Source organism: Ornithorhynchus anatinus, chromosome 3 (genome assembly GCF_004115215.2).
Source record: "Ornithorhynchus anatinus isolate Pmale09 chromosome 3, mOrnAna1.pri.v4, whole genome shotgun sequence".
NCBI lineage: Eukaryota > Metazoa > Chordata > Mammalia > Monotremata > Ornithorhynchidae > Ornithorhynchus > Ornithorhynchus anatinus.
Window position 1 is genome coordinate 1,102,980 of NC_041730.1, and position 565,390 is coordinate 1,668,369.

The following is a 565,390-nucleotide window of genomic DNA, read 5'->3' on the forward strand; positions in this document are numbered from 1 at the left end:
GCTTAATAAATCCCATCATCCTTATTAAGGGGAGGGATGGGTGCCTGGATATACGGTTGTAAGTGGATGTGGACACGGACACGGACGTGAGTTTGTGCGTACGGATGCGAATGGGGTACGGGGACGGACGCGGCTGTGCGTGTACGTGAACAGGCCGACGTACCTATGGCAATGGGTGCGTTGGTAGATAAATGGGGTGCGACTGGGCGGATTTGCCCGTGCGGGGGGCGGGCAACAGGATGGAAGAATTTGTCATTCAGTGTCCTCATTTCCATGTCGCCGAGCCCCTGCCGGGGTCCCGCCTGTGCTTGACCGTTGGAATAAAGCCTCAACGACTCTCGTCTGTCTCTCCGCGCTGAGGAGGGGGCGTCTGATGATAATGTGGGTATTTGTTAAGCGCTTACTAAGTGCAGAGCACTATTCTGAGCGCCGGGGAAGATACAGGGTCATCAGGTTGTCCCACGTGAGGCTCAGTCTTCATCCCCGTTTTACAGATGGGGGAACTGAGGCCCAGAGAAGTTATGTGACTTGCCCACAGTCACCCAGCTGACGAGCGGCAGAGCCGGGATTCGAACCCGTGACCTCTGACTCCCAAGCCCATCTACACAACGGTTTGGGGTCAGGGGCAGGCCCCGGCCCCACTGAGGGGCGGGCACGGCCGCTCTGCCCGCTGCGGGCCCGGTGGGGGGGGGGGGGGGGGGGACTGATTTGGAGGTACGGGGAGTACAGCCGCCCACCTGTCCCGCAGTCAGGGTCCTGGCACCTCAAGACAATCATGTGACCTCCCCCATTTGCCCCACCAATAATAATAATCAAGGCGGTACCTGCTCAGCAGCATCCGCGAAGGAGAGCGCGGCGTAGTGGGTAGAGCCCGGGCCTGGGAGTCAGGTGGTCATGGGTTCTAATCCCAGCTCCTCTACTTCTGCCGCGTGACCTGGGGCAAGTCACTTCACTTCTCTGGGCCCCAGTTGCCTCATCTGTACCAGGGGGATCGAGATTGTGGGCCCCATGGGGGACATGGACGGTATCCAACCTGATCACCTTGTCCCCTCCGTGGTGCTTAGGACCGGGCTAAGCGCTTAGTACAGTGCTCTGCGCACACTAAGTGCTCAATAAAGGGAAGCAGCGTGGCTCAGCGGCAAGAGCCCGGGCTTGGGAGTCAGAGGTCGTGGGTTCAGATCCTGTATCCGCCACTTGTCAGCTGGGTGACTGTGGGCAAGTCACTTCATTTCACTGGGCCTCAGTGACCTCATCTGTAAAATGGGGGTGAAGAATGGGCGCCTCCCGTGGGACAACCTGATGACCCTGTATCTACCCCTCTGCTTAGGACAGTGCACGGCACATGATGAGCGCTTATCCCCTACCGTCGTCATATAACGGACACATTCCCTTGCCTAGTACGGGGCTCGGGTCGTAGTAAGCGCTCCACAGATGCCGCAGACGTCCTCCTCATTCCCATTTCTCCTCTTCTTATCCCGGGGAGTCGTTTCCCACCCCTCACCACTCCCCCCGGCTCCCGTCGGAATCGGCTGGGAAGGCAGGCCGGGGCATAAGAAAGGAGACCCTCCAACCCCCGAAAGCCTGCCTGGGGGGGTCGGGGCGGGGGTCACGGTTCGCGTGGCTCGGTGGCCGGAGCCCGGGCTTGGGAGTCAGGGGGCGTGGGTTCTAATCCCGCCTCCGCCACGCGTCAGCTGTGCGGCTTCGGGCGAGTCACTTCCGGAAAATGGGAAATGGGGATGAAGATTGGGAGCCGCACGTGGGACAACCGGATGACCTCGTATCCCGCCCCAGCGCTGAGAACGGTCCTCGGCACATAGCAGGCGCTTAACGAAGACCATCATCATCGTCATCAGGAGAAGAAACCCGCACGCGCTTCCCCCTCACTGGGACCGGGACAGGTGGCCCAGCCCCGGGTGGCGAGGGGGACGGGGCGGAGAGAGGTGGGAGGGACGGACGGACAGGAGAACGGGGACGGGGATCTCGGGGTAAGGAGCCCCGGCTACTGCCCTCCCGCCCCCCGACCCGTCCGGAATTTATTGGACCGTCTGCCCCCCTCGTAGATCGTAAGTCTTTAAGGGCATCGCGTCTACAGGTCTCCTGTATTGGACTCTCCCCGTAGGGTCCTCTCCCCGGCGCCTAGGGCAGCGCTCCGCCCACCATAGATGCTCAACGGACCCGATGGATGGACCGATGGATTGGGGAGGAGAAGGGGGAGGGCGATCCGGAGCAGGAGGGCCACGCCGACGGCCGTCACGGCAGCGGGTGCGGGGGGGTGGTGCCGTCCGGGCCGGCGGGTGACGGAGCCCGGGGGGAGGGCGATCCGGGCCGCGGAGCCGGTGCGGGCGGCCGGCGCGGGTCCCCCGGGCGGGAAGAGCAGCCCCGGCAGCGGAAACGGGTTTTCCAGGCCTCGTCCCGGTGTTCCCGCCGCAGGCAGGTCTCGTGGGCCCAGGACAGGCACGTTTCACACTGAAACTGAAGGGTGGGCGAGGGTGGGCGAGGGCGGGCCGGCGCCCCGGCCTGCTTTTGGTTACCCCGCCCCTCGGCCCCCCGCCGGGGCCTCGGGCGGCCTTTGGGGGCTCCCGGCTGGGAGGTTGCCGACTCGTTCATTCCGAGCGCTTAGTACAGTGCTCTGCACATAGTAAGCGCTCAATAAATACTAGTGAGTGACAGGTGCCAAGGAGACCCTCGGTGAGGCCCCGGCAGGGAGAACGGGGCTTAGGAGACTATAATAAAAGTAATAATCACTTTAAAGAAACTGTGGTAATAATAATAACGTTGGCATTTGTTAAGCGCTTACTATGGGCAGAGCACTGTTCTAAGCGCTGGGGGAGATGCAGGGTCATCGGGTTGTCCCTCGTGAGGCTCACGGTCTTCATCCCCATTTTACAGATGAGGGAACTGAGGCCCAGAGAAGTGAAGTGACTTGCCCACGGTCACGCAGCTGGCGGAGCGGGATTCGAACCCACGACCTGACTCCCAAGCCCGAGCTCTTTCCACGGAGCCACGCTGGTATGTGTGAAGTGCTCACTCTTACGGTGAGCAGAGCACCGGATGGAGCGCCTACTGTGTGCAGAGCACTGTACTACGTGCTTGGGAGAGTACATTACAAGCGTTCAATCATTCAGTCGATCGTATTTGTTGAGCATTTACTGTGTGCTAAGCACTGTACTGACTGCTTGGGAGAGGACGATAGAACAGTACGACGGACATATTCCCCGCTCACACGAGCTTTCGGTCCAGGCGCTGTATTAAACGCTGCAGTAAGTAGAAGGAAATAACAGTAACAATAATAACTGTTAGAGAAGCAGCGTGGCTCGGTGGCAAGAGCCCGGGCTCGGGAGTCAGAGGTCACGGGTTCGAATCCCAGCCCTGCCGCTTGCCAGCTGGGTGACTCTGGGCAAGCCGCTTCGCTTCTCCGGGCCTCAGTTCCCTCGTCTGTAAAATGGGGATGAAGACCGGGAGCCCCACGTGGGGGCAACCTGATGACCTTGTATCCCCCCGACACTTAGCACATAGTAAGCGCTTAGCAGATACCAACATTATTAAGGACTCAATCAATACCACTGATGGATTGCTAGATACCACCGATGGACTGATTCTCAGGGAGGAGACCCGACGGTGCCAGGGCCGGGGGTGGGCCCCGGCGGTGAGGGGCGGGAGCGGGGCCGCGGGGCCGGGCCGGGGGGTCGGGGCGACGCTGACTCACCATGGTGAAAATGCTCTCGTCGCCATCGTCGGTGACCAGGTGACAATAGAGACACTTGTCCTCCTGGGGGTCTGGAATAATGATATTACCGATGGGATTTATTAAGCGCTTACGATGTGCCAAGCACTATTCCAAGCGCTGGGCCAGAAGACCGGTCGCTGAGGTCGGTGGGCCCCAGTGAGGACGGGGAAAGGGTGGCTCGGGGGAAAGAGCCCGGGTTGGGGAGTCAGAGGTCATGGGTTCAAATCCCAGTTCAGCCACTTGTCAGCTGTGTGACTGTGGGCAAGTCACTTCACTTCTCTGGGCCTCAGTGACCTCATCTGGAAAACGGGGATGAAGACTGTGAGCCTCACGTGGGACAACCTGATGACCCTGTATCTACCCCGGCGCTGAGAACAGTGCTCTGCATATAGTAAGCGCTTAACAAATACCAACATTCTTATTATTAGTGGGACCAGCCCCACCCAGCCCCCACGGGAGTGCTCTGGACACATGTATCATGTGTGTGCTTCTGCACGTAAGCGGGCACATAATAATAATAATAATGATGTTGGTATTTGTTAAGTGCTTACTATGTGCCGAGCACTGTTCTAAGCACTGGGGTAGACATAGGGGAATCAGGTTGTCCCACGTGGGGCTCACAGTCTTAATCCCCATTTTACAGATGAGGGAACTGAGGCACAGAGAAGTGAAGTGACTCGCCCACAGTCACACAGCCGACAAGTGGCAGAGCTGGGATTCGAACTCATGAGCCCTGACTCCAAAGCCCGTGCTCTTTCCACTGAGCCACGCTGCTTCTCGCGGGCAAGCACGTGTGTTTGTGTGACGCCTCCGGGACCCCCGGGCATGAGCTGTCTATCAGTCGGAGCCCGGGGCCAACCAAACGTGGCCTAGTGGATAGAACCCAGGCCTGGAAGTCTGCGAGGACCTGGGTTCTTCCATCCATTCATTTATTCAATTGTATTTACTGAGCGCTTATTGTGTGCAGAGCACTGTACTAAGCACCTGGGAAGGTCAATATAACAATAAAGTGACATTCCCCGCCCACAACGAGCTCGGAGCCGCCACCTGTCTGCTGTGTAACCTCAGGCTAGCCGCTTCACTTCTCTGTTCCCTCATCTGTAAAAGGGGATTGAAGACGGTGAGCGCCGCGTGGGACGGGGACTGCGCCCGACCCGATTAGCCTGTATCTATCCAGCGCTTAGTACGGTGCCTGGCATATAATAATGGTGGTATTCGTTAAGCGCTTACTTTGTGGAAAGCACTGTTCTAAGCGCTGGGGGGATACAGGGTGATCAGATCGGCCCACGTGGGGCTCACAGTTTTAATCCCCATTTTAGAGATGAGGTATCTGAGGCACAGAGAATTAAAGTGACTTGCCCAAAGTCACACAGCTAGCAAGCGGCAGATCTGGGATTCGAACCCATGACCTCTGACTCCCAAGCCCGGGCTCTTTCCACTGAGCCACGCTGCTTCTCCATAATACTGACGTTTGTTAAGCGCTTCCTATGTGCCAAGCACCGTTCTAAGCGCTGGGGGGATACAAGGTGGTCAGATTGTCCCACGTGGGGCTCATAGTCTTCATCCCCCATTTGACAGAGGAGGGCCCTGAGGCCCAGAGAAGTGAAGTGACTTGCCCAAGGTCACACAGCTGAGAAGTGGCGGGGCGGGATTAGAACCAACGACCTCTGACTCCCAAGCCCGGGCTCTATCCACTGAGCCACGCTGCTTCTCATATAGTAAACGCCTAACAGATAACATTAAAAAACAAAAGGTGACAGGAGCGGGGCCGTCTCCCAGCCCAGTGAGACGGCAGACTGCCCTCTCTTCCGGTCTGAACAGCCACCCCCAACGGCCCCGTGCCCCGCCGCGCCGTCTCGCTGCCCGGGGTCAGATGCCCCCGGGCGACGGAGGCCCTGACGGGCGCCGGGAAGTCCCGTCCGAGGTCTATCCCGGGCCGTCCGTCCGTACCGTCCGCCGTCCGCTCCTCCGTGTCGCTCCACCACTCCGGCTCCCGAGCGTTGTCCAGCTGGAGGGGGAGATGCGGGGAAGGGGGTTGGTCCGCGGGCAGGAGAGGGGGGCACGGATGGGGAATCCGGGCGGGAAGGACTCACCTGGAAGCCCTCCGTGCGCAGGGAGAAGAGAATCTTCCACAACCACTGGTCCCAGTCGGAGGGGTGGGCACGGAGGGCGGCCGAGAAGGCCCTAGGAGCAAAGTCGGGGGGCGGGAGACGGGGCCGGAGGGGGCGGCTTCCCGGGGCCGGGAGGGCGGGGGGGACCGGTGCCCCCGGATCGCGGCTGTGAGGACGACGGGGCCTGGCACCCCCGGGTCCCGAGGGTCGGGGGGAAGCTGCGGTCTCCCCCGCGGCCGCCCCCCGGGCTCAGACCGGACCCGAGCGCGTCCGAGGGGGCGGGACAGACCCCGCCGGCCCGGCCGCACCGGGGTCCGACGGGCGCCGGGGGTCCGGTCGGGGGGCGGGGGGCCACAGCCGGGGGGCCGGACTCACCTCCTCACGGCCCGGTTGGTCCTGTCCACTAGCCCGTGGGCCACGGGGCGGTAGGAGGTGACCAGGGCGTGCTTGATGTTGAGTCTCCGGCGGAGATTCCAGTTCAGCTGCAAGGTCCGGAGAGTCCGGGGGCCGGGGCCGGGGACCGGGTCCGTTCTGAGGCTCCGTATCTACCTCAGCGCACGGCGCGGTGCCGGGCGCAGTACGCGGTGTCCCGCCCTGCTCTCCCCGCCCCCACCGGATGGACAGCCCCCCGGGGCGGACACAGTGTGAGTCTCTGTTTTCAGCCCAGTGCCGGGCACGGGGCTCGGCACGGTAGCCGCCCTGCTCTCCCTTCCGATCAGACGGTCAGGCCCGTGGAGCGGAGACCGTGTCTCATCGTGATTATAACGGTTGTGGTATTTGTTAAGCGTCAGCTAAGTGCCAAGCACTGTTCTAAGTGCCGGGGAGAAGCAGCGTGGCCTAGCGGGTCGAACGCGGGCCTGGGAGCCAGAAGGATCTGGGTCCTAATCCCGGCCCCGCCGCTTGGACCGTGAACCCGTGTCTAGCTTGCGAACCCCTTGTTCGGAAGCAGCGTGGCTCAGTGGAAAGAGCCCGGGCTTGGGAGTCCGAGGTCGTGGGTTCCAATCCCGACTCTGCCACTTGTCAGCTGTGGGACTACGGGCAAGTCACTTCACTTCTCTGGGCCTCAGTTCCCTCATCTGTAAAATGGGGATTAACTGTGAGCCTCGCGTGGGACGACCCGCTACCCTGTACCTACCCCAGCGCTTAGAACAGTGCTCGGCACATAGTAAGCGCTTAACGAATGCCATGATTATTATTGTTATCATTATTAAAGTCCCGTGAGCCCGTCACTGGGCAGGGATTGTCTCTATCTGTTGCCGAACTGTCCGTTCCAAGCGCTTGGTCCAGTGCTCTGCATACAGTAAGCGCTCAATAAATACGATTGAATGAATGAATGAAATGCCGTGTCCACCCCCGCGCTTAGAACGGCGCCCGGCACGTAGTAAGCGCTCAGCAGGTACCGTTACGATTATGATGATTCCGATTATCGTCGTCGCCCCCGGGGAGCCCTCCCGGCGTCCGCCGGCGGAGCCCGGGGCCTCCCGGCTCCCGGGGGCCGCGTACCTGGTGGACGAACTCGGCCCCCTGGTCGCTGATGAGGCTCTCCGGACGCCCGAACCGGTGCAGGACTTTGAGGAGCTGGTCGGCCGAGTCGGCGGGGGTCAGCGTCCGCAGCGGGAAGGCCTCCACCCAGCGGGAATAGTAGTCCGTGGCCACGAAGATGTAGCGGGCGCCCCGCGCCGTCTCCTCCAGCGGCCCCAACAGCTCCATCCCCACCAGGTGGAAGAGTCCCGTGACCTGGGTCCGGCGGGGAGGGGCGGGGGTCAGGGCCATCGGGTCACCCCCGGCGTCCCCCTCGCCACCTCTGCCGACTACCACGTAGCCCGGCCTAGCCGTCGGAGCCCGGGCCCGGCGGTCAGAAGGTCGGGGCGGTGGAGGGGGGGTCTAATCTGAGAAGCAGCGCGGCTCAGGGGACGGAGCCCGGGCTCGGGAGGCAGAGGTCGCGGGTTCTAATCCGCCCCTTGTCAGCTGGGTGACTTGGGGCAAGTGGCTTCGCTTCTCTGGACCTCAGTGACCTCATCTGGAAAATGGGGGTGAAGACTTCGAGCCCCACCTGGGACAACCTGATTACCTTATGTCTACCCCAGCACTAAGCACGGTGCTCGGCACATAGTGAGCGCTTAACAAATGCCATTATTATTTTTATTACAGATGAGGTGACCGAGGCCCAGAGAAGCCGAGTGATGTGCCCCAGGTCACACAGCACGCTTAGAACCGTGCTCAGCACATAGTAAGCGCTTAACAAATGCCATTATTATTATTATTACAGATGAGGTGACCGAGGCCCAGAGAAGCCGAGTGATGTGCCCCAGGTCACACAGCACAGTGCTCCAGCACTCAGAATGGTGCTTGGCCCATAGTAAGCGCTTAACAAATACCACCATTATTATTATTAAGAGCGCTTAGAACGGTGCTGGGCACAGAGTAAGCGCTTAACAAATACCACCATTATTATTATTAAGAGCGCTTAGAACGGTGCTGGGCACAGAGTAAGCGCTTAACAAATACCAACATTATTATTATTACTATTATTATGAGCACTTAGAACGGTGCTTAGCACAGAGTGAGCGCTTAACAAATACCAATATTATTATTATTACTATTAAGAGCCAGCTTGGTGCCAGCCTCGGTCGTTGGATCTCACCAGGGTGACATTCAGTGACTCCCTCCCACTGCAAAGCCTTACTGAAGGCCCACCTCCTCCAGGAGGCCTTCCCTGACTGCGCCCCCCTTCCCTCTTCTCCCGCTCCCTTCTGCGTCGCCCGGCCTCGCTTAAATCTCTAAAGCAAGATTAATGAAATCTCTGTGACTTGATGTATTTCCATTAACGTCTGTCCCCCCATCTGGACGCTAAACTCACTGTGGGCAGTCTTGTGCCTCTGCTTTAGAGAAGCAGCCTGGCTCAGTGGGAAGAGCCCGGGCTTGGGAGTCAGAGTTCATGGGTTCGAATCCCGGCTCGGCCACTTGGCAGCTGAGGGACTGTGGGCGAGTCACTTCACTTCTCTGGGCCTCAGTGACCTCATCTGGAAAATGGGGGTGAAGACTGTGAGCCTCCCGTGGGACAACCTGATTGCCCTGTATCTCCCCCAGCGCTTAGAACAGTGCTCGGCACATAGTAAGCGCTTAACAAATACCAACATTATCATTATTATTCTATGGTACGCCCCCAAGCACTTAGGAGAGCGCTCCGCAGAACGCAGGCGCTGGATAAAGACGGTCGAATGAATGCGTGAATGAATGAATGAATGAATGAATGAATGAATGAATGAATGAATGAATACCTTGGTGGGTGGCCACCCTTTGGCAACGGTGGCGACCTCCGTCGAGTTGGTCCTCTGGCACAGCGAGCAGCGGAGGAACTGAGGGGGAGAATCAGAGGGCGGTCACTACACTCCCGGCCTCCCCTCCCCTCCCGGCGCCGGGTCCCGGGGGCCGGAAGGCCGGGTTGATTTTCGCGGAGAGGCGGCGTGGCCCAGTGGCGAGGGCCCGGGCTCGGGAGTCGGAGGGCGTGGGTTCTAATCCCGCCTCCGCCACCCGTCTGCCGTGTGACCCTGGACAAGTCACTCGTGGCTCAGTGGAAAGAGCCCGGGCTCGGGAATCAGAGGTCGTGGGTTCCAATTCCGGCTCCGCCGCTTGTCAAGCTGTGTGACTTTGGGCAAGTCACTTCTCTGGGCCTCGGGGACCTCATCCGTAGAATGGGGGCGAAGACCGTGAGCCCCACTTGGGACGATCTGATCGCCTTGTATCCGCCCCCAGCGCTTAGAACGGTGCTTCCCACATAGTAAGCGCTTAACAAATACCGTCGTTATTATCATCAGCCATGTGACTTTGGGCAAGCCGCTTCACTTTTCTGGGCCTCGGTGGCCTCGTCTGGAAAATGGGGATGGAGACTGTCAGCCCCGCGGGGGACAACCTGATCACCTTGTCTCTACCTGGCACTTAAAACAGTGCATGGCACATAGTAAGCGCTTAACAAATGCCATGATCATCACCTTGTGGGGCAGGGACTATTCAGTGCGATCTGTTTGTATCCACCCCAGCGCTTAATACAGTGCCTGGCACATAGTAAGCGCTTAACAAATACTGTTATTATTATTGTCATCATTGTATTTGCTAAACGGTTAACTATGTGCCAGGCACTGTTCTAAGCACTGGGGAAGATCCAAGCTAATCAGGTTGGACACAGTCGCTTGTCCCCCATGGGGCTCACAGTCTTCATCCCTATTTTAAAGATGAGGGAACTGAGGAGCAAAGAAGCGCAGCGACTCGCCCAAGGCCACCCCGCAGACGAGTGGCGGAGCCGGGATTAGAACCCATAACCTTCTGACTCCCGGGCTCTATCCAATAGGCCACACTGCTTCTCTAATAATAATAATAATAATAATATTAATGTTGGTATTTGTTTGGGAAGCAGCATGGCTCAGGGGAAAGAGAACGGGCTGGGGAGTCAGAGGTCACGGGTTTAAATTCCAGCTCCGCCTCTTGTCAGCTGTGTGACTGTGGGCAAGTCACTTCACTTCTGTGCCTCGGTGACCTCATCTGGAAAATGGGGATGAAGACCGTGAGCCCCACCTGGGACGACCCGATCACCTTGTATCCACCCCAGCGCTTAGAACAGTGCTTGGCACATAGTAAGCGCTTAACAAATACCAGCATTATTATTATTATTTTTAAGTGGCGGATCCGGGATTAGAGCCCATAATAATAATAACGTTGGTATTTGTTAAGCGCTTACTATGTGCAGAGCGCTGTTCTAAGCGCTGGGGGGGGATACAGGGTCATCGGGTCGTCCCACGTGAGGCTCCCAGTCTTCATCCCCATTTTACAGATGAGGTCACTGAGGCACAGAGAAGTGAAGTGACTGGCCCACAGTCACACAGCTGACGAGGGGCAGAGCCGGGAGTCGAACCCGTGACCTCTGACTCCGAAGCCCAGGCTCCACAGTCACACAGCTGACGAGGGGCAGAGCCGGGAGTGGAACCCGTGACCTCTGACTCCGAAGCCCGGGCTCTTTCCACGGAGCCACGCTGCTTCCCCTATGACCTCCCGACTCCCGGGCTGCATCCGCTCGGCCACGCTGCTTCTCCGACGGATGACCGAAGGCCCCCAAGCGCTTAGTCCGGTGTTCTGCACCCGGTCAGCGCTCGCTAAATAGGCGGGAATGAATGAATCGAACGAATGAATGAGCGCACCCAAGCCTTGACGTCCAGGCTGATGCCGGGCCAGTAGTAGCGCTTGGAGAGGTTTTTTCGGGTGCGGTAGAAGGAGCAGTGTCTGCCGGGGGCCACCACGTGAGCCCGCCGGAACACCGTCAGCCGCTCCCCCTGAGTCAGGGCCACCTGCCGTCGCCGACCTTGGGCCCGGTAGAACAGGAGGCCGCCTGCGGGGCGCGGGGGTCAGCAGGGGCGGAGGGTCGGCGGAGGGCTCCCACCCACCAGCACCCCACCGCCGGCCCCCGGGTCGCGGGCCCGAGGGTCGGGCGGGGGGCCGGGGTCTCGACGGTCCCGGAGGGTGACGACGGGTGGGCGGTTCTTCCAGGGTCCAGTGCGCCGGGCGGAGGGCGAGGCTCGGGCCGGGCAGACCGGGGCGCGAGGAGGGGCCGGGCTCAATGGGTCGGGGGTCCCGGCTGGACGGACCGGGGAGAGAAGGGGGGAGGCGAGGCCCGGGCTGGACAGACCCGGTGCAGGGGGCGGAGGCGGGGCTGGACAGGCTGAAGGCCGGGGTGCAGACCCAGGGGGAGATGGGGTTGGCCGGGCTGGACGGGCCGGAGGGTCGAGGCTGGGCTGGACCGAGCCGGGGGGGCGGGGGGAGGGGGCCTGGGCTGGACGGGGGGAGGCCCAGGCTGGACGGACCGAGCGGGAGGGGAGGAGAGGCCCAGGCTGGACGCGCCTGGGTGGGAGGAGAGGGGTGGGAGGAGGGGGGCTGGGCCGGATGGGTCGGGGGGGGGGGGGGGGGGGGGGGGCCGAGGTCCCGGCTGGATGGACGGGACAGAGGAGGGGGAAGGTGAAGCCTGGATGGACCCGGTCGGGGGTGGGGAGGGGGTGGCCTGGGCCGGACGGGCCAGGGGGAGGTCGAGGCCCGGGCTGGATGGACCGAGGGGGAGGGGAGGAGAGACCCAGGCTGGGCGGACCTGGCTGGGGGGAGGGTCTGGGCCAGATGGGCCAGGGGGAGGTCGAGGCCCCGGCTGGATGGACCCAGGGGGAGGGGAGGAGAGACCCAGGCTGGGCGGACCTGGCTGGGAGGAGGGGCTGGACTGGATGGGTCGGGGGCCGGTGGGGGAGGCGGTGAGGTCTCGGCTGGATGAACAGGACAGAGGAGGGGGAGGTTGAGGCCTGGATGGACCTGGAGGGGTAGGGGGGTGGGCTGGACAGGCCGGGGGAGGTCGAGACCCGGCTGGGTGGACCTGGATGGACCGAGGGGAGGAGAGACCCAGGCTGGACGGACCTTGCTGGGGGAGGGTCTGGGCCGGACACGGGCCAGGGGGAGGTCGAGGCCCCTGGGCTGGACGGGCTGGGAGGGAGGGGGTCGAGGCCCCGGCTGGACAGACTGGGGAGAGGAGGGGGAAGGCGAGGCCCCGGGCTGGACAAACCAGGGGTGGGGGGTTGGGGGGAAAGGCCAACCACCTTGCACGGTGTAGCTTCCCGCCTGCCTTCGAAGATTCTGCCGCTCCTCCTTGGTCAGTCCGGCCGGACAGGCCCCTTTCTGCACGTAGTGCAAGACCCTCGCCATCTTGGCGTCCATCACCTGCGGGAGATCCGGGGGGCGCTCAGAAAGGGGGCGAGACGGACCAGAATGTGGAGAGGGGGGCAAGAAGAGTGATGAGGCGGGGCAGTACCATCTTTGTTAATAATAATAACGACGATTATTATTACGATGGTATTTGTAAAGCGCTCACTATGTGCCAGGCACTGTACTAAGCGCTGGGGTGGATCCGAGCAAATCGGGTTGGACCCAGTCCTTGTCCCACGTGGGGTTTCGGTCTCCATCCCCATTTTAAATCCCCATAGAGAAGCAGCGTGGCTCAGTGGCCAGAGCCCGGGTTTGGGAGTCCGAGGTCGTGGGTTCGAATCCTCGACTCCGCCACTTGCCCGCTGGGTGACTTTGGGCACGTCACTTCACTTCTCAGGCCCTCCGTTACCTCATCTGAGAAATGGGGATGAAGACTGTGAGCCCCACGTGGGACAACCTGATGACCCTGTATCTCCCCCACCAGCGCTTAGAACAGTGCTCGGCACACGGTAAGCGCTTAACAAATACCATCGAGATTATTATTCTTACTAGTGATTGAAAGACGGTGTTGCCAACCCTTGCCAGTTTGATGAGCAGCGAGGGGGGAGAGAGGGAGATCATCATTATTATTATTATTTTACGGATGTGGTAACTGAGGCACAGAGAAAAAAAAGATGGCATTTGTTAAGCGCTTACTATGTGCCAAGCACTGTTCTAAGCACTGGGGGAGACACGAGATCATCAGGTTGCCCCACGTGGGGCTCACAGTCTCCATCCCCATTTTACAGATGCGGAAACTGAGGCACAGAGAGATGGCATCCGTTAAGTGCTTTCTATGCGCCAAGCACTGTTGTAAGCGCTGGGGGAGATACAAGGTCATCGGGTTGTCCCACGTGGGGCTCACAGTTTTAATCCCCATTTTACAGATGAGGTCACTGAGGCCCAGAGAAGTTAATAATAATGTTGGTATTTGTTAAGCGCTTACTATGTGCCAAGCACTGTTCTAAGCGCTGAGGGAGATACAGGGTCATCGGATTGTCCCACGTGGGGCTCCCAGTTAATCCCCATTTGACAGATGAGGGAACTGAGGCCCAGAGAAGTGAAGTGACTTGCCCACGGTCACCCAGCTGCCAAGTGGCAGAGCCGGCATTAGAACCCACGTCCTCGGACTACCAGGCCGCGCTGCACCTTTCCCTGCGTCTCCCATGTTGTTGGGCGGGGGGACGGTCTGTCCCTGTTGCCGAATTGTCCATTCCAAGCGCTCAGTCCAGTGCTCTGCACCTAGTAAGCGCTCAATCAATACGATGGAATGAATGAATGAAAGGATGGAGGGCTTCGGGGTCACCCCATTATCCCCCCCAAGCCCCTCATGGGTCCAAACTCACCCCCAAATCGGTGCGGCGGGGTCCGTGCGGGCCGGGAGAAGAGCCCCAAGGGACAATGAGTCAGGGGGCTTTGCCTCCTTCCCGCCCCTCCTCCTCCTCCCCTCCCCCTCCCATTCCCATTCCCATTCCCATTCCCATTCCCCGAGGGGAACCCAGGATCCCCATCCCCGCCCCCAGCCCGGCCCCTTCATTCCCTCTTCTTTAGGCCATCACTGTCCGCAGGGCAGAGGGGAGGAGGATAATCCCCCCCTAATAATAATAATAATAGGGGTATTTGTTAAGCGCTTACCAGGTGCCAAGCACTGTTCTCAGCGCTGGGGGAGAGCGGCGTGGCTCAGTGGCAGGAGTCAGAGGTCATGGGTTCGAATCCCAGCTGGGCCACTTGTCAGTTGGGTGACTGTGGGTCGCTTCACTTCTCTGGGCCTCAGTGACCTCATCTGGAAAATGGGGATGAAGACTGTGAGCCTCACGTGGGACAACCTGATGATCCTGTATCTCCCCCAGCGCTTAGAACAGTGCTCTGCACATAGTAAGCGCTTAACAAATACCAACGTTATTATTATTATTATTATACAAGGTCATCAGGGGGTCCCCCGTGGGGCTCCCAATCTTCATCCCCCTTTTCCAGATGAGGGAACTGAGGCCCAGAGAAGTGAAGTAATAATAATATTCATTCATTCATTCAATAGTATTTATTGAGCGCTTACTATATGCAGAGCACTGTACGAAGCGCTTGGAATAATAATGATGGTGGTATTTGTTAATAATAATAATGATAATGTTGGTATTTGTTAAGCGCTTACTATGTGCCGAGCACTGTTCTAAGCGCTGGGGTAGACACGGGGGAATCAGGTTGTCCCACGTGGGGCTCACAGTCTTAATCTCCATTTTACAGATGAGGTAACTGAGGCACCGAGAAGTTAAGTGACTTGCCCAAAGTCACACAGCTGACAACAGTATTTGCTAAGCGCTTACTAGGTGCCAAACACTGTTCTCAGCGCTGGCGGAGATATAAGGTGATCAGGTTGTCCCACGTGGGGCTCAGGGTCTTCATCCCCCTTTTCCAGATGAGGTCACTGAGGCCCAGAGAAGTGAAGTGACTTGCCCAAGGTCACACGGCAGACAGGTGGCCGAGCCGGGAGTAGAACCCACGACCTCCGACTCCTAAACCCGGCTTCTTGCCACTAGGTCATGCTGCTGTCTGTCTCTGTTGCTGAATTGGACTTTCCCAGCGCTTAGTACAGTGCTCGGCCCAGAGTACGCGCTCAATCAATACGACTGCATGAATGAGCCCCACGTGGGACAACCTGATGACCTTGTATCTCCCCCAGCGCTTAGAAAAGTGCTGGGCGCCTAGTAAGCGCTTAACCGATACCATTATCATTTTATTTTAAGAAGGGAGTGGGAGAAGAGGAAAGGGGGGGGGGGGTTAATCAGGGAAGGCCTCTTTAGCATTTTATTTTAAGAAGGGAGTGGGAGAAGAGGAAAGGGGGGGTTTAATCAGGGAAGGCCTCTTGGAGGAGTTGGGCCTTCAAAAGGACTTTTGAAGCCCTCCGACCAGGCCCCAGCCCCTCCCCCGGGCCTCTGTCAGCCCTAAGCCCCCCCGGATGTGACACTTTCTGGCCCCTTTTGTGTTGGAAATAACCAGGACCTGGAGGGAGGGGAGGGGTGGGGGACCCGGGAGTCCAGGAGGGCAACCGGCTCCAGCTCGGCCAGTGGCCCTGCTGGACACTGAGCCGGGGTTGGGATGGACGCGAGGCAGCAGGGCCTCGCTCCGGAATAATTATGGTATTTGTTAAGCGCTTACTAGGCGCAAGGCAGAAAACAGGGGAGAACAGGCACGGGGCGGGAGAGAGAGAGAAAGGCAGAGACAGAGACACGGAGAGACAGAGAGACAGAGAGGAGGGGGAGGGAACAGGGGGAGAAGGAGAAGGGAGGGAGGAGGAGAGAGATTGGGAGGGGAAATCAATCATTCAATAATCCTAATAATAATGTTGGTATTTGTTAAGCGCTTACTACCACTAATAATATTGTTGGTATTTGTTAAGCGCTTACTATGTGCAGAGCACTGTTCTAAGCGCTGGGGTCAATACAGGGTAATCAGGTTGTCCCTCGTGAGACTCACAGTCCTCACCTTCATTTTACAGATGAGGTCACTGAGGCACCGAGAAGTGGAGTGACTTGCCCACGGTCATACAGCTGACAAGTGGAAGAGCCGGAATTCGAACCCATGACTACTATGTGCAGGGCACTGTCCTAAGCGCTAGGGGAGATCAGGTGGTCCCACGTGAGGCTCACCGTCTTTATCCCCATTTGACAGATGAGGTCACTGAGGCACAGAGAAGTGAAGTGACTTGCCCACAGTCACACAGCTGACAAGTGGCAGAGTTGGGATTCGAACCCAAGCCCGGGCCTTTTCCACTGAGCCACGCTGCTTCACTAATAATGATGAGGGTACTTGTTAAGCACTTTGTGCCAAGCACTGTTCTAAACCCCAGGGTAATAATTATAATGTTGGCATTTGTTAAGCGCTTGCTATGTGCAGAGCACTGCTCTAAGCGCTGGGGTAGATAGAAGGTAATAATAATAATAATGTTGGTATTTGTTAAGCGTTTACTATGTGCAGAGCACTGTTCTAAGCGCTGGAGTAGATTCAGGGTCATCAGGTTGTCCCTCGTGAGGCTCACGGTCTTCACCTTCATGTTACAGATGAGGTCACTGAGGCCCAGAGAGGAGAAGCGACTTGCCCACAGTCACACAGCTGACAAACGGCAGAGCGGGGATTCGAACCCATGACCCCTGCCTCCCAAGCCCGGGCTCTTTCCACTGAGCCAAGCCGGTAGAAACAAGGTCATCAGGCCACGTGGGGCTCACGGTCTTCACCCCCCTTTTCCAGACGAGGTAAGTGAGGCCCCGAGAAGTGAAATGGCTTGCCCAAGGTCACACAGCAGACCAGGGACCAGTGGAGGGATTAGAACCCACATCCTCTGACTCCCAGGCCCGTGTTCTTGTTAAGCGCTTACTGTGGGCAAGTAAACTGCCTGTTTACTTATTTTGCTGTCTCCCTGCTTCTAATAATAATAATAATGTTGGTATTTGTTAAGCGCTTACTATGTGCCGAGCACTGTTCTAAGCGCTGGGGTAGACAAAGGGGAATCAGGTTGTCCCACGTGGGGCTCACAGTCTTAATCCCCATTTTACAGATGAGGGAACTGAGGCACAGAGAAGTTAAGTGACTTGCCCACAGTCACACAGCCGACAAGTGGCAGAGCTGGGATTCGAACTCATGAGCCCTGACTCCAAAGCCCATGCTCTTTCCACTGAGCCACGCTGCTTCTCCAATGCTTCTAGACTGTGAGCCCACTGCGGGCAGGGATTGTCTCTCTCTATTGCCGAATTGTACTTTCCAAGCGCTTAGTCCAGTGCTCTGCACATAGTAAGCGCTCAATAAATACTGTTTGGATGAATGAATGAATGAATGAATGAATGAATGCAAGGCAGAGAACTGGGGAGAATGGAGCCAGGAGCAGGGGGAGAGAAGAGACAGAGAGAGACAGAGAGAGAAGGGAGGAGGAGGAGGAGGAGAGAGATTGGGAGGAGAAATCAATCAATCAATCAATCAAAGGGCTTACTGTGCTCAACAGTTCATTCAGTAGTATTTATTGAGCACTTACTCTGTGCAGATCACTGTACTAAGCGCTTGGAATGGACAATTGGGCAACAGAGACCTTCCCTGCCCAATGACGGGCTCACGGTCTAAACGGGGGAGACAGCAAAGAAAAATAGAACAGAACAAAAACAAGACATCATCAAGACTAATAGAATCAAGGAGACATACACCTCATTAACAAAATAAATAGGGTAATAAATGATATATGCAAATGAGCACAGTGCTGTTCAGAACGCTGTACTAAACCCTCGGGAAAGCACAGTTCAGTAGACATAATAATAATGATGATGGTATTTGTTAAGCCCTTACTATGTTCTAAGCGCCGGGGTAGAGACAAGCTAATCGGGTCGGACACAGTCCCTGTCCCGCATGGGGCTCGCGGTCTCAATCCCCATTTTCCAGATGAGGGAATTGAGGCCCAGTGAAGTGACTTGCCCCAGGTCACACAGCAAAGTGGCGGAACTGGGATTAGAACCCAGGTCCTTTGGACTCTCCAGCCTGGGCTCTAGCCACTAGACCACACTGCAGTTGTGTTTGTTGAGCGTTTACTGTGTGTAGAACACCGTACTAAGCGCTTGGGAGAGCACAACAATAAAGAGTGACATTCTCTGCCCACGAGGAGCTCACAGTTCAGAGTGACGGAGACAAAACCCCTCAACTTCTCGCCCAAACCACATCTTTTTTAACTTTCCTATCTCTTTAATAATAATTTATCATTATTATTATTATTATTATTGTACCCGTAAAGCCCTTACTATCTGCCAAGCACTGTTCTAAGCGCTCGGGTGGATACAAGCAAATTGGGTTGGACACAGTCCCTGCCCCATGTGGGGCTCATAGTCTCAATCCCATTTTACAGCTGAGGGAACTGAGTCCCAGAGAAGTGACTAATGTTAATGTTGGTATTTATTAAGCGCTTACTATGTGCAGAACACTGTTCTAAGCGCTGGGATATACAGGGTAATCAGGTTGTCCCACATGAGGCTCACAGTCTCAATCCCCATTTTCCAGATGCGGTAACTGAGGCCCAGAGAAGTGAAGTGACTTGCCCACAGTCACACAGCTGACAAGTGGCGGAGCCGGGATTCGAACCCATGACCTCTGACCCCCAAGCCCCGGCTCTTTCCGCCGACTAGTCCAAGGTCACACAGCAGACAGGCGACAGAACGGGGATTAGGACCCAGGTACTTCTGCCTGACGACTTGTTTCGTTGTCCGTCTCCCCCTTCTAGACTGTGAGCCCGTCGTTGGGCAGGGATGGTCTCCATCTGGTGCCGAATTGCATGTTGGAAGCGCTTAGCCCAGTGCTCTGCACACAGTAAGCGCTCGGTAAATACGACCCACTGAATGAATGAAATAAATAAATGAAGACGGATCTAACTGCCGTTGGGGCTGAGGGGAGGGTGAATAAAGGGTGCAAATCCAAATACCAGCTGTGACTCAGAAGGGGATGGAAGAGGAAATGAGGATTTACTCAGGAAAGGCCTTCCGGGAGGAGAAGGGGCCCTCTGGAAGGTGGAGGAGGAGACGGGACTTCTGGAAGATTTTAAGGAGGGGGAGAGCAATTGTCTGGGATTTGAGGAGGGAGGACGTCCCAGGCCAGAGGCGAGACGCGGGCCGGGGGTCGGCGGCGGGTCCGGCGGGATGGAGGCCCGGCGAGGAGCCAAGGGTGCGGGCCGGGTTGAAGGATAATAATAATAATAACGTTGGTATTTGTTAAGCGCTCACTACGTGCCGAGCGCCGTTCTAAGCGCTGGGGGAGACACGGGGTCATCAGGTTGTCCCACGTGAGGCTCCCAGTCTTCATCCCCATTTCACAGATGAGGGAACCGAGGCCCAGAGAGGCGAAGTGACCCGCCCAAAGTCACACAGCTGACGGGTGGCGGAGGGGGGAGAGAAACCGGGTGAGGCAGGAGGGGGCGAGGGCATTCGAGGACCTTGAGGCCGGCGGCGAGAGGATTTTCCGTTTTGCCGTGGACGTGGACGGCCCACCGTGGGAGATTCACGTCACTGTGAGCTTCGAGTCCCGCCTCCCTCTTCCCCGGGCCTCCCCTGTCGGAAAATCCCGCGACCTCGTGGTACGAGGTTTGCAGAGATTGCGGAAATCGCTCCATTTAAGGGGGGTCAGCTCAGGCAACGCGTCTGCAAACTCGGCCGGATTGGGCTCTCCCGAGCGCTTAGTAATAATAATAATGTTGGTATTTGTTAAGCGCTTACTACGTGCCGGGCACTGTTCTAAGCGCTGGGGAGATACAGGGTCATCGGGTTGTTCCACGTGAGGCTCCCGGTCTTCATCCCCATTTTCCAGATGAGGGAACTGAGGCACAGAGAAGTAAAGCGACTTGCCCGTGCTCTGCCCACAGTGAGCGTTCAATAGATAGCACTGATGGATTGAAAGGCAGCACGGCGTAGGGGACGGCGCCCGGGCCTGGGAGTCGGAAGGTCGTGGGTCCTAATCCGGGACCCACCACCCGTCCTGCTGTGTGACGTTGGGCAAGTCAGAGGCCATGGGTTCTAATCCCGCTCCGCCATTTGTCAGCTGTGTGACTTTGGGCCAGTCACTTCACTTCTCTGGGCCTCAGTTCCCTCATCTCTAAAATGGGGATTAACTGTGAGCCTCACGTGGGACAACCTGATGACCCTGTATCTCCCCCAGCGCTTAGAACAGTGCTCTGCACGTAGTAAGCGCTTAACAAATACCGACATTATTATTATTATTATTTACATCTCCGGGCCTCGGTTCCCTCATCTGTAAAATGGGGATTGAGCCCCACCTGGGACAGGGACTGTGTCCAACCCGATTTGCTTGGATCCACCCCAGCGCTTAGTACAGTGCCTGGCACGTAGTAAGCACTTAACGAATATCACAATTATTATTATTATTGTTAATAAAGACTAAGAATGTCGTAGGCAGGAAATATGTCTAAACAACTGTTATATTCTTATATTGTACTCTCCACAGTGTCCTGCACCTAGTAAGCGCTTAATAAATACCACCGATTGAAGATTTAGCTCGTTGTGGGCAGGGAATGGGTCTACCAATTCTGTTATTTGTACTCTCCCAAGGTCTTAGTACATACAACAAGTCCTCAATAAATAGCATTGAGTGATCACCTCAAAGGGTCACATTTTTTTATGGTATTTGTTAAGCACTTACTAAGTGCCAGGCACTGTAGTAAGCACTGGGATGCAAGCTGATCAGGTTGGACAGTCCCTGTCCCACATGGTTGTCACACTCTTATCCCCATTTTACAGATGAGGTAACTGAGGCAAAGAGAAGTGGCTCGCCCAAAGTCACACAACAGTCAAGGGAAAGAGCCGGGATTAGAACCCAGGTCCCTCTGACTCCCAGGCCCTTCGTCTTCCCCACCAGACTGGGAGCTCACTTTGGGCAGGGATTGTAACTGTTTACTGCTGTATTGTACTTTCTCAAGCGTTTAGTACAGTGCTCTCTACACAGTAAGCGCTTAATAAATACAGCTGAATGAATAATAATAATAATTGTGGTGTTTGCTAAGGGCTGACAGGCCCACTTAGTACAGCGGGTACTAAGCGCTGGGATTGAATTAAAGCAAAACGGATCAGACACGGTCACTGGGCTCATAGTCTCAATCCCCATTTTACAGATGAGGTAACCGAGGCACAGAAAAGTGAAGTTGCTCACCCACGGTCCAATAGCAAACAAGTAGCGAAGCTGGAATTAGAACCCATGACCTTCTGACTCCCAGGCCTGTAGGCTATCCACTACATCATGCTGATTAATGAGCTCGTCCGCTCAACTGTATGTATCTTCATTACCCTATTTATTTTGTTAATGAGATGTCCATCACCCTGATTCTATTTATTTGCTATTGTTTTAATGAGATGTTCTTCCCCTCGATTCTATTTGTTGCCGTTGTTCTCGTCTGTCCGTCTCCCCCGATTAGACCGTGAGCCCGTCAAAGGGCAGGGACTGTATCTGTTACCGATTTGTACACTCCAAGCGCTTAGTACAGTGTTCGGCACATAGTAAGCGCTCAATAGATGCTATTGAATGAATTAATAATAATGTATCTGTTAAGCGCTTACTATGTGCCAAGCACTGTTCTAAGCGCTGGGGGAGATGCAAGGTAAGCAGGTTGTCCCACGTGGGGCTCACGGTCTTAATCCCCATTTTACAGATGAGGGAACTGAGGCCCAGAGGAGTGAAGCGACTTGCTCAAAGTCACACAGCTGATAAGTGGCAGAGCCGGGATTAGAACCCACCACCTCTGACTCCCCAATCCGGGCTCTTTCCACTAAATGGAACCGTTAGAGAGGTTGCGGATTACAGCAGAGGACAGGACGTTCTAGAGAGAGAACGGCCACGGAGTCGCTACGAAGCGGAAACGACTCGACGGCACTTAATAATAACCCTTCATTCCTTCAATCGTATTAATTGAGCGCTTACTGTGTGCAGAGCACTGGACTAAGCGCTTGGAACGGACAGTTCGGCAACGGATAGAGATCATCCCTGCCCAACGACGGGCTCACAGTCTAGAAGGGGGGAGACAGACAACACAACAAGCAGCCAGGCATCGATACCATCAAAATAAACAGAATCAGAGATATAGACACGTCATTAATTAAATACAGTAATTAATATATACCAGTACACACAAGTGCTGCAGGGAGGGGGAGGGGGAAGAGCAGAGGGCAGGAGAAGGGGGAAGGGGAGGGGAGGAGGAGCGGAGGGAAAGGGGAGGCTCAGTCTGGGAAGGCCTCCCGGAGGAGGTGAGCGCTCAGGAGGGCTTCGAAGGGGGGAAGAGAGTGAGTCCGGTGGATCTGAGGAGGGAGGGCGTTCCGGGCCAGAGGGAGGATGCGGGCCGGGGGTCGGCGGCGGGACGGGGGAGAAGGAGGCCCGGTGAGGAGGCGAGCGGCGTCCGAGGAGCGGAGCGGGCGGCCCGCGATGGAGGAGGAGAGGAGGGAGGTGAGGGAGGAGGGGGGCAGGGGATGGACGGCTTGTATTACCCTCTTCCAAGTGCTCAGTACAGTCCTCAGCACACAGTATGCACTCAATAAATACGATTGAATGTCTGACTAGATGAATAAATTAATAATAAAAAAGAATTATGGTATTTGTTACGCACTTACTATGTGCCAGGCACTGTACGAAGCGCTGGGGTGGATACAGGCAAATGGGGTTGGACCCAGTCCTTGTCCCCGGTGGGGCTCACAGTCTCACTCTCCATTTGGCTGAGGAGGTCGCTGAGGCCCAGAGAAGTGAATAATAACGATGGTATTTGTTAAGCGCTTACTATGTGCAGAGCACCGTTCTAAGCGCCAGGGGGATACAAGGTGATCAGGTGGTCCCACGTGGGGCTCACGGTCTTCATCCCCGTCTTATAGATGAGGTCAGCGAGGCCCAGAGAAGTGAAGTGGCTTGCCCAGAGTCGCCCAGCTGACAAGCGGCGGAGCTGGGATTAGAACCCACGACCTCTGACTCCCAAGCCTGGCCTCTTTCCACCGAGCCACCAGTGACTTGTCCAAGGTCACCCAGCAGACGAGTGGCGGAGCGGGGGATTAGAACCCAGGACCTCTGACTCCCAAGCCTGGCCTCTTTCCACCGGGCTACGAGTGACTTGTTCTAGGTCACCCAGCAGACGAGTGGCGGAGCGGGGGGGATCAGAACTCATGACCGTCCGACTCCCAAGCCCCTGCTCTAACCGCTCCACCGCACTCTCTCTCGTTAATGGCTCCTGAGGTGATGCCGTTCAGCGACGAAAACACTGCGGACACGTCATCCCGCTCTTCAAAAAATTCCAGTGGTTGCCCATCCGCCAAACTCACTCTCTTCCCCTCTTCAGAGCCCTAGGAAGCAGCGTGGCTTAGTGGAAAGACCACGGGCTTGGGAGTCAGAGGCTGTGGGTTCTAATCCCAGCTCTGCCACCTGTCTGCTGTGTGACCTTGGGCGAGTCACTTCACTTCTCTGTGCCTCAGTTACCTCATCTGTAAAAATGGGGAATTAAAAATGTGAGCCCCACGTGGGACAATCTGATTTCTCTGTATCTCCCCCAGCGCTTAGAACAGTGCTCTGCACATAGTAAGCGCTTAACAAATACCATTATTATTACTGAGCTCACCTCCTCCAAGAGGCCTTCCCAGACTGAGCTTCCCCTTTTCCCTCTGCTCCCTCTCTGCCTCCCCTTCACCTTCCCTCAGCTAAGCCCCCTTTCCCCTCTTTCCCTCTGCTGCTCCCCCCTCCCTTCCCCTCCCCTCAGCACTCTGCTCATTTGGATAGATTTTTATTATCCTATTTATTGTGTTAATGAGGCGTCCATCCCCTCGATTCTATTTATCGTGATGATGTCGTCTTGTTCTTGTCCGTCCGTCTCCCCCGATTAGACCGTGAGCCCGTCGATGGGCAGGGATGGTCTCTATCTGTTGCCGAATTGTCCATTCTAAGCGCTTAGTCCAGTGCTCCGCACATAGAAAGCGCTCAATAAATACTATTAGAGAAGCAGCGGGGTTCGGTGGACAGAGCCCGGGCTTGGGAGTCAGAGGTCACGGGTTCGAATGCCGGCTCTGTCACTTGTCAGCTGGGTGACTGTGGGCAAGTCACTTAACTTCGCTGTGCCTCAGGTCCCTCATCTGTAAAATGGGGATTAACTGTGAGCCTCATGTGGGACCACCTGATGACCCTGTATCTACCCCAGTGCTTAGTACAGTGCTCTGCACATAGTAAGTACTTAAGAATTACCAACATTATTATTATTATTTTCTCCCACCCCCGCAGCCCCCAGCCCCTCCACCTGATGAGAAGCAGCGTGGCCTAACGGATAGAGCCCGGGCCTGGGAGTCAGAAGGGCCTGGGTTCTAATCCCGGCTCCGCCACCTGTCTGCTGTGTGACCTTGGGCAAATCACTTGGGCCTCTCAGTTCCCTCATCTGTAAAATGGGGTTGAAGACCGGGAGCCTCACGGGGGACCGGGGACCGTGTCCAGTCCGATCAACTTGTATCTAGCAGCGCTGGGCACGGAGTAAGTGCTTAGCAAGCGTGATAATTATACTGGGCGTTCACTGGGTGCAGAGCGCTTTATGGGACTATTATTATTAATATTGAATGAATGAATCCGCCTCCGTATCCGACGGAAACTCCGCTCCTCTGCTGCCAATCTTGTGGTTGGGCCTCCATCTTGCCTGACCCCCGACCCCCATCCTGCCTCTGGCCCGTCCTGCCTCAGCTCCCCCGCACCACCACTCTCCCCCTCGCTTCCGGGCCTTACTTCAGGCCCGCCTCCCCCAAGAAGCCTTCCCTGCCTAACCCCCGCTTTTCCTCATCTCCCCCTCCTTCCTTCACGAGAAGCAGCGCGGCTCAGTGGAAAGAGCCCGGGTTTTGGAGTCAGGGGTCATGAGTTCGAATCCCGGCTCTGCCACTTGTCGGCTGTGTGACTGTGGGCAAGTCACTTCACTTCTCTGGGCCTCAGTGACCTCCTCTGTAAAATGGGGATGAAGACTGGGAGCCCCACGTGGGACAACCCGATTCCCCTATGTCTACCCCAGCGCTCAGAACAGTGCTCGGCACATAGTAAGCGCTTAACAGATACCAACATTATTATTATTATTGTTCTGGCCATGGTGGTCTCTTTATTTGCCTCAATGTCTTGCCCCCTCCCGACTGTAAGCTCGTTGGGGGCAGGGGCTGCCACTGTTTATTGTCGCTCCGCACTTTCCCAAGCGCTCGGTGCGGCGCTCGGCACCCAACAGGGTTGAGTAAGTCGACTCGAGGGAATGAATGAAGAGAGGGAGACGCCATTACGGGGCCTTCTTCTAGGAGGGCCCCGCCATGGGGCGGTCACGTGGGGCGGCGCGGCCAATGGGCGAGCGCGCCGGGCCTTGTCCTGCTCTTGCTCCTCCTCCGGCTCCTCCTGCCGCTCCTCCTCCTGCCCTCGCTCCTCCTGCTCTCGCTCCTCCTGCTCGTTCCCAAGTTTTCCCCCGGCGTCGGCGGGAGGACGGGCGGGAGCTGCAGCGTGGATCGCAGCGTCGATCGCAGCGTTGGCGATGGGTCGGGGGAGGTCCCCGCGCCCCCCGTGCTCCCTGGCGCTGCGGTGGCTGCTGATGACGGTGAGCGGACAGGGACGGGCGACAGAAGCCCCCGAGCCTCCGGTCCCCCCCCCCCACTGACCCCCGTGGCTCGGTGGAAAACCCCCGGGCTTGGGGGGGTCAGGGGTCGCGGGTTCCAATCCCGCTCTGCCCCTTGGCAGCTGTGGGTTCGCTGGGCCTCAGTTCCCTCGTCTGGAAAATGGGGATGAAGACTGGGAGCCTCACGGGGGACCACCTGATGACCCTGGATCTCCCCCAGCGCTTACAACAGTGCTCTGCACAGAGTTAGCAAATACCGACAATATTATTATTCCCCCGCTTCCCGCATCCTCGGGACTGATTCCCGTCCCCCCGCGCTCCCGGGGCTCATTCCTCTTTCCCTCCTCTTCGCACCCCCGGGCCTGGCTCCTAATTCCCCCGCTTCCATTTTTCCCCCACCGCCTGCTTGATCCCGAGAGGCAGGGAGCCGGCGTGGAGGGGGAGGGTCGTGGGGGGGCAGCAATCAAGATTGATCAGTTTACCTTGCGCCCACCCCAGCACTCAGCCCAGTGCTGCTCGGAATCAAGATTGCTAAGAATAATCATTCAATAGTATTTATTGAGCGCTTACTATGTGCAGAGCACTGGACCAAGCGCTCGGAACGGACAAAAGGGGAACGGAGGAGAGACGGTCCCTGCCCTTTGACGGGCTTACGGTCTAATCGGCGGAGACGGACTGACAAGAACAATTGCAATAAATAAAATCAGTCAATAATTGTGGTATTGGGTGCTTACTAGGTTTCGGGCACTGTATTAAGCGTTGGGGGGATACAAGCAAATCGGGGGGGGGGACGACGACACAGTCCCTGTCCCAAATGAGGCTCGCAGACTTCATCCCCATTTTAGAGATGAGGGAACCGAGGCCCAGAGAAGTGACTCGTCCAAGGCCCCACATTGTTTATTTGGATTGATGTTTATCTCCCCACTGTAGACCGTCAGGGGTCATGGGTTCTAATCCCGGCTCCGCCACTTGGCTGCCGTGTGACCCACGGTCTTCTCCCTGCCTCAGTTCTCTCATCTGGAAAATGGGGATTGAGACCGTGAGCCCCACGTGGGACAACCTGATGACGTTGTATCTACCCCAGCCCTTAGAACAGGGCTTGGCACAGACTGAACGCTTAACAAATACCATTATTATTATTCTGTAAACCCATCGTGGGTGGGGAATGTCACCGTTTATTGCTGTATTATGCTCTCCCGAGTGCTTAGTACAGTGCTCGGCACACAGTGAGCACTCGATATCATTGATCGATTGAAAGGGGGGTGATGAACCAGCCAGTGGTTTTGGGGGGGCCGTTTGTCAAAACCGCAGTGGGGCAGGCTCATTCTCCTCGCCCCCGCCTCCTGACTGCATCGGACCCTTGAACGGGCAGCGTGGCTCGGTGGAAGGAGCCCGGGCTTGGGGGTCAGAGGACGTGGGTTCCAATCCCGGCTCCGCCACTTGTCCGCCGTGTGACCTTGGGCCAGCCGCTTCACTTTTCTGTGCCTCGAGTTACCCTCATCTGTAAAATGGGCACGACGACTGTATATTAAGACAGTACCTATTGACGTTATATCTACCCCAGCGCTTAGAACAGTGCTTGGCACAGAGCAAGCGCTTAACACAATTCCATAATTATGATTATCGTTAGTAATAATAAGAGGCCGGTTTTCTCTTTGCAGACCCTTGCGTCGGCCGTATCCTCTTCCTGGATTCCTCAATCGAGGCCGATCCCGTCTGAAGCGGATTTCTGCGGGATGCGGGAGTATTTTGCCAATGACCATTGTTGTCTCCTCTGCCCGGCCGGTGACTGACCGCCCCCCCCCCCCATCCCCGGTCCCTCCTGGTCCTCCCCGGCCCCTCCTCTTCCTCCTTGTCCCCAGCTTCTCCTCCCTCCCTCTCCTCTCTCCTTTTCCTCCTCCAACTTTCCCCGGGTCCTCTTCCTCCTCTTCCAGCTTCTCCCAGTCCCCTCTTCCTCCTCCGGCTCCACCCCGATGCCTCCTCCTCCTCCCCGGTCCCTTCGTCTTCCACCTCCTTGACTCGGCTCTCTCATTCTCCCCACACATCCGATCCGTCACCAGATCCTGCCGGTCTCACCTTTACCACGTGGCCAAGATCCGCCCTTCCCTCTCCATCCAAACCGCTACTAATTAAATACAATCTCTCATCCTCTCCCGACTGGATTAAGGCATCAGCCTCCTCTCTGATCTCTCCTCCTCCTGTCTCTCCCCGCTTGAGTCTATACTTCGTTCCGCTGCCCGGATTATCTTTCTACGGAAACGCTCTGGGCGTGTCACCCCCCTCCTCAAAAACCTCCAGGGGTTGCCTATCAACTTTGGCATGAAGCAAAGACTCCTCACTCTGGGCTTCCAAGCCGTCCATCCCCCGGCCCCCTCCTCCCTCACCTCCCTCCTCTCCTCCTCCATCGCGGGCCGCACGCTCCGCTCCTCTGCCGCCGCTCACCTCCTCACCGGGCCTCCTCCTCCCCCGTCCCGCCGTCGACCCCCCGGCCCATCTGGCCTGGCACGCCCTCCCTCCTCACATCTCTCAAACAATCACACTTCCCCCCTTCAAAGCCCTTCCCGACGGCTCACCTCCTCCAGGAGGCCTTCCCAGACTGAGCCCCCCTCTTCCTCAGCTCCCCCTCCTCATCACCCCGACTCCCTCTCTACCTCCTTCCTCTCCCCACAGCACTTGTGTATATATAAATATTAACTATTCTATTTATTTTATTCATGTGTATATATCTATGATTCTCTTTCATTTACATTGACGGTATTGATGCCTAGCTTCTTGTTTTGTTGTCTGTCTCCCCCTCTTCTAGACTGTGAGCCCGTTGTTGGGTAGGGGTTGTCTCTGTTGCCGAATTGTGTTTTCCAAGCACTTAGTACAGTGCTCCGCACACAGTAAGCGCTCAATAAATAGGAGTGAATGAATCTCCTCCAGCTCTTCCCTGCCTCTTTCTCCTCCCCGGTTTCCTCCAGCCCCTTCCTCCTCTGCCTCTTCCCTCCTCGGACCCCCTGCCCCTCTCCCGGATGGAAGTTCAGCCTTCCTTGGGTGAAAGCGAAGGTCAGGCTGGGAAGACCGAGATCATGAGCCCCCTCTAGACTGTCAGCTCGTCGTGGGCAGGGAATGTGTCCGTTTATGGACACGTAAGCGCTCTCCCGAGCGCTTGGTACGGCGTTCTGCGTGCAGTGAGCGCTCAATAAATACCATTGAACGAATGATTGCTGGATCCTATCTTCCCTGATCCCCAGCCCCTCCCAGGGTCTTTAGCCCCGTCCCTTTCTGCCTCCCCAGGGACTCACGTGGCTGACTTCTGCCAACTGCCCCGCACTCTAGGACGCTGCGAGCCCTGCAGACCCGGCGAATTCACCGCCCACCCCAACGGCCTCTACGCCTGCCGGCCCTGCAAACAGTGCCATCCTGGTACCCACCCGGGGCACGGAGGGAGGGCGGCGGGCGGCGGGCGGAGAGAGACGGTTCCCGGCGGGAGCCGGTGCCGGCTCCGGGGCGGGGGGCGGGCTCCCGACCCCGGGACGCCCAGCGCCCTCAGCCACGTGGCTCTCCTCAGAGGACAAGGTGACGGTGGCGCCCTGTACCAGATTCAGCGACACCCGGTGCCAGTGTAAGCCGAACCATTACTGCGAGCTTCCGGCCTGCGAGGTGTGCCTCCCTTGTAGACGCAGGTAATGCCGCCGCGCCCGCCTCCTCTCCCCTCGGGGCCGACTCTTCCCCCCCCCCCACGTCATCCCGACTTGGCCTCGGCTCGACTGTCCCCCGCCTCGGCCCGGCTGGCCTCGGCCCGGCCTCCGTCCCCACCGGCCTCGGCCCGGCCTCCGTCCCCTCTGTTCAGCGGGGCTCTTCCCCCCGCCTCGACGCAGCCTTGACCCGACTCTCACCCTCCCCGAGCCCTCCTTTCCCTCCGCCTGACTCGCCCTTGCTCCCCTCCCCAGCTGCCCTCCCGGAGAGGTGGTGCTCCATAAATGCAGCCAGACAGCTGACACAGAGTGCGGCCCACCCAGGGCAGGTAAGAAACCGGAACTGCCAGCCCGGGCAGACCTGCCCCGGGTGGACTCTGGGCACTGCCCGCCGGGCATCCGTGCCCCAGACCCAGGGGGTTGGGCTCTTGCGCCGCAGAAGGCCACCGGGATCGGGGCCCTGTGTGGGTTTGGTGTCCCTTCCCGCCGTCCCCGGGTCACTACCGGCCGTGGAGGTCACCCGACCGCCCGTTGGCGGATCCAAGCCCTCGTCACTCCGATAATAATAATAGTTGCGATAATAGTAAGGAAGATGGTATTTGTCGAGCGCTCACTACGTGTCAGGCACGGTCCTAAGCGCTGGGGTAGATACGAGCTAAACCCGTCGTGCACGGTCTTAATTCCCATTTTGCAGATGAGGTAACTGAGGCACAGAGAAGTTAATCCAAGCCCTTGTCACTAATAATAATTGTGATCATAGTAGCGATGGTATATAAGTACGTGCCCGGCACTGTACTAAGCGCTGCGGTGGATGCAGGGCAGAGAAGCAGCGTGGCTCAGTGGAGAGAGCCCGGGCTTAGGGAGTCAGAGGTCATGGGTTCGAATCGCGGCTCTACCACTTGGCAGCTGTGTGACTGTGGGCAAGTCACTTGACTTCTCTGGGCCTCAGTGACCTCATCTGTAAAATGGGGATTAAGACCGTGAGCCTCACGTGGGACAACCTGATGACCCTGTATCTACCCCAGCGCCTAGAACAGTGCTCTGCACATAGTAAGCGCTTAACAAATACCAACATTATTATTCCTCGGGTGGGACGCGGTCCCTGTCCCACGGGGCTCAGAGTCCCCATGAGGTAACTGAGGCCCAGAGAAGCCAGGTGACTTGCCCAAGGTCACACAGCAGACGAGTGGCAGAGCCGGGACCGGAGCCACGTCCTTCTGATTCCCGGGCCCGTGCCCAATCCCTTGAGAGTGTAAGCCCGTGTTGGGCAGGGAATGCGTCTGTTCAGCGCTCAGAACGGTGCTTGGCACGTAGCGAGCGGTTCGCGGATGCCATCGTCGCCGTTATTGTTGTCGAACTCTCCCGAGCGCTTAGCGCAGTGGTCCGCACATAGTAAGCGCTCGATAAATACGACGGAATGACTAGGGCGCGCCGCTTGCCTGGCACCCCTCGCTTCCTCGGCCGATGATATCAGGGAGCCCCGCCGTGGGCTGACTCTGGGCACCAAGGCCCTGGCTCCCGGTCCCGGCTCTGCCCCGGGCGGCTGCCGGGTACGGGCAGAGACCCCGGGGGCACTTGGCCGCGCTCTGCTCTGCCCAGCTTGTGCCCGTCAAATAAAAACGCCTCCCCGCTGGCTTATAAAGCCCTCGGCCATCTCGCCCCCCCTCCTACCTCACCTCGCTCCTTCTTCTCCAGCCCAGCCCGCACGCTTGGCTCCTCTAGTGCCAACCTCCCCACTGTCCCTCCGTCTCGCCCGTCTCGCCCCCGACCCGCGGCCCACGTCCTGCCTCTGGCCCGGGACGCCCTCCCTTCTCTAATCCGACCGTGACTCTCCCCGCCTTCGAAGTCTTATGGAAAGCCCATCTCCTCCAGGAGGCCTTCCCAGACCGAGCCCCTCTTCCTCCCACTCCCTTCTGCGTCTCCCCGACTCGCTTTCCCCCCTCCCAGCCCCACAGCCACTTATGTCCCTATCTGTCGTTTATTTCTTTCTGTTCACGTCTCTCTCCCCCTTGCCTGGACCGTAAGGTCCCCGTGAGCGGGGAATGTCACTGTTTCTTCTTATATCCTACTCTCCCAAGCGCTTAGTACAGTGCTCTGCACACGAGAAGTGCTCAGTAAATACGACTGAATGAACGAATGCCCAGCTGTGCCCTGGAGGTAACGTGATGAGCGGGGGTCAGGGAGCGTGAGTGGCTCCCGCGAGACTCAGACTCTGGCCCGCAAGGTCTCGGGGCTGGGGGGACGCCGGGAGGACAGGAAGGCCGGAACGGGGTGGGTCCCCCGGGTCGGGGGGACCGGGCCACCCAACCCAGGCTGGCCTCCGTCTCCTCTAATCCCCGTGAGGGAAGCAGCGTGCTTAGTGGATAGAGCCGGGGCCTGGGAGCCAGAGGGCCTGGGTTCCAATTCTGCCCCTTGCCTGCTGGGTGACCTTGGGCGACTCACTTCTCTGTGCCTCTGTCCCCTCATCCGCAAAATGGGGATTCTCCCGCTTCTCCCTCCTACTCAGACCGTGGGCCTTACGTGGGACCCGATTATCTTCTATCTCTCCACCGCTTGTTGCGGGGCTCGGCACGTAATAAATGCTTAAATATTACTTTATGATGATTATCATCATTAGGAAGAAGAATCCCAACTCTGCCATAAGCCTGCTTTGGGCCCTTGGATAAATCACTTAACTCCTTTGTGCCTCGGTTTCCCCGTCCGTACGATGGGGATCAAATACCTGTTTTCGCTCCCTCTTAGACCTGGGGGACGGGGACTGCGTCCACCCTGATGATGTCATATCCGCCCCGGTGCTTATTACGGTGCTTGGCACATAGGAAGCATTCGAATACCGTTATTACCGTCGTTATTATTATTAATAATAATTATTACTATAGCAATATAATAATAAGAAAAACAATCCCAACTCTGCCTCTGGCCAGCTTTGTGAACTCGGACAGATCCCATAATGTCTCTGTGCCTCAGTTTCCTCATCTGTACATTGGGGATTAAATACTTGTTTTCACTCCTTAGATCTGGGGAATAGGGACTGTGCCCGACCTGATGATGTCGTATCTGCCCTGGTGCTTAGTACAGTCCTCGGCGCGTAGTAAGCGCTTAAATGCCACAGTTATTATCATTGTTAATATTACTATGAATAGCAATATTAAGAAAAACAATCCCAGCTCTGCCACTGGCCAGCTCTGGGACCTTGGATTAATCACTTAACTTCTCGGTGCCTCGGTTTCCTCATCTGAACAGTGGGGATTAAATACTGGTTTTCACTCCGTCTTAGACCTGGGGGACGGGGACCGCGTCCGCCCTGACGTCGCGTCTACCCCGCCGCTTAGTACGGTGCTTGGCACTCAGTAAGCGCCTACCAAGTAGCCCAATTATTATCATCCTCAGCAGGCCACACGACCTACTCCATCTGGTCTGTCTTGGGCGTCGTCGCGATCGTGGTCGTCGTGGTCCTGCTGATCGGGACCGTTGCGTTCTTCTTGACGTCCCGGTGTCGAAGCCAGCTGGGGAGAGGTAACGTCCGGTCGTGGGGGGGGGGGGGGCGCGGGGGGCCGACGGGGAGATGGGAAGGGGGCGACCGAGCCTGGGTCGAGAGGGGCTTTGGTAGACACCTCCGTCCCCCTGCCGGGGAAGGGGCCGAGCCTGAGACCGGAGACCCGAGTTCCGTCCCCGTCCCCCGGCTGGCCGCCTGACCCCCGGGCAAGCCGTCGGACCTCTCTGGGCCCCCGTCGCCCCCTCGCTCGAAGGGAGGCTGACGGACGGTGTGGCTCAGTGGGACGAGCTCGGGGCCGAAGGTGAGGGGGACCCGGGTTCGAGTCCCCGCTCTGCCGCGGGGGCCCCGCTGGTCTGGAAACTGAATCTCTAGCGTCGGTCAGTCAAGCAACGGTATTTATTGAGCGCCGACTGTACTGAGCGCTTGGGAGGGTAGAATATAACAGAGTTGGCAGACACATTTCCCGCCCACAGGGAGTTTATAGTCGAGAAGAGGTCGGTGGACATGAAAGTAAACGAGGGATATAGGCGGAAGAGCCGGGGGTGGTGAGGGTGGGGTGAATGAGGATTCACCTTCTGCAGCTTTTTCGCTCCCGCCCACCTGCCCTCCCCCCCAGGCATCTGTATACACGCGTGTGTACGCGTGCACACGCTCACACACCCAGACGCGCACCCGTATATACTTTCATTCGATCGTATTTATTGAGCGCCTACTCTGTGCAGAGCACTGAACTGAGCGCTTGGAAAGTACAGTGCAGCAGTAGAGACAGTCTCCGCCCACACCGGGCTCACAGCCGAGGAGCGGGGAGACGGACATCGAAACGAGTGAACGGGCATCACTGGAAATAAACAGAATTATAGATACATAACGCGATCCATACGTTTCTCTCTCTCGTTCCTAGGAGGATTGGATGGGATGGAGGGCTGAGGGGTGGGTCTTCCCAGCTGGGCGGGAGAGGATAGATGGCTCACATCCTCTCCTTCGTTTCTTCCTTCCTCGGTTCTCCAGGAAATGCTGACCAGAAGGAACCGATGGTGAGTGGGTGTGTTTTTGGGGGCGGGGCCGGGCCGGGGCCGTGGCGGGGCCTGGTTCCGGGGTCAGGATGCCCATTCTGGTGGGCTCACGGGGTGGGGCGCCCAGGCCCGTGGGCCCAGGGAGGTGGGGGGCCCGGTCCCGGAGGTGGGTCACCCAGTCGGGTGGGTCCGGGGGTGGGGAGCTTGGAATGAGGAGGGGGCAGTCCAGTCTGGTGGGCCCAGGGGGCGGGGGTCTGGTCTGGGCCATGGGGTGCCCGGTCTGGGGGCGCTGGGGGTGGGGCACCCAGTCTGGTGAGGGCCCGGGGACGGAGGGCCTGGTCCTTCAGGTGGGATGCCCGGTCCGGTGGGTCCAGGGGGGCGGGGGGCCCGGTCGGGGGGTGGGTGCCCGGTCTGGTGGGCCCAGGAGGTGCGGGCCAGATCCAGGGGGTAAGATACCCGGTCTGGTGGGCCCGGGCGGCGGAGGGCGAGGTCCGGGGGGGCCCAAATGCCCAGTCGGGGGCGGGGGGGAGGAGCCGGGGGCGGCCTCCCTGCCCCGACCCCCTCCCGGAGCAGTCCCCTCCCCAAGAGCCACCTCCGAGGAATCCCGAGGGAATCCCGGAAGCTCCAAGGCCCGGGAGATGGGGAGAGAGGCGTCCGTCAGAGGGAAGCGTCCAGGCTCTGGGACCCTCCGTGGGGAGGCAGGGAGACAAACACGTTGTCTCGTTTTTTGTTGGAGGTCGGGAGAGAGGGGTACTGAGTGCGTGTTTGTGTGCGTGTGGTTTTTTGTTTGTTTTTTTATGACACGAGAGGCAGCGTGGCCTAGTGGATAGAGCCCGAGAGCCAGAAGGTCCTGGGTTCCACTCTTGGCCCTGCCACTTGTCTGCTGTGTGACCTGGGGCAGATCCCTTCTCTGGGCTTCAGTTACCTCATCTGGAAAATGGGGATGAAGACTGCGAACCCCACGTGGGACAGAGACTCTGTCCAAGCCGATTTCCTCGTATTCACCCCAGTGCTTTGGACAGTGCCTCGCGCTCAGTGAGCACTTCACAGTTACCATAATTCTTATTATTCTTCACAGATACCAAATGCAAAAATGAGCCTCCTTTCAAAAATTAAGGAAGTTGGTCTAGAAGAATTCTTTCAGTCAAGTTTATCAGAAACGGGTAAGCGACCACCGTAGAACTCTTTTTTTTTTTTTTTTTTCCAAATTTGCCCCCCACTTCAGAGATCGACTCTTATCACTTTTATTCTAGAGAAGCACTGTGGTCTAACGACAAGAGCCCAGGCCTGCAGCGTGGCTCGGTGGAAAGAGCCCGGGCTTGGGAGTCAGAGGTCATGGGTTCGAATCCCGGCCCTGCCACTTGTCAGCTGTGTGACTGTGGGCGAGTCACTTCACTTTTCTGTGCCTCAGTTACCTCATCTGGAATATGGGGATTAACACTGTGAGCCTCAAGTGGGACGACCTGATGACCCTGTATCTACCCCAGCGCTTCGAACAGTGCACTGCACATAGCAAGCGCTTAACGAATACCAACATCATCGTCATCATCACTATTACTTGTGAGCCCATCAGTCGGCAGGGATTGTCTCTATAGTGACCTCATCTGTAAAATGGGGATTAACTGTGAGCCCCACATGGGACAACCTGATGACCCTGTATCTCCCCCGGCGCTTAGAAAGTGCTCTGCACATAGTAAGCGCTTAACAAATGCCACCATTATTATTAATCAAAGGACGTGGGTTCTAATCCTGGCTCCGCCACAGAACTGCTATATGACCTTGGGCGAGTGAGTCACTTCACTTCTCTGTGCCTCAGTTCCCTCGTCAGTAAAATGGGGATTCAGTAGGTGCTCTTCCTTCTGCTTAGACCGTGAGCCCCATTTGGGCCAGGGACTGTGTCTGACCAGTCAATAATAATAGTAGTAATAATGATGGTTTGTATTAAGTGCTTACTGTGTGCCAGAAACTAAACTGAGCACTGGGGTGGACACAAGTAAATCGGGTTTAACGATATGTATTGAGCGCTTGGGTGCAGAATGCTAAACTAAATCAGAGGACCTGGATTCTAATCTGGGCTATGCCACATGTCTGCTGCGTGTCCTGGTCAAGTCACTTGACTTCTCTGGGCCTCAGCGACCTCATCTGTAAAACGGGGATGAAGACTGGGAGCCCCACGTGGGACGGGGACTGCGTCCAACCCGATTTGCTTGTATCCACCTCAGCGCTTAGTGCAGCGCCTGGCCCGCAGTAAGCGCTTAACAAATACTGTCGTTATAATCGTCATCCCTGGGGAGAATACGCTATTCTCCATCACCGACGTGTCCCAGACCACGGTGAGGAAGGGCGAGGGGGCGGGTGGGGGTTCCCCAAGTAGTTGGCGATGTCGGGGCGTCCTGCAGTTTCACTCTTTTTCTGCCCCTCCCCCCCTTTTGTTTCCAGAACAGAATAAAATCTATTATTTGTTCGCCTCCAAAGTCCCTCCCGAGAAGTGGAAGCAGTTTATGTATTACCTGGGCCTGGAGGACAATGAGATCCACAGCGTGATGCTGTTCCACGGGGACTCCCCGGACGATGAGCATTTCGAGATGCTCCGCAAATGGAACTATAAATTAGGGAAGGAGGCCACCGTTTTTAAGGCCCTGGAAACCTTAGTCGAAATGGGCTTAGGAAAATCGGTCGACACCATCCTCAGCGCATTAAGGAAGATGCAACTCGGCGGCGGGCGCCCATCTCACACCGAACCGGCTGGGCCCGAACTCTACCTTTCCAGCTCCGCGAGCGGGGACCGTGGCCCCGGGGTCTGCTGAACCGGACCACCGACCCCGGGACCGAATCCCGCGCGGGCTGGCCCGGGCTCGCCGGGGCTAGTCCGACGCGGCTGATCCGGGATCGCCCTCCCCTTTCAGATGCGTCCGACCCCTGCTCTCCCCCCCGCTGGATGCTCCGGCTCTCCCAGGAGAGGCCTTCCCCCAATGGATCCCATTTACTGAGTGCTTACTCTAGGCAGGGCACCGGTATTTGGGAACACCGGGTCCTCTGAGCTCAAGAGGCAGCAGGACGCGGTGGATAGGTCGTTGGCCCGGGAGTCAGAAGGTCGTGGGTTCGAATTCCGGCCCCCTCACCTGTCTGCTCTGTGACCTCGGCCTCTCCGGGCCTCCGTTCCCTCATCTGTAAAATGAGGATTGGGACCGTGAGCCCCACGTGGGAGAGGGACTGTGTCCGACCCGACTTACTTGTGCCCATCCCAATGCCTAGTACAGTGCCTGGCACACAGTAAGCTTTTAACACATTTTTTTATTATTATTACTTTACACTTGAGGGCTTAGAAGAGTGCTTCAAACGCAGTAAGCCCTTAACAGATACCTTAACTATTATTATTAGAGCAGGGTCAGCAGAGACGTTCCCTGCGCTTAATGAGTTCTGACCGTTAAGCGCCGATTCGTGTACCCGTCCCCCCTTTTCGTGGCGTCTTCCTCCCATCTGTAGCAGCATTAATAACGGAGAAGCAGCTTGGCCTGATGGGCAGCGCACAGACCTGGGGGCGAGAAAGACCCATAAATCTGTAACCTTGGCGTTATCTTCGGCTCCTCTCTCTCGTTCGAACCACGTGTTCAATCCAGCACTAAATCCTGTCGGTTCCCCCTTGGCGACACGGCTGAAACCTGCCCTTTCCCCTCCATCCTCAGTCCAGTCCTTCCTCCTCCTCTCGCGCCGGGATTGATCTGTCGGCCTCCTTCCCGGCCCCCCTGCCTCCTGTCTCTCCCCGCTTCAGTCGGGACCTCACTCGGCTGCCCGGATCGTTTTTCGACAAAAGCGAGTCCGCCGTTGAAGAAAATCCAGGGGTTGCCCATCCACCTGGATCCGTCCCCGCCGTCTTTTAAAGCCCTCGGACACCTCCTCCGCTCTTACCTCACCTGACTACCGTTTCACTACAACCCAGCCCGCACACTTTGCTCCCCTGTGCCTCCGTCTCATCTTGCCGCCGCCTTCTTGCCTCTGTCCTGGAATGCCTTCCCTCATTCGTTCGGTTGTGCTGATCGAGCGCTTACTGTGTGCAAATCACTGTACTGAGCGCTTGTCCTATGACAGAGCCTTATTGAAGAGACAGCTCCTCCAAGAGGCCTTCCCTGACTAAGCCTCCCTTTCTTCTGCTCCCCAGCCCAGAATTGCTCCCCGTTCCCAGCCCCGCAGGACTTGTGTACAGACCTCTAATTTATTTATTTATATTAATACCCGCCCCACCCCTAGACCGAAAGCTAGCGTCTAGGGAATGCGTCCGTTATCGTGTACCAAACGTTTAGTTCGGGGCTCTGCACGCAGAACTCGATAAATACGACCGAGTGACGGATCGTCGGCCGATCTGTGACCCTGATATGATGAGAAGCAGCGTGGTCAGGTGGGTGGAGCGCAGGCCCGGGCGTCGGAAGGGCCTGGATTCTGATCCCAGCTCTGCCGCTTGTCTGCTGGGTGACCTTGGACGAGTCACTTCGCTTCTCTGGGTCTAAATTACCTCATCTGTAAAATAATAATGTTGGTATTGGTGAAGCGCTTACTGTGTGCAGAGCACCGGTCTGAGCGCTGGGGGAGATACAGGGGAAGGAGGTTGTCCCACGGGGGGCTCCCAGTCTTCATCCCCGTTTTCCAGATGAGGGAACTGAGGCCCAGGGAAGTGAAGTGACTCGCCCACAGTCACACAGCTGACGAGCGGCAGAGCCGGGAGTCGAACTCGTGACCTCCGACTCCGAAGCCCAGGCTCTTTCCACTGAGCCACGCTGCTGGGAATAAGACTGTGAGCCCCCTGGGGGATGTGGACTCCGTCCAACCTAATTACGTTGTATCTACCTACCCCAGTGCTTAGTACAGGGCCTGGCACATAGTAAGCGCTTAACAAGCACCATCCCCCCCCCCACCCCCCCCAAATCATCCCACCCCACCTTCTTTTCTTCCAACTGCCATCTGTGTACCTATGCACTTTTCACGCGCTGTTAAGCAGTGATTCCTGTACGTGTCCCCTTTGTCTTTCCTCCTCTGTGTTATCTAATAGTAATAATACCTATTAAGTCTTCCTGTCTGCAGAGCCCTCTCTGCTAAGTGCTGGGAAAGAATAACCAGGTGGAAATGAGGCGTCGTCGGGGAGGTTTATTATCATTTTGCTTTTTATGGTATTTTCACACCCAGAGGACTGTGCACTGCCTTGGGGAGGTTCGGGATATGACCGGGAAGAGGAGCACGGAATTCAGACCAGTCATTTAAACAACCGCCGGGTATCGATACCAATTAAATAGGAAATAAAAGAGAGAAAAAGCTCTCTAAGATCCAGTCGCTCTGACTTCCCGGGACGGCAGTTCATCTGTCAAAGGGGGAAATGAAGACTGTGAGCCCCATGTGGGACGTGGACCGCGTCCGACCCGATCAGCTTGTGAGTCCCCCAGCGTGTAGTACGGCGCTCAGCACCTAGTAAATCCTAAACAAATATCACGTGTATTATCATTCGAGGTCTTTTTCAACTGCTTTGGTCTTTTTCTGCAGGTAAACTCACTTTCCAGGGCAAAAGCCATAGTTTAATAATTTTTGCACACCGCAGAGGTCACGGCTTCTTCCGTTCGTCGACGCTCTTTTGACGGGGAAAGGGAGGGTGATTTATCCGATCCTAGCGACCTCTTAACCGCTCGCTCCACGGGGCTCATGGTCTCAATCCCCATTTTACAGATGAGGTAACCGAGGCCCAGCGATGTGACTTTCCCAAGGTCACAGAGCAGACAAATGGCGGAGCTGGGATTAGAACCCAGGTCCTTCTGACTCCCAGGGCCGGGCTCTGTCCACTAGGCCGTGCGGCTTCTATTGTACATTCCAGGTGCTTAGTCCAGTGCCCTGCGCGTAGTGAGCGCTCAATAAATACTATTGAATGAATGCACAAAGTAAGCGCTCACGTGGCGCAGTGGAAAGAACCCGGGCTTTGGAGTCGGAGGTCGTGGGTTCGAATCCCGGCTCTGCCACTTGTCAGCTGTGTGACTGTGGGCGAGTCGCTTCACTTCTCTGGGCCTCAGTCCCCTCATCTGTAAAATGGGGATGAAGACCGTGAGCCCCACGTGGGACGACCTGATTTCCCTGTGTCTACCCCAGCGCTTAGAACGGTGCTTGGCACATAGTAAGCGCTTAACAAATACCAACATTATTATTAAGTACTATTGAATGAATGTACATAGTAAGCGCTCCATAAATACTAATAACGTTGGTCTTTGTTAAGCGCTTACTAATTGCCGAGCACTGTTCTAAGCGCCGGGGTAGATACAGGGAAATCAGGTCGTTCCCCCGTGAGGCTCCCAGTTAATCCCCATTTTCCAGATGAGGTGACTGAGGCCCAGAGAAGTGAAGCGACTCGCCCACGGTCACTCAGCTGCCACGTGGCAGAGCCGGGATTCGAACCCATGACCTCCGACTCCCAAGCCCGGGCTCTTGCCACTTAGCCACGCTGCTTCTCGTGCTACTATTGAATGAATGAATGAATGAATCTACTCGAACGTTTAGCACAGAGCTCGGTACGTAGCGAGTGCCCAAGACACAGCAGAACTGCCGTTGTCGTCGTCATGGGCTCGCCTCCTGGAGACCCACCCCCTCCTCCTCCCCCCCATCTCACCCCACATTCCCTTCCTCTCTCCCCATTCTCCATCACCTCGCTCGGGCTATTTCCCACGTCCGGAATCCCCTGCCATTCCGATCTGGCAAACCCTGGCTTCCCCCGTGGCCTAGTGGAGAGATCCCAGGCCCCGGGGGTCAGGAGGACCTGGGTTCTAATCCCGGATGCCCCACTTGTCTGCCGTGTGACTTTGGACAAGTCACTTCTCTGTGCCTCAGTTCCTCATCTGTAACGGGGATTAAGACTGAGCCCTAACGATAATAATAATGTCGGTATTTGCTAAGCGCTTACTATGTGCCGAGCACTGTTCTAAGCGCCGGGGGAGATACGGGGTCATCAGGGGGTCCCACGTGAGGCTCCCGGTTAATCCCCATTTTACAGATGAGATAACTGAGGCACAGCGAAGTGAAGTGACTGGCCCACAGTCACACAGCTGACGAGTGGCAGAGTGGGGAGTCGAACCCACGACCTCTGGCTCCGAAGCCCAGGCCCTTTCCACTGAGCCACGCTGCTGCCCTGTTGGTTCAATCGTATTGATCGAGCGCTTACCGTGTGCACTGCACTGAACCGAGCGCTTGGAAAGTGCAGTTCGGCAACAGAGACCATCCCTACCCAACAACGGGTTCACAGTCCGGAAGGGGGGAGACGGACCACCAAACCGGTAGACGGGCATCAGTGCCATCAGGTTAGAGAAATAGAATTATAGATGTATGCACATCGTTAATAAAATAGAGTAATAAGGATTGTGCCCCAGTTAATAAGCTTGTTTAGAGAAGCAGCGGGGCTCAGTGGAAAGAGCCCGGGCTGGGGAATCACAAGATCATGGTTTCGAATCCCGCCTCCGCCACTTATCAGCTGTGTGACTTTGGGCGAGTCACTTCGCTTCTCTGGGCCTCGGCTCCCTCGTCCGTAACATGGGGATAAAGACTTGTGATCCCCACGTGGGACAACCTGATCACCTTGTATCTACCCTAGCGCTTAGAACGGTGCTCGGCACATAGTAAGCGCTTAATACCGTCATTATTAGAGGAGCAGTGTGGCTTGGTGGAAAGAGCTATGCGCAGGGGAGTCAGACGTCATGGGTTCTAATCCTGCCTCCACCACCTGTCTGCTGGGTGACCTTGGGCAAGTCACTTCACTTCTCGGGGCCTCACTGACCTCGTCTGTAAAATGGGGATGAAGACTGTGAGCCCCACGTGGGACAAGGACTGGGTCCAACGTGGCCGCCTGGATGGAGCAAAGGCCTGGGAGAAGGACCTGGGTTCCAATCCTGGCTCTGCCATTTGTCCGCCGTGTGACCTTGGGCAAATCACTTCACTTCTCTGGGCCTCGGTTCCCTCCTCCGTAAAATGGGGATGGAGACGGTGAGTCCTAGGCGGGACAGGGACTGGGGTCCACCCCGATCACTTTGCCTCTACCCCAGGGTTTAGGACAGTGTTTGGCTTATAGTATGTGCTTGAGAAGCACCACAGATACCCTCTAAACTGGGAGCTCGTTGTGGGCAGGGAATGTCACTGTTTACTGTTGCAATAATAATGATCCTAATGATGACATTAGTTAAGGGCTTCCGATGTGCCAAGCACTGTTCTAAGCACTGGGGTGGATACAGGGTCATCAGGTTGTCCCCCGTGGGGCTCCCAGTCTTCATCCCCCTCTTCCAGATGAGGTCACTGAGGCCCAGAGAAGCGAAGTGACTTGCCCAGAGTCACCCAGCTGATAAGCGGCGGAGGCGGGATTCGAACCCATGATCTTCTGATTCTATCTGTTACCGATTCGTCCACTCCAAGCGCTCAGTCCAGTGCTCTGCACCGAGGAAGCGCTCAATAAATACTATTGACTGAATGATTCCCCAGCCCGGGCTCTTTCCACCCAGCCACGCTGCTTCTCTCCCAAGCGCTTAGTCCGGGGCTCTGCACACCGTAAGCGCCCAATAAGTACGATTGAATGAAACGCCACAATGATTAAACACCATTTAAAAAAATAAAGGAAAAAAAAGTCCGCCCCCCTCTACGTTGTGGCCTCAAACCGGGAGGCCGACTACGAGTCCCGGCGTGCAACGCGACGGGGGGGAAAGACTACGACTCCCATCATGCTATGCGACGGGAGGTTCCGACTACGAGTCCCGGCGTGCCCCGCGGCGGGTGGGAGACTACGAGTCCAGGCGTGCCCCGCGGCGGGTGGGAGACTACGAGTCCCGGCGTGCCCCGCGGCGGGGGACAGATTACAAGTCCCGGCATGCCACGCGACGGATGGGAGACTACGAGTCCCGGCGTGCCCCGCGGCGGGGTGCAGACTACAGGTCCCGGCGTGCCCCGCGGCGGGTGGGCGACTACAAGTCCCGGCGTGCCCCGCGGCGGGTGGGAGACTACGAGTCCCGGCGTGCCCCGCGGCGGGTGGGAGACTACGAGTCCCGGCGTGCCTCGCGGTGGGGGGGGCAGACTACGAGTCCCGGCATGCCACGCGGCGGGTGGGAGACTACGGGTCCCGGCGTGCCACACGGCGGGTGGGAGACTACGAGTCCCGGCGTGCCTCGCGGTGGGGGGGGCAGACTACGAGTCCCGGCATGCCGCGCGGCGGGTGGGAGACTACGAGTCCCGGCGTGCCCCGCGGTGGGGGGGGGGCAGACTACGAGTCCCGGCGTGCCCCGCCCCCCGGCGGGCGGCCCCGGCCCAGCGCGGGGCGGGGCGGGGCCTGCGGGAGCGGCGGTTGCATCAGCCTGGGAGCGGGCGCGGGGGTCGCGGTCGCCGTCGCCGCCCCGGGAGGTGTCCGGTCCCGACGGTGCAGGATGGCGGGAACCGCCGCCGCCGCCGAGCAGGGTGAGTCCCGACCCTCTACAGCGCGCCCCGCCCCCCCCTCCCCCCCATCCCCAGCCGTCCATCCCAACGTATTTACTGAGCGCTTCCCGGGTGCAGAGCACTGTGCTCAACGCTTGGAAGCTGCGGAGAGAGAGATCACCCCGGCCCCCCCCTCCGGTAAGCGCTTACCACGGGTCAGACACTGGGCTAAGCGCTCGGGTACTCAGAAAGGTTTTTTTCTTTCTTTTTTTTTTTGGTATTTGGTAAGCGCTTACCACGTGCCGAGCACTGTCCTAAGCGCTGGGGGAGATACGGGGGAATCAGGTGGTCCCCCGTGAGGCTCCCAGTCTTCGTCCCCATTTGCCAGATGAGGGAACTGAGGCCCAGAGAAGCGAAGTGACTCGGCCCCGGTCACCCAGCTGACAAGTGGCCGAGCCGGGATTCGAACCCATGACCCCTGGCTCCCAAGCCCGGCCTCTCTCCGCTGAGCCACGCCGCTTCTCAGCGAGAAAGGTGCCCGCTTAACCGATCCCGACGTGATTATTGATAATGCTAATGACGGTGATGGCATTACCGCCTGCCAAGCGCCGTCCTAAGCGCCGGGGGAGCCCCAAGGTCATCAGGTCGTCCCCATTTGACAGACGAGGGAACCGAGGCCCAGAGAAGTCGGGGCGTGATGATGACGCCGACGGTGGCGGCGAAGCGCGGACCGTGGGCCGAGCACCGCTCGAAGCGTTGGGCGAGATGCAGGGTCATCGGGTTGTCCCGCGTGGGGCTCACGGGCTTCATCCCCATTTGACAGAGGAGGGCACCGAGGCCCGGGAGGAGTGAAGCGACCCGCCCAAGGTCACACGGCTGCCAAGCGGCAGAGCCGGCGGTCGAACCCACGACCTCTGACGCCCAGGCCCTCGCGCGCCCCGCCGAGCCGGGCTGCGCCTCACCTGCCCGGGGTCACCCAGCTGACAGGCGGCGGAGCCGGGATTCGAACCCACGACCTCCGAGTCCCAAGCCCGGGCTCTGACCACCGAGCCGCGCCGCTTCTCGGGTCCCACCCGGAGCCCCCGTCGAAGGGGGAGGGAGGTCGGAAGATCGAATTCCCTCCCGCCCCCCGTTTTGCAGACGAGGGAGCCGAGGCGCGGAGGCGTGAGGCGACCTGTCCGAGGTCACGCAGCCGGCAAGAGGCGGGGCCGGGATCCGAACCCAGGTCCCCCGAATCCCGGGCCCGGGCCCTCTCCACCGGCCACCCTCCTCCCGCTTCGTCGTCCGTGGTATTTATGAAGTGATAATGATGACTGTGGCATTTGAGCGCCTACTACGTGCTAAGCGCTGGGGTAGATACACGGTAATCGGGTTGCCCGGTCTCCGTCCCTCATGGGGAGGCCACGGTCTTCATCCCCATTTTACAGACGAGGTAACCGAGGCCCAAAGAAGCGAAGCGACTTGCCCGGGGTCACCCAGCAGACGGGTGGCGGAGCCGGGATCAGAACCCACGACCTCTGACTCCCGGGGGGGGGCGGGCTCTATCCACCAGGCCTCGCTGCTTCTCGATCCCCGTTTTACGGAGGAGGTAACTGAGGCCCGGAGATGCGAAGCGACCGGCCCGAGGTCACGCGGCGGAGGTGAGGCAGAGCCGGGATTCGAACCCACGACCTCCCGACCCCCGGCCCGGGCCCCGTCTAGAGAGGCAGCGCGGCTCGGTGGAAGGAGCCCGGGCTTGGGAGCCGGAGGTCAAGGGTTCCAATCCCGGCCCCGCCCCTTGTCGGCTGCGGGACCGTGGGCGGGTCACTTCACTTTGCCGTGCCTCGGTGACCTCACCCGGAAAACGGGAATTCACTTTGGGCCTCACTGAGGACCGCCTGATTGACCCCGTGTCTCCCCCAGCGCTCAGAACGGTGCCCCGCACAGAGTGAGCGCTTAAACGCCGACCTGATCGTCGTCGTTTCCGAGGCCGCGCTGCTTCTCGGTCCCCGCTTTCGCGGCGGACGAGCCGAGACGAATGAGGACGGTATCCGTTGAGCGCTCACTACGTGCAAGCACCGTTCTAAGCGCCGGGAAGAATAACGTCGGTGTCGGTTAGGCGCTCACCCCGGGCAGAGCGCCCACCTGAGCGCTGGGGGAGATACGGGATCGTCGGGCGGTTCGTCCCCGTTTGCCGGACGAGGGAACCGAGGCCCGGGGAGGTGACTCGACCGAGGCCGCTCAGCGGACGTGAGGGCCGAGCGCTTGGGAGACGGCGACGGGAGAGAGCCGGCGGACGCGTAGCTCGCCCCCTCCTCCCGGGCCGGACCCCTCGGAGCCCCGTGCCCTTCCCTCGACCCTCTAACACGTGCCCACCCCCCTTCCCCCCCCCCCCCCGCCCCGGTGCCCCCCGCCCCCCGGCACCGCCCCCCGGGATCCCAAGCGGTGACCCTTAAACGCCCCGGCGCCCAGGACGGGGTCCGACCAGCCCGCGCGCTGCGTGACCGCGCGGCTCAGTGGAAAGGGCCCGGGCTTTGGAGTCAGAGGTCATGGGTTCGAATCCCGGCTCGGCCCCTTATCAGCTGCCTGACTGTGGGCCAGTCGCTTCACCTCTCTGGGCCTCAGTTCCCTCGTCTGTCAAATGGGGACGAAGACCGTGAGCCCCACGTGGGACGACCTGAATCCCCCGTGTCTCCCCCGGCGCTTAGAACGGTGCTCGGCACGTAGTAAGCGCTCAACAGATACCCACGTTGTTATTGGAGAAGCAGCGTGGCTCAGAGGAAAGAGCCCGGGCTTTGGAGTCAGGGCTCATGAGTTCGAATCCCGGCTCTGCCGCTTGTCGGCTGCGTGACTCGGGGCGAGTCACTTCACTTCTCGGTGCCTCGGTTCCCTCGTCTGTCAAATGGGGACGAAGACCGTGAGCCCCACGTGGGACGACCTGAATGCCCCGTGTCTACCCCGGCGCTTAGAACGGTGCTCGGCACGTAGTAAGCGCTTAACAGATACCAACGTTATCATTATATCATCCGTCGTCCACCGCTGGCGCGGCCTGGGAGGCGACGGTAACCATGACGGCGTCCGTCGGGCGCTTACTACGTGCCAGGCGCCGTCGTGAGCGCTCGGGGGACACGGACAGACGGGCTCGGATACAGTCCCGCCTGGGGACTCTCAAGTCCTCGGCCCCGTCGTAGGGATGAGGCGACCGAGGCCCGGGGAAGCGACCGGCCCGAGGTCACGCGGCAGACACTCGGCGGACCCGGGATCGGAACCCAGGTCCTTCCGACTCCCGGGCCTGGGCTCTCTCCGTTAGGCCAGGCCGATGGAGCCCGGATCTGGGTTCTGATCCCCGTTGCGCCACCCGCCCGCTCTGTCACCATGGGCGAGTCACTTCAGGGGAAGCAGCGCGGCTCACTGGGAGGAGCCCGGGCTTCGGAGGCGGGGGTCGTGAGTTCGACTCCCGGCTCCGCCGCTCGTCAGCTGTGCGACTGTGGGCGAGGCGCTTCGCTTCTCTGGGCCTCGGTTCCCCCATCTGGAAGATGGGGATGAAGACCGTGAGCCTCACGTGGGACGACCCGATGACCCCGTATCTACTCCAGCGCTCAGAGCCGTGCCCCGCACGGAGGAAGCGCTTAACAGATACCAACGTTAACGTTATCATCATTCGGTGCTCCGGGCCTCGGTTCCCTCGTCGGTAAAATGGGGATGAAGCCCGTGAGCCTCCCGGGGGACGGGGACCGCGTCCGATCCCGGTAGCTCCTACCTATCCCGGCGCTTAAGACGGTGTTCGGCACGTAGCGAGCGCTTCACGGATGCCACGGTGGTGGTGGTTATTCTCGGTGCCTCAGTTCCCTCGTCTTTAAGACGGGGGTGAAGACTGGGAGCCCCAAAGTGGGTCAGGGATCGGGTCCAGTCGCGTTAGCTTGGGTCTACCCCAGCGCTTGGGCCGGCGCTCGGCACCGAGGAGGCGCTCCGCCGCCCTGAGCCCGAAAACGAACCGCCGTCGTTCATTCGGTAGTATTTACCGAGCGCCGCTTCTGTGCAGAGCGCTGTCCTGAGCGCTTGGGCTATACGGTCCGGCACCGGAGACGGACGATCCCCGCCCGGTGATGAGGCCCCTCCCCGTGCCCGCCTTTTCCGTCTGCTTCCCCAGGGACCCTTGCCCCCCCCCGTGCCGGGTCACCGGCCCCGGGGGGTCCCCGTCTTGGGGGGGCGCCGGGCCGCGGAGAATGCCCCGCCCTCCCCCCCGTCGGGGGGTCCCGGCCGTCCTGCGGCGGCGGAGGGGGACGGGGTGTCCCGCCCCGGGCGGCGCCCGGGCGGGCGGGCGGGGCGGGCCCCCCCCCCCCGAGAACCCCGTAAAGCCGCCCTCGGCTTTGATCCGGGCCTCCCCACGCCGCCCGGGCCCCAATTAGGAACCGCCCGGGGAAGCTTCCCTGCCCCTCCGGCCGCCCCCGCCCCGGGGCGGGCGGCGACGGGTGACTCGCCGACTCGCCCGGGCGGCCTCCGCGCCCCGGCCGCCCCCCGCGTCCCCGCCCTCCGTCCCCCCGGCTCCGGAGGGGAGGGACCCCCCCCCCCCGGGGACGGCGCCCGGGCGCCCGGCCTCCGCCCGCCGCGGCCTCGGACGGCGGGATGCCTTCTCCGAGAGGGCGGGCGGGGAGGGGAGGCCCGGGTGGAGGCCCCGGTCCCGCTCCCCGGCCCCGGGTCTCGAGGAGGCCGGGCGTCAGAAGGACCCGGGTTCCGATCCCGGCTCCGCCGCTCGTCCGCCGCGTGAGCTGGGGCGTGTCGCTTCCCTTCTCCGGAGTCAGAGGTCATGGGTTCGACTCCCGGCTCTGCCACCCGTCAGCTGTGTGACTGTGGGCGAGTCACTTCACTCCTCTGGGCCTCAGTGACCTCATCTGTAAGATGGGGATTAACCGTGAGCCTCACGTGGGACCACCCGATGACCCCGTATCTCCCCCAGCGCTTAGAACGGTGCTCTGCACATAGCAAGCGCTTAACAGATACCAACGTTGTTATTATTCTCTGGGCCCCCGTTCCCTCATCCGCCAAACGGGGGATGAAGGCGGTGAGACGCGGACCGTATCCGACCTGGTTACCTTGTATCGAACCCCGATTAGACCGTGAGCCCGTCGGAGGGCGGGGACGGCCTCTATCTGTTGCCGATGCGTCCGTTCCGAGCGCTTAGTCCAGTGCTCTGCACGTAGTAAGCGCTCAGTAAATACTATTGAATGAATGAATGAATGAATGAACCCAGCGCTTAGGAGAGTGCCCGGCACACGGTAAGCACTTAACAGATAGCGTTATTATCATTATCATTTTTATTAGTACTCCATGTCGGAGGAGCGGTGGGCAGTGAGCAGGGTTGCGAGTCGGGAAGCAGCGTGGCTCGGTGGCAAGAGCCCGGGCCCGGGGGTCGGAGGTCGTGGGTTCAAATCCCGGCTCCTCTGCCTGCCAGCTGGGTGACTTTGGGCGAGTCACTTCACTTCTCTGTGCCTCAGCGACCTCATCCGTCGAATGGGGATTAAAAGCTGAGCCCCACGTGGGACCACCTGTTCACCTCGTATCCCCCGAGTGCTTAGAACAGTGCTTGGCACATAGTAGGCGCTTGACAAATACCACCATTCCTGTCATCATCATCATCGTTATTGTCATTGTTATAACGACGAGGAATCAGGGCTGCTGCAGACCCTGGGCTCAGCTCTGGGGCAGCTGTGGGGAAAGGTATTCCCGAGGTGCCGGGCACCGCCCTCCAAAAGCCAGGCACAGCGCCAAGCACAGCGTCTCTTGTCGCCTGAAGAATGAGCCGGCGGAAGCCCCGGAGCCCAGCGCTAATGATGGTATTTGGTAAGCGCTGAATCTGTGCCAAGCACCGTTCTAAGCGCCGGGGTAGACACAAGGTAATCAGGTCATCCATGAGAAGCAGCGCGGCTCGGCGGAAAGAGCCCGGGCTAGGGAGTCAGAGGTCATGGGTTCGAATCCCGCCTCTGCCACTTGACAGCTGTGTGACTCTGGGCAAGTCACTTCACTTCTCCGTGCCTCAGTTCCCTCGTCTGTAAAATGGGGATTAACCGTGAGCCTCACGTGGCACGACCCGATGACCCTGTATCTCCCCCGGCGCTTAGAACGGCGCTCTGCACCTAGGAAGCGCTTAACAGATACCAACATTATCACCATTATTATCCCACGTGGGGCTCACAGTGTCCATCCCCACTGTACAGATGAGGTCACTGAAGCCCAGAGAAGTGAAGTGACTTGCCCAAGGTCACAGAGCAGACGAGCGGCGGAGCCGGAATTAGGACCCGTGACCTTCCGACGCCCGGGGTCTGGCCGGTAGGCCAGGCCGCCGAGGCTGGGGGGTGGTGAAGCGTCAGGCCTGGGGCCGGGCGACGACTGCGGGTGTTGGCATTGGCCGCTCTGAGGTGGCGACGGCACCCGCCCCGTCCCTGCCCTTGTTCCCCTCCCCTTCCTCCCCTCGTAATAATAGTAATAATAATAATAACAGTAATTATGGTACTTGTTAAAGCGCTTACTATATGCCCAGCACTCTTCTGAGCGCTGGGGGTGGATACCAGGTCGTTCCCCCCGTGGGGCTCCCGGTCTTCATCCCCCTTTCCCAGATGAGGGAACCGAGGCCCGCAGAAGCGAAGTGACTGGCCCCGGGTCACCCGGCGGACGTGCGGCGGAGCCGGCGTTCGAACCCGCGACCTCTGACTCCCAAGCCCGGGCTCCGTCCCCTAGGCCGCGCTGCTTCTCGCCAGCCCGACCCTCCCCCGCCGTCTCTTGCAGACGGCGAGCCCGTCGTGGGGCAGGGATCGCCTCTCTCGTCTCGGATGGGCCCCTGCGAGCGATACGGCTGCGTCTCTCCTACGCTGCCGGCGGCCCTGCCGCCCGGACAGGCGGCGAGGGTCTGGGTTCGGGGTCGGGCGTGGGAGGGTCGGCTCCCTCCCCTCTGTCCCCCCCGCTGGCCGGTCCCCTCTCCCCCCGAGGTGGGAGGGAGAGCCGGAGAAGGGGGGCGGGGGGGGGGGGTCGGTCTCGGGGGGCCGGGGAGGCCGACGTTGCCGTCGGCCAGTGGAGGAGTCGCCCCCCATTCGTTCATTCCTTCGGTCGTATTTATTGAGCGCTTACTGTGCGCAGAGCACTGGACTGAGCGCTTGGAATGGACGGTTGGGCAACAGAGAGAGACCGTCCCTGCCCGTTGACGGGTTCACGGTCTAATCGGGGGAGAGACCCCCAGGGTTGCCCGGACCCCCCCGCCTCGCCCCCCGGGTTGGGTCCGTGCCCGGCCAAAAGCCCCCGGCTGGGGACTCCCGGCGACCACGGGGGTGGGGGTGGGCACCGGGGTGGGGTCCGAGGGGCCGCAGGGGCCGACCTCGGAGACCCTGGCTCACGCCCGGTCGCCCGGAACCAGGATCGGGAAGCCGGTGGTCCGGGTGGGGACAGACCCCCCCCCCCCCCCCCCGGCCGCCCGCTAACTCTTCCGTGCCTCAGTTCCCCCATCTGTCAAATGGGGATGAAGACCGTGAGCCCCACGTGGGACGACCTGATCGCCCTCGTGGCTCGGCAGAAAGAGCCCGGGCTTGGGAGTCGGAGATCATGGGTTCGAATCCCGGCTCCGCCGCTTGGCGTGACCGTGGGCGAGTCGCTTCACTCCTCTGGGCCTCAGTGACCTCGTCTGTCAAATGGGGATTAACCGTGAGCCTCACGTGGGCCAACCTGTATCTACCCCGGCGCTTAGAACGGTGCGCTGCACATGGTCAGCGCTTAACAGATACCGACATTATTATTTATCCTCCCCAGCGCTTAGAACGGCGCTTGGCACATAGTAAGCACTTAACGAATACCAGCGTCACGAGTGTTAATATCGCTAATGATGTTAACCGTGATCGCGGAATTGGTTAAGCGCTTACTACGTGTCAAGCGCTGTTCTACACACGGAAGCTGTCTCGCCTAGTGGATGGAGCCCGGGCCTGGGAGTCAGCGCGACCCGGGTTCCGATCCCGCCGCCGGTCCGCTGTGTGACCTCGGGCAAGTCACTTCGCTCCTCTGGGCCTCGCCTGCCTCATCTGAGAAATGGGGATGAAGCCCGTGAGTCCTCTGGGGAAGGGGGATGGGGTTCAACCTGATTAACTTGTGCTTACCGCGGTGCCTGGCACAGAGTAAGCACTTAAATGCCGTTGGAAATCAATAATGACGATGACGATGGTGGTGTTTTTAAGCGCTTGCTCTGTGCCGAGCACTGTGCTAAGCGCTGGGGGCGATACAAGGTGATCAGGTCGTCCCACGTGGGGCTCACGGTCTCCATCCCCATTTTAGAGGAGGGAACGGGGGCCCAGAGAAGCGAAGTGACCGGCCCAGAGTCACCCAGCTGACCGGCGGCGGAGTCGGGATTAGAACCCGTGACCTCCGACTCCCAAGCCCGGGCCCTTGCCACTGAGCCGCGCCGCTTCTCAGAAATAGATCAAGGTCGGCGGTCAGACGCAGCCCCTTTCCCGTAGTCTTTTCCTCACGGCTGAAGTAGAAAGGAGGACATGTATCGAACCCCTATTTTACGAAAGAGGTAAAGGAGGCCCAGCGGGGAAAAAAATGGTGGTGTCCGTTAGGCGTTTACCACGTGTCGGGCACTGTTGCGAGCGCTGGGCTAGATACTAGGCGACCCTATTTATTTATTACCCTACCCTATTTATTTTGTTAATGAAATGTACATCGCCTCGGTTCTATTTAGTCGCCATCGTTTTTACGAGACGTTCTTCCCCCCGACTCTATCTATCGCCATCGTTCTCGTCCGTCCGTCCCCCCCCGGATCGGACCGTGAGCCCGTCGAACGGCGGGGACCGCCTCTATCTGTCGCCGACTTGTTCGTTCCAAGCGCTTAGTCCAGCGCTCTGCGCATAGTAAGCGCTCAATAAATAGTATCGAATGAACGAATGAATAGGCGACCGAGTCGGACGCAGTCCGAGTGACCTGTCCGTCTCTCCCCCCCCCCGTCCGTCCGGGTGCCCGCGTGGCCGTAGCCAAGGGCAGACGGCCCCAGCCGCCCTGGTCCCCGCCCGAGGGCACGGAGCCCCGTCGCCTTCGCCTCTACAACAGCCTGACGCGAACCAAGGTGGGACGGCGGGGGGCGGGCACGGCGGGGTAGCGGCGGGCGGAGGGGCGGCGGGATCGCCGGGGGCCGGGCCGGAGGCCCGAGCGGGACCTCCCCGCCGAGGGGATCCGCCCGCCGAGCGCCGCGCTCGGCGCCGGGAGCCCGGAGCAGCGGACGGGGGAGGATGCCGCGGTCCGGCCGCCCGCCCCGCTCGCGCCCGACGGGCGGCCGTCCCCCCCCCCAGGAGGTGTTCGTGCCCCAGCGCGGGAAGAAGGTGACGTGGTACTGCTGCGGACCCACCGTTTACGACGCGTCGCACATGGGCCACGCCAGGTAGGCGCCTCCTCCGCCCGGGGCCGGGGGGCGGGGAGGGGCCCGGGGCGGGCCGGGGGCGGGGGGAGGGACCCCCCGGCGGAGACCCCTGCCCCGCTCCGGCCCAGGTCCTACATCTCCTTCGACATCCTGCGGCGGGTGCTGAGAGACTATTTCAAGTACGACGTCTTCTACTGCATGAACATCACCGACGTCGACGACAAGGTGAGGACGCCCCCCGGGCCCCGGGACTCATTCGCGCGTCCGGCCGCGCGGCCCCATCTGTCGAGCGCTTGGCTCTGGGCGAAACGCCGGACTGAGCGCTTGGAAGAGGACGGTGATAATAATAATGATGTCGGTATTTGTCGAGCGCTCACTAGGTGCCGCGCACCGTTCGGAGCGCTGGGGGAGACGCAGGGTCGTCGGGTTGTCCCACGCGGGGCTCGCACACTTTTCATCCCCGTTTGACAGATGAGGGAACTGAGGCCCCGAGAAGCGAAGCGACTCGCCCGCGGCCACACAGCTGACAAGCGGCAGAGCCGGGAGTCGAACTCGTGACCCCGGACCCCGAAGCCCGGGCTCTTTCCACCGAGCCACGCTGCTGGCAGACGCGTTGCCCGCCCCCGGCGAGCGTACGGTCTAGAGGGGGAGGCAGACGGGAATGGGAATAAATAACGGAAATATTATATCGGGGGGGGGGTCCGGGTTCGTGTCCGCGGGAGTGTGCGGGAGTGGAGGGGTCCTGGTTTTTGCCCCGCGCGGGTTGGTCCGCCCGTTCGTTCACTCAGTCGTATTTATTGAGCGCTTCCCGCGTGCAGAGCACTGTACTGAGCGCTTGGGAGAGGCCAACGGAACAGTAAACAGCCACATTCCCTGCCCACGTCGAGCCCGCGGTCTAGAGAAGCAGCGTTGGCTCAGTGGCAAGAGCCCGGGCTTTGGAGTCGGAGGTCATGAGTTCGAATCCCGGCTCGGCCGCTTGTCAGCTGGGTGACTGGGGGGGGCGAGTCGCTTCGCTTCTCTGTGCCTCAGTGACCTCATCTGGAAAACGGGGATGAAGACCGGGAGCCCCACGTGGGACGACCTGATTCCCCTGTGTCTGCCCCAGCGCTTAGAACGGTGCTCTGCACATAGTGAGCGCTTAACAAATACCAACGTTATCATTATGATTAGAGGGAGGTAGACAGACACAGTGTAACAGTCAAGTGTAACGGTAGGCGGACGCATTTCGAGAAACAGCACGCTGTCGTGGACAGAGCGTGGGCCCGGGAGGGAGAAGGTCATGGGTTCTAATTCCGGCTCCGCCACTTGTCTGGCTCTGTGACCTTGGCTAAGTCACTCTGCTCTTAGGGAAGCGGCGTGGCTCAGTGGACAGAGCCCAGGCTTGGGAGTCAGAGGTCGCGGGTTCGAATCGCGTTTTCGCCACTTGTCTGCTGTGTGACCTCGGGCAAGTCGCTTAACGTATACCGACATTATTATTATTATTATTACAGTAGAACAATTCATTCATTCATTCAATAGTATTTATCGAGCGCTTACTATGTGCAGAGCACTGGACTGTGCGCTTGGAGTGGACAAATGGGTAACAGATAGAGACGGTCCCCGCCCTCTGACGGGCTCCCGGTCTGATCGGGGGAGACGGACGGACGAGAGCGATGGCGATTGATAAACAGAATCGAGGGGATGAGCATCTCAGTAGAACAACAGCAGATAAAGAGAATCGAGGCGACGTACGTCTCATTAACAAATGAATCATCTCGTAACAATAAGATCATTGCGAAGGGCTGAGCCTCCTTGGGGGCCTCGTGTCGCCCTGGGGGTCCTCCAGTTTCGGCAGGGCGGCGGGGAGAGCGGCGGGAGGCGGAGGGGCCGGGCCGGGGACCCTCGGCCGAGGCGTCTAGAGCGGTCCGTGGCCGCGTTCCCCTCCCCGCCCCTCGCAGATCATCAAGAGAGCCCGGCAGAACCACCTGTTCGAGCAGTACCGGGGGCGGGGCCCCCGGCCCCGCCAGCTCCTGGACGACGTGCGGGCGGCCTCCGAGGTCAGCGGGGGACGCCGGGGTTGGGGAAGGGGGAGGCGGCGGCGGCGGGCGGGCGGCCCGCGGGGTCCCGACGGCCCGGCCTCCTCCCGTCGCAGCCGTTTTCGGCCAAGCTGAGGGCGACGCCGGACCCGGACCGGAGGCGGATGCTGGAGCGGACGGAGCAGGCGGTGCGGCGGGCCGCGGAGCCGCTCCGGGAGGCCGTGGACCGCCACCTCCCCGACCGCGAGGTCGAGGCGCGGGCCCAGGTGGGGCGTCCCCTCCCCTCCGGCTTCCGGAGACCCGCCCTCGCCCGGGTCCGTTGGGCCGTGTTTCCCGAGCGCTCGCCGTGCGCAGAGCGCTGGCCCGAGCGCCGGGGGGGAGTACGGCGGAACCATCCCCGGCGTAGCTCGGCGGAAAGAGCCCGGGCCGGGGCGTCGGAGGGCACGGGTTCGAATCCCGGCCCTGCCGCTCGGCAGCTGGGTGACCGTGGGCAAGGCGCTTCGCTTCTCCGGGCCCCAGTGACCTCATCTGGAAGATGGGGATCGAGACCGCGAGCCTCGCGCGGGACGACCCGATTACCCTGTATCCCCCCCCCAGCGCTTAGAACGGTGCTCTGCGCATCGTAAGTGCTTAATAAGTACCGACGTTATTATTATTATAGACAGACACGGTCCCCGTCCACCACGAGGTTAGAGTCTTTCAGCGTGAGCCGGGCCCGACGAGGGAGCCCCGGGGGCGGGGGGCGGTCCCCTCTCTCTCCCTCCCGTCCTCTTCCCCCCTTCCCCGTCCCCCGCAGGTGCTGCTGGAGGCGGCCAAGGACCTGCTGTCGGACTGGTTGGACACCAGGCTGGGCAGCGAGGTGGCGGACAATTCCATCTTCTCCCGGCTCCCCAAGTTCTGGGAGGCGGAGTTCCACAAAGACATGGACGCCCTCAACGTGAGTGTCCCCCGGCCCGCTCCGCCCCGGCCCCCGTCCACCCCCTCCCCGCCGAGGTCCACGTCCCCGGCCCGCCCGCCCCGCCTCCTCTCGTCCCCCGCCGGCCCTCGGATGTCCCGGGATCCCTCCGTCGGTCCCGTTTATCGAGCGCTTACGGTGTGCGGAGCCCCGTACTGAGCGCTCGGGGAGAGTACCACGCAACAAGAGAACTGACACGGTCCCCGCCCGTGGCGAGGTCGTCGTCTAGAGGGGGAGGCGGACATTAATATAAATAAATAAATGACAGATGTGGACGTAAGTGGGGAGCCGGGACGGGGGACGAATAAAGGGAGCGGGTCGGGGCGACGCAGAAGGGAGGGGGAGATGAGGAAAAGCGGGGCTTAGTCCGGGAAGGCCTCTTGGAGGAGGTGGGCCCTCAGTAAGGCTTCGAAGCGGGGGCGGGGGGGGGGAGGGCGTCGTCGGAAGGATTTGAGGAGAGAGGGCCTTCTTCCGGGCCAGATGTGGGCAAGGGGTTGGTGGCGACACGGAAGAGTCGGAAGGACGGGGGAGAGGTCGGCAGGGGAGCAAAGCGTGCATTCATTCGTTCGGTCGTATTTATCGAGCGCTTACCACGTCCTGGGCGCTGGACCGAGCGCTTGGAGTGGACAGTTGGGCAACAGATAGAGACCATCCCCCGCCCAACGACGGGCTCACGGGCTAAACGGGGGAGAGGGACGGCGAAACTGACCAAGTCGTCCGGCTGGGTTGTAGGAAAAGAGGAGTGAGGTGAGGTAGGAGGGGGCAAGGGGATGGACGCCTTTAGAGCCGGTGGGGAGGAGTTCGACGGGGAGGCGGGTGGGCAACCACTGGAGGTTCCTGAGGAGTGAGGAAACGTGGCCTCGGTGGTTTTGTAGAAAAATGATCCGGGCAGCAGAGTGAAGTGGGGAGAGACAGGAGGCAGGGAGGTCAGTGAGGAGGCTGACGCGGTCGTCAGGGAGGGAGAGGATGAGGGGTTGGATGGGCGAAGCAGCTGTCGGGATGGAGAGGAAAGGTCGGATTTTAAGCGTCGTCGTGAAGGCGGGACCGGCGGGATCTAGCGAGAGACTGAATGCGGGGTTGGAACGAGAGCGGAGCCGAGGGGAGGGGCCCGGGAGACGGGAAGGATGGTGACGCTCTCTGTGGTGACGGGAAAATCTCTCCTCGCCAGGTGCTGCGCCCCGACGTCCTGACCCGCGTCAGCGAGTACGTGCCGGAAATCGTGAGCTTCGTCCAGAGGATTGTGGACAATGGTTACGGGTCAGTGCCGGGGGTGGGGGGGGGAGGGCTTGTCCGCGGGGATTTGGGGGAGCCCTGACTTTCTGGGGGGGGGCCGCCGGGCAGTCGCCAAACTCTGGGGTCCCCTGGTGTCAGCGCCCGTTCCCCGGGGGACCCCCGAGCTGCCGGGATTAGAGGGCACGTGGCGGGGAAGCAGCGGGGCCCGGCGAGAGGAGCGCGGGCCTGGGAGTCAGGGGACCTGGGTTCTAGTCCCAGCTCCCACGCTCGCCTGCCCCGTGACCTGGTACGGGTCACTTCTCAGCCTCACTTCTCTCATCTGCAAAATGGGGCTTCGCTACCCGTTCTCCCTCCCGCTGTGGGCCCAGTGAGGGACTTGGTTCATTCATTCAGTAGCATTTATCGAGCGCTTACTACGTGCAGAGCGCTGGACTGAGCGCTTGGAACGGACAGTTCGGCCACAGACCGAGACGATCCCTGCCCCCTGACGGGCTCCCAGTCTAACGTGGCTCGGTGGAAGGAGCCCGGGCTTGGGAGTCAGAGGTCATAGGTTCGAATCCCAGCTCTGCCACTTGTCAGCTGTGTGACTGGGGGCGAGTCACCTCACTTCTCTGGGCCTCAGTGACCTCATCTGGAAAATGGGGATTAACCGTGAGCCTCACGTGGGGCGACCCGATGACCCTGTATCTCCCCCAGCGCTTAGAACAGTGCTTTGCACGTAGTAAGCGCTTCACAAATGCCAACGTTATTATTAAACGGGATGTTCTTGTACCTACCCCAATGCGTAGTGCGGTGTTTGGCGCATAGTAGGTGTTGAGCAAATACCACAGTTACTACTAGAGTAATTAGAGAAGCATTCAGTGGAAAGTGCCCGGGCTTGAGAGTCCGAGGTCATGGGTTCGAATCCCGGCTCTGCCACTCGGCGGCTGTGTGACCGGGGGCAAGTCACTTCACTTCTCTGGGCCTCAGTGACCTCACCTGTCAAATGGGGATAAACTGTGAGCCTCACGTGGGACAACCTGAGTACCCTGTATCTCCCCCAGTGCTTAGAACAGTGCTCGGCACATAGTAAGCGCTTAAAAAAAACCCCAACATTATTATTATTATTATGATTATTAGCATTATTATTATTGGGACATGAAGGAAGGCGCTGAGGCTCCCCCTTGTGGCAAGGGATGGCGGGAATGGGACGCCCTCTTGTGGCTTGGAGTGAGATGGCACCTGTCTGCTCCAAGAGCTCTTTTATCGATTTAAATTTTTTTTATGGTATTTGCTAAGCGCTTTTTTTAAAATAAAGGCATTTGTTAAATGCTTTCGGTGTGCCAAGCACTGTACTAACCGCTGGGGTAGATCCAAGCTCATCAGGTCGGACACAATCAAGAACCGGGGCTTGGGAGTCAGAGGTCTTGGGTTCTAATCCCGGCTCCGCCGCTTGTCAGCTGGGTGACCTCGGGCAAGTCACCTCACTCCCCTGGGCCTCCGTCACCTCATCTGGAAAATGGGGATGAAGACGGTGAGCCCCCCCGTGGGACAACCTGATGACCTCGTATCTACCCTGGCGCTTAGAACGGTGCTCGGCACATTTGTAAGCGCTCAACAGATACTGGGAAAACAAAAAATGAGCGGTGGGGCTGGGCTTGGGGTGAAGAAGGGAGACAAATCAGCAGCGTGGCTCAGTGGAAGGAGCACGGGCTTTGGAGTCAGAGGTCATGCGTTCGAATCCCGGCTCTGCCGCTTTGTCAGCTGGGTGACTGGGGGCAAGTCACTTCACTTCTCCTTGCCTCAGTCACCTCATCTGTAAAATGGGGATTAAGACCGTGAGCCCCACGCGGGACAACCTGATTCCCCCGTGTCTCCCCCAGCGCTTAGAACGGTGCTCGGCACATAGTAAGCGCTTGACGAATACCAACATCATTAAACCCAAGAGCGAGGGTGACGCGGAAGGGAGTTGGAGAAGAGGAAAGGAGGGCTCGGTCCGGGAAGGCCCCTCGGGGGGGGGGAACGCGCTGGTTCGGCCCCCGGGGAGGGTGGCATTGCGGCCGCAACGCCCCGGGGGAGGTAACACACCGGGCCGGGTGCGGAGGGAGCGCACCTTCCGCCTCCGGCCCGCCCGCTCCGGGAAGGCCCCGGACCCCCTGCATCCCCCCATCCCTTCCCCAGCTACGAATCCAACGGCTCCGTCTACTTCGACACCGCCAAGTTCGACGCCAGCGACAGGCACTCCTACGCCAAGCTGGTCCCCGAGGCCGTGGGCGACCAGAAGGCCCTGCAGGAGGGGGAAGGTGAGAGCCGCCCACCCTGGCGACGCCCGGATGGAGGAGAGCGGGCGAGGGGGCGGCGGGCGGGAAGCCCCGGCCTCCTCCTCCTCCTCCTCCTCCTCCTCCTCCTCCGCGGACGCGGGGGGCCGTGGGGCGGCCCGCGGCGGCGAGGCGCTCACGCGCCGGGGGCCTCCCCGTCACAGGCGACCTGAGCGTGTCGGCCGACCGGCTGAGCGAGAAGCGGTCTCCCAACGACTTCGCGCTGTGGAAGGCCTCCAAGCCCGGCGAGCCGTCCTGGGGGTGTCCGTGGGGGAAGGTAGGAGAGCCCGCCGCCCCTCCTCCGGGCGCGGGCCGGGCCAGGCGGGGCGCGGGATCCCAACGGCGGCGGTGGGGGGGGGGGGGGGCGGCGCCTCCCGGGACCGCCCCCGGCCCCCGGCCCCGGGCTCAGAGCCGGGGCCGACCGGGCGGAGGGCGGGGAGGGCGCGACGGGGGACACGAGGCGACCGGTGGGACGCGTCGGCAGGGGCGACCGGGCTGGCACATCGAGTGCTCCGCCATGGCCGGGACCATCCTGGGAGAGTCCATGGACATCCACGGGGGCGGCTTCGACCTGCGGTTCCCCCACCACGACAACGAGCTGGCACAGTCGGAGGTGAGTGCGAGGCCCCTCGACCCCCCCCCCCCCCCGCCCCGGCTCACGCGCGCCCTGACCGCCCCCCCCGGGCGGGCGAGACGGACCCCCCCCCCCCCAGGGGGGGGAATAATAATAATAGTAATAACAATAATAATCGTGGTATTTGTTAAGCGCTTACTAGCGGCTCAGTGGAAAGAGTGTAAGCCCGTCACTGGTCAGGTTTTGTCCATTCCACGCGCTTAGTACAGTGCTCTGCACATAGTAAGCGCTCAATAAATACTAGTGAATGAATGAAAGAGCCCGGGCTTGGGAGCCAGCGGTCGTGGGTTCGAATCCAGGCTCGGCCGCTTGGCGGCCGGGTGACTGTGGGCCAGTCACTTCACTTCTCTGGGCCTCAGTTATCTCATCTGTAAAATGGGGATGAAGACTGAGAGCCTCACGCGGGACAACCTGATTACACTGTATACCCCGGCGCTTAGAACAGTGCTCTGCACATAGTAAGCGCTTAACAAATACCAACGTTATTATTATTATTATTACGTGCCAGGCACCCTTCTAAGCACTGAGATAGATACAAGATGATTAGGTTGGACCCAGTCCCCGTCTCACACTGGGCTCACAGTTTTAATCCCCATTTCAGTAGTATTTATTGGGCGCTTACTATGTGCAGAGCACTGGACTAAGCGCTTGGAATGGACAAATCGGTAACCGACAGAGACGGTCCCCGCCCTCTGACGGGCTCACGGTCCAATCGGGGGAGACGGACGGACGAGAACAGTAGCGATAAATAGAGTCGAGGGGATGAACATCTCATTGAAACGATAGCAGATAAATAGAATCGGGGCGATGTGCATCTCATTAACAAAATAAATAGGGTGATGAAAATATATACAGTCGAGGGGACGAGTACGGTGCCGAGGGGAGGGAAAGGGGGGGAGAGAGGGTTTAGCTGCAGAGAGGTGAAGGGGGGGAGAGGGAGCAGCGGGAAAAGGGGAGCTCAGTCTGGGAAGGCCTCTCGGAGGAGGTAAGATAACTGAGAAGTGAAATGACTTACCCGAGGTCAAACAGACGGGTGGCAGAGCCGGGATTAGAACCCGGGTCTTTCCGACTCCCAGGCCCGGGCTCTGGCCACTAGGGCACACTGCTTCCCCGCGCTGGCCACCGCCCTGGGCCTCGTCGTCGCCTCTTTGGGACCGGCCCCCGGCTCCTCCTCGGCGACGACGACGGTATTTGTTAAGCGTTTGCTAGGCGCGGAGCACTGTTCTAAGCGCTGGGGGGATGCAAGGCGATCGGGTTGTCCTCCTTGCCGCCACCACGGGGACCCGGGGCACCCGGGGCAGGGGCGGCAGGCCGGCGGCCACCTCCGTTTTCTTAGCCCATCTTCCCGGGCGACACGCCGCACGGGCCATGGGGCGGCCTCGGGCTCTCTGGGCCGTGGAGGTCCCGGAGCCGTTCACTTCCGGAACCTATGGAACCGGCTCCGTGGGCCCCGGAGAGAAGCGGCGTGGCTCAGTGGAGAGAGCCTGGGAGTCAGGGGTCATGGGTTCGGATCCCGACTCTGCCCCTTGTCAACCGTGTGACGGCGGGCAAGTCGCTTCACTTCTCTGGGCCTCGGTGACCTCATCTGTAAAATGGGGATGAAGACCGAGAGCCTCACGCGGGACAACCCGATGACCCTGTATCTCCCCCAGCGCTTGGAACGGTGCCCTGCACGTATTAAGCGCTCCATAAATGCCAACGTTATTATTAGGGGCTTCGGGGTCATGCGGCTTTTTGAGGGTAGTCGCCCCTGGAGATGGGAACCATCCACTGAAGGCCTGGGCCCAGCCCTTGGGGTTTCAGGGAGTTGTAGTCCTCTGAGCTCTTGTCTTCCGGGGAGACGGGAACCTTCTCGGTAGGCCTGGCCACGGCGCTGGGGCTCGGGGAGTTGTAGTCCCCGGAGCAGTCGTCTCCCCTGGAGACGGGAGCCATCGTGGTAGGCCTGGCCACGGCCCTGGGGTTCGGGGAGTTGTATTCCTCTGAGCAGTCGTCTGCCCTGGGAGACGGGAACCATGTCGGTGGGCCCGGGCACGGCCCTGAGGTTTCGGGGCGTTGTAGTCCTCTGAGGCGTCGTCTCCCCGGGAGACGGGAACCATGTCGGTAGGCCTGGGCACGGCCCTGGGGTTTCTGGGAATTTCAGTCCTCTGAGGAGTCGTCTCCCCTGGAGACGGGAACCATCTTGGTAGGCCTGGCCACGGCCCTGGGGTTCAGGGAGTTACAGTCCCCGGAGCAGTCGTCTCCTCTGGAGACGGGAACCATGTTGGTAGGCCTGGGCAAGGCCTTGGGGTTTCTGGGAGTTGTAGTCCTCTGAGGAGTTGTCTCCCGGGGAGACGGGAGCCATCTTGGCAGGCCCGGGCACGGCCCTGGGGTTCGGGGAGTTGTAGTCCCCGGAGCAGTCGTCTCCTCTGGAGACGGGAACCGCGTTGGTAGGCCTGGGCACGGCCTGAGGTTTCAGGGCGTTGTAGTCCTCTGAGCAGTCGTCTCCCCTGGGGATAGGAACCGTGTCGGTAGGCCTGGGCACGGCCTTGGGGTTTCTGGGAGTCAGTCCTGTGAGTAGTCGTCTCCCAGGGAGACGGGAACCATCTTGGTAGGCCTGGGCTCGGCCCCGGGGTCTCTGGGAGTTGTAGTCCTCTGAGGCGTCGTCTCCCCTGGAGACGGGGACCGTGTCGGTGGGCCTGGCCACGGCCCTGGGGTCTCAGGGCATTGTAGTCCTCTGAGCAGTCGTCTCCCCTGGAGACGGGAACCATCTTGGTAGTCCTGGCCTTGCCCCTGAGATTTCTGGGAGTTGTAGTTCTCCAAGCCATTGTCTCCCCACCCTCTCCATAGGTCTGGGTTACAGCCCTGGGGTCTCTGGGGGGTCGTAGTCCTCCGAGCGGTTGTCGCCCTTGAAGAGAAGAACCATTATGGGAAGCGGCGTGGCTCAGTGGAAAGAGCGGGGGCTTGGGAGTCAGAGGTCGTGGGTTCGAATCCCGGCTCCGCCACTCGGCAGCTGTGGGACAGTGGGCAAGTCGCTTCGCTTCTCTGAGCCTCAGCTGCCTCATCTATAAAATGGGGATTGAGATTGTGAGCCCCACGTGGGACAACCTGATGCCCCCGTGTCTCCCCCAGCGCTTAGAACGGTGCCCTGCCCGTAGTCGGCGCTTAACAAATACCAACATTATTATTATTATCCACGGTGGGCCTGGCCCAGCCCTGGGTTCCCGGGAGGCGTCGTCCTCCAAGCTGTCGTCTCCCCCGAAGAAAAGGATAGATGGAGACGGTTCCCAGCCGTGGGGTTCCTGGGAGTCGTAGCGTTCGGAGCGCTTGTCACCCCTGGAGCCGGGAACCATCCGGGAACCGTCCCAGGCACGGCCTTGGGCTTCTGGGAAGCGGGGTTCTCTGTGCCGTGGCCTCCCCGGCGACGGGAACGATCTCTGTAGGCCCGGGCCCGGCCCTGGGGTTCCTGGAAGTTGGAGTCCCCTGAGCTGTCGGAGACCGGAACCCCCTCCGTGGGCCGCGTGGGGCTGCTTCGTTCATCCGGTCGTATTTATCGAGCGCTGACCGTGTGCGGAGCACCGGACTGAGCGCTTGGAACGGACAGTCCGGCAACAGACAGAGACCGTCCCGGCCCACTCGCCCCGCGCGCACCCAGGGAAGCGTCTCTCCTGAGGCGGAGGAGCGGAGGGCCTGGAAGGTGGGGTTTGGGAGGGGGGCGTCTTGGAGGCTGGGCGGGGACAGGGAAGAGGGGCATCGTCTTCATTCGGACGTATTTAGCGAGGTTTACTGCGTGCAGAGCACCGTACCAAGCGCTTGGTGAGTACAATTGGGCGACAGATAGAGACCATCCCTACCCAACAACGGGCTCTCGGTCTAGAAGGGGGAGACAGACAACGAAATAAAACAAGTAGACAGGCGTCAGTAGCGTCGTCTTGAGCCAAGACTTCCCCAGGCACGTCTGCTGTAGTCAGCCAGTCAGTCGTATTTATTGAGCGCCTACCGGGGGCAGGGGACAGTACTAAGCACCTGGGAGAGTACCGTCCAATAAACAGACACATCCCCTGCCTACGTAGAGCTGATGATCAGCATCCTTCCCATTGGTCCCAGTCCCCGCCCCGCCACTCGTCTGCCGTGTGACCTTGGGAGATTGTACTTTCCAAGCGCTCAGTACAGCGCCCGCACCCAGGAAACGCTCAATAAATACGACCGAGTGAACGCAAGTCACTTGACTTCATCTGTCCAATGGGGGTCGGGACTGCGAACCCCCCCGCGGGACGGGGCCGGCGTCCAACCCGGTTAGCTCGTCTCCACCCCGGCGCCTAGTAAGCGCTTAACCGAGAGATCCCGTTTTTCTCGGGCGCAGGCCTACTTCGACAACGACTGCTGGGTGCGGTACTTTCTGCACACGGGCCACCTCACCATCGCCGGCTGCAAGATGTCCAAGTCTCTGAAGAACTTCGTCACCATCAAAGACGCCCTGAAGAAGCATTCGGGTGGGCCGCCGGGCTGCGGGGGGAGGCCCCGCGTCCGGGGAGGGGGCGGGAGGGGTCCGGGCACGGGATCGGGACGGCGACCGGGGCCGGGACCTTGACTGGGGCTCTCGGGTCCCTCAGCACGGCAGCTCCGCCTGGCCTTCCTCATGCACTCGTGGAAGGACACGCTGGACTACTCGGGCAACACCATGGAGTCGGCCATCCAGTACGAGAAGTTCCTCAACGTGAGTCCCCACTCCCGCGGCCCGTGGGCAGGGACGGTCTCTGTTGCCGAATTGTCCGTTCCAAGCGCTTAGTCCGGTGCTCCGGCACGTGGGAAGCGCTCGATAAATACGACTGAACGACTAGGTGAGATGGAGGGACAGCGAGAGGGTTAGCAGGCGGGGGCCGGACCTGGGTACGGGGGGCACGGTGGGGGGCCCCCCAGGATGTCCCGGTTTCCTCTCCCGGGGGGGCGTCTCACGGCCTCCCGCTGGCCTCTGCCGGCCCCCGCTCCCCCCCAGGAGTTCTTCCTGAACGTGAAAGCCATCCTCCGCTCCCCGGTCGACGTGACGGGCGGGTTCGAGAAGTGGGAGGAGCAGGAAGTGGAGCTGAACCGAAGGTGAGTCCGGCTCTCCCCGCCCCGTGTGACCGGGCCGATCCGGCTGGCCGGGGACACCGGTTCGCCCCGGGGGGACGCGGAGGAGGGTCGGGACCGGGGGACGGGGGGGTGCTCATCTCCCGAGGGGGCCACCGCAGCAACTCATGAGTCCCGACGTGGTCCCCGGGGTGGGGAGGAGGCACGCGACCGAGGCGTGAGGACCCGAATCTACCCAGAAGGAGGTTAATCGATCGGGTAGTCGTATTTATCGAGCGCTTACTACGCGCAGGGCATTGTACCGGGCACTTGGGAGTGTGAGTGGACGGTTCCCTGCCCACAGCAATTCTGCTAGACTGCGAGCCCGCTGTTGGGCGAGGATCGTCTCTGTCTGTTGCCGAATTGTACTTTCCAAGCGCCTAGTATAGTCCTCTGCACACGGTGAGCGCTCGATGGATACGAGCCGTGGGGCTGGGGAAGACGGGTGAATAAAAAGGCCAAGAACGGGTGACGCAGAAGGGAGGGGGAGAAGAGGGAAGGAGGGCGCGGTCAGGGAAGGCCTCCGGGAGGAGCCGAAGGTGGGGAGAGTCGTTGTTCATTCAACCCATCGTATTTATTGAGCGCTTACTCCGTGCAGAGCACTGTACGGGCCGCTTGGAAGAGTGGAGTATAACGGTAAACGGACCCGTTCCCCCCCCCCGCAGCGAGCTTACGGTCTAGAAGGGGAGACGGGCGTTAATATACTAGAATCTACGGATCTGTAGATATCTGCGGGATACAAAGAGGGAGACCATTCCAGGCCAGAGGGCTCACGCTCCTCCCACGAGAAGCAGCGCGGCTCAGTGGAAAGAGCCCGGGCGGCTCGGGAGTCAGAGGTCGGGGGTTCGAATCCCGGCTCCGCCGCCTGTCAGCTGCGGGACTTGGGGTAAGTCCCTTCACTTCTCTGGGCCTCGGTGACCTCCTCTGTAAAATGGGGATGAAGACGGGGAGCCTCACGTGGGACAAACTGATGACCCTGTGTCCACCCCAGCGCTTAGAACAGCGCTCTGTACATAGTAAGCGCTTAACAAATACCAACGCTATTGTTATTATTCCGGCGCTGAGAACGGAGCTCGGCACGTAGTAAGGGTTTAACGAGCATTATTATCATGTCTCAGATTCACCTTGTGCCAAAAGCCTAACGTCGCCCGGGCCGAGTAGATCGACGGCATTTATCGGGCGCTTACCGGGTGCAGGGCACTGCACGGAGCGCTTGGGTGACCACGGTACACCGGAGCTGATAGCCGAGATCCCTGCCCACAAAGAGCTTGCGGTCGAGACGTCACCTGGGGCTAAGCCGGAGGCCTCGAGTGACTCATTCGTTTAAAAAAAAAAAAGTGGTGGTACTTGTTAAGCGCTTACGGTGTGCAGAGCGCTGTTCTGAGCCCCGGGGGGTACAAGGTCGTCAGGTTGTCCCACGTGGGGCCCGCGGTCTTCATCCCCATTTTACAGAGGAGGTCACCGAGGCCCAGAGAAGCGAAGTGACTCGCCCACAGTCACACAGCTGGCAAGTGGCAGAGCCGGGATTCGAACCCGTGAATTCATTCATTCGGTCGTATTATCGAGCGCTCACAGTGTGCCGAGCTCCGTACTAAACACTTGGGAGAGTACGATACAGCAATAAACAGACGCATTCCTTGCCCGCGGGGAGGTTCGGGCGAGAGGGGGAGACGGACGTGCGTGTAAATAAATGAATTACAGGATGGACGTAAGCGTTGTGGAACAGAGGGAGCCAGTCAGGGCGACGTAGAAGGGAATGACGATGATAACGTTGGTATCTGTTAAGCGCTTACTATGTGCAGAGCACCGTTCTGAGCGCCGGGGGAGATACAGGGTCATCGGGTCGTCCCACGGGAGGCTCCCGGTTAATCCCCGTTTTCCAGATGAGGTAACTGAGGCCCAGAGAACCCAAGTGACTCGCCCACAGTCGCCCGGCTGCCGAGCGGCCGGGCCGGGATTCGAACCCACGACCTCCGGACTCCCAAGCCCGGGCTCTTGCCGCCGCGCCGCTTCTCTAGAATGTCCCAGACCGCGAGCTCGCTAGGGGCAGGGAATGCGTCCGTTTATCACCGTCCTCTCCCGGGCGCTTAGCCCGGCGCTCTCCGTGGAGTAAGGGCTCAGTAGATAGGATCGAGTGAATGAAACAGGTGGGAGAAGAGGGAAGGGGGATTGATCCGGGAAGGTCTCTCCCCGCGGCAGCTTCTCCGCGCGGAAAGCGGCCGCGCACGCCGCGCTGTGCGACAACGTGGACACGCGCACGGTCCTGGAGGAGCTGCGGGCCCTGGTCAGCCGGGCCAACTCCTACGTGGCCGCCAAGAAGGCCGACCGCGCGGCCCCCAACCGCCTCCTGCTCCAGGGCGTCGGCGTCTACGTCACTCACATGCTCAAGGTACGGGCGGCAGCGGGGCCGGCGCCGGACCGGCCCGGGCGGGGGACCTGAGCGGCCGATGCGGCCTCGTGGCTGGAGCCCGGGCCCGGGAGGCAGGAGGACCTGGGTTCAAGTCACTTAACCTCTCTGTGCCTCAGTCACCTCATCTGTAAAATGGGGATGAAGACTGGGAGTCTCATGTGGGACAACCCGATTACCCTGTAGCTACCCCAGCGCTTAGAACGGTCCTCGGCACATAGCGAGCGCTTGACAAATACCGACATTGTTAACCCCGGCCCCGCCGCTTGTCAGCTGTGTGTGTGTGACCTTGGACGAGTCACTTCGCTTCTCTGGGCCTCAGTGACCTCGTCTGGGAAATGGGGATGAAGACTGGGAGCCCTACGTGGGACCACCTGATCACCTCGTATCCCCCCCAGCGCTTAGAACAGTGCGCTGCGCATAGCGAGCGCTTAACAAATACCAACATTATTATTATCACATTGTTATCCCCGTCCCGCCCCGTGTCTGCTGTGGGACCTCGGACAAGTCGCTTTGCTTCTCTGGGCCTCGGTTCCCTCATCTGGAAAATGGGGATGAAGACCGTGAGCCCCACGAGGGACAGGGACTGGGCCCAACCCGATTTGCGTGCATCCACCCCAGCGCTTGGTACAGTGCCAGGCGCATAATAAGCGCTTATCAAATTCCATAATTATTATTATTATTCTCTGGACCTCAGTTCCCTCATCTCTGAAACGGCGATCGAGAGCGCGAGCCCACGTGGGACAGGGACCGTGTCCACCCAGTTGTATCCGCCTCAGCGCTTGATACAGTGCCTGGCACGTAGTAAGCGCTTAACAGGTGCCCTGGTGATTACTGTTATTCTCTGGGCCTCCGTTCCTTCAACTGTAAAATGGGGATGAAGAGTTTGAGCCCCAAGGATTGGGTCCAGCTGATTATCTTGCGTCTACCGCAGCTCTTAGAACAGTTCTTGGCACATAGTAAGCGCTTAACAAGTAGCGATATTATTATTAGAGTCGGGGGCCCAGATCCCTCCGGCACGGTCCCGTGTGCGGTCGGCAGCCCTGCCGGCATCCAGTCCCGGTCCGGGCTCCCCTCGGGATGGTCCGGGAGGGAGCCCGGGCACCTCACCCCCCGGCCCCCCGGCCCCCCCCCCCCCGGCCCCCCGGGGTCCGGATCTTCTGGCGGGGAGCGTCTCCCCCAGGTCGGCTGCAGCCTCGTCTCTCTCCCCCCTCCCCAGGTCTTCGGGGCCATCGAGGGCGAGGAGGTTCTCGGCTTCCCCGTGGCCGGGAGCGGGCCCAGCCTAAATGTGAGTGTGTACCGACCGCCTGCAAAACGCGGCGCTGGGCGCCGCGGAGAGTACGCTAGAGAAGCAGCGTGGCTCCGTGGCAAGAGCCCGGGCTTGGGAGTCAGAGGTCATGGGTTCCAATGCCGGCTCTGCCGCTTTTCAACTCGGTGACTTTGGGCGAGCCACTTGGCCTCTCTGGGCCTCAGTGACCTCATCTGGAAAATGGGGGCGAAGACTGTGAGCCCCACGGGGGGACGACCTGATCACCTCGTATCCTCCCCAGCGCTGAGAACAGTGCTTGGCACATAGTAGGCGCTTAACAAATGCCATCATTATCATTATTATTATTAGTCCATGGAACTCCCCTGAGCGTGTAGTACAGCACGGCACAGTGGGTGGAGTCCAGCCCTGGGAGTCAGAAGGTCCTGGGTTCCGATGCCGCCCCTACCTCTCGTTCGCTTATATCATACTCTCCCGAGCGCTTGGTACAGGGCTTCGCCCGAGGTAAATTCTCAATAGCTACGGCCGAATGAGTGGATGCTCTGTGACCCTGGACCGGTCGCTTCACTTCTCTACGCCTCAGTGACCTCATCCGTAAAATGGGGATTGAGGCCGTGAGCCCCACGTGGGGCGGGGCCCGTATCCAACCCGGTATTCACCCCAGCGCTTAGTACGGTGCCCGGCGCGTAGTGAGCGCTTAACGAACGCCGCATAAATTACGAGGCCGTGAGCTCGTTGCGGGCGGGAGTGTGTCTGTTGCTATATCGTTCCCTCCCAAGCGCTTACTGCGGCGCGGCGCGCGCGGTATGGGTTCGAATCCCGGCTCTGCCACTTGGCAGCCGTGTGACTGTGGGCGGGTCGCTCCTCGGTGCCTCGCTCACCTCGTCTGTCGAATGGGGATGAAGATCGTGAGCCTCCCGTGGGACAGCCTGATGACCCCGTATCCCCCCCCGGCGCTCAGAACGGTGCCGTGCACGTAGGAAGCGCTTAACAGATACCGACATTATTATAGGAGCGACTGCTGCGCGCCCGGTAAACGCCCAATAAATACGGCCGACTGATGGATTGCTTCTGTCCCCAGCTGGAGGCCGCCGTCATGCCGTACCTGCAGGTCCTGTCGGACTTCCGAGAAGGCGTGCGCAGGATCGCGCGGGAGCGGGGAGGTGAGGAGGGGGGACGGTGCGGACGCCTCGGGCGGGGGGCCGGCCCCGTCGTCCGGAGGGCATCGCCGCTCCCTATCCGGGCCCGCGGCTTTCCCGTTCCCGAACCGCGGCCCGACTTCTCCCCTCGGCCCGCCGCCGTCCTCTCCCGGCTTCCCCCGCCACCTCCGTCCGGCTCACGGGAGGCCTGGTGGCGGCAGGACGGACCCGGGAGTCGGAGGCCGTGGGTTCTAATCCCGCCTCCGCCGCTCGTCTGCCGCGTGACGGCGGCCGAGCCCCTTGTCTTCTCTGGGCCTCAGTTACCTCGTCGGTACAGTGGGGACGGAGACTGGGAGCCCCACGTGGGACGACCTGATCACTCTGTATCCACCCCGGTGCTCAGAACGGTGCTCGGCGCATAGTAGGCGCTTAGCCAATGCCGTCGTTATTATCGTGGGCAGGGAATGCGCCCGTTTGACGACGTATTTTGGTAATGATAATCTGTTATCGCTCATAATGACCACTGATACCACCAGCAGTGGAAAGAGCCCGAGCTTGGGAGTCGGAGGTCGTGGGTTCGAATCCCGGCTCAGCCGCTCGGCAGCTGGGTGCCCGTGAGCGGGTCGCTTCGCTTCTCTGGGCCTCGGTGACCTCATCCGGGAAATGGGGATGAATGACTGGGAGCCTCACGTGGGACAACCTGATCACCGTATATCTCCCCCAGCGCTTATTCAATAGTATTTATTGAGCGCTTACTATGTGCAGAGCACTGTACTAAGCGCTTGGGATGAACAAGTCGGCAACAGATAGAGACAGTCCCTGCCGTTTGACGGGCGCACGGTCTAATCGGGGGAGACGGACAGACGAGAACGATGGCACTAAACAGCGTCAAGGGGAAGAACATCTCGTAAAAACCGATGGCGACTAAATAGAATCGAGGCGATGTACAATTCATTAACAAAATAAATAGGGTAACGAAAATATATACAGTTGAGCGCTTAGAACAGTGCTGTGCGCATAGTAAGCGCCTTAACAGATACCGACGTGATTCCTGGCAAATCCGATCGGACGCAGTCCCCGTCCCCCGTGGGGCTCGCGGTCCCAGTCCCCGTTTTCCAGCTGGGGTGAATGAGGCCCAGAGGAGGGAAGCGACTGGCCCAGGGTCACCCAGCAGACGAGCGGCGGAGCCGGGATCGGAGCCCAGGTCCTTCTGGCTGCCGGGCCCGGGCTCTACCCACCGGGCCACCCTGCCTCTGGATGAATGAAGGGGACGGAGCCGAGGCCCGGCGGTTCTTGCCCGCCCCTCCCCCCCCCCCCCCCCCCTCCCTGGGGGTGGAGGCCGGTGGGTCAGTGGGTTGGGGAGACCAGAGGTACCGTGGGGAGGGGCGTCAGTCGTATTTACTGAGCGCCTGCCGTGTGCGGAGCACTGTACTGAGCGCTTGGTATTCATTCATTCAATAGTATCTATTGAGCGCTTACTATGTGCAGAGCACTGGACTAAGCGCTTGGAACGGACGAGTCGGCAACAGGTAGAGACGGTCCCTGCCCTCCGACGGGCTCACACGGTCTAATCGGGGGAGACGGGCAGACGAGAACGGTGGCGATGAATAGAGTCGAGGGGAAGAGCGGCTCATCAAAACGATGGCAAATAAATAGAATCAGGGTGATGTACAGCTCATTAAACAGAATAAACGAAATAAATAGGGTGACGAAGATCTCTACAGTTGACCACAGCTTGGTAGAGTACAACGTAACAACAAACAGACACGTTCCCCGCCCACGACGAGCGGACGGGGCCCGGGTCCTCAGGGCGAGGGCGGGAGGGGTGGGGTGCCGAGGGCCGGGTCGAGACGCCCCCCCCCCCCCGCCCCTAATGAGCCCCGCGTCCTCTGCGGCCGAGGCAGTTCCGGAAGTGCTGCAGCTGAGCGACACCCTCAGGGACGACATCCTGCCGGAACTGGGCGTGCGCCTGGAAGACCACGAAGGTAGGGCTGCCGGTTCAGCGCCGACTCCGTGCCGAGCCTCGTGCCGAGCGCCCCGGGGGAGGTGCGGGATAACGAGATCGGACCCGGTCCGGGCGGGAGGAGGAGGAGCGGGGATTGAACCCCCATTTTTCCCCCGAGGAAACCGAGGCCCCGGAGTCCAGAGACTCTCCCGAGGTCGCGCAGCGGGGAGGTGGCCTCTCCCTCACAGGCCCCGACGCTCTCCGCCGGGCCGCTCCGGGCGCCCGTAGGGGCAACCGCCTGGCCGCCGCGCCGGCCCGGGCCCCGCTGCCCTTCGGGTCCGGAACGGGGGCTCCAGGGACCCCGAGAGCGGCTCCCCGGCCCACCCCGGGCTCGAGCGGGGGAACCGGGCGGTGGAGGCGGAGAGTCGACCGCAGCCCCGGACGTCGCAGCGGGAGGAAGCAGACCTCGTAGGCCCCAGACCCCGCCGGGCGGGGGTGGGGAGAGGGGGTGGCGATGGCCATCCTCCCACCATCCTCCTGTGCCGCAGGGCTCCCCACCGTTGTCAAGCTGGTGGACCGTCTCACCTTACTCCGCGAGAGAGAAGAGAAGAAAAAGGTGGGCCGCCCCCGTCCGCCTTCCTTCTCCTCCCGCCCCCGCCACGGGCGCCGAGTCGGGGGCTTCCGCTTCCCCTCGTCCTCGGCCAGGCTCGCGGGCTGGGGGCCGCCCGCGTCGGGGGGCCGGGGCGGGCAGAGCGAGGCAGCGAGGGGTCTTCGCGGGGCCGAAGGGAGCCGGCCTAACGGGTTGGAAAGAAAGTTTCCCTGTTGGGCAGGCCAGGTACGACTTTAGGATCGCCCAAGCCTCTCCCCTCTGCCTCCCTCTTCCCGCCCCCATCCGGGCACAAAGATCCCCCCCTCCCCCCCCCCCCTGTCCACCTCAGTGCCCCCCACACGTGGCCGCGGGGCCAGGCCGGACACTGTCCGTGTTTTCCAGGCCGAAGAGGAGAAGAGGAGGAAGAAGGATGAGGCGGCCAGGAAGAAGCAAGAACAAGAAGTAAGGGGGTCCGGGGAACCCGCGCCGTGGGGGGCGGTGATCCGGTCCGCCCCAGTCTCCCCCGCGTCGGTGTGGAAGCGAGCGGGCCGAGGCGGGAGGTTATTAATCGATCCAGAGCATTTATTGAGCGCTTCCTATGTGCGGGGCGCTGTACTAAGCGCTCGGGGAGGGCGCAGCCTGTCAGTCGGTAGACTTGTGGAAACGAAGAGGCGGGAGGTTATCGATCGGTCAGTCATGTTTATCGAGCGCTTACTGTGCGCAGAGCACTGTACTGACCCCTTGGGAGCGTACGGTATAATAATAAATGGACACATTCCCTGCCCACGAGGAGCTTACAGTCCAGTGGGGGAGACGGACTTTAATAGAAATAAATAAATGACGGATGTGGATATATGCGGTCTGGGGCTGGGAGGGGGGGATGAATAAAGGGAGCAATTTAAGGCGACGTAGAGGGGTGTGGGAGAAGAGGAAAGGAGGGCTGAGGGAAGGCCTCTTGGAGGAGATGGGCCTTCATTAAGGCTTTGAATGGGCGGGGAGAGTCACTGTCTGAGCGCTTATTATGTGCAGGGCGCAGAAACTAGTGAATGGTGGTATCTGTTAAGCGCTTACTATGTGCCAAGCTGGGGTAGATACAAGGTAATCGGGCTGTCCCACGTGGGGCTCGCAGTCTTGATCCCCTGCAGATGAGGGAACTGGGGCCCCAGAGAAGTGAAGTGACCTGCCCAAAGTCACACCGTTGACAAGTGGAGGAGGGAGGATTTGAACCCACGACCTCTGGCTCCCAAGCCCGGGCTCTTTCCACTGAGCCACGCTGCTTCCCAGTACTGAGCGCTTGAGGGAGGGCGATAGGACAGAGTCGACAGACCCGTCCCCTGCCCTCACGGAGCTTCGGCCGAGGGGAGGGTCCCTTCACCTCGGAGGCCTCCTGCCAAGAAGGAGTGGGCATTTCTCCCCGATGCCCGTGGTGGGCTGCTTGCTGCTGTGTGCCAGACACCGTGCTAGGCGCTGGGATAGATACAGGCTAATGGTGTTGGATGCAGTTTTGTTCTGTTCCGCTCTGCCGTCTGTCTCCCCCGTTCAGACTGTGAGCCCCTTATTGGGCAGGGATGGTCTCTCTCTGTGGCCGAAGTGTCCGTGCCGAGCGCTTAGTACAGTGCTCTGCACCCGGTGAGCGCTCAACAGGTCCCACGGAATGAATGAATGCCCCTCGTGGGGCTCAAGGCCTTGGTCTGCCATTTGCAGCCGAGGTAAGTGGGGCGCAGAGAGGTGGGACGGCTCGTCCGGGGTCACACAGCGGACGGGTGGCAGAGGCGGGATCGAAACCCGGGTCCTCCGACGCCCGGGCCCGGGCTCCGTCCGCTCGGCCACGCCGCTCCTCCGGCTCCGTTTTGGCACCGTGGTATTTAAGCGGCACGCGGACCCGTTAGCCGCGGGAGGAGCGGAAGCAGTAAGAGAAGCGGCGCGGCTTGGTGGGAAGAGCCCGGGTTCGGGAGTCAGAGGTCACGGGTTCTAATGCCGGCTCCGCCGCCTGTCAGTCGTGTGACTTTGGGCGGGTCACCTCGCTTCTCCGGGCCTCGGTGACCTCATCTGGAAAATGGGGATGAAGACTGGGAGCCCCACGGGGGACGACCTCATGGCCTTGGATCTCCCCCAGCGCTTAGAACGGGGCCCGGCACGTAGTAAGCGCCTAACGGATACCGTCGTCGTCGTCCTTACGATATAGGGGGGGGGACACGATCATTACTATAAATAAATGAATGACAGATATGGACCCCGGTGCCAGGGGGCGGGAATAAAGGGAGCGGGACGCCGCCGAAGGGAGCGGGAGGAGAGGAAAGGGGGGCTTAGGGAGGGCTTCCCGGAGGAGGTGGACGTCCAATAAGGCCTCGAGGCGGGGGAGAGTCACCGTCCGTCGGATACCAAGGGGGCGGGCGTCCCGGGCCGGGGGCCGGACTTGGGCGACGAGACAGGCGCCGTCGAGAGCTGGGCGGACCCCCCCCCCGACCGGCCGTCGCCGTCTCTCCCTCAGGCCGCCAAACTGGCCAAGATGAAGACACCCCCGCGGGAGCTGTTCCTGTCGGAGAGGGACAAGTACTCGGCGTTCGATGAAAACGTGAGCGCTCTGCCTCCCCCGCGGCCCCGCTGACCCCCCCGGGAAGTCCCCAGATCCTGAGGGGAGCGGGCGGGCCCACCTGCCCCCCCCCGCGCTCCCACCTCGCCGCGCGGCCGTCCTGGGGACGGGCATCGCCCGTCGGCCCCCGTGACCCAGCGGAGGCTGGACCCGGCCCTCGGACGGTCGGTCGTATTTATCGAGCGCGTCATTCGAGCCTATTTCGGACCCGCCGTCGGGAGGCCCAGTCCTCCGGAGAAGACACCAGTGTAGGAAAGATCCAGGGAAAACGTGGAAGAGGCAGACCGGGAGCCAGATAATCATAATAATAATAATAACGTCGGTATTTGTCAAGCGCTTACTATGTGCAGAGCGCCGTTCTAAGCGCTGGGGGGGATACAGGGTCATCGGGTCGTCCCCCGTGAGGCTCACAGTTAATCCCCATTGTACAGATGAGGTAACTGAGGCACAGAGAAGTGAAGTGACTCGCCCACAATCGCACAGCTGCCAAGCGGCAGAGCCGGGAGTCGAACCCATGACCTCTGACTCCGAAGCCCGGGCTCTTTCCACTGGGTGATGGGTAGACATCACGACAACGAGAGCGGAGGAACCGTTAGCGTGGTGACGGATGGTGGCAGAAGACGGGACGCTCTGGAGAAAATAGATCCCAGCCAGTCGCCGGGAATCGGAAACCGCTCGGCGGCACCTGATGACGGTACCGTGTGCAGAGCACTGTACTGAGCGCTTGGGAGGGGACAAGAGAAGGATATAGACCGAGAGAACGATGCAGCGCTTAGAAGGGCGCTCGGCACGTCGTAAGCGCTTAACAAATACCGTCGTTATTAGAGCAGACGCATTCCATGCCCACAGCGACCTCACGGTCTAGAGGGGGAGACCGACGTTAATAGAAACAATAAATATATTTATTTCGGTCCCCCTTTCTCCCCAGCGACCGCCCGCATCCTCCCTGGCATCTTAGGGCCCCCGGATTCCCCGGATTTTTCCCAGCACTAGCGTCTTCTCCGGAGTCAGGGGCCGTGGGTTCAAATCCCGGCTCCGCCGCTTACCAGCTGGGTGACTCTGGGCAAGTCGCTTCACTTCTCTGTGCCTCAGGGACCTCATCTGTAAAATGGGGGAGAAGACTGGGAGCCCCACGGGGGACAACCCGATCACCTTGTATCTTCCTCAGCGCTTAGAACAGTGCTCTGCACGTAGTAAGCGCTTAACGGATGCCAACATTACCTGGGGCCCCCCGCCCCATGCCATTGAGTCCCAGGGGCCGCCCCGCCCGCTTCCGCCTCGTTCTAGAAGCTCGGGGCACCATTATGGGCATCGGTGTGGGCACAGATCCAGCAGGGAGCCGACTCCACCCTCCTCCTCTCGCCCTCTCGCCGGGCAGGTGTGAGGTCCGGAGGAGTCGGTTGTATTTACTGAGCGCTTACTGCGTGCAGACCACTGGACCAAGCACTTGGGAGAGGACGACGGAACGGTTTCACAGACACGTTCCCTGCCCACAGTGAGCTTGTAGTGTGGAGAGGGAGAAGGTCGTTAATATAAATAAACGAGAGATAGGGCCGTGAGCGGTGCGGGGCCGGGACGGGGGACGAGTGAAGGGCGCGAGTCCGGGCGACGCAGAAGGGAGTGAGAGAAGAGAAAAGGAGGACGCGGTCAGGGAGGGCTTCTTGGAGGAGAGGGGCCTTGGATAAGGCTTCGAAGGAGGGAGGGCGTGGGCGAGGGATCGACGGCGAGATAGACGGATCGGTCAGTCGCGTACGACGGGCGGGGCACCGGATCGAGTGCTCGGGAGAGTCCTGTACACCACAGTTAGTGGACGTGACCCCTGCCCCCAAAGAGCGTGCAGTTCAGTGGGGGGAGTCACAGATTAATAGAAATAAATGACAGAGATGGACCCGAGCGGTGCGGGGCTGGGAGGGGGGATGAGTAAAGGAGGGAGCGAGTCGGGTCGACGCGGAAGGGAGCGGGAGAAGGGGAAAGGAGGGCGCGGTCCGGGAAGCCCTCCTGGAGGAGAGGGGCCGTCGATGAGGCTCGGGGGGAGGGGGGGGGGGAGAGAGGCGTCGTCCGATGGGAAGGAGGAGGGCGTTGTGGGCCGGAGGTCGGGGCGAGATGGGAGAGGCGAGGGAGCCCACCCCGAGGGGGAGCAGGGAGGAGGCCGGCGGGCGGTCCGGGGGGAGCCGCGGCGGCGGAGAGGTGGCGGACGCGGGCGCTCTCTGTTGCAGGGTTTCCCCACCCACGACGCGGAGGGCAAGGAGCTGAGCAAGGGCCAGGCCAAGAAGCTGAGGAAGCAGTACGAGCTGCAGGAGAAGCTCTATAAGGAATATCTGCAGATGGTCCAGAACGGAGGCCCGATGTGAAGCCCGGCGGGGGGGGGGGCCTCCCCTCCCCGCCGCCCCATCCGGAGGAGACTGGCGAAGGCCTCGAGTCCGACCCGGGGCCCGGCCCCCCGCTCCTCCCCCGGACGCCCCAGTAAACTTCTTCCGAAGCCCGCCTGCCGCCTGTCCTTCCTCCCCGGCCGGGGGGGGCGGCCTCCGCGCGGCCCCGGCTGTGACGCTCGCCCGGTCCCCTCCCCGCCGCGTCCGTGCGCCTCTCTGAGTACCCGGGCGGGGCGCGGGCCTGGCTGCCGGGCGCCGGGCTGGGCGAGCCCCCCGCGGTCAACGGGTGCCGGAAGGGCCCCCTCGTCCGACTCTGCGGGAGGGGACGGGCGGGGAAGCCCGGGAAGCCCTCCCCCCGCCCCCCTTTTTTTAAGATGGTATTTGTTAAGCGCTTACCGTGCGGCCGACACCGTAGTGAACGCCGGGGTAGATACGAGTGAATCGGTTTGGACGCAGTCCCTCTCCCACGTGGGGCTCACAGCTTGAATCCACATTTTTCAGATAATGATAATAACGATGGTATTTGTTAAGCGCTTACTATGCGCCAGGCACTGTTTTTAGCACTCGGGGGGGGGGGGGGGCGGGGGATACAAGGTATTGAGGTTATTCCACTCGGAGCTCACAGTCTCACTCCCCGTTTTACAGATGAGGGAACTGAGGCACGGTGAACTACGTGCCAGACGCCGTAGTAAGCGCCGGGGTAGTCACCTAATCGTCAGGCGGCCGATCGTCGGACGGTCGTATTTATAATGGTGATAACGGAACTTGCCGAGTGCTTACTATGTGCCGAGCACCGTTCTGAACACTACGGTAGATACGAGGTAGTGAGTTTGGACACAACCGCCGATCCACGTGGAGCTCACGGTCTAGGGGAGAGTAGGATAGTAATGTAATAATGTTGGTATTTGTTAAGCGCTTACTATGTGCCAAGCACTGTTCTAAGCGCCGGGGTAGACACGGGGGAATCAGGTCGTCCCACGTGGGGCTCACAGTCTTCATCCCCATTTGACAGATGAGGTCACTGAGGCACCGAGAAGTTAAGTGACTCGCCCAAAGTCACACAGCTGACAAGTGGCCAAGCTGGGATTCGAACCCGCGACCTCTGACTCCAAAGCCCGCGCTCTTTCCACTGAGCCACGCTGCTTCTCTATTTAACCCCCATTTTACAAATGAGGTAACTGAGGCCCAGAGAAGTGAAGCGACTTGCCCACGTTCACACAGCGGGCATGTGGCAGGGTCAGGATTAGAACCCAGGGCCTCTGACCTCCAGGCCCGGGCTCTTCCCACCTGGCCCCACTGCTCTAGGATTATTGAATGTTTACCGCGGGCAGACCACTGTACTAAGCGCTTGGGAGAATACAAGATAAGAGGCATTCCCTGCCCACAACGAGCTCACAGTCTAGAGGGGAGACAGACGTGAATAGAAATGAATAAATGACAGATACGTATATTGGGGCCGGGGGGCGGGCGATGAGAAAAGGACGTAGATCGAAGCAGAAGGGAGTTGAAGAAGTAGGGGTAGATATAAATTAGAATTAGAACTCGGGTCCCTTCTGATTCCCAGGCCCGGGCTCGAGCCACTAGGCCCCGATGCTTCTCTAAGGGGCTGGATGGAAAAAGCAATTTCCTCTCCAGAGCCCGCTATGGTGGGCAGGGAGTGTAACTCTTAATTTGTGTATTTTAATAATGTTGGTATTTGTTAAGCGCTTACTGTGTGCCAAGCACTGTTCTAAGCCCTGGGTAGATACAAGGAAATCAGGTTGTCCCACGAGGGGCTCACAGTCTTTATCCCCGTTTTCCAGATGAGGTCACTGAGGCACAGAGAAGTGAAGTGACTGGCCCAAGGTCACACAGCTGACAAGTGGCCGAGTCCGGATTAGAACCCACGACCTCTGACTCCCAAGCCCGTGCTCTCCTTCCACTGAGCCATGCTGCTCCTAAGCACTTAGTACAGTGATCTGAAGCCCGTCAGTGGGCAGGGACGGTCTCTCTCTGTCGCCGAAGTGTACGTTCCAAGCGCTCGGTACAGTGCGCGGCACATAGTAAGTGCTCAGTGAATACCGTTGAATGAATCTCAATAAATGATCGAGTGCCTCTAGGCCCCGAGGCGGATCCCATTCGTTCATTCGATCGTATTTATCGCGTGTCTGCTGTGTGCAGGGCACTGTATTTAGCGCGTGGGAGGGTAAAAGCAGCGTGGGCACAAATCCCGGCTCTGCCACTTAGCCGTGTGACCGTGGGCCAGTCACTTCACTTCTCTGTGCCTCAGTGACCTCATCTGTAAAATGGGGATTAAGACCGTGAACCTCACGTGGGACAACCCGATGACCCTGAATCTCCCCCAGCGCTCAGAACCGTGCTGGGCACACAGTAAGCGCTTAACAAATACCGACGTTACAATTATTTTATAATATTGAGCGCTGTCTGAAATAGAACTAGCGGACGCATTCCCTACCCTCCAGCAGCTTACGGTCACGGGGCACGCCGGCACTGAAATAAATGACAGAGGGGAGCTCAGTGGCCCCACTGCGATCACTCGGTCGCATGTATCGAGCGCTTACCGTGTACAGGGCACTGTACTAAGTGCTTGGGAGAGCACAATATACCAGTTGGTAGACACAGTCCCACAGGGAGCCTACAGTCTAGACTGGGAGACAGATGTTACTATCTTAGGGTTATGGACATGATAATAATAACTAGGGTATTTGTTAAGCGCTTACTATGTGCCAAGCACCGTTCACTGTGCTGGGATAGATACAGGGTAATCAGGTGGTCCCACGTAGGGCTCACAGTCTCCAACCCCATTTTACAGATGAGGTAACTGAGGCACAGAGAAGGGAATAATAATAACGTTGGCATCTGTTAAGCGCTTACCCTGTGCAGAGCACTGTTCTAAGCGCTGGGGGAGATACTAGGTCATCAGGTTGTCCCGCATAGGGCTCACGGTCTCCATCCCCGTTTTACAGACGGAGTAGCTGAGGCACAGAGGATTCGGGTGACTCGCCCGAGGTCACCCAGCTGCCAAGCGGCAGAGCTGGGATTGGAACCCATGACCTCTGAGTCCCAAGCCCGGGCTCTTGCCACGGAGCCACGCTGCTTCTCTAAGTGCTGTGGGGATGAGGGAGGGGTGAACAGAGGAAACATATAATAATGATGATGGTACTTGTTAAGTGCTCACTATGCGCCAGGCACCGTATCAGATGTCGGGTGCCTGTCCCACGTGGGGCTCACGGTCATTCATTCAGTAGTATTTATTGAGCGCTTACTGGGTGCAGAGCACTGGACTAAGCGCTTGCGAGGTACAGTTCGGCACCAGGGAGAGACCGGCCCTGCCCAGCGACGGGCTCACGGTCTAATCGGGGGAGACGGACGGACAAAAACAAGACATCGTCACGATAGAATCGAGGGGATGGACACCTCGTTAACAGCATAAATACGGTATAAAAATACGCCTCGATCCCCACTTTCCGGATGAGGGAACCGAGGCCCTGAGGAGTGAAGTGACCCGTCCGAGGTCACACAGCCGACGAGCGCCAGGGCGGAGTGACCGGGCAGGGCCGGGAGCGATGGGGCCTAATCGGCGTCCGGCAGAGAGAGGTGGGGTGCGAGGGACGGGGGGCCCCCGGGGCGGGGCGGGGTGACGGGTGCTAATCTCGCGGCCCAGCCACCGCCGAGGCCCGGCCGGGGTGGGTTTGGTGGCGAGGCAGGGCGGAGGCCGGCGGGCGGGCGGGCGGCGGTCCCCACTGAGCGCTTACTAGGCGCAGACCACCCTGCTCAGCTCTTGGGAGAGGACTGGGCAACAGGAGTGGCGGCGACGGGCGCCTACCTCGCGCTGAGCACTCGGAAGAGGACAGCCGACGGCCGGGACACCTTTCCCGCGGAGCCCTTCCGTGCCAAGGGGAGAGATGGACGTGAAAAGACTTATAGGTAGGGGGAAAGGTATCCCGGGGTGACCGGCCGGGGGAGGCCCGCGGATCGATCCGCCACCGCCGGAGGGTCCAGCGTGCCTCGGGGCGCGGGAATCGATCCGGGAAGGCTTGCGGGAGGAGGCGGCGTCTCCACCGCCCCACCCCTGCCCCGTGGCGGCGTGGCTCAGTGGAGAGAGCCCGGGCTTGGGAGTCAGAGGTCATGGGTTCGCATCCCGGCCCTGCCACCCGTCAGCTGGGTGACCGTGGGCGAGTCACTTCCCTTCTCTGGGCCTCGGTGACCTCATCCGTCAAATGGGGATTAACTGTGAGCCTCACGAGGGACGACCTGATGACCCCGTGTCTACCCCAGCGCTTAGAACAGTGCTCTGCACAGAGTAAGCTCTTAACAATTACCAACGTTATTAGAGACGCCGTCGCACGCCCTCCTAGAAGCAGCCCAGCCTAGTCCTAGGCTGTAATAATGATAAAGACGGTATCTGTTAAGCGCCTACTTTGTGCCGAGCCAAAACTCTAAGCTCCTTAATCATCATGGTATTCGTTAGGTGCTCGCTGTGGGCCAAGCATAGTGACGGTGCTCCGCACATAGTAAGCGCTTAACAAATGCCAACGTTATTATTAGACCCCAGATGACCTTGCTGCCGTAGAAGCGGCGTGGCGGAGCGGGTAGAGCGCGGGCTCTGGGCGAATCACCTCACTTCTCTGGGCCTCAGTCACCTTGTCGGGAGAGCGGGGATGGAGACCGTGAGCCCCCGTGGGACCGGGCCCGTGTCCCGCCCGATTCGATGGCATCCACCCCACCGCTTAGTACGGTGCCCGGCACGTAGTCATCGCCTAACAAATATCGTGATTATTATCATCATCTCGCATAGAGGCCTCAGTCTAAATAGCCCGTCATTGGGCAGGGATGGTCTCCGTTGCCGAATTGGCCATTCCGAGCGCTCAGTCCAGTGCTCTGCACCTAGTAAGCGCTCAGTAAATACTGTCGAATGAATAAAGAGGAGGGAGAAGAGGTATCGAATCCCTATTTTGCCAAAGGGGGAACTGAGGCACAGTGAAGCGAAGCAACTGGCCCGAGGTCACACAGCAGATGAGCGGCAGAGGAGGGATTAGAACCCAGGTCCTCTGCCTCCCTTTCCGCTAGGTCACCCTGCTTCTCTGGAAGATGGGAATGTGTCTATTAACTCTGCTGTCCCAATTACTTAGCATATTGCTCTTCACACAGTTAAGATCATTAAGTGAAGCAGCCTGGCTCAGTGGAAAGAGCCCGGGCTTGGGAGTCAGAGGTCATGGGTTCGAATCCCGGCTCTGCCACTTGTCAGCTGGGTGACTGTGGGCGAGTCACTTTACTTCTCTCATCTGGAAAATGGGGATTAAGTGTGAGCCTCACGTGGGACAACCTGATGACCCCGTATCTCCCCCGGCGCTTAGAACGGTGCTCTGCACCTAGTAAGCGCTTAACAGATACCAACATTGTTATTATTATTAAGTCACTTCACTTCTCTGGGCCTCAGTTCCCTCATCTGGAAAATAGGGATGAAGACTGGGAGCCTCGCGTGGGACAACCTGATGACCCCGTATCTCCCCCGGCGCTTAGAACGGTGCTCTGCACCTAGTAAGCGCTTAACAGATACCAACATTATTATTATTATTATTATTAAGTGCCGTCGAGTCGTTTCCGATTCACAGCGACTCCACCGGTAGACTTTCTCCGGAACGTCCCGTCCTCGGCCATAATCCGCAACCTTTCTCACGGTTCTTCCCTTCCCGCTGTTCCGGGCTCTAACCATCTAGCTTCCAGGCAGCCCCTTCCCTCTTTTCCCCGGATTTCTCCTAGCACCAGTGTCTTAATAATAATGTTGGTATTTGTTAAGCGCTTACTAGGTGCAGAGCACTGTTCTAAGCGCTGGGGAAGATACAGGGTCATCAGGTGGTCCCACGGGAGGCTCCCAGTCTTCATCCCCATTTGACAGATGAGGGAACTGAGGCCCAGAGAAGTGAAGTGACTCGCCCCCCGGTCACACAGCTGACAAGTGGCAGAGCCGGGAGTCGAACCCATGACCTCTGACTCCCAAGCTCGGGCTCTTTCCACTGAGCCACGCTGCTTCCCGAGAATTCCTCCTCCTGGTGATGGGTCCAAAATATGCTCATCCAAGTCGAGTCATTTGGCCTTCCAAAGATCACGTTGGATTAATTTGCTCTAAAATCCATCCGTTTGTCTTTTGGGCAGTCCGTGGTAGTAATAATAATAACGCTGGTATTTGTTAAGCACTTACTCTGTGCCAAGCACTGTTCTAAACAGTGGGGGAGATACCAGGTAAGCAGGCTGTCCCACACGAGGCTCACGGTCTCCATCCCCATTTTACAGATGAGGGAACCGAGGCACCGAGAAGCGAAGCGACTTGTCCGAAGTCACACAGCTGACAAGTGGCAGAGTCGGGATTAAAACCCATGACCTCCGACTCCCAAGCCCGGGCCCTGAGCCACACTGCTTCTGGTGGCTTCTTGGCACTTAGTACAGTGCTTAGCACAATTATTAAGGATGGGAGCCCCCCGCTCCACGGTTCTGTTGAAGTGCCCCGCGTCTCCCCTCCCCGGGGCCCGGGACGGGCTCGCAGCTGGGACCCGGGTCAGGTCTGAGGGGGAGCGTCTCCCGTCCCGGCCCTCGAACCGTCGCGCGTCCTCCGTGGGGGCCGGGCTGGCGGCTGGGCCCTGACCGGTTCGCCCGGGGAGCGTTTCGCACCCCGGCCCTCAAGACGTCCAACGACCTCCACGGGGGCCGGGAAAGGCCGGCAGCTTGGCCCCGGGCCCCGTGTGCGGGGGAGCGTTTAATATCCCGGCCCTCCGTCCGTCTCGTGTCTCTCGGGGCCCAGGGCTGGCTGGCGGCCGGCTCCTGGCCCACATCTGGAGGGGAGAGTTTCACAACCCGGCCCTCTAACCATCAGCGTGGCTCAGTGGAAAGAGCCCGGGCTTGGGAGTCAGCGGTCTTGGGTTCTAATCCCGGCCCCTGTCAGCTGTGCGACTGGTCACCTGACTTCTCGGTGCCTCAGTTCCCTCATCTGTAAAATGGGGATGAAGACCGTGAGCCCTACGTGGGACAACCTGATCACCTTATATCTGCCCCAGCCTGGCACGTAGTGAGCGCTTAACAAACACCGACATTATTATTATCATTCACTTCTCTGGGCCTCAGTTCCCTCATCTGTAAAATGGGGATGAAGACTGGGAGCCCCACGTGGGACAGGGACTGTGTCCAACCTAACTCGTATCTACCCGTGTTTACAACAGTGTTTGCCACATAATAAATGCTTAACCAGGACCAGAATTACTATTATTACCGTCAATCTAAACGGATTGCAGAGCTGTACGTAAGTGCGGGTGGGCCGCAGTGTGGCAAGGACACTGGGCTAAACACTAGGAAAAGTGCAAAAGAACAATATAATAGAATCGGTAGATACATTCCCTGCCCACGGTGAGCTTACAGTCTAATCTCATCTATCAGATGGCGATTAACTCCGTGAGCCCCATGTGAGACGTGGCCTTGGTCCAACCCGATACCTTGTGTCTGTCCCAGTGCTTAGCACAGTGCCCGGTACGCAGAAAGCGCTTAACAAATGCCCCGAGAAATATATATTCCAGCACTGCCGGTTGCTTTCCGTGCGACCTTGGACAAGCCGCTTCACTTTGCTCGGTCCGCGTCTTCGACTGTGAAATGGACAATCAGTACCTGTTCTCCCTCCTGCTTAAACTGTGAGCTCCAAATGGGACGGGGACTTTGTCCGACATGAGTAATTTTTAATATTAATAATAATAACGATGGTGTCTGTTAAGCACTTACTGTGTGCCAAGCACTGGCCTAAGCGCTGGAGTAGATACAAGGTAATCGGGTTGTCCCACGTGGGGCTCAGTCTTAATCCCTCTTTTCCAACTGAGGTCACCGAGGCACAGAGAAGTTAAGTGGCCGGCCCAAGGTCACACAGCAGACGCGTGGCGGAGCCGGGATTAGAACCCACGACACTGAGCTTCCCTCATCCACCCCAAGGCTTAGAACAGTGTTGGACCCTTAATAAGCACTTAACAACGAATACCGTAAAAACAAAAGACGCACAAAAGGACTTTCATTCATTCAGTAGTATTTATTGAGCGCTTACTAGGTGCAGAGCACTGGACTAAGCGCTTGCAATGGACAATGCAACAACAGATAGAGACCATCCCTGCCCAGTGACGGGCTCACGGTCTAATCGGGGGAGGCGGACGGACAAAAACGAGACCACTTAATCGCGATAAATAGAATGAAGGGGATGGACACCTCATTAACAGAATAAATAGGGGAATAAAAATATGTAATAATGTTGGTATTTGTTAAGCGCTTACTATGTGCCGAGCACTGTTCTAAGCGCTGGGGTAGATACAGGGAAATCAGGTTATCCCACGTGAGGCTCACAGTTAATCCCCATTTTCCAGCTGAGGTCACTGAGGCACAGAGAAGTTAAGTGACTTGCCTAAAGTCACCCAGCTGACAAGTGGCAGAGCCGGGATTCGAACTCATGACCTCTGACTCCCAAGCCCGGGCTCTTTCCACTGAGCCACGCTGCTTCTCTGTACAAATGAGCAGAGTGCTGAGGGGAAGGGAGAGGGGGAGGAGCAGGGGAAAAGGGGGCTTAGCTGAGGGGAGGGGAAGGGGGAGCAGAGGGAAAAGGGGAAGCTCAGTCTGGGAAGGCCTCCCGGAGGAGGTGAGCTCTCAGTAGGGACGTCTTCCTCCTCTCCAGGGGTAGGATCCCACAACTCGGAGGGCCGGGATGTAAAAGACTCCCCTACAAGGCCCGGCCCCCGTGGAGGATGTTGGACTTTTCCAAGGCCGGGATGAGACGCTCCCCCTCAGACGGGGCCCAGGGCCCGGACACCGGCCCTTCCCGGGCCCCCGGCGGGGAGATGGGGGATAATGTTGGTATTTGTTAAGCGCTTACGACGTGCAGAGCGCTGTTCTAAGCGGTGGGGGAGATACAGGGTCATCGGGTTGGCCCACGGGAGGCTCACACTTAATCGCCCTTTTCCAGATGAGGTCACTATAGAGACAATCCCTGCCCAATGACGGGCTCACAAGTAATAATAATAATAATGATGTTGGTATTTGTTAAGCGCTTACTACGTGCAGAGCACTGTTCTAAGCGCTGGGGGAGATACAGGGTCATCAGGTTGTCCCCCTTGGGGCTCCCGGTCTTCATCCCCATTTTCCAGATGAGGTCACTGAGGCCCAGAGAAGTGAAGTGACTCGCCCGCAGTCACCCAGCTGACGAGTGGCAGAGCCGGGAGTCGAACCCGTGACCTCGGACTCCGAAGCCCAGGCTCTTTCCACCGAGCCGCGCTGCTTCCCTTTCGATGGGATGGTTCGAGGGCCGGGATGTAATAATTTGGGTATTCGTTAAGCCCTTACTGTGTGCTGAGCGCTCTTCCAAGTTCTAAGCGGTGGGGGAGGCACAAGGTTAGGAGGCAGCCCAAGGTGGGGCTCCAAGTCTTAATCTCCGCTTTTCCAGATGAGGATACCGAGGTCCAGAAAAATGAAGTGACTTGCTCAAAGTCACACAGCTGACAGGTGGTGGAGGTGGGATTCGGACCCACGACGTCTGCCTCCCAAGCCCTGGCTCTTTCCACTAATAATAATGATTGTGGTATTTATTAAGCACTTACTATGTGCCAACCACTGTTCTAAGCACTGGGGGAGATAGAGGGATATGAGGTTGTCCCCCGTGGGGCTCCCAGTCTTCATCCCCATTTTCCAGATGAGGTCACTGAGGTCCAGAGAAGTGAAGTGACAGGCCCAAGGTCGCACAGCAAACAAGTGGCGGAGGGGGGATTAGAATCCACGACCTCTGCCTCCCCAGCCCGGGCTCTTTCCACTAATAATAATAATGTTGGTATCTGTTAAGCGCTTACTATGTGCAGAGCACTGTTCTAAGCGCTGGGGGAGAGACAGGGTCATCAGATGGTCCCACGTGAGGCTCACAGTTAAACCCCATTTTCCAGATGAGGTCACTGAGGCCCAGAGAAGTGCAGAGACTGGTCCAAGGTCACACAGCAAACACGTGGCGGAGGGGGGATTAGAATCCACGACCTCTGCCTCCCCAGCCCGGGCTCTTGGCCCTGAACCAGCCTGCGGGGGCGAGGGGGGGCGGGGCGGGATTAGGGCGGGATTAGAACCCAGGTCCCGTCAGTCCCCAGGCACGTGTGACCTTGCCCGGCACGTGGGCGGCGCGCGGCCCCTTTAAATGGAGCCAACGGTCTCGCGCCCTCATTTGCATAGAGCCGGAGGCCGAGGGCGGGGCAGGGAGCCGAGCGCCGCCCCTCCCCCCCCCTCCCCGGCTCGGGGCTTCCGATTGGCCTCGGCCGGGGCCCTCGCGCCCCCTCCCGCCCGCCGGCCGGGCCAATGAGGGCGGGCGTTGCTGCGGGGCGGCGCGGGCGGGGCAGGCGGCGGCCCAATGGGAGGCGCCGTGGTTGGCGGCGGCCGGCGGGCGGGGGGGAGGCCCCTCGGGCAAGGCCGCGGCGGCGCAGCTGCCTCAGAGGCGCGGGACCGACGGGCGGGCGACGGCCGGACGCGACGGGCCGGGTCGGGCCGGAGGAGGGACCGTCGTCGTCGTCGCCGCCGCGGGCGTGAGGTGAGGGTAAGGCCGGAGGGAGGGAGGAAGGGAGGGCGATATGGCGGCGGGGCCCGCGGGCCGAGGCCTCTCCCTCCCCTCCCCCCCCCCCCCAGGCCGCGGCCCGGGCCCGGCGGGACCCACTGCGCCTGCGCGGAGGGAGAGCGCGGCCCCCCCCCCCCTTCCCCCTCCCCCGCCCCATGTGCAGCGCGGCTCGGCGGCCAGACCGCGGGCTTGGGAGGCGGAGGTCATGGGTTCGAATCCCGCCTCCGCCCCTCGGCAACGACTGTGGGCGGGTCGCTTCCCTGGGCCTCAGGGACCTCATCTGTACAATGGGGATGAAGACCGGGAGCCCCACGCGGGACCACCTCCTCACCCCGTGTCTCCGAACCGCGCTCTGCGCGCAGTAAGCGCCTAACAGATGCCAAACATTATTCTTATTAAAATGGGGATGGGGCTGTGAGCCCCACGTGGGACCACCTCATTCCCCTGGATCTCCCCCAGCGCTTAGAACAGTGCTCGGCACAGAGTAAGCGCTTAACAAATACTAACTTTTTTTTTTTGCCCGTTCCTCCCCTTTTCCTTCTCTTCCCCCGCCCAGCCCGGGGGCTTCCAGCCCTCCCTCCCTCCCTCCCTCCCTGTCTCCTTCCCTCCTTCCTTCCTTCCCTATCTCCCTCCTTCCTTCCCTCCTTGTCTTCTTCCCTCCTTGTCTCCTTCCTTCCTTCCCTCCCCTCTTTCCCTCCCTCCTTCCCTCCCTCCCTCCCTCCCTCCTTCCCTCCCTCCCTCCTCCTTCCCTCCCTCCCTCCTCCTTCCCTCCCTCCTTCCCTCCCTCCCTCCCTCCTTCCTTCCCTCTTTCCCTCCCTCCTTCCCTCCTTCCCTCCCTCCCTCCCTCTTTCCTTCCCTTCTCCTCTCCTTCCTTCCCTTCTCCTTCCTTCCCTTCTCCTTCCTTCCCTTCTCCTTCCTTCCCTCTTCCTTCCTTCCTTCCCTCCTTCCCTCCCTCCCTCCTCCCTCCCTCCTTCCCTCCCTCCCTCCTTCTCTCCTTCCTTCCCTCCCTCTTTCCCTCTTTCCCTCCCTCCTTCTTTTCCTCCCTCCCTCTTTCCTTCCCTCCTTCTCTCCTTCCTTCCCTCCTTCCTTCCCTCCTTCCCTCCTTCCTTCCCTCCTTCCCTCCTTCCCTCCCTCACACTCACCCCTCTTCTCTTCTTCTTGGCTTCCTCCTCCTCCTCCTCCCCGCTCCATCTTGGGGATGCCCTGCTTCTCCTCTTCCTCCTCCTCCCCCCCCAGCCTTGTCCCCCCGCAGCCCGGGGCCCCCGCTCATAATTGGGGTAATTTTCCGTGGGCCCGGACTCACAGCTCTTACATGGGGAGGGTGGGGGGGGGAAGGACACTGCTTTCCTCCCCATTTTACAGGTGAGAAAAGGGAGGCCAGGAGACGGTAAGTGACCCGCCCAGAGTTTCACCCAACAGGCAGGCGGCGGGGAGCCCCGATGGGCCGGCGAAGCGGCGTGGACTGGCGGAGAGTCGGGACTTGGGTTCCGATCCCCACTCGGCCGCTTAATCATAATAATGTTGGTATTCGTTAAGCGCTTACTATGTGCAGAGCACTGTTCTAAGCGCTAGGATAGGTACAGGGTGATCAGGTTGTCCCACGTGAGGCTCACAGTCTACATCCCCATTTTCCAGATGAGGGAACAGAGGCCCAGAGAAGTGAAGGGACTTGCCCACGGTCACCCAGCCGACAAGGGGCGGAGCCGGGATTCGAACCCATGGTCTCTGAGGCCCAAGCCCGGGCTCTGGCCACTGAGCCACGCCGCTTAAGCGCCTCCTGGGTGCCAGGCGCTGTGCTGAGCGCCGGGGTGGAGCCGGGCGAAGCGGGTTGGACGCGGTCCCCGTCCCGCTCGGGGCTCACCCGAGTCTTCATCCCCCTTTGGCAGCGGAGGTCACGGAGGCCCGGAGAAGTCGAGTGACTTGCCCAGGGGAACGTGGCAGAGCCGGGATTGGAACCCGGGACCTCCTGCCTCTCAGCCCTCCCGCCCCGGGCTCTACCCACTAGACCACCCTGCTTCACACCTGCTCGGTGACCTTGGGCACATGGCTTCTGTGGCTCAGCGCCCTTCTCCCTAAAATGGGGGGGGCCGTTAACATTGAGCCGCACGGGGGACATTCGTTCGATCGGTCAGTCGTATTCAACGAGCGCTCACTGTGTGCAGAGCGCTGGGAAGAGCCCCGGCTTGGGAGTCGGAGGTCGCGGATTCGAATCTCACCTCCGCCTCGGGCAAGCCACCTCACTTCTCTGGGCCTCAGTTCCCTCATCTGGAAAATGGGGATGAAGACTGAGCCCACGGGGGGCAACTTGGTGACCTCGGATCTACCAGCATTCAGAACGGTGCTCGGCACATAGTGAGCGCTCAAGAAATGCTGTCGCTATTTTCCTTATTATTAAGCCCTTGGGAAAGTACAATACAATGTGTACAGATCTAAAATTCTGTTTATTTTGATACTATTGATGCCTCTACTTGTTTTGTCGTCTGTCTCTCCCGTTTAGACTGTGAGCCCCTTGTTGGGCGGGGATGGTCTCTACCTGTTGCCAAATTGTATTTCCCAAGCGCTTAGTACAGTCCTCTGCCCGCGGTAAGTACAGTTGAACGAGTTGTACTTTCCAAGCGCTCAGTGCAGGGCTCCGCACACAGTAAGCGCTCAGTAAATACAGTTGGATGAATGAACAGTGACATTCGCTACCCGCAATGAGCTCACAATCGTGAGCTGGACCTGAACTCTACTCCCAGCGCACGGTACAGTGCCTGGAGCGTAGTAAGCGACCGACAGATGACATTTAAAAGTGAGCGGGAGCGTGTGTGTGCGGGGGGCTGTGTTCAGAGGTCGTGAGTTCTAATCGCGGCTCCGCCGCTCGTCGGCTGTGTGACTTGGGGCGAGTCACTTCTCCGGGCCTCAGTCATCTCCTCTGGAAAATGGGGATGAAGACTGGGAGCCCCACGGGGGACAACCTCATCACCTCGTAGTCCCCCCCCAGCGCTTAGAACGGCGCCGGGCACAGAGTCAGCGCTCAACACATATCGTCATTATCGTTACTTTGGGCAAGTCACTTCACTTCTCCGGGCCTCAGTGACCTCATCTGAAAATGAGGAGGAAGTGGGCGACATCTCGCGTCTCCCCCAGCGCTTAGACCGGTGCTTGGCACGTAGTAAGCACTTAGCAAATATTCACGTTATTATTATACGTATGAAATATATTTAAAAACAGGCCCTCGGCCCTTCCTGGCAGCCAGCCCCGGGCCTTCAAGGCTTCGGGGAGGGTGGTCGAGGGGACGCCACGGGGCCAGTAGCCAGGGCCACGTCTCTGCGGGCCCGGGGCTTCCCGCCTCCCCCTTTTGTCGCTTGGCAGGCCCGGCCGGGCCCCTGGCAGCGAGCCCCCCATTCAGGGACCAGTTTGGGACTGGGAAACGCGACGTCCTTGCGTTCCAGTCCGGCTGCGGGGGGAAAAGGGAGGCCGGCCCGCGACCCCGGAACCGCCCGGCGCTCCCCCACCACTGACCCCGTTCAGGTCCGGCCCCCTTGAAGCCGCTAGGTTTGGGGAACGTGTCCGCGCACGACGGTAACTTGTGTGTTTTAATGCCGGCCTAAACTGTGAGCTCGGGGTGGGCGGGGGATGCGCCTGTGAGGGTGGGGTACTCTCAAGTCTGGAGCGCGGTGCTCCGCGCACGGTAGTCGCCCAGTCAATAGAATAAATGGAAAACAGCTCCGGAGGGCAGAGCAGGCAGCTCAGAGTGGGGGGCTGGCTGGTCACCGCCCTCCTTCCTTTTCTGCCGCTTGGCTTTCCGGCCCCCTCCCCCCCGCCCCCCGGGGTATCCTTCCTGCTGGAGCCAGCGACCCAGTCCGACCGTCTTCTGTTTTTTCCCTTTCTTATGCCGAATCTAATAGCTTTACTATTTATTGGGCGTCCCCGTCCCCCCCCCCGCCGGGAGCAGGGCACCGGACTGGGCCCTAGGGAAAAGCCAGAGAAGCTCCCCGCAGGGTAAGCTCGTCCCCACTGGAAAGCAACGCGGCGTAGTGGAGAGAGCCCGGGCTTGGGAGTCGGAGGGCGTGGGTTCTAATCCCGGCTCCGCCACTCGTCTGCCGGGTGACCTTGGGCCGGTCACTTGACTTCTCCGGGCCTCAGTTCCCTCCTCTGTCAAATGGGGGTGAAGACCGGGAGCCCCACGGGGGGCCGCCTGATGACCCTGTGTCTCCCCCAGCGCTCGGAACAAGTGCTTAACAGATGCCATCGCTATTAATAATTCTGGCCCTCTCGCTTGTCGGCCGGGTGACCTTGGGCAAGTCATTTCGCTTCTCGGTGCCTCAGTTCCCTACAACCGGGATGACCGACTGAGCCCGTACGGGACGGGGACCGTCCCCAACCCGATGAGCTCCTAAAATAAAATAAGTTGGTGGTATTTGTTAAGCGCTTTTCCTATGTGCGAAGCACTGTTCTAAGCGCTGGGGGATACAAGGTGATCAGTTTGTCCCACGTGGGGCTCCCGGTTTTAATCCCCATTCGTCAGATGAGGTAACTGAGGCACAGAGCAGGGAAGTGACTTGCCCAAGGTCACACAGCTGACTAGCGGCGGAGCCGGGATTCGAACCCGTGATCTCTGACTCCCAAGTCTGCGCTCTTGCCACTGAGCCAGTCTACTCCAGGACTTAAAGCGGGGCTTGGCACAGAGTAAGGGCTTAACAAATACCCTTTGAGGGGAAGAAAAAAAACCCCAAACAACCCCCCCAAACCAGAGGTGCCCGAGCCGTAATGGCAGAGGCGGACGTTAAAACGCCTTAGGTTATTTCCCGAGCGGAGGACTCGTCTTGTAAAATGTGCAGGGAGCGGTTTAAAAATAGTTCATGATAAGTCACGTCAGCTGCTTGCCCAGGTCCTATCAATCAATAACATTGAGTGCTTTCCCTTTGCACGACTCTGTATTAGGCACTTGGGAGGAGACGGCTGCCTGTCTTTTTAATGGTATTTAATCATCGTAATAATGTTGGTATCGAAGCCCCTACTCCGCGCCAAGCACCGTTCTAAGCGCCGGGGGAGATGGAAGGTAATCAGGTTGTCCCCCGGGGGGCTCACAGTCTTCATCCCCATTTTCCAGATGAGGTCATGGAGGGACAGAGAAGGGAAGTGACTTGCCCCAAGTCACCCAGCTGACGGGGGGGGGGGGGGGGAGCCGGGATTCGAACCCACGACCCCTGACTCCCAGCCCGGGCCTGGGAGTTCGGAAGGGCACGGTGTTCGAATCCCCAACCTGCCGCCGGTCTGCTGTGTGACCTTAGGCAAGTCGCCTCACTTGGCTGGGCCTCAGTTCCCTCGTGTGTAAAATGGGGGTGGAGACCGTGAGCCCCACGTGGGACAGGGACTGTGCCCAACTCACCTAGAATCTACCCCAGCGCTCAGTACGGTGCCTGGCACAGAGTAAGCGCTTAACAGATGCGGTGATTATTATTATTATTATTGTTCCTCATCGCGGCGGGGAGATTTAAGGTGAGACGCAGTCCCTGTCCCACCTGGGGCTCACAGGCTCAATCCCCATTTTACAGATGAGGTGACTGAGGTACAGAAGTGAAGTGACTTGCCCAAGGTCACCCAGCAGACAAGTGAGGGAGCTTTAATAATAATGATAATAATAATGGTGGTTTTTGTTAAGCGCTTACCGTGCGCTCGTTGTGGGCAGAGAATATGGCCGTCACTGTTAGAGTGTGCTGTCCCGAGTGCTCAGCACAGTGCTCTGCGTATAGTAAGCGCTCAGTAGAGCAGCGTGGCTCAGTGGAAAGAGTCCGGGCTGGGGAGTCAGAGGTCGTGGGTTCTAATCCCGGCTGTGTGACTTTGGGCAACTCACTTGACTGGGCCTCGGTGACCTCATCTGGAAAATGGGGTGAAGACAGGGAGCCCCACCTGGGACAGCCTAATGACCTCGTATCCTCCCCCAGCGCTTAGAACAGTGCTCTGCTCATAGTAAGCTCTTCACAAATACCATCATAGAAGCAGCGTGGCTCAGTGGAAAGAGCGTGGGCTTTGGAGTCAGAGGTCATGAGTTCGAATCCCAGCTCTGCCACTTGTCAGCTGTGTGACTGTGGGCGAGTCACTTAACCTCTCTGGGCCTCAGTTACCTCATCTGTAAAATGGGGATTAAGATTGTGAGCCCCATGTGGGACAACCTGATTCCCCCGTGTCTCCCCCAGCGCTCAGAACAGTGCTCTGCACATAGTAAGCACTTAACAAATACCAACATTATTATTATTATTAAATACTCTCCGTTGATGGAAGCGGCGGAGCCGGGATTAGAACCCAGGTCCTCTGACCCCCAGGCCCGAGCCCTTTCCACCGGGCCACGCCGCTTCTCCGGTCTTCAAGCCAGGATGCAAAATCCCGGTACTGAGCCCCAGGGAGAGGACGACAGTGCCCGTTGTCAGTCCATCGGTGATATTTATTGAGCACCCAGAAGGTTCAGTGTATTGTAGTAACCGCCCCCGGGAGGCTACAGTCACAGCAGAAGAATTTGCGGACGTGTCCGGACACAATCCCTGCTCCCGGGAGAGTTTTTGCGCGGGAGTGTGCAGCGGTTGGGAGAGGACAATAGAAGGAACAAAGAAAACACGGGCCCTGCCCCCACGGCGCTTAGACAGTAGCCCCGGGCGGGGGACTGGACTGAGCGCTTAGAAGAGAGCAGTAGGATGAGTAGACCTCCGCCCGGCCCCCACCCTCGGGTGTTCACAATGGGGAGAGGCAGTGGGGTCCAGTGGGTAGCGCATTCATTCATTCATTCAGTCGTATTTATTGAGCGCTCACTGTGTGCGGAGCACTGGACTGAGCGCTTGGAATGTACAGTTTGGCAACAGATGGGGGCGGTCCCTGCCCGACGACAGGCTCGCAGTGTAGAAGAAGCAGAAGCGGCGCGGCTCGGAGGAAAGAGCCCGGGCTGGGGAGTCGGCGGTCACGGGTTCGAATCCCGCCTCCGCCACCTGTCGGCCGGGTGACTTTGGGCCAGTCGCTTCACTTCTCCGCCCCTCGGCGACCTCATCTGGAAAATGGGGATGAAGACCGCGAGCCCCACGGGGGGGCGACCCGAGCGCCTTGCATCGTCCCCCGCAGTGCCTAGAACAGTGCTTGGCACACAGGGAGCGCTTAAGAGATGCCATCGTTATTATCATCAGAAGGGGGGAAACGGACAACAAAGCAAGTAGACAGGCGTGGCGTGAGAGTCGGAAGGTCATGGGTTCCAATCCCAGCTCCGCCACGTGTCTGCCGTGTGACCTCGGGCGAGCCGCTTCACCTCTCTGGCCCTCAGTGACGTGGCTCAGCGGAAAGAGCGCGGGCTTTGGAGTCAGGGCTCATGAGTTCGAATCCCAGCTCCGCCACTTGTCGGCTGTGTGACCGTGGGCGAGTCGCTTCACTTCTCCGGGCCTCAGTTCCCTCGTCTGTAAAATGGGGATTGAGACCGTGAGCCCCACGTGGGACAACCCGATTCCCCTATGTCTACCCCAGCGCTTAGAACAGTGCTCGGCACATAGCGAGCGCTTAACAGATACCGACATTATTATTATTATTATTAGAACAGCGCTCGGCACGTGGTGAGCGCTTGACAAATAACGGTGTTAGCGTGAGGGTTGGGACCCTGTCCAACCCCATCACCTCGTATCTGCCCCAGCGCTTAGAAGAGGGCCCGGCACATAGCGAGCGCTTCGCAGATGCCCTAATGATCATAATCCCGGTGGGGTAGGCAGCCAACGGACTAGCGTATTGTCCGGAGAGGAAAGGAAACTGCATCCGCTCCCAGGAAATGCTTTGTTGGGATGGGACGGCCGAGATGGCAGGTGAGAGCCCGGCCTCGGGAGTCACAGGTCGTGGGTTCTAATCCCGGCCCCGCCACCCGGCAGCCCCGTGACCTCGGACGAGTCACTTCACTTGCCGGTGCCTCGGTTCCCTCATCCGTAAAATGGGGGGTGAAGACCGGGAGCCCCACGTGGGACGACCTCATTCCCCTGTGTCTCCCCCAGCGCTTAGAACGGTGCTCGGCACGCGGCGAGCGCTTAACAAAGACCGGTATTATTAGCGGGAGGGGGGACCATAATTTTCTAGCTGTGGAAAGGCTCCCGGGCCCTTGGTGAACGCCCCGCTGCCCTGCGCTGTACCGAGCGCTTGGGAAATAGCATGGGGCGGGACGTTCTTCGCGCCCACCGGCACCTCCCCGTATTCAGGGAGAAGGTTGAGGTGATGAAGACTTCGTGCCCCGTGTGGGACGGGAACCGTGTCCAACCCCCTCACCTAGTGTGCTAGTAATAATAATGACGGTGGTGGTAAAGCGCTTACTATGTGCCAGGCACTGTACTAAGCGCCGGGGTGGATGCAGCGTGGCTCAGTGGACAGAGCCCCGGCTTGGGAGTCACAGGTCATGGGTTCCAATCCCGGCTCCGCCGCCTGTCAGCTGAGTGACTTTGGGCAAGTCTCTTCACTTCTCTGGGCCCCAGTTCCCTCATCTGTAAAATGGGGGTGAAGACCGGGAGCCCCACTTGGGACAGCCTGATCACTTGGTATCCCCCCCCCCCCCCCAGCGCTTAGAACAGTGCTTGGCACATAGTAAGCGCTTAACAAATACCATCATCACATCACATCTGTCATTCATTCGTTCGGTAGTACTTATTGAGCGCTTACTAGGTGCAGAGCACTGGACTAAGCGCTTGGAACGAACGAGTCGGCAACAGATAGAGACGGTCCCCGCCGTCGGACGGGCTCACGGTCCGACCGGGGGAGACGGACGGACGAGAACGATGGCGATAGATAGAGTCGAGGGGAAGAGCGTCTCGTAAAGACGGTGGCGACTAAATAGAATCGGGGCGATGTACATCTCATTAACAAAATAAATAGGGTGATGAAAATATATACAGTCGAGCGGACGAGTACGGTGCCGAGGGGATGGGAAGGGAGAGGGGGAGGAGCAGAGGGAAATGGGGGGGGAAAGGGGGTTAAGCTGCGGAGAGGTGAAGGGGGGGTGGTAGAGGGAGAAGAGGAGCTCAGTCTGGGAAGGCCTCTCGGAGGAGGTGAGTTTTAAGTAGCGGTTTCGAAGAGGGGAAGAGAATCAGTCTGGCGGAGGTGAGGAGGAGGGCGTTCCGGGACCGCGGGGAGGACGCGGCCCGGGGGTCGACGGCGGGACGGGCGAGACCGGGGGACGGCGAGGAGGCGGGCGGCGGAGGAGCGGAGCGTGCGGGGTGGGCGGGAGGAAGAGAGAAGGGAGGAGAGGTAGGAAGGGGCGAGGTGATGGACGGCCTCGAAGCCTAGAGTGAGTCTGTCCCACGTGGAGCTCCCGGTCTCAATCCCCATTTTACAGACGAGGCACCTGAGGCCCAGAGAAGCGAAATGACCCGCCCAAGGTCACGCAGCAGACAGGTGGTGGAGCCGGGATTAGAACCCATGGCCTTCTGACTCCCAGGTCTCCGCTCCATCCACCGTGCCATGCTGGGTCTCTAGTACCTCCCCCGGAGCGCAGTACAGGACCTGGCACATAGTAAGCGCTTAACCTCATCTGGAAAATGGCCATTATCTGTGAGCCTCACGTGGGACCCCCTGATGACCCCGTATCTCCCCCAGCGCTTAGAACGGCGCTCTGCACCTAGTGAGCGCTTAACAGATACCAACGTCATCGTTATTAACAAATACAGCGGTTATTAGAGGGGCAGGATTCCGGCCAGAGTGGATTGGGGCCGGGGGCGGCGAGGTCCAGGTTTGGCAAGGGGACTCGTGACCTCCCCGGAAGGACCCTCACCCTGGGGTCGTGGCGACAAGCGGGGGATGCCGGGGGCCACCGGGCTTGGGCGCGAGGGGCGGCGGCATCCGTTCGACGGGCCGGAGGTGGGCCCGGTGGGGCCCCCGTGGCCCAGACGGCGCGGTTGGCGTCGGGCGGCCTCCTAGGGGAGCGGCGTGGCCTCGTGGGCCCGAGTCGGAAGGGCCTGGATTCTAATCCCGGCGCCGCCTCTTGCCTGCCGTGGGGCCGCGGGCGGGTCACTGAGCTCCTCCGGGCCTCGGTTCCCTCGTCTGCGAAATGGGAGCCCCCTGTGGAGCCGGGACCGTGTCCGACCCGATTAACCTGTATCCGGCCCGGGGGTCCAGAACGGTGCTCGGCACGTAGTAAGTGCTCTCTGCTCCCCCTCCGCCCCTTCCCCTCCGCTAAGCCCCCTTTCCCTCTGCTCCTCCCCCTCCCCTCAGCACTCTGCTCATTTGTATGTATGTATTTATTCCCCTATTTATTTTGTTGATGAGGCGTCCATCCCCTTGATTCTAGCTATCGTGATCATGTTGTCTCGTTTCTGTCCCTCCGTCTCCCCGGATGAGACCGTGAGGCCGTCGCTGGGCAGGGACGGTCTCTGTCCGCCGCCGAATTGTCCATTCCTAGGGCTTAGTCCAGTGCCCTGCACCTAGTAAGCGCTCAGTAAATACTACTGAGTGAATGAGCGCTTAGCAAACGGCACATCCTTTTTATTATTAAGCTGGTTCAAGTGGAGGCTGTTTGGGGTTTCCCTTTTCCCCCTCCCGGTTGCCCCGGCTGTCCGTGGGGGTCACCCCCCAATGCGGACGCCCCCCGGTCCACGTCTCCCCGCCCCCCCGGCCGGGGTCAGGAGGGGACGGGGGCGGGTCTCTCCTCGCCTCGGCGTCGGCCCCCGGCCACACCGACCGCTCCGCCCGGGGGGTGGGCACGGTGGGTAGCGCTGTGCACATAGTAAGCGCTGAACAGATGCCGCAGATGACTACTGTCGCTGTTATTGGGGGGAAGGAGCTCAGGGTTGCCGAGGTGGCCTGGGCCCAGGCGGGCAGCGAACCCAACTGGGCTGGGGCCCGGCCAGAGGGGCGGGCTGGGGGGCGCGCCCGGTTCCGTCACCTGGGGCCCCGTTGCCGTTTTCACTGGGCCACCGGTCCCGGCTCCGCCTGGCCACCCGCCTGTCCCTCTGGCTACCCCGGACGGCGGGCGGCCACCTCTTGCCAGGAAAAGCCCGGCCCCGCCTGCCTCCTCCCTGCCCTGATCTCCTCATCGGTGAAACCGGGAGTTAGTGGTCAGCCGTATCTACCGAGCGCTTACCGCGCGCGGAGCGCCGTACTGAGCGCTTGTAAGAAGAAAGAGGCGCGTTCCCTGCCCCCCACGAGCTTACGGTCTAGATGGGCACGAAGGCGGACCGTGAGCCCCGTGCGGGGCAGGGACCCTGTTCCTCGTACCTGCCCCCGCGCCGAGTACAGCGACGGGCACGTAGGAAGCGCTACGCTAATACCTTTATAATAATAATAGCGTTGTTATTTGTTAAGCGCTTACTATGTGCGGCGCCCTTCTGAGCGCTGGGGGGAGATACAAGGGAATCGGGTTGTCCCACGCGGGGCTCACAGTTTTAATCCCCATTTTCCAGATGAGGTCACCGAGAAGCGAAGTGACTTGCCCACAGTCAGGCAGCGGGCAGGTGGCAGAGCCGGGAGTCGAACCCATGACCTCTGATTCCCAAGCCCGGGCTCTTTCCACTGAGCCCCGCTGCCGCTTTATGATGCGGACTGTTGGGACGCCCCTCCGCGGGCCGGGGCAGGGTTCGATTTTCCCTTGGGCGTGGGGGGCGGCTTCGTTCGGCGATCGATTGGGCACCGCTGTGGTACCCTCCCCCCCCTTCAGAGCCCTATCGGAGGCCCGCCTCCTCCAGGAGGCCTTCCCAGGGGAAGCCCCGCCTTTTCCTCGGCGTGGCTCAGTGGCGAGAGCCCGGGCTTGGGAGTCGGCGGTCATGGGTTCGAATCCCAGCTCGGCCACTTGTCAGCTGGGTGACTTTGGGCGAGTCACTCAACTTCTCGGAGGTCACTGAGGCGCCTCAGTGACCTCATCTGTAAAATGGGGATTAAGACTGGGAGCCCCACGTGGGACAACCCGATTCCCTTGTGTCTGCCCCAGCGCTTAGAACGGTGCTCGGCACATAGTAAGCGCTTAACAAATACCAACGTTGTTATTATTATTATTCATTCAGTCGTATTTATCGGGCGCTTACCGTGTGCAGAGCACTGGACTAAGCGCTTGGAATGGACAATTCGGCAACGGATAGAAATAATCTCGGCCCCACAGCGGGCTCACGCCAGTGAACAAATGAATGCCGAGCCAAGCAGCGTGGCTTATTCATTCATTCATTCAATTGTATTTATTGAGCGCCTACTAGGTGCAGAACCCTGGACTGAGCGCTTGGAATGGACGATTCGGCCACAGAGAGAGACCGTCCCTGCCCAACGACGGGCTCGCGGTCCGATCGGGGGAGGCGGACGGACAGAAACGAGACCACTTAATCGCGATAAATAGAATGAAGGGGATGGACACCTCATCAACAGAATAAATAGGGGAATAAAAATCTATGCAAATGAGCAGAGTGCTGAGGGGAAGGGAGGGGGGAGGAGCAGAGGGGAAGGGGGCTTAGCGGAGGGGAGGGGAAGGGGGGGCAACAGATAGAGACAATCCCTGCCCTAGAGCGGGCTCACAGTCTAGAAACGGGGGGGAGACAGACAGCGAAACAAAACAAGTAGACAGGCAGTGGACAGAGCACTGTCCTAAACGCTTGGGCGACTACAGAATAACAGTATGACACATTCCCTGCCCACGATGAGCGGGGGGAGATGATGATAATGTCGGTATCTGTTAAGCGCTTACCACGTGCAGAGCGCCGTTCTAAGCGCCGGGGGAGATCTACAGGGTCGTCAGGTTGTCCCACGTGGGGCTCACAGGCTTAATCCCCATTTTCCAAATGGGGGAACCGAGGCCCAGAGAAGCGAAGTGACTCGCCCACGGTCACACAGCCGACAAGTGGCCGAGAGGGGTTTCGAACCCGGTCCCCCGACTCCCAGGCCCAGGGTCTCTCCTCTTGGGTCACGCTTCTTCTTTGGCTCTGAACCGTCCGACGCGTCCCTTTTCTCCCCTCCTCCCGCCCCGTGGTGCCCGCGGCCCCGGCCGTCCGGGCCGTGCTGTCCCGGGAGCGGTCGCCCCCTCCCCGCCCTCCCCGGGGCCGCTCCGTCCCGGCCCCCGGGGCGAGGCCGTGGGGCCCGACGCCCATCACCGGCTTGTCTTCCCCTTGCAGGTGGACGCGGCGCTCCGATGGCCGATAACAGGTGAGTCCCCGGGGCCCCCTCTGCCCTCGGCCCACCTCTGGGCCCCCGAGCCAGCCTGTCCCGGTGGCCTGAGAGTCACGAGGACCTGGGTTCTGATCCCGGCTCCGCCCCCGTCTGCCGCGTGACCCTGGGCGAGCCGCCTCGCCTCTCGGTTACCTCATCTGGAAAACGGGCATCGGGGCAGGGAGCCCCCCGTGGGACGGCCTGATTACCCCGGCGCTCAGGACGGTGCTTGGCACATAGTAAGCGCTTAAACCGCCATCGTTATTATACTTCTCTGGGCCTCGGTTCTCTCGTCTCTAAAACGGGGATTAAAACCGCGAGCCCCACGCGGGACGAGGACCGTGTCCGACCCGTGCTCCTGACCGCCCCGGCGCTCAGGGCGGCGCTCGGCACGTAGTGAGCGCTTAACGGAATCCGTCGTCGGCGTTACCGGGGGGCGGAGGGGGACCCCGCCGGGACCCTAGAGCTCGGCGGGCTGTGGGGGGCCGGGGCCGCGGACCGAGCCCCGAGTCCCGGAAGCGGAGGGCGGGACCCCCTCCCCCCGCGGGCCGAGGAGCCCGGAGCCCCGGGGCGGGCTCGGGGTCCCGGCCCTGAACGGCGACGGCCTGGCTCTCGTTGGACTCTCTGCAGTAAAGCCGAAGATGCCCCCCCTTCGGAGCCCATGGACGTGTCCAGATGTGCGGGCGACAAAGGTGAGGAGCCCGCCGGGGGGCCGGCGAGGGGGCGGGGGCCACCCCGGGGCCGGCGAGGGGTCGGGGTTTCGGGCCCCGCTCCCCCGAGCCTCCCGCCTCTGCCTTTCCTCGAGCGGGGCCGGGGGCGGGGTCTCCGGCTGAAAGTCCCCGCCCCGCTCCCGCTGGCCCGCGCACCCCCGGTCTCCCACGGTGCCGTCGGGACAGACGGAGTCCGGCGGGAAGAGCACGGGCCCCGGGGTCCGAGGACCCGGGTCCCGATCCCTGCCCGGCCCCTGGGCCGCCGTGGGGACCCCGCGTCCCCGCGCCTCCGTCTCCGCGTCCGAAAGGTGGGGCTCGGGACCGCGGGCCCCACAGGGGACGTGAACCGTGTCCAACCCGATGGTCTCGTGCCCGCCCCGGCGCCTGGCGCGGCGCCTGGCGCGTAGTGAGGGCTTAACGAGGAGCGCGACTATTATTATTACGGTTACGATTTAGACCCCAGCGCTCGGGGGGGCCGGCGGCCGGCGCTCCCCCGGCGGAGGCGGCTCGGAGGGGTTCCCGTCGTTCCGGGTGCCTCTCCGGGGTTGGCCGGTGTTCCAGGCCGTAAATCCAGAGACATTCCGGAGTCGGGGACCGTCGCGGTTGGCGGACGGTGTCCTGCCGCCGCCCGACGGCTCCCGCGCCCCGTCCTGGCACCGGGGAAAGCCCCCCTCGCCTCAATCCCGTGTCCCCCTGACACCGGACCCCCCCGCGAGGAGGGCAGGGCGGAGGGCGGAGGAGAGGAACAGCTGCAGATTGATACTAATGTTGCCATCTGTTAAGCGCTTACTACGCGCAGAGCACTCTTCCGAGCGTTGGGGTAAATGCAGGGTCGTGGGGTCGTCCCACGTGAGGCTCCCAGTCTTCATGCCCATTTTCCAGACGAGGTCCCTGAGGCCCAGAGAAGTGAAGTGACTCGCCCCCAGTCCCGCGGCTGACGAGTGGCCGGGCCGGGATTCGAACCCACGACCGCCGACTCCCAAGCCCGGGCTCCAGCCACCGAGCCGCGCTGCAAAAGACCGCGAGGGGTGGGCGGCGGAGGGGATGGAGGGAGCCGGATTGCGGATGAGCTGGACGGCGGGGCCGCGAGGGAGGGGGAGCAGGGCGGCCCGGTGGTTAGAGCTCGGGCCCGGGAGCCGGGAGGGGCTGGGTTCTAATCCCGCCTCTGCCACGCGTCTGCTCTGTGACCTCCGGTAAGTCGCTTCTCTGGACCTCAGTTACCTCGTGGGTAAAACGGGGACTTAAGAGCGCGAGCCCCACTCGGGACGGGGACCGGTATCTATTTAGGAAGCGGCGTGGCTCGGCGGCAAGAGCCCGGGCTGGGGGGGGGGGGGGTCAGAGGACACGGGTTCGAATCCCAGCTCGGCCACTCGGCGGCTGTACGACCGTGGGCGAGTCGCTTCGCTTCTCCGGGCCTCGGTTCGCTCGCCTGCCAGATGGGGCCGAAGACTGTGAGCCTCACGGGGGACCACCCGATGACCCCGTATCTCCCCCGGCGCTTAGAACGGTGCCGGGCGCGTAGCGAGTACCTGACGAACACCAACGTCCCCCTCGCTCAACGGTGACCGTAACGATGACCGTCTGTCATCGGAGGAGGGCTCTCTTCCCGTGATCCCCTCGGCTCGCGCCCGGCGGGACGGGGGCCGGATCCCCCGCGCGGAGGCCCCGGCGGGCCCCGGCCCGGCGGCGCCGTCGTCGCCCTCCCCCGGGGTCCGGGCGAGAGGGGGCCCTCCGGGGCCGTCGCCCGGGCGTGGAGCGGGTCCCCCCACGGGGCCCCCGCCGTCGCGGCCGTCTCTTCCCGGGGGGCCTCCGGGAGGAAGGGGAAGAGGGCGGGCGAGGGGGCGTCGGCGGCCCCGCCTCCGACCGCCCCCCCCCCCCGCCTCTCTCCGCAGACAAGCTGGCCGACCAGGTGATGCAGAACCCGCAGGCCCTGGCGGCCCTGCAGGAGCGGCTGGACGGCACCGCCCACACGCCTTCCAGCTACATCGAGACGTAAGCGCCGCCCCCCCGAGAGCGCGGGCGGGCGGGCGGGCGGATCCGGTGAGCGCCCGCTGCGGGCGGAGCGCCCGGGAGGCTCCGGCGGATCGGTAGGCGGGCGCGTCCCCCCCCGGAAGCGGCGGGGCGCGGCGGGGGGAGCCGGGGCCTGGGCGTCAGAGGTCGTGGGTTCAGATCCCGGCTCGGCCCCACGTCGGCCGTGTGACTCCGGGCGAGTCGCTTCGCTTCTCTGTGCCTCGGTTACCCCACCCGTAGAACGGGGTCGAAGACCGTGAGCCCCACGTGGCGACCCGGCGTCCGCCCCAGCGCTTAGAGTGCTTTGCGCCTAGTGAGCGCTTACCAGACGCCGTCGTCGTCAGAATCCCCCGGGGTCTCGAGCACCGCCGGGGACGGGGGGGCGGGGAGCGACCTCCATCAGGGCCGCGGACCGAGGGCCCGCCGGCTTCCTCGTTAGCGAATCGTCGTCGTCGTCATTATTCATCCGGAACGCGGAGATCGAGCCTCCGAGCCCCACGCGGGCCGGGGTCCAACCCGTTCGGCTCGTTTCCTCAGTACGGTGCCCGGCACGCAGTAAGCGCTTGAGAGAAACCATCGGCGGTATTCACTGAGCGCTTACCAGTGCGGAGCACTGTACTGAGCGCTTGGGAGCGTGCGGTACCCCCGAGTCGGTGGACCGATTCCCCGCCCGCAAGCTTACAGTCTAGAGGGGGAGACGGTACATTCCGAGGGCTTAGTCCGGTGCTCTGCACAGAGTAAGCGCTCCATAAATACTACTGAACGAATGAATAAATAATCTATCCCATGTAGCGAACGGCAGGTCCGGAAGCTGGGGGAGCGGATAGGGCCTGGGCCCCGGGAGTCAGAAAGTGGTGGGTTCCGATCCCGCTCGGCCACTGGTCTGCCGGGTGACCCCGGGCAGGTCACTTTACTTCTGTTGGCTCCAAGGCTCCTTGGAGGAGGTGTGATTGCAAGTAAGGCTTTGAAGGTGGGGAGAGTGGTGGCCTGGCATCCGTGGAGGAGGAGGAGGAGGAGGAGGAGGAGGAGGAGGAGGAGGCCGTGGGGTGAAATAGACGCGCCGGAGGTCAGTAAGTAACCTGACCCTAGAGGAGCGGACCGGGCCGGAGTGGGTCAGCGAGGCAGGAGGGGCCGAGGCGACGGAGAGCTTTAAAGCCGGCGGGGAGGAGTCACCCGTCCGGGGCGGGGGTGGATGGGCGGCGGCGTGGGGAGCTGTGGACCGAACGTCTCCGCAGAGAAGAGGGCAGCGGAGCGAAGAGCCGTCCGGAGCGGGGAGGTCAGCGAGGAGCCCGGTGCCGTAATCGGAGCGGGGTGGGACACGGAGCACTGGACCGAGCACCGGGGGAGGGTGCGGATGTTCATTCAGTAGTATCTATTGAGCGCTTACTGGGTGCGGAGCACAGGGCTAGGCGCTCGGAACGGACAACCGGGCAACAGAGACCATCCCTGCCCGTCGACGGGCTCACGGTCTCATCGGGGGAGACGGACGGACAAAAACAAGGCAGCTTAATCACGATAAACGGAATCAAGGGAACGGACGCCTCGGTAGCGAAGTAAATGGGGTGATAAATAATCTATACAGATGAGCAGAGGGCTGAGGGGAGGGGAAGGGAGAGGAGCAGCGGGAAAGGGGGGCTTAGATGAGGGGAGGTGAAGAGGGAGCGGAGGGAGAGGGGGAAGCTCAGTGTGGGAAGGCTTCTTGGAGGAGGTGAGCTCTCAGTAATAATAACGTTGGTATTTGCCGAGCGCTCGCTACGGGCCGAGCGCCGTTCTAAGCGCTGGGGTAGACGCAGGGGAATCGGGTCGTCCCGCGTGGGGCTCACGGTCTTCGTCCCCGTTGTCCGCGTGAGGGAACCGAGGCACCGAGAAGCTGAGCGACTCGCCCGCCGTCACCCGGCTGACGAGTGGCAGAGCTGGGATCTGAACTCGTGACCTCTTGACTCCCAAGCCCGGGCTCTTTCCACTGAGCCACGCTACGGGATGGCCGCCCTCAAGGAGCTTCCGGCGTAGGGGGCGAGACCTGTGGGCGGGGGGGAAGAGGGGCGAGGGGCGGAGATGGGAGGGGTGAGCCCGGCCCCCGCCCCCCTCGCCCCGGGGGTCTCGGGTCCCCGTCCCGCCCGGCGTCGCGCGTCGCCCCCGCCGGCCCCGTCCGTCCCCCGGCGACCGGTCCTCGCCTTCAGTTTGCCCAGAGCAGTGAAGAGGAGAATCGACGCCCTGAAGCAGCTGCAGGTGAAGTGCGCCCACATCGAGGCCCGGTTCTACGAGGAGGTGCACGACCTGGAGCGGAAGTACGCCGCCTTCTACCAGCCGCTCTTCGACAAGGTGGGTCGCCGTCGCCGCCCGGGGCCGGGGCCGGGGCCGGGGCGCCCGCCCCTTCCCCGGCCTCTGAACCCTTCGGTTTCGGGCAGAGGCGGGACTTCGTCACCGGTGACGTGGAGCCCACGGATGCGGAGTCGGAGTGGCACAGCGAGGGCGAGGAGGAGGAGAAGCTAGCCGTGAGTCCGTCCCCCCGCCGTCGTCCCCCCCCCCCCCCCCGTGAAACGGATAAAAGATAAGATAGAAGACGAGAGAAGCAGCGTGGCTCAGTGGGAAGAGCCCGGGCTGGGTTTCTCAGAGGCCTCAGTTGCCTCATCTGGACAATGGGGATGAAGACCGTGAGCCCCACGTGGGGCAACCCGATCCCCCCGTGTCTGCCCCAGCGCTTAGACCGGTGCTGGGCACGCAGTAAGCGCTCGACAAATACCGACGTCGTTCTTCCGATCCCGGCCCCGCCGCTTGCCGGCCGTGTGACTTGGGGCAGGTCACTTCAGTGCCTCAGCGACCTCATCTGGAAAATGGGGGTTCCAACTGTGAGCCCCACGTGGGACCACCCGATTACCTTGTAGCTGCCCCAGCGCTTAGAGCAGTGTTTTGCACACAGTCAGTGTTTAACAAATACCTCTCATCATTATTAGTATTAGTATTATTAAAAGGGGGAGCGGTCGTTCCACCGACGGCCACTGGAGGGTAGCAGAGCCCGCGCCTCGGGGCCGGCTCCTCCCGCTCGGAAACGTTCATTCGGTCCTATTTACTGAGCGCTTACTACTGTGCGCAGAGCGCTCCACCGAGCGCCCGGAATGGACAGCTCGGCCACAGGCGGAGACCGTCCCCCGCCCGACGACGGGCTCGCGGCCTGGAAGGGGGAGGGCGTCGATACCATCAAGGTAAAGGGAATCGTAGATCTCTCCGCGTCGTTGATAGAGTAGAGTAATAAGTAATAGCTACAGATACGCCCGGGCGCTGTGGGGGGAATGGGGAGGGGAGGAGGGGCGGAGGGAAAGGGTAGAGGTGGGCCTGGAAAAATTATTATTATTGTCATTACGGTCATCGTGTATTTGTCAAGCCGGGCGTGGCGCTGGGGTAATAATAATAATAGTAACGTTGGTATCTGTTAAGCGCTTACTAAGTGCAGAGCACCGGTCTGAGCGCTGGGCTAGAACCAGGGTCATCTGGTCGTCCCACGTGAGGCTCACGGTCTTCGTCCCCATTTTCCAATGGAGGTCGCCGAGGCCCAGAGAGATGAAGTGACTTGCCCACGGTCCTACAGTTGACGAGTAGTAGATGCGGGATTCGAACCCATGACCCCCGACTCCCAAGCCCGGGCTCCTTCCACTGAGCCACGCTGCTTCTCTGATCCTAGATAGAGGGTCATCAGGACCCGCGTGGGGTTCAGAGTCTAAGTAGGAGGGAGAACGGATACCGAATCCCCGTTCGGCGGACGAGGGCGCCGAGGCGCAGAGAGCTTAAATGACTTGCCCCAGGTCGTACGGCGAACGTGCCGGAGCTGGGATTAGAACCCGCGTCCTGACGCGTCGGCCCGGTCTCGTTCGTTCGGGCGTATCGATTGAGCCCCCGCTGTGGGCGGAGCACTGTGCCGAGAGCTCGGGAGAGGATGATGTGACGATAAGTAGTCACGGTCCCTGCCCACAACGAGCTTACGGTCTAGAGGGGGAAGGGGACGTTATCAAGTGAATTACCGACGTAGAGATAAACGGTGTGGGGCCGGGAGGGGAACGAATAAAGGAAGCACATCGGGGCGGTGCAGAAGGGAGTGGGAGAGGCGGAAGGGAAGGCCTCTTGGAGGCGATGGGCCTTAAATAAGGTTTTCAGAGTCGGGAGAGAGGCGCCGCCTGTCAGGTTTGAGGAGGGAGGGCGTTCCAGGCCAGGGGTCGGGCGAGGGGATTGGCGGCGAGCTAGGTGAGAAAGTTGGCGTCAGAGGTGGGGGGGGGGGGGGGGGGATGGCCAACGGGCAACTGAGGATGAGGCAGGGGGCAGAGGGAAGGCCTGGGAAGCGGGGGCCGTCCGTCGTCCCACGGCAGGCTCCGTTCTGGCGGCCCGCGGGTCCGGGGTCCTCGGTCACCCTTGTGCCGCGCCGGGGCCCGTCCTCCGACCCCCAGGCCCGGCGCCGGCCCCGGGCCCGATAGCGTCCGGGCGAAATGGGGCAAACCCCAACGCCGAGGGCGGTGCCCCGGAGGAGCGGTCGGTCGGGGTACGGGGGGCAGGGTGCTGTACCGAACACCCGGGGAGAGAACGCTTTCGGTAGCGCCGGCAGACGCCCTCTGCGCCCTGGGGGGAGCCGGGCCGGTTCCGTCGGAAGGCAGACTCGGAAACGAGGTAGAGGTGAGAGGGAGGGGGCGGTCGGGACGCGGGCCGGGGGGGGCGGGCCGGTTCGGAGGGCCGGGTCCCCGGGGGTTCGGTCGGGGGACGGGGACGAGCCGCGGCCCGTGGCCGTCTTGGTTCGGTCGGTCGGACGTACCGAGCGCTCACCGTGTGCAGGGCCCCGAACTGGGCGCTTGGGCGAGTGCAGTACGCCGACAGACAGACACGCTCCCCGCCCACGACAAGCTTACAGTCTAGGGGGACGTCTTCCAGGGTCAACTGAAGAGCTCCGTCGTCATCACGGACCAGGAGCCCCCGGCGGAAGAGCCCAACCCCAAGGGCATCCCCGAGTTCTGGTTTACCATCTTCAGAAACGTGGACATGCTGAGCGAACTGGTGCAGGTAGTTCCGGGCCCCCCGGCCCCCCGCGCCGCTCGTAACCCGCCGGCAGCCCCCTCCTGCCGGCGGCTCCGTTCCAGTGCCACGGCGACCCCCAGAGCGACGCAGACCGACGCCGTGTCGCTCTGCTCCTGCGTCCGGGGACACGCGGCCCGTGCCGACGGGCTGCCGGCCTCGGCCGGGGCCTCCCCCGCTGCCATGGGGGGGCGGGGGGCGAGGGGAGGCCGCGGGGTCTCCACCGGGACCCCTCACGGCTGGGGCCGGGTCGGTACCCGCCGTCGGCGAGAGGGGGCGGTCCCCGTACCACCGCCGAGGGGGTCCGTCCGTCCGTCGTCGTCGTCCCCCCCCCCCGCCTCCGCCTCCGCCGTGCCCTGAACCGTCTCCCCCACGGACAGGAATACGACGAGCCCATCCTGAAGCACCTGCAGGACATCAAAGTCAAGTTCTCAGAGCCCGGGCAGCCCATGGTGAGTCCCGGTGGTCGGCGGGGCCGGGCGAGGTCTCGGAGCCGGGGCCCGGCGGGTGCCTCCGTGCCCTCCGCGCCCGCGGGCTGCCGCGGGCGGCCACCCCCGCCCGGGGCGGGGGCTCCCCTCCCCCGGCACCGTTCGTAACCGGTCACCGTGCTTTCCGGTGACGGGCTCCATTCCGGTGCCACAGCAAGCCCCGCGGCCGCCAGGCGACAGACCGCCCGTGTCTGCCGGGGGCCGGCCGCGGGGACAGCGTCAGCACCGGGCACCGCCCGGAGCCGGTCGGGTGGCTTCCGCCCCGCCCCGGCGGGTCCGTCCCGGCCTCGGGCGTCCCGGCCGTCAGATGGGGCCCCCTCCCTCTCCCCCAGGCCTTCATGCTCGAGTTCCACTTCGAAGCCAACGACTACTTCACCAACTCCGTCCTGACGAAGACGTACAAGATGAAGTCGGAGCCGGACACGACGGACCCCTTCTCCTTCGAAGGGCCCGAGATCGTCGACTGCGAAGGGTAGGGGGGGCGCGCGGCGGAGCCCGGGCCCGGGAGTCGGAAGGACGCGGGTTCCGATCCCGGCGCCGCCCCTCCTCGGCGGCGTGACCCGGGCCGGGTCCCTTCACTTCTCCGAACCTCCGTCTCCTCCTCCGTGAAACGGGGCCCGGAGCTCCGAGCCCCCGGGAGACGGGGACCGCGTCCAGCCTGGTTCGCTCGGATCCACCGCGCTGCCTAACAGGGCGCCCGGCGCCTAGCGCGTAACGGCTACCACGGTCTTCACAGGGGAGCGGCGCGGCTCAGTGGAAAGAGCCCGGGCTTGGGAGTCGGAGGTCGTGGGTTCTGATCCCGCCTCCGCCACTTATCGGCTCTGTGACTTCGGGCGGCCTCTCTGGGCCTCAGCCACCGCCTCTCTAAAATGGGGAGGAAGACCGTGAGCCCCGCCTGGGACAGCCCGATCGCCGCGTGTCCACCCCGGCGCTTAGAACGGGCCTCGGCACGTAGCCAGCGGCCTAACGGATACCGTCGTCGTCGTCAGGTGCGCCATCGAGTGGAAGCGGGGGAAGAACGTGACCGTCAAGACCATCAAGAAGAAGCAGAAGCACAAGGGCCGCGGCACCGTCCGCACGGTCACCAAGCAGGTGCCGAGCGACTCGTTCTTCAACTTCTTCAGCCCCATCAGAGGTGAGGGGCAGCGGTGCCAGCCGGGCCTTTCCCTTCCCCACCCCGGCCTCTTCCCTCTCCGCCCGCGCGGGCCCTCCCGCTCCCTCCCCCGGGACCCGTCGTCCCCCGGGCCGGAGTCGGGCTCCTCCTCGGCGACTCGCAGGTCGACCTCCGTCCTTCTGAACGGGGCGAACGGAAGTTAGTACTCGGGGTTCCTAGAGAAGGAGGCGGGGCCCTGCTCGCCTCTCCCTTCCGCCGCACCTGCGGGGTCAGGTCTTGCCCCGCGGCGGGCCCGGGCTCGGGGAGAGGCCAGGTGGTCGCCCCGGGCGCAGAGGGCTCCCGGCGCGAGGGCAACGGAGGGCAGGGGCGGTTGTCGTCGTCATCGCGCCGGCGGTCAGGCTCCCGTCCCCGTTTTACGGACGAGGACGCCGAGGCCCCGAGCGCTTCCGGGTTCACAGAGCGGGCCGGGGGAGGACGTGGGACGGGGACCCGGGCCTCCCCCGGTCTCCTCCCGAGACCCGGAACGATGCCGAAGGTTTGGCGGGGGACCGATGTTTTTGGCCAGAGAAGGCGTCGGTCCGCCCGTCGGATCTATCGGGCGCCCGCCGTGTGCCGAGCGCCGAACTGAGCGCCCGGGGGAGCACGGTACAACGCGGTTGGGAGGCGCCTTCCCTGTCCACGAGGGGTTTACGGCCTAGGGGGCGGGGAGACGTTAAGAGAAGTAAGTGACGGAGGTGCGCGTAAGTGGGGCCGAGGGAGGGGCGGCACCGAAGGGAGGGGGAGAAGGGGAAAGGAGGGCTTAGTCAGGGAAGGCTTGTTCGGCGGGCTCCCTGGGCCTTCTTAACCCCCCCCCCCCCCCCGATCGCAGCCCCGAATGCCCGCTCCCTCCGGGAAGACCCTTCCTCGGTCCCCGCGCCGCCCCGCCGCCGTCGGCCCCCTGCCCGCTGGCCCCGCGCCGCCCGCGCCTCGGAGCCGACCGCCCCCGGCTGCCCCGCGGGGGTCTCGGAGCTAGGGCCGCGGTGTGGGGGGCCGGGCCCTCGTTTCACACGGTCCCCCGGAGGGCGCGGGGGCTCTCGAACCCGCTCCGTCAAAGGTGGGGACGGACCGGGGGCGGGGGCGGCGTCACGGGCCCGCCCTTCGACTCTCCCGGTTTCGGCCTCCGTCTCGGAGAGCCCCGCCCCGCCGCCCTGGCACCCCGCCCCCGGCCGGGAAGCCGGGGGCTCCCCACCCCGCTCCCGGTACGGGCCGCGGGCTGGGCGCCCGGGACGGCACGGGGGACCCCGGGGAGACGGATCCCCGCCCGCCCCGGCCGGACCTCGCCTCCGGGCTGCAGGAGGTCGGGCCCGGGCCGCGGGTCGCCCCCGGGGGGGGGGGGGGGGGGGAAAGGGGCTCACGAGGCTCCCGGGAAAGATGAGTCAGAGCTTTCTACGGGCCGGACGAGTTCTTCGGCTCCTACCTGCGCCCGCTCAGCAGTTTCAGCCGGTGACGAAACGTTGGGTCGTGTGTCGGTCAGGTGGCCGCCTCCTCCCCTGTGGCGGGGGAGAGGGAGAGCGCGGGGGGCCTCACCCTTGTCCCCGGTGAGGGTCCCGCCCCACCGAGGCCCAGCGGCCTTCGGGCGAGCCTCTCGCTCCCCCCCGCCCCCGCCCCAAATAATAACGTCGGTGTTTGGTAAGCGCTTACCCCGTGCGGGGCACTCTTCCGGGCGCCGGGGGAGAGACGGGGGTGACGGGGTTGTCCCACGTGAGGCTCCCGGTCCTCATCCCCATTTGACAGGTGAGGTCACCGAGGCCCAGAGAAGTGAAGCGACCTGCCCGCAGTCGCACGGCTGCCAAGGGGCGGAGTCGGGAGTCGAACCCGTGACCTCTGACTCCCAAGCCCGGGCTCTTGCCACTGAGCCACGCCGCTTCTCTAAATCCAAGTGCCGGGTGGCGCACCCTCACCGTCGATTCCCGACCCCCCCCCCCCCCGGGGTGGGCCAGAGGACGGGCCCAGCCCTTCCAGGGGACCCGATACCCCCGGGGCCGCAGGTGAGGGGAGCGGGCATCTCCCCGCTCGGCCGGGGGCGGGAGGGTGGGGGCCGCCCCGGGGCGGGGCGCTCAGTTGCCTCGCCCCTCCCTCCGGTAGCATGAAAGTTGTCACCTCCCCCTGCGAGTAATTAATTTTTAGCGCCCGCCGACCCGTCCCCTTCCCGGAGGGCAGGGGTCGTCCCGATTCCGCCGCGCTCTCCCAAACGCTCGGCACGGCGCCCCGCGCGCAGGGAGAGACTCGGTGAAGGGGACCGACGGACGGAGAGATGATCTAAACGCGCCCAGTGGGCCACTCTCCGGGGCTCGGGACGGGACACCGTCTGTGGGAAGGGATCGGGAGCGAGCCCCGGGGGGACCGGCACCCGCGAGGCCCCGGGGGGGGGCCTCCCCACGTGCCCGAGCTCCGGCAGCCAACGAAGCGCGTGGGAAGGAGGGAGTGCCTCTACCAACCCCGTATTAGATTCCCCCGGGCTTTCGGCACGGTGCCCCGCCCCCAGTAAGCGCTCGATTACCGTCGATGGTAACGACGTCCGGTGTCCTCAGCGGGTCGTTGCCCGTTTTCTCGTTTCTCTTCTTCTCCCCCTCACGGTAGTAAGCGCTTACCGAACGTGCTAAGCGCCGGTTCTGAACGCTGGAGTCGAGAGAAGCCGATGAGGTCGGACACCGTCCCTGTCCCACACGGGGCTCACCGTCTTAATCCCCGTTTGACAGATGAGGTCCCCAGGGGCGAAGCGACCCGCCCGCGGTCAAACGAGCGGACGGGCGCTGGGGTGGGGATTAGAACTCGAGTCCTTCGGGCTCCGAGGCCGCGCCGCTTCTCTCCCGGGGGTGGGGGACCGGCTGGGCCTACGCCACCCAGGTCAACGGGCTTTTTCTTCTCCCCCCCCACCCCTCCTCTCTCTCGGCAGCGTCCGGGGACGGCGAGGCGCTGGTGAGTTCCGTTCTGGAGTCCCGGTGATCCGGTCCGTCCCCCCCCCCCCCCCCCCCCGAGGCTTTCCCGCCCCCGCCCCCGTCGCCTCCGACCCGTCCGCCGTGGAGGGCGCCCGGTCCCTCTGCCCCCCGCGGGGCGCGCGGGCAGCCCACCCCGGCCCCTCCCCCGCAGGACGAAGATTCGGAGTTCACGCTGGCCACGGACTTTGAGATCGGCCACTTCTTCCGCGAGCGGGTGGTCCCGAGGGCCGTGCTCTACTTCACCGGGGAGGCCATAGAGGACGACGAGAACGTACGTGGGCCTCGCGGCGGCCGGCCGCGGGGGCCGGCGGGCGCGGGCGGGGCGGCCGACCGGCCGCTCTCGGCCCGCGGAGCGGTCCTCTCCGCGAAGCCCGTCCTCCGGCGGCGGCGGACCGGGGTGGGCGGGAGGGGCGGAGCCCCGAGCGGGTCGCTCGCCGCTCCCTGGGCCTCGGCCCGCCCCCGGCCGAGAAACGGGTCCCCGCTCGCCTCGCCTCCCCGGGGAGGTCGAGGCCGACGAGGTGAGTCGGGTGGCGGGGCTCGGCGAGAGCGGTCGGTACGTGGCGTCCGGCGAGGCCCGGGGCCCGGCGGAAGCCCGCGGGGCAGTCGGTCCGTTCAGAGCGCTTACGGTGCGCAGAGCGCTGCACCGAGCGCTCGGGAAAGCGCATCACGGCGATCGACGGCGACGCCCCCCCGCCCGCGACGACTTTCCGGGCCGGGGGGCGGGGAGAGACCGACGTCGGTACGGATAAATCGGAGGACGGACAGCCGCGCGAACGCGTTAGGGGAAAGAGCGAAGGGAGCGGGTCAGGGCGACGCGGAAGCGAGCGGGAGGTGAGGAAAAGTGGGGCTCCGTCAGGGAAGGCCTCCTGGAGGAGATGGGCCCCGGATAAGGCTTCGAAAGGGGGGGAGAGTCGTCGTCTCTTGGATCTGAGGAGGGGGGCCTTCCGGGCCGCCGGCCCCCCCCCCCGTGTCGTGTGGACCTCCCAGCCCGGGGATGGGGGAGCGAAGGGCACCGGAAGCCCGTCCAAGGAGCCCCGGGAGCGGGCCCCCGTCCACCCCACGAGTCTGAAATCCGCCTCCGTCTCTTTCAGTTCGAAGAAGGCGAGGAAGGGGAAGAAGAGGTGAGAGAGACCCTCCTTCCAGGTGGAAGCACCGGAACCGTGGCGGGCGGGGCTCCTCGGGCACCTTTCGGGGGGGGGGGGGGACTCCCTGTGGGACGCTACCTTCCCGTGCAGGAGTTGGAGGGGGAACGAGGAGGGCGAGGAAGAGGAGGAGGCGAGAACGACCCCAAGGTGAGTGACGTCGGGGGCCGGGCTTGGCCCGGCGGCTTCGGGGGGCCGGGCCCCCCCCCCCCCCCCCGCCTCCAGAAGCCCGCGACCGGGGAGGCGTGGCGGCTGCCGGTACCCAGGGCCGGGCCGGTCAGGGGGCAAGGGAGCGGTGGTCCGGGCTCGCCCGCGCCCCGTTAGCCCTCCGCCCGCCGGCCCCTCGTTCCCTAGGGGTTCGGTTAGGGACGTCGCAGGGCAAGAGCCCCCCCGTACTCTGCTCCGAGTCGCGGCCCTTCCGGCCGCCGCCTCGCCCGCGGTCGTTCCGGGCCATTTTACTCTCCTCTCCACGGGATAACGGAATCTCTTAAGCTCCCACTCTGCGCCAGGCACCGTCCCAAGCGCTTGGGATGGTCGGAGCGGAGCGGGTCGGACACGGTCCCCGCCCCACGCGGGGCTCGCGGGCCTCGGCCCCGTTTACGGGCGAGGGTTCCGAGGCCCGGAGAAGCGAAGCGACCCGCTCGAGGTCCCGCAGCGGGCAAGTGGCGGGGCCGGGATCGGAACCCCCCGGGTCCTTCCGACTCCCAGGCCCGGGCTCTCCAAGCCGCCGGGCCACGGTGCTCGTCGTCCGGAAGCGCCTCCCCGCCCCCGCCCCCGAGCCCCCAAGTCGGTCCTCCTCGGGGCTGGAGTCGGAGCCGGGAGACCCCACGCGAGCGGACTCGGATTCATCCGTCGTGGTCTCTCCCGAGCCCTCCCTGTGTGCGGGGCACTGTACCGAGCGCCCGGGGAAGCGCGACGTAACAGGAACCGGTGACGTCCCCAGCCCGCAGCAGCCGCTCGCGGGCTGGAGGCGGGCGGACGGACGTAATAATAATGACGACGACGACGTCGGTCTCCGTTGAGCGCTCGCCGTGCGCCGAGCACCGTTCTAAGCGCCGGGGTAGACACGGGGGAATCGGGTCGTCCCGCGTGGGGCTCACGGTCCCCATCCCCGTTTGACAGACGAGGGAACTGAGGCCCAGAGAAGTGAAGTGACTCGCCCACGGTCACACAGCCGCCAAGGGGCAGAGCTGGGATTCGAACTCATGAGCCCCGACTCCAAAGCCCGTGCTCTCTCCGCCGAGCCACGCCGCTTCTCCTGCACATCAGTGCGGAGGAGCGCGCCGAGGGGAACGCAGAGGACCGGCCGGGTCCGCCGGGTCGCGGACCCCTCGCGGAGGGCTCGGGGGCGCCCGGGCGGGGTCCTCGCTGACGGCTCCTCTCCGTTTCTCTCCCATTCAGGTGTAACTTTTGTCTTTCATTCATGCGTTTCTAGGTAAGGCGGCTCCTCCGTTCGTCCCCCCCTTCCGAGCTCCCCGGCGGGGGCCCGGGCGCGGCGGCGGCCCGGCGGCGGCTCGGGGGGGTCTCGGGGCGGGGGAGAGGGGCCGGGGCCGACCTCGCGCCCCTCGGCGGCGCCGCGGCCCGCCCCCGGGGCTCCCCCGGCGGGCTCTCGCGGCCGGCCCGTGCTCGGCGGGAGAGGCGGGTGCCTGCCCCCTCACCCGCCCGTACGCCCGACGGACGAGGAAACCGAGGCCCGAGACGTTAATAACTGCGCGGCGTCTAAGCGCTCGCCACGCGCCGTACCGAGCGCTGGGGCGGAGGCGAGCCGGTGAGGCCGGAGGGTCCCCGTCCCCATTGGGCGGATGAGGTAACCGAGGCCCAGAGAAGCCAAGCGACTCGCTCAGGGTCACCCGGCGGACAGGCGGCGGAGCCGGGATCGGAACCCACGTCCTTCCGACCCCCGGGCCCCGGCTCCGTCCGCGACGCCGCGACGCTCCCCGGTAAGCGCTCGCCGCGGGCCGGGCGCCGTGCCCGGCGCCGGGCGGATACGAGCCGCCGGGGGCGGGTGTCGGATCCGGCAGGCCGGCGGCCGGCGGGGGCCGGGAGCTGCACCCCCCCGACCCGAGGCCGGGGCGGGCCCCCGCCCTCGCGGGCGCCGCCCCGCCGGGCCCCGGGCCTCAGCCGCGTCTCCCGTCGGGGAGGACGGGGCCCCGCCGGGGTCCACCGCCCCGGCCCCGGCCCCCCGGCCGCTCGCGACGCCCGCTCGACGCCCACGCTCGGGCCCCCGCCCACTGGGGTCTCACCGCGCCCGCCCGCGAAAGGGGCGGGCGGAGCGGTACGGGAACCGCGGCCGGGCAGCGTGGGTGCCCGGAGCCCCGGGCTCCCCGGGGCCCTCGGGGCCGACGGCCCCGCCTGGGACCGGAGTGGAGGGGGTCGAGAGCGGCCCTCGGGTCGCCCCGCCCCGCGAGAGCCGGGTCGGCGCCCGGCGGGGGCTCGGTCCGGCCCGGGCGGTTAAGCCGGAGGGACGGCTCGGTCGGGGCTCGGCCCGTTCCTCCCCTAGGGCCGCGATCTCTCTCCGCCCGGGGTGGGTCGCCCCTCCGCCCCCGACGTCGCTCCCGGATCGCGGCCGGGCCGGCCCCCGCCCCGACGCCGGCCCCCGCTCCCTCGGAGCGGCCCGGCCCCGGGGGGCCGGGCGGGGGGGGGGGGGCCTCCCCCCCGGGAGCCCCGGCCCGGCGGGAGGCTCGGCTCGACTCTCCGGACGGGTCCCGCCCTGCCGGCTCTGAGCGGGGTGGGCGGCCCCGCCCCCGAGCGCCCGCTCACTTGCTCTTGCCTGTCTGTCTCTCCCTCCCTCCCTCCCTCCCTCCCTCCCTCCCCCGTCTCTCTCGGCAGAAAGAAGGCAACCAGCCCGCAGAGTGCAAACACCAGTGAGAACCCCTGCGGGCGGCCCGGGGCCCCAAGCCCCCGGAACCCGGGCCCGCCGCCCCCGCCGCGCTGACGACTAACTGGTTCCCCCTGCATGGTTTTTACTCGCCCCGCTCCCCGCACCGCCCCCCCCCCGACCGGCGCGTCCTTCCTCTCGGCCCCGTCGGCTTCGCTTGTACGGCGGGGGCGGCGTGAGGTTTCAATAAAGCACACTCCGCCTTCCGGGGGCCTCCGGCTCACCGCGCTTTCTTCTCCCCCGCGGGGCGGGCCGGCGGTCCCGGGCGGGGGGCCGGGCGCCCTCGGAGGAGCGGAGCGGGGCCGCCGGGCACGGAGTCCGGAGTTGGGGGGAGCCGGCGGGCGGGAGCCGCGGGGCCTCGCGGCCGGGCCCGACGGCGCCCCCGTTCGCGCCGGGCGGCGGGGGGTGGGGGTGGGGGGGCTCCCGGTTTGTACGGACTACTTAGGATGTTCTATTAAAGTGGTGAAACCCGGTCGTGGTGGTGTCGTGGAGTCGGGGGCGAGCGTGAGGAGGGGGCGGGGCGGCGACGGGCCGACCGCGGAGGACCGTGCGCTCTCGGGGCGGCGGCCTCCGCCGCTTCCTCTTCCGGTGGTTCTCCCCGCGGGAAGGCCGAGGGCACGCCTCCGCGATGCCCCTCCGGGGGAAGAGCGGGGCCGTGGCCTCCCGGAGGGCCCACGCCTAGGAGAGGGGGCCGGACCCGGCTCTCCCGGGGCTCGGGGCGGCCTCGCCCAGCCCGGGGAGGACCCCCCCCCCCCCGGCCCCCCGGCCGGGACCGCCTCCCCGCGGCGACGCCGTCTCCCTCTGGCCCGACCGCCTCCCCGTGGGAACGGCGCCGTCGGCGGCCGCCCACGACCCAGCGGGGCGGAGGGCCCGGGGCCCGGCCGGCCGGGGGCTGGGGAGCCGATTCACGGGCCGCGGGGCTTGGGCGGGGGGACGCGGAGGACCGCCCGGCCTCTTCGGGTCTCTGCGACCCCCGGCCCCCTCGCCGCCCGGGTTAGAGGGGCCGGCGTCGGGTGCCCGCCCCCGCCCCCCGCCTCCCCGGACCGGCCCCGCCGGGTCCGGGCTTGGACGAGGGGGCGGGTTCCCTTCCCCGCGGCCTCCCTCGGGCGTCAGACGTCAAAAGGGCGCGGGCCGAGGGAGACCGTTCCGGGAGACGTGTCCGGGCCGGCCGGCGTCTCTCCGACTTCTCCCCTGGGGAATTCCTGCTCCCCGACGCCACCGGGATCGGGGCCCGCCCACGGGAAGCCAGAAACCGGTCACCTCAGAGTAGCCTCGGAGGGACGGCCCTCTCCTAGCCGGGGGCGCGCAAGCCAGGGCTGCCCCTCCCCTAACCCCGACCCGGTTCGAGGCGTCCGTCTTGAAAGATCTCAGGGGGTCGGGACCCGCCGTCCCCCCGCCCCCGCTCCCCGCCGGCCCGGTTTCCCCGCGCACGGCGGCGTCCGCCGAGGTGGCCGCCGTCAGGGGCCCGGCTTTGGCCGGGGGGTACGACCGTTCCCGCGAGCCGCCCGCCTCGCCGGGCCCCCGTCGGTCCCAATGGCGGGATTCGTTCGGTTGTATTTACCGAGCGCTCGAAGCGCGCAGAGCACCGTGTCGCGGGCGCTGGAGAAGTACAATTCGGCCGCCGGCCGAGCCGGATCCGGGCCCACGACGGGCCGGCGATCTGCACGTCTGTCGAACGCCGTGGGCCGGCCACCGCGCTGAGCCCCGGATCGGCCGGTCGGACGTTGTCCCCGTCGCGCGAGAGGCTTGCGGTCTAGGAGAGGGGACGGGTATCCGAATCCCGATTTGACAGATGAGGACACTAAGGACTTCGAATCCTCCCTTTGCCGCCTGTCTGCCCTCGCCTCTCCATCCGACTGCGTCGGGCCGGGCTTCGCTCTGCGGCCTCGACGGTTTTCGTTCGTCCGTTCAATGGTATTTATTGAGCGCTTACTAGGTGCAGAGCGCCGGACTAAGCGCTTGGGATGAACAAGTCGGCGACAGAGACAGTCCCTGCCGTTCGACGGGCGCACGGTCCGATCGGGGGAGACGGGCAGACGAGAACGATGGCGATAAATAGAGTCGGGGGGAAGAACGTCTCGTAAAGACAATGGCGACTAAATAGAATCAAGAAGCCTACTAGGTTTTGAAAAGGTTTAGTCCGTGGTTGCCCACCCCCCCAGGCATCCAACAGAAGCTCCTCCCCGTCGGCTTCGGAGGCCTCAGATGGCCTTCCTAGCGCCACCGGGCCCGCACGCCCGACCCCGCTCGGCCCGCCCTGCTCGCCCCACCTCCGTCTCGTCGATCCGCCCGCCGACCCCTCGCCCGCGACCTCCCTCGGGCGTGGGGCAGCCCGTCGCTCTCCCCGCCTTCGAAGCCTTACGAGAATGCCCTCTCCTCCGAGAGGCCTTCCCCGACTAAGCCCCCGTGTCCCCCGCTCCCTTCCGCCCGGCCCAGTTCGCTCGGGGCTCCGCCTAAGTAGTCGACCTTAACCGCCCCTCTCGGATGGACGGCGCGTCCGTCCGCGTCCATCTGGAGGAGCGGCGTGGCTCGGCGGCAAGAGCGAGGGCTTGGGAGTCAGAGGACGTGGGTTCTAGTCCCGCCTCGGCCGCTTGTCAGCTGTGTGACTGTGGGCGAGTCACTTCACTTCTCTGGTCCTCAGTGACCTCTGGAAAATGAGGATGAAGACTGGGAGGCCCACGTGGGACAACCTTGCATCCCCCCCTCCGGCGCTCGGCACATAGTAGGGACTTAACAGATGCCACCGTCATTATTAATTAGTTCATTCAGTAGTATTTATTGAGCGCTCACTAGGTGCAGAGCACTTGGAATGGACAACTGGGCAACAGAGGCAATCCCCGCCCATTGACGGGCCCACGGTCCGATTAGGGGAGACGGATGAAAACAATAGCAATAAATAGAATCGAGGGGATGGACGTTTCCATTTTTATACTCGCCCAAGTGCTTATTACAGTGCTCTGCGCCCGATAAAGCGTGCATCGAATGTCACTGGTGAATGGAGGGAAGGACCGGCTCGGCCCTCCACCGTGAGGCCACAGGTGTTCCGTAGGCACCGACCCAAATCCGGATCTGGGCTACTGTTGACGTGTCTGTCTTCCCCTGTCCTGAGCGCTTGGGTCTGCGTGATTATTCCTACCGAGGGCTCGCCTCCTCCGGGAGGCCTTCCCAGACTGAGCTTGCCCTTTTCCCTCTGCTCCCCCTTCCCCTCCCCTCAGCTAAGCCCCCTTTCCCCCCGCTGCTCCTCCTCCCCTCCCCTCCCCTCAGCACTCTGCTCACTGGGATAGATTTTTATTCCCCTATTTATTCTGCTGCTGAGGTGTCCATCCCCTTCATTCCATCCGTCGTGATTAAGTGGTCTCGTTTCTGTCCGTCCGTCTCCCCCGATTAGACCGCGAGCCCGTCACAGGGCAGGGACGGGTCTCTATCTGTTGCCGAATTGCCCAATCCAAGCGTTCAGTACGGTGCCCTGCACCTAGTGAGCGCCCAATAAATACCACTGAGTGAATGAATTATTCAACTGTCCGTCGGCTCATTTTACGCCGGTTATTCTAAATATTTCTAAGCCTGCTTGCCGGAACCCGCCTGAGCTGAAGGGTGTGCTTGAGAGCCGCGTCCCTCCCCAGGACCAGGCCACTAAATAACTAAGAGAAGCGGCGTGGCTCAGTGGAAAGAGCCCGGGCTTGGGAGTCAGAGGTCATGGGTTCCAATCCCGGCTCCCCCACCTGTCGGCTGGGTGACGGTGGGCAAGTCACTTCTCCGTGCCTCAGTGACCTCGTCTGTGAAATGGGGATGAAGACCGTGAGCCCCACGTGGGACAACCTGATTCCCTTGTGTCCACCCCAGCGCTTAGAACAGTGCTGGGCACATAGTAAGCGCTTAACAAATACCAACATTATTATTCTCATACCTGCCCTGTCCTTTCCCGCTCTCCTCACCCCTTTCCCTTCCCTCCCCCTCCTCTCTTCTCTCCCCTCCCTCGATTTTCTTCCCTCCTCTCCCCCGTTCATTCGACGGTATTCATTCCCTCCGTCGCATCTGTTAAGCGCCTACTGCGTGCAGACCGCTGTCCTGAGCGCCTGGGAAAGTGCGATACGGCAATAAACGGTGACTTTCCCCGCCCACAAAGCGCTCGCAGTCTAGAAGGGGAGAGACAGACATCAGTACAAACGAATACAGTGACGGGTAAGGACGCAAGCGCAGTGGGCGGTGGTGGCGTTCTGCACACAGCGAGCGCTCAATAAATACGACCGAACGAATGAAGAGCAGAGGGAGCAACGCCGAAGGGAGTGGGAGAGGAGGAAGAGTGGGGATCAGTCCGGGAAGGCCTCACGGAGGAGATGGGTCTTCAGGAGGGCTTGAAGGCGGAGAACGTCATTCGTTAATAATTATGACATTTGTTAAGCGCTTACTATGGGCCGGGCACCGTCCTAAGCACCGGGGTGAATACGGGCAAATGGGGTTGGGCGCAGTCCCGGTCCCGCTTGGGACTCACAGTCTCCATCCCCATTTTCCAGATGAGGGAACTGAGGCCCAGAGAAGCGAAGCGACGTCCCCTAGGTCACAGGGCGGACATCGATGAGAACCCGGGACCTTATTCAATAGTATTTATTTATTGAGCGCTTACTAGGTGCAGAGCACTGTACTAAGCGCTTGGGATGAACCAGTCGGCAACAGATAGAGACGGTCCCCGCCGTTTGGCGGGCGCACGGTCTGATCGGGGGAGACGGACGGACGAGGACGATGGCGATAAACAGAGTCGAGGGGAAGAACAACTCGTAAAAACAGTGGCAGCTAAATGCCCGCGAAGCCAATCGAGTTCTTACTGTGTGCTCAGCACTGTACTGAGCGCTCGTACAACACACCCCTGAACATTCCCTGCCCATCAGCGAGCTTACGAGGGGGTGGACAGACATTCATTCATTCATTCATTCATTCAATCGTATTTACTGAGCGCTTACCCTGTGCAGTTACCGTATAACTCGGCAACAGATAGAGACCATCCCTGCCCAACGACGGGCTTAGGGTCTAATCAGTATTTATTAAGACAAATTAATGACAGATAGGGGCAATAGGCGAGGTGGGGCTGGGCGGGAACGGGGAGGAACAAAGGGAGCGAGTCAGGGTGACGCAGAAGGGAGGGGGGAGAAGAGGAAAGGCCGGGGGGAACCAGGGAAGGCCTCCGGGAGGAGGCGGGCCTGCAATAAGGCTTTTTGAAGCGGGGGAGAGTCATTGTCTGACGGATATGAAGAGGGAGGACGTCTAAGGCCAGAGGCAGGATGCGGGCGAGGGGTCGGCGGCGAGAGAGACGGGTTCACGGCCCGGTGAGGAGGTTGGCATTGGAGGAGCGGAGGGCCCGGTTGGAGTAATAATAATAATAATAATAATAATGTTGGTATTTGTCAAGCGCTTACGATGTGCAGAGCACTGTTCTAAGCGCTGGGGGAGATACAGGATAATCAGGTTGTCCCACATGCCGGTCTTAATCCCCATTTGACAGATGAGGGGACTGAGGCCCAGAGAAGCGAAGCGACTCGCCCACAGCCACCCAGCTGCCAAGCGGCAGAGCTGGGATTCGGACCCATGACCTCTGACTCCCAAGCCCGGGCTCTTGCCACTGAGCCACGCTGCTTAAGACTGTGAGCCCCACCTGGGACAACCTGATTACCTTTGTATCTACCCCAGTGTTTAGAACGGCGCTTGGCACGTAGTAGGTCGTGGGTTCTAATCCCGGCTCCGCCGCTTGTGTGACCTTGGGCAAGTCACTTTGCTTCTCTGGTCCTCGGTTCCCTCCTCTGTCAAATGGGGATGAAGCCCGTGAGCCCCACGTGGGACAACCTGATGACCCTGCATCTCCCCCAGCCCTTACAACAGGGCTTGGCACCTAGTAAGCCCTTAACAAATACCAACATCATTATTGTGATTATTACATCACAGGCCTGGGAGTCAGAAGGTCATGGGTCCTAATCCAGGCTCCGCCACTTGTCTGCTGTGTGACCTTGGGCGAGTCACTTCTCGTCTCTGGGCCTCAGTTCCCTCACCTGTAAAACGGGGATGGAGACCGGGGGCCCCGTTTTGGGACGGGGATCGTGTCTAGCCCGATTTACCTGTGTCCGCCCGCGCGCTTCGTTCGGGGCACCTAGGAAGCGCTCAACAAACACCTCAGTCATTACTGTTATCATTTTTATTATTACCCCTTCTCCTCTCGCCCCTTCCCCCCTTCAAGCTGAACCGGGGGGGCGATCGGAGAGGCGGGAAAAGGGGCCGACACCCAGCTCCGCCATTCCGGGGACTTGGGAGACAGCTGGGACGGGAGGCGGTGGGCGTGTGTTTCGGGGTGGGGGGGGGGCGGCCGGGTCTTTCCACCCGGGGTCACGGTCCAGACGGCGGAAACTGAGTCAGCGGGGAGGGGGAGCAGGTGGGAGACAGGAGGCCCGGCACCCCCGCACCGGGCCGGGCCCGACCCGCTGGCCGACGCGGAACTTCCGGCCTAGCGTCCGGCCCGGCCCGGACCTGCCCGCCGGGGAATCGGTGTTAAAGGTTGCTCTGCCCGCCGCCTAATTTCTTTATGGTTTCCGGGGAGCGGCCGGTCCCGCCCCAGTGCCGACGTCCCTATCTCTGCCCCCTGCCCCCCACCAGCCGGCTAGCGGGGGGGGTTCTTGAGCACGCGAGCCGCGTCCCGGAGGCGGGAAGGGGAAAAGGCCTCTCCTGAGGACTACGGTCAGGCCTGCGCTGACTCAAGGAGATCCCCGTGGGGTGTCTAGCTGGGTGGCGGCGGGGAGAGTCTCTGGGGCGACACAACAGTCTCCCGGCGAGGGAGGGGGCGGACTCGGAGCTAGAACCCGGGCCTGGGAGTCACGGGATGTGGGTTCTAATCCCGGCTCCGCACTGGTCTGCTCCGTGACCTCGGGCAAGCCGTCTAACTTGCGTTCATTCGTTCAGTAGTGTTTAGTGAGCGCTTACTGGGTGCAGAGCACTGGACCGAGCGCTTGGAATGGACAATTGGGCGACAGATAGAGACCGTCCCTGCCCGACGACGGGCTCGCGGTCTAAACGGGGGAAGATGGACGGCAAAGCAAAAGAGAACAAAGCAAAAAGTCGTCGTTAATTATTATTATTCCCAGACCGAGCCCCCCCTTTTCCTCAGCTCCTCCTCCCCTCCCCATCGCCCCGACTCCCTCCCTCTGCTCTACCCCCTCCCCGCCCCACAGCACTTGTGTATATATGGACGTGACTATAATTCTATTTATTTCTATTAATGCCTGTTCACTTGTTTTATGTTTATCTATCTCTAATTCCATTTATTTCTGTTAATGCCTGTTTACTTGTTCTGATGTTTAGGTATCTCTGATTCCTTTTATTTCTACTAATGCCTGTTTACTTGTTCTGATGTTTAGGTATCTCTGATTCCATTTATATCTATTAATACCTGTTTACTTGCTCTGATGTTTATGTATCTCTGATTCCATTTATATCTATTAATACCTGTTTACGTGCTCTGATGTTTATGTATCTCTGATTCCATTTATTTCTATCGATGCTATCGATGCCTTCTTTCGACGTCTGTCTCCCCCCTTCTAGACGGTGAGCCCGGTGTGACGGGGATTGCCTCTCTTTATTGCTGAATTGGACTTTCCGAGTGCTTAGTACGGCGCTCCGCACACAGTGAGCGCTCAGTAAATATGACTGAATGAACGGAATGAAGGAATTATTGTTATTTTGAAAGTTCTCTGTCAGCGGGGAATGCGTCGTCATAAATGTAGTATTTATGAAGTGTTTACTGTGTCCCGAGCACTTTATTAAAGCCTCGTGCCAGGAGTCAGAGGGACCTAAGTCTATTCCCGGCTCCGCCTCTCGTTTGCTGTGTGACCTTGGGCAAGTCACTTCGCTTCCCCGTGCCTCAGTTTCCTCATCTGTAAAATGGGGATTGAGAGCCCCATGTGGGACAGAGACTGTGTCTAACCCGATTACTTTGTATCCCCCCCAGCGCTCAGTAGAGTGCCTGGCACGTAGTAAGTACTTAACAAATACCACAATTATTATTATTATTATTATTATTATTACAAGCTAATCAGGTCCCACCTGGGACTCACAATTTAAATAGGAGGGAGAGCAGGGATTGGATCCCAGACGGCGAGCCCGTTGTTGGGTAGGGATTCTCTCTCTCTCTGTTGCCGAATTGTACTTCCCAAGTGCTTAGCACAGTGCTCTGCACACAGTAAGCGCTCAATAAATTGAATGAATAATAACAATGTTGGTGTTTGTTAAGCGCTTACTAGGTGCAGAGCACTGTTCCAAGCGCCGGGGGAGATACAGGGTCATCAGGTCGTCTCACGTGAGGCTCACAGTCTTAATCCCCATTTTACAGATGAGGGAGCTGAGGCCCAGAGAGGTTAAGTGACTTGCCCACAGTCACACAGCTAAGTAGCAGAGCCGGGATGAATGAACCGAGGCCCAGAGAAGTGAAGCGACCGCGTAAGGTCACACAGCAGGTATGTGGGTTAGGTTTCCTGCTCAGGGGACGGCCCGGAGAGGGACCCGGCCTCCTTGGAGGTCTCTGGGGGCAGGGAGGTTTGGGGCAGCTCCCCCTGCTCTAGGGGACCCCACCTCCACACACTCAAGCAGTTTGGGGCTCAGTTCCAGAACACCAGCGGCCTGGGAGTCAGAAGGTCATGGGTTCTAATCCCGGCTCCGCTACTTCTCTGCTGTGTGACCCTGGGCAACGCACTTCACTTCTCTGGGCCTCGGTCCCCTCATCTGCAAAATGGGGATGGAGACCGCGAGCCCCCCCCGGGGGGACAGGGACCGCGTCCAACCCGATTTGCTTGGATCCACCCCGGCGCTTAGTACGGGGCCTGGCACGTGGTAAGCGCTTAACAAATACCACCATCGATATGATTATTACCAGCGGCTCTGGAACGGAGGACTCAAGGCCGTGATACGAGACGGGCAGGGTTTCAGGGCAGTTTTTCCTCTAGACTGTGAGCTCGTTATGGGCAGGGAGCGTGTCTGCTAATTCTTTTGTATTGTACTCTCCCAAACGCTTAGTACAGTGCTCTGCACATCGTGAGCGCTCAATGAATACCACTGATTGATTGGCGGAGCCAGGATTGGAACACAGGACCTCTGAGTCCCAGGCCCGGGCCCTTTCCACTTGGCCACACTGCTTCCCTGCAGGCAGGGAACTGGTCCTGGTGCGGCCGCCTCAAATTTAATACGTCCAAAACAAAACAGAAGCAGCGTGGCTCAGTGGAAAGAGCCCGGGCTTGCGAGCCCGAGGTCATGGGTTCGAATCCCGGCTCTGCCACCTGTCAGCTGTGTGACTGCGGGCAAGTCGCTTTACTTCCCTGTGCCTCAGTTCCCTCATCTGTCAAATGGGGATGAAGACTGTGAGCCTCATGTGGGACAACCTCATGACCCTGTATCCACCCCAGTGCTTAGAACAGTGCCCTGCACATAGTAAGCGCTTAACAAATGCCAACATTATTATTACTATAGTTTCTCATCTTCCCACTCAGACCCTGTCCTCCCCTTGACTTTCTCATCACCGTAGACGGCACCACCATCCTCCCTGTCTCACAAACCTCTAACCTTGACGGTATTCTCGACTAATCTCATTCAACCCCAGTACTTAATCTATCCCCAAATCCTGTCGGTTCCACCTCCATAACCGCTAAAACCCTCCCTTTCCTCTCCATCCGTTAATCCAGGCACGCGTCCTATCCCGCCTTGATTATGCACGGCCTCCTCGCTGACCTCCCTGCCTCCTTTCTCTTCCCCACTGCAGCCCGCGCTTCACTCTGCTGCCCGGATGGTTTTGCTTAAAAAACTTGCGGGCCGCGTCTCCCCAGGAGCCGCCGGTCGTCGCCCGTCCACCTCCGCGTGAAACGGAAACTCCTCGCCAGCGGTTTTAAGGCAGTCGATCGCCTGGTCCCCTCCTATCTCAGCTCCCCGATTTCCTCCTCCGACCCAGCCCCCACGCTTTGCTCCTCAAATGCCAACCCACTCCCTGTCCCTCCATCTCCCGCCTCTCCCGCCGCCTCCCCCTCGCCCACCTCCTGCCTCTTGGCCTGGACCTGCCTCCCCTTTCATATCTAATAGGCCACTGCTCTCCCCTCCTTCAGACCCTTATTAAAAACACCTTTCCACCAAGAGGCCTTCCCCGACTGAGCCCTCATTTCCGCTTCTCCCTCTCCCTTCTGCCTCGCCCTTAACACTTGAAATTGCACCCTTAATTCACCCCGCCCTCAGCCACGCGACACTTATGTCCATTCATTCATTCGATCGTATTTACTGAGCGCTTACTGCGTGCAGAGCACTCTACTAAGCGCTTGAAATGTGCAGTTGGGCAACAGTTGTCCATATCCCCGATTTATTTTAATGTCGGCCTCCCCCTCTAGCCTGTAAAATCCCCGGGCCGGTAATGTGTCCCCCAAGTCTATCAATCAATCGCATTTATTTAGCTCTTCCTGTGTGCCGAGCGTTCATTCATTCGATCGTATTTATTGAGCGCTGACAGCGTGCAGAGCGCTGTATTAAGCGGTTGGGAAAGTACAATACAGCAAGAAAGAGAGACAATCCCTGCCCACCACGAGCTCGCAGTCTAGAGGGGGAGATAGATATTAATACAAGTAATTTACGGATATGCGCGTGAGTGCTGTGGGGCCGAGGGAGGGGTGAATAAAGGGAGCCGATCCAACTGCAAGGACGAAGCAGAAGGGAGTGGGAGAAGAGGAAAGGAGGGCGCAGGCAGGGAAGGCCTCTTGGAGGAGGCGGGCCTGCAATAATAATAATAATGATGATGTTGGTATTTGTTAAGCGCTTACTATGTGCAGAGCACTGTTCTAAGCACTGGGGTAGATACAGGGTCATCAGGTTGTCCCACGTGAGGCTCGCAGTTAATCCCCTTTTGACAGATGAGGGAACTGAGGCCCAGAGAAGTGAAGTGACTTGCCCACAGTCTCACAGCTGCCAAGTGGCAGAGCCGGAATTCGAACCCATGGCCTCTGACTCCCAAGCCCGGGCTCTTTCCACTGAGCCACGCTGCTTCAGTAAGGCTCTGAAGTCGGGGAGAGTCATCGTCGGATAGGAGGAGGGAGGAGTTCCAGGCCAGAAGCAGCATGTGGGCGAGAGGTCGGCGGCCGGACAGACAAGATGCAGGTACGGTGATCAGGTTGGGGTTAGAGGGGCGAATATGTATGTAGTGTACTATCCTGAGCGCTTAGTACAGTGCTCTGCACACAGGAAGTGTCCAGTAATGGTCACTGATTGACTGGTTTGCGCCAGAAGAGACTGCAGACCCCTCCCACCTCCCAGGGACCCAGGGACAAGGAAGGAAGGAGCATCCAGGACATAAGGCCATCGTGTCCTAGAGCACAGAGCAGAGGCCTGGGAGTCGGAAGGAGCTGGGTTCTAATCCCGGCTCCGCCATTTGTCTGCTGTGTGACCTCGGGCAAGGCACTTCACTTCTCTGGGCCTCAGTTACCTCATCTGGAAAATGGGGATGAAGACTGTGAGCCCCACGTGGGACAATCTGATGACCTTGCCCTTAGAACAGTGCTTGGCACCCAGTAAGTGCTTAACAAATATCATCATTATTATTATTATTATTATTATTATTATTATCCCAACTCCACCACTTGTCTGCTGTGGGACCTCGGGCAAGTCACTTCAGTTCTCTGTGCCTCAGCTACCTCATCTGTAAAATGGGGATTAAGACTGTGAGTCCCACGCGGGACAGGGACTCTGTCAACCCCGATTTTCCTGTAGCCACCCCAGAGTTTAGTACAGTGCCCCGTATATAATAAGCACTTAACAAACACCACAATGATTATTATTATCTTCCTTGCCAGGGCCAGTCTGGACCTATAGTCGCTCACTGCCTCCTCTTCCCGACCCTCGCCCAAGCCTCCCCCAGCCCCAAAGGCTGCAGACCGAGGGGCCGGGGAAGGTTCTCATCTGTACAAGGCTGGGAAGAGCAAGGCAGAGGGCTCTGACGGGTGGGAGGGAGAGATAATGATAACAATAATAATAATAATTTTAAAAATAACAGTTATGCTACCTGTTAAGCACTTACTACGTGTCGCACACTGTTTTAGGCACCGGGGTAGTTACGAGTCAATCAGGTTGGACACAGTCCCTGTCCCACATGGGGCTCACGTTCTTAATCCCCATTTTACCGAAAAGGTAGCTGAGGCCCATAAAGAGGAGTGAGCTGCCCGAGGCCACACAGCAGACATGGGGCAGAGCCAGGATTAGAACCCAGGTCCTTCTAACTCCCAAGCCTGGGCTCTAGACCCTAACCCACGCTGCTTCTCGGTAGGGAGGGAGGGAGTAAAGGATCCTGCCTCCCTTTTGCCTTGGAAATTCAGGTTAGGGAGAAATGATAACCCTAATAATTAATACTGTGTTATTTAATAATGATGGTATTTAAACACTTACTATCTGCCAAGCACTGTTCTAAGCGCTGGGGTAGATACACGGTCATCGGGTTGTCCCACGAGCGGCTCGCATCTTAATCCCCATTTTACAGATGAGGGAATTGAGGCACAGAGAAGTGAAGTGACTTGCCCAGGATCACTGAGCAGAGAAGTGGTGGATCGGGGCTTAGAACCCAAGTCCTTCTGTCTCCCGGGGCCCGGCTCCATCCAGTAGACCACGCTGCTCCCGAGTAGACACCCGTATCTCCCCGTCAACACCCTCCCCGGGTCCGGTGTCCAGCTCAGCTACTCCTCCCTGGAAACCCCCTCCTCCACCCTCGGTCACCACCAGTATTGTGTGAGTCAGCCGTTTGCAGAGCACTGTACTGGGTGCCCGGCGGGTGCTTGCCGGGAGGTTTGACAGATGAAGCAGTCAGTGGTATTTACCGAGCGCTTCAACGTACAAACTTCAAACACTCGGAGGAATCATGTGCTGGATGTCTTCCCGGACCCCCACCCCCAACGTTAGAAACGGCCCATCAAGCTCCCCCGACTCTCCCCTCTCCATCCCCGACTCTCCCCAGTGACCCAGAGACCATCCCGCACCTCTGAATCTCCCCTCTCCACCCCCGACTTTCCCCACTTTCCCAGCCCGGACCATCCAGGACCCCCCGACTCTCCCCTCTCCTTCCCTGACCCTCCTCCATCAACCAATCGATCGTATCGACCGAGTCCTTACCGCGAGCAAGACACTACGTATTAAGCGCTTGGGAGAGTCAAGTACAACAGAGTTAGGAGACGCATTTCCTGCCCGCGATGAGCTGACAGTCTAGAAGGGGAGACAGACGATAAATAAATAAATAAATAAATAAATGACAGATATGGACAATGGCGCCGACGGGTTGAGGGGCGGGGGTGAAGAAAGGGAGCGAATCAGGGTGACACAGAAGGGAGTGGGAAAAGAGGAAACGAGGGCTTAGTCAGAGAAGGCCTCTTGGAGGAGATGGGCCTTCAGGAAGGCTTTGAAGGTGGAGAGAGTAATTATCTGTCAGAAATGGAGAGGGAGGGCGTTCCAAGCCAGAGGCATGAAGTGGGCAAGAGGTCATCGGCGAGGTAGGTGAGATCAAGGTACAGTGAGGAGGTTGGCATTAGAGGAGTGAAGTGCGCGGGCTGGGTTCTAATAGGTGAGGTAGGAAGGGGCAAGTTGATCGAGTGCTTTAAAGCCGATGACGAGGGGTCTCTTTTGGATGCAGAGGTGGCACTGGAGAGTCTCGAGAAGTGGGGGACGTGCACTGAACCTTTTTTTAAGGAAAATGATCCGGGCAGCAGAGGGAAATATGGACCGGAGCGGGGAGAGACAGGAGGCAGGGAAGACAGCGAGGAGGCTGATAGAGTGATCGAGGCGGGAGAGGGTAAGAGCTTGGATTACCGTGGTAGCAATTTGAATGGAGAGGAAGGGGTGGATTTTAAGAGTGCTGTGAAGGTTGAACCAAGAGGATTTGGTGATAGATTGAATATGCGGGTTAAATGAGAGAAAGGAGTCAAGGAAAACGCCAAGGTCTAATCCCAGCCCGGCGACTTTGGGCAAGTCACTTCACTTCTCTGGGCCTCAGTTACCTCATCTGTCAAATGGGGATGAAGACTGTGAGCCCCACGTGGGACAATCTGATCACGCTGTATGCCTCCCAGCGCTTAGAACGGTGCTTTGCACATAGTAAGCGCTTAACAAGCACGGGTTTGTGAGACGGGAAGGATGGTGGTGCTGTCTACGGTGATGGAAAGGTCGGGAGGAGGGCAGGGATTGGGCGGGAAGATAAGGAGTCCTGTTTTGGACGCGTTAAGTTTGAGGCGATGACAGGACATCCAAGGAGAAATGTCTTAAAGGCAGGAGGAAATGCGAGACTGCAGAGACAGAGAAAGAGCAGGGCTGGTGATGGAGATTTGACAATCACCTGCATAGAGCTGGTAGTTAAAGCCTCGGGAGCAAATAATACTAATAATAATGGCATTTAAGCGCTTACTATGTGCAAAGCACCTTTCTAAGCGCTGGGAGGCATACAAGGTGATCAGGTTGTCCCACGTGGGGCTCACAGTCTTCATCCCCATTTTACAACTGAGGTAACTGAGGCCCAGAGAAGTGAAGTGACTTGCCCAAAGTCACCCAGCTGACAAGCGGCGGAGCCGGGATTCGAACCCACGACCTCTGACTCCCAAGCCCGGGATCTTTCCACTGAGCCAGGCTGCTTCTCAAATGAGTCCTCCAAGGGAGTGGGTGTAGAAGGAGAATAGAAGGGGACTCAGAACTGAGCCTTGAGGGACTCCCATAGTTAGAGGATGGAAGGCAGAGGAGGGGCCCGCCAAAGAGACCGAGAATGAGCGGCCAGAGAGCTACGAGGAGAACGGGAGAGGACGGTGTCAGTGAAGCTGAACTTGGATGAGTGTCCAGGAGAAGGGCGGGGGGTCAGAAGTGTCAAAGGCAGCTGAGGTGACTAGAAGGATCAGGGTGGAGTAGAGGCCGTTGGATTTGGCAAGAAGGGGAACATCTGTGAGGGGAACATCTGTGACCTTTGAGAGGGCGGTTTCTATGGAGCGAAGGGGACGGAAGTCAGATTAGAGGGCGTCAAGGAGAGAGTGGAGGAGAGGAACTCGAGACAGCGGATGTAGACAACTTGCTCTTGGAGTTTGGAGAGGAATGCACGGGCCATCCCACAGCCCTGACTCCCCCCCCAGTGACCCGGCGTGGATCGTCCAACTCCCCCGACTCTCCACTCTCCAACCCTGACTCTCCCCCAGTGACCCAGCATGGATCGCTGGACTGTGAGCCCGTCATTGGGCAGGGATGGTCTCTATCTGTTGCAGAATTGTACATTCCAAGCGCTTAGTACAGAGCTCCGCACACAGTAAGCGCTCAATAAATCCCGCCTCTGCCCCTTGTCAGCAGTGTTCATTCATTCATTCATTCATTCAGTAGTATTTATTGAGCGCTTACTATGTGCAGAGCACTGTACTAAGCGCTTGGGATGAACAAGTCGGCAACAGATAGAGACAGTCCCTGCCGTTTGACGGGCTTACGGTCTAATCGGGGGAGACGGACAGACAAGAACAATGGCACTAAACAGCGTCAAGGGGAAGAACATCTCGTAAAAACAATGGCGACTAAATAGAATCGAGGCGATGTACAATTCATTAACAAAATAAATAGGGTAACGAAAATATATACAGTTGAGCGGACGAGTACGGTGCTGTGGGGATGGGAAGGGAGAGGTGGAGGAGCAGAGGGAAAAGGGGAAAATGAGGCTTTAGCTGCGGAGAGGTAAAGGGGGGACGGCAGAGGGAGTAGAGGGGGAAGAGGAGCTCAGTCTGGGAACGCCTCTTGGAGGAGGTGATTTTTAAGTAAGGTTTTGAAGAGGGAAAGAGAATCAGTTTGGCGGAGGTGAGGAGGGAGGGCGTTCCGGGACCGTGGGAGGACGTGACCCGGGGGTCGACGGCGGGATAGGCGAGACCGAGGGACGGTGAGGAGGTGGGCGGCAGAGGAGCGGAGTGTGCGGGGTGGGCGGTAGAAAGAGAGAAGGGAGGAGAGGTAGGAAGGGGCAAGGTGATGGAGAGCCTCGAAGCCTAGAGTGAGGAGTTTTTGTTTGGAGCGGAGGTCGATAGGCAACCACTGGAGTTGTTTAAGAAGGGGAGTGACACGCCCAGATCGTTTCTGCAGGAAGATGAGCCGGGCAGCGGAGTGAAGAATAGACCGGAGTGGGGCGAGAGAGGAGGAAGGGAGGTCAGAGAGAAGGCTGACACAGTAGTCTAGCCGGGATATAACGAGAGCCCGTAATAGTAAGGTAGCCGTTTGGGTGGAGAGGAAAGGGCGGATCTTGGCGATATTGTAGAGGTGAAACCGGCAGGTCTCGGTAACGGATAGGATGCGTGGGGTGAACGAGAGGGACGAGTCAAGGATGACACCGAGATTGCGGGCCTGCGGGACGGGAAGGATGGTCGTGCCATCCACGGTGATAGAGAAGTCTGGGAGCGGACCAGGTTTGGGAGGGAAGATGAGGAGCTCAGTCTCGCTCATGTTGAGTTTTAGGTGGCGGGCCGACATCCAGGTGGAGACGTCCCGGAGGCGGGAGGAGATGCGAGCCCGAAGAGAGGGGGAGAGGACAGGGGCGGAGATGTAGATCTACGTGTCATCTGCGTAGAGATGGTAGTCAAAGCCGTGAGAGCGGATGAGTTCACCGAGGGAGTGAGTGTAAATGGAGAACAGAAGAGGGCCGAGAACTGACCCTCGAGGAACTCCAACAGTTAAAGGATGGGAGGGGGAGGAGGCTCCAGCGTAGGAGACCGAGAATGAGCGGCCAGAGAGGTAAGAGGAGAACCGGGAGAGGACAGAGTCCGTGAAGCCAAGGTGAGATAAGGTATGGAGGAGGAGGGGATGGTCGACGGTGTCAAAGGCAGCAGAGAGGTCAAGGAGGATCAGAATGGAGTAGGAGCCATTGGATTTGGCAAGAAGGAGGTCACGGGTGACCTTAGAGAGAGCAGTCTCGGTAGAGTGGAGGGGACGGAAGCCAGATCGGAGGGGGTCTAGGAGAGAATGGGAGTTAAGGAATTCTAGGCATCGATTGTAGACGACTCGTTCTAGGATTTTGGAAAGGAAGGGTAGTAGGGAGATAGGACGATAACTGGAGGGGGAAGTGGGGTCAAGAGCGGGTTTTTTTAGGATGGGGGAGACGTGGGCATGTTTGAAGGCAGAGGGGAAGGAGCCCTTGGAGATCGAGTGGTTAAAAATAGAAGTTAAGGAAGGGAGGAGGGCAGGGGCGACGGTTTTAAGAAGGTGAGAGGGAATGGGGTCCGAGGCGCAGGCGGAGGGGGTGGCGCTTGCGAGGAGGGAGGAGATCTCCTCTGAGGATACTGCAGGGAAGGATGGGAAAGTAGGGGAGGGGGTTGTTGGGGGGGAGGGGAGAGGCGGAGGGGTGACTTTGGGGAGCTCAGACCTGATCGTGTTGATTTTCGTGAGGAAATAGGTGGCCAGATCATTGGGGGTGAGAGATGGGGGAGGGGGAGGAACAGGGGGCCTAAGGAGAGAGTTAAAGGTCCGGAACAATCGGCGGGGGTGACGGGCATGGGTGTCGATGAGGGAGGAGAAGAAGCTTTGCCTGGCGGAGGAGAGGGCAGAGTTAAGGCAGGAAAGGATAAATTTGACTGTGTGACTGTGGGCAAGTCACTTAACTTCTCTGTGCCTCAGTGACCTCATCTGTAGAATGGGGTTTAACTGTGAGCCTCCCGTGGGACAACCTGATGACCCTGTATCTACCCCAGCGTTTAGAACGGTGCTCGGCACATAGTAAGCGCTTAACAAATACCAACGTAATTAATAATTAAATACTGTTGAATGAATAAATGAATGAATGACCATCCATCCATCGTATTTATTGAGTGCCGACTGTGTGCAGAACACGAAAGTAAGCGCTTGGGAGAGTACAGTATAACAGAGTTGGTAGCCACATTCCCTGTCCACAACGAGCTCTCAGTCTAGAAGGGGATACAGACGTTAATATAAATGAATTACAGATAAGGACCTAAGTGCCGCGGGGCCGGGGACGGGCAAAGAAAGGGAGCAAATCAGGGCAACGCAGAAAGGAGTGGGAAGAAAGGAAATGAGGGCTTAGTCAGAGAAGGCCTCTGGGAGGAGATGTGTCTTCCATAAGGCTTTGAAGGTGGAGAGAGTCATTGTTTATCAGGTACGAAGAGGGAGGGTGATCCAGGCCAGAGACAGGATGTGGGCAAGAGGTCAACGGAGAGATAGATGAGTTCAAGGTACAGGTACAGTGCGTAGGTTGGCGTTAGAGGAGTGTAGCGAGTGGGCTGTGCATCGTGATAGGAGAGCGGCGAAATGAGGCAGGGAGGCTATAAAATCAATGGTGAGGAGTTCCTGTTGGATGCGGAGGTGGATGGGCAACCGCTGGGGTTTTTCGAAGAGCGGGGTGCCGTGTCCCGAACATTTCTGTAGAAGAATGATCCGAGCAGCAGAGTGAACCACGGGCTGGAGTGGGGAGAGGCAGAAGGCGGGGAGGTCAGCAAGGAGGTTGATGTAGTGATCCAGGCGGGATAGGATGAACGCTCTGGGGACGTCTCCCCGCTCCTCAAAAATCTCCAGTGGTCGCCCATCAACTTTCGTATGAAACAAAAACTCCTCACTCTTGGCTTCAAAGCAGTCCGTCCCACTGCCCCCTCCTACCTCACCTCCCTTCTCTCCTCCATCGCAGCACGCACACGCCGCCCCTCTGCCACCGCTCACCCCCTCACTAGGCCTCGTCCTCCCCTGTCCGGCCGCCGACCCCCGGCCCGCGTCCTACGTCCGGCCTGGAACGCCCCCCCCCTCCTCAAATCCGCCAAACTATCTCACTTCCCCCTTCAAAGCCCTACTGAGAGCTCACCCCCTCCAGGATGCCTTCCCAGACTGAGCCCCCCTTTTCCTCTGCTCCTCCTCCCCTCCACGTCGCCCCGACTCCCTCCCTCTGCTCTACCCCCTGCCCCACAGCACTCGTGTTTAGATGTACATCTTTTATTATTCTATTTATTTATATCGATCCTATTGCTGCCTATCTACTTGTTTTGTTGTCTGTCTCCCCACTTCTAGACTGTGAGCCCGTTGCTAGTTAGGGATTGTCTCTATCTGTTCCCGAACTGTACTTTCCAAGCGCTTAGTCCAGTGCTCTGCACACAGTAGGCGCTCAATAAATACAGTTGAATGAATGAATCAGTGCTTGGATTACTGTTCGGATGGAGGAGAAAGGGTGGATTTTAGCTTGATAGATTGAATATGTGCACTGAATGAGAGGAAGGAGGCAAGAATAATAACGTTGGTATTTGTCAAGCGCTTACTATGTGCCGAGCGCTGTTCTAAGCGCTGGGGTAGACACAGGGAATCAGGTTGTCCAACGTGGGGCTCACGGTCTTAATCCCCATTTTACAGATGAGGGAACTGAGGCACCGAGAAGTGATGTGACTTGCCCACAGTCACACAGCTGGCAAGTGGCAGAGCTGGGATTTGAACCCGTGACCTCTGACTCCAAAGCCCGTGCTCTTTCCACTGAACCATGTACAGGTTTGTGAGACAGGAAGGATGGTGGTCCGGTCTTCAGTGATGGGAAAATCAGGAGGAGGACAGGGTTTGGGTGGGAAAATGAGGAGTTCCGTTTTGGGCACGAGGTGATGACCGGACATCCAAGTAGAAATGTCTTAAAGGAAGGAGGAAATGCGAGACGGCAGAGACAGAGAAGGGCTGGAGATGGAGATTTGGGAATCCTCTGTATACACGCGGTAGTTGAAGCCATCCAGTCGAACGATTTCTCCAAGGGAGTGGGTGTAGATGGAGAATAGAAAGGGGCCCAGAACTTGAGGGACCCCCACAGTTAAGGGACCGGAGGCGGAGGAGGAGCCCGCGAAGGAGACTGAAAGTGCGAGGCCCGAGAGATAGGAGGAGAACCAGGAGAGGACGGTGTCAGTGAAGCTGTGGTGGGTTAATGTTTCCAGGAGAAGAAGGTAGTCAACAGTGTCGAAGGCAGCTGAGAGGTAGAGGAGGAATCAGATGGAGCAGAGGCTGTTGGATTTGGCAGGAAGGGGATCATCTGTGACCTTTGAGAGGGCGGTTTCTGTGAGTGAAGAGGACGGAAGCCAGATTGGAGGGTGTCGGGAGAGAATCGGAGGAAAGGAACTTGAGACAGTGGGTGGCTTGCTCAAGCGGTTTGGAGAGGAATTCCTCACTCCCAACTCTCCCCTTTCCAACTCTGACTCTTCCCGGTGACCCAGCAGGGATCGTCCCGCCCCCTGCGATAATCCAGCCTGGCCCCTCTCTGGTGGCTCTCCACCCCCCCGCCTCCAGACCCCGCGCAAGCTGTCCCAGCTCTTTGCAAATTTAAACCCACGGTTTAGAAAGTCCTTCCACTGCTGGGTCCCCGGTCCGGTTGTTTGTTTTTTAATTTGTTCTCTTCACTCCGCAGAAACCGCCCTCTCAAAGGTCACAGATGATCCCCTTCCTGCCAAATCCAACAGCCTCTACTCCGTCTTAATCCTCTTCCACTTCTCAGCTGCCTTAGACACCGTCGACCACCCTCTTCTCCTGGAAACATTATCCAACCACGGCTTCGCTTGACACCGTCCTTTCCTGGTTCTCCTCCTCTCTCTCTGGCAGCTCAAAGAGCGCGGGCTTGGGAGTCAGATGTCATGGGTTCGAATCCCGGCTCTGCCACTTGGCAGCTGTGTGACTGTGGGCAAGTCACTTCACTTCTCTGGGCCTCAGTTACCTCATCTGGAAAATGGGGATGAAGACTGAGCCTCATGTGGGACAACCACATTACCCTGTATCTACCCCCAACGCTTAGAACAGTGCTCTGCACATAATGAGCTCTTAAGAAATACAAACGTTATTATTCTCGGTCTCTTTTGCTGGCTCTTCCTCTGCCTCCCACCCCCTAACTGTGGGTGCCCTTCAAGGTTCAGCTCTGGGTCTCCTATTTTCCATTCACACGCTCCCCCTTGGAGAAATCATTCGCTCCCATGGCTTCAACTGCCACGTGCGTGCGGTTGATTCCCGAATCTCCATCTCCAGCCCTGATCTCTCTCCCTCTCTGCAATCTCACATTTCCTCCTGCCTCTAAGACATTTCTACTCGGATGTCCTGCCATCACCTCAAACGTAACCTGACCGAAACAGAACTCCTCATCTTCCCACCCAAACCCCGTCCTCCTCCTGACTTTCCCATCACTGTAGACGACACCAACATCCTAACTGTTTCACAAGTCGGTAAACCTGGCATTCTCCCTGAATCCTTTCTCTCATTTAACCCACACATTCAATCTATCGCTAAATCGTGTCGGATCAACCTTCACAACATCGCTAAAATCCCTCCTTTCCTCTCCATCCAAACGGCTGCTACATTAATCCAATTAGTTACAGCGTGGCTCAGTGGAAAGAGCCCGGGCTTGGGAGTCAGAGGTCGTGGGTCCTAATATCAGCTGTGTGACTTTGGGCAAGCCACTTCACTTCTCTATGCCTCAGTTATTTCATCTGGAAAATGGAGATTAATACCGTGAGCCCCACGTGGGGCAATCTGATTACCTTGTATCTACCCCAATGCTTTGAACAGTGCTTGGCATATAGTAAGCACTTTAACAAATGCCATAATTATTATTATTATTATCATCCTATTCCTCCTCGATTACTGCATCAGCCTCCTTGCTGACGTCCCTGCCTCCTGCCTCACCCCTCTCAAGTCTACTTCACTCTGCCGCCCGGATTCTCCTTCTGCAAAAACTTGCAGTCCACGTCCCCCGACTCCTCGGGAACCTCCAACGGTCGCCCATCCACCTCTGAATCAAGCAGAAACTCCTCACTGTCGGCTTTAAAGCCGTCCATCCCCTCACCCTCTCCTACCTCACCTCACTTGTCTCCTCCTCCAACCCAGCCCGTACACTTCACTCCTCTAACGCCGACCTTCTCACCGTCCCTCCATCTCGTCTATCTTGCCGCTGACCTCTCGCCCATGTCCTGCCCCTGGCCTGCAGCACCTTCCCATTTCTTATCCGAAAGATAACTCTCCCCACTTTCAAAGCCTGATTGAAGGCCCGTCTCCTCCAGGAGGCCTTCCCTGACTAAGCCCTCATTTCCTCTTCTCCCACTCCCTTCTGTGTCACCCTGATTTACTCCCTTTATTCATCCTCCCTCCCAGTCCCACACCATTTAGGTACATATCTATAATTTTATTTATTTAAATTAACGTCTGTCTCCCTCTCTAGACTGTAAAGTCATTGTGGGCAGGGAATATGTCTGTTTATTGATCTGTTGGACTCCCAACTGCTTAGTATAGTGCCCTGCACACAGTAAGTGCCCAATAACTATGATGGATTGATTAATTTATTCAGTACTTACTATGTGCCAGGCTAAGCACTGGGATAGATACAAGATGGAAAGCAGCTTGGCCTAATGGAGTCAGAAGGACATGGGTTCTAATCCCAACTCTGCCCATTGCTTGCTGTGCGACCTCGGGCCTGTCACTTAATTTCTCTGTGCCTCAATTTCCTCTACTGTGAAATGGGAATACCTGTTCTCCGTCCACCTTAAAGCCTCATGCGGGATGGGGACTGCGCCTGACCTAACTGACCTGTATCCATCCCAGCACTTTGAACAATGTTTGACACATAGTAAGCACTTAATAAAATACCATTAAAAAAGAAAAAATTAGGTTGGACACAGTCCATGTCCCTCTAGGGCTCACAGTCTTAATCCCCATTTTGCAGATGAGGGAACTGAGGTCCAGGGAACTGAAGTAACTTGCCCAAGGTCACACAGCAGATAAGCGGTGGAGCTGAAATTAGAACCCGGATCCTTCTGACTCCCAGGCCCGTGCTCTATCCGCTAGGCTACACTGCATCTGCTTCTCAGGACGCGGCTATCGTGGGCGAAGGGCTGGGGCCGGGGGCTGCCTCTAAGCTCCTCCTCTAGACCAAACGCTCCCTGTGGACAGGCAACGTGTCTACCGAGAAGCAGCGTGGCTCAACGGAAAGAGCCCGGGCTTGGGAGTCAGAGGTCATGAGTTCGAATCCCGGATCTGCCACTTGGCAGCTGTGAGACTGTGGGCAAGTCACTTCACTTCTCTGTGCCTCAGTTACCTCATCTGTAAAATGGGGATTAACTGTGAGCCTCACGTGGGACGACCTGATGACCCTGGATCTACCCCAGCGCTCAGGACAGTGCTCGGCACATAGTAAGCGCTTAACAAATGCCAACATTATTATTATTATTACCCACTCTATTTTGTACTTTCCCAAGTGCTCAGTACAGCGCTCTGCACACAGTGAGTGCTGACTAAATACGATTGATTGATTACTTGATTTTATTTTGTTCTCTCCCAATTGCTTAGGAGAGTGCTCTGTACTTTGACCCTTGTGTTTGATTTGCCCCCTTTATTCACCTTTCCCTCAACCTCACAGCGCTTAGGTGCAGGTCTATTTCCATTAATGTCTGTCTCCCCCCTCTAGACTTGTGGACAGGAAATAGATCTACCAATTCCATTTGATCGTCCTCTCACAAATGCTTAATCCAGTGCTCTGCACACAGAAAGCGCTCAATAAATGTTTGGTGGTGATACCTCTGCCCACAGTAAGTGCTCAATAAGTACTATCGATCAACAAATCGAAGCTGCATGGTGTAGTGGATAGAGCGTGGGCCTGAGAGGCAGGAGGTCATGGGTTCTAATTCCCACCACTTGCCTGCTGTGTGACCGTGGGTGTCACTTCACTTAGAGAAGCAGCGTGGCTCAGTGGAAAGAGCATGGGCTTTGGAGTCAGAGATCATGGGTTCGAATCCCGGCTCGGCCACTTGTCAGCTGTGTGACTCTGGGCAAGTCACTTCACTTCTCTGTGCCTCAGTGACCTCATCTGGAAAATGGGGATGAAGACTGTGAGCCCCACGTGGGACAACCTGATTCCCCTGTGTCTACCCCGGCGCTTAGAACAGTGCTCTGCCCATAGTAAGCGCTTAACAAATGCCAACATTATTGTCAGCCGTGTGACTGTGGGCAAGTCACTTCACTTCTCTGGGCCTCAGTGACCTCATCTGTAAAATGGGGATTAAGACTGTGAGCCTCACGTGGGACAACCTGAATACCCTGTATCTACCCCAGCGCTTAGAACAGTGCTCTGCACATAGTAAGCGCTTAACAAATACCAACGTTATTAGTCTCTGTGCCTCAGTTACCTCATCTGGAAAATGGGGATTGATACAGTGAGCCCATTATGGGACAGGTACCGTGTCCAACCTGATTTCCTCGTATTCATTTGATCGATTGTATTTATCGAGCGCTTACCGTGTGCAGAGCAGTGTTCTAAGCGCTTGGGAGAGGACGATATAGGAATAAACAGTGACATTCCCTGCCCACGACAAATTTACAGACTAGAAGGGGGGAGATGGACATCGGTGCAAGTAAATAAGTGAGAGATCTAGACATGAGTGGTGTGGGGCTGGGCGGGGGGGCGGGGGGTAGAAGAAGGGGAATAAGGATGACGCAGAAGGGAGAGGGAGAAAAGGAAAAGGGGGGGTTTAGTCAGGGAAGGCCACTTGGAGCCTTCATTCATTTGTTCATTCAATCGGATTTATTGAGCGTTTTCAATAAGGCTTTGAAGTCGGGGGAGAGAAATTGTCGGATTTGAGGAGGGAGGACATTCCAGGCCAGAGGCAGGACGTGGGCCAGGGGTCCCCGGCACTTAGAATGAGAAGCAGCGTGGCTTAGTGGAAAGAGCCGGGCTTGGAGTCAGAGGACGTGGGTTCTCATCCCGGCTCCGCTACTTGTCTGCTGTGTGACGCTGGGCAAGCCACTAGACTAATAATAATAATGATGGTGTTTGTTAAGCACTTACTCTGTGTGAAGCACTAAGTGCTGAGGTTGGGGGGAATACAAGGTGATCAGGATGTCCCACATGGGACTCACAGTCTTCATCCCCATTTTACAGCTGAGGTAACTGAGGCGCAGAGAGGTTAAGCGACTTGCCCAAAGTCACACACACAGCTGACAGGCGGCGGAGCCGGAATTCGAAACCGTGACCTCTGACTCCCAAGCCCGGGCTCTTGCCATTGAGCCACGTTGTTTCTCTACTGCTACTCTGTGCCTCAGTGACCTCACCTGTAACGTGGGGATTGAGACCGTGAACCCCACGTGGGACGACCTGAATACCTTGTATCCACTCCATCGCTTAGAACAGCGCTTGGCACATAGTAAGCGCTTAACAAACACCATCATTATTAGTAGTAGTAGTAGCACAGTGCCTGGCACGTAGGAAGCACTTATAATTACCATTATTAGTATTATTATCAAATCCTACTTATTTAGGGATTGATTGACGGCCGAGTCCGGCGGCGCGAGACCCCCGGGGACCCCGCAGGCCCCTCCGCATCCGGCTCCCCGGCTCCCGCGGGTAATCGGGCAGCGGCCGGACACCCCCGGGCCCCTTCTGCGGTCACCAGAAAGAAGGCTTTGTGCAGCTGCGAGCTCGTGCGGGCCCAATTCCCGGAAGTCCATTTCCGGGAGGGAACAACTCCACTTTGTCTCCCTTGGCCAACCCCGCGAGGAAGCGCCGCTCTCCCCGCGGCTTCTGGGTGGATGGCGCCCGGAAATCCCCTGGGCGGGTAGGGCCAGTGAGGCAGGTGGGATGGGCCTTCCCCTCCAGCCCCTGTCCCCACCCCTCCTCCAGAAACCCGAGCTCAGTGGGTAGAGCCCGGGGCCTGGGAGTCAGAGGATGTGGGTTCTAATCACCTTTCTGCTGTGTGACCTTGGGAAAGTCACTTGGCTTCTCTGGGCCTCGGTGACCTTATGCGGAAAATGGGGATGGAGCCTGTGAGCTCCAAATGGGACAGGGACTGCGTCCAACCCGATCGGCTGGTATTCGCCCCAGTGCTTAGTCCGGTGCCTTGCACAGGGTAAGCACTGACCAAATACCAGAATCGTCATCGACATCATCATTAATCCCTCTTTTCCTGTCCCCCGCCCCGGCCACCTCAGCGCTCATGAATTTGGCTCGGGTAGGAGGTTGGTTCATTTTTGCAGCCGGCTTCTGCTCCTGCCGGTTCTCAGCCTTCCAACGGGGCTAGTGGCCCCTTTTTCCCGGCTGCTTTTCTTTTTCAGTGGTATTTGTCCGGCGCTTTGCTACGTGCCGGGCGCTGGGGTGGATACCTACAAATCAGGTTGGTCACAGTCCCCGTCTCACTTGGGGCTCCCAGTCTTCCCAGAGCCTGGAACAGTGCTGGGCACATAGTAAGCGCTTAACAATACTATTATTATTATTATGAATCCCCTTTTTGTGGGTGAGGGAATGGAGGCCCAGAGAAGTGAAGTAACATGCCCAAGGTCACCCAGCAGACAAGTGGTGGAGCTGGGATTAGAACCTTGGTCCTTCTGACTCCCGGGCCCCTTCCTACCTGGGGCTGCATCCCCTGGGGGGCCGCTAGCCGCGGGGAGCGGGAATGGGGCCTCCGCCCGGCCTCCGACTGTGCCTCCCCTCTCCGCTCGGAGGACACGTCCCGCTGCCCGAGACCACGGCGGGCGCCGGGCAGAAAGACGCTAATGTGGATCATTCATTCGTTCATCCCATCGTCTTCGTGGAAGGCTTACTAGGTGCCGGGCACTTTACCGAACGCCAGGGCGGAGGCAAGCTAATTCATTCAATCATATTTATTGAGCGCTTACTGTGTGCAAAGCACCGTCCTAAGCTCTCGGGAAACTACAATAGAACAATAAACTGACACATCCCCTGCCCACAACGAGTTGACAGTCCCTAGTTCACGTGGGACTCACGGTCCTAATCCCCATTTTAGTGGCAACCGAGGCACAGAGCAGCGAAGTGGCTTGCCCAAGGTCACATAGCTGGCAAGTGACAGAGCTGGCGCTGAGTACAGTGCTCTGCACAGAGTAAGCGCTCAATAAATACTATTGAATGAAAGTTAGAAAACAGATCCTCGGACTCCCAGGCCTGTGCTCTTTCCGCGAAGCCAAATGCTCTGCCCGAGACGGTAGGGGTCCAGTACAGTGCTCTGCACACAGCAGACGCCCTGTTCAGCTCTCTGAACAGAGTCAAAGCTCCAGGGAGGATCAGTCGGTCCATCGGTCAATTGCATTTATTGAGCGCTTACTGTGTGCTGAGCACGGTGCTAAGCACTTGGGACAGAACAGTAGAATACAACAGACCCATTCCCTACCCACAACGAGTTTACGGTCTAGAGGGGAGACAGACGCTAATAAATAAATTATTTTATTTAGAGAAGCAGCGTGGCTCACTGGAAAGAGCATGGGCTTTGGAGTCAGAGATCATGGGTTTGAATCCCGGCTCTGCCACTTGTCAGCTGTGTGACTTTGGGCAAGTCACTTCACTTCTCTGTGCCTCAGTTACCTCATCTGTAAAATGGGGATTAAGACCGTGAGCCCCACGTGGGACAACCTGATTCCCTTGGGTCTACCCCAGCGCTTAGAACAGTGCTCTGCACATAGTAAGCGCTTAACAAATACCAACATTATTATTATTATTAAATTACAGATATGCACATAAGGGAGTCACAAGGTGATGGGTTCTAATCCTGGCTCCGCCACGTGTCTGCTGTGAGACCTTGGGCAAGTCATTCCACTTCTCTGGGCCTCAGTGACCTCATCTGGAAAATGGGGAGTGAGACCGTGAGCCCCACGAGGGACAGAGACTGTGTCCAACTCCATTTGCCGGTATCCACCCCAGCGCTTAGTACAGTCCCTGGCACGGAGGAAGTGGGTAGAGCCCGGGCCTGGGAGCCAGAAGGTCCCGGGGTCTAATTCCGACTCCGCCACTTGTCGGCTGCGTGACCTTGGGCAAGTCGCTTCACTTCTCTGGGCCTCAGTTACCTCGTCTCTGAAATGGGCGAGCCCCACATGGGACAGGGACCGTGTCCAACCCTATTTGCTCATCTCCACCCCAGCGCTTAGTACAGTGCCTGGCACATACTAAGTACTTAACGGATACTATTATTATTATTAACAATAATAACAAATATTATTATTATTAAGTGCTGTGGGGCTGGGGGTGCTGGGGAGATGAATAAAGGGAGCAAGTGAGGGTGAAGCAGAAGGTTCAGCTTCCCCTCCACCCCCATACACCCAGTATTTGCCCCTTCCAGGTCAGTGCCCGGCACATAGTAAGCGCTCAATGAATACTGCTCGCTTTCCCAGTGTGGCTTCACTCCTTTCCTCCCAGTCGTGAGCTTTGAAGGAGGAGAGGGAGGGAAAAGAGAGGGGGAAGAGGGAAGAAGATTCCTCCAATCTAGCATTTCCTGAATCGGCAGCTGCCGGCGCTGGGGAGGGTGGTGAAATCCAGGCTTCGTACTTTCCAAGCTCTCAGTACAGTGCCCTGCACACAGTAAGCGCTCAATAAATACGATTGAATGAATGAATGAATGAATGACAGGGATTGGGTCCAACCCGTTCTGCTTGTGTCCACCCCCAGAGCTTAGAATGGTGGCTGGCACATACCGAGGTTGGGAGTCAGAAGCTGTGGGTTCTAATCCCGGTTCCTCCACTCGTCTGCTGTGCGACCTTGGGCAAGTCACTTAACTTCCCTGTGCCCCAGTTAAGTCATCTGGAAAATGGGGATTAAAAGCGTGAGCCCCACGTGGGACGTCCTGATTACCTTGTATCTACCCCGGTGCTTAGGACAGGCCTTGGCACATAGTAAGCGCTTAACAAATACCCTCATTATGAATTAGTATTATTATTATCATCCCCGCCTAGACTGTGAGCCCGTTGTGAGCAGGGATTGTCTCTTTTATTGCTGAATTGTATTCATTCATTCATTCAATCGTATTTATTGAGCGCTTACTGTGTGTTTACAGGTACTAAGCTCTTGGAAAGTACAATTTGGCAACGGATAGACACAACAATAATGTTGGTATTTGTTAAGCGCTTACTATGTGCGGAGCACTGTTCTAAGCGCTGGGGTAGGCACAGGGTAACCAGGTTGTCCCACGTGGGGCTCACAGGCTTCATCCCCATTTTGCAGATGAGGTAACTGAAGCACAGAGAAGTTAAGTGACTCGCCCACAGTCACACAGCTGACAAGGGGCCGAGCCGGGATTCGAACCCATGACCTCCGACTCTAAAGCCCGGGCTCTTTCCACTGAGCCGCGCCGCTTCTCCAATCCCTACCCAACAGTGGGCTCACGGTCTAGAAGTGGGGAGACAGACAACAAAACCAAACAAAACAAGTAGACAGGCATGGACTGTAATGATGATAATTGTATTTGCTAAGTGCCTACTATGTGCCGAGCACCATTCTGTGCACCGAGGGAGGTACAGAGTTATCGGTCTGTCCCGGGTTAATCCCCATTTTCCAGATGAGGGAACCGAGGCCTAGAGAAGTGAAACGATTGTCCCAGAGCCGCACGGCTGACAAGCGGCGGAGCCGGGATGAGAACCCACGGCCTCTGCCTCCCAAGCCCGGGGCTCTTTCCGCCGCGCCGCGCCGTTTCTCTGATCGTCCTTTCCGAGCACTGGGGCAGGGGCCGTGCACAGAGTAAGCGCTCGGGAGGTACGACCGGGAGAACGAATGAATGAAATCATCGGGGCCCCGTGAGTCACGCGGGGGCGAAGCGGGAGAGGTGGCCCGGCGAGCCGGCCGGGTGGGGCGAGGGGAGGCAGGGCGAAGGGCAGAGGGCAGCGGGGTGGGGAAGGGCCGGGCACGGTGAGCAAGGACTGGGGGCGGCGGGGGAAAGAGGAAGAAGGGGAGGGACAGCGGCGGGGGAGGGGGCGGCGGGGCTATATATAGGACCGGTCAGGCAGGACGAGCCGGGGCGCAGGCAGAGCGGGCTTGGAGACGCTCTCCAGCCCGGCCGTATCCACCCCGGGGCCTAGCCCGGCGCCAAGGCCTACCGGCGAGCGGTCGACGAACCCCATCCCAACCCGGCGCCCGACACGAGGCCGGCCCTCGGCGAGCGGTTGACGAATCCCAGCCTAACCCGGCGGCCGGCACGAGGCCGGGCCCTCGGCGGGCGCTTGGAGCCCGTCCCGTCCAGGCCGAGGCCCGAGGCGAGCCCTTGAATCCCAGCCAGGCCCGCGGCCGGCCCTCGACGTAGCCCGGCGCTCGGCACGGCGCCCGGCTCTCGGCGAGCGGCGGACGAGAAGCGTCCGGGGGGTCGTCGGCCCTCCTCCGCGGCGGGGACGCCACCGGCTGCCGGCATGGGCGTGCGCGAGGCCGAGGTGATCCGGGCGGGCGAGCTGGAGAAGCGCAGCGCCAGCCTCTTCCAGCTGTGGAAGAAGAAGCTGGTGGTGCTGACCCGGGACAGCCTGAGCCTGCTGCCCGAGGGGGCCGGGCCGGGGAGACGCCCCAAGGAGCTCAGTTTCCAGTCCATCCTCAAGCTGGACTGCGTGGAGCGCACGGACAAGTACGTCTACTTCACCATCGTCACCACTGACCGCAAGGAGCTGGATTTCCGCTGCGCCGACTCCAGCTCCTGGAACTCGTCCATCGCCCTGGCCCTCATCGCCTTCCAGAACCAGAGGGCGGTGGAGACGTTCCGCAGCCGCCGGCAGCCGCCCCCGCCGGCCTCGACCCCCTGAGGTGAGGACCGCCCCCCTCCCCCGGCCCCATCATCCTCATAGCATCTGTTAAGCCCTTACTGCGTGCCGGGCGCCGTTCCAATCATAATGGGAACGATGGTATTCGTTAAGCGCCTACTACGTGCCCGGCACTGTTCTAAGCGCGGGGGGTAGATACAGCGACTTCAGGTTACGTGGGTCTCACAGGCTCCATCCCCGTTTGACGGATGAGGGCACCGAGGCCCAGAGAAGTGGAGAGACTCGCCCAAGGTTCCCCAGCTGCCGAGTGGCGGGGGCCGGGATTAGAACCCACGACCTCTGACTCCCGAGCCCGGGCTCTTGCCACTAAGCCACGCTGCCAGCCGGGGCGCCCCCTGACCTCCCCGAGATCAGAAGAGTAACTGTGGTGGAGCGCTTACTGGGTGCAGAGAGCTGTAATTAATCATCGTGGGGTCCGTTAAGCGCTCACTGTGTGCCAGGCACTGTACTGAACGCTGGGGTGGATCCGAGCAAATCGGGTGGGACGCGGGGCCTGCCCCACGTGGGGCTCCCAGGCCCGATTCCCTGTTTTACGGATGAGGGAACTGAGGCCCAGGGAATAATAATGATGATTATGGTGTTGGCTAAGCACCTACTCCGTGCTCTGCACAGAGTAAGCGCTTAACAAATACCAACATTACTCCGTGCTAGGCGCTGTGTTGAGCGCTGGGGCGGATCCAAGCTGAACGGGTTGGACGCAGCCCCTGTCCCCCGTGGGGCTCGGAGTCTCGATCCCTATTTTACAGATGAGGGAACTGAGGCCCAGGGAATGATAATGATGATAATCATTATGGCATCCGTTAAGCGCTTACTGTGTGCCGGGCACTGTACTGAGCGCTGGGGCGGATCCGAGCAACCCGGGTCGGACGCAGTCCACGTCCCACGTGCGGCTCACGGTCTCGATCCCCGTTTTACGGATGAGGGAACCGGGACACAGGGAAGTTCAGTGCCTTGCCCAAGGCCACGCAGCGGGCAAGTGGCGGAGGCGGGATTAGAACCCGTGACCCGCTGACTCCCGGGCGCTAGCCGCAACGCCATGCTACTAAGCGCTCGGGCGAGTCCACTGGTACAGGAAAGGGCCGTATTCCCGGCCCGCAGCGACCTTTCGGTCTAGAAGGGGAGAGCCCGGTCGGTGGCCGAGTGATTTCTCTTAATGTCCGTCTCCTCCTCTAGACGTGGATATAAATAAAGGCGTGGGACACTCTCCACGTCCCCCCACGGGGCTCCCAGTCTCCATAATAATAATAATAATAATTATGGTATCTGTTAAGCGCTTACTATGTGCAGAGCACCGTTCTCAGCGCTGCGATAGATACGGGATAATCAGATTGTCCCACGTGGGGCTCCCATTTTTTAATCCCCATTTGTGCAGATGAGGCAACTGAGGCACAGAGAAGTTAAGTGACTTGCCCGAGGTCACACAGCAGACAATCCCCACTGAGGCCGCTGAGTAGTGACCAGAGAAGTGAAGCGACCTGCCCTGCGTCACGCGGCGGACAGGTGGCGGAGCCGGGACTGGAAGCCACGTCCTTCCGACGTGCAGCCCGGTGCTCTCGCCGCTGGGCCTCCCTGCCACGACCGGGTCCGGCGGGAGGCCGGGGGAGGAGGGAGGCCGGGGCTAACGGCCGGCGTCGCCCCCGCCGAGAGCCCCGGAATGGGAAGGGGGCGAGGCGGGCGCCCGGGGGGATCCCTCTGCTAGGCCCCCCTCCTCCCCGCCCCGGCGCGTGTGGTCTGGGGGAGGGGGCGGAAAGGGCAGGTGGTGGCTTGGCGGGGTCTGAGTCACATCCGCTCCCTTGGGGGAGGGGAGGGGACTTTGAGACTTCCAGGTGGCCGGGGTCCCAAAGTCCTCTCCCTTCCAGGGCCGGCCCCCACCCCCCAAGCCTTCAGGGGAGCCACGTAGACCTCGCCGTGCCCACGCAGGAAGCGGCCCGGCCTCGGGGAGAGAGCCCGGGCCCGGGAGTCGGAAGCACCTCCATTCTAATTCCACCCCCTCCCCGTCCCCGGCCCCCTCTCTGCCGGGTGACCTTGGGCAAGTCGCTTCGCTTCTCTGTTCCTCGATCCCCTGCCCTGAAGAATAGAGGTCAAGACGGGGAGCGCCGCTATGTCCAACCCGATTATCTCGTACGCGCCCCGGCTCTTCGGACGGTGCCGGCTACGCGGTAGACGCCGGACAGATATCATAAAAAAGTAGAGAGCGCGGATCTGATCTCTCTCTCTCTCTCTCTAGAGGTCGCCTCGTCTGCCAGAGATCACGTCGTCGAGAGAGCGGAGACTCGGACCAACTCCCACGAGGGGGACGGGGGTCCCCGCCCGCCGGCCCGTCCCCCCGGCCTTCAGCCCGCCGGGGCGCAGACGCGCCGACCGATCCCGAGGCCGGTTCTCTGGACGCGGGGGTGGTGTCCCCTCCGGCCCCCCGAGCGCATCCCCGTCCCGATCGGGCCCGCCTACAGTCCTTCCTATTTATGGGCCACGGAAGATCCGCTTCCCTCCGCCCCCCCCCCCCCCATCACCGCCCCCCGGGGACGAGACGTTTAAGTTATTGGTGTGTCTTTCTGTCCGTGTTTTGTATTTATTCCAACGGAAGCTGGACCCGAGGCCCACTTCCTCATTTTGCATCGCCGTTCATTCCAAATAAAGGAGTGGAGAGGTTTACTTTTCTAGCCCTTGGCTTGGCCTGAGTGTTTTTGGAGAGGGGGACCTGCTTCTCTCCGCAGGGGAAGGTGGGATGGGGGTGAGGGGGACACCGCTGAGCTGACGTCCGGGACACCGTCCCCACCGTCCTCCCAGCCGGGATTCGGGGACACCGGTCCCGTCGTTCCCCCCAGGGCCATCGCCCCCACGGCCGGGGAGGGGGTCCGAGCCGAGTACGGCGCTCCGCACCCGGTAAGCGCTCAATAAATACGACCGACCGACCCAGGCCTAAAGCCGCGTTCCTTCTCGGCGGAGAGGTCCGGGGCTCGGGGTCGGAATTCCAGCCCCAACCAGGCAATCGCAGTGTAGGGTGGGGGGAAGGGGTCAGCACCCCAAGGGGGGCCGGGCGGAGGTGACGGTGGGTCTGCAGGCGGGGGGATGGTCCGGTTGGCCTTTGGCCCCAACCCCTAGACAGCAGGGTGTGGAGAGGGCAAGTTTATTTAAAGGGCAGCCCCGTCCCCGACTCCCGCCCCCACCCCGGCAAGGAATCCTCTCCCGTTGGTCCCGACGGTTCCCGTCGCGGTCGGAGGTCACTGCGGCTTCTCGACTCCACGGAGGACGGAGCCGTCCCGGAGGTAGAGGGTCAGGGCCAGGTTGACGCCGAACTGCAGGTAGCCCAGAGACGAGACCCCGAAAGTCTGGTAGAGGAAGCCGCCCAATGTGGGGCCCACCGTCCTCGTCAGGGGCTGGACGCAGGCGCAGAGTCCGAGCATGGCCCCTGCGGTCGGGAGGGGGAGGGTCAGCCGGGGCTGCCGGACGGGCCGTCCCCGGGCGGGGGTCCGGGACCCCGTGTCCCCCCGGGGTCGGGAAGGGGAGACGGTCAGGGGCGCTGGACATTTCATCCTCGACCCTCACTGTCCAGGGGGTGGCCGGCACACGGGGTTCCCCAGACACCCCGTGTCCCACTTCAGGGGCGGGGGGCGTTCAGGGACTTAGGGTTTTAGGAGCTGGTGGTTTAATAATAATCATCATAATAATACTTGGGGTATTTTTCAATGGTGCTATTTGTTAAGCGCTTACTACGTGCAAGGCACTGTTCTAAGCGCTGGGAGATACAAGGTGATCAGGTTGTCCCACGTGGGGCTCACAGTTTTAATCCCCCTTTTACAGATGAGGTGACTGAGGCACAGGGAACTTAAGTGACTTGCCCAAAGCCACACAGCTGACAAGCGGCGGAGCCGGGATTCGAACCCATGACCTCCGACTCCCAAGCCCGGGCTCTTTCCACTGAGCCAAGCTGCTTAAGAGCTTACTATGTGCCAAGCACTGTTTGAAGCGCTGGGGTGGATTCAAGCAAATCGGGCTGGACGCAGTCCCTGTCCCCCGGGGGGGGGGGGCTCACAGTCTCAATCCCCATTTTGCAGACGAGGGAACTGAGGCCCAGAGAAGTGAAGTGCCTCGCCCAAGATCACACAGCAGACAAGCGGCAGAGCCGTGATTAGAACCCGTGACCTCTGATTCCCAGGCCCTTGCTCAGGGGTGGGGAGTTCAGGGGCTGGGGCGTCAGGAGCTGGGGACTCGGGGATTTGGGGGTTCAAGAGCTGGTGGTTTAAGGGTGGGACATTCACGGGTTTTGGGGTTCAAGAGCCGATGTCTTAGGGTTCGGGATTCAGGGGCCGGGGGTGCTTAAGCAGCGTGGCTTAGTGAAAGGATCCCGGGCTTGGGAGTCAGAGGTCCTGGGTTCTAATCCCAGCTCCAGCCACGTGACTTTGGGCAGGTCACTCCAATTGTCGGGGCCTCAGTTCCCTCATCTGTAAAATGGGGATTAAGACTGTGAGCTCCGGGCGGGACAACCTGATGACCTTGTATCTCCCCCAGCGCTCAGAACAGTGCTTGGTACATAGTAAGCATTGAACAAATACTATTATTATCGTTATTATCATTAGTAAGCTGCACTGGACCTACAGAGACCCCCTTGGGAGGGTGAGACCAGGCAGGTTTTGCGGGGTTCAGAAATCTGGACGGGGGCCAGGTGGGCGGGGGAGGGAGCCGGACCAGAGCCCCAGGGGTGGCGGGGTTGGGGGGGGGGGGTCCCCCCAGTACCCAACCTGCCCCTCCCCCCGCCTCCGCCCTCCCCCTCCCCCTGCCTGGGAACCTCTGGGAAATCCAGACAGGCTAATTGCCCCCATGGCTGGGAGAAGCAGTTGGCCCACGGGGCGTGGGTACCCCCTGGGGCAAAGCCGCCTTTAAAACGCCATCCCCGCCCCCGCCCACGGGCTGCGGCCGCCAACCTGGAACCCGGGTGCCAATCCCTGCCCCCCACCCTCAGCCTCAAACCCCAGGGATGTGGCGGGGCCTAGTGGGAAACGGCCCCGGCCTGGGAGTCGGAGGATCTGCGTTCTAATCCCTGCTCTGCCACTCGTCAGCTGTGTGGCCGTGGGCAAGTCACTTCACTTCTCTGGGCCTCAGTTACCTCGTCTGGAAAATGGGGATCAAATGTGAGCCTCACGTGGGACCACCTGATGACCCTGTATCTACCCTAGCGCTTAGAACAGTGCTCCGAACATAGTAAGCGCTTAACAAATACCAACGTTACTATTATTATTAGTAAGCGCTTAACAGATATCGTTATTATTAAGTGGCGAAGCTGGCGTTCTGACTCCCAGGCCCGGGGTCTCTCCACTAGGCCACGCTGCTTCTCAGAGCAGGTTCGGGGCTCGGGTCAGGACCGACTAGGCCGGCGATCCTGGTGTCCGGCCCAGGGGAGACCCTGTCCCGTCCCTCCCGTCCCCCCGTCTCCCCGACCCCAGCCCTCGGCCCTCACCGGTGTCCATGGGCGACACGGCCTTGGTCAGGATGTTGTCCGTCAGGATGTTGAGGGAGACTAGCCCAAACAGTAGAGGAGGCACGAGGAGGCAGAAGTGGACAATGGTGGTCATCAGGGCCTGAGGAAGGTGAGAGATGGTGAGAAACCAGGAGGGCGCGGAGGAGGAGGCGGTACTTCCCCCTCCTCTCCCCCCGCCATTGACCCCCTTCCCGAAACACAACCCGTCCTCGGGATGTGGGAAAGGGACGTGCGGATCCCGGACCCTCCGAGGTCGAGAAGCGGCGTGGCCTAGTGGCTAGAGCTCAGAAAGGCCTGGGTTCTAATTCCGGCCCCGTCAACTGTGTGACCTCCGGCAAGTCACTTCAGTTCTCTGTGCCTCACTCTACCCCATCTGTAAAACGAGGATTAAGTCGGTGAGCCCCGCGTGGGACAGGAACTGTGTCCAATCTGATTATCTTGTCTCTACCCGGCGCTTAGTACAGTGCCCGGCGCATAGTCAGCGCTTAGCAAATGCCGTTTTCTTAAAAAAAGTTACAGCGGCGTTGCAGATACGGACGGGTATTTGCCAGCCCGCCTGCTCAGAGCTTCGGGCTTGTGGGATCGGCAATCGATATATTGGTTGATTGAAAAGGGGTAAGATCGGGGGTGATGACGGAGAGTAGCTCCGGATTGAGCCCGAGGTAAGTGACCGCTGGGGTCACCCGGCTGGTTCATTCATTCATTCATTCAATAGTATTTATCGAGCGCTTACTATGTGCAGAGCACCGGACTAAGCGCTTGGAATGGACAAGTCGGTAACAGATAGAGACGGTCCCCGCCCTTTGACGGGCTCACGGTCTAATCGGGGGAGACGGACGGACGAGAACAATAGCGATAAATAGAATCGAGGGGATGAACGTATTAAAAACAACAGCAAATAAATAGAATTAAGGCGATGTACGTTTCGTCACCCACAGGCCCAGGAGGCCAGAGACCCCCCCGAGGGCCAGTCTGGTCTGCGTCCACGGTGCGGCAGAATTTACCGAGGGGTTGCTTTCATGCAGGATGTTGTACTACGGAGATAATACTAACAGCCTTCGTCAAGGGCTTACTGTGTGCCAAGCACTGTACTAAATGCTGGGGCCAGACCCGATAATCAGGTTGGTTACAGTCCCTCCCCCACATGGGGCTCAAGTCTAAGTAGGAGGGAGATTTTTAATATGCATTTTACAGCGGAGGAAACGGAGATCCCAGGAAGTGACGTGACTTGCTCAGGGTCACAGAGCAGAAGAGTGGCAGAGCCGGAATCCCAGCCCGGGTCATTCTGACTCCCAGGATGGGCCTCTTTCGGTTAAGCATAGGAGCCCCAAATAGTCCTCTCTCGGATGGGCCTGAGGAGGGTCCGAGGTGCCGGGTTCGGGTCTCACCACGACCGGCCCCACTCCGTGGAGGCCCCCGACGTGCCGCTTTCGAGGCTTACCGTGCCTAGTCCCACTCCGTGGAGGCCCCGGGACCCTGGGTTTGAGTCTAACCACGGTTAGTCCCGCTCCGTGGAGGCTCCGAGACTCTGGGTTCGAGTCTTAACACGGTCAGTCCCACTCCGAGGAGGCCCCGAAGGCCCCGGGGTCGAGTCTTACCATGGCCAGGCCCACCACGCCGAGCACCAGGACGCTGAGCCGCAGCAACGCGCTCTCCGAGTAGCGACTGGTCAGTCGGCCAATGACCAGGCCCTGGATGACCTGGGGGAAGGGCACAGGCAGGGGAGTGGGTCGGGGTCACCCCGAGGGCTGGAGGTTCTCCTCCTCCGGGACGCCCTCCAGGAAGACCCCCTGACCCGAAGCCGACGGGAAGGAGGCGACTTTCCGGGCCGCGGACTGTGGGCCGCGGCGAGGTCTCGCAGCCGAATCCTGACGGGGGTGCTTTAAAATGAAGGAGAGCTCATCCGGGTCATTCATTCATTCATTCAATAGTATTGATCGAGCGCTTACTATGTGCAGAGCACTGTACTAAGCGCTTGGAATGGACAAATCGGTAACAGAGACAGTCAGAGGACGTGTCCGTGCTGGAGGGGGTAGCGGGGGCTGGGTCTGGACTCAGGTGTAGCCATCCTCCTCACCCCACCAGCGTTTACCGTACCCTGTCCCGAGTGCCTACTCTATTCACAGTGCCGTACTGAGTGCCCAGTGCTGTCCTGGGCACCTACCACGTGCACGGAGCTGTACTGAGTAATAATAATAATAATAATTGTGGATTTATTAACTGCTTACTATGTGCCAGGCACTGTATTAAGCACTGGGTACAAGCAAACCGGGGTTAGACACAGACCCTGTTCCACACGATATAATGTTGGTATTTGTTAAACGCTTACTATGTGCAGAGCACTGTTCTAAGCGCCGGGGTAGATACAGGGTCATCAGGTTGTCCCGAGAGGCTCACAGTCTTAATCCCCATTTTAAAGATGAGGTCACTGAGGCCCAGAGCAGTGAAGTGACTTGCCCACAGTCACCCAGCTGACAAGGGGCAGAGCCGGGACTCGAACCCATGACCTCTGACCTCCAAGCCTGTGCTCTTTCCACTGAGCCACGCTGCTTCTCGACTCATATTCTCAATCCCCATGTTACAGGTGAGGGAACTGAGGGATGCACGAGTGAAGTGACTTGCCCAAGGTCACACAGCAGACAAATGGCCGAGCCGGGATAAGAACCCAGGTCCTTCTGACTCCAGACCCGTGTTAACAAATACCATCATCGTTATTATTATTATTCTAGCCACTGCTTCGCCAAGAACCATCCAACCCCCCGACTCTCCCCCAGTGACCCAGCACGGACCATCTGACCCCCGACCCTCCCCTCTCCACCCCGACTCTCCCCCAGTGACCCAGCTGGACATTGGCCCTCTGCTCTCCCTGCTGCCCTCCTGGACCAAGGCTCCACCGGCCCTGCCCGCCTCCAGGTGAGTTAATTCATTCAATCGTATTTATTGAGCGCTTACTGTGGGCAGAGCACTGTACTAAGCACTCAGCACTGTACTGAGTGAGTCTGGAAGGTGGGGACATTGGCACCGGGCAGGACGGTGGGAGGGTCTGCGCTACGGGTGCCTCTCTCTCTCTCTCTCCCCAGGGGCAGGGGCAGGGGATGGGCGAGGGGGGGCTTGCGCCAGATTCCGGACATTCCCGGGGGCCGCGGGCGGTGGGAGGAAGCGGGATTCCCTTGGAATGTGCGAGGCATATGCCGACAGGCCGGGACCCTTCCCCTGCCGCCCCCAGACCCAAGCTGATTCACATTCCTCCTCTGGATCCGGAGGACCCGCGTGCGCACCCCCTTTCCGCAGGACCCCAGTTTTCTCCCACCCCCGCAGCCCCTCCACCCGATGAGAAGCAGCGTGGCCTAATGGACAGAGTCCGGGCCTGGGAGTCAGAAGGGCCTGGGTTCTAATCCCGGCTCTGCCATGTCTGCAGTGTGACCTCGGGGTAAATCGCTTGACTTCTCTGGGCCTCAGTTCCCTCATCTGGAAAATGAGGATGAAGACTGGGAGCCCCACGGGGGACTGGGGATCGTGTCCAGTCTGATGGACCTGTATCTACCCCAGCGTTTAGAACAGTGGTGGGCACAGAGTGAGTGCTTAGCAAGTATGATAATTAATAATAATAACGTTGGTATCTGTTAGGCGCTTACTACGTGCAGAGCACTGTTCTAAGCACTGGGGTAGATACAGGGGAATGAGGTTGTCCCATGTGAGGCTCACAGTCTTCATCCCCATTTTACAGATGAGGGAACTGAGACACAGAGAAGTGAAGTGACTTGCCCACAGTCAGCTGACGAGTGGCAGAGCCGGGATTCGAACCCATGACCTCTGACTCCCAAGCCCGGACTCTTTCCACTGAGCCACGATAATTATTCTGGGCGCTTACTGTGTGCAGAGTGCTTTACGGGATGCCCGCTCCCCTTGAGTACCCCCGCCTTGGCCTTCGCCGCCCCGTCCCCACTGAGGTTGGGGGGCCGGTGCAGTGGGCAGTCGGGGCGAACCCCCCCGGGACTCACCATCTGGAAAACGCCAAAGTAGGACATGAGGTAGCCGGTCTGCTGGGCCTCCAGCCCGAACACGTTCACCGAGATGACGGACAACATGATCAGGAAGATACCTGGGAAACAGACGGGACGCCCTTCGCCGGGGGTCCGGGAGGCGACTCCCCCTCCCCGCCCCTCCGGTCCCGGCTCTGCGCCCCCCTCTCTCGCCCTCTGACCGTCATCTGCACGGCCTGAGCGTTCTCGTTCATCCGTTCGTTCATTCAATCGTATTTATTGAACGCTTGGGAGAGTAATAACGATGATGATGATGAAAATGGTATTTGTTAAGCTCTTACTTCGTGCCAAGCACCTTTCTAAGCGCTGGGAGAGATACGAGGTCATCAGGTTGTCCCATGTGGGGCTCACAGCTTTCATCTCCATTTTCCAGATGAGGGAACTGAGGCACAGAAAAGTTAAGCGACTTGCCCAAGGTCACAAAGCAGATATGTGTGGAGCTGGAATTAGACCGAGATCCTTCTGACTCCCGGGCCCAGCCTCCATCCACTAAGCCAAACTGTTTCTCTAGACCACAGGCCTGGGAGGCAGAGGTCAGGGGTTCTAATCCCGGCTGGGCCGCTTTGCTGTGTGACCCTGGGCAAGTCACTTCACTTCTCTGGGCCTCGGTTCCCTCATCTGTCAAATGGGGATGAGACCGTGAGCCCCACGTGGGACAGGGACGGTGTCCGACCTGATCTGCTCGTAGCCACCCCAGTACTTAGTAGTGCCTGGGGCACACAATAAATGCTTAAAAATACCACAATTATTATTATTATTAGACTATAAGCACATTGTGGGCAGCGAACGTGTCTACCCATTCTGTTCTGTTGTCCTCTCCCAAGTGCACAGTACGGTGCTCTGCACACAGTCAGCGCTCAATAAATACCACTGGTTGACCGACTGATCGACTGCCGTGGATTGTCACGGGGGAGGGTCCCGGGGGGCTTGTCCTGCCCTAGCCCCCCCACCCCCAGACCCCTTCCCCGGCCCCCAGCCGGCCCGCCGCCCGGCCCGGCGCCATGGCGTCACCTGCGGGGAAACCGGATAGCACTTTGATGGTGAAAACGGGCAGGACTCTGGGTAGAGTGAGCAGGCGCCACGTCTCCTTCAGGCTGAACACGCCCCCGCCGCCCCCGCCTGCTTGAGAGACCTGGGAGTTAGGCCCCCCACCCGGGGTCGTCGCCCCTTCCGCCTGCCCGTCTCCCCTCCCTGTGGGCGAGACAGGGACTTCCCGGCCTAGCGGAGGCTGAAGAGCCGGCCCGAGGGAGCTGGGGGGCACATTTCGCTCCTCTAATGCCAACCTCCTCACTCTACCGCCATCTCGCCTATCTCGCCGACGACCTCTCGCCCACGTCCTGCCTCCGGCCTGGAACTTCCTCCCTCCTCGACAGACACCGACTCTCCCCCTGCTTCGAAGCCTTATTGAAGGCCCATCTCCTCCAGGAGGCCCTCTCTGACCGCGCCCTCCTTTCCTCTTCTCCCACTCCCTTCTGCGTCGCCTTGACTCGGCTCCCTTTCTTCATCCCCCCCGTCCCAGCCCTGCACCACTTCTGTCCACATCGGTCATTTACTTATATCTATTCATGTCCATCTCCCCCTCAGGACTGTAAGCTCTCCGTGGGCAGGGAATTTGTCCGTTCCTTGTTATATCGTAATCATAACTATGGTATTTATTAAGCGCTTACTACGTGCCAGCCTTGGGGGAGTACAATCCAACAGAGTTGGTGGACACGATCCCTGCTCAAAGCGAGCTTTCGGTCTAGTGGCGGGGGGAGGGACAGGCATTAATATAAATAAGTGATTTCTACTGTACAATTTATAGATATGAGGCTTCCTGACAATCTGTTCTTGTACTCTCCCAAGCGCTTAGTACAGTGCTCTAAAAAAAGAAATATGACTGACTGACTGGTGCCCTGCCCCGACCTCTCCGGGGTCCCGGCCGCCACTCACCCCCCGGGGTGGACCGGCCCTGGGCGTCCATCTTGGTGTTGGCGGGGATGCAGCTGGCGCTGATGGCGGCGCCGAGGGTGCTGGCCCCGAGGGCGACGTAGATGGGAGAGTAAATCCTGTGGGCGAGGGCAGGCAGTGGGCACTGGGCGGAAGGGGAAGGGGCCCGCCGTGCCCGCTGACCGCGTTCCAACCTGACTTGCTTGTACCTACCCCGGAGCTTAAAGCAGCACGGCGTAGGGGATAGAGCCCGGGCCCGGGAGTCAGAAGATCATGGGTTCTAATCCTGACTCCGCCACTCATCGGCTGTGTGACCTTGGGCAAGTCACTTTACTTCTCTGGGCCTCGGTTACCTCATCAGTAAAATGGGGATGGAGACCCCCCACTTGGGACGGAGACCGGGTCCGACCCGATTTGTCTGTATCCAATTCAACACAGTACAGTGCCTGGAGCAGAGTAAGCCCTTAACAAATACCACAGGTATTATTATTATTATTATTGTTAATAGTAGTAGTACAGTGCCTGGCAAAGAGAAGGGCTTAACAGATAGCACAATTATTATTATTATTATTATTATTATTATACCCTACTCTGGCCAGGCAGACCGTCCCCCCTAGAAAGCGTCCATTAGGCTGAACGGCACCCTTTCCTCTCCACCCAATCTGCTCATCCGAACACTTCTCCTCTCCCGCCTCGACTCCCGCATCGTCCCCCGCGCTGACCTCCCCGCCTCCTGTCTCTCCCCACTGCCCCCCGGACTTCTCTCTGTTGCTCAGATCATTTTTCTCCCAAAACATTCAGTTCACATCCCCCCAAGAGCCTCCGGCGGTCGCCCATCCACCTCCGCTCAAACAGAAACTCCTCGCCATCGGCTTTAAAGCCCTCAATCGCGTTGCCCCGTCCCATCTCACCTCCTTGATTTCCTACTCCGGCCCAGCCCGCGGACTTGGCTCCTCTAATGCCGGCCTACTCACTGTACCTCAATCACGCCTATCTCGTTGCCGACCTCTCGCTCACATCCTGCCTCTGGCTGGAACTTCCTCCCCCTTCGCATCTGAAGGACCGCCACTCTCCCCACCTTCAAAACCTCCTTAAAAATCGCATTTCCCCCAAGAGGCCTTCCCCGCCTAAGCCCTCATCTCCTCGGCTCCCATCTGCGAACCCCGTCCACTTGAATTTGTCCCCTTAATTCACTCCACCGTCAGCCCCACAGCACTCATCTTCACACCTGCAATTTCTTTTATGTCCGTCTCCCCCTCTAGACCGCAAGCTCCCCGTGGGCAGGGAACGTGTCAACTAAATCTGTTATATTGCATTCTCACAAGCGTTTAACCCGGCGCTCGGCACACGGTAAGCACTCGACCAAGTCGATTGATTGATGGGAGACTCTGTGGAAAACCCCACTCCGTGACTTCCTCTGGGCATCTCCGGATCTCCCGGCTCTGCCACTTGTCAGCTGTGTGACTGTGGGCGAGTCACTTCACTTCTCTGTGCCTCAGTTACCTCATCTGTAAAATGGGGATGAAGACTGTGAGCCTCGTGTGGGACAACCTGATTACCCTGTATCTACCCCAGCGCCTAGAACGGTGCTCTGCACATGGTCCGCGCTTAACAAATACCAACATTATTATCTCGGGGCAGGGGGAGACCTTCCGGGCAAAGGTCCACCCAGCTGATAAAAGGGTAGGACAAATCAAAAATGGGTGGGAGGGCTGGTTGGAGGCATCTCGGGGTTCAGTTTGGGGGACCGCGAGCTCTCTTAACCCGGAAGCCCCCTCCCCAACTCCCCTGTCATCTCTTCCCCACCCACCAGCTTCACAGCGCTTATGTACATATCTGTTATTTTATTTGTATTGAGGTCTGCCTCCCCAACATTAGACTGTAAGCCCACTGTGGGCAGGGAACGTGACTGCTTATTGCTGCATGATACTCTCCCGAGAGCTTAATACAGTGCTCTGCACCCAGTAAGCGCTCAATAAATACCACTGATTGAATGAACGAATCTCTAGAAATGGAGGGGGCGGTGTCCGGCCAGGCTGGGCCTGGTCCTCGTGCCCACGCGAGCCACCGTGGCCCTTACGGAGGCCCCGGTTGCCCCAGCCGGCAGCAAGGGGAGGGGGCCGGGGCCGAGTCCAGGACCCGCTGGGATGGTGAGTCACAGGAGCGGCTGGATTTCCGGCTGGCGATAAGCAAGGGCCCCAGAGATGGGAGGGGGCAGGGACGGCGGACCCTCTTATCTATGGGGAAGGGAGAGGTTTCGGCTCAGGGCGAAGACAAACTTCCGACAGCAGGACTTTGATGGGCCTCTGTGAGCAACGCCTGGATACAGCCTCGCGGATAGCTGCCGGCCCAAGCACTTTGAAGGAGTGAAAGGCAGGCCTGAAGCAAGAGTTAGTTGCCGACCCTGCGCTGCTTGCGTCCCTGCTCTCGGGAATTCCCCCTCCCTTGTCCACCGGCCAGTCAGAAGTCCATCGTGCCTCAGTTTACCCAACTGGGGAAGGGGCTAAGGAATCCCATCCCGGGAGCTGAAAAGTCGTTACTATCTCTTGTGAAACGGTTTCAGGCTTTTGGATGGAAGGCGTAACGGTCATTTAACGTTGGGGGGAGGTTCCAGGAGGGGTCTTGGAAGGGGGAAGAGAGACAGGTTCCCCACAGCACTTGCGTATATTTGTACGTACTCATTATTCTACCTATTAATGATGTGTACGTATTTATAATTCTATTTATCAACTTTGACGCTATTGATGCCCCTCTACTTGTTCTGCTGTCCGTCTCCCCCTTCTAGACTGTGAGCCCATCGCTGGGCAGGGATTGTATCTATCCGTTGCCGAACTGTTCTTTCCAAGCGCTTAGTCCAGTGCTCTGCGCACAGTAAGCTCTCAATAAATACCACTGAATGAATGAATGATTGAAAGGTCCCAGGAAGGGGAGTCGGGGTCCCAGGAGGAAGTGGGATCTTGGCGCAGGGAGGAAAGAGAGATCCCAGGAAAGAGAGGAGGGGTCCTGGAGGTGGCAGGGCCTTACACCTCTCTGAGCCTCAATTTCCCCATCTGTACCACGGGAAACCCCCTCCCCCTCCCTCTCTGGTTGTATTTCACGGGAGGGAGGGGTAGGGCGTGGGAAGACGAGAGATTTTTATGAATGAAGCAGCGCTTTATCGCAGCCACGTCACCGGCTGGCTGCTGCCCCTCCCTGGGAAGAGGAAGCGCTGATTCTGCCCTCTGCCCTCGAGGGTGGGCAGGGCGGGCAGGGAGGGCAGGGTGGCAGGTGGTGCCCAGACCGGGGGCTGGGAAACCCTCCTACGGTCCCAGGGGTGGATGGAAAGGGGCAAAGTTTGGCTCCTCTCCCGCAGCAGAGGAGTAGGGGGTGGGCAGGGGGCTCAGTACCCTTTGGGCACTTGGTATTCACCCACCCTCGCCCCACAGCACTTACGTTCGCATCTGTAATTTATTCACTTATATTCATGTCTGTCTCCCCCTCTAGCCTTTTATCGTGGCCTAGTGGACAAAGCCCGGGCCTGAGATTCAGAAGGACCTGGGTTCTAATCTCGACTCCGCCACATTCATTCGTTCAACCGTATTTATCGAGAACTTACTGTGGTGCAGAGCACTGTACTAAGCGCTTGGGAGAGTACAATACAACAATCAACAGACACAGTCCCTGTCCACACAAGCTTACATGTCTGCGGTGTGACCTTGAGCACTGTACTAAGTGCTTGGGGGAGTCCAAGAGAACAACATAACAGACTCTGGGCCTCAGTTACCTCATCTGAAACATGGGGATTAAGACTTTGAACCCAATGTGGGAGAGGGACTGTGCCCCAACTGATTAATTTGTATCTAATCCAGCACTTAGTACAGTGCCTGGCACATAGTAAGGGTTTAATAAATACCATCTCAGGCCCACGCTCTTTCTAATAGGTCATGCTGCTTCAACTGTTTACTTTCTAATGTTTTTTTACCTCACAGCTTTCAAACAGGCTCGTGTCTGGCCCACATCCTACCTCTGGCCTGTAACGCTCTCCCTCCTCACATCCACCAAACAATGATTCTTCCCCCCTTCAAAGCCCCACTGAAGGCCCACCTCCTCCAGGAGGCCTTCCCAGACTGAGCCCCCCTTTTCCTCATCTCCCCCTCCCTTCCGCGTCATTCTGACTCACTCTCTTTGCTCTTCCCCCCGTCCCCACCCCAAAGCGCTTATGCATATATGTCTACATCTATAATTCTTTTTCTTTCTATTGATGACTGCTTACTTGTTTAGCTACGTATATAGCTATTATTCTATTTATTTCTATTGATGCCTGTTTACTTGTTTTGATGGCTGTCTCCCCCCTTCTAGCCTGTGAGCCCGGTGTGGGCAGGGATTGTCTCCCTTTATTGCTGAACTTTCCAAGCGCCTAGTACAGTGCTCTGTGCACAGTAAGTGCTCAATTAATATGACTGAATGAACGAGTGAATGTCTCCCTTATCCTAAAAAGAGCGGTGGTCTCCCTCCACTTGACCTCCCTTCCTTTGACCTCTCGTCTCCCTTCAGTTATTGCCCCATCTTCCTCCTACCATTCCTCCCCAAATTCCTTGAACAAGTTGTCCACACCGGCTACCTCCTCTTCTTCTCCTCCAATTCTCTCCTTGCCCCCCTTCGATCCGGCTTTCACCCCCTTCGCTCCACGGAAACTGCCCTCTCAAGGGTCACCAATGATCTTCTCCTCGTCAAATCCAGTGGCTTCTCTATTCTCCTCGACCTCTCAAGTGCCTTTGAGACGGTCAACCACCCGCTTCTCCTGGAAACGTAATTCAGTCTTAGCTTCATTGACACTGTCCACTACTGGTTCTCCTCCTTCTCGGGAACCTCCAGAGGTTGCCCATCCACCTCTGCATCAAACGGAGACTCCTCCCCCATGGACTTAAAAGCCGTTCATCCCCTCGCCCCCTCTTGCCTCACCCCGCCGCTCTCCTCCTCCAACCCGGCCCGCACACTCCGCTCCTCCAATGCCAACCTACTCACTGTCCCTCCATCTCATCTATCTCATTCATTCATTCCATAGTATTTATTGAGCGCTTACTAGGTGCACAGCACTGTACTAAGCGCTTGGAATGGACAATTCGGCAACAGATAGAGACAATCCCTGCCCACTGACGGGCTCACAGTCTAATCGGGGGAGACAGACAGACAGAAACAATAGCAATAAATAGAATCAAGGGGATGGATATCTCATTAACAAAATAAAGAGGGTAATAAAAATATATACAGTTGAGGGGACGAGCACAGTGCTGAGGGGAGGGGAAGGAAGAGGGGGAGGAGCAGAGGGAAAGGGGGGAAAGAGGGCTTAGCTGAGGGGAGGTGAACGGGGGGCAGAGAGGCAGCAGAAGAAGCAGAGGGAAAAGGGGAAGCTCAGTCTGGGAAGGCCTCTTGGAGGAGGTGAGCTCTCAGGAGGGCGTTGAAGAGGGGAAGAGAGTTAGTTTGGCGGAGGTGAGGAGGGAGGGCGTTCCGGGACCGCGGGAGGACGTGGGCCGGGGGTCGACGGAGGGATAGGCGAGAACGGGGGACGGTGAGGAGGTGGGCGGCGGAGGAGCCTCCGGAGCGTGCGGGGTGGGCAGTAGAAAGAGAGAAGGGAGGAGAGGTAGGAGGGGGCGAGGTGATGGACAGCCTCAAGGCCTAGGGTGAGCAGTTTCTGTTTCGTGCCGAGGTCAATAGGCAACCACTGGAGGTTTTTAAGGAGGGGAGTGAGGTGCCCAGAGCGTTTCTGCAGGAAGATGAGCCGGGCAGCGGAATGAAGAAAAGACCGGAGTGGGGAGAGACAGGAGGAAGGGAGATCAGAGAGAAGGCTGATACAATAATCCAGCCGGGATATTACGCGAGCCTGTACCAGTAAAATAGCCGTTAGGGTGGAGAGGAAAGGGCGGATCTTGGCGATATTACAAAGGTGAAACCGGCAGGTTTTGGTGACGGACTGGACGTGTGGGGTGAATGAGAGTGAATCTCAACGGGGTGGGGTGGGGTGAATGAGAGTGAATCTCAACGGGGTGGGGTGAATGAGAGTGAATGGGATGAATCTCGCCACCGACCTCTCACCTGTGTCCCCCCCCACCCTCGGGCCTTGAACTCCATCCTCCTTCATACATGACAGATCACCATTCTCCTCAACTAAAAAGCCTTATTAATATACCATCTCCTCCAAGAGGCCTTCCCTGACTAAGTCTCTGCTCCTCTAAAGCTAACATCCTCCCTGGACCTCGATCTCACTTATCTCGCCACCGACCTCTCGCCCACATCCTGCCTCTGGCTTGGAACGCCCTCTTCATATCCGACAGACAATGACTCTACCCATCTTCAAAGGCTTATTGAAGGCCCATCTCTTCCCAGAGGCCTTCCCTGACTCAGCCCTCCTTTTCCTCTTCTCCCCCTCCCTTCTGCGTCGCCTGACTCGCTCCCTTTATTCATCCCCCCTCCCAGCCCCGCACCGCTTATGTCCATATCTGTAACTGTTTATATCAATGTCTGTCTCCCCCTCTAGACTGTAAGCTCGTCGTGGGCGGGGAATGTGCCTGTTAGGACGGCATATTGTACTTTTCCAAGTGTTTAGTACAGCTTTTTGCATTCAGTAAGCGCTCAATAAATACCATCGATGAATTGATGCTTGACGGATTGAGAGTGAGTGTGCGTGTGAGAGAGAGAAGGGGAGATAGAGAGGGTACATGTGTGACAGAGAGGGAGAGTGTGCATGTGAGAGGGAGAGAGGGTGTGTGTGTGAGAGAAAGAAAAAGAGTGTTAGGGAGAGAGAGAGAGAGTGTGTGTTTGTGTGAGAGAGTGTGTGCACGCACGAGAGAGTGTGAGTATATGTGTGTGAGACAGAGTGTGTGCATGAGAAAGTGGGTGTGAGAGAGAGTTTGTACGCATGAGAGAGAGTATGCATGAGAGAGAAAGTGTAGGCATGAGAGAGAGAGGGAGAGTGTGAGCCCCACGTGGGACAACCTGATGACCTTGGATCTCCCCCAGCGCTTAGAACAGTGCTTGGCACAGAGTGAGCGCTTAACAAAGACCATCCTTTTTTTTTCTTAATTGATTGACTGATTGATTGATTGGAGGCTCAGCGGCCGCCCACGTGGCCAAGGCGCCCCCTGGCGGCCGCCCCGTGGAATGTGGGGGTTTGAGAAAGTCCGGGCAGAGAAATTCGTCTCTTTCACTCATTCGATCGTATTTACTGAGCGCTCACTGTGTGCAAAGCACTGTACTAAGCACTTGGGAGAGCACCATCTCACAGCAGACTCATTCCTGCCCACAACGAGGCTCCCAGCCTAGTGGAAAGAAGCCGGGCCTCCTCTTGTTGGGCAGGGAATTGTTGCCGAATTGTCCATTCCAAGCGCTTAGTACAGTGCTCTGCACACGGTAAGCGCTCAATAAATACAATAGAGTGAATGAATGAATTCCGAAGGACCTGGGTTCTAATCCCGACTCCTCCACTTGCCTGTTATGTGAGCAAGGAAAGTCACTTCACCTCCCTGGGCCTCAGTTCCCTCATCTGTACAATGGAGATCGAGACTGTGAGCCCCACGTGGGACAGGGACTGGGCCCAACCTGATTGGCTTGTAACTCCTCCGGAGGTTAGTACAGTGCCTAGCGCTTACTAAGCGTTTAAAAGATACCATAAAAAAACCCTCCGCCTGGTCCCAGACAGGCTGAGGGTGTCTCTCTCTATTGCTGTATTCTACTTTCCCAAGCGCTTAGTACAGTGCTCTGCACAGGGTAAGCGCTCAATAAATGCGACTGAAGGAATGTAGACTGTAAGGAATTTTAGACTGTAAGCCCATCAAAGGGCAGGGACTGTCTCTATCTGTTACCGATCTGTACATTCCAAGCGCTTAGTACAGTGCTCTGCACATAGTAAGCGCTCAATAAATGCTATTGAATGAATGAATGAATGAATGGGGGGGGGCGATGGGGCTGGGCAGGGGGCAGGAACTGACTGTCATGGGGTCAAAAGGGCTTGATCTGGGGTTGTTCTCTCCAGGGGCCTGCAGGTGCTTCCGACCCCCCCAAACATTGGGGGTGGGAGCAAACCTGTCTTCCCATAATCCTCAGCGCTGGGGAGGGGCAGTGGCAGGATTATTACTAATAATAATAATAATGATGATATCTGTTAAGCCCTTACTACGTGCCAAGCACTGTTCTAAGCGCAGGGGTAGACAGGAGGTGATCAGGCTGGCCCACGTGGGGTTCACAGTCTTCATCCCCATTTTACAGATGGGATAACCGAGGCCCAGAGAAGTGAAGTGACTTGCCCGAAGTGATAACGCTGACAAGTGGCGCAGTCGGGATTCGAACCCCCGACCTCTGACTCCCAAGCCTGTGCTCTTGCCACTTGACCACGCTGCTTCTCCGTGGTTGACCCTTCAAGGGGATCGGTCAGTCAGTCAGTTGTATTTATTGAGCGCCTACGGTGTGCAGAACACTGTACTAAGCGCTTGGGAGAGTAGGATTTGACAATAAAAAGACATATTCCCTGCCCACAATGAGCTTCCCGGGACCAACGCGGAAGGAGCCCCCTCTGTCAGGCCCCTGTCTAGACTCCGCTTACCCTCACACACAGAGTGGGTGCTCAATAAATAGAACGGCTGCTCACTGAGACTGCAAGGCAGTTTGGGAAAAGAAAATCCAGACGTGTCCCAGCCCAGGCCTCCTCCTGAGGCCCAGCATAGCTGCTGGGTTTTTTTTTTTAATAGCATTCATTAAGCTCTTAATATGTGCTAGGTACTGTACTATGCACTGGAGTAAATATAAGCTAATCAGGTTGGACACAATCCCTGTCCCACCTGGGGCTCACAGCCTGAAGCCCCATTTTACAGATGAGGTAACTGAGGCACAGGGAAGTGAAGCGACTGGCCCAAGGTCACACAGCAGGGCTGGGATTAGAACCCATGACCTTCCGACTCCTTGCCCACAAGGCCCCGCCGCTGTCCTGGGCTCCCACTCCTCCCGGAGCAGCCCCACGAACTCTGCTCTGCGGTTTCATCCAACCTAGTCCCCCACCCCAACTGCGTGAGGAGACCCCAGCAATAATCATAACTGCGGTATTTGTTAAGCCCTTACTATGTGCCAGGCACTGTACTAAGCGCTGGGGGAGCTGGAGATACAAGCAAATCAGGTTGGGCACAATCCCCGTCCCACGAGGGGCTCACAGTCTCAATCCTCAGTTTACAGACGAGGGAACTGAGGCCCAGAGAAGTAAAATATCAGACAAAAACTCGTCACCGTTGGCTTTAAAGCCGTCCATCCCCTGGCCTCCTCCTACCTAATAATAATAATGTTGGTATTTATTAAGCGCTTACTATGTGCAGAGCACTGTTCTAAGCGCTGGGGTAGACACAGGGGAATCCGGTTGTCCCATGTGGGGCTCACAGTCTTCATCCCCATTTTACAGATGAGGGAACTGAGGCACAGAGAAGTTGTGACTTGCCCACAGTCACACAGCTGACAAGTGGCCGAGCGGGGATTCGAACCCATGACCTCTGACTCCAAAGCCCATCCTCACCTCCCTTCTCTCCTTTTCCATCCCGGCCCGCACACTCCGCTCCTCTGGCGCCGCTCACCTCCTCACTGGGCCTCGTTCTCGCCTGTCCGGCCGTCGACCCCGGCCCACGTCCCTCCTCTGGCCTGGAACGCCTTCCCTCCTCAAATCTGCTAGACAATGACTCTCTCCCTCCTTCAAAGCCTTATAATAATAATGTTGGTATTTGTTCCGCGCTTACTATGTGCAGAGCACTGTTCTAAGCGCCGGGGTAGACACAGGGTCATCAGGTTGTCCCACGTGAGGCTCACAGTGAATCCCCATTTGACGGATGAGGTCACTGAGGCCCAGAGAAGTGAAGTGACTCGCCCACAGTCACCCAGCTGACAAGTGGCAGAGCTGGGATTTGAACCCGTGACCTCTGGCTCCCAAGCCTGGCCTCTTTCCACTGAGCCACGCTGCTTCCCCTTATTGAAGGCCCACCTCCTCCAAGAGGCCTTCCCTGACTGCACCCTCCTTTCCCCCTCCCTTCTGCGTCTCCCTGACTCGCTCCCTTCGCTCTTCCCCCCTCTCCCCGCCCCACAGCTCTTGCGGATAAATCTGCGATCTTATTTATTTCTGTTGATGTCTGTTTATTTGTCTTGATGTCTGTCTCCCCCTGTCCAGACTGTAAGCTTGTTGTGGGCAGGGATGGTCTCTATCTGTTGCTGAATTGTACTCTGCAAGCGCTTAGTCCAGTGCTCCGCCCACAGTAAGGGCTGACCGAATGGACGAATAAAGCGACTTGCCCGGGATCACCCGGCGGACGAGCGGCAGAGGCAGGATTAGAACCCATGACCTTCTGACCCCCAGGCCCGGGCTCCAGCCGCTACGCCACGCTGCTTCTCCGAGGACGACGGTCAGCCCGTGGGTCCCAGCCGAGCGCCGGGCGGGGTCTAGATGGTGGGGTTGGGGTGGGGGTGGGGGGTCACTCACCCAAATTTCGTGCTCACGAGCCCCCCGAGCAAGGGGCCCAGGATAAGGCCCACGCCCAGGCCCAGGCCCAGCTTCCCCAGAGCAGCCGGACGCTCGGCTGGGCTGGTCAGGTCGGTGATGACCATCTGGGAACCTGCAGAAGGGATGAGGAAGTCACTGTTGGGGGCGGGAAATGGGTCTGTTCTACTGTTTTATTGGACTCGCCCAAGCGTTTAGTACAGAGTTCATGGGTTCGAATCCCGGCTCCGCCGCTTGCCAGCTGTGTGACTTGGGGCAAGTCACTTAACTTCTCTGTGCCTCAGTTACCTCATCTGTAAAAGGGGGATTAAAACCAAGAGCCCCACATGGGACAACCTGATCACCTTGTATCCCCCAGCGCTTAGAACAGTGCTTTGCACATAGTAAGCGCTTAACAAATACCAACATTTTTTTTTTTTTAGAGTGCTCGGCACCCAGTAAGCTCTCAGTCAATATAATTGACTGACTGATTGCCAGGTTCTAAATTGGGGAGGGGGCACTCAGGAGCCCTGGATGGCCCTCAGCCTCTTGCTTCTATTTATCGTGATTAAGTTTTCTTGTTTTTGTCCATCTGTCTCCCCCGATTAGACCGTGAGCCCGTCATTGGGCAGGGATGGTCTCTATCTGTTGCCGAATTGTCCATTCCAAGCGCTTAGTACAGTGCTCTGCACATGGTAAGCGCTCAATAAATACTATTGAATGAATGAATCATCATAATTGTGCTATCAGTTAAGTGCTTACTCTGTGCCAGGCCCTGAACTAAGTGCCGTCCAAACGAATCGGGTTGGACCCAATCCCTGTCCCATGTGGGGCTCACAGTCTCGATCCCCATTTTACAGAGGAGGGAACTGAGGCCCAGAGAATGTTAATGTTGGTATTTGTATTTGTTAAGCGCTTACTAGGTGCCGAGCACTGTTCTAAGCGCTGGGGTAGACACAAGGGAATCAGGTCGTCCCACGTGGGGCTCACAGTCTCAATCCCCATTTTACAGATGAGGTAACTGAGGCACCGAGAAGTTAAGTGACTTGCCCGAAGTCACACAGCTGACAAATGGCCGAGCCGGGATTTGAACCCATGACCTCTGACTCCAAAGCCCGTGCTCTTTCCACTGAGCCACGCTGTGTGACTTTGGGCAAGTCACTTCACTTCTCTGGGCCTCAGTGACCTCGTCTGTCAAATGGGGATGGAGACTGTGAGCCCCACGTGGGACAACCTGATTCCCCTGTGTCTACCCCAGCGCTTAGAACAGTGCTTGGCACATAGTAAGCGCTTAACAAATGCCAACATTATTATTATTATTATGTGCCGAGCACCGTTCTAAGCAGTGGGGGGGATACAAGGTAATGAGGTTGTCCCACGTGGGGCTCCCGGTCTTCATCCCTATTTTACAGTTGAGGTCACTGAGGCCCAGAGAAGTGAAGTGACTTGCCCACAGTCCCACAGCTGACAAGGGGCCGAGTCGGGATTCGAACCCATGACCTCTGACTCCCCAGCCCGGGCTCTTGCCACTGAGCCGCACTGTTTCTGGTTACCTGTGTGACTGTGGGCAAGTCACTTCGCTTCTCTGGGCCTCAGTCCCCTCATCTGTCAAATGGGGATGAAGACCGGGAGCCCCACGTGGGACAACCTGATTCCCCCGTGTCTCCCCCGGCGCTTAGAACAGTGCTCGGCACCTAGTAAGCGCTTAACAGATACCAACATTATTATTATTACGATTACCTGGGATGGGGTGGATGAGGAGGGCGGGGAGGCGGGAGAGGAAGAGGGCGGTGAGGCCTCCGGATCGACACAGCAGCAGCCCCAGCAGCGACCACGACGCCACGAAAGACAGCGTCAGGCCTACGCGGGCCCCGCAACGGTCACACAGCCTAATCATCATCATCATCGTCATCATAATAACAAAACAATAATAATGTTGGTATTTGCGAAGCGCTGACTCTGTGCCGAGCGCTGTTCCAAGCGCTGGGGGAGGTTGATTCTATTTAGTCGCCATTGTTTTTACGAGATGTTCTTCCCCTTGACTCTATTTATCGCCATCGTTCTTGTCTACCTGTCTTCCCCGATTAGACCGTGAGCCCGTCAAAGGGCAGGGACCGTCTCTATCTGTTGCCGACTTGTTCATCCCAAGCGCTTAGTCCAGTGCTCTGCACCTAGTAAGCGCTCAATAAATACTATTGAATGAATGAATGAATGAATCCAGGGTCATCAGGGGGTCCCCCGTGAGGCTCCCAGTCTCCATCCCCGTTTTAATAATAATAATAATAATAATAATAATAATAATAATCCCAGCTCTGCCTCTTGTCAGCTGTGTGACTATAGGCAGGTCACTTCACTTCTCTGGGCCTCAGTTCCCTCATCTGGAAAATGGGGATGAAGACTGGGAGCCTCATGGGGGACCCCCTGATGACCCTGGATCTCCCCCAGCGCTTAGAACAGTGCTCTGCACATAGGGAGCGCTCAATAAATACTATTGAATGAATGAATACAGGGTCATCAGGGGGAAGGTGATGAGGTTGTCCCCTGTGGAGCCCCGGCCAATCGCCGTCGTCGGCCCCGCCCTCCGATCGAAGCCCCGCCCCCTGCCCCGCCCCTCACGGGGAAGCACGTGGTGCCCCAGCCAATCAGCGCCGGCCCCGCCTTCCGCCCGAAGCCCCGCCCACGTGCCGCCCTGGCTCCGCCCACCACGCTGGGCTCCGCCCCCTTCCCCCGCCCTCAATGAGAAAGCCCGTGGAGCCCCGGCCAATCACCGCCGGCCCCGCCCTCCTCACTAAGCCACGCCCACGGCCCCGCCCCTTAACTAAACCCCGCCCCTTCCCCGGCCTCCCCTAGGGAGCGCGTGGAATCTCGGCCAATCGCCGTCGTCGGCCCCGCCCACCTCACTAAGCCCCGCCCACGCGCAGCATCTGGCCCCGCCCTCCCAGAGAAAGCACGTGGCGCCCCAGCCGATCGGCACCGGCCCCCGCCCTCCGCGTTAAGCCCCGCCCGAGTACCGCCTTCGGCCACGCCCCTCCACTAAGCCCCGCCCACGCACTGGGAAGCAAGCGGAATCTCGACCAATCGCCGTCGTCGGCTCCACCCCTTTCACTAAGCCCCGCCCATATGTAGCCTCCGGCCCCGCCCACCACCTCAAGCCCCGCCCCCTCCATCAAAGAGAAAGGCCGTAGTGCCCCAGCCAATCACCGCCGGCCCCGCCCCCGGCCCCGCCCACCCCTAGGAGCCCCGGCCAATCGCCGTCGCCGGCCCCGCCCCCCGCACGAAGCCCCGCCCCCTCCCCCTGGTCCTTACCTGCCGAAGACGGGGCTTCCCAGCAGCTGGAGGAGGCCGAAGGTGGTCTGCAGGAGCCCGAAGCCCACCGAGTCCAAACCCAGCTCGTTCGCCACATACTGCAACGACGTCGGTATTTGGCAAGCGCTCACTACGTGCCGAGCACCGTACTGAGCGCCGGGCTCCGTACGGGATGATCCCCGGACGGGCCCAGGAGGAGCCCGGGCGGGCCCCGATCATTCATTCAATACTATTTACCGAGCGCTTACTCTGTGCAGAGCACTGGACTAAGCGCTTGGTATTCATTCATTCAACAGTATTTATTGAGCGCTTACTCTGTGCAGAGCACTGGACTAAGCGCTTGGAACGGACAAATCGGTAAGAGATAGAGACAGTCCCTGCTCTTTGACGGGCTCACAGTCTAATCGGGGGAGACGGACAGACGAGAACAATGGCAATAAATAGAGTCCCCACTTGGTGCATAAGTAGACTGAGGCCCAGAGAGAAGGGAAGTGATCCGCCCAAGGTCACACGGCGCTCCAGTAGCCGGGCTTAGAATCCGGGTCAGCAGGGTGGGGGATTTAGCAATAATAGCAATGTTGGTATTTGTTAAGCGCTTACTATGTGCAGAGCACTGTTCTAAGCTCTGGGGTAGACGCAGGGTCATCAGATTGTCCCACGTGGGGCTCCCAGTTAATCCCCATTTTCCCGATGAGGTCACTGAGGCCCAGAGAAGTGAAGTGACTCGCCCACAGTCCCCCAGCTGCCAAGCGGCAGCGCAGGGATTCGAACCCCTCGCCTCTGACTCCCAAGCCCTTAATCCCCGTTTCACAGATGAAGGAACTGAGGCAGCGGGGAAGTGAAGTGACTCAGCCCAAGTCACACAGCAGACGTCTAGCAGAGGTAGGATTAGAATCCAGGTCCTCGGACTCGCAGGCCCCTGCTCTTTCCGCTAGGCCACGTTGCTCCCCCAGATATACATTAAACTGTCCATTCCCTTATTCATTTTGACGTTACTGGGAAATAATTCGATGTCTGTCTGCCCCATTGGAATGGAAGGAAAAGAGCCGCTTCTCTGTGTTGTCCTTTCCCAATCAATCAATCAATCAATCAATCAATCAAACGTGTTTATTGAGCACTGCCTGGGGAGCACCGTATTAAGCTTTCAGTTCAGCTCCTTCAGCCAGCGGGCGCTCAATAAACCCTGTTACCTCTGCACACAAACATGGACACCCACATGCAGAAGCACATTCATTCATTCAATTGTATTTATTGAGCACTTACTGTGTGCAAGGCATTTATCAGCATGGCTCAGGGGAAAAAGCCTGGGTTTGGGAGTCAGAGGTCATGGGTTCTAATCCCGACTCTGCCACTTGCCAGCTGTGCGACTTTGGGCAAGTCACCTCACTTCTCGGTGCCTCAGTGACCTCATCTGTAAAATGGGGATGAAAACCGTGAGCCCCACGTGGGACAACCGATCACCTTGCATCGCCCCAGCGCTTAGAACAGTGCTTTGCACATAGTAAGTGCTTAGCAAATACCACCATTATTATTATTATTATTTACCGTGATTAAGGTGTCTTGTTTTTGTCCGTCTGTCTCCCCCGATTAGACTGTGAGCCTGTCACTGGGCAGGGATGGTCTCTATCTGTTGCCCAATTGTCCGTTCCAAGCGCTTAGTCCAGTGCTCTGCACAGAGTAAGCGCTCAATAAATACTATTGAATGAATGAACTCTTGGGAAAGTACAGTCTATCAACAAAGAGACCCATTCCTTGCCCACAACACGCTGACACACACAGGTCTGCACAGACATATTAATTAGTGGTATTTATTGAGTGCTTACTATGTGCAAGGCATTCTACTAAGTGTAGGGAGAGCATAATACATCAGAATTAGCGGATATAATAATAATAATGATGGTATTTGTTAAGCGCTTACTATGTGCCAAGTACTGTTCTAAGCACTGGGGTAGATAGAAGATAATTAGGTTGTCCCACATGGGGCTCAGGGTCTTAATCTCCATTTTAAAGATGAGGGAACTGAGGCACAGAGAAGTGAAATTGAGTTAATGTGTCTAACCCGATTTTGTTTGTAATAAGAATAATTGTGGTATTTGTTAAACGCTTACTCTGTGCCAAACACTATTCTAAGCGCTGTGTAGACATGACAAGCAGTCGTGGCTCAGTGCAAAGAGCCCGGGCTTGGGATTCAGAGGTCATGGGTTCGAAACCAGATCTACCACTTGTCAGCTGTGTGACTGTGGGCTAGTCACTTTACTTCTCGGTGCCTCAGTTCCCTCACCTGTAAAATGGGGGTTAATAATAATAATGTTGGTATTTGTTAAGCGCTTACTATGTGCCGAGCACCGTTCTAAGCACTGGGGTAGACACAGGGGAATCAGGTTGTCCCACGTGGGGCTCACAGTCTTCATCCCCATTTTCCAGATGAGGTAACTGAGGCACCGAGAAGTTAAGTGACTTGCCCAAAGTCACCCAGCGGGCAAGAGGCCGAGCCGGGATTCGAACCCATGACCTCTGACTCCAAAGCCCGTGCTCTTTCCACTGAGCCACGCTGGTTAAGACTGTAAGTCTCACGTGGGACAACCTGATGACCCTGTATCTACCCCAGCGCTTAGAACAGTGGTCTGCACAGAGTAAGCGCTTAACAAATACCAACATTATTATTATAAGGCAAAGAGGTTGGACACAGTCCCCGTCCCACAAGGGGCTCGCAGTCTTAATCCCCATTTGACAGATGAGGGAACTGAGGCCCAGAGAAGTGAAGTGACTTCCCCAAGGTCATGTAGTGGGCAAGTGGTGGAATTGGGATTAGAACCCATGACCTTCTGACTCCCAGGCCCACGCTCTATCCATTACACCGTGCTGTTCATTCATTCATTCAATAGTATTTATTGAGCGCTTACTAGGTGCAGAGCACTGGACTAAGCGCTTGGAATGGACAATTCGGCAACAGATAGAGACAATCCCTGCCCAATGATGGGCTTACAGTCGGAGGAGACAGAGGGACAAAAGCAAGACAACATAATCACGATAAACAGAATCGAGGGGATGGACACATCCAGGTGTACCCACCTTAGCGCTTAGTACAGTGCCTGGCACTATAAGTGCTCAATAAATACCACGATTTTTATTACTACTAGAGAGATGTACTGCCAACACGCACCCCCACTCCCAGTCCCGCTCTGACACTGACCATGTGCGGGGAGACCCTTCCCTTGGTGGGTGTCAATCCCCGGATCAGCAGAATGCCGAACCCCGTCCAGGCTGGGCATCTGCCAGCCCGTTGTCGGGCGGGGATTGTCTCTGTTGCCGAATTGTCCTTTCCAAACGCTCAGTCCAGTGCTCTGCACACAGTGAGCGCTCACTAAATCCGACTGAAGGAACCGAATGAAATGGGTGCCCTCTGACCGGGGGGACAAGCTCCCCAAATGCCCCTCCCTTCCTCCCAAATCTCTCCTTCTGGTGGTCTCTCGGGCGGGCGGGTGCCAGGGAGATCTCGTTTAGACCGTGAGCCCGAATTGTCCATTCCAAGCGCTTAGTCCAGTGCTCTGCACGTAGTCAGTGCTCAATAAATACGATTGAATGAATGAATCTCCCAAGGGGGGAGGGGGCCTTACCAGAAGCACGGAGAACTGCATGAAGAGGCAGGTCATCTGGATGACCGTCAGCAGGTAGGTCACTCGGATGACCGACCACCGGCTCAGCCCGGCCATCTCGGTCCCCTAGGACGGAGGGACACAGAGACCCCGGTCACTCCCTCCTTCCCCCCGACCCCCGTGGCCAACGTCCACGGGGCGCTGGTGGCCGGGGGGTGGGGGGCGAGGACCTGGTGGCTGCTTGGTTGAGTCAGTTGCATTTATTGAGCTCTTACCGTGTGCAGAGGACTGTACTGAGCCCCTGGGAGAGGACGATATAAGAATATAACGGACACGTACTCTGCCCACAGTGAGCTTACAGTCTAAAAGAGGGGAGACGGAAAAACGGAGCGACGTAAATAAAAGACAGGTATGGCCAGAAGCGGTGTGGGGCTGGGAGGAGGGATGAATAAAATGGAGCGAGTCCGGGGCGAGGCGGAAGGGAGCGGGAGAAGAGGAGAGGAGGGCGCAGTCAGGGAAGGCCTCCTGGAGGAGGCGGGCCCTCAGTAAGCTTTTGAAGGAGGAAGAGTCATCGTCCGTCGGATTTGAGGAGGGAGGGCGTCCCAGGCCAGAGGCAGGATGAGAGGAGAGAGGAGACGGAGGCCCAGTGGGAAGGTTGGCATCGGAGGAGCAAAGTGTGCGGGCTGGGTGGTAGAAAGGGAGCAGCGCCGTGAGGTAAGAGGGGGCCGGGCGATGGACGGCTCTGAAGCCGATGGCGAGCACGGCTCCCTGCCCTCGATGAGCTTACGGTCTAGAGGGGGAGACAGGCGTTAATTAAAATCAATTTCTATCAGCATGGGTGGGGGTCGGGGTCAACCGGGGGCGTCGGGGCACCTGAGGCCACAAACGTTTAGCGGGGACTTTGGTCGGGTCAGAGGGCGGATTTCTTTTACTCATTACCCCACGGCCTCCGTCCCTCCCGTCCCCATTTGGAACCCGCTCCCCGCCCCGCCCCTGGCTCTCTACCCCCTCCTGGCTCTCTCCGCTCTCTCATTCCCCCCACCCCGACCGGACTTCTGCACTCAAGACTTCTCACCGGGCCTCCATCTCGTCTTGGCTCAGTGGAATGAGCATGGGCTTGGGAGTCAGAGGTCATGAGTTTGAATCTCGGCTCTGCCACTTGTCAGCTGTGTGACTGTGGGCGAGTCACTTCACTTCTCTGGGCCTCAGTTCCCTCATCTGTAAAAATGGGGATTAACTGTGAGCCTCACGTGGGACCACCTGATGACCCTGTATCTCCCCCGGCGCTTAGAACAGTGCTCCGCACATAGGAAGCGCTTAACAAATACCAACATTATTATTATTATTATCTCACCGCCGACCCCTCACCCACGTCCTGCCTCTGGCCTGGAAGGCCCTCCCTCCTCATATCTGACAGACCATGACTCTCCCCTTCCTTCAAAGCCTTATTGAAGGCCCGCCTCCTCCAGGAGGCCTTCCCTGACTGCGCCCTCCTTTCCTCTTCTCCCACTCCCTTCCGCATCGGCCGGACTCGCTCCCTTGATTCATCCCCCCCTCCCGGCCCCTCGGCATTTATGTCCCTACCTGTCATTTATTTATTTCTATTCATGTCTGTCTCCCCCTCTAGATTGGAAGCTCCTTGTGGGCAGGGAATGTGTTCATTCATTAATTAAATCGTATTTATTGAGCACTTACTGTGTGCAGAGCACTGTACTAAGCACTTGGAAAGTCCGATAAAGCTATCGATGCCTACTTGTTCTGTTTTGTTTTCTGTCTCCCCCTTCTTGACTGCGAGCCAGCCGTTGGGTAGGGATTGTCTCTCTCTGTTGCCGAATTGTACTTTCCAAGAGCTTCGTACAGTGCTCTGCACAAAGTAAGCGCTCAGTAAGTACGACTGAAAGAATGAATGAATAAAGAGAGACAATCCCTGCCCACGACGGGCTCACATTCTAGAAGGCGGGGGAGAGAGAGAGAGCAAAACAAGTAGACACGCATCGATATAAATAGATAGAATTATCGTTATAGCATACCTTCCCAAGTGCTTAGCACAGTGCTCTGCACACAGGAAGCACTCAATAAATATGATTGATTGAATGAATGAATGAATGATTGAGTGAATGCCCCCCTGCTCAACTTGAGGTGGGGCTTTTGTGACACAGTGGTCGGAGCTAGGGGGCAAGTCAGAGGCCCCGTTCCTGCTCTCCCCCTCCTCAAAGGGGAGAAATGCAGTTTAGCACATAGTGAGTGCTTCAATACTTTACATAACAATAATAATAATCATTCTCTAGCCAATCCAGCCGACTATCCCACTCCCCTCTGTGTCACCCTGACTTGCTCCCTTCATTCATCCTCCCTCCCAGGCCCAAAGCACTTAGGTCCCTATTCATTCATGCGATCGCATTTATTAAGCGCTTACTGTGTGCAGACCACTGTACTAAGCGCTTGGGAAAGTACAATACAACAATAAAGAGCGCCAAGGCCTGCCCACAGGGAGGTCCGTATCTGTCATCTATTGATTTCTATTCATGTCCGTCTCCCCCTCTAGCCTGTAAGCTCGTCTTGGGCAGGAAATGTGTCTGTTTCTTGTTGATCGTCCTCTCCCGAGCGCTTAGTACGGTGCTCTGCACACGGTAAGCGCTCGATAAATATGATTGACTGACCGACTATCCCCAGATGAAAGTGGCATTTCCTGATTTGCTGGCGCACATAGCAAGCACTTAATAAATACTACAATTATTATTGTTACTATTATTAAAGGGGGAGAGCTTACAGTTTTCTGTGCTGGGTGTCCCCCCCGCTTTCCTCCAACCCGACGCCTCCTCTCCCTCGCCCCACCCCTATCCAACTCACTTTCCCTTTCGGTGGTTCCAGGTCGAATTTCTCCCAAACAAAAGGAATTTCAGGATAGGAGCAGGAACTTCCTGGAGCCAAGGGAGTGTGGGCCAATTCCCTGTGCTGGGCAGCTTGGGGAAAGGAAAGGGGGGAGGTAGGCAAATAGCCTTTGCTGCAACTTGGGGGGTGGGGGAGGGGATGAATGCAAATTGGGGGGCAAGGAGCATATGCAAATAAGCCTGGGCCAGGCAGAGTGGGGGCAAAGAGCATCTGCAAATAGCCTGTGCCAGGCAGCTCGTAGCCCCTGGTTGGGGCGATGAGAAAATAGCCGGACCCAAGAGACCCCCCACACCTCCCCGCTTCAGTCCTCCCGCCCCCGGGGGAAAGGCAGGATTGGGCCTGGATGGGCACATAGAAGCAGCGTGGCTCAGTGGCAAGAGCCCGGGCTTGGGAGTCAGAGGTCGTGGGTTCTAATCCCGGCTCCGCCACTTGTCAGCTGGGTGACCTTGGGTAAGTCACTTCCCTTCTCTGGGCCTCAGTGACCTCATCTGGGAAAATGGGGGTGAAGACGGTGACAACCTGATGACCTTGGATCTCCCACAGCGCTTAGAATAGTGCTTGGCATATAGGAAGCGCTTAACAAATACCAACATTATTATTCGATCTGATCTTTGGTGCCGGGGGGCGGGGGGGGTTTGCAGAAATCCCGCTCCTCCGGCAGATGTTGGTCTGTCTCGGGAAGAGGGTTGGGGGGAAGACAGGGGGGAGCCCCTCGAGGGGTTCAGGAGCCCCCCCAGTTCCCATCAAAGACGTTCAGGGGCTGTGGCTGGGTCGCCTCTGTGCCCATTCATTCAATGGTATTTATTGAGCACTTACTGTGTGCAGAGCACTGGACCAAGTGCTTGGAAAGCGTTCATTCATTCAGTCGTATTTATTGAGCACTTACTGGGTGCAGAGCACTGGACTAAACGCTTGCAAAGTACAATTCAGCAACAGATAGAGACAGTCCCCGCCCACCTTTGCCCCTTCCCCCCAGCACCACCCTCAGCCACCCTCCAGTGGGAGTCCAAATAAGCAGGACCCCCCCCCCCCCCCACCTGGACCTAGGGATTGGGGTGGGGATGGCACTGCCCCGCTCGACTCAGTGTCCCAGGCCGGGTCATCTAGTATACTCGGGTGGGGACGGCGAGGAAGAGAAGGGGACCAACAGAAGATAATAATAATAATAATGCTGGTATTTGTTAAGCGCTTACTATGTGCAGAGCACTGTTCTAAGTGCTGGGGCACACAGGGGAATCAGGTTGTCCCCACGTGGGGCTCACAGTCTTAATCCCCATTTTACAGATGAGGGAACTGAGGCCCAGAGAAGTGAAGTGACTTGCCCACAGTCACACAGCTGACAAGTGGCAAAGCCGGGATTTGAACTCATGACCTCTGACTCCAAAGCCCGGGCTCTTTCCACTGAGCCACGCTGCTTCTCTTGAAGAACAAGAAGAACAAGTGGGGAAACCAAGGCAGGATTTTGCCCCCCTCCTGGACCCCATTCATTCATTCATTCATTCATTCATATTATTGAGCGCTTACTATGTGCAGAGCACTGTACTAAGCGCTTGGGAAGTCCACTTCGGCAGCAGATAGAGACCATCCCTGCCCAACAACGGGCTCACAGTCTAGAAGGGGGAGATGGACCACAAAACAAGTAGATCCCCCATTTTACAGATGAAGTAACTGAGGCACGGAGAAGGTCCCCCAGGTCACAAGAGCAGATGAGTGGTGGAGTCAGGATTAGAACCCAGGTCCTCTGACTCCAAAGCCCGTGCTTATTTCCAGTAGATCGCGCTGCTTCCAATTCACACATTAATATAAATAAATACATTATGGATAGGTATGTGGCCAAGTGCATAGGCAATATTTGTAGATAGTATTTATTACTCTATTTATATGATGTATCTATTTTGTCTGGTGTGTGACTGTGGGCAAGACACTTAACTTCTCTGTGCCTCAGTTCCCTCATCTGTCAAATGGGAATTAAGATTGTGAGCCTCACGTGGGACAACCTGATGACCCTGTATCTACCCCAGCGCTTCAAACGGTGCTCTGCACCTAGTAAGCGCTTAACAAATACCAACATTATTATTATTATTATTACAGAGGACAGGCCAGGTAGGGGAAATGAGGGCTCAGTCAGGGAAGGCCGGGCCTTCTGTCTGATGCAGAGACAGAAGGGGCCAGTGGACCAGTGCTTATTCTTGAAGCGTTCCATAGTTTTCTCATTTGTATATATTATTTATTACCCTATTTATTTTGTTAATGAGGTGTCCATCCCCTTGATTCTATTTATCGTGATTATGTTGTCTGGTTTTTGTCCGTCCGCCTCCCCCGATTAGACCGTGAGCCCGTCCTTGGGCAGGGATGGTCTCTATCTGTTGCCGAATTGTCCATTCCAAGCGCTCAGTCCAGTGCTCTGCACCTAGTAAGCGCTCAGTAAACACTATTGAATGAATGAATGAACAGGGCTTGGCACATAGTAAGCGCTTAACAATATTATTATTATTTCTGGGGGGGGGGTGCTTTTCTACAAAAACATTCAGGCCACGTTTCCCCCCCTCCTCAAGAACCTCCAGTGCCCACCCACCTCCGCATCAAACGAAAACTCCTCCCCATTGGCTTTAAAGATCTCCATCCTCTGGCCCCCTCCTACCTCACCTGGCCGCTCTCCTCCTCGAACCCGGCCCGCACGCTCCGCTCCTCTAATGCCCACCTTCTCCCCGTCCCTCCAGCTCGTCTATCTCACTGCCAACCTCTCGCCCACACCCTACTTCTGGAACGCCCTCCCTCTTCACATCCTACAGCTGGCACATAGTAAGCGCTTGACAACTACCTTCTTTATCGGCATTGTCATTAACAATGCTTAGCACGCAGTAAGCGCTTAAAGAATCCCATCCTTATCATTATTATCATTCACAGGGCGTGGCACATAATAAGTACTTAAAGTACCATAATTATTAGGATTATTATTTTGGGGGGGGTGAATGGGAGGATGGAGGAGGGACCGTCCTCACACGGGATGGCCGCCACCCTTCCACTGTGTCAGCAGCGTGGCTCAGTGGCAAGAGCCCGGGCTTGGGAGTCAGAGGACATGGGTTCTAATCCCGACTCTGCCACTTGTCTGCTGTGTGACCTTGGGCAAGTCGCTTCACTTCTCTGTGCCTCAGTGACCTCATCTGTAAAATGGGGATTAAGACTGTGAGCCCCAAGTGGGACAACCTGATTCCCTTGTGTTTACCCCAGTGCTTAGAACAGTGCTCTGCACATAGTAAGCGCTTAACAAATACCAACATTAACACCTTGCCAAGTGTATAGCAAAGCAGCGAAGGGAAGCAGTGTGGCCTAGTGGGTAGAGCCCGGGCCTGGGAGTCAGAAGGTCATAGGTTCTAATCCCGGCTCCGCCACTTGTCTGCCATGTGGACTTGGACAAGTCACTTCACTTCTCCGGCCCTCAGTTCCCTCATCTGTAAAATGGGGATGAAGACTGTGAGCCCCAGGTGGGACAGGGACTGTGTCCAACCCAATTAACTTGTATCTACCCTAGCGCTTAGAACAGTACCTGGAACACGGTAAGTACTTAATAATAATAGTAATAATAATGTTGGTATTTGTTAAGCGCTTACTATGTGCCAAGCACTGTTCTAAGCGCTGGGGGGGAGACCAGTGATCAGGTTGTCCCACGTGGGGCTCACGGTCTTCATCCCCATTTTCCAGATGGAGTCACTGAGGCACAGAGAAGCGAATTGACCCGCCCAAAGTCACATAGCTGACAAGTGGCGGGGCCGGAATTAGAACCCAGGACCTCTGACCCCTGACCTCGGCCTCTTTCCACTGAGCCATGCGGCTTCTCTGCTTAACCAATGCTGTTATTATTATTATCGCTGTCGTTGCTATTATTATTAGCGTCAGTGCTCGGGGACTCGTATCCCTGCTCCATGCTGGGAAACCAGGCCCATGGGCAGACTCCAACCCCACGCACGGGGTCCAGGTCCGTGCACCTGCTTCATGCCCCCAGTCATGCTCCGGGCCCAAATGTACCCTCCGGGCCCACACCCGGGCCCGGGACCCACGGTCGTGCTCCAGGCTCCTCTACATGCTCCAGGTCTATTCACGTACACCAGCTCCACCTGTCAACCGCAGGCCCATGGCCACGCTCCAGACACAGATAATGATAATAATGTTGGTATTTGTTGAGCGCTTACTATGTGCAGAGCACCGTTCTAAGCGCTGGGGTAGACACAGGGGAATCAGGTCGTCCCACGTGGGGCTCACAGTCTTCATCCCCATTTTCCAGATGAGGGAACTGAGGCCCAGAAAAGGGAAGTGACTCGCCCACAGTCACACAGCTGACAAGTGGCAGGGCCGGGATTCGAACTCATGACCTCTGACTCCAAAGCCCGGGCTCTTTCCACTGAGCCACGCTGCTTCTAGATTGCAGGCCTACAGACGTGCTACGGGCCCATGCACACGCTCCAGGCCCAGGGCCGTGCTTTAGGCCCACGACCTCGCTGTGGGCAGGGAATGTGTCTATTATTGTATTTACCTCTCCCAAGTGCATAATACAGTGCTCTGCACACAGTAAGCATTTGATAAATGCGAATGAATGAATGAATAAATGAATTCTGTCTATACTTCACTCTGCTGTCCGGATTATCTTTCTACAGAGCATGTCACTCCCCTGCTTAAAAACCTCCAGGGGTTGCCTATCAACTTTCGCATGAAGCAAAAACTCCTCACTCTGGGCTTCCAAGCCGTCCATCCCCCGGCCCCCTCCCGCCTCACCTCCCTCCTCTCCTTCTCCATCGCGGGCCGCCCGCTCCGCTCCTCGGAGGCCGCTCGCCTCCTCCCTGGGCCTCCTTCTCCCCCGTCCCGCCGTCGACCCCCGGCCCACGTCCTCCCTCTGGCCCGGAACGCCCTCCCTCCTCACATCCACCAAACTAATTCTCTTCCCCCCTTCAAAGCCCTACTGAAGGCTCACCTCCTCCGGGAGGCCTTCCCAGCCTGAGCCCTCCTTTTCCTCCGTTCCTCCTCCCCTCGCCCCAACTCCCTCCCTCTGCTCTACCTCCCCTCCCCGCCCCACAGTACTTGTGTATATTTGTACATATGTATTACTATGATAATATAATAATACTATATGTGTATTATTCGATTTGTTTTATTATTATTTATTATTCCATTTTATTAATGATGTGTGTAGATTTATCTAGTTATCCATTTTGATGGTATTGATGCCTGTCTACTTGTTTCGTTTTGTTGTCTGTCTCCCTCCTTCTAGACTGTGAGCCCATCGTTGGGTAGGGATGGTCTCTTATCTGTTGCCGAATTGTACTTTGCAAGCCCTTAGTCCAGTGCTGTGCACACAGTAAGCGCTCAATAAATACAATCGGATGAATGCATGAGTTAAACGTTGGCCGTGAGCCCGTTGTGGGCAGGGATTGTCAGTCTTTGTTGCTGAACTGTGCGTTCCAAGCGCTTAGCCCAGTGCTCTGCACACAGTAAGCGCTCAATAAATACGAATGAATGGATGGATTGGATGAATGAATGAGTGAGTGAATGAATGAATGAATAAATGAATGAATGCCCCGATGCGAGATGGGAGGGCGACCAGAAGGGGGCGCCTGGGCGAGTCAGGCTACGGCGCCATTCCCCCTCTGGCCACACGAGGGCGCCCGCACAGCGGGGTTCGCCGGATTCATTCATTCATTCAATTGTATTTATTGAGCGCTTACTGTGTGCAGGGCAATTCAATTCAATAGTATTTCTTGAGCGCTTACTATGCGCAGAGCACTGGACTAAGCGCTTGGAATGTATAAATCGGTAACAGAGACAGTCCCTGCCCTTTGACGGGCTTACCGTCTCATCGGGGGAGACGGACAGACAAGTACAAGAGCACTGTACTAAGCGCTTGCAAAGTACAATTCGGCAACAGATAATAATGTTGGTATTTGTTAAGCGCTTACTATGTCCAGAGCACTGTTCTAAGCCCTGGGGGAGATACAGGGTCATCAGGTTGTCCCACGTGAGGCTCACAGTTAATCCCCATTTTCCAGATGAGGGAACTGAGGCCCAGAGAAGTGAGGTGACTCGCCCACAGTCACACAGCTGACAAGTGGCAGAGCTGGGAGTCGAACCCAGGACCTCGGACTCCCAAGCCCAGGGTCTTTCCACTGAGCCACTCTGCTTCCCCGATAGAAACCATCCCTGATCAACAAAGGGTTCACCGTCTAGAAGGGGGAGACAGACAACCAAACAAAACAATCTGATGGGAGATAAACCCCGGAAGGCCTTCTGGAGGAGGCCTGATGGCTCAGAGCAATCAAGCGGTCATATTTATTGAGCGCTTACTGTGCGCAGAACAGTGTCTGAAGCGCTCAGGAGAGGACCATGCAACAAAACAACAGACACCTTCTCTGCCCACCACGAGCTTACCATCTAATAATAATAATAATGTTGGTATTTGTTAAGCGCTTACTCTGTGCAGAGCACTGTTCTAAGCGCTGGGGGAGATCCAGGGTCATCAGGTTGTCCCACGTGAGGCTCACGGTTAATCCCCATTTGACAGATGAGGGAACTGAGGCCCAGAGAAGTGAAGTGACTCACCCACAGTCACCCAGCTGACAAGTGGCAGAGCCGGTAGTCGAACTCATGACCTCTGACTCCGAAGCCCGGGCTCTTTTCCACCGTCTAGAGGGGCTTTGAAGAAGTGCTTAGTACAGTTCTCTGTAGGCGCTCAATAAATAGGATTGAATGACTGAAGGTGGGGCAGAAAGCAGAGGGTGAGGACGAGGATGGTGGTGAGAGAGACCAGAATGAGGGGTGCAGTGGGCAGGTGAGGTGGGAGTGGGAGAGGCGTGAGGCCTTGAAGGTCGTGGGTTCTAATCCCGCCCCCGCCACTTGGCTGCTGCGTGAACTCGGGCAAGTCACTTCACTTCTCTGGGCCTCAGTTCCCTCACCTGGAAAATGGAGATGGAGACGGTGAGCCCCTCATGGGACAGGGACTGTGTCCAACCCCATTTACGGGTATCCACCCCAGCGCTCAGTACAGCACCTGGCCCATGGTAAGCGCTTAACAAATACCACAATTATTATTATTACTGTGTGCCTTAAGCCTATGTCATTGGAAGTTTCTGCTGATGTTAGAGGAATGGGTAACCGCTGGAGGATTTTCATTCACTCATATTTATTGAGCGCTTATTGCATGCAAAGCACTGTAGTAAGCGCTTGATTTTGTGAAGTGTTGGTCATGCACCTTGGGCATGGCTTTTTATTGTCTGTTTACTGTTGTGGACCACTCTCCCAAATGCTTAGTACAGGGCTTCACTCACAGTAAGCACTCAATAAATATGGAGAAGCAGCGTGGCTCAGTGGCAAGAGCCCGGGCTTGGGAGTCAGAGGTCATAGGTTCGAATCCCAGCTCTGCAACTTGTCAGCTGGGTTACTGTGGGCAAGTCACTTAACCTCTCTGTGCCTCAGTTCCCTCATCTGTCAAATGGGGATTAAGACTGGCATGTGGGACAACCTGATGACCCTGTATGTGCCCCAGCGCTTAGAACAGTGCTCTGCACATAGTAAGAGCTTAACAAATACCAACATTATGAATGAATGAATGAATGAATGAATGAATGAATGAACAAAGGAGGATGTTTCAGAAAAATAATTAAGAAGCAGAGCGGCCTACTGGGAAGAGCCCGGGCCTGGGAGTCAGAGGCCCTGGGTTCTAATCCTGACTCTGCCAGTTGCCTGCTGTGTGTCCTTGAGCAAATCACTTAATAATAATTATGGTATTTGTTGAGCACTTACTATGGGCAAAGCACTGTTCTAAGCGCTGGGAGGGATACAAGGTGATCAGGTTGTCCCACGTGGGGCTCACAGTCTTAATCCCCATTTTACAGATGAGGGAACTGAGGCACAGAGAAATGAAATGACTTGCCCAAAGTCACTCAGCTGACAAGTGGCGGCGTCGGGATTAGAACTCATGGCTTCTGACTCCCAAGCCCGGGCTCTTTCCACTGAGCCACGCTGCGTCTCCAATAATTGCGCGTTTTGTTAAGGCGCTTACAGTGTGCCAGACACTGTACTAATTGCTGGTGTGAATGCAAGCTAATTAGGTTGGACATGGTCCCCGTCCCTCATGATAATAATAATAATAATTATAACTGTAGTATTGGTTAAGTGCTTATTATGTGTCAGCAGCGGGGTGGAGACGAGCAAATCGCGTTGGACACAGTTCCTTTCCCACGTGGGGCTCATGATCTCAATCCCCATTTTCCGGATGAGGGAACTGAGGCACAGAGCAGCAAAGTGACTTGCCCAAGGTCACCAGCAGACAAGTGGCGGATCCCGAATTAGAACCCATGACCCGCCTCCCAGGCCTGTGCGCTACCCACCCATGAGGTTCACAGTCTTAATCCCCATTTTACAGATGAGGGAACTGAGGCCCAGAGAGATGAAGTGACTTGCCACAGGGCAGACAAGTGGCGGAGCCGGAATTAGAACCCATGACCTTGTGACTCCCAGGCCCGGGCTCTACCCACTACACCTTGCAGCTTCTCCAGATAGAGCCCGGGCCTGGGAGTCGGAAGGACCCGGGTTCTAATCCAGGGTCCACCACCTGTCTGCTGCATGACCTTGGGCAAGTCACTTCTCTGGGCCTCAGTTCCCTCTTCTGTAAAATGGGGATTAAAAATAATAATAATAATAATAATGATGATGATGATGGTATTTGTTAAGCACTTACTATGTGCCAAGCATTCATTCATTCAATCGTATTTATTGAGCGAACGAAACGAAAACAAGACATCATCAAGATAAATAGAATCGAGGAGATATACACCTTATTAACAAAATAAATAGGGTAATAAATAATATATACAAATGAGCACAGTGCTGAGGGGAGGGGAAGGGGGAAGAGCAGACGGGGGAGGGGAGGGAGAGCAGAGGGAAAGGGGGGATAAGCACTGTTCTAAGCACTGGGGTAGATACAAGGTAAGCAGGTTGTCCCACATGAGGCTCACGGTCTCAATCCCCTTTTTCCAGATGAGGTCACTGAGGCCCAGAGAAGTTAAGTGATTTTCCCCAAGGTCCCACAGCAGACAAGTGGAGGAGGTGGGATTAGAACCCATGACCTCTGACTCCCAACCCCGGGCTCTTTCCACTAAGCCAAGCTGATGAAGAGTGTGAGCCCCATGTGGGACAGGGACTGTGTCCAACCTAATTAATTTGTACCCACCCCAGCGCTTAGAACAGTGCTTTGCACATAGCAAGCGCTGAACAACTACTATAATAATCATAATTATTATTATTATTAATACCTCCTAATTCCCGCTCTGGGACCCTACCTCCTTGTCCACTTGCTGCCTCCAGGGGCAAGATCTCCAGGACAGAGACAAGACACGCTAGAGAAGCAGCGAGGCTCGGTGGAAAGAGCCCGGGCTTGGGAGTCCCAAGTCGTGAGTTCTAATTCCGCTCCGCCCTTTGCCGGCTGTGTGACCTTGGGCAAGCCAGTTCACTTCTCCGGGCCTCAGTGACCTCATCTGTAAAATGGGGATGAAGGCTGTGAGCCCCACGGGGGACAACCTGATCACCTTGTATCTATCCCAGCGCTTAGAACAGTGCTTGACACATAGTAAGAGCTTAACAAATGGCATCATTATTAGTGGTATTATCAGTCCGGGCTCGAAGAAAGGGGCCAGTGTGTGCTTGGAGACCGGGGGCCGTGGCCCGGGGCAGGGCCGAGGGGGAGCAGGCTCAGCCCCCCAAGCTTGGGACAAACACTCGGGAAATAATGATGGCATTTCTTAAGCGCTTACCATGTGCCAGGCACTGTACTAAGCGCTGGGGAGGGTACAAGCAAATCGGGTTGGACCCAGTCCCTGTCCCCCGTGGGGCTCACGGTCTCAATCCCCGTTGTCCAGATGTGGTCACTGAGGCCCAGAGAAGTGAAGTGAGTCGCCCAAGGTCCCACACCAGACACGGGGAAGAACCGGGATTAGAACCCATGACCTTCTGACTCCCAGGCCCGGGCTCTATCCATGACGCCATGCTGCTTCTTGCTGATTGACCCTAGGCAGGACACTTTATTTCTCTGAGCCTCAGTTTCCCTCATCGGTAAAATGGGGATGAAGACGGTGAGCCCCACGTGCGACGGGGACTGTGTCCAACTTTGTTTGCTCGTATCTACCCCAGTGCTTAGTACAGTGCCGGGCACATAGTAAGTGCCCAACACCATAAAAAGTAAGGGCTCAATCAATACCATAGCAATAAATATCATTGATTGATTGAAGGATTGATCTTGAGAAGCAGTGTGGCCTAGTGGAGAGAGCGCGGGACGGAGTCAGGAGAAGTGGGTTACGCTCATGGCTCTGCCATTTGGCGGCTGTGCCACCTTGGCTGAATAACTAAGCCGTGCCTCAGTTTCCTCATCTGTAAAACGGGGGTTAAATTCCTGTTCTCTCCCCCTTAGACTCTGAACTCCGTGTGGGACAGGGACTGTGTCTAATCCGATTTGACGGAGCGTATCGCGGTGCTGAGCACAGCGCATGGCCTAGTGGGGAAGCAGCACGGCGTAGTGGCTAGAGCCCGGGCCTGGGAGTTAGAAGGTCCTGGGTTCTAATCCCGACTCCGGCACTCGTCTGCTGTGTGACCTTGGGCAAGCCACTTAGCTTCTCTGTGCCTCAGTTACCTCATCGGGGAAAACGGGGATTAAGACTGTGAGCCCCATGTGGGACAACCTGATCCCCTTGTATCTGCCTCAGCGCTTAGAACGGTGCTTGGCACATAGTAAGCGCTTAACAAATACCATCATTATTATTATTCTCTGTGCCTCAGTTCCCTCATCTGTCAAATGGGGATTGAGAAGGTGAGCCTCACGTGGGACTGGATCCATCTCAATTTGCTCGTATCCATCCCAGTGCTTAGTACAGTGCCTGGCACCTAGTAAGCGCTTAACAAATACCATAATTTTTAAGTGAAAAGGGGAAGGGCATGGGGTAGTGGATGGGGCCTGGGAGTCAGAAGGTCATGGGTTCTAATCTCGACCCTGCCACTTGTCTGCTGTGTGTTCTTGGGCAAGCCACTTCACTTCTCTGTGCCTCAGTTCCCTCATCTGTCAAATGGGGATTGAGACTGTGAGCCCCGGTGGGCCGGGGACTGTGTCCAACCCGATTGGCTTGTGTATCCACCCCAGTGCTCAGTACAGTACCTTGTGCATAGTAAATGCCTAACAAATACCATTATCATTATTATTATTATTATTATTATTGTTCCCGGCCCGGCGGAGAGAGGGGACCCCGTTGGGAGAGGGGTCCACTCAGCCTACACCCACTCTTCCCGGGGCGGACAGTCGGACGCGATTGCTAAAAAGCCCCCCAACTCCCAGGGAGACTGGGGAATTGGGGCGTTGTGGCTTTGAGCCCCAGAGGAGGAAGACAGATTCTGAGTACGTCTACCCACCCCCTTCCTTCCCTTTCCACCCCCCCATTTTACTTTCCAAGCGCTTAGTACAGTGCTCCGCACACAGTAAGCGCTCCATAAATACGATTGAATGAATGAATGAATTCTACCCCTTCCCCTCCCCGACCTCCCTCTCCTTGACCCCACCCTACCCCCGCCCCATCCCCAGAGCACTAAAGTCTGTACATTTATTATAATTATTCTATTTTTTATAGTAAATTTATTATAATATTATAATCGTCTCTAGTCACGTCTGTCTCCCCGTCAAGACCGTAAGCTCGTGTTGGGCAGGGACTGTGCCCGTTCTATTGTTGTATTGTGCTCTCCCAAGCGCTTAGTACAGGGTCCTGCACACTGTAAGCGCTCGATAACTATCATTGAATGAATGAGCTAGTCCCCCTCCCCCAGCCCCCTCCTCTCCTAGTCCCCCCAACCCCAGTCCCCTCCTCTCCAAGTCCCCCTCCCCGTCTCCTAGTCCCCCTCCTCATCTCCCGCGGCCCCCTCCTCTCCTAGTCCCCCTCCCCATCTCCCCCAGCCCCCCTCCTCTCCTAGCCCCCCTCCCCCGAACTCCCTCCTCTCCTAGTCCCCCAACCCCTCCCCTCCTAGTCCCCCCCAACCCCAGCCCCCTCCCTTCCTAAGCCCCCTCCCCCTCCTAGTCCCCCTATCTCCCCCAGCCCCCCCAGTCCCATCTCCCCCAACCCCTCCTCGCCCCCCCAGCCCCCTCCTCTCCTCGCCCCCCCAACCCCCTCCCTTCCTAGTCCCCCTCCCCATCTCCCCCAGCTCCCTCCCTTCCTAGCCCCCCTCCCTCCCCAACCCCTTCCTCTCCTAGCCCCCCTTTCCCCATCTAGGAACCCCGGGTTCTGAGCAGACCCCCCCCCCCCCCGCACCCCTCCACCCCCTTCCCGAGGGGGTAGAGGGTGGGGGGCGCCTCGGGCGAGCCTAGCTGTGCGGGCAGTGGCTCCCGCAAGCCGGGAGGGAGAGAGGGAGAGAGGGAGGGAGGAGGCGGGCCAGTCCGGTAAAGCCCAAATCAGCTGGTTTTCTTTTTTCTTCTTTTCTTTTGTATTTTTGGTGGCGGGGTCGGGGGACGGGGCGGGGGGGGGGGGGGGGGGAAGGAGAGAGAGAGAACGAGCTGTGTCCATCCGGGTCTGCGGGGAGGGAGTTGCCAATGACGCCCCCTCCCCCAGCTGGGCCTGGGGGGAGTGGGGGGGGGCGGGTTTAAAACCCCCTGCGAAGGTGGGGTGGGGAGGGGGAGACCCCTCCTGCAGACAAAGAGCCCGAGCCGGGGCGAGGGGGGGCAGGGCCGGTGTCACGTTCCCCCCCGGCCCCTCCCCCCCGGAGCCCCCCTCCCCGCCGGTGGCCAATCCCCGGCCGTCCCGATGGCCTCGCCCCCTCCCCAAATCACCCCCCGTCCTGGATGGGGGGGAAGAGCGCACCAATGGCGACGGGGCCTTTTGGCCAGAAAACGGCATTAGGCTAAGGAGGGCCGGGCCTCGGGGCTGCGCGCTATATAAGGAGCGGCCCACCCGCCGCTAACAAGGAGCGCTCCGGCGCCAGGGGGGTGGGAACCGGGGGGGGTGGGGGGGGACCCCGGAGGAAAAAAAAAAAAAGGGACGGGAGCCACCACGGGGGACGGGGGAGAGCCACCCCAGACCCTCAGAGGCCGAGCTGCGGAAGCAAACGTTTGCCGGTGGTGGTGTCTAGAGGGAGGGAACGACTCTTTGGGGTCCGATTGCGGAGGGGGCGATCTGAGCTTCTTTTTCTTTTTTCCCCCTTCCCCGTGCAGACGGGTTTGTTTTTGTCCCTTCTTCTTCTTTATTATTTTTCTTCCTTTTTCTTCTTCTTCATTCCTTTTCTTCCTTTTTCGTCTTCCTCTTCTTCCTTTTTCTTCCTCTTCATTCGTTGTCTTCCTTTTTCTTCCTCTTCATTCGTTGTCTTCCTTTTTCTTCCTCTTCATTCGTTGTCTTCCTTTTTCTTCCTCTTCATTCGTTGTCTTCCTTTTTCTTCCTCTTCATTCGTTGTCTTCCTTTTTCCTCCTCTTCATTCGTTGTCTTCCTTTTTCTTCTTCCTCTTTCTTCATTCCTGGTCTTGCTTTTTCTTCTTCTTCTTCCTTTTGCTTCCCTTTTCTTCTTCCTCTTCATTCCTCTTCTTCCTTTTTCTTCCTCCTCTCTCTCTTCCCTCTTTTCTTCTCCTTGCCTTCCCTCTGCTTTCCCCTGGGCGGGGTGGGGTGTTGTCCCCCCCGGCGTCGGGGTGAGGTGAGGGCGATGTCGGAGGTGCGCCTGTCGGTGGTCCGCGCCCCCGGGCTGGGGTCGCCGGCGGCGCGGACGGGGTCGGGGTCGGGGTCGGGGTCGGGGTCGGGGTCGGGGTCGGGGTCGGGGTCGGGGTCGGGGTCGGGCCCCTGCCGCTGCCTCTTCGGGCCGGTGGACGGCGGCGAGCTGGGACTGGAGGTGCGGGCCCGCCTGGCCGAGCTCAGCCAGAGGGACCGGACCCGCTGGGAGTTCGACTTCGAGGAGGAGCGGCCCCTGGGCGGCCCCGGCGGCCGGTTGCTCTGGGAGGCGCAGGACGGGGCCTCGGTGCCCGCCTTCTACCGGGAGACCGTCCACCGCCGCCGCCGGACCCCCGACCTGCCCCCGGACCGGACCCCCGCCCGGCCCCCGCCGCAGCCCGGCCACCGGGAGGACAGCCCCGCACGCCTCCACGCTGCGCTCCCCGCCTCCCCCGGACCCTTCCTCACAGGTGACACCCCCTGCCCTTTCTCCTCTTCCTCCCCACAGGGTCACCCCTCTTTCTCCTTCCCCTCCCCTGCGCCCCCTTCCCAGGGGTTCACCCCTTTTTCTCCTCCTCCCCCTTCCCAAAGGGTCACCCCTCTTTCTTCTCCTCCCCTGCGTCCCCTCCCCCAAGGGTCACCCCTCTTTCTCCTCCTCCTCCTCCCCCAAGGGTCACCCCTCTTTCTCCTCCTCCTCCTCCCCACAGGGCCACCCCTCTTTCTGCTCCTCCTCCTCCCCAAAGGGTCACCCCCTCTTTCTTCTCCTTCCCTGCGCCCTCTCCCCTATGAGGCACTCCTTTTTCTCTTCCTCCGCTGCGGCCCCTCCCCAAAGGGTCACCCCTCTTTCTCCTCCTCCTCCTCTCCCCTCCCCACAAGCCACCCCTTTTTCTCCTCCTCCACTGCACCCTCTCCCCAGAGGGTCACCCCCTTTTCTCCTCCTCCTCCCCTTCCCAAAGGGTCACCCCCTCCTTCTTCTCCTCCCCTGCGTCCCCTCCCCAAAGGGTCACCCCTCTTTCTCCTCCTCCTTCCCTGCGCCCCCTTCCCAAAGGCTCACCCTTCTTTCTCCTCCTCCTCCCCTGCGCCCCCTACCCAAAGAGTCACTCGGTTTTCTCCTCCCCCAAGGGTCACCCCCTTTCTCCTCCGCTGCGCCCCCTCCGCAAAGGGCCACCCCTCTTTTTCCTCCTTCTCCCCCGCGCCCCTCCCCAGAGGGTCACCCCTCTTTCTTCTCCTCCCCAAAGGGTCACCCCTCTTTCTTCTCCTCCTCCTCCTCCTCCGCCCCCCCCAAAGGGTTACCCCTCGTTTCTCCTCCCCGACCCCCGGGACTGCGGTGTTTTTTCTTATGGGGGGGTGGTCCCCCTCTGTCTCCCCTCTGAGGGTCAGCCCAATTCCCGCCCCCCCTCCCACCCCCCCACCCACTGATGACTGGGGCTTACTGCGGCCAGGGCTGGTTGGGGGAGGGGGGCTTCGAAGGCAGCGTAAACAAAGCTGACCCGTTGCGGACCCCGGAGTAGGGTGGGGCCAACCCCTCCCCTTCCCTCCTCCCCATCTCCCCCTTCCTCCTCCTCCTGACCCGCCCCCCGCCCCCCGCAGACTCCCCGGTCAAGCGCAAGAGGCCTGCGGACCCCAAGACGACGGGAGACCCCTTGGGGGGCGTCCCCGCAGAGAAGACCCCCAGGAAGAGGCTCCGGTGAGCGAGGTGAGCCCCCCACCGCCCCCCACCCCCATTCCCTTCAACCTCGGAACTGCGCGGGGCAGGATATGGGGGGCAGGGGGGTTTGCGCGTTGGAGCGGGGGAGAAAGGGGGGATTGCGCGTTGTACGGGGAGAGGAAAGGGGTGTCGCGCGTTGTAGCAGAGGAGGAAAGGGGATCGCGCGATGGAACCGGGGAGGAAGGGGGGGTTGCGCGTTGTGGGGGGGAGGAAAAGGGGGGTCCCGCGTTGTAGAGGGGAGGAAAAAGGGGTTGCGCGTTGTAGGGGGGAGAAAAGGGGGGTTGCGCGTTGTAGGGGGAGGAAAAGGGGGGATTGCCCGTTGTAGTGGGAGAGGAAAAGGGGGGGATTGCCCGTTGTAGTGGGAGAGGAAAAGGGGGGGATTGCCCGTTGTAGCGGGGGAGGAGGAAAAGTGGGGCGGGTTGCGTGTTGTAGCAGAGGAGGAAGGGATCGTGCATTGTAGCGAGGGGCGAAGGGCAATTGCGCTTTGTAGCGGGGAAGGAAATGGGTTGCGGTTGTAGCGGGGAAGGAAGGGGGTAGCACATTGTCACCGGGGAGGAAATAGGGTTGTGCGGTGTCACGGGGGAGGTTGGGGGACTGCGCGTTGTAGGAGGGGAAGAACAGGGGATTGGGCGCTATAGCGGAGGAAGGGGTTGGGCGGGCAGGGTGGGGGTCGGCTCCCCTCTCCCTTCTTGGGACGTCCCCGATTCGCCCCACTGCACTTAGGTCCATATCCCTAAGGTTTTTATAGGTCATCCTGTCCATCTTTATGGGCAGGGAGCAGGTCTCTGTCCTGGCCCCCCCGTCAAGCGCTTAGTACAGCGCTGTGCACACAGTAGCGCCCAATAAATACGACCGATGGATTCTCCCTTCTTGCAGGTTGGCGTTTGAAGCCGTGGGAATCGAGTCCAGGCGCGGCCTTGGCGTCACCTGGAAAGGAGGGCCCGGCCTGCCCCAGTCCGGCCCGGTCTGGCCCAGTCCACCCCGGTCCGGCCAGTCTGGCCCAGTGCGGCCCGGTCCCTCCCGCACGGACCCGGCTCCGGCCCTGGATGTAGCAAACCGGTGGCCTCAGCTCGCCGAGCAGTGTTAAAAGCTGACACACATTGTGCAATGTATTTGAGGTTTCTCTCTGATCCAGAAACGTCTCGTAAGTACTCTTCCCGTCGTCTCTGGGTGAACACTGGCTTTCAGAGTGCAAAGCTTTAAGAGTCTTTTATATAAAATGTTTAATCACCCTCGAACTCAGTGCAAAAAAAAAAATGTATATTTGTACAAAGGTGGGGTTTTTTTTAAAGTTATACTAACTTATATTTCTATTTATGTTGGAATCATGGAGAACGGTGGGAACGTTCCTAGTTCAGTTATTTGGGTTATGCCAAAGGACGCTATTACCTGCTTCTGTTTATTTACAAAATGTAAATTTATTTTTATAGTGGGGAATTTGTTGTTGTTGTTTGGTTTCTGCCTTCACCTGATGTAGCTACGACTCGAACATTCTTAAGGTTGTTTGTTTTTTACTTGAAGACAATTCTCTCCCCAGGCACTCTTTGTGTTCATCTGTTTCCCCCTCCCTGCCACTGCAATAACGCCACAGAGTTCAAATAAAAAAAGTCCAAAAATCCTCCTCGTTTCACCTGGCGTTGATGGAAGCACGGGGGACGCTAGGGTCGGGGAGGGCCGGGCGGCCGAGGGGACCGTCCCTCGCCGGGGAGGGGTCTGGCAACGGACGGTCACCGGTATTGATCGAGAAGCAGCGGGCTTGGGAGTCAAGAGGTTGTGGGTTCTAATCCCGGCTCTGCCACTTGTCAGCTGAGTGACTTTGGGCAAGTCATTCACTTCTCTGCGCCTCCGTGACCTCATCTGTAAGATTAAGACTGTGAGTCCCACCTGGGACAACCTGATGATCTTGTATCTCCCCCAGTGCGTAGAACAGTGCTTGGCACATAGTAGGCGCTTAACAAATACCATCGTCATCGTTATTATTATTATTATTTCTGTGTGCAGAGCACTGTACTAAGTGCTTGGGAGCATATAATATAACAGAATTAGGAGACACGTTACATCTAGGAGGGGCTGGGGGGAGAAGAGACCCTCCAAGACTAGAGAAATGGATAGAGCACCGGCCTGGGAGTCCAAAGGACCTGGGTTCTAATCCCGGCCCCACCGGACGTCTGCTGCGTGACCTTGAGCCAGTCACTTCACTCTTCTGGGCCTAAGTTATCTCATCTGGAAAACGGGGATGAAGACTGTGAGCCCGACATAGGACGGGGACAATGTCCAGCCCAGTTATCTTGTATCTACCCCAGCGCTTAGCACAGTTCCTGGCGCAGAGTAAGCGCTTAACAAATACCACAATTATTAAAGACTCTTTTCCCCAGCCACTGCATGGCTTGCTTGTGGCCCAGAAGAGAGCAAGTCGTTGGGTCCGAGAGAAGAGTCCATTCATTCATTCAATCAGTCGTATTTATTGAGCGCTTACTACGTGGCTGACCATTAGGGAGGGGGGGCGGACGGGCACCCCCCCAATATACACACTCACATACACACGCTGGTGTGAGGGAGGGGCACCTGACACCCCCTAACCTTCCAGTACCTTCTATTTCTCCTCGCACCCCTCGACTCGGAGCGAAATGTTGTCAGCTTTCGGTGGCCCGCTCTGAGGCACATTTGGGGACTTTCCGGGGAGTCCACCCGGCCCCCCAAACCTGAAGAAGACATTGGCCCAAGATGTGGAGGGGCTTAGGGGGGCCAACCTGAAGAAAGTTAATGGGGCAGACCCACGCAATTTGGGCCTTTTTCATATGGCTCGGACCCTCTCGGCTCTGAGAAGAACGGGGCTGGAATCCGACCCGGACAGCGTTCGGAGGAGTCACTGGCTTCACCCCCACATCTGGGAGCTCAGAGGCACCGGCCCCATCGTCCCGACAGCCGGAACCAGGGGACACCGGCCCCAGCGCTTAGTAGAGTGTCTGGCACATAGTAAGCGCTTAACAAATACCATAATAATAATAATAATGACAATCCCCCCGAGTTTATCCCTCTACAAAAAATCCTAGTGGAATAACACACGTCTCCACAACGGTGGGGGGAGAATTGGAGGGAGGGGAGAAGGAAGAGGAGAGCCTGCCAGGGGTTCCCTAATGCTGTAGCAGGCCAGTAGACAGGCAGAGGGGCCTAATGGATAGAGTCCGAGCCCGGGAGTCGGAAGGACGTGGGTTCTTATTCCAGCTCTGCCACTTGTCTACTCTGTGACCCTGGACAAGTCACATCACTTCTCTGTGCCTCAGTTTCCTCTTCCGTAAAACAAGGATTAAGATCAGGAGCCTTATTTAGGACAGAGACTGCATCCAATCTGATTTGCTTGTATCTACCCCAGTGCTTAGTACGGTGCCCGGCACGTAGAAAATGCTTAATACTCAACCATATAGAACTGACCTTGAGATACTGGTACTCTCCCAAGCACTTGGTACAGTGCTTTGCACACGGTAAGTGCTCAATAGATTCGATTGAACGAATAAATGAATGAATGAATGCTCAGTGTTAATAATAATTAATGATGGCATTTGTTAAGTGCTTACTCTGTGCCAAGCACTGTTCTAAGCGCTGGGGTAGATACAAGGTAATTAGGTTGTCCCACATGGAGCACACACTCTTCATCCCCATTTTACAGATGAGGTCACTGAGGCACAGGGAAGTTAAGTGGCTTGCCCAAGCTCACACAGCAGGTAAGTGATGGAGCTGGGATTAGAACACGTGTCCTCTGACACCCAAGCCCGGGGTCTTTTTACTAAGCCACGCTACTTCTCACTAAGCCAGGGATGAATGACTATTATTATCAATAGTCATATTTATTGAGCGCTTACTGTGTGCAAAACACTGTACTAAATAAATAATTCTCTTATGTGCCAGGCACTGTTCTAAGTGCTGGGGTAGATACAGGATAACCAGGTTGTCCCTCATGAGGCTCACAGTCTTCATCCCCATTTTACAGATGAGGTAACTGAGGCACAGAGAAGTTAAGTGACTTGCCCACAGTCACACAGCTGACAAGTACTAAGCATTTGGGAGAGTACAATATAACATCAAACACATCCCCTAACCACAGTGAGTTTATAATCTAGAGGGGGGAGACAGACATTAATAGAAACAAATAAGTGAATCCCTCATCTCTAGACCGTGAGCTTGTTGGGGCCAGAAAATGTGTCTGATGTTCTATTGTAGTCTCCCATGTCCTTTGTAATAATAATAATTAGAGTAGTTGTTAAGTGCTTAACTATGTGCCAGGCATTGTTTTGAGCACTGGGGTGGATACAAGCAGATCAGGTTGGACACAGTCCCTGCCCCACATGGGGCTCACGGTCTCCATCCCCATTTTCCAGATGAGGTCACTGAGGCCCAGACAAGTGAAGTGATTTGCCCAAATGTCCCACAGCAGACAAGTGGCAGAGCTGGGATTAGAACCCACGACCTTCTGACTCCCAGACCCGTGCTCTATCCGCTTTGCCATGCTGCTTCTCTAGTACGGTACCTTGCCCAAAGTAAGCGCTCAATAAATACGATTAATAATAATAATAATAATAATAATAACTTTAGTCCATAAAGATCTCCTCGGCCAAACCTCGGTTTCCTTTCCGCTGCTGACTTTTGACTCCGGGGAAACAAACGCCCAGGCAAGCCCGGGGAGAAAAGGGTGACATTGTTTTATCATCGTTATGGGCAGGGACCCGATCTACTAATTCTGTTGCTTTGTACTCTCCCAAGCGCTTAGTACAGTGCTCTGCACGTAATAAGCGCTCAAGAAAAAACACTGATGGGCTGAGAGGTGCTGCCAAGTTCCACAGGGAAAAAAGCAAATTGGGAGGGGCTCTGTGTGTGCATCTGTGTGTGCGTGAGAGACCGGGTACATGTGTGCTTAGGTGTGTGAATGTGCATGTTTGTGTTTGTATATGATGATGATGGCTTTTGTTAAGCGCTTACTATGTGCCAAGCACTGCTGTAAGCGCTGGGGTAGATATGAGGCTATCAGGTTGTCCCACGTGGGGCTCACAGTCTTCCTCCCCATTTTAATAATAATGTTGGTATTTGTTAAGCGCTTACTATGTGCAGAGCACTGTTCTAAGCGCTGGGGTAGATACAGGGTAATCAGGTCGTCCCACGTGAGGCTCACAGTTAATCCCCATTTTACAGATGAGGTAACTGAGGCACAGAGAAGCGAAATGACTTGCCCACAGTCACCCAGCTGACAAGTGGCAGAGCCGGGAGTCGAACCCATGACCTCTGACTCCGAAGCCCAGGCTCTTTCCACTGAGTCACGCTGCTTCCTCCTTTTAAAGAGGAGGTAACGGAGGCACAGAGAAGTGAAGTGACTCACCAAAGTCACACAGCTGACAAGTGGTGGAGGCGGGATTAGAACTCACAACCTCTGACTCCCACACCCGGGCTCTTTCCACTACACCACGCTGTTTCACATGTGTGTAGGCGTGGGTCGGTACATGTGTGAATGTGAGTGCTTTGCGTGTCTACATGCAGGTACTTAGGAGAAGCAGCGTGGCCTAGTGGAAAGAAGATGGGCCTGGCAGTCAGAGGACCTGGGTTCTAATTCCCGCTCTGCCCCTTGTCAGCTGCGGGACCTTGGGCAAGCCACTTAACCTCTCTGTGCCTCAGTTCTCCCATCGGAATGGGGATTCAAAACCCGTCCTTCCTTCTACTTAGGCTGTGAGCCCCATATGGGGCCTGATTATCTTGTCTGTACCCCAGCGTCTAGTACAGTGTTTGGAACATAAATAAGCACTTATCAAATAGCAAATGTGCTTTTTTCCTTCATAAGCCTGTGTGCGCGTGTACTTGTGTATGCATGCGTTTCGGTAGACGGTTGAACGTGAATGCTTAGGTTTGTTGAACCCCACGTGGGACGGGGATCTTGTCCCACCCGATTTGCTTGTATCCATCCCAGCACTTAGTACAGTGCCTGGCACATAGTAAGTGCCTAACAAATACCACAATTATTATTATTATATGTGTGCTAAGAAATACCACCATTACTATTAATGATCTGTGGTCTATTACTATGAATTCATTCAGCAATATTTATTGAGCGCTTAGTGTGTGCAGAGCACTGGACTAAGCGCTTGGAACGTACAATTGGGCAATAGATAGAGACAATCCCTGCCCAATAACGGGTTCACAGTCTAAACAAATGAGAGGCAGGGTGGCTCAATGGAAAGAGCCCGGGCTCAGGACGTGGGTTCTAATCCCAGCTCCGCCACTTGTCTGCCGGGTGACCTTGGGCAAGCCACTTCCCCTCTCTGGGCCTCAGTTCCCTCATCTGGAAAATGGGGATTAAAAGTATGAGCCCCACGTGGGACAACTTGATGACCCTGTATCTACCCCAGTACTTAGAACAGTGATCGGCACATAGTAAGCCCTTAACAAATGCCTTTATTATTATTATTTTATGTGTGCATACACGTGCTTATGAGTGTGTGTGTGTGTACATCATTTTACTTGTCTGTGTGTGTGCATACGCCTTTTGTATTTGGGGGCTTGCGTTTGTGTGCGTGCGTTCGCTTACGAGTGTGGGCATGAGTGTATATTTTCTTTTACTTGCGTGTGTGTATATGTGAGTGAGTATGTGCATGCGTGTGTATCCGGAGGAGCGTGTCCTCTCTTGGGACGGTGTGCGTTTTGTGAGGGGAAGCTTACCCAGAGTTCTGCGAGGAGAACAAAGGATCTCCAGCTTTCATTGTTTTCGGGACCCATTTAGGCTATTATTGAATTAACCCTCCAGCAGCTGCCTTCACCGGGGTCGCAGGGGTCGGGGACAGGATCCCGGGGTTTCTGGACGGTTCAGGGCAGGGGCATCCGCCCCCCCTGCCCCCCTGGAATGGCCCCCCACCCCCCCAGACCCAACTAACCGTGGCAGCCCCAGCAGTGGACTGGGCCTTGCGTGTGTCTCTGTCCTTCAGTGTCTCTCTCTCCCTCCTGTCTCTCTCTGCGTCTCTGAGCCTGCCTTGCTGCCTCAGTGGTTGTCCCTCTCCCCTCCCTTCAAAGCCCTACTGAAGGCTCACCTCCTCCAAGAGGCCTTCCCAGACCGAGCCCCGCTTTTCCTCAACTCCACTCGCTCCCTTTGACTAATCCCTTGTCCACATCCTCCCTCTAGCCTGGGACTTCTCTCCCACTCAATAGCCTGGCTCAGTGGAAAGTGCCCGGGCTGGGGAGTCAGAGGTCGTGGGTTCTAATCCCGGCTCCGCCGCTTGCCAGCTGTGTGACTTTGAGCAAGTCACTCCACTCCTCTGTGCCTCAGTTACCTCATCTGAGAAATGGGAATGAAAACTGTGAGCACCACATGGGACAACCTGATCATGTTGTATCCCCCCCAGCACTTAGAACAGTGCTTTGCACATAGTAAGCGCTTAACAAATACCACCATTATCATTATTAGTAGTATTTACAGAGAGCTTACTGTAGACAGACTGCTGTACTAAGCTCTTGGGGCTCTGCCACTTGTCTGCTGTGTGACCTTGGGGAAGTCACTTCTCTTCTCTGGGCCTCAGTTCCCTCATCCGGAAAATGGGGATTGAGACGGTGAGCCCCTCGTGGGACAGGGACTGTGACCAACCCAATTTGCTCGTATCCAGCCCAGTGCTTAGCATAGTGCCTGACACGGAGTAATAATAATAATGATGGTATTTGTTAAGGACTGACTATGTGCCAAGCACTGTTCTAAGCACTGGGGGAGATCCAAGGTCATCAGGTTGTCCCACGTGGGGCTCACATCTTATTCCCCATTTTACTGATGAGGAAACTGAGGCCCAGAGAAGTGAGGTGACTTGCCTAAAGTCACACAGCTGGCAAGTGGTGGAGCTGGAATTCGAACCCCTGACCTCTGACTCCCAAGCCCCGCTCTTTCCATGAACCATGCTGCTTCCCCATTAGTAAGAAATTACCAAACACCATGATTATTATTATTATTATTATTATGATTCAACAGAGTTAGTAGATGTGTCCTCTACCCACATGGACCTCAGAGTAGGAGACAGACATTAAAATGAACTATGGATCATTCATCCAATCGTATTTATTAAGTGCTTACTATGTGCAGAGCACTGTACTAAGCACTTGGAATGGACAATTCGGCAATAGATAGAGACCATCCCTGCCCAACGACGGGCTCACAGTCTAAACATGGGATGGGATCGCCCCATCTTCAAAGACCTCCTCGAATCACATCTCCTCCAAGAGGTCTCTCCTGACTAATTTTTCATCTCTCACCCTTTAGGAGCTCTTCCCAAGTTCGTTGTGGGCAGGGAACGGGTCTACCAACTCTGTTATATTGTACTCTCCTAAGCGCTTAGTACAGTGCTCTGCACACAGTAAGTGCTCAATAAATGCAATAAACAGCGCGGCTCAGTGGAAAGAGCCCGGGCTTGGAAGTCAGAGGTCGTGGGTTCTAATCCCGGCTCCGCCACTTGCCAGCTGGGTGACTTTGGGCAAGTCACTTCACTGCTCTGGGCCTCAGTGACCTCCTCTGTAAAATGGGGATTAAAGCTGTGAGCACCACGTGGGACAACCTGATCACCCTGTATCCGCCCTAGCGCTTAGAACAGTGCTCTGCACATAGTAAGCGCTTAACAAATACCACCATTTATTTTAGTGATTGATTGATTGATTGATTTGATACCTCTTCATCATCTATGCACTTGAGCCTGACCCCTGCCCTTAAGAACTTGTTACTCACCCCACCTCCAGCCCCACAGAACTTAGGTCCATAACCAGTGCTCTGCACATAGTAAGCGCTTAACAAATACCAACATTATTATTATTTTCTCCCATTTCCTCTGTCTGTAATCTATTTCGAAGCAGCGTGGCGTAGCGGATAGAGCGCGGGCCAAAATGTCGTGGGTCCTAATCCCGGCTCCGCCGCTTGTCTGCTGTGTGACTTTGGGAAAGTCACTCATTCTCTGGGCCTCAGTGACCTCATCTGGAATATGGGGATAGAGACAGTGAGCCCCACGTGGGGCAAGGAGTGGGTCCAGCTCAATCTGCTGCACCGCTGCTGCTGCTGCAGAGAAGCAGGGTGGCTCAGTGGAAAGAGCACGGGCTTTGGAGTCAGAGGTCATGGGTTCAAATCCCGGCTCGGCCATTTGTCAGCTGTGTGACTTTAGGCAAGTCACTTAACTTCTCGGTGCCTCAGTTACCTCATCTGTAAAATGGGGATGAAGACTGTGAGCCCCACGTGGGACAACCTGATTCCCCTGTGTCTACCCCAGCGCTTAGAACAGTGCTTTGCACATGGTAAGCGCTTAACAAATACCAACATTATTATTATTATTATCACCCCAGCTCCTAATATAGTGCTTGGCACAAAGAAAGTGCTTAACAAATAGCAGAATGATTATCATTATTATTAGTTAAGTGTCTGCCCCCCTCTAGATTGTAAATTCCTTTCCTTCATTCAATCTTATCTATTGTGGGCATACTAAGTGTGCAAAGCACTGTCCTAAGCACTTGGGAGAGTCCAATAGAACAACAAATAGTCACATTCCTGCCCACCACGAGCTCACAATCTAGAGGGGGAGACAGACATTAATATAAATAGATAAATAGATGAATAAATGAGAGATATATCGAGATCTATACCTGTGTGCTGTGTGGCTGGGAGGGAGGATGGATGAAGGAACAAGTCAGAGCGGCGCAGAAGGGAGTGGGAGAAGAGGAGAGGAGGGTGCAGTCAGGGAATTAGTAAATTCCTTGTGGGCAGGAATTGTGTCTTCTAAGTCTATTGTATTGTTGAAAAGCAGAGTGGCTTAGTGGAAAGAGCCCAGGCTTGGGAGTCAGAGGTCGTGGGTTCTAATCCTGCCTCTGCCACTTGTCAGCTGGGTGACTTTGGGCAAGTCACTTCACTTCTCTGGGCCTCAGTGACCTCATCTGGAAAATGGGAATTAAGAATGTGAGCCCCACATAGGACAACCTGATTACCTTGGATCTCCCCCAGCGCTTAGAACAGTGCTGGGCACATAGCGCTTAACAAATACCATCATTATTATTCTCTCCAAAGAGCTCAGTGCAATGTTCTGCTCGTAGCAAGCACTCAATCAATGCCACTGATTGATTTATTGATTGATAGAAGGTAACAGACCTTAAAATAAATTATAGATGGGGAAGGAGTAGGGTATAAGGAGTCATTCATTCATTCATTCAATCATATTTATTGAGTGCTTACTGTGTGCAAAGCACTGTACTAAGTGCTTGGAAAGTACAATTTGGCAACAGATAGAGACAATCCCTACCCAATAACAGGCTCACGGTCTAGAAGGGGGGTATTTATTAAGTGCTTATTATGTATCGAGCACTGGGATAGATACAAGTGAATCAGTTTGGAAACAGTCCCTGTCCCACATGGGGCTCCCAGGCTAAGTAGGAGGGAGTAGGATTTATTCTCCATTTTACAATAATAATAATGACGGTCTATGTGCCAAGCACTGTTCTAAGCGCTGGGGTAATAATAATAATAATAATGTTGGTATTTGTTAAGTGCTTACTATGTACTGAGCACTGTTCTAAGCGCTGCGTAGAAACAGGGTAATCAGGTTGTCCCACGTGAGGCTCATAGTCTTAATCCCCATTTTACAGATGAGGTAACTGAGGCACCGAGAAGCTAAGTGACTTGCCCAAAGTCACACGGCTGACAGGCGGCAGAGCGGGGATTAGAACCCATGACCTCTGACTCCCAAGCCCAGGCTCTTTCCATTGAGCCACGCAGATACAAGTTAATGGGGTTGTCCCACGTGGGGCTCACAGTCTTTGTCCCCATTTTACAGATGAGGTAACTGAGGCCCAGAGAAGTTAAGTGACTTGCTTAAAGTCACACAGCTGACAAGTGGCAGAGCAAGGATTAGAACTCACGACCTCTCACTGCAAAGCCTGTGCTCTTTCCACTAAGCGACGCTGCTTCCGTTACCGTTGAGGAAACTGAGGCACTGAAAAGTTAAATGACTTGCCCAAGATTACACAGCAAGCAATTGGTAGAGCTGGGATTAGCGGGTGCTCCCGGTCTCCCTCTGCCAACAAACCCAGGCCTCCATGCCGGGCAGAGGCCCGTGGCCTTGGGGCGAGTGCGGGATGGGGAAGGTCCCAGGGGTCTAGGACAGAGGGCACCACCCCCCACCCACCCCAAGTCCATCCCCAGGCCTGGACATAACCTTTCAGCATGGTTTAGCGGACATGGCAATGGGCCGGGGAATCAGTAGGTCATGGGTTCTAATCCCTGCTCCGCCTCCTGTCCGCTGTGTGACCTTGGGCAAATCGCTTCATTTCTCTGACCCTCAAAATGGGGATTGAGATTGTGAGCGCCACGTGGGACAGAGACCCTATTTGCTCGTACCCACCTCACCACTTAGTACGGTGCCCGGCACTCAGCAAACGCTACCTGATGGCAAGAGCGCGGGCTTGGCAGGATGTGGATTCTAATTCCGCCCCTGCCACTTGTCTGCTGTGTGACTTGGGGCAAGTCACTTAACTTCTCTGTGCTTCAGTGACCTCATCTGTAAACCGGGGATGAAGACTGTGAGCCCCACGGGGGACAACCCGATTACCTTGTATCTACCAGAGCTTAGGACAGTGCTTGGCACGTAGTAAGCGCTTAACAGATATTATTATTACTATTATGAAATGCCATCATTATTTCCCGAGGGTTGCCCCAAGCTCAGGGGTGACCCTGGCCCGGCCTGGAAGGGCCGAGCCTGTCGCCCCTCAGAAGGGGTGAACCCTGCCCCTCGCCCACCGCCCCCCCAAAACCCAGACCCAGGCCCCGCCCCCTGGCCACCAAGAACACAGTGGCCCTTTCTTCGAGGCCGGAGTGATGCCAGCCAGATGGCGATGTGCGCAGCCCCGAGCCGACATCCCTTACCTCGGACGTGCCGGGAAAGAAACACAACTTTGTCTGGGCCTATTCATGGTGGCGATGGGAAAGAGACCCAGAGACAGACAGAGGTAGAGGTAAAAAGAGAGACACACAGAGAGAAATGAGAGAAGGAAAGGGGGAGTGAGAGGAAGAGAAAGAGAAACAGAGAGAAAGGGAGAAAAAGAAAGGGGGAGTGGGAGGGAGAGAAAGATAGAGACAGAGAGAAAGGGAGAGAAGGAATAGGGGATTGGGAGAGAGAGAAAGAGAGAGAAAGGGAGAGAAGGAATAGGGGAATGGGAGGGAGAGAAAGATAGAGACAGAAAAGAAGAGAAGGAATAGGGGAGTGGGAGGGAGAGAGAGACAGAGAGAAAGGGAGAAAAGGAATGGGGGAGTGGGAGGGAGAGAAAGATAGAGACAGAGAGAAAAGGAGAGAAGGAATAAGGGAGTTGTAGGGAGAGAGAGACAGAGAGAAAGGGAGAGAAGGAATGGGGGAGTGGGAGGGAGAGAAAGATAGAGACAGAGAGAAAAGGAGAGAAGGAATAAGGGAGTTGGAGGGAGAGAGAGACAGAGAGAAAGGGAGAGAAGGAATGGAGGAGTTGGAGGGAGAGAGACAGAGAGAAAGGGAGAGAAGGAAAGGGGTAGTGAGAGGAAGAAACAGAGAGACAGAGAGAAAGGGAGAAAGGAAAGGGGGAGTGAGAGGAAAAAGAGAGAGATATAGAGACAGAGAGAAAGGGAGAAAAGGAAAGGGGGAGTGGGAGGGAGAAAGAGAGAGAGAAAAGGAGAGAAGGAATGGGGGAGTTCGAGGAAGAAAGAGAGAAACAGAAAGGCAGAGACAAAGGGAGAAAAGGAAAGGGGGAGTGGGAGGGGGAGAGAGAGAGACAGAGGGAAAGGGAGAAAGGAAAGGGAGAGTGAGAGGAAAGAAAGAGAAACAGAGACAGAGAGAAAGGAAGAAAAGGAAAGGGGAGTGGAAGGAAGAGAGAGAAACAGAGAGAGACAAGGAGACACACACACAGATACATATATAGGGAAAGGAAGAGAGAGAGGATAGGGGACAGAGACACAGAGAGAGAGACTTAGAGAGGGACCCCCATAGGCAGGGAGAGAGAGGGATAAAGAAACAGCCAGAGAGACAGACACACACAAACACACAAACACAGATCGAAGCAGCATGGCCTAGCGAATAGAACCCGGGTCTGGGAGTCAGAAGTTCATGGGTTCGAATCCCAGCCCTGCCACCTGTTTGCTGCGTGACCTTGGGCAGCCACTTCACTTCTCTGGGCTTCAGTTACCTCATTGTACAATGGGGATTGAAACCTTGAGCCTCACATGGGACTGTGTCCAACTTGATTTGCTTGTATCTATCCCAGCGCTTAGTACAGTGTCCGGCACAAATACCACCATAGCATCAACAGAGACAGGCAGGTAGGGAGTCAGGGAGAGAGAGAGACAGACAGGTGCAGAGACCTGGAGAGAGAGGCACAGAGAACTTAAAGTGGCTTGCCCAAGGTCGCACAGCAGACAAGTGGCGGAGCCGGGATTAGAACCCACATCCTCTGACCCAGGCTCTTTCCTCTGAGCCACACTGCTTCTGTTTATAGCATTGCCCATCTCGCCCTCTGGACTGTAAGGTCGCCGTGGACAAGGAATGTGTCTGATCATTGTTGCAGTGTACCCTCCCAAGCGCTTAGTACAGTGCTGTGCACACAGTACGTTCTCAGTAAATACAACGTAAGGGCTGTGGGATCAGAGGTTCGGTGAATATCTAGTGCTTAAGGAGGACAGATCCGAGTACTGTAGGTGTGGCAGAGGGGAGACTGTGAGCTCGTCGTGGGCAGGGATTGCCTCTCTTTATTGCTGTATTTTACTTTCCCAAGCGCTTAGTAGAGTGCTCTGCACACAGTCAGAGCTCAATAAATGAGACTGAATGAATGAGTGAGGGGGAATAGGGAAATGAGGGCTTAGTCAGGGAAGGCCGTCTGGAGGAGGGCTGATTTTAATACCTTGTGGGCAAGGAATGTGTCTGTTTATTGTTATATTGTCCTCTCCATTCATTCAAGTATTTATTGAGCGCTTACCGTGTGCAGGGCACTTGGAAAGTACAATTCGGCAACAGAGACAGACAATCCCTACCCCACAACGGGCTCACAGTCTAGAAGGGGAGAGACAGACAACAAATGAAAACAAAACAAATGGACAGACATCTCAATAGCATCAATATAAATAAATAGAATTACAGATATATACACATGATTAATAAAATAAATAGAATAATAAGTATGTACGTAGATACACACGAGTGCTGCGGGGCGGGGTGGGGGTAGAGCAGAGGGAGGGAGTCGGGGCGATGGGGAGGGGAGGAGGAGCAGAAGAAAAGGGGGGCTCAGTCTGGGAAGGCCTCCAGGAGGAGGTGGGCTATCAGTAGGACTTTGAAGGGGGACGCTTAGTTTGGTGCTTTGCACACAGTAAGCGCTCAATAAATACAAATGAATGAATAAGGCTTCAAAGGTGGGGAGAGTGCTGGTCTGTCGGATTAAGGTTGTGGGACAGGGTCTAGTGTCCAACCCGATTTGCTTGTCTCTACACCAGCGCTTAGAGCAGGGCCTGGAACGTAGTAAGCGCATAACAGATATTTAACACAGTTATTATTATTGTTACATGAAGGGAGAGGGGAGGGCCATTCCTTTTCCTCCACTTGCAGGTCCCCGCTTCCTTCCCCCATCACCGTCCCCCCTTTTCGTCCCTCTCGGCCCCCTCCTTTTCCCCTCGTACAGGCCGGGAGGACCGCGGGCCCGGTGGCTAGCGGTGGCAAAAGCCCAGACAGGCTTTTGGGGCCGGGGGCGGGGCCGGAGAGACAGAGGGTCCCTCCTGGCCCAGCAGTGACATTTAATTGAACATGTGCGGGAGAAAGGGAGATGGGGCCGGGGGCGGGGGCGGGGGTCCCCCGATGGCTCAGAGGGCAGGCTAATCAGCGGCTTCAGCTGGGATTGATACAGCCCGGATTAATGAAGTCCCGTGGCATCCCGCCCCCAGCCCGGAATACAAGTGGCCCAGCTGGCCTTCTCCCGCCCCGGCACCCCCGGCCAGGCCCCCGCCCCCCATTCGAGGGCTCAGGCCCTCAGAGACAGGACCGGCTGCTTCCTCGGCCCTTACCCGACAAGGCCCGTGCTGAACGGGGCTAAAGTCAAGAAAGAGGTTCCCCTTCCCCCTGCCCCCCAGGTTCTCCCCAACATCCCCCCACCAGATCCCCCCGATGTCCCCCGGCTCCTCCAGGCTCCTGATTCATTCATTCAATCTTATTAATTGAGCATTTACTGTGTAATAAATTACTTAGGAGAGGACCAGAGAACAATAAACGGACACATTCCCTGCCCACAACGAGGTTACAGGCTAGAGGGGGAGGCAGACATTAATAGAAATGGATAAATGATGGATAGGGACATAAATACTGTGGGGATGGGAGGGGGGATGAAGGAAGGGAGCAAGTCAGGGAGACATAGAAGGAAGTGGGAGAAAAAAGAGAAGAGAAGAGAAGAGAAGAGAAGAGAAGAGAAGAGAAGAGAAGAGAAGAGAAGAGAAGAGAAGAGAAGAGAAAAGAGAAGAGAAGAGAGAAGCGCAACTTAGTGGAAAGAGCCCGGGCTTGGGAGTCAGAGGACTTGGGTTCTAATCCCGGCCCCGCCACTCGTCTGCTGTGTGACCTTGAGCAAGTCACTACACTTCTCTGTGCCTCAATTACCTCATCTGGAAAATGGGGATTAAGAATGTGACGTGGGACAACCCGATTACCTTGTATCTACCCCAGCACTTCGAACAGTGCTTGCACATAGTAAGCGCTTAACAAATACCATCATCATCAAGAGGAAAGGAGGGCTTAGTCAGGAAAGGCCTTTTGGAGAAGATGGGCCTTCAATAAGGCATTCACCCCTCAATACGTATCTCCTAATTCCCTTGGCTTCCCCATCTTCTCCAAGAACCCCACCCCAGCACCCCAGTTCCTTCATTTCATCCTGGATTCTCCCAAATTCCCCCAGATCCCCCCTGGCTTCCTCCCTTCCCCCCACAATTCCCCCAGGTCATTCCGGGCTTCCCCCGACCACCTCTAGGGAAGGAGAGAAGCTTTTTGGATTCTGCTCCTTCTCTATCTGTAATTTATTTTAGTGTCTGTCTCCCTGTCTAGACTGTAAGTTCCTACTGGGCAGGGATCGTGTCTACCAACTCTGCCCTATTAATAATAATAATAATAATTATGGTATTTGTTAAGCGCTTACTATTGCCAGGCACTGTACTAAGCGCTGGGGTGGGTAAAGCAAATCGGGTTGGACACAGGCCCCGTCCCACGTGGGGTTCACAGTCTCAATCCCCATTTTGCAGACAAGGTAACTGAGGCCCAGAAAAGTGAAGTGACTTGCTCAGGGTCACACAGCCCACAAGCGGCAGAGCCGGGATTACAACCCACGTCCTTCTGACTCCCAGGCCCAAGCTCTATCCACTAGGACACCCTGCTTCTCTGTTGTACTCTCCTAAAGCGCATAGTACAGTGCTCAATAATGTCATCGATTGACTGGTTCTCCAGAGAACTCATTTGCAAGTCACCTGCACAGAAAATACTTTGCCTCCTTTCATTCATTCATCCATTCAATTGTATTTATTGAGCACTTACTGTGTGCAGGACACTGTACTACGCGCTTGGAATGTTCAATTCGGCAACAGATAGAGACAAATCTTGCCCAACAACAGCCCCCGGTTTAGAAGGGGTAGACAGACAGCTACACAAAACAAGTAGTCAGGCATCAATGCCATCAAAATAGATAGAATCATAGATTCATTCATTCATTCAATAGTATTTATTGAGCGCTTACTATGTGCAGAGCACATAGATATATCCTCTAACTCCCCAATTCCTCCCTTTGACCCCGACCCTTCCACCCCTCTTCCCCCTTTCCCCATCCCCCGATCCCCCCCTCAAATCCCAAACCCTGACCCCTAGGCCCTTAACGCCAACCCTCCATTCCCTTCCTGACACCCCCCACCCTCTGTGCCCTGGGGAACGGTCAAGTTCGAGGGGACCCCCCATAACCTCCCCCCCAACCCTAGTCCAAGGGGTCAGAGCTCCCAGCTTCGGTTCCTGGTCGGCCGGGATGTGCTGTGTGACCTTAAGCTGGTGGGAGCCGTCTCTGAGCCTCTGGGCCTGGGGAGGTCGTTCAATCAGTCGATCGTATTTACTGAGCACTTACCATGTGTGGGGCACTGAACTAAGCGCTTGGGAGTGGACAGTAGAACAATAAAGAGTGACTAAAAGGGTACATGAGAGGCCGCTGGTGAAAGGTAACAGAGGAAGGCTCCGTCCAGCCCTGGCTCTCGATTCATTCGATCAAATTTATTGAGCACTTCGCTGCGTGCAGAGCACTGTACTAGGCGCTTGGGAGAGGACCAGACAACAATAGACACATTCCCCGCTCTCCATTTGTGGTCCTCGCCTGAGCGGTCAGAGGGAAGCCGCCGAGTCAGCGGGGGGAGGGGGTGCCGGGGCGGGGGGCAGGGGGGAGAGCGAGGGAAGCGGGGGGAGGGAGGGGGCGGTTTCTATTTGGTTAATGGACTCGGGACAGTCTCTTTTGGGCCAGATGGCGATAAAAATGCTGTTTGACCCCCGTTTCCCCGGGAATATCAAGAAAGGCCCCTCACAACCACCCATATGGACAGCGAAAGGACCCCTCGCCTCCCCCCACCCCGGAATCCGCCGAAGCCGTCTCCTGCTTGGGGCTGGAGGGGTGAGGGCGAGGGGGGTGGGGGGCACACGGGCGGCTCGGATGGACAAAGCGAGGGGCTGGGGGCTGGGAGACTGGGGTTCGAGGCCCAGCTCATTTCCTGGTCTGCTGCTTACAAGAAGCAGGCCGGGCTTGGGAGTCAGAGCACGTGGGTTCTAATCCCGGCTCCGCCACTTGTCTGCCGTGTGACCTTGGGCAAGTCGCTTCACTTCTCTGGGCCTACAGTTCCCTCGTCTGTGAAATGGGGGTGAAGACTGTGAGCCCCATGTGGGACGGGGACTGTGTCCGTTCTGATTATCTCGTATCTACCCCAGTGCTTAGAGCAGTGCTTGGCTCATAATAAGTGCTTAAGAAATACCCTTATTATCATTATTATTACTGCTGGTCTTTGGGAATGTCACTCAACCTCTCTGGCCTCACTGTTCTTACCTCTAAAATGGGGATAAGGTCAATCCTGAGCCCCGTGGGGTAAGTTCACTGTAGGCAGGGGATACTTCTGTTTATTGTTGTACTGTCCTCTCCTAAGCACTTAGTACAGTGCTCTGCACGCAGCAAGTCCTCATAAATACGATTGAATGAATGAATGACAGAGGCTGTATCCAAACTGATGATTTGGTATCGGCCTCAGAATTTAGCACAGTGCTGGGCACAGAGTAAGATCTCCGCCCTCCCTTTGTCTTCGACTATGAGCCCTGTGTGGGGCAGGGACTGTGTTCCGACTGAAACTCCTCTCTCCACCCTAACTCTTTTTTTTTAAATGGCAACTGTGAAGCACTTACTATGTGCCAGACGCTGCATTAAGCTCTGGGGTGGATACAAGCTAACCAGATTGGACACAATCCCTCTCTCGCCTCACTCCAATCCATACTTCACTCCACTGCCCAGTTCATCTTTCTACAAAAACGTTCAGGACATGTCACCCCCCTCCCGATCAAAAATGTCCAGCGGTTGTCACGGAGATCCACCTCCGCATCTAACAAAAACTCCTCACCATTGGCTTTAAAGCCGTCCATCCCCTGGCCCCCTCCTACCTCACCTCCCTTTTCTCCGTCTCCATCCCCCTATTACATTCCGCTCCTCTGGCGCCGCTCACCTCCTCACGATTCTCGCCTGTCCTGCCGTCGACCCCCGGCCCACGTCCTCCCTCTGGCTTGGAACGCCCTCCCTCCTCACCTCCGCCAAACTAACTCTCTTCCCCTCTTCAAAGCTCTATTCATTCATTTAATAGTATTTATTGAGCGCTTGGAATGTACAAATCAAGAGCTCACCTCCTCCAGGAGGCCTTCCAAGACTGAGCCCTCCCTTTTCCTCCTCTCCAACTCCCTTCTGCTTCACCTTGACTTGCTCCCACCACCCCAACCCCGCAGTACTTATGTGTACATTTATAATTTTATTTATCTGTATTGATGTCTGTCTCCCTCAGTCTAGACCGTGAGCTCGCTGTGGGCGGGGATTGTCACTGTTTATTGTCTTGTACTTTCCCAAGCGATTAGTACAGTGTTCTACACACAGTAAGTGCTTAATAAATACCACTGAATGAGTGAATGATTGAATATGGAACTCAGAGTCTTAATCCCTATTTTACAGATGAGGTAACTGAGGCTCAGAGAAGTGACGTGCCAAGGCAGACAAGACAGAGCAGACAAGTGGCGGAGGCGAGATTAGAACCCATGACCTTCTAGAACCTATGGGTTCTAATCCCGCCTCGGCCCCTTTACTCGCTTGCCTGCTTTGTGACTTTGGGCAAGTCGCTTCACTTCTCTGGGCCTCAGCGACCTCATCTGTGAAATGGGGATGAAGACTGGGAGGCCCATGTGGGACAGGTATTCTGGTCAACCTGATTATCTTGTATAAGAATAATAATAATGTTGGTATTTGTTAAGCGCTTACTATGTGCAGAGCACTGTTCTAAGCACTGGGGTAGATACAAGGTAATCAGGTTGTCCCACGTGGGGCTCACAGTCTTAATCTGTAAACCCCATTTTACAGACGAGGTAACTGAGGCACAGAGAACTGAAGTGACTTGTCCTCGGTCACACAGCTGCCAAGTGGCAGAGCCAGGATTCGAACCCATGACCTCTGACTCCCAGGCCCATGCTCTTTCCACTGAGCTATGTGGCTTCTTTACGAACAGTGCTTGGCACATAGTAAGCGTGAGCCCGCTGTGGGCCGGGATTGTCTCTGTTTGTTGTTGGACGTCCCAAGTATTTAGTGCAATGCTCTGCACACAGTAAGGGCTCAATAAATACGATTGAACCAACACCATTCGTAAAGTACATTATAGTCCATATACACGGTCCTTGCCCTTAAAGAGTTTACAGTCTTGAGAAACGGTCTCCTGAGAAGCGGTGTGGTAAAGTGGCTAGAGCCCGGGCCTGAGAGTCAGGTCATGGGTTCTAATCCTGCCTCTGCCATTTGTTTGCTGTGTGACTGTGGGCAAGTCACTTTACTTCTCTGGGCCTCAGTTACCTCACCTGTAAAATGGGGATTGAGACCGTGAGCCTCCTCGTGGGGCAGGGACTGTGTCCAACCCAATGTGCTTGTATCCATCTCAGCGCTTAGTACACTGTTTGGCACATGGTAAGCACTTAACAAAAACCACAGTTATTATTATTACTATTTATAGTAATAATTGTGGCATTGGTAAAGCATTTACTATCATTTCCCCTTCTAGACCGTGAGCTTATTGTGAGCAGGGGAAGTGTCTGCCAACTCCATTCGATCGTACTTATCGCCACTTACTCTCTGCAAAGCACTGAAATTCTAATAATAATAATAATAATGTTGGTATTTGTTAAGCGCTTACTAGGTGCAGAGCACTGTTCTAAGCACTGGGGGAGATACAGGGTAATCAGGTTGTCCCACGTGAGGCTCACAGTCTTCATCCTCATTTTTACAGATGAGGTAACTGAGGCACAGTGAAGTGAAGTGACTTGCCCACAGTCACAGAGCTGCCAAGTGACAGAGCCAGGATTCGAACCCTGACCTCTGACTCTCAAGCCCGTGCTCTTTCCACCGAGCTACGCTGCTTTTCTTGTATCATACTCTCCCAAGCGCTTCATACAGTGCTCTGCGGACAGTAAGTGCTCAATAAATATCACAGATGATGATGATGATGATGATGTGCGAAGCACTGTGCTCTGGGACAGATACAGTCAGTCAAGCTGGGTGCTGGGCACCGTTCTAAGCGCTTGGGAGGGTACATATCTACAATTCTATTTATTTCTATTGATGCCCGTTTATTTGTTTTGCTATCTGTCTCCCCCCTTGTAGACTGTAAGCCCGATGTGGGCAGGGATTATCTCTCTTTATTGCTGAATTGGACTTTCCAAGCGCTTAGTACAGTGCGCTGCACCCAGTAAGCGCTCAATAAATACGATTGAATGAATGAATACTCCGCCCAGAGTAAGCCCGCAATAAATACGATTGAATAAATACAAAACAACGATAAACAGAGGCATTCCCTGCCCACAATTAGGAGGGGGAGATCTAGAGGGGGAGACAGACAGTAATCGTGCCCAATTCGTGTCCTGCGAGGGACGCGCAGTCGGAGGAGCCACGTCAGGTAATCAATCCCTATTTTACAGATGAGAAAATGAAGGCTCAGGAGACACAAGGTCACAGAAGAAGCAAGTGGCAGAGCCCGGATTAGACCCCAAAGGCTCCCCGGGGGCCCAGAGCCTGGATGCGCTTAGTACAGTGCTCTGCACATAGTAAGCGCTCAATAAATACTATTGAATGAATGAATGAATGAACGGACGAGCCTCTGTGTTGTGGTTTTGGTTTTATTAAAATAGTACTTGTTAAGCGTTAACTATGTGCCAGACAATGGGGTAGATCAATCAATCAATCAATGGTATTTACTCATTAAATCATATTTATTGAGTGCTTACTGGGTGCAGAGCAGTCCACTACGCTCTTGGGAGAGTAAATAGGACGTAGTGGATAGAGCCCGGGCCTGGGTGTCAGAAAACCTGGGTTCTAATCCTGACTTCTCCACGTGTCTGCTGTGTGACCTTAGGCAAGTCACTTCACTTCTTTTTGTGTCTCTTACTTTATGGGTAAAATGGGGATTGAGAGTCTGAGCCCCACGTGGGAAAGGGACTGTGTCCAACTTGATTTGCTTGTATCCACCCCAGCACTTAGTATTCATTCATTCAATAGTATTTATTGGGCGCTTACTATGTGCGGAGCACTGTACTAAGCACTTGGAATGGACAAATCGGTAACAGATAGAGACAGTCCCTGCCCTTTGACGGGCTTACGGTCTAATCGTACTTAGTACATTACTTAGTACATGTAAGCGCTTAACAAATACCATAATTATTATTACAATATAAAAATAAGGATTCCCTGCCCATTACTATGTGCGGAAAGCACAGAACTAAGCGTTTGGGAGAGCACGATTCAACTGAATTAGCAGACATGTTCCCTGCCCGTCATGAGCTTACAGTCTAGAGACAAGCTAAATCGGGCTGGACACCGTCTGTGTCCCACCCTTGGCTCACGGCTTGAAGCCCCATTTTACAGATGAGAAAAGTGAGGCCCGGAAAAGTGAAGTGACTTGCCCAAGGTCACACAGCAGACAAGTGGTAGAACCGGAATTAGAACCCAGGTTCTCTGGCTCCAAGGCCCTGGCTCTTTCCACTAGGCCACGCTGCTTTTCCGCAAGTGGAGATATGATTTCTCTCACGTTAACTCTCTCGACGTTTCTCCGGATCTGTTTCCTCTATCTCTGTCTCTCTCCTCTTTCTCTAAATTCTCTTTCTCGAAAGAAGCATTGTGTCCTTGGGCTTGGGAGTCAGGAGGACCAGGGTTCTAATCCCGACTTTGCCCCTTGTCTGCTCTGTGACCTTGGCCAAGTCACTTCTCTGGGCCTCAGTGACCTCATCTGTCAAATGGGGATGGGGTCTGCGAGTCCCATGCGGGACAGGGACTTCTAATATCTATCCCAGCGCTTAGAACAGTGCTTGGCACGGAGTAAGCGCTTAACAAGTACCATTATCATTATTATTATTATTATCACTGAGCCGGGTCAGGGACTGGTTCCACCCTGATTTGCTAGTACCCAACCCAGCGCTTAGAACAGTGCTTGGCACAGAGTAAGCGCTTAACAAGTACCATTATTATTAGGATTATTATCATCACTGAGCCGGGACAGAGACTGTGTCCAACCTGATTTTCTAGCAGTGCTTAGAACAGTGCTTGGCACATAGTAAGCGCTTAACAAGTATCATTCGTGGCTCAGTGGAAAGAGCCCAGGCTTGGGAGTCAGAGGTCATGGGTTCGAATCCCGGCTCTGCCACTTGTCAGCTGAGTGACTTGGGTAAGTCCCTTAACTTCTCTGTGCCTCAGTTCCCTCCTCTGTAAAATGGGGATGAAGACTCTGAGCCCCATGTGGGACCACCTGATTACCCTGTATCTACCCCAGCGCTTAGAACAGTGCTTTGCACGTAGTAAGCGCTTAACAAATACCAACATTATTATTATCATTATTATTATTGGCACTGAGCCGGGACAGGGACTGTGTCCAACCTGATTCGCTAGTACCCGACCCAGCGCTTAGAACAGTGCTTGGCACAGAGTCAGCGCTTAACAAGTACCATTATTATTAGGATTATTATTTTCACTGAGCCGGGACAGGGACTGTGTCCGACCTGATTGGCTAGTACCCAACCCAGCGCTTAGTACAGTGCTTGGCACATAGTCAGCGCTTAACAAATACCACAGTTATTATTCACTGAGCCTCAGTTGTAACACGGGGATTAAGAGTCTGAGGCCCAGGTGGGACATGGATTGGGTCCAACCTGATTAGCTTGCATCTACCCCAGTGCTTAGAACAGTGCTTGCCACATAGTAAGCGCTTAACAAGTACCATCGTTATTACTATTATTAATTTTCTGGGAAAAGGGGTGCAGGATCCCATCTTCCCAGCCTGCCCGCCCCCGTCCCATCCAGGGAGGTGAAGACAGTGGAAAGGGAGCAGGCGCGGACTCCAAGGCCGGACTTGAGAGAAGAGTCGCCCCAAAATCGCTCTCCCCCGCTTCAAAGCCCTCCCGAGAGCTCACCTCCTCCAGGAGGCCTTCCCAGACTGAGCCCCCCTTTTCCTCTGCTCCCCCTCCCCGTCGCCCCCACTCCCTCCCTTTGCTCTCCCCCCCACCCCGCCCCCCGCCCACTTATGTCTTTATGCATAAATCTATAATTCTCTTTATATTAATGCCTATTTACTCATTTTGATGTCTGTCTCCCCCCACAAGACTGTGAGCCCGTTGTGGGCAGGGATTGTCTCTGTTGACTTGTACTTTCCAAGCGCTTAGTACAGTGCTCTGCACACAGTAAGGACTCAACGAATACGACAATGAATAAGAATAATAATGTTGGAATTTGTTAAGCGCTTACTATGTGCAAAGCACTGTTCTAAGTGCTGTGGCGGGGGGATACAAGGTGATCAGGTGGTCCCACGTGAGGCTCACAGTCTTCATCTTCTTCATTTTAGAGATGAGGGAACTGAGGCCCAGAGAAGTGAAGTGACTAGCCCAAAGTCACACAGCTGAGAAGCGGTGGAGTGGGGATTAGAACCCATGACCTCGGACTCCCAAGGCCGGGCTCTTTCCACTGAGCCACACTGCTTCTCGAATGAATGAACGGATACCTGCTCTGTGAGTATGTTCCCTTCTGGCAGCTGCCCCCCGGTCCACCCTTCTGCCGGGACCCCAATAACCAACCGGAGGAGGGGGGACCATCAGGGATGGACACTCTGGGGTCCCTGACAGACCGTAAACCCTAAACCCAGAAGCAGCGTAGCGCAATACCTGGGAGTCATGAGGTCATGGGTTCTAATCCCGCCTCTGCCACTGGTCTGCTGTGTGACCTTGGGCGAGTCACTTCACTTCCTCTGGGCCTCAGTTCCCTCATCTGGAAAACGGGGATGGAGACTGTGAGCCCCACGTGGGACAGGGACTGTGACCAATCTGATTTGCTGGTATTATTAATAATAACAAATGCCATAATAATCGTAATAATACTGCGCCCCGGTCCTCGGATGGAGTTTCGGCCATCAGTCCGTCCCTCGGGCGGTCTGCCCTGTGTCCTGAGTTTAGTATAGTGCCTCAATGCTTAGTACAGTGCCTGGCACAAAGTAAGAGCTTAACAAATACCATAATAATAATAATGCGCCCCAGTCCTTGAGTGTTGCTTCACTCTTCAGTCTGACAGACAATCCTCCCTCTGTACTGTGCTTAGTATAGTGCCTCGGCGCTTAGTACAGTGCCTTGCACATAGTAAGAGTTTAACAAATACCATAATAATAATAATAATACTGCATGTTGACTACGTGCTGAACACTGCACGAAACATTTGGGAGACAGTGACTGTTCCCCCCTTCCAGCCACATAGCGCTTATGTCCTTATCTGTAATTTTATTTATCTGTACCGATGTCTGTCTCCCCGCCCTAGACTATAAACTCATTGTGGGTAGGGCTTGTGTCTCTTTATTGTTGTATTGTACTCTCCTAAGTACTTAGTGCTTAGTACAGTGCTCTGCACACAGTAAGTGCTCAATAAGTACTACTGAATGATTGAATGAATGAATGAACAGTACCCCTCACATCCCCCACTGTCCGATTTAATGATAATAATAACAACTGTGGCATCTGTTAAGCACTTACTGTGTGCCAAGCACTGTTCTAAGCGCCGGGGTGATACAAGGTATTCGGGTTGGACCCAATCCCCGTCCTCCAAAGAGCTCACCATCTTCACCCCCATTTTCCAGATGAGGGAACTGAGGCCCAGAGAAGTGAAGTGACTGGCCCCAGATCACAGGTGCTTACTATGTGCAAGACATTGTACTAAGCGCTGAGGCACTGTTCTAAGGTCGGTACAGAGGGCGGCCCGAGGACAGGGGCGCTGGGTTGGGGGGTTCCCCCCATCCTCCCCTTCCCCACCGTCTTGGGAGGGGATTGATGGGGATTGATGAAGTGGGGGGCTCTGGGCGGACTGGAATAATAACGATGGTATTTGTTAAGCGCTCACTATGTGCCGAGCACTGTTCTAGGCGCCGGGATAGATCCAAGGACATCAGGTGGTCCCACGAGGGGCCTCGCAGTCTTCATCCTCCTTTTCCAGAGGCGCTCACTGAGGCCCAGAGGTGAAGAGACTGGCCCAGAGTCACCCAGCTGCCAAGTGGTGGAGCCGGAATTAGAACCCACGACCCCTGACTCCCAAGCCCTCGCTCTTTCAACTAAGTCCCGCTGCTTCTGGTGGGGAATTCCCCGTCGGGATTTTCTCCCCCCGACAGATCGGGCTGGAGCCCCGTGCCCGGCATCCCAAAGGGGCACCGCGACCCCCGGCCCCTGCCCCATCTGCGGAGGCGGGCACGAAATGGGGAGGAGGGTGGGAAGAAGAGAGGGGGCTGGGGAGGAGGGGGCTGGGGGAAGAGGGGGCTTGGGAGGGAGGGGGCTTGGGGAGCAGGGGGCTTGGGGGCAGGGGGCTTGGGGAAGGAGGGGGAGGAGGGGAGGGGGCTGCGGGGTAGGGGGCTGGGATGGGGGCTGGGGATAGGGGGCTTGGAGGGAGGGGGAGGGGGGCGGGTCGGGGAGGGGTCTGGGATTAGCGTGGCCGCGGCCATCTGGTGCGAAGGGGCAGGCGCCGGGGACAAAGGCGTTGGGGCCGGCCGAGAGAGCCGAGTGTGCCGCCCTATTGACCTGCAAATCAGACTTTCAGAGAGAATTAAAGCTGGACGCCCCCCCCCGCCCCCGCCCCCGCCCCCGCCCCCTAAACCCTCCGCCCAAGCCCCTTCCCCCAAAGCCCCTCCTAAGCCCCTTCCCCCAAGCGCCCTCCCAAGACCCTTTCACCCAAGCCCCTTCCCCCCAAGCCCCTTCCCCCAAAGCCCCCTCCCCCCAAAAGCCCCCTCCCCCTAAAAGCCCCTTTTTCCCCTAAGCCCCCCACCCCCAGCCCCTTCCGCGTCTGAAGAGACGCCAAACCCCGCGGGTCCAGACAGGAGCCAGAAGTGGAGAAAGGGCAGAGTTGTCACACACAGAGACACACACACAAACACACAGACCCCCCTCCCCCCCCCCCCCCCGAGCATCCCCCTCCCCTCCCCTGCCTCGAAACAGCGCCTTCGTAGCTTAAGGGTTAAGGGGCACATGCGATCATGGTCATAATCATAACTATGATACTCGTTAAGCGTGGACCAAGTGCCGGGCACTGTACTGAGCACCGGGTTGGATAGAGTCAGGTTGGACACTGTCCCTGTCCCGCGTGGGGCTCACGGCCTTCGTCCCCATTTGACAGATGAGAGCACTGAAGGCCAGAGAATAATCACGACGGTATCCGTTAAGCGCTTACGATGTGCCAAGCACTGTTCTAAGCGCTGGGGTAGATACAGGGTCATCAGGTTGTCCCGCGTGGGGCTCACGGTCTTAAATCCCATTTTACAGACGAGGGAAGGGAGGCCCAGGGAAGTGACGAGACTCGTCCGAGGCCACACAGCGGACAAGGGGAGGAGCTGGATTAGAACTCATGACCTGCGACTCCCAGGCCCGGGCTGCAGCCGCTACTCCAGGCTGCCAGAGCGGAGCCAGAGATGTCTCTTTGGGGCAGGACTGTGTGTTGAACGTCTCCTAGAGGGTTCTGCAAACGGGAGGGAAATGCCAGCGAGGGGCAGCAGGGCCTGGACGGTCCATTTGGGTATTGACTGATTCAGTTAGTCGTATTTATTGAGCGCTTACTCTGTGCCGAGCACTGGACTAGACGCTTGGAAAGTACAATGCAGCGAAAGAGACAATCCCTGCCCACACCGGGTTTACAGTGGTCACTGGGGGGGAATTAGGGTGGGAAAGGGGAGAGTCCGGGGGGTTGGATAATGTGGCCTGGGTCACTGGGGGAGAATCAGGGATAAATACTATTGAATGAATAAGAATGTTAGGTCTATTCCCCTATGTCACGCTGCCACTTAATAATAATAATACTTTTGGTATTTGTTAAGCGCTTACTATGTTCCAAGCACTGGGTAGCTACAAGGTCATCAGGTTGTCCCCCGTGAGGCTCACAGTCTTCATCCCCATTTGACAGCTGAGGGAACTGAGGCACCGAGAAGTTGTGACTTGCGCAAAGTCACACAGCTGATAAGTGGCAGAGCCGGGATTAGAACCCACAACCTCTGACTCCCAAGCCCCGGGCTCTTTCCCCTAAACCATACTGCTTCTCTTCTATTGTTGTGTTGTGCTCTCCCAAGAGCTTAGTACAGTGCTCTGCACCCAGCAAGCCCTAACTAGACAAGCAGGGTGGCTCAGTGGAAAGAGCCCGGGGTTGGGAGTCAGAGGTCATGGGTTCTAATCCCGCCTCTGCCACGTGTCAGCTGTGTGACTTTGGGCAAGTCACTTCACTGGGCCTCCATGACCTCATCTGTAAAATGGGGATTAAGACTGTGAGCCTCACGTGGGATAACTTAATCACCCTGTATCTCCCCCAGCGCTTAGAACAGTGCTCTGCACACAGCAAGCGCTTAACAAATACCACCATTATTGTTATTAGAACAGTGCTTGGCACATAGTAAGCGCTTAACATCATTGTTCTTGTCTGTCCGTCTCCCCCGATTAGACCGTAAACCCGTCAAACGGCAGGGACCGTCTCTATCTGTTGCCGACTTGTTCATTCCAAGCGCTTAGTACAGTGCTCTGCACATAGTAAGCGCTCAATAAATACTATTGAATGAATGAATGAACACATACCTTTTTTTTTAATATAGTTCGCTGCACCCAGCAAGCGCTTAACAAGTACCATTATTTTTTTTAATACAGTGCTCTGCACCCAGCAAGCGTTTAGTACAGTGCTCTGCACCCAGCAAGCGTTCAAGAAAGGAATGAATGAACGGGGGCGCGGATTTGGGAGAGGGCGGGAAGGTTGGCGGCGGAGAGGTGGGAGAGGGGGCGGGAATCCAGGCTGAGGGGCGGGAGATCGCCTCCCCTCTCCCCCGTTAATCCCAAACCTCAAGGAGTCAAAGATCAACTGTCACAGCGCTGCGCGAACCTTTTTACCCATTCATTCACTCAGTCGCACTTATTGAGCGCTTACCGTGTGCAGAGCACTGTACTGAGCGCTTGGAAAGTCCACTTGTGCAATAAAAAGAGACCATCCCTGCCCACACCGGGCTCCCAGTCTAGAAGGGGGGAGACAGACAGCAAAACTAGAAAATAATAATAATAATAATGGTATTTATTAAGCGCTTACAATGTGCCAAGCACTGGTTCGGATGCCACTTACTGTTGGTATTTGTAAAGCGCTTACTATGTGCAGAGCACTGTTCTAAGCGCTGGGGTATACAGGGTTAATCAGGTTGTCCCACGTGAGGCTCCCAGTCTTCACCCCCATTTTCCAGATGAGGTACCTGAGGCACAGAGAAGTGAAGTGACTGGCCCACAGTCACCCAGCTGACAAGTGGCAGAGCCGGGATTCGAACCCATGACCTCTGACTCCCAAGCCCGGGCTCTTTCCACTGAGCCACGCTGCTGTCAGCTGTGTGACTGTGGGCCAGTCACTTCACTTCTCTGTGCCTCAGTTACCTCATCTGAAAAATGGGGAGGAAGACTGGGAGCCTCATGTAGGACAACCTGATGACCCTGTAACTCCCCCAGCGCTTAGAACAGTGCTCTGCACATAGTAAGCGCTTAACAAATACCAACATTATTATTCTAAGCCCTGGGGAGGGATGCAAGCTAATGAGGGGGGGCAGACCCTCGCTGCCACAGCCCGGGAAAGATGGAGAAGCAGCAAGGCCTAGAAGAAAGAGCGCAGCGTCTGGGTGTCAGTAGGATCTGAGTTCTAATTCAGCTCTGCCTCTAGTCAGCTGTGTGACCTTGGGTAAATCACTTCACTTCTCTGGGCCTCATCTGTAAAATGGGGATTAAGAGGGTGAGTCCTAGGGGGGGCAGGGACTGTGTCCAAACTGCCTAACTCGTATCTCCCCCCAGCGCTTAGAACAGAGCTTGGCACGTAGCGCTTAACAAATACCGCAATTATTATTATTAATTATTACATAGAAAGCGCTTAACAAATACCCTGATAATTACTATTGATTATTACATAGCGCTCAACAAATACCACAATTATAACTATTGATTATTACACAGTAGGCGCTTAACAAATACCACAGTTATTGATTATTACATCATAAGCGCTCAACAAATACCAGAGTTATTGCTATTGATTAATACATTGTAAGCGCTTAACAAATGCCATGATTATTACTATTGTTTACTACATAATAAGCGCTTAAGAAATACCACAGTCATTACTATTGATTATATAGTCAGCGCTTAACCAATTCCACGATTATTACTATTATTACACAGTCAGCGCTTAAAAAATATCACGATTATTTCTACTGATTACATAGCGCTCAACATACACCTCGATTATTACTATTGATTATTACCTAGTCAGTGCTTAACAAATACCACAATTATTAGTATTGATTATTACATAGTCAGCGCTTAACAAATAACACGATTATTCCTGTTGATTACTCTACAGTCAGCACTTAACAAATACCACAATAATTAGCATTGATTATTACATAGTCAGCGCTTAACAAATAGCATGATTATTCCTACTGGTCACTCTGTAGTCAGAGCTTAACAAATACCACAATTATTAGTATGGATTATTACATAGTGTTTAAGAAATAGCACAATTTTTTCTGTTGATTACGATAGTCAGCACTTAAATACCACAATTATTAGTATTGATTATTACATAGTCAGTGCTCAACAAATACCTCGATTATTACTATCGATTATTACCTCGTCAGCGCTCAACAAATACGACGATTACTACTATCGAGAGGCAGCGTGGCTCAGTGGAAAGAGCCCGGGCTTGGGAGTCAGAAGTCATGGGTTCTAATCCCGGCTCGGCCACTGTCAGCTGTGTGACCGGGGCAAGCCACTTCACTTCTCTGGGCCTCAGTGCCCTCATCTGTCAAATGGGGATGAAGACCGTGAGCCTCACGCGGGACAACCTGATGACCCTGTATCTCCCGCAGCGCTTAGAACAGTGCTCTGCACATAGTAAGCGCTTCACAAATACCGACATTATTATTACTATCGAGGAGCAGCGTGGCTCAGTGGAAAGAGCCCGGGCTTGGGGGTCAGAGTCCATGGGTTCGAATCCCGGCTCGGCCACTTGTCAGCTGTGTGACTGTGGGCGAGTCACTTCACTTCTCTGGGCCTCAGTTCCCTCATCTGTCAAATGGGGATGAAGACCGTGAGCCTCACTGCTCTGTATCTCCCCCACCGCTTAGAACAGTGCTCTGCACAGAGTAAGCGCTTAACAGATACCAACATTATTCTTATTATTGTTACCATCGATCATGACCTGGTCAGGGCTGGAGAAATCCCGTTAAAAAAGACAACATCCATTCATTCAATAGTATTTATTGAGCGCTTACTCTGTGCAGAGCACTGGACTAAGCGCTTGGAATGAACGAGTCGGAAAATACTAAAAGGGTTTAGAAGGTGGCTTTCCAGGGGCATCTTTTTGATGTTATTTTTCTTCGGAGGGGGCCAGAGGGAAGAGGGGAGGACGGGGCCGGGGTGCGGGGGGATGGGGAAGGGGGGGGGGGGTCCCGTCCAGCAGATGGACCAGCCGGCCGGCGCAGTGGGGGAGAGGGGAGGGGACCCCCGAGTCAGGGCCCGCAAGCCACTGTGCGCTGAGCGTGAGGGACAATAAGCAGGGAGGGACGAGGCCGGTCCTTAGGCCGTGGTGCCGTTGCCATGGAGACGGACCTGGCCCCCCCCGGGCCATTGTTTTGGGGGCACGAGTTGTCACCCAGCAGATGGTCCCTGCGCTCTGGGCCTCAGTCATCCGGGGGCGCCCAGTGAAGGAATGCGGGAAAACCAAGGCACCATCTGTTTTCCGGGGGCCTGGCGGGGGGAGGGTCGTGCCCACCTGCCCGAGGAGGGGGGCGGCCCGACTGGCGGAGGGCGACTCACCCTAATAATAATAATAACTATAAGCGTGGTTCGGTGGAAAGAGCCTGGGCTTCGGAGTCAGAGGTCATGGGTTCGGCTCCCGGCTCTGCCACTTGGCAGCTGCGTGACCGTGGGCGAGTGGCTTCACTTCTCTGGGCCTCAGTGACCTCATCTTGGAAAATGGGGATTAACTGGAGCCTCACGTGGACCACCCGATGACCCTGTATCTCCCCCAGCGCTTTAGAACAGTGGTAAGCGCCTAACAGATACCAACATCATTATTATTATCTGTTAAGCCCTTACTACGGGCCGGGCCCCGTTCGAAGCGCTGGAGGAGGTCCCGGGTCATCAGGTGGTCCCACGGGGGCTTCATCTCCATTTGACAGATGAGGGAACTGAGGCACAGAGAAGTCAAGAGGCTGGCCCCAGGTCACACAGCTGACAATAATAGTAATGATGATGGTAGCCCAAGCTTGTCCCACGAGGGGCTCACAGGCTTCATCCCCACTTTGCTGATGAGGGAATCGAGGCCAGAGAAGTGGAGAGGCTGGCCCAGAGTCACACAGCTGACAATAGTAATAATGATGATGGTATCTTTTAAGCGCTTATTATGGGCCGGGCACCGTTCTAAGCGCTGGGGGAGATCCAAGGTCATCAGGTTGTCCCACGGGGGGCTCACAGGCTTCATCCCCATTTTCCAGAGGAGGGAACTGAGGCCCAGAGAAGTGAAGTGACTCACCCAGAGTCACACAGCTGGTAAGTGGCAGATCCGGGATTAGAACCCGTGACCTCTGACTCCCAAGCCCGTGCTCTTTCCTCTAACCCACGCTGCTTCTCTATTATTAATAATAATAATGTTATTTGCAAAGCGCTCGCTATGTGCCAAGCACTGTTCTAAGCGCTGGGATGATGATGATGATGGTATTTGTTAAGCGCCGACTATGTGACGGGCGGTGTAATAATAATAATAATAATAATGTTGGTATTTGTTAAGCGCTTACTATGTGCCGAGCACTGTTCTAAGCGCTGGGGTAAACACAGGGGAATCAGGTTGTCCCACGTGGGGCTCACAGTTAATCCCCATTTTACAGATGAGGGAACTGAGGCACAGAGAAGTTAAGTGACTCGCCCACAGTCACACAGCTGACAAGTGGCAGAGCTGGGATTCGAACTCATGAGCCCTGACTCCAAAGCCCGTGCTCTGTCCACTGCGCCACGCTGCACTAAGCACTGGGGTGGAACAAGCAAATCGAGTTGGACACAGTCCCTGTCCTACGTGGGGCTCGCAGTCTCCAGCCCCATTTTCCAGATGGGGGGACCGAGGCCCAGAGAAGTGAAGCGGTTTGCCCAAGGTCGCACAGCAGCATCATGATCATAATTGTGGTATTTGTTTATGAATTAATCGTTCATTCAATCGTATTTATTGAGCACTTCCTGGGTGCAGAGCACTGTACTAAGCGCTTGGAAAATAAATTCAGCAACAGATAGAGACAATCCCTACCCAACCACGGGCTCACAGACTAGAAGGGGGAAAACTGTTTAGCGCTTACTGTGTTGCCCGGGACTGTACTAAGCGCTGGGGTGGATACAAGCAAATCGGGTTGGATCCAGTCCCTGTCCCACGGGGGCTCACAATCCCCATCCCCATTTTACAGATGAGGTAACTGAGGCCCAGAGAAGTGAAGTGACTTACCCTTGGGTCACACAGCAGACAAGTGGTGGAGTCAGGATTAGAACCCACGACCTCTGACTCCCAGGTCCAAGCTTTAGCCACTAAGCTCAGCGCCTACAGTGTGCAAACCACTGTACTGGGCTCCTACTGGGAGCCGAGCGCTGAACTAGACATCGTCTGTGTGCCGCGGGCTGTACTGGACATCTACTGTGGGCAGAGGGCTGTGCTGAGCTCCTACTGAGTGCCAAGCAGTGTACTAGGCGCCAGCTCCAGTTCATTGCTCTGTGCCGGGCGCCAGCTTAGTCCAGAGTGTCATCCTGATGATGATGATGACGGTATTTGTTAAGCGCTTCCTAGGGGCCAAACACTGTTCTAAACGCTGGACTAGATCCAGTAATCAGGTTGCCCCACGTAGGGCTCACAGACTTCATCCCCAGTTTCCAGATGAGGTCACTGAGGCCCAGAGCAGTGAAGTGACTTACCCAAAGTCACACAGCCGACCAGTAGCTGAGGCGGAATTAGAACCCACGACCTCTGACTCCCAAGCCCGGCTTATTGCCGCTAAGTCCCGCTGCTTCTGTCTCGGGAACTCTGTGGGTGGAGAACTACAGTATGAGCGCCTTGCTGGGTTCTGAGCGCCGTGCCGGGCTCCTGCTGTGTGCAAAGCATTGCGCAAAGCACTGACGGTAAATACAATTCCAATTTAGACGGTCTCCCGGCTCCCCGAGGGAGCAACCCAGAATTTGGAGTGTCCTGTTTCATGTGGAGGCTGGAAGGAGCAGGGGGAGGGGGTGGAGAGGCGGGTGCGGGGTGCGAATCTTACCCCAAAACCCAAAGTGGTAGTGAGCGCTCTCCCTCCCCTCCGCCCCCATGCACCGCGCCACCCTCTCAATCATCCACCCATCCATTCATTTAATCGTATTTATTGAGCGCTTACTCTGTGCGGAGCACACGGAGCATAGAAAAGCAGCGTGGCTCAGTGGAAAGGGCCCGGTCATGGGAGTCAGAGGTCATGGGTTCTAATCCCAACTCTGCCCCTTGTCTGCCGGGTGACCTCGGGCAAGTTACTTCCCTTCTCTGGGCCTCAGTGACCTCATCTGGAAAATGGGGAGGAAGACGGTGAGCCCCACGTGGGGCAACCTGATGACCTTGGATCTCCCCCAGCGCTTGGCACATAGTCGGCGCTTAACAAATACCATCACCGTTATTAGTATCGGCTGGGCAGTCCTGGGTCACCGGGGGAGAGTAGGAGAGGGAGAGGGGAGAGGCGGGGGGGATGGGACGGTCCGCGCTGGGTCACCGGGGGAGAGTCCGGGGGGTGAGCAGGCCTGTCATGATTGGCGTCTCCCCCATCCCCCCCTCGCGGCCCAGCCGGGGCCCGTGGCAGCCGCCCGGCAGCTGCTGCCGCCCGCCCAGCCGGACAGCTGGTCGGCCAGGAGGAGGCTCGTGCGGTCGGCTGGGCCCGGGCCTGGAGGCCCGACCGTCTGGGGCAATCCGTCAGACGGCCCCTCGGCCCCCATATTTACTGCACGCTTACTCTGTACTAAGCGCTTGGGAGAGGACAATACAACAGACGCATTTCCCGCCCACAATAATAGCGATGGCCTTTGTTGAGCGCTTACTATGGGCAGAGCGCTGGGGAGGACACAAGGCCAACGGGTTGTCCCACGTGGGGCTCACAGTCTTCAACCCCATCTTCCGGATGAGGGAACTGAAGCACAGAGAAGTTAAGGGACTCGCCTAAGTCACGCAGCAGACGGGCGGCAGACTGGGATTAGAACCCATGACCTTCTGACTCCCAGGCCCGGGCTCTAGCCACTGCACCATGCCGCTTCTCGTTGGGTTCGTACTCTGTGCAGAGCACTTTGCTGGGCGCCTGCTGCGCCCACAGAGCTGCGCCGGTTGCCCGCTGGGTGCAAACCGCTGCATTGAGCTCCTACTGTGTGCAGAGCGCTGTGCCGGGCACCAGCCGGGTGCAGAGCTCCGTATTGGGAGCCTACCGCGTGCAGAGCGTCGTGTCGGGCGCCTGCAGGCTGCAGAACGCCGTGCTGGGAGCCTACTGCTTCTAGAGCGTCGTGTTGGGTCCCTACTGTGTATGGAGCCCCGTGGTGGGTGCCTACCGTGTGCCGAACGCTGCGCCGTGTGTCTGGGAACATAGGAGAGGCGGATGGTGAAGTCCGATTTTATTTTCACACCTCTGCTCGGCTTCGGGCTGGAGGTTTGAGGCCGGGCTGCCTGCGCCTCCCCCTCCTCCTGCCCCCCTTCCCCCCCTCCCCTCGCCCCCCCGGCCCCCCGCCCCGCCACGTGGCCCTGCCCATTGTGCCCTCCCGCCCTCCCTCCCGCTCTCGGCGGGAAGCAGGCCGAGGCTCCCGCCCCCGCGCCCCCAGCCCCGCGGGGAGCCCCGGGACCCCCGAGCCCACGTGGCCCAGCTGCCGCCCCCTCCCCATCACGCCCCCGCCGTCCTCCCCCGCCCATCCTCCTGGCGGCGGGGGTCCCGTCCGCTCCGACGCCAGGCCGACCACCCGTCGCCGGGGCCAGTTCAGCCACGTGTGGGTGTGGGGGCGTGCGGGGGGCGAGGGGGGCCTGCGGCCCCCAGCTCTCCAGGGAGACTTTCCCACCTCTCACTCTTTTCCTCAGCTCTAGTTGGTAGACGGGGCCCACGAACAGGGGGCAGGGGTCTCCCGGGCCCCGGCCGAGGCCCGCGTCCAGGCGAGGCGGGCCGTCCCGTCCCCGGGGGCTGCGGGGGGCGGAGGTCAGCGGGTAAGGCGGCCGGGCCTCGTCTGGGGTCGGGGGTCAGGGGACGGTCGTCGCGCTGCGCCCCTGGAAGCTGGGATTTTGAAATCGGCTCCGTGGCGAGACTCGGCTGGCACGTCGGGCCTGCCACGGGGCATTGTCTCCGAGACAGCTGCTCTCTTGGGTTACCCCGCTCCGTCCCACCCCGGCCCCCGGCTCTCCCTCTGACACGCTCCCCCGGCCTCACCGTCTCTCCCCCCCTCGCTCTCTGTCCCTCCCTCGGATCCACCGTCTCTCAATAATAGTAATAATGCTATCTGTTAAGCGCTCACTATGTGCCAGGCACTGTTCTAAGTGCTGGGGGGGATAGGAGTCAATCGGATGAGCCCCCGTCCCCCGTGGGGCTCACGGTGACAATCCCCATTTTCCAGATGAGGGAAGTGAGGCCCAGAGAAGGGAGGCGGCTTGCCCAAGGTCACACAGCAAAGTGGCAGAGCCGGGATTAGAACCCATGACCTCCTCACTCGCAGGTCCGGGCTCCAGCCGCTACATCACGCCCTATGAAATAAAATAAATAGATGTTGGCATTTGTTAAGAGCTTACTATGTGCGGAGCGCTGTTCTAAGCGCTGGGGTAGTTACAGGGTCATCAGGTTGTCCCACGTGAGGCTCACAGTCTTCATCCCCATTTTACAGTTGAGGTCACTGAGGCCCAGAGAGGTGAAGCGACTTGCCCACGGTCAAGCAGCTGATAAGTGGCAGAGCCGGGATTCGAACCCGTGACCTGTGACTCCCAAACCCGGGCTCTTTCCACTGAGCCTCGCTGCTTCCACCTGACTCTGGCTGGGCTTTTTGGCTTCTGTCCACCTCTCTGACCTCTCTCTTTGTCTCTACGGTAATATTAACCCCTCAGTGTTATTTATTGAGCGCCTCCCCTGCGCAGAGCACTGGGCTAAGGACTTGGGAGAGTACAGTACAGTGGAGTTCACGGGGGTGAAGGGACTACAATTCAGGGACGGATTTCGACCCCGAACAAAAGAGCGGCAAAGAGCCCGGAGGTAATCAGGAGAAGAGCCCGGGCTTGGGAGTCAGAGGTCGTGGGTTCTAATCCCACCTCTGCCACCTGTCAGCTGGGTGACTTGGGGCAAACCCCTTCACTTCTCTGGGCCTCAGTTCCCCCCTCTGTAAAATGGGGATGAAGCCTGTGAGCCCCACGTGGGACAACCTGATCACCTCGTGGAAAGAGCACAGGCTTAGGAGTCAGAGGACCTGGGTTCTAATCTCTGCTCTGCCTCCTGTCAGCTGTGTGACTTTGGGCAAGTCATTTCACTTCTCTGTGCCTCAGTTACCTCCTCTGTAAAATGGGGATGAAGACCGTGAGCCTCACGTGGGACAACCTGATGACCCTGTATCTCCCCCAGTGCTTAGAACGGTGCACGGCACATAGTAAGCGCTTAGCAAATACCGACATTCTTATCATTATTACACTACCTACCTCAGCGATTAGAACAGTGCTTGGCACATAGTTAGTGCTTAATAGCTCTGCCACTTGTCAGCTGTGTGACTGTGGGCAAGTCACTTCACTTCTCTGTGCCTCCATTCCCTCATCTGTGAAATGGGGATGAAGACTGTGAGCCTCACCTGGGACAACCTGATGACCCTGTACCTCCCCCAGCGCTTAGAACAGTGCTCTGAACATAGTAAGCGCTTAACAAATACCAACATTATTATTATTATAATCACAGGGGGCCACCTTCCCCAATGGTCACTAGCCCTCCGCCTTCCTGCCCCCCATCATCCCAACAGCTGGGATTTGGGGGTGCCTCATCTCTCTCCCATGGCTACTGGGGGGCAGAGGGAGATCATATAATAATGTTGGTATTTGTGAAGCGCTTACTATGTGCCGAGCACTGTTCTAAGCGCTGGGGGAGATACAGGGTAATCGGGTTGTCCCACGTGGGGCTCACAGTCTTCATCCCCATTTTACAGATGAGGTAACTGAGGCACAGAGGAAGTGAAGTGACTTGCCCACAGTCACCCAGCTGCCAAGTGGCAGAGCCGGGATTCGAACTCATGACCTATGACTCCCAAGCCCGTGCTCTTTCCACTGAGCCACGCTGCTTCTCTGCTTATCTGAGGATGCCCCAGGAGAAAGGGGCCTTGGAGGGGAAACTAAGGAAGCTTCCTTGAGCTTCAGGAGGGGGAGGGGTTGGATGGCGTAGCGGCTAGAGCCCGGGCCTGGGAGTCAGAAGGTCATGGGTTCTAATCCCGGCTCCTCCGCTTGTCGGCTGTGGGTCCCTGGGCATGTCACTTCACTTCTCTGGGCCTCAGTTCCCTCATGTGTTAAACGGGGATCGAGACCGGGAGCCCCACGGGGGACAGAGACAGTGTTCAATACCATTTGCTTGTATCCACCCCAACGCTTAGTACAGCGTCCGTTGCCCAACCGTGCATTCCAAACGCTTAGTACGGTGCTCCGCGCATAGTAAGCGCTCAATCAATACTAATGAATGAATACAGTGCCTGGCACATAGTAAGCGCTTAACCAATACCGTAATAATAATAATTATTATTATTTGCTCACTCCTCACTCGAGCCCAGTTGAAGGGAGCAAATTGGGACAGAGCGGGGAGAGGAGGTGGGGGTGGAGGGGAAGAGACGGCCTCCCCTCCTTCTCCCCCAAGTCTGAGTGTCCGGTCCAGAGGCCGGAGACGCCCCCCGGCCGGCTCCCTGAGCCGCGGGTCTGGGGGTCCTCGGGCGGAGGAGGCGGTGGCGGAGGATTCGGGGCGGCCCAGGATGGGGAGAGGTCCAAGGCTCCAGGCGCCGGTCATCAGGAGCTGCGGTTCTGTGGGGGTCTCCGGGGGCCGGTCAGCTGCTCGTAGGTGGGGAGGGGGCTGCTGGGCAGGTGGGGATCAGGGTGGGCCCGGCCGGCCGGCGGGGGGGACCGGCCACCCCCCGACTGCAGGGCGACCAGGCGCTGGAGGAGGTCGGTGATGACGTTGAGCTTCTGGTCCATCTGGATGACCTGAGGAGAGGAAGAGGGTCATTCGTTCAATAATAATAATAATGTTGGTATTTGTTAAGCGCTTACTATGTGCAGAGCACTGTTCTAAGCGCTGGGGTAGACACAAGGGAATCAGGTTGTCCCACGTGGGGCTCACAGTCTTCATCCCCATTTTACAGATGAGGTAACTGAGGCCCAGAGAAGTGAAGTGACTTGCCCACAGTCACACAGCTGACAAGTGGCCGAGCCGGGATTCGAACCCATGATCTCTGACTCCAAAGCCCATGCTCTTTCCACTGAGCCACGCTGCTTCTGGACTTACTGAGCGCTTACTAGGTGCAGAGCATTGGACTGGACAACCCGATTTTGCTTGTGATCAGAATAATTGTGGTATTTGTTAAACGCTTACTCTGTGCCAAACACTATTCTAAGCGCTGGGGTAGATATAAGGCAAACAGGTTGGACACAGTCCCTGTCCCACAAGGGGCTCGCAGTCTTAATCCCCATTTTACAGATGAGGGAACTGAGGCCCGGAGAAGTGAAGAGACTTCCCCAAGGTCACGTAGTGGGCGAGTGATGGAGTCCGGATTAGAACCCATGACTTTCTGACTCCCAGGCCCACGCTCTATCCATTACACCGTGCTGTTTATTCATTCATTCATTCAATCGTATTTATCGAGCGCTTACTAGGTGCAGAGCACTGTACTAAGCCCTTGGAATGGACAACTGGGCAACAGAGAGTGACCATCCCGGCCCACCGACGGGCTCACAGTCTAATCGGACAAAAGCAAGACAACTTAATCACGATAGATAGAAGCAAGGGGATGGACACTTCGTTAATAAAATAAATAGGGGAATAAAAATATAGACGAACGAGCACAGTGCTGAGGGGAGGGGGAGGAGCAGAGGGAAAGGGGGGAAAGGGGGCTTAGCTTCGGAAGCTCCATTGTAATAACAGAAATAGCGGTCAGAGTAGCAAGAAGAATCATTGTTGACTTTATTAAACGCTTCCTCTGGGCCAAGCCCCCCACCAAGTGGGTGGAGGTACAAGAAAAACGGGGCAGGCGCAGCATGCCCTAGTTGATAATAATAATAACTGTGATATTTGTTAAGCGCTTACTGCGTTTCACGCATTCATTCATTCAATCGTATTTACTGAGCGCTTACTGTGTGGTACTAAGCGCTTGGAAAGTCCAATTCGGCAACAAAGAGAGACAATCCCTGCCCCCAGCGGGCTCAGACGGGGGGAGACGGACGGCAAAACAAGCAAAGAGGCATCAATAGCATCAGTAGAAATAAATAGAATTAGAGAGATATATATACATCAGAAGAAGTCAAACAGGCATCGATATGAATAAATAGAATTGTGGCTCTGTACAGATATACGCAAGTTCTGTGGGGCAGGAAGGGGGGTAGAGCAAAGGGAGGGAGTCGGGGTGATGTGGGGGGGAGCTGAGAAAAGGGGGGCTTAGTCTGGGGTACTGTTCTAAGCGCTGGGGGAGATCCAAGGACATCAGGTTGCCCCCCGTGGGGCTCGCGGTCTTCCCCCCCATTTTCCAGATGAGGTCACTGAGGCCCAGAGAAGTGAAGCGGCTCCCCCGAGGTCACCCTGCTGATAAGTGTCGGAGCCGGGATTAGAACCCACGACCTCTGACTCCCAAGCCCGGGCTCTTTCCCGGGCTTCTCTATAACAATAATAATAATAAAACTGTGGTATTTTTGAAGCACTTACTATATTCCAAGCACTATTCTAAGTGCTGGGGTGGGGGGAGGGTACAAGATGATGAGGTTGTCCCACGTGGGGCTCACAGGCTTCACCCCCATTTTTCAGATGAGGTCACTGAGGCCCAGAGAAGTGAAGTGGCTTGCCCGAGCTCACACAGCAGACAAGTGGCGGAGCAGGGATTTGAATCCAGGTCCTCTGACTCCCAAGCCCGGGCTCTTTCCATTTGTTAAGCGCTTACTATGTGCCAAGCACTGTACTAAGCACTGGGGTAAGTAAACAACGTCTCTCCCCCGCTCCCTCTCTTTGTGTCTCCCCCTCTCCCTCCTCTCCACCCTGACGCAGACAGTGCGTGCACAAACAACCCCCCCCGCCCAAACACATAAATGATACAGGTCCAGACATACCCACTCATTCACTCATTCATTCAAAAGTATTGATTGAGCTCTTCCTCTGTGCACAGCACTGGACTAAGCGCTTGGAGTGGACGATTTGGCCACAGATAGAGACCATCTCTGCCCAGTGACGGGCTCACAGTCAGACCGTCCACACTCACGCACACCCACACCCACCAGACTCTCCCTCCCCCCGCGTCCACAAACACACACACGCAAAAACGTAAATGACGGAGGCCCGGACGCACGCACTCTCCCACCCCAAAACCACAGACTACACACACAAACACACACAAGCACCACACTCCCCACTCCAACACAAACAATGCGTGCACAAACACCCAGGCAAAAACATAAATGATCCAGGCCCAGACACACACACTCTCCCACCCCCAAAACACAGACTATATACAGACACACACACACTCTCCCACCCCCAAAACACAGACTACACACACACAAACACACCCCCCCACTGATAAAGAGAGGACCGAATGGGAAGACAAGATGGTTTGGGTTTGAAAACCTAGCGGGGTTCATCTCCCTGTCCCCTTCCTTCCCCTTCTCCCCCACTAATTTTGCAGTAATAATAATAATAATGTTGGTATTTGTTAAGCGCTTACTACATGCCAAGCACTGATCTAAGCGCTGGGGGAGTTCCAAGGTAATCAGGTCGTCCCACGAAGGGCTCACAGTCTTCACCCCCGTTTTCCAGATGAGGTAATTGAGGCACAGAGAAGTGAAGTGACTTGCCCGAGGTCACCCAGCTGACAAGCAGCGCCAGCCCCCTCTCAGAGGGTCCCGGGGTGAACGGGGTGTCATGTGCGACCCCGTTTTGGGGGGCAGAGGTCTTCCCTAAGCCCTGATTTCCTCATGTCCCACTCCCTGCCGCGTCCCCCTTTCTTCATCCCTCCCTTCCGTTCATTCAGTCGTATCTACTGAGCGCTCACTGTGTGCACAGCACTGTACTAAGCGCTCGGAAAATACCATTCGGCATCAGAGACGATCCCTACCCATCAATGGGCTTCCGCCCCACAGCACTTATGTCCCAATCTGTCATTTATTTATTTCTATTAATTTCTGTCTCCCTCGCTAGACCTTAAGCTTGTGAACAGGGAACGGGTTTACCACCTCTGTTCATTCGTTCTTTCAATCGTATTTATCTAAGCGCTTAGAACAGTGCTCCGGCGTTTAATAATAATGTTGGAATTTGTTAAGCGCTTACTATGTGCAGAGCGCTGTTCTAAGCGCTGGGGTAGATACAGGGCCATCAGGTTGACCCTCATGAGGCTCACAGTTAATCCCCATTTTACAGATGAGGTAACTGAGGCACAGAGAAGTGAAGTGACTTGCCCACAGTCACACAGCTGACAAGCGGCAGAGCCGGATTCGAACCCATGACCAGTGCTTGACACATAGTAAGCGCTTGACAAATACCATCATCATTATTATTTATTAAGTGCTTACCGGATGCGGAGCACTGTACATTCCCTCTTAATGATGATGGTATTTGTTAAGCGCTTACTCTGTGCCAGGCACTGTAATAATATAATGATGGTATTTGTTAAGCGCTTACTATGTGCCAAGCACTGTTCTAAGCTCTGGGGGATGGGGCTCACTGTCTTAATCCCCATTTTGCAGATGAGGTAACTGAGGCACAGAGAAGTGACGTAGCTTGGCCAAAGTCACCCAGCAGACAAGTGGCGGAGGCGGGATTCGAACCCACGATCTCTGACTCCCAAGCCCGGGCTCTTGCCACGAAGCCACGCTCCTTCTCCCTGTTATAGTGTACTCTCCCAAGCGCATATTACAGTGCTCTGCACAGAGTCAGCACTCAATAAATACGATCGATTGGGAATACGATCGATTGAGGTGGGGGTGGCTGGAGGAAGGAAGAGTTTGGGGGGGTCCGGGGGTGAGATGGGGAGAAACCCACCCTAAAACTCCATTTTATTGCCAACTCGGAGGTACGGACTTCTCCCCAGAGCGCTCTGCACAGTGTTCTGCTCCCCATAAGGGGGGCCGAGGGACTTGTCCTACTAAGACCATCCTCTGGTCTTCGCTGGCTCTTGGCTGCTGCGGCTCCTTCTGCAATAAATCTGGACCGAAGCGTCGTGTATCCGCCCCGGTGCTTCGGACAGTGCTTGGCACCTAGTAAGCGCTTAACAGATACTGCTGTAATATTGCCGTAATAATAATAATAACGGTGGTATTTGCTAAGCGCTTACTAGGTGCAAAGCACTGTTCTGGGGGGATACACGGTGATCAGGTTGTCCCACGTGGGGCTCACAGTTTTCATCCCCATTTGACAGATGAGGTCACTGAGGCCCAGAGAAGTGAAGTGACTTGCCCAAAGTCATCCAGCTGGCAAGGGGAGGAGCCGGGATTAGAACCCATGACCTCTGACTCCCAAGCCCGGGCTCTTTCCACTGAATTAAGACAAACCAGAGAGGTAGTGTGGCCCGCTGGATGCAACACAGGGCCTGGGAGTCAGAAGGACCCGGGTCTTCATCCCGGCTCGGCCACTTGCCTTCTGTGTGACCTCGAGCAAGTCACCTCTCTGGGCCTCAGTTACCTCGCCTGTAAAATGGGGATTAAGACTATGAGCCTCACGCGGTGATGATGATGATGATGATGGTATTTGTTAGGTGCTTAGGTGCTGTACTAAGCGCTGGGGTGGAGTTGGACACGGTCCCTGGAGCGGGTGGGGCTCCCAGACTCTGTCTAATCTTGATTCTATTTATTTGCTATTGTTTTAATGAGATGTTCATCCCCTCGATTCTATTTATTGCTATTGTTCTTGTCTGTCCGTCTCCCCGATTAGACTGTGCGCCCGTCAAAGGGCAGGGACTGTCTCTCTCTGTTACCGATCCGTCCATTCCAAGCGCTTAGTACAGTGCTCTGCCCATAGTAAGCGCTCAATAAATACTACTGAATGAATGAGTAATCTGATTAATTTGTATCTACCCCTCCTCCGGGAGGCCTTCCCAGAGTGAGCCCCCCTTTTCCTCCGCTCCCCCTCCCCATCGCCCCGACTCCCTCCCTCTGCTCTACCCCCTTCCCCCCCAACAGCACTGATGTATATTTGTAAATATTTATTATTCTATTTATGTGATTAATGACGCGTATAAATCTAAAATTCTATTTATCTATTTTGATGCCCGTCTACTTGTTCTGTTTTCTTTCGTTGTCTGTCTCCCCCTTTTAGACTGTGAGCCCCGTTATTACGTAGGCATTGTCTCTGTTGCCGGATTGTAATTTCCAAGCGCTCAGTGGAGTGCTCTGCACACAGTAAGTGCTCAATAAATATGACTGAATGAATACCCCAGCGCTTAGAATAGTGTCCGGCACAGAGTAAGCGCTTAGCAAGTACCATTAGAAAAAAAAAGCACCAGCCTCAGGCAAACCAGGACATTTAGAGTGCTGGTGGTGGTCCAGCCTCCCTGTGCCCCACCAATTCAGGACGACCCCCGTCCCCTCCCCAACCCCCCGGTCACCTCGCTCAGCGGGACAGGGTCCTGGTTCCCCAGACTGGACCCTCATAATAATAATAATAATGTGGGTATTTGGTAAGCGCTTACTATTCACTGTTCTAAGCGCTGGGGAGGATACAAGGCGATCAGGTTGTCCCACGTGAGGCTCACAGTCTTCACCCCCCTTTTCCAGATGAGGGAACTGAGGCACCGAGAAGTCAAGGGACTTGCCCAAAGTCACACAGCTGACAGGTGGCGGAGCCGGGATTAGAACCCATGACCTCTGACTCCCAAACCCGGGCTCTGTAAAATGGGGAGAGTTAGACACAGCCTCTAGGCCTCAGTCTTCTCCAAAAAATGGGGAGAATTAGACACAGCCTTTGGGTCTCGTTGTTCCCCTCTGTAAAATGGGGAGAATTTAGTATCGTGGCCTAATGGCAAGAGGCCGGGCTTGGGAGTCAGAGGACGAGGGTTCTAATCCCGGCTCCGCCACTTGTCTGCTGTGTGATCCTGGGCAAGCCGCTTCACTTCTCTGGGCCTCAGTGACCTCATCGATCGAGTGGGGATGAAGCCTGTGAGTCCCACGTGGGATAACCTGATGACCTTGTAACTCCCCCAGCACTGAGAAAAGTGCTCAGCACATCGTAAGCGCTTACCAAACGCCATCATTATTTTTTATTAGACACGGCCTCTGGGCCTCCGTGTTCTCCTCTGTAAAATGGAGAGAAGGAGATACGGCCTCTGGGCCTCCTTGTTCTTTATAAAATAGGGAGAATTAGACACAGTCTCTGAGCCTAAATGTTTTCGGAGAGGGTCCCCGGCCCCTCAACTGGTTCCCAATCAAACAATAAAGCAGGGAAGGTGGTAGGTACATAGGGAAGGATGAAATGATAAAACAAAAATAAAAAGGCAAGGACAGCAATGAAAGAAATACTAATAATCATAATGATGTTATCTGTTAGGCGTTTACTGTGCACCAAACACAGTTCTAAGTGCTGGGGTAGATACAAGGTAATCAGGTTGTCCCCCGTGGGGCTGACAGTCTTCATCCCCATTTTACAGATGAGGGAACTGAGGCCCAGAGAAGTGAGGTGACTCATCCTCCTCACATCCACCAAAGTAGCTCTCTTCCCCCCTTCAAAGCCCTCCTGAGCGCTCACCTCCTCCAGGAGGCCTTCCCGCACTGAGCCTTCCCTTTCCCTCCGCTCCTCCTCCCCTCCCCACCGCCCCCACTCCCTCCCTCCGCTCGTCCTCCCTCCCCGCCCCACAGCACTTGGGTATATTTGTTCGTATTTATTATTCTCCTTATTGTATTAATGATGTGTAGAGATCTATAAATCTATTGATCTATTTTGACGGCGGTGATGCCCGTCTACTTGTTTCGTTGTCCGTCTCCCCCTTCTAGACTGTGAGCCCGTCGTTGGGTAGGGATGGTCTCTATCCGTTGCCCAAGTGGACTTTCCAAGCGCTTGGTCCAGTGCTCTGCACACGGTCAGCGCTCAGTAAATACGATCGAATGAATGAAAGGCACACAGCGGTCAGGTGGCGGAGCGGGGATTCGAACCCATGACCGCTGACTCCCAAGCCCCCGCTCTTATGACTAAGCCACGCTGCTTCTCTAAGAAATAAGGAGGCGGGGGCAGCCGGGCCAGAGGATCAGACTCGGGCTCCCCGTGACTCAGAGCCCACAAATCACAGCTGAAGCCACAGGGATCGAAAAGTTGAGAAAAGAAAGCCTCATTCTTTTCTTGTTACGACTAATGTGTGACTGTGGGCAAGTCACTTCACTTCTCTGGGCCTCAGTTCCCTCATCTGGAAAATGGGGATGAAGACCGTGAGCCTCACGTGGGACAACCTGATTCCCCTCTATCTCCCCCAGCGCTTAGAACAGTGCTCTGCACCTAGTAAGCGCTTAACAAATACCAACATTATCAAGGTCCGGAATGCGAGAGATCCCAGTGGCTAGAACGAGGCCCCGCGACTCAGAAGGTCCTGGGTTCCAATCCCGGTACCGCCACTCGCCTGCTGCGTGACCTTGAGCAAGTCACTTCACTTCTCCGGGCCTCAGCTCCCTCGTCTGCAAAATGGGGATTAAGAGGGTGAGCCCTATGGGGCGGGGGGGGGCGTATAATAATAATAATGTTGGTATTTGTTAAGCACTTACTATGTGCAGAGCACTGTTCTAAGCGCTGGGGTAGATAACGGGGTCATCAGGTTGTCCCACGTGAGGCTCACAGGCTTAATCCCCATTTTCCAGATGAGGTCACTGAGGCACGGAGAAGTGAAGTGACTTTCCCACAGTCACACAGCTGACAGGTGGCAGAGCTGGGATTCGAAGGCCGTATCTGACCTGATTAACTTGTGGGTACCTTGTAACTCGTGCTTGAGAACATTCAATAGTATTTATTGAGCGCTTACTATGTGCAGAGCACTGTACTAAGCGCTTGGAATGGACAAATCGGTAACAGATAGAGACGGTCCCTGCCCTTTGACGGGCTTACGGTCTCATCGGGGGAGACGGACGGACGAGAACAATAGCAATAAATAGAATCAGAGAAGCAGTGTGGCGTAGTGGTTAGAATCCAGGTTTGGGAGGCAGGAGGTCCTGGGTTCTAATCCGCACTCTGCCGCCAGTCCGCTGGGTGACCTTGGGCAAATCGCTTCACTTCTCCGGGCCTCAGTTCCCTCATCTGGGAAATGGGGATGGAGACAGCGAGCCCCACGTGGGACAGCGACGGCGTCCAACCCGATCTGCTTGGATCCACCCCAGCGGTTAGCACAGTGCCTGGCACATAGAAGAAGCAGCTTGGCTCAGTGGAAAGAACCTGGGCCTGGGAGTCAGAGGTCGTGGGTTCTAATCCCGGCTCTGCCGCTCGCCAGCTGTGTGACTTTGGGCAAGTCACTTCACTTCCCTGGGCCTCAGTTCCCTCATCTGGAAAATGGGGATTAAAACCGTGAGCCCCGCGTGGGACAACCCGATCCCCCAGCGCTTAGAACAGTGCTTTGCACATAGTAAGCGCTTAACAAATACCACCATTTATTTAAGCGCTCAACAGATACCACAGTTCCTCTGACCCCAGCTTTTAGCGCAGTGCCCGGCGCTTAGCGGACGCTTAACCAATACCGTTTTTTTCGGAAAGAAGGCCACAGTTCGGTGGTCCCCCGCATCCCCACGACCTTTCGCAGGGGTGGATGGCGGGAGAGGGGGCGTCTAAAGGCACAAAGGCATTTGGGGAGGGGGCGGAGGGAGGGGGCGTCGTGGACGGTCAGGGCCCTGCTCATTTTCCGGGCTGAGAAAGCGGAGAATAGATAGCAGCAGGGCACTGCAGCAGCTGCGGCATTGTGAGCCGACAATGGGGACCCGAAAGCCAGCAGGGCGGACGAAGAGCCTTTCAGGACGCAGGGAGACAAAACCTCGGACAACCCTCGCCCCATCCCGCCGGAAAACCGGCCTGGGCGGGAAGAACCCGGGCCCGGGTGTCAACAGACCCCAGTTCTGATCCCCGCTCCGCCGCTCGCCCGCCGGGTGACCCCGCGCGGGTCGCCTCACGTCTCCGGGCCTCAATTCCCTCCTCTGCGTAACGGGGATTTAAGCACGATTAATCATTACGGTACCTGTTAAGCGGTTACTCTGTGCCAGGCAGTGTCCTGAGCGCTGGGGTGGATCCCAGCAGACGGGGTTGGACACAGTCTTCGTCACCATTTTACAGATGAGATAACCGAGGCCCAGGGAAGTGAAGTGACTTGTCCGAGGTCACACGGCGGACAGGTGGCGGAGCCCGGATTAGAACCCATGACCTTCTGGCTCCCAGACCCGGGCTCTACCCACTACGCCGTGCTGATACCCATCTCCCTCCCGCTTAGACTGCGAGCCCCATGTGGGACAGGGGCCGTGTCCAACTTGATATCTAGTCGACAAGCAGCATGGCCTAGTGGCTAGAGCCCGGGCCCGGGAGTGAGAAGGACCTGGGTTCTAATCCTGACTCCGCCACTCGTCTGCTGGGTGACCTTGAGTAAGTCACTTCACTTCCCTGGGCCTCAGCTCCCTCATCTGCAGAATGGGGATTCCATACCTGCTCTCCCTCCGACTAAAACTGCGAGCCCAGTATCTACTCAGTGGAAAGAGCCCGGGCTTGGAAGTCAGCGGTCATGGGTTCTAATCCCGGCTCCGCCACTTGTCAGCTCTGTGACTTCGGGCGAGTCACTTCATTTCTCTGTGCCTCAGTTACCTCATCTGTAAAATGGGGATGAAGACTGTGAGCCCCAGGTGGGACAACCTGATCATCTCGTATCCCCCCCAGCGCTTAGGACAGTGCTGGGCACATAGTAGGTGCTTAACAAATACTATCATTATTATTATTATTACCCTGTAACTTGTATCTACCCCACCACTTAGTACAGTGCTTGGCGCACAGTAAGCGCTTACCATAATAATAGCAATTATTATTATTATAATCAGCAATAATAATAATGATTGTGAGGCAATCTGTAATGCATGGTGCACCATTACCACGCTTAACAAATACCATTATTACTATTATTATTATTATTATTAGCAGGAATGGAAGGCTGTGCTGTTTTGGGGCAAAAGGTTTGTAAGGAACAAGAGACAAGAAGCAAAAAGAGAAGTCAGGGCCAGAAGCTTCAAACATCAAACTTAACCGCCTGGCCTAGTGAGAAGCACTGTGGCCTTGTGGATAGAGATGAGCCCGAGAGTCAGAAGGAACTGGGTTTTAATCTCGGCTCGGCCACTTGTCTGCCGAGTGACCTTGGACAAGTCACTTTACTCCCCTGGGCCTCAGTTCCCTCATCTGTAAAATGGGGATTAAGACAGGGAGCCCCATGTGGGACAGGGACTGTGTCCAACCCAATTACCTTGGATCTACCCCAGTGTTTAGAACAATGCTTGGCAAATAGTAAGCACTTAATAAAGATGATTATTATTATCAGCACCGTACAGAGGGCTTGGGGGAGTGTAATAAAGTAAGCAGCAAAATCCTTGTCCTCAAGACACTTAGCCTGTTGGGGGACGACAGACAGTATGAGCCCGTCTTTGGGAGGGGATGGTCTCTATCTGTTGCCGAATTGTACATTCCAAGCACTTAGTACAGTGCTCTGCACAGAGTAAGCGCTCAATAAATACTACTGAATGAATGAATGAACTGGAGATACACACATACACATATATACACACACAAACACAACCCCCCTCCCAACCCCAAAGCACTTATGTCCATGTCTGTCATTTTATTTACTTGTATTCATATAATAATAACGGTGGTATTTGTTAAGGGCTTACTATGTGCAAAGCACTCTTCTAAGCGCTGGGGGAGATACAGGGTACTCAGATTGTCCCACGTGGGGCTCACAGTTTTAATCCCCATTTGACAGATGAGGTAACTGAGGCCCAGAGAAGTGAAGTGACTTGCCCAGAGTCACACAGCTGGGATTCGAACCCATGTCCTTGGACTTCCAAGCCCGGGCTCTTCTGTCTCCCCCCCTCTAGACTATGAGCTCACTGTGGTCAGGGAATAGTACCGTTTATTGTTGTACTGTAATAATAATAATAATTATTAAGGTATTTGTAAGCGCTTACTACGTGCCAGGCACTGTGCTAAGCACTGGGGTGGTCATAAACAAATCGGGTTGGACACAGTCCCTGTCCCGCATGAGGCTCCCAGTCTTCATCCCTATTTTCCGGATGAGGTCACTGAGGCCCAGAGAAGTCAAGTGATTTGCCCAAGGTCACACAGCAGGCGACGGGCAGAGCCGGAATTAGAACCCAGGTCCTCTGACTCCCAGGCCCGTATTCTTTCCACTAGGCCATGCTGCCTCCCCACCGGGTCCTAATCCCTGCTCCCCCCCTTGCCCGCAACATGACCTTGGGCAAGTCACTTCACTTCTCTGGGCTTCAGTTACCTCATCTGTAAAAAATGGGGATTAAGAGTATGAGCCCAGTGGGGGACGGGAACTGTGTCTCCAACCCAATTAGCTTGCATCTACCCCAGTGCCACCATAATAATAATAATTATTATAATTATTACTACATTTGATTTAAAACTCCTTGAGGGAGGGAAGCTTGCCTCGACTCTCCTAATAGAGTCCCAATTTCGTAGCACAGGGCTCTTAACATGATTAGACTGTGAGCCCGTCGATGGGCAGGGATTGTCTCTATCTGCTGCCGAATTGTCCATTCCAAGCGCTTACTACAGTGCTCTGCACATAGTTAAGTGCTCAATAAATACTATTGAATGAATGAATGAATGAATGAATGAATAAACACAGGAAGTGTCCAGCACTGCGCGCTGCAACCAACAGCTATCCGGGACAGTGATCTACGCACAACGGGTGCTCAGAACAGTCTTCTAATAATGTTGGTATTTGTTAAGCGCTTACTATGTGCACAGCACCGTTCTAAGCGCTGGGGTAGATACAGGGTCATCAGGTGGTCCCACATGAGGCTCACAGTCTTCATCCCCATTTTACAGATGAGGGAACTGAGGCCCAGAGAAGTGAAGTGACTTGCCCACAGTCACAGAGCTGACAGGTGGCAGAGCTGGGATCCGAACCCGTGACCCCGGGATTCGAACCCGTGACCTCTGACTCCCAAGCCCGGGCTCTTTCCACTGAGCCACGTTGCTTCTAAATACAGTAGGTGCCCAGCAGAGTGTTCTGTACCCAACAGGTGCCCAGGACAGTGCTTTTCACACAGTAGACTCCTGGTAGGATATTCTAAATGCAGCCTACTCCTGGAAATAATAATGATAATAACAATAATAATAATAATAATAATAATAATAATAATGATAACACCTCGCCACACTCAGCCACATCCTGCCTCTTGCCTGGACGCCTTCCCTCCTCATATCAGGCAGATAATTGCTCTCCCCCACTTCAAAGCCTTATTGAAGCCTTATTGTTTATCTTGTATCTACCCCAGCGCTTAGAACAGTGTCTGGCACATTGTCTACGTTTAACAAATGCCATAATGATTATTAATAATAATAATAATGTTGGTATTTGTTAAGTGCTCACTATGTGCAGAGTACTGTTCTAAGTGCTGGGGGGATAAATACAGGGTCATTAGGTTGCCCCATGTGGGGCTCACAGTTAATCCCCATTTTATAGATGAGGTCACTGAGGCCCAGAGAATAATAATGTTGGTATTTGTTAAGCGCTTACTATGTGCAGAGCACTGTTCTAAGCGCTGGGGGAGATCCAGGGTCATCAGGTTGTCCCACGTGAGGCTCACAGTTAATCCTCATTTTCCAGATGAGGTCACTGAGGCCCAGAGAAGTGAAGTGACTTGCCCACAGTCACCCAGCTGACAGGTGGCAGAGCCAGCATTTGAACCCATGATATGTGACTCCCAAGCCCGGGCTCTTACCACTGAGCCACGCTGCTTCTCTAATAATAATGCTGGTATTTGTTAAGTGCTTACTATGTGCCAAGCACCGTTCTAAGCACTGGGGGATACCAGGTGATCAGGTTGTCCCACGTGGGGCTCACATCTTCCTCCCCATTTTACAGATGAGGGAACTGAGGCACAGAGAAGTGAAGTGATTTGCCCAAAGTCACATAGCTGACAGGCGGCAGAGCCGGGATTCGAACCCATGACCTCTGACTCCCAAGTCCAGGCTCTTTCCATTGAGCCACGCAATACTATTATTATTGTATACATATTTTCATTACCCTATTTATTTTGTTAATGAAATGGACATCGCCTGGATTCTATTTAGTTGCCATTGTTTTTACGAGACGTTCTTCCCCTCGACTCTATTTATTGCCATTGTTCTTGTCCGTCCGTCTCCCCCGATTAGACCGTAAACCCGTCAGAGGGCAGGGACCGTCTCTATCTGTTGCCGACTTGTTCATTCCAAGCGCTTAGTCCAGTGCTCTGCACCTAGTAAGCGCTCAATAAATACTATTGAATGAATATTATTAGTAGTAGGCACCCGACACGGCGTGCCCAGCACAACATTCTGCCCGCAGAAGGCGCTCAGCACAGCTCCATGATAGGGGATCATTTCCCCAATCATGAGGCTTCGCTGATTAGCGATAAACCTCCCCCCAAACCCCCCTGGGCTTCCACTCCCAAGGGCCGGACCCCCGCGTCCTCAGAGGGCAGTGAAGCCCCCCCTCTTGACCCCCACGACCCCAGTTCCAGAGCCCCCCTCGCCCGGATCCCCCCTTCCCACACCCCGGCGCCTTGCCTCAGTGGCAACTTTGTGCCCAGGCCCAGTTCACTGGGGTATATATTATTTATTACTCTATTTTATTAATGATGTGTCTATATCTCTGATTCTATTTATGTTGATGGCATTGACGCCAGACCATTTGTTTTGTTTTGTTGTCTTTCGCCCCCGTTTAAACAGCGAGCCCGTCGTTGGGCGGGGATGATCTCTATCCGTCGCCGAATTGTACGTTCCAGGCGGTTAGTACGGTGCTCTGCACATAGTAAGCGCTCAATAAATACGATTGAATGAATGCATGAATACTCATGTTGGTATCTGTTAAGCGCTTACTATGTGCAGAGCACTGTTCTAAGCGCTGGGGGGGATACAAGGTGATCAGGTTGTCCCACATGGGGCTCCCAGTCTTAATCGCCATTTTCCGGATGAGGTCACCGAGGCCCAGAGAAGTGAAGTGACTTGCCCACAGTCACACAGCTGACAAGTGGCGGGGCCGGCATTCGAACCCATGACCTCCGACTCCCAAGCCCGGGCTCTTTCCACTGAGCCACGCTGCTTCTTGAATGAATCCTTCCCCTGCGGGCCTGGCTCGGAGAGACAGAGACACAGAGACAGAGAGCAGAGAGACAGAGAGAGAGCGCGTGCGCGTGTGTGTGTGTGTATTTTCCGGCTGATTCCAAAGTCGGCTTGCCTTTGATGCAAAACAGATGTGCTCTAAATAGGATTTTTTTTTTTCCTCCTCCCCCTCCTCTTCCCTTTCTCTTCCTCCTTTTCCTCCTCTTTCTCCCTTCTTTCTTCTCCTCCTCCCCTCTCTTCCCCATTCATTCATTCAGTCGTATTTATTGAGCGCGCGCGCTGCGGGTCAGGGCACTGGACTAAGCGTTTCTAATCCCGCCTCTGCCACTTGTCCGCTGTGCGACCTTGGGTAAGTCACTTCTCTGGGCCTCAGTTCCCTCATCTGGAAAATGGAGATTGAGGAGCTCTGTTCATTCATTCGTTCAATAGTATCTATTGAGCGCTTACTATGTGCAGAGCACTGGACGAAGCGCTTGGAACGGACGCATCGGCAACAGATAGAGACAGTCAGGGTCCGTGTCCAACCCGATTTGCTTGTATCCACCCCAGCGCTTAGTACGGCACATAGTGAGCACTTAATAAATGCCATGATGATTATTATTGTATTATCACTAAGCGCTTGGGAGAGTACAAAGCAATAAGAAACAGACACATTCCTTGCCCACAGTGAGCTTACAGTCTAGAGGAGGGGGAGACAGACATAAATATAAATAAATGGCAGAGATGGACATGAGCGGTGCGGGGCCGGGAGGGGGGATGAGTAAAGGGAGCGAGTCCGGGCGACGCAGAAGGGAGTGGGAGAAAAGGAAAGGAGGGCGCAGTCTGGGAAGGCCTCCGGGAGGAGACGTGCCTTCGGTAATAATAATAATGTTGGCATTTGTTAAGCGCTTACTATGTGCAGAGCACCGTTCTAAGCGCTGGGGGAGATTCAGGGTCATCAGGTTGTCCCCCGTGAGGCTCACGGTTAATCCCCATTTTCCAGATGAGGTCACTGAGGCCCAGGGAAGTGAAGCGACTCGCCCACAGGCTGATGTTCTTCCCCTTGACTCTGTTTATCGCCGTCGTTCTCGTCTGTCCGTCTCCCCCGATTAGACCGTAAGCCCGTCAAACGGCAGGGACCGTCTCTATCTGTTGCCGACTTGTTCATCCCAAGCGCTTAGTACAGTGCTCTGCAAATAGTAAGCGCTCAATAAATACTATTGAATGAATGAATGAATGAAAGTGGCAGAGCCGGGAGTCGAACCCATGACCTCTGACTCCGAAGCCCAGGCTCTTTCCACTGAGCCACGCTGCTTCCCAAGATAAGACTTTCGGGGCGGAGAATTACTGTCTGTCGGATTTGAGGAGGGAGGGCATTCCAGGCCAGAGGCGGGATGTGGCAATTCCCCTCTACCTCCCCAAGAGTTGGGCACCGTGTTTGGCACAGAGGAAGATCCCTGCTCTCCCCTTCCTCTCAGACCGTGTTGATCTAATAATGATGAAAATAATGATAATGGCACTTACTATATGCCAGGCGCTGTACTAAGCGTTGGGGTGGATGCAAGCAGATCGGGTTGGACGCGGTCCCCGTCCCACGTGGGGCTCGCACTCTTAATCCCCATTTCCCAGACGAGGTCACTGAGGCCCAGAGGAGTGAAGTGGCTCGCCCCAGCAGATAAGTGGTGGGGCGGGGATTCGAACCCAGATCCGAAAACCGGGAGCCCCACGTCGGGTATGGACCCTGTCCGGCCTGATTATCTTGTATCTACCTCAGCGCTTAGTAAAGTGCCTGGCACGTAATAAGCGCTTAACAATTTCCATAAAAACCGACAGCAACAAAAAACCCCGGAACAAAAGCTTGAGGACGCCGAGGCCCCGGGAGGTTGGGTGGCTTGGCCAAGGTCACCCGGCGGGACAGGAGCAGAGGTGGGATTAGAACTCGCGCCCCTGCTCCAGTCTGCAGCACACGTGGAGAGACCAGCTGTTTGGGTGGAATTAAGAGCTTCACCGACGCATCTATTTTTACCTCCCGAGCTTAACGGCAACTGCATCTGCCAAGGTCAGCTGGCTGAGGGTGGGGGGTTGGCGGGCAACCACTCCCGCCGGCCCTGCCCTGGGCGCTGCCCGGTCTCCTCCGCTCAGGGTGCCGCTGGCCTGGCTCGGTGGAAAGAGCCCGGGCTTGGGAGTCAGAGGTCATGGATTCGAATCCCGGCTCTGCCACTCGTCATCTGGGTGACTGTGGACGAGTCACTTCACTTCTCTGGGCCTCAGTTCCCTCATCTGTCAAATGGGGATTAACCGTGAGCCTCACGTGGGACAACCCGATGACCCTGTATCTACCCCAGTGCTTAGAACGGTGCTCTGCACATAGTAAGCGCTTAACCGATACCATCATTAGGGGTTCTAATCCTCACTCTGCCAACTGGTCAGCTGGGCCTCATCTGTAAAATGGGGATTGAGACTGTGGACACGTGGGACAACCTGATGACCTTGTATCTCCCCCAGCGCTTAGAACGGCGCGGGGCACATAATAAGCAGCGTGGCTCAGTGGAAAGAGCCCGGGCTTCGGAGTCAGAGGTCATGGGTTCGACTCCCGGCTCGGCCACTTGTCAGCTGTGTGACTTTGGGCAAGTCGCTTCACTTCTCTGTGCCTCAGTTACCTCATCTGCAAAATGGGGATGAAGACTGTGAGCCCCAAGTGGGACAACCTGATTCCCCTGTGTCTACCCCAGCGCTTAGAACGGTGCTCGGCACATAGTAAGCGCTTAACAAAATACCAACTATGGGCAAGTCACTTCACTTCTCTGTGCCTCAGTTACCTCATCTGTAAAATGGGGATTAACTGTGAGCCTCACGTGGGACAAACCTGATGACCCTGAATCTACCCCAGCGCTTAGAACGGTGCTCGGCACATAGTAAGCGCTTAACAAACACCAACATTATTATTACCAATAAGCGCTCAACAAATGCTATTATTATTATTATCCCAGTGTCTGCTGCCCCCTGAAAGGGAGGATCTGGAGCCGTGCCGACCCCCTGGCCGGTTTGGACTCGGAACGGCCAGATTCCCGCCGAGTCCCTGAACTTTGGGGCGTGGAGGCCTCGGGGTCTGGTCGTTTGGGGGTACATTTCCCCACGAGTGAAAACTGCACCCTGGCTTTCCCGGGACAGCCCCGGCTGACCGAGGGCAAATCGAGGGACCCGGAGCCGGGACGCCCCTCCCTGTGCACTCCTCCCTTCGCTGACCGGCGGCCGCTGTCGTCCACTGGAGCCGGACTGTCCCCTCCCCGCCCCCCCCAGCCTGGAACTTGCTCAGTCTAATCTGATGATGGTATCTGTTAAGCGCTTACTACGAGCCAGGCGCTGTACTAACCGCAGGATGGATATAAGCAAATCGAGTTGGACACAGTCCCTGCCCTATGTGGGGGTCGCAGTCTCAACCCCCATTTTACAGATGAGATAAATGAGGTGCAGAGAAGGGAAGCGACTTGGACACAGCATAGAAGTGGCGGAGCCGGGATTAGAACCCGTGACCTTCTGACTCCCAGGCCCGGGCTCTAACCACCATGCCGTGCTCCACCCCCATCCGGCCTGGAACATGCCCAATCCTCCCTGTCCAGACAGGAGCACGTTCAGTTCATCCTCATCCAGTGTAAAACATACTCGGTCCAACCCCAATAATAGTAATCAAAATAGTAATGATAACAATCATATAATGGTATTTGTTAAGCGCTTAGTAGGTGTCAAGCACTGTTCTAAGCACTGGGGTAGATACAAGCTAATCGGATTATCCCGCACTAGGCTCACGGTCTTACTTCTTACTTTACGGACGAGGTCACTGAGGCCCAGAGAAGTGAAGTGACTTGCCCAAAGTCACCCAGCTGACAAATGGCGGAGTCGGGATTAGAACCCACGACCTCTGACTCCCAAGCCCGGGCTCTTTCCACTGAGCCGCCCTGCTTCTCTAATCGGGTCGGACACAGTCCCTGTCCCACGTGGGGCTCGCGGTCTCGATCCCCAATTTACAGATGAGGGAACCGAGGCCCAGAGAAGTGAAGTGACTTGCCCAAGGTCACCCCGCAGACAAGCGGCAGAACCCAGGTCCTGCTCTATCCATTGGCCCATACTGCTTCTTGACGTTACTTGCTCCCTTTATTCATCGGCCCCCTCCCAGCCCCCCGGTACTTATGTCCATATCTGTCATTTATTTATTTCATTCATTCAATAGTATTTACTGAGCGCTTACTATGTGCAGAGCACTGTACTAAGCGCTTGGAATGAACAAGTCGGCTATTAATGTCGGTCTCTCCGTCTAGACAGTAAGCTCGTTGTGGGCAGGGAATGTGTCTGTTATAGGGTTTTATTCATTCGTTCATTCAATCGTATTTACTGAGCGCTTACTGTGTGCAGAGCACTGTAAGAAGCGCTTGGAAAGTCCGATACAGCAATAGAGACAGTCCTCTCCCAAGCGCTTCGTACAGTGCTCTGCACAAAGTAAGCGCTCAATAAATACGATCGACTGACTGACCCTAATCCTGTCCCCAGGTAATTATTCTGTCCCTGAGAGCAACGGTCCCTCTAGACTGTCAGCGCGTTGTGGGCAGGGAATGTGTCTGTTTATTGTTCTATTGTCCTCTCCCAAGCGTTTAGTACAGTGCTCTGCACGTAGTAAGAGAAGCAGGGTGGCTAATAAGAGAAGCAGCATGGCTTAGTGGAAAGACCCCGGGCTTGGGAGTCAGAGGTCGTGGGTTCTAATCGCGGCTCCGCCACTTATCAGCTGTGTGACTTTGGGCAAGCCACTTAACTTCTCTGTGCCTCGGTTGCCTCATCTGTAAAATGGGGATGAAGACCGTGAGCCCCACGTGGGACAACCTGATGACCTTGTATCCCCCCCGGGTGCTTAGAACAGTGCTTGGCACATAGCAAGCGCTTAACAAATACCATTATTAGAGAAGCAGATGGCACACTGGAAAGAGCCCGGGCTTAGGAGTCAGGGGTCATGAGTGCTAATCCCAGCTCCGCCACCGTCAGCTGTGTGACTTTGGGCAAGTCACTTCACTTCTCGGTGCCTCAGTTCCCTCATCTGTAAAATGGGGATGAAGACTGTGAGCCTCACGTGGGACAACCTGATGACCCTGTATCTCCCCCGGCGCTTAGAACGGTGCTCTGCACATAGTAAGCGCTTAACAGATACCAACATTATTACTATTATTAAAATGGGGATGAAGACTGTGAGCCTCGCATGGGACAACCTGATAACCTCGTATCTACCCCAGTGCTTAGAAAAGTGCTTGGCACATAGTGAGCGCTTAACAAATACCAACATTATTATTATTATAGTAAGCATTCAATAAATACGATTGAGTGAATGAATGAGGTTGGTTAGTACAATCCCTCATCCTCTCCCGACTGGATGACTGCATCAGCCTCCTCTCTGACCTCCCAGCCTCCCGCCTCTCCCCACTTTAGTCCATACTTCTCTCCGCTGCCCGGATTATCTTTCTGCAGAAACGATCTGGGCACGTCAACCCGCTCCTCAAAAATCTCCAGTGGTTGCCCACGAAGCAAAAACTCCTCACCCTGGGCTTCCAAGCCGTCCATCCCCCGGCCCCCCTCCCGCCTCACCTCCCTCCTCTCCTCCTCCATCGCAGGCCGCACGCTCCGCTCCTCGGACGCCGCTCGCCTCCTCACCGGGCCTCCTTCTCCCCCGTCCCGCCGTCGACCCCCGGCCCGCGTCCTCCTTCCCTCCTCACATCCACCATCTTCCCCTCCTCACAGCCCTACTGAAGGCTCACCTCCTCCAGGAGGCCTTCCCAGACTAAGCCCCCTTTTCCTCAGCTCCCCCTTCCTTCCTCGACTCGCTCCCTTTGCTCTTCTCCCCCTCTCCCCGCCCCACAGCACTTACGTCCACATCTATAATTCTGTTTATTTCTATCGATGCCTCGTTACTTGTTTCGCTGTCCGTCTCCCCGGCTTCTAGACCGCGAGCCCGGTGTGGGCAGGGATTGTCTCTCTTTATTGCTGAACTGGACTTTCCAAGCGCTCAGTACGGTGCTCTGCACCCAGTAAGCGCTCAATAAATACGATTAAGGGAATGAATGAATGAGAAAGGGGGAACAAAAGGAGCAGACCACCCCCCCGAAGCACCCAGATGGCAACCGACCTGACCCCGCGGAGCTCTGGCCGAGTCCCGGCCCGGTCAGCGCCAATAATAAGAATGATGGCATCTTTTAAGCGCTTACTACGTGCCAGGCACCGTTCTAAGCGTCCCGGGCCGGCCAGGCTCGCGGGCCAGTGTCGGTCTGCAAACCCGTTTTAGGGAGGAGGGGAGGACTGGTGGGTGCCATCAGAGGAGAGCTGACCCCCCACCCCCTTTTCAGGGGTCAGTGCGGGAGCCACGGCCAATGCGTTGCCATGACAACCAGCATCTTGGTCTCCCGGGACACCCCGCCCTTCCCGATTTTGGAAATTCCCAGTTTCTCTCTGGGTCGGAGGTGGGGGTGGGTGGGGGTTATTGGAAGCCCCCTCCCCCCCCCCCCACACACCCCGAAGTGGCTGTCAGGGAAGAGAGGGGTGGGCTGGGGGCTGGGGGGCTGGGAGGAGGGGGTGCCGTGGAGCCTGGGATCTATTCCCGGTGCCCCTCGGAATTCCCCCTTGGAATTCCGGACCTTCCCCTCCCCCCGGCCCTTCTCCCCGCCCGCCTTCCCGCTCCGTTTTGGAAGAGGTTCAGAAACCTGGCTTGGATTTGGGGAGGGGGAGGGGGAGCGGGAACGGGGGGTCTTCACGTCCCGCACGAAGCACATGAGCCCCCCGCCCCCTCCCCGCCCCCCGCTTCGGGCCCGGGGGCTCGGGATGGGGGAGGGGGGGAGGGGGATGGGGGGGATGGGGATGGGGTTGGGGGGGCTGCCTGGCCTGGCCGCCCCTCCCCCTCCCCCCCAGCTAGTTTCCATGACGTCACCGCCTGGGTGGACCCGGCCCGGAGTTTCCACCGCTGACCGCCAAAGGGGGCGGGGGGCCACGGGGGGGTTTGGGGGGGGGAAGGTCCTGGGGGAGGGGAGAACCGAGGGGGGGAGCTTGAGGATGGGGAGGGGGGAGCTGGAGGATGGGGGGGATGTTTGGGGGGAAGGTCTTGGCGGGGGCTGGAGGTTGGGGAGGGGCAGGGGGAGGGGGGAGCTGGGAGATGGGGGCTTTGGGGGAGAAGGTCCTGGGGGCGGGGAGAAGGGGGGGGGCTGGAGGATGGAATGGGGGAGGGGGGGAGGGGGGTTTTTTGAGGGGTAGGTCCTGGGGGAGCTGGAGGGTTTTGGGGGGGCCGGTCCTGGGAGAGGGGAGAAGGGGGAAGGGGAGCTGGAGGATGGGATGGGGCTTTTGGGGGGTAAGGTTCTGGGGGAGGGGAGAACGGGGGGAAGCTGGAAGATGGGGAGGGGGAAAGGGGGATTTGGGGAGCAAGGTCCTGGAGGAGCTGGAGGTTGGGGGAGGGGGCAGGAGGAGGGGGGAGGGGGAGCTGGAGGATGGGGTGGGGAGAGGGGGAGGGGGAGCTGGAGGATGGGGTGGGGAGAGGGGGGCTTTAGGGGGGACGGTCCTGGGGCAGGGGAGAACGGGGGAGGGGAATTAGAGGATGGGGAGGGGCCGGGAGGATTTTAGGGGGACGGTCTTCGGGGAGGGGAGAACCGAGGGGGGGGATTAGAGGATGGGGGGGGCGGGAAGATTTGGGGGGGACGGTCCTGGGGGAGGGGAGAACCGGGGCGGAGGGAACTGGCGGATGGGGAGGGCGGGAGGATTTTGGGTGGGAGGTCCGGGGTTGGGGGGAGGGAAGGAGAGAAGGGGCCCCGGGATGGAAAACCCCCCAGGAATAATAATAATGATGGTATTTGTTAAGCGCTATGTGCCAGGCACTGTACTAAGCGCTGGGCTGGAAACAAGCAAATCGGGTTGGACCCAGTCCCTGTCCCACGTGGGGCGCACGGTCTCCACCCCCATTTTCCAGATGAGGGAACTGAGGCTCGGAGAAGTGAGTGACTTTGCCCAAGGTCACACGGCAGACAAGGGGCAGATTTAGGATTAAAACCCTTGACCTTCTGACTCCCAGGCCCGGGCTCTAGTCACTAGGCCATAGTCACCAATTAATAATATTACTAATTAATAACAATCATCTACTCACGGGGCGGACACCCCCGCGGCCTCACTTCGACCCTAGGGGGACGTCCCCTCCTCACACACCCGCAGACCCCCTACCCCTTCCCCCGATGTCGATGGGTTTGGGGTGGCTCAGACGCAGAAATCCGGGGCTCGTGGATGGGAGGAGGGTGGGGGAGACTCAATAACCTGTCGGTAGCATTAATAATCATTAATTATTATTATTGATAATAATCATTATTATTAGCAGCCCAGGAGAAGTCCCTCTCTGGAAGTGAGGAGGGGTTTGTGGCCTGGGTCGGGGGCACCTCTCAAGCCCCCTCATGCCCCCAGGACTCTAAAAGTTTCCATTCCCTCACTCATCTAATTGTAGCTTTTGAGTGCTTCTTACTGTGTGCAGAGCGCTGTACTAAGCACTTGGGCAAGTGATAATAATAATAATAATAATAACGATGATGGTATTTGTACAGTGCTTACTATGTGCCAGGCACGGAACTAAGCGCTGGGGGAGATACAAGGTCATCAGGTGGGGCCCACAGTCTTCATCCCCATTTTACAGATGCACAGTGGGAAGAGCACGGATTTGAGAGTCGGAGGTCGTGGGTTCTAATCCCGGCTTCGCCATTTGTCTGCTGGGTGACCTTGGGCAGGTCACTTTGCTTCTCTGGGCCTCAGTGACCTCATCTGGAAAATGGGGATAGAGACTGTGAGCCCCACGTGGGACAGGGACTGTGTCCAACTTGATTACCCTGTATCTTCCCTGTGAGCCCCACGTGGGACAACCTGATGACCTTGTACCTGCCCTAACGGTTAGAACGGTGCTTGGCACAGAGTAAGCGCTTAACAAATACCATCATCATCATCATTATTATTACAATAAAGCAATAAAGACAGACAATCTCTGCCCACAGCAAGCTCACCAAAGGGCAGAGGGGTGCAGGGCACATCTCAGCATGGCTTAGCGAAAAGAGCCCGGGCTTGGGAGTTAGAGGTCGTGGGTTCTAATTCCGACTCCACCACTTGTCTGCTGAGTGACCTTGGGCAAGTCACAACTTCTCTGTGCCTCAGTTACCTCATCTGTAAAAATGGGAATTTAAAAAAAAATGTGAGCCCCACGTGGGACAATCTGATTGCCCTGTATCTCCCCCAGTGCTTAGAACAGTGCTCAGCACATAGGAAGCGCTTAACAAATACCATAATAATTATTATTTTTATTATGTCTCACCGCACTTCGAATTATTAAACGCCACCTTGCTCCCTTTCTTCATCCCTCCCTTCCCACCCCACACAACTTATGTCCATATCTGTCATTTATTGATTTCTATCCATGTCCTTCTCCCCATCTAGGCTTCAAGCTCACTGGGGGCAGAGTCTACCAACTCTGTTCTACTGTCCCCTCCCAAGCGCTTACTACAGTGTCCCGCCTACAGTAAGTGCTCGATTGATTGATTGATGGGGAGAGGGCTGTGCCCTGGCCCCAAGATTCCTGAAGAAGGCTGAGAAGGGGGGACGCGCCAGCTGTGCCCTCTGTGCTCCGGGGTCGGAGACCAGCACCGTCCTGGGCACGGAGGAAGGGGGAGGGCGAGGAGGGTGAGGAAAGAGAGGAGGAGGGAGAGGAGGAGGAAGACGATGAGGGGAGGAGGGCAAGGAGAGTGAGGAGGGAGAGAAGGGGAGCAGGGTGAGGAGGGTGAGGAGAAGACGGGGCGAGGTGGGGGAGGATGAGAAAGGCAAGGAGGAGGGAGGGCAAGGAGGGGAGGAGGAGGAGGGTGGTGAGGGGAGGAGGGCAAGGAGGGTGAGAAGGGGAGCAGGGTGAGGAGGGTGAGGAGAAGAAAGGGGTGAGGAGGGGGAGGACGAGAAGGGCAAGGAGGAGGGAGGGTAAGGAGGGGAGGAGGAGGAGGAGGGTCATGAGGGGAGGAGGGCAAGGAGAGTGAAGAGGGTGAGAAGGGGAAGAGGGCCAGAAGGGTGAGAAGAAGAGAAGGGCAAGGAGGGAGAGGAGGGGAAGAGGTTGAGGAAGGGAGAGGGCAAGGAGGGGAGGAGGATGAGGAGGGTGATGAGGGGAGGAGGGCAAGGAGAGTGAGGAGGGCAAGGAGGGTGAGGAGAAGAGATGGGCGAGGAGGAGGGGAAGAGGTTGAGGAAGGGGGAGGACGAGGAGGGGAGGAGAGGGAGGAGGGCGAGGGGATGAGGAGGGTGAGAAGGGAAGGAGAATGAGGAGAAGAAGAGGGCAAGGAGAGGCTTCTCACCACGGCGGTGAGAAGGACAAGATGGGTGAGGAGGAAGGAGGCCCAGGAGGGCCGGGAAGGCCAGGAGGGGAAGAGGTTGAGGAGGGGGGGAGGACGAGGAGGGGACACCTGTTGGAATCCTGAGGCCCGGACAGCTGGACAACTGTGGGGCCGGCCGGCCCCGGGGGCCACGGGCCGGAGCAGCTGGGGGGGGCGCGGGGCTCCCGGGCAGCTGGGACGTGGGATCAGGTTTTGCGGTGCTGGGGGGTGAGGGAGGTTTTGGTAGCTGACGGGGCCGGGGTCAGAGGACGGTGTGGGCAGCTGGGATGGGGGTCCCCCGGGGGGAAGGGGAAACGGGGAACGGGGGGTGGGAGGGTCAGGGGAAGCTGTGCCCGTTCTCCTCTCTGGGCTGGGTACCCTGTCCCTGAAAGATGGCAGCGAGGCGCAGACTCCAAAGGGCCAATTCTACTGGCCCTCGGTCATAATAATAGTAATAATAATAATGATGGCATCTGTTAAGCGCTTACTATGTGCCGAGCACTGTTCTAAGGGCTGGGGGAGATACAAGGTCATCAAGCTGTCCCACGTGCGGCTCACAGTCTTAATCCCCATTTTATAGATGAGGTAACTGAGGCCCAGAGAAGTGAAGTGATTTGCCCAAAGTCACACAGCTGGGATTAGAACTCATGACCCCTGACTCCCAAGCCCGTGCTCTTTCCACTGAGCCCCGCTGCTTAATAACGGTATTTCTTAAGAGCTTACTACGTGCCAGGCACTGTTCTAAGCGCTGGGGTGGATACAAGCAAATCAGGTTGGATACATTCCCTGTCCCACAGGGGGCTCACGGTCTCAATCTCCACAAGCGCTTAGTACAGTGCTCTGCACACAGTAAGCCCTCAATAAATACAATTGAATGAATGAATTCCATTGAATTAATTTTACAAATGAGGTAACCGAGCCCAGAGACATTAAGTGACTTTTCCCAGGTCACACAGCAGGCACGTGGCAGAGTCGGGATTTAGAATCCAGCTCCTTCTGGCTCCCAGGCCCGTGCTCTATCCACTAGGCCACGCTGCTTCCCTGGTGGTATTTGTTAAGCATTTACTATGGGCCAAGGACTGTACTAAACGCTGTGGTAGATTCAAGACAATCAGATCAGACACTGTCCTTACCCTACGTGGGACTCACAAGTTTAAATCCAGCAGATAATGACTCTCCCCCCTTTCAAAGCCTTCTTGCAGACCCACCTCCTCCAAGAGGCCTTCCCTGACTGCGCCCTCCTTTCCTCTTCTCCCCCACTTATTTCCCTTTCTGTAATTTCATTTATTTATATGAATATCTGTCTCCCCTTCTAGCCTGTAAGCTCAGGAACAGGGAATGTGTCCGTTCTATTGTTATATCGTACTCTCCCAAGCATTTAGCACAGTGCTCTGCACAAAGTAAGCACTCAATAAATAATAATAATGATGATGATGATGATAGTATTTGTAAGCGCTTACTACATGCCCAGCACCGTTCTAAGCGCTGGGGGAGATACAAGGTCATCAGGTTGTCCCACATGGGGCTCACAGTCTTCATCCCCATTTTACAGATGAGGGAAGTGAGGCCCAGAGAAGCCAAGTGACTTGCCCGAAGTCACACAGCTGACAGGTGGCGGATCTGGTATTAGAACCCATGACCTCGCACTCCCAAGCCCGGGCTCTTTCCACAAAGCCACGCTGCTTCTCCTAAATAAATAAATACAACTGAATGAATGAATCTGGGTGTAGGCAGAGGGCGTGGAGAGCAGCAGCGTCTACCCAGGGTGTGGCGAAGCCGGTGGTGTTCCCCGCCCCATTTCTTTCTCTCCTGCCCCGGTGTTGGGGGTGGGCATGTATTGATCTCCACTGTCAGCTCCCTAAATCCTCCTATCCACATCTAGCCCGTGGGACCTCAGGCCGGTGGTGGTTGTCCAGCGAAGAGCTCGCTGTGTGGACTATCTGAGGGCACGAGAATAATAATAATAATGTTGGTATTTGTTAAGCGCTTACTATGTGCAGAGCACTGTTCTAAGCGCTGGGGGAGATACAGGGTAATCAGGTTGTCCTATGTGAGGCTCACAGTTAATCCCCATTTTACAGATGAGGAAACCGAGGCCCAGAGAAGTGAAGTGACTTGCCCACAGTCACCCAGCTGACAAGTGGCAGAACCGGGATTCGAACCCACTCACAGTTAATCCCCATTTTCCAGATGAGGTCACTGAGGCTCAGAGAAGTGAAGTGACTTGTCCACAGTCACCCAGCTGACAAGTGGCAGAGCCGGGATTCGAAGCCATGACCCCTGACTCCCAAGCCCGGGCTCTTTTCACTGCGTCAGCTGCCCCGTCTGTAAAAAAGGGGCGATTGGCACCGCTCCCAGGGGTGACCGACCCGAGTCCCGCAGACCCCAGGGCCCCCGGCCAGCCGGCCGATGACTGACCCCGGTCTGGGGGGGTTGGAGGAGGGGGCCGACGTGGCTAAAGTTTAACCCCGAAGGCCGCAGAGAGGCCCGAGACCCCGGGTCTGGATCCCCGGCCTAGACGGGACGTCAGCCAGCCGCCGGGGGCCGGGTCCGGGTCAGGGCCGGGGTCGGGGCCACGTCCGGGGTCGGGACGGGGAAAGGGGGAAAGGGGTCGAGGGATTCCCCAGAGACCTGGGGTGATCGGCCCCTCCCAACCACCTTGGTCGTGGAAGAGGAAAGATAAGTGTCCATTCCAAGCGCTTAGTACAGTGCTCTGCACATAGCAAGCGCTCAGTAAATACTATTGAATGAATAAGTGAACGCTTTTTCCATTTTAGGGATGAGAAAACCGAGGCTGGCCCAGAACTGTAGTGGGAGCTTCCAGGGGGCAGAGCCCTTTATTATTAAATAAGAATAATAATGATGGCATACGTTCAGCGCTTACTGTGTGCCAAGCACTGTTTTAAGCGCTGGGGGGATACAAGGGTGATCAGGTTGTCCCCCGTGGGGCTCACAGTCTTCATCCCCATTTTCCAGATGAGGTCACTGAGGCTCAGAGAATAATAATAATGTTGGTATTTGTTAAGCGCTTACTATGTGCAGAGCACTCTTCTAAGCGCTGGGGGATACAAGGTGATCAGGTAGAGAAGTGACTTGCCCACAGTCACACAGCTGACAAGTGGTGCAGTCGGGATTAGAACCCATGACCTTCTGACTCCCAGGCCACTGCTCCATTGACTACGCCACGCTGCTTCTCCAGATAAACTCCCCGCCCCCACCTGCCGCGCACAAGCTAACGGCCGCCTCCAAAACCCACCGGACTTAATAATAATTATAATTATGGTACTTGTGAAGCGCTTACTATGTGCCAAAAACTGTTCTAAGCGCAGGGGTAGAGATGAGTTAATCAGGTTGTACGAAGTGCCTGTCCCAAATGGGGCTCAAACTCTTAATCCCCTTTTTACAGATGAGGTCACTGAAGCCCAGAGAAGTGAAGTGACTTGTCCAAGGTCACACATGTGACAAGTGGCAGAGAGGGGATTAGGACCCGGGCCCTTCGGGCTCCCAGGTCTGGGCTCTATCCAGACTTATGCCATGCTTATAATAATAACGATATAGCAATAATATAATAACAATATAATAATATAACAGTGTTAGTATGATAATAATATAATGATAATAATATAATAATAGTAATAGTATATGATGATATGATGGAATGAACAATTGAATGGAGGACGAGCTTTCCGGCCTTACCTTCAAACACCGCCCTGCCCCTCTCCCCGCCCCGTTCATTCATTCATTCATTCATTCATTCATTCATTCAATCGTATTTATTGCGCGCTTACTGTGTGCGGAGCACTGTCCTAAGCACTTAGAAAGTACAATACCACGATAAAAAAAGGCAATCCCTGCCCACACCGGGCTCGAAGTCTAGCGGGGGAAGGCAGGCATCAATACAAGTCTTTCTTCCTTCCTTCCTTCCTTCCTTCCTTCCTTCCTTCCTTCCTTCCTTCCTTCCTTCCTTCCTTCCTTCCTTCCTTCCTTCCTTCCTTCCTTCCTTCCTTCCTTCCTTCCCTCCCTCCCTCCCTCCCTCGTATTTATTGAGCGCTAACTGTGGGGAGAGCACTGTACTAAGCGCTTGGGAAGTACAATTCAGCAACAAGTAGAGACCATCCCTGCCTACAATAGGCTCACAGTCTAGAAGGGGGGAAACCGACATCAGAACAAGTAAACAGGCATCAGTAGCATCATTATAAATAAATGGAATGATAGATCTATACACATCATTTATAAAATGAACAGAATAGTAAATATGTACAAATATACACAAGTGCTGTGGAGCGGGGACGTGGGTAGAGCAAAGGGAGGGAGTGGGGGCGTTGGGGAGGGGAGGAGGAGCGGACGAAAAGGGAGGCTCTGTCTGGGAAGGCCTCCTGGAGGAGGTGAGCCTTCAGTAGGGCTTTGAAGGGGGGAAGAGGGTTAGGGTTAGTCGGGGCCCCCTCCCACTTTTTACTATAGAAAATGGGGATGAAGTCTTTGAGCCCCACGTGGGACAACCTGCTTACCTTGTATCGACCTCGGCGCTTAAAACAGTGCTTGGCACATAGTCGGCGCTTAACAAATAGCATCATTATTATTATTGAGTGAGGGAGGGAGGAAGGAAGGTGGGAAGAAGGAAAGGAGGGAGGGCGGAAGGCAGGAGGGAAGGAGGGAGGAAGAGAGAAAGGGAGGGAGGAAGGAAGGGTGAAGAAGGAAAAGAGGGAGGAAGAGAGGAAGAAGGGAGGAAAGGAGGAAGGGAGGGAGGAAGAAAAGAGGGAGGGAGGAAGGGAGGGAAGGAAAGGGAGGAGGAAGAGAGGGAGGAAGAAGGAAGGGAAAGAAGGTGGAAGAGAGAGAGGAAAGGATGGAGGAAGAGAGGGAGGGAGGGGGAGGAAGGAAAGGAGGGAGAAAGGGAGAAAGGAAAGGAGGGAAGAAAGGATGAAGGAAGGGAGGCAGAGAGGGGAGGAGGAAGGAAGGGGGGAGAAGGAAAGGAGGGAAGAAGGGAGGGAAGGGGGAGGGAGTTAGAAAGGGAGGGAGGAAAGGAAGGAGGAAGGGAGGGAGGGAGGAAGAAGTGAGGGAAGGAGGGAGAAAGAAGGGAGGGAAGGAGGGAGAAAGGGAGGAAAGGAGGGAGGAGGAGGAAGGGAAGGAGAGAGAGGGAGGAAGGAAGGGGAGGAGGGAAGAGGGAGGGAGGAAGGAAGGGAGGGAAAAAGGAAAGGATGGAGGAAGGGAGGGAGGCCGCCCGGGCCTCATCGTTGGCCTTGGGTTCCCTACCTTGTCTTCCAGTCGGTTGAGCCTGGCGCCGATGGAATTATTTCCCCGGTCTTTGCTTTTCTCTGCAGGGAGAGGCTCCGGCTCAGACCCCGGGCCCGGGGCCGGGCTTCCCTCCTCCCCCTCGCCCCCTCCCCCCCGCCCCCGCCCAGGCCCCCCGCATCCCCCACCGCACACACACACACACACCCCACCCCCTCCCCCTACCTCCATCTCCCCAAGCGTCCTGGTCCCCCCTCCGGGGTGGGAGTCCTGGGCCGGACGGGCTGGGGGCTCGGCCCGAGGGCGGGTGGTCTTAGGGCAGCCAAACCGAGGCAGAGACAGTGATGGGGGGGGATGGGGGAGGGCGAGACAGAGACAGAGAGAGGAAGACAGAGACCCAGAGAGATACCGAGAGGGAGAGACAGAGCCGTGAGGACCGGGGCCCAGGATGGGGAGAGGCCCGGAGGCCCAGGCCCTCCTCACTGGGCCTGCTTCGCTCCCAGACAAGGACCACACCGGGAAGAAGATTTGGGGGCGGGGGGGGGGGGTCCTCTGGGGGTGGGGGGTGGGTGTTGGGGGGAAATCCTCGGTTGCTTGGACAGTAAACCGGTTTGAAAGGGTCGCCCCCACCAAAGAGCGACCCTGAGCCAAGACGGGACCCCGAGTTGCCCCCACCTCGGGGGTCCAAGAGTGCCCGGCAGGGGCGGCCCTTTCTTCCTCCCTTCTCCTCTTCCTTCCCCTCCATCTCTCTCCCTTCCTCCCTGTCTCCCTCCTCCTCTTCCCCCCTCCACAGTTCTCCCTCACTTCTCCTCCCTCTTCATCTCTCTCCATCCCTCTCCCTTCCTCCCTCTCTCCTCCTCTCCTTCCATCCATCTCCCTTCCTTCCTTTCTGCTCCTCCTTTCCTTCCTTCACTCTCCTTTCCTCCCTCTCTCCTTTCTCCCCCTCCTTTCCTCCATCCCTCTCCTTTCTTCCCTCTTTCCTCCTCCTCTCCCTCCAGCTCTCTCCCTTCCTCCCTCTCCCCTCCTTTCTCCTTTCTTTTCATCCCTCCTCCTTTCTCCTTTCCTCCTCCTCCTCTCCCTCCACCCCCTCCCTTCCTCCCTCTTTCCTTCTCTTTCTCCTCCCTTCCTTCCACTTCTCTCTCTTCCTCCCTCTTCCCTCCTCTTTCTCCTTCTCCCTTCCTTCCACCTCTCTCCCCTCCTCCTCCCCCTCTATCCCACTCCCTTCCTCCCCTCCAACTCCTCTTCCATCTCTCCTTCCCTCCTGTCTCCTCTCCATCTCTCTCTCCTTTCGTCCCCTCCTCCTCCTTCCCCTCCTCCCTCTCTCCCCCCTCCTTTCTCTCCCCATCTCTCTCCCCTCCTCCCCTTATCTCCCCTTCTCTCTGTGTGTCTCGCTTCCTCTCCCTCCCTCCCCCACTCCTTTCCTCCTCCTCCCCTCCCCCAGCCTCCAAGGCCTCTGCACCTGCCAGCTTCACCCCGGCGGCTGGGCCTGCTGATAACCCCAGCGGCCCCTGCCCTCCGTCTCATCACTAATCTCCCTTTCTCCAGTTCTTTCATTGTGGCTCTGGGGCAGACACGGCCCCTGCGAGCCACAAAAACACCCCCTGGACCACCTGCCTCCCGCAAACATCAGCTCGACCCACGGTCCTCCAACCCCCCCCGCCACTGTCCCCCTCCCCCTGGCTAAGCCCCTCGGCTGCCCAACTCGGGACTCTGCCCTTAAGAAGCCCCCCGGGTACTTGGAAGGTCACTGGCTGGTCTCCGGCCTGGTTAGAGACAGGTCATCCAACATCCCTGACTTTCCCCTCTCCATCCTTGACTCTCCCCCGTGACCCGACACTGATCATCCCACACCTCAGACTCTCCCCTCTCCATCCCTGACTCTCCCCTAGTGCCCCAGCACATAATCCAACACCCCCCACTTTCCCTTCTCCATCCCCGACTCTCCCCGGTGACTGACCTTCCAACACCTCTGACTCCCCCAGTGACCAGGGCCGGACCATCCAACTTCCCTGACTCCCCCAGGGACCCGGCACGGACCTTTTGCCCAAGAACGTTCTAAACATTTTTCCTGAATTTTCTACCATCCATCTTTCTTTGAACCACCTGGGAACTCCTCCGGGGCAACAGGGTGTCTGTCCCATCTCTCTTGCCAAACTGGAAAATCTCTAAGGGCACGATTGGGTCTGTGCTTCCATCTCTCCCGCCGGACCAGTGGTGCTCCGCCAACGTCAGCCAATCGCAGTCAATCCCATAATTTCCTAGAGGGAGTGGCAAGTCCTCTCCTGGCATTGGCTTATGCCCAACCCTTCTCCAGGGCAGCCACAGCCAGGGGCGAGTCCTTGGTCTGACCCTGGCATGTCCTTGGTGTGTCCCCGGCCTGACCTTGGTATATTCTTGGCATGTCCTTGCTCGGTCCAGCTCATTTCCACCATCTAACGTGAGCAGGGAGACCCTGGTTCTCCCCACCCTCCCCGGCTCTGGGCACCGAAATTCCCCAGGGCAGGTGGGCCTACAGGGGGTGGTGATCGGGGGGAGGGGGTTGTGTCCACTACCTGAGACGGAGATGAAGAAAGATGGCTTTCCAATGGACTGGTCCAGCCTGGTGGGGGACGATAAGGTGGTCTGTTAGCCCAGGGGTTCTTCCCGACCTTCCCCCCTGTCTCCCACCCCCAGCAGACCCCCAAACCCACAAAGAAGGGTCCGGTGTGTCCCGATGGGTGTAGTGCCAGGGTGGGAGGCAGGAGACTGGGAATCTTGTCTCAGCTCTGCCCTGGTCTGCTGTGTGACCTTGGAGAACTCACACGGCCCCTCCCAGCTCCACAGCACTTGTGGACATATCCGTAATTTACTTATTTGTATTCATGTCTGTCACTCTCTCTAGACTGCAAGATCGTTGTGAGAAGGGAATATGTCTGTTTATTGTTATATTCTCCCAAGTGCTTTTTACAGTGCTCTGCGCACAGTGAGTGCTCAATAAATATGACTGAATGAATGAATGGATGAACCTCTTTGGGTCTCAGTGTCTTCATCTGCACAATGGGAATCTACAATAATAATACACAATAATGTATAATAATAGTAATCTTAATAGTAAGATTGTTAAGTGCTTACTATACGTCAAATGTACTGGGGTAGATAGAAGTTAATCAGTTTGGATGCAGTTCCTGTCCCTCATAGTCTAAATGAGAGGCTGATGGGATATTGAATCCCCATTTTGCAGATGAGGCTCAGAGAAGTGAAATGACTTGCCCAAGGTCACCCAGCAGACAAGGGGCGAAACTGGGATTAGAACCCAGATCCTCTGACTCCCAGACCCAGGCTCTTTCCACAGAGTGGCCACTCTCCCTCTCTCTCATCCGCATGGGGGCAGGGCCTGTGTCCAGTCTGCGCCTCCTGGATAATAATAATAACAATAAATTTGGTATTTGTTATGTGCTTACTATGTGCCAAGCACTGTTTTAAGCTCTGGGGGGGATACAGGCTAATCAGGTTGGTCCCAGTTCCTGGCCTTCATGGGGCTCACACTCTTAATCCCCATTTTGTAGATCCATCCCGGTTTTGGGGCGCTCTCCCTGTTGTCCCGAGGGGCGTGGGGGGCACATTGGGGTGGGGGTGCAGGGGGCAAGGGGGAGTTTGGAGCTCGATCTAGGGGGGCTGAGTGTGGAGCTGCGGGAGCCCAGGAAGAGGGGTGGGAGCTGGTGGTCCAGGGCAAGCGGGGGTGAGCGGGGCAAGCACGGGCAAGTGGGGCGAGGGGGGGGAATACCTCCTTTGCAGCTCCTTGATCCGCACCATGAGGTTGAGATGGCCTTGGGAGTATTGTTCGATGACGTCCCGCACGTCGTAAGGCTTCCTCGCTTGCTGCAGGCCCGGGGGGGGGAGGGAGACACCTTGTCCGCAGTGGGGATGCTGCGGGTCCACCATCCCCACCCCCTAATCCTTCCCCCGCCGCCCGGGGGGACCCCGGGCCTCGATTGGCTTTCCACCGTCGGTCAGTCAGCCAGTCAGCTGTATTTACTGAGCGCTTACCGTGTGCAGTAAGCGCTTATCTGTTGCCGAATTGTACATTCCGAGCCCTTAGAACAGTGCCCTGCACATAGTAAGCGCTTGATAAATACTATCGAATGAATGACTGCAGACCACTGTGCTAAGCGCTTGGGGGAGTACAGTGCAACAGTAAACGGACACATTCCCTGTCCTCACAACAGGTGGGGGCGGGGATGGACAACAGGTAAGCAGATCATCCAAAAAAACCCGGCCCAGATCATGGATCGCCACTAATAATAATCGTAATTACTGTATTTGTTAAGCACTTACTACGTGCCCAGTACTATACTAGATGCTGGGGTAGAGAGAAGATGATCAGGTCCCCCATGGGTTCACAGTCTAAGAAGGAGGGAGAAGAGGTATTGTATCTCCATTTTACAGATGAGCAAACGGAGGCCCAAAGAAATGAAATGACTCACCCAAGTTCACCCGGCAGGCAAATGGCAGAGTCAGGATTAGAACCCGGGTCCTTCTGGTTTCCAGGCCTGGGCTGTAGCCACTAGGCCAAGTCACTGGTCCTTAGCGGACTCTGGGTGAGCAGTGAGGGTCAGTCCCTCCCCGGACCCTTGATGGATGCCGGAATTCACGTTCAGAAGGACAGAGAAGCAGTGCGGTCTACTACAACGCTCTGTGCACACTAGGGAACGGCCCAGTGCGCTAAGCACAGTAGGTGCCCAGTACAGCGCCCTTTTACACAGTAGGGGCTGGCTCAGTGCTCTGAGTATGGTAGGCATCCAGTACAGAGCTCTGACAGTGAGGATAATGATGGTCTGTAGCTCGGAGGACGGGGAGCTCTGGCCAGCTGGGGGGCTAACGGAGAGGCTCGTGGAGGGCCGGGGATGCAGCTTCGGGCTGGACCGGAGGGGCAGAGGGGGAGGATGGTGTAGTGGGCAGCTACGGTACAGTGGTCCTGCCCATCCAGCCACGGTCGGACCCCTGGGCACCCATGGGGCGGACTAGGGGCCGATGACCACCTCCGGGGCCTGTGTCCGGCCCACCCGGCCCTGAATGGGCAGCGTCCAAGGGGCGACGCTCTGGTGAGGGGTTGTGACCCCGTGGCCGGAGGCTCGAAGCCCCCCGCCGGTGGCTTGTTTGGCCAGCGTATGGAGCTCAGAACACGTCTCCCGGCCGGCCGCCGGCCCTTGACCCCTGATCCCCGGACTAGCCTGGAGAATCCGAATGAGCTCCAGGCCCCAGGGTGGGGGCAGGGACTGACCGTGGACGGGGAGGAGGGTCCGTGAGGAGGAGGAGGAGGAGGAGAGTCCGTGAGGAAGAGGAGGGTCCCTGGGCTGCGGAGACCGGGCTGGCCTGGCTTCGGCCCAGCTCTCCCTCACCGCTCAGAGAGACCTCATCTGACACCGAGGAGTTCACCTTTCTCCTACTGAGCGCTCACCTCCTCCAGGAGGCCTTCCCAGACCGAGCCCCCCCTTTTCCTCTGCTCCTCCTCCCCTCCCCATCGCCCCGACTCCCTCCCTCCGCTCTACCCCCTTCCCCGCCCCACAGCATTTGTGTATATATGGACATATTTATTATTCCATTTATTTAATTAATGATGTCAATCCGTAATTCTATTTATTTATATTGACGCTTTTGATGCCTATCTACTTGTTTTGTTTTATTGTCTGTCTCCCCCCTTTTAGACTGTGAGCCTGTTTTTGGGTAGGGATTGTCTCTGTTGCCGAATTGTACTTTTCAAGTGCTTAGTACAGTGCTCTCCACACGGTAAGCACTCAATAAATACAATTGAATGAATGAATCCTCTTCTTCCTCTTCCTTCTCCTCCTCTTCCTCCTCTTCCTTGTCTTCCTCTTCTTCTCCCTCCTCCTGTTCCTCCTCCTCCTCTTCTTCTCTTCCCTTTCCCTCTTTCTCCTTCGCACTTGGATCTGGCCCTCTGAGCACCTGATACTCACCCCACCCTCAGCCCCACAGCTCTTATGTTCATATCAGTCATTTATTTTAATGTCTGCCTCCCTCTATACACTGTAAGCTCGAGAGCGGGGAACTTATCTACCAACTCTGCTGTGTTGTACTCTCCCAAGTGCTTAGTACAGTGCTCTGCACGTAGTAAGCAGTCAATAAATACCACGGATTGATTGAACTCATTTCTCATCCTCCTCTTCCCCTTTCCTCCATCTCTCCCGTTCTTCTCTTCTCCCATTTCCCACCCTTCTTCGCCATCTTCCCCTTCTTCTCCTCCACATCTTCCCGCCTTCCGCTCTTCCAACTTCCCCCTTCTCTTCCATTTCCTCCCTTTTGTTCTTCCATTTCTCCCCTTCTGCTCTTCCATCTCCCTTTTTCTCTTCCACTACCTGGACTTCTTCCTCCCCTTCCCCATCGCCCTCCCCTCCCCCAGGCTCTCGGTATTCCCCCGGCTCTCTGTAATGATATTAAAAATAATTGTGGTATTTGTTAAGCGCTTACTATCTGCCGAGCACTGTTTAAGCACTGAGGTAGATACAAGGTCATCAGGCCGGACAGAGTCTCAGTCCCACATTGGGCTCACAGTCTTAATCCCCATGATAATAATAATATTAATAATGATGATGGTATTTGTTAAGCGCTTATTATGTGCCAGGCACTGTTCTAAGCGCTGGGGTAGATACAAGGTAATCAGGTTGTCCCACGTGGGGCTCATAGTCTTAATCCCCATTTTGGACTCCCAAGCCTGTGCTCTTTCCACTAAGGCGCACTGCTTCTCATATAATAATAATAATGATGATGATGATGATGAGTGCTTAGAACAGTGCTTTGCACATAGTAAGCACTTAATAAATGCCATTATTATTATTATTATGGTATTTGTTAAGCGCTTACTATGTGCCAGGCTCCATCCACTAAGCCACTCTGCTCTCCCAAGTGCTTAGTACAGTGCTCTGCACATAGTAAGCAATCAGTAAATACCGTTGATTGATTAGATTGATTTCTTCTCCTCCTCTCCTCCTCTCCCTCTTCTTCTAGCTTCTCCTTTCTTCTCTTCTCCCATCTCCCCACTTCTTCTCTTCCATGAGCCCGCTGTTGGACAGGGATGGTCTCTGTTGCTGAATTGTACATTCCAAGCGCTTAGTACAGTGCTCTGCACACAGTAAGCGCTCATTAAATACGATTGAATGAATCTTCCCCTTCTTCTCTTTCAACCCCCCCAGGCCTTCCCAGACTGAGCCCCCCTTCTCCTCTGCTCCCCCTCCCCATCGCCCCCACTCCCTCCCTCTGCTCTACCCCCTTCCCCACCCCACAGCACATGAGTATCGAGCAGCAGCGTGGCTCAGTGGAAAGAGCACAGGCTTGGGAGGCAGAGGTCGTGGGTTCGAATCCCACCTCTGCCACTCGTCAGCTGTGTGACTGTGGGCAAGTCACTTCACTTCTCTGTGCCTCAGTTACCTCATCTGTAAAATGGGGATTAAGACTGTGAGCCCCACGTGGGACAACCTGATGACCCTGTCTACCCCAGCACTTAGAACGGTGCTCTGCACGTAGTAAGCGCTTAACAAATACCAACATTATTATAGAAATATTTATTATTCAATTAATTTTATTAATGAAGTGCATCTAATTCTATTTATTTATATCGATGCTATTGATGTCTGTCTACTTGTTTCGATGTCTGTCTCCCCGCTTCTAGACTGTGAGCCTGGTGTGGGCAGGGATCGTCTCAATCTGTTGCCGAATTGTATTTTCCAAAGGCTTAGTACAGTGCTCTGCACGCAGTAAGCGCTCAATAAATGCGAATGAATGAATGAATGAACTCCCTGCTTCATTCTCTTCCATCTCCTATTTTCTTCTCTTCCTCCTTCGTTGCCACAACCTGACTCTCTCCTCCGCCTCCCCTTTCGTCTCCCACCCACCTCCTCCGCCAGAACCCCCTTCCCCAACATCCCCCCGCTTCCCCCGGCTCTCTGTCCGCCCCCCGCCTTGCCCGAGCGGTCTCGTCTCTCCCCTAGGCCGTCTCTGACCCCTGACCTCTGCTCACCTGAAATTTCTTCTTCGCCACGAAGTACTGCATGCGACGAATCACCTTGATGGCCGCCCGGTGGTGTTCCCCAAGTCTGAGGGAGGAGAGAGGAGACAGGCCGAAGTCAATTCAGCTCCCCCAGTCCGGGATCGAGAGACCCCACACCCTTTCCCGGCCCTCTCCCTCCATCAGGTCCCCATCGGACTCTGGGCTCCAGAGAGGCAGCTATGTGCCAGTCCATCAAGCATATTTATTGAGCGCTTACTGTGTACAGAACTCTGTACTAAGCGCTTGGGAGAGAAGCAGCGTGGCTCAGTGGAAAGAGCCCAGGCTTGGGAGTCAGAGGTCATGGGATCTAATCCCGGCTCCGCCGCTTGTCAGCTGGGTGACTGTGGGCAAGTCACTTCACTTCTCTGGGCCTCGCTCACCTCATCTGTAAAATGGGGATGAAGACTGGGAGCCCCATGTGAAACAACCTGATCATCTTGTATCCCACCCTGGCGCTTAGAACAGTGCTTGGCACATAGTAAGCGCTTAACAAATACCACCATTATTATTCATTTCCCTGGGCCTCAGTTCCCCCATCTGTAAAATGGGAATGAAGACCGGGAGCCCCACGTGGGACAACCTGATGACCTTCTATCTACCCCAGGGTTTAGAACAGTGCTTGGCACATAGTAAGCGCTTAACAATTACCATCACAGGTGTGTGGGAGGGGTAGCTCTCAGACCCCCCGGCTGGGCTGATGAAGGCGTGAGGAAAGAGATGGGGGGGAGGGGAGGTCAGAGACTCTCCCGGGACTGTCCGTAAGTGGGCGGGGAGACCCCGGCCATGCTGACACAGGTGCTGGGGGGCCCGGGGTTCAGAGACCCCGACCGGCTGACCCAGATGCCTGGGGTCGGGGGTCAGAGACCCCGGCCGGGCTGACACAGGTGTGGAAGGATGGGGTCGGAGCCCTCGGCCCGGCTGTCACGGGAGGGGTGGCCAGAGACCCCGGCCGGGCTGACCCGAGTCGGCGGGGTCAGAGACCTCGGCCGAGCTGACCCAGCAGCTGAGGGGAGGGGGGGAGGGACCCCGACTGGACTGACACAGGTGCGGGGGGCGCGGGGGTCAGAGACCCCCCGACCGTGGAAGGGGATCCGGTCCGTGGGGGCCGGGCGGCAAGGGGAAGGGGTCGCGGGCCGGCCCGCTCTCCTGCTCCAATTCTTAGTCCCCGGGAGGAGAGACCCAGCCACCCTGTAATGAACAGGGGGAGGGGGCTGGGGACTCCCCCCTCCACCGTCAGGAGCCCCCCCTGGATAAACCAATTAGCTAATAGGACACAGCTGGGAAGCCCAAACCCAATTTACTAAATTAGGTCCCGTTGCCCCTCGTGACGCCCGACAAACAGATGGCGAGAGGTAGCTGGCGGGGGCTGCCCTTCTCCCGCACCTCCAAGCCCGGGGGGCACTGGTGGGGTGAGGGGGCAGGGTGGGATGGGGCCGGTGGCGAGGGCCAGGATGAGAGGGGAGGGGCGGGAAGGTAGGCCTGTCCCCTCTGGCCTCTAACGAAAGCCGGGAAGGGGCCAGGCCGCAACACTTCGGGGTTCCTTCTTTCATTCGGTCGTATTTATCGAGCGCTTACGTGTGCGGAGCACTCTACTAATGATGATGTTGGTATGTGTTAAGCGCTTACTATGTGCAGAGCACCGTTCTAAGCGCTGGGGTAGATACAGGGTCATCAGGTTGTCCCACGTGAGGCTCACAGTCTTCATCCCCATTTTACAGATGAGGTCACTGAGGCCCAGAGCAGTGAAGTGACTTGCCCACAGTCACCCAGCTGACAAGTGGCAGAGCCGGGATTCGAATCCATGACCTCCGACTCCCAAGCCCGGGCTCTTTCCACTGAGCCACGCTGCTTCTCTGAGTGCTTGGAAAGTAGAATTCAGCAACAAGTAGAAGCAATCCCTGCCCACAACGGGCTCACAGTCCAGAAGCGTTGTTGGAGTGGAGGGGCCGAGAAGTCGGAGGAGCGGAGGGGTCGGCCCTCGGGAAATTACACTGAACCAACGAGCCTGGGAGTCAAAAGGTCATGGGTTCTAATCCCGGCCCCGCCGTTTGTCCGCTGTGTGACCTTGGGCATGTGACTTCACTTCTCTGGGCCTCAGTGACCTCTGTAAAATGGGGACTGAGACCGTGACCCCCACGTGGGACAGGGACTGTGTCCACCCCGATGGGCTTGTATCTGCTTGTATTAGGACGGGGCCTGGCACATAGAAAGCGCTTAACAAGTACCATTCCGATTACTATTACTATTATTTGGACGTATGAGTAGTCATCTTTCTGGGCATTCAGACCAAGTTCGCCCACACGTGCTCAAAGAATTGCAAGCGGACGTTACCAGGTGTGTGGGATCTGGGAACAGAAGACGGGACTCTGGGTGCCCAGATGCCCCCAGGGACGGGACGGGGGCAGTCAACACCCCCCGAAGCCCGCCGGCCGTACCAGATCCTCTCCCCACTCCCACCCGTGCCCCCCTTGCCGCTCCTCCAGGTTCACCTGGATTCACCCCCCTGGCAGGCCACCGCGCGGGCTGGCAGCGCCCTGGGGCTCGGGTTTCGGGCAGTGTTGTCATGGTGAGGCTGAACAAGGGCAGATTTAGAGGCAGCGGCGGGGGCGGTGGAGGGGGCGGATTGTAATCTAGCCCAGACAGGCGGTTCGGCCTCGGAATGTCTGATGCCCGGGATTGGTTACCCCGCAGCCGGAGGGGGCCACCGGGCACCGGCCCACTCGGCCCCACGCGGCTCCTCAGGCTGGCAGGGGGTGGGGAGGGGCAGGGACGGGGCATGGGGGCTGGGAGCGGGCAGTGGGGCTCAACCTGCTTCTCCTAATTCTCCTCAGTGACCCAGAATGGACCATCCAACAATCGATCAAACTACTGACACCCCTGAATCTCCCTTTTCCATCCTTTTCCATCCATCCACTCTCCCCCAGTGACCCAGAACGGACCCTCCAACCCCCCCCGACTCTCCCCTCTTCACCCCGACTCTCCCCCAACCCCTCTGGACCTGCCAGAGGTGGGAGCGGATTCCCGGCTTCCCCCCCAAGGCTGAGGGAGAAGTGTTTCCGGCCTCCTTTTTATTTGTTTTATTTTCATGGTATTTAAGCGCTGTGTGCCAAGCGCTCTACTAAGCGCTGGGGTAAACGCAAGCCAATCGGGTCGGACCCAGCCCCTGTCCCACGTGGGGCTCACGGTCTCGATCCCCGTTTTACAGACGAGGGAACCGAGGCCAGAAAAGTTAAGTGACTTGTCCAGGGTCACACAACAGACCGGTGGCGGAGCCGGGATTAGAATCCAGGTCCTCTGGGGTCCCTGCTCTATCTGCTACTCATTCATTCATTCATAATGGAACGCCTACTCTGTGCAAAGCACTGTACTAAGCACTCGCGAGAGTACGGTATAACAATGAACAGATACATGCCCTATCCACAACGAGCTAGGCCATATTGCTTCTAATAATAATAATAATTATGGTATTTGTTAAGCGCTTACTGAGTGCCAAGCACCGTTCTAAACGCTGGGGTAGATCCAGAGTAATCAGGTTGACCCTCGTGGGGCTCACAGTCTTCATTCCCATTTTCCAGATGAGGTAACGGAGGCCCAGAGAAGTTAAGCGACTTGTCCAAGGTCACCCAGCAGACAAGTGGTGGAGGTGGGATTAGAACCCATGACCTCTGACTCCCAAGCCCGGGCTCTTTCCACTGAGCCATATGGCTTCAACCTGATGCCCTTGGCCCCCAGGGAGCCTTCTGCCCCGAGGGGTGGAATTTCGGGGGGCTGCAGGACTCCCCACTTCATCCTTTCAGGGGATTTCAGTCAAGGAACCATTCCCCAGCCCCAACCGGGCAGAGAACCAAACTGTGCCTAGTCAGTCATTCAGTCAATTAAATGTATTTATTGAGCGTTCACTGTGTACGGAGCACTGTACTAAACACTGGGGAGGATACGATACGACAGAAAGCTAGGTCACTTAGCTCCAGGCGCGAGCACAATCAATAATAATAATGATGATGGCATTTGTTAAGCGCTTACTCTGTGCCAAGCACTGTTCTAAGCACTGGGGGAGATACAAGGTCATCAGGTTGTCCCACGTGGGGCTCACAGTCTTCATCCCCATTTTACAGATGAGGGAACTGAGGCCCAGAGAATAATAATAATGATGTGGGTATTTGCTACGCTCTTACTATGTGCAGAGCACGGTTCTAAGCGCTGGGGGAGATACAGGGTCATCAGGTCGCCCCCCGTGAGGCTCACAGTTAATCCCCATTTTACAGATGAGGGAACTGAGGCCCAGAGAAGTGAAGTGACTTGCTCACAGTCACACGGCCGATAAGGGGCGGAGTCGGGATTAGAACCCACGACCTCTGACTCCCAAACCCGCGCTCTTTCCCCTGAGCCGCGCTGCTTCTCTCATCGAGACTGTGAGCCCCAAGTGGGACAGGGACTGTGCCCAACCCACGTTGCTTGTATCTGGCCCAGCGCTTAGCACAGCGCCTGACACAGCATTTATGCACCCATCTGTGATTTCTCTATATTAATGTCTGTCTCCCGCTTTAGACTGCAAGTTCGTTGCGGGCTGGGAATGCGTCCTCTCTCAAGCACCCAGTACAAGCGAGAAGCAGCACGGCGTAGCGGATAGAGCTCGTGCCTGGGAGTCAGAAGGTCCTGGGTTCTAATCCCCACCCTGCCGCTTTGTCAGCTGTGTGACCTCGGGCGAGTCGCTTCCCTTCTCTGGGCCTCGGTGGCCTCCTCTCTGAAATGAGACCTGTGAGCCCCACGTGGGACAGGGACTGAGTCCACCCCGATTTGCTTGTATTTATTCATTCAATCATAGTTATGAAGCGCTTACTGTGTGCAGAGCGCTGTACTAAGCGCTTGGGAAAGTACAATATAATAATAATGTTGGTATCTGTTAAGCGCTTACTATGTGCAGACCACTGTTCTAAGTGCTGGGGTAGACACAGGGTCATCAGGTTATCCCACTTAAGGCTCACACTTAATCCCCATTTTACAGATGAGGTCACTAAGGCCCAGAGAAGTGAAGTGACTTGCCCACAGTCACCCAGCTGACAAAGCGGCAGGATGGGGATTCGAACCCATGGCCTCTGACTCCCAAGCTCAGGCTCCTTCCACTGAACCACGCGGTTTCTCTAATAGGGAGAGTGACAATCCCTGCCCACAACAAACTCCCAGTCTGGGACTTTGCGGGGAGAAAGGCATTAATAGAGGTAAACAGATATTAGTATAAATAAATAAAATGACAGATATATACATAAGTGGCGGGAAGAGCGAAAGGAGTAAGTCGGGGCGACGCAGAAGGGAGCGGGAGATGAGGAAAAGTGGGGCTTCGTCTGGGAAGGCCTCTTGGAGGAGGTGGGCCTTCAGTAAGGCTTTCACCCCAGCGCTTAGCACGGTGCCTGGCACATAGTGAGCGCTAAACAAAGGCCACAATTATTATTATTGTTACAGTGCTCTGCACGAGGAAGTGCTCAGTAAATTCATTCATTCGACGGTCTTTATTGAGCACTTCAGCACCGTACTACGCGCTTGGAAAGTACAGTAGATACGACTGAATGAATTGAATGAACGAATGGCACTTGGGCAGGTTTCTATATATTATTTATTACTCTATTTTATTAATGATGTGTATGTATCGATGATTCTATTGATCTGTTTTGATGCTAGGGATGCCTGTCTGCTTCTGTTTTATTGTCTGTCTCCCCGCTTCTGGACTGTGAGCCCGATGTCGGGTAGGGATTGTCTCTCTCTGTTGCCCAACTGTCCATTCCAAGCGCTCAGTCCAGTGCTCTGCACGCAGTAAGCGCTCAATAAGTACGATTGAATGAATGAATGAATGAACATAGTAAGCTCTTAGCAAATATCACCATTACGATGATGATGATGGTGATGGAGGTCAGACCCTCGCCGCCCCACTGTCGTCTCACGCTCCCCCCGACCCGTGTCCGGGGCTGGAGAAGTCGTCCCCCTCCCCACCGTTGCCCCCATCGAGCCCCTTCATTCAAACGTATTTACTAAGCGCTTCCTGTGTGCACAGCCCGGCGCAGTGGACCGACCACGTGCCCGGGAGTCAGAAAGTCATGGGTTCCAATCCCGACTCCACCACTCGCTGTCGTGTGACCTGCGGCGAGTCGCTTCCCTTCTCTGGGCCTCAGTTCCCTCATCTGTCAAATGGGGATGGAGACCGTGAGCCCCACCTGGGACGGGGACTGGGTCCGACCCGATTGGCTTGGATCCACCCCAGCGCTTAGTACGTTCGTTCACTCTGTCATTCCGGCGTATGTACTGGGCGCTTACTGTGTGCAGAGCACTGCATTAAGGGCTTGGAAAGTGCAAGTCAGCAAGAAGGTGCACTGTCTGGCACATAGTAAGCGCTTAACAAATACCATAAAATGATTATTACTACTAAGTGCTTGCAAAGTACAATTCTGCAATAAAGTACAGTGCCTGGCACATAATAATAATAATAATAATAATAATGTTGGTATTTGTTAAGCGCTTACTACGTGCAGAGCACTGTTCTAAGCGCTGGGGTAGATGCAGGGGAATGAGGTGGTCCCGCGTGAGGCTCCCAGTCTTCATCCCCATTTTCCAGATGAGGGAACTGAGGCCCAGAGAAGTGAAGTGACTTGCCCACGGTCACACAGCCGACAGGTGGCAGAGCCGGGATTCAAACCCATGACTTCTGACTCCCAGGCCCGGGCTCTCTCCACTGAGCCACGCTGCTTCCCACGTGCTTAACAAATGCTGTAATTATTATTATTATTACTAGTGCTTGGAAAGTACAATTCTGCAATATAGGGATGATAATAATAATAATAATAATAATAATGGCATTTGTTAAGCGCTTACTACGTGCAAAGCACTGTTCTAAGCACGGGGGAGGATACGAAGGTCAAGGTGACCCACGTGGGGCTCGCGGTCTTCATCCCCATTTTACGTCGAGGTCACTTGAGGCCCAGGGAAGTGGAGCGGCAGGCGGCGGAGCCGGGATTTGAACCCGTGACCTCTGACTCCCCAGCATAGTAAGCGCTTAACAAATGCCATGATAATAATTATTATTATTACTAAGCGCTCGGACAAGAAGACTACGACAATAAACAGTGACGATCCCCGGCCGCGGCCTGCTCCGGCCAACTCCCTCTCGGGGCCATGGAAGCGTCCTGGCGACGGGGCAGGGAGCCGGCTGGAATGCGGGCGGACAATGCCCAAATTCTCCCCAGCTGCCCCCGGCCCCCGGCCGCTGACCGCGCCTTCCGGGGGATGACGTCAAGGCCTCGGGCCTGGGACTCGTGGGACCCCTCCCCGCCGCCCCCACGGCGCGTGGGACCCCCTCCCCCGGCCCCAAGAGATGCTCCGTGACCTTGACCGAGTCACCTCACATCTCTGGGCCTCGGCGGCCTCCTCTGGAAAGCGGGGACGGAGAGCGGGAGCCCCACGCGGGACAGGGAGCGGGTCCGGCTCCGCTCGCTCGCATCCATCCCAGCGCTCAGTACGGTGCCTGGCACATAGCAAGCGCTTCACGAGTACCTCAGCTGGTATTATTTGCCATTTCGCGGGGGTCGGCCGCACTTGGAAATTTGGGGATTTGAGTCACGAAACCCCCCGGGCCCGGACGAGGCGGACCCTCACCCCGCCCCCAGAAAACGTCTCTGCCGGACCACCCTCTCCTCTAAAGAGCCCGGGCTTGGGAATCAGAGGTCATGGGTTCCAATCCCGGCTCGGCCACTTGGCAGCTGCGTGACTTTGGGCAAGTCACTTCACTTCTCTGGGCCTCAGTGACTTCATCTGTAAAATGGGGATGAAGACTGTGAGCCCCACGTGGGACGACCTGATGACCCTGTATCTACCCCAGTGCTTAGAACAGTGCTCTGCACATAGTAAGCGCTTAACAAATACCAATAGTATTATTATTATTATCTTCCTGGTCAAACCGGCCCCCTCACCAGGATCCATTGTTCTTGTCTGTCCGTCTCCCCCGATTAGATCGTAAGCGTTTCAGAGGGCAGGGACTGTCTCTGTTACCGATTTGTCCATTCCAAGCGCTTAGTCCAGTGCTCTGCACATAGTAAGCGCTCACTAAATACTATTGAATGAATGAATGAATGACCCTCGGCCCGGGCCTGATCAGGTCTGGGCGTCGAGGGGCCCCGGGTAGCGACCCCGGGTGAATTTTTGTGGGCCTCAGTTTCCACATGACAATAATAATAATTGTGGTATTTGATAAACGCTTACTACGTGCTAGGCACCCCACTAAGCGCTGGGGTGGACACAAGCAAACCGGGTTGGACACAGTCCTTATCCCACGTGAGGAAAAGTGGGGCTTAGTCTGGGAAGGCCTCTCGGAGGAGATGGGCCTTCGGTAAGGCTTTGACCCCAGCGCTTAGTACAGCGCCTGGAACGTAGTAAGCGCCAAACAGAGGCCACGGTTATTATTATTGTTCCAGTGCTCTGCGCAGAGGAAGTGCTCAATAAATAGGATCGAGTGAGTGAGCGGTCTCGATGAATGAATGAATGATTCCCAGTCTCGATCCCCGTTTTTTAGATGAGGTGACCGACGCACGGTGAAGTGACCGGCCCGGGGTCGCCCGGCGGCCAAGCGGCCGTGTCGGGATTAGAACCCATGACCGTCCGCTCGCCGGCCCCTTGTTCTCTCCACTTCGCCATGCCGCTTTCCTTTTCATCTGTACGACGGGCAGAAACACGGATCCCCTTAGAGCACCCGTTCCTCCAGGGCTGCTGTGGGGATGAAAGACGGGGGCTTCCTCTTGGGGGGCTCTCTCTGGGGCCGGGGGGCGACGGGACGTTGGACCACGCGGCCTGGCAGGGGAGGCCTGGGCCTCAGGGCGCCCCACTTGACCACAGACACGCCAGCGTCCCGGGAATGTCCGCGGCCGGAGTGACCCCTCTCCCACACTGCCCACCGGCTCCCAGGGGAATGTCCGCGGCCGGAGTGACCGCTTCCCCGCCCCGGCATTGTCCACAATCCATATATTTGTTCAAGGAGAAACCGAGGCCGGGCCAGGACACTGAGGGGATTGCCCCCCTGAAGGCCGGTCCTTCCATTCATTCATTCACTCATTCATTCAGTAGCATTTCTTAAGCACTTACCGTGTGCAGGACACTAATAATAACAATGTTGGTATCTGTTAAGCGCTTACTATGTGCAGAGCACTGTTCTAAGCGCTGGGGTAGACACAGGGGAATCAGGTCGTCCCACGTGGGGCTCACGGTCTTAATCCCCATTTTACAGATGAGGTAACTGAGGCATAGAGAAGTGAAGTGACTTGCCCACAGTCACACAGCTGACAAGTGGCAGAGCTGGAATTCGAACTCATGACCTCTGACTCCAAAGCCCGTGCTCTTTCCACTGAGCCACGCTGCTTCTCCAAGCCCTTGGGGAAAGTACCTTGACACTGTACTAAGCCCTCGGGAAAGTACGCTCCAACAATAGTGACATTCCCCGCCTACCACGAGCTCAAAGTCTTCAGGGGGGGAGATTGACATTCATTCATTCATTCCATAGTATTTATTGAGCGCTCCCTAGGTGCGGAGCACTGGACTAAGCGCTTGGAATGGACAATTCGGCAACGGATCGAGACGATCCCTGCCCATTGACGGGCTCACGGTCTAATCGGGGGAGATCAGCGTGGCTCAGTGGAAAGAGCACAGGGCGGGAGTCAGAGGTCGTGGGTTCTAATCTTGGCTCCGCCACTTGTCAGCTGTGTGACTTTGGGCAAGTCACTTCACTTCTCTGGGCCTCAGTTACCTCATCTGCAAAAATGACTGTGAGCCCCTCGGGGGACAACCTGATCGCCTTGTATTCCCCCCAGCGCTTAGAACAGTGCTTCACGCATAGTAAGCGCTTAACAGATGCCATCATCATCATCATCATCATTATTATTATTATCAGTACAAATAAATAAAATGACAGATATATACATAAGTGCTGCCTGGGATGGGTGAGGGAGGACAAAGGGAACAAACAAGTCAGGGCGATGCCGATGCGTCTAAATTGATTTTCCTAAATCTCCCCAGAGCTCAGGGCAATCAATCAATTGATCAAGGGCAGTGATTCTTTCCCAGAAATAATAATAATAATAATACTTGTGGTATTTGTTAAGCGCTTACTATGTGCCCGGCGGTGTACTAAGCGCTGGGGTGGATACAACCAAATCGGGTTGGACACGGTCCCTGTCCCACGTGGGGCTCACAGTCTTCATCCCCATTTTCCAGATGAGGAAACCGCGGCCCAGAGGAGTGAAGTGACTTGCCCAGGGTCACCCGGCAGACAAGCGGTGGTGCCGGCATTAGAACCCATGACCTTCTGAGTCCCAAGCCCGGGCTCTATCCAGTACGCCGTGCGTTGACTATTTACTCTGTGCCAAACGCTGTCTTAAGCGCTGGGGGAGGAACACCATTCATTCATTCGTATTTATTGAGCTCTTACTGTGTGCAGAGCACTGTCCTAAACACTTGGAAAGTACAACTGGGCAACAGATAGAGACAATCCCTGCCCAACAACGGCCTCGCGGTCTAGAATGGGCAGACAGACAGCAAAACAAAACAAGTAGACAGGCATCAATACCATCCATATCAATAAGTTGAATTATAGATAATAATAATAATGATGGCATCTGTTAAGCGCTTACTATGTGCCAAGCACCGTTCTGAGCGCTGGGGTAGATCCAAGGTCCTCAGGTGGTCCCACGTGGGGCTCACCGTCTCAATCCCCATTTTAAAGATGAGGGAACTGAGGCACAGAGAAGTTAAGCGGCTTGCTTAACTCTCTTCCCCTCTTCAGAGCCCTACTGAAGCAGCGTGACTCAGTGGAAAGAGCCCGGGCTTTGGAGTCAGAGGTCACGGGTTCGAATCCCGGCTGGGCCGCTCCGGGCAAGTCACTTCACTTCTCGGTACCTCAGTTACCTCGTCTGTCAAATGGGGATTAAGACTGTGAGCCCCACGTGGGACAACCTGATTCCCCTGCGTCTACCCCAGTGCTTAGAACAGTGCTCGGCACATAGTAAGCGCTTAACAAATACCAACATTATTATGATTATTACTGAGGGCTCACCTCCTCCGCGAGGCCTTCCCAGACTGAGCTTGCCCTTTTCCCTCTGCTCCCCCTTCCCCTCCCCTCAGCTAAGCCCCCTTTCCCCCCGCTGCTCCTCCTCCCCTCCCCTCCCCTCAGCACTCTGCTCACTGGGATAGATTTTTATTCCCCTATTTATTCTGTTGATGAGGTGTCCATCCCCTTCATTCTATTTATCGCGATTAAGTGGTCTCGTTTCTGTCCGTCCGCCTCCCCCGATTAGACCGCGAGCCCGTCACCGGGCAGGGACGGTCTCTATCTGTTGCCCAATTGTCCATCCAAGCGCTTAGTCCAGTGCTCTGCACCTAGTAAGCGCTCAATAAATACTATGGAATGAATGTCTTTCTACCCCTCTAGATTGCAACCTCGTCGTGGCCAGGGAATATGTCTTTTTATTATCGTATTGTCCTCTCCCAAGCGCGTAGTAAGCGGCGTGGCTCAGTGGGAAGAGCCCGGACTTGGGAGTCAGAGGTCATGGGTTCTAATCCCGGCTCCGCCGCTTGCCAGCTGTGTGACTTTGGGCCACTCACTTCACTTCTCTGCGCCTCAGTTCCCTCATCTGTCAAATGGGGATGAGAACCGTGAGCCCCACGTGGGACAACCTGATCACCTTGTATCCCCCCAGTGCTTAGAACAGTGCTTTGCACAGAGTAGGCGCTTAACAAATACCATCATTTTTATTATTGTTATTATCTGTACACAGTAAGTGCTCAGTAAATAGGATTGAATGAATGAATGAATGCCTACAGTCCCCTCCTTTCACTGCTCCCAACTCACGCTCCCCCCACAGCCCCCCACCCTCCACCCCTGAGGTCACAGCCCCCCCACTTTCACGACCCCCCTCCGTAATAATAATCATGGCATTTGTTAAGCGCTTAGTATGTGCCAAGCACTGTACTAAGCGCTGGGGTGGATACAAGCAAATCGGGTTGGACGCAGTCCCTGTCCCACGTGGGGTTCACAGTCTCCATCCCCATTTTACAGTTGAGGGAACTGAGGCCCAGAGAAGTGAAGTGACTTGCGTGGCTCAGTGGAAAGAGCCCGGGCTTGGGAGCCAGAGGTCATGGGTTCGAATCCCAGCTCTACCACTTAGCTCTGTGACTGTGGGCAAGTCGCTTCACTTCTCCGTGCCTCAGTTCCCTCATCTGTAAAATGGGGATTAACTGTGAGCCTCATGTGGGACAACCTGATTACCCTGTATCTCTCCCAGCGCTTAGAACACTGCTCTGCACATAGTAAGCGCTTAACAAGTACCAACATTATTATTATGAAGCGACTTGCCCAACGTTGCACAGCAGACAAGTGGCAAAGGTGGGATTAGAACCCATGACCCTCTGCCTCCCAGCAGCGTGGCTTAGTTGAAAGAGCCCGGGCTTGGGAGTCAGAGGTCGTGGGCCCGGATCCCGGCTCCGCCACTTAGCTGTGTGACTCTGGGTGAGTCACTTCTCCGCGCCTCAGTGACCTCATCCTTAAAATGGGGATGAAGACTGTGAGCCCCACGTGGGACAACCTCATCCCCTTGTATCTACCCCAGAGTTTAGAACAGTGCTTGGCACATAGTAAGCGCTTAACAAATACCATCGTCATCATCATCAAACGGGGGAGAGGGACAGACACGAGATGCCAAACCGGCCATAGTAAAGAGGAACAGCTAGACACCGACGTACACACGAAAATCACGAAAATGCTGGAACACACCCACGCACACAGACTTTACAAACAGCCCCGCAAGCCTCCCCTGACTCACCTCTCTTTCACTCCCACTCTGTGCTTTCTGTTTCGCCCACGCACCCGCGTTTCTTCCCTCTAAGCGCTTTTTTGCGGTGTCCGTTAAGGGCTTTGCTATGTATCGAACGCTGATGAGTAGGTAATAATAATAATAATAATAATAATAATGTTGGTATTTGTTAAGCGCTTATTATGTGCCGAGCACTGTTCTAAGCGCTGGGGTAGACACAGGGGAATCAGGTTGTCCCACGTGGGGCTCACAGTCTTAATCCCCATTTTCCAGATGAGGTCACTGAGGCCCAGAGAAGTGAAGTGACTTGCCCACAGTCACCCAGCTGCCAAGTGGCAGAGCGGGGCTTCGAACCCATGACCTCTGACTCCAAAGCCCGGGCTCTTTCCACTGGGCCACGCTGCTTCCCCAGTCCCTGTCCCACATGGGGCCGACAGTTTAAGTAGGAGGGAGAACAGGTATTTAATCACCATTTTACACTCGAGGACGCCGAGGCACGGAGAACTTGCGTGATTTGCCCAAGGTCACACAGCAAGCACTTGGCTCTGCACATAGTGAGCGCTTAACAAATACCGACATTATTATTATGAAGCAGAGTGGCTCAGTGGAAAGAGCACGGGCTTGGGAGTCAGAGGTCATGTTCGAATTCCTGCTCTGCCACTTGTCAGCTGTGTGACCTCGGGCGAGTCACTTAACCTCTCTGTGCCTCTCCCCCAACACTTAGAACGGTGCTCTGCACCTAGTAAGCGCTTAAATACCAACATTATTATTATTAACATTATTATTACTGTTATTATTAGATAGAGGGACCCAGTCCTGTCCCCTTGGGGGCTCCCAATCTTAATCCCCATTTTACAGACGTGGGAACTGAGGTAATGAGAAGTTAAGCGACTTGCCCAAGGTCAACCTACACGCACACACACCTAAAAATCACACCACACTCACACGTGCTGCCCCGGGAGACCCAGAAATTCACCCCCTGCGGGTTATGGTTTGCTCCTGGTCACTACTGTTCCTCCGGTGGATGGTCCCTTTGCTCTCGTTCATCCATTCATTCCGTTGTATTTATTGAGCGCTCACTGTGTGCAGAGCACTGTACTAAACGCTTGGGAGAGGACATTTCAACAATAAACACAGTCCCTGACCATAAGGAGCTCACAGTGCGGGGAAGAAGGTCGGCTCGGAGCCTCAGCCACCGGTGAGAGCCGATCTAGACCCCCCCAGATGGCCCGTCCAAGGGGCCACCCCCCATCCCGGCCGCACTCAGCCCAGACCCCCCACCCTCCCGCCCTCCCGGACCTCGATGGGGCCCGGACCCCTACCTTTCCTCCCAGACCCCCACCCGGACCCCCTGCCCGCCGGCTAGGACCTACTGAGAGACGTGAGTGAGGGGGGCCAGGAGGGTCTCGCCTTCTAGGTCCAGGTCATCGGCGAAGCTGTTCGTGCGCCCGAAGGGGCGGGCGGACACTTCCAGCAGCGACTGGCTCTTCCGCACTGAGGAGAGAAGACCTGTCACCCCTTCTGATCACCCTGCATCCATCCCGGCGTTCAGTACAGTGCCTGGCACAGAGTAAGCGCTTGACAGATACCATAAAAATAGACCCTTCCCTGCCAGGAGAAGCCAATGCCTAAGGGGGTCTGGTCTGACCCTAGAGCGAAGGTGGGATCAAGGAGGGTCTCATTTATTTATTATGGTATTTATTAAGCGCTTACTACGTGCTCTGCACTCCACTAAGCGCTGGGGTGGATCCAAGCAAATCGGGTTGGACACAGTCTCTGTCCCACTTGGGGCTCACAGCCTCAAACCCCATTTTACAGATGAGGTGACGGAGGCCCAGAGAAGTGAAGTGACTTGCCCAGGCCCACAGAGTTGTCAAGTGGTGGAGCCAAGATTGATAATAATAATAATAATAATAATAATAATTATGTTGGTATTTGTTAAGCGCTTACTACGTGCAGAGCAATGTTCTAAGCGCTGGGGTAGATACAGGGTCATCAGGTTGTCCCACGTGAGGCTCACGGTTAATCCCTATTTTACAGATGAGGAAAATGAGGCCCAGAGAAGTGAAGTGACTTGCCCAAAGTCACCCAGCTGACAAGCGGCTGAGCTGGGATTTGAACTCATGACCTCCTGACTCGCAGGCCGGTGCTCCAACCACTATGCCACGCTGCTCTCTGGGCGCCAGGTTCTAGAGCTCAATCGATCAGTGGGATTTTTTAATGGTATTTGGTAAGCGCTTACTAAGTGCCAGGCACTGTACTAGGCGCTGGGGGTAGATGCAAGCTAATCGGGTTGGACACAGTCTACGTACCCCGAGGTGCTCCCTGGCGTAATCCCCATTTTACAGATGAGGGAACTGAGGCACAGAGAAGTGAAGTGACTTGTCCAAGGTCACAGAGTAGGGAAGCGGCAGAGCTGGGATTAGAACCCATGACCCTGTGACTCCCAGGCCCGGCCTCTAGCCACTAGGCCTTTTCCTCTCTCTTCTCTCCCCTTCTCCTTTCCCCTCTCTCCTTCTCCTCCCCCTTCCCAACCTTTCCCCTCTACCTCTCTCCCCTCCCTTTTCCCCCTTCTTCCCCTTCTCCTTCGTTCAATGCTATTTATTGAGCGCTTACTATGTGCAGAGCACCGTACTAAGAAGCAGCGTGGCTCAGTGAAAAGAACCCGGGCTGGGGAGTCAGGGGTCATGGGTTCTAATCCCACTCTGCCACTTGTCAGCCGTGGGACTTTGGGCAAGTCATTTCACTTCTCGGTGCCTCAGTGACCTCATCTGTAAAATGGGAATTAACTGTGAGCCTCACGTGGGACAATCTGATGACCCTGGATCTACCCCACCGCTTAGAACAGTGCTGCGCACATAGTAAGCACTTCACAAATACCAACGTTATTATTATTATTGTTAAGCTTCCTCTCCCCTCGCCCCCTCCCCTGATCCTTCTCCACTCCCCCCCGCCGCCTCCCCTTCCCACGTCCGGCCCCCAAACTCTCACCCGAGTTTTCATATCCGTCGATGGAGAAATGTTCGGATTTTCTGTCCTCCGAGACACGGTCGTAGGTGATCTGGGGGATGGCTAGCATCTTCTCTCCAGAACCGACGCCGTTATCCTTCTCCAGCTTGAATTTCTTCCTTTTCACCTGCAGCCCCCATAGCCGGGCTTAATGGGGGGTCGTGACCCCTGATGACCTTGGGGGGGGATGATGCTCGCCCCGGGGGGCGGGGGGCTTCTTTATCAAGCCCTCGGAGGCCTCTGGGGAACGGGGATGGGGCAGGAAGGGAGGGGGCCACAGCTTCCATTCATTCATTCAATAGTATTTATCGAGCGCTCACTATGTGCAGAGCACTGTACTAAGCGCTTGGAATGGACAAATCGGTAACAGATAGAGACGGTCCCCGCCCTCTGACGGGCTTACGGTCTAATCGGGGGAGACGGACAGAAAAGAACGATGGCAATAAATAGAATCGAGGGGAAGAACATCTCATTAAAACAAACATTAAAACATTAAAACATCTTCTTTGCTCCCCATTGCTGGCTTTACTTGGGAGTTATGATGGAGGCAGAGGGATGGCTGATATGACCTTCCGCCCCAGCCACGCGGCTGCTTCCGGAGAAGAAGGGTGGCCTGGTAGGTAGAGCACGGGCCCGGGAGTCGGAAGGACGTGGGTTCTCCATTTATAAAAATAATAATGATGGTATTTGTTAAGCGCTTACTATGTGCCAGGCACTGTACTAAGCACTGGGGTGGATACCTCAGTCCCCGTCCCACGTGGGGCTCACGGTCTCGACCCCTATTTTCCAGACGAGGGAACCGGGGCCCGGAGAACTGAAATGACTCGCTCAAGGTCACACAGCAAAGTGGGATTAATAATACCTTATTTATTTTGTTAATGAGATGTACATCACCTTGATTCTATTTATTGCTATTGTTTTACTGAAATGTCCATCCCCTTGATTCTATTTACTGCTACTGTTTTTGTCTCTCCGTCTCCCCCAGTTAGACCGTGAGCCCGTCAGTGGGCAGGGACTGTCCCTATCTGTTGCTGAATTGTCCATTCCAAGCGCTTAGTCCAGTGCTCTGCACATAGTAAGCGCTTAATAAATACTATTGAATGAATGAATAATAATGTTGGTATTTAAGCGCTTACTGTGTGCGGAGCACTGTTCTAAGCGCTGGGGCAGATCCAGGGTCATCAGGTTGTCCCACGTGAGGCTCATAGTCTTCATCCCCATTTTGCAGATGAGGTCACTGAGAGAAGTGAAGTGACTCGCCCCCAGTCCCACAGCTGACCAATGGCAGAGCCGGAATTAGAACCCATGACCTCGGACTCCCAAGCCCGGGCTCTTTCCACTGAGCCACGCTGCTTCCTTCTGACCGCCAGGCCCGGGCTCTACCCACGGCGCCACCGTCTGCTGTGTGACCCCGGGCACGTCACTTCACTTCTCTGCGCCTCGGTCACTCCTCTGTAAAACGGGGATGAAGACCGTGAGCCCCATGTGGGACAAGGACTGTGTCCTCCGTGATTTGCTCGTGTCTACCCGGCGCTTGGTCGGGCGTCTGGCGCACGGTAAGCGCTTCAGAAATACCCCAGTTAGGATTCTGGGGAGATGGCCATAACTCAGGGATTCTGCGCCGGCCTGACGACCCCTCCCTGACCCCGGGTAGTCAAGGCCCCTGCCCGCCATCTTCCCTTCGGCCCAGGGGTCGGAGGGGGAGAGCAGGAGGGTCCCGGGGACGGGCCGGGGGGTTTCGGGGCTCCCTCACCACGGCTGATTTCTTGGACTTGGGGCTCTGCGACAGTAGGTGGTGATTGCGGGTGGGTCTCCGGATGTAGATCTTCCACGTGCAGGAGTCGGGGTTCTCCGCCGCGTAGCACCTCCAGGCCGTCTGTCGGGAGACGGGGACGGACGGGGAGGAGTGGGGGGACCCTGGGGGCCGGGGACGCTCGGGACCAAAGGTGGGGACCCCCGGGACGACGGACCGGACGGGAGCGAAGCCCTCCCCCCTTCACATCCTCCGGGCCTCCTCTCTCCCCAACGGTGACCCGTCCCGGCCTCACAGCACTCATGTCCCGCTCTGCCATTTATGTCTTTCTCATCGCGTCCGTCTTCCCCTCTAGCCTGGAAGCTCGTCGTGGGCAGGGAATGCGTCTGTTTATTGTCACATTGGACTCTCCCGAGCGCTCAGGACAGTGCTCTGCACCCCCTCCACCCCCAAGGGCCTTTCCGTGGGAGAGCCTCCCCCGGCCCGGGTCCCCGGGCCGCCCGCCCGCCCGGACCTGAATGAGCGACGCGGCCGCCGGGATCTGCCGGTTGAAGTGTTTCTGCCTCTGCTTCTGCTGCACCTTGAGAGCGAAGCCTGAGCCGAGAATGCCCTGGAGGAGGAGAGGGCACCCACGCTCTACCCACCGCCTCGCAACAACTCCTCGCCTCGTCCCCCGTTCTCGCCCGTCCCGCCGTCGACCCCCGGGCCGCGTCCTCCCGCGGTCCCGGAACGCCCTCCCTCCTCACCTCCGCCAGACTGATTCTCTTCCCCTCTTCGAAACCCTACTTAAAACTCACCTCCTCCGAGAGGCCTTCCCAGACTGAGCTCCTCTTCTCCCTCTACCACCCCCCCTTCACCTCTCCGCAGCTTAACCTCCTTTTCCCCCCCATTTCCCTCTGCTCCTCCCCCTCTCCCTTCCCATCCCCTCGGCACCGTACTCGTCCGCTCGACTGTATATATTTTCATCACCCTATTTATTTTGTTAATGAGATGTACATCGCCTCGATTCTATTTATCTGCTATCGTTTTAACGAGATGTTCATCCCCTCGATTCTATTTATCGCCGTCGTCCTCGTCCGTCCGTCTCCCCCGATTAGACCGTGAGCCCGTCAGAGGGCGGGGACCGTCTCTATCTGTTACCCATTTGTCCATTCCGAGCACTTAGTGCAGTGCTCTGCACCTAGTGAGCGCTCAATAAATACTATTGAATGAATGAATGAATGAACTCTCCCCCTCATCCTTCGAAAGCTTAGTGCAGGCCCACCTCCTCCCAGAGGCCTTCCCTGACTGCGCCCCCCTTTCCTCTCCTCCCACTCCCTTCTGCGTCACCTTGCCTCGCTCCCTTTCTTCATCCCCCCCGTCCCAGCGCCGCACCGCTCCTGTCCAGATTTCTCATTTATTTATTTCTATTCCCGTCTATCTCCCCCATAGGCTCGTTGTGGGCAGAGAATGTGTCCGGTTATTGCTGCACCGTCCTCTCCCGAGTGCTTAGTACGGTGGCCTGCACACAGTAAGCGCTCGATAAATAGGATCGACCGACGAACTAAAAGCAGCGTGGCTCAGTGGGAAGAGCCCGGGTTTAGGAGTCAGAGGTCATGGGTTCTAATCCCGGCTCCGCCGCTTGTCAGCTGTGTGACTTGGGGCAAGTCGCGTCACTTTTCTGGGCCTCAGTGACCTCATCTGGAAAATGGGGATGAAGACTGGGAGCCCCAAGTGGGACAACCTGATGACCCTGTATCTCCCCCAGCCCTTAGAACAGTGCACATAGTAAACGCTTAACCAATACCAACATTATTATTATTATTGTTGTTGAGGGTGGGAGCCCAATGTGGGACAGGGACTGCGTCCGGTCTGATATCTTGTATCTCCCCCAGCGCTTAGAACAGCGCTTGACACGTAGAAAGCGCTGAACAAATACCGTCATTATTCCTGTCAGCCCCACGTGGGACCTGACCATCTTGTATCTGCTCCAGGACTCGGTACAGTTCTGGACACCTACTAAGCGCTTAGCAAATACCACAATTAGCAGGGTGATGATTATTGTTACCGCGGGCAGGGCGAAGAAGGAGATGGCGAAGACGGAGAAGCAGGAGGCGATGGTCTTCCCGATCCAGGTCTGGGGCACCTTGTCGCCGTAGCCGATGGTGGTCACCGTCACCTGCGGGGAAGACGTCGGGGAAGCGAAAACCAGCCTCGCCCTAGAAGCAGCGTGGCTTAGCGGAAAGAGCCCGGGCTTGGGAGTCGGAGGTCGCGGGTTCGAATCCCCGCTCCGCCGCTTATCAGCTGTGTGACTTCGGGCGGGTCACTTAGCTTCTCTGGGCCTCGTTCCCTCATCTGTCAAATGGGGATGAAGACTGTGAGCCCCACGTGGGACAACCTGAGCTTAGAACAGTGGTTGGCACATAGTACGCGCTTAACAAGCACCATCGCAGCGTGGCTCAGTGGAAAGAGCCCGGGCTTGGGAGGCAGAGGTCACGGGTTCGAATCCCGGCTCGGCCACTTGTCAGCTGGGTGACTGTGGGCAAGTCACTTAACTTCTCCGTGCCTCAGTGACCTCAACTGTAAAATGGGGATTAACTGTGAGCCTCACGTGGGCCAACCTGATGACCCCGTATGTGCCCCAGCGCTTAGAACAGTGCTCTGCACATAGTAAGCGCTTAACAAATACCAACCTTATTATTATTATCAACTGACCGTCAGGCTTCGTTGGTTCATTCACTCAGACGTATTTATTGAGCGCCTACTGTGTGCCGGGCACCGTACTAAGCGCTTGGGAGAGTAGAGCCCGTCAAACGGCAGGGACCGTCTCTACCTGTTGCCGACTTGTTCATTCCAAGCGCTTAGTCCGGTGCTCTGCACCTAGTAAGCGCTCAATAAATACTATCGAATGAATAGAGCAGAACAATAAACAGGCAGATTCCCTGCCCACAGAGAGCTACAGGGGGAGACAGACTTTAAAAGGAATAAATACATGATGGAATTGGACATAAGTGGGGTGGGGAGGGGGTGATGATTAAAGGGAGCGAGTGCGGGTGATGCAGAAGGGAGGGGGAGGAGAGGAAAGGAGGGTGCAGTCAGGGAAGGCCTCTGGGAGGAGGCGGGCCTGCAAGAAGGCTTCGAAGGAGGGGGAGAGTCATCGTCGGTGGGATACGAGGAGCGGCCCAGGCCAGAGGCAGGACGTGGGCGAGGGGTCGGCGGAGAGAGGGACGGGATGGAGGCCCAGCGAGGAGGTCGGCATCAGAGGAGCGGGGTGGGCCGGCTGGGTTGGAGGAGGAGAGCAGCGAGCTAGGAGGGAGTGAGGGGATCGAGCGGTTTGTGCCGAGCACTGTGCCGAGTGCTTGGGGGGAACCCTAGGGTGGGTAGGCCAGCCCGACTAGCTTGTATCTACCTCAGCATTTAGTGCCTGCACAGAGGAAGTGGTTAACAAACGCCATTTTTAAAAAAGAGAATAGTAATAGTAACGTTGGTATCTGTTCAGCGCTCACTAGGTGCAGAGCACTGTTCTAAGCGCTGGGGGAGATACAGGGGGATCGGGTTGTCCCTCGTGAGGCTCACGGTCTGAATCCCCATTTCACAGATGAGGTCACTGAGGCACAGAGAAGTGAAGAAGCAGCGTGGCTCAGTGGAAAGAGCCCGGGCTTGGGAGTCAGAGGTCATGAGTTCGAAACCCGGCTCTGCCCCTTTCATTCAATAGTATCTACTGAGCGCTTACTATGTGCAGGGCACTGTACTAAGCGCTTGGAATGAACAAGTCGGCAACAGATGGAGACAGTCCGCCACTTGTCGGCCGTGTGACCGTGGGCAAGTCACTTCACTTCTCTGTGCCTCAGTGACCTCATCTGGAAAATGGGGAGGAGGACTGGGAGCCTCACGTGGGACAACCCGATGACCCTGTATCTACCCCAGCGCTTAGAACGGTGCGCGGCACATGGTAAGCGCTTAACAGATACCAACATCTTAATCACAATAAGTAAACTGACTGCACTATCGAGTGTATTTATCTACATAGCTGCCAAGGGAGGGAGAAGCAGTGTGGCCTAGTGGAACGAGCCCGGGCCTGGGAGTCAGAAGGACCTGGGTTCTAATTCCGGCTCAGCCACTCGTCCGCTGTGTGACCTCGGGGAAGTCACTTCACTTCTCTGGGCCTCAGTTACCTCATCTGTAAAATAGGGATTAAGACCGTGAGCCCCACGTGGGACAGGGACGGTGTCCAACCCGATTATCTTCTATCTACCCCGGCATTTGGAATAGCGCCTAGCACATAGTAAGTGCTTGACAAACACCACAATCATTATTATTGTACATAGATATCTAACAATTAAAAGATCCTGATGGGTTGATGCGAGCGGGGTGTTGGGAGTTAATTCGGGAACTGTGATCTGTCAGTCTTGGGAGGACAGAGTTTTAGGGTGGGGAGAGTAGTGTGAGAGAGAGGTGGGAGAGGAAGACAAGTCAGAGGAAGAGTTGGAAGCTTATTCCGTTTGTTTTTTATTTAATGATATTCGTTAAGTGCTTATTATGTGCCAAACACTGTGCTAAGTGCTGGGGTGGAAACAGCATGATCAGGATGGACACAATCCCTGTCCCACATAGGGCTAAGGGTCTTAATCCCCATTTTACAGATAAGGCAAGTAACTAAGGCACTGAGAAGTTAAGCGACTTGCCCGAGGTCATACAGCAGACAGACGGTAGAGTAGGGATTCGAACCCATGACCTCCGGACTCCCAGATCCAGGCAGCGTGCCTTAGTGGAAAGAGCACGGGCTTAAGAGTCAGAGGACGTGGGTTCTAACCTCAACTCTGCCACTTGTCAGCTGTGTGACCTTGGGCAAGTCACTTCACTTTTCTGGGCCTAGGTGACCTCACCTGTAAAATGGGGATAATAATAATAATAATAATATTGGTATTTGTTAAGCGCTTCCTACGTGCAGAGCACTGTTCTAAGCGCTGGGGGAGACACAGGGGAATCAGGTCGTCCCACGTGGGGCTCACAGTCTTCATCCCCATTTTCCAGATGAGGTAACTGAGGCACAGAGAAGTTAAGTGACTCGCCCACGGTCACCCAGCTGACAGGTGGCAGAGCTGGGATTCGAACTCATGAGGTCTGACTCCAAAGCCCAGGCTCTTTCCACTGAGCCACGCTGCGAGCCCCACGAGGGACCCTGTATCTCCCCCAGCGCTTAGAACAGTGCACATAGTAAACGCTTAACAAATACCGACATTATATTATTATTATTTCCGCTAGGCCATGCTGCTTCTCACAAGGTTGGATTGGGAGGAGCGAAGAGAGCGAGCTGGGAGGCGGCGGGGGGAGGGGGTTGATTAGTAAAATGGGGCGAGATGTGGAGAAGCTAACCGGGAGGAGTTAGAGAGCCCGAGGGGTCTTTAGGACAGATCCAGAGATGGTGGATTCATGGAGAGTTAGAGGGAGTCAGGAGGGTCCGTCCCTCTGCCCGGGCTCAGTGGGGGAGAATCAGGGATGGAGAGGGGAGAGTCAGGGGGGTGGGATGGTCCGTGCTGGGTCACTGGGGATGTAGAGAGAAGAGTCGGGGGTGGGGTTGGAGGGTCCGTACTGGGTCGCTGAGGGAGAGTCAGGGATGAGAGGGGAGAGTCAGGGGCGTGGGATGGTCCGTGATGGTACTGGGGAGAATCAGGGATGGAGAGGGGAGGGTCGGGGGGGTGGGATGGTCCGTGCTGGGTCACTGGGGGAGAGTCGGGGATGGAGAGGGGAGAGTCAAGGGGGTGGGATGGTCCGTGCTGGGCCACTGGGGGAGAGGGAGAGATGGAGAGGGGAGAGTCAGGGGGGTGGGATGATCCATGCTGGATCACTGGGAGTTGGTGCTTCTCATGATCTGTTCCCCATGCACCCACGCAGACTGCCAGGAAACATCGTAAACACACACACACACACACACACACACACGGACTGTCCCCGTCCATGTCCCGCCCAGTGCTCTGCATAGGGTGGGCGCCGGTCCGTGCCCCGCAGAGCACTCTGCACAGGCCTAATGCCGGGCCGGTCCTCGCGGGGCCTTCTCCAGTGACCTCACGGACCGTCACCCGGCCCCCGACGTTTCCCTCTGGGTGCCCCCACCCCGTCTTCCCTTCCCCCGTGGTCGGGGGTCCCCCGACACTCACCACGCCCCACCAGAGCGCGTCGGCGTAGCTCCCGAACTCCATCTGGCCGGACTCGTTGACGGCGTCCTTCTCGGCCAGGTACACGAAGTAGGACGAGAAGATGAGGCCCAGGAAGCCGATGTACAGGGTGGTGATCAGCTCCTGGGCGGGGGACGGAGGGCAGACCGCAGAGGGTCAGCCGGGGCCGGGGCCGGGGCCGGGGCCGGACGGGGCAGGCCGCTACGGCCAGCTGGGCCCCGGGCGGGACGCCGGGCCCGGACCACGGTGGTCGGCCGGACCCCGGGCCGGTGGGAGGCAGGGCTCGGTGGCCAGCCGGGCCCCGGGTGGGATGGAGTTGGGCAGACCACAGGCCGGGCGCGGGCCCCGCCGTTCCCACCAGGAGCGATGGGAAAACACGGGGAGTCGTCGAGCTGGGTCGCCAACCCCCGGGAGGCAGTGAGGTACAGTAATGATAATAATAATGGTATTTGTTCAGCGCTTACTACGTGCCAAACCCTGTTGATGGTAATAACGTTGGTGTTTGCTAAGCGCTTACTATGTGCCGAGCACCGTTCTAAGCGCCGGGGTAGGTACGGGGTCATCAGGTCGTCCCACTTGAGGCTCGCAGAAGAGGAAACTGAGGCCCAGAGAGGTGACGTGCCTTGCCCGAGGTCACACAGCTGACAGGTGGTGGAGCCAGGATTAGGACCCATGACCTCTGACTCCTAGGCCCGGGCTCTTTCCACTGAGCCACGCTGCTTCTCTGCCTTGGGAGTCAGAGGTCACAGGTTCGAATCCCGGCTCCTCCACTTGTCAACTGTGCGACTGGGGGCAAGTCACTTCACTTCTCTGGGCCTCAGTCACCTCATCTGTCAAATGGGGATTAACCGTGAGCCTCGGGGGGACAACCTGATGACCCTGTATCTCCCCCACTGCTTAGATCAGTGCTCGGCGCACGGTAAGCGCTTAACAAATACCAACATCGTTATTATCATTATTATTATTATCATTCAGTAACCTCTCAACCCTCCCTCCCCGCCGCCGAGCCCGGGAGCTCTAAACGGGCCGGGGACCGGGTCCGATCTGATCCTCCCCTCCGACCCCAGACGTGAGTGCAAAATTGGCACCGGGTTGGCGCTCGATGGCTGCTCTAATAACGCGCTGTAACAATACCGGTGTTGTTATAATCGCCCCATCGGCCGGGGTGAACTTTGGGTGACACCGGATCCCGAAGCCACCGAGTCTGCGCCGCCCCTGCCAACACCCTGGCACTGGGGGGAATGTGTCTGTTTATTGTTCTGCTGTAGTCTCTCAGCCGCCTCGTCCAGTGCTCTGCCCTCAGCGAGTGCTCGGGAGCATGGGGGCGTAGAAACAGCTTGGCTCGGTGGAAAGAGCCCGTCAGAAGTCATGGGTTCGAATTCCGGCTCCGCCACCCGTCAGCTGTGTGACGGCGGGCAAGTCACGTCACTTCTCTGGGCCTCAGTTCCCTCTTCTTTTAGACCGTGAGCCCGTCTTTGGGCAGGGATGGTCTCTATCTGTTGTCAAATTGTACGATCCAAGCGCTCAGTCCAGTGCTCTGCCCATAGTGAGCGCTCGATAAATACGACCGAAGGAATTCAATGAATGAATCTGGAAAATGGGGATTGAGAGTGGGAGCCCCGCGTGGGATTGTGTCCCTCCTGATGACCTTCTATCCACCCCAGTGCTTAGAACGGGGTTTGGCACATAGTAAGCGCTTAACAGGTACCGGAATTATTGTGTATCCACCCCAGTGCTTAGTACGGTGCCCGGCACTGTATAATCATAACTAGTCTTTGCTTGTATCCACCCCGGCACTTAGTACCTTAACGTTAGTAATTGTTATTACTCCTAATATTAGTATTGTTAATAAAATAATGGTATTTGGTAAGTGCTTACTGGGTGCCAGGCACTTACTACTAATATTAGTGTCATTCATAAAATAATGGTATTTGGTAAGTGCTTACCGGGTGCCAGGCACTTACTACTAATATTAATGTTATTAATAAAATAATGGTATTTGGTAAGTGCTTACCAGGTACTTACTACTACTATTAGTGTTATTAATAAAATAATGGTAGTTGGTAAGTGCTTACCAGGCACTTACTACTACTATTAGTGTTATTAATAAAATAATGGTATTTGGTAAGTGCTTACCAGGGGCCAGGCACTTACTACTACTATTAGTGTTATTCATAAAATAATGGTATTTGGTAAGTGCTTACCAGGGGCCAGGCACTTACTACTAATATTAATGTTATTAATAAAATAATGGTATTTGGTAAGTGCTCACCAGGTACTTACTACTAATATTAGTGTTATTCATAAAATAATGGTATTTGGTAAATGCTTACCAGGGGCCAGGCACTTACTACTAATATTAGTGTTATTAATAAAATAATGGTATTTGGTAAGTGCTTACTAGGTGCCAGGCACCGTACTAAGCACCGGGGTGGATACTAGCAAATAATAATGATAATAATACAATCGTAATAGTAATGATAATATGAGAAGCAGCATGATGTAGTGGTTAGAGCACGGGTCTGAGAGTCTGAAGGCCATGGGTTCTAATCCTGACTCCGCCACTAGTCTGCTGTGTGACTTTGGGCAAGTCACTTTACTGCGCTGGGCCTCAGTTCCCTCATCTGTGAAATGGGGATGGAGACTGTGAGCCCCACGTGGGACAGGGACTGTTTCCAACCCCACTTGCTTGAACCCACCCCAGCACTTAGTACAGTGCCTGGCACATAGTAAGCGCTTAACAAATACCATGTTAATTATTATTATTATTCTCTGGGCCTCAGTTCCCTCATCTGTAAAACGGGGATCGAGACTGGGAGCCCCACGTGGGACGGGGACTGCGTCCAATCCGATCTGCTCGTATCCAGCCCGGAGATCAGTACAGTGCCTGGCACATAGTAAGCGCTTAACAAATGCCAGAATGATTAGAATCATTATTGATAATGACAAAAATACGATTGAATGAACCAACGGGGGCGGAGAATCCATAAGCGGGCCTAGCTGGGCCTAGTGGGGGGCGGGTAAGGGGTAGCGGGCCTAATGCCATCGTGGAGGTGACCTTCTTGGGTGTCCCCTCATGGCTCAGGGAAGGGTGAGGCCTCGAGGGGAGGGGGCTCGGGGACGGGGCCCGTCCGAGGGTGGGAAAGCCCCCCGTCTCCCCCCAGACCAGCCCGCGCCTCGGGGAGACCTTGAGACTCACCTGCCTGTGGATGAAGACCACCGACCCCAGGAGTCTCCACGTGCCCCCCTGCCGGTCCACGTGCAACATCCGCAAAATCTGCAAGAAGCGAATACCCCTGGGGGGAAGATGCACCCAGCAATCAGCGGGATTCGTTAATAATAATAATTATGGCATCTGTTAAGCGCTTACTATGTGCAGAGCACCGTTCTAAGCGCTGGGGGAGATACAGGGTCATCAGATTGTCCCACGTGGGGCTCACATTTTTTAATCCCCATTTGTTTTACAGATGAGGTGACTGAGGCACAGAGAAGTTAAGTGACTTACCCAAGGTCACACAGCAGACAAGTGGCGGAGCCGAGATTAGAACCCACGACCTCTGACTCCCAAGCCCGGGCTCTTTCCGCTAAGCCACGCTGCTTCTGAGCACTCATTGAGCGCTTACTGGGCGCAGAGGCCTGTGATGAGCGCTTGGGGGAGTCCAATACAACAGACTTGACAAGTGGCAGAGGCGGGATTAATAATAATAATAATAATAATAATAATAATGTTGGTTTTTGTTAAACGCTTACTACATGCAAAGCAATAAGCGCTGGGGGGGTGGGATACAAGGTCATTAGGTTGTCCCATGTGGGGGGGTCACAGTTTTAATCCCCATTTTCCAGATGAGGGAACTGAGGCCCAGAGAAGTGAAGTGACTTGCCCAAAGTCACCCAGCTGGCAAGCGGCGGATCCGGGATTAGAACCCACGACCTCTGACTCCCAAGCCCGGGATCTCGCCACTAAACCACGCCGCTTCTACTTAATACGGTGCTTGGCCCAGAGTAAGTGCTTAACCAAGCGTTTAGTACAGTGCTCCGCTCATACGATCGAATGAATGAAAGGACCGAAATATTCATTCATTCATTCAATAGTATTTATTGAGCGCTTACTATGTGCAGAGCACTGTACTAAGCACTTGGAACGTACAAATCGGCAACAGGTAGAGACCATCCCTGCCCATTGACGGGTTTACAGCCTAATCTAGGGAAGCAGAGTGGTTCAGTGGAAAGAGCCTGGGCTTGGGCATCAGAAGTCATGGGTTCGAATCCCGACTGTGCCACCTGTCAGCTGTGTGACTGTGGGCAAGTCACTTCACTTCTCTGTGCCTCAGTTACCTCTTCTGTAAAATGGGGATTAAGACTGTGAGCCTCACGTGGGACAACCTGATACGCTGGAATAATAATAATAATAATGTTGGTATTTGCTAAGCGCTTACTACGTGCAGAGCACTGTTCTAAGCGCTGGGGGAGATATAGGGTAATCCAGTTGTCCCACGTGGGGTTCACAGTCTTAATCCCCATTTTACAGATGAGGGAACTGAGGCCCAGAGAAGTGAAGTGACTTGCCCACAATCACACAGCTGACAAGTGGCAGAGCCAGGATTCGAACCCCTGATCTCTGACTCCAAAGCCCAGGCTCTTGCCTCTGAGCCATACCCCAGCGCTTAGAACAGTGCTCTGCACATAGTAAGTGCTTAACTGATACCAACATTATTAATCGGGGCGACAGACAAAAACAATAGCAATAAATAGAATCAAGGCATTATTATTATTATTATTATTATTATTATATTATAACACCCTGAAGCAGCGTGGCTCAGTGGAAAGAGCCCGGGCTTGGGAGTCGGAGTCCATGGGTTCGAATCCCGGCTCTGCCACGTGTCAGCTGTGTGACTGTGGGCAAGTCACTTCACTTCTCTGGGCCTCGGTTCTTTGTAAAATGGGGATCAACTGTGAGCCTCACGTGGGACAACCTGATGCCCCTGTATCTCCCCCAGCGCTTAGAACGGTGCTCTGCACCTAGTAAGCGCTTAACAGATACCAACATTGTTATTATTATTGTGATCACATCCGACGGGCGCTCAGTAAATACTGACAACGAGGTGGGCGACAGATTCCTGGGGGATCCCGGCAGGAGGCGGGAAGGGAAGGGGGAGGAAGAGGAGGTGAGGGGGGAAGGGGAGCAGAAGACCCCCGGCCTTCCACGCTGGGCAGGGATGGGGGGCGGGAAGGGGGTCACCTGATGGCCGAGGTGGCGAACACTTGACCCTTGGAGCCCACGCACAGGACGATCATGGAAGCCACGACCACAATCAGATCTAGGAAAGAAAAATCGGGGTCACAAACACACACGGGAAAAGACCCTCGAGACTCCCTCCCCCAGGAGCCAGACGACCAGTACAGCACTCTGCCCGCGCCGGACGCCTAGAGAAGCAGCGTGGCCCAGCGGGTAGAGCCCGGAAGGCCCGGGTTCTAATCCCGACTCCGCCGCTGGTCTGCTGTGAGACCCTGGGCCAGTCACTTCACTTCTCTGGGCCTCAGTTGCCTCGCCTGTCAGATGGGGATTGAGACCGGACTGGGTCCAACTCCATTTGCTTAGTACAGTGCCTGACACAGAGTAAGCGCTTGACAAACACCACAATTATTACAGGACAGAGCACATGGGAGCACTTAGTACGGTGCTCTACGCACAGTAGGCCCTCAATAGATATGATTGAGCGAATGAATGGGAGGCATCCAGCACAGTGCTTTGCAAGTGGTCGGTACACAGTATGCATTTGGCGAGTACCTCTTAGAGAACGCTGTAATAATGTTGGTATTTGTCAAGCGCTTTCCATGTGCAGAGCACTGTTCTAAGCGCTGGAGCACTGTTCTAGAAAAAGAGCTTCCCGCCGATCTTGAAGCCGTTCTCTCCGGGGTTGGAAAATGTTGGTATTTGTTAAGCGCTTACTATGTGCAATAATAATGTTGGTATTTGTTGAGCGCTTACTATGTGCAGAGCACTGTTCTAAGCGCTGGGGTAGATACAGGGTCATCAGGTTGTCCCACGTGAGGTTCACAGTTAATTCCCATTTTTACAGACGAGGGAACTGAGGCCCAGAGAAGTGAAGTGACTCGCCCACAGTCCCACAGCTGACAAGCGGCGGAGCCGGGACTCGAACCCATGACCTCTGACTCCCAAACCAGGGCTCTATGTGCTTACTATGTGTCAGGCACTGTACTGAGCACCGGGGTGGACACGAACAAATCGGGTCGGACACAGTCCCTGTCCCAGGTGGGGCTCACGGTCTCCATCCCCATTTGACAGATGAGATCACTGAGGCACAGAGAGGTGACGTGACTTGCTCTATCCGCTACGCCCTGCTGCTCTTCCTACTCTCCCGAGCGCTTAGTACAGTGCTCTGCACACAGTAAGCGCTCAAAAAATACGACCGACTGAATGAAAGACAAGCCCAGAAGATCCCAGCCCCCCTGAGGAAGTGAAGCCCCCGGGGTCCGGGCACATTTTTTATATCGATGTCTGTGGATTTGTATTAATATCCGTCTCCCCCGTCTAAAGATTGTCAGCTCGTTGTGGGCAGGGAATGTGTCCATTTATTGTTCTCTTGTCCTCTCCCAAGCGCTTAGTACAGTGCTCTGCACCCAGTCGGCGCTCAATAAATACCATCGAAGGAATGAATGAATAGTAGTAGCCTGAGAATAGACCCGGCCTCGAACCTGGGTCCCGCCCCTCCCGCCACGTGCCTCAGTGGAAAGAGCACAGGCCTAGGAGTCAGAGGTCGTGGGTTCTAATCCCGGCCCCCGCCACCTGTCTGCTGTGTGACCTCGGGCAAGCCGCTTCACTCCTCTGTGCCTCAGTGACCTCATCTGGAAAATGGGGATGAAGACTGGAAGCCCCACGGGGGACGACCCGATGACCTTGGGTCTACCCCAGCGCTTAGAACGGTGCTTTGCACATAGTGAGCGCTTAATAAATGCCATTATTATTATGATTAAGGGCCAGGCACTGTTCACTTAACCAAAACCACCAGCGTGGCTCAGTGGCAAGAGCCCGGGCTTGGGAGTCAGAGGTCGTGGGTTCGAATTCCGGCTCAGCCGCTTGTCAGCTGTGTGACTTTGGGCGGGTCACTTCACTTCTCTGGGCCTTAATGACCTCATCTGTCAAATGGGGATGAAGACCGTGAGCCCCACGTGGGACAACCTGATCGCCTTGTATCCTCCCCAGCGCTTAGAACAGTGCTTTGCACATAGGGAGCGCTTAATAAATGCCATTATTATTATGATCAGGTCCCACCCGGCCCTCGTCCCCTCCTCCAGCCACTCACCAATGACAGAGATGGGTTTCCTGGCGAAGCGCAGGCGGCCCCAAAGCCCCACGTATTTGCTGCGGCAACCAGCGGACCAGAGGCGAACCACGTACTCCGTCCCGAAGAACACCACCAGCACGATCTCCTGATAACCATCATCATCGTCATCATCATCATCATCACAGGGGCATCCATTCAGCGCTTACTAGGTGCCGGGCACTGTACTGAGCGCCGGAGTGGGTCCAGCCCTTTGTACGGTGCCAGGGACATAGTGAGCGCTTAACAAATAGCATCATCATCATCGGTTATTGGGTTATATTAATGTCTGTCTCCCCCTCTGGACTGTAAACCCGTTGTGGGCAAGGTAGCGCTCAAGAAATACGATTGATTGATGACCGTAAACTCTCTGTGGGCAAGGTAGCGCTCGGTAAATATGATTGAAGGTTGTAAACTCACTGTGGGCAAGGTAGCGCTCAATAAATATGATTGATGGTTGTAAACTCGTTGTGATGATGATGATGATGTTGGTATTTGTTAAGCGCTTACTATGTGCAGAGCACTGTTCTAAGCGCTGGGGTAGACACAGGGGAATCAGGTTGTCCCACGTGGGGCTCACAGTCTTAATCCCCATTTTACAGATGAGGGAACTGAGGCACAGAGAAGTTAAGTGACTTGCCCACAGTCACACAGCTGACAAGTTGTGGGCAAGGTAGCGCTCAATAAGTATGATTGATGATTGTAAACCCATTGCGGGCAAGGTAGCACTCAGTAAATATGAATGATAGATGGTTTTAAACTCACTGTGGGCAAGGTAGCGCTCAATAAATATGATTGATGATTGTAAATTCATTGTGGGCAGGGTAGCGCTCAATAAATATGATTGATTGATGGTTGTAAACTCACTGTGGGCAAGGTAGCGCTCAATACATATGATTGATGATTGTAAATTCATTGTGGGCAAGGTAGCGCTCAATAAATATGATTGACCGACGGTTGTAAACTCACTGTGGACAAAGTAGCGCTCAATAAGTATGACTGATTGATCGATGGTTGTAAGCTCGTCGTGGGCAAGGTAGCGCTCAAAAAATACGATTGATTGATGGTTGTAAACTCACTGTGGACAAAGTAGCGCTCAATAAGTATGATTGATTGATGGTTGTTATAAACTCATTGTGGGCAAGGTAGCGCTCAATGAATATGATTGATTGACGATTGTAAACCGGGCATAACAACTCTGTTGTTCTCTCCCAGAGCTTAGTACAGCGTTCTGCTTGGAGTAGGCACTTAATCAATACGATTGATTGATTGATTGAGATAGCGAAGGGGTGGGAAGGTGGGGGAAGAAGAAAGGAGGGGGTGGGAAAGTGGGGGGAGGCAGGGAGGAGACATGGAGAAATAATAATAATGTTGGCATTTGTTAAGCGCTTACTATGTGCAGAGCACTGTTCTAAGCGCTGGGGGAGATACAGGGTCATCAGGTCGTCCCACGGGAGGCTCACAGCCTTCATCCCCGTTTTACAGAAGAGGTCACTGAGGCCCAGAGAAGATAAGTGACTCGCCCACAGTCACCCAGCTGCCAAGCGGCAGAGCCGGGATTCGAACCCAAGACCTCGGACTCCCCAGCCTGGGCTCTTTCCACTGAGCCACGCTGCTTCTCTAAAAAGGGGAGACGGGAGGAGGAAGATGATCAAAATAATAATAATTACGGTGAGCGTTAAGCGCTTACTACGTGCCATTCCTTCGATCGCATTTAGTGAGCGCTTAATAATAACGTTGGCATTTGTTAAACGCTTACTATGTGCCGAGCACTGTTCTAAGCGCTGGGGGAGGTACAGAGTACTCAGGTTGTCCCACGTGAGGCTCACGGTTAATCCCCATTTGACAGATGAGGTCACTGTGGGTGCAGAGGACTGTGCTAAGCGCTTAATAGTGCCAAGCAGTGTTCTAAGCACTGGATAATGGGTTGGGGGGTGGAGGGGGGAGGAGCAGGAAAGAAGGGGAGGGGGAGTTGGGGGAGCTGGTGGGAAGAGAGGGGACAGAGGAGCGGCCAGAGAGACCCCAGATGTCACGTCGGGCCGGGCCGGGCCTGGCGGGCCCAGCCAGCTGTCGCGTCGCCTTCGAGGGCCTGGGGACCCCGGTGGGAATCGACTTGGGGAGTTTCTCCCAGCCCCGGCCCAGGGGGTCCCGGGGTCCTGAGATCTGAGCTCTCACGTCCCCTCCCTTCTCCCAGATGAAACATGTGGGTCGAATCATAATAATAACGAGGGGATTTGTTAACCGCTTACTATGCGCCGAGGACTGCTCTAAGCCGGGGTAATAATAATAAAAATGATGGGATTGGTTAAGCGCTTACTGTGTGTCAAGGACCGCTCTAAGTGCTGGGGTAATAATAATAATAATAATAATGAGGGGGTTTGTTAAGCGCTTTCTATGGGTCAAGGACTGCTCTAAGTGCTGGGGTAATAATAATAATGATAATCATCATCATCATCATCATGGGTTTGTTAAGCGCTTAATATGTGTCAAGGACTGCTCTAATGCTGGGGTAATAATAATAATAATAATAATGAGGGGGTTTGTTAAGCGCTTACTATGTGTCGAGGACTGCTCTAAGCTCTAGGGTAATAATAATAATAATGAGGGGGTTTGTTAAGCGCTTACTATGTGTCAAGGACTGCTCTAAGTGCTGGGGTAATAATAATAATGATGATGATGGGTTTGTTAAGCGCTTACTATGTGTCAAGGACTATTCTAAGTGCTCGGGTAATAATAATAATAATAATGATGGGTTTGTTAAGGGCTTACTATGTGTCAAGGACTGCTCTAAGCGCTGGGGTGATAATAATAATAATGACGGGGTTTGTTAAGCGCTTATTATGTGTCAAAGACTGCTCTAAGTGCCGGGGTAATCATATTAATAATAATGAGGGGATTTGTTAAGTGCTTACTATGTGCCGAGCACTGTTCTAAGCGCTGGGGTAGCTATAGAGAAGCAGCGTGGCTCAGTGGAAAGAGCCCGGGCTTTGGAGTCAGAGGTCATGGGTTCGAATCCCTGCTCTGCCACTTGTCAGCTGTGTGACCGTGGGCAAGTCACTTCACTTCTCTGTGCCTCAGTTACCTCATCGGCAAAATGGGGGTGAAGTCTGTGAGCCCCACGTGGGACAACCTGATTCCCTTGTGTCTACCCCAACGCTTAGAACAGTGCTCTGCACATAGTAAGCGCTTAACAAATACCAACGTTATCATTATTATTATTATCATATAGGGTCATCAGATTGTCCCACGTGGAGCTCCCAATGTCTGTCTCCCCCTCTAGACTGTAAATTCGTTGAGGGCAGGGAATGTATCTGTTATACTCTACTCCTCCAAGCGATTAGTAAAATGTTCTGCACTCAGTCAATCGTATTCATTGGGTGCTTGCTATGTGCAGAGCACTGTACTAAGCGCTGGGGAGAGGATAATGGCACAATAAAATGGGGAAGTAGCTTGGCTCAGTGGAAAGAGCCTGGGCTTCGGAGTCATAGGTCATGGGTTTGACTCCCGGCTCTGCCACTTGTCAGCTGGGTGACTGTGGGCGAGTCACTTCACTTCTCTGGGCCTCAGTTCCCTCATCTGGAAAATGGGGATCAACTGTGAGCCTCACGTGGGACAACCTGATGACCCTCTCTAACCCCCAGCGCTTAGAACAGTGCTCTGCACATAGTAAGCGCTTAACAAATACCGACATTATTATTATTAATAAACGGACACGTTCCCTGCCCACAGTGAGCTTAGAGTCCGGAGGGGGAGACAGACATGCATAGAAATAAATTAATGATAGAGACGGACGTAAGCGGTGCGGGGCTGGGACGGGGGCGGGGATGAAGAAAGGGAGCGAGTCGGGGCGACGCAGAAGGGAGCGGGAGAAGAGAAGAGAAAAGGAGGGCGCAGTCAGGGAAGGCCTCCGGGAGGAGGTGGGCCTTCAGTAAGGCTTTGAAGGGGGGGAGAGTCACTGTCTGGCAGATCTGAGGAGGGAGGGTCTTCCAGGCCAGAGGTAATCATTCATTCATTCATTCAATAGTATTTATTGAGCGCTTACTATGTGCAGAGCACTGTACTAAGCGCTTGGGATGAACAAGTCGGCAACAGATAGAGACAGTCCCTGCCGTTTGACGGGCTTACAGTCTTTGATAATGATGGTATGTGTTAAGCGCTTACTGTGTGTAAAGCACCGTTCTAAGCGCTGGGGGAGATACAGGGTGATCAGGTGGTCCCCTCATGGGGCTCCCGGTCTTCATCCCCATTTTCCAGATGGGGTCACTGAGGCCCAGAGAAGTGAAGTGACTTGCCTAAAGTCACCCAGCTGACAAGGGACGGAGCCGGGATTAGAACCCATGACCTCTGACGCCCAAGCCCGGGCTCTTGCCACTGAGCCAAGGTAGGACATGGGCCGGGGGGGGGTCGACGGCGGGACAGGGGAGGAGGAGGCCCAGGGAGGAGGCGAGCGACGGCAGAGGAGCGGAGCGTGCGGCCTGCGATGGACAAGGAGAGGAGGGAGGTGAGGCGGGAGGGGGCCGGGGGATGGACAGCCTTGAAGCCCGGGGTGAGGAGTTTCTGCTTGCCGCGCTCCCACCGTCAGTCAACCAGTGTTATTGACTGAGGGCTCACTGCGTGCAGGGCACTGTGCTGAGCGTTTGGGAGAGCGCTACCCGGATCCCAAGAGGGGTTGGGTTTTGTTCGGGGAGAGCAGAGGAGAAGTTCTTGTCTGTCCGTCGCCCCCGATTAGACCGTGAGCCCGTCAAAGGGCAGGGACCGTCTCTCTCTGTTACCGATTTGTCCATCCCAAGCGCTTAGTCCAGGGCTCTGCACCTAGTAAGCGCTCAATAAATACTATTGAATGAACGAATGAATGAAGAGGGAAACAAGGCCCCTCTGTTCTCGGAAAAGCAGCCTCGACCCCTGCCCCTCTTCCCCAGCACCTGAAGGACGGTAATTCCAGAGACAAATTTCTCAGCCGGGAAAACGCCCAGTTTTATAAACAGAAACTCGGAGAGGCTGCTGCCTGAAACTCACCCCACCCCCTATTGCCCACCGGGGGTTTTCCTGGCACACATTCGCAGGGAGAAAAATATTCGGATTTTTCTCCCCCCCCCCCGCCGGCCCCTCGCAGCCTCACTATTAGTTTGCAGGCATTTACTGATCCCCCCTGGAATTTCTATTAATAATAATAATGATGATGGTATCTGTTAAGCGCTTACTATGTGCTGAGCCCTGTTCCAAGCGCTGGGGTAGATACAGGGTCATCAGATTGTCCCACGTGGGGCTCGCAATGTCTGTAAACCCCCGATTAGACCGTAAACCCGTCAAAAGGCAGGGACCGTCTGTCTATCTGTTACCGATTTGTCCATTCCAAGCACTTAGTACAGCGCTCTGCACATAGTAAGCGCTCGATAAATACTAAGGACTGAATGAATGAATGTCTCCCCCTCTAGATTGTAAATTCGTTGAGGGCAGGGAATTTACTGATTCCCCCCGGAAGCCGGGCGCTGTACTGAGCGCTTGGGAGAGGGCAGAGCGAAATCAAAATAATACTAATAATCATGGCATTTGCTAAGCACTTACTATGTGCCAGGCACTGTACTAAGCGCCGGGGTGGATACAAGCAACTCGGGTTGGACCCAGTCCCTGTCCCACGCGGGGCTCACGGTCTCCAGCCCCATTTGACAGATGAGGGAACTGAGGCCCAGAGAAGTGAAGTGATTTGCCCGAAGTCACCCAGGAGACGTGTGGCAGAGGCGGGATTAGAACCCATGACCTTCTGACTCCCAGGCCTGGGATCTACCCACTACGCCATGCTGCAAAAGAAATCAGTCAACCACTGGTAATTATTGTGCACTTACTCCAAGCAGAACACTGTACTAAGCGCTTGGAAGAATACAACAGAATTAGCAGATACGTTCCGGGCCTCTAATGAGCTTACAGTCCCTCCTTCCTTGTGGGCAGGGATCCAGCTACCAATTAATAATAATAATAATGATGGTATTTGCTAAGCAATTACTAGTGGGAAGCAGCGTGGTTCAGTGGAAAGAGCCTGGGCTTCGGAGTCAGAGGTCATGAGTTCGACTCCCGGCTCTGCCACTTGTCAGCTGGGTGACTGTAGGCGAGTCACTTCACTTCTCTGGGCCTCAGTGACCTCATCTGTAAAACGGGGATTAACCGGGAGCCTCACGTGGGACAACCTGATGACCCTCTATCTCCCCCAGCGCTTAGAACAGTGCTTGGCACACAGCAAGCGCTTAACAAGTGCCATCATTATTCCCCCAGCACATAGAACAGTGGTTGGCACATAGTAAGCGCTTAACAAATACTGTCATTATTATTATTTTGTCTGCTGTGGGGCCTTGGGCAAGTCACTTCATTTCTCCGGGTCTCAGTGACCTCATCTGGAAAATGGGGATGGAGACTGTGAGCCCCACCTGGAACAACCTGATGACCTTGGATCTACGCCAGCGCTTAGGACAGTGCTCGGCACATAGTAAGCGCTTAACAAATACCGTCATTAGTATTAGTACTGAGAGCTCACCTCCAGGAGGCCTTCCCAGACTGAGCCCCCCTTTCCCTCTGCTCCTCCACTGCCCCCCACCCTCTGCTCTTCCCCCTTCCCCTCCCCTCGGCACCGTGCTCATTTGTATACACTATTTATTACCCTCTTTATTTTGTTAATGAGGTGTAGATCTCCTTGATTCTATTTATCTTGATGATGTGGTCTTGTTTTCGTTGTGTTCTGTTTTGCTTGGCCATCTGTCTCCCCCCTTTAGACCCTGAGCCCCTCACTGGGCAGGGATTGTCAGAGAAGCAGCGTGGCTCAGTGGAAAGAGCCCGGGCTTGGGAGTCTTCGGGCATGGGTTCGAATCCCGGCTCTGCCGCTTGTCAGCTGTGTGACTCTGGGCAAGTCACTTCACTTCTCTGGGTCTCAGTGACCTCATCTGTAAAATGGGGATTCACTGTGAGCCTCACGTGGGACAACCCGATGACCCTGTATCTACTCCAGGGCTTAGAAAGTGTTCTGCACATAGTAAGTGCTTAACAAATACCAACATTATTATTATTGTCTCTATCTGTTGCCAAATTGTCCATTCCAAGCGCTTAGTCCAGTGCTCTGCACATAGTAAGCGCTCAATAAATACTATTGAGCAGCAGCATGGCTCAGTGGAAAGAACCCGGGCTTGGGAGTCAGAGGTCTGGGTTCGAATTCCGGCTCGGCCACTTGTCAGCTGTGTGACTTTGGGCAAGTCACTTCACTTCTCTGGGCCTCAGTTCCTTCATCTGTAAAATGAGGATGAAGACTGTGAGCCTCACGAGGGACAACCTGATGACCCTGCACCTACCCCAGCGCTTAAAACAGTGCTCTGCACATAGTAAGCGCTTAACAAATACCAACATTATCATTATTATTATTATTATTTTATTACTAGAGGCGACGGCCCTGCGGGTCGCTTGCTGTCTGGGGCCGCCATCTAGTGGGCGAGACCGGTACTGGCGGGGGGGGGGAATCTTGGAGCCCGAAAAATTTAATCTGGATTAATTATAATGTTGGTATTTGTTATCAATCTTGTAATAATAATAACAACGGTATTTGTTAACTGCTTACCATGCGCCAGGCACTGGTCTAAGCGCTGGGGTCGTCACAAGGAAATCGGTTTGGACACAATCCCTGTCCCACATGGGGGCTCACAGTCTTAATGGGCTCACACAGTCTTGCATCTGCCCCAGGCCGCGAAGCAGGGTGGCTCAGCTTGGGAGTCAGAGGTCGTGAGTTCGAATCCCAGCTCTGCCGCTTGTCAGCTGGGTGACTTTGGCCGAGTCACTTCCCTTCTCTGGGCCTCAGTGACCTCATCTGGAAAATGGGGATGGAGACTGTGAGCCCCACATGGGACAGGGACTGTGTCTAACCCGATTTGCCTGAATCCACTCCAGCGCTTAATACAGTCCCTGGCACATAGTAAGCGCTTAACAAATACCATCATCATTCAGTGGAAAGAGCATGGGCTTTGGAGTCAGGGCTCATGAGTTCGAATCCCAGCTCTGCCACTTGTCGGCTGTGTGACTGTGGGCAAGTCACTTAACTTCTCTGGGCCTCAGTTCCCGCATCTGTAAAATGGGGATTAAGACTGTGAGCCCCACGTGGGACAACCTGATTCCCCTATGTCTACCCCAGCGCTTAGAACAGTGCTCGGCACATAGTAAGCGCTTAACAAATACCAACATTATTATTATTATTATTATTTTTACATGAGGAGCAGTGTGGCTCAGTGGAAAGAGCAGGGGCTTGGGAGTCCAAAATGGGGAACAAGACTATGAGCCCCATGTGGGACAACCTGATCACCTTGTATCTACGCCAGCGCTTAGAGCAGCGCTTGACACATAGTAAGCACTTAACAAATACCAGCATTATTATTATTATTCTCTGTGCCTCAGTTCCCTCATCTGTAAAATGGGGATTAAGACTGTCCCACATGGGACAACCTGGTAACCTTGTACCCACTCCAGTGCTCAGAACAGTGTTAGTGCTTAACAAACACCATTAAAAGAAGCAGCGTGGCTCAGTGGAAAGAGCCTGGGTTTTGGAGTCAGAGGTCATGGGTTTGAATCCCGGCTCGGCCACTTGTCAGCTGTGTGACTGTGGGCAAGTCACTTCACTTCTCTGGGCCTCAGTGACCTCATCTGTAAAACGGGGATTAACTGTGAGCCTCATGTGGGACAACCTGATGACCCTGGATCTCCCCCAGCGCTTAGAACAGTGCTCTGCCCATAGTAAGCGCTTAACAAATACCAACATTATTATTATTATCATTAAAAAAAGTGCCTGGCACATAGAAAGAGCTTAATAAATGCCATAATAATCATTATTATTCGATAAGGCTTTGAAGGCGGGGAGAGTGTTTGTAAGATATGATAATACTAATAATGTTGGTATTTGTTAAGCGCCTACTATGTGCCGAGCACCGTTCTGAGCGCTGGGGGAGACCCAGGGGAATCGGGTTGTCCCACGTGGGGCTCCCAGTCTTAATCCCCATTTTACAGATGAGGTCACTGAGGCACCGAGAAGTGAAGTGCCTAGCCCAAAGTCACACAGCTGACAAGTGGGCGAGCCGGGATTCGAACCCAAGACCTCTGACTCCAAAGCCCGTGCTCTTTCCACTGAGCCACGCTGCTTCTCAAGGGAGGGGATTCCAGGCCAGAGGCGGGACGTGGGTGAGAGGTGGACGGCGAGATAGACGAGATCGTGGCACGATGAGGAGGTCGGCATTAGAGGAGCGAGGTGAGGTAGGAGGGGGCGAGGGAATTGAGGGATTTAAAGCCGATGGTGAAGAGTTTTTGTTTGAGGCGGAGGTGGATGGGCGACCGCCGGAGGGTCTTGAGGAGCGGGGAGATGTGGGCTGAACGTTTCTGGAGAAAAATGACCCGGGCAGCGGAGCGAAACACGGGCTGGAGTGGGGAGAGACAGGAGGCAGGGAGGTCAGCGAGGAGGCTGATGCGGTCATCCAGGCGGGAGAGGGGGAGTCATTGGATTGGAGCAATTTGGACAACTGTGAGACATGCCCAGTGACCCCAGTACACAGATAATAATAATAATAATGTTGGTATTTGTTAAGCGCTTACTCTGTGCAGAGCACTATTCTAAGCGCTGCGGTAGATACAGGGTCATCAGGTTGTCCCACATGAGGCTCGCAGTTATTCCCCATTTTACAGATGAGGGAACTGAGGCCCAGAGAAGTGAAGTGACTCGCCCACAGTCCCACAGCTGACAAGCGGCGGAGCCGGGATTCGAACCCATGGCCTCTGACTCCAAAGCCCGGGCTCTTTCCACTGAGCCGCGCTGCTTCTGTCCATGAGGCCTGGGGATAATGATAATAATAATAATAATGATAATGATGGTATTTGTTCAGTGCTTACTACGTGCAAGGCACTGAGCTAAGCACTGGATGGATACACACAAATTGGGTTGGACATAGTCCCTGCCCTACGTGGGGCTCCCAGTCTCGATCCCCATTTTACAGATGAGGTGACCGAGGCCCAGAGAATAACAATGTTGGTATTTGTTAAGCGCTTACTAGGTGCCGAGCACTGTTCTAAGCGCCGGGATAGACACAGGGTCATCGGGTTGTCCCGCGGGGGGCTCACACACTTTTAATCTCCATTTTACAGATGAGGGAACTGAGGCACAGAGAAGTGAAGGGACTCGCCCACAGTCACACAGCTGACAAGTGGCAGAGCCGGGAGTCGAATTCATGACCTCTGACTCCGAAGCCCAGGCTCTTTCCACTGAACCAGAGAAATGAAGTGACCCGTCCCAGGTCACACAGCAGGCAAGTGGCGGAGCCGGGATTAGAACCCTTGACCTTCCGACTCCCAGGCTCGTGCTCTAGCCGCCAAGCCACGTATTTGATAACCTCATCACAAGGGGAGTCCACGAGGTCAGGGCGTGGTACACGTCCAGTGACACCGGTACACGGGGTGTCCGCGAGACGCTGTGCCCGCTTACGTACCATCCAAAAGAGAGTCCCCGTGGCCAGCACCACGTACTGCTCGATGGTGGAGAGGACGCTGAAGATGAGACAGATCAGCACGATGAGGAAGCTGGAAGACACGGGGACAAAGGAAACAAAAACCGTCAGAAGGACCTGGGTTCTAATCCCGACCCGCCGCGGATCAGCAGTGTGACCTTGGGCAAGTCGCTTCACTTCTCTGGGCCTCAGCGATCTCATCTGTAGAATGGGATGAAGAATGCGAGCCCCGCGTGGGACGTGGACTGCGTCCCATCTCATTAGCTTGGATCTACCCCGGCGTTTAGTACGGTCCCTGGCACATCGTAAACGCTTAACAAATGTGATTTTAAAAAAAGAGGGAAACGGTCCCATAGTCCCCAGGCAGCGACCCTCCCTCGCCTTGGATTGTCCGACGAAGACCCTGGGAGAGGGAACAGAAGGGAGTAGAGAAAGGGAGAGGAGGGAACAGGGACAGAAAGCTGGGTGAGGGGGTGAAGAAGGGGAGGGAAATAATAATAATAATAATAATAATGATGGCATTTGTTAAGCACTTACTATGTGCCAAGCACTGTTCTAAGCGGTAAAGGGAGAAAGGAGCAGGAAGAAAGAGGGAGGGGGAGAAGGAGAGAGGGGGAGAGGGAGAATTAGGGCCAGGCCCCTCTAGAGGAGCAATTCGTTGGAAAGAGCCCGGGCTTGGGAGTCCGAGGTCATGCGTTCTAATCCCGGCTCTGCCACTTGTCAGCTGTGTGACTGTAATAATAAAAATAATAATGTTGGTATTTGTTAAGCGCTTACGATGTGCCGAGCACTGTTCTAAGTGCTGGGGTAGACACAGGGGAATCAGGATGTCCCACGTGGGGCTCACAATCTTAACACAGGGAAGTTAAGTGACTTGCAGTGGAAAGAGCACGGGCTTTGGAGTCAGAGGTCATGAGTTTGAATCCCGGCTCTGCCACTTGTCAGCTGTGTGACTGTGGGCGAGTCACTTCACTTCTCTGTGCCTCAGTGACCTCATCTGTAAAATGGGGATTAACTGTGAGCCTCACAAGGGACGACCCGATGACCCTGTATCTACCCCAGCGCTTAGAATAGTGCTCTGCACATAGTAAGCGCTTAACAAATACCAACATTATTATTATTAGGGTCCCTGGGGAAATTCCCTGATTCGAAGCTTTCCTTTCAGCTTCGTCAATGCCGTGCGGCCTTGGGAAAGTCGCTCTTGCCCTCTCTGGGCCGGCTTTTTCCAACACTCCCCTGAGCCGCTGGGGAGGGAAATGGGGGGGGTGGAGGAAGGGAAGGAGGAGGTGAAGAGGGGGAAGGGGAAGAGAGGCAGAAAGGAGATGGAGGGGGAAGAAGAAGAGGAGGGAAAGGGAAGAAAGAGGGAGCAGGAGAGAGTGAATAGTAATGTTGGTATTTGTTAAGCGCTTACTAGGTGCAGAGCACTATTCTAAGCGCTGGAGGAGATAAAGGGTCATCAGGTCGTCCCCCGTGAGGCTCACAGTTAATCCCCATTTTACAGATGAGGTAACTGAGGCCCAGAGAAGTGAAGTGACTCGCCCACAGTCACCCAGCTGACAAGTGGCGGAGCCGGGAGTCGAACCCGTGACCCCTGACTCCGAAGCCCCGGCTCTTTCCACTGAGCCACGCTGCTTCCGGAGAGTGGGAAAGAGTTAGAGCCAGTCCCCCGAGCGTCCCCTATTTTGAGACCAGAGGAAATTCTCCAATTCAGTGCTTTCCTTTCAGCTTCTTCAGTGCTGTGCGGCCTTGGGAGAGCCGCTCTGCCCTCTCTGATCCGGCTTTTCCCAAGATGGCCCGGGAAGGGAGGAAGGCACTGTTGCTCGGGCTCCGAGAGGCGTCGTCCTCAGTCATTCACCTGGGCAAGGCAAACTCCCTCGGTTACCTGCTGGTTTGGCCGTTTTCTGGGGGCGAGGGAGGGATTAGGCCGGCGGAGAGCCAGCTCCGCCTGGCTGGGGGCCAACAGGAACAAGAGGCCACCCACGCTTTTTCCCACGAGCCCAGGCCGAGCACCTGCAGGCCGATACCACAGCCCCGCAGAGACCTGCTGGCCCAAGGGCCCGGGCCGTCAGTGCCGAAGCGGCGTGGCTCAGTGGAAAGAGCCCGGGCTTGGGAGTCAGAGGTCATGGGTTCGAATCCCGGCTCTGCCACTTGTCAGCTGGGTGACTGTGGGCGAGTCACTTCACTTCTCTGGGCCTCAGTTGCCTCATCTGTCAAATGGGGATTAACCGTGAGCCTCACGTGGGACCACCTGATGACCGTGTATCTCCCCCAGCGCTTAGAACGGTGCTCTGCCCATAGTAAGCGCTTAACAAATACCAACATTATTATTATTATCATTAAAAAAAGTGCCTGGCACATAGAAAGAGCTTAATAAATGCCATAGTAATCACGGCTCCCGGGCTAAAAGGGGGAGACAGACAGCAAAACAAAACAAGTAGTCGGGGATCAATACCATCAAAATAGATAAACGGAATCATAGATATAGAGACATGATTAATAGAGTAATAAATGATATCTACAAATATACAGAAGTGCTGTGGGGAGGGGAGTAGAGCAGAGGGAGGGAGTCTGAGGTGTGGGGAGGGGAGGAGGAGCGGAGGGAAAGGGGGGCTCGGTCTGGGAAGGCCTCCCGGAGGAGGTGAGCGCTCAGTAGGGCTTCGAAGGGGGGAAGAGAGTGAGTCCGGTGGAGGTGAGGAGGGAGGGCGTTCCGGGACAGAGGGAGGACGCGGGCCTGGGGTCGGCGGCGGGACGGGGGAGAAGGAGGCCCGGTGAGGAGGCGAGCGGCGACCGAGGAGCGGAGCGTGCGGCCCGCGATGGACGAGGAGAGGAGGGAGGTGAGGCGGGAGGGGGGCCGGGGGATGGACGGCTTGGAAGCCCAGGGTGAGGAGTTTTTGCTTTATGCGAAAGTCGATAGGAAACCACTGGAGGGTTTTGAGGAGGGCAGTGACATGCCCAGGAGCCACTGACTGATGGATTAACGAGCGGGAAAGGTGTCCGCTAATTCTGTTGTACTGTATGAGTCTGTATCTCCCCCAGCGCTTGGAACAGTGCTCTGCACATAGTAAGCGCTTAACAAATACCAACATCATTATTATTATTCGCCCAAGTTCTAGAACAGTGCTCTGCCCACAGTAAGCGCTCAATAGACCAGCGTAGCTCAGTGGGAAGAGGCCGGGCTCGGGAGTCAGAGGTCCCGGGTTCTAATCCCGCCTCCGCCACTTGTCAGATGGGTGACTTTGGGCAAGTCACTTGACTTCTCTGGGCCTCAGCGGCCTCCATCTGTAAAATGGGGATGAACAATAATAATAATTATGCTGTTTGTTAAGCGCTTACTACGTGCAGAGCCCTGTTCTAAGCGCTGGAGAAGATACAGGGTGATCGGATTGTCCCACGTGGGCTCACATTTCTTAATCCCCATTTTTACAGCTGAGGGAACTGAGGCGCAGAGAAGTCAAGTGATTTGCCCAAGGTCACACAGCAGCCGAGGGGCGGAGTCGAAGACTGTGAGCCCCACGGGGGACAACCTGATGACCTTGGATCCAGCCCCCAGCGCTTAGAAGAGTGCTTGGCACATAGTAAGCGCTTAACAAATGCCATTATTATGATGATTATTATTAATATTATAAATAACACGGATTAACTCCATTTAAAAAAGAGAGAAAGAAAAAGACCCAGTCCCGCCACCAAGGGGCAGCGGACGAGGAAAGATCATGAAACGTAGGAAAGAAAATCTTGAGGTGACTTTCATTCAGTCGGTACTTATTGAGCGCTTACTGTGTGCAGAGCACTGTACTAAGCGCTTGGGAAAGGACGACGCAACACCAAAGAGTGACATTCCCTACCCACAACGAGCTCAAAGTCTTGAGGGGGAGGCAGGCATCGACATAAATAACTACCATGATAATAATAACGATGATGGCATTTGTTAAGCGCTTACTATGTGCAAAGCACTGTTCTAAGCGCTGGGGAGGAAACAAGGTGATCAGGTTGTTCCCCCGTGGGGCGCAACAATCTTAATGCCCATTTTCCAGATGAGGTCACTGAGGCCCAGAGAACAATGATAATAATACTATTCGTATTTGTTAAGCGCTTACTATGTGCAGAGCACTGTTCTAAGCGCTGGGGGAGATACAGGGTCATCAGGTGGCCCCACGTGAGGGTCACAGTCTTAATCCCCATTTTACAGATGAGGTCACTGAGGCCCAGAGAAGTGAAACGACTTGCCCACAGTCACACAGCTGACAAGTGGCAGAGCCGGGATTCGAATCCATGGCCTCTGACTCCCAGGTCCACGCTCTTTCCACTGAGCCGCGCTGCTTCTCTGAGAAGTGAAGTGACTTGCCCAAAGTCACACAGCTGACAAGGAGCGGCGCCGGCATTTGAACCCACGACCTCTGACTCCCAAGCCCGGACTCTTTCCACTGAGCCACGCTGCTTCTTCACTTAGCTTCTCTGTGCCTCAGTTACCTCATCTGTAAAACTGGAATAAAAGTCCTGTTCTAACTCTCCTTTAGAAGGTGAGCCCCATGTGGGAAAGGGACTGTGTCCAATCTGTTTATATTATATCCACCCCAGTGCTTGGGATATAATAGACACTTAGAGAGCACAGGCCTGGGAGTCAGAGGACGTGGGTTCGAATGCCGGCTCTGCCACTTGTCTGCTGCGTGCCCTTGGGCAAGTCACTTCACTTCTCTGTGCCTCAGTTCCCTCCTCTATACAATGGGGACGGAGACCGTGAGCCCCACGTGGGACAGCGACTGCGTCCGACCCGATTTGCTTGTATCCGCCCCAGCGATTACTACAGCGCCCGCCACATAGTAAGCGCTTAACACGTCCCATCATCATTATTTGTATTATTCTCTGGGCCTCGGTTCCCTCGTCTGCAAAATGGGGACTGAGACTGTGAGCGCCTTGTGGGACGGGGATGGGTCCAACCCGATTATCTTGTATCTACCCCAGAGCTTTGGTTCAGTGCCCGGCACATAAAAAATACCTTAAAAAACCCCACTCACCCCCCCTAAAAAAGAACAACAAAAAACCCAGTTTACCTTTGAGGGGCTGTAACTTAAGTATCCCATTCCTAGACTCTCCTCTCCCCACCGCCCTCGGGAAAGGGGGGGGTCCTTCCCCTCTACACAAAGGCCTCGACAGGTGCGATCCCGCCCCGCCAGGCCTGGAGACAAAGCGGTCAACCCGGATACACCGATATCCTCAATTAATTATGGATAAGGCCGTGAGGAGGAGGAGGAGGAGGAGGAGGAGGCGGGGGTCTTGGGGCGTGAGGCAGGGGGAGGAAATGCTCCCTCTGGAAAACGGGGGGCCCAGAGAGGGGGCTGGTCTTTGTGGGGGAATCCTGAACCGCCCCCGACCCCCCACCGCTAGACTTTAAGTTCTTTATGAGTGGGGAATGTTGTCTGCTATCTCTGTTATTCATTCAATCATATTTACTGAGCGCTTACTGGGTGCTGAGCACTGGACTAAGCGCTCGGAAAGTACAATTTGGCAACAGGGAGAGACGATCGTTCATTCATTCATTTATTTATTGAGCACTTACTGGGTGCTGAGCACTGGACTAAGCGCTCGGAAAGTACAATTTGGCAACAGAGAGAGACGATCGTTCATTCATTCATTTATTTATTGAGCACTTACTGGGTGCAGAGCACTGGACTAAGCGCTTGGAAAGTACAATTTGACAACAGAGAGAGATAATCGTTCATTCATTCATTCAATCATAGGTGTTGAGCGCTTACTGGGTGCAGAACACTGTACTAAGCGCTTGGAAAGTACAATTTGGCAACAGAGACAATCATTCATTCACTCAATCATAGGTGTTGAGCGCTTACTGGGTGCAGAACACTGTACTTAGCGCTTGGAAAGTACAATTTGGCAACAGAGACAATCATTCATTCATTTATAGGTGTTGAGTGCTTACTGTGCGCAGAACACTGTACTAAGCGCCTGGAAAGTACAGTTTGGCAACAGAAACAATCATTCATTCATTCATTCAATCGTATTTATTGAGCACTTACTGTGTGCACAGCACTGGACTAAGCGCTTGGAAAGTACAGTTCGGCAACAGAGAGAGATCATCGTTCATTCGTTCGTTCAATGGTATTTCTTGAGCGCTTACTGTGTGCAGAGCTCTATACTGACTGCTTGGGAAGTACAATTCGGCAGTAAAGAGAGACGATCCCTGCCCACAGCGGGCTCACAGTCTAGAAGTCGGGGGACAGACAACAAAAACAAAACAAAACAAGTAGACAGGCATCAATAGCATCAATATAAATAAATCGAATTCTAGATAATAATAATAATGTTGGTATTTGTTAAGCGCTTACTATGTGCCCAACACCCTTCTAAGCGCTGGGGTAGATCCAGGGTCATCAGGTTGTCCCACGTGAGGCTCACAGTGAATCCCCATTTTACAGATGAGGTCACTGAGGCCCAGAGAAGTGAAGTGACTTGCCCACAGCGAGCCAGTTGACAAGTGGCCGAGCCGGGATTCGAACCCATGACCTCTGACTCCCAAGCCCGGGCTCTTTCCACCGAGCCACGCCGCTTCTCTATACACATCATTAATAAAATAAAAAGAACGATAAAGATGTACATAAATACACCAGTTCTGTGGGGCGGGGAGGGGTTATCTCACGCCGCATCCAGGGAGGGCCCCGTGCTCTGCGCTGCCCAGAGCGGGCCCGCAATACGACGCTCTGCATCCAACAGGTGGCCGGTAACGACAATAATAACTGTGGCATTTGTTAAGCGCTTACTATGTGCCAGGCACTGACCTAAGCGCTGGGGTGGATACCAGCAAACCGGGTTGGACCCAGCCCCCGTCCCACACGAGGCTCACAGTCTCCATCCCCATTTTACAGATGAGGGAACTGAGGCACAGAGAAGCAAAGTCGATTGCGCTCGTTTTGGGTAGGAACTGGGTCTGTTTATTGTTCTGATGTACTCTCCCAAGCGCTTAGTAAAGTGCCCTGCACAAAGTAAGCACTCAATAACTACGATTGAACTGAATGAATGAATGAACTTGCCCAAGGCCACACAGTAGACAAGTGACGGAGTCGGGATTCATTCATTCATTCAATCGGATTTATTGAGCGCTTATTGTGTGCAAAACACTGTACTAAGCGCTTGGGAGAGGACGCTATAACAGCAAACAGACACATTCCTGCCCACAAGAGCTCAGTCTAGAGGGGGAGACAGAATTTATATAAATGAATAAATAAATAAATAAATAAATGGCATACTCTCTAATCATAATAATAATGTTGGTATTTATTAAGCGCTTACTATGTGCCAAGCACTGTTTAAGATCTGGGGTAAATACAAGGTAATCAAGTTGTCCCACGTAGGGCTCACAGTCTTCACCCCCATTTTACAGATGAGGGACTGAAGCACAGAGAAGTTAAGTGACTTGCCCAAGGTCACCAACTGACAAGCGGCGGTGCCGGGATTAGAACCCATTACCTCTGACTCCCAAGCCCGGCCTCTTTCCACTAAGGCACGCTGCTTCCCATGATGTGGTGGCTAGAGCACCGGCCTGGGAGTCAGAAGGTCATGGGTTCTAATCCCGGCTCCACCACTTGTCTACCGTGTGACCCTGGAAGCAGCGTGGCTCAGTGGAGAGAGCACGGGCTTTGGAGTCAGAGGTCATGGGTTCGAATCCCGGCCCTGCCCCTTGTCAGCTGTGTGACCGTGGGCAAGTCACTTCACTTCTCGGTGCCTCAGTTACCTCATCTGTAAAATGGGGATTAAGACCGTGAGCCCCACGTGGGACAACCTGATTCCCCTGTGTCTACCCCAGCGCTTAAAACAGTGCTCTGCACATAGTAAGCGCTTAACAAATACCAACGTTATTACTTCACTTTGCTGGGCCTTCAGTTCCCTCATCTGGAAAATGGGGATTGAGAACGTGAGCCTCTCAAAGGACAGGGACTGGGTCCAACCCGATCTGCTTGTATCCACCCCAACGCTTAGTACAGTGCCCGGCACAGAGTAAGCGCTTAGCAAATACCATAATAATAATAATAATAATAATTATTGTGTGTGTATGTGCCTGGATGGGTGGAAGTGGAGGCGTGTGCATATGTGTGCAAGCCAATGGATGCATATGTGCCCGTACACGTGTGTGTATGTGTGTTCATTCGATCGTACTTACTGAGCGCTTACTGAGCGCTTACAGAGAAGCAGCGTGGCTCAGTGGAAAGAGCCCGGGTTTGGGAGTCAGAGGTCATGGGTTCGAATCCCGGCTCCTCCACCTGTCAGCTGGGTGACTGGGGGCAAGTCACTTCACTTCTCTGTGCCCTCATTTGTAAAATGGCGATGAAGACTGCGAGCCCCACGTTGGACAACCTGATTTCCTTGTATCTCCCCCATTGCTTAGAACAGTGGTTGGCACATAGTAAGCGCTTAATGAATGCCATCATTATTATTACTATTACTGCGTGCAGAGCACTGTACTAAACTGTTAGCCTGCGCGTGGGAGCCTGCGGGGGTTTGAGCCCTTTGCTCCCACCGTCTTGAGCGGCTTGACCCGAGCTGACCTCCGCGGCCTCTCGTCCGGCCTTGGGGAGGGTCTCGTGGGCCCCCCGCACCGGCCGCCCGGGCCGGTGTCTGGGTCCCCCCCCCCCGCGCCCCCCAGGCCGCATCCTGAGGGGAAGCGGGAAGTCGGAGAGCGGCGGGTCCCAGGAGTTCCCGCCGCCCCCCGGCCCTTCGCCGCCGTGGCGGCCGGAAACCTCGGTTTCCCGTGCGTCCCGCCCGGCCCGGCCCGGCCCCGCCGGGCCTCCGCTGGAGGAAGTGGCGGGGACCCCCCCCTCCCCGACCCCCGACCCCCCCAGCCCGCAGGAAGATCGAGGAGCCCAGCTGGAGGGGCGGGCGGGGCGCTGGGGGCGTCTGCGCGGCCTAGTGGATCCAGCCGGCGCCTGGGAGTCAGAGGGTCACGGGTTCCAATCTCCGCCCCGTCCCCGTCCCACTGGGGCGCTCGCAGTCTCAATCCCCATTTTCCAGATGAGGGAACCGAGGCCCAGAGAAGTGAAGTGACTTGCCTGAGGCCACACAGCAGACAAGTGGCGGGGCCGGGATTAGAACGGTAACCTTCTGATTCCCAGGCTCGTGCTCTATCCACCACACCATGCCGCTTCTTACGAGAATTGTAGTAGTTATTAAGGACTTACCACGTGCCAGGCACCGTACTAAGCGCTGGGGTGGGTACCACCTCGGTGTCATCCTTGACTCGGCTCTCTCATTCACCCCACACACCCGATCCGTCACCAACACCTGCCGGTCTCACCTTCACAACACTGCCAAGATCCGCCCTTTCCTCTCCATCTAAACCGCTACCTTGTTGGTACAATCTCTCATCCTCTCGCGACCGGATGACCGCAACAGCCTCCTTTCTGATCTCCCATCCTCCTGTCTTTCCCTACTCCAGCCTATACTTCCCTCCGCTGCCCGGATTATCTTCCTACAGAAACGCTCTGGGCACCTCAACCCTCTCCTCAAAATTCTCCCGTGGTTGCCCATTCCACCTCCATAGCAAGCACAAACTCCTCACCCTTGGCTTCCAAGCCGTCCATCCCCCGGCCCCCTCCCGCCTCACCTCCCTCCTCTCCTCCTCCATCGCGGGCCGCCCGCTCCGCTCCTCGGACGCCGCTCGCCTCCTCACCGGGCCTCCTTCCCCCCCGTCCCGCCGCCGACCCCCGGCCCGCGTCCTCCCTCTGTCCCGGAACGCCCTCCCTCCTCACCTCCACCGGACTCACTCTCTTCCCCCCTTCGAAGCCCTCCTGAGCGCTCACCTCCTCCGGGAGGCCTTCCCAGACCGAACCCTCCCTTTCCCTCCGCTCCTCCTCCCCATCGCCCCGACTCCTTCCCTCTGCTCTACCCCCTTCCCTCCCCACAGCACTGGTGTATAGAGTACATATCTATAATTCTATTTATTTATATCGATGCTATTGAGGCCCATTTGCTTGTTTTGATGTCTGTCTCCCCCCTCTAATAATGTTGGTATTTGTTAAGCGCAGAGCACTGTTCTAAACGCTGGGGTAGATACAAGGTCATCAGGTTGTCCCTCATGGGGCTCACGGTCTTCATCCCCATTTTACAGATGAGGTCAGTGAGGCCCAGAGAAGTGAAGTGACATGCCCAAAGTCACACAGCTGACAGGCGGTGGAGCCGGGATTCGAACCCACGACCTCTGACTCCCAAGCCCGGGCTCTTGCCCCCAAGTCACCTTGCTTCTCTAGACTATAAGCCCGTTGTGATTGTCTCTTTTTATTGCTGAATTGTACTTTCCAAGTGCATAATACAGCGTTCTGCACACGGTAAGCGCTCAATAAATATGATTGAATGAATGAATACAAAGAAATCAGGTTGGACACCGTCCCTTTCCCCCCACAGGGCTCACGCTCTCAATCCCCATTTTCCAGATGAGGTGACCGAGGGCCGGGGAAGTGAAGTGACCTGTGCAAGGTCACACAGCAGACAGCAGGCCTACCTCCAGGCCCAGGCTCTAGCCACTCCGCCACGCTGGGGCTCACAGCCTTCTAAGCCTTCCATCGCTTAGAACAGTGCCCAGTGCTTAGAACAGTGCTTTGCCCATAGTAAGAGCTTAATAAATGCCATCATTATCATCATTATTATTCCCAACCGCCTTCACACCCCTGGCCCTGACCCCCTCGGCTCCCCCGGGCCTGGGGGCACGGTGTGCTCCGATCCCGGGGGCTGCCTTGGCGTCCTTGACCATCCGTTCGATTTATTAATAATAATAATAATGATAATGTTGGTATTTGTTAAGCGCTTACTATGTGCAGAGCACTGTTCTAAGCGCTGGGGGAGATACAGGGTGATCGGGTCGTCCCACGTGGGGCTCACAGTTTTCATCCCCATTTGACAGATGAGGTCACTGAGGCTCAGAGAAGTGAAGTGACTTGCCCAGAGTCACACAGCTGACAAGTGGCAGATCGGGGATTTGAACCCAAGACCTCGGACTTCCAAGCCCGGGGTCTCTCCACTGAGCCAACTGGAGAAGCAGCGGGGCTTAGCGGAAAGACCCCGAGCCTGAGAGTCAGAGGACGTGGGTTCTAATGCCGGCTCCGCCACTTGTCTGCTCTGTGGCTTTGGGCAAGTCACCTCGCTTCTCTGGGCCTCGGTTCCCTCACCTGGAAAATGGGGGTGAAGACCGCGAGCCCCACACGGGACGACCCGATCACCCTGTATCTACCCCAGCGCTTAGAACGGTGCTCGGCACTTAAACGTAGAGAAGCAGCGTGGCTCAGTGGAAGGAGCCCGGGCTTGGGAGCCGGGGGTCATGGGTTCGAATCCCGGCTCCGCCACGTGGCAGCTGTGGGACTGTGGGCGAGTCACTTCACCTCTCTGGGCCTCAGTTCCCTCATCCGGAAAATGGGGATTAACCGGGAGCCTCCCGGGGGAACGACCCGATGACCCTGTATCTACCCCAGCGCTTAGAACAGTTCTCCGCACAGAGTAAGCGCTTAACAGATACCAACATTTGCATAGATGTTTTGGGGGTTCCAGAGGGACGGCCGGGGTCAAAGACCACGGGCGGGAGGGCGGACCACTGCACTGAACACTTGGAGACCTGGAGTCGAGCGGTGGCCGTGCGTAGGCCCGACTCCCGCTGAGGTCAGCAGCGGCTGCAGGAGAAGCGGAAGGGGAAAAGCGCTGCCCCAAGGGAGGGTCTCGAAGGACGGACGGACGGACGGACGGACGGACGGAGGTCGGACGGGGCTGAGGTCAGGGAGATCAAAGACCAGGGCGGAGGCGGCGGAGACGACGGGAAGGGAGACCCTCTTCCTGCCCTCCGCCCTCGGGACCCCTCTGGGGACCCCCCCCCCCCCTCCCACCCCCAACCACCACAGGTCCCCCTCCTCGAAGCCTCCTCAAAGCCACCTCCTCCGGCAGGCCCCCCGCGACTGATCGCTAATACGCCTCTGTCGTAATGATAATATATCTCTCATTCCGTTTATCTCGATTGAGAAGCGGCGTGGTTCGGTGGCAAGAGCCCGGGCTTTGGAGTCGGAGGTCATGGGTTCGAATGCCGGCTCGGCCCCTCGTCAGCTGGGTGACTGTGGGCAAGTCATTTCGCTTCTCGGTGCCTCAGTGACCTCATCTGTAAGATGGGGATGAAGACCGGGAGCCCCACGTGGGACACCCTGATTCCCCCGTGTCTACCCCAGCGCTTAGAACAGGGCTCGGCACATAGTAAGCGCTTAACAGATACCGACGTTATTATTATTCTCGGTGCCTCAGTCGCCTCATCTGTAAAATGGGGATGAAGACCGGGAGCCCCACGTGGGACACCCCGATTCCCCCGTGTCTACCCCAGCGCTTAGAACAGGGCTCGGCACATAGTAAGCGCTTAACAGATACCGACATTGTTATTATTATTATCGCGATTGAGGCCTGTCTACTTGTTTTGCTGTCTGTCTCCCTCCCTTCTAGACTGTGAGCCCGTTGCTAGAGAGGGATTGTCTCTCTTTATTACCGAATTGTACTTTCCAAGCGCTTAGTCCGGTGCTCTGCACACAGTAAGCGCTCAATAAATACGATTGAATGAGTAAACGAATAATAATAATAATAACGTTGGTATCTGTTAAGCGCTTACTATGTGCCGAGCACCGTTCTCTGCGCTGGGGGAGATGGAGGGTCATCAGGTTGTCCCACGTGGGGCTCGCAGTTAATCCCCATTTTACAGATGAGGTCACTGAGGCCCAGAGAAGCGAAGTGACTCGCCCACAGTCACCCAGCTGACGAGTGGCCGAGCCGGGATTCGAACCCATGACCCCCGACTCCCAAGCCCGGGCTCTTTCCACTGAGCCGCGCTGCTTCTCTAGTAACCGTGGTATTTGTTAAGCACTTACCGCGTGGCAGGCTGTGGACTAAACGTTGGCATGAGACACAAGATGAACGAGCTGGGACACAGTTCCCGTCCCACGTGGGGCTCACACTCTTAATCCCCCTTTTACAGATGATAATAATAATAACGATAACTGTAATATTCGGCGCTTACTACGTGCCAGGCGCTGTTCTAAGTAGCTACAAGTTGATCAGGTTGGTCACAGTTCCTGTCCCACATGGGGCTCCCAGTCTTAATCCCCATTTTACAGACGATAATAATAATAATAATGATAATGGCAGGATTTGCTCAGCGCTTACCATCTGCCAAGCACTGTTCTAAACACTGGGGAAGATATAGGTTGGATAGAGTTCCCGTCCCACATCGGCCTCACGGTCTTAAACCCCGTGCCTCAGTGGAAAGAGCGCGGCCTTGGGAGTGCGAGGTCATGGGTTCGAATGCCGCCTCTGCCCCTTGTCAGCTGGGTGACCGTGGGCAAGTCACTTCACTTCTCTGGGCCTCAGTGACCTCATCTGGCAAATGGGGATTAACCGGGAGTGGGCAAGTCACTTCTCTGGGCCTCGGTTTCCTCATCTGGAAAATGGGGATTAACCGGGAGTGGGCAAGTCACTTCTCTGGGCCTCGGTTTCCTCATCTGGAAAATGGGGATGAAGACTGTGCGCCTCACGTGGGACAACCCGATGACCCTGTGTCTCCCCCAGCTCTTAGAACAGTGCTCGGCCCATAGAGAGCGCTTAACAAATACCAACATTATTATTATTTTATAGATGAGCAAAGCTGAGGCCCAGAGAAGTGAAGTCACTTGGGCAAGATCACACAGCAGACAAGTGGCAGAGCTGGATTAGAACCCAGATCTTCTGACTCCCAAGTCCGGGCTCTTTCCACTAGGCCCCGCAAGTCAGGGGCTTCCCTCAGCCCTGCACAACTCAGCAATTTACAGCTTAGGGACCACTCTCATTCATTCACTCAATCATTCAGTCATATTTATTGAGCGCTCACTCTGTGCACAGCACTGGACTAAGCGCTTGGGACAGGACAACATAACAATAAACGGCTTTACATCCCCCGCCAGCAACGAGTCCTGCCTATTTAATCACAATAATGCCGATAATAATAATGATTATGATATTTGTTGAGCGCTTCCTATGTGCCGAGCACTGTCCTAAGCGCTGGGGTAGGTAATGAGGTCATCAGGTTGTCCCCCGTGGGCTTACGGTCTTCATCCCCATTTGACAGATGAGGGAACTGAGGCCCAGAGAAGTGAAGTGACTCTCCCAAGGTCACACAGCAGACAAGTGGCGGAGCCGGGCTACAGTGTTCCTTAGTAGAAAGAGTTAGAGAAGCAGCGTGGCTCGGTGGAAAGAGCCCGGGCGTGGGAGTCAGAGGTCATGGGTTCGAATCCCGACTCCGCCCCCTGTCAGCTGGGTGACTGTGGGCGAGTCACTTCACTTCTCTGGGCCTCAGTTCCCTCATCTGGAAAATGGGGATGAAGACTGGGAGCCTCACATGGGACCACCTCATTCCCCTGGATCTCCCCCAGCGCTCAGAACAGTGCTCTGCCCGTAGTAAGCGCTTAACAAATACCAACATTATTACTATTATTAGGGGCCTGGGAGTCAGAAGGTCATGGGTTCTAATCCCAACTCCCCCACGTGCCTGCTGCGTGACCCCGGGCCAGTCACTTCACTTCTCCGGGCCTCGGTTCCCTCGTCCGTCAAAGGGGGATGAAGCCCGCGAGCTGTGTCCAACCCGATCGGCCTGGATCCACCCCAGCGCTCAGTACAGTGCCTGGCACACAGGGAGCGCTTAACAAATACCATTAAATTAAATCGATGCAATCAAAAATCGGGAGGGGAGGGGGGCAGGGTGTCTGAGACCGAGGGGGAAGGGCCGGCAGGAGGGAGGCGGGAGAGTGGAGAGCAGGCTGGTGGCTTGTGGAAGAATGTTCTGAATTCCAGATAACAGCGTGCGGAGAGGCGAGAGGCGGCGGCGGGGAGCATTTCAGATATTTCAGCCCCCCTCGCCCACAGGGGACGGGGACGGGGGGCTCGGGGAGACCCCGGGCCGGCCAGACCCCGGTGGGCCGACTGTCTGACTCGACGCCTCTGCCTCTTGATGATCATGTTGGTATTTGTTAAGCGCTTCCTATGTGCAGGGCACTGTTCTAAGCGCTGGGGGAGATACGGGGTCATCACCTTGTCCCACGTGAGGCTCACGGTCTTAATCCAGATGAGGAAACTGAGGCCCACAGACGTGAAGTGACTCGCCCACGGTCACACGGCTGACAGGTGGTGGAGCCGGGATTCGAACCCACGATCTCTGACTCCCAAGCCCGGGCTCTTTCCACTGAGCCACGCTGCTGCTCTTCTTCTTGTCCTCTTTTACTCTCCCAAGTGCTGAGGACAGTGCTCTGCACACGGTAAGTGCTCAGTAAATACCACCCACTCCCTCTCTTCCCCATTACAGGGACTCCCAGAAGGCAGGGAGCGTGTGTTCTGCTTCTTTTGAATTCTCCCCGATAATTAATCAATGATATAATAATAATGATAATGTTGGTATTTGTTAAGCACTTACTATGTGCAGAACACCATTCTAAGCGCTGAGGGAGATACAGGGTCATCAGATTGTCCCACGTGAGGCTCACAGTCTTCATCCCCATTTTAATAACAATAATAATAATGTTGGTATTTAAGTGCTTACTATGTGCAGAGCACCGTTCTAAGCGCTGGGGGAGATACGGGGTCATCAGGGGGTCCCACGTGAGGCTCCCAGTCTTCATCCCCATTTTAATAATAATATTGGTATTTGTTAAGCGCTTACTATGTGCAGAGCACTGTTCTAAGCGCTGGGGGAGATCCGGGGTCATCAGGGTGTCCCACGTGAGGCTCCCAGTCTTCATCCCCATTTTCCAGATGAGGTCACTGAGGCCCAGAGAAGTGAAGTGACTTGCCCACAGTCACCCAGCTGCCAAGTGGCCGAGCCGGGATTCGAACCCATGACCCCCGACTCCCAAGCCCGGGCTCTTTCCACTGAGCCTGATATTGAGCGAGCAGTCAGTGGATGGTATTTATTTAGTGCTTGTTCTGTGCAGAGCACCGATAAATGCTTGGGCGAGCAAGGTGTAACGATATCACACTGTAACACCGTGTGCAGAACACTGTACTAAGCACTTAGGAGAGTATGCTAGAGGACCTTGCCCAACAGGAGCCGACAGTCTAGAGGGGGAGACAGATTAAAAAAAGAAATGAAGAAATGCTAGATAAGGACATAAAAGTGCCGGGGGGCTGGGAGAGGGGGGAGTAAAGGGTGCGGATCCCAACGCCCAGCGTTCAGAACAGTGGTGGACGCTCATGGGGGCTCAGTAATAATAATAAAGATGGTATTTGTTAAGCGCTTACTATGTGCCAAGCCCTGTTCTAAGCGCTGGGGGAGATACAAGGTCATCAGGTCGTCCCACGTGAGGCTCACGGCGCGGCTCAGTGGAAAGAGCCCGGGCTTGGGAGTCAGAGGTCATGGGTTTGAATCCCGGCTCGGCCACTTGTCAGCTGGGTGACTGTGGGCGAGTCCCTTCGCTTCTCTCAGTGACCTCATCTGGAAAATGGGGATGAAGACCGGGAGCCTCACGTGGGACGACCCGATGACCCTGTATCTACCCCGGCGCTGAGAACAGTGCCCTGCACATAGTAAGCGCTTAACAAATACCAACGTTATTATTATTCATCCCCATTTGACAGATGAGGGAACTGAGGCACAGAGAAGCGAAGCGGCTTGCCCAAAGCCACCCAGCTGACAAGTGGCGGGGCCGGGATTCGAACCTCTGACTCCCAAGCCCAGACTCTCGCCACTAAGCCACACTCCTTCTCAGTAATAATAATGATAGTATTTGTTAGGCATCTACTATGTGCCAAGCACTGTTCTACTGGGGTAGATACAAGGTCATCAGGTTGTCCCACGTGGGGCTCACCGTCTTCATCCCCATTTGACAGATGAGGGAACTGAGGTACGGAGAAGTGAAGCGGCTTGCCCAAAGTCACACAGCTGACAAGTGGGGGAAGCAGTGTGGCTTAATGGAGAGAGAACGGGCCTGGAAGTCAGAGGGTCCTGGGTTCTAATCCCAGCTCCGCCACATGTCTGCTGTGTGACCTTGGGAAAGACACTTGACTTCTCTGGGCCTCAGTTACGTCCTCTGTAAAACGGGGATTATAACCGTGAGCCCCATGTGGGACGGGGGCCGCGTCCGACCTGATTAACTTGAATCTACCCCAGCGCTTAGAACAGTGCTTGGCGCACAGTCAGGGCTTCACACGTACAGGAAGCAGCCTGGCGTAGCGGCTAGAGCACGGGCCCGGGAGTCAGAAGATCACGGGTTCTAATCCCGGCTCTGCCAGTTATCCGCTGCGTCACCGTGGGCGAGTCGCTTCACGTCTGCGGGCCTCAGTTCCCTCATCTGGAAAATGGGGATGAAGACTATCAGCCCCACGGGGGCCGGGGACTGTGTCCAACCCGCCATCTTCTATCTACACCGGCGTTTAGAGCGGGGCCTGGCACATAGTAAGCCCTTAACGAGTACCGCGATTAGGCACAAATGCCATAATTATCACGTATTATTATTATACTAATGCATATCACTGATGAGCGGTGGGGTGGATGGGGAAACTGCCAGACTCGCCCGGAGAAATCCGGATCTTCTAACCGCTCGGGGGCTCTCCCGGAGGGGGCAAGTCTTTTGCGTGGGAGGTCAATCCCTCACCTGGTGACCCCTGCAGGAGCACAGCCCATCTCGGGGGAGGGGTGTAGGGGGGCGAGGGGGACCCCGGTTTGACCTGGACAAGGAGTCCAGTGAGGATGGACGGGAGACAGTGACCTTGGCCGGGCGGGATTAGCGAGAAATCGGAGGGAACAGGGAGGGTGGAGCCAGAGAGGAAGGTCCGGGGGGGATCCGGGGGGGACCGAGCCGTGCTGGGTCACCGGGGGAGAGTCGGCGGTGGAGAGGGGAGAGTCGGGGGGGTTGGGATGGTCCGGGCTGGGTCACTGGGAAGAGTCAGGGATGGAGAGGGGAGAGTCGGGGGAGTGGGATGGACCGTGCTGGGTCACTAAGGAGGGACAGGGATGGAGAGGGGAGGGTCGGGGGAGTGGGATGGTCCACGCTGGCTCACTGGGAAGAGTCAGGGATGGAGAGGGGAGAGTCGGGGGAGTGGGATGGGCCACGCTGGCTCACTGGGAAGAGTCAGGGATGGAGAGGGGAGAGTCGGGGGAGTGGGATGGGCCACGCTGGGTCACTGAGGAGGGACAGGGATGGAGAGGGGAGGGCCGGGGGGGTGGGATGGTCCTTGTTGGGTCACTGGGGGAGAGTCAGGGATGGAGAGGGGAGAGTCAGGGCGGTGGGATGGGCCGTGCCGGGTCCCCGGGGGAGGGTCAGGGATGGATAGGGGAGAGTCGAGGGTGTGGGATGGGCCGTCTCTTTCCACGAGGGTGTCCTGAAGGGTGCCAGGATTTAGGTCCCCAAGGTCAGGCTGGTCTTCTGTCAGGGTGGGGAGAGGGAATTCGGCTCCTCATTTTTCCACCCCGTGAAACCCCAGGGTAGGGGACGGGGGAGCCAGCGGGGAGGGGGCTCTATGAGGCCTTCACACCCTTAGGTGGCACATCGGGCTCCACGCCCAGATTTCCAGTGCCCCCCCCGGCACCCTGCAGGTCTACCTCCCACGGGCGCAGATAACGACGATCATTATAGTATCCGTTCAGCTCTCCCTAAAAATAAAACAAATAAATGGCGGTATTTGTTAAGCGCTTACTGGGGGATACAAGGTGATCGGGTTGTTCCACGTGGGGCTTACAGTTTTAATCCCCGTTTTCCAGACGAGCTGACCGAGGCCCAGAGAAGCGAAGTGACTCGCCCACGGTCACGCAGCCGGCAAGCGGCGGAGCCGGGATCGGAACCTTTGACCTCTGACTCCCGGGCCCGGGCTCTTGCCACCGAGCCACGCTGCTTCTCGAGGGGGCGGGACGGGGATTCGAACCCAGTCCCACCGAAGGCCGCCCCGCCCGGATTCCCAAGTCGACGGGCCCCGGGGGAGAGAGGGAAGCCGGAGGCTGGGGGGGGGGGGGGGGGGGCAGGGGTGCCCGGCATAAACAAGCGCATTCCTTTTCGCTGACGGAGGCCAACGGGAGGCGGGACACGCTCCTCCAGCTTGGGACTAGTCTAGGTCCGGAGCGGGACCCTGGGCCGCCGCCCGGGCCGCCACGATAAGAGGCCCCGTGCGAGGTATATTTAGAAGGTGCCGAGGCAAGGGCATCGGGGTGACCGGCACGGAATGGGGCCCGGTGACCGTCACGGGGAGGGACGGGCCCTGCCCCGCCTGGGGACACGTGCCCGGCTTCCGGCGTCGGCCGGGGACGCGGGGTCGGCCGAGGGACCCCGGCCTCGCCCCCGCGAAACTCGGGCACCCACGTGAGCCGAGCCCCGGGTCGCCCCCTCCCACACGTCCGGCCCTGGGCTCTGCCCAGGGGTCGGCCTCGGCGTCCCGGGCGTCGGCTACCTCCTGGAGAGTTTCCGACATCTCCGACTCTCCCCAAGCGACCCGTGAAGACCCCCGTCTCTCCCCTGAGACGCAGCGCGGCTCAGCGGAAACAGCCCGGGCGTGGGAGTCGGGGGTCGTGGGTTCTGATCCCGGCTCCGCCACTTACCAGCTGTGCGACGAGTCGCTTCACTTCTCTGGGCCTCGGTGACCTCGTGTGGAAAATGGGGATTGAGACTGTGAGCCCCACGGGGGGCGGCCTGGTGTCCCGGCGCTTAGAAAACCGCGCTTGGAAAATAGTAAGCGCTTAACAGATACCAACCTCACCATCGCCTCTCCATCCCTGACTCTCCCCCAGCGCCCCGGCACGGACCGTCCCACCCCCCCGACTCTCCCTTCTCCATCCTCGACTCTCCCCCAGTGACCCAACCTGGACCATCCAACCCAGAGGTCATGGGTTCGAATCCCAACTGCCCTCTGTCAGCTGTGTGACTGTGGGCAGGTCGCTTCACTTCTCTGGGCCTCAGTTCCCTCATCTGTAAAATGGGGACGAAGACCGCGCGCCTCACGTGGGACAACCTCGTTCTCCTGTATCTCCCCCAGCGCATAGAACGGTCCTCCGCACGTAGTGAGCGCTTAACGAACACCAACATTATTATTATTACTATCCAACACCCCTGACTCCTCCCCGCAGCGACCCGACAGGGCCTTCTGCCCCTGGATCTCCCCAAACCGCTCAGGACCTGCCGGAGTTTCCAACTGCCCGGCTCCCTGTGGGAATGGATTTTCCTGGTCTCACCCCCCCCCACCCCCCCGCTTTGTTCTGCACCCGCTTCCCTCCAGCTCCAGTGGGGCCCTCATCGCGGAGGTGGGATTCGGGAAGTGGCAATTCCACGTGGGCCTCCGCCTCTGCCCATCTCCCAGCCCGAGCCCCCCGCGGCCCTCGGTCTCCCTTCGGGCGGCCCCCGCCATCTTGGGCCCTGCCCTCGTGTCTGTGCCCGCTCCCAACTCCTGCTCGAGGAAGCGGTTCCGCCGACCCCGGGGCCCCGGGCCGGATTCGGTTCACAGCAAAATCCTTCTTCCGGGAACGGGCCCCCGGGGGGTCAAAGCCGGAGAAACAGCCAAGAACGTGCGACATGATGTAACCGGGCGGCACTGACGGGCCCAGGAACGTGGGAGTGTAAACACTGCAGCTCCGAGGCCGGGGGTAGGGCCGGGGGGGGGGGGGGGGGTGTGCGTGGGAGCGGGGAGCGCTGCCGCGGGGAAGACTCGGGACCCGAGCCGCCGGGGGCCTCCACGGACTCTCGGTCGGTCGGGTGATCACACTAGGATTACTGTGTGCACGGCACCGGGCTGAGCCCTCGGAAGAGTACGGTTCAACAACCAACAGACCCATTCCCCGCCCACAGAGAGCTTCTACTCCAGAGGTTAAGAGACATTAACAGAAATAAATACATTACGGGTACGGAGCGCAGACCTGGGGTCAGAAGGTCACGGGTTCTAATCCCCGCTCCTCCAGTTGTCTGCTGGGTGACCCTGGGCAGGTCACTTCACTTCTCCGGGCCTCATCTGGAAAATGGGGAGCCCCACGTGGGACAGGGACTGTGTCCAACCCGATCTGTTTGGATTCACCCCGGCGCTCAGTACAGTGCCTGACACAGACTGAGCGCTTAACCAATACCGTCGTTATTATTATGAATGAGCACCTAGCACCGTACTAAGAGAAACAGCGTGGCTCGGCAGAAAGAGCCCGGGCTTGGGAGTCCGAGGTCATGGGTTCGAATCCCGCCTCGGCCACTCGTCAGCTGGGTGACCGTGGGCGAGTCACGTCACTTCTCCGTGCCTCAGTTCCCTCATCTGCAAAATGGGGATTGAGACCGTGAGCCTCACGTGGGACAACCTGATTCCCCTGTATCTCCCCCAGCGCTTAGAACAGTGCTCTGCGCATGGTAAGCGCTGAACAAATACCAACATTATTATTATTACTAAGCGCTTAAGTGTACTAAGCGCGCATGGCCGGAGAGTAAGCATATGGCCACAGGCTCACACGCGCGTGCCGATTCTCAGGGGCCGGGGGGAGAGGGGGTGCTCTGCCCATTGGCTCGGGCTGAGGGTTAATAATGATAATAATAATGATGATGGTGGTGTTCGTTAAGCACCTACGGTGTGCTGGGCACCGTACTACGCGCTGGACTGACCGCCACAGCGAACAAAAGCTCCTCCCCACTGACTTTCAAGCCGGCCATCCCCTCGCTCCCTCCTACCTCACCTGGCTTCTCTCCTTCTCCATCCCGGCCCGCACCCTCCGCTCCTCTAGTGCCAACCTTCTCACTGGACCCCGATCTCGCCTGTCCGGCCACCGACCCCGGCCCCCGGCCCGCCTCCGGCCCGGAAGGCCCCCCCTCCTCAAATCCCACCGACGACGACTCTCCCCCCGCTTCAAAGGCTCACGGAAGGCCCACCTCCTCCAAGAGGCCTTCCCTGACTGCGCCCCGCTTTCCCTCGTCTCCCCCTCCTGCGTCACCCTGGCTCCCTTTGCTCTTCCCGCCTCCCAGCCCCCCACCGCTTACGTCCAGATCTCTCATTTCATCTCTTTGTTCCGACGTCCGTCGTCTCCCCTCCTCTAGACCGTAAGCTCGTTCTGGGCAGGGAATGTGACTACTGTTTCGTCGTGCTCTCCCAGGTCCTTAGTAATAATAATAACGTTGGTATTTGTTAAGCGCTCGCTATGTGCCGAGCACCGTTCTAAGCGCCGGGGGAGACCCAGGGGAATCAGGTGGTCCCACGTGGGGCTCACACTCTTATCCCCATTGGACAGATGAGGGAACTGAGGCACCGAGAAGCGCGGTGACTTGCCCAAAGTCACCCAGCTGACGAGTGGCCGGCATTCGAACCCACGACCTCTGACTCCAAAGCCCGGGCTCTTTCCGCTGAGCCACGCTGAAAGGAGAGGCTTAGTCGGGGAAGGCCCCGTGGAGGGGGTGGGCCTTCGATAAAGCTTTGACGGCGGGGAGATTTATTGTCCGTGGGATTTGAGGAGGCAGGAGGTGGGCGAGGGGTCAGCGGCGAGGCGGGCCCGGTCGAGGCCCAGTGAGAAGGTTGGCGTTAGAGGAGCCAAACTGCCTAGAGTGAGGTTACAGTCTACAAGTCGGGGAGACAGACGGTAATAGAAATAAATAAACGACAGATTGCTGTGGGGCTGGGGGGGCGGGGGGAACATAGGAAGCGCTTAACAAACGCCATCATCATCATCATCGTTATTATTATTATTATTAACAAAGGGAGCAAGTCAGGGTGACGGAGAAGGGAGTGGGAGGCTCGCCCTGACCCCTGGCCGCTTCCGCTCCGGGAAAGGAGCTCAGACCTCCGGGCCCGGCCTGGGCCACGGTCAATTCGAGCCCGGAACGCCGCTCGGCCTGGCGCCCGCCGAGGCCCCGGGGCATTAGGATGATGATGGTATTTGTTAAGTGCTTACTATGTGCCAAGCACTGTTCTAAGCGCTGATTCTAGGCCCCTAGAGCAGACTCACATTAGGCCCAGTGCCATTATGGGACGGGAAGCCGCGTGGCTCAGGGGAAAGAGCCCGGGCTTGGGAGGCAGAGGACGTGGGTTCTAATCCCGACTTGGCAGCTGGGTGACTTTGGGCAAGTCACTTCACTTCACTGTGCCTCACTGACGGGGATTAAGACCGGGAGCCCCACGTGGAACAACCTGATCACCTTCTATCCTCTCCAGCGCTCAGGACAGTGCTTTGCACATAGTAAGCGCTTACCAAAAGCCATCATCATCATCAAATGGCATTTGTGAAGCGCTTACTATGTGCCATGCACTGTTCTATGCCCTGATTAAGACGGCAATCAGGTTGTCCCACGTGGAGCTCACAGTTTTCATCCCCGTTTTACGGATGAGGTCGCTGAGGCCCGGAGAAGTGACCTGCCCAAGGTCACCCGGCAGACAAATGGCAGAGCCGGGATTAGAACCCACGACCTCCTGACTCCCGGGCCCCGTGCTCCATCAACTATGCCGTGCATATGATGCACGTGAATTGAGCGCTTACTCTTACACTGCACTGTATCAAGCACGCGGGAGAGGAAAATAATAATTACGGCACTTGGTAAGCGCTTATGAGGTGCCGAGCACCGTGCTAAGCGCTGAGCACCGTTTTAAGCCGACAGATTTGGTAGACAACGTGCCCTGCCCACAGTGAGATTGCAGTCTAGTGGGGAGGCAGACATTAATATGAGTAAATAAATGACGGATATGTACATAAATGCCGTGGGGCTGAGGGTGGGGTGAATAAAGAATTCTAATTCCGGTGCAAGGTGACGCGGAAGGGCGAAGGAGTAGAGAAAACAAGAGCTTAGTTGGGAAAGGCCTCTGGAAAGCGATAGGATTTCAGTAAGGCCTTGCCACAACGTTGTGGAAACGTGGCCTGGTGGAAGGAGCCCCGACCCGGGAGGCAGAGGGCGCGGATTCTAATCCTGCCTCCGCCGCTTGAGCAACTGGCTTAATAATGACGACGATGGCATTTGTTAAGCACTTACTATGAGCGAAGCACTGTTCTAAGCGCTGGAGAGGATACAAGGTGATCAGGCTGTCCCACGTGGGGCTCACGGTCTTCACCCCCTCTTTTACAGATGAGGTCACTGAGGCACAGAGAAGTCAAGTGACCTGCCCACAGTCACACAGCTGACAAGCGGCGGAGCCGGGATTTGAACCCATGGCCTCTGACTCCTAAGCCCGGGCTCTTTCTACTGAGCCACGCTGGCTTAACCTCTCTCTGCCTCAGTTCCCTCATCTGCATAATGGAGAGTCAACGCCCTTCCTCTTAGACTGTGAGCCCCAATTATCCTGTTTCTACCCCAGCACTTCGTACAGTCAATCAGTCAGTCGCATTTATTGAGCGCTTACTGTGTGCAGAACGCTCAATTAAGCGCTGGGGAGAGGACGCTCTACCAGACACATTCCAGGCCCATAATCGCCTTAGGGTCTAGTACTTTGCCTGGCATGAAGAGAGCAGCACGGTTCAGGGGCAAGAGCCCGGGCTTGGGAGTCAGAGGTCGTGGGTTCTAATCCCGCCTATCAGCTGTGTGACTCTGGGCGAGTCACTTCACTTTAGAGCCCGGGCTTGTGAGTCGGAGGTCGTGGCTCCTAATCCCGGCTCCGCCGCTTGCCAGCTGTGTGACTTTGAGCAAGTCACTTCACTTCTCTGAGCCTCAGTTCCCTCATCTTTGAAAACTGGGAGCCCCACTTGGGACAACCTGATCACCTTGCATCTACCCCAGCGCTTAGAACAGTGCTTTGCACATAATAAGCGTTCAGCAGATACCACCATTATTAGTAGTAGTATTCTCTGGGCCTCGGTGACCTCATCTGTCAAATGGGGATGAAGACTGGGAGCCCCACGGGGGACAACGTGATGACCTTGTAGCTATCCCAGCATTTAGAACAGTGCTGGGCACATAGTGAGCGCTTAACAAATACCCTTATTATTATCGCTATTATTATTATTATTATTAAGAGCTTAATAAATACCACAGTTGCTCTTTTTTTATGGTGTTTGTTAAGCCCACTCCCTTCCGCGTCGCCCTGACTTGTCCCCTTTGCTCTTGTCCCTCCCGGCCCCACGGCGCCGACGTACGTATGCGCTATTTTATTTATTTGTATTCATGTCTCCCTCCCCTCCCCTAGACTGTAAGCTAGTTGTGGGCAGGGAATGTGACCGTTTATTGTTGCACCGTCCTCTCCCAAGCGCTTAGTACAGGGCTCCGCCCGCAGTAAGCGCTCAATAAATAAGATGAAATGAATGTGCCGGGCACTGTACTAAGCACCGGGGTAGATCCAAGCTAGTCGGATTGGACGCAGGCCCCGTCCCACAAGAGACTCGGGGTCTTAATCCCCAAACGAGAAGCAGCGTGGCTTAGCAGAAGGAGCCCGGGCTTGGGAGTCGGAGGACGTGGGTTCTAATCCCGCCTCCGCCACTTATCTGCTGGGTGTCCCTGGGCAAGCCGCTTCACTTCCCTGGGCCTCAGTTCCTTCATCCGTAAAATGGGGGTGAAGACTGCGAGCCCCCCGGGGAAAACAACCCGATTACCTCGTATTTACCCGGGCGCTTAGAACGCTGCTTGGCACAGAGTAAGCGCTTAACAAACGCCATCGTTAATGTTATTATTATTATACACCCGACGGAACCGTCCCCCAGAGAGGTGAAACGATTTGGCCAAGGTCACCCGGCAGACAAGGGGCCGAGCCGGAATCGGAACCCTCGTCCTCTGCTGCCAAGCCCGGGTTTCTGCCGCCGGGCCATCCGCCCTACCGGAGACCACCCCGCTATGCCAACGGCCCCCTCCCCTCTGGGCCTTAGGGCACCGGACGCCGGCGTGGGCTGGTCGTGTCGGGGCAGGGTTAACCGTGAGGCTGGGCCCCGCCGGGCCCGATGCCCTCCCGATACGGCAGAGGAGAAAGAGCTGGCGTTGGGCGGGCGGCGGCTTCAATGAGGCTTTGTGCCCCCGGTCGGACGCCAGCAAAAGCTCGACCCCCTCGCCCTTGAGGATGCCCAACCCCCGTGGGGCTGTCGGCACCACCCGGTGACCCAGCGCGGAGGGATCGGCGATTTTCCCAGCTAGCCCTCTCCCCGGGAGAAGAAACCAGCGGGGGGAAGTGGAGGAAGGGGCCTCCAGGCCAGCGAGGCGGTCAGCGGCCTCTGGGTGACCCGATGCCCGTCCTCTAGACCACCCTCACCTGGGCCCCGCCGCTTGGGACCTCAAAATCCCGCACCAACTCTCCTCCCCGCAGGCTACAGACTGTAAGCTTCTGGAGAGTGATAATAACAACGAGGACGGTACCTGTGAAGCGCTTACTATGTGCCGAGCACCGTTCGAAGCACCGGGGCGGATACGAGTTAATCGGGTTGGATGCGGTCCCCGTCCCACATGGAGCTCACGGTCTCGATCCCCATTTTCCAGATGAGGGAACTGAGGCGCAGAGAAGGAGAGCGATCTGCCCGAGGTCACGCAGCAGACAAGCGGCGGAAGGGGGATTAGAACCCAGCCCTGGGTTCTAGCCACCAACCAATGACGGATGGATTGATTGATTGATTGAGCTGCCGGGGCGGGGGGCAGAGGATGGCGGGAGGGAAGAAGGGAAGCGACATAGACGCCCTGCTCAGGTGCACAGATGATAATAATAATAATAATGTTGGTATTTGTTAAGCGTTTACTATGTGCAGAGCACCGTTCTGAGCGCTGGGGTAGATACAGGCGAAGCAGGTCGTCCCACGTGAGGCTCACCGTTTTCATCCCCATTTTACGGATGAGGTAACTGAGGCACAGGGACGTTAAGTGACTCGCCCACGGTCACGCAGCTGACAAGCGGCAGAGCCGGGATTCGAACTCGTGACCTTTGACTCCCACGCCCGTGCTCTTTCCAATGAGCCACGCTGCTTCTCTGTCACACGTGATCACACAGATCACACGTGACGGGCGTGCACACGCTGAGTGCAAGCGCATGCCCCTCTACTAAGCGCAGAACGCTCAGGCGACGGTAGCGAAAGGTTTGGGGGGAATTTCCGTGTCCTCAGAATCCACCCTGTTAGGTCTGGGGGATTCAGGCTAGACTGTACACGCATAATGGGCAGGGACTCCGTCTGTTCATTGCTGTATGGGACTCCCCCGGGCGCTCAGTACAGTGCTCTGCACCCAGTAAGTGCTCAATAAATACCACTGATTGATGGACTGTAAGCTCTCTGTGGGCAGGGAAGGTGTCTGCTTATTCCAAAACGCTTAGCACAGTGATCTGTACACAGTACACGCTCAATAAATACGACTGATGGAGCCAAAACACGCTCCATCACCCTCTGCCCTTCACACACGCCCTCCCCCGATACTGGCAGACCCCGGCGCAACCTGCTGAGCAGAGCGTTCAGCGCTGGCACTGTTGGCGTGGGGGGGGGGGTTGCTCCGGGTCCCATTCTCCCCCCGCCCCTCTTGGGGAACATCTGGATCCCCCACCGTCGCACCCGAAATGGGCCTGGATAAGAGCGGAAGGGAATTCATTCCCTCAATCGTATTTACTGAGCGCTTGCTGTGCGCAGAGCACCGTACTAAACGTTCGGAAGAGTCCATCTGAACACTAGACAGGCACATTTCCTGCCCGCAAGAGCTTGCAGTCTAGAGAGGGCGACGGACATTAAATAAATAATTACAGATCCCCTCAGCACCGTACTTGTCCGCTCGACTGTATATATTTTTATCACCCTATTTATTTTGTTAACGAGATGTACATCGCCTCCATTCTATTTATCTGCTATCGTTTCAGTGAGATGTTCATCCCCTCGATTCTATTTATCGCTACTGTTCTCGTCCGTCCGTCTCCCCCGATTGGACCGTGAGCCCGTCAGAGGGCGGGGACCGTCTCTATCTGTTACCGATTTGTCCATTCCAAGAGCTCAGTCCAGTGCTCTGCACCTAGTAAGCGCTCGATAAATACTAAGGAATGAATGAATATGGAGATTTTCCCAGAATCTCCTGGTGCTGGGGCCTGATGCCCAGCATCCCTACGGCTCTGTCTCCTCCTTCCCAAGGCCCGTCACTGGGCAGGGACGGTCTCTCTCTGTTGCCCAGCTGTCCATTGCAAGCGCTTAGTCCAGTGCTCTGCACATAGGAAGCGCTCGATAAATACTACGGAATGAATGAACCAAGCCGCTTTCCCTGGGGTCTCCGTTTCCACGTCCTTCCCGTGTCCGGAGCCCCTCTCCCGCTCGGTTCGGCAACCCGACTCCCTGCTGTGTCCTCCAAAACCTCTTCTTTCCCCCTGCCCCTGCCCAGCCGGGCCGCAGGAGAGGTCTTGGCGGGGCCGAGGGCGGGCGACCAGCTGTGAGAGGATCTGGCCCTGCCCAGGGTCCGAACGGGCACCCGAAGGTGGGCTTGGACTTGCTCAGAGAGACCACCCACCCTGGTGACACCCCGTTGCCCCCCACCCCATTTCTTGATTTCAGCTCCCTCATGGCCGGATGCAGTGTGCTCACATTCTCGACTGTGACCTCGTTGTGTGTCTGTTTTTGTGGTTCTGAACTCTCCCGAGCGCTCAGTACAGTGCTCTGCACGCAGTCAGCGCTCAATAAATACGATCGGCTGACACTTTTGCCTCTCCCTAGCACTCGGCGCTCTCTAGGCACTTAGTACGTAGCATTAGTAATAAAGTTGGTATTTGTTAAGCGCTCACTAGGTGCCGAGCACCGTTCTAAGCGCTGGGGGAGATACGGGGTCATCGGGTCGTCCCACGTGAGGCTCACAGTTCATCCCCATTTGACAGATGAGGTGACCGAGGCAAAGAGAAGTGAAGTGACTCGCCCACGGTCACACAGCTGACAAGTGGCAGAGCCGGGAATCGAACCCATGACCTCTGACTCCCAAGCCCAGGCGCTTTCCACTGAGCCGCGCTGCTTCCCGCTACCCAAGGTAATCGGTCAGTCAGTCGCATGTATTGAGCACTTACGGTCTGCGGAGCACCGTAATAATAATAATGATAACGACGGTATTTGTTAAGCGTTTACTATGGGCCAAGCACTGTTCTAAGTGCTGGGGTAGATACGAGGTAATCGGGTTGCCCCAAGTGGGGCTCACAGGCTTCATCCCCATTTTAATAATAACAATAATAATCATCATGATGTTGGTATTTGCTAAGCGCTTACTACGTGCAGAGCACTGTTCTAAGCGCTGGGGGAGATAACAAGGTAATTAGGTTGTCCCACATGAGGCTCACAGTCTTAATCCCCATTTTACAGATGAGGGAACTGAGGCACCGAGAAGTGAAGTGACCTGCCCAAAGTCACCCAGCTGACAAGTGGCGGGGTCGGGATTAGAACCCACGACCTCTGACTCCCCAGCCCGGGCTCTTTCCGCCTGGGAGAGGACAATAAACAGACACATTCCCTGCCCACAATGATCTTACGGTCTAATAATAATGTTGGTATCTGTTAAGCGCTTACTCTGTGCCGAGCACCGTTCTAAGCGCCGGGATAGGAACAGGGGAATCAGGTTGTCCCACTTGGGGCTCACAATCTTAATCCCCATTTTACAGATGAGGTCACTGAGGCACCGAGAAGTGAAGTGACTTGCTCACGGTCACGCAGCTGACAAGTGAAGTGACTCGCCCACGGTCACCCAGCTGACGAGCGGCAGAGCCGGGATTCGAACCCGTGACCTCTGACTCCCAAGCCCCGGCTCCTTCCACCGAGCCACGCTGTAAACAAGCTGGCCAGCCCCACCGTGGAGGAAGAAATAACTTCCAAGATGCTCTGAAGTGCCTCAGTTCTCTCCTCTGTAAAGTGGGGATTGAGCCCCCGAGCAGTCTCGTTGCCTCATACCTACCCCAGCGCTTAGTACAGTGTTTCATTCATTCGTTCCATCGTATTTATTGAGCGCTTACTGCGTGCAGAGCACTGTATTAAGCGCTTGGGCGGGTCCAATACAACAATAAACAGACACATTCCCTGCCCACAGTGACAGTGAGGCTTAGTGGAAAGAGCCAGGGCTTGGGAGTCAGAGGACGTGGGTTCAAATCCCGACCCGGCCATGTGTCTGCGGTGTGACCTTGGGCAAGTCACTTCACTTCTCTGGGCCTCAGTTACCTCACCTGTAAAAGTGGGGATTAAAAAATGTGAGCCCCACGTGGGACAATCTGATTTCCCTGTATCTACCACAGCGCTTAGAACAGTGCTCAGCACATAGTAAGTGCTCAACAGATATCATAAGAATAACGATAATAATAACGAGCTTACATCTTCCTGATCGGCTAGAGCAGCGTGGCCTAGAGCCCGGGCTTGGGAGACAGAGGATGTGGGTTCTAATCCCGGTTCTGCCACACTCATTCATTCACTCATATTTGTTATATGCAGAACACGGTACCGGGCACTTGGGAGAATAAATATAACAATAAATAATAATGTTGGTATTTGTTAAGCGCTTACTATGTGCAGAGCACCGTCCTAAGCGCTGGGGGAGATCCAGGGTCGTCAGGTGGTCCCTCGTGAGGCTCACAGTTAATCTCCATTTTACAGATGAGGGAACGGAGGCCCAGAGAAGTGAAGTGACCTGCCCACAGTCACCCAGCTGACAAGCGGCGGAGCTGGGATTCGAACCCATGGCCTCTTACTACAGAGACGTTCCCTTGCCACAACGAGCTGACAGTCTAAAGAGGGAAACGGACATTAATATCAATGAATGTGTCTGCTGTGTGACCTTGGACAAGTCACTTCAGTTCTCTGTGCCTCTGGTCCCTCGTCTGTAAAATGGGGTTAGAGACTGTGAACAACCCGATTAACAACCCCACTGCTTAGAACGGTGCTTGGCACATAGTGAGTGAGCATGGCATAGTGGAGAGGGCACAGGAGCCAGAAGGTCGTGGGTTCTAATCCCAGCTCCACCACTTGTCTGCTGCGTGACCTTGAGCGAGTCACTTCACTTCTCTGGGCCTCAGTGATCTCGGCTGTCCAATGGGGATTGAGACTGTGAGCCCCATGCGAGGGACTGGATGCACCTGGATCTGCTCCTATCTTTCCCAGTGTTTAGTACAGTGCCTTAACGATTATTATCAGCGCTCCGCCGCTAGTCAGCTGTGTGACCTCGGGCGAGTCACTTAACTTCTCTGTGCCTCAGTTACCTCATCTGTCAAATGGGGATTAAAACTGTGAGCCCCACGTGGGACAAGCTGATCATCTTGTATCCCCCAGCGCTCAGAACAGTGCTTTGCACATAATAAGCGCTTAACAAATACCACGATTTATTTTTTATTTATTTATTAGTGCCTGGCACGTAGTCATTCGTTCAATCGTATTTATTTACAGTGCCCCGCACGTAGTAAGCGTTCAATAAATACTAGTGAATGAATGTACTAAGTGCTTGGGAACGTGTAATTCGGCAACAGATAGAGACAATCCCTGCCCAACAACGGGCTCACGGTCTAAAAGTAGTAAGCGCTTGAGAAATACCACAATTATTGTAATTATAATTAAGTGCTTAACGAACACGTTCATTCAGTCAGTCATATTGATTGAGCAAGTACTGTGTGCAAAGCACTGTACTAAGCACTTGGGAGAGTCCAGTAGAACCACAGACGGACCCATTCCTGCCCGCGACGAGCTCACAGTCTAGAAATTATTATCATTCCTTCATTCAGTGGTATTTATTGAGCACCTACTATGTGTATCATTATTATTACCATGAGTATTATTGGTCTTATGAAAAGGGCAGAGGATCCAGCTCCGGGTCCACTAAGCAGCTGAGTGCTAAGAGAAGCAGCGTGGCTCAGTGGAAAGAGCCCGGGCTTGGGAGTCAGCGGCCACGGGTTCGAAACCCGACTCTGCCACTCGTCAGCTGTGTGACTGTGGGCGAGTCACTTCACTTCTCTGGGCCCCAGTTCCCTCATCTGTCAAATGGGGATGAAGGCCGAGAGCCTCACGGGGGACAACCCGATGACCCTGTATCTCCCCCGGCGCTCAGAACAGTGCTCTGTACATAGTAAGCGCTTAACAAATACCAACATTATTATTATTAAGCAGCCCTTCCTCCCCTCCCCCTGCCCTCCTCCCATCCCCCTCGTCGGCCCCACCATTCCCCGTCGGGGTCAGAGGGCAGGGAGACGGCTCCTTTCCCACCCGGCAGCTGGGGAGGACGAAAGAGGCCGAGGGAACCCCGGGTGTCATTCGTTCATCGACTCATTCATTCGATCCCATTTATTGAGCGCCTCCTGGAACCCTGGGTGTCATTCGGTCATCCCATCGTATTTAATGAGCGCTTACTGCGAGCAGGGGTGGCGCCGCACCAGAGTCCCCCCGTGCTCTCCCGGCCTCTCCCCGGCCAGGGAGACGACCCTTCTGATGCCCCCCGCCCACCCCCATCCTCCGTCCCTCCACCGGCCCCAGCACAGTGCGTGCGTGTATGTGTGCGCGCCCCTTGCCCCCCAGCAGACTGGCAGGCCACAGAGGGCAGAGGCAGGGTCCCCCTCGCCACCCACCGACCCGCCGCACTCGGCCGCGACGTCTTTCCCGCATCCAGAGGCGGAGGCCAAGAACCCGGGGCCGGGGCGGGCCCAGAAAGATCATCCAGTGCAGTCCCTTCGACGGGGACTTTCCACAGGACGCCCCCATCCCGCCCCGCCGTCCCCCCGGATCCTCCCAGCCCTCCCGGGCCCAGGAATTGGGGTTCCCGGCGGGCGGCCTCGGCTCCGGGCGGGGAGGCGGCTGTGAAGTGACCCCTCTTCAATATCTGACGGCCGCCAATCCTCCCCTCTTTCCGTGGAGGAGCTGCTTCCCTGGGCCCTTCTAATAATGCTGGGATTTGTTAAGCGCTTACTTTGTGCAGAGCACTGTTCTAAGCGCTGGGGGAGACACAGGGGCATCGGGTTGTCCCACGTGGGGCTCACAGTCTTCATCCCCTTTTTACAGACGAGGTGACTGAGGCACAGAGAAGTGACCCGCCCACAGTCACACAGCTGCCGAGCGGCAGAGGCGGGATTCGAACCCATGACCTCTGACTCCCAAGCCCGGGCTCTTTCCACTGAGCCACGCTGCTTCTGGTCAGAGAGGCAGTCGTATTCATTGAGCGCTTGCTGTAGGCAGAGCGCTGAGCTAAGCGTTTGGGAGAGGACAAGAGAACGGACGCATTAATAGTAGCGACGGTATTTGGTAAGCGCTTCCTATGTGGCAAGCACCGTTCTAAGCACCGAGTAATAATAATAATAATAACAATGGTATTTTTAGGTGCTCACTATGTGCCAAGCACTGATTTAAGCGCTGGCTTAATATAGAGAAGCAGCGTTGCTTAGTGGAAAGAGCATGGGCTTGGGAATCAGAGGATGTGGGTTCTAATAATAATAACGTTGGTATTTGTTAAGCGCTTACTACGTGCCGAGCACCGTTCTGAGCGCTGGGGTAGATTCAGGGTCATCAGGTGGTCCCACGTGAGGCTCACCGTTTTCATCCCCATTTTACGGATGAGGTAACTGAGGCACAGGGACGGTAAGTGACTCGCCCACGGTCACGCAGCTGACAAGCGGCAGAGCCGGGATTGGAACTCGTGACCTTTGACTCCCAAGCCCGTGCTCTTTCCAATGAGCCACGCTGCTTCTCTGTCACACGTGATCACACAGATCACACGTGACGGGCGTGCACACGCTGAGTGCAAGCGCATGCCCCTCTACTAAGCGCAGAACGCTCAGGCGACGGGGGAATTTCCGTGTCCTCAGAACGGTGCTCTGCCCATAGTAAGCGCTTAACAAATACCAACATTATTATTATTATTATTATTATTAGGCCAGAGGCAGGACGTGGGCGAGAGGTCGGGGGCGACAGAGATGAATGGAGGGACGGGGAGAAGGTGGGCATTAGAGGAGCGGAGCGTGCGGGCCGGGTTCGAGGAGGAGAGCGGCCGGGCGAGGTAGGAGGGGACCAGGGGAAGGACGGCTTTAAAGCCAGCGGTGAGAAGTAAATAAAGGGAGCGAACGGAAGGGCGAAGAAAGGGAGCAAATCCAAGTTCAAAGGTGACCGCAGATCAAGGAAGGGAGTAATAATAATGAGAAGAACGATGGTATTTCTTGAGCGCTTACTATGTGCCAAGCACCGTTCTAAGCGCCGGGGGAGAGACAGGGTCATCAGATTGTCTCACGCGGGCTCGCAGTTTGAATCCCCATTTTACAGATGAGGTCACGGAGGCACAGAGAAGTGAAGTGACCGGCCCAAAGTCACCCAGCCGGCAAGTGGCCTAATCAGGTGGGCTGAGGGGCTGCGACCTGGGTCATTTAGGGGCTTGGAAGCTGCCCGGCCTAGTGGGTAGAGCCCGGGCCCGGGAGTCAGGAGGACTTGGGTTCGAATCCCGGCTCTGCGCCTCGTCTGTTGTGTGACCTCGGGCCGGTCGCTTCACTTCTCTGGGCCTCGGTTCCCTCCTCTGTCAAATGGGAATTAATAATAATATAATCGCGGTATTCGTTAAGCGCTTACTATGGGCCAAGCACCGTTCTAAGCGCCGAGGTGGATGCACGGTAATCAGGTTGGCCCCCGTGGGGCTCGCGGTCTTCATCCCATTTTCCACATGAGGGAACTGAGGCCCAGGGAAGTGAAGAAGTGGCTTGCCCAAGGTCACACAGCAGACAAGCGGCGGAGCCGGGTTTCGAACCCACGGCCTCTGACTCCCCAGCCTCTGCTCTTTCCACTGAGCGACGCTCATTTTCAATTGTGAGCCCCACATGGGACGGGGACTGTGTCCAACTCGATTTGCTTGTATCCCCCAGTGCTTAGTACAGTGCCTGGCACGTAGTAAGCGCTTAACAAATACCATCATCATTACTATTATCATTATTGTAGTGCTTACCACATAGCAAATGCCCCAATTTTGCATTCATTATTATTATTATTTTTATTATTGCAATTATTATTGTGCTTCATTGCAGAAGTCCAGGAGAGGGGAATCTGTGTTCACACGGAATCCCACCCCTCAAATACCCCACCCTAAGACGTTTCCACCCCAACCCAGTTCCCTGGCCTAATCTCTAAATCCACCCACCCACCCATATTCCCGCCTCTCCACCCCAGAAACACACACCCGGCTTCCCCTCGAGCACATTATATTAATAACGTTGGTATCTGTTAAGCGCTTACTAAGTGCAGAGCACTGTTCTAAGCGCTGGGGTAGACACAAGGGAATCAGGATGTCCCACGTGGGGCTCCCAGTCTTCATCCCCATTTTCCAGACGAGGTAACCGAGGCCCAGAGAAGTGAAGTGACTCGCCCCCAGTCACCCAGCTGACAGGTGGCAGAGCTGGGATTCGAACCCAAGACATCTGACTCCAAAGCCCGTGCTCTTTCCACTGAGCCACGCTGCTTCTCTATTATATAGATATATAATATATGCGTATTATAAGTATTATCAAGTGCTTAACAAATGCAATCATCATAACGATAATAATAGCATTCGTTAAGCACTTGATGATAATAATAATAACTGTGAAGTCCGTACTACGCGAAAAGCACCGTACCAAGAGGTGGGATGGATACAGGCAGATCTGGTTGGACACTGTCGCCCTCGGGCCTCGCGGTCTTCATCCCCCTTTTAGAGACGAGGTAACTGAGGCACGGAAAAGGGAAGCGACTTGCCCAAGGCCACACGGCCGACAAGCCGGGATTAGAACTCATGACCTCCCAGGTCCGGGCTCTATCCGCTACACCGCGTCAAGCACGGTTCTAAGCTCTGGGCTAGATACAAGGAAATCGGGTCACACATGGGGCTCGCCGTCCAAATAGGAGGGCGAATGATAATAATGTCGGTATTCGTTAAGCGCTTCCTATGTGCCGAGCACTGTTCTAAGCGCTGGGTAGACATAGGGGAAGCAGGTTGTCCCACGTGGGGCTCACAGTCTTCATCCCCATTTGACAGATGAGGGAACTGAGGCACAGAGAAGTGAAGTGACTCGCCCACAGTCACACAGCCGACAAGTGGCAGAGCTGGGATTCGAATGATAATATGATAGCATTATTATTATTATTATTATTATTGTTAGGACTCTGAAGGGTTAGAAAGAGGGAGAAATGGGGAAGCAGGGGAGAGGGAAGAGAGAGAAAGTGGGGGAGAGAGAGGGAGGGCACTCAGTAGGAGCCTACTCCGGCAGTCTGCACCCAGGGGGTGCCCAGTACAGAGCCGTCCACCCAAGTGAGCATTCAGTAAATTGAGGATGACGCCGTGAACGCTCAGCGTAGCGCCCCGCGCGCAGCGAATGCCCCGCAGGGCCTTCGGCCAGCGGCCAGCGCAGCCTTCTACACACACAGTAGACGCCCTGCCCGGCGTTCTGCCCCCAGTAGGGGTCCAGTCCGGCCCTCTGCCCTCGGTGGGTGTCCGACACGGCGGCATTCCGCGCCCAGTAGGATCTCACCTCGTTACCCTCCTCCTCGAACCCAGCCCTCACGCTCCGCCCCTCTGATGTCCGCCTTCCCACTGGGCCTCCAGCTCGTCCATCTGGCCGCCGACCACCCGGCCCACGTCCCGCCTCTGGCCCGGGTCGCCCTCCCTCCTCGGATCCCACCGACGACGACTCTCCCCCCCCCCCTTTCAAAGCCTTACTGAACGCCCACCTCCTCCAGGAGGCCTTCCCGGACTGCGCCCTCCTTTCCTCCGCTCCCCCTCCCTGCTGCGTCGCCCGGACTCGCTCCCTTTCCTCATCCCCCCCCCTCCCAGCCCAGCACCGCTTATGTCATCTCTTTCTATTTTTTTAATGGGATTTTACGGGATTTTTATGGTGTTTAATAATAACGTCGGTATTTGTTCAGCGCTTACTACGTCCAGAGCACCGTTCCAAGCGCTGGGGGAGAGACAGGGTCATCAGGTGGTCCCACCTGAGGCTCACCGTCTTCATCCCCATTTGGCAGATGAGGGAACTGACGCACAGGGAAGCGAAGCGACGTGCCCACAGACGCACAGCTGACAAGTGGCGGAGTCGGGATTCGAACCCGTGACCTCCGACTCCCAAGCCCGGGCTCTTTCCGCCGAGCCACGCTGCTTACTATGCGCCAGGCACCGTTCCGAGCCCCGGAGTAGCCGCAAGCCGATCGGGTCGGAGCCGGTCCCTGACCCACGTGGGGCTCGCGGTCTTCATCCCCATTTTCCGGATGAGGAAACTGAGGCCCAGGGAAGTGAAGGGACTTGCCTAAGGTCACACGGCAGACGGGCGGCGGAGCCGGGATTAGAACCCACGACCTTCTGACTCCCAGGCCCGGGTTCTACCCACTAGGCCTCGCTGCTTCTCGCGTCTGTCTCCGCCTCAAGACTGTCAGTTCGTAGTGGGCAGGGAATGTGTCTGTTCTATTAATAATAATAATAATAATAATAGTGTTGGTGTTCTAAGCGCTGGGGGCGACACGGGGTCGTCGGGTCGTCCCACGTGAGGCTCACAATCCTCATCCCCATTTTCCAGATGAGGCCACTGAGGCCCAGAGAAGCGAAGTGACTCGCCCGCGGTCACGCAGCCGACACGTGGCGGGGCTGGGATGAATATTGCTCTATTTTCCTCTCCCAAGCGCTTCGTTCAGTGCTTCGCCCGCGGTAAGCGCTCAGTAAATGCTATCGACTGATCGACCGACGGGAGGGGGCCCGTCCACCCGACGCGCGGAAATCTGGCGGCCGCAAGCGCGCGTGGCCTTGGGCGAGACGGGCGGCTCACGCGTCTTCGACCGGCAGGGAACCAAGGCCTCGTTGACCGTAAATGGCCGACCGACCGGCGGAGAGGTCAGGCCCGGGGAGGAGGCGGTGACCACAGCTCCCTTACCTGCCGGTTTCTCCCTCACCTGACCCCGGCCTTGCCAATCTCCCACTAGAACCCGGACCTCACACTTCGCTCCTCTAATGTCCACCTAACTCACTGGGCGTCTATCACGCCGCCGACCCCCTCGCCCACGTCCTGCCTCTGGCCCACTCCCCACCCTCAGAGCCTAGAGCTGTGTCTACCCCAGCGCTTAGAACAGGGCTCTGCGCATAGGAAGCGCTTACCAAATAATAGCGTTGGTATCTGTTAAGCGCTTACCATGTGCAGAGCCCTGTTCTAAGCGCTGGGGGAGATACAGGGGAATCAGCTTGTCCCACGTGAGGCTCCCAGTCTTCATCCCCATTTTCCAGGTGAGGGAACTGAGGCCCAGAGAAGTGAAGTGACTTGGCCACGGGCACACAGCTAAGTGGCGGAGCCGGGATTAGAACCCGCGACTTCTGACTCCCAAGACCGGGCTCTTGCCACTAAGCCACGTCGCTTCACTTGACACTTGTCTGCCGGGTGACCTTGGGCCGGTCACTTCACTTCTCTGGGCCTCAGTTCCCTCATCTGCCAAATGGGGATGGAGACCGTGAGCCGCACGTGGGGCAGGGACTGGGTCCGACCCGATTCGCCTGTGTCCACCCCGGTGCCGGGCACATAGTAAGCGCTTAACAAATACCATTATTATTAGTATTATCTGCTTTCATCCCTCCCGGCGCTTAGTACAGTGCCTGGCACATAGTTACGCGCTGACAGAGAAGCAGCGTGGCTCAGTGGAAAGAGCCCGGGCTTGGGAGTCGGAAGTCGCGGGTTCGAATCCCGGCTCCGCCACTTGTCAGCTGGGTGACTTTGGGCAAGCCGCTTCACCTCTCTGGGCCTCGGTTATCTCGTCTGGAAAATGAGGATGAAGACCGTGAGGCCCACGAGGGACAACCTGATCGCCTTGTATCCCCCCCCCAGCGCTTAGAACAGTGCTTCGCACATAGTAAGCGCTTAACAAATGCCAACATTCATTATCAATAAATGCTGTAATTACTATTACACACACACTCTCGCCCGTGCATCGTCGGGCGCACGATGGCACCCTCACCAGCTGTCAGGAAGATCTCCGCGCCCACCCAGCCCGGGACCCCTGGGAGGCCCTGGGGTGCAAACGCTTAGTACAGTGCTCTGCACACAGTAAGCGCTCAATAAATACGATTGAATGAATAAATGACTGTGGAAGAGGGGGCTGGGGGAGGGAGTAGACCCCCCCCCCCCGGGAGTGGGGGACGCCTGATTTCTGATTCTCCCGCGCCACAACCTCTGACCCCTGAGCCCCGGTGTGCAAGTGGGTGAATTTTTGCAGGTGTGTGTGTGTGTGTTGTTGCGTTTTGGCGGGCGGGACAGCTCGGGTGGGCATGTGCCAGTTTGTGAAGATAATAATGTTGGTATTTGTTAAGCGCTTACTCTGTGCAGAGCACTGTTCTAAGCGCCGGGGGAGACACAGGGGAATCGGGTGGTCCCACGTGAGGCTCCCAGTCTTCATCTCCATTTTACAGATGAGGCAACTGAGGCCCGGAGAAGTGAAGCGACTCGCCCACAGTCACCCAGTGTGGGCAGGGCCGGGATTCGAACCCACGACCTCTGACTCCCAAGCCCGGGCTCTTTCCACGGAGCCACGGTCCGGGTGTGTTTTGGGGGGGGGGGGGCGACGACGGAAAAAGGCCTCTGCGTGTTATGTCTGGGGGTCACTGTGTCCCCCGAGTGTGTGTTTGTGTGACTGGGGGTCACTGTGCCTCCCTCTGCGTCTCCTTGTGTGCATTCGTGTGTCTGCGGGTAACCGTGTCTCCGTGGGTACGTTTGTGTGTCTGCGGGTCACTGGGGCCCCCTGTGCGCGTTTGTGTCTCCTTATGTGTATTTGTGTATCTGTGGGTCAGTGTGTCCCCGAGTGCGGGTCTGTGTCTCCCTGTGTGCAGCTGTGTGTCTGCGGGTAAGTGGGTCTCTGTATGCGTGTCTGTGTCTCCGTGTGTGCATTTGTGTGTCTGCGGGTCACTGTGTCTCCGTACGTGTGTTAGAGAAGCAGCGTGGCTCAGTGGAAAGAGCCCGGGCTTGGGAGTCAGAGGTCATGGGTTCGAATCCCGGCTCGGCCATTTGTCAGCTGTGTGACTGTGGGCGAGTCACTTCCCTTCTCTGGGCCTCAGTGACCTCATCTGTCAAATGGGGATTAACCGTGAACCTCACGTGGGACGACCCGATGACCCTGTATCTCCCCCAGCGCTTAGAACGGTGCCCGGCACAGAGTGAGCGCTTAACAAATACCAACATTATTAGAGAAGCAGCATGGCTCAGCGGAAAGAGCCCGAGCTTGGGAGTCAGAGGTCATGGGTTCCAATCCCGACTCCACCGCTTGTCAGCCGTGTGACTGGGGGCAGGTCACTTCACTTCTCCGGGCCTCAGTTACCTCTGGAAAATGGGGATGAAGACTGGGAGCCTCACGTGGGACAACTTGATTCCCCTGTGTCTACCCCAGCGCTTAGAACGGTGCTCTGCACATAGTAAGCGCTTAACAAATACCAACATTATTTGTGTGTCCGCGGGTCACTGTGTCTCCGTATGCGTGTTTGTGTGGCTGCGGATCCCTGTGTCTCTGCAGGCGTGTTTGTGTCTCCGTGTGTATGTTTGTGTTTCTGCGGATCACCGTGCCCCCTTATGTGCGTTTGTGTTTTCTTGGGTGCGTTTGTGTGCCTGAGGGTAACTCTGTCTCCTTATGTGTGTTTGTGTCCCCGCGTGTGTATTTGTGTGTCTTCCAGCCACTGTGTCTCCATGTGTATGTTTCTGCGTCTGCGGATCACTGTGTCCCCTTAAGCGTGTTTGTGTCTCCTCGTGTGTATTTGTGTGTCTGCGAGTAATTGCCCTGTGTATTTGTGTGTCTGGGGGTAACTGTGTCCCCGCGTACGTGTTTGTGACTCCGGGTGTGTAGTTGTGTGTCTTCCAGTGACTGTGTCTCCATGTGTATGGTTGTGTATCTGCGGGTCCCTGTGTCCCCGTTTGCCTGCTTGTTTTTTCTTGCGTGTACTTGTGTGTCTGCGATTCACCGTGTCACCGTATGCGTGCTTGTGTCTCCTCGTGTGTAACTGTGTGTCTGCGGGTCACCGTGTCTCCACATGCGTGTTTGCGACTGCTTGTATTTGTGCGTCTGCGGGTAACTGTGTCTCTGTGCGTATGTTAGTCTGGGGGTCCCTGTGTCCCCGTATACATGTTCGTGTCTTCTTTTGTGTCTTTTTGTGTCTGCAGTTAATTGTGTCTCCGTGCGTAGGTTTGCGTGTCTGCGGGAAATTGTGTCTTCTGCGTATGTTTGTATGTCCGTGGGTCCCCGTGTCCCCGTATGCGCGTTTGAGTTTTTTTTGTGTGTGTGAATTTGTATGTCTGCGGGTCACTGTGTCTCCATAGGCGTGTCTGTGTCTCCTTGCGCGTGTTTGGCTGCGGGTCCCCGTGTCCCCGTATGCGTGTTTGTGTTCTCTTACGCCTATCTGTGAGTCTGCGGGTCCCTGCGTCTCCCTGTGTATGTGGTGTGTCTGCGGGTAATTGTGTCTTCGGGTGCGTCTCTATGTGTCTTCCGGTGACCGTGTCTCCGTGGGTATGTTTGAGTGTCTGCGGGTCCCCGTGTCCACCAGGCGTGTTTGTGTTTTCTTGTGTGTGTTTGTCTTCTTGGGTGTATTTGTGTGTCTGCGGGTCCCCGTGTCTCCGTTTGCGTGTCTGCGGGCGACCCCGCCTCCACGCGCGGGTCTGTGTGTCCCAGTGTGTCCCTCCCAGGGCCTACCAAAACCGCAGCGTGACTTTGCGAGTGCGAATGCGTGCGAGGGATTTTGTGTGTGGGTGCGGGACCCTGGGCCTGCGTGGGTGAACCGGTGAGGACGCCCCGGGGGTTGGGGGGGACACGATTAGGTCACCGCGTCTCTGTGTGCGCCTTTGTGAGTGTGCATCGGTGTGTGCGTGTGCGTTGGTTTGTGTCCGCGCGGGACTCCGGGCCTACGTGGGCGACCGCCCAAGCCGCTTGTCTGCCGTGTGACTCTTGGGCCGGGCGCTTCGCCTCTCTGGGCCTCAGTTCCCTCATCTGGAAAGTGATAATGACGCGCCAGGCGCTGGTCTAAGCGCTGGGGGCGGGGATACGAGGTCATCGGGTCGTCAACCCGTGGGGCTCACGGTCTTCAGCCCCATTTGACAGATGAGGGAACTGAGGCCCAGAGAAGTGAAGTGACTTGCCCAAGGTCACCCAGCAGACAAGCGTGGGCCAACCCGATCGCCTCGTATCCGCCCCCCCCCCGACCCCGGCGCTTAGCACATAGTAAGCGCTTAACAGATCGTTTCGACCGCGAGTCCGTCGTCGGGCGGGGACGGTCTCCATCTGTTGCCGAATTGTCCATAACAGGCGCTTAGTCCAGTGCTCTGCGCATAGTAGGCGCTCAGGAAATACGACGGAAGGAATGAATGTGCGGGTGGGTGGGTCTGCGTGGGAGCCCTCGGGTCTGGGGGCGACCCTGGCTTTCCTCCCCTCCACCCCCAGATTGTCTCTCTTTACTGCTGAATTCTACTTTGCGGGCGCTTAGTACAGCGTTCTGCACCCAGCGGGCGCGCGATAAATACGACCGAATGAAGCGGCGGAGCTCGGTGGGTAGAGCCCGGACCTGAGAGTCAGAAAGACCCGGGTTCCAATCCCGCCTCCGCCACTTGTCCGCCGTGTGACCGTGGGCAAGTCGCTTCGCTTCTCCGTGCCTCAGTTCCCTCGTCTGTCAAATGGGGATGAAGACCGTGAGCTCCACGGGGGCAACCCGATGACCTTGGATCGCTCCCCAGCGCTTAGAACAGTGCTTGGCACGTAGTAAGCGCTTAACGGATGCCGTCGCTATCATTACGGAGCGCTTACTGTGGACTAGACGCTTATCAGAGTATCAGAGAAGCGGCGTGGCCTAGGGGACAGAGCCCGGGCTCGGGAGTCAGAGGACGCGGATTCTAATCCCGGCTCCGCCGCTTATCTGCTGCGTGACCTTGGGCAAGTCACTTCACTTCTCGGTGCCTCAGTTCCCTCCTCCGGAAAAGGGGGATTGAGACCGTGAGCCCCACGTGGGGCAACCTGATGACCTTGTATCTACCTCAGCGCTCAGAACAGCGTTTGACACCTAGTAAGCGCTTAACAAATACCATCATTCTTATTATCGTTACTCTTATTCTCTGGGCCTCAGTTACCTCCTCTGTAAAATGGGGATCAAAGCCGGGGGCCCCACGTGGGACCACCTGGTTACCCTGTATCTCCCCCAGCGCTTCGAACAACGCTCGGCACATAGGAAACGCTTAACAGATACCGTCGTCATCATCATCACTAGCGTCATTCTTAGTCTCTGTGCCTCAGTGACCTCATCTGCAAAATGGGGATTAAAGCCGTGAGCCCCAAGTGGGACATCCCAATTACCCTGTATCTCCCGCAGCGCTTAGGACAGCGCTCGGCACCTAGGGAGCGCTTAACAGATACCATCGTCATTATCATTACAGTTCCCTCATCCGTCAAATGGCGATGAAAACCGTGAATCCCAAGTGGGACAATCCGATGACCCGGTATCTCCCCCAGCGCTTAGGACAGCGCTCGGCACCCAGTAAGCGCTTAACAAATACCATCCTCCTTATTCTTCTTCTCTTAACGAACACCATCCTCCTTATTCATCTTCTCTGGGCCTCAGTGCCCTCATCCGTCAAATGGGGGTTCAAACGGCCAGCCCCCGGTGGGACGACCCGGCGACTCTTGTACCTCCCCCAGCGCTTAGGACAGTGCTCGGCACCTAGCAAGCGCTTAACCCCTACCATCGTCCTTATTCTTCTGCTCTGGGCCTCAGTGCCCTCATCCGTCAAATGGGGATTCAAACGGCGAGCCCCCAGTGGGCCGACCCGATGACCCCGGTAGCTCCCCCAGCGCTCAGGCCAGTGCTCGGCGCCTAGTCCCACCGTCCATCGTCATCCGCAGGGCTACCGTGGCGGGGGGGGGGTGGGGGGGTGGGGGTCGGGGGGCCACAGAGACTTACACGGCGAAGTGATAGACGAAGCACTTCCAGCCGGTGGGCCTCTCGAGGAAGTTGTAGACGCGCCCCTGGACGTGGGTGCGGGCGAGGAGGGGTCTCCGTCCACTGTAGATGGACACGCGGGGGTCGAGGCTGAGGCGGGGCCGGGCGGGCTCGGGGTTGGGGGGTCCCGGGGCCCCGGGCTCCGACTCCTGGGGGCCCGGGGGCCCCTCGGCCAGCTCCAGGGAGGAGGAGGACGGCGGGCCCGGCTTCATGGTCACCGGCCGGTCCTGCTCTGTCGCCTCTGGGCCCGGGGGGGAGGGAGGAGCCGGAGGAGGAGGAGGAAGGGGAGGAGGGAAGGGAGGGAGGAGGATGATCATATTAATAATAATAACGATGGGAGTAGTTACGCGCTCACTCTGGGGCCGGCACTGTTCTAAGCGCTGGGGGGGGACTCAAGGTCATCGGGCGGGCTCACCGTCTTCATCCCCGTTTGACGGATGAGGGCACTGAGGCACAGAGTCAGGCGACTTGCCCCAAGTCACCCGGCTGACGAGTGGCGGAGTTGGGATTAGAACCCATGACCTCTGACTCCCGAGTCTGGGCTCTTTCCAGTAAGGGAGGAGGAGGAGGAAGAGGAAGGAGGAAGGGAGGGAGGAGGAGGATAATAATAATAATGATGGGATTTGTTAAGCGCTCACTCTGGGGCCGGCACTGTTCTAAGCGCTGGGGGGGACACAAGGTCATCGGCTGGGCTCACGGTCTTCATCCCCGTTTGACGGATGAGGGCACTGAGGCACAGAGTCAGGCGACTTGCCCCAAGTCACCCGGCTGACGAGTGGCGGAGTTGGGATTAGAACCCATGACCTCTGACTCCCGAGTCTGGGCTCTTTCCAGTAAGGGAGGAGGAGGAGGAAGAGGAAGGAGGAAGGGAGGGAGGAGGAGGATAATAATAATAATGATGGGATTTGTTAAGCGCTCACTCTGGGGTCGGCACTGTTCTAAGCGCTGGGGGGGACACAAGGTCATCGGGTGGGCTTCATCCCCGTTTGACAGATGAGGGCACTGAGGCACAGAGTCAGGCGACTTGCCCCAAGTCACCCAGCTGACGAGTGGCAGAGCGGGGATTAGAACCCATGACCTCTGACTCCCAAGTCAGGGCTCTTTCCACTAAGGGAGGAGGAGGAGGAGGATGATAATAATAATAATAATAATGGTATTTGTTAAGTGCTTACTCTGTGGCAAGCGCTGTTCTAAGCGCTGGGGGAGATACGAGGTCATCAGGTTGTCCCACGTGGGGCTTAGGGTCTTCATCCCCATTTTACAGAGGAGGTCACTGAGGCCCAGAGAAGTGAAGTGACTTGCCCAAAGTCACCCAGCTGACAAGTGGCGGAGCGGGGATTAGAACCCATCACCTCTGACTCCCAGGCCCGGGTTCTTTCCACTAAGGGAGGAGGAGGAGGAAAGAATGGAAATTGTCCATTCCACCGGCGATCCCTCCCTCTCGGGGTGTGGAGAGGGGAAGAGAGATCCTCTGAGCCTTCCTCGGGAGTGGGGGGAGGGTAGAATAATAATAATGATAATAATATTTAATAATAATAATTCAATTTTGAGCCAGAAGGGTCAGAAGAGCTGGACACCGTCATGCTGAAAGCACTAGTGAAAGGTAATTAATAATAATCATCAGGGTATAAGCGCTTGTTCTGTTTTGTTGTCCGTCTGCCCCGTTTAGACCGTGAGCCCGTTGTTGGGCAGGGATGGTCTCTCTCTGTTGCCCAATTGTACTTTCCCAAGCGCTTAGTACAGTGCTCTGCACACAGTAAGCGCTCAATAAATACGATTGAATGAATGAATGAATATACGCCAGGCACTCTACTAAGCGCTGGGGTGGATACAAGCAAATCGGGATGGACTCTGTCCCTGTCCCACGTGGGGCTCACAGTCTTCATCCCCGTTTTACAGATGAGAGAACTGAGGCCCAGAGAAGTGAAGTGACTTGCCCGAGGTCACCCAGCTGACAGGCGGCGGAGCCGGGATTAGAACCCACGACCTCTGGCTCTCAAGCCCGGCCTCTGGCTGCTTCGACACCCCCTCCCAGTCAATCAATCAGTCCTATTTACTGAGCACTTATTGAGTGCAGAGCACTATACTAACCTCTTGGGAGAGGACGATAAAGCAGCGTGGCTCTGTGGAGAGAGCCAGGGCTTTGGAGTCAGAGGTCATGGGTTCGAATCGCGGCTCCGCCACTTGTCAGCTGGGTGACTTTGAGCAAGTCACTTCACTTCTCGGTGCCTCACTTACCTCATCTGTAAAACGGGGATGAAGACCGGGAGCCCCACGTGGGACGACCTGATTCCCCCGTGTCTACCCCAGCGCTTAGAACGGTGCTCGGCACATAGTGAGCGCTTAACAGATACCAACGTCATTATAAAGAGTGGGTAGACGCCTTCCCGGCCCGTAAAGAGTTTACTGTTTAGCTTCCTCTCCCCTTCTCGACTATTCTTCCCCTCTAAAGCTCAAGGGCGGGGATCGTGTCCTCTGGGGGTGGGGGGGGGGTCTCGACCTCAGCAGGCCCCGTTCATGACCCTGCCCCTCCCTGGCCCGCTGGGCGACCTTGGGCTACTAGCTTAGCGTCTCTGGGCCCCGGCCCGGTCTCCCGCAAAGTGGAGGTGAGCGCTCCAAGGGAAAGAAGAGCGCTTACACCGAGGGCACGGTGCCCGGCCAGACGCCTCCTCCCGAAACCAGGGACGGGGCGATTTTCCTGGTTCTGGGGGGCGCGGGGCCCTCTGACAACCGAGGCTCGGATGGGCGGGGGCGGCGGGAGGAGAAACGCGACGGATCGGAGGGAGCGGGGCCACCGCGCACAATCTCCATCCCCATTTTACGGAGGAGGGAACCGAGGCCCAGAGAAGCGAAGCGACTCGCCCGAGGTCACCCAGCGGACAAGTGGTGGAGAGAAGCAGCCTGGCTCAGTGGAAAGAGCCCGGCTTGGGAGTCAGAGATCGAGGGTTCGAATCCCGGCTCTGCCACTTGGCAGCTGGGTGACTGTGGGCGAGTCACTTCACTTCTCTGGGCCTCATCTGTCGAATGGGGATTAACCGGGAGCCTCACGTGGGACAACCTGATGACCCTGTATCTAGCCAAGCGCTTAGAACGGTGCTCTGCACATAGTAAACGCTTAACAGATACCAACATCATTATTAGAACCCATGACCCGTGACACCCAGGCCTGTGCTCTAGCCACCGTCTTGTCTCGTCCGCCGACTGTATTGTGCTTCCCCGAACGTTCAGTACAGTGGCTCAGTGGAAGGAGTTCAGGTTTGGAAGTCAGAGGACGTGGGTTCTAACACCGGCTTTACCACTTGCCCGCTGTGTGACCTTGGGCAAGCCACTTAACTTCTCGGTGCCTCAGTTCCCTCATCTGTCAAATGGGGATTAAGACTGTGAGCCTCACGTGAGACAACCTGATTCCCCTGTGTCTACCCCAGCGCTCTGAACAGTGCTCAGCACATAGTAAGCGCTTAACAAATACCCACATTATTATTATTATTATTAGCCTAGTGCTTAGAACAGTGCTTGGCACATAGTAAACGCTTAACAAATACCATAATTTCAATTTTTATTATGATTACAGTGCTCCGCACAGAGCGAGCAGCGTGGCCTACTGGAAAGAGCCGGGGCCTGGGAGTCAGAAGGTCATGGGTTCTGATCCCGGCTCTGCCGTGTGACCTTGGGCAGGTCACTTCACTTCTCTGGGCCTCAGTGACCTCATCTGTAAATTGGGGATGAAGACTGGGAGCCCCATGTGGGATAGTGATGGCATTTGTTAAGCGCTTAACTGTGTGCCAAGCACTGTTCTAAGCGTCGAGCGCTGTTCTAAGCATTGAATAGGGACTGTGTCCAACCTGATGAGTTTATATCTGCCACAGGGCTTAGTACAGGGCTTAAGAGAAGCAGCGTGGCTCAGTGGAAAGAGCCCGGGCTAGGGAGTCAGAGGTCATGGGTTCGAATCCCGGCTCTGCCACTTGGCAGCTGTGTGACCGGGGGCAAGTCACTTTACTTCTCTCAGTTACCTCATCTGCAAAATGGGGATTTAGACTGTGAGCCTCACGTGGGACGACCTGATGACCCTGTATCTCCCCCAACGCTTCGAACAGTGCTCTGCACCTAGTAAGCGCTTAACAAATACCAACATTATTATTATGACAGTGCCCGGCACATAGTAAGCGCTTAGCAAGTACCATAAAAAAAAAGTCAGGGCTCATTTAGTACCATTGGGAAGCAGCGTGGCTCAGTGGAAAGAGCCTGGACTTGGGAGTCAGAGGTCAAGAGTTCGACTCCCGGCTCTGCCCCTTGTCAGCTGTGTGACTGTGGGCGAGTCACTTCACTTCTCGGGGCCTCAGTTCCCTCATCTGTCAAATGGGGATTAACCTTGAGCCTCACGTGGGACGACCTGATGACCCTGCGTCTCCTCCAGCGCTCTGCACATAGTAAGCGCTTAACAAATACCAACATTATTATTATTATTTATCCTAATTCCTAGGGCTGGAAGGGACGGTGGGTGTGGGATGTGGATAGATCCCTCCCAGGAATGGGCTCTTCTTCCAGGATTCCCATGGCCCAGAGCAAGGCAGGTGGGAAAAGCGGGAAAAACCCTTTTCCCCAAAAAAAACCGCGGGGCTCCGTGCCCGTTCTCAGAGCGCCCTCTACTGGCCACATCCATCCATTGTCATTCATTCATTCATTCATTCACTCATTCATTCATTCAATCGTATTTAATAATGTTGGTATTTGTTAAGCGCTTACTCTGTGCAGAGCACTGTTCTAAGCACTTGGGGAGATACAGGGTGATTAGGCTGTCCCACATGAGGCTCACAGTCTTCATCCCCATTTTACAGATGAGGTCACCGAGGCACAGAGAAGTTAAGTGACTTGCCCACAGTCACACAGCGGAGCGGGGATTCGAACCCATGACCTCTGACTCCCAAGCCCAGGCTCTTTCCACCGAGCCACGCTGGATTTATTGAGCGCTTACTACGTGCAGAGCACTGGACTAAGCGCTTGGAATGGACAATTCGGCAACGGATAGAGACAATGCCTGCCCATTGACGGGCTTACCTTCAGAGCCTTATTGAAGGCCCATCTCCTCCAGGAGCCCTTCCCAGACTAAGCGCCACTTTTCCTCATCTCCCACTCCCTTCCCCGTCGCCCTGACTGGCTCCCTTTGCTCTTCCCTGCTCCTCCCAACCCCACACCACTTGTGTCCATATCTCTCATTTATTTATTTATATTGACGTCTGTCTCCCCTGCCTCTAGACTGTAAGCTCGCCACGGGCAGGGAATATCACTGTTTATCTTGTATTGTCCTCTCCCAAGCGCTTAGTACAGTGCTCTGCACACAGTAAGCGCTCAATAAATAAGATTGAATGAATAAAAAGATCCATTCCCCGCCCACAGCGAGCTTCCAGGCTAGAGGGGGAGACGGACATTAATAGAAATAAATAAATGAGAGATACGGGTGGAAGTGGTATGGGGCTGGAAGGGGGGATGAGCGAGTCAGAGAGATGCGGAAGGGAGTGGGAGAAGAGGAAAGGAGGGCTGAATCAAGGAAGGCCTCGTGGAGGAGGTGGGCCTTCAATAAGGCTTTGAAGCAAGGGAGAATCACTGTAGGATATGAGGTGGGAGGGCATGTAGGAGAGTAAAACAGAGGAAAAACAGACACATTCCCTGTCCACGACGAGCTTCCAGTCGAGAGGGGGAGACAGACATTAATGGAAATAAATAAAGGACAGATATGGACGTGAGTGCTGTGAGGGGTGAATAAAGGGAGCGAGTCGGGGCGACGCAGAAGGGAGTGGGAGAAGAGGAAAGGTAAGGCTCTGAAGGGCGGGGGAGAGTCACTGTCTCTAGGACATGAGGTGGAAGGGCATTCAGGAGAGTAAAATATAGCAGTAGACAGACGCTCTCCCTGTCCACAGTGAGCTTCCAGTCTAGAGGGGGAGACAGATATTAATATAAATCAATACATTTCAGAGATCATCCCCGCAGTCTCCCCCCTAGGGGAAGGGGCCGGTGCGGGAGAACTGATTTGAATGGAGATTTGTTTATAATGGGGTTACCTGTTTCCAAGATCACCGATTGGTTCTGACAGAGGAGACTGTTTCCTTATGCCCTTTCAATAGCCAAATGCCCCACCCTGCCCGCCCTCCAAATTCCTCTCTCCCGAGGAAGAGGGAAGAGATCGTGGCCCGTGGCTTTCGGAAGACTCACGCCCTCGCCCACCTCTGGGGTGGCATCATGTCTGGGGACAGGGAGTCCAAGCAGGTAGGGTGAACCCCCAGCACCCCCATCCATTTCTTCAGTAGCCTTGTGGTTAGTTACAGGCCCACAGGCCCGGCCCTGAAGAATGTGGGTGTCTATTTACTTTTAAAATAGTATTTGTTCAGAGCTTACTATGTGCCGGGCCCTGTACTAAGCGCTGGAGCGGATACAAGCCAATCCGGTTGGACGCAGTCCCCGTCCCCTTTTTGCAGGTGGGGGAACCGAGGCCCAGGGAAGTGGAGCCACTTGCCCAAGGTCACACAGCGGACAAGTGGCAGAGCCGGGATTAGAAGCCAAATCCTTCTGACTCCCGGGCCCGCGCTATAACCACTAGGCCGTGCTACTTCTCAGCTCGCTTAGTGGATGCTAGAGAAGCAGCGTGGCTTAGTGGATCGAGCGCGGGAGTCAAAAGGCTATGGGTTCTAATCCCGGATCCGCCACTTGTCTTCTGTGTGACCTTGAGCAAGTCGCTTCTCCGGGCCTCAGTTCCCTCCTCTGTTAGATGGGGATTAAGACCGTGAGCCCCGTGTGGGACGGGACTGTGTCCAACCTGATGACCTTGTTTCTACCCTGGTGCTTAGAACAGTGCTTGGCACGTAGTAAGTGCTTAACGAATACCACAATTATTATGATTTTCAGTGTGTCTGCAGAGGTAGGGGAGGGGTGTTGGAATGGTCTGGGCAGCGACGGGGGACAGAGGCGGTAAAGAGGGGTCTGAAAGGATGAGCCACTTTCCCCACAACGCTGGGGTCTCCAGGGGCGGATGGGGCTGGCGGCGGAGGGGAGGGGTCTAGGGGGGCAAATCCACCAATCAATCGATGGAACTTATTGAGCGCTTACTGTGTGCAGAGCACCGTACTAAGCTCTTGCGAGAGGTCAGTACAATAGAGTCGGTAAACACATTCCCTGCCCACGGGGAGCTTCGAGTCTAGAGGGGGAGACAGACGTGAATAGAAATAAATCAATTACAGAGAGGGACGTAAGTGCTGTGGGGCTGAGGGAGGGGGAAGTAAAGGGGGAAAATCCCAGCGCAAGGGGGATGCAGAAGGGAGTGGAGATGGTTTTCTGTAAACTCATTATGGGCAGGGAATGTGTTAAATTGTACTCTCTCAAACGTTTAGTCCGGTGCTCTGCACACCGTTAAGTGCTCAAAAAATACTCCTGATGGATTGATTTGTAAGAGAGCAGGAAGGGGCAGGAAGAGTCTGGAGCTCAGAGTGTGCGCTGTCTTGAAGCTGGGGGCCTCTGGCTAATGATAAGAATAATGTTGGTATTTGTTAAGCGCTTACTATGTGCAGAGCACCGTTCTAAGCGCTGGGGGAGATACAGGGTCATCAGGTTGTCCCCCTTGAGGCTCACAGTCCTCATTCCCATTTTGCAGATGAGGTAACTGAAGCACAGAGAAGTGAAGTGACTTGCCCATAGCCACCCAGCTGACAAGTGGCAGAGCTGGGATTCGAACTCATGACCTCGGACTCCCAAGCCCATGCTCTTTCCACTGGGCCACGCTGCTTCCCTAGAGAAGGGGTCCCCAAGGTGTTCCTCCCCCCCCCCCACCACGTTGGAAGTAATAATAATAATAATGTTGGTATTTGTTAAGCGCTTACTATGTGCAGAGCACTGTTCTAAGCGCTGGGGTAGATACAGGGTCATCAGGTTGTCCCACATGAGGCTCACAGTCTTCATCCCCATTTTCCAGAGGAGGTCACTGAGGCCCAGAGAAGTGAAGTGACTCACCCACAGTCACCCAGCTGCCAAGTGGCAGAGCCGGGATTCGAACCCATGACCTCTGGCTCCCAAGCCCGGGCTCTTTCCACTGAGTCACTGCGGTCTTCTCCAAGTCTAACCCCAGTCCTTCCCGCTGCATAGGAAGCTCGGGTCTGTTGGCAGTAGCTGCGTTTGGGGGTCACCCCCGGGACATCTCCCCCCGCTTGGGTCTCAGGGCCCTGTTGGGGAGGAAGGGGGCAGGTTGGGAGATAACTGGAGACTGCTCAGTACAGCATCTGGCATATAGTAAGCGCTTAACAAATACCATTCATTCATTCAATAGTATTTATTGAGCGCTTACCCTGTGCAGAGCACTGCACTAAGCGCTTGGAATGGACAATTCGGCAACAGATAGGGACGATCCCTGCCCATTGACGGGCTCACGGTCTAGTCGGGGAAGACAGGCAAAAACATGACCACTTAGTAGCCAATATAAATAAAAATGAAATTTTTTAATAGGGAGGTAAGCGGTAAATATGATTCTTAATTATACGAAAACCAAAGAGTAGGATTTTTGTGTCAGGAATTCATCATCATCACTGGGAAGTGGGGCGCACAGTTCTGACGCCTCAAAAATGGTCATTTCCTCGGGTGTTGGCCCCAGGGGTACAGTGAATTTCTTTTCATTAAAACCAACCAACTGTGAGCCGTCGCATCCGCGCAGCCGGGGCGGGGGGTGACCAGCACCCTTCCCCCTCTTCCCTCCCCGCGTCCCCCGCGCACCTGGACTATGCAAAAGCGAATTCGACTTTGCATCTCCTGTTGCCTTTCACCCCCTCCTCCTGCCCCGGCTACCTGGAAACGGACCGCGAGGAGCGAGGAGGAAGACTTCCTTCCTTCGGCCCTTCCGTCGTTACTTACCGAGCGCCTACTGTGTGCACAGCACTGTCCTAAGAGCTTGGGAAAGGACACTTCAACACTAAGGGACATTCCCTGCCCATGCTGAGCTCACACTCTAATAATGTTGGTAGCTGTTAAGCGCTTACGACGTGCGGAGCACCGTTCTAAGCGCTGGGGGAGATACAGGGTCATCAGGTTGTCCCACGGGAGCTCCCAGTTAATCCCGTTTTCCAGATGAGGTCACTGAGGCCCAGAGAAGTGAAGTGACTCGCCCACAGTCACCCAGCTGACAAGTGGCGGAGCCGGGATTCGAACCCATAACCTCTGACTCCCAAGCCCGGGCTCTTTCCACTGAGCCACAATAATAATAATAATAAAATTGTGCTATTTGTTAAGCGCTTACTTTGTGCCAGGCGCTGTACTAAGCGCTGGGGTGGAAGCAAGCGAATCGGGTTGAACCCAGTCTCTGTCCCACGTGGGGCTCGGTCTCAATCCCCATTTTACAGATGAGGGAACTGAGGCGCCGAGAATAGTAATAATAATAATAATAAAATTGTGCTATTTGTTAAGCACTTACTATGGACCAAGCACCGTTCTAAGCGCTCTGGTAGATCCAAGCTCATCAGGCTGGACCCAGTCCCTGTCCCACATAGGGGCTCACACTCGCACTCTCCATTTTACAGATGAGGGAGCCGAGGCCCAGAGAAGGGAAGTGACTGGCCCAAGGTCACCCAGCAGACATGTGGCGGAGCCAGGATTAGAACCCAGGTCCTTCTGACTCCCAGGCTCGGGTTCTAACCGCTAGGCCTCGCTGCTTGTCTGTAACGAGAGCGGGGAGAGACGTTCTCCGGTGCAGGTGGGGTGACCTGAGCGGGAGGAGGGGAGTTATTGCGGCCGGGCCTGAATTTGCCTGTGGTTTTTCGTGCCTGGCAGGGCAGGGACACGGGTGGGAAAGGTGTCGGGGGAGAGAGGGGTGCGGGGCCGGTCGGGGCCAGCGGGCAGACCACTGGTCATTCGTTCCTTCACTCAGTCGTATTTATTGAGCGTCTACCGTGTGCAAGGAACTGTACTGAACGCTTGGGAGAGGACGATAGAATAATAAGCGATGACATTCCCTGCTCACAGTGAGCTCACAGCGAGAAGCAGCGTGGCTCAGTGGAAAGAGCCGGGGCTTGGGAGTCCGAGGTCATGGGTTCGAATCCCGGCTCTGCCACTCGGCAGCTGGGTGACTGTGGGCGAGTCGTTTCACTTCTCTGGGCCTCAGTGACCTCATCTGCAAAATGGGGATGAAGACCGGGAGCCTCACGTGGGACCACCTGATGACCCTGTATCTACCCCAGCGCTTAGAACAGTGCTCTGCACACAGTAAGCGCTTAACAAATACCAACATTATCATTATTATTAAAGGGGGGGGGGGTCAACCAATCCGTCAGCGGTATTTATTGAGCGCTCACCGTGCGCAGAGCACTGTAGTAAGCGGTTGGGAGGGGTCAGGACAGCACAGTTTGCGGGCACGTTCCCTGCCCTAAACGAGTGGGTGGTGGGGAGGGGGTGGCTCCTTCCTGGGTCTCCAAGTCACTGTTTATCGTTGAGTTCGACTCTCCCAAGCGCTTAGTACAGTGCTCTGCACACAGTAAGCACTCAGTACATACGATTGAATGAACCAGCAGAGAGAGATACAGGGAAACTGAAGAGATAGAGACACCCAGAGAGAGTGGAGAGAACAGAGAATGAGAGACAAAGAGGCTGAGATGTGGAAGCTGGGAGAGATATAGAGTAACTGAATAATAATAGTAATTATGGTATTTGTTAAGCGCTTCCTATGTGCCAAGCACTGTCCTAAGCGCTGGGGGAGGTACAGGTTCATCAGGTTGTCCCACGCGGGGCTCACAGTCTTCATCTCAGAGCCCGGGCTTGGGAGTCAGAGGTCGTGGGTTCTAATCCCGGCTCCGCCGCTTGCCAGCTGTGTGACTCTGGGCAAGTCACTTCACTTCTCTGGGCCTCAGTGACCTCATCTGGAAAATGGGGGTTAAAAGTGTGAGCCCCACGTGGGACAACCTGATCACCTCGTATCCCCCAGCGCTTAGAACAGTGCTCTGCACATAGTAAGGGCTTAACAGATACCACCAGTTGAGCAGGAGCGTGGCTCAGTGGAAAGAGCCCAGGCTTGGGAGTCAGAGGTCATGGGGTTCGAATGCCGGCTCTGCCACTTGGCAGCTGTGTGACTCTGGGCAAGTCATTTCACTTCTCTGGGCCTCAGTTACCTCATCTGCAAAATGGGGGTGAACAGTGCCCTGCACATAGTAAGCGCTTAACAAATACCAACATTATTATTATTATTGTTATTATCCCCACTTTACAGATGAGGTAACCGAGGCCCAGAGAAGTGAAGTGGCTTGCCCGAAGTCGCACAGCAGACAAGCGGCGGAGCCGGGATTAGAACCCACGACCTCTGACTCCCAGGCCCGGGGTCTTGCCACTCAGCCACGCTGCTTCTCCAACTGCAGAGATAGAGAGACGCAGAGAGAGAAAATAATAATGTTGGTATTTGTTAAACGCTGATTACGTGCAGAGCACTGTTCTAAGCGCTGGGGTAGATACAGGGTAATCAGGTCGTCCCACGTGAGGCTCACAGTGAATCCCCATTTGACAGATGAGGCAACTGAGGCCCAGAGAAGTGAAGTGACTCGCCCACAGTCACCCAGCTGACAAGGGGCAGAGCCGGGAGTCCAACTCATGACCTCTGACTCCGAAGCCCGGGCTCTTTCCACTGAGCCGCGCTGCTTCCCTCGTGTGGGAAATGAGAGACCGAGATATGGAGATAGAGAGATAGAGGGAGAGGGGGAGAGACAGAGGCGTGGAGACCTAGGGATAGAGACAGAGAGAGAAATATTGACCCAGATTCGGCCTTCCAGTTGCTGGAAATCGTGGGGTTGGGAGGTGGGGAGGGTCAGACGGCCTTAAATCGCAAAGCAAAGTGGGGAGGAAGGGGCCACTCACCCGCACACGGTCCTCGAAACGAGGCGGACAGAAGACGGGGCGTCCTAGAAGAGATTAGGAGACGACAGATGGAGAAAATGGGGTGTGCCAGACTCGGACCCCACCCCGGATTTTTATTTATCTATTTTTTCTATTTTTATGGTATTCGTTAAGCGCTTCCCATGTGCCGGTCACTATACTGAGCGCTGAGGTAGATACACAGTAATCAGGTTGGACGCAGTCCCCGTCCCATGTGGAGCGAGCAGTCTTCGTCCCCATTTTCCAGATGAGGGAACTGAGGCCCAGAGGAAGGGAAGTGACTGGCCTAAAGTCACGCAGCAGACACGTGGCGGAGCGGAATTAGAACCCAGGTCCTGGGGAAGCCTCTCGAAGAAGCAGCGTGGCTCAGCGGAAAGAGCCCGGGCTTGGGAGTCGGAGGCCATGGGTTCTAATCCCGGCTCCGCCACTTGTCAGCTGTGGGCAAGTCACTTCACTTCTCTGGGCCTCAGCGACCTCATCTGGAAAATGGGGATTAAGACTGTGAGCCCCACGCGGGACAACCTGATCACCTTGTATCCCCCCCCAGCATTTAGAACAGTGCTTTGCACATAGTAAGCGCTTAATAAATACCACCATTATTATCATCTACTAGGCCACGCTGCTTCTCAACCCAAGGTGGGTTGATTCCGTTGCCGGGGACGGAGGTGGGGAGGGAGCTCTCTGACAGGGACCCCTCCCGTGGGCTGGTGGCTAAGGGAGGGGTCTCTCATTTGCCCTTCCCCGCCCCCGAGTCAGGAAGTTGGGGGGCAGCCCCTCTCTGTCTGCAGCATGGCCTAGTGGAAAGAGCATGGGCCTGGGCGTCAGCAGGACCTGGGTTCTAATCCCACTCTGCCACCTGTCTGCTGTGTGACCCTGGGCAAGTCCCTTCACTTCTCTATGCCTCAGTGACCTCATCTGGAAAATGGGGATTGAGACTGTGAGCCCCACGTGGGACAGGGACTGCGTCTAACTCGATTTCTTGCGGCGCTTAGTACGGTGCCTGGCACACAGTAAGCGCTTAACCAATACCACAATTATTATTATTATTATTAGAACCTCGTCCTCAAAACCATCCGCAGGAAAAGAGGCAGCGTCAAGCGCCAACCAGACGGCTCCGGCCCAGAGTGAGTGTTGGTTCCGGGCAGGGCCGAGAATCTCCCACCCACTCACCCGCCTGCGAGACCCCAAGGCCCGCGGGGGGTGGGGGGCTTCGGGAGAGGGTCCTGGGGTGGGGTCCTGGCCCGGGGGGGCTGGGGTTCTGAGTTCTGATCCCGCTCGGCCCCCCCGGGCCCACGGGCGCGCACCCCGCAGAGACGCCAGAGACCCCACGGGCCCGCCGGAGAGCCTGACCGAGGAGCCCGGCCGAGGCCAGAGGGGAGACCCCCGGGATGGCCCGCACTATTGCCTTGGGGAAATCGACTTCGTGGGAGCCGGGAAGAAACGGGCACAGGTATGGCCGCCCACTCCCCTCTCCCAATTATCCATGGGAGAGAAAGAGGTAGAGAAGGAAATGGGGAGTGGGAGGGAAACAGAGAGAGACAGAGACACAGAGAGAGGGAGAGAAGGAAAAGTGGAGTGGAAGGAAACAGAGACAGACACAGAAAGTTAGAGGAGGAAAAGGGGAGGGGGAGAGACACAGAGAGAAAACAGATACAAAGAGAAACATACAGAGAGAAATGAAGAGAGGCAGAGAGCGAAACAGAGAGACAGAGAGAGAGAGAGAGAGAGAAGGGAAAGGGGGAGTGGGAGGGAATCAGAGACAGAGATCCGGAGAGAGAAAGTTAGAGAAGGAAAAGGGGAGTGGGAGAGACAGAGAGAGAAAAACAGAGATACAGAGACAGAAAACACAGAGAGAAATGAAGAGAGACAGAGAGAGAAACAGAGACAGAAAGGCAGAAGAGGGAAAAGGGGAGTGGGAGGGAGAGAAGCAGAGCGACAGAGACACAGAGAGAAAAAGCTAGAGAAGGAAACGGGGAGTGGGAGAGACAGAGAGAAGCAGAGAGAGAAAAACAGAGAGATACCAAGACAGAGACAGAGAGAGAAAGGTAAAGAAGGGGGAGTGAAAGGGAGACAGAGAGAAAGGTAGAGGAAGATAGAGGGAATGGGAGAGAGATCCGGAAAGAGAAATAGAGAAAAATGGAGACAGAAAGGCAGAGAGAGAGAAAGGTAGAGGAGGAAAGAGGGAGTGGGAAGGAGACTCAGAGAGAGAAAAACAGACAGAGACAGAAAGACAGAGAGAGGGGAGGAAAGGGGGAGTGGAAGGGAGAGAGAAATGGAGAGAAAGGTAGAGGAGAGGAAAGGGGAAGTGTGAGGGAGAGACACAGAAAGACAGAAGGAAAGACAGAGAGAAGGAAAGGAGGAGCGGAAGGGAAAGAGAAAGAGAGAAACAGAGAAAGAGGAAGGGGAAGTGGAAGGGGGTGAGACACCAAAAGATGGAGACAGAGAGAATAATAATAATAATAATAATAATAATGATGGCATTTGTTAAGCGCTTACTATGTGCAAAGCACTGTTCTAAGCACTGCAGAAGAGAGAGAGAGAAAGGGAAAGGGAGACTTATTGAAAGACAGGAGAGAGAGAGGAAAGAGAGGTAGAGAAGTAAATTCATTCATTCATTCACTCACAATTGTATTTATTGAATGCTTACTGTGTGCAAAGCACTGTCCTAAGCCCTTGGGAGAGTACAGTACAACAACAAACAGACATATTCCCCACCCACAGTGAGCTTACAGGCTAGAGGAGGGGAGACAGACATTAATATACATCAATCAATCAATAAATAAATGGGGAGTGGAAGGGCGACAGAGAGAGAGAGAAAAAGAGGGGACACAGAGCGGTCGGGACCCTAAGCGGATAAATGCCATCCTGCCCAAATAAAAAGAAAAATGCCAGAGGAAGGACGGGGCAGGGGGTGTCCTGGGGAGGAGGGTGGGAGACCCCACTTGGGCCCTTCCCCACTTCTGGTTCGTTCATTCATTCAATTGTATTTATCGAGTGCTTACGGTGTGCAGAGCACTGTACTAAGCGCTTAGAAAGTCCAGTTCGGCAACAGAGACAATCCCTACCCAACAACGGGCTCACGGTCTAGAAGGGGGAGTCAGACAACGAAACAGAACAAGTAGACAGGCATCCGTAGCATCAGATACCGCCTGGTTGCCCGACAGGCCCTGAAGGTGGCCCAGGCGACGCCCCCCGGGGTCATCTTCGACGTCCTGATCAATGTGTGGCACCTGCCGGCGCCCAACCTGGTGGTCTCCCTGGTGGGCGAGGAGAACAACTTCCAGATGAAGGCGCGGCTGCGAACCGTCCTGAGAAAAGGCCTGGTCACCGCCGCTCAGTCCACCGGTAGGATGCCAGGGCGGGCGGCGGGCCGGGGCGGGGGGCCGGGGAGGGCTCGCTCCTCGACCCAAGACCCTGGGCGCGATCAATCAATCAATCAATCAATCAATCAGTAATCATCATCATCATGATGGCATCTGTTGAGCCTTTACTACGTGCCGGGCATCGTACTGAGCGCTGGGATGGATACGAGCAAATGGGGTTGGACACAGTCCCTGTCCCGCATGGGGCTCGCGGTCCCAATCCCCGTGTTTATCGAGCGCTTACTGTGTGCGGAGCACCGTTTCCAATCATTCATTCAGTCGAATTTGTTGAGCGCTTACTTCCCCTCTCCCTTCCCCTCCCCTCAGCACTGTGCTCGTCCGCTCATCTGTATATATTTCTTATTACCCTATTTGTTTTGTTAATGAGATGGGCGGCGCCTTGATTCTATTTATTGCTATTGTTTTAATGAGATGTCCATCCCCTCGATTCTATTTATTGCTATTGTTTTTGTCTGTCTGTCTCCCCCGATTAGACTGTAAACCCATCAGTGGGCAGGGATTGCCGATTTGTCCATTCCAAGCGCTTAGTACAGTGCTCTGCACACGGTAAGCGCTCAATAGATACGATTGAATGAATGAATGCAGAGCAGTGGACTGAACGCTTGGGAGAGTACAAGTGAACAAAGTTGGTAGACACGTCCCCTGCCCACAGTGAACTAACAAGTCTCTTCCTGGCCTCATTCACTCATTTATTCATTCAGTCGTATTTATTGGGCGCTCACTGTGTGCAGAGCACTGTACTAAGCGCTTGGGAAAGGACAGTACTACACTAAGCAGAAACATCCCCTCCCCACAACGAGCTTACAGCCTCAGTCTCCCGCTGTGGGAAGCGTAGCTTAGTGGAAAGAGCCCGGGCTCGGGAATCAGAGGTCTTGGGTTCTAATCCCATCACTTGTCTGCTGTGTGACCTTGGGCAAGTCACTTCACTTCCTCTGTGCCTCAGTTCCCTCATCTGTAAAATGGGGATGAGGACTGTGAGCCCCAAGTGGGACAATCTGATCTGATGACCTTGTATCTCCCCCAGTGCTTAGAACAGTGCTTGGCACATAGTAAGCACTTAACAGATATCATCATTATTATTATTATTACTCTTAAGACTCCAGGGAGAGCTAATGAGTTCTGTCCTGTCCCGCGCCCCTACTCTTTTTTTTATGGTATTTGTTAAGCACTTACTATGTGCCAGACATTGTTCTAAGTGCTGAGGTGACCACAAGAGAAGCAGTGTAACCTGGGAGCCCGGGAGCCCCCTCCACTTGTCTGCTGTGTGATCTTGGGCAAGTCACTTCACTTCCCTGTGCCTCAGTTCCCTCATCTGGAAAAAGGGAGACCGTGAGCCCCATGTGGGGCGGGGACTGTGTCCAACCGAATTTGCTTGTACCCACCCCAGTGCTTAGTAGAGTGCCTGGCACATAGTAAGCGCTTAATAAATACTAAAATGATTATGTTCCCTAGCGCTTAGGATAGAGCTTGGCATATAGTAAGCACTTAACGAGTACTCTAATGATTATTACAGGTTTAATCGGGTTCTGTTAGCTTCCTTTCCCTCCTCTGCCCACCTGTCCCCCCTCGCCCGCCATGATCACCCACCCTTGTCACCGCAGGGGCCTGGATCCTCACCGGGGGTCTCCGGGTGGGCATCTCCAGATACATCGGGCAGGCCGTCCGCGACCTCTCCCTGGCCAGCACGTCCACCCGGGTGCAGGTCGTCGCCATCGGCATCGCTTCCCTGGGGAGGGTCTCGCACGGGGAAGACCTGGCCCGCCTCAAGGTAAGCCCCCCACCCCGTGCCAATCCGCCCCCTCCTCTCCCGCACCTGCAGCCCCACCAGTAAACCAGTCGGTCGGTCAATCCCATTTATTGAACGCTCACCGTCTGCAGAGCACTGCGTTCAGAACTGGGGAGAGTCCGACACAACATTAATCCGACACATTCCCTGTCCACGGCGAGCTCACAGTCTAGAGGGGGCGGTCACAGACATGAATAGAAATCAATAAATGACAGATATGGACATAAGCGGTGTGGGGCAGGAAAGGAGGGATGAAGAAAGGGAGCGGGTCCGGGCGACGCGGAAGGGAGCGGGAGAAGAGGAAAGGAGGGGGCAGTCAGGGGAGGCCTCCTGGAGGAGGTGGGCCTTCAATAAGGCTTCTTAAGGTGGGTAGAGTCATTGGGAGCAAAAGGAGAGAAAGGAGAAGGGGCAGGAAAGCAACATGGCCTAGTGGCAAGAGCTTGGGAGTTAGAGGTTGTGGGTTCTAATCCCGGCTCCGCCACCTGTCTGCTCTGTGACCTTGGGCAAATCACTTCACTTCTCTGCACCTCAGTTACCTCACCTGTAAAATGGGGATGAAGACTGTGAGTCCCATGTGGGACAACCTGATTACCTTGTATTGGAGAAGCAGCGTGGCTCAGTGGAAAGAGCACGGGCTTTGGAGTCAGGGCTCATGAGTTCGAATCCCAGCTCTGCCACTTGTCGGCTGTGTGACTCTGGGCAAGTCACTTAACTTCTCTGTGCCTCAGTTCCCTCATCTGTAAAATGGGGACTAAGACTGTGAGCCCCACGTGGGACGACCTGATTCCCCTATGTCTACCCCAGCGCTTAGAACAGTGCTCGGCACATAGTAAGCGCTTAACAAATACCAACATTATTATTATCTAACCCGGCGCTGAAACAAATACCATAAGTAGAAGAAGAAGAAGGAAGGAGAAAGAAGAAGAAAGAAGAAGAAGGAAGGGGAAAGAAGAAGAAAGAAGAAAGAAGAAGGAAGAAGGAAGAAGAAGAAAGAAGGAAGAAGGAAGAAGAAAGAAGGAAAGAAAAAGAAAGGAGAAGGAAGAAAGAAGAAGAAAAGCAGGAAGAAAGAAGGAGAAAGAAGAAGGAAGAAAGAAGGAAGAAGAATGAAGAAGAAGAAGAAGAAGAAGAAGAAGAAGAAGAAGAAGAAGAAGAAGAAGAAGAAGAAGAAGAAGAAGAAGAAGAAGAAGAAGAAGAAGAACTGGAGCCATCCCTGGGAGGGTGGGAAAATCCCAGCTGAGAGAAGCAGCGTGGCTCAGTGGAAAGAACACAGGCTTGGGAGTCAGAGGTCATGGGTTCGAATCCCAGCCCCGCCATTTGTCAGCTATGTGACTGTGGGCGAGTCGCTTGACTTCTCTGGGCCTCAGTTCCCTCATCTGTAAAATGGGGATTAAGACTGTGAGCCTCACGTGGGACAACCTGATTACTTTGTATCTACCCCAGTGCTTAGAACAGTGCTCTGCACATAGTAAGCGCTTAACAGAGAAGGAGCGTGGCGCAGTGGAAAGAGCACGGGCTTTGGAGTCAGGGCTCATGAGTTCGAATCCCAGCTCTGCCACTTGTCGGCTGTGTGACTGTGGGCGAGTCACTTAACTTCTCTGTGCCTCAGTTCCCTCATCTGTAAAATGGGGATTAAGACTGTGAGCCCCACGTGGGACAACCTGATTCCCCTGTGTCTACCCCAGCGCTTAGAACAGTGCTCGGCACATAGTAAGCGCTTAACAAATACCAACATTATTATTATTATTATTAACAAATACCAACATTTTTATATGATGTCAGGGCTATTTCAATTGATCTATCAGTGGTATTTATTGATTACTTCTTTTGGGCTGAGCACTGTACTAAGCGCTTGGGAGAGTACAACCTAACAGAGTTGATAGACATTCCCTGCCCACAACGAGTTTACAGTCTAGAGGGGGAGGCGGACATTAATGTAAATAATTTACAGAGGTGGAAGTATAAATAATAATAATAATGGCACTTGTTAAGCACTTACCCTGTGTCAAACACTGTTCTAAGCGCTGGGGTAGATCCAAGGTAATCAGGCTGGACCCAGTCCCTGTCCCACATGGGGCTCACGGCAGCCTGGCTTAGTGGAAAGAGCCTGAGCTTGGGAGTCAGAGGTTGTGGGTTCTAATTTCAGCTGTTTGACTTTGGGCAAGTCGCTTGACTTCTCTGTGCCTCAGTGACCTCACCTGTCTAATGGGGATTAAGACTTTGAGCCCCACGTGGGACATACTGATCACCTTGTATCTCCCCAGCGCTTAGAACAGTGCTCGGCACATAGCAAGCACTTCAGAAAGGCCATCGACATCATTAATCCCCATCTTCCAGATGAGGTAACTGAGCCCCAGAGAAGCGAAATGACTTTGGGCAAGGTCGCACAGCTGACAAGTGGAGGATCAGGATTAGAACCTGTGTCCTCTGACTCCCAGTCCCTATAGTAATAATAATAACAGCGATGGTATTCGTTAAGCGCTAATGCTATCTATTTATTAATGCTATCCATTAAGCCAAGCTGCATCAATGGTATTTATTGAACACTTACTGTGGGCAGAGCACCGTACTAGAACAACGCTCAGCGCTTAGAACAGTGCTTCGCGCATAGTAAGCGCTCAACAGATACCATCATTATTATTATTTTTATTACTAAGTGCTTGGGAAAGTACAATATAACAGAGTTGGTAGACATGTTCCCTGCCTACACTGAGTTTACCATCTAGAGGGGGGCGGATGGACATTAATAGAAATTAATAAATGCTGCATGTGGACTTAATTGCTGTGAAGCTGAGGGAGAGGGGAATAAAGAATGCGAATCAAAGCGGAAGGGTAACAGCATTTGTGTACGTATCTAGAAATTATATTATTAGGGATTATTTATTTCTATTCATGTCTGCCCCTCTGGACTATAAGCTCGGTGGAGGCAGGGAAAGGGTCTGCTAACTCTGTTCATTCATTCATTCAATTCACTCAAGGGTATTTATTGAGCGCTTACCGCGTGCAGAGCACTGGACTAAGCGCTTGGAAAGTACAGTTCGGCAACACCTGGAGACCATCCCTGCCCAACACCGGGCTCACGGCCTAGCAGGGGGGAGACAGGAAAACAATACAAAACAAGTAGACAGGCATCAATAGCACCACAATAGATAAAGAGAATTATAGATCTATACACATCGTTAATAAAGTAAATAGAACAGGAAATACGTACAAATATACACCAGTCCTGTGGGGCGGGGAAGAGGGTAGAGCAGAGGGAGGGAGTCGGGGCGATGGGGAGGGGAGGAGGAGCGGAGGGAAAGGGGGGCTCAGTCTGGGAAGGCCTCCCGGAGGAGGCGACCGCTCAAGTAGGGCTTTGAAGGGGGAAAGAGAGCTAGTTTGCTAGTCTGTTGTAGTGGACTCCCCCAAGAGCTCCCAAACCATTGTGGCCTGGTGGTTAAAGCGCGGGCCTGGAAGTCAGAAGGACCTGGATTCTAACCCCGATCCGCCATTTATAAATACAATAAATAAATCGTGGTATTTGTTAAGCGCTTACCGTGTGCAAAGCACCGTTCTAAGCACTGGGGGCTACAAGGTGATCGGTTTGTCCCGCGTGGGGCTCACAGTTTTCATCCCCATCTGACAGATGAGGTAACTGAGGCACAGAGAAGTTAAGTGACTCGCCCAAGGTCACACAGCTGACTAGCGGCGGAGCCGGGATCAGAGCCCGCGATCGCTGACTCCCAAGCCTGCGCTCTTTCCACTGAGCCACGCTGATCTGCTGTGTGACGTTAGGCAAGTCGCTTCACTTCTCTGTGCCTCCGTTTCCTCATCTGTGAAATGGGGATGAAGACGGTGAGCCCCACGTGGGACAATCTGAGTACCTCGTATCCACCCCAGAGCTTAGCACATAGGAAGCGCTTAACAAATGCCATTATTATTTATTACGGAGTGCTTAGTACCGTGTTGGACGCACAGTGAGCGCTCAATAACACGACTGACCGAACGAGTCTACCGGCTCCGTTCTACCGTACTCTCCCAAGCGCTCAATCCAGTGCTCTGCCCACAGCGAGCGCTCAATAAATCTCCCTCTCCCCCCGTCCCGATCCCCTCCCTCCCTCTCGTAGAAGGACGCCGTGGTGGTCTACGAGTCGGACGATGACGCCCAAGGCCCTCGCTGCAGCCTGGACCCCAACCACTCGCACTTCATCCTGGTGGAGCCGGCGGCGGCGGAGCGGGAGGCCCCGGGGTCAGGGGTCGCCGGCGGGGGCGACCCCCGGGGCGGCCCCACGGAGCCGCGGCTGGCCCTGGAGAAGCACATCTCCGAGCAGCGGACGGGCTACGGAGGTGGGGACCGCCGGGCCCGAGCCGAGACCGCCCGGGCTGATGGGGAGGGCTGGGCCCGGTGAGGATGAGGAAGAAGTCCCGGAGCCGCTTTCTCCGGGGGACCATCCTTCCCCCTTGCCCCCCTTCCCCTTCCCCGCCAGCCTCCGGCCAAAGAAGGGTCCGGAGGGCCCTGGATGGAACGGCGGGCAGCTAGTCTCCCTCCCGGACACCCTACGACATCTCTGACTCTCCCCTCTCCATCCCTGACTCTCCCCCGGTGACCCGACACGGACCGTTCAACGCCCCCGACTTCCCTCTCCAGCTCTGACTTTCCCCACTGACCCAGTACAGACCATCCACACCCCTGATTCTCCCCCGGTGACCCAGCCCGGATTCATTCATTCATTCAATAGTATTTATTGAGATCATCCCACACTCCCGGCTCTCCCCCAGTGACCCGTCGAGGACCGTCCAACCCCCCTGACTCTCCCCTGTCCATCCCTGACTCTCCCCCAGTGACCCGTCGAGGACCGTCCCACCCCCCGACTCCCCCCCCCCCCCCGCGACCCAGCACGGATCATCCCACCCCCCGACCCTCCGCTCTCCATCCCCGACTCTCCCCCGGTGACCCGGCCCAGACCATCCCACCCCCTTGATTCTCCCCTCTCCATCCCTGACTCCGGGGTGAGGCTAGGATTGGAACTCGTTCATTTATTCATCCATTCATTCCATCATATTTGTTGAGCACTTCCTGTGCGCGGAGCACTGAACTGAGCGCTTGGGAGAGCACACTACAACAACGGGCTGTCTGGGGGGTGGGGTCTTCCAGCCCCAGCTCTGTCCCCCAGGCCACAATTCCCCCGGACTCCCACCCTCCGGGGGGGGGGGCCTCTTCTAAGCCCCCATCCAGCGTGGCTCGGTGGAAAGAGCCCGGGCTTCGGAGTCGGAGGTCATGAGTTCGACTCCCCGCTCTGCCACTTGTCAGCTGTGTGACCGTGGGCGAGTCGCTTCACTTCTCTGGGCCTCGGTTCCCTCATCTGGAAAACGTGGGACAACCCGATTACCCTGGATCTCCCCCAGCGCTTAGAACGGTGCTCGGCACCTAGTGGGCGCTTAACAAATACCAACATTATTATTATTATCATCCCATCCCCAGGAACAGGCAGCATCGAGATCCCGGTGCTCTGCCTGCTGATAAACGGAAGACCCGGAGCCCTGGAGGTGAGAGACCCCCACCCCACCACCCCCCTGCCGCCCTCCGGGATTGCTGGGAAGCAGCATGGCCTAGTGACAAGAGCCCGGGCCTGGCAGTCAGTAGGACCTGAGTTCCGATCCCGGCTCCGCCTCTAGTCGGCTAGGTGGCCTTGGGCAAACCACTTCACTTCTCTGGGCCTCAGTTACCTCATCTGGAAAATGGGGATTGGACCGTGAGCCCCACGGGGGACAGGGATTACAGCCGACCCAATTGTTCTGTATCCGCTCCAGCGCTTAGTACAGTGCCTGGCGCATAATAATAACGACGGTGTTTGTTAAGCGCTTACTACGTGCCGAGCACTGTTCTGAGGGCTGGGGTGGATACCGGGTCATCAGGTTGTCCCACGTGGGGCTCTCACTTTTAATCCCCATTTTACAGATGGGGGAACTGAGGCACAGAGAAATTAAGTGGCTTGCCCGAGGTCACATAGCAGACTAGTAGCGGAGCCAACGCATGCCATCATTATTATTATTACCATTATTATCGGGAAGGGGAGGGGGCTCCCCAGCTCCCAGTAGAGATGAACGCGCGACCCCCTGCCCCCACCCCATCCTCCGATCTTGTGGCGGGAGATCCCGGGGGGCGCGGGGCACGGGGCGGGGGGCGGAAGGTGACAAGGAGGGAGGGGGCTCTCCAATTCCCAGCTGGGGCTGAGAGCATGCCTCCCCCCTGCATTCTCCCCCCCCCCAAAGAGATGGGGGGTGGGTGGGCATGGTGGGGAGTCAGGGGGGAAGGGGCCGGGGGGAAGGGATTATTAGTAATAATAATAATAATAATGATTGCGGTAACTTCTCTGTGCCTCAGTTCTCCATCTGTAAAATGGGGATTAAGACTGTGAGTCCCACGCGGGACAACCTGATTAGTTTGTATGTACCCTAGCACTTAGAACAGTGCTTGGCACATGGTAAGCGCTTAACAAATACCATCCTTATTAGTCATTCATTCATTCGACAGTATTTATCGAGCGCTCACTAGGTGCAGAGCACTGGACTGAGCGCTCGGCATGGAGAAATCGGTAACAGATAGAGACGGTCCCTGCCCTCCGACGGGCTTACGGTCTCATCGGGGGAGACGGACGGACGAGAACGATGGCAATGAATTATTCTTATTAATAATAAGAGGGAGGGGACCAGTGGGGAGGGGGTCTCCCGGCTCTGGCCGGAGCCGGGCTTGCGACCCCCTGAGTTTTCCCCACGGAGCCTGTGGCCAGAGAGCTCGGGGGGAGGGCCCTGCTGAACCCGCAGAGACGGTGGGGGGCGAGGGGGGCGGCGAGGGGGATCTGAGGAAGGGGGTCGGGGGGGGGAGGGGGAGAAGGGGAGGGGGCAGGAGACAGTGGTGGGTGAGGTTGGGGGGCAGCAGGGTGGAAGGGATTTGGGGAGGGGCCTCCCGCCTTCCCAGGCCGGGGCTGAACGTGCAGAGATGGGGGTGGGTGGCAGGAGGGGAAGGGGGCTCCCAACCACCCTGCCTGTCTCCCCCCAACTCTCTCTGGCAGAGGATCTGGGGGGCAATGGAGCAGTCTTTGCCCTGGCTGATCCTGGCGGGGTCAGGGGGCGTCGCGGACGTGGTGGCCGCCCTGACGGCCGAGGGCCACATCACGCCTCAGCTGGTCAGCGAGCACTGCGGGGAGAAATTCCCCACCGAAAACTTCCCGTGGGAAGAGGTCGTGCGCTGGACCGGACTGGTGAGAGAACCCCGCGAGACGTTGACCCCCGTCCCTCGCCCCCCATCCTCCGACACCCCTCTCCCACACCAATATCCCTCCCGGAAGGCATCCTCGAAGGCAGGGCTTGCGTCTGTCCTTCAGTCAACTAACGGATCGATTATAAAAATCACGGTATTTAATAATCACGGCATTTGTTCGGCGCTTCCCGTGCGTCAGCCAGCGTAGTAAGCGTTGGGGTGGAGACAAGCAACGGGGTCGGTCACGGTCCCCCGTCCCCCGTGAGGCGATTCCGATCCCCATTTTCCAGCGGAGGGAACTGAGGCCCAGAGGGAGGGAAGTGGCTTGCCCAAGGTCACACAGCAGACAAGCGGCAAGAGAAGCAGCGTGGCTCAGTGCAAAGAGCCCGGGCTTGGGAGTCAGAGGTCGTGGGTTCTCATCCCGGCCCGGCCACTTATCGGCCGTGTGACGTTGGGCAGGTCACTTCACTTCCCTGGGCCTCAGTTTCCTCATCTGGTCAAATGGGGATGAAGACCGTGAGCCCCACGGGGGACAACCTGGTGACCTTGTATCTCCCCCAGCGCTCAGAACAGTGCTTGGCACAGAGTAAGCGTTAACAAATACCGTCATTATTATTATGGGAAGCGTATTGTTATTATTATTGGGAAGCAGCGTGGCTCAGTGGAAAGAGTCCGAGCTTGGGAGTCAGAGGTCGTGGGTTCGAATCCCAGCCCCGCCGCTTGTCAGCTGTGTGACCGTGGGCGAGTGGCTTCACTCCTCTGGGCCTCAGTTCCCTCATCTGGAAAATGGGGATGAAGACTGGGAGCCTCACGTGGGACGACTTGATTCCCCTGTGTCTACCTCAGCGCTTAGAACAGTGCTCGGCACATAGTAAGCGCTTAACAAATACCAGCATTTTTATTATTATTACCGATTATGATCAGAATTCACCTACCACTGTGCCTTTCTTCCTGTCCACAGCTGCAAAACATCATCTCCCAGCAGCACCTGCTAACGGTGTACGATTTTGAGCAGGAAGGGTCGGAAGAGTTGGACACCGTCATGCTGAAAGCACTAGTGAAAGGTAATTACCAATTCATTCGTTCGTTCGATCGCATTTACTGAGCGCTTACCGTGTGCAGAGGACTGTACTAAGCGCTTGGAAGGTACAACTGGGCCACAGAGAGAGACCATCCCCGCCCAACGACGGGCTCACGGTCTAGAAGGGGAGAGACAGACGACGGAACAGGACAAGTAGACGGGCATCGATAGCATCCAAATAGATAGATAGAATTACGGCTCTATACCCAAATAATCATAAAGGCATTTAATAATAATAGTAATAATAATAACGTTGGTATTTGTTAAGCGCTTACTAGGTGCAGAGCACTGTTCTAAGCGCTGGGGGAGATACAGGGTCATCAGGTCGTCCCCCTTGAGGCTCCCAGTCTTCATCCCCATTTTACAGATGAGGGAACTGAGGCCCAGAGAAGTGAGGTGACTCGCCCACGGTCACCCAGCTGACGAGTGGCCGAGCGGGGATTCGAACCCATGACCTCTGACTCCCGAGCTCGGGCTCGTTCCACTGAGCCACGCTGCTGCATCTGTTAAGCCCTGACTACGTGCCAGGAAACTGTACTAAGCGCTGGGGTGGATACAAACAAATCGTGTCGGACACGGTCCCTGTCCCCCGGGGGGCTCACAGTCTCAGTCCCCATTTGACAGATGAGGGAACTGAGGCTCAGAGAAAGAAGTGAGTTGCCCAAGGACACACGGCAGACGAGTGGCAGAGCCGGGATTCGAACCCGTGACCTTCTGACTCCCAAGCCCGGGCTCTTTCCCCTGAACCACGCTGCTTCACCTGTCAGCTGTGTGACCGTGGGCGAGTCACTTCACTTCTCGGGGCCTCAGTGACCTCATCTGTCAAATGGGGATTAACTGGGAGCCTCACGTGGGACGACCCGATGACCCTGGATCTCCCCCAGCGCTTAGAACGGCGCCCTGCACATAGTAAGCGCTTAACAAATACCAACATTATTATTATTATCGATCGATCGACTGATTGAGGGATGGATTTGCCCACCTAGACCCTCCCCTCACCCCCGCCCCCAGCGTCACCCGCCCCCGGAGACCCCAGCGCCGTGGGGAAGGTGGGTCACCCTTTCAGACCCCTCTTTGTCGCCTCTGTCCCCCATCACTGCCCAGCCCCTTCCAATACGCCCGCACCCCGCCTCTGTAGACACTTAAAATATTAATAACTGCGCTATTTGTTAAACGCTTCCCGTCTGCCAGCGCCGTCGCTTCTCCGCCCTGCGGCCTCGGGCCGGTCGCTTCATTTCCCCGCGGCCGCACGGCGGAGCGGCTGGAGGCCGGGCCCGGGAGTCAGGAGGCCGTGGGTTCCGATCCCGCCTCCGCCACTGGTCTGCTGCGAGACCCTGGGCAGGTCATTCGACTACCCTGGGCCTCAGTAACCTCATCTATAAAACAGGGATGGAGACTGTGAGCCCCACGTGGGACGGGGATTGGGTCCCAAGCCGATCGGCTGGTATCCACCCCGGCGCTTAGCGCGTAGGAAGTGCTTGCTGCAATCGTTAGGTAAATAATAATCAGTATTCATCCGCCCTCTCCGACTCTCCCTTCTGCACGGCGTAGTGGAAGGAGCTCGGGCCTGGGAGTCAGAAGATCACGGGTCCTGATCCCACCTCCACCATCTGTCTGCTGAGTGACCCTGGGCAACTTCCCTGTGCCGCGGCGACCCCATCTGGAAAATGGGGATTGATAATAATAACGATAATAACGGTGATGCTATTTGTTAAGCGCTTCCTATGTGCCAAGCACCGTTCTAAGAGCTGGGGTAGTTACAAGGCGATCGGGTTGTCCCACGTGGGGCTCACGCTCTTCATCGCCATTTTACAGATGAGGGAACCGAGGCCTCGAGAAGTGAAGTGACTTGCCCAAGGTCACGGAGCCGATGAAGTGCAGAGCCGGGATTAGAACCCACGACCTCTGACTCCCAAGCCCGGGCCCTTTCCACTAAGCCACGCTGCTTTTCCTGTGAGCCCCAAGTGGGACAACCCGATGACCTTGTATCGACCCCAGTGCTTCCAACAGTGCCAGGCGCTGTGCTAAACTCTGTGGTGGATACAAGCGAATCAGGTTGGACACAGTCCCCATCCCACAGGTCGCTCGCGGTCTCAACCCCCGTTTTCCAGACGAGGAAACTGAGGCCCGGAGAATACTACTTCTAATGATAATGGCATCTGTTAAGCGCTTACTCTGTACCAAGCACTCTTCCAAACGCTGGGGTAGATCCAAGGTTATCAGGTTGTCTCGCGCGGGGCTCACGGTCTTAACTGAGGCCCAGAGAAACGAAGTGACTCGCCCGAGGTCACCCAGCAGGCAAGCGGAGGAGCCGGGATTAGAACCCACGACCTTCCGACTCCCAGGCCCGGGCTCTAGCCACTAGGTCAGGCCGCCTCTCATCAGTAACATCCCAGACCATCCTTCGTCGCTCCGTGGCCTCTAGCGCGGAGAAGCAGCGGGGCTCAGTGGAAAGAGCCCGGGCGTTGGAGTCCGAGGTCACGGGTTCGAATCCCGGCTCTGCCACTCGGCAGCTGTGGGACTACGGGCGAGTCACTTCACTTCTCTGGGCCTCAGTGACCTCATCTGGAAAATGGGGATGAAGACCGTGAGCCCCACGTGGGACAACCTGATGACCCTGTGTCTACCCCAGCGCTTAGAACAGTGCTTTGCACGTAGTAAGCCCCTTAACAAATACCAACATTAGTATTATTATTAGCCAGTGCCTCGCCAGCGTTTAGGACAGTGCTTGGCACGTCGTAAGCGCTTAACAGCTACCGGCATCATCGTCAACGTCTGCCGGCCTTTCCCCGACCTCTCCTCAGCCTCTCGTCAGTAAATCCTTAGTCTCTCCTTAGCCTCTCCCTGCCTAATAATAATAATAATAATAATAATAATAATAATGGCGTTTGTTAAGCGCTTACTATGTGCCGAGCACTGTTCTAAGCGTTTCATCTCGTCAACCTCTCCCCAGCCTTTCCCCGACCTCTCCTCAGCCTCTCATCGGTATCCGCCCAGCTCCTCCTTAAGTCTCTTTCTCCTTATTTATTCGTTCAGTCGTATTTATTGAGCGCTTCCTGGGTGCAGAGCACTGTACTAAGCGCTTGGGAAAGTACAGTGAGACAATAAACAGTGACATTCCCTGCCCACAATGAGCTCACCATCTAGTAGGGGGGAGACAGACGTCAATGCAGGTAAATAAAGTCAGAGATATACACCTGCGTGGCTCAGCGGAAAGAGCACGGGCTTTGGAGTCAGAGGTCGTGGGTTCGAATCCCGGCTCTGCCACTTGTCAGCTGTGTGACTGTGGGCGAGTCACTTCGCTTCTCTGGGCCTCAGTGACCTCATCTGTAAAAAGGGGATGAAGACCGTGAGCCCCACGTGGGACAACCCGATTCCCCCGTGTCTACCCCAGCGCTCGGAACGGTGCTCGGCACATAGTAAGCGCTTAACAGATACCAACATTATTATGATTACCTAAGTGGTGTGGGGTTGGGATGGTGGGCGAAGGGAACGAGTCAGGGCGACGCAGAAAGGGGTGGGAAATGAAGAAAATAATAATAATGCTGATGTTTGTTAAGCATTTACTAGGTGCCACGTGGGACAACCCGATGACCCTGTATCTACCGCAGCGCTTAGAACAGTGCTCGGCACATAGTAAGCGCTTAACAGATACCAACATCATCATTATTATTATCATTATTGTTACTGATGAGAGGCTGGGGAGAGGTGGACGAGAGGTTAGCGAGAGGTCGATGAGGGGTTAAGGAAGTTGTGGTCTAATCCGACCGACGGTGACTCTCCCCCCCCTTCAAACCCTTGTTGAAGGCCCATCTCCTCCGAGAGGCCTTCCCTGACTAAGAAAGAGCCCGGGCCCGGGAGTCGGAGCCTCCCAGTTAATCCCCATTTTCCAGATGAGGTCACTGAGGCCCAGAGAAGTGAAATGACTTGCCCCCAGTCACACAGCTGGCAAGCGACAGAGCGGGGAATCGAACCCGTGACCTCTGACGACTCCCAAGCCCGGGCTCTTTCCACCGAGCCACGCTGCTTCCCCAAGACCAGAGAAGCAGGGGGGCCCAGTGGCTAGAGCCCGGGCCTGGGAGTCAGCAGGACCTGGGTTCTAATCCCGGCTCCGCACGCTCGTCTGCCGTGTGACCTCGGACGAGTCGTTTCGCTTCTCTCGGTTCCCTCGTGTGTAAAATGGGGATCGAGGGTGCGAGCCCGCTGCGGGACAGGGCCAGGGCCCAACCCCATTTGCTTGGATCCACCCTAGTGCTCAGTACGGGGTCCGGCACGTAGTAAGCGCTCAACGAATACCAACATCATCGTTACGAGTGTCACCCCAGCCGCTCCTTAGTCTCTCCCTAGTCTTCCCTATCGGATACCGGGCTGGGGAGCCAGAGGTCATGAGTTCGAATCCCGGCTCCGCCACTCGTCAGCTGTGTGACCGTGGGCGAGTCACTTCACGTCTCTGGGCCTCAGTTCCCTCATCTGTCAGATGGGGATTAACCGTGAGCCTCACGTGGGACAACCTGACCCTGTATCTCCCCCAGCGCTTAGAACGGTGCTCTGCACCTGGTAAGCGCTTAACAAATACCAACGTCATCATCATCATCATCCCGGGGTGGGAGGGAGAACGGGGCTCTCGTCCCCACGGCCCCGGTGAGGAAACTGAGGCCCCAAGCGTTCGGGTGACCCGGCCCGGACGGCCCAGCGGGCAGGGGCCGAGCCGGGACTGGAACCCAGGTCTCCTGACCTCCCCACCCCCTCCACGTGCCCCTGACTCCGGGCCAGTCACTTCCCTTCTCGGTGCCTCGGTGACCTCATCTGGAAAACGGGGATTAAGACTGGGAGCCCCACGGGGGACGACCTGATTCCCCCGTGTCTACGCCGGCGCTTAGAACGGCGCTCGGCACCTAGTGAGCGCTTAACAGATACCACCGTCACCGTTATCATTACAGCGTGCAAGAGCCACAGCCAGGAGGCCCAGGAGTACCTGGACGAGCTGAAGCTGGCCGTGGCCTGGAACAGGGTGGACATCGCCAAGTGCGAGATCTTCAACGGGGACGTGGAGTGGAAGGTGCCGGGGCCGGGGAGCGGGGGCGAGGGGGCCGCCCGGGGCCGCCGGGACGGAGGAGAGAGGGGGCGTCCCCGCGGGCCCGGCCTTCTCGGGCCCGGTCGGGGCGCGCGGCCGGAGCGCGGCCTTCCCTCCTGACCCCGGCCCGGCCCCCCGTGTCTCTCGGGCCTCAGTCGTGCGACCTGGAGGAGGTGCTGATGGACGCGCTGGTCAACGACAAGCCCGAGTTCGTGCGGCTCTTCGTGGACAACGGCGCCGACGTCCGCGACTTCCTGACCTACAGCCGCCTGCGGGACCTCTACCGCTCCGTCTCCCCCAAGACCCTCCTCTTCCACCTGCTGCGTCGCAAGCACGACGAGGCCCGGCGCGGACCCGGGCCCCTCGGCCCCGCCGCCGCCCACCCCGGCCCCGCGACCCCCGACCCCGGCCCCGCCGCCTTCTCCCTGCACGACGTGGCCCGCGTCCTCAAGGACTTCCTGCGCGACGCCAGCCGCGGCTTCTACCGGGACCGACGGACCCCCGGACCCCGGAGGGCCGTGAGTCCCCGTGGGCCCCTTGCGGGGACGGGGACGGTGCCCGACCCGATCGATAACCGTCGACGATGGTAACTGTGACATTTCTCAAGCGCTTACTGTGTGCCAGGCACCGGGCTAAGCCCTGGGGTGGATCCAAGCCGGTCGGGTCGGACCCAGTCCCCGTCCCCCGGGGGGCTCACCGTCTCCATCCCCATTTTCCAGATGAGGAACCGAGGCCCAGAGGAGCGAAGCGACTGGCTCAGGGTCACACGGCAGGCAGGTGGCGGAGCCCGGATTAGAACCCGTGACCTTCCGACTCCCAGGCCCGGGCCCTAGCCACTCTGCCTTATCTCCACCCCACCGCTCATTCATTCATTCGTTCGTTCGTTCGTATTTATTGAGCGCTTACTCTGTGCAGAGCACTGGACTAAGCGCTTGGAACGGACAGTTCGGCCGCGGATAGAGGCCGTCCCTGCCCGATGACGGGCTCGCAGTGAGAAGCAGCACGGTGGAGTGGATAGAGCAGGGGGCTGGGAGTCAGAAGGTCATTCGTTCACTCAACCGTCTTTACTGAGCGCTTATTACGTGCCGAGCACTGTACTAAGCGCTTGGAATGGACAGGTCGGCAACAGATAGAGACGATCCCCGCCCAACAACGGGCTCACAGTCGAAAAGGACGTGGCTTCTCATCCCGGGTCCGCCACTCGTCTGCTGTGTCACCTTGGGCAAGTCACTTCACTTCTCTGGGCCTCAGTTCCCTCCTCTGCAAAATGGGGATGGAGACTCCACGGGGGATGGAGACGGTGTCCATCTCAATTTGCCTATAATAATAATAATAATAATACTACCACTAATTTTGGTATTTGTCAAGTGCTTACTACGTGCCAGGCACTGTATTAAGCAGCGGGGTGGTTACAAGCAAATCGGGTCCGACACGGTCCCTGTCCCGCCTGGGTTCACGGTCTTAATCAGTCCTGTGTCCACCCCAGCACTGAGTACAGTGCCTGCTACGTAGTAAGCGCTTAACGAGCACTACGGTAATAATATCAAATCCCGGCTCGGCCGCTCGTCAGCTGTGTGACTTTGGGCGAGTCACTTCACTTCTCGGTGCCTCAGTTCCCTCATCTGGAAAATGGGGATTAAGACCGTGAGCCCCACGTGGGACAACCCGATTCCCCGGCGTCGGCCCCAGCGCCGAGAACAGTGCTCGGCACATAGCGAGCGCTTAACGGATACCAACATTATTAATAGTAATTAGAAGATGAAGCAGCGCGGCTCAGTGGAAAGAGCACGGGCTGGGGAGCCAGGGGTCATGGGTTCGAATCCCGGCTCTGCCACTCGTCAGCTGGGTGACCCGTGGGGCGAGTCACTTCACTTCTCTGGGCCTCAGTTCCCTCATCTGTCAAATGGGGATTAACCGTGAGCCTCACGTGGGACGACGCGATTCCCCTGTATCTCCCCCAGCGCTTAGAACAGTGCTCGGCACATAGTGAGCGCTTAACAGATACCAACGTTATTATGAAGCGGGATCGGGGCCCGGCACCAAGGAACGGGCACCGGCCGGCCCCGAGGCGGCCACCGCGGAGCGGGGTGGGCCCACGGGTGCCGCTCTGTCCCGCCAGGAGAAAATGGGGGCCAAGCAGCCGAGCGGACCCAGGCCCGACCTCGATATGAACCAGAAGAGCGGGAATCCATGGCGGGACCTCTTCCTCTGGGCCGTGCTCCAGAATCGGCACGAGATGGCCAACTACTTCTGGAACATGGTGAGCGGCCGCGGGCCCGGCGGCGGGGAGGAGAGCGGGGCGACGCTCCGGTCGCGAGGGTGGCGGCGAGTTCGGGGGTCTTTCCCCCGCCCCGGCCGACCCGCTGCCCGCCCTCCTCCACCCACCCCAGCCTGTCCCCGTCTTCCTCCCGTCCGCCTCCTGCTCTCCCCCGGTTTTTCCTCTCGTGGGCAGGGATTGTCTCTCTGTTGTCGAACTGTACTCCCCAAGCGCTTAGCACAGTGCTCCGCGCCCGGTAAGCGCTCAATAAATACGACGGAATGAATGAATGAATGAACGGAGGGCAGCTTGGCGATGGGGTTAACGATGGGCGATGGTGGTGGCGTTGATGTTGATGAGGGTGAGCGCCCTTCCTCCTCAAATCCGCCAGACATCGACCCTCCCCGCCTTCATAGCCTTACCCAAGGCCCGTCTCCTCCAGGAGGCCTTCCCAGATTACGCCCCGCTCTTCCTCATCTCCCCCTCCCTCCTGCGTCGCCCCGACTTCCTCCCTCTGCTCTTCCCCGCCCCAGCCCCACGCCGCTTATGTCCCTATCTCTCATTTAATTTGCTTGTATCTCCCTCTCCCCTCCTCTAGACTGTGAGCTCCCTGCGGGCAGGGAAGGTCACCGTTTACCGCTGCTTTTTTCCCCAACCGCTTAGTACAGTGCCCTGCAGACGGGAAGCGCTCAGTAAATGCGAGTGAGCGAAGGAAGGAGGGAATAGGGTGTGGATGGTGACACGGCCGTGTGCGGGATGATGAGGAGGGTGATGTGGCGGTGACGCGGTGGTGATGGTGGACGGAGGGACGGCGACGGCGACATCGGTAACGACAGTTGTGCTGGTGGGGGGGGGATGGTCCTCGGGACACCTCGGCAGTTCAGAGCAAGGAGAAAATCTTGGCAAACAATAATAATGATAATAAATTATGGTATTTGTTAAGCGCTAACTGTGTGCCAAGCACTATTCTAAGCGCCGGGGTAGAGCCGAGCTCATCAGGTTGTCCCACGTAGGGCTCGCGATCTTCATCCCCATTTTCCAGATGAGGGAACTGAGGCCCAGAGAAGTGAAGTGGCTTGCCCAAAGTCACGCAGCGGGCGAGCCGCAGCACCGGGATTAGAACCCCCGTCTTCAGGCTCCCAAGCCCGGGCTCTTTCCACTAAGCCTGCAGAGAGAGTGAGGGGCTTCTCAGACCCCACGATTCCGTTCATTCGTTCACTCCATCCTATTTAGTGAGCGCTTACTGGGTGCAGAGCGCTGGACTAAGCGCTTGGGAAGTACCATTCGGCAACAGACAAAGACAATCCCCGCCCAACGACGGGCTCAGAGTCTAGAAGGGGGGAGACGGACAACCAAACGAAACAAGGAGACGGGCATCGGCGGCATCAATATAAATAGATGGAATGATAGATGCACATTAATAAAATAAATAGAATAATAACAAATATGTAGATATATACACAAGTGCGGTGGGGGTGGGGGGGGGGGACGGGAGGGAGTGGGGGCGACGGGGAGGGGAGGAGGAGCGGAGGGAAAGGGAGGGTTCGGTCTGGGAAGGCTTCCCGGAGGAGGTGAGCTCTCGGTAGGGCTCTGAAGGGGGGAAGAGAGTGAGTTCGGCGGAGGTGAGGAGGGAGGGCGTTCCGGGCCAGAGGGAGGACGCGGGCCGGGGGGCGACGGCGGGACGGGCGAGGACGGGGGACCGTGAGGAGGCGGGCGGCGGAGGAGCGGAGCGGGCGGGCGGGATGGAGACTGTAAGCCCGTCACTGGGCAGGGATTGTCTCTGTCTGCTGCCGAACTGTCCATCCCAAGCGCTTAGAACAGTGCTCCGCACACAGTGAGCGCTCAATAAATACTACTGCAGGAATGAATGAATGAGAAGGAGAGAAGGGAGGGGAGGTAGGAGGGAGTGAGGGGATGGAGACCTTGGAAGCCGGGAGTGAGGAGTTTTTGATCTCTGGGTGGGGGGAGCATTTTTCCACAGGGTTGGGGGAGCGGGGTGGCGCCTCCCCCAGCCCCCAGGCCTCGCCCTAGGCCGTCCATCCCCCCGAGCGGGCGTCTCCGCCGTGTCGCAGGGGCAGGAGGGGGTGGCCGCCGCCTTGGCGGCCTGCAAGATCCTCAAGGAGATGGCCCGGCTGGAGACGGAGGCCGAGGCCGCCCGCGGCATGAAGGAGGCCAACTACGAGCAGCTGGCGCTGGGTGAGTCCCCCGCCCTGCTTCGGGCACCGCGGGCAATCAACCCATCGATCGGTCACATTTACTGAGCGCTCCACTGTGGCTCAGTGGAAGGAGCACGCGCTTGGGAGTCGGAGGTCATGGGATCGAATCCCGGCTCGGCCGCCGGCCAGCTGCGTGACTCTGGACAGGTGCCTCGGTGACCTCGTCTGGAAAATGGGGATTTAAGACCGGGAGCCCCACGGGGGACAACCTGATTCCCCCGTGTCTACCCCAGTGTTTAGAACAGTGCTCGGCACATAGTGAGCGCTGAACAAACACCAACGTTATTATTACTAAGCCCTTGAGTACAGTAGAACGATAAACAGATACATTGCGTGGCTCAGCGGAAAGAGCCCGGGCTTGGGAGCCAGAGGTCGTGGGTTCGAATCGCAGCTCTGCCGCTTGGCAGCTGGGTGACTGTGGGCAAGTCACTTCCCTTCTCTGGGCCTCAGTTTCCCTCATCTGTAAAATGGGGATGAAGACTGGGAGCCTCACGTGGGACAACCCGATGACCCAGTATCTCCCCCAGCGCTGAGAACGGTGCTCTGCGCATAGTGAGCGCTTAACAGATACCATCATTATTATTTATTATTATGAGCGATCGATCCAGGAAATGAGGAATTGCTTGGCTTCTCTGCCCCGAGCAGGAGCAGGCGGGTGAAGACCCGCAGATCGTCGGGAGATTTCAATCCCCAGGTTGCCCGTTGGAAGACTACTTGTTTTGTTGGGCAGGGAGGGTCTCTATCTGTTGCCCAGTCGTATTTGGTATTTTCGGTATCCGTTAAGCGCTTACTCTGGGCGGAGCACTGTTCTGAGCCCTGGGGGAGATACAGGGTCATCAGGTCGTCCCCCGGGAGCCTCCCGGTCTTCATCCCCATTTGACAGACGGGGGCACTGAGGCCCAGAGAAGTGACTTGCCCGCCGTCACCCGGCTGACAAGCGGCGCAGCCGGGATTCGAACCCACGACCTCTGACTCCCAAGCCCGGGCTCTCTCCACTGAGCCGCGCGGCTTCCCTATCATCTTTTGAACTTAGAGAGAGCGGAAGGCCACCTCCCTCCCGCCCGCCCGCCCGCCCGCCCACATCCCCCCACACCACGGTCCCTCCCCGACAAAGCCCGACAATCGTCCATCCCCAGCGCTTAGTCCAGCGCTCCGCACGTAGTAAGCGCTCGATAAGTCCGATCGAATGAATGACAGACCTCTTCACCGAGTGCTACGGCAACAGCGAGGAGTGGGCCTTCGCCCTGCTGGTGCGCAGGAACCGCGACTGGAGCAAGACCACGTGCCTGCACCTGGCCGCCGAGGCCGACACCAAGGCCTTCTTCGCCCACGAGGGCGTCCAGGTCAGCGCCCCGGGACCCCCGGTCCCTCCCCTCGCCCCCCTCCTACTCGTGACCCCCACTCCGGACAACCTGATGACCTCGTATCCCCCCGGCCGCAGCGCTCAGAACAGTCCTGGGCACATAGTAGGTGCTTCACAGGGCATTATTCACTCATTCATTCATTCGATAGTATTTATTGAGCGCTTACTCGGTGCAGAGCACCGGACTGAGCGCTTGGAATGGACAGTTCGGCCACAGATAGAGGCCGTCCCTGCCCATCGACGGGCTCACGGTCTAATCGAGAAGCAGCGTGGCTCAGTGGCAAGAGGCCGGGCTCGGGAGCCAGAGGCCGTGGGTTCTAATCCCGCCTCCGCCACTTGGCAGCGGGGTGACTTTGGCCAAGTCACTTCCCTTCTCTGGGCCTCAGATCCCTCATCTGTAAAATGGGGATTAAAACTGCCAGCCCCACGTGGGACAACCTGATCACCTTGTATCCCCCAGCGCTTAGAACAGCGCTCGGCACGTAGTGAGCGCTTAACAGATACCGCCATTTATTTATTTCATTTATTTTATTCTAATCCCGCCTCCGCCACTTGGCAGCTGGGTGACTTTGGCCAAGTCACTTCCCTTCTCTGGGCCTCAGATCCCTCATCTGGAAATTGGGGATGAAGACTGTGAGCCCCATGTGGGACGACCTCATTACCTTGTACCGACGCCCCCCCGCCAGCGCTTAGAACAGTGCTTCGCACGAACTAAGCGCTTAACAAATGCCATCATTATGACAGTTAGTCTCCGGGCCTCAGCGACCCCATCCGTCAAATGGGGATGAAGCCCGTGAGCCCCACGGGGGACGACCCGATGACCTCGTATCTCCCCCGGCGCTTCGAACGGTGCTCCGCACATAGTAAGCGCTTCACAGATACCGTCGTCGAGCAGCGAGGCTCAGGGGAAAGAGCCCGGGCTGGGGACTCGGAGGTCATGGGTTCAAATCCCGGCTCCGCCGCCTGTCAGCTGTGCGTGACTTCGGGCAAGTCGCTTAAAACTCCTCTGCGCCTCAGTTCCCTCAACCGTAAAATGGGGGCGAAGCCCGGGAGCCCCACGGGGGACAACCCGATGACCCGGTATCTCCCCCGGCGCTTCGCACGGCGCTCGGCACCTAGTAAGCGCCTCACGGATGCCATCGTTATCATTATCATGGTTATTCTTCTTACCTCTCCTCCTCCAGCCCGGCCCGCACGCTCCGCCCCTCTAATGCCAACCCGTCCCCGACCCCTCGCCCCCCCCCGTCCGGCCTCAGGCCCGGATCGCCCTCCCCCCTCCAATCCCGCCGACGATGACTCTCCCCCCCCTTCGAAGGCTTATTGCGGGCCCGTCTCCTCCCAGAAGCCTTCCCCGATCGCGCCCTCTTCTCCCCCTCCCTCCCGTGCCCCTCTTACCTCCTCCCGCAACCCCCTTGCCGCCATCGGCAGATCTCTCTAATTCATCTCTTTATTTCCACCGAGGTCCGTCTCCCCCCTCTAGACCGCGGGGCGCAGGGAAAACGTTGTCTGTCGGTCGAGCGTCCTTCTCCCAAGCGCTTCGCGCAGCGCCTCGCACACGGTCGGGGCTCGGTAGAGGCGACCCCAACGAGTCGTTCCTCCTCTTCGCAGGCTTTCCTGACCAAAATCTGGTGGGGGGACATGGCCACCAGCACCCCCATCCTCAGCCTGCTCTGCGCCTTCACCTGCCCCGCTCTCATCTACACCAACCTCATCGCCTTCAGGTGGGCCGGGGGTGGGCCGGGGGTGGGCCGGGGGTCGGCCCAGGGAGGGGCGGCCAAGGGCTGGGAAGGGCAGTAATATCAATAAGAAGAAGAAGAAGAAGAAGAATTGTGCTTTTGCTAAGCACTTACTACGCAGCAGCGCGGCCCAGTGGAAAGAGCCCGGGCTTGGGAGTCAGAGATCATGGGTTGGAATCCCGGCCGGGCCGCTTGTCAGCCGTGTGACCGTGGGCGAGTCACTTCGCTCCGCTGGGCCTCAGCGACCTCATCCGTCAAATGGGGATGAAGACCGCGAGCCCCACGTGGGACGACCTGATTCCCCTGTGTCTACCCCCCGGCGCTTAGAACAGTGCTCGGCGCAGAGTAAGCGCTTAACAAATACCGACATCATCATTATTATCACTACTACTTACAGTGCCCGGTATTCATTCGTTCAATAGTATTTAGTAAGCGCTCAATAAGTGCCGTTGAATGAATGAATGAACACCGGGCACTGTACTAAGCGCTGGGGTGGACACTAATAGGTTGGACACAGTCCCTGTCCCACGTGGGGCTGACGTGGGGTCGGTTGAGCACTCACTAGGTGCCGAGCACTGCGCTGAGCGCTGGGGAAGGTCACACAGCGGACAAGCGGCGGAGCCGGGACTTGAACCCAGGTCCTTCTGACTCCCCGGTCCCCGCTCTATCCACTAGGCCGCAAGGTGCCTCAGTTCCCTCATCTGTAAGATGGGGATTAAGACCGTGAGCCCCACGTGGGACGACCCGATTCCCCTGTGTCTACCCCAGCGCTTAGAACAGTGCTCGGCACATAGTAAGCGCTTAACAGATACCAACATTATTATTAAGGCTGCGGGGGATGCGTCTGCTAGTTCCGCCGCTCCCGAGCGCTGAGGACGGTGCTCTGCACATAGTCAGCGCACAGTGAATCTCCCCCTCTAGACTGTAATAATAATGTCGGTATTCGTTAAGCGCTTACTATGTGCCGAGCACTGTTCTAAGCGCTGGGGGAGATACAGCGTCATCAGGTCCCATGCGGGGCTCACAGTCTTCATCCCCATTTTCCAGATGAGGGAACTGAGGCCCAGAGCAGTGAAGTGACTTGCCCGAAGTCACCCAGCTGCCAAGCGGCCGAGCCGGGATTAGAACCCATGACCTCTGACTCCTAAGCCCGGGCTCCGTCCACTGAGCCACGCTACTGTAAGCTTGTCGTGGGCGGAGAACGGGTCTGTTTATTCTCAAATCGTCCTCTCCCAAGCGCTCAGTACAGTCCTCTGCACACAGGAAGTTCTCAATAAATACGGCTGATCGACCGATCGATACTGCTGATGGATTGATTGATTGGGGCGTGGGGGGGGGGGGGGCCGGGTGAGGAGGGTTGGGGAGACGGGGGCGGATCTCGCGCCTGCGCTGTGCTTGTCTGTGCCTCAGTTTCCTCATCTGTAAAATGCCATTCCAACGCCCCTTCTCCCTCCAATTTAGACCCTGAGCCCCAAGTGGGACAAGGACAGCGTGTGACCCGATTACCTTAGGTCGACCCCAGCGCTTAGCACAACGCCTGGCACCTAGAAGTGCTTGAGAAGCAGCGTGGCTTAGTGGAGAGAGCCGGGGCCGGGGAGTCAGGGGTCGTGGGTTCTAATGCCGGCTCTGCCGCCTGTCCGCCGTGTGACCTCGCGTAAACCGCTTCACTTCTCTGGGCCCCAGTGACCTCATCTGTCAAATGGGGATGAAGACCGGGAGCCCCACGTGGGACCACCTGATCGCCTTGGATCTACCGCAGTGTTCGGAACAGCGCTTGGCACATAGTAAGCGCTTTAACAGAAACGGAAGCAGCGTGGCTCAGTGGAAAGAGCCCGGGCTTAGGAGTCAGAGATCATGGGTTCGAATCCCAGCTCCTCCACCTGTCAGCTGTGTGACTTTGGGCAAGTCACTTCACTGGGCCTCAGTTCCCTCATCTGTAAAATGGGGATGAAGACTGCCCCACGTGGGACAAACTGATCACCTTGTATCCCCCCCCCCCCCCGGTGCTAAGAGCAGTGTTTTGCACATAGTAAGCGCTTAACAAATCCCATCATCATCATCATCATCATCATTAATAAATGCAATTGAACGAATGAATGGGGACATAAGCGGGGTGCGGGCCTGGGAAGGGGGATGAATGAAGGGAGCGAGGCAAGGTGACGCGGAAGGGAGGGGGAGAAGAGGAAAGGAGGGCGCGGTCAGGGAGGGCCTCCTGGAGGAGGTGGGCCTGCAATAAGGCTTTGAAGTCGGGGGGAGAGCCAGGACACTTCACTTCTCTGGGCCTCAGTTCCCTCATCTGGAAAATGGGGATGAAGACCGTGAGCCCCACGTGGGACGACCCGATTCCCCTGTGACTACCCCAGCGCTTAGAACAGTGCTCGGCACCTAGTAAGCGCTTAACAGATAGCAACGTTATTATTATTGGGACTAGAACCCAGGTTCCCTGACTCCCAGCCCCACGCTCTGGGCACCGGCCGTGCTGCCCGATGGTGGCCAGAATGGTGCAGGGAAACCCTGTTCATTTAATAAGAATAACAACAACGACGTTGGTATTTGTCAAGCGCTCACTATGTGCCGAGCACCGTCCTAAGCGCTGGGGGCGATGCGGGGTCATCGGGTCGTCCCCCGTGGGGCTCCCAGGCTTCATCCCCATTTGACAGATGAGGGAACTGAGGCACCGAGAAGCGAAGCGACGCGCCCAGAGTCACACAGCCGACAGGTGGCGGAGGCGGGATCAGAGAAGCAACGCGGCGGAGTGGACAGACCCCGGGCCTGGGAGTCGGGAGGTCACGGGTTCGAATCCCGGCTCTGCCACCTGTCCGCTGTGTGACCTTGGCCGGGTCATTTCACTTCTCTGGGCTTCAGTTCCCTCATCTGTAGGATGGGGATTAAGACTGTGAGTCCCATAATAATAATGATGGCATTTATTAAGCGCTGACTGTGTGCCAAGCCCCGTTCTGTGCGCCGGGGTAGTTACAGGGTGATCAGGTGGTCCCACGTGGGGCTCACGCTTTTAATCCCCATTTTCCAGATGAGGTCCCTGAGGCCCAGAGAAGTGAAGTGGGTCGCCCAAGGTCACACAGCAGACAAGTGGAGGAGCTGGGATTAGAACCCACGTCCTCTGGCTCCCAAGCCCGTGGCCTTTCCTCTGAGCCTCGCCGGGACCGCGAACGTGTGCCACCCGATTTGCCTGTATCCATCCCAGCGCTTAGCACGGCGCCTGGCACATAGTAAGCGCTTAACAAATACCACAGTTATCATCGTCATCATTAAGGAAGCGATACTAGGCTCCGGAGCGGGCAGGGACCCGCCCGGAGCAGGGCAGAGATAAACCCAGTGAGGGCAGGGATGGTCTCTCGTTACTGCTGAATTGTAAAAAAAAAAAAAAAAAAAAATGTTGGTATTTGTTAAGCGCTTCCTATGTGCCGAGCACTGTTCTAAGCGCTGGGGTAGACATAGGGGAATCAGGTCGTCCCACGTGGGGCTCACGGTCTTAATCCCCATTTTACAGATGAGGGAACTGAGGCCCAGAGAAGTGAAGTGACTCGCCCACGGTCACACAGCCGACAAGTGGCAGAGCTGGGATTCGAACTCATGAGCCCTGACTCCAAAGCCCGTGCTCTTTCCACTGAGCCGTACTTTCCAAGTGCTTAGTACAGCGTTCCGCACCCAGTAAGCGCTCGACGAATACGATCGAACCAATGAAGGAGGGACCGCACGTGTGGGAAGCGGCACGGGCCCGGGAGTCCGAAGGTCATGGGTTCTAATCCCGGCCCCGCCCCTTGTCTGCTGGATGACCTCGGACGAGTCACTTCGCTTCTCCGGGCCTCGGTTCCCTCATCTGGAAGAAACGGGGACGGAGAGTGTGAGCCCCACGTGGGGCGGGGACCGTATCCAACCCGATGAACCTGTATCTACCCCAGCGCTTAGTACGATGCTCTGCACACGCTAAGCCGCTCAATAAATAGGAATGAATGAATGAACAGCGCTTGGCACCCAGTAAGCAATTAACAAGCACTATAATTAGTGTTTTCATTATTAATAACAACGCTGGTGTTTGTTAAGCGCTTACTAGGTGCAGAGCACCGTTCTGAGCGCTGGGGGAGATACGGGGTCGTCGGGTGGTCCCAGGTGAGGCTCGCAGATGAGGTCACCGAGGCACGGAGAAGTGACGCGACTCGCCCGCAGTCACCCAGCTGACGAGCGGCGCGGCCGGGATTCGAACCCGTGACCTCGGACTCCCCAGCCCGGGCTCTCGCCACCGAGCCGCGCCGCTTCTTTGGTGGACAGAGCCCAGACCTGGTCCCGTAACCCCCCCCGAGCCGAGGTCGGCCACTCCGGCCCCCGGCCCGCCGGCTCTCCCGGGCCCCGGCCCCCGGTCCCGCCTGGATCCCCTAGACCGTCGGCTCATCGTGGGCGGGGAACGCGCTCCCGGTTCCATCGTCCTCTCCCCAGCGCTTAGTGCAGTGCCCCGCACAGAGGAAGCGCTCAATAAATACCATCACCGACCGACTGACTCTCCTCTCCCCCCGCCGCAGCGAGGAAACGTCCGTGACAAATGGACCGGAGGCGTCCGGGGACCCCGACGGCCCCGACGGCGAGAAGACCTGGCTGTTCCGACCCGCGGGCCCGAGGTAGCGACCTCTTGACCCCGGGGGCTCCGAGAGACGCCGTCCGCCGGTCCGTCCGTCAAGGGATCGGCGGCCCGGCCTCGGTGGGGGCCGGGCCGGGCGTCGTCCGGGGGGGGGGGGGGGCTCCCGCTTCCCGATCCGGGGACCCGGCGGGAAGGAGGAGGGCGGCCCGCCCCGAGGACGGGTGTCCCCCGACGGTCTCTCTCCGGTCCCGGCGCAGGGACGACGAGGCGGCGGCGGAGGATTCGGGGGTCCCCGGCCGGCGGGGCTTTGGCCCGGCGGTTTGCGGGCGCTGGAGGCAGTTCTGGGGGGCCCCCGTGACGGTGTTCCTGGGCAACGTCGTCATGTACTTCGCCTTCCTCTTCCTGTTCGCCTACGTCCTCCTGGCGGACTTTCGGCCGCCGCCGCCCGAGGGCCCGTCGGGCCCCGAGCTCACCCTCTACTGCTGGGTCTTCACGCTGGTCCTGGAGGAGATCCGGCAGGTCAGGCCGGGACGGCGGACGGACCGACCCACCCACCGCCCCCAGATCCGCCCCGAGACATCTCTCCGGAGAGACCGGCCCGGAGAGAGACCCTCCCGGAGAGATCTTTCCGGAGCGACCTTTCCGGAGATTGCCTTCCCGGAGAGACTTGCCCAGAGAGACCTTTCCGGAGAGACCCGCCCAGAGAGGCCCAGGCAGAGAGACGGACCGTCTTAGAGAGGCCTACGCAGGGAGACCCGCTCCGCTCGGAGAGACCCGCCCAGGGTGACCCACCTAGAGGGACCTTTCCAGAGAGACCCGCCCAGGGTGTCTCACCCAGAGAGATCCTCCCAGAGAGACCCTCCCAGAGAGACTTGCCCAGAGAGACCTTTCCGGAGAGACCCTCCCGGAGAGACCCGCCCGGAGAGACCCGCCCAGAGAGGCTCAGGCAGAGAGACCGTCTTAGAGAGGCCTACCCAGGGAGACCCGCTCCATTCGGAGAGACCCGCCCAGGGTGACCCACCCAGAGACCTTCCCAGAGAGACCCTCCCAGAGAGACTTGCCCAGAGACACCTTTCCAGAGACACCCTCCCAGAGAGACCTTTCCAGAGAGACCCTCCCAGAGAGACCATCTTAGAGAAAACACACCCAGGGAGACGTGCTCCACTCAGAGAGACCCGCCCAGGGTGACCCACCCAGAGACACCTTTCCAGAGAGACCCAGGCAGAGTGACCGTCTTAGAGGGACCCACCCGGGGAGACCCGTTCCACTCAGAGGGACCCACCCGGGGTGTCCCAACCAGAGAGACCCTCCCAGAGAGACCCAGCCAGAGACACCGTTTTAGAGAGACCCACTCAGAGAGACCGGCCCAGGGTGACCCACCCAGGGAGACCCTCCCAGAGACACCTGCCCAATGAGAACTTTCCAGAGTGACCCACCTGGACACCCACCCAGAGAGACCCACCCAGAGTCACCTGCCCAAAGAGACCTTTCCAGAGTGACCCACGAGGAGACCCACCCAGAGAGACATTTACGGAGAGACCCAGCCAGAGATACCTGTCCAGAGAAACCCACCCAGAGAGACCCGCCCAGAGAGACCCGCCCCACTGAGAGACCCTCTCAGAGACACCCGCCCAGAGAGACCCCACTCGATCCGACCCACCCGGAGAGACCCGCCCCACTGAGAGACCCTCTCAGAGACACCCGCCCAGAGAGACCCCACTCGATCCGACCCTCCCAGAGTGACCCAGCCCAGCAGGGCACCGGACCCTGATGGCTCCATCGGCCGCCCCTAGGTCAGCAGGTCAACCCACCCCGCCTCAGCACCGCGGGGTCGTGCCGGGCGGAGCGGCCCCGGGGTCGGCCGGCCTCCCGACCTCCCCGTCCCCTCCGCAGGGCTTCTTCACTGACCGGGACGGCAGCCTGGGGAAGATGTTCGGACTTTACGTGGAAGACAACTGGAACAAGTGTGACTTGGTGGCCCTCTTCCTCTTCATCCTGGGCATCTCCTGCAGGTTCCGTGCCGGGGCTGGGGCCGAGGGGAGACCCGGGGCCGGGGAAGAGCTGGAGGCCGGGGAGACAGCGGGCCCGGGGGCAACGGGGGATGTGGCGGAGCAGGAGGAGACCGAGGCCTTGGAAACGATGGAGATGATAATAGAAATGATAGTATTTGTTAAGCACTTACTATGTGCCAAGAGATGGAGGGAGACAGAGACCTCAGAGATGGCGGAGCCTGGGGGAGACGGGGGCACTAGGGAGACGGCAGAGACAAGGGTGAGACGGGGGCTGAGGAGACGGCGGAGCTGGGTGGGAAGATGGCAGAGACAGGGAGATGGGGAGACGGGGGCCTGGGGCCGGGGACTGAGGATCCCGGAGACTATGGGGAAAGGATAATAATAATGTTGGTATTTGTTAAGCGCTTACTACGTGCAGAGCGCCGTTCTAAGCGCTGGGGAAGATACAGGGTCATCGGGTCGTCCCACGTGAGGCCCACAGTTAATCCCCATTTGACAGATGAGGTCCCCGAGGCCCAGATAAGTGAAGTGACTTGCCCGCGGTCACAGAGCTGACAAGAGGCAGGGCCGGGATTCGAATCCATGACCTCCGACTCCCCAGCCCGTGGTCTTTCCACCGAGCCGCGCTCCTTCTCACGTTCAGACCGTGAGCCCGTCACTGGGCACGGATTGTCTCCCTCTGTGGCCCAACTGTCCATTCCAAGCGCTGAGTACGGTGCTCTGCACACGGCAAGCGCTCAATAATATACGACTGAATGTTGAATATTCCGCTTTTCGGCCGGGTGACCTGGGGCAAGTCATTTCATGCTCTGTGCCTCAGTCACTTCATCTGGAAAATGGGGATTACAACCGGGAGCCCCGCGTGGGACGGAGACTGCATCCGACCCGATCGTCTTGTACCTACCCCAGCGCTTAGTACAGGGCCTGGCATATAATAAGCGCTTAACAAATACCACGATTATTATTTTGATGATAATGACAGATAAGAGAGTGCGTGCCTATCCCCTGGGACGATCCCCCTCCCCCCCATTCACACACCCCTTAGCTTTGCCCCAACTGGGGTCAACTGATGGGCCCCAGGCTGGGTCCCCCCCTCCCCTCTCTCCCCCCGGACAAGTCACACTTCATTTCTCTGGGCCTCAGTGAGCTCACCTGTAAAATGGGGATGAAGACTGTGAGCCCCACGTGGGACAACTTTTTTGGGGGGGGGGGATTTGTTAATCGCTTACTATGTGCCAAGCACTGTTCTAAGCGCTGGGGGAGATTTAAAGAAATGAGGTTGTCCCCCGTGGGGCTCTCGGTCTTAATCCCCATTTTCCAGGTGAGGTCACTGAGGCACGGGAAAGTGAAGCGACTTGCCCAAAGTCACGCACGGATAAGTGGCAGAGTGGGGATGAGAACCCATGACCTCTGACTCCAAACCTGTGTTCTCTCCACTAAACGGCGCTGCCTCTCAATGCTTCTTGAAGAACTAGTATCTCCCCCAGTGCTTAGAACGGTGCTGGGCACATAGTAAGCGCTTAACAAATACCATTATTATTATTATTATTGAGAAGCAGCATGGCGTCACGGATAGAGCCCGGGCCCGGGAGTCAGAGGGTCATGGGTTCTAATCCCGGCTCTGCCACTTGTCTGCTGTGTGACCTTGGGCAAGTCACTTCACTTCTCTGGGCCTCAGGAACCTCATCTGTAAAATGGGGATGGAGACTGGGAGCCCCCTGTGGGACAGGGACTGTGTCCAACCCGATCTGCTCGTATCCACCGGAGCGCTAAGCAGCTCGGCTCACTGGAAAGAGCCCGGGCTTGGGAGTCAGAGATCATGGGTTCGAATCCCGGCTCTGCCACTTGTCAGCTGGGTGACTGTGGGCAAGTAATTCACTTCTCTGTGCCTCAGTGACCTCATCTGCCAAATGGGGATGAAGACCGGGAGCCTCACGTGGGACAACCCGATTGCCCCGTATCTCCCCCAGCGCTTAGACCAGTGCTCTGCACATAGTGAGCGCTTAACAAATGCCAACATATTATTAAGCGCTTAACAAATACCATCATTATCATTATTAGTATTATTTTCCCTCTCCCCTCCTTCCTCTCTCTCCTCCCCTTCCTCCATCCCCCCTTCTTCCGCCTCTCTTCTCCTCCCCCGCTCCCCTCCGCCCCTCCGGTCACCCCCAGGATGGTGACATCGGGGTTCCAGGCGGGACGGACGATCCTGGCCATCGACTTCATGGTGTTCACGCTGAGGCTCATCCACATCTTCGCCATCCACAAGCAGCTGGGCCCCAAGATCATCATCGTGGAGCGCATGGTGAGGGCCCGCGCCCGTGCCCACCCTCGTCCCCCCGCCCTGCCCGCCGGGCCGAGCACCGACCCGAGCCCCGGGCCGAGCGCCGAGCAGGACGCCGAGCCGGGCGCCGGGCCGGGCGCCGCGCCGACCGCTGGGCCGGGCGCCGGACCGGGTTCCGGGCCGAGGGCCAGGCCCGGCACCGAGCCGAGCAACGGGCCGAGCGCCGAGCACTAAGACGGGCACTGGGCCGAGCACCGGTTAAGCATTGGATCGGGGACCCGGCCGAGTCAGAGAACAGTCCGATCGGATACGGTCCCCGTCCCCACGGGTCTCACGGTCTGAGCGAGCAGCGCCTAGGTCCATATCCGGGATTTTTTTCTTTCTATTACTATCTACTAATAGAGAAGCAGCATGCTCAGTGGGAAACGGCAGGGACGGTCTCTATCTGTTGCCAACTTGTTCATCCCAAGCGCTTAGTACAGTGCTCTGCACATAGTAAGCGCTCAATAAATACTACTGAATGAAAGAGCCCGGGCTTAGGAGGCGGGGGTCGTGGGTTCTGATCCCGGCTCCGCCACCTATCAGCTGTGTGACTATGGGCAAGTCATTTAACTTCTCGGTGCCTCGGTGACCTCATCTGGAAAATGGGGATGAAGACTGGGAGCCCTACGCGGGACAACCTGATTACCCTGAATCTACCCCAGTGCTTAGAACAGTGCTTGGCACGTATTAAGCATTTAACCAATACCAATGTTATTATTATTATTATCTGTCTCGCCCTTAGACTGGAAGCTCGTTGTGGGCAGGGAATGCGTCCGTTAGAGAAGCAGCGTGGCTCGGTGGAAAAAGCCCGGGCTCGGGAGTCAGAGGTCATGGGTTCGATTCCCGCCTCTCTGCCACTGGTCAGCTGGGTGGCTGTGGACAAGTCACTTCACTTCTCTGGGGACGAAGACTGTGAGCCTCACGTGGGGCAACCCGATGACCCTGTATCTCCCCCAGCGCTTAGAACAGTGCTCGGCACATAGTAAGCGCTTAACAAATACCAACGTCATTATTATTACAATATGTCGTCCTCTCCCGAGAGCTTAATAAAGTGCTCTGCACACAGTAAGTGCTCGCTGAATACGATCGACCGATCGATGGAGAAAGAAGAACAGATATCTCACTCTGTCAGATCACTCAGTGGTATCGACTGCACTCTCCCGAGCATTTTGTACAGTGCTTTGCGCACAGTAAGTGCTCAATAAATCCAACCGGATGAATGAATACAACAGAGTCGGTAGGACACGTTCCCTGCCCACGACGAGCTTAGAGGAGGGGAGCCCTGCGCTAAGCACTGGGGGGGGGGACGGCACGGTAGAGTCAGATGGGACGCTGTCCCCGCGGGGCCCGTTTTCTCAGCGGGAGGGAGAGCGGGGACCCTCTCCCCGATCCCGGCTCGGCCACTCGTCAGCTGCGTGACTCTGGGCAAGTCACTTCACTTCTCGGTGCCTCATCTGTAAAATGGGGATCAAGACCGTGAGCCCCACGTGGGACACCCTGATTCCCCGGCGCTTAGAACAGTGCTGGGCACATAGTAAGCGCTTAACCAATACCAACATTATCACAGATGAGGCCCAGAGAGGTCAAGCGACTTGTCCAAGGTCACACAGCAGGTGGAGGTCAGAGCTGGGACTAGAAGGCCTGGTTCCCAGCCCTGAGCTCCGTCCCCCGGGGCCGCTCTGCGATCCGAACCGGCCAGAACTCGTTGAGCAGGGTGGGAGTTGAGGGGCGAGGAGGGTGGGGGGTGGGGACACCCGGCCTCTCCCTCCGGTAGCCGAGCGAAAGGGCGGCGCTTGCCTTTGGCCGCCCAGACTCGGCCCGTTGGGCTCCAGCGCTGTCCTCCGACCAGCCCGGAGCCCCCCGCCCCCCCCGTGTCCAGCCCGGCCTCCTCGTCTCCCGGCAGATGAAGGACGTTTTCTTCTTCCTGTTCTTCCTGAGCGTCTGGCTCATCGCCTACGGCGTCACCATCCAGGCCCTGCTGCACCCCGACGACAGCCGCCTCGAGTGGATCTTCCGCCGCGTCCTCTACCGGCCCTACCTGCAGATCTTCGGACAGATCCCGCTGGACGAGATGGACGGTGAGAGCCGGAGGCCGTCGGGGGACGGAGACGCGGGCCCGGAACGGCAGAGACGCGGGCCCGGGGGATGGAGGGTGGGGGTCGTCCTGTACCGGTCCTCCCTGCACATCTTCGGACAGACCCCGCCGGACGAGACGGACGGTGAGAGCCGGGGGCCGCCGGGGTGTCTCTGGCGACAGACACACAGGTCCAGGTGACAGAGACACAGGCCTGGAGTGACAGAGATACAGACCTCGAGTGACAGAGATACGGGCCTAGAGGGGCAGAGACACAGGCTCGGGGTCGGGGGTTAGCGCTTTATAAGTGCCATTATCATCAGAGACAAGTTTATCACTACTGGCGTTATCTTCTAGCACTTGCATTCATTCAATCGTATTTATTGAGCGCTTAAGCCCGCAGCTTAACCCTCTTTTCCCCCCATCTCCCTCCGCTCCTCCCCCTCTCCCTTCCCATCCCCTCGGCACCGCACTCGTCCGCTCGACTGCGTATATTTTCATCACCCTATTTATTTTGTTAATGAATTGTACATCGCCCCGATTCTATTTAGTCGCCATCGTCTTTACGAGGCGTCCTTCCCCCCGACTCCATCTATCGCCATCGTTCCCGTCCGTCCGTCTCCCCCGATCGGACCGTGAGCCCGTCGAACGGCGGGGACCGTCCCTATCTGTTGCCGACTTGTTCGTTCCAAGCGCTCAGTCCAGTGCTCTGCACCTAGTAAGCGCTCAATAAATACCATTGAATGGATGCATGAATTACTGTGTGCAGAACACTGCACTGGGCGCTTGGAAAGTCCAATTCAGCAATAAAGAGAGACAGTCTAGACGGGGGGAGACAGTGAGCAAAACAAGTACAAAGGCATCAGTAGCATCGATATAAATAAGTAGAATTATAGATATATACACAGCAAAACAAGTAAACAGGCAAGGGAGCAGTGGTTGTCGGGTAGAGTTTCCTCTGCTAGTCTAGGCCAGCTCAACTTCAAGCAATAATGATAAGGTGGTATTTTTTGAGCGCTTAGTATGTGTCAAGCGCTGTTCTAAGTGCTGGAGTAGATGCAACCTAATCAGGTTAGTACAGTGACTGGCACAGAATAGGCGCTAAACAGATGCCATCGTTATTATTTTACAGCCCCTGACCCGCATGGGGCTCACGGTTTTCATTACCGCTTTTCAGATGAGGTCACTGAGGCCCAGAGAATGATAAGGTTGGCATTTGTTGGGCGCTTACTATGTGCAGAGCACTGTTCTGAGTGCTGGGGAAGATACAGGGTCATCGGGTCGGCCCACGTGAAGGCTCCCAGTTAATCCCCGTTTTACAGATGAGGGAACTGAGGCGCAGAGAAGTGAAGCGACTTGCCCCAGGTCACACAGCAGGCAAGTGGCGGGGTCGGGATTAGAGCTCACGTCCTCCGACTCCCAAGCCCGGGCTCTTCCCACTAAGCCACGCTGCTTCTCCCTGCTAGTATCACATGCCAATGTCCCCGATACCCCAGCTAATTCGGGCTCCGGCAACGTAGGGAAGAGGTATTCCGACGTGCCAGCCTCGAGTACACCACCTTACCGTTACGGGCTCTCGTTCTATCCCGGCTAGACTACCGTGTCGGCCTGCTCTCCGACCTCCCTTCCTCCTCTCTCGCCCCGCTCCGGTCTATTCTTCGCTCCGCCGCCCGGCTCATCGGGTCGTCCCACGTGAGGCTCGCGGTCTTCATCCCCATTTTCCAGATGAGGGAACCGAGGCACAGAGAAGTCAAGTGACGTGTCTAAGGTCACCCAGCTGACAAGTGGCAGAGCCGGGATTCGAACCCATGACCGCTGACTGCGAAGCCCGGGCTCTCGCCGCTGAGCCGCGCTGCTTCCCTTAAGGGAGGGGGACACATGCAAGCCTTGACCACTGGGCTTCCACAGCCCCCCTCCAAGCCGCTACCAGATTAATCCAGTGCCGCGTCCTCTCCCGGCTCGATTACCGCATCAGCCTCCTCGCCGACCTCCCTGCCTCCCGTTATCTCTCCCCGCTCCAGTCCATACTTCGCTCTGCCGCCCGGATCTTTTTTTCTGCAGCAACATTCGGGACCCGGCGCCCCGCTCCTCAAAACTGTCCCGTGGTGGCCCACCCGCCTCCGCGTCAGACAAAAACTCCTCACTCTGGGCTTCCAAGCCCCCCATCCCCCGGGCCCCTCCTACCTCGCCTCCCTTCTCTCGGAGAAGCAGCGCGGCTCAGCGGCAAGAGCCCGGGCTTTGGAGGCAGAGGTCATGGGCTCGGATCCCGGCTCTGCCACTTGGCAGCTGGGTGACTGTGGGCGAGTCACTTCGCTTCTCTGGGCCTCAGTTCCCTCCATATCCATATCTGGGCCTCCATATCACCTGTCTCGCCCCCATCCTGCCTCTGGCCTAGACGTCCTCCCTCTTCGTATCCGTCAGCCGTGCGACTGTGGGCGAGTCGCTTCACTTCTCTGTGCCTCGGTGACCCCATCTGTAAAATGGGGATGAAGACCGGGAGCCCCACGTGGGACAACCTGATTCCCCCGTATCTCCCCCAGCGCTTAGAACGGTGCTCGGCACGTAGTAAGCGCTTAACAGATACCAACGTTATTCTCTGTGCCTCAGTTCCCTCGTCTGTTAAATGGGGATCGAGACCGTGATCCTCCCGGGGGACAACCTGATGACCCCGGATCTCCCCCGGCGCTTAGAACGGTGCTCGGCCCGTAGTAAGCGCTTAACGGATACCAACATCATTATTATTATCCGTCGGCCGACTCCCCCTCTTCGAAGCCTTATCGCGGGCCCACCTCCTCCCGGAGGCCTTCCCTGACCGCGCCCTCCTTTCCTCTTCTCCCCCTCCCTTCTGCGTCGCCCGGACCCGCTCCCTTTCTTCCTCGACCCCCTCCCGGCCCCGCACCGCTTACGGCCACATCTCTCATTTATCCATCTATATCGACGTCCGCCTCCCCCCATCCGGTCATTCAGTCGTATCTATCGAACGGTACGAGGAGCGGCGTGGCCTAGTGGGAAGAGGCCGGGCTTGGGAGTCAGAGGTCACGGGTTCTAATGCCGCCCCCGCCACTTGTCTGCTGTGGGACCTCGGGCGAGTCGCTTCACTTCTCCGGGCCTCAGTTGCCTCATCTGTAAAACGGGGCTTGGGACCGCGAGCCCCACGTGGGACAACCCTGTACCTACCCCAGCGCTTAGAACGGCGCTCAACGAATACCATCGTCGTCAATGAGCGCTTACCGGATGCAAAGCGCCGTATCAAGCGCTTAGACCGTAAGCCTGTTGTGGGCAAGGGATGTGTCTTTTCGTTGTCGGATCGTCCTCTCCCAGGCGCTCAGTACAGCGCGCTGCACACAGTAAGCGCCCGGTAAGTACGACTGACTGACAGAGCGCGCTCCCCGCCCCCCGGGGACGGTCTTCCCCCAGTGGCTCGCATCAACTGCTCGTCCAACCCGCTGCTCCTGGCAAACTCTCCGTCCTGCCCCAACGACTACGCCAACTGGCTGGTCATTCTCCTGCTGGTCATCTTCCTGCTGGTCACCAACGTGCTGCTCATGAACCTCCTCATCGCCATGTTCAGGTCAGCGTCCGCGGCGGGCGCGAGGGGAGAGGCCGGGGCGGTGGATTATCCGCGCCGGGTCGTCGGGGGGGGGTGGGACGATCCTCCGGCGCGGAGGTCCGTGTGGTCGAGGCCGCCGCGCGGGCCCGACGGGGCGAAGACCCGCGCCCGGCCCGAGGTCCGGGAGCCAGGGGTCACGGCGCCGGCTGAGGGTCCGGCCCGCCGCTCCCCCCACCCCCGCCCGCAGCTACACCTTCCAGGTGGTGCAGGGCAACGCGGACATGTTCTGGAAGTTCCAGCGCTACAGCCTGATCGTGGAGTACCACGGCCGGCCCGCCCTCGCGCCCCCCTTCATCCTCATCAGCCACATCCGCCTCCTGCTCAAACGCGCCTCGCACCAGGTGGAGCACAAGCGGGAGCATCTGGGTGAGGGGCCGGGGAGGCTGTCGGGGTGGAGGCCGGACACGGGAGGAGGCTGGCCGAGGACGGACCGGGGTGGGGAAACGTGCGGGGAGGCCTGAGGGAGGTCACGGGGGGGGGGGGGGCACGGGGAGGCAGGCCGAGGGGAGGCCGGGGGAAGCCAGAGGGAGGCCAGGGAGGGGCCGGAGGAAGACAGGCTAAGGGGAGGCCGAGGGGGAGCCGGGGGGAGGCCGGGGAGAGGCCGGGAAAGGCAGGCCGAGGGGGAGCCGGGGGAGGCCACGGGGAGGCCGGGGACAGCGTGGAGGAAGGAAGGCCGAGGAGACGCCGAGGGAAACCGGGGGAGGCCGGGGGAAGGTAGGTCAAGGGGAGGCCGAGGGGGAGCCGGGGAGGGGTCGGGGGGCAGCGGGCCGGGGGGGTCGGGGAGGCCGGGGGAGGCCGGCGAGAGGCCGGGGGGAAGGCCGGGGAGAGGCGGGCCAAGGGGAGGCCGAGAGGAAGTCGGGGGGAGGCCGGGGAGACACCGGGGAGGGGCAACTCGGGGAAAGCCGGGGGAGGCCAGGGAGAGGCTGGAGGGAGGTGGAGCTGAGGGAGGCCGGGGTAAGCCAGCCGGAGGCCAGGAGAGGCCGGGGGCGGGCGGGCGGGCAGACCCGGGGGAGGCTGCAGGGGGAGGCCGGGCCGCGGGCCACATCCCTCCCCTCCTTCCCGGCCCTGCCACGAGCCACCTCTTCCGGGAAGCCTTCCCCACTTGCGGTCCCTCTCATTCCCGTGGACGACGATCGTGGCGTTTCCTTGCCGACGGCATCGCCTCGGGGCTCACTCTGTGCCGGGCGCCGGGCTGCGCGCCGAGGCAGACGCGAGACGATCCGAGCACCGTGCTAAGCGCTGGGGCGGATCCAGGCCCATCGGGTTGGACCCAGTCCCCGTCCCCCTGGGGGCTCACGGTCCCCACCCCCATTTTCCGGAGGAGTTAACCGAGACCCAGAGAAGTGAAGTGACTCGCCCAAGGCCACGCGGCAGACGAGGGGCGGAGCCGGGATCGGAACCCATGACCTTCTGACTCGCAGGCCCGTGCTCCGTGCGCACCATGCTGCTCCTTGATAACCTGTAGCTACCCCAGCACTTAGAACGGTGTTTAGCACAGAGTAAGCGCTTAAGACCATTATTATTATTATTATTATTATGGTGCTCTGCCTGCAGCAAGTGGCCAGTACAGCGCTCGCCGCACCATAAGCACTCGGTATACATACGTATATATATATATATAGGTATTTGTTAAGCGCTTACTATGTGCAGAGCACTGTTCTAAGCCCTGGGGGAGATACAGGGTCATCAGGTGGTCCCACGTGGGAAATCACAGTTTTCATCCCCATTTTACAGATGAGGGAACTGAGGCACAGAGAAGCGAGGTGACTTGCCCACGGTCACCCAGCTGCCAGGTGGCAGAGCGGGGATTCGAACCCACGACCCCTGACTCCAAAGCCCGGGCTCTTTCCACTGAGCCACGCTGCAGTAGTAAGAATAATCATCATCATCATCATCACGGTATTTGTTAAGCGCTTACTACGTGGCAGGCACTGTTCTAAGCGCTGGGGTGGCTCCAAGCAAATCGGTTTGGTCCCAGTCCCTGTTCCACGTGGGGCTCACGGTCTCCGTCCCCGTTTTCCAGATGAGGTCACCGAGGCCCAGCGAAGCGAAATGACTTGCCCGAGGTCACACAGCAGACCGGCAGCGGAGTCGGGATTAGAACCCACCACCTTCCGACTCCCAGGTCCTTACTCTATCCACTACGCCGCCCAGTACGGTGCTCTCCACCGGTAGTCATAATGCTTAGTACGGTGCCCGGCGCATAGTAAACGCTCAACAAATACAATCGAATGAACGACTAAATAATCATTATGATCTTGGTATTCGTTAAGCACTTACACTGTTCTCAGCGCTGGGGTAGACACGGGGTGAACGGGTCGTCCCACGTGGGGTTCACGGTCTTCATCCCATTTGACAGATGAGGTCACCGGGGCCCAGGGAAGTGGAGTGACCCGCCCGAGGTCACACAGCCGACGGGCGGCGGAGCCGGGGTTAGAACCCGCGACCTCGGACTCCCAAGCCCGGCCTCTTGCCACCGAGCCACGCTGCTTGACGAGGAGGGCATCTGTTAAGCGCGTCCTCCGTGCCGAGCACTCTTCGAAGCGCCGGTGGAGGATGCGAGGTGACGAGGCGGGGCTGGTCACCCGGTACCGTCTCGGCCACTTGTCTGAGTGACCTCGGGCCGCAGAGTAAGAGCCGAATCCTCCCCCGATTAGACTGTGAAGGGCAGGGCCTGTCTCTGTGCCGACCTGTCCATTCCAAAGAGCCCGGGCTTTGGAGTCAGAGGTCACGGGTTCGCATCCCGGCTCCGCCCCTCGTCAGCTGCGGGACCGTCGGCGAGTCGCTTCACTCCTCGGGGCCTCAGTTCCCTCATCTGTAAAACGGGGATTAACTGGGAGCCTCACGTGGGACGACCCGATGACCCCGGATCTCCCCCAGCGCTTTGAACATACGTGGCTCGGTGGAAAGAGCCCGGGCTTTGGAGTCAGAGGTCACGGGTTCGCATCCCGGCTCCGCCCCTCGTCAGCTGCGGGACCGTGGGCGAGTCGCTTCGCTTCTCTGGGCCTCGGTGACCTCCCCTATAAAATGGGGATGAAGACTGGGAGCCCCACGTATCCCCGTATCTACCCAGCGCTTAGAACGGTGCTCCGCACGGAGGAAGCGCTTAACGAATACCAGCGTTATTAAGCACTTAAGGAACGCCGACATTATTAGTAAGCGCTCGATAAATGCCATCGGATGAACGACAGTAGGGCCCCCCTCCCGCCCGCGGGGAGACGGCGTCTCGCCCCCGCCCCTGCGTCCCGGGGTCTCCGAGGGACCCCCGCCCCCGTGGGGCCGGACGGCCATTCCGCGCCCCCTCCCCGCAGCGCGAGATCTCCCGGAGGGGCTGGAGCAGAGGATCATCACCTGGGAGACGGTGCAGAAGGAGACCCTGTTGGCCCGGCTGGAGAAGACGAAGACGGAGAGCAGCCGGGAGGTCCTCAGGAAAATCTCCCACAGGTAGGACGCCCGCACGGCCTTTCCCGGGGGGTGGGGGTCACCGGCCTCCCGGCCGTCGGCGGCCCGGCCCTCGGGGGTGCGCGGGCGTCGGGGATCCGCGGCCTGATCCATCGAGGCCTAGGTCTCCCGGGGGTGGCCGGGGGCGAGCGGGTCCGTCAGCGGCCTTGTCGCCCGCAGAGTGGAGCTGATCGCCAAGTACCTGAACGGGCCGCGGGAGCGGGACGGAGGCTTCGGGCCTCCGGGACCCCAGGTGAGGACCCGGACCCCCCACCCGGGGCTCCGCCCGGTGGGTCCCCGGACAGAGGGTTCAACACTCCGGTTCCTTTCGTCCATTCCATCCTATTTCCTGAGCGCTCACCGAGTGCCGAGCACTGCGCTAGGCGCCCGGGAGAGGACGGCGGACGACGGCCAGAGCGGTTCCCCGCCCCGGTGAGCTGGGGTTCCTCTGCGGGGAGGGGGTGGGGGGCGGTTCCCGCCCGCCCCCGCGCCCCCGCTCGACCCAGGCGTCACCCCACGTGCCAGACACGGCGCGGGCGGCCTCCGCGCTGACCTTTCACCCCGTCGCTCCCCAGGTCACCCGGCGCGCTGAGCTCCGCAGGTGAACGGGGGCCCGGAGCCGGGAGGGGCCGGGGAAGGGATGGAGACCCCCCCGGGAGTCGGGGAGGGCACCGGAGGCAATAGTAATAGTAGTATTTGTCAAGCGCTTACTACGTGCCAGGCACCGTTCTAAGCGCTGGGGTAGATACAGGCAATCAGGGGGTATCTGTTAAGCGCTTACTACGTGTCAAGCGCCGTTTTAGGCTCTGGGATAGATACGAGGCAATCAGGTGGTATTTCTTAAGCGCTTACTACGTGCCAAGCGCCGTTCTAAGCGCTGGGGGAGATGCAAGGTCATCGGGCGGTATTTAAGCGCTTACTACGTGCCAAGCGCCGTTCTAAGCGCTGGGGGAGATGCAAGGTCATCGGGCGGTATCTGCTAAGCGCTTACTACGTGCCAAGCGCCGTTCTAAGCGCTGGGGTAGATGCAAGGCAATCGGGGGGTATCTGCTAAGCGCTTACTACGTGCCAAGCGCCGTTCTAAGCGCTGGGGTAGATGCAAGGCAATCGGGGGTATCTGCTAAGCGCTTACTACGTGCCAAGCGCCGTTCTAAGCGCTGGGGTGGATAGCTGTGTGACTTTGGGCAAGTCACTTCACTTCTCGGCGCCTCAGTGACCTCATCTGTAAAACGAGGATTGAGACCGTGAGCCCCACGTGGGACGACCCGATTCCCCCGCGTCTACCCCGGCGCTTAGAACGGTGCTCGGCACAGAGTAAGCGCTTAACAAACAGCGACATTATCATTACAAGGCAATCAGGTGGTATTCGTTAAGCCCCGACCCCGGTGCTCCCCAAGGTGCTCTCACGGTGCTCCCTACAGCATCCCCCCCTCGCCGCCCCCCAAAAGCCCGGCTCCTCCTCTCCAGCCCCCAGGTGGGAGGACGCCCGGCGGCCGGGCCGGCCGGAGGACGGTGACGGGAGGGAGGCCGGCCGGACCGTGAGGCTCCGGGCTACGTCGCCGGGTGTTCCAGCTCGCCGTGCGGCGCCAACCGCCGCCCCCCACGTTCCGGCCGTCGGCACGTGCCCCGCTCCCCCCCCCCAGAGCCGCTCGCCGGGCCTCGAGGCCGGGGAACCGCCCCGGGCCTCCGCCATCCCACCGCGCCCCGCTTTCTCCCACCGCCCGCTTCGCCCCCATCCGCCCGTCCTCCCCCTCCGGCGACCTCCGGTCTACTTGCCGAGGGCCTGCCGTCCATCTCTTTGCTGTATTTACTGAGCGCCTCGTAATAAAAATTATAATAGCATCTAAGCGCTTACTCTGGGCTTGGTGCGGCGCCGGGGTGGGTTCAAGAAAATCAGGTTGGACGCCGTCTCCGTCCCGCCGTCTTCATCCCCATTTTCCAGACGAGGGGACGGGGGCCCAGAGAAGTGAAGTGACTTGCCCAAAGTCACCCAGCAGACAAGCGGTGGGGTCGGGATTAGAACCCAAGACCTCGGGACTCCCAGGCCCGGGCTCTAGCCGCTGGGCTACCCTGCTTCTCGCTACTAATTAGTACCGTTTGCCGCTATCAGTATCAACCTGCTATTTACCGAGTGCCTGTCAACAGTGCATTTAACGTGTACCCACGTCGACGAAACGGCTGCTGTTTTCGGAGCCCCTTCTGTTTTCACTAAGGTACTTGCTGGGCGCTCACTATGTCCCGAGCGCCGTTCTAAGCGCTTGGGGCAGACGCGAGATAACCAGGTCGGCCACCGGCCCCGCCCCGGGGGCTCACGCTCTTCATTCCCATTTCCCAGATGAGGGAACCGAGGCCCGGAGAGGCGAAGCGACTTGCCCAAGGTCACGGACACGGGGTGGTGCCCGGCATCGGAACGCGGGTCCTTCCGGCTCCCAGGCCCGTGCTCTACCCGCTCCCAACCGGCACTACCTGCTGAGTGCTTAACATCCATCAGTCCTACTTAATGAGCGCCTGCTATTAATCAGGGCTCTTACTGAGCCCCAGAGCTACTCACCGAACGCCCGCGTGCGGGACGCCGCGACGACGCTTGGGAGCGGACGACGGAGTGAGCCGGCACGATCCCCGCCCTTGAAGAGCCCCCGGTCTACCGTGTGCGGAGCGCTGTACTGAGCGCTTGGGAGCGAACCACAGTTCGGGGCGACACGATCCCTTCCCTCCAGGAGCTCACGCTCTACGGTGTGCAGAACGCTGTACTGAGCGCTTGGGACAGTGCCAGAGTAGACACGATTCCCGTCCTGAAGGAGTTTCCAGTCTACTGTGGTGCAGAGCGCTGACTGATAACAATAAATGATAATAATAATTAGTAATTCCCCCTGGGAGAGGATGGCAGTCAGTAGAGAGGCAGCGTGGCTGGGTGGAAAGAGCACGGGTTTGGGGCTCCGAGGTCACGGGTTCGAATCCCGGCTCCATCTGTCAGCTGCGTGACTCTGGGCAAGTCGCTTGACTTGTCTGGGCCTCAGTGAGCTCCTCTGTCAGATGGGGACGAAGACCGTGAGCTTCACGTGGGACGACCCGATTATCCCCTATCTCCCCCAGCGCTCAGAACGGTGCTCGGCACAGAGCGAGCGCTTACCAGATACCAACACTGTTATTCTTAGCCACAATCCCCGCTCCGGACAAGCCCGTAGACAGGAGGAAGAGGGCGGAAAGGTGGCCGTGTGGCTCAGTGGCCACCCCCCACCGGGTCCCTCTCCGCCCACCGGACCAGGCTGCGCCCGGGCTCCGCCGCCGGGCCGGGGACCGAGGATGCCAGGGTCCGGTGTGTCCCGAAACGGCTTTATTGGCGCCAGGGGGAAAGACGGACCGGGTCCGCGGCACGAGCGAGCGATCGGGATCCCCGCTTCCGGGAGGACGCGGGGGTCCCGGCCGCGGGGGGTCCCCACCGGCGGGGCAGGGGGCGGCTCAGGCGTCGTCGTCCTCGTCGGCGGCCCTGACGCGGAAATGCCCACGGCTCCTCCTCTTGTTCCCGTGAAAGCAGGCCGCGGTCCCATCCTCCGAGGGCGGCCCCCTCGCCCGCTCCCCGCCGTCCCCCGGGTCCGGGTCCTCGTCCTCGTCCTCCTCCCGTCCGGGGGGCTCCCCGCCGGGCCCGTCCCCCCGGGCGGGCCTCTTCCGGGAGGCGTCGCCGCCCCCCGGCCCCGCCCGCCCCGGCCTGCGGAAGACGATCCTGCCGGCCCCGCGGCTGGCCGCGTCCTGGTCGAAGGAGGGCGGGGGGCCGGGGCCGCGGCGCCGCCGCAGGGCGTCGAGGAAGTCCAGGGCCGCGGCCCGGTTGTCCCGGTCCGTCGCGTCCGGGGTGTCGCTCAGGCTGTAGCGGGTCCAGCGCTCGGGGTGGGTCACGTAATCGGGGACGGCGGCGGGGGGCGGCCCGGCGGCCGGCCCCTCCAGGCCGTCGAACACGCTGCGGCTGCGCAGGGAGAAGGACGGGCTGGTGCCCGGCAGGTGGAAGGGCCGCACGGGGGCGGGGGGCGGCGCCGCCGGCCCCGGATCCTCCTCCGGATCCGACTCCGGATCCGACTCCGGATCCTCCTCCGGATCCCCGGCGCCGCCATCGGCCGGCTCCGGCCGGTCCACCCCGGCCTCGTCCGCCGGGCTCGGGTCCTCCTCACTGGGCGGGGCCGGGGGGCGGGGGGCCGGCGGCGGCGAACAGCGTCTTCCAGACATCCAGGGACCCCAGCGCCTGCGGCGGCCGGAGAGACGGGCGGGGCTGAGAGCCCGGCCCGGACCCCCGGACCCCCGCCCGACGGCGGGGGGCGGGGGGTCCCGGAAACCGCCCCCCCCGGCCGGCCCCGCTCCACGCGCTCACCTCGTCCCGAGACCGGAGCAGCTTCCCCTCCCCGGGGTCGGTCGCCTTCACCAAGGACCTCAGCTCCTGCACCCTGGCGGGGGAGGGAGGACACGGGGCGGTGGGGTCCGGCCTCGCCGGGCGGACGGAGGGGGGCCCGGTCCGGCCCCGGCCGCCCCGCGACGGGGGCAAGGGGAGGCTCGGTTCGGCCTCGGGGCAGGGACGGAGGGAGGCTCGGTCTGGCCCCGTGGAGGCCCAAGGGAGAGGCTGGGACCCTGTGGCGGAGGGAGAGGGAGGCTCACGCCTCACCTCGCCCGCCCACCCGGGGCGGGAGCCGTGCAGGGAGGACGACCCGGGGCTTCCGGTTCTCGCGGTCCCCGGGAAGCCCCCCGCCCCACCCCCAGCCCCGGCATAAGCGCGGCTTGGGACGCGGCCGCGGGGAGGCCCGGATGGAGGGGGGGCCGGTGAGGCCGGGGGAGCCGGGCCGGACCCGGCGGGGTCTTCTGGGGGCCGGGGCCGCCCCGCCGAGAGGCCCCCTCCCGGCCCGGCCTCGCGGGGATGACCTCCCGCACCGTCCTCTCCTCTCCAACTTCCCCCCGAAGGGCGTCCCCGCCCCCCGGCCCCCCGGAATGAACCCATCACCCCTCTCCCACGGGGACGATTCCTGTCCCCCTACCCCACCCCGAGAGGGATGGCTCCTCACCTCCTCCCCTGCAAGGAAGGCCCCCAGCCTCCCCCGAGGAGCCCCTTCGCCCGCGGAGACCATTCCCCGCCCCCTCCCCGGCAGGGCCGCCCCCCACCTCCCGCCCCGGAAGGACTCACAGGCCGCGGGCGGTCCTGTGAATCTGATGCAGTTCGTAGAGCACGGCCTCTCTGCCCACGACCTCGTCCTCTTCGGCATCAGCCATGGCCGGCTCGCCGCCCCCCGACTGAAACCCCCCCCCCCCGCCCCCCGAAAGAAGGCGTCAATCACTGCCGGCCGCCGGAGCCGCCGCAGAGTTTTGGGGGAGGGGCGGGTTATTCGGGGGCGTGGGACGGTTTGTGCCGCGTCCCCGGGGAGGCTCGGGGATGGAAAGGGGAGAGTCGGGGGGGGTCGGACGGTCCGGGCTCGGGTCACCGGGGGAGAGTCAGGGCCGGAGAGGGGAGAGTCGGGGGTGCGGGGTGGTCCGTTCTGGGTCACCGGGGAGAGTCGGGGGGTGGGACGGTCCACGGTGGGTCACTGTGGGGAGAGTCGGGGGTGCCGGATGGTCTCTGCTGGGTCACTGGGGAGACTACAGGTTGGAAAGAGGAGGGTGACGGGTTTTGGAAGGTCTGCTTGGGTCACTGGGGGAGGGTCAAAGATGGAGAGGAGAGAGGCGGGGGTGGGACGGGCCGCGCCGGGTCACTGGGGACGGTCGAGGATGGAGAGGGGACAGTCGGGGGGGGGGTGGGATGGTCCGTGCCGGGGCACCGGGGAAGAGTCGGGGGGGTGGGACGGTCGGGGATGGAGACAGGAGCATCGGGGATGGAGAGGAGAGAGTCCGGGATGGGCAGCGCAGAGTCGGGAATGAAAAAGGGAGGATCGGGGTGTCAGATGGGTCAGAGATGGAAAGAGGGGGGTGGGGGGTGTCGCGTGGCTTAGTGGAAAGAACCCAAGAGAATGGGTTCGCATCCCGGCTCCGCCACTTGTCAGCTGCGTGACCCCGGGCAGGTCGCTTCACTTCTCCGGGCCTCGGTGACCTCATCTGCCAAATGGGGGCTGGGACTGGGAGCCCCACGTGGGACAAACTGATTCCCCTGTATCTACCCGGGCGCTTAGAACGGTGCTTGGCACATAGGAAGCGCTTAACAGATGGCATTATTATTATTATTTAATATTACTGGGTCACTAGGGAGAGTCAGGGATGGAGAGGGGAGGGTCAGGGGTGTCGGGTGATCACGGACGGAGAGGGGTGGGTCGGGGCGTGGGACGGTCACAGATAATAAAACAATAATAATAACTGTAGTATTTGCTAAGCGCTTACTTAACTGTGCCAAGAACTGTGCCACGTGCTGGGGTGGACGCAATATTTCTTGCCAGACTCTCCTTTCCAAGCGCTTAGCACAGTGCTCTGCACACAGCAGGCGCTCGATAAATACGACAGAATGAATGTACATCCGGTTGGATACGGTCCCCGTCCCACCTAAGGCTCCCAGTCTCCATCTCCATTGTACAGATGAGGAAAGAGAGGCCCGGAGAAGTAAAGTGACTTACCCGAGGTCACACGGCAGACAAGTGGCGGAGCCGGGATTAGAACCCACGACCTTCTGGCTTCCAGGGCCGGGCTCTACCCATGCTACCACGATGCTTCTGGAAGGGGAGGGTCGGGAGTGTGGGACCCCTCTGGCCTGGATCGCCCTGTCCCAACCGCTTAGCCCAGTGCTCTGCACACAGTAAACGCTCAAAAAGAGCGCTTAACCAAAAGCGGCGTCGCCTAGCGGACAGAGCATGGACCTGGGAGTCAGAAGGTCATGGGTTCTAATCCCCACTCGGCCACGGGCAAGTCACTTCACTTCTCTGGGCCTCAGTTCCCTCATCTGTAAAACGGGGATGAAGACCGGGAGCCCCACGTGGGACAGGGACCGTGTCCAACCTGATGATCTTTGATCCACTCTAGCGCTTAGAACAGTGGTCGGCACGTAATAAGCGCTTAACAGGTACCATTATTATATAATGATAATAATGTTGGTATTTGTTAAGCGCTTACTACGTGCCGAGCACTGTTCTAAGCGCTGGGGGAGAGACGGGGTCATCAGGTTGTCCCTCGTGAGGCTCCCGGTCTTCATCCCCATTTTCCAGATGAGGTCACTGAGGCCCAGAGAAGTGAAGTGACTCGCCCACGGTCACACAGCTGACAAGTGGCACAGCCAGGATTAGAATCCACGTCCTTCTGACTCCCAGGCCCGGCCTCTATTTGACGGTCCATCAGCAGCAACCCCTCCCCACCAATTAATTAATCATATAATAATAACGTTGGTATCTGTTAAGCGCTTACTACGTGCCGAGCACCGTTCTAAGCGCTGGGGGAGATACAGGGGAAAGAGCACGGGCTTTGGAGTCAGGGCTCATGAGTTCGAATCCCAGCTCTGCCACTCGTCGGCTGTGTGACCGTGGGCGAGTCACTTCACTTCTCGGTGCCTCAGTTCCCTCAACTGTAAAATGGGGATTAAGACCGTGAGCCCCACGTGGGACGACCCGATTCCCCTGTGTCTACCCCAGCGCTTAGAACAGTGCTCGGCACATAGTAAGCGCTTAACAGATACCAACATTATTATTATTATTATTAGGTGGTCCCACGTGAGGCTCCCGGTCTTCAGCCCCATCTTCCAGATGAGGGAACCATCGTATTTACTGAGCCTTTCCCGTGTGCAGAGCGCTTATCAGCTCTGTGACTCTGAGCGAGTCACTTCGCTTCTCTTTGTGCCTCGGTTCCCTCATCTGTAAAATGGGAATTGATATCTCCCCCGTTTAGACCATGAGCCCGTCGTTGGGCAGGGATTCCCTCTCTCTGTTGCCGAATGGTCTATCCCAAGCGCTCAGTACAGTGCTCTGCACATAGTAAGGGCTCGGTAAATACGAGTGAACGAATGAAGCGCTTAGTCCAGTGCTCTGCACACTGTACGTGCTCAACAAATACGATTGAATGAACGACTGGGAGCCCCACGTGGGACAGGGACTGGGGCCATTTGCCTGGATCCACCCCAGCGCTTAGTACAGTGCCTGGCACACAGGAAGCGCTTAACAAATACCATCCTCGTCATCATTACCTCATCTGGAAAACCGGGGTGAAGACTGTCAGCCCCACGTGGGACAACCCGATGACCCCGTAACCACGAGGATGGTATCTGTTACGCGCTTACTATGTGCCGAGCACCGTTCTAAGCGCTGGGGAAGAGAAGCAAGATGGCTCAGTGGAAAAAGCCCGGGCTTGGGAGTCAGAGGTCGCGGGTTCCAATCCCGACTCCGCCACTTGTCAGCTGGGTGACTTTGGCCAAGTCACTTCACTGGGACTCAGTGACCTCCTCTGGAAAATGGGGATGAAGGCTGTGAGCCCCCTGGGGGACAACCTGATGGCCTTGGATCTACCCCAGCGCTGAGCACAGCGCTGGGTCCATAATAATAATAATAATGGTGGTATTTGTTAATTGCTTACTATGGGCAAAGCACTGTTTTAAGCGCTGGGGGGAGATACAAGGTGATCAGGTTGTTCCATGTGGGGTTCAACAATCTTAATGCCCATTTTCCAGATGAGGTCACTGAGGCCCAGAGAAGTGAAGGGACTCGCCCGCAGTCACACGGCTGACAAGCGGCAGAGCCGGGATTAGAACCCGTGACTCTAAGGCTGTGAGCCCCATGTGGGACAATCTGATAACCCTGTATCCACCCCAGCGCTTAGAACAGTGCTTGGCACATAGTAAGCCCTTCATAAACATCACTTTATTATTATTATTATTATTACTAATGCCCATTTTCCAGATGAGGTCACTGAGGCCTAGAGAAGTGAAGTGACTTGGCCAAAGTCACTCAGCTGACGGGGTCGGGATTAGAACCCATGACCTCTGACACCCAAAGCCCGGGATCCTTCCACTAAGCCATGCTGCGCTTAATACCAGCATTATTATTAATACTACAAGATCATCAGAGAAGCAGCGCGGCTCAGTGGAAAGAGCTTGGGCGTCAGAGGTCATGGGTTCGACTCCCGGCTCTGCCACTCGTCAGCTGGGTGACTGTGGGCGAGTCACTTCACTTCTCGGTGCCTCAGTGACCTCATCTGTCAAATGGGGATGAAGACTGGGAGCCCCACGTGGGACCACCTGATTCCCCTGTGTCTACCCCGGCGCTTAGAACAGTGCTCTGCACATAGTAAGCGCTTAACAAATACCAACATAATTATTATTATTATTATTAAAATGGGGATGGAGACTGTGAGCCCCACGTGGGACCACCTGATTCCCCTGTGTCTCCCCCAGCGCTTAGAACAGTGCTCGGCACGTAGTAGTAGGCGCTTAACAAATACCAACATCAGGTGGCTCCCCGTGGGCCAGCCCCATTTTGCAGATGAGGTCACTGAGGCCCAAAGGAGCGGGCAGGGATGGTCTCTGTTGCAGAACTGTCCATTCCCAGCGCTTAGTCCGGTGCTCAGCACACGCTAGGCGCTTAATAAATACTATGGCATGCAAGGGACTCATCTCCCCCAGCGCTTAGGACAGTGCTCGGCACGGAGGAAGCATTCATTCATCCAACAGTATTTGTTGAGCGCTTACTCTGTGCCGAGCGCTGGACTAAGCGCTGGGAATGGACAAATACCATTAAATTGATGATGATTCTTGCTGAGCGCTTAGGGGAGGCCAAGGCGAGCAGCCGGGGGGGGGGGGGGGGGGGGAGGGGCGCAGGCGCGCGCACAAACCTGCCTGGGCCGCCGCCATCCGGGCACCTGACCACGTGCTCCGCCTCCCGCCGCGCATGCGCCGCCGGCTGGGCGGGCGCCCCGCCCCCCGCCGCGCATGCGCCGCCGGCTGGGCGGGCGCCCCGCCCCCCGCCGCGCATGCGCCGCCGGCTGGGCGGGCGCCCCGCCCTCCCAGAAGCCCCCGCGAAGCCTCGGCCGCTCTCCCTCCCCGCATGGCCCTTCGGGAGTTGTAGTCCCTGCCCCTGCCGCCGGCCTCTCCCCTCCCCCTCCCCCCCCCCCCCCGAGCGGCGAGGGAGCGGTCGGACGGCGCGGCCCAGCGCGCTCCCGGGCGTCCTCGAAGGCTTCGCGGGGAAGACACCTTGGCCATCGTCGGCGGCGTCCCCCCCCCCCGTCCCCGGCGGAGGCGGGGAGGCGGGACTACAATCCCCACAATGCCCCTCGCCGCCGTCCCGGCGCTTCCGGCCCGCGGGGTCCCCCTGCCGGCGCCCGCTGGTCCAGCCCCCGCTGGGCGGGGAGCTGCGGGCCGCTGCTGCGGCTGCTGATTTCGACATTGCAGCCCGGGGGCGTCTCCCCCGCCGTCGTCATCGCGCCCCGCCTCCGCCACGTGCTCCTTCCTTCATTCGTTCCCTCGATGGACTGAGCGCCTCGTGCGTGCCCAGGGCTGTACCGAGCGCCTCTCTGCGTGCACGGCGCTGTACCGAGCGTCTCTCTGCGTGCACGGCGCTGTACCGAGCGTCTCTCTGCGTGCACGGCACTGAACCGTGCGCGTCTCTCTGCGTGCACGGCGCTGAACCGAAAGCCTCCTGCGTGCACGACGGTGTACCGAGCGCCTCCTGCGTGCACAGCGCTGAACCGAGCCCCTCCTGCGTGCACGACGCTGTACCGAGCGCCTCCTGCGTGCACGACGCTGTACCGAGCGCCTCCTGCGTGCACAGCGCTGAACCGAGCCCCTCCTGCGTGCACGACGCTGTACCGAGCGCCTCCTGCGTGCACGGCGCTGTACCGAGCGCCTCCCGCGTGCACAGCGCTGTACTGAACGCTGGTAAAGTCCAATTCGGCAACGGAGACAATCGCCGCCCCCCCCCCAGTGGGCTCCCGCTCTCTCGTTGTGGGCAGGGGACGTGGCTACCAACCCGGTCGTATTGTGACAAGCGCTGCGGCCTAGTGGCTAGAGCCCGGGCCTGGGAGCCAGGTCTTGGGTTCTAATGCCGCCTCTGCCACCGGTTAGACTGGGAGCCCGTCGTTGGGCAGCGATGGTCTCTATCTGTTGCCCGATTGTCCATTCCAAGCGCTTAGTACAGTGCTCTGCACCTAGCAAGCGCTCAATAAATACCGAATGGTCTGCTGTGTGACCCTGGGCAAGTCACTTCACTGGGCCTCACTCTCCTCATCTGTAAAATGGGGAGTGAGCCCCCACGTGGGACAAGGACTGGGTCCAACCCCATCTGTTCGCATTCACCCCGGCGCTTAGTACAGTGCTTGGCACCTACTAAGTGCTTAACAAATACCATCATTATTAATATTATCATTATTGTCCTCTCCTAAGCGCTTAGTAGCACTTAGTTGTGTTGCTCAGAGAAGCAGGGTGGCTCAGTGGCAAGAGCCCGGGCTTGAGAGTCACAGGTCATGGGTTCGAATGCCGGCTCCGCCGCGCGTCAGCTGGCTGAGCGCGGGCGAGTCACTTCGCTTCTCTGGGCCTCGGTTCCCTCATCTGGAAATTGGGAATGAGGCCCGTGAGCCCCACGTGGGACAACCGATGACCCCGTATCTCCCCCAGCGCTTAGAACGGCGCTCGGCACAGAGTAAGCGCTTAATAAACACCAACGTTATTATTCAGTACGGCGCTCTGCACACCGGAGGCGCTCAACGAATGCGATCGAAGGGATCGACTGGACGGACGAATATGACGACGACCGGAGACGCGGTCCCCGGGAGGCGCCTGCTGACTCGGTTGTACTGTCCTCTCCCAAGCGCTTAGGACAGCGTCCCGCCCAGAGTAAGGAGCGAAGGATCCCAGGCGGAGGCAGCGGGTGGAGTCCAGAGCGGAGCCGGGCGGGGCGGGGAGCGGGGAGGCCGGACCGGAGGCCCGGCGGCGATGGCCCGGCGGGGAGGGCGGGCTGGGGTGGACGCCACTGGGCCGGAGGAACCGGCACCGTCTGGCCGCCGGGGGTGAGAGTTGAGGGACAGAGTAATGACGTCGGTATCCGTGAAGCGCTTACTACGCGCCGAGCACCGTTCTAAGCGCCGGGGTAGACACGGGGTCATCGGGTCGTCCCCCGTGGGGCTCCCGGTCTTCATCCCCGTTTGACAGACGAGGGAACCGAGGCCCAGAGAAGCAAAGTGACTTGCCCACGGTCACACAGCTGAGAAGCGGCAGAGGCGGGATTCGAACCCACGACCTGCGACTCCCAAGCCCGGGCCCTCGCCACTAAACGACGCTGCCGCTCGGACGCCAAAGCAGCGCGGTGCCGGAGCCCGGGGCCTGGGGGGGGCAGAAGGTCCTGGGTTCTAACGGTGGCTCCGCCGCTTGTCTGCCGGGTCGCCCTGGGCCAGTCGTTTCACTTCCCTGGGCCTCAGTCACCTCATCCGGAAAAGGGGGATGAAGACCGGGAGCCCCACGGGGGACGGCCCGATGACCCTGGCTCTCTCCCAGCGCTTAGAACGGTGCTCGGCACATAGTAAGCGCTTAACGGATACCAACGTTATTATTATTTGGGGGGGGGGGGGGGAGACCGAGGCGGGTGGCGCCAGGGTGAGAAGCGGCGCGGCTCAGTGGCGAGAGGCCGGGCTTGGGAGTCCGAGGTCATGGGTTCGAATGCCGGCTCCGCCTCTCGTCAGCTGGGTGACCGTGGGCAAGTCCCTTCACGTCTCTGGGCCTCAGTGACCTCATCTGTCAAATGGGGATGGAGACCGGGAGCCCCACGGGGGACGGCCCGGTGACCCTGTATCCCCTCTGGTGCTTAGAACAGCGCTCGGCACATAGTAAGCGCTTAACAAATGCCAACATTATCATTATGCCCGGGCCGCGGGTCAGGGGTAAGGGATTTTGGGGGGGTCCTTTGGGAGGAACGCCACTGGCCCCCCGGGCTCATCCAGAGGACGTAAAGGGCAGCGCGGCTCAGCGGCGAGGGCCCGGGCTTGGGAGTCCGAGGTCACGGGTTCGAATCCTGCCCCCGCCACTTGGCTGGGTGACCTTGGGCAAGCCGCTTCGCTCCTCCGGGCCCCCCGGCGACCTCATCCGGAAAATGGGGACGAGGCCCGGGAGCCCCACGGGGGGGGGGGGGGGGCCACCTCGTGACTCTGTACCCACCCAGCGCTTAGAACAGCGCTTGGCGCGTAGAAAGCGCTTAACCAATGCCATCATTATGGCGAGAGAAGCAGCGTGGCTCAGTGGCAAGAGCCCGGGTTTGGGAGCCCGAGGTCGTGGGTTCTAATCCCGGCTCCGCCGCTGGTCAACCGTGTGACCTCGGGCAAGACGCTACACTTCTTTGGGTCTCGGTGACCTCATCTGGAAAATGGGGATGAAGACCGGGAGCCCCACGTGGGACCACCCGATGACCCCGTATCTCCCCCGGCGCTTAGAACGGTGCTGGGCACGTAGCAAGAGCTTAATAAACACCACCGTTAGTATCATCGGGAGGCGTCGGGTTCCCGTACTTCCTCCCCGTTCTTTCCACGCACCCCCGCCGGGTCATGGAGGTCACGGGTTCTAATCCCGCCTGGGCCCCTTGCCCTCTGTGTGACCTTGGGCAAGTCACTTCACTTCTTTCACTTCTCCGGGCCTCGGTTCCCTCGTCTGTCAAATGGGGGGGTTGGGTCGGTGCGCCCCACGTGGGACGGGGACTGGGTCCAACCTACTGTGCCGTACCTCCCCCAGCGCTTCGTCCGGTGCTTGGCACATAGTAAGCGCTTAACAGATACCAGTTATTATTATTATTATTAATAATAAAAAATACCGTTATTATTTAGGGCGATCGGGACCAGCTCACGGCAAACAAGGCGTCAGAGACGATGACGAGGGGGTTTGGGGGGGGATTAGGGGAGGAGGGGGGTCACCTCCTGGCCGTCTCCAGGGTCCGGGTGGCTAGTGGCCAAGGGAGAGACCCCCTCTGGGGGTCTTCGGGGTGATGCTGGGGGGCTTTGGGGGTGCTCACCTGCGCCCGGGTAACAGAAAGCAGTGTGATGTAACGCCCAGTGTGTGCGCGGGACACGGCACGGAGCCCGGGAGTCAGGAGGTCGTGGGTTCCGATCCCGGCTCCGCCACCTGCCCGCTGGGGGACCTCGTCACCCTGCCTCGGTTCCCTCGTCCGTAAAATGGGGATGGAGACCGTGAGCCCCCCGTGGGGCGGCGTCCGTCCCCATTCGCTCGTATCCGCTCCGGCGCTCGGTACGGTGCTCGGCAGATAGTAGGGCGCTTAAGTATCGTTATCGTTACTATCGATGATAGGAATAATTCCCTTCTCGACCGCGAGCCCGTCGTGGGCGGCGACCGTCTCTGTCGGTTGCGGAACCGTACCTCGCAAGCGCCCGGGACGGCGCTCGCCACCCGGTGAGCGCTCAGTAAATACGACCGAACGAAAGCCTGAATGATGACGACAGCCACGGCGTCCTTTAAGCGCTTCCTACGCGCAAAGCGCCGGGCGCGGAAGGCAGGCCGGCGGTCTGGGCCGGCTCCGTCCCCGTCCCCCGCCGGCCCCCGGCCCCTTCGGTCACCACGACCACGCTCCGCTCGGCTTCGGGTTTTAAACGACTTTTAATTTTTCTTCGTATTCAGCGAGGGGGGCGACCGGGGAGGGAAGGGGGTCCGTCTCCCCCCCGACCCCGGGGAAGAGAGGGTCTGGGAGAGCGGACGCCCCCCCCCGCCCCGACCCCGGGGATTTGGCGGGGGGCGGGCGGCGAGCCGGGCTGAGCGGGGGGGAAGCGTCGTCCGGGCCGGGTCGGGGGCGAGGGTGTCGGGGAGGGGCCCCCTCCCCGCCCCGCAGGGCTCAGGGTGGTCCCCCCCGGACCCGGAGGACGGGGGCCGCTCTCCCCGCGTCCCCCTCCCCTCCGCCGTCCCCCCCGGCCGGGGCCGCCCGGGTCCCGGGGGGCGGACGGGGCGAGGGGCCGGGCCGGGGCGGGGGGCGGCGCGGGGGCAGGCGGGCGTTCCTTTATAAACGGGACCGGGAAAGGCCGGTAGAAAGGCTAGGTGTCGAGTGGTTTTGGGGGGGTGGGGGGGACGGGTCTATGTACACAGGCGTACCGTCCCGGGGGGCCCCCGCGGGCTCAGTACACGGAGCTGTTGCGGATCCCGCAGCACAGCACCATGCTCAGGATCATCTCGAAGATCTGCGGGCGAGGGGGCGAGCCGTCGGCGTCCCCGCCCGGAGGACCCCCGGCCCCCCCCCCCCCCGGCCCCCGGGACGACCCCGTCTCTCCCCCCCCCACCCGCCCGTCGTCGCCGGGCCGGGGGGGAAGGGGCTAAGGGAAGGTCGGGGAGGGGGCGGGGGGTGGGACGAAGGAGGACTGGGGAGGGGGCTGGGGGGGGGGGGACAAGGGAGGATCGGGGAGGGGCTGGGGCTGGGACAAGGGAATAATGGGGAGGGGCTGGGGCGGGGCAAGGGAAGGCCGGGGAGGGGGCCGGGGGGAGGGCAAGAGAAGCGGCACGGCTTAGCGGCAGGAGCACGGACTTGGGAGTCAGAGGTCCCGGGTTCCAATCCCACCTCCGCCACCCGTCTGCGGCGCGGCCTGGGGCCGCCCCCTTGGCTTCTCCGGGCCTCGGTGCCCCCGTCCGGCAAATGGGCAGGAAGCCCGCGAGCTCCACGGGGGACCGCCCGACCGCCTCGGCTCCCCCCGGGGCGCTCGCGGCGGCGCCGGGCACGGGGCGGGCGCCTAACCCACGCCATCGTGGTGAATACCGGGGGAGGGACGGGGGGGTGGGGGGGGGGGGGGAGAGGAGTTCGAGGAGAGGCCGCCCCCCCGAGCCCTGGCTCACCATGATGACGGCCACCACGATGGCGGCGATTCCGATGAGGTACAGTTTGCCGGAGAAGAGCTCGTCGATTTTCTGGTGACAGTTGCTCTGAGGGACGGGGGGGGGGGGGGGGGGGACGAGTCAGGGGGGGGACCCCCCTCTCCTCCCGGAGATCCGGGGACGAAACGGGGAGGGGGGACCTGCCCCGGGCCCTCAGAGGATGGGGACGCGCACGCACGCTCATTCCCTCGCCTTCATTTGGCATTCGTTAATAATAATGATAATAACAACGTTGGTGTCCGTTAAGCGCTCACTATGTGCCGAGCACTGTTCTCAGCGCTGGGGGAGACACAGGGGAATCGGGTCGGCCCACGTGGGGCTCACGGTCTTCGTCCCCATTTGACAGACGAGGTCACTGAGGCCCCGAGAAGTGAAGCGACTCGCCCACGGTCACCCCGCTGACAAGTGGCAGGGCCGGGGTTCGAACCCGTGACCTCCGACTCCCAAGCCCGGGCTCCTTCCAGTGAGCCACGCTGCTTCTCTAAGCGCTTACTAGGTAACTGTACTCCGTCAACTATAGTACGTTAAGCGCTTACTACGTGCCGAGCACCGTTCTAAGCGCTGGGGGAGATAACGGGGTCCTCAGGTGGGGCCCCCAGTCTTCATCCCCATCTTCCAGATGAGGTCACTGAGGCCCAGAGAGGTGAAGTGACTCGCCCGCAGTCACCCAGCGGCCAGGTGGCGGAGCCGGCATTCGAACCCGTGACCCCTGACTCCCCAGCCCGGGCTCCTTCCACTTTAAGGAGCGCTTACTATGTGCAGAGCGCCTGGGAGCCGACGCTACGATGAAGCGCGGCCTGGTGGCCGGGGCTCGGGAGTCAGAGGACGTGGGTTCTAATCCCGCCCCCCACGCAGTCCTCTAGACCCTAAGTTCCTGGCGGGCAGGGAACGCGTCTCTGCACTGTTCATCCGGTCGTGTTTATTGAGCGCTCGCTGTGTGCAGAGCACTGCGCTCGCCGCCCGGGAGAGAACGCCGTAACAACAGAGAAGCGCGGCCTAGTGGAAAGAGCCCGGGCTGGGGAGTCAGAGGTCATGGGTTCGAATCCCGGGCTCCGCCACTTGTCAGCTGGGTGACTGCGGCCCAGTCGCCGCACTTCTCTGGGCCTCAGTTCCCTCATCTGGCAAACGGGCGTTAAGATTGTTGAGCCCCATGTGGGACGACCTGATCACCTCGCATCCTCCCCGGCGCTTAGAACGGTGCTCGGCACGTAGTAGGCGCTTCACAGATGCCATCGTTATCATCATCAGCTGTGTGACTTTGGACAAGTCACTTCCCTTCTCTGGGCCTCAGTGACCTCATCTGGAAAATGGGGGTGAAGCCTGTGAGCTCCACGGAGGACAACCTGATCACCCTGTATCCCCCCCCCCCCCCCCAGCGCTTAGAACAGTGCTTGGCACGTAGTACGCGCTTAACAAATCCCATCGTTATTATCGCGAAGAAGAGAGGAAGGTTTAGCCAGGGAAGCTAAGCGCTTGGATATTATAGGTACATATTTGTAATTATAGTTCTATTCACTTTTATTAATGACGTGCATTAATGAAGCCGCGTGGCTCAGTGGAAAGAGGCCGGGCTTGGGAGTCAGAGGTCATGAGTTCGAGTGCCGGCTCCGCCACTTGTCAGCTGTGCGACCGTGGGCGAGTCACTTCACTTCTCTGGGCCTCACTTACCTCATCTGTAAAATGGGGATTAACCGTGAGCCTCGCGTGACCCCGAATCTCCCCCAGCGCTTAGAACAGTGCTCGGCCCGTAGTGAGCGCTTAACAGGTACCAACATTATTATTAAATATGATTGACCGAATGAATGAACAAACAAATATGGTTTTGAAGCGGAGGGGAGCATCATCCTCTCCCAGACGCTTAGGACAGTGCTCGGCACACAGTAAGCGCTCGACGAATATGAATGAATAAAGTTGCGAAGCGGAGGGGAGCGCCGTGTTCTCGCAGACGCTCAGGACGGTGCTCGGCACACGGTAAGCGCTCAGTGAATACGACCGAATGAATGAATGAATAAGGTTTCGAAGTGATGGGGAGCACTGTGTTCTCCCAGACGCTCAGGACGGTGCTCGGCACACGGTAAGCGCTCAATGAATATGACTGACCGAACGAATGAATGAATGAATAAAGGTTTGAAGCGGAGGGGAGCGCCGCGTTCTCCCAGACGCTTAGGACGGCGCCCGGCACACGGTAAGCGCTCAATAGATACGGTTGAATGAACGAATGAAGTTTTGCAGCGGAGGGGAGCGCCGCGTTCTCCCAGACGCTCAGGACGGCGCTCGGCACAGAGCAAGCGCTCCGTCAAGCCGACCGAACGAATGAATGGAGTTTGGAAGCGGAGGGGAGCGCCGTGTTCTCGCAGACGCTTAGGACGGCGCTGGGCGCATAGTAAGCGCTCCCTCAGTACGACCGGATGGGTGAACGCGCACCGGCACACGCGCGCGCACGCGCTCACTCCCCCGGGTCCCCCAGTGCCCACCCTGCGGGACCCCCCCCCCACCCCTCCCTTGTCGCAGGCCCCCCGTCGGGGTCCCGGGGGTCGGGGGTCGGAGGTCGGGGACCCCGTGCCCGCCTCCGGCCCGGCCACGGACCCCCCGCCCGCCCGCCCGCCCGGCCGGCCTCCCCTACCGTGAAGTGTATCAGTTTGGCATTGCCATCTGGGCAGAGACTCTTTTGGACGAGGGTGACGGTCAGGGTGCTCAGCAAGTCGGCTCCACAGCATTGCAGCTGGAAGAAGGCGGAGGCGGGGATGGACCGAGCGCCCCTGCGCAGCCCGGCCCGGGTTGGGGGAGACGCCCCTCGGCGCTTACGTCTGTGTGTCCGCATCTGCCTTGTTTTGTCCGTCCGCCTCCCCCGATTAGACCGTGAGCCCCTCGCTGGGGCGGGGACGGTCTCTAGCTGTTGCCGAACTGTCCACTGCAAGCGCTTAGTCCAGTGCTCTGCACAGAGTAAGCGCTCGATAAATCCTATCCAATGAACATCTGTAATTCTGTTTATCTCTATTGATGCCCGTTTCCTTGATTTGATGTCCGTGTCCCCCGCCCTCCCCGGAACTCTAAGCCCGGGGTGGACGGGCATCGTCTCTCTCTATCGCCGCACGGGACTTTCCAAGCGCTCGGTACAGTGCCCCGCGCCCGGGAAGCGCTCAACAGATACGTCGACGAAGGAATGAACGAACTCCAGCCTCCCGCACCCGCGAGAGCCGGGCCCCCCGTCGCGGGTGGGACACGGCCGGGCCTTCGAGGGGGGCCGGTTTCCCCGGGTCGCCCCCCGCTCCGGCGGTTCCCCCCGCCCGGGTCCCGCCGGCCGGGGAAACCGAGGCCCGGGGAGGCGAGGCCCGTACCGTCTCGTGGAAGGTCTTGACGACGGCTTTGGCGTTGGTGGTGTCCTCGTCGATCACGGCCTGGGTCAGCGCCTGGTCGTAGAACTGCTTCACGTCCTTGGCGATCTGGGGGTGGTGGATGGGGGCGGGGGGCAGAGGGCAGAGGTCGGCACGGGGCACGTCGTGGGGCGGGGACCGTCTCTCTCCGTTGCCGAACTGTCCACTCCGAGCGCTTAGCCCAGTGCTCTGCACGTAGTAGGCGCTCGATAGATGCGACTGAATGAATGAGGTGGTCCCGGGGGAGGGGACGGGTCTTACCTGGTCCTTGTTGACAAAGCCCCAGATCCCGGCGGCCACCTCACAGGCAAACAGGATCACGAGACACGTGAAGAACTGTGGACGAAGCAAAGGGGGTAATAATAATAATAACAGCAATAATGACAGTATTTGTTAAGCGCTTACTATGCGTCGAGCACTGCTCTAAGCGCTGGGGAAGATATAAGATTATCAGGCTGTCCCACGTGGGGCTCACGCTCTTAATCCTCATTTTGCAGATGAGGTCACTGAGGCCCGGAGAAGTGAAGCCACTTGTCTAAAGTCACACGGCGGACGAGCGGCGGAGCCGGGATTAATAATAATGATAATAATGATGATAAATAATAGTGTTGGTATTTGTTAAGCGCTCACTCTGTGCAGAGCGCTGTTCTAAGCGCTGGGGTGGATGCAGGGTCATCGGGTTGGCCCACGTGAGGCTCCCAGTCTTCATCCCCATTTGACAGATGAGGTCTCTGAGGTCCCGAGAAGTGAAGCGACCTGCCCACAGTCACACAGCAGACACGTGGCAGATCTGGGATTCGAACCCATGACCTCTGACTCCCAAGCCCGGCTCTTTCCAACAAGCCACGCTGGATTAAAACCCACAGCCCGGGCCTGGGAGTCATGAAGTCATGGGTTCTAATCCCGGCTCTGCCTCTCGTCTGCCGGGCGACCCTGGCCAAGTCACTTCCCTTCCTCTGAGCCTCAGTTGCCTCACCCGAAAAACGGGGATTGAGGCCGTGAGCCCCACGGAGGACAGGGACCGGGTCCAACCCCATTTGCTTGTGTCCACCCCAGCGCTTAGTAATAATAATAATAATGTTGGTATCTGTTAAGCGCTTACTATGTGCAGAGCACTGTTCTAAGCGCTGGGGTAGATACAGGGGAATCAACTTGTCCCACGTGGGGCTCCCAGTCTTAATCCCCATTTTATAGATGAGATAACTGAGGCGCAGAGAAGTGAAGTGACTTGCCCACAGTCACACAGACATGTGGCAGAGCCGGGATTCGAACCCATGACCTCTGACTCCAAAGCCCGTGCTCTTCCCACCGAGCCACGCTGCTTCTCCTAGTACTGTGCCCGGCACATAGTAAGCGCTTAATAAGTACCACGATGGCTATTACTAGCCCAGTGCTCCGCAGACAGTAAAGCGCTCAATAAATACCACTGACTGATCGCCGCCCCCCCCCCCCCCTTCTCCTTCCCTGCTTCCGGTCAGCTCTGCCCCGTAATTTATTTGAAAATTTCGAAATATCGGTTATTCCTTTCAACGCCGGTCTCTCCCCCGAGACCGTCCGCCTGTCGTGGGCGGGGACCGCGTCTTCCAACGCCGGCACCGGACTCGCCCGAGCGCTCAGTCCAGCGCTGGGCACCCAGGGAGTGTTCAGTAAGTAGCGGGGGCACCTTACCGTGCCCAGCAGACACTGCGACTCCTGGATGGCCCCGAAGCAGCCCAGGAACCCGACGAACATCATCACGGCCCCGACGGCGATCAGGATGTAGATTCCTGGTGGGGGGGGAAGAGGGAGAGGAGGCGGGTTCGGGGATGGGGGTCAAGAGGTCAGGGGTCGGGCCGGGAGGCTGGGGGCCGCGGGGTACGGAGGGGGGGAGGCGGGGCGGGGTTTGGGGGCAAGAGCGCGGGCTTGGGAGTCAGAGGGTCACGGGTTCTAATCCCGGCTCCGCCGCTCGTCCGCCGCGCGACCTCGGGCCGGACGCTTCGCTTCTCTGGGCCTCAGTTCCTTCATCTGGAAAATGGGGATTCATCATAATAACTACGCTCTTTGTTCGGCGCTTACTATGTGCCAAGCGCTGGGGTAGATCCAAAGTAATAACAGTAAGAATAATGACGATGATGATGGTATTTGTTAAGCGCTTACTCTGTGCCAAGCACCGTTCTAAGCGCTGGGGTGGATCCAATGTAATAAGAATAACGATGGTGTTTGTAAAGCGCTTACTATGTGCAAAGCACTGTTCTAAGCGCTGGGTAGAGCCAACTTAATAACAATAAGAATAATAATAATGATGGTATTTGTCAAGCACTTATTATGTGCCAAGCACTGTTCTAAGGGCTGGGGTGGATCTAACGTAATAAGAATAATAATGGTATTTATTAAGGGCTTACTATGTGCCAAGCACTGTTCTAAGCACTGGGGTAGATCCAAGGTAATAACAATAAGAATAAGAATAATGATGGTATTTGTTAAGCACTTACTATGTGCCAAGCACTGTTCTAAGCGCCGGGGTGGATCCAACGTAATAAGAATAATAACGGTATTTATTAAGCGCTTACTATGTGCCAAGCACTGTGCTAAGCGCCGGGGTGGATCCAACGTAATAAGAATAATAATGGTATTTATTAAGCGCTTACTATGTGCTTAATAAACTGTTACTCACACTGTTCTAAGGCTGGAGTAGATCCAACGTAATAACAGTAAGAATAACAGTAATGATGGTATTTGTTAAGCGCTCACTATATGCCAAGCACTGTTCTAAGCGCTGGGGTAGATACGGGGTCATCGGGTTGTCCCAGTGGGGCTCACGGTCTTAATTTTACAGATGAGGTAACTGAGGCCCAGAGAAGTGAAGTGACTTACCCAAAGTCACATATCTGATAAGTGGCGGAGCCAGGATTAGAACCCACAACCTCTGACTCCCAAGCCCGGGCTCTTGCCACTAAGCCACACCGTTTAGTCCCACGTGAGATACCTGATGACCCTGTAACTCCCCCAGCGCTTAGAACAGTGCTCTGCACATAGTAAGCGCTTAGCAAATATCTTATTATTATGTTTTTTAAGGGGCGGGCCAGGAAAAGAAGAGGGAGAGGGTGAAGGGGCCGGGCTGAGGACGCCGTGTGGGCGAAGGAGAAGCGAATGCATCCATCGGTAAATATGTGTAATCTATTTATTTAATCTATCTATTTATATTAACGTCTGTCTCCCTCTCGAGGCTGTGAGTTGGTTGTGGACAGGGAGGGAATGCGTCTGTTTATTGTTATCTTGTCCTCTCCCAAACATACTTAATACAAGTGCTCTGCCCACACGAAGCGCTCAATAAACACGGAGAAGCAGCGCGGCTCAGTGGCACGAGCCCGGGCTGGGGAGTCGGAGGTCATGGGTTCGAATCCCGGCTCGGCCACCTGTCAGCTGTGGGACTGTGGGCGAGTCACTTCACTTCTCTGGGCCTCAGTTCCCTCATCTGTCAAATGGGGATGACGACTGGGAGCCTCACATGGGACAACCTGATGACCCCGGATCTTCCCCAGCGCTTAGAACAGTGCTCGGCACACAGTAAGCGCTTAACAAATACCCACATTATTATTATTATGAGTCCAGTGCTCTGCACACAGTAAGTGCTCAATAAATACTATGGAGTGAATGAATAGTAAGCGCTTAAAACTGACCATTATTATTCACAATAATAATAAATACGATTGAATGAATGAATGAATGCATGCGTGAATGAATGAGGCGGCTGGGCGGGGCCCGGGAGGGGGCGCGCGAGCGCGAAGGGGGCGGGGCCTAGAGGGGCGGGGAGCTGCGCATGCGCCTGCCGCCTCCCCCGCGGCCCGACCAACATCCCCCCCACTCGGGGGCGTGACGTCAGGGGGCGGGGCCCCAGGTGGGCGGGGTCAACGTCACCCGCCGGCGGGCGCTGCGGCCGCGCATGCGCGTGGCTCCCCGGCCCCGCCCCCGGGCGCGGGGTCCCCTGCCCAGGGTGGAAGGGGCGGGAGCGGCCCGCGCGTGCGCAGTGGGGCGGACTCGGGCCGCCCTTGGGTTCGTTTCCCACAATCCGCAGCGCGCGCGCCGCCCCCGCCCCTCCCCCCCATCCATGGGGCCACTGCAGGGCACAGAGGGGGAAGGGGGAAGAACAATAATAATAATAATAATCAGGTCATGTTGGTATTTGTTAAGCGCTTACTCTGTCCAGAGCACTGTTCTAAGCGCTGGGGGAGATACGGGGTCATCGGGTGGTCCCACGTGAGGCTCACAGCCTTCATCCCCATTTTCCAGATGAGGTCACTGAGGCCCAGAGAAGTGAAGTGACTTGCCCAAGGTCACACGGCAGCTGCGTGGTGGAGGCGGGATTAGAACCCATGTCCCGTCTCCCCCGATTAGATTGTAAGCCTGTCAATGGGCAGGGACGGTCTCTATCTGTTGCTGATTTGTCCATTCCAACCGCTTACTACAGTGCTCTGCACAAGCAGGGTGGCTCAGTGGAAGGAGCCCGGGCTTGGGAGTCAGAGGCCATGGGTTCGAATTCCGGCTCTGCCACTTGTCAGCTGGGTGACGGCGGGCAAGTCCCTTCACTTCTCTGGGCCTCGGTTCCCTCATCTGGAAAATGGGGATTAACTGGGAGCCTCCCGTGGGACAACCTGATGACCCTGTATCTCCCCTAGCGCTTAGAACAGTGTTCTGCACAGAGTAAGCGCTTAACAAATACCAACATTATTATTATTATTACCCTGTAGCTACCCCGGCGCTTAGAACAGCGCTGTGCACATAGGAAGCGCTTAACAAATACCAACCTTATTATATTTATTATTATTATTATTAATAAATGAATGAATGTCCTCTCCCAAGCCCATCCTCTTTCCACTAAGCCACAGTGTATCTACCACAGTGCTTAGTACAGTGCCAGGCACATACTAAGTGCTTAAACCCATTATTGGGCAGGGATTGTCTCTATCTGTAGCCAAATTGTACTTTCCAACAGCTTAGTCCAGTGCTCTGCACACAGTAAGCGTGCAATAAAAAAACGAATGAATGAATATTTGTCACTGAATTGTACTTTCCAAGCACATGGTCCAGTGCTGGGCACACAGTGAGCGCTCAATAAATGAGACTGAATGAATATTTGGTGCCAAATTGTACTTTCCAAGCGCTTAGTCCAGTGCTGGGCACACAGTGAGCGCTCAATAAATGTGACTGAATGCACGAATGAATATTTGGTGCCGAACTGTACTTTCCAAGCGCTTAGTCCAGTGCTGGGCACACAGTGAGCGCTCAATAAATGAGACTGACTGAATGAATGAATATTTGGTGCCGAACTGTACTTTCCAAGCGCTTAGTCCAGTGCTGGGCACACAGTGAGCGCTCAATAAATGAGACTGACTGAATGAATGAATATTTGGTGCCGAACTGTACTTTCCAAGCGCTTAGTCCAGTGCTGGGCACACAGTGAGCGCTCAATAAATGAGACTGACTGACTGAATGAATGAATATTTGGTGCCGAATTGTACCTTCCAAGTGCTTAGTCCAGTCCTGGGCACACAGTGAGCGCTCAATAAATATGACTGAATGCATGAATGAGCACATGGGAAAGGGCGTCTCTGAGGGGAGGGGCACGGAGAGCACCCATAATAATAATGATGGTATTTGTTAAGCGCTTACTATGTGCAGAGCACTCTTCTAAGCCCTGGGGGAGATACAGGGTCGTCAGGTTGTCCCACGTGGGGCTGACATTTTTTAATCCCCATTTTTAGAGACGAGGACACTGAGGCCCAGAGAAGTTATGGGCAGCAGTGTGGCTCAGTGGCAAGAGCCCGGGCTTGGTTGTCAGAGGTCATGGGTTCGCATCCTGGCTCTGCCACTTGGCAGCTGTGTGACTGTGGGCAAGTCCCTTCACTTCTCTGGGCCTCAGTTCCCTCATCTGGAAAATGGGGATTAACTGTGAGCCTCACGTGGGACCACCTGATGACCCTGTATCTCCCCCAGCGCTTAGAACAGTGCTCTGCACATAGTAAGCGCTTAACAAATACCAACATTATTATTATTATTCCCTGAGCCTCAATTCCTTCATCTGGAAAATGGGGATGAAGACTGTGAGCCCCACGTGGGACCACCTGATGACCTTGGATCTCCCCCAGCGCTTAGAACAGCGCTTGGCACAGAGTAAGCGCTTAACAAATATCATTATGCTTATTATGAGGTGATCTGCCCAAGGTCACACAGCAGACAAGTGGCGGCATTAGAACCCACGACCCCAGACTCCCAAGCCCGGGCTCGGGCCACTGCGCCACGCCGCTTCCGCGCATGCGTGGGGAGCGGCGGCCGATAGGGGGCGCCCGAGAGCTCCGCCCCGTCTGACCACGGCCCCGCGGCGGCGGCCTGCGCATGCGCGGTTGCCGTGGCAACACCTCCCCCAGGTCGGCGCCAGGTGTGACGTCACCCCGCGGGGCCGCGCCCCAGCCCTTTCCCCCCCTTCACGGGCACGCGCCCCATTCTTCAGACGGGGGAAACTGAGGCAGTTCCCCAAGGCAGGGCCCCAAATAGCCACGGGGGGCTGTGGGGGGGGGATCCTCAAGATCCCCCCCCCCCCACATCCCCAGCGTGGCTCAGTGGCAAGAAGCCGGGCTTTGGGAGTCAGAGGTCCTGAGTTCGAATCCCAGCTCTGCCCCTTGTCAGCTGTGTGACTGTGGGCAAGTCACTTCACTGGGCCTCAGTGACCTCATCTGGAAAATGGGGATGAAGACTGGGAGCCTCACGTGGGCCCACCTGATGACCCTGTCTCTCCCCCAGCGCTTAGAACAGTGCTGTGCACACAGTGAGCGCTTAACAAATACCAACATTATTATTATTATCCCAGCGCTTAGGGCAGTGCTCTGCACACAGTTAGAGCTCAATAAATATGACTGCATCGACGCTTTGTGCACAGTAAGCGCTCAGTAAACACGCCTGCAGGAACTGAATGAACCCCAGCAGCCCCAAACCCAAGGTGCCTAAAGGGGGGGGTGGGCAAAGCCAATCCCCTCCCCCGCGGAAGTCCTCCTCAGGCCCATTTCCTCTTTGCAACTGAAACTGTGGGCAAGGGCGACCGACACATGTGGGCAACTTACCTCACTTCTCTGGGCCTCAGTTCCCTCATCTGTCAAATGGGGATTAACTGTGAGCCTCACGTGGGACGACCTCATTCCCCTGTATCTCCCCCCAGAGCTCAGTACGGTGCTCTGCACATAGTAAGTGCTTCACAAATACCAACATTATTATTATTAAATGGTTCCACAGCTGCACGGTAGCTTCTCTCCTTCCCCCCCCACCCAAAACACCCAGCTCATCCCCGGGGGGGGACCCCAAACCAGGCCCCGAAACCCCCACCCGCCGGGACAGGGGCAACCCCGCTCGTCAGAAAATCCAGGCCCCGCCAAGGTTCCCGGCACACGGGCCACACGGGCCCTACTTCCACCTTTTCACTTCTCTGTGCCTCGGTTCCCTCATCTGCAAAATAATAATCATGATGTTGGCATTTGTTAAGCGCTTACTATGTGCCCAGCACCGTTCTAAGCATTGGGGTGGATACAAGGTCATCAGGTTGTCCCCCGTGGGGCTCACAGTCTCCATCCCCATTTTCCAGATGAGATCACTGAGGCCCAGAGAAGTGAAGTGACTGGCCCAAAGTCCCACTGCTGACAAGCGGCAGAGTGGGGATTAGAACCCACGACCTCTGACCCCCAAGCCTGGGCTCTTTCCACTGAGCCACTCTGCTTCTCAAAATGGGGCTAAAAATAATAATAATATTGGTATTTGTTAAGCGCTTACTATGTGCCAAGCACTGCTCTAAGCGCTGGGGGAGATACAAGGTCATCAGGTTGTCCCCCGTGGGGCTCATGGTCTTCATCCCCATTTGACAGATGAGGTGACTGAGGCCCAGAGAAGCGAAGCGACTTGTCCAAAGTCACCCAGTTGACAAGTGGCGGAGTCGGGATTAGAACCCGCAACCTCTGAGTCCTAAACCCATACTTTATCCACTGAGTCACGGGGATGAAGACCGTGAAGCCCCCCGGGGGACAACTGTCACCTGTCTGCTGTGAGACCTTGGGCAAGTCACGTCACTTCTCTGGGCCTCAGCGACCTCCTCTGTAAAATGGGGATTAAAAGTGTCAGCCCCCCGTGGACAACCCGGTCACCCCGTAGCTACCCCGCCCCCCCCGGCTCAGAACAGCGCTTGGCACATAGTAAGCGCTTAACAAATACCATCATCATTATAGGAGAAGCAGCGGGACACAGTGGATAGGGAGCACAGGCCTGGGAATCAGCAGGACCTGGGTTCTAATCTCATCTTTGGGCAAGTCACTTCACTTCTCTGTGCCTCAGTTCCCTCCTCTGTCAAATGGGGATGAAAACCGTGAGCCCCACGTGGGACAACCTGATCACCCTGTATCCCCCCAGTGCTTAGAACACCGCCATTATTATTATTATTATTATTAATCCCGGCTCTCCCCCACGTCTGTTGCGTGACCTTGGGCCGGTCACTTCACTTCTCCGGGCCTCGGTTCCCTCATCCGGAAAACGGGGATGGAGACCGTGAGGCCCACGGACGACAGGGACCCACCTAATTTGCCTGTATCCACCCCAGCGCTTAGTACAGCGCTCGGCACCTAGTAGGCACTTAAATACCACGACCGTCGTTATTACCTCGAACCTGCGCGGCCCAGATAAAGCGGCAGTTCCTCGAGGGCAGGGACGGGGACGGGGAGGCAGTTACTCTAATCTCCTCGTTGCTCGGATGCCCGGAGAGGCGGGCTGCCCCCACTTCCCCCAATCCCATCCGGTCACCGCGCCCTTTCGGCACTCCGGGACTCGAACCCGGACCTCTCAACTCCCGGGGCCCGACCTCAACCGACCGACCCGTCGAACCCGGGCCTCTCGACCCCCAGATCACGGGGCCCAACCTCAACCGACCAATCCGTCTTGGACGGGGAACGTCGCCGTTTACTGTTGTCGCGTCCTCTCCCCGGCGCTCGGCACGGCGCTCGGCACGGCGCTCTGCCCAGAGGAAGCGCTCAAGAAATGCCGTCGAGAGACGGGACGACGCCGGGATGGGCACGGGGCCCGAGAGGCGGCGCGGCTCGGTGGCGAGAGCCCGGGCCTGGGAGTCGGAGGTCGTGGGTTCTAATCCCGCCCCCGCCACTTGGCATCCGCGCGACCTCGGGCGAGTCGCTTCACGGGGGCCTCAGTTCCCTCGTCTGTCAAATGGGGCTGAAGACGGAGACGACGCGACGACCTCGCGTCTCCGACGGCGCCTGGCACGTAGTAAGCGCTTGACGAATAGCGACACGATCATCGTTACCCTTCCGGCCCCATCCGGAGCGGGGATGGGGAGAAGCCCCCCGGGGGTGAGTCAGAGAGCATCTCGCCCCTCGGGGCGGGGGGGGGGGGGGGGGGTCCCTCCCGCCGCCCCATCCTCCCGCCCCCGGCCCGGCCCGCTCACCCATGTAGAAGGCGCTGGGGGCCGGCTTCTCCCCGAGCTGCAGGTAGAGGATGCTGGACGTCTGGTTGTCATGGCGAAGCCACAGGGCCACCCCCAGGATGACCCCTCCGGCCAGCTGTGCGGACAGAAGGGGCGGCGTCAGGGCGCTCGCACCCGGCACGCGGGGAGGGCTCGGTAGGTACGACCGACAGGACGACCCGCTGGGCCGAACCCCTCGCCGACGCCCGGGTGGCGTCTTCAACGCTCCCCTCTCTCGCCCACATCCCGCCTCGAATCCCACAGACGATTTCTCTCGCTCCCTTCAGAGCCTTCCTGCCGGCCCACCTCCTCCCGGAGGCCTTCCCGGACCGCGCCCTCCTTTCCCCTTCTCGCGCTCCCCTCTGCGGCTCCCGAACCCGCTCCCTTTATTCATCCCCCCCCTTCCCGGCCCCGCACCGCTTCTGTCCCCGTATCGGTCATTTATTTATTCAACTTTGCAGGGGGAAGCGGCGTGGCTCGGTGGGAAGAGCCCGGGCTTGGGAGTCAGAGGTCGTGGGTTCGAATCCCGGCTCGGCCGCGCGGCAGCCGCGTCGCCGTGGGCGAGTCGCTTCGCTTCTCCGGGCCCTCGGTAACCTCATCCGGAAAATGGGGCTGAAGACCGGGAGCCTCACGTGGGACCACCCGACGACCCCGTAACTCCCCCGGCGCTTAGAACGGTGCTCTGCACGTAGTCGGCGCTTAACAGACACCAACACTATTATAGTGATGTCTGTCTCCTCCTGCATTCTATATAATGTCTGATAATGTCCGTATCCTCCTGAGAAGCAGCGGGGCTCGGTGGGAAGAGCCCGGGCTTGGGAGTCAGAGGTCGTGGGTTCGAATCCCGGCTCGGCCACGCGGCAGCTGCCTGACCGTGGGCGGGTCGCTTCGCTTCTCTGGGCCTCGGTTCCCTCATCCGGAAAATGGGGATGAAGACCGGGAGCCTCACGTGGGACAACCTGATGACCCCGGATCTCCCCCGGCGCTTAGAACGGTGCTCTGCACATAGGAAGCGTTTAACAGATACCAACATGATTATTATTATTCATTCATTCATTCATTCATTCGATCATATTCATTGAGCGCTCACTGTGGGCTAAGCGTTTGGAAAGTACGATTCGGGAACAGAGAGAGGCAATCGCTACCCACCAACAGGCTCGGTGTCTAGAAGGGGGTCAGAGTCTAGAAGGGGGGACTGTAAGCTCGTCGTCGGCAGGGAATGTGTCTTTCTTTGTTCTATTATCCTCTCCCGAGCGCTCAGTACACTGCTCTGCAGACAGTGAGCGCTCAATAAATACGAATGACCGGGCGAACCGTCTGCCGGGAGGGATCCCCTAATAATAATAACGTCGGCGTTTGTTAAGCGCTGACTATGTGCCGAGCACCGTTCTAAGCGCTGGGGGAGATACGGGGTCGTCGGGTGGTCCCACGTGAGGCTCCCGGTTAATCTCCATTTTCCAGATGAGGTCACTGAGGCCCAGAGAAGTGAAGTGACTCGCCCACGGTCACACAGCTCAAGTGGCCGAGCCGGGATTCGAACCCATGACCTCTGACTCCCAAGCCCGGGCTCCTTCCCCTGAGCCACGCTGCTTCGGCACCATCCACCCGAGAGGGGCCCCATACAAGACTCTGTTAAGCGCTTACTACGTGCCGAGCACCGTCCTAAGCGCCGGGGGAGATACGGGGTCGTCGCGTCGTCCCACGTGGGGCTCCCGGTCTTCATCCCCGTTTGACAGATGAGGCCACTGAGGCCCAGAGAAGTGGACTTGCCCGAGGTCACACGGCCGACGAGCGGCGGAGCCGGGATTCGAACTCACGACCTCCGAGTCCCCAGCCCGGGCCCTTGCCACCGAGCCACGCTGCCTCTGGTGTACAGCAAGTGGCGGGCAGTAAGCTCCCAGTTCAGTAACCGGCACGCGTCGACTGGCCGGTAACAGTCGTTCATCCAATCGTATCGATGGAGCGCTTCCGGCGTGCAGAGCGCAGCACCAAACACGTAGAGAAGCAGGGCGGCTCAGTGGAAAGAGCCCGGGGCTTGGGAGTCAGAGGTCGTGGGTTCGAATCCCGGCTCTAGCACGCGTGAGCTGGGTGACTGCGGGCAAGTCGCTTCGCTTCTCTGGGCCTCGGTCCCCTCGTCTGGAAAATGGGGACGGAAGCCCGTGAGCCCCACGCGGGACGACCCGGGGACCTCGTATCTCCCCCTCCGGCGCCGAGAACGGCGCTCGGCCCATAGCGAGCGCTCGACAAACGCCGTCATCGTGATTATTATCCTTTGGGCCTCGGTTCCCTCATCTGTGAAACGGGGACGAACACCGTGAGCCCCCTGTGGGACAACCCGATGACCTCGGATCCTCCGCCGGCGCTCAGAACAGCGCTCGGCACACGCTAAGCGCTGAAGAAATACCGTTACTATTACAGGGAGAGGGCAACGGAACAAAAGACCGACACATTCCCGCAATCAACGAGCTGGGGGGGGGGCGGCGAGAGAGACCTTAAAATCAGTAAATAGATGAAATAAATGAATAAATAATCCCGACGAAGACGGGGTGGGGGTGGATCTCCGGTGGCCGGGCCCCTCTCCCGCCCGTCCGCCCGCCCTCCTCCTCCCCTCTCCCTCGGCTTCCTGGGTCGGCCGCCTCCGTCGGCAGCGGCGTTTCGTATTTATTTGCTCGAGCCCATCTGGCTCGGCTGCGGGAGTTTCCGTTTCCAGCGACGGAAGCGTTGGGGGAGGCGGCGGCGGGAAAACCCGTCCCATCCCGCCCATCCTGCCCCCGCATCCCCAGGGGATGCTTATTTTGGGAAAGGCGGAGGGGATCCGTTGCCACGGAGACGGCCGGACCGGAAGCCGGTCGGACGCCCGGCGGCCCAGTCCCTTCACCTCTCCGGCCCTCAGTCACCCCATCTGCGAAACGGGGATTGAGACGGCGAGCCCCACGGGGGGCGGCGGGCTGCGTCCCACCCGATTAGCCTCTCTCCGCCCCGGCGCTCGGAACCTAGTAGGCGCTTAAGAAACGCCACGACCATTACCGTCATCGTCCGGAGAAGCAGCGTGGCTCGGTGGAAAGAGCCCGGGCTTGGGAGTCCGAGGATGTGGGTTCTAATAACAATAATAATTATTATCGTAATAATAACGGTGCCGTTCGTTGAGCGCTCACTATGTGCAGAGCACGGTTCTAAGCGCTGGGGGAGATACGGGGTCGGCAGGATGTCCCACGTGAGGCTCACAGGCTTCATCCCCATTTGACAGATGAGGTCACTGAGGCCCAGAGAAGTGAAGTGACTTGCCTACGGTCACCCAGCTGACAGGTGGCACATTCGGGATTCGAACCCACGACCTCTGACTCCCAAGCCCGGGCTCTTTCCACCGAGCCACGCCGCATTCTATCTGTGAAGCGCTCAGCTACGTGCCAGGCACTGTGCTAAGCGCTGGAGTGGATACGGGAGAAGCAGCGCGGCTCGGTGGCGAGAGCCCGGGCCTGGGAGTCGGAGGTCATGGGTTCGAATCCCGGCTCCGCCGCTCGTCGGCTGTGTGGCCCTGGGCAAGTCACTTCACTTCTCCGGGCCTCGGTCACCTCATCCGGAAAATGGGGATGAAGACCGGGAGCCCCACGTGGGTCAGGGCCGGTGTCCAACCCGATTTGCTTGCATCCACCCCGGCGCTTAGTACAGAGAAGCGGAGTGGCTCGGTGGAAAGAGCCTGGTCTTAGGAGTCAGAGGTCACGGGTTCTAATCCCGGCTCCGCCGCCCGTCGGCTGGGTGACTTTGGGCAAATCACTTCACTGGGCCTCAGTTCCCTCGTCTGGGAAATGGGGATGAAGACCGGGAGCCCCACGGGGGACGACCCGATGACCCCGTATCTCCCCCCAGCGCTTGGAACGGTGCTTGGCACAGAGTAAGCGCTTAACAAATATCAACATTATGCCTGGCACTGTGCAGGGATTGCCTCTGTTGCCAAACTGTCCATTCCAAGCGCTTAGTCCGGTGCTCTGCACATAGTAAGCGCTCAATCAATACCACTGAATGAATGATTATTAGTACGGTGCTTGGCACACAGTAAGTGCTTACCAAATATTAAAAATTAGACCGTAAGCCCGTCAAAGGGCAGGGACCGTCTCTATCTGTTGCCGACTTGTTCATTCCAAGCGCTCGGTACAGTGCTCGGCACATAGTAAGCGCCCAATAAATACTCTTGAGTGAATGAATGAATGAATATTATTATTCTTTTATCATTGATAAGAATATAAGGGGCCGTGGAGCCCCACGGGGAGCCCCCCCCCCCGGCCCAGCCGGGACAGGACTCCGCAGCAGAGGAACGGGAAGTGAAGAGCAGCGAGGACACATTTCCCCGCGGAAACCGATGAAATCCGGACGTCTAAAAATACGGGGACCCCGGGAGCCTCCCCCAGCCCCCGCCCCGAAGCTCGCCGTCGGCGGGGAACGGGTCTGTTCTACTGGACTCTCCCAAGCACTCAGTAACAATGATAATAATAATAATGGCATCTGTTAAGCGCTTACTATGTGCCGAGCACCGTTCTAAGCACCGGGGGGGATACGAGGCGAGCAGGTCGTCCCACGTGGGGCTCACGGTCTTCAGCCCCATTTCGCAAGCAGACGAGGGGCAGAGCCAGGATCGGAACCCACGACCTGCGACTCCCAGGCCCGGGCTCCTCCGCCTGACCCCGCCGCTTCCCACTTCCCAGTCCTGACGGTTCCCGGCGGTTGAGAGTGACAGTGCCCGCTACGTGCCAGGCTCTGCGCTGAGCGCCGGGGTGGAGAGAAGCGGATGAGGTTGGACGGGGTCCCCGGCCCCGTTTTCCAGATGAGGAAACTGAGGCCCGGAGAAGCGAAGTGGGAGCGACGGTCCTAGCCCGGGCCTCCCGGGTCCTCCTACGCTCCCTCCTCCGGCCCCCCGGGAGGGGACGGGTCTCGGTCCGGGCTCCCTGGCACGGAGAGGGACTCTGACTTGATAATAATTATTGATAATGATAAGGATAATGTGGTATTTAAGCGCTTACCACGTTTCAGGCGCTGTACTAAGCGCTGGGGTGGAGACAAGCCAATCGGGGAGGCAGCGTGGTCTAGTGGGACTCACAGGACGTGGGTTCTAATCCCACCGCCGCTCGTCTCCCCCCTCTAGACCGCGAGCCCGTTGTTGGGCAGGGGTCGTCTCTCTCTGTCGCCCCGCTGGACTTTCCGAGCGCTTAGTCCAGTGCTCTGCGCCCGGCAGGCGCTCAATGAATCCGATGGAATGAACGGATGCCGCGTGACCTTGGGCACGTCGGCGTCACTTCTCTGGGCCTCAGTCAGTTCCCTCATCTGTAAAATGGGGATGGAGCCCGGGGGCCCCACCGGGGACGGGGATCGGGTCCGACCCGGTTGGTGTGGATCCACCTCAGTGCTTACTACGGTGCCGGGCACACCATTATCATTATTAATAATAATAATGATCAGAGAAGCAGTGGCGAGAGCCCGGGTTTGGGAGTCAGAGATCATGGGTTCGAATGCCGGCTCCGCCGCGTGTCAGCTGGGTGACTGCGGGCAAGTCACTTCACTCCTCTGTGCCTCAGTGACCTCATCTGTAAAATGGGGACGAAGACTGGGCGCCTCACGTGGGACGACCTGATGACCCTGTATCTCCCCCAGCGCTTAGAACAGCGCTCGGCACACGGGAAGCGCTTAACAGATAACATTATCAACGGCACAGTGTCCTCCAGGAACAACCGGCTGCTCACCTGGAGGTTTCCCACCTCATCGGGAAGCCCTCCCCGATTGCCCCGCCCACCTGTCGGCCCGCCGTGAGCAGGGAGCGCGTCTAGCAGGTCCGCTCTCCCGCCCTCTCCGCAGCGCTCAGTCCGGTGCTCTGCACACGGTGAGCGCTCAAGGAACCCGATCGCTCCCTGCCTTCTGTGATTTTCTCGAGATGGCGCCTGAGCCCTTACCCTACGTCCAACGCTGCGCTACGGGGGGGGGCGGATACACAAGAAGATCGCCTCGGGGAGAGTCCCCGTCCCCATCTGACAGATGTGGCTCGGTGGAGAGAGGCCGGCCTTGGGAATCAGAGGTCACGAGTTCAAATCCCGGCTCCGCCGCTTGTCAGCTTGTGACTTGGGGCAAGTCGCTTCCCCTCTCTGGGCCTCAGGGACCTCATCTGTAAAACGGGGATGAGGACTGGGAGCCTCACGTGGGACCACCTGATTCCCCTGTCTACCCCAGCGCTTAGAACGGTGCTCCGCACATAATAAGCGCTGAACGGATACCAACGTTATTATTATTGAGGGGACCGAGGCCCGGAGCGGCGAAGCGACTGGCCCCCGGCTCACCCGGCGGACACGTGGCGGAGCCGGGATTAGAACCCGGCTCTTCTGATTCCCGGGGCTTATCTGCCGTGGACGGGAAGTTGTAGCGGGCTCCCGCCGAGGGCAGGAAGCGGCAAGGTTTTGTGGCTAAAGCCCGGGCCTGGGAGTTAGATGGACTCCCAATTTGCTCTTTTCCCCCTCTCCCCGCCCCACAGCACTCATGTCTCCATCTATAATAATTATTCCTTTTATTCCTATTATCGCCTCTTTCCTCCTTTTGCCGTCCGCCTCCCTTCGTCTGATACCGTTGGTATCCGTTAAGCGCTTACTATGTGCAGGGCACTGTCCTAAGCGCTGGGGGAGATACCGGCGAATGCGGTTGTCCCTCGTGAGGCTCACGGTCTTCATCCCCATTTGCCAGATGAGGGAACTGAGGCCCAGAGAAGCGAAGCGACTCGCCCACCGTCACGCAGCCGACGAGTGGCGGAGCCGGGATTAGAACCCATGACCTCTGACTCCCAAGCCCGGGCCGTAAACCCTTTGTGGGCAGGGATCGTCTCTCTTTATTGCTTGACTGTACTTTCCCAAGCGCTTAGCCCAGTGCCCTGCACAGAGTAGGCCCTCAATAAATGCGATCGAATGAATGACTGAATGAATGCCTCCCCTCCCTCTAATAATGTTGGTATCTGTTAAGCGCTTACTCTGTGCAGAGCACTGTTCTAAGCGCTGGGGGAGGTCCAGGGTCATCGGGTGGTCCCACGTGAGGCTCTCGGGCTTCATCCCCATTTTCGAGATGAGGTCACTGAGGCCCAGAGAAGTGAAGTGACTTTGCCCAAGGTCACGCAGCTGACAAGAGGCAGAGGCGGCATTCGAACCCATGACCTCTGACTCCCGAGCCCGGGCCCTTTCCACTGAGCCGCGCTGCTTCTCCTCTAGACTGTAAGCTTGTCGTGGGCAGGGCCTAGGAAGCGCTTAACAAATACCACAATTAATATTATTTGTAGTTGCATGCCCCCCGCGCTTAGAACAGTGCTTTGCACATAGTAAGCGCTTAATAAATACCACCATTATTATTAATAGTATTACTGGACACCTGCTGTGGGCAAGAGGCTGTACCGGGCGCTTCCCCTCGGGGCAGGACACTGTAGTGGCCTCCTGCTGTTGGCAGGATTCTGTAGTAGGCTCCCACTGTGGGCAGGACCCTATACTGGGCACCGGCTATGGGCAGGAGGCCGTACTAAGCTCCCACCGTGAGCGGGGCACTGTACTGGGCTCCCATTCTGGACAGACCACGGTACTGGGCGCCTGCCGTGGGCAGGACCCCAGATTGGCTCAGTGGAAAAGAGCCCGGGCTTCGGAGTCAGAGGTCATGAGTTCGACTCCCGGCTCTGCCACTCGTCAGCTGTGTGACCGCGGGCGAGTCGCTTCCCTTCTCTGGGCCTCAGTTCCCTCATCTGGAAAATGGGGATTAACCGTGAGCCTCACGGGGGACGACCTGATGACCCTGGATCTCCCCCAGCGCTTAGAACGGTGCTCTGCACGTAGTAAGCGCTTAACAGAGACCAACATTATTATTATTATTGTTCTGCTTCCACTGTTGGCGGGATCCCATTCTGGGCGCTTGCTCTGAGCAGGGCGCTGTACTGGACAACCCTTGTGGGCAGGATCCCATACTGGACAGCTCTTCTTGCCAGGATACTGTACTGGGTGCCCGCTGTGAGCAGGAAGCAGTGTGGCCTCGTACTTAGACCCCGGGGCCTGGAGTCAGAAGGACCTGGGTTCTAATCCCGGCTCCGCCTCTCGTCTGCCGTGTGACCTCGGGCGAGTCACGTCACTTCTCTGGGCCTCAGTTCCCCCATCGGGAAAATGGGGACGGAGTCTGTGAACGCTCAATCCGGTGCTCTGCACACAGAAAGCGCTCAATAAATACGACCGAACGAATGAGCGACGAGGACTGCGTCCAACCCGATTAGCTCGTGCCTACCCCAGTGTTTAGTGCAGTGCTTGGCACACAGTAAGCGCTTCAGCTCGTTGTGGGCAGGGAATGTGTCTGACGTTATGCTGTACTCTCCCAAGCGCTTACTACGGTGCTCTGCGCCCAGTAAGTGCTCGATAGAGAAGCGGAAGAAGAGAAGCAGCGTGGCTCAGTGGAAACAGCCCGGGCCGGGGAGTCAGAGGTCATGGGTTCGAATCCCGGCTCCGCCGATGGCAGCTGGGTGACTTTGGGCAGGTCGCTTCACTTTCCCGGGCCTCAGTGACCTCATCTGGAAAATGGGGATGAAGACTGGGAGCCCCACGGGGGACAACCCGATCTCCTAGTATCCTCCCCAGCGCTTAGAACAGTGCTTTGCACAGAGTAAGCGCTTAACAAATGCAAGACTAATAATAAGCACTTAAATACCATTAAAAGGGGACGGGGGAACCTTCCACTACCTCTAAAGACGGGTGTACTGGCCGCCCTGGGGAAGTTGGCTGATTTCCCTTCAGGGAAATTCCTCGTGGGGGGGGGATATCCCGTGACACGAGGCAGCCCCGGGTCCCATCCCTGTAGATACCCTGTATCCCCCCAGCGCTTAGAACAGCGCTCTGCACACAGTAAGCGCTTAACAGATACCAACATTACTATCAGTAGTAGTGAGCACTTAAAAAACACCATTATTATTATTAACCCCCGCATCAGGCGCAAGATAATTAGGTCAGAGAGGCCGAGAAGCGGCATGGCCTGGCGGCTCGAACCCAGACCTGGAAATCGGAAGGACCTGGGTTCCAATCCCGGCTCTGCCACCTGTCTGCTGTGCGACCGCGGGCAGGCCGCTTCACTTCTCTGTGCCTCAGTTACCGCATCTGTAAAGCGGGGATTAAGACCGTGAGCCCAAGTGGGAACGGGACGGGCGGCGTACAATCCGACTATCCTCTGTCTACCCCAACGCCTCCTTACAGCGTTGTCCGTCCGTCTCCCCCGATTAGACCGTCAGCCCGTCAGTGGGCAGGGACTGTCTCTATCCGTTGCCGCACTGCCCATCCCAAGCGCTTAGTCCGGTGCTCTGCACATAGTAAGCGCTCAATAAATACTAGCGAATGAATAAATGAATACAGCGCCCGTACGAAGCGCTTAAATACCGCACTTAAAAAGCCCGCTGTTGGGTAAGGATTGTCTTTGGTGCCCAACTCTATGTTCCAAGTGCTCAGTTCACTGCCCTGCGGACAGTGAGCGCTCGATAAATCCGATGGAATGGTTGATTATTACTAATAATAATAATAATGTTGGTATTTGTTAAGCGCTTACTATGTGCAGAGCACTCTTCTAAGCGCTGGGGTAGAGACAGGGTCATCGGGTTGTCCCACGTGAGGCTCCCAGTCTTCATCCCCATTTGACAGATGAGGGAACTGAGGCCCAGAGAAGTGAAGTGACCTGCCCCCGGTCCCACGGCTGCCAAGGGGCCGAGCCGGGATTCGAATCCATGACCTCTGGCTCCCAGGCCCGGGCTCCTTCCACCGGAGCCCCGCTGCTTCTCTCATCACAATTATCATTATCACTATTAGAGAGACACCCGCGGCCCCCTTGGGACTCACTGCCCAAGGGGGAGGCGGAGAACTGAATCCCCATTTTACAGATGAGGGACGTGAGGGGTGGCCAGGACCCTCCCTGTCTCGGTGGCCCGGGGAGCTGGCACTCTGCACAGAGCGCTCGGCGCAAAGTGAGCGCTTAATAAAAACGAGCGACTGAGTCACACTCTCTCAAGCATCTCCCCGCCCCCCCCCCCCCCCCCGCCCCGTCCCCAAGCAGCAGGATGTCATTCGGCGGCAATATTTAGCATTTAGCGGAGGCCGCGCGCCCTCCCCCGTCAGCGTTTTAAGAGATGAAGGTGGGCGGGAAGGGGGGGGGGGGGGCAAGGGGAAGGGGCGTGCCTCGGTTCCCCTCACCCCGCGCTTGCCCCCCAGGAAGCTTCGCGCCACCCACCCCCTGCTCCCACTTCGTGAGGCCTCGGGGTCACCCTAAAAACGGTCATCGTAACAGCCGTGGTAATAACAACGCTGGTATTCGTTGAGCGCTTCCTACGTGCCGAGCGCCGTTCTAAGCGCTGGGGCGGATTGGGGGGGGGGGTCATCGGGTCGTCCCGCGTGAGGCTCCCCGTCTTCATCCCCATTTTCCGGATGAGGTCACTGAGGCCCAGAGAAGTGACTTGCCCACAGTCCCGCAGCTGACAAGGGGCAGGGCCGGGATTCGAACCCACGACCTCCGACTCCCAAGCCCGGGCTCTTTCCACTGAGCCACGTGGTACCGGTTGAGGAGGGCCTGCTAGGTGGCGGACACCGTACTGAGCGCCGGGGTGGGTAGAAGCAAATCGGGGGGGACCCGGGGACTTGGGGCTTTCCGGTCCGAATCCCCATTTTACGGACGAGGTCACCGAGGCCCAGGGAAGGGAAGCGACTCGCCCGAGACCACACGGCGGACGAGAGGCGGGGCCGGGATCAGAACCCACCACCGCTAGGCCGGGCTGCTCCGTCCCCGGTCCCACCCCCCTCCCCAAGGTCGGGGCGGGGGGCCGGGGGGGGGGAGGGGTCTCATTCATTCATTCGATCCTATCTACTGAGCGCTTACCGCGTGCTGAGCACCGTACTAAGCGCTTGGGAGAGGACAGAATAACAATCGACAGACACCTTCCCCGCCCACACCGAGCTCACAGTCTCCCACCGGCTCGTACTAAGAATCGTGGTACTGGTTAAGCGCTTACTACGTGCCAGGCGCTGTGCTAAGCGCTGGGGTGGAGAGGAGCAAACGGGGTTGGACACGGCCCCCGGCCCACCTGGGGCTCCCAGTCCCCGTCCCCATTTTACGGACGAGGGACCTGAGGCTCGGAGAAGCCAGATGACTTGTCCGAGGTCACAGAGCAGACACGTGGCGGAGGCAGGATTAGAACCCACGTCCTCCGGCGCCCAGGCCTGGGCTCAAAGAGACAAGCAGCGTGGCTCAGTGGAAAGAGCTCGGGTTCGAATCCCGGCTCTGCCGCTCGTCAGCTGTGTGACTTTGGGCAAGTCACTTCACTTCTCTGGGCCTCAGTCCCCTCATCTGTAAAATGGGGATGAAGACCGGGAGCCCCACGTGGGACAACCCGATGACCCTGTCTCTCCCCCAGCGCTCAGAACAGTGCTCCGCACAGAGTAAGCGCTTAACAGATACCAACGCTGTTATTATTATTTAGGGCATAGGCCTGGAGTCAGAAGGTCATGGGTTCTAATCCCAGTTCCGCCACTCGTCTGCTGCGTGACCCTGGGCGGGTCACTTCACTTCTCTGGGCCTCAGTTCCCTCCTCTGGAAAAGGGGGATTGAGACTTGTGAGCCCCTACGTGGTGCGTCCAACCCGATCTGCTGGCATCCGCCTCCGCGCTTAGTACAGAGCCTGGCCCATAGTAAGCGCTTCACAAACGCCACGAGTATTATTATTATTATCGTGATTATTATTAATAGATACGACCGAGCACCGTGCCCAAGCGCCGACAGGGTCATCAGAGCAGGCCGCTGACCACGCCGCGCTCCCGTCCCGTCTATCTGTTGCCGAACTGTCCATTCCAAGCGCTCGGCGCACAGTAAGCGCAGATTTTATTTATCCCGATTCTATTTATCCCGTTTCTATTTATGTGCTATTGTGTTAATGAGGTGCTCTTCCCCTGACCCTATTTATTGCCGTCGTTCTCGTCCGTCCGTCCGTCTCCCCCGATTAGACTGTGGCCCGTCAGAGGGCAGGGACCGACTCTGTTGCCGATCTGTCCATTCCAAGCGCTCAGTCCAGGGCTCTGCACATAGTAAGCGCTCAATAAATACTATTGAATGAATGAATGAATGGGAGGGACGCCGGCCCATTTTACCGACGGGCACGCGGAGGCCCAGAGAGGTTTGCCGGCTCGCCCGAGGTCACTCGGCAGGCCAGGCCAGGCACGGGGTCTCCCCGCCCCGACCCCCAGACTGAAAGAGGAGAAGGCCGCGCGCCCGCCCGCCCGCAGCCCTCGAAACCGGAACCGAAGGCAACGGGGGTGAGGATCTCCAATCCGCCGCCCGCCGATAACGACCCCGCAAGGGGAAGTCCGGCTCCGGGGTAAGTGGGAGGAGGTGGGGGACGGGGAGGAAGCGGCCGTTGACGGCGCCTCCCTTTCTCGGGGGCCTTACTGGACGCCGGCCCCCCCCCCGCGTCAGCCGCGGGGACGTCCCCCCGGGCGCCGGAAAATCCAGTCGTCCGTTCAGTCGATCCTATTCATTAAGCGCCCACCGCGTGCGCCGTAATAACGGTGACGACGACGACGGCATCTGTTGAGCGCGACCGTGCGCCGAGCGCCGGGGCGGACACGAGGTCATCGGGTTGCCCCGTGTGGGGCTCTCTGTGAGCGCTCAGTAAATACAATCGGATGAACGAGCGAATGAATCCCCATTTTACAGATGAGGGAGGCCCAGAGAGGTTAAGGGGCTTGCCCAAGGTCACCCAGTCCCGTTCATCCGGTCGCATTTATTGAGCGCTTACTGCGGGCGGAGCACTGGACTAAGCGCTCGGGATGGTCAGGTGGGCGACAGAGAGGGCCCATCCCCGCCCCACGACGGGCTCACCGTCTGAACGGAAGCGGCGCGGCTCGGTGGAAAGAGCGCGGGCTTGGGAGTCAGAGGTCACGGGTTCGAATCCCGGCTCCGCCGCTAGTCAGCTGTGCGACCGTGGGCGAGTCACTTCACTTCCCTGGGCCTCAGTTACCTCATCTGTCAAATGGGGATTAAAACTGTGAGCCCCACGTGGGACAAACTGATCACCTCGCATCCCCCAGCGCTTAGAACAGTGCTCCGCACACGGTGAGCGCTTAACAAATGCCACGGTTTATTTAAACGGGGGAGACCCTGCTTCACTGTGCTGAGCGCTTGGGAAAGAACAAATCGACAGGCTGGCGGGGTTGGGGACACTTGGGGGGGGGGGGGCGGTCCAGACTTGGCCTCGGATCCCCCCGCCCTCCCCCACACCGGGGAGGCTCTGCCGTAGCCCAGGGGAGCCCCCCGCCCCATCAAACGGGGGGTGGGTTTTTCCGAGGGGAACGTGGGTCTCTCTCAACGCTTAGCGGGGCGCGGCCCGGTGGGACCGAGGGGGAATTGGGGGGGATCCTTCATCCGGGACCCTCCCCCCACTATCATCGCCCCTTGGGGTCTCCCCCAGGGGCGAGACCCCTCACCCCACCATCGACACCATCCTTCCTCTGGCCTGGGTCCCCCCCCCCCCCCCCCGCCCACAATGTCTCTCCCTCCTTCCCGTTTCAGGGCCTTATTGCAGGCCCATCTCCTCCAGGAGGCCTTCCCTGACTAAGCCCCCCGTTTTCTCTTCTCCCCCTCCCTCTGCGTCAGCCCGACTTGCTCCCTGCACTTTCCAGACCCCTCCCACCCTCCGAAAGCCCCCCAGCCGCCCCCCCATGGGGGGATCACAGTCCAGAGGCCTCAAACCAGCTGTTCTGCTCCCCGCCCCCCTTCCTCCCCCTCCCCGGTCCCTGGGGGGTCGGGGGGCAGGTGGGGCGCAGATGTGAGCCGTCTCGGACCCCCGCCCCCTCCCAGCCCCCCCCCCCCCCAACTTGCCCTGTTCCAGCTGGGGGACCCGGGCGGAGTGACAAAGGAAAGGCCAGAGTGGGGAGGGGGGTTAGGGCCGGAGGGGGCGGCTGGAGGACGGGGGGCGGGGGGGGAGAGCAGGGGGCCGCGGGGTGGGAGGGGGGCAGATCTGACGCCCCCCACCCAAGCCATCTGGCCCAACACCCCCCCTCGAGAAAAGAGAAAGTCGGTCTCGGAGACGACAGGAAACGGGATCAAAATAAACGGCAAGAGGAAGTGGGAGGGGGGCCTCCGACAGGGCCGGCGGCCCCCTCCTCCGTCTCCCGCGGCCCCCCGGGAAGGAGGGGGCCTCCAAGCCCCCAGACCCAATTCGACTCCCCCTCCTCCACCTCGGGGGCCGGGGGGGGGGGGGATCGCAGCCCCCTTTCCGGGGACCGCCAGGCGGGGAGACGGTTTGTCCATTCCAAGCGCTGAGTCCAGCGCTCTGCACATAGTAAGCGCTCAATAAATTCTATTGAATGAATGAACGAATGAGACGTGGGTTCAAGGCCCGGCCCGCTGGGCGACGCCCCCCGGAAAGTCGCTCAGTCGCCCTCAGAGGCTCAGAAGCAGCGAGGGCCTAGTGGCCGCAGCCTGGGGTCTGGGAGCCAGAAGGACCTGGGTTCTAATCCCGGCAGAACCTGGGGCAAAGCCACTCTCCTTCTCCGGGCCTCGGTTCCCTCGTCTGGAAAATGGGGACGAAGGCCGGGAGCCCGGTGGGGGACAGGGTCCCCGTCCAGCCCGATGACCTCGTAGGTGCCCCAGCGCTTAGTACGGTGCCTGCCACCGAATGAGCGCTTATTAAATGCCGTCATTATTATTATTACTACTCCAGCGCTTACTTAGGACAGTGACCGGAGATTAGTAAGGGCTTAAATGCCATTTAAAAAACAAAAAAACAGGCGTGGTGAGACTGCGGGGAGGCCAGGATGGGAAGGGAAAAGCCCCAAGGAATTGGAGACCAGCACATCTCCGTCACTCCTGCCCCGGTCCGGCCCCGGACACGGGGGTGGGTGCGAATCCCGGCTGCCCGGGGGACGGAGAACGCCCTCGTTGGGAAGTTGGGGGGGCTCCGCTCTCCAATCCGCCGGATTCGCGGCTTCCGGCGGGCTCTCCCCCCTCCAGCCCGGACCCTAGTCTGCCCACGCTGTGATAGTGGACTCTCCCAAGCGCTCAGTACCGCACGCCGTAAAAGCCTCGTGGCTACAGCCCGGGCCTGGGAGTGAGTGGTTCTCATCCCGGCTCCGCCACTTGTCCGCTGCGCGACCTCGGGAGAGGCGCTCTGCCTCTCTGGGCCTCGGTTTCCCTCGTCTGGAAAACGGGGGTTAAGACTGGGAGCCCCACGTGGGACGGGGACCGGGTCCGACCTCCATATCTTGCACCTACCCTAGAGCTTAGAACGGGGCCTGGCACAGAGAAGGCGCTTAACAAATACCATCGTCATCACGATTACACAGAAAGCGCTCAGTGATGATAATAATGTTGGTATCCGTTGAGCGCTTACCATGGGCCGAGCACCGTTCTAAGCGCCGGGGGGAGATCCGGGGTCATCGGGTGGTCCCACGTGAGGCTCACGGTCTTCATCCCCATTTTACAGATGAGGGAAGTGAGGCCCGGAGAAGTGAAGTGACTCGCCCACGGTCACCCAGCTACGCGGCCGATCCGGGATTCGAACCCGTGACCTCTGACTCCCAAGCCCGGGCTCTCTCCACTGAGCCGCGCCGCTTCTCCACCCTTAGATAAATACCTTGATCGAGAGCTGCTCGAACGTCCGTCTCCCCCTCTAGACCCTAAGCTCCTCGTGGGCAGGGAACGGTTCGACCTAACGTGCTGTATCGTACTCTCCCAAGCGCTCAGTACAGCGCGCCGCACACGGTGAGCGTTCAATAAATGCCATCGAGTGCCGTCTAGCCCGGCCAGTCCACGCCTCCGCCTCGGGGATGCCCCGAACGTGCCTCCGGACAGGCAGGCGCCTCCCTCCGGGGCCTCCCCCTCGGCCCCCAGGCCCGCTCCAACTGCCGGGGGGTCCCTCGGTCCCCCGCGGCGGGGGAGATCCTCCCTCCACTCTAACCCGAGTCCCTCCCGCTGCAGCCCGGAAGGAATCCACGCCCGGCCACGCCGAGCCCCGGGCCGCTTCTCTGGGCAAAGCCGTAGGGGCGAAGGGGTGGGTTGGGAGCGGTCGCCCAGGGTGGGGCGGGGGGCCACGAGCGGGGAGGTGCTTATCATTAATAATAAATTAATATCTCTCTACGTTTAGCACTTACTAGGTGCCAGACATTCTATTATCATAATGGCATTTAAGCGCTCACCGCGGGCCGGGCGCCGTACCCGGCGCGGGGACGGAGACGAGCCACTCGGGCCGGACGGACGCGGTCCCCGTCCCTCGGGGGGCTCACGGCCCCAACGCCCATTTCCCGGACGAGGGAAGCGAGGCCCGGGGAAGCGAAGCGGCTTCCCCGAGGCCTCGCGGCGGACAAGGGGCGGAGGTCAGGATCAGAACCCAGGACCCTCTGCGTCTGGGGCGTAGCATCTGGCGAGGAAGACCGGCCCCCGGGCAGCTGCCCCCCTCACCCCCTCCCCACCCCCCTGCAGGGTGGTCCCGGGTGGGAGGGGCTTTTTCTGCGGGTTTTCTCCGGGGGAGCGGAGGGGCAGTTGGGGGAGGCAGGCCCACCCTGGCACGGCACCGGGCAATTTGGGGTGGGGTCCCCCTCCCACCCCCACCCCCGGGGAGAGGCGCAGGGGCCTTGAGCGTGGGGAGGGCTCGGCGGGGGGAGCCTGGGGGGGGGGGGGGGCCAGGCGCCAGCCGCACACACCGGGCAGGCGGCCTGCCCCACGCACGCAGACACACACGCACGGCCGGATCCCACCCCGGCATGCGTGTGCACACATGCACACGGGCCCAAACACACACACACACGCACCTCCAGATGCCCAAGCAGGCAGACGCGCACGGGCCCAAACACACACACACGTCCAAATCCCCAAGCGGGCACACCCACCCAGGCAGACGTGTGCACACACGCACACGGACCCAAACAGACACACACGTCCAAATCCCCAGGCGGGCAGACGCACCCAGACATGCGCGTGCACACACGTACACGGACCCAAACACACACACACACAGCGCACACACACACGTCCAAATCCCCAAACGGGCAGCCCCACCCAGACACAGGCGTGCACACACGGGTTCAAACACACGCACGAACAGACCCAGACGCAAACACACAGACCCCCCCCCCCCCCCCCAACGCGTGCACACACACGGAGCCAAACACACCTGCACACACAGACCCACAGACAGACCCAGACTCAAGCACATGGACCCAGACACACGCGCGCACAAACACACAACCAAACACTCCCAAAACACACACAATCGCAGACCCACACATACACCCCCCCCCCCGACCTGCACAAACAGGCCCAAACTCAAACACACACACACACACAGAGCCCCAGACCGAAAGCCGGCCCCGCAGACCCACGTCCACACCCAGGCCCAGACCCAGACCCAGGCCCTGGACGGGCAGGCGCAGGATTCCCACCTGGCACCCGCAGCCCCCCCGCCCCTCCTCCTGGGCGAGGCGAGCGGCCCGGCTGCCAAGAGGAAGTGGTGAAGGGAAGAGGAGGATGGCGATGGCGCAAAGACCTGTCCGGCCGCCCGACGGACCTCGAGCGGCCGCCGACCCTGACCTCTGACCTCTGACCCCCCCCCCCCGACCACCCGGGGGCCCGAGGCCTCGGCCGCTCTCCGGCCCCGCCACCCCGTGCCACCGCCTGCCACCCCTCTGCCATCCCGGGGAGGCCGGTCCTGTCTCCGTTCACCCTCGGGGAACCACGAAGGCTGGGCCCGCCTCAGTTTTCCCCCCCGGGGAACCACGAAGGTTGGCCCCGCCTCGGTTTCCCCCCCGGGAAAGATGGCCCCGCTTCAGTTCCCCCCCGACCCCGAGGAGGTGCGCAACGTTTGTCCGCGGGTGGGTGGGTGGTCTGGGTCCGAAAACGCGGTGGGCCACGCGCCCCCTCCCCCCCCCCCAGGCCAGTCCGGTAGGGCCACTTTGGGGGGGGCAGGGCCGGGGGGGGCGGGGGGGGGAGGTCTTTCCTTCCCATCTCCGCTTCCTCTTTTCTCCCCCCGGTCGGCGTCTCCCCCATCTCCTCTCCCCCTCCCCACCTCCGGGCGTCTCCCCCGCCTTCCATGCGCCCCCCCCCCCAGACCCCCGTGGGGGGGGGCAGGGAGGAGGAAGGGGGGGCGCACACACAGACACACACAGACACAACCCCCCCCCCCCCGGTGCCCCCCACCCTCCCCGACGCCCCCCGGCCCGGTGTCCCAGACTGACCCAGAAGACGAAGTTGAAGACGAAGAGCAGATATTTGATGCACTTGGTGCAGCCCTCCACACCCATGGCCGAGGGCACCGGAGGGGGTGGGCACCGGAGGGGGTGGGCACCGGAGGGGGTGGGCACGGAGGGTGGGCCGGTCGGGCAGGGGGCAGGTGGCAGGAGGCAGGAGGCAGGGGTTGCGGGTGTGCGGAGGCCAAGGCGCGCTCTGGCCGAGCAGCGGGTGCCGCACAGAGCCAGACCCCGCCCCCGCCCCGGGACCCGCCCCCTCCCCTTCTCTCTCCCCCCCCCCCCCCCTCCTTCTCCTCCTCCTGATCCTCCCAACCAGGCCCCGAACCCCAATCCTGGCCCCTCTCTGCAGTCCCGCCCCCTCCCCCTTTATCCTCTTCTCTCTCCAATCCCGCCCCCGCCCTCCTCCCAATTCCCCCCCTCGGCTCCCGCCCCCGCCCCCGCCCCCGCCCCCCTTATCCTTTCCTCTCTCCCATCCCCAAATCCTTGTCCCTCTCCAATCCTGATCCCGCCCCCCGCCCGTTCCTCCCCTCCTAATTCTGACTCCGCCCTCCCCCCCAACCTTTCCTCTCTCCGATCCCGACTCCGCCCCCCCCCCAGATTCCTTCCCTCCGATCCGGACGCCGCCCCCCAAATCCTTTCCTCTCTCCCATCCTGACACCCCACCCCACCCCCATCCGGGCCCAATCCCCGAATCCTTTCCCCTTCCCGGTCCTGCCCCCGCCCCCCCAAATTCCTTCTCTTCAACCACGACCCCGCCCCCCAAATCCTTTCCTTTCTCCAATGCTGACCCCTCCTCCCAAATTCCTTCCCTCCGATCCCGACCCCTCCCCCCACCTTTTCCTTTCTCCAATCCTGACCCCACCTCCCAGATTCCTTCCCGGATGCTTTCCTCTCTCCAGTCCTGAGCCCGCCTCCCAAATTCCTTTCCTCCGATCCCGACCCCACCCCTCAAATCCTGTTTCCCTCCAATCCTGACCTCACCCCCCGCCCCAGATCCTTTCCTCTTTCCACTCCGATCCTGCCCCTGCCCCTGCCCCTCCACCCCCCAAACCTTTTATCTCTAGTGGAGGAATGGTAGCTCACCCGTGGTCAGGAGGCGTCCTTCCAATAGCACGAGGCGGATCAGCTGCCGCCGGGCTATTTGGAGGGTGGCAAAGGGGGTCGAGGGTTGAGGGGGGAGGAGAGGACCGGTGTGGTCCGAGCACAGGCCCAGTAGCCGAAAGACCGGAGGTCCAATTCGTTCGATCATTCGATCGAATTTATTAAGTGCTTACTGTGTGCCGAGCACTGTACCAAGGGCTTGGGAAACTACATCACAATAGTAATGAATAATTGTGGTATTTCTTAAGTGCTTACTATGTGCCAGCCACTCTACTAAGCGCTGGGGTGGATCCAAGCAAATCCAGTTGGACCCAATCCCTGTCCCGCGTGGGGCTCACAGTCTCCATCCCCGTTTTCCCGATGAGGGAACTGAGGCCCAGAGAAGTGAAGCGACTTGCCCAAGGCCACACAGCGGACAAATGGCGGAGCTGGATTAGAACCCAAGACCTTCTGACGTCCCAACCCAAGCTCTAGCCACTGTGCCGTGCTGGTCTACCCAGATACCAGGTGGATCGGGTTGGACACAGTCCCTGTCTCGCGTGGGGCTCACGGGCTTCGTCCCCATTTTACGGATGAGTTGACCGAGGCAAGGAGATGCCAAGTGGCTTGCCCGAGGTCACACAGCAGACAGGTGGAGGAACCGGGATTGGAACCCAGGTTCTCCTGATTCCCGGGTCCATTCATTCAGCAGTATTTATTGAGCGCTTACTATGTGCAGAGCACTGGACTAAGCGCTCGGAATGGACAGAGTCGAGGGGAAGAACATCTTGTAAAAACAATGGCGACTAAATAGAATCAGGGCGATGTACATCTCATTAAACAAAATAGATAGGGTGATGAAGATATATACGGTCGAGCGGACGAGTACGGTGCTGAGGGGAGGGGACGGGAGAGGGGGAGGAGGAGAGGGAAAGGGGGAAGAAGTGGGTTTAGCTGCGGAGAGGTGAAGGGGGGGTAGAGGGACTAGAGGGAGAAGAGGAGCTCAGTCTGGGAAGGCCTCTCGGAGGAGGTGAGTTTTAAGTAGGGATTTGAAGAGGGGAAGAGAATGAGTTTGTCGGTGGTGAGGAGGGAGGGCGTTCCGGGACCGCGGGAGGACGTGGCCCGGGGCTCGACGGCGGGACGGGCGAGACCGAGGGACGGCGAGGAGGTGGGCGGCGGAGGAGCGGAGCGTGCGGGGTGGGTGGGAGAAAGAGAGAAGGGAGGAGAGGTAGGAAGGGGCGAGGGGATGGACGGCCTCGAAGCCTAGAGTGAGAAGTTTTTGTATTGAGCGGAGGTCGATGGGCAACCACTGGAGGTGTTTAAGAAGGGGAGTGGCAGGCCCAGAGCGTTTCTGCGGGAAGATGAGCCGGGCGGCGGAGTGAAGAATAGACCGGAGCGGGGCGAGAGAGGAGGAAGGGAGATCGGAGAGCAGGCCGACACGGTAGTCTAGCCGGGATATTACGAGAGCCCGTAGCGGTAAGGTAGCCGTTTGGGTGGAGAGGAAAGGGCGGATCTCGGCGATATCGTAAAGGTGAGACCGGCAGGTCTCGATGACGGATAGGACGCTTGGGGTGAACGCGAGAGACGAGTCGAAGACGACGCCGAGGTCGCGGGCCCGAGAGACGGGAAGGACGGTCGTACCGTCCACGGTGATAGGGAAGTCCGGGAGAGGACCGGACTCGGGAGGGAAGATGAGGAGCTCGGTCTCGCTCACGTTGAGTTTTAGGTGGCGGGCCGACATCCAGGTGGAGATCTCCTCCGGAGGCGGGAGGAGATGCGAGCCCGAAGGGACGGGGAGAGGACGGGGGCGGAGATGGAGATCTGCGTGTCATCTGCGTAGAGATGGTAGTCGAAGCCGTGAGAGCGGATGAGTTCACCGAGGGAGGAGTGTAAATGGAGAACGGAAGAGGGCCGAGAACCGACCCTTGAGGAACTCCGACGGTTAAAGGATGGGAGGGGGAGGAGGCGCCCGCAAAGGAGACCGAGAATGACCGGCCGGAGAGATGAGAGGAGAAGCGGGAGAGGACGGAGTCCGTGAAGCCGAGGCGAGATGAGGTGTGGAGGAGGGGACGGTCGACGGTGTCAAAGGCGGCCGAGAGGTCGAGGAGGATCAGAATGGAGTAGGAGCCATTGGATTTGGCAAGAAGGAGGTGACGGGTGACCTTAGAGAGAGCAGTCTCGGTAGAGCGGAGGGGACGGAAGCCAGATCGGAGGGGTGCCGGGAGAGAATGGGAGTTAAGGAATTCTAAGCAGCGAGTGTAGACGACTCGTTCTAGGATTTTGGAAAGGAAGGGTAGTAGGGAGATAGGGCCATAACTGGAAGGGGAATTGGGGTCGAGAGAGGGTTTTTTTAGGATGGGGGAGACATGGGCATGTTCGCAATCTCAAGCCCCATTTTACAGATGAGATAACTAAGGCACAGAGACGCTAAGTGACTTTCCCAAGGTCACCCCGCGGGCAAGCGGCGGAGCCAGGATGAGAACCCAGGGCATTCATTCATTCATTCATTCAGTAGTATTTATCGAGCGCTTACTATGTGCGGAGCACCGGACTAAACGCTTGGAATGGACAAATCGGTAACAGATAGAGACCATCCCTGCCCGATGACGGGCTCACGGTCTAATCGGGGGAGACGGACGGACAAAAACAAGACAACATAATGGCGATAGAATGAAGGGGATGGACACCTCATTAACAAAATAAATAGGGGAATAAAAATATATGCAAATGAGCAAAGTGCTGAGGGGAAGGGAGGGGGGAGGAGCCGAGGGAAAGGGGGGGATAAGGGGGCTCAGCTGAGGGGAGGGGAAGGGGGAGCAGAGAGGGAGCAGAGGGAAAAGTCCTCCTGACTCCCAGGCCCGGGCTCTTTCCATGAGGCCACATCGCTTCTCACGTCTCTCGTTTTTCCGGATGAGGAAACTGAGGCCCAGAGAGGTTCCCTGACTGACGTGAGGTCACACGGCAGCCCCACCTGCCCGCGGGGAAGGGGCGAATTGCACTGCTCCAGCGTCTGTGTTTACTGGCTCGCTTCTAACCCTGGCGAGCGTGGGTTTCCTGTGGGTGGGGAGCGCATCCCTACCTTTCCTTTTATCCCTTGTTGTCCAGCACAGTGTTCAGGACGTGTCTCTCCACTCCTCAAGACCCTCCGGCGGTTGCCCATCCACCTCCGCAGCCGACAGAAACCGGTCACCGTCGGCTTTAAAGCCGTCCATCCCCTCGCCCCCAGAGAAGCGGCGTGGCTCAGTGGAAAGAGCCCGGGCTTGGGAGTCAGAGGTCATGGGTTCTAATCCCGGCTCTGCCCCTTGTCAGCTGTGGGACTGTGGGCATGTCACTTCACTTCTCTGGGCCTCAGTGACCTCATCTGTAAAACGGGGATGAAGACTGGGAGCCTCACGTAGGACAACCTGATGACCCTGTATCTCCCCCAGCGCTTAGAACAATGCTCTGCATATAATAAGTGCTTAACAAATACCAGCATTATTATTATTATTATTAGGAATAAATGACAGATGTGGACAGAAATGGTGTGGGGCTGGGAAGGGGGATAATAATAATAATGTTGGTATTTGTTAAGCGCTTACTATGTGCAGAGCACTGCTCTAAGTGCTGGAGGAGATACAGGGTAATGAGGTTGTCCCATGTGAGGCTCACAGTCTTCATCCCCATTTTACAGATGAGGGAATTGAGGCCCAGAGAAGTGAAGTGACTGGCCCACAGTCACACAGCTGACAAGTGGCAGAGCCGGGATTAGAATGGAGCGAGTCCGGGCCACGCGGAAGGGAGGGGGAGCGGAGGAAAAGGGGGGCTCAGTCTGGGAAGGCCTCTGGGAGGAGGTGAGCCTTCAGGAGGGCTTTGAAGGGGGGGAGAGTCATTGGCGGATTTGAGGAGGGAGGGCCTTCCCGGTCAGGGGTAGGACGCGGGCCGGGGGGCGACGGCGCGACGGGGGAGAAGGAGGCCCGGTGAGGAGGCGAGCGGCGTCCGAGGAGCGGAGCGTGCGGCCTGCGATGGAGGAGGAGAGGAGGGAGGTGAGGCGGGAGGGGATGGACGGCTTGGAAGCCCAGAGCGAGGGGTGAGTTTCTGTTTGATGCCCAAAGGGACGGGGGAACCACTGGAGGTTCTCAAGGAGTGGGGACTGAATGGGGGACCACCCCTCCCCCCCCCACATTCATTCATTCATTCAGTAGTATTTATTGAGCGCTTACTGTGTGCAGAGCACTGCACTAAGCGCTTGGAAAGTACAGTTCGGCAACAGATGGACACCTCTGCCCCCTCCGCCCCCACCGGGCGAGCAAACAAGGTCAGCAACCCAAGGAGGCGTCCTTTGAACTTCAAACAACTGCCAGCGCAGCCTACCCCGCCCCACCCAAGCCCCGCTGTTCGGGGGGTTGGGTGGCGGAGGACCGGGGTTCAATATTCATTCAATCGTATCTATTAAGCGCTTACCCGGTGCCCAGCGCCCTACTGAGCGCCTGGGAAGTACAACACAAGAGACGCAGCGTGGCCTAACGGCAGCAGCCCGGACTCCGGAGTCAGAGGATGTGGGTTCTAATGCCGGCTCCGCCTCTCGTCTGCTGGGTGACCTTGGGCCAGTCACCTCACTTCTCCGGGCCTCGGGGACCTCATCTACAAAATGGGGATTGAGGCTGGGAGCCCCACGTGGGGCAACCTGACGACCTGAGAAGCAGCGCGGCTCAGTGGAAAGAACCCGGGCTCGGGAGTCAGAGGTCATGGGTGCGTATCCCGGCTCCGCCACTTGTCAGCTGTGGGACTGTGGGCAAGTCACTTCACTTCGCTGGGCCTCAGTGACCTCGTCTGGAAAATGGGGATGAAGACTGGGAGCCTCACGTGGGACGACCTGAGGACCCTGTATCTACCCCAAGGCCTAGGACGGTGCTCTGCACATAGTAAGCGCTTAACAAATACCAACATTATCATTATTATTATTACCTTGGCACTCAGACTGTGCTTGGCATGAAGTAGCAGCGTGGCTCAGTGGAAAGAGCCCGGGTTTGGGAGTCAGAGGGCACAGGTTCGAATCCCAGCTCCGCCGCTTGTCAGCTGGGTGACTGTGGGCAAGTCACTTCACTTCTCTGGGCCTCAGTTCCTTCATCTGTAAAATGGGGATGAAGACTGTGAGCCTCACGTGGGACAACCTGATGACCCTGTATCTACCCACACAGCTTAGAACAGTGCTCTGCACATAGTAAGCGCTTAACAAATACCAACATTATTAGTAGTAGTAGTAAGTGCTTAACAAATGCCATAATGAGAATAATAATAGTGTGGTAAATGTGACTTTCCCTGCCCACCGGGAGCTCACAGCCTAGAGCGGGGAGGAAGGCATCAATTCGTATAAATAAAATGACAGATATGGGCATAAGTGGTGTGGGGCAGGGAGGGGGGAAGAGCAAAGGGAGCGAGTCAGGGCGACGCAGAAGGGAGGGGGAGATGAGGAAAAGTGGGGGGTTAGTCAGGGAAGGCCTCTCGGAGGAGGTGGGCTTTCAGGAAGGTTCTGAAGAGGGGGAGAATCACTGTCAGATTTGAAGAGGGAGGGCGTTCCGGGCCAGAGGCAGGATGTGGGCGAGAACTCGGAAGCGAGACGGGCGAGCCGGAGGCCCAGGGAGGTGGCGAGCGGCGGCCGAGGAGCGGAGCGTGCGGGCCGGGATGGAGAAGGAGAGAAGGGAGGGGAGGCAGGAGGGGGCCGGGGGATGGACGGCTTGGAAGCCAACGGTGACCAGTTTCTGTTTAATACAGAGGCAGAGGGGCAACCACTGGAGATTTTTGAGGAGGTGGGGTGACAGGTCCTGAACGTTTCTGGAAAAAGATGATCCGGGCAGTGTCGTGAAATATGGACCGGAGTGGGGAGAGACAGGAGGTTGGGAGGTCAGCGAGGAGGCTGATGCACTAATCCAGGCGGGAGAGGATGTGTGACGGCATTAACATGGTAATGATAATAATAACGATGTTGGTATTTGTTAAGCGCTTACTATGTGTCAAGCACTGTTCTAAGCGCTGGGGTAGATACAGGGGAATCAGGTTGTCCCACGTGGGGCTCACAGTCTTAATCCCCATTCTACAGATGAGGTCACTGAGGCACCGAGAAGTGAAGTGACTTGCCCAAAGTCACCCAGCTGACAAGTGGCAGAGCCGGGATTCGAACCCATGACCCCTGACTCCAAAGCCCGTGCTCTTTCCCCTGAGCCACGCTGCTTCTCAACGTGGTAACGATCATTGGTAACGATCATCATCATAATAATAACGATCACTGTGGTATTTGTTAAGTGCTTACTATGTACCAGGCACGTACTAAGCGCTGGGGTGGATATAAGGTAATTGAGTGGACACAGTCCCTCCCCCGATTAGACCGTAAGCCCGTCAATGGGCAGGGACCGTCTCTATCTGTTGCCGAATTGTCCATTCCAAGCGCTTAGTGCAGTGCTCTGCACAGAGTAAGCGCTCAATAAATACTATTGAATGAATGAATGCATGCCCCATATAGGACTCCCGGTCTTAATCTCCATTTTACAGATGAGGTAACTGAGGGAGAATAAGACTGTGAGCTCGCTGAGGGCAGAGAATGTGTCTGATTGTGGATGTAGAGGACACTCCCAAGTGCTTAGCACAGGGCTTTGCACACCATAAGCACTCAGTAATAATAATAATAATAATGTTGATATTTGTTTAGCGCTTACTATGTACAGAGCACTGTTCTAAGCGCTGGGGGAGATACAGGGTCATCAGGTTGTCCACGTGAGGCTCACAGTTAATCCCCATTTTACAGATAAGGTCACTGAGGCACAGAGAAGTGAAGTGACTTGCCCACAGTCACACATATATGGTTGAATGAATGAATGAACTTGTATCTACCCCAGTGCTTAAAAGAGTGCTTGGCACATAGTAAGTGCTTAACAAATACCATCATTATTATTAACATTAGTATTATTAATAACATTATTATTAAAACCAACTCTGTTATATTGTACTCTCCCAAGTACTTAGTAAAAATAATAATAATGATTATGGTACTTGTTAAGTGCCTGCTATGTGCCTAGCATTGGGGTAGATACAAGGTCAACAGGTTGTCCCACGTGGGGCTCCCAGTCTTCATCCCCATTTTCCAGATGAGGGAACTGAGGCCCAGAGAAGTGAAGTGACGCGCCCACAGTCACACAGCTGACAAGTGACAGAGCCGAGATTAGAACCCACGACCTTCCGACTCCCAGGTCCGGGCTCTGGCCACTACGCCATGCTGCTCCCCTGCCCATAATGAGCTTACACTCTAGCGGGGAAGGCAGACAATAATATCAATTAATAATGTTTAATGGTAATTAAATCAATATTTTACTAATGTTAATTATGTCCATCTCCCCCTTTCTAGTCTGTGAGCCTGTTGTGGGCAGGGATGGTCTCTATCTGCTGTTGAATTGCACTTCCCAAGCGCTTAGTACAGTGCTCTGCACACCATCAGCGCTCAATAGATACGATCGAATGAATGATAAAAAGAAATAAATTACGGATATGAAGATGTGGGACTGAAATGGGGGGGAACATGGGGTGTCATTCCCTCTCTAGACGGTAAGCTTACCGCGGGAAGGGATTACGGCGCTTAGAGCATTGCTTGGCACATAGTAAGCGCTTAACGAATACCGTCGTTATTATTATTACATCTACCAATTCTGTGATGGCATCCTCTCCCAAGCGTTTAGTACAGTGCTCCGCCCGCAGCAAGCCCTTAATAGATACAACTGAGCGAATGAATGAGGGCTGTGGGGCTGGGAGGGGCCAGCGAGAGAAATGAGGAAGGCCGTTGTGGGGCAGGGATTGTCTCCACCTGTTGCTGAGTGGAAAGAGCCCGGGCTTGGGAGCCAGAGGTCATGGGTTCGAATTCCCACTCTGCCGCTCGTCAGCTGTGTGACTGTGGGCAAGTCACTTCACTTCTCTGGGCCTCAGTTCCCTCATCTGTCAAAGGGGGATGAAGACTGCGAGCCTCACGTGGGACAACCTCATTCCCCTGTATCTCCCCCAGCGCTTAGAACGGCGCTCTGCACATAGTAAGCGCTTAACAAATACCAACATTATTATTATTATTCTTCACTTCTCTGTGCCTCAGTGACCTCACCTGGAAAATGGGGATTAACTGGGAGCCTCCCGTGGGACAAACCGATGACCCTGGCTCTCCCCCAGCGCTTAGAACAGCGCTCTGCACAGAGTAAGCGCTTAACAAATGCGAACATGATTATAGATGCGATTGAAGGAAGGAACTGCCCCCTCGGCAGCGTCTGCGCCCCTCCCGGCAGCATCACCTTTGACCCCCAACCCTCCAGGAGAAGGCCGGACGCCCCTCCCCGGCCCCGGCTTCTGTTTCCAATCGGCGGGAAGAATGGATTGTGTCTGTTCCAGCAGCCTCCTCCTTTCTCGCTGAAATATTTATGTCCCGTCGCCGGGCGACCGCTTGTGTTTGCGGCCGGGGAGAGCAGAGTTTTCAGATGGGAGACCCTCCCCCTCCAAAACCTCCATCCCAGGAGCGTGGCCGAAGCGGGCTCGGCTCCCCGACTTGAAGGCCCACCTCCTCCCAGAGGCCTTCCCTGACTGCGCCGTCCTCTTCTCCCAAGTCGCCTGGACTCGCTCCCTTTCTTCATCACCCCGTCCCCCCCGCCGCACCGCTTACGTCCACATCCCTCATTTATTTCTTTCTCTTCATGTCCGTCTCCCCCTCTAGAATGCCCGCTCCTCGTCCTATTGCCCTCTCACTCATTCAATCCTATTTTTTGAGCGCTTACTAGGCGCAGAGCACGGGACTAAGCGCTTGGAACGGACGATTCGGCAACAGATAGTGACCATCCCTGCCCAGTGACGGGCTTGCAGTCCAATCCCAAGCGCTTAGCTCAGGGCTCTGCACCCTGGAGGTGCTCAGTAAATACGGTCCGTTCGTTCATTCGATCTGTTTATTGAGCGCTTACTATGTGCAGGGCACTGTACTGAGCGCTTGGAATATACAACTCGGCGACAGATGGGCGGTTGAATAAGATCGGGGGGGGGGGGTCCCCCTGTGGGGTGGAAGAGGGGCTCTGGTGGAAGGTTCTGGACTCACCACTGTCTCTTTCTGGATTAATAATGATAATAATGGTGATATTTCATTCATTCAATCAAATTTATTGAACGCCGACTGTCTGCAGAGCGCTGTAGTAAGTGCTTGGGAAAGGACAGTACTAGAATAAACAGTGACATTCCCTGCCCAAAATGAGCTTAAAGTCTAGAGACCGATATCAATAGAAATAAATAAATGACCGAAACGGATGTAAGTGGTGCAGGGCCGGGAGAGGGGAAGAGCGAAGGGAGCCAGTCAGGGCAACGCGGAAGGGAGGGGGAGATGAGGAAAAGCGAGATCTGTTAAGCGCTTACTATGTGCCAGGTACTGTAGTACGCGCCAGAGTGGATACGTGGTCGTGGGTTCAAATTCCAGCTCCGCCGCTTGTCAGCTGTGTGACTTTGGGCAAGTCACCTCACTTCTCTGTGCCTCAGTTACCTCATCTGTAATGGGGATTAAGACTCATTTCTCTGTGCCTCAGTGACCTCATCTGTAAAATAAGGATGAAGACTGTGAGCCCCGCGTGAGACAACCTGATGATCTTGCATCCTCCCCAGCGCTTAGAACAGTGCTTGGCACATAGTAAGCGCTTGACAAATGCCATCTTTATTATATCTGCAAATCGGGTCGGACCCAGTCCCCGTCCCACACGGGGCTCACGCCCTTGACCTCCGTTTTACAGATGAGGGGACTGAGGCGGAGAGAAGGGAAGTGACTTGTCCAGCGTCACACAGCAGACAAGAGACAGAGCAGGAATTAGAACCCAGATCCTTCTGACTCCCAGGCCCGGGTTCCAGCCACTAGGCCACGCTGCTTCTCTCGCCGTTCCAGAAGCGACCCCGGGAAAGTCAGGCGAGGGCCGTGAGCCCGTCATTGGGCAGGGATGGTCTCTATCTCTTGCCAAATTGAACATTCCAAGCGCTTAGTACAGTGCTCTGCACATAGTAAGCGCTCAATAAATACTGTTGAATGAATGGGGTAGGGAGAGGGGCTGGGCGAGAGCTGCCCGAACGCTGCCGTCTGATTGGGGCCGGCGGGGAGAGGATTTCTCCTCTTCATCCCCAGGAGGGAGAGCAGGGCGTGGGTGGGAGGGAGGGGAGAGGGGTCAGGAGCTGTGGCAGTGTGAGGAATGGGGGGCTTCTATGGTATCTATTAAGCGCTTACTATGTATCAGGCACTGTACTCCGCACCGCTCACGCTGGGCTCACACTCTTAATCCCCATTTTACAGACGAGGGAACTGAGGCACAGAGGAGGGAAGTGACTTGTCCGAGATCCTCCTCACCTGGCGGCGCTCCTCCGACCCGGCCCGCACACTTCGCTCCTCTAATGCCGACCTTCTCGCCGTCCCTCAGCCCGTCCGTCTCGCCGCCGACCTCTCGCCCACGTCCTGCCTCTGGCCTGGGACGCCCTCCCTCCTCATACCCGGCGGATTGATCGCTCTCCCCGCTTTAAAACCTTATTGAAAGCCCGTCTCCTCCAAGAAGTCTTCCCTGACTGCGCCCTTCTCCCACTCCCTTCCCCTCCGACTTGCTCCTTCGTTCATCCTCCCTCCCATCCCCACAGCACTATCTGAAATCATTTATTTGTTGATTTACATTAATATCCGTCTCCCCCTCTAGACTGGGAGCTCACCGTGGGCAGGAATGCGCCTGTTTGTTCTTATATCGTCCTCTCCCAAGCGCTTAGTACAGTGCTTTGCACCCAGTAAGCGCTCGATTACTATATCTACAATTCTATTTATTATAGCTTATAATTCTATTCATTTCTCTCGATGCCCGTTTACTTGTTTCGATGTCAGCCTCCCCCGCTCTGCACCGTGAGTCCGTTGTGGGCAGGGATGGTCTCTCTTTATCGCTGTATTGTACTTTCTAAGTGCTTAGTACAGGGTCCCGCACACCCTAAATACGATCGAAAGAACGAAACGCGAAGGAATGAACGAATGAATCCTCTGCCCCCCAAGCCCGTGATCTTTCAACGAGGCCACGCTGGCACCAGAGGCCGGGTCCTGGCTCTTAATTAATATAATCGTGGTGTTTGTTCCTATTCAAAGTAATAAAAACCACGTTAATAACGATATTTATTAAGGCTTTACTACGTGGCAAGCTCTGAGGCAGATACGGGACGATCAGGTCGGACTCGGTCCCCGCCCGCCACGGGGCTTGCAGTACAACAGGCATTGCACCCCCATTTTGCAGATGAGGAGACCGAGGCCCAGAGAAGTCGAGAGCCCTGCCCCAAGTCACACAGCAGACGAGATTTCCAGCCGGGTGTCCCGACTCCTAACCCCGTGCGCCTTCCATTCGGCCACGCTGCTGCTGCAGGGTCTCGCGCTTGTCCTGCACGCTGACCTCAAGCTGACCCCTCCCGGGACCCCGGACCGGTCGCTTGGGAAACAGCTGTCTCCCCTTCCCCCTTTTGGGAATCGGGGGGCTGGGGGAGAAGCCCCCGGGCTCAACTCCAGCTGAAATCACCGCTCTCTTATCCAGGGGTTGATTATTGGGTTCGTCACTAACAACGATAATAATTGTGGTCTTTATTAAGCGCCTACTATGGGCCAGGCGCTGTACTAAGCGCCGGGGGGGGGGGATACAGGCCAATCGAACCGGTCCCAGTCCCACGTGGGGCTCACGGTCTCCAGCCCCCTCTTCCAGATGAGGACACTGAGGCCCGGAGAAACCAAGCGACTCGCCCTAGGTCACACAGCGGGTACGTGGCGGAGCCGGGATTAGAACCCAGAACCTTCCGCCGCCCGGGCTCTCTGCACTAGGCCACGCCGCTTCTCAAAAGAGAAAGGACACACACAAGGGCTCGCACGTAGACCCCCTCCCCGCCCCCCGACCCCCGAATTAGGAGAGAATAATAATGGTATTTATTAAGCGCTTAGTCCGTGCACTGTTCTAAGCGCCCGAGCGGAGCTGCGGGCCACGAACGCTCCGGCCGAACCCCGCCGGCCTCGAGGTGCCCGGCGGGGAGGTGGGGGTGGATGCCATGGGGGTCCACGGGGCGTTGGGCACTTTTACCCCTTGGCCAGGACGTATCTGCCCCTGCGGTCCAGTCTGCTGTGGGAGCGGATGGCGAAGCAGAGGAAGGAGGTGAGGAGCAGCTCGTAAACCTGGAGGGAACAGAAATGAGAATAATAACGATGGTATTGGTGAAGCGCTTACTAATAATAATAAGAAGAAGAAGGTTGGCATTCATTAATAATAATGTTGGTATTTGTTAAGCGCTTACTCTGTGCCGAGCACTGTTCTAAGCGCTGGGGGAGATCCAGGGTCATCGGGTCGTCCCACGTGAGGCTCCCAGTTAATCCCCATTTTCCAGATGAGGGAACTGAGGCCCAGAGAAGTGAAGTGACTCGCCCACAGTCCCACAGCTGACAAGTGGCAGAGCTGGGAGTCAAACCCATGACCTCTGACTCCCAAGCCCGGGCTCTTTCCACTGAGCCACGCTGCTTCCCATTTGTTTAGCGCTCACTATGTGCAAAGCACCGTTCTTAGCTCTGCGGGGGGATGCAAAGTGATCAGGTTGTCCCCCGTGGGGCTCACCGTCTTCATCCCCATTTGACAGATGAGGTCACTGAGGCCCAGAGACGTGAAGCGACTTGCCCAAAGTCGCCCAGCTGACAAGCGGCGGAGCCGGGATTAATGTTGGTATTTGTTAAGCGCTTACTATGTGCCGAGCACTGTTCTAAGCGCTGGGGTAGACACAGGGGAATCAGGTTGTCCCACGTGGGGCTCCCAGTCTTTATCCCCATTTTACAGATGAGGGAACCGAGGCACCGAGAAGTGAAGTGACTTGCCCTCAGTCACACGGCTGACAAGTGGCCGAGATGGGATTCGAACCCATGACCTCTGCCTCCAAAGCCCAGGCTTTTTCCACTGAGCCACGCTGCTTCTCAGGTGATTAGAACCCACGACCTCTGACTGCCAAGCCCGCGCTCTTGCCACTGAGCCACGCTGCTCCTCGTAGACACTGACTGCAGGCGCCAGGCAGGCAGACGCGGAGCGGACGAGCAGCGGACGGACCCACAGACAACAGATGCACAGGCATTCATTCATTCATTCAATCGTATTTATCGAGCGCTTACTGGGTGCAGAGCACTGGACGGAACTCGCACGCTCTAGGCAGAGAGAAGCAGCATGGCCTAGTGGCAAGAGCCCGGGTTTGGGAGTCCCAGGACGTGGGTTCTAATCCCGGCTCCGCCGCTCGCCTGCCGGGTGACCTTGGCCAAGTCGCTTCACTGCTCTGTGCCTCGGTTACCCCATCTATATTATATATATTTTATATATATATAAAATGGGGACGAAGACCGGGAGCCCCACGCGGGGCTACTTGGTGACCTGTATCTACCCCAGCGCTTAGAACGGTGCTCGACACCTAGTAAGCGCTTCACAAATACCGTCATTATTATGATGAAAATTATTAGAGAGATCCAAAGACGGACCCGGGAACCGGGAGAAGTGAGGGGTCGGCGACCCTCCCAAGAGAAGCCCAGATCTTCCTAAAGGTCATCAAGTCCATCCCCCGCCTCCAGGTAAACCATCCCTCTGCTCTTCCCCCTCTCCCGTCCCCTCCCCTCAGCACCGTACTCGTCCGCTCAACTGTATATATTTTCATCACCCTATTTATTTTGTGAATGAGTTGTACATCGCCTCGATTCTGTTTATTTGCTATTGTTTTAACGAGATGTTCATCCCCTCGATTCTATTTATTGCTACTGTCTCTGTCTGTCCGTCTCCCCCGATTAGACCGTGAGCCCGTCAAAGGGCAGGGACGGTCTCTATCTGTTGCCGACTCGTTCATTCCAAGCGCTTAGTCCAGTGCTCTGCACATAGTAAGCGCTCAATAAATACTATGGAATGAATGAACGCAACTGACTGCTGGCCATCCACTGGGTTTGCGGGAGTCCCTCTCAGGTTTGGGGGGGTGGGGGTCTCTTCCGCGTTTGGAGGAGTCCCTCTCGGGTTTGGGGGGGGTCTCTCCCGGGTTTGGGGGGGCTGGGGAGTGGGGCGGGGGGTGGAGGCCGGGCCAGAGAGGGTAGGGGCCGGTCTGCCGGACGGCCATCCCCTGCTCTGGTCTGCCGGGCCACCCGGGGGTGGGAGAGAAGGGAGGACCCCGACCCACCCGCCCAACCAACGGAGGCGAGAGGGGCTGTTTGGGGTAGGAGGGGGGAGTGGGCGGGGCAGAGGGGGCAGAGAAGGGGCAGAGAAGGGGCAGAGGGGCGCGGCGGGAGGGCGCGGGGTTACCATGAATCCGAGGGCGATGGCGAGCAGGGCCGAGGCGAAGCTCACGTGTCTCGCTAGGAAGCGTCTGATCTCCCGGAGGCAGTCCTGGCCCGGGAGAGAATAAATAAAATAAATGCTGGTATTTGTTCAGCGCTTACGATGCGCAAAGCACTGTTCTAATCGCTGGGGAGATGCGAGGTCATCGGGTCGTCCCCCGTGGGGCTCACAGTCTTCAGCCCCATTTTCCAGATGAGGGAACTGAGGCTCAGAGAAGTGAAGTGACTCACCCAAGGTCACCCAGCTGCCAAGCGGCGGCGCCGGGATTCGAACCCATGACCTCTGACTCCCAAGCCCGGGCTCCTGCCACTGAGCCACGCTGCTTTCCAAGAGAACCGGGACGTGCCCAGACCGCGAGCCCGTCGACGGGCAGGGACGGTCTCTATCTGTTGCCGAATTGTCCATTCCAAGCGCTCAGTCCAGTGCTCTGCGCATAGTAAGCGCTCAGTCGATACTATTGAATGGATGAACGTGCATGTGCACGTGGGTAGGCAAGTGGTGGTATTTGTTAAGCGCTTACTATACGCCAAGCACTGTCCTAAGCGCTGGGGGGGGTTACAGGGTGATCAGGTTGTCCCCCGTGGGGCTCCCAGTCTTCATCCCCATTTTCCAGATGAGGGAACTGAGGCCCAGGGAAGTGACTCGCCCAAAGTCACCCAGCTGACAAGCGGCCGAGCGGGGATTCGAACCCATGACCTCCGACTCCCAAGCCCGGGCTCTTTCCACTGAGCCGCGCTGCTTCTCTTACACACATCCGTTGGTGTGAATGCGGGTGAGTCTGCGGGCACGTGGGCCCTGCTGAGACCGTCCAGCTGCCCCTCCGGACGCGCAGTGGATGGATGGATGGTTTACCTTCCCCGTGGCTCCTCCTCCTCCTGGGGGTCCTCCCGGCGGGCTCGGTGGTCCTCCTCCTGCCGGGGCTCCTGCCCCCGGGCACAAGTCCCTCTCCAGGCTCCCGGGGCCACCGAAGGGCGAATTCTTCCCGCAGCACAGATACTGCGGGGTGGGGGGCCGGGGACCACGGGCGGGGGCGTCAGCGGGGGGCCGGGGTCGGGCCGAGGGGGGGCTCCCGGCCCCGCAGCTCCCAGGGTTGGACGGGACCCTTTCCCTGGAAAACTGGGGACCCCCCCCTTGCCCCTTCCTCAATCCCCGCAGGCCTCGTTTCCTAAGATGGAACCCGGGCCCGGGAGGAGGAAGGACCTGGCTTCATTCATTCATTCATTCATTCATTCATTCATTCATTCGTTCGTTCGTTCGTTCGTTCGTATTTATTGAGCGCTTACTCTGTGCCGAGCTCCGTCCTAAGCGCTTGGAAAGTACGCTTGGGCAACAGGGACGATCCCAACCCAACCACGGGCTCACAGTCTATTTATCCAATCGTATTTATTGAGCGCTTACTATAATGTTGGTATTTGTTAAGCGCTTACTATGTGCCGAGCACTGTTCTAAGCACTGGGGTAGACACAGGGGAATCAGGATGTCCCACGTGGGGCTCACAGTCTTCATCCCCATTTTACAGATGAGGGAACTGAGGCACAGAGAAGTGAAGTGACTCGCCCAAGGTCACACAGCCGACAAGTGGCAGAGCTGGGATTCGAACTCACGAGCCCTGACTCCAAAGCCCGTGCTCTTTCCACTGAGCCACGCTGCTTCTGCTTCTACTATGTGCAGAGCACTGAACTGAGCGCTTACTATGTGCAGAGCACTGTACTGAGAGCTTGGAATGGATAATTCGGCAACAGAGAGAGACCATCCCTGCCCAACGACGGGCTCACAGTCCATTCATTCATTCATTCAATCGTCTTTATTGAGCGCTTACTATGTGCAGAGCACTGTACTGAGCGCTTGGAATGGACAATTCGGCAACAGAGAGAGACCATCCCTGCCCAACGACGGGCTCACAGTCTCATCGGGGGAGGCGGACGGACAAAAACAAGTCTAGAAGGTTCTAATCCCGGCTCTGCCGCTCGTCCGCTGGGTGACCTTGGGCAAGTCGCCCAGCAGAATGAAAGAAGCGCTCAATAAATACGACTCAATGAATGAAGTACCGTACAGTCGTATCCCCATTTTACAGCTGACACCAGTCAATCGCTCCTATTTACCGAGCACTCCCTGTGTGCAGAGCACCGTACTAAGCGTTCAGGAGAGTACAGCAGCGTGGCTCAGCGGAAAGAGCCCGGGCTGGGGAGTCAGAGGTCGTGGGTTCGAATCCCTGCTCCGCCGCATGTCAGCTGGGTGATTTTGGGCAAGTCACTTCACTTCTCTGGGCCTCGGTTCCTTCATCTGGAAAATGGGGATGGAGACTGGGAGCTCCACGTGGGACAGGGACTGTGTCCGACCCCATCTGCTTGTCTCCACCCCAGCGCTTAGTACAGTGCCTGGCACATAGTTAGGCGCCTACAAATATCATAATTATTATGAGTAGGAAATGGGGGAGTTAAAGCAGGAGGGGGGTGAGCTGATCCCCAGTGCTTTAAAACCGCTCATCTGCTGTTTGATGCGGAGGTGGATGGGCAACCGGAGAGGTTCAGTGACTTGCCCGAGGTCACACAGCAGACCTGGGGTAGAGAGGGGACTCGAACCCGAGTCCTCAGTCCCCCAGCCCAGAATCCTGCCCCCGCCCCCACTCCTGCAGAGGTCATTCAGGCCAGGCCCCTGCCACCGTTCCCTCCCCGACCCACCGTGTCGTGAATGGCCTCCAGCTGCCGCAGCCCGCCCGAACTGTTCCTCATCGCCATCTCATACACCAGGTCGTAGGCGTCCAGCACAGCGTCCTCCACCTGCGGACACACACCCCGCCGCGCCCCTCAGAGCCGGGCGGGACCCTGGCACGAACCCCGGATGACCCCATCCCCCAGGGCTCAGAGGGAAGAGCGGCCCCCGCCTCAGAAGCAGCACCGTGTAGTGGGTAGAGACTGGGCCTGAGAGTCAGAAGGTCATGGGTTCTAATCCTGCCTCTGCCACTTGTCTGCTGTGTGACCTCGGTCAAGTCATTTCACTTCTCTGGGCCTCAGTGACCTCATCTGAAAAATGGGGATGGAGACGGTGAGCCCCACGTGGGACAGGGATCGTGTCCACCCTGACTCGCTTGTACCCACCCCAGCGCTTAGTACAGTGCCTGGCACAGAGTAGGTACTGAACAAATACCATTACAATTATGAGAAGCAGCGTGGCTCAGTGGAAAGAACCCGGGCTTGGGAGTCAGAGATCGTGGGTTCTAATTCCGGCTCCGCCACTTGGCGGCTGCGTGACCTTGGGCAAGTCACTTCACTTTCTGGGCCTCAGTGACCTCATCTGTCAAATGGGGATGAAGACTGGGAGCCCCACGTGGGACAACCTGATTATCTGGTATCTACTGCAGTGCTTAGAACAGTGCTTGGCACCTAATGAGCACTTAAAAATAATGATGGTATTTGTTTGGTATTTGTTAAGCGCTTACTATGTGCAGAGCACTGTTCTAAGCACAGGGGTAGATTCAGGGTCATCAGGTTGCCCCACGTGAGGCGCCCCAGTCTTCATTCCCATTTTCCAGATGAGGGGACTGAGGCCCAGAGAAAAATAATGTAATAATGTTGGTATTTGTTAAGCGCTTACTATGTGCAGAGCACTGTTCTAAGCGCTGGGGGAGATACAGGGTCATCAGGTTGTCCCACTTGGGGCTCATAGCTAATCCCCATTTGATTCATTCATTCATTCACTAGTATTTATTGAGCGCTTACTATGTGCAGATGAGGTCACTGAAGCCCAGAGAAGTGAAGTGACTGGCCCACAGTCACACAGCTGACAAGCTGCGGAGGCGGGATTCGAACCCATGACCTCTAAGAAATGCCATCGTTATGATGATTAGTATCCATGCTACAGTTCAGCAATAGAGACAATCTTAAGAAATGCCATTTAACATTATTACGATCATGATTAACAGTCCCATTTCGACCTCCCTGAGCCTCCCCCTCCCCCAGCCTGCCCCCTGGCTAGAAGGCCGCCTCCGCTGGCCACCGCCCCGCGCCCCTCCCGCCCCCTTCTGGCCACCCTCTGGAACTGCAGGCCGCGTTCACCGGAAGTGACGTCAAGGCCCCGCCCACTCACCGGCCCCGCCCCCTTTCCCCGGCCCCCGCCCATCGGCTCTCCGGGGATGGCGAGATTCGTGGGGCGGCCAGCAGGGGGCGTGGAAGGGATTATTAATAGCAATAATAATAATAATAATGTGGTACTTGTTAAGCGCTTACTATGTGCAGAGCACTGTTCTAAGCGCTGAGGGGTTACAAGGTGATCAGGTGGTCCCACTTGGGGCTCACAGTTTTAATCCCCATTTTACAGATGAGGTAACTGAGGCACAGAGAAGTGAAGTGACTTGCCCAAAGTCACATAGCTGGCAAGCGGCGGAGTCGGGATTAGAACCCATGACCTCTGGCTCCCAAACCCGGGCTCTTTCCACTGAGCCACACAATATCGATTGTTGCTAATTAGCGATTAATAGTGATTAATAATCCTTAATTAATGATAATCGCGGTATCTCATTCATTCGATAGTATTTATTGAGCGCATCCTATGTGCAGAGCACTGCACTACGCCTGCACGCAGAGCACTGTACTACGCTTAACAAATACCAACATTATTATTATTATTATTACTAAGCTCTTGGAATGAACATTTCGACAACAGAGACCATCCCTGCCCAGTATTTGTTGAGCGCTTTTAAAAAAAAAATGTTGTTATTTGTTAAGCGCTTACGATGTGCAGAGCACTGTTCTAAGCGCTGGGGTAGACACAGGGGAATCAGGGTGTCCCACGTGGGGCTCCCAGTCTTAATCCTCATTTTCCAGATGAGGTCACTGAGGCCCAGAGAAGTGAAGTGACTTGCCCACAGTCACACAGCTGACAAGTGGCAGAGCTGGGATTCGAACTCATGACCTCTGACTCCAAAGCCCGGGCTCTTTCCACTGACCCACGCTGCTTCTCTATGTGCTTACTATGTGCGAAGCACTCTTCTAAGCGCTGGGGTGGATACAGGGTAATCAAATTGTCCCACGTGGGGCTCACAGTTTTTAATCCTCATTCTTACAGGTGAGGTCACTGAGGCCCAGAGAAGTGAAGTGATTTGCCCAAGGTCACACAGCAGACACGTGGCGGAGGCCTCAGTGACCTCATCTGCACATAGTAAGCGCTCAATAAATACTATTGAATGAATGAATGAATGAATGAATAAAATGGGGATTAGCTATGAGCCCCAAGTGGGACAACCTGACGACCCTGTATCTACCCCAGCGTTATAAATAATAATTATTTATTAGCCACAATCCCTGCCCGCAATAACTTACAGTCTCGGGGGGAGACAGACATTAATATAAATAATTAAAGCCGTGGGGCTGAGGGAGGGATGAATAAAGGGGGCAAATCCGAGGACGAGGGCGATGCAGAAGGGAGAGGGAGAAGAAAGGAGGGCGCAGTCAGGGAAGGCCTCTGGGAGGAGGTGGGCCTTCAAAAAGGCTTTGAATGGGGGGAGAGTCATTGTCTGTCGGATTTATGGAGCAAGGGGGTTCAGGGCAGAGGCAGGAGGTGGGCGAGGGGTCGGCGGCGAGAGAGATGAGATGGAGGGACGGGGAGAAGGTGGGCATTAGAGGAGCGGAGTGTGCGGGCCGGGTTCGAGGAGGAGAGCGGCCAGGTGAGGTAGGCGGGGACCAGGGGATGGACGGCTTTAAATTCGATGGAAAGGAGCGGAGAAGCTCCTGGAAACAGAGGAAGCAACACGGTGGAGCGGCTAGAACCCGGGCCTGGGAGCCAGAGGGTCATGGGTTCTAATCCTGGCTCTGCCATTGCCTGCTGTGTGACCCTGGGCAAATCGCTTCACTTCCCTGGGCCTCACTTCCCTCATCTGTAGAATGGGGAAGGAGACTGTGAGCCCCACGTGGGACAGGGACTGGATCCAACCAGATTTGCTCTTCCCCCTTCCCCTCCCCTCAGCACTGTGCATATTTGTATATATTATTCGTTACTCTATTTCGTTCACGATGTGTATATTTCTATGATTCTATTCAGATTCATTAGAGAAGCAGCGTGGCTCAGTGGAAAGAGGCCGGGCTTGGGAGTCGGAGGTCATGGGTTCGAATGCCGGCTCCGCCGCTTGTCGGCCGGGTGACTGTGGGCAAGTCACTTCACTTCTCTGGGCCTCTGTGACCTCATCTGGAAAATGGGGGTGAAAACTGTGAGCCCCACGGGGGACAACCTGATCACCTTGTATCTCCCCCAGCACTTAGAACAGTGCTTTGCGTATAGTAAGCGCTTAACAAATGCCATCATTATTATTATTATTTATCTTGATGATATCTACGCCAGACTACTTGTTTTGTTCTGTTATGCTTTGCTGTCTGTCTCCCCCGTTTAGACCGTGAGCCCGTCGTTGGGCAGGGATGGTCCCTACCTGTTGCCGAATTCTACGTTCCAAGCGCTTAGTACAGTGCTCTGCACATAGTAAGCGCTCAATAAATACGATTGAATGAATGAATTTGCTTGTATCCATCCCAGCACATAGTAAGCGTTTAACAAATACCATAATTCTTACGATTACGGCGAGGCTGGCTTCTCTCAGCGAGCAGAGAACACGGAGGCCGGGGGGCAGAGGGTGACACCCCACGGGACGTTGGCAAAAAACAGAACCATTATCGGTGACGGGAAGTGGGGAGAGGCGGAAACTGAAACAGAGATGGGGGCTGAGATACCCAGAAAGATAATGAGGCACGGGTAAAAACTGAAAAACCGACGAGAGCGAGAAACAAGGACTAATGAGGGTACTTGTTAAGCGCTCAGTATGTGTCAAGCACTGTTCTAAGCGCTGAGGAGAAGTGGAGGGTGGGCACACGGGGAAAAAGAACCGCAGGGATGGAGAGACAGAAAGACAAGAGAGACTGACTGAGATGCAGAGACAGAAGCGGAGAGAGATAGAGAGATGGGGAGAGGGAGATGTCGACAACGAGCAACTCAGAGGCGGGGATTTAGGGTGGGCCGGGGGGTCGTGAGGGGCCGGGGTCGGAGGTGAGTCGTCAAGGTTAACCTTTTATAATAATAATAATAATGTTGGTATTTGTTAAGCGCTTACTATGTGCAGAGCACCGTTCTAAGCGCTGGGAGAGATACAGGGTCATCAGGTTGTCCCACGTGAGGCTCACAGTTAATCCCCATTTTACAGATGAGGGAACTGAGGCCCAGAGAAGTGAAGTGACTTGCCCACAGTCACCCAGCTGACAAGTGGCAGAGCCGGGATTCGAACCCATGACCTCTGATTCCCAAGCCCGTGCTCTTGCCACTGAGCCACGCTGCTTCTCTAGACTCTAAGTTCATTGCGGGCAGGGAACGTCTTGGTTATAGAAGCAGCGTGGCTCAGTGGAACGAGCATGGGCTTGGGAGTCAGAAGTCACAGGTTCGAGTCCCGGCTCTGCCACTTGTCAGCTGGGTGACTGTGGGCAAGTCACTTCACTTCTCTGGGCCTCAGTTCCCTCATCTCTAAAATGGGGATTAGGACTGTGAGCCTCACGTGGGACAACCTGATTACCCTGTATCTACCCCAGTGCTTAGAACAGTGCTCGGCACATAGTAAGCGCTTTACAAATACCAACATTATCATTATTGTTGTATCGTGCTTTTCCAAGTCCTCTGTCAAGAGCCCTGGCCTGGGAGTCAGAGGTCATGGGTTCTAATCCCAGCTCCGCCTCTTGTCTGCCCTGTGGTCTTGAGCAAGTCACTTCACTTCTCTGTCTCGCAGTTACCTCATCTATAAAATGGGGACGGAGACCGTGAGCCCCACGTGGGACGGGGACCGTGGCCGACCCGATTTGCTCGTACCCACCCCAGCGTTTAGTACAGTACCTGGGACACAGAAAGCACTTGAACAACACCTCCCCTCAGCTAAGCCCCTTTTCCCCCCTTTCCCTCTGCTCCTCCCCGGTCCCTTCCCCTCCCCTCAGCACTCTGCTCATTTGCATATATTATTACCCTATTTATTTTGTTAATGAGGTGTCCATCCCCTTGATTCTATTTATCGTGATTAAGTTGTCTTGTTTTTGTCCGTCCGTCTCCCCCGATTAGACCGTGAGCCCGTCATTAATAATGTCGGTATTTGTTAAGCGCTTACTATGTGCCGAGCACTGTTCTAAGCGCTGGGGTAGATACGGGGTCATCAGGTTGTCCCACGTGAGGCTCACAGTTAATCCCCATTTTCCAGATGAGGTCACTGAGGCCCAGAGAAGTGAAGTGACTCGCCCACAGTCACACAGCTGACGAGTGGCAGAGCCGGGATTCAAACTCATGACCTCGGACTCCCAAGCCCGTGCTCTAGCAGGGATGGTCTCTGGCTGGTGCCGAATTATCCGTTCCAAGCGCTTAGTCCAGTGCTCTGCACCTAGTAAGCGCTCAATAAATACTATTGAATGAATGAACACCACAGTTATTATTATCGCACCTGGAGAGCTTCCAGTCTCGGCTACGGGAGGGAGAGGCAAGCAGAGGCCTGTCCGTTCCATTCCCAGCCCGGCCAGTGGCTAGCGAGCGGCCGCCAGCTCTGCCACAAGTCAAAATTCCCCTGTGCCGGGCAGCGGCGGCCCGGGACGGAGTCGAGGGCGGAGACTCGAACCGATGGCGCGGAAGGCGGCGATGGTCAACCGCTTCCCGATTTTGACCAAGAAAACTCTCTGGATCCACCCCCAGAACGTGTGCAGAAGGACGTGGGCCGTGGGATCGCTTGTCGACAGTGTAATAATAATGGTATTTGTTAAGCGCTCACTATGTTCCAAGCACTGTTCTAAGCGCTGGGGGAGATACAAGGTCATCAGGGTGTCCCACGTGGGGCTCACACTTCATCTCCATTTGACAGATGAGGGCACTGAGACATAGAGAAGTGAAGTGACTTCCCCCAGGTCACATAGCTGATGAGCGGTGGAGCCAGGATTAGAACTCATGACCTCTATCTCCCAAGCCCGGGCTCTTTCCACTAAGCCACGCTGCATAAGACAAGACACCACAGCCCTTAAGTCCTCGATCAATCATTTAATTTATTTGTAATGGTGTCTGTCTCCCCCAACTCGAATAATAATGATAATAACTGTGGTATTTGTTAAGCGCTTACTAGGTGCCAAGCACTGTTCTAAGCGCTGGGGGGATAGAAGGTGATCAGGTTGTCCCACATGGAGCTCACAGTCTCAATCCCCATTTTACAGATGAGGTAACTGAGGCACAGAGAATGATGATGATGATGATGGCATTTGTTAAGTGCTTACTATGTGCCAAGCACTGTTCTAAGCACTGGGGCGATACAAGGTCTTCAGGTTGTCCCACGTGAGGCTCACAGTCTTCACCCCCATTTTACAGATGAGGGAACTGAGGCCTGGAGAAGTGAAGTGACTTGCCCAAAGTCACCCAGCTGACAAGCATCTGAGCCGGGATTAGAACCCATGACCTCTGACTCCCAAGCCTGGCCTCTTTCCACTGAGCCTCGCTGCTTCTCTACAAGATCCGAGCTCCTCAGGTTGGACCCAGTCCCTGTCCCACGTGGGGCTCACGGTCTTCATCCCCATTTTACAGTTGAGGGAACTGAGGCCCAGAGAAGTGGAACGACTCACCCAAGGTCACACAGCAGACCCGTGGCAGAGCCGGGATTAGAACCCGGGTTCTAACCCCTAGTCCAAAAATGCAGCGTTGGTAGACAGGTTTCCTGCTTAGGCGCTAAAGAGGGAGACGGAGGGTGAGAGGAACGAGCCTGGACGTCAGGCCCCGCGGTCCCCGAGGCGGGCGTTCTGGGGCCTCGGGACCCCCAGCCCCGGGACCCCCCGGCCCCGGCGGGGGAGAGACGCCCACCTGGCTGCGGTTGGTGTGTCTCCAGAAGGCCACCTGGATCAGAGTGCAGAACACCAGCGCGAAGCACAGGAAACCCTGGAGGGGCAGAGGGGACGGCGACAGATGAGGACGGCGGAGTTAGTCGGGGGACACCATGGGGGTCGAGGTTTCTTGGGGCCACGGGACGGGGGGGGTCCGGATCACTCGGGGGGACGGAGGGGCGCTTCTTTGTTACTTTCCGCAAAAGAAGCAGCGGGGCTCAGTGGGAAGAGCCCGGGCTTGGGAGTCAGAGGTCATGGGTTCGAATCCCGGCTCCGCCGCTTGCCAGCTGGGTGACTGTGGGCAGGTCACTTCACTTCTCTGGGCCTCTGTGACCTCATCTGTTAAATGGGATTAAAACTGTGAGCCTCACGTGGGAGATCCTGATCGCTTTGTATCCCCCCAGCACTTAGAACAGTGCTCGGCACATAGTAAGCGCTTAACAAATGCCACCATTATTATTATTATTACCTGGGTTAATCACAATAATTGTGGCATTTGTTAAGCACTTACTAATAATAATAATAATTTTGGTATTTGTTAAGCGCTTACTATGTGCCAAGCACTGTTCTAAGCATTGCGTAGATACAAGGTCATCAGGTTGTCCCACGTGGGGCTCACAGTCTTCATCCCCATTTGACAGATGAGGGAACTGAGGCCCAGAGAAGTGAAGTGACTCACCCACAGTCACACAGCTGACAAGAGGCAGAGCCAGAATTCGAACCCATGACGTCTGACTCCCAAGCCCGGGGTCTTTCCACTGAGCCACGCTGCTTCTCACTTAACAAATACCGCGATGATTATTATTTCCTAAAACCTACTTCCCCTCCCATCCCCATTCTCCTCAAACCCCACCCAGCCCATGGAGAGTGACGTTGGGCAAGTCACTTCACTTCTCTAGGCCTCAGTGACCTCATCTGGAAAATGGGGACTGAGACTGCGAGCCCCCCATGGGACAGGGACAGTGTCTAACCCGATTTGCTTGGATCCACCCCAGCGCCTGGTACAGTGCCTGGCACATAGTAAGCGCTTAACAGATACCAGAATTATTATTGTTGTTGTTATCACAGCTGAGACCGCACACTTGCGTCCTCCACCACCAACCTCGATCTTTATCTCCATCTCATCTATCCTCCCGACAAGCTCACATCCTCCCACTCTGGCCTAGAACTCCCTCCGCCTTCGTATCCCACAAACCATTACGCTCCTCACCTTCAAAGCCTCATTTCATTTTTTTAATGGCATTTCTTCAGCGCTTACTATGTGCCAGACATTGCACTAAGCGCCAGGGTACACACACAAAAAATAATCCCGTTGGACAGGCTGTAAAATCATCCTCTAGACTGTAAGCTCATTGTGGGCAGGGAATGAGTCTGATACATTGCTATATTGTAGTCTCCCAAGAGCTTAGCACAGTGGTCTGCACCCCGTAAGCGCCCAATAAATACGATGGACTGACTGGTGGATTATTAAAATCCCATCTCCTCCAAGAGGCCTTCCCAGATTCATTTCCTCTCCACTTACTCCCCTCTATGTCACCCTGGCCTTTCGATCTGTCCCGTTTATTCACCTCACCCCACTGCACTTAACGTTTATCTCATAATAATAATAATAATGTTGGTATTTGTTAAGCGCTTACTATGTGCAGAGCACTGTTCTAAGCTCTGGAGTAGACACAGGGTCATCAGGTTGTCCCACGTGAGGCTCGCAGTCTTCATCCCCATTTGACAGATGAGGTCACGGAGGTCCAGAGAAGTGAAGGGACTTGCCCATAATCACACAGCGGACAAGTTGCCGAATTGTACATTCCAATCACTTAGTCCAGTGCTCTGCACACAGTAAGCGCTCAATAAATACGATTGAATGAAGGAATGAATGAAGTAGCAGAGGCAGGATTAGAACCCAGGTCCTTCCTACTCCCAGGCCTGGGCTCTGTCCACTAGGCCATGCTGCTTCTCTAGTTCTCTGACTGATTGATTGACTCCAATCTATTCCGTGACTCAGTCAGCTGGGTGACTGTGGGCAAGTCACTTCACTTCTCTGGGCCTCAGTTACCTCATCTGGAAAATGGGGATGAAGACTGTGAGCCTCATGTGGGACAACCTGATGACCCAGTATCTTCCCCAGTGCTTAGAACAATGCTAGGCACATAGTAAGCGCCTATCAAATACCAACATTATTATCACTCCCTGTCCTCCTTCCCCCTCCTGGGAGATTTCTCAGGACTCCCGGAGTTTTTCCAAACAAATTCCAAGTTTGGACTGGAGGAGAGGCGAGGGCTCTGGCCCTTTCTCCAGACACCATCTCTCCCTGTCTCTGTCTGCCTCTCTCCATTTCTCCCAGTCTGTCTGTCTCTGCTCTACCTCTCCCTGCTCTAGTAGCAATAATAATAATAATAATTATGGTATTTTTTAAGCACCCACTATGTGCCAGACACTGTTCTAAGCGTTGGGATGGATTTAAGATAATCGGGTTGGACACAGGCCCTGTATCACCTGGGGCTCACGGTCTTAATCCCCGTTTTACAGATGAGGGAACTGAGGTGCAGAGAAGTTAGGTGACTTGCCCAAGATCACACAGCAGACAAGTGGCGGAGCTGGGATTAGAACCCACGACCTCTGACTCCCAGGCCTGGGCTCTAGCCACTAGGCCATGCTCTCCTCTTTATATCTGTGTCTGTCTCTCCACCTCGCGGCCTTCCTCCCTGTCTCTCCCCTTCACACCTAGCTTCCCTGTCTCTCCAGCTCATAATCTGTCTCCACCACACAGCTGCCTCCATCTCTCCACCTCACAGTTGCCTCCCCGTCTCTCCGCCTCACGGCCTTCCTCCCTGTCTCTCCGCCTCACAACTAGCTCCTCTATCTCCCTACCTCCCTGTCTCTCCACCTCGCAGCCAGCATCCCTGTCTCTGCACCACTCAAGCCTACCTCAGTCTCTCCTGGTCTTCCTCCCTGTCTCTCCACCTCACAGCTTACCTCCCTGTCTCTCCATCTCATGGCCTCCCTGTCTCTCCACTTCATGATGAGCTTCCCTGTCTCTCCATCTCACGGCCTCCCTGTCTCTCCACCTCACGGCCTTCCTCCCTGTCTCTCCACCTCACAACGAACTTCCCTGTCTCTCCACCTCACAACGAGCTTCCCTGTCTCTCCATCTCATGGCCTCCCTGCCTCTCCACCGCATGGCTGCCTTCCTATCTCTCCACCTCAGTCTTCTCCCTGTCTCTCCACCTCACAACTAGCTTCCCTGTCTCTCCACCTCGTCTACCTCCCTGTCTCTCCACCTCATGGCCTTCCTGTCTCTCCATCTCACAGCTGCCTCCCTGCTTCTCCACCTCAGTCTTCCTATCTCTCCATCTCACACTTGGCTCCCTGTCTCTTCACCTCATGGCCTTCCTCCCTGTCTCTCCACCTCACAACTAGCTTCCCTGTCTCTCCATCTCATGGCCTCCCTGCCTCTCCACCGCATGGCTGCCTTCCTATCTCTCCACCTCAGTCTTCTCCCTGTCTCTCCACCTCACAACTAGCTTCCCTGTCTCTCCACCTCGTCTACCTCCCTGTCTCTCCACCTCATGGCCTTCCTGTCTCTCCATCTCACAGCTGCCTCCCTGCTTCTCCACCTCAGTCTTCCTATCTCTCCATCTCACACTTGGCTCCCTGTCTCTTCACCTCATGGCCTTCCTCCCTGTCTCTCCACCTCACAACTAGCTTCCCTGTCTCTCCATCTCACAGTCTACCACTGTCTCTCCACCTCATGGCCTTCCTGTCTCTCCATCTCACAGCTGCCTCCCTGCCTCTCCACTTCAGTCTTCCTGTCTCTCCACGTCACACTTGCCTCCCTGTCTCTCCACCTCACGGCCTCCCTGTCTCTCCACCTCATGGCCTTCCTCCCTGTCTCTCCACCTCATGGCCTTCCTCCCTGTCTCTCCACCTCACAACGAGCTTCCCTGTCTCTCCATCTCATGGCCTCCCTGCCTCTCCACCGCATGGCTGCCTTCCTGTCTCTCCACCTCAGTCTTCTCCCTGTCTCTCCACCTCACAACTAGCTTCCCTGTCTCTCCATCTCACAGTCTACCACTGTCTCTCCACCTCATGGCCTCCCTGTCTCTCCACCTCATGGCCTTCCTCCCTGTCTCTCCACCTCACAACGAGCTTCCCTGTCTCTCCATCTCATGGCCTCCCTGCCTCTCCACCGCATGGCTGCCTTCCTGTCTCTCCACCTCAGTCTTCTCCCTGTCTCTCCACCTCACAACTAGCTTCCCTGTCTCTCCATCTCACAGTCTACCACTGTCTCTCCACCTCATGGCCTCCCTGTCTCTCCACCTCATGGCCTTCCTCCCTGTCTCTCCACCTCACAACGAGCTTCCCTGTCTCTCCATCTCATGGCCTCCCTGCCTCTCCACCGCATGGCTGCCTTCCTGTCTCTCCACCTCAGTCTTCTCCCTGTCTCTCCACCTCACAACTAGCTTCCCTGTCTCTCCATCTCACAGTCTACCACTGTCTCTCCACCTCATGGCCTTCCTGTCTCTCCATCTCACAGCTGCCTCCCTGCTTCTCCACCTCAGTCTTCCTATCTCTCCATCTCACACTTGGCTCCCTGTCTCTTCACCTCATGGCCTTCCTCCCTGTCTCTCCACCTCGTCTATCTCCCTGTCTCTCCACCTCGTCTATCTCCCTGTCTCTCCACCTCATGGCCTTCCTGTCTCTCCATCTCACAGCTGCCTCCCTGCCTCTCCACCTCAGTCTTCCTGTCTCTCCACCTCACACTTGCCTCCCTGTCTCTCCACCTCAGTCTGTCTCTTCATAATAATAATGTTGGTATTTGTTAAGCGCTTACTATGCGCAGAGCACCGTTCTAAGCGCTGGGGGGATACAAGGTGATCAGGTTGTCCCTCATGGGGCTCACAGGCTTCATCCCCATTTGACAGATGAGGTCACTGAGGCCCAGAGAAGTGAAGTGACTTGCCCAAAGTCACACAGCTGACAAGCGGCGGAGGTGGGAATAGAACCCATGACCTCTGACTCCCAAACCCGGGCTCTTTCCACTGAACCACGATACTTCTCTTAGTCCATCTCTGTCTTCTTGCACCCCCTGCCCCAGCAGAGCCTAATAATAATAATGTTGGTATTTGTTAAGCGCTTACTAGGTGCCAAGCACTGTTCTAAGCGCTGGGGGAGATACAGCCTATGGGGCAGGAGATGGCCCCCAGCATATAGCACAGCACCAGAAAGCAGCATGGCTTAGTGGAAAGAGCCCGGGCTTGGGAGAGGACGTGGGTTCTAATTCCGTCTCCACCACTTGTCTGCAGTGTGACCTTGGCTAAGCCACTTCACTGGGCCTCAGTTCCCTCATCTGCAAAATGGGGATGAAGACTGTGAGCCTCACGTGGGTCAACCTGATGACCATGAATCTACCCCAGCGCTTAGACCAGTGCTGCAGCGCAGCTCAGTGGCAAGAGCCCGGGCTTGGGAGTCAGAGGTCATGGGTTCGAATCCCACCTCCGCCACTTGGCAGCTGTGTGACTGTGGGCAGGTCCCTTCGCTTCTCTGGGCCTCAGTGACCTCATCTGTAGAGAAGCATTATGGCTCAGTGGAAAGAGCCTGGGCTTGGGAGTCAGAGGTCATGGGTTTGAATCCCGGCTCTGCCACTTGTCAGCTGGGTGACTGTGGGCAATCACTTAACTTCTCTGTGCCTCAGTTACCTCATCTGTAAAAAATGGGGATTAAAAAATGTGAGCCCCATGTGGGACAATCTAATGACCCTGTATCTCTCCCAGCGCTTAGAACAGTGCTCTGCACATAGTAAGCGCTTAACAAATACCAACATTATTACAATGAGGATGAAGACTGGGAGCCTCACGTGGGACAACCTGATGACCCTGTATCTCCCCCAGCGCTTGGAACAGTGCTCTGCACAGAGTCAGCACTTAATAAATACCAACATTATTATTATTAAGCATTTAACAAATACCATCATCATTATTATTATTAGAAAGGGGCTCCCTGGAAGGGGGTGGGGGTGGGGGAAGATGGCGCCCCGAGTTTCCTTGCGGGGACCGTGGCGCCCCCTGGCGGCCACCTGGAGAAACGCGACTTCCGGTCCCTTTCCCCGCCAACGGCCGGGGGAACGTACCACCTTCAGGGGACGCGGGGGAGCCCACCATCGTCGGGGAAACGCGGCGGAGCGTACCACTATTCACAGAACACGGGGGAGCCTATCACTGTCTGGGGGAGCGTACCACTTTCAGTGAACGCGGGGGGGGGCACATACCACTTTCACGGAACGTGGGGGAGCGTACCACTTTCAGGAGACGCGGGGGAGGATGAATAGGAATGATAATCATAGTAATAATAATTGTGGTATTGGTTAAGCGCTTACTATGTGCCAGGCACTGTACTAAGTGTTGGGATTGACACAAGCTAATCAGGTTGGACACAGTCCCTGTCCCACATGAGGCTCACAGTCTTCATCCCCATTTTACAGATGAGGGAACTGAGGCAGAGAAGTGAAGTGAGGTCACTCAGCAGACAAGTGGCAGAGACAGGATTAGAACTCATGACCTGACTCCCAGGCCTGGGCTCTAGCCACTGCGCCATGCTGCCCCTCAGTGAATGCTGCGTAATAATATTAATAATAATGATAATGATGGTATTTGTTAAGTGCTTACTATGTGCCAGGCACTGTACTAAGCACTGGGGTGGATACCAGCAAATCGGTTTGGATGCAGTCCCTGTCCCACATCCATTCATTCATCCAGTTCATCTGTAAAATGGGGATTAAGACTGCGAGTCTCACGTGGGACAACCTGATGACCCTGAATCTACCCCGGTGCTTAGAACAGTGCTTGGCACATAGTAAGCACTTAACAAATACCAACATTATTATTATTATTATCCAATCATATTTATTAAGTGCTTACTGCATGCAGAGCACTGTACTAAGCACTTGGGAAAGTACAATACAACAATAAACAGTGACAGTCCCTGCCCACAACGAGCTCACAGTCGGGGGTGGGGGAGACAGATATCAATACAAATAAATAATAATAATAATGTTGGTATTTGTTAAGCGCTTGCTATGTGCTGAGCACTGTTCTAAGCAGTGGGGGAGATACAAGGTCATCAGGTTGTCCCACGTGAGGCTCACAGTCTTCATCCCCATTTTCCAGATGAGGTCACTGAGGCACCGAGAAGTGAAGTGACTTGCCTAAAGTCACACAGCTGACAGGTGGTGCAGCCGGAATTAGAATCCATGACCTCTGACTCCCAAGCCCGGGCTCTTTCCACTGATATATAGGGCCCACGGTCTTCATCCCAATTTTAAAGAGGAGGGAACTGAGGCTGAGGAGTGAAATGATTCAACAGAGGTCACACAGCAGACAAGTGGCAGAGCTGGGATTAGAACCCAGGTCCTTCTGACTGCCAGGCCCGGGCTCTACCCACTAGGCTACACTGTCTTAGAAGGGGAGTTGATTGTGGGGGGAAACCCAGGCTTCCAGGGCCCCTTGCTCCCGATGACCACCCTCCTCCAGGTGCCCGGTGGTTACCAGTGCTTACTCACCCCGGCCACGAGACCCGCGGCTTCCCTCACGGTCCCGGCGGCGCTCAGCACAGCTCCCAGGCCCAGCAATCCGGCCAGGCAGGTCCCCAGGTAGAAGGCTGGAGTCGGGGGGGAAGGAGAGAGAGGGAGCGATCAAGAGGGGAGCCGTGGCGGGATACCCAGGATGGGGCACAGAGAAGTGAAATGACTTGCCCAAAGTCACCCAGCTGACAAGTGGTAGAGCCGGCATTAGAACCCATGACCTCTGACTCCCAAGCCCGGGCTCTTTCCATTGAGCCACGCTGCTTCTCAACGGAGCCAGGATTAGAACCCACAACCTTCTGACTCCTCACAGGCTCAATCCCTATTTTACAGATGAAGACCGTGAGCCCCACGTGGGACACCTTGATCACCTTGTATCCCCCCCACTCAGCGCTTAGAACAGTGCTGCACACGTATCAAGCGCTTAACAAATACCACCATTATTCCCTGCCCACGACGAGCTTAGAGTCTAGAGGGGAAGACGGACGTAGATTGCAAACTCGTGGGCAGGGAATGCATGGGTTTATTGTTGTAGTGAGCGCTCCTAAGCAGCGCGGCTCAGTGGAAAGAGCCCGGGCTTGGGAGCCAGAGGTCATGGGTTCGAATCCCGGCTCGGCCACTTGTCAGCTGGGTGACTGTGGGCCAGTCATTTCACTTCTCTGTGCCTCAGTGAGCTCATCTGTCAAATGGGGATGAACTGTGAGACTCACGTGGGGCCACCTGATGACCCTGGATCTCCCCCAGCGCTTATTTAGAACAGTGCTCGGCCCCGATTCGATTGTAAACCCGTCAGAGGGCAGGGACTGTCCCTATTACCGATTTGTCCATTCCAAGCGCTTAGTACAGTGCTCTGCACATAGTAAGCGCTCAATATTGAATGAATGAACATAGTAAGCGCTTAACAAATACCAACATTCTTATTATTATTACAGCGCTCTACACACAGTAAGCGCTCAGTAAATACGACCGGATGGATGAATAAATAAATTACAGGCGTGAACACGGTGCGGAGGGCGGGGGCGAGGGGTATCGGCCCCGGGCACCTTGGTGGGCACCCACATACCCCTTCCTCTTTCCCCAGGCTCTCCTCTCCCCAGCCCGGCCCCCCCAGTCCCTCCCAGTTGCCCACAAAAGTTCCAACTTCCCCTTCTGGGGGCTCTTCCCCTCCCCGGCCCCTCAAACCCCCAGTTCCGATAAGGTCCCGAGCAAAGCCGGGTGGGAGAGCTTGTGGGTTAGCGGCCTCCCTGTGGTCCCAGTTATCTCCCCCTCCCTCCCTTGCCAGTTTCCGGGGGGGTGTGGGACTGTAAAGGCCACCCCCCACCCCCGGGGAGAAGAGGGAACCCCATTCATTCCTTCAATCGCATTCATTGAGCGCTGACTATGTGCAGAGCACTGGACTAAGCGCTTGGGATGGACAACTCGGCCACAGATAGAGACCATCCCTGCCCGACGACGGGCTCACGGTCTAAACGGGGGAGACAGCAAAGCAAAACAGAACACAACAAGGCAACATCATCAAGTTAAATAGAATCAAGGGGGTGTGCACCTCATTAATAAAATAAATAGGGTAATAAATAATATATATTCATTCAGTCAACAGTATTTATTGAGCGCTTACTATGTGCAGAGCACTGGACTAAGAGCTTGGAATGGACAAATCGGCAACAGATAGACAGTCCCTGCCCTTTGACGGGCTCACGGTCTAATCGGACGGACAAGAACAATAGCAATAAACAGAATCAAGGGGCTCAGTATCTCATTAAAACAATAGCAAATAAATGAGCACAGTGCCGAGGGGAAGGGGGAAGAGCAGAGGGTCCGACCCCTGCCCCAAAACAAGGGGTGGGAATTCCCAGCCAGTCCTTCAATCGTATTTATTGAGCGCTGACCGTGCGCAGAGCACTGTACTGAGTGTTCGGGAGAGGACAATAGAACTGTTTATTGTTGTAGTGGACTCTCCCAAGCACTTAGGACCGTGCTCTGCACACGGGAAGCGCTCAATAAATACGACTGGATGGAGTGAACAGTCAACAGACACATTCCCCGTCCACGACGAGCTTACGGTCTAGAAGACGAGCTTACGGTCGCGGTAATGATAACTGCGGAATTTGTTAAACTTTGTGCCAGGCACTGTGCTTAACTCTCCATCTATAATAATGTTGGTATTTGTTAAGCGCTTACTATGTGCAGAGCACTGTGCTAAGCGCTGGGGGAGACACAGGGTTATCAGGTTGTCCCACTTGGGGCTCACAGTCTTAATCCCCATTTTACAGATGAGGGAACTGAGGTCCAGAGATGTTAAGTGACCTCCCAAAGTCACACAGCTGACAAGGGGCAGAGCTGGGATTCGAACCCATGACCTCTGACTCCAAAGCCCAGGCTCTTTCCATTAGGCCACACTGCTTCTCCATAGATTTTTTAAAACATCTATGGCACGCAATGAGATTAGACACAGTCTCTGTCCCAAATAGGGGTCGCGGACTAACGGGGAGGGAAAATTCCAACTCCTCACCCCAGGCCGGAGCCTCCCCCCGACCTCCTCTCCTAAATCCCCCCCCTTCTCCCTTGGCCCTCACCTCAAAATACACAGACACACACACACACACCCCACCTCCCGGCGTGAAAACTATTTCTCTGCCCATCTCCCTCCCTCCCCTCTGTTCAAAGCCTTACTAAAGTCCTATCTCCTCCAAGAAGCCTTCCCTGATTGCACCCTCCTTTCCTCTTCTCCCCCTCCCTTCTGCGTCGCCCGGACTCGCTCCCTTTCTTCATCCCCCCCGTCCCAGCCCTGCACCGCTTTTGTCCACATCTCTCATTTATTTATATCTATTCACGTCCGTCTCCCCCCCTGCCCCGACTGTAAGCTCATTGTGAACAGGAAATGTTTCTGCTGTATTAATAATGATGATAATGATGGTATTTGTTAAGCGCTTACTATGTGCCAAGCACTGTCCTAAGCGCTGGGGGAGATACAGGGTAATCAGGTTGACCCACGTGGGGCTCACACTTTTAATCCCCATTTTACAGAGAGGTCACTGAGGCCCAGAGAAGGCCTCGGTGTCCAAGGTCACACAGCAGATATTATATTGTACTCCCTCAGTTGCTTAGTACAGTGCTCTGCACACAGAAAGCGCTCAATAAATACGACTGAGCATCGTGTTTACCGTCCTCCTTCCTATTTGGCTGTGAGCCCTACGTGGAACGGGGTCTGTCTCCGGCCTGATCAACTGGTACCTACCCTAGAGCTTAAAACATAATAAACGCTTTTTAAAAAATCATATTTAAAAGTGCTCAATCAATAGGACACCGATTGTATGATTGATCCCTTTCTCTCTCCCGTCCCAAGGCTGCCGGGCTGGGACAGACTTGATCACCCGAGAAGCTGCATGGCCAAGTGGTTAGAGCCCGGACCTGGGGGTCAGAGGGACACGAGTTCGAATCCCCGCCCCGCCGCTTGACTGCTATGTGACCTTGAGCAAGTCGCTTCACATCTCGGGGCCTCAGTTCCCTCATCTGTAAAATGGGGATGAAGACCGTGAGTCCCACGTGGGACGGGGACGGTGTCCAACCCGATTTCGTGCATCACCCCACTGCTTAGTCCACTAACTGGCATATAATAAGCGTGTGGGCAGGGATCGTCTCTCTTTATTGCTGCATTGCACTTTCCAAGCGCCTAGTACAGTGCTCTGCACAGAGTACGCGCTCAAAAAATACGGTTGAAAGAATGAATGAGCAAATATCATTATTATTATTATTAGTTTTGGAGCCACAGCTGTGCCACGAGACAATTTGGCACATTCTAGAGGTGGGCCAAGGACAGGATGCCTGGCTCTGGGGAGGACCCCCGCCCCTTCCCAGCCCCCGACGCTTAGGACAGTGCTCTGCACACAGTAAGCGCTCAATAAATAGGATTGAACGAGCACTCACCGGCCGAGTGCAGGACTCTGTAAGGGCTGCCGTCCCCGGAGGCCCGGCTGAGGACGGTGAAGTGAGCGCCCGAGCGAGTGATGACGGTGAGGATGGCCACAGAGAGGCCCAGGAGCTGCGGGAGAGACGCCCACAGAGACATCGTCAGAGACATTCATTCATTCAATCATTCATTTATTCAATCGTATTTATTGAGCCCTTACCGTGTGCGGAGCACCGGACTAAGCACTTGGGAAAGTACGACAAAACGACAAACAGCGACATTCCCTGCCCGCAGTGAGCATACATTCGTATTTACTATTCACTCAGTCATTCATTTATATTTATTGAGCGCTTACTGTGTGGGGCGCTGTACTAAGCGTTTGGGAAAGTATGACGCAACAAAAAAAAAGTGACATTCCCTATCCACAATAAGCATACAATTGTATTTACTGGTCATTCATTCATTCATATTTATTGAGCGCACAGCGAACTTACAATCGTCTTTATTGTTCACTCATTCATTCAATTGTAGCTATTGAGCGCTTACTCTGTGCAAAGCACTGTACTAAGCACGTGGGAGGGGACAGTACGGCAAACGGGCACATTCCCTACCCACAACAAGCTCACAGTCTAGAGGGAGAGACACACAAAGAGACCCCAAGCGGGAGGGAACCTCGGTGTCTAAGGTATCCAACCCTTTGGACCGGGAGCGCGTTGAGGGTGGGGAATGTGTCTGTTTTATCCTTTCGTTGTCCTCTCCCAAGAGCTTAGTGTTCTGCCTGCAGAAAGTGATCAATAAATACGATTGATTGTACCAACGTCCTAGGGTTCTGGAAGGGGGATCCCCCCGGGGGTCACCAGGTCCAGCCCCCTGCACCGAGGCCAGACTCCATCTGATAAATGGATAATCGGGAAGATTCCCGATCCCTACCCTTCTCCCAGGCGGGGGGTGGGGGAAGAGGGAAGGGGAAGGAGGATCCCAAAGCCCACCCCCTGCCCTTGCCCGGACCAGGCAGGCCGGCTGACACCGAGCGCTCCTACCGCCCTGGGTATCAGCGAGAAGCGGCGTGGCCTAGTGGGTAGAGCCCGGGCCTGGGAGCCAGAAGGACCTGGGTTCTAATCCCACCTCCGCCACTTTGCTGTGCGACCTTGGACGAGTCACTTCACTTCTCAGGTCCCTCGTCTGTAAAATGGGGAGGGAGATTGTGGAGTCCCATGTGGGACCGGGACTGTGTCCACCCTGATGGCCTTGTATCTACCCCAGCGCTTGTGACCAGTCCTTGGAATATAGTAAGCGCTTAACAAATAGCAGGATTATTATGATTACCCCTCCATGTCCAGCCCCAGAAGACCCCAACCCTGGTGAGTCGGTGGCGGGGGGAAGGGATCCCAGCTCCTCACCCGCCCACCCACGTTGGGGGGTTGGGAGGGGCTCCGGAGATGACCGCAAGCGGCAGGCCTGAGTTTCCCTGATAAAGCTCTCCCCAAGCACGCCCTGTCTGGCCCGGTGGATGGGGCGGCCTCACACCCGGGGGTCCGGTCCCGTCCCCCCCATCTTCCCCTTCCCCCCAACTCCTATCGGTCTCCCTCCTCATCTCTCTGCCCTTCCCCAACTCAGCCCCCCCGGTTTACCGCCCCCCACCCCAGCTCCACTCCATCAGGCCTTCTGAGCTCCCGGGACGCCCCCAGAGCACCCGGACCCCTGGATCCTTGACCCCCTGAGCCCCTCCGGACCACTGAGCCCCCCACCCCGCCCCCCAGAGCTCCCTGGAACCTCCAGATCCCCGCCCCCAGACTCCCGAGCCTCTCAAGCTCCCTGGACCCCCCGGATCCCCGGCCCCCAGACCGCCCTGGACACTCTGATCCCAAAACACTCCATGGACCCCCCAGATCCCCGACCTCCCCAGACCCTCCAGAGCCCTCTGGACCCCCCAAGTCCCGGTCCTCAGACTCCCCTGGACCTTCCAGACCTTCCCAGGCCCCCCGACCCCCAAAACCTCCTGGACTCCCCGGATCCCCAACCTCCAGACACCCCTCCAGACCTCCCCAGAGCCCCCAGACTCCCAAGCTTCCCGCCCCCCACCCCAGAGCCCCCTGGATCCCCAGACCACCCCGGACCAGCCAAACCACCACCCCCCCTGACCCCCGAGACCCCTTCAGAGCCCCCCAAATCCCCCTGGACCCCCTGGATCCCTCTCAGAGCCCCCCGGCCCCCCTCGATGGGTACCAGGACGAAGAAGCAGGTGGCCAGCAACTGGCATTTCGTCCCCCGGACCCGGCACTGCGCCCCCATGGCGTCCGTCTGTCCGGCCGGGGGATCCCGGTGCCCAGGCCGGGGGGGGGGAGAGAGAGAGACTGGGGGGCGGGGACCCCCGGGACCCCCCGAAACCCAGTCCGGCAGCCGATGCCCCGAGCGGGGGGCAGGGGGCAGAGGGCAGGGGAGCGGGGGGAGGGCCAGGGAGGGGTAAGGGAAAGGAGGGGCAAGGAGAGGGAGGGGCAAGGAAAAGGAGGGGCAAGGAGAGGGAGGGGGCAGGGAGAGGGAGGAGCAGCTTGGCCTAGTGGCCAGAACCAGGGCGTAGGAGCCACAGGTCATGGGTTCTAATCCCAACTCCGCCACGTGTCTGCTGTGTGGCCTCGAGCCAGCGTGGCTCAGTGGAAAGAGCCCGGGCTTAGCAGTCAGAGGTCGTGGGTTCTAAACCCGGCTCCTCCGCCTGTCAGCTGTGTGACTTTGGGCAAGTCACTGAACTTCTCGGTGCCTCAGTTCCCTCATCTGTAAAATGGGGATTAAGACTGTGAGCCCCACGTGGGACAATCTGATGAACCTGTATCTACCCCAGCGCTTAGAATGGTGCTTGGCATATAGTAGGCGCTTAACAAATACCAACATTATTATTACTTCACTTCTCCGGGCCCCAGTTTCATTCATTCATTCAATAGTATTTATTGAGCGCTTACTATGTGCAGAGCACTGGACTAAGCGCTTGGGATGAACAAGTCGGCAACAGATAGAGACGGTCCCTGCCGTTTGACGGGCTCACGGTCTAATCGGGGGAGACGGACAGACGAGAACGATGGCGATAAACAGAGTCAAGGGGAAGAACATCTCTGTCAAATGGGGATGAATAATCATAATAATGTTGGTGTTTGTTAAGCGCTACTATGAAGACCGTCAGCCCCATGGGGGCCTCCTGAGAGCTCACCTCCTCCAAGAGGCCTTCCCAGACTGACCTTCCCCATTTCCCTCTGCTCCCTCTCCGCTCCCCCTTCCCCTCCCCTCAGCTAAGCCCCCTTTCCCTCTGCTCCTTCCCCTTCCCTCAGCACTGTGCTCATTTGCATATATTATTTATTACCCTATTTATTTTGTTAATGAGGTGTCCATCCCTTGATTCTATTTATCGTGATGATGTTGTCTTGTTTTTGTCCGTCCGTCTCCCCCGATTAGACTGTGAGCCCGTCACTGGGCAGGGACTGTCTCTATCTGTTGCCGAATTGTCCAAGCGCTTGGTACAGTGCTCTGCCCCTAGTAAGCGCTCAATAAATACGATTGAATGAATGAATGAGTGAATGAATGAACAGGGACTCTGTCCATCGCCCTATGCTTGGATTCACCCCAGCGCTGAGTACAGTGCCTGGCACATAGGAAGCGCTTAACAAATAGCATAACAGGAAATGGGAGGGGCAGGGCGAGGGAGGGGGCCGGAGGAGGGAAAGGGAGGGGTAAGGAGAGGGAGGAGGAAGAGGGAAAGTGGTATTTTGATAGTAATAATAATAATAATGTTGGTATTTGTTAAGCGCTTACTATGTGCAGAGCACTCTTCTAAGCCCTGGGATAGATACAGGGTCATCAGGTTGTCCCACGTGAGGCTCCCAGTTAATCCCCATTTGACAGATGAGGTCACTGAGGCCCAGAGAAGTGAAGTGACTTGCCCACAGTCACACAGCTGACAAGTGGCAGAGTCGGGATTCGAATCCATGGCCTCTGACTCCCACGCCCAGGCTCTTTCCACTGAGCCACGCTGGTATTGATGCCTGTGTCCTTGTTTCGTTGTCTATCTCCCCCTTTTGGACGGTGAGCCTGTTGTTGGGCAGGGATTGTCTCTCTCTGTTGCCCAGTTGGACATTTCAAGCGCTTAGTCCAGTGCTCTGCACACAGTAAGCGCTCGATAAATACGATGGAATGAATGAATGAAAGGGAGGGGCAAGGTGGGGGTGGGGCAGGGGGAAGGAGGGGAGAGGAGCAGCATGGCCTAGTGGGTAGAGCCCGGGCCTGGGAGTCGGAGGTCATGGGTTCCACTCCCAGGCTGTGTGACCTTAGGCAAGTCACTCCACTTCCCTGGGCCTCAGTTCCCTCATCTGTCAAATGGGGATTGAGTCTGTGAGCCCCACGTGGGACAGGGACTGTGTTTAACACGATTTGCTGGTGTCCACCCTGCCACGCCCTTTTCTAAGCGCTGGGCTAGATACAAACTCATTTTCATATATTATTTCTTACCCTATTTATTTTGTTAATGAGGTGTCCATCCCCTTGATTCTATTTATCGTGATGATGTTGTCTTGTTTTTGACCGTCTGCCTCCCCCGATTAGACCGTGAGCCCGTCACTGGGCAGGGATGGTCTCTATCTGTTGCCAAATTGTCCATTCCAAGCGCTTAGTCCAGTGCTCTGCACATAGTAAGCGCTCAGTAAATACTAGTGAATGAATGAATACAAGGTCAGCGGGTTGTCCCACGTGGGGCTCACAGACTTCATCCCCATTTTGCAGATGAGATCACTGAGGCACAGAGAAGTGAAATGACTTGCCCAAAGTCACATAGCTGACAAGTGGCGGAGCCAGGAATAGAACCTCTGACTCCCAAGCCTGGGCTCTTTCCACTAAGCCACGTGGCAACGCTTAGTACAGTGCCTGGCACGTAGTAAGAGCTTAACAAATACCATTATTAATATTATTATTATAAATACAATTGAATAAATGAAACTCCCCTCCCAGCCCCACAGCACAGCAAAGCTCCCCACCCCTATTCTGGCTCCTGATTACCATGCAGGAGGGGACACCCTCCTTCACCCCAGAAAGCTACTTTCCATCACCGGCGTCTCCTTTCAAATAGAGACAGTTCCTTCAGCGCTTAGCACAGTGCTAGAGCTTGTCAGAGAAGCAGCACGGGGTAGCGGGAAGTTCATGGGCTCGAATCCCGGCTCTGCCCCTTGTCAGCTGTGTGACTGTGGGCAAGTCACTTCACTTCTCTGGGCCTCAGTGACCTCATCTGTAAAAAGGGGGTTGAGACTGGGAGCCCCAAGTGGGACAGGGACTGTGCCCAACCCGATTGGTGTGTATCCACCCCACTGCTTAGGACAGTGCCTGGCACGAGTAAATGCTTAATAAATACCGTCTTTTTTTTTTTAGTATAGTGCCTGGCACATAGTAAGTGCTTAACAAATACCATAATTATTATTTAAGTCGTTTTGGGAGTTTGCTTTTTTGGTGGGGGGCAGAACGGGGTGGGGGAGAGCAGGGGGAAGGGTCTGGAAGCGGTGGGCAAGGGCAGGGGGTGGGAAGGAGAGGAGGGAGTCGATTTAAAAGCCCCCTTGGCCTGGAACCGTCTAAAGAGGAAACAAATAAAAGAAAGAAAACGCCCGAAACAACTTAAAGAAACTGTCCCTTCTCCCCGCCCCGAGAAATACTTTAGAAACCCACATCTGAAGTTCAGATATGAGCAAATGAATCCGAAACGAGGGGGATGGGGTGAGGGGTGGACAGAGAAAGCCGGGGGGGGGGGGAGGGCAGAGAGAGGGGAGAGGGGAAAGGCAAAGAGAGAAGGAAGGGAGAGAGGAAGGGGAAAGAGGGAAAGGAAAGAGGGAGAGGGAGAGAGGGAAGGGGGAGAGGAAAGGGAAAGAGAGGAAAGGGAAGGAGAGAGGGAGGGGAGAGAGGAAAGGGAAAGAGAGAAGGGAGAGAGGGAAGGGAAGAGAGGGAGGGGAGAGGGGAAAGGGAAAGAGAGGGAGGGGAGAGAGGAAAGGGAAGGGAGAGAGGAAAGGGAAAAAGAGAGGAAGGGAAGAGAGGAAAGGGAAAGAGAGGGAGGGGACAGAGGAAAGGGACACGGATGACAGGGAGAGAGGAAGGGAAGAGAGGAAAGGGAAAGAGAAAGGGAAAGGAGAGAGGAAAGGGAAGAGAGAGGGAAAGGAGAGAGGAAAGGAAAAAAGAGAGGAAAGGGAGAAAGGGAAGGGAGAGAGGAAAGGGAAGGGAGAGAGGAAAGGGTAGAAGGTGGGGAAAGGAGTGAGGAAAAGGAAAGAAAGGAGGGGAGAGAGAAAAGGGAAAGAGATGGAAAGGAGAGGGGAAAGGAGAGAGGAATGGGAAAGAGAGGGGGAAGAGAGGGAGAGAAAGCAAGAAGGGGACGGGAAGAAAGACAGAGGAAGAGGCAGAGAGATAAGTACAAAGGAAGACAGAGACAGGGCGATAATGGAGAAAAAGGGAGGGAGTCAGAGATGAAGATGGTTTGTCTACAGAACCGTTCAGTCCACGTCCCCCCCACCCAAGACCCTCTGGTGGTTGCCCATCCACCTCTGCATCACACAGAAATTCCTCACCACTGGCATTTAAGCCGTCCACCCCCTCGCCCCCTCCTACCTCACCTCCCTACTCTCCTCCTCCAGCCCAGCCCGCACACTTGGCTTCTCTAATGCCAACCTTCTCACTGAGCCTCCATCTCTTTCTCCCTCGCCCACGTCCTGCCTCTGGCTTGGAATTCCCTCCCCTTTCGTGTCTGACAAGGACACTCCCCCTCTTCAAAGCCTTACTGAAGGCCCACCTCCTCCAAGAGGCCTTCCCTGCCTCAGCCTTCCTTTCCTCTTCTCCCACTCCCTTCTGTGTCACCCTGGCACTTTTTTTTGTGTGGTATTTGTTAAGCACCTTCTATGGACCAGCTACTGCAATAAGCCCTGGGTTAGAGAGAAGCTAATCGGGGTGAACACTGTCCCTGTCCCACATGGGGCTCCTTGTCTTAATCCCCATTTTACAGACGAAATAAGTGGGGCACAGAGAGGTTAAGTAACTGGCCCGAGGTCACACAGCAGACAAGTGGCGGACCCGGGACTAGAACCCAGGTCCTTCGCATTCACAGGCCTGGGTTCTAGCTACTAGGCCACACTGCTTCTCCCACTTGGATTTGCACCCTTTCTTCACCCCACCCTCAACCCCACAGCGCCTACGTCCGTATCCGCAATTTATTGATTTATATTAATGTCTGCCTCTCCGTCTAGACTGTACGAGACCGTAGTTCTCGTGGGCCGAGAACGTATCTACCAACTCTGTTCTGTTCTTCTCTTCCAAGCGCTTAGTGCAGCGCTCTGCACACGATCAATGCTCAATAACTACGACCGCTCGATTGAGAGGTTCGGAGAGTATCAGGGCAATAATTGGAAGGAGACAGCGAGAGACTGAGAGAGCGGGGGCAGCGTGGCTCAGTGGAAACAGCCTGGGGCTTGGGAATCAGAGGTCATGGGTTCGAATCCCGGCTCTGCTACTTGTCAGCTGTGTGACTGTGGGCAAATCACTTCACTTCTCTGGGCCTCAGTTCCCTCATCTGGAAAATGGGGATGGAGACTGTGAGCTTCACGTGGGACAACCGGATGACCCTGTATCTCCCCCAGTGCTTTAGAACAGTGCTCTGCCCATAGTAAGTGCAAACCAAATACCATCGTTATTAATTATTAGGGTACAATAATAATAATGATGGTATTTGTTAAGCGCTTACTATGTGGCGGACTCTGTACTAAGCACTGGGGTGGATACAAGATAATCAGGTTAGATCCAGTCCCTGTCCTATGTGGGGCTCGCGGACTCACTCCCCATTTTACAGATGAGGGAACTGAGACCCAGAGAAGTGAAGTGACTTGCCCAAGGTCACACAGCAGACAAGTGGGAGAGCTGGAATTCGAACCCATGATCTTCTGTCTCCCAGGCCTGTGCTCTATCCAGGAGGCCACACCACTCCCTAACCTGCTCCTGCAGGCCCCAATCCCGCTCCGGTCTGACCCAGGCCTGTGGGCGCTGGGTTGGTGCCATGGCACTGTGGAAGCAGCATGGCACAGTGGATAGGGCACGGGCTATTTGCTAAGCGCTTAACAAATACCGTTATTATAATTATTATTATTATTACTATTCTGACCGAATGCATGGGTATGGAAGAATTCAAAGTCAAGCGGGTCCCCCATTCCCCCGTGTAACTGCTTATCCCCCATCAATCCACCCATCAATCAATCAGTGCTATTTACTGAGCGCTTTAGCCTGTGCAGACCACTGTACTAGGCGGCCGGGAGAGTCCAATACAATAAAATTGATAGACATGTTCCCTGCCCAGACTGAGCTCGGTCCTCAATCGACCAGTGGTGTTCACCGAGCGCTTCGTATGTGCAAAGCACTGTACTAGGCGCTCGGGAGTGTGCAATGTAATGGAGTTGATAGACATGTCCCCTGCCTACGAAGAGCTTAGACTTCAATCCATCAGTGGTATTTACTGAGCGTTCAGTATGTGCAGAGCGATCTACTAGGCGCTCGGGAGAGCACAATACGAGTGCCTGACACATAGTAAGCGCTTAACAAATGCCATTATTATTATTATTATTATTATTATTATTGTTATTCTCTGGGCCTCAGTGACCTCATCTGTCAAACGGGGGTGGAGACTGTGAGCCCCACGTGGGACAACCTGATGACCTTGTATCTACCTCTGAGCTTAGAACAGTGCTTGGCACATAGTAAGCGCTTAACAAGAAGCAACTTGCAGCGTGGCTCAGTGGAAAGAGCCCAGGTTTGGGAGTCAGAGGTCATGCGTTCGAATCCCTTCTCCGCCACTTGTCAGCTGTGTGACTCTAGGCAAGTCACTTCACTTCTCTGGATCTCAGTGACCTCATCTGTCAAATGGAGATGAAGACTGTGAGCCCCACGTGGGACAACCTGATCACCTTGTATCCCCCAGTGCTTAGAACAGTGCCTTGCACATAGTAAGTGCTTAATAATAATAATTATAATAATGGTATTTGTTAAACGCTATGTGCAGAGCACTGTTCTAAGCGCTGGGGTAGATACAGGGTCATCAGGTTGTCCCACGTAAGGCTCACAGTCTTCATCCCCATTTGACAGATGAGGTCACTGAGGCCCAGAGAAGTAAAGTGACTTTCCCACAGTCATTCATTCATTCAATAGTATTTATTGAGCGCTTACTATGTGCAGAGCACTGGACTAAGCGCTTGGAATGAACAAGTCGGCAACAGATCGTTTGACGGGCTTACGGTCTAATCGGGGGAGACGGACAGACAAGAACGATGGCAATAAACAGAGTCGAGGGGAAGAACATCTCGTAAAAACAATGGCGACTAAATAGAATCAAGGCGATGTACAATTCATTAACAAAATAAATAGGGTAACGAAAATATATACATTTGAGCGGACGAGTACAGTGCCCAGGGGATGGGAAGGGAGAGGGGGAGGAGCAGAGGGGAAGGGGGGAGAAGAGGGTTTAGCTGCGGAGAGGTGAAGGGGGGTAGAGGGAGTAGAGGGAGAAGAGGAGCTCAGTCTGGGAAGGCCTCTCGGAGGAGGTGAGTTTTAAGTAGGGATTTGAAGAGGGGAAGAGAATCAGTTTGGCGGAGGTGAGGAGGGAGGGCGTTCCGGGACCGCGGGAGGACGTGACCCGGGGGTCGGCGGCGGGACAGGCGAGACCGAGGGACGGTGAGGAGGTGGGCGGCAGAGGAGCGGAGCGTGCGGGGTGGGCGGTAGAAAGAGAGAAGGGAGGAGAGGTAGGAAGGGGCAAGGTGATGGACAGCCTTGAAGCCTAGAGTCAGTCACACAGCTGACAAGCGACAGAGCCTGGATTCGACCCCATGACCTCTGACTCCCAAGCCCAGGCTCTTTCCACTGCGCCACGCTGCTCAAATGCCATCATGATGATGATTATTATTAACGATTATTATTATTATTATTCCCAAGCGCTCAGTTCAGAACCCTGCCGCCAGGGGGCGCTCCGTACAGAGCCCTGCCGCCAGGGGGCGCTCAGTGACCACCGATGCTTAGGCTCCATCATCTTTTGCCTGGATTAACGTCTCCATCCGCAGACCCAGGAGATCCTATTAATAATAATGTTGGTATATGTTGGTATTTGTTAAGCGCTTACTATGTGCCGAACACTGTTCTAAGCGCTGGGGTAGATACAGGGTCATCAGGTTGTCCCACCTGAGGCTCCCAGTTAATCCCCATTTTACAGATGAGGGAACTGAGGCCCAGAGAAGTGAAGTGACTTGCCCAAAGTCACACAGTTGACAAGTTATTCCCAACCGCCCCACGGACAGAGAAGATCCCGACCTTCTGTCCCCCAGCTCCCTGCCGCAGGATCCGACACATCAATCAATAGTACTTACTGGACACTTTCATTCATTCACTCAGTCCTATTTACTGAGCGTTTACTATGTGCAGAGCACCGGCCCAAGCCCTTGGAAAGTCCAATTCAGCTACAAAGAGAGACAATCCCTGCCCACACCGGCCTCACAGTCTAGAAGGGGGGAGATGGACAGCAAAAGTCAAAAGTCAACAGGCATCAATAGCATTCAATAGTATCGATTGAGCGCTTACTATGTGCAGAGCACTGGACTAAGCGCCTGAGAAATAGCATCAATAGAAAGAAGTGGAATTAGAGATATAGATCCACATCGCAACAAGTAAAAGAGGCATTCATATAAATTAATTCAATAGTATTGATTGAGCGCTTACTATGTGCAGAGCACTGGACTAAGCGCCTGAGAAATAGCATCAATAGAAAGAAGTGGAATTAGAGATACAGATCCACATCAGAACAAGTAAAAGAGGCATTCATATAAATTCATTCAAAAGTATTTATTGAGCGCTATGTGCAGAGGACTGTACTAAGCGCTTGGCATGCACAAATCGGTAACAGATAGACAGTCCCTCCCCTTTGATGGGCTTACAGTCTAATCGAATAATAATGTTGGTATTTATTAAGCGCTTACTATGTGCAGAGCACTGTTCTAAGCGCTGGGGTAGATACAGGGTAGTCAGATTGTCCCACGTGAGGTTCACAGTTAATCCCCATTTGACAGATGAGGGAACTGAGGCCCAGAGAAGCAAAGTGACTTGCCCACAGTCACACAGCTGACGAGTGGCAGAGGAGGGATTCGAACCCATGACCTCTGACTCCCAAGCCCGGGCTCTTGCCACTGAGCCATGCTGCTTCATAATAATGTTGGTATTTCTTAAGCGCTCGCTATGTGCCAAGCACTTTTCTAAGCGCTGGGGTAGATTTACAGGGTCATCAGGTTGTCCCACGTGAGGTTCACAGTCTTCATCCCCATTTTACAGATGAGGTCACTGAGGCACAGAGACGTCAAGTGACTTGCCCAAGGTCACACTGCAGCTAAGTGGTGGAACCGGGATTAGAACCCATGACCTTCTGACTCCCAGGCCCGTGCTCTAACCCAGTCGGCCAAGCTGCTTCTCTAAGCACTTGGGGTTAGACTGTACTAAGCGCTTGGGAAAGTCCAACAGGACAGAGCTGGTAGAAGCGATTCTTTCCCTCAAGGAGCTCACAGTCTATAGGGGGAGACAGATACTAAAATCTGAATTTATTAGATATTAAAATGAAACTAAGATAAAATTAAGATATTAAAATGAAATTCATTCATTCAATCATATTTGTTGAGTGCTTACTGTGTGCAGAGCATTGTACTAACAGACTTTAAGGATACGGACATGAGGGCTATGGGGCTGGGGTGGCTATCAAATATCCGTAATCTTCCTCTCTAATAATAATTATGGTATTTGTTAAGCACTTACTATGTGCCGAGCACTGCTCTAAGCACTGAGATGGATACAGGGTGATCAGGTCATCCCACATGAGGCTCACAGTCGTAACCGCCACTTTCAGATGAGGCCCAGAGAAGTGACTTGCACAAGGTCACACAGCAGACTAGCGGCAGAGCTGAGATTAGAACCCAGGTCCTCGGACTCCCGAGCCCGTGCTCTTTCCACTAGATTGGGTGCTCCTTGAGGGCAGGGAACGTGTCTACCACCCTTTGGTTTTATTGTATTTATTAAGCGCTTACTACGTGTCAAACACTGTTCTAAGCACTGGGATAGAGACAAGGTTATAAGGTTGGACACAGTCCCTTTCCCGCATGGGGCTCCCGGGCTAAGTAGGAGGGAGAACAGGGGAACTGAGGCACAGAGAAGTTAAGCGACTTGTCCATGGTCACACAGCAAGCGATTGGCAGAACGGAGGGTAGAAACCAGGTCTCCTGACTCTTAGGAGTCAGAGGTCATGGGTTCTAATCCTGGCTCCGCCACCTGTCAGCTGTGTGATTTTGGGCAAGTCACTTTGCTTCTCTGGGCCTCAGTGACCTCATCTGGAAAATGGGGATTAAGACTGTGAGCCTCACGTGGGACAACCTGATCACCTTCTATCCCCTCCAGTGCTTAGAACAGAGCTTTGCACATAGTAAGCGTTTAACAAATACCATCACCATCAGGGCTGTATTCTTTCTACCGGGCCGTGCTGTTTCTTATATATTTATATATAATAATAATTATTATTATGGCATTTGTTAAGCCTTTACTCTCTGCCAAGCACTGTTCTAAGCGCTGGGGGAGATAGAATAATAATGTTGGTATTTGTTAAGCGCTTACTATGTGCCGAGCACTGTTCTAAGCGCTGGGGTAGACATAGGGGAATCAGGTTGTCCCACGTGGGGCTCACAGTCTTAATCCCCATTTTACAGACGAGGGAACTGAGGCACAGAGGAAGTGAAGTGACTTGCCCACAGTCACACAGCCGACAAGTGGCAGAGCTGGGATTCGAACTCATGAGCCCTGACTCCAAAGCCCGTGCTCTTTCCACTGAGCCACGCTGCTTCTCAGCGTGGCTGAGAGATCAGGTGGTCCCACAAGGGGCTTCCAGATTTTCCAGATGAGGGAACCGAGGCCCAGAGAAGTGAAGTGACTTGCCCAAGGTCACCCAGCAGACAAGGCAAGTCATTTAATTTCTCTGGGCCTCAGTGACCTCATCTGGAAAATGGGGATGAAGACTGTGAGCCCCACGGGGGACAACCTGATGACCTTGGATCTCCCTCAGGGCTCAGCACAGTGCTTGGCACAGAGTAAGCGCTTAAGAAATACCAATATTATCATTATTCTGGGCCCCGGGCCTGGGAGTCAGAAGGTCTTGGGTTCTAATCCCGACTCTGCCACTTGTCTGCTGGGTGACCTTGGGCAAGTCACCTCACTTCTCTGGGCCTCAGTTTCCTCATCTGGAAAATGGGAGGGGTGAAGACGGTGAGCCCACGGGGGACGGGATTTGCTCATTTGAATATATATCTTTATTATCCTATTTATTTTATTAATGAGATGTCCATCCCCTTGATTCTATTTGCTATTGTTTTAACGAGATGTCCATCCCCTCGATTCTATTTATTGCCATTGTTCTCGTCTGTCCGTCTCCCCCGATTAGACCGTGAGCCCGGCAAAGGGCAGGGACTGTCTCTCTCTGTTACCCATTTGTCCATCCCAAGCGCTTAGTACAGTACTCTGCACCTAGTAAGCGCTCAATAAATACTATTGAATGAATGAATGCTCTGCACATAGTAAGCGCTCAATAAATACTATTAAATGAATGACTTGTGCCCATCCTGATTGGCTAGGATCCGCCCCAGCGCTTAGTGCAGGGCCCAGCACCCAGTAGGCGCTCAATAAATAGGGCGATGATGATGACAACGATGATGATGACGAAGCTGATTCTCACCACAAAGGCTGCCGGGAGGCGGCTCGCGCTGCGCCGCCAGGAGGGGGCGCGCGCCGCCCGACGCATGCAAATGGGGCCGAGCGCGTGGACCCCCGGGGGGGCGGGTCCCCGCGCATGCAAATGAGGCCGGGCGCGTGCCCCGCGGCCGGGCGGTCCCCGCGCATGCAAATGAGGCCGGCCGGGCGCGCGCGCGTGGGGGTCGCGAGCGACTGTTTGCGGAGCGGCCGGCCGGGCCACGCGCCGGGCGCACGCGCTCCGCTCCTTGGGCGGGGGGGGGGGCGGGGAGGGGCGGGGGGGGAGGGGCCCGCCGCCCGCCGCCATTGGTCAAGCCGGCCGGCCCGGGAGGCTCTGATTGGCCGCGAGCCTTCCTCTCTTCGGCCCCCCCCCCCGCTCCCTCCCCCTTCCTTCCTCCCCCTCCCGGAGGAGGGAGGAGGGGGAGGAGGGGAAGGAGGGGGGAGGGGAGGAGAGAGGAAGAGGGAAGAGGAGGAGGAAGGGGGAGGAGGGAAGAGGAGGAGGTGGAGGAAGGGGAGGAGGAGGAAGAGGAGGAGGGAAGAGGAGGAGGAAGGGGAGGAGGAGGAAAGAGGAGGAGGGGGATTAGGGGAGAGGGGAGTAGAAACGCTGTGGGCCTGTCACTCCCCTCCTCAAAAACACCTCCAGTGGTTGCCCATCGACCTCCGCTCCAAACAAAAACTCCTCACTCTAGGCTTCAAGGCTCTCCATCCCCTCGCCCCTTCCTACCTCTCCTCCCTTCTCTCTTTCTCCCACCCACCCCGCACGCTCCGCTCCTCCGCCGCCCACCTCCTCGCCGTCCCTCGGTCTCGCCCGTCCCGCCGTCGACCCCCGGGCCACGTCCTCCCGCGGTCCCGGAACGCCCTCCCTCCTCACCTCCGCCAGACTGATTCTCTTTCCCTCTTCAAAACCCTACTTAGACCTCACCTCCTCCGAGAGGCCTTCCCAGACTGAGCTCCCCTTTTCCCTCTGCTCCCTCTACCCCCCCTTCACCTCTCCGCAGCTAAACCCTCTTCTCCCCCCTTTCCCTCTGCTTCTCCCCCTCTCCCGTCCCCTCCCCTCGGCACCGTACTCGTCCGCTCAACCGTATATATCTTCATCACCCTATTTATTTTGTTTAATGAGATGTACATCGCCGTGATTCTATTTATCTGCTATTGTTTTTAATGAGATGTTCACCCCCTCGATTCTATTTATTGCCATGGTTCTCGTCCGTCTGTCTCCCCCAATTAGACTGTAAGCCTGTCAAAGGGCAGGGCCTGCCTCTATCTGTTACCGATTTGTCCATTCCAAGCGCTTAGTCCAGTGCTCTGCCCATAGTAAGCGCTCAATAAATACTATTGAATGAATGAATGAGCCCGTTGTGGGCAGGGATTGCCTCCCTCTTTATTGCGCTTTACAAGTGCTCAGTCCAATGTTCTGCACACAGTAAACCCTCAATAAATACGATTATTTATTTATAGCAGCGTGGTTCAGTGGAAAGAGCCCGGCCTTGGGAGTCAGAGGTCATGAGTTCGAATCCCGGCTCTGGCACTTGTCCGCCGTGTGACCGTGGGCAAATCACTTCACTTCTCTGGTCACTGAGGACCTCATCTGTCAAATGGGGGGATTAACTATGAGCCTCACAAGGGACAACCTGACTACTCTGTATCTACCCCAGCGCTTAGAACAGTGCCCATAGTCAGCGCTTAACAAATACCGACATTATTAAATACCAACGATCGAATGAATGAAGGAGGAGGAGGAAGAAGGAGGAGGAGGGAGCAGGAGGAGGGGAGGAAGAGGAGACAGCAGGAGAAGGGGGAGGGAAGACGAAGAACAGGAGGAAGGAGAGGAGAGGAAGAAGAGAAGGAGGAGGAGAGGGAGGAGAGAAGGAGGAAGAGGGGGAGGAAGGGGAGGAGAGGAAGAGGAGACAGTAGGAGAAGGGGGAGGGAAGAGGAAGAACAGGAGGAGGGAGAGGAGAGGAAGAAGAGAAGGAGGAGGAGAGGGAGGAGAGAAGGAGGAAGAGAGGGAGGAGGGGGAGGAGAGAGGGAAGAAGAGAGGGAGGAGGGGGAGGAGAGAAGGAAGAAGAGAGGGAGGAGGGGGAGGAGAGAAGGAAGAAGAGAGGGAGGAGGGGGAGGAGAGAAGGAAGAAGAGGGGGAGGAAGGGGAGGAGAGGAAGAGGAGAGAGCAGGAAAAGGAGGAGAGGAGGAAGAGGAGAAGGAGGAGGGGGAGGAAGAGGAGAAGGAGGAGGGGAAGGAGAGCAGGAAGAGGAGAAGAAGAAGGAGGAGGGGGAGGAGGGAGGAGGAGGGGGAGGAGAGAGCAGGAGGAGGGGGAGGAGAGGAGGAAGAGGAGAGGAAGGAGGAGGAGAGGAGCAAGACGAGGGGGGGAGGAGAGGAGGAAAGGGGGGAGTGGGAGAGAGCAGGAGGAGGGGGAGTAGCCGATTAGACTGTAAACCCGTCAATAATAACAATGTTGATATTTGTTAAGCACTCCCTCCCGCCGCCGCCGCCGCCGCCGCTGTTGCTGCTGCTGCTGCTGCTGGTGGGGCTGGGGCTGGGGGCCGCTCTGCTGCCGGACGCCTGCGGCAGTCCCAGAGGAGGGAACTAAACCCCTGCAAGCTCTGACTCTTCCATTCCCATGAAAGCCTCAGCCTGAGGGAGTCGCCTGTGTGGGACAGAGGAGCCGACGGCCCCCACCCTTCCTGCTGACCACGTTCTCCACCTGCCAACCTAAAGTCCTGGACACTCCATCAACTCTCCTCAACCATGTCCAAGCCCCCCCAGCTGCTTCTCCCCAAACCGTAGTGTCCCTTGATGAAGGTTTCAACGAGAGCCCGTCCCTATCCAATCTAGCTTGCGTCCCCTCCACTCTACCTTTTTAAATTACCCTATTTATTTTGTTAATGAGGTGTACATCCCCTTGATTCTATTTATCGCTCTTGTTTTTGTCCGTCTGACTCCCCCGATTAGACTGTAGGCCCGTCAATGGGCAGGGATTGTCTCTCTTGCCGAATTGTACATTCCAAGCGCTTAGTACAGTGCTGTGCACATAGTAAGCGCTCAATTAATACTATTGAATGAATGAATGTGCAGAGCGAAGATGTGCAGAGCACTGTTCTAAGCGCTGGGGGAGATACAGGGGAATCAGGTTGCCCCACGTGGGGCTCACAGTCTTCATCTCCATTTTACAGATGAGGGGACTGAGGCACAGAGAAGTTAAGTGACTTGTCTTAACACAGCTTAACTTGACACAGCGGACAAGGGGCAGAGCGGAGATTCGAACCCATGAGCTCTGACTCCCAAGCCCGGTCTCTTTCCACTGAGCCACGCTGCTCCTCAAAGGGCTCCTGGCAAAGGGCAGGGCCTGTCTCTATCTGTTGCCGAGCAGTCCATTCCAAGAGCTTAGTCCAGTGCTCTGCACCTAGTAAGCGCTCAATCAATACTATTGAATGAATGAATGGAGGAGGAAGAGCATGAGGAGGAGCCAGCAGGAGGAGGGGGAGGAGAGGAGGAGGAGGAAGAGGGGGAGGAGGAAGGAGGAGGCGGAGGCTGCAGGGGGGCGGGCGTGTTTTGATATTTAAAACCAGGCGTCGAGGGTGGCGTCCGGGGAGTCGGAGGGAGAGAGGGCCTTCTCTCTGTCCGTCTGTCCGTCCGTCCAGCAGCTCCGCGCACCACCAGCCCCGCGCCTCCCGCCGCAACTTTCCCTTGTCCTCCGCCCGTCCTTCCCCCTCCGCCCTCGGGACCCCCAGACCACCGGACCCCCGGACCTCCAGTCCACCGGACCCCCAGACTCCAGACCCCCGGACCTCCGGACCCCCAGACCACCGGACCCCCGGACCTCCAGTCCACCGGACCCCCAGACTCCAGACCCCCGGACCTCCGGATCTCCAGACCACCGGACCCCCGGGCTCCCAGACCCCCAGTCCCCAGGACCCCCAGATCCCCGGGCCCCCCGGGCCCCCCCGGCCCGCAAAGCGCGGTAGAGAGCGGTGGGGAGGGGGTGTGGGTGTGGGGTGTGGATCGGGCCCCTCGGAGACCCTCCCCCCTCCCCCGCAGTCCCGGAGCTCGGTGCGGGGGGATCCGGGCGGCGATGAAGGCGGGCGGGGGTCCGGGCCGGGGTCTCCCCGCCCTGCGCGGCCGCCTGGGGGTCCCCGGGGCCGGGGCGGGTCCCGGTCCTCCCTGCCGGGCCAAGGCCCCGCCCCGGGTCCGTCCGTCCGGGCTGCCCCGCCGCCCCCCGGGACCGGCTCCCCCGACGCCCGCTGCCCCTCCGGACGCCCGGAGACCCTCGACCCCCTCCTCCCGCCGGGGGCCGGGACTCCGGGGGCTGCCCGGTGCCCGGGAGCTGGCCGGTGCCCGGGAGCTGGCCGGTGCCCGGGAGCTGGTCGGTGCCCGGGAGCTGGCCGGTGCCCGGGAGCTGCCCGGTGCCCGGGAGCTGGTCGGTGCCCGGGGACTGGCCGGTGGCCAAGAGGCGCCCGGTGTCCGGAGCCTGGGCGTCGTCCGAGAGCCTCCCGCCGTCCGAGGACCGGCCGGTGTCCCGTGTCACCCGGGCCCGGCCGTGGCCCGGCGCAACGAGCGGGAGCGCAACCGGGTGAAGCTGGTGAACCTGGGCTTCCAGGCCCTGCGCCAGCACGTGCCCCGCGGCGACGCCACCAAGAAGCTGAGCAAAGTGGAGACGCTGCGCTCGGCCGCTCAGTACATCCGAGCCCTGCAGCAGCTGCTGGCCCGCCACGACGCCGTCCGGGCCGCCTTCCTGACCCCGGCCTCGTCGCCCGCCGGCTCCGGCCCCAGGACCGGCCCCAGGACCGGCCCCAGGACCGGCCCCGCACCCGCCTCGGCGCCGCCCTCCCCGCGCTCCGCCTACTCCTCCGACGAGGGCGGCTACGACGCTCCCCTCAGCCCCGACGGGGGCGACCTGCTGGACCTCACCTGGTTCTCGGCCTACTGAGGCCTCCCCACCCCCACGCGGCCCCCCCCCCCGAGCCCCGGACGCCGCCTCCTCTCGGCCCCCCGGCTCCGAGGTATCCGGGCCTAAGGTCCTGCCTATTTATTGAGCGCCTTCGGCGGGCGGAGCGCTTGGGAGAGGCCAGTTGGGCAACAGAGACGATGCCGGCCCCGCTGCGGGCCCGCAGTCTAGAAGGGGGGGAGACGGACGACGAAGCAAGGAGACGGGCGTCGAGAGCATCGAAATAGATCGATAACAATGATGATGTTGGGATCTGCGAAGCGCCTACTCTGTGCCGAGCACTGTTCCGGGCGCTGCGGGAGATCCAGGGTCATCAGGTTGTCCCACTGTCTTAATCCCCATTTTACAGATGAAGGAGTTAAGAGACTTGCCCAAAGTCACCCAGCTGACGGAGCTGGGATTAGAACCCATGACATCAATCGAATTCGAGATCGATGCACACCATTAATAAAATAAATAGGATAAGAAATAGACTAGAATAATCAAATAGTAAGTGCAAATATACACCAGTGCTGTGGGGCGAGGAAGGGGGTAGAGCAGAGGGAGGGAGTCGAGGCGATGGGGAAGGGAGGCGTAATAGCGATGGGATGTGTTAAGCGCCTTCTAGGTGCCGAGCACTGTCCTAAGCGCTGGGGAGGGATACGAGATAATCAGGCCGCAATAATAATCATAATAAGGATAGTGTTGAGCGCTTATTAGGTGCCGAGCACTGTTCTAAGCGCTGGGGAGGGGTACGAGGTAATCAGGCCGCAGTAATAATCATAATAAGGATGGTGTTTGTTGAGCGCTTATTAGGTGCCGAGCACTGTTCTAAGCGCTGGGGAGGGATACGAGGTAATCAGGCTGTAATAATAATCATAAGGACCAAGCACTGTTCTAAGCGCTGGGGGGGATAGGAGTTAATCAGCATTTACTAGGTGTCAAGCGCTGTTGTAATGGCTGGGGGCGATACAAGGTAATCGAGTCGTAATAATCATAATAAGGATGGTATTTGTTGCCGAATTGTACTTTCCAGGCGCTCAGTACAGTGTTCTGCACACAGTAAGGGCTCAATAAATACGAATGTATGAATGTATGTTTGTTAAGCGCTTACTAGGTACCAAGCACTGTCCTAAGCGTTGGGGTGGATGCAAGGTAATCAGCGCTTACTAGGTGCCAAGCATTGTTCTAAGCGTTGTGGGGATACAAGGAAATCAGGTCGCATAATAATCATAATAAGGATGGTGTTTGTTAAGCGCTTACTGGATGCCAAGCACTGTTCTAAACGCTGGGGTGGATACAAGATTCTCAGTCGTGATAGCTCTGCCACTTGTCGGCTGTGTGACTGTGGGCAAGTCACTTAACTTCTCTGTGCCTCAGTTCCCTCAACTGTAAAATGGGGATTAAGACTGTGAGCCCCACGTGGGACAGCCTGATTCTCCTATGTCTACCCCAGCGCTTAGAACAGGGGTCGGCACATAGTAAGCGCTTAACAATTACCATCATTATTCTTATAATAATAATGTTGGTATTTGTTAAGCGCTTACTAGGTGCCAAACACTGATCTAAGCGCTGGGGTGGATACAAGGCAATCAGCGTTTACTAGGTGTCAAGCACTGTTCTAAGAGCTGGGATGGATACGAGATAATCAGGTTGTAATAATAACAGTGATAATTATGGTATTTGTTAAGCACTTATTATGTGCCAGGCATTGTTCTAAGCGCTTGGGGTGGTGACAAGGTAATCAGGTCGTAATAATAATCATAATAATGATGGTGATTGTTAAGCGCTTATTAGGTGACAAGCACTGTTCTAAACTCTGGAGCGGATACAAGGTCATCAGCGCTTACTATGTGCTAAGTACTGTTCTAAGCGCTGGGGGTGGATACGAGGTCATCAGGGTTGTAATAATAGTAATGATGATGATGGTATTTGTTAGGCGCTTAGTAGGTGCCATGCACTAGTCTAAGCTCTTGAGTGGATACAAGGTAATCAGCGCTTACTATGTGCTAAGTACTGTTTTAATAATAATAATAACAATAATGTTGGTATTTGTTAAGCGCTTACTATGTGCCGAGCACTGTTCTAAGCGCTGGAGGTGGATACGAGGTCATCAGGGTTGTAATAATAATGATGATGATGATGATATTGGTATTTGTTAAGCGCTTACTAGGTACCAAATACTGTTCTAAGTGCCAGGGTGGATGCAAGGTGGTCGGGTCGTCATAATAATAACGATGGTATTTGATAAGAGCTTACTACGTGCCAAGCACTGTTCTAAACGCTGGGATAGATCCAGGGTAATGAGGTTATCCCACGTGGGACTCACCGTCTTAATCCCCATTTTCCAGATGAGGTCACTGAGGCGACTTGCCCAAATTCACCCAGCAGACAAGTGGCCGTTGTCCCACGTGAGGGTCACCCTTTTAATCCCCATTTTCCAGATGAGGTCACTGAGGCCCAGAGAAGTGACGTGACTTGCCCAAAGTCGCACAGCTGACAAGTGGCGGAGGCGGAATTAGAACTCACGACCTCTGACCCCCCAAGCCCGGGCTAAATTGTGGGGCAAGATTTCCTCCGCGCCGGGGCGTCCCAGGGAAGCCTCCCTAGCCCCCAGCCCCTTATTATTAGAAAGCAGAGTGGCTCAGTGGAAAGAGCCCGGGCTTGGGAGTCAGAGGTCGTGGGTTCTAATCCCGCCTCCTCCACTTGTCTGCTGTGTGACTTCGGGCAAGTCAATCAAAACTGATGAATGAATGAACTTCTCTGGGCCTCAGTTCCCTCATCTGGAAAAGGGGGATGAAGACTGTGAGCCCCACGTGGGACAAGCCGATGACCTTGGCTCTACCCCAGCGCTCAGAGCAGTGCTCGGCACATAGTAAGCGCTTAACAAATGCCATTGTTTTCTTCTTCTGATCAAAGGGGGGGGGGGAAAGGAGCTGCGAAATTGAGATGAGGCGGGGAGGGGCATCTTTGCATTGCAAAACGGCCCCGGGTATCGAAATGAGTCTTAATGAGACGGGGTGACTCACCGCCAACCCCCTCCCCCACCCAGGGTCCCCCTCCCACCTCCCACCCCAACCCCCCCCCCACCCCGCCCCTTCCTCTTCAAAAACCGAACCAGACCACAAAATCCAAAATAAACAAAGCGAAGGAAAGTTGGTTTTGCGGGGTGGGGTCGGGCCTGGCAGCGTGGCTTACTGACAAGAGCCCAGAGGATTCATTCATTCATTCAATCGGGTTTATTGAGCGCTTTTGGGTGCAGAGCACTGTACTAAGCGCTTGGGAGGTACAGTTCAGCCTCAACTAGAGACAGTCCCTGCCCGCAACGGGCTCCCAGTCTAGAAGGGGGGAGGCAGACAACAGAACAAAACGAGGTGACAGGCATCAATAGCGTCAAAGTAGATCGATAGAATTATAGATCGCTACACATCGTTAAGAAAATGAATAGAATAATAAATATGTACACAAGTGCTGTGGGGGGCGGTTAGAGCAGAAGGAGGGAGTCGGGGCGATGGGGAGGGGAAGAGGAGAAGAGAAAAGGGGGGCTCAGTCTGGGAAGGCCTCCTGGAGGAGGTGAGCGGTCAGGAAGGGATCTAATCTGCTGAGTGAACTTGGGCCAGCCGCTTCACTTCTCTGGGCCTCAGTGACTTTATCTGGAAATATGGGGATTCATTCATTCGATCGTAATAATAATAATCATGGTATCTGTTAGACGCTTACTATGTGCCAGTCACTGTACTAAGCTCTGCGGTGGATACAAGCAAATGGGATTGGACGCAGTCCCTGTCCCACGTGGGGCTCGCAGTCTCGATCCCCATTTTACAGATGAGGGAACTGAGGCCCGGAGAAGTGAAGTGACTTGCCTAAAGTCACGTAGACAAGTGGCGGAGCGGGGATTAGAACCCATGACCTTCTGACTCCCAGGCCCGTGTTTGATCTGCTACACCATGCCGCTTCTCAGTTGTATTTATTGAGTGCTTACCGTGTGCCGAGCACTGTACTAAGCACTTGGAATGTCTAATACAGCAACAAAGAGAGACAATCCCTGCTCACAACTGATTTCTGGTCTACAGCATTAAAACCGTGAGTCCCACGTGGGACAACCTGATGACCCTGTATCTACCTCAGTTCTTAGAACAGTGCTTGGCACATAGTAAAGGCTTAACAAATACCGTTATTGCTCTTATTATTATTAAGGGCAGGTGCAAGGAGGCTACGGACACTCTGGGGCGCTTTGTTGCCCATCAGATGGTCACCGCCCTGCCCTCATTCATTCAATAGTATTTATTGAGCGCTTACTATGTGCAGAGCACTGTACTAAGCGCTTGGCATGTACAATTCGGCAACGGATAGAGACAATCCCTGCCCAATGACGGGCTCACAGTCTAAACGGAGGGCAGATGTTCCCCCACTCCTCAGTGGGTGGATGGGAGAGGGAGGGTCCCAACAAGGCCTGGGCAGGTCCTCCACACCCCTCTACCCTCGGGGGAGGCGGGAATAAATCTCCCTTTGGAACAGACGAAGAAACTGAGGCCCAGAGAGGGTCAGCGACTTGTCTGAGGTCACCCAGCAGGCCTGTTTGGGAGCTGGGACCCCGGGGTCCCCTCCCACGCCGGCCCAAGCCTCGATTGATTGGGATTTTGGTTCCCTTCCCTCTCCGCAGGACCTCTGGAAGAGGAGCCCACGGGGGCCGGTAGCCAGCGCCCTCCTCCTGGCCCTGGAATGGGGGAATCTCGGAGAAACCAGCAGGCCAGAAGCCCTCTCGCCTCCTTCCCTCCTGCTGTTTGAAGTGCAATGATGTAAAAATAGGATGGCGGGGCTGCTCTGCACCGCCTCCTGCCACTTCCAGCCCGGAGATGGGGAGTTCGGCTGGACGAAGAGGAGCCCAAGCCATGGACAACGCTTTTTGGACACAAGGGGTTGGGCAGTCTTGGGGAAAAAGCCCCTCGGCCCATCCGACCCAACACCATGTCCCTACGAAGTCTTATTTTTGTACCAGACGCCGGCCCGGGAGAACTGGGGAGAGGAGGTCGTCGGGGTCAGATGATAAAATGGGGAATAATATTAATAATAATAATAATACTGTTGCTATTTGTTAAGCGCTCACTATGTGCCGAGCACTGTTCTAAGCGCTGGGGTAGATACAGGGTGATCAGGTTGTCCCATGTGAGGCTCACAGTCTTCATCCCCATTTTCCAGATGAGGTCACTGAGGCACAGAGAAGTGAAGAGACTTGCCCACAGTCACCCAGCTGACAAGTGGGAGAGTCGGGATTCGAACCCATGACCTCTAACGTCCAAGCCCGTGCTCTTTCCACTGAGCCACGCTGCTTCATGATAATGATGGTATTTGTTAAGCGCTTACTAATTGCCAAGCACTGTTCTAAGCGCTGGGGGAGATACAAGGTCATCAGGTTGTCCCCCGTGGGGCTCCCAGTCTTCATCCCCATTTTCCAGATGAGGTCACTGAGGCCCAGAGAAATGAAGTGACCGGCCCCGAGTCACACAGCTGGCAAGTGGCCGACTCGGGATTAGAACCCACGACCTCTGACTCCCCGTGGTCGTTCCTCTGTGATGAAATCGCTCCCCTCCACCCAACGTTCCCCTCTATCCCGTCCCCCTCCCCTACCAGGGGCAGGGGGCTGGAGGGGGCTGATTCGGGGGTCGCTTTTTCAGATTTCTCCTTCCCTCAAAAGCCCAAAGGACGGGGCCGGGCCGGGCGCGAAGGTCCTCACTGGAAAATTGAAGTCTTTATGTATTGAAGAGAACCTGTTGTTTAACTTCCACGCACTTGCTGGGTTTTTTTTTCCCTCCCCACCCACCCACCCACCAGGGATCCATCTCCGGGGTTTTGTAAAGAGAATTCCTATTTTCTGCAAAGCGGACTGTACAAATAAAATGCAAATATATTTATAAGGACTGTGTGCAGCGGAGGAGGCTGGAAGGGGGCTGGGCCTAGAGGAAGGATTGTGGGGAGGGGGTCGCAGAAGGGTCGAGTTAGTGAGGGGGTCGAGGCCTTGGGGGGGCTTTTTGTGCAGAACAATCTTCAAATTGCTCCCAAGTTCACAGTATTTATTGTGCATCTACTATATAACGATTGTGATATTCGTTAAGCGCTTACTACGTGCCAGCTACTGTACTAAGCGCTGGGGTGGATCCAAGCAAATCGGGTTGGACCCAGCCCCTGTCCCACGTGGGGCTCACAGTCTCCATCCCCATTTTCCAGATGAGGGAACTGAGGCCCAGAGAAAGTGAAGTGACTTGCCCACGGTCACACGGCGGTCACGTGGTGGATCTGGGATTAGAACCCAAAACTTTCCGATTCCCATCCCCATGTTCTATCCACTAAGCCATACTGTGTGCAGAGCACTGTGCTGGGAGCCCAGAATGTGCAGAGCATTAATGTTATGCAGAGAAGCACGGGGCCTCGTGGTTAGACCCTGGACCTGGAAGCCAGAAGGAGAAGCAGCGTGGCTCAGTGGAAAGAGCCCGGGCTTGGGAGTCAGAGGTCATGGGTTCGAATCCCGGCTCTGCCGCTTGCCAGGCTGTGTGACTTTGGGCAAGTCACTTCACTTCTCCGTGCCTCAGTGACCTCATCTGTCAAATGGGGATTAAAACCAAGAGCCCCACGTGGGACAACCTGATCACCTTGTAACCCCCCAGCTCATAGAACGGTGCTTTGCACATAGTAAGCACTTAATAAATACCACCATTATTATCAGAGAAGCAGCGTGGCTCAGTGGAAAGAGCACAGGTTTAGGAATCAGAGGTCATGAGTTCGAATCCCACCTCTGCCAGTTGTCAGCTGTGAGACTGTGGGCAAGTCACTTCACTTCTCTGTGCCTCAGTTACCTCATCTGTAAAATGGGGATTAACTGTGAGCCTCACGTGGGACGACCTGATGACCCTGTATCTCCCCCAGCGCTTAGAACAGTGCTCTGCACATAGTAAGCGCTTAACAAAAACCAATATTATTAATCCCGGCTCTGCCACTTGTCTGCCCCGTGACCTTAGGCAAGTCACTTCGCTTCTCTTGGCCTCAGTTCCCTCATCTGGAAAAGGGGGATGGAGACCGTGAGCCCCACGTGGGACTCATCTACTCCAACGCTTAGAACAGTGCTTGGCACATAGTAAGTGCTTAACACCATCATCATGATGTTCATTCATTCAATCATATTTATTGAGCACTTATTTGAATGCTTAGTTGAACGCCTACGGTTTGAGAGTGCTATTCTGGGCATCCACAGTGTGCAGAGCGCTGTGTTGGATTTCCACAGTGTATAGAATGCCGTGCTGAGTGTCCACTGTGTGCAAAGCGCTGCGCTGGGTATCCACACTCTGCAGAGTACTCATCTGGACCTCCACAGTGTGCAGAGTGGTCTGCTGAAAGTCCAGCGTGTGCAGAGCCCTGTGCTGAGCGTCCACTGTGGGCAGAGCACTGTGCTGAATGTCCACTTGTATGTAGAATGCTGTGTTGGGTCTCCATAATAATAATAATAATAATAATGCTGGTATTTGTTAAGCGCTTACTATGTGCAGAGCACTGTTCTAAGCGCTGAGGTAGATACAGGGTAATCAGGTTGTCCCACGTGAGGCTCACAGTGAATCCCCATTTTCCAGATGAGGGAACTGAGGCCCACAGAAGTGAAGTGACTTGCCCACAGTCACACAGCTGACAAGTGGCGGAGCTGGGGTGGTGTGTAAAGCTCTGTGCTGGGCACCCACTGTTTGCAGAGCACTGTGTTGAGCATCCAGTGCGTGCAGAGCATTGTGATGGGTGCCCACGGTGTGCAGAGAATGGTGCTGGGCATCCACGGTGTGCAGAGCGCTGGGCTGGGCACTCACACTGTGCAGAGCACTATGCTGGGCAACCGCGCTGTGCAGAGCACTGTCCTGGGCTTCCACAGTGTGCAGAGCTATGTGCTGGGCACCTCCGGGGTACAGAACGCTGCCATAGGCCTGCTGGAGAGAACGGTAGAAATAGGGGACCCCGCGTCTTGGTGGTCGAGGCGCTCCGCTCTTTATTAATAACAATAATTTATTTGTAAATTGCTCTTTGATGGTATTGGTTAAGCGCTTACTATGTGCCAAGCACTGTTCTAAGCGCTGGGGTAGAGTCAAGGTAATCAGGTTGTCCCACGTGAGGTGCACAGTCTTAATACCCATTTTCCAGGTGAGGTCACTGAGGCACAGAGAAGTGAAACAACTTAATAATAATAATAATATTGGTATTTGTTAAGCGCTTACTATGTGCAGAGCACTGTTCTAAGCACTGGGGTAGATTTACAGGCTAATCAGGTTGTCCCACGTGAAGCTCACAGTCTTCATCCCCATTTTCCAGATGAGGTAGCTGAGGCCCAGAGAAGTGAAGTGACTTGCCCACAGTCCCACAGCTGACAAGTGGCCAAGCCAGGATTCGAACCCATGACCTCGGACTCCCAAGCCCGGGCTCTTTCCACTGAGCCATGCTGCTTCTCTGAGCAGTTCTTTAGACTTGCCCAAAGTCACACAGCGGACTGTGAGTGGGGCAGGGATGGTCTCTATCTGTTACCTTCCAAGCGCTTAGTACAGTGCTCTGCACGCAGTAAGCGCTCAATCAATACGATTGAGCGAAAGTGGCGGAGCGGCCCCGGCAAGCCCAGGGGTGTCCCTACAGCGGGGGAAGGCGCCTCCCCCAGCCCCGCGGCCTAGGCCCAGCCGGCCCGTCCGGCCCACCCCAGCCGAGTGGAGCGGGGGTCTGCGCGCCTTCGAGGAGCAGGCCGGGGTGGGGAAGGGCAGGGGGGGCTCACGGGGGCTGATTTTGGGGGGCAGGGAGACTAGGGATCCGGTGCGCCCGGCCCCCTCGGCTTTTGGGGAGGTGGCAATCCGAGCTAAAGGACCGTTCAGCTCTCCCCTTCCACCCCAGACTTTATCCTTTCTAAACCCCCTTCCGCCCTGCCTTGCCCTTTGCACCCAGAAAGTTGAGGCGCACCCCGGGGTGGGTTATAGGAGTCATCCCAGCTCTGCCACTTGGCAGCTGTGTGACTGTGGGCAAGTCGCTTTGCTTCTCTGTGCCTCAGTGACCTCATCTGGAAAATGGGGATTGACTGTGAGCCTCACGTGGGACAACCTGATGACGCTGTATCTACCCCGGCGCTTAGAACAGTGCTCTGCACATAGTAAGCGCATAACAAATACCAATATTATTATTATTATTATCACCTCTCTTGGCCGGGGAGGGGGACGCTTCCAGGGCCTGGGACCCCGCCCACTGACGGGCTCACAGTCTAAGCGGGGGAGACAGACAGACAGAAACAATAACAATAAATAGAATCAAGGGGATGGACACCTCATATGTGCCAACCACTATTCTAAGCCCTGGGATAGATACAACATCATCAGGTTAACCCACATGGGGCTCAGAGTCTTAATCCCCACTTTACAGACGAGACCACCCCCCTACCCCCACCCCACCCAAGCTGTGACCCCCCAATCCATTCCCTGGCAGAGAGTCGGATGTCTGCATACAGGAGTCTCCCAGTACAGAGCTCCGCACACAGTAGGTGCCCAGTACAGCGCGCTGCACGCAACAGATGAGGTAAGAGGTAACAGATGAGGTAAGAGGCCCAGAGAAGTGAGGGGGTCACACAGCAGATAAGTGGCAGAGGCGGGATCAGAACCCACGTCCTCTGACTCCCAAGCCCGGTTTCTATTCACTGAGCCAGGCTGCTGAGGGTGATGGTGAGGGATGAGGGGGAAGGTGAGGATGGGGATAATTAGGGGTGAGGTTGGAGATGAGGAAGGAGGGAGAAGGGGAAAATGGGGAGGAGGGAAAGGATGTCGGGGATGAAGCAGAAAGGATGGAGGGGGTGAAGTTGCAGATGAGGAGGGGGGATGGGGAGGACGAAGAAGGAGCTATTGGGGAGGGGGGACAGGATGACGGGGATGTCTGTCTCCCCCGATTTCCGTCTGTCTCCCCCGATTAGATTGTGAGCCCGTCATTGGGCAGGGATGGTCTCTATCTGTTGCCGAATTGTACCTTCCCAGCGCTTAGTCCAGTGCTCTGCACCTAGTAAGTGCTCAATAAATACTATTGAATGATTGAAGGAGAAAGGATGGAGGGGTTGAAGTTGCAGATGAGGAGGGGAAGATGGGGAGGACGGAGAAGGGGTTGATAATGGGGAGGAGGGACAGGATGATCGGGATGAAGAAGGCCTTCCCAGACTAAATCCCACTTTTCCTCATCTCCCACTCCCTTCTGCGTCGCTCTGATTTGCTCCCTTTTCTCCTCCCCCTTCCCAGTCCCAAAGCATATCTGTAATTTTATTTATCCTTTTTTTCTTCCCCGCCCTGAACCTCAAACCACTCATGTCCAGATATGTCATTTTAATTATCCCTTTGCTCTTCCCCCCTCCCATCCCCAAAGCACTTACATCCTTATCTGTCGTTTTATTTACTCCTATCGATGCCCGTCTCCCCCAGTCTGGCCTGTGAGCTCGCTGTGGGCAGGGAATGGCACTGTTTATTGTTGTAGTGTACTTTCCCAAGCGCTTAGTACAGTGCTCTGCACACAGTAAGTGCTCAATAAATACGATTGCATGAATGAATGAAAGGAGGAGCGGTAGAGGGGGCGAGGTTGGACATGAGGGAGGGGAGGAGGGAAAGGATACGGGGACGAAGGAGAAGATCGAGGGGATGAGGTTGGAGGTGAAGGAGGGGGAGGATGTTGAGGAGAGAGGATGATGGAGAAGGAATTGAGAGGATGAGGTTGGAGATGAGGAAAGGGAGAATAATTAATAATAATGATAGCATTGGTTAATCGCCTACTATGTGCCAAGCACTGTTCTAAGAGCTGAGGGAGGTACAAGGTGATCAGGTTGTCCCATGTGGGGCTCTCAGTCTTCATCCCCATTTTCCAGATGAGGTAACCGAGGCCCAGAGAAGCAAAGTGGCTTGCTCAAGGTCACACAGCAGACAAGTGGGTCACACAGCAGACAAGTGGTGGGGCTGGATTAGAACCCACATCCTTCGACTCCCAAGCCCAGGCTCTTTTCACTAAGCCGATGGGGAGGAGGGAAAGGCTGATGGGGATGACGGGAAAAGGATTGAGGGGATGAGGGTGGGAATGGTGGGGATGGTGGGGGGTGGGGTTGAAGTTGGGAGACGACGGGGAAGGTGATGAGGGGGATGAGGATGAGGTTGGGGATGAGGAGAAGAAGGGAATAATAGGGAGGAGGGAGAGGATGCTGGGGAGGAGGGAGAAGGGGACAATAGGGATGAGGGAAAGGATGATGGGGAAGAGGATGATGGGGGGATTTTGGAGGCGGTGGTGATGATAATAATATTTATGGTATTTATTAAGCGCTTACTATGTGCCAGGCACTGTACAGTACAAGCAAAAAGCTTTGGACACAGTAGTCCCTATCCCACTTGGGACTCCCACTCTCAATCCCCATTTTCCAGATGAGGGAACTGAGGCCCAGAGAAGTGAAACGACTTGCCCAAGGTCACCCAGCAGACAAGTGGCGGAGTAGGGACTAGAACCCGTGACCTTCTGATTCCGAGGCCCGGGCTTGGGACAGGTGATGACCAGATGAAAGCCGTGGAGACGTGCAAGTCCGGCAGGAGATGACCGACCCGCGGTCTAACAAAGTGACCACGACAGAATGTCCAGCGATTCCATTATGATGTACGCTCATTTTGCCTACTGTCTTAGGGGCAAGGTGAAGCAAGAGAGCAGCTGTTCTATCCCATGAAGTAATAATAGAATAATAATAATAATACCAGTCATAGTAATACTAATAATAATAATGGTAATTGTTAAGAGCTTACTATGTGCCAAACTCTGTACTAAGCGCTGGGGTGGATCCAAGCAAATCGGGCTGGACTCAGTCCCTGTCCCATGTGGGGCTCGCAGTCTCCATCCCCATTTTACAGGTGAAGAACATGAGGCACAAAGAAGTGAAGTGACTTGACCAAGGTCACACAGCAGTCGTAACAGTAGCAGCAGCATTCAGGGAGCACCTACTCCATGTCGTTCACTCTACTGCTTGGGAAGTGCAGAAGAAAGAAGTGACACATTCCCTTCCTGCAAGGAGCTTACACTCCAATGGGGAAGACGAACGCAGAATGATTTATTTCTAGTGTGGACAAAAATCAATAAATTGACCATGCACAAAGTGAGAATGTATGTATGCTCAATTTATTGATTTTACATAAATATATTTTTATTTATATATATCATCTCCTCCAAGAGGCCTTCCCAGACTAAGCCCCCCTCTCCTCCTCTCCCACTCCCTTCTGCGTCACCCTGACTTGCTCCCTTTTTTCTTCCTCGGTCCCAGCCCAGCAGGTCCATCTCTGTCATTTATTTATTTGTACCGATGTCTGATTTGTCTGTTTATAGTTGTAGTGTACTCTCCCAAGCGCTTAGTACAGTATTCTGCACACTGTAAGCGTTCAGTAAAATACGACTGAATTAAAGAATGAATACACATACATGAATGTTGACGAGAGTGTATATGAGTTCATATACATAGCTGAAGAAATGATACGGCTCAGGGTGACGGAAATATTTTTTTTATGGTATTTTGTTAACTGCTTCCTATGTGCCAGGCGTAGATATCTGTAGATAGAAGCTAATCAGGTTGGGCACAGTCCATGTCCCACACGGGGCTCACGGTCTTAATCCCCATTTTACAGAAGAGGTAACCGAGGCCCAGAGAAGTGCAGTGACTTCCTCAAGATCACGCAGCGGACAAGTGGCAGAGTCAAGATTAGAAGTTTGAGTAAGCGCTCAACAAGTACCATAATAGTAACTGTGGTACTTGTTTCTGCCTTTACTACGTGCTAGGCACTGTACTAAGCGCTGGTCTGGTTACAAGCAAATTAGACGATCCTCCCGTCTCCCGGGCCTGTGCTTTATCCTCTAGTTCACGCTGCTTAATTAATTAATCAGGGAAGGAGGGAGGAACGTTTGCACAGTGTTAGAAGCGGTGGGGCTCGGAAGGGATTTGAAGGTAGGGAGGGAGAGATTTCTGAACCGGGAGAACAACATGGATGAAGGGATAGAAGCAGGAGAGGCAGGGAAAATGGCTTGGGAAGAACGAAGACATCCCACTGGGGAATGGTGGGTGAAGGGAGCAGAGAGGGAATTGAAGAGAAGTAGGGTGGCCTGGTGGAAAGAGTATGGGCCTGGGAGTCAGGGGACCTGGGTTCTAATCCAGAGAAGCAGCTGAAGAACTGAAGAGAAGCAGCACGGTTTAGTGGCAAGAGCCCGGGCTTGGGAGTCAGAGGACGTGGGTTCTAATCCCGCCGCCACTTGTCTGCTGTGTGATCTTGGGCAAGCCACTAAACTCCTCTGGGCCTCAGTTACCTCATCTGTAAAATGGGGATTACGACTGTGAGCCCCACATGAGACAACCCGATTCCCGTCTATCTACCCCAGTCCCCAGAACAGTGCTTAGCACATAGTAAGCGCTTAACAAATACAATAATAATAATTATTATTATTATTATTAATCCCAGCTTTGCCACTTATCAATCAATCACAAAGCAGCATGGCATAAAGGATACAGCACAGGCCTGGGAGTCAGAAGGTCATGAGTTTTAATCCCACCTCCCCCACTTGTCTGCTGTGTGACCTTGGACAAGTCACTTCTCTTCTCTGGGCCTCAGTGACCTCATCTGTAAAATGGGGATTGAGACCGTGAGCCACACGTGGGACCGGGACTGTGTCCAAACCGAGCAGAGACTGTCTTTATCTGTTACCGATTTGTACATTTCAAGCGCTTAGTACAGTGCTCTGCACATAGTAAGCGCTCAATAAATATTATTGAATGAGTGAATTTGCTTGGATCTCAGCGCTTAGAACGGTGCCTGGCACAAAGTAAGCGCTCAACAAGTACCATAATAGTAATAATAATAATAACTGTGGTATTTGTTTATGCCTTTACTATGTTCTAGGCACAGTACTAAGCGCTGGTCTGGATACAAGCAAATCGGGTTGGACACAGTCCCTGTTCCATGTGGGGCTCTCAATCTCAATTTACGGAGCGCTTACTGTGTGCAGAGCACTGTACTCAGCGCTCGGGAGGCGACCCCTCCCCATTCCTGTCCAGGCTATAAACTCGTTGTGGGCAGGGAATGTTACTGTTGTATTGTCCTCTCCCAGGAGCTCAGTACAGTGTTCTGCACACACTAAGCACTCAACAAATACGATCGAATGACTGAATGAATGGAGAGTACACTACAACAGAATGAACAGAATCGTATTTACTGAGGGCTTACTGTGTGCAGAGCACTGTACTGAGCGCTTGGGAGAGTACAAAATAACAATAAACAGACACATTCCCTGCCCACAATGAGTTAAGAGCCTAGAGCACGAGTTTACAGTCTAGAGGACTGTCCGCTCTGTGTGACCTGGGGCAAGTCACTTCACTTCCCTTAGAGAAGCAGTTCAGTCTAGTGGAAAGAGCCCCGGCCTGGGAACCTGGGTTTTAACTTCGGCTCTGCCGCTTGCCTGCTGTGTGACCTTGGACAAATCATTTCCCTTTGCTCAGTTTCCTCATCTGTAAATTGGGGATTCAGTACCTTGTTCTCCCTGCCCCTCAGTCAGCGAGCAGAATGTGGGGTAGGGACTGTGTCCTGACCCGGTTATCTTGTTTCTAGTACAGTGCTTGGCACATAGTAAGCACAGTTATTATTATCGTTACAGATAAAGTGAGGCCAGATAGCGAAGAGCCTTGAATCGATCGATCGATTGTAATGATTGAGCACTTAACTTTTGCAGAGTATTATAATGAGCACTTGAGAGCGTACAATACAACAGAGTCGATAGATGTTCTCTGTGCCCACGCTGAGCTTACAGTCTAGAGGGGGAGAGAGACATTAAAAGACATAAATAAATTAGAGATATGTACGAACATAGTCTCCTCTCTACCACTTGTCTGCTGTGCGCCCTTGCTCAAATCACTACATTTCTCCGTGCCTCAGTTACCTCATCTACAAATGGGGATTTAAAACTTTGAGCCGAATGCGGGACATGGACTGGGTCCAACCTGATTAGCTTATATCTATGCCAGTATTTAGTACGGTGCCTGCCATATAAAAAAAAAAGTGCTGTGGGGCTGAGGGAGGGGTGAATAAAGGGTGCCAACCCAAGTGCAGAGGCAGAAGGGAGTGGGAGAAGAGGAAAGGAGGGTGCAGGCGGGGAAGGCCTCTTGGAGGAGATGGGCCTTCAGTAAGACTTTGAAGGTGGGAAGCGAAATTGTCCATCAGATATGAGGAGGGAGGGCATTCCGGGCCAGAGGTAGGACACGGGTGAGAAGTCAGCGGCGACAAAGGTTCACCTCAGAGGAGTGAACTGTGTGGGCTGGGTTGGAGAAGGAAATCAGGGAAGTGGCTAATCAATTATTCACATTTATTGAGTGTTTACTGGGTGCAGAGCACTGAACTGAGCACTTGAGATAGTACAGTATAACAGGATTGGCAGACACGTTCCTTGCCCACTGGGAGCTTAATAATAATAATAATAATGTTGGTATTTGTTAAGCGCTTACTATGTGCAGAGCACTGTTCTAAGCGCTGGGGTAGACACAGGGGAATCAGGTTGTCCCACGTGGGGCTCACAGTCTTAATCCCCATTTTACAGATGAGGTAACTGAGGCACAGAGAAGTGAAGTGTCTTGTCCACAGTCACACAGCTGACAAGTGGCCGAGCTGGGATTCGAAATCATGACCCCTGACTCCAAAGCCCGTGCTCTTTCCACTGAGCCATGCTGCTTCTCTACAGTCTGGAGGCGGGAGATAGACTTTAATAGAAATAAATAAATTAGGGATAAGGACATAAGAGCTGTGGGGCAGAGGGTAGGGTAATTATAAGGTGCAAATGTGATGCAGAAGGGAGTGGGAGAAGAGGAAATGAGGGCTTAGTCGGGGAAGGCTTCCCAGAGGAGACGTGATTTTAATAAAGCTTTGAAGGTGGCTCAGTGGAAAGAGCCCGGGCTTGGGAGTCAGAGGTCATGGGTTCTAATCTCGGCTCCGCTACTCATCAGCTGTGTGACTCTGGGCAAGTCACTTCACTTTTCCGGGCCTCAGTTCCCTCATCTGTAAAATGGGGAGTAAGTCTGTGAGTCATTCATTCAATAGTATTTATTGAGCGCTTACTATGTGAAGAGCACTGTCCCACGTGGGACAACCGGATGACCCTGTATCTACTCCAGTGCTTAGAATAGTGCTTGGCACTTAACAAATACCATCATCATTATTTTCATTATTATTGTCGTCTGCTGGATATGAAGGGGAAGGAAGTTCCAGACCCGATGCTGATTGTAAAGAGTGTTTTGTTTGATATAGGAAGCAGCTTTGCATAGTGGATAGAGCACCAGCCTGGGAGTCAAAAGGTCATGAGTTCTAATCCTGGCTCTGCCACTTGTCTGCTGTGTGGCCTTGGGCAAGTCCCTTCATTTTTCTGTGCTTCAGGTAACTCATCTGTAAAATGGGGATTGAGACTGTAAGCCCCATGTGGGACAGGGACTGTGTCCAACCTGATTTGCTTGCATCTACCCCAGCGCTTAGTAATATTAATGATGATAATGATGATGGTATTTGTTAAGCACTTATTATGTGCCAAGCACTGTTCTAAGCACTGGGGTAGATACAAGGTCATCAGATTGTCTCACATAGGGCTCACGGTCTTAATCCCCATTTTACAAGATGAGGTAACTGAGGCCCAGAGAAATGAAGTGACTTGCCCAAAGTCACACAGCTGATAAGTGGAGGAGCTGGGATTAGAACCCACGACCTCTGATTCCCACGTCTGTGCTCTTTCCACTAAGCCATGCTGCTTCTCAACCTTATCTTCTTCTCACTTAACAAAAACCACAGTAATAATAACAGTACTTGTTAAGCGTTTACTATGTGCCAGGTAGTGTACTAAGTGCCGGGGTGGATACGAGCAAATTAGGTTGGACACAGTCCCTGTCCCACCTAGGTCTCATAGCCTTAATCCCCATTTTACAGATGAGGTAACCGAAGCCCAGAGAAGTTAAGCGACTTGCCCTAAGTCACACAGCTGACAAGTGGCGGAGCCGGGATTAGAACCCAAGTCCTCTGACTCCCAAACCCATGCTCTATCCGCTAGGCCACGCTGCTTCTGGTGGGTGTCTGGGGGCTTCCACATAGACCCAAACCTTGCTTGAACTCTGATTCGGTCTGCCCCACTTGGCAGCAAATTTCTGCCCCAGTAAAGGGGGATCCAGGGAGTCTCCCCCTGACCACAGCGGGAAGGGGCACCATTAGCATAAAACTGATGGATTATTTGGGGTCAAGCTTCCGATGGGGCTGAGCCATGAGGGGCTCGATCACGAGAGGATGGACAATGAGGGGCTGGTCAATGAGGAGCTGAGCTATGAGGGAAAGCAGCGTGGCTTAGTGGAAAGAGCCCGGGCTTGGGGGGGTCAGAGGACGTGGGTTCTAATCCAAGCCCTACCGCTGGTCAGCTGTGTGACCTTGGTCAACCACTTCACTTCTCTGCACCTCAGTTCCCTCATCTGTCAAACGGGGGTTAAGACTGGGAGCCCCACATGGGACAACCTGATTACCTTGTATCTCCCCCAGCGCTTGGCAAAGGGTAAGCGCTTAACAAATACCGTAATAATAATTATTATTATCATGAGGGTCTGGGTCATGAGGGGCTGCGAGATGAGGGGCCGGACCACGAGGGGCTGGGCCATGACATTGACTGTCAGGCCAGCAATCTGCCGCTCTCAGAATGACTCCCTCGCCCCGGGCTCGTGGGAGCCTTGACGAAACATAAATAAAACAGAATTACATAAAACGGGGAGCGAGTCCAGGCGTGGCTCCCCTGGCGGGGGAGGTGGAGGGAGAGCGGTGTGGCGGAGGGGCACGGGAGAGCGATGGGGGAGGTCTGAATCCTTCCCCCCGCCCTCCCTGCAGTCCTAGGGACAACCCATAGATCCAGAAGGAGAGATGGGGTAGCAGGCAACAGAAGGTTTCGACTCGCAGGGAAAGGCCTGATTTTCCCAGGCCACTGATCTAAGGAGGGTCTCAGAGGGGTGGGCAACCAGAATGCATATCCCCTGCCTAGCCCCTGCCCCCAATCGATGGTATTTATTGAGCACCTACTGTGAGCAGAGCTACTACTAATTGTATTTGTTAAGCGCTTACTAGGTACCAAGCACTGGGGGAGAGACAAGGTCATCAGGTTGGCTCACGAGGGGCTCACAGTCTCAATCCCCATTTTACAGATGAGGGATCTGGGGCACAGAGAAGTGAAGGTCACACAGCAGATAAGGGGCAGAGGTGGGATTAGAACCCATGCCCTCTGACTCCCAAGCCCAGGGGAGGAGTACAAAGCAATAGAATAGGTAGACACCCTGTGGTCTGGGAGTTCAGAGCGCTATGCTGAACGCTAGGGAGAGGACAACCAGGTATGATCCCTGCTGTCAAGGAGCACACAGTCTACTGTGTGCAGAACACTATACTGAACGCTTGGAAGAGTATAATATAATAGATTTAATCTCCACTCTTAAGGAACTCTCAGTCTACTATGGATAGAGCTCTACTAAGTGCTTGGAGAGCATAATATAGTTAATAGACACCATCTCTGCCTCCAAGGAGCTCACAGTCTCCTGTGTGCACAGCACTGTACTAAATGCTTGGGAGAGTCTGCTTCCTTTGCTCCTGTGAACGAGCTGCTGGTAGAAATCCAGATATCAGGCCGACCTCATCTCAACTTTATCCTCATATGCTTCAACTCTGTCCTCTCCTCTGTCCCCCCAAATCATTTCTTCATTGCCCTCACTAGATTTTCCAGGTGTATAACACCTTCCTCAAACTCCTATCCCTCCGCCTCCCCCAACCCTTGCCCCTAATGATCCGACCTACTTTGTGAGCAGATGGACCCTGTCAGGGGTGATCTCTCTAGAATCTCTCCTGCCCCTCTTCAACTTTCCCATCTTCCCCAGGGGTATCTCAAGAGGAGATCTCCTGCCTTCTCTCAAAAGCCACCCCCTCCACCTCCACATCCGACCCCATCCCTTTGCACCTTATCAAAATACTTGCCCCCTCTCTTCTTTCCTCCCTGACCGCCATTTTCAACTGTTCACTTGCTTCTCTTCCCCACTGCTTTCAAACACGCCCTTGTCTCCCCTATCCTAAAAAAACCCTCCCTTGACCCCATGGCCCCCTCTCCCTTCTACCATTTCTCTCCAAACTCCTTGAGCGAGTTGACTACACCGGCTGTTTCAAATTCCTCTCCTTTTCTCTCCTTGACCCTCTCTAATCTGGCTTCCGTCCCCTTCACTCCAAGGAAACCACCCCCTAAAGGGTCACCAGCGACTTCCTTCTTGCCAAATCCAACGGCCTCAATTCCATCCTAATCCTCCTCGACCTCTCAGCTGCCTTCGACACTGTGGACCCCTCCCTTCTCCTGTAAACATTCTCCAACCTTGGCTTCACTGACACTGTCCTCTCCTGGTTCTCCTCTTTTCTCTCTCAATGTTCATTCTCAGTCTCCTTCACAGCCCCCTCCTTTGCCTCCCAGCCTCCTACAGTGCCAACACCTCAAGGCTCAGCTCTGGGTTCACTTCTATTCTCCATCTCCATCCACTCCCTTGGAGAACTCATTTTCTCTCATGGCTACAACTTCCACCGCTCTGTGGATGGTTCACAAATCTCCATCTCCAGCCCTGATCTCTCTCCCTCTCTGCAGGCTTGTATTTCATTCATTCATTCATTCATTCATTCAATAGTATTTATTGAGTGCTTACTATGTGCGGAGCACTGTACTAAGCGCTTGGAATGTACAAATCGGTAACAGATAGCGACAGTCCCTGCCCTTTGACGGGCTTACGGTTTAATCGGGGGAGACGGAGAGACAAGACACCTCTTCTTGGAAGTCCCGCTGACACCTCAAACTTAACATGTCCAAAACAGAACCCCTTATCTTTTCACTCAAACCCCGTCCTCTCCATGATTCACCTGTCACTGTAGACAGCACCACCATCCCTCCTGTCTCACATGCCCGTAACATTGGCGTTATCCTCGACTCACGTCCTCACATCCCCTAGACTGTATGCTCGTTACGGACAGGGAGTGTGTCTGCTAATTCTGTTGTACTCTCCCAAGAGCTTAGTACAGTGCTCTGCACATAGTAAGCACTCGATAAATACCAATGATTGGTTGATTGATTGAACCAACCCACATATTCAATCTACCACTAAATCCTGTCGGTTCCACCTTCACAACATCGCTAAAATCTGCCCTTTCCTCTCCATCCATCACTTCTCCTATCCCACCTTGATGACTGTATCAACCTCCTTGCTGACCTCCCAACCTCCTGTCTCTCCCCACTCCAGTCCCTACTACACTCTGCTGCCCGGATCATTTTTCTACAAAAACGTTCGTACCATGCTTCCCCACTCCTCAAGACCCTCCAGGGGTTGCCCATCCACCTGTGCGTCGAACAGAAACTCCTCGCCACTGGCTTTAAAACTCTCAATCCCCTCGTCCTACCTCACCTCACTGCTCTCCTCCTCCAACCCAGCCCACTCACTTCATTCCTCTAAGGCCAACCTACTGAGTGTCTCTCGATCTCATCTCTCCCATCTCTGACCTCTCGCTCACATTCCGTCTCTGACCCGGAACACCCTCCCTCTTCTTATCCAGCAGACCTTTACTCTCCCCACCTTCAAAGCCTTATTCAATCAATCAATCAATGGTATTTACTGAGCACTTGCAACATGCAGAGCACTGTACTGAGTGCTTAGGAGAGTACAACGCAAGGGAATTAGCGCAAAGATACCGACGTGCTGAAGGCACGCCTCCTTCAGTGGGTTTTCATTCATCGAATCCCAGCTCCGCCGCTTGTCAGCTGTGTGACTGTGGGCAAGTCACTTAACTTCTCTGTGCCTCAGTTACCTCATCTGTAAAATGGGGACGAAGACTGTGAGCCTCACGTGGGACAATCTGATTACCCTGTGTCTACCCCAGCGCTTAGGACAGTGCTCTGCACATAGTAAGCGCTTAACAAATACCAACATTATTATTTATTCAATAATATTTATTGAGCGTTTACTATGTGCAGAGCACTGTACGAAGCTTTCCTGACTAAGCTCTCATTTCCTCTTTTCCCACTCCCTTCTGCATCTCCCTGATTGGTTCCCTTTATTCACCCCTTTCTCAGCCCCACAGCACTTACGTACATGTCAGCAATTTATTTATATTATTTACAACATAAATTATATAGGATATTATTGGGAGGGTACAATATATCAGAGTTGGTAGACATGTTCCCTGCCCACAACCTTACAATTTAAGGGAGAAGACAGACATCAGTATAAATAAATGACCTACGGATACGCACATAAGTGCTCCGGGGCTGAGGGAGGGGTGAATAAAGGGAGCAAATATGCAAGGGTGACACAGAAGGGAATGAGAGAAGAGGAAATGAGTCAGGGAAGACTTCTTGGTGGAGGTGGGCCTTCAGTAAGGCTTTGAAGGTGGGGAGATTAATGGTCTGTCAGACATGAAGAGGGAGGGTGTCCCACGCCAGAGGCGGAACACAGACAGGCGGTGAAACAGTCAAGCTCGAGGTATAGTAACCGCGGTACAGAGAAGTGAAGTGATTTGCCCAAGGTCAGACAGCAGACACGCGGAGGAGCCGGGATTAGCACTCAGATCCTCTGACTTCCAAGCCTGTGCTCTTTCCACCAGGCTAAATAAATAAATGGTGGTATTGGTTAAGCGCTTACTATGTGCAAAGCACTGTTCTAAGCGCTGGGGGATACAAGGTGATCATGTTGTCCCACGTGGGGCTCGCAGTTTAGCGGCGTGGCTCAGCGGAAAGAGCCCGGGCTTGGGAGTCAGAGGGCATGGGTTCAAATCCCGGCTCTACCACTTGTCAGCTGTGTGACTGTGGGCAAGTCACTTCACTTCTCTGTGCCTCAGTTCCCTTATCTGTAAAATGGGGATGAAGACTGTGAGCCCCACGGGGGACAACCTGATTCCCCTGTGTCTATCCCAGGGCTTAGAACAGTGCTCTGCACATAGTAAGCGCTGAACAAATACCAACATTATTATTATTATTATTATCCCCATTTTACAGATGGGGTCTCTGAGGCACAGAGAAGTGAAGTGACTTGCCCAAAGTCACACAGCTGGCAAGCGGCGGGGCTGGGATTAGAACCCATGACCTCTGACTCCCAAGCCCGGGCTCTTTCCATTGAACCACGCTGCTTCTCTACACGGCTCACTTAACCTTTCTTTGCCTCAGTTTCTTCATCTGTAAAATGGGATTCAATACCTGTTCTCTCTCTCATTTGGACTCTGAGCCCCCCTGTGGGACCTGAAGCAGCATGGTTTAGGGGATAGAGCTCAGTCCTGGGAGTAAGAAGGACCTGGGTTCTAATCCCAGCTCTGCCACATGTCTGCTGTGTGATCTTGGGCAAGTCATTTCACTTCTCTGGGCCTCAGTTCCCTCATATGTAAAACGGGGATAAAGAGTGCGAGCCCCATGTGTGACAGGGACTGTGTCCAACCTGATTAACTTGAATCTACCCCATCGCTTAGTACAGTGCTTGGCACATAACAACGCTTAACAAATACCTTAATTCTGAATTATTATTACTGTTAATCTGGGTATCAACCCCCAGCACCTTGTCCGGTCCTGAGCACATGATAGCACGCGCTTAACGAATACCACAGTTATCATTATTATTGGAACTGCCATTTAGAGATGGGCCTCCGGTCCTGTCAAGAGAGGGAAAATGACTGGAACAAGGTCACACAGGAAGCCACAGTTCTTGCCTTTGCCCTGACCGGTTCCTCTCTGGACGTAGAACCAGGTTGACGGCGGGAGCTGAATACGGGTGGATCCCGGGGGTCTGAGGGAAGCTGGGCGGGGGTCCCCCCAAGCTCACTGACCCTCATCCCCCACCTCCGGCTGATTCTAGCCCAAGCGGGACCCCAGGATGACCCTTTCCCGCCCAGCCCCGGGACGCTACCTGCCTAAGGCCGGGCACCTCGCTGATAAAAATGCAAAGCGCCAAGTAAAATTATTAATATGCAAATGAGAGCAACGGGCCATCCAAGAGGGTCACCCCCATTTTTTGATTTCATTTGCATGTCCTTTGTGCTCGGGGGAACCAGCCGACCCCGGGCCCGTCTGGTGGGCATCTTTTGGGTCAAAGTGGCCGGGAGACCTAAGGGTTCGTGACTTTGATAATAATAATAATAATGTTGGTATTTTGTTAAGCGCTTACTATGTGCAGAGCACTGTTCTAAGCGCTGGGGTAGGCATAGGGGAATCAGGTTGTCCCACGTGGGGCTCACAGTCTTAATCCCCATTTTACAGATGAGGGAACTGAGGCACAGAGAAGTGAAGTGACTTGCCCACAGTCACACAGCTGACAAGTGGCAGAGCTGGAATTCGAACTCATGAGCCCTGACTCCCAAGCCCGTGCTCTTTCACTGAGCCACGCTGCTTCTCGTGATCCCGCCCCAGTTCCTCTCCCCACAAACCCTGACCCAGTTTCAGAGATGGTTGCCCCCTAGAAGAGACCAGCCCCCCTACCCTCACCCCACCTGAGCTGTGACCCCAATCCATTCCCTGGCAGAGAGAAGGATGTCTACATACAGGAGTCTCCCAGCACGGAGCTCTGCACACAGTAGGTGCCCAGTACAGCGCTCTGCATGCAACAGGCCTCTGGTCCAGCACTCTGCATATAGTGGGCGCCCAGCACAATGCTCTGCATGCAGTAGATGCCCAGTTCAATGCTCCGCAACAGGAGGCACTCAGAGAATACTGATGATTATGAGAGGGAGAGGAGGAGGAGTAAGAAGGGGGAATAAGGAGGAGAAGCAAGTTGGTGGACCCCCTGAGCATTCTCTCTTTTCTGGCCAGTGGCAGCCCTCTGCCTCCTAATCCACCCCCTACCCCCCAACATGGGGGGTGGTCCAGCTGAAGCAGCGTGGCTCAGTGGAAAGAGCCCGGGCTTGGGAGTCAGAGGTCATGGGTTCGAATCCCCGCTCTGCTACTTGTCAGCTGTGTGATTGTGGGCAAGTCACTTCACTTCTCTGTGCCTCAGTTCCCTCATCTGGAAAATGGGGATGAAGACTGTGAGCCTCATGTGGGACAACCTGATGACCCTGTATCTCCCCCAGCACTTAAAACAGTGCTCTGCACATAGTAAGTGCTTAACAAATACCAACATTATTATTATTACTACCCGCCCCCCCCAACCTTCTCCTCATGCCTTCCCGGGATTGGGGGGCAGTGCGGGATTCTGGATTTTGGGGGCCAGGGAGGGGAGGGGGAGTTTCTTGGGATAGCGATTGGACAGGGCCGGATGGGAGGGAGACGACAGGTGAAAGGGTGGGGAGGAGGATGGAGTGAGGGGGCAAGGGGTCGGGAGTCAGGGGTGAGAGGTGGGAACAGCCGATGGACTGACCGAACCCGCCTGGAACCATGTGCGGGTTTCCTGACCTCAACCCCGGGATGGGGAAAGGAGGAGACACTGCCCTGTACTGATGTGGGTAGAAGGGCAGGATTCAATCAGGTTTAGGGGTGCCCGGAGAAAGAATTTTGGGGATTGGGAGGTGCCCCACTATAGGTTCAGAGGCAGAGGGGACACAGGACAGGCTGGGGGATGCCTCAGTCCAGGGGTAATAATAATAATAATAATGATATTTGTTAAGCATCGAGAAGCAGCGTGGCTCAGTGGAAAGAGCACGGGCTTTGGAGTCAGGGCTCATGAGTTCGAATCCCAGCTCTGCCACTTGTCGGCTGTGTGACTGTGGGCAAGTCACTTAACTTCTCTGTGCCTCAGTTCCCTCATCTGTAAAATGGGGATTAAGATTGTGAGCCCCACGTGGGACAACCTGATTCCCCTATGTCTACCCCAGCGCTTAGAACAGTGCTCGGCACATAGTAAGCGCTTAACAAATACCAACATTTTTTTTTTTTTTTTAAGCGTTTACTCTGTGTCGGACACTGTACTAAAAGCTGGGGTGGATACAAGCAAATCAGATTGGACACAGTCCCTGTCCCATGTGGGGTTCACAAGTCTCGATCCCCATTTTCCAGATGAGGGAACTGAGGCCCAGAGAAGTGAACTGATTTGCCCAAGGCCACACAGCAGACAAGTGGCGGAACCGGGATCAGAACCCGTGACCTTCTGACTCCCAGGCTCGGGCTGTAGCCGCTACGCCGTGCTGTTTCACATGGTACATCGGTGCAAGGGTACTCTGAGGAGGGGGTGCCCAGAAAAAGAGGGACACCCGGTGCGGGGGGAGGGCACCAGGTGGCACGGTGCGGTTCAGGCCCCGTCGGGGGAGGAAAGAGCTGGGGGCAGGGTTCATTCCGGAGCAGGATTTTTCGCGGCGCTTTGGATCCCCCCCGGACTTTGGCCTCCGGCTCAGCCTGGGAGGGGCCCGGAGGAGCCCAGGAGCCTCACCCACATCCTGCCTCTGGCCTGGATCGCCCTCCCTCCTCACATCCGACAGACAACCACTCTCCCCCGCTTCAAAGTCTTATTGAAGGCCCATCCCCTCCAGGAGGTCTTTCCTTTCCTAAGCAACCCCTTTCCTCTTCTCCCACTCCCTTCTGTGTCACCCTGACTCGCTCCCTTTATTCACCTCGCTCCCAGGCCCACAGCACTGACGATCATATCTATCATTTTACGTATTTCGATTAATGTCTGTCTCCCTGGCTCTTGACTGTCAACTAGTTGTGGGCAGGGAATGTGTCTGGTTACTGTTGTATTGTCCTCTCCTAAGCGCCTGGAACAGTGCTCTGCACACAGTAAGAGCTCAATAAAGACGATTGAATGACTGAATGAGGAAGCCTGCGGCCTTGGAGGGTCGAGTCGGCGAGCCGGGATGGTGACTCCGAGGGCAGTGGGAGAGCGGGAGGGAAGAGCAGGGCAGGGGAGGATCGGGGGAGCTGGAATCGCCCTGTCCCTGCTTCCCCTGCCCACCGGCGTCTCCCAAGGGTCGGTTGTCCGGAATAGGTTGGACGTGGGTCTGGGTGGGGCGACGGGGAGATTGGGGGGCCGAAGGGGGCTCTGCTAAGGAACAGACTGGGGGGTACAGGAGGCTAGAGGGGGTTCCTCTCATGGAGAGAATGGGGGGCTCAGGAGGTCAAGGGGCCTCGGTGATAATAATAATACTAAAAAGCGTCCTTTTTAATCGCTTAATAATGTTGGTATTTGTTAAGCGCTTACTATGTGCAGAGCACTGTTCGAAGCGCTGGGGTATACAGGGTAATCAGGTCGTCCCACATGAGGCTCACAGTCTTAATCCCCATTTTCCAGATGAGGTAACTGAGGCACCGAGAAGTGAAGTGACTTGCCCACAGTCACACAGCAGACAAGTGGCAGAGCCGGGAATCGAACCCATGACCTCTGACGCCCAAGCCCGGGCTCTTTCCACTGAGCCATGCCGCTTCTCTATGTGCCAAGCTCTGTTCTAAGTACTGAGGTAGATACGATTTAATCAGGTTGGACACAGTCCCTGTCCCACATGGGGCTCGCAGTTTTAGTCCCCATTTTACAGATGGGCCAACTGAGGTCCAGAGAAGTGAAGTGACTTGAAGCAGAACGGCTTAGTAGAAATGGCCCGGGCTTAGGAGTCAGAGGAGATGGGTTCTAATCCCCGCTCCACCCCTTGTCTGCTGTGTGACCTTGGGCTAGCCAATTAACTCCTCTGTGCCTCAGTTCCCTCCTCTGTAAAATGGGGATTAAGGCTGTGAGCCCCACGTGGGACAACCTGATTACCTTGTAACTACCCCAGCACTTAGAACAGTGCTTGGCACATAGTAAGCACTTAACAAATACCATCGTCATCATCATTATTATTATAAGGACGAGAGATTGTCTGAGGTTGCTGAGCCTGGCTTTGTTCCTGAGCAAAGGGATAGAGTGCTCTTCTGAGGTTCCTGAGCATGACAGTGCTCCTGAGCAATGAGAGGGAGCACTTTTCTGAGGTTCCTGGGTAAGGAGGTCCTCTGGTAGGGATAGAGAAATCGCTTCTTCTGGGAGGAGTGACCGGGATCTCTAATGATCATGGGTTGGTTGCATGGGAGGGGAGAGGGTGTCTTTGCTGCTCACCCTCAAGCTGCATGGATGGTCAAGAGATGCAGGGGGTAGGGGGAAAGCCAAGGAGGCAGATGGGACGGAGATTTAGGGTGGGGCTGGGACACGGACCCCTGTAAACCCTTTTTTTTAATGGTATTTGTTAAGCTCTTACTACATGCCATGGATCTGCTGTGTGACTTTGGGCAAGTTACTTAACTTCTCTGTGCCTCAAGTACCTCATCTATAAAAAATGAGGATTAAGAGTGTGAGCCCCCTGTGGGGCAGGGACTGTGTCTAGCCTGATTAATTTGTATCCGCTCCAGCGTTTAGAACAGCGCGTGGTACACAATAAGCTGTTAACAAGTATCATAATAATTATTATTATTAGGAACCCCCCCCCAAAAAACACTACATCCTCCAGGATGCCTTTCCTGATTAACCCACTTCTCCCCTCCCAAAGACCCCTCCCAGGATAAACCCCTTCCCCCATCCCCCTTTGCCTACCAGATTTATATATTTATTTTTATTATTTTAATGGTATTTGTTAATGGTGCCAAGGACTGTTCTAAGCGCTGGGGTAGATGCAGAGTAATCAGGTTGGACACAGTCCCTGTCCCACGTGGTGCTCACAGTCTTCATCCCCATTTGACAGGTGAGGTAATTGAGGCGCAGAGAAGTAAGGTGACTTGCCCAAGGTCACACGGCAGACAAGTGGCAGAGCTGGGATTAGAACCCAGATCTTTCTGATTCCCAGGCCCATGCTGAATCCTAAGAGCTCAGTAGAGTGTCCTGTGCACAATAAGGGTCCAATAAATACGTCCAAGGAGGGCCACGACCTTGGGTGGGACAGGGAGAGGGTTGATGGAGGAACAAGTCCCCTTCCCCGACCCCTTTCCCGGCCCTCCCCCCGCCTCTTTCTGCACGCCTGGGTTCCCTTCGTCACCCGCGATACTGTGGAGATGCCCCGTGCCGGCCAGATGCCTTCCCCGGGGCCCAAACCTACGTGTCCGGAGTCCACCTACACCCCCCCGTCCCCGCCCACCTCCCCGCCAGGACACTGAGCCCCTCGGGCCGGGAGCCCGGGGGTGAATCCCCCAGCCTCGTGAGGGGCAGCCGACAAGGGCGGAGGCCGGACTGTCCATCTCCGGCTCCGGGGAACCACAGGCCAGAGGGTCGTCCCTCCCCATGCCCTCCAGCCCCGGCCCCGGCTCCTTCTGTTTCTGGAAGTGGGGATCTGTGTCTCCATCTGTCATAAATGCACCAGATCCTGGCCCGGCCAACTCCCCGGGTCAGTCCAGCCGGTCCATCCAGCACTCTTATTTCTCCACTCTCCCTCCCTGACTTTTCCCCAGTGATCCAGGGTGGACCATCCAACACCTCCGACTCAACCCAGTGATCCAACACGGACCATCCCACCCCCCGACTCTCCCGGCTCCATCCCTGACTGTTCCCCAGTGACCCAGCATGGATCATGCTACACCCCTGACTCTCCCCTCTCCCTCTCTGACTCTCCCCCAGTGACCCAGCACAGACCACCCCACCCCCCGACTCTTCCCTCTCCATCCCTGACTCTCCCCCAGTGACCCAGCACGGACCATCCAACACCCCTCACTTTCCCCCGGTGAACCAACAGGACACTAGTCCTGGCTTTTCCGAAGTCTCCTGTTCTGAACCCGCAGCCTGCCAGCTCCCAAGGAGCCTCTCACCCTGGACCGTGGGATTTGGGAAACAGCAATTCCGGGTTCTTCCCGTCCATTCCCTGACCGTTCTAGATTCTGGACTGTGAGTCTTCAGCCTGCTTCCCCATTCCCTCCACCCCCTTTACCCCTTTTCCCCAAATGTTCCCTGTGGTCGACCACGTAGAGGGTGACCAAGCCTAAATCTTTTACAAGCCACGAGATGGGGCGAGCAGTGAGTGTGGGCCCTGGGGGTGACCTCATAATAATAATAATAACAATAATAATAACTGTGGTATTTGTTAGGCACTTACTATGTGCCAGGCACTGTACTAAGCAATGGGGTAGATATAAGGAAATTGGGCTGGACACAGTCCCTGTCTCACATAGGGCTCATAGTCTTAATCGTCATTTTCCAGAGGAGGGAACTGAGGCCCAGAGAAGTGAAGGGACTCACCCGAGGTCATGCAGAAGATAAGTGGAGAAGCTAGGATTAGAACCCAGGTCCTTCTGACTCCCAGGCCCGTACTGTAGCCACCAGGCCATGCTGCATATCTAAGCCACCTCTTCCACCCACGTGGCCATTCTAAGGTGGGTTCTGCGATCAATCAGTGAATCGTATTTACTGAGCACTTACTGTGTGCGGAGCGCTGTACTGAGCGCTTGGGTGCGTATAGTACAGCGGAATCGGGAGACGGTTCCCTGTCCACAACTAGCTTACAGTCTAGAGTGGCCGCCGGACCTCGCAGCCTCTCTTCCCCAGCCCGGACTGAGTTCGAGGGTCTTCTCCTTCCCCACTCTGGCCGGCATCACCTGACTGACCCCTTGACCCTGCCGGCTGCCTGGGATCTCAGGGCCTGCGGCTTGGGAGGGTGGGCCAGTAACCTTTGACCTCTGATTCCCTGGACGAGGCTCAGGGGGCTAGAAGGGAGGGAGATCTGGTGGATAAAAATAATTATGGCATTTGATCAGAGCTATGTGCCAGGCACTGTACTAAGCGCTGGGGTGGATACAAGCCAATCTGGTTGGATGCAATCCCTGTCCCGTGTGGGGCTCACAGTCTCCATCCCCTTTTTCATTCATTCATTCATTCATTCATTCATTCATTCATTCATTCATTCATTCATTCATTCATTCAATAGTACTTATTGAGTGCTTAATATGTGCAGAGCACTGGGCTAAGCGCTTGGAATGTACAATTCGGCAACAGATAGAGACCATCCCTGCCCAACGACAGGCCTACAGTCTAAGCCTTTTACAGATGAGGGGACTGAGGCACAGAGAATAATAATAATAATGGTATTTGTTAATAAATACCACAATTATTATTATTTGTTAAGCAGTTTATTATTATTTTATGGTTATTATACGATTAATACTTATGCTACTATTATAAATAATAGTATATATTATTATTTATTAAGCACTTACTACGGGCCAGGCACTGTACTAAGCGCTGGGGGGATACAAGCAAATTGAGTTGGGCACAGGCCCTGTCCCATGTGGGGCTCACAGTCTCGATCCCCATTTTACAGATGAGGTGACTGAGGCTCAGAGAAGTTAAGTGACTTGCCCAAGGTCACGCAGCAGATAAGTGGTGGAGCCGGGATTAGAACCCATATCAATTGGTGGAGGGGTAGCTTTAATAATAATAATAATCATGGTAATTGTTAAGCTATTACTATGTGCCAAGCACTGTTCTAAGCACTGGGGTAGATACAAGGTCATCAGGTTGTCCCACGTGGGGCTCATAGTTTTAATCCCCATTTCACAGACGAGGTAACTGAGTGACAACGAAGTGAAGTGACTTGCCCAAAGACACACAACTGACAAGTGGTGGAGCCGGCATTAGAACCCACAACCTCTGACTCCCAAGCCCGCGTTCTTTCCACTAAGCCACACTGCTTATCATCATCATCATCATAAGTAATAATAATAATTTTGGTATTTGTTAAGTGCTTACCATGTGCTGAGCATTGTTCTAAGCGCTGGGGTAGATACAGGGTAATCAGGTTGTCCCCCGTGGGGCTCCCAGTCTTCATCCCCATTTGACAGATGAGGTCACTGAGGCCCAGAGAAGTGAAGCGACTTGCCCAAGGTCACACAGCTGACAAGTGGCCAAGCTGGGATTAGAGCCCAAGACCTCTGACTCCTAAACCCGTGGTCTTTCCACCAAGCCACGCTGCCAGTAACTTCATCATCATCATCATCATCATCGATGGCCTTTATTGAGTGCTTACTCTGTGTAGAGCACTGTACTAAGTGCTTGGGAGAGTCCAGTACAACAGAGTTTGTGGACACGATCCCTGCCCACATTGAGCTTTTGCCCCCAACCCACCGCCCTCTCCTTTCCCCCGCTGCTGGACCCTGACCCGATCTTGCAGTCCACCGTGCTGGCCTAGAACCCGCGCCTGGAAGTCAGGATACCTGGGTCCAAATCCCGGCTCCGCCCCCCAGCCTGAAAGAAGCAGCGTGGCTCAGTGGAAAGAGCCCGGGCTTGAGGGTCAGAGGTCACGGGTTCGAATCCCGCCTCTGCCACTCACCAGCTGTGTGACTGTGGACGAGTCACTTCACTTTTCTGGGCCTCAGTTCCCTCATCTGCAAAATGGGGATTAACTGTGAGCCTCACGTGGGACAACCTGATGTCCCTGTATCTACCCCAGTGCTTAGAACGGTGCTCTGCACATAGTAAGCGCTTAACAAATACGAACATTATTATTATTATGTGCCACCTTATCACTGCTCTAATAATGTTGGTACTTGTTAAGCACTTACTATGTGCCGAGCACTGTTCTAAGCGCTGGGGTAGACACAGGGGAATCAGGTTGTCCCACGTGGGGCTCACAGTCTCAATCCCCATTTTACAGATGAGGTAACTGAGGCACGGAGAAGTTAGGTGACTTGCCCAAAGTCAAACAGCTGACAAGTGACCGAGCCGGGATTCGAACCCATGACCTCTGACTCCAAAGCCCGTGCTCTTTCCACTGAGCCACGCTGCTCTGTATCTCTGTTTCTTCATCTGTAAAATGGGGATGAATTACCTCCCCTTGCACCCTTTATTCACCCTTTCCTAAATCCCACAGCACTTACATACGTATCCATAATTTATTTATATTAAAGTCTGTCTTCCCCTCTAGATTGTTAGCTTCTGGCAGGCAGAAATCATGTCTACTATCTCCGTTATATCGTACCCTCCCAAGTGCTTAGTACAGTGCTCTGCACACAGTAATCGCTCAAAAAATTCGATTGATTGACTCTCCTCTAGACTGCCAGCCCTGTGTGAAGTCGGTATTACCTTTGATGTATTGTAACCACCTAGTGTTTAGTGCAGTGCTTGGCACAGAATAAGGGTTGAACGGAAGCAGTGTGGTCTAATGGGTAGTGCCCAGGCCTGGGAGTCAGAAGGACCTGGGTTTGAATCCCTGCTCCTCCACTTGTTTGCTGGGTGACCTGGGGCAAATCATTTTATTTCTCTGTGCCTCAGTTACCTCATCTGTAAATGGAGATTAAGAGTGTGAACCCCACGTGGGACACTGCCTGTTTCCAATTTAATTAGTTTTTATCTACCCCAGCACTCAGAACAGTGCCTGGCATATAGTAAGCGCTTAACAAATACCCAGCCCGTACTACTATAATTCATTGGTTTATACTAATGTCCATCCCCCCCTCTAAACTAGTTGTGGTCAGGGAATTAGTCTCTTATATTCTTATAATCGTGTCTCAGTGGGAAGAGCTCGGGCTTGGGAGTCAGAGGTCATGGGTTCGAATCCCGGCTCTGCCACTTGTCAGCTGTGTGACTGGGGGGCAAGTCACTTCACTTCTCTGGGCCTCAGTTCCCTCCTCTGTAAAATGGGGATTAACTGTGAGCCTCACGTGGGACAACCTGATGACCCTGTATCTCCTCCAGCGCTTAGAACAGTGCTCTGCACAAAGTAAGCGCTTAACAAATACCAACATTATTATAAGCGATAATCTATAATCCCCAATCTGTGGGGGATGGTGAATTCATTCATTCTTTCATTCAGTTGTATTTACTGAGCACTTACTGCGTGCCAAGCACTCTACTAAGCGCTTGGGAGAGTAGACTCAAATGATAGACAGATTCCCTGCCCACAACAAGCTTACAGTCTAGAGGGGGACCTTACAGGTACTTTCCCAAGCGCTTAGTACAGGGCTCTGCACACAGTGAGCATTCAATAAAAATGATTGATTGATAAATCCCACATTGTTGTTAATAATAATAATAATAATAATAATGTGTAGTAGATAGATCACGGGCTTGGGAGTCAGGTGATCATGGGTTCTAATCCCGGCTCCACCACTTATCTGCTGCGTGACCTTGGGCAAATCACTTCACTTCTCTGGGCCTCAGTTCCCTCATCTGTAAAATGGGGATTGAGACTGTGAGGCCCGACGTGGGACAAGGACTGTGTCCAACTCGATTTGCTTTTATTCACCCCAGTGCTTAGTACAGTGCCAGGCACATAGGAAGCGTTTAACAAATACTATGATTATTATATGATTATTGTATAATTATTGTAAAATGGAAATCGGGAGTGTGAGCCCAGTGTGGGACAGGGACTGTGTCCAACCTGTCTTGTACCTTCCCCAGCAATTAGAACAGTGTTTGGCACATAGTAAGCGCTTAACGAATGCCATTATCGTGGCTCAGTGGAACCCGTCAAAGGGCAGGGACTGTATCTGTTACCGATTTGTACATTCCAAGCGCTTAGTACAGTGCTCAGCGCAGAGTATGCGCTCCATAAATACTATTGAATGAAAGATCACAGGCTTGGGAGTCAGAGGTCATGGGTTCTAATTCCAGCTCTGCCACTTGTCAGCTGTGTGACTTTGGGCAAGTCACTTCACTTCTCTGGGCCTCGGTTCCCTCAACTGTCAAATGGGGATGAAGACTGTGAGCCCCACGTGGGACAATCTGATCACCTTGTACCCCCCCCCCCAGTGCTTAGAACAGTGCTTGGCACATAGTAAGCACTTAACAAATGCCATTATTATTATTATAATCCCCACACCCCTCTACCGTCTTGATCCTGGCCCTGTCTGAGCACGCTCCTGCCCCTGAAGCCTGTCCCCTGTCCTTTGCTCAGGAGCTTGGGGAGTGCCTTGGGGGGGGGTCCCTGTCCCCCTCCTCCTGACTTGGGCGACCCCTCCCCATCTCCCCTCCCCTCCAGGCCCCGTCTGCCCCTAGATCAGGTCAGACCTGTTTCTCCAGGGTGGGGAGGATTCCAGCTTCCAGCTCCTTCCCAAACCTCGGCCCGCCCCATCCCCTCTGGACTGTCAGCTCATCCTGGGCAGGGAAAAATAATCACGGTATTTGTTAAGCACTTATTAGGTGCCCGGTACTGTACTGAGCGTTGGGGGGGTTACGAGCAAATCGAGTTGGATCCAGTCCCTGCCCCATGTGGGGTTCACAGACTCATTCATTCATTCATTCAATCGTATTTACTGAGCGCTTACAGTGGGCAGAGCACTGTACTAAATGCTTGAGATAAATAGACATATTCCCTGCTCACAGTGAGTTTACAAATCTAGAGGGGGAGAGAAATGTGAATAGAAATGAATAAATGACAAATCTAGGCACATAATTGATGTGGAGCTGGGAGGGGGGGATGAATAAAGGGAGCAAGTCAGGGCGACGCAGAAGGGAGTGGAAGAAAATGAGCAAACACTAGCACAAACACACATAGACACAAACGTACACACAAGCACACCTCCCAAAATCCACCCGTACACGCACCCCTGCACACACAATAATAATTATGGCATTTGTTAAGCACTTACCAGGTGCCAGGCACTGTACTAAGCACTGGGGTGGATACAAGCGGAAAGAGCCTGGGTTTCGGAGTCATAGGTCATGGGTTCGACTCCCGGCTTTGCCACTTGTCAGCTGTGGGACTGTGGGCAAGTCACTTAACTTCTCGGTGCCTCAGTTACCTCATCTGTAAAATGGGGATTAACTGTGAGCCTCACGTGGGACAACCTGATGACCCTGTATCTCCCCCAGCGCTTAGAACGGTGCTCTGCACATAGTAAGCGCTTAACAAATACCAACATTATTATTATTATTACAAGCTAAGGGGGTTGGGCACAGTCCCTGTCCCACGTGGGGCTCAAGATCTACATCCCCATTTTCCAGACGAGGGAACTGAGGCCAGAGAAGTGAAGTGACTTGCCCAAGGCCACGCAGCAGACGAGGGGCAGAGCCGGGATTAGCACCCATGACCTTCTGACTCCCAGGCCCGTAAGCTATCCACTGTGCCACGCTGAGGCAGTGACCTCTGCTCCCCCTCAACATTGCCATCCCCTCTCCAGTGCCAGTAACAGATCATTCAATCAGACAGTGGCATTTATTGAGCACTTACTATGTGCAGAACACTGGACTAAGCGCTGAGGAGAGGACAACAGAGTAAGTAGAGACATTCCCCACCCAAAAAGAGCAGCAAAGCTTAATGGATAGAGCATGTGTACATATCTATAATTCTATTTATTTCTACTGATGCTATTGATGCCTGTCTATGATAGCATTTGTTAAACGCTTACTATGTGCAAAGCACTGTTCTAAGCGTTGGGGAGGATATAAGGTGATCAGGTTGTCCCACGTGGGGCTCACAGTCTTCAGCCCCATTTTACAGATGAGGTAACTGAAGCACAGAGAAGTTAAGTGACTTGTCCAGGATCACACAGCTGACAAGTGGCGGAGCTGGGATTTGAACCCTTGACCTCTGACTCCCAAGCCCGGGCTCTTTCCACTGAGCCACGCTGCTTCTTCTATCTACCCCCCAGCACTTAGAACAGTGTTCTGCACATAGTAAGCACTTCACAAATACCAACATTATTATTATTATTGTTAGACTGCGAACCTATTGTTGGGTAGGGATTGTCCCTATATGTGGCTGAATTGGACTTTCCAAGCGCTTAGTACAGTGCTCTGTACATAGTAAGCGCTCAATAAACACGATCGGATGAATTGAATGAATGAATGGGCCTGGGGGTCAGAAATACCATTCCACCTTATTTCACTTAATAATGTTGGTATTTGTTAAGCGCTTACTATGTGCCGAGCACTGTTCTAAGCGCTGGGGTAGACACAGGGGAATCAGGTTGTCTCACGTGGGGCTCACAGTCTTCATCCCCATTTTACAGATGAGGGAACTGAGGCACAGAGAAGTTAAGTGACTTGCCCACAGTCACACAGCCGACAAGTGGCAGAGCTGGGATTCGAACTCATGAGCCCTGACTCCAAAGCCCGTGCTCTTTCCACTGAGCCACGCTGCTTCTACATACATACATACACTTGTCTGTTGTATGACATTGGACGAGTCACTTTATTTCTCTGTGGCTCGGTTACCTCACTTGTAAAATGAGGATTAAGACCGTGAGCCCCGTGTGGAACATGGACTGTGTCCAACCTTATTAAATTGTATCTTCCCCAGCGTTTAGAACAGTGCCTGGGACATAGTAAGCACTAAATACTATTAAAATATAACGAGCTCACAATTAATCAATTAATGGTCATTTCGAGAGCTTACCGTGTGCAGAGCACTGTACTAAGCACTTGAAAGTGTACAACACACTCAGCAGACACATTCCCTGCCCACAAAGAGTTTACGATCAATTAATCAATGGTATTTTGGAGGGCTTACTGTGTGCAGAGCATTGCACTAAGCATTTAGGAGAGTACAGTGCAAGAATTGGTTGTCATAATCCCTGCCCAGAGGAGTTTACAGTTTAGAGGGGACACTGATGTAAAAATTAATTACCATTAAGGACATAAGTGCTGTGGGGTGAGCTCTCGAGGGGGCGAGAAGCAACATGACATACTGGATAGAGCCCGGGCCTGGGAATCAGAAGGTCATGGGTTCTAATCCCGGCTCCGCCACTTGTCTGCTGTGTGACCTTGGACAATTCACTGGACTTCTCTGGGCCTCAGTTACCTCATCTGTAAAATGGGGATTAAGACTGTGGGACAGAGACTATGTCCAACCCAATTTGCTTGTTTCCACCCCAGCGTTTAGTACAGTGCTTGGCACATAGCACTTAACAAACACCATAATTTCCCAGACTAAGTCCCCCTTTCCCAGCTGTGTGTGTGAGACTGTGGGCAAGTCACTTAACTTTTCTGTGCCTCAGTTACCTCATCTGTAAAATGGGGATTAACTGTGAGCCTCACGTGGGACAACCTGATTACCCTGTATCTACCCCAGCGCTTAGAACAGTGCTCTGCACATAGTAAGCGCTTAACAAATACCAACATTATTATTATTTTCCTCAGTTCCCTCTCCCCTCTGCACCCCTCCCACTCCCTCCCTTTGCTCTACCCCCATCCCCCGCCCCATAGCACTTGTGTATTTATGTATATACCTATAATTCTACTTATTTATATTGATGCCTGTTTACTTGTTTTGATGTGTCTATATCTATAATTCTATTTATTTCTATATCTATAATTCTATTTATTAATATTGATGCCTGTTTACTTGTTTTGATGCCTATCTCTCTCCCTTTCTAGACTGTGAGCCCGGTGGGGGCAGGGATTGTCTCTTTTGCTGAATTATACTTTCCAAGCGCTTAGGACAGTGCTCTGCACACAGTAAGCGCTCAATAAATATGATTGAATCAATGAATGAATGAATGAAAGTGAGTTGGAGTTTCCCGGGAAACTGGGATCTGGGATCTGGGATCTCTCCACGGGCTCCGCAATAGTGGAACACCCGGATACATGACCTCTCCTCTAGACTGCAAGCTTGCTGTGGGCAGGGAATGTCTCTATCCACTCAGTTATATTGGACTCTCCCAAGCGCTCAGTACAGTGCCCTACACACAGTAAGCGCTCGATTCATGCATCTATTCAATCGTATTGATTGAGCCTTACTGTTTGTAGAGTACTGTAATATAATAATAATTGTGATATTTGTTAAAGCACTTACTATGTGCCAGGCACTGTAATAATAATAATAATAATGTTGGTATTTGTTAGGCGCTTACTACGTGCAGAGCACTGTTCTAAGCGCTGGGATAGATTCAGGGGGATGAGGTTGTCCCACGTGGGGCTCACAGTCTTCATCCCCATTTTACAGATGAGGTCACTGAGGCACAGAGAAGTGAAGTGACTTGCCCACGGTCACACAGCTGACAAGTGGCAGAGCCGGGATTCGAACCCGTGACCTCTGATTCCCAAGCCCGGGCTCTTTCCACTGAGCCATGCTGTGCTAAGCACTGGAATGGATACAAGTCAATCGGGTTGGACACAGTCCCTGTCTCACATGGGGCTCACAGCCTCTCCTCCCCATTTTACAGAGGAGGTAACTGAGGCCCAGAGAATAATAATGATAATTCTGGTATCTGTAAAGCTCTTACTATGTGCCAGGAACTGTACTAAGTGGTAGGGTAGATTAAAATCCAATCAGGTTGAACACAGTCCCTGTCCCATGTGGGGCTCACAGTTTCAATCCCCATTTTACATATGTGGTAATTGAAGCCCAGAGAAGGGAAGTGATTTGCCCACAGTCATACAGCAGACAAGATGCAGAGGCGGAATTAGAACCCATGACCTTTTGACTCCCAAACCCGGGGTCTAGCCACTATGCCATGCTGCTTCCTTGTATAAGGAAAGTGACTTGCCCAAGATCACACAGCAGACAAATGGTGGAGTCAGGACTGGAACTCAGGTCCTTCGGATCCCCAGGCCCACGGTTCTACCCACTAGACCGCACTGCTTCTCATGGGTCCTTCCCGCTGGGCCATGTAGACAGAGCCCTGGGTGGAGCAGGTGTTCTCTGATTCTGGGGTGTGCTTGCATCTTAATAATAATAATTATTGTCTCTATCTGGTGCCAAATTATACATTCCAAGCGCTTAGTTCAGTGCTCTGCACATAGTAAGCGCTCAATAAGTACTACTGAATGAATGATTGTTATTATTACGGTGTTGGTTAAGCGCTTCCTATGTGCCACGTACTGTTCTAAGCCCTGGAGTAAATACAAGGTAATCGGGTGGTCCCACGTGGGGCTCCCAGTCTTCATTTTACAGATGGAGTAACTGAGGCCCAGAGGAGTGAAGTGACTCGCCCAAGGTCACTCAATAGACGAGTAACGGAGCGGGATTTAGAACCCACGTCCTCTGACTCCCAAGTCCTTTTTCTTGCCATTGGGCCTTGCAGCTTGAGTCGGGCCCTCCCGTCCGCCCCCAGCTCTGCCCCCCATTCCAGGGTCCCCTGCCCTCCCAGTTTAACCATTAACGAGCTGGTGGCCCCCGGGGGGACAAAGTGGTGGGTTTATCGCTTCCCGGGGCTGGGGGGCCCGGGGATGGGGGGGGGGGACGATCCCTGGTTTGGGGGTTGGGATGGGGGGCTGGGGGAGAGGCCTGGCCGCTTTATCAAAGCTCTGTGATTAGCTCTATTAGGGACCGGATTTGTGTCAACAAAAAGACAGGTGGAACAGGACTCTGCCAGCAGGCCCAGACCGCAGGTGGCAATAAAATTTCTTCCAGGAAAAAGAATCCCAGCCAGAGGGTGGGGAGGGGGTGTGTTTGGGGGGGAGGGGGGAGAAGAGAGAGAAGCAGCGTCCCGGTGTTTCGGGTTAATAATAATAGCATCTGTTAAGCGCTTACCTGGTGCAGAGCACTGTTCTAAGCGCTGGGGGAGATCCGGAGTCATCAGGTTGTCCCCCGTGGGGCTCACGGTCTTCATCCCCATTTTCCAGATGAGGTCACTGAGGCCCAGAGAAGTGAAGTGACCTGCCCAAAGTCACCCAGCTGACAAGTGGAGGGGTCGGGATTAATAATAATAATAATGATGTAGGTATTTGTTAAGCGCTTACTATGTGCAGAGCACTGTTCTAAGCGCTGGGGGAGATACAGGGTCATCAGGTTGTCCCACGTGAGGCTCACACAGTCTTCATCCCCATTTTCCAGATGAGGTAACTGAGGCACAGAGAAGTGAAGTGACTTGCCCACAGTCACACAGCTGACAAGTGGCAGAGACGGGATTCAAACCCATGACCTCTGACTCCCAAGTCCGGGTTCTTTCCACTGAGCCACGCTGCTTCTCTAATGGTATTTGTTAAGCGCTCACTAAGTGCAAAGCGCTGTTCTAAGCCCTGGGGTAGATACAAGGTCATCAGGTTGTCCCACGTGGAGCTCTCAGTCTTCATCCCCATTTTACAGATGAGAGAACTGAGGCACAGAAAAGTGAAGCGACTTGCCCAAAGTCACACAGCAGTCAAGCGGCAGAGTGGGGATTAGAACCCACGACCTCTGACTTCCAAGCCCAGGCTCTTTCCACTGAGCCACGCTGCTTCTCTAGAAGCAGGGTTAGACACAGTCCATGTCTCCCATTGGGCCCTTGCTCTTTATCCCCATTTTACAGATGAGGTAAATGAGGCCCAGAGAAGTGAAGTGACTCGCTCGAGGTTCCCCGGCAGAGAAGGGATGGATACCCACTTAATCCCAGAAGTGGTGGATTCATTCTGTCGTATTTATTGAGCGCTTACTGCGTGCAGAACATTGTTCTAAGCGCTGGAGAGAGTAGAATACAACAACAGATTATTGTATTGTAATTTGTCTGTAATTGTATTTGTATTGATGTCTGTCTCCCCCCCTTCTAGAATGTAAGCTTGATGTGGGCAGGGACTGTGTCTATTGTTGTAGTGTACTCGTCCAAGCGCTTAGTACAGTGTTGTGCACATAATAAGCACTCAATAAATTCGATTGAATGAATGAATAAACAGACCCCCTTCCCTGACCTTCCATCAGGGTGGGAAACCTTTAACTCCTGTAAACTCTCTCCCCACTGACTCAAAAGCCCAAGTGATCCCCCCGATCCCCCACTTCTGCCCACAGATTTGCTTGGGGTGGGGAGGGAATCCCCCCAAAGAGGAATCATTCATTCAATCATATTTTTTGAGCACTTACCGCATGCAGAGCACTGTACTAAGCGCTTGGGTGAGTACTCTACAGCAATAAACAGCGACATTCCCTGCCCACAACGAGTTTACAGTCTAGAGTGGGGGAGACAGCGTAGCTTAGTGGAAAGAGCTCGGGCTTGCGAGTCAGAGGTCATGGGTTCCAATCCCGGGGCTCCACCACTTGTCAGCTGGGTGACTTTGGGCAAGTCATTTCACTGCTCTGGGTCTCAGTTACCTCATCTGTCAAATGGGGATGAAGACTGGGAGCCCTACGTGGGACAACCTGATTACCTTGTATTTACTCCAGAACTTAGAAAAGTGCTTGGCACATAGTAAGTGCTTAACAAAGACCATAATTATCATTATTATTATTATTATTAAGAGGAGGAAGAAGAGAAGGAGGAGGAAGAAGAGGAGAACAGAGAGGAGGAGGAAAAAGAGCAGGAGAACAGAAAGAAAGAGGAGGAGGCCAGGGAGGAGGAGGAAACACAGGACAAAGAGAAGGAGGAGGAAGTTGTTAGACTGTATTATCTATTTCATTTATTTTTAATGGTATTTGGTAAGCGCTTACTATGTGCCAGGCACTGTGCTAAGTGCTGGGGTAGATACAAGATAAGCAGGTTGGATACAGTCCCCGTTCTGCATGGGGCTGACAGTCTAAAGTCAGAGGGAAGAGGGTTTGATCCACCCATTTTACAGGTGAGATGACTGAGGCCCAAAGAAGAGAGGTGAAGTGAAGGGCCACAGAGCAGTCAAGTGATGAAGTCATGATTAGAACCCAGGTTCTTCTGACTCCCAGGCCCGGACTTTTTCCTCTGGGCCATGCTGCTTCTCTTGAGGACAGGGATAACACTACTAATAATAATGTTGGTATTTGTGCTTACTATGTGCCAAGCACTGTTCTAAGCAGTGGGGTACATACAAGGTAATCAGGTTGTCCCACGTGGGGCTCAACAGTCTTCACCCCCATTTTCCAGACGAGGTAACTGAGGCCCAGAGCAGTGAAGTGACTTGCCCAAGGTCACACAGCAGACAAGTGGCAGAGGCAGGATTAGAACCCTCGACCACTGACTCCCAAACCCCGGCTTTTTCCACCAAGCCACTCAGGGATCCTGTCTGCTTGCTGTTCTCTCCGAAGCGTTCAGTGCAGTGCTCTGCACACAGTAAGGGCTCCATGGAACTGCTGAGGAAGAGGAGGAAGAAGAGAAGGAGGAGGAAGAGGAGAAAGAGAAGAGTTTTTTTGGCCTCGCCTCTTCTAACTGTTCCCGGAGAGCACCTTTCCTGAGCTGAGGAGAAAGGACAGTTTTCCCTGCGGCTAGAACTCGCCCCCACCTCGACTGGTGGGGCAAAATTGGGGCTGCTGTCCCCCACTTTCTCTCCCCCTTGCTTCCTCTCCTTTCCCTTCTTTGTTCCTTCTCCCTTTCCTTCTTTATCTCCCCATCTTCCCTCTCCCCCACCTCTTCCTTCCCTCTTCCTGACTCCCCTTTCCCCTCACCATTTCTTCTGTCACCCCGCTTTCCCCCACCCCTTTCCTCTTCCCTGCCTCTCCCTAGAGCCCGGGCCTGGGAGTCAGAAGGTCGTGGGTTCTAATCCCGCCTCTGCCACTTGTCTGCTGTGTGGCATAGGGCGAGCCGCTTCCCCTCTCTGGACCTCCGTGACCCCATTTGTAAAATAGGGGATTGAGACTGTGAGCCCCACACGGGACAAGGACTGCGTCCAACCCGATTCGCTTCTATCCCCCCTAGGGCTTGGCACAGAGTAAGCACTTCAGAAATACCATTATTATTATATTATTATTATTACGGGAAGCAGCGTGGCTCAGTGGAAAGAGCATGGGCTTGGAAGTCAGAGGTCATGGGTTCGAATCCCAGCTCTGCCACATGGCAGCTGTGTGACTGTGGGCAAGTCACTTCACTTCTCTGGGCCTCAGTTCCCTCACCTGTAAAATGGGGATTAAGACTGTGAGCCCCACGTGGGACAACCTGATTCCCCTGTATCTCCTCCAGCGCTTAGAACAGTGCTCTGCACATAGTAAGCGCTTAGCAAATACCAACATTATTATTATTATTATTATTATTTAAAAAGTGGGGATGAAGGCTGAGAGCCCTGTGCGGGACAAGGACTGTGGTCCAACCTGATTTGCTTGTATCCATGCCAGTGCTTAATACAGTGCCTGGCACTTAGTAAGCGCTTAACATATACCATTGTAATTATGACTATTAAAATGGGGATCAAGGCCCCATGCAGGACAGGGACTGGAATGCTTGAATCCACTCCAGCGCTTAGTACAGTGCCTGGCTCATAGTAAGTCTTAACAAGCTCCATTTTTAGGATTATTATAATCATTATTCTCTCCATTTCATCCTCCCTTCTCCCTCCCTACCTCCCTCTGCCTCCCCTCATTTCCCCTCTCAGACCCCCTTCCCATTTCCCTCCCACCCAATCCTGCCCAGAGGGGGATTTTCCTCCTCCGCAAGCTGCCAGGGGTGGGGAAAAGAGGGAGGAGGTCTGGTGGGGACCTCCTCCTGTCCCCAGGCCTCGCCCTCCTCCTCCTCCTCACCCCTGGGCAAAGCATTCGCCCCTTCCCTCCCCCTCGCACCCCTCTTTCTTGGGTGGGGGGGGACTTTTTTTTCCCTCTTATTATCTGCTCGTTTTGCATACTTTATCTCGACCGTGACGCAGCCGTTGGAAAGGCGAGGCCCATAAATGGCTCTTTGGACCAGCTGCTAGATAAGGCCGGGCCACCCTATCTCCCCCTCCTTTCATTCATTCATTCAGTAGTATTTATTGAGCGCTTACTATGTGCAGAGCACTGTACCAAGCGCTTCCTCTTCCCCTCCTCCTCTCCCCTTCCCCTCCACCCCCGAAGCCCCTTCCTCCCCTCCTTTCCTTTCTCCTCTTCCTCTCTCCCTTTCCTCTTCCCCCTTCTATAATAATAATTATGCCATGTGTTAAGCGCTTACTATGTGCCAGTCACTGTTCTAATAATAATAAGGAAATTTGTTAAGCGCTTACTGTATGCCAGGCACTGTTCTAATAACAGTAATGATGATGATGGTATTTGTTAAGCACTTACTATGTGCCGAGCACTGTTCTAAGCGCTGGGGAGGATACAAGGTCATCAGGTTGTCCCACGTGGCGCTCACAGTCTTCATCCCCATTTTCCAGATGAGGGAACTGAGGCACTGAGAAGTTAAGTGACTTTCCCAAAGTCACACTGCTGACAGGTGGCGGAGCCGGGATTAATAATATAATAATAATGTTGGTATTTGCTAAGTGCTTACTATGTGCCAGGCACTGTTCTAATAATAATAATAATTATGGTATTTGTTAAGCACTTACTGTATGCCAGGCACTGTTCTAATAGCAATAATAATGATGATGGTATTTGTTAAGCGCTTAGTATGTGCCGAGCACTGTTCCGAGCGCTGGGGAGGATACAAGGTGATCAGATTATACCACGTGGGGCTCACAGTCTTCATCCCCATTTTCCAGTGAGGGCACTGAGGCACAGAGAATAATAAAAATAATAATAATGGTATTTGTTAAGCGCTTACTGTGTGCCAGGCCCTGTTCTAATAATAATAATGTTGGTATTTGTTAAGCACTTACTGTATGCCAGGCACTGTTCTAATAATAATAATGATGGTGATGGTATTTGTTAAGTGCTTACTATGTGCCGAGCACTGTTCTAAGTTCTGGGGTAGATACAAGGTCATCAGGTTGTCCCACGTGGGGCTCACAGTCTTCATGCCCGTTTGGCAGATGAGGGAACTGAGGCCCAGAGAGGTGAAGCGACTTGCCCTAAATCACACATCTGAAAAGAGGCTGGGCTGGGATTAGAACCCACGACCTCTGACTCCCAAGCCTGTGCTCTTTCCACTAAAGTCACGCTGCTTCTCAGCACTGGAATAGATACAAGATAATCGGGTAGGACACAGTCCTTGCCCCACACAGGGCTCCCAATCTTAATCCCCATTTCCAGATGAGGAAACTTCCTCTAGCCCTCCTTCCGCCCTTCCGTCCATCTCTCCCAGTTCTTAATACTAATAATTGTGGTATTTGTTAAGCATTTACTATGTGCCGGGCACTGTACTAAGCAGTGGGGTGGATACAAGCAAATCCGGTTGGACGCAATAGACATCCAGTACAGTCATTCAGGCGAAAACATAGGAAGCAGCATGGCATAGTGGATAGAGCACGGGCCTGGGAGTCCGAAGGTCATGGGTTCTAATCGCAGCTCCGCCACTTGTCTGCTGTGTGACCTTGGGCAAATCACTTCGCTTCTCTGGGCCTCAATTACCTCATCTGTAAAATGGGGATTGAGACTGTGAACCCCATGTGGGACAGGGACTGTGTCCAACTCAATTTGCTTGTATCCACCCCAGCGTTTAGTTCAGTGCCTGCAAGTGATTAACATATACCAGAATTATTATTATTATCACTATTACTGGGTCTGAAGTGGAGGCAGGCAGATTTGAGGTCCTCTTCCCCCCAACCATTTCTGGGGGCTGTGGGAGCCCCATTTGGGGCGTAATTGAATTTGGGGGGCAGGGGGTCTGTCTGCCCTGGCTGGGGGGTCCTGGATCTCCGCTCCCAGGGCCAGTCTTGGGGTCGGGGGGGAGGTCGACCCCTTGGCAGCCCCAACGCCTCCCCTCCCAGCCTCTGTATTCCCACAGTGAACCCTGGAGTCCTTAGGAGGGGGTGGTCCACCCCATTCATTCATTCATTCATTCAATAGTATTTATTGAGCGCTTTACCCCTTCTCCAGTGGACAAACCTGGACCCCCGGAAGTCCGGCCGGGAAGCGGAGCTCAGCACCCGCTTGGACGGGGCCGGAGACCTCAGTCTCGCCATTATTATTATTATTATATTTGTTAAGCACCTACTATGTGCTCAGCACTGTTCTCAGCGCTGGGTTGGATAGGAGCAAATCGGGGTGGACACGGTCCCTGTCCCGCATGGGGCTCACAGACTCAATCCCCATTTTATAGATGAGAGAACTGAGGCACAGAGAAGTGAAGTGACTTACCCAAGATCACACAGCAGACAAGTGGCGGAGTCTGGAGCCACCATCCAGACCCTCCCCCTTAACACTGTGGGGGGTGAAGGGTAGGGTTTGGGAAAGCTAAGCGGCCGTGTGGACTCCCCTGCCCCCCAACCGCTCCCAGGAACAAGGAAGGCTTAGAGGCAGGGGTTAGAGGGTTATTAATAATAATTGTGGTATTTATTAAGCGCTTACTATGTGCCAGGCACTATTCTAAGCACTGGGGTGAGTACAAGCAAATCGGGTTGGCCACAGTTCCTGCCCCCTATGGGCCTCGCACTCAATCCCCATTTTACAGATAAGAGAACTGAAGCCCAGATTTGTCCAAGCCCACACAGCAGACAAGTGGCAGAGTCAGGATTAGAACCCATGACCTTCTGACGCCCAGGCCTGTGCTGTAGCCACTACACCGTGCTGCTTGCAGTAGAGTGAGACAGTCCCTGCCCACAGGGAGCTCACAACTTGGGGGGGTGGGCGTGTGGCCTCAGAACCCACCCCCATCCCTCCCCGACCGAAGGCCGGGGTTCCTGACCTGGGTCCCTCTCCGTCTGAACCCGATCTCAGGACTGGCCAGTTCTTCCTCCCATCTCCCCTACCCCCCACCTCACTCCTGCTCTGACACGCTCCGTTTCCACGGCAGGTCTGGTCTCGTCCGCCTCGGCCGGGCGTCACTCCGGATCCGCGCCCAAGGTGGGCACCCCCGGGAGTGGGGGGGCTGGTGGGGGGTCGGAGAGCCTCCCTCCGCTGCCGACTCTGCCCCTCTCTGCTCCCACCCTTCACTGGGGTATTGATTAAATAATAACTGGGGCATTTGTTAAGTGCTTACTATGTGCCAGGCACTGTACTAAATGCTGGGCTGGATACAAACCAATGAATAATGTTGGTATTTGTTAAGCGCTTACTATGTGCAAGTCACTGTTGTCTGGGCCTCACTATCTCATCTGTCAAATGGGGATTAATAATAATAATAATAATGATTCAATAGTATTTATTGAGCGCTTACTATGTGCAGAGCACTGTACGAAGCGCTTGGAATGTGCAAATCGGTAACAGAGACAGTCCCTGCCCTTTGATGGGCTTACAGTCTAATCGAATGATGGTATTTGTAGCACTGTTCTAAGCGCTGGGGTCCCACGTGAGGCTCACAGTCTTCATCCCCATTTTACAGATGAGGTAACTGAGGCATCGAGAAGCGAAGTGATTTGCCCACAGTCACCCAGCTGACAAGGAGCGGAGTGGGGATTGGTACCCATGACCTCTGACTCCCAAGACTGAGCTCTTTCCACTGAGCCACGCCGCTTCTCTGCTTCTCAACCTAAACCAACTGGGTTGGCCGCAATCCCTGTCCCATGTGGGGCTCACCGTCTCAACCCCCATTTTACAGATGAGGAAACCGAGGCACAGAGAAGTGAAGTGGCTTACCCAAGGTCATTCATTCAATTCAGTTGAGAAGCAGCCTGGAGGTAGTTGGTAGAGCCCAGGCCTGGGAGTCAGAAGGTCATGGGTTTTCATCCCGGCTCTGCCACTTGTCGGCTGTGTGACCTGGGGCAAGTCACTTCACTTCTCGGTGCCTCAGTGACCTCATCTGAAAAATGGGATGGAGACAGTGAGTCCCTTGTGGGGCAGGGACTGTGTCCATCCCGATTTGCTTGTAAACACCCCAGCGGTTTAGTACTGGAGAAGCAGCGTGGCTCAGTGGAAAGAGCACGGGCTTTGGAGTCAGGGCTCATGAGTTCGAATCCCAGCTCTGCCACTTGTCGGCTGTGTGACCGTGGGCAAGTCACTTAACTTCTCTGTGCCTCAGTTCCCTCATCTGTAAAATGGGGATTAAGACTGTGAACCCCACGTGGGACAACCTGATTCCCCTGTGTCTACCCCAGCGCTTAGAACGGTGCTCGGCACATAGTAAGCGCTTAACAAATACCAACATTATTATTATTATTATTACTGTGCCTGGCACCTAGTACGTGCTTTACAAATACCATCATCATTATTATTAATCCCCATTTGACAGATGAGATAAGCGAGGCCCAGAGAACAGTGACTTGCACATAGTAAGCACTTAACGAATACCATAATTATCATGATTATTCTCTGGACCTCATTAACTCATCTATAAAATGGGGATTGAGACTGTGAGCCCCGCATGGGGGAGTAATCCAACAGGTTTGTTTGTGTCCATCCCAGTGCTTAGTACAGTGCCTGGCACATAGTAAGTGCTTAATACCATTATTATTATCATTTTGGACTGTCCAGCCAGCTTCCTGCTGCGACCATATCGGCCAGACCCAACAAGGGGCTCTCACCACTCATTAATAATCATAATATTAGCATTTGTTAAGCTCTTACTATGTGCCAGACACCAATCAGGTTGCCCCATGTGAGGCTCACAGTCTTAATTCCCATTTTACAGAGGAGGGAACTGAGGCCCAGAGAAGTGAAGTGATTTGCCCAAAGTCACACAGCAGACAAGTGGCGGAGGGGGGATTAGAACCCACGACCCATGACTCCCAAGGTCTTACCACTGAACCATGCTGCTTCTCTACCAACAGGAGGGGCCACACTGGGCCCTCTCTTTCCTCCCTGTCTCGGGGTTCCAGGATTTGGGGGTCTCCCGGCCGACCTCCAGGTCAACCTCCCACCGAGGGGGTCTTCTCATCCCATGGCTCATTCCTCCCAGGTGCTTACTACAGTGCTCTGCACACAGTAAGCACTGCAGCATGGCTCAGTGGCAAGAGAAGCAGCATGGCTCAGTGGAAAGAGCACGGGCTTTGGAGTCAGAGGTCATGGGTTCGAATCCCAGCTCGGCCACTTGTCAGCTGCGTGACTGTGGGCAAGTCACTTAACTTCTCTGTGCCTCAGTTACCTCATCTGTAAAATGGGGATTAAGACTGTGAGCCCCACGTGGGACAACCTGATTCCCCTGTGTCTACCCCAGCGCTTAGAACAGTGCTCGGCACATAGTAAGCGCTTAACAAATACCAACATTATTATTATTAAGAGCCCGGCCTTGGGAGTCAGAGGGCATGGGTTCTAATCCCGGCTCCGCCACTTGTCTGCTGTGTGTTCCTGGGCAAGTTACTTAACTTCTCTGTGCCTCAGTTCCCTCATCTGGAAAATGGGGATGAAGACTGTGAGCCCCATGTGGGACAACCTGATTACCTTTTATCTACCCCAGTGCTTAGAACAGTGCTTGGCACATAGTAAGCACTTAAATACCTTATAATTAATAATAATAAACATCATGAAGGAAGGCGAGCCAGGCATTTCTCCCTCCTTTCAGTCTACACTTCATCCCTCCAGCTGCTAACTCTATTGTACTGTACTCTCTCAAGTCCTTAGTGCAGTGTTCGAGCTCTAGACGGTGAGCCCGGTGTTGGGCTGCGATTGTCTCTATTTGTCGCGGAATTGTACATTCCAAGCGCTTAGTACAGTGCTCTGCACGCAGTAAGCGCTCAATAAATACGATTGAATGAATGAATGCTCTGCATAATAATAATAATAATAATAATGGTATTTGTTAAGCGCTTACTATGTGCTGATAATAAGAGCTCGTCGCTTAGCAATCAGTGGCATTTATTGAGTGCTTATTATGCGCAGAGCATTGTACTAAGCGTTCGGGAGAGTACAGTACGGTGGAATTAGTGGACATGTTCCCTGCCTATAACGAACTTACAATTCTAGAGGGGGAGGCAGACATTAATATAAATGGATGATTTCAAACTTCTCTGTGCCTCAGTTTCCTCAACCGTAAAATGGGGATACCCATTCTCCCTCCCACTT

General features: G+C 56.5%; 10 protein-coding genes across 21 annotated transcripts; 5 read left to right on the forward strand and 5 right to left on the reverse strand.

The window, feature by feature from the left end:
- Positions 1-25,532: 25,532 nt before the first annotated feature.
- On the forward strand, positions 25,533-37,074 carry LOC103166465 (tumor necrosis factor receptor superfamily member 1A-like). Of its 2 annotated transcripts, none has more exons than XM_029060737.2 (9): positions 25,533-25,702; positions 27,382-27,505; positions 29,000-29,128; positions 29,274-29,388; positions 29,656-29,729; positions 32,794-32,916; positions 33,905-33,930; positions 34,988-35,072; positions 36,349-37,074. In XM_029060737.2, exons 1-9 carry the CDS (start codon positions 25,640-25,642, stop codon positions 36,714-36,716), a joined length of 1,107 nt encoding a protein of 368 aa, XP_028916570.1. In that variant the 5' UTR covers positions 25,533-25,639; the 3' UTR covers positions 36,717-37,074. The 2 variants fall into 2 exon arrangements, with proteins under 2 accessions (XP_028916570.1, XP_028916569.1); XM_029060736.2 differs by having other exon boundaries at positions 32,791-32,916; positions 36,349-37,073.
- Positions 37,075-43,268: 6,194 nt separating this feature from the next.
- CARS1 (cysteinyl-tRNA synthetase 1) lies at positions 43,269-77,333 on the forward strand. The gene is made up of 22 exons (XM_029061178.1): positions 43,269-43,362; positions 52,308-52,399; positions 52,623-52,711; positions 52,819-52,915; positions 54,628-54,726; positions 54,822-54,971; positions 55,502-55,642; positions 56,829-56,917; positions 59,054-59,175; positions 59,355-59,467; positions 59,675-59,803; positions 64,164-64,293; positions 64,414-64,517; positions 64,797-64,894; positions 67,109-67,298; positions 68,536-68,604; positions 69,665-69,746; positions 71,627-71,707; positions 72,216-72,283; positions 72,659-72,718; positions 74,748-74,831; positions 77,066-77,333. Exons 1-22 carry the CDS (start codon positions 43,332-43,334, stop codon positions 77,198-77,200), a joined length of 2,253 nt encoding a protein of 750 aa, XP_028917011.1. The 5' UTR covers positions 43,269-43,331; the 3' UTR covers positions 77,201-77,333.
- Positions 77,334-81,082: 3,749 nt separating this feature from the next.
- On the forward strand, positions 81,083-117,515 carry NAP1L4 (nucleosome assembly protein 1 like 4). Of its 6 annotated transcripts, none has more exons than XM_029060625.2 (16): positions 81,092-81,145; positions 100,898-100,928; positions 101,562-101,623; positions 103,534-103,633; positions 105,832-105,973; positions 106,060-106,146; positions 108,563-108,691; positions 109,084-109,155; positions 109,524-109,663; positions 110,181-110,326; positions 113,241-113,263; positions 113,435-113,554; positions 114,375-114,404; positions 114,519-114,575; positions 115,827-115,860; positions 117,255-117,515. In XM_029060625.2, exons 1-15 carry the CDS (start codon positions 81,124-81,126, stop codon positions 115,830-115,832), a joined length of 1,167 nt encoding a protein of 388 aa, XP_028916458.1. In that variant the 5' UTR covers positions 81,092-81,123; the 3' UTR covers positions 115,833-115,860; positions 117,255-117,515. The 6 variants fall into 6 exon arrangements, with proteins under 6 accessions (XP_028916453.1, XP_028916457.1, XP_028916458.1 ...); XM_029060626.2 differs by having other exon boundaries at positions 117,259-117,346; XM_029060620.2 differs by lacking the exon at positions 115,827-115,860 and having other exon boundaries at positions 81,083-81,145; positions 117,259-117,515.
- Positions 117,516-147,029: 29,514 nt separating this feature from the next.
- PHLDA2 (pleckstrin homology like domain family A member 2) lies at positions 147,030-150,509 on the forward strand. The gene is made up of 2 exons (XM_029061792.2): positions 147,030-147,832; positions 150,077-150,509. Exon 1 carries the CDS (start codon positions 147,451-147,453, stop codon positions 147,829-147,831), a length of 381 nt encoding a protein of 126 aa, XP_028917625.1. The 5' UTR covers positions 147,030-147,450; the 3' UTR covers position 147,832; positions 150,077-150,509.
- Positions 150,399-179,686, reverse strand: SLC22A18 (solute carrier family 22 member 18). 3 transcript variants are annotated; one of them, XM_029061790.2, is made up of 11 exons: positions 179,527-179,651; positions 176,698-176,802; positions 173,081-173,178; positions 171,515-171,663; positions 169,778-169,910; positions 159,301-159,416; positions 158,380-158,487; positions 157,327-157,427; positions 154,924-155,025; positions 153,305-153,425; positions 150,991-151,258 (listed from the first exon to the last, which is right to left on the reverse strand). In XM_029061790.2, exons 2-11 carry the CDS (start codon positions 176,791-176,793, stop codon positions 151,071-151,073), a joined length of 1,212 nt encoding a protein of 403 aa, XP_028917623.1. In that variant the 5' UTR covers positions 176,794-176,802; positions 179,527-179,651; the 3' UTR covers positions 150,991-151,070. The 3 variants fall into 3 exon arrangements, with proteins under 3 accessions (XP_028917621.1, XP_028917623.1, XP_028917624.1); XM_029061788.2 differs by lacking the exons at positions 171,515-171,663; positions 179,527-179,651 and adding an exon at positions 179,447-179,504 and having other exon boundaries at positions 150,399-151,258; XM_029061791.1 differs by lacking the exons at positions 169,778-169,910; positions 171,515-171,663 and having other exon boundaries at positions 179,527-179,686.
- Positions 179,687-233,559: 53,873 nt separating this feature from the next.
- Positions 233,560-357,625, reverse strand: KCNQ1 (potassium voltage-gated channel subfamily Q member 1). Of its 2 annotated transcripts, XM_029059161.1 has the most exons (17): positions 357,363-357,625; positions 313,606-313,696; positions 303,095-303,221; positions 301,009-301,087; positions 298,969-299,065; positions 295,752-295,892; positions 291,662-291,772; positions 290,129-290,224; positions 289,615-289,737; positions 287,844-287,988; positions 286,226-286,346; positions 271,984-272,059; positions 267,736-267,830; positions 266,525-266,571; positions 264,198-264,284; positions 263,994-264,055; positions 233,560-234,035 (listed from the first exon to the last, which is right to left on the reverse strand). In XM_029059161.1, the coding sequence occupies exons 1-17, from the start codon at positions 357,611-357,613 to the stop codon at positions 233,841-233,843; spliced, it is 1,944 nt and encodes a 647-aa protein (XP_028914994.1). In that variant the 5' UTR covers positions 357,614-357,625; the 3' UTR covers positions 233,560-233,840. The 2 variants fall into 2 exon arrangements, with proteins under 2 accessions (XP_028914994.1, XP_028914995.1); XM_029059162.1 differs by lacking the exon at positions 264,198-264,284.
- Positions 357,626-365,902: 8,277 nt separating this feature from the next.
- TRPM5 (transient receptor potential cation channel subfamily M member 5) lies at positions 365,903-414,079 on the forward strand. Its single transcript, XM_029061504.1, has 24 exons — positions 365,903-365,931; positions 370,596-370,734; positions 372,449-372,629; positions 374,269-374,435; positions 378,557-378,776; positions 379,912-379,976; positions 381,503-381,691; positions 382,652-382,754; positions 387,712-387,830; positions 388,001-388,363; positions 389,965-390,105; positions 392,175-392,298; positions 393,516-393,661; positions 395,290-395,402; positions 399,956-400,051; positions 400,269-400,530; positions 401,905-402,023; positions 404,196-404,328; positions 406,253-406,427; positions 409,841-409,994; positions 410,221-410,399; positions 413,345-413,477; positions 413,655-413,727; positions 414,050-414,079. The coding sequence occupies exons 1-24, from the start codon at positions 365,903-365,905 to the stop codon at positions 414,077-414,079; spliced, it is 3,453 nt and encodes a 1,150-aa protein (XP_028917337.1).
- Positions 414,080-416,793: 2,714 nt separating this feature from the next.
- TSSC4 (tumor suppressing subtransferable candidate 4) lies at positions 416,794-423,302 on the reverse strand. Of its 2 annotated transcripts, none has more exons than XM_029059284.2 (4): positions 423,237-423,302; positions 418,633-418,739; positions 417,832-417,904; positions 416,794-417,705 (listed from the first exon to the last, which is right to left on the reverse strand). In XM_029059284.2, the coding sequence occupies exon 4, from the start codon at positions 417,687-417,689 to the stop codon at positions 416,934-416,936; it is 756 nt and encodes a 251-aa protein (XP_028915117.1). In that variant the 5' UTR covers positions 417,690-417,705; positions 417,832-417,904; positions 418,633-418,739; positions 423,237-423,302; the 3' UTR covers positions 416,794-416,933. The 2 variants fall into 2 exon arrangements, with proteins under 2 accessions (XP_028915117.1, XP_028915119.1); XM_029059286.2 differs by lacking the exon at positions 423,237-423,302 and adding an exon at positions 423,137-423,182.
- Positions 423,303-427,970: 4,668 nt separating this feature from the next.
- CD81 (CD81 molecule) lies at positions 427,971-460,591 on the reverse strand. The gene is made up of 8 exons (XM_029061645.2): positions 460,350-460,591; positions 442,087-442,201; positions 434,289-434,386; positions 432,882-432,956; positions 432,585-432,689; positions 431,870-431,968; positions 429,208-429,294; positions 427,971-428,561 (listed from the first exon to the last, which is right to left on the reverse strand). The coding sequence occupies exons 1-8, from the start codon at positions 460,413-460,415 to the stop codon at positions 428,499-428,501; spliced, it is 708 nt and encodes a 235-aa protein (XP_028917478.1). The 5' UTR covers positions 460,416-460,591; the 3' UTR covers positions 427,971-428,498.
- A 12,786-nt stretch (positions 460,592-473,377) lies between these two features.
- Positions 473,378-499,568, reverse strand: TSPAN32 (tetraspanin 32). 2 transcript variants are annotated; one of them, XM_029059463.2, is made up of 8 exons: positions 499,389-499,568; positions 497,180-497,294; positions 493,232-493,329; positions 485,657-485,731; positions 478,495-478,593; positions 476,666-476,809; positions 475,778-475,861; positions 473,378-473,643 (listed from the first exon to the last, which is right to left on the reverse strand). In XM_029059463.2, the coding sequence occupies exons 1-8, from the start codon at positions 499,452-499,454 to the stop codon at positions 473,548-473,550; spliced, it is 777 nt and encodes a 258-aa protein (XP_028915296.1). In that variant the 5' UTR covers positions 499,455-499,568; the 3' UTR covers positions 473,378-473,547. The 2 variants fall into 2 exon arrangements, with proteins under 2 accessions (XP_028915296.1, XP_039767274.1); XM_039911340.1 differs by lacking the exon at positions 476,666-476,809.
- Between the last annotated feature and the right edge of the window lie 65,822 nt (positions 499,569-565,390).

What these genes read in the sequence shown, in the direction of transcription:
- NAP1L4 (XM_029060620.2), top strand. Translation starts at nt 81,124, where the DNA reads ATGGACGTGAAAAGACTTATAG. An exon ending in ACCAGCCGCTCTTCGACAAG is followed by an intron (nt 105,974 to 106,059) that starts GTGGGTCGCCGT and finishes GGTTTCGGGCAG; the next exon opens with AGGCGGGACTTCGTCACCGG. An exon ending in CCGGGGACGGCGAGGCGCTG is followed by an intron (nt 113,264 to 113,434) that starts GTGAGTTCCGTT and finishes CCTCCCCCGCAG; the next exon opens with GACGAAGATTCGGAGTTCAC.
- TSPAN32 (XM_029059463.2), bottom strand. Translation starts at nt 499,454, where the DNA reads ATGGGGGCGCAGTGCCGGGTCCGGGGGACGAAATGCCAGTTGCTGGCC. An exon ending in CCACCTGCTTCTTCGTCCTG is followed by an intron (nt 497,295 to 499,388) that starts GTACCCATCGAG and finishes TCTCTCCCGCAG; the next exon opens with CTCCTGGGCCTCTCTGTGGC. An exon ending in TGGAGGCCATTCACGACACG is followed by an intron (nt 476,810 to 478,494) that starts GTGGGTCGGGGA and finishes CCCACCCCGCAG; the next exon opens with TATCTGTGCTGCGGGAAGAA.
- CARS1 (XM_029061178.1), top strand. Translation starts at nt 43,332, where the DNA reads ATGGCGGGAACCGCCGCCGCCGCCGAGCAGG. An exon ending in GAAGTGGAGCTGAACCGAAG is followed by an intron (nt 64,895 to 67,108) that starts GTGAGTCCGGCT and finishes TCCCCGCGGCAG; the next exon opens with CTTCTCCGCGCGGAAAGCGG. An exon ending in GCGCCTGGAAGACCACGAAG is followed by an intron (nt 71,708 to 72,215) that starts GTAGGGCTGCCG and finishes CCTGTGCCGCAG; the next exon opens with GGCTCCCCACCGTTGTCAAG.
- PHLDA2 (XM_029061792.2), top strand. Translation starts at nt 147,451, where the DNA reads ATGGGCGTGCGCGAGGCCGAGGTGATCCGGGCGGGCGAGCTGGAGAAG.
- KCNQ1 (XM_029059161.1), bottom strand. Translation starts at nt 357,613, where the DNA reads ATGAAGCCGGGCCCGCCGTCCTCCTCCTCCCTGGAGCTGGCCGAGGGG. An exon ending in CGGCCGCGTCGCTCATTCAG is followed by an intron (nt 289,738 to 290,128) that starts GTCCGGGCGGGC and finishes GTCTCCCGACAG; the next exon opens with ACGGCCTGGAGGTGCTACGC. An exon ending in TTTCTTCATCTCCGTCTCAG is followed by an intron (nt 264,285 to 266,524) that starts GTAGTGGACACA and finishes GGCTGCCCTAAG; the next exon opens with ACCACCCGCCCTCGGGCCGA.
- LOC103166465 (XM_029060736.2), top strand. Translation starts at nt 25,640, where the DNA reads ATGGGTCGGGGGAGGTCCCCGCGCCCCCCGTGCTCCCTGGCGCTGCGG. An exon ending in TGCGGTGGCTGCTGATGACG is followed by an intron (nt 25,703 to 27,381) that starts GTGAGCGGACAG and finishes TTCTCTTTGCAG; the next exon opens with ACCCTTGCGTCGGCCGTATC. An exon ending in CTGCAAACAGTGCCATCCTG is followed by an intron (nt 29,129 to 29,273) that starts GTACCCACCCGG and finishes GGCTCTCCTCAG; the next exon opens with AGGACAAGGTGACGGTGGCG.
- TRPM5 (XM_029061504.1), top strand. Translation starts at nt 365,903, where the DNA reads ATGATTCTTAATTATACGAAAACCAAAGA. An exon ending in TCGTGCGCTGGACCGGACTG is followed by an intron (nt 381,692 to 382,651) that starts GTGAGAGAACCC and finishes TCCTGTCCACAG; the next exon opens with CTGCAAAACATCATCTCCCA. An exon ending in ACGGGGACGTGGAGTGGAAG is followed by an intron (nt 387,831 to 388,000) that starts GTGCCGGGGCCG and finishes CTCGGGCCTCAG; the next exon opens with TCGTGCGACCTGGAGGAGGT.
- TSSC4 (XM_029059284.2), bottom strand. Translation starts at nt 417,689, where the DNA reads ATGTCTGGAAGACGCTGTTCGCCGCCGCCGGCCCCCCGCCCCCCGGCC.
- CD81 (XM_029061645.2), bottom strand. Translation starts at nt 460,415, where the DNA reads ATGGGTGTGGAGGGCTGCACCAAGTGCATCAAATATCTGCTCTTCGTC. An exon ending in CGCAGTGTCTGCTGGGCACG is followed by an intron (nt 432,957 to 434,288) that starts GTAAGGTGCCCC and finishes CTTCGTCCACAG; the next exon opens with TTCTTCACGTGTCTCGTGAT. An exon ending in GCTTTGTCAACAAGGACCAG is followed by an intron (nt 432,690 to 432,881) that starts GTAAGACCCGTC and finishes CACCACCCCCAG; the next exon opens with ATCGCCAAGGACGTGAAGCA.
- SLC22A18 (XM_029061788.2), bottom strand. Translation starts at nt 176,793, where the DNA reads ATGGCCGGGCTGAGCCGGTGGTCGGTCATCCGAGTGACCTACCTGCTG. An exon ending in GCGTGGTGGGCCTGGCCATG is followed by an intron (nt 153,426 to 154,923) that starts GTAAGACTCGAC and finishes CACCTTCCTCAG; the next exon opens with GCCCTGATGACCACCATTGT. An exon ending in CGTGTCGCCCATGGACACCG is followed by an intron (nt 151,259 to 153,304) that starts GTGAGGGCCGAG and finishes TCCCGACCGCAG; the next exon opens with GGGCCATGCTCGGACTCTGC.